Genomic DNA, 555,041 nt, shown 5'->3' with positions numbered 1-555,041 from the left:
ATCACAGGAATAAATTGTTTTTTAAAGTATATTCGAATAGAAAACTATTATTTTAAGTTGTAATAAAATTTGACAATATTACTATTTTTTTTTTTTCTGTATTTTTGATCAAATAAACGCAGCCTTGATAAGCATTCTTTCAAAAATATAAAAAAATCGTAATGTTTCCAAACTTTTGACCTGTACTGTATATTGACAAATTGTTAGGGTTAGGTTTATGGGTAGGGGTTAGGTTAGCTTAAACAAGTCTAAATATTGTAATGAAAATAAAATTATTGTTGCTGTTTAAATTGAAAATTATAACCCCAACATATGTCATTGTAAAAAAAGATACCCATTATACAATTTCATGACAATAAAATTACCAAGCCCTCATTGAAAGCAAAGGAGTTCCTATAGTTCATCAATAGCGACGCTAAAGGTTTTTGATGCCTTGGGAGTGAAAACAGATTGCAGTATTATGGGAAACGTTCATGAGTTTTTGCTTTTCTATGCTATTTATTTTTATGTAAACTTGAATGTAAACTATGAGTGACTTTCTTCCTGCCCTTAAATTACTGTAAGCTGAGGACTAACATGTTTCTATACATCACGTTATGTAACGTGTTTCCAAGCCCCCAGGAAAATAACCTTGACTGATCAGTCAACCTTCTGATAAGTTCCTTCTATTTCTGTTCCGCTACATTCAAATCACTCATCCCATCTGTTCCCTGAACATTTCGCTGTACAGAAGAAAGCAGCTCTCATACACACATTAAAAAATCAACGTTATGCTTTTTTTCTGTCTTTCCTTTCACACTTTCCCATTTACAGTAAACTTTCCGATATCTATTTGGATACTATTCCAGTGTTTATACTTCAGAAGATAATGATTTCTTCTGCCTGGCTATGACCTTAAAATCACCACTTTGCATCAGAGCCTCTCAAAGTGAAAGCAGTTCCTGTGCAGCCTAAGTGAGGTCCATCAGATGGAACCTAATGGAATATCTCATATGAAATGCCGATTCCAGCAGGAGTCCAATTTTTGGACTGTTCACTGGATGAAAGAGCCACTTAGCAGCACTCACTGGTACCTGTACAAGCACAGCACAATCTGATTCCATTTCAACCCATTTAGTCCTCTCTACCCTGCACAGATTTTCTACTGAGCTGTTTAATGTCTCATATTTGATCTGGCTTTGTGAGAGCTTTAGAGTAAATGCCCATAAAGGTTGAGCTGAAGATTATTCCCAAGTCACAGAGGAACATTTACCTCTAGCGGTAATGAGAAAAGGTGACCACAGGGTTATATATGGAGGAAACTTTTTGTTTCCGTTTGAAACCATTTTATACATCCAGCGCCAATAAATCTAATATAATCAGTCTTCCAACTCAGAACTGAAATAATCTCTAAGATTATTACAGCATTTTCTGGTTGTACATTGCCCCAAGGAACACAATCATCTTATGTAATAAAATCTTCCCAATAGTTTGATTAGGCTGTAACTGTTACAGAGACTCAAGACAAAATGATACTGGTAAGAAACAGGTTTTTTGAAACAAGTAGCGGTGAGCACCAGTGGGTGACGATAATGGAGAATGTCTTTGAATAATGATGGTGAGAGATACAGACAGTCTGTGGTTCTTTTGCAGATGATGAAGGAGGTTGTGGATGCTGTGGTGAGAGGTCGCGGTGGCCGGCCTCTTCCTCGGGGTGCTGGACGATCTGGGTGAGTCTCATGGAATGTGGTAAGGATGGTCGGATCTAGGATATCTTCCCTAGGTGTCCATTAGGGGTGTGCAAAGCAGCCGGTATTTGTATTTGTTGAGGGGGGAAAAGTATTTGTATTTGTATTTGTATTCGAGTAAAATTCAAATTAGGTGTAAAAATCAATTTTTTTTGCGTTACACTTCTAATTTACGTTATTGTGTAAGTATTCTTTAATTATATCCATTATAATAATTATGCAATATTGGTTGATGTTTTTCCATAAATCCAGCAATGAACATGTAACAAGGAACGTCACTGAAAAGAAAATAACATAACAGCCATTACCTACATTAACGTTACTCTGTCAACAGCCTATTGTCTAAATTACCGAGCTAACAGAGCTACTAGTGTTGTCACGGTACCAAAATTTTAGTATTCGGTACCAATGCCAGTGAAAATCCACGGTTCTCGGTACCAATTTCGGTACCAAAGCTTAATTTAGATTAAATTTACATATATTAAAGTGTATATCATGGTTACAAAGATGGAAACTGTATTAAAAACACTTTACAATAAGATTCCATTTGTTAGATAACATTAGATAAAATGACCTAACAATAAACAATAGTTATATACTGTCGCAATTATTCTCCTTGGGGTTCATTAAAAAATACATTTTTAAAATCAAAAGTTAACATTATTTATGTTAACACTATTTAATGCACAATGAATGAAGTGAACAAACATGACCAATCAAGTGTTTGTATTAAATAACATTCACAAACATTAATTAATGTTGTAAAAATATATTGTTCACTCAATGTGTTGATGTTAGATAACGCATTAAGTAATGCTAATGAATGGTATCTTATTGTAGTGTTACCAAACTATACAGGAGATAAAACTTGTTTTATTTGACTTGACTGTAGGCTACTTTTATTTAATCCAAAACTGCATTCATATTTAATTTTAAAAGGGCTTTTTAAACCTGTTAAGAGTTATACAGCCAAGAATAAAGCCTAGAACTGCTTTTCTGACGGACTGATATTAAGACATAATGACGGCTTTTTATTTCATTTCTCATCTCCATAAATATATCTAAAGCTAATGCAAGGGCTAGAAATCAATTAATTCTTTGCTGATACTTCCTCGTCATCATGGAGAGCGCAGTTCGCACCGCTTTCTCCTTTCCACAAGCTTGCTCTCTCTGTCGTTGCTATGCAACCATGGACATAGGCGCGCCTGGAAAAATGAGCGCGCCGCTCGCTTCTATTATAAGCGCGCTTGCCGCGTGCAGATTTCAAATGTAGGCGCGCGGCAAGCGTGCTTATAATAGAAGCGAGCGGCGCGCTCGTCAAAAAACGCGCTATGTGAACTACCCCTTATGACAACGTGACATTAGCCTAATCCAAAATATTTCCATATGTGGCTCTTTCTTCCTTTCTTATCAACAAGTGGATTTACAGCCACCACATCAGCAGCACCGCCGGTCGCCATGTCTCATGAGGAAACGCAGCTTTTTGATATAAAGTTTTTCTTGTTCCCGAATACAAATATTTGTAAAGTATTTGTTCGAAATAAGTATTCGTAAAAAACACATTATTTGTGCCGTATTCGGGTTCGGCTCCACCCCTAGTGTCCATGAACGTTCCACTGGTCCGTAGCCCTCCCAGTCCACCAGGTACTCCAGATGGCCACCACAACACTGGGAGTCCAAGATCTCATGGACGGTGTAGACCATTCCATCCTCCAGTATTAACGGAAGGGGGGGTTCCTCTGTTGGGCCAGGCTCTGTGGAGGGAACAGAAACGGGTGAGTGATAGGGCTTGAGGAGTGACACATGAAAGGTAGAGTGAATCCTGTAGTGTGAGGGTAACTGCAGCTGGTAGGTGACTGGGTTGATCTGTCGGGTGATGGTGAAGGGGTCAACGAATCTGGGACTCAGCTTCTTGCAGGGCAGGAGCAGCTTGATGTCCCATGTGGAAAGCCAGACCTTCTGTCCTGGCTGGAAGTGTCTCCCTGGGTCTTTTGTCTGCGCACTGCCCCTTGAAGGTGATGATGTGCGTCATCCCAGACCCTCTCACTCTCTCGGAACCAATAGTCGATGGAGGGGGCGACACAGGGGACGTCGGAGAGTTCCCCTGACCACGGGAACAGTGGAGGCTGGTAGCCGAGCACACACTGGAAGGGAGTGAGTCTAGTGGCAGGCTGACAGAGGGAGTTCTGCACGTACTCGGTCCAGCCTAGGAATTGGAGTTTAGAGTTCTGGTGGCCGTGGCAGAAGGCAGAAGAAAGCGTCCAATCTCCTGGATCTTTCTCTCCATTTGCCCGTTCGTCTGAGGATGGTATCCGAATGAGAGACTGACGGTCACACCTAGGAGTCTGAAGAAAACCCTCCAAACCTGGTAGATGAACTGCGGGCCTCGATCCGGCACAATGTCCTCAGGAATCCCATAGTGTCGGAAAACGTGGTTGAAGAGTAGCTCCGCAGTGCTCATGGCAGTAGGTAGACCTTTCAAAGGAATCATACGGCAGGATTTGGAGAATCAGTCAACAATGACTAGGATACATGTATTACCTTCGAAGGGAGGTAGGTCGGTGGCTAGGTGTGACCAGGGGCATCAGGGAACGGGCAACGAAAAAGGTTAACCGGATGGGAGATGGCGTGGGCTTTTGGAGATGGCGCTGTCTGGGCATCCCTGGACAAACCTTCTTACATCCCTGGCCATGTTGGGCCACCAGAAGCGATCTTGTAGCAGTGAGAGGGTGCAGTTGGCCCCTGGATGGCCAGTGCCAACGGAATGTGCAGAGTGCGTGAGATTATTGCGTTGTGACCGGAGAACGTAGGTACGACCGGCTGGACACCCTGGTGGAGATGGCTCGGAGACACTGGAGGAGGAAAGCTGCTGATGGATGGACCACTGGATGGGGCACAGGATGATCTTTTGAGGCAAGATGGGCTCCGGGTCTTTGGTTATGGAGACGGGATAGAGCATCAGCTTTAAAATTCTTTGGACCGGGAAGATAGGAGAAAAACAAAGCCCATCTTGCCTGTCTGGGGTTGAGGCATTTAGTATCTTGGAGATATTGAATATTTTTGTGATCGGTGAGAACTGTGAATCTCTCCTTAGTACCCTCCAGCCAGTGTCTCCACTCCTCCAAGGCGAGCTTGATGGCCAGTAGTTCTCGGTTACCAATATCGTAATTAATCTCCACCAGGGATTGTTTCTAAGAGAAGGTGCATGGATGGAGACGTGCTGGATTCCCCTGCTGCTGCGATAGCACCACTCCTACCCTTGTAGTGGAGGCGTCGACTTCGACGATGAACGGCTTGTTGGGGTCTGGGTGGATTAGGAGCAGTGCACTTGTGAACAAGTCTTTAAGGCTCTGGAAAGCCTGGTTGGCAGCTGGTGTCCAGGACAGAGACTTGGGCTTTTTCTGAAGGAGGTTGGTCAACGGGGAGGTGATGGAACTGTAGTTATGGATGAACCGGCGATAAAAATGAGAAAATCCAAGGGAAAAAAAGAGGAGCTCTTTGATGGTGGTAGGTGTGGGCCAGTTCCGGACCGCATTCACCTTCCCCTCATCCATCTGGATGCCGTGTTCACTGATGGTATAGCCGAGAAACTGGATGGTTGGTTGATGGAAGGAGCATTTCTCTGCCTTGAGGAAGAGGTGATGTTCTCTGAGGCATTGGAGGACCTCCGCAACGTGATGGCGATGTTCAGCCAGGCTCCGGGAATAGATCAGGATATCATCAATGTAAACGATCACGGTACAATGAAGGAATCATGGAGCATCTCGTGCATAAAGTCCTGGAATACGGAGGGGGCATTTACCAGACCATACAGCATGACCAGATACTCATAGTGTCCAGTGGGGGTCAAAAGGCCGTCTTCCATTCGTCCCCCTCATGTATCCGGAAGAGGTAATAAGCGCTCGCTTTTGCAGATGATGAAAGAGGTCGTGGATGCTGTGGTGAGAGATCGCTGAAGTACACACAATGGAACGGAGAGAGGTAAGTAGCTGAGTGATGACAGGAATCAGGAAGACGATGGAGACTTTGGAGAAACTGGACAGTAGACAATCACACTAAACATCAATCGTATGAAGGTAAGAGTAACAGGGAAGTAAGTCCTTACTCAAACGAGACCAGATGATGTGACTGTGTGAGGTGAGTGCTTTTGTGCTGACTGTGCTGATGATCAGATGACGTGCAGGTGCGGGTGATTAGTACTCAGGTGACAGCAATCTCTGTGATTGTGTGGTGGTGGAGCCTGGCTGATCCCTGACAGTAACAAGCATGTATTGCTTCCAAATCTTCAGACATAAGGTTATTTTTAGGGGCCAAGCACCATATCTGTTGTTTTTCTTTTTATTCTATGTGTTCTGACTGGAGTCTGTGGCAGCTGTGAAAATGCTTAGACAAACCAGTGGATCGCAATATCCCTTGTCACGGTGCCAGTTTCACAAGCCCCTCTAGCGTCACCAACAGTTCAAAAATCTTTAGACAAAATACATTTGATCTAATAGCTTCTGAACAAAAGGCCAATATAAACAAAATGTAATATTTTCTCTCAGATGACATGAGGACACCATACAAGTGCAGCATTTGCTTCACATATTAAGATTAAACTTGCTATGTTATGGTCAATGTGTACACTGTGTCAAACACTTTCATATACTGATGTATACCTGTCAGAAATAGAACAAAAGAACCACTTTATCACACATTAAAGGGATAGTTCACTTTGAAATTAATTTTTGATATGTTTTAGCTTACCTCAAGGGCATCCAAGATGTAGGTGTCTTTGTTTCCGCAGTAGTTTCAATTTTGATATTTTTAGGTCAAACCGTTCTTGTCTGTCAGTCATATAATGCAGGTCGATGGTCACTGGCTCAAAACACAAGCACAGAGTCCAAATTAAAACAATTCCCCATCGTCCAAATGAAACAATTCCCCATCATAAGTACACATTGATGGCCTAAGACACGAAACGAGCGGTTTGTGTGAGAAAACGAACAGTATTTATATCGTTGTTATCTCTTGAAAACAGCACACGTCAAATGATCTGACGGCGCGGGCGGGTATAGATATATACATAGATGTCGCATTGGCTACTGCAGTTCATTGGAACGAAACCGTAGCCAAGCGACTTCTAGTGTATATATCTATACCCGCTCGCGGGCGGGTATAGATATATACATAGATGTCGCCTTCGCTACTGCAGTTCATTGGAATGAAACCGTAGCCAAGGCGACATCTATGTATATATCTATACCCGCCCGCGCCGTCAGATCATTTGGACGTGTGCTGTTTTCAAGAGATAACAACTATATAAATACTGTTCGTTTTCTCACACAAACCGCTCGTTTCGTGTCTTAGGCCATCAATGTGTACTTATGATGGGGAATTGTTTCATTTGGACGATGGGGAATTGTTTTAATTTGGACTCTGTGCTTGTGTTTTGAGCCAGTGACCATCGACCTGCATTAAATGACTGACAGACAAGAACGGTTTGACCTAAAAATATCAAAATTGAAACTACTGCGGAAACAAAGACACCTACATCTTGGATGCCCTTGAGGTAAGCTAAAACATATCAAAAATTAATTTCAAAGTGAACTATCCCTTTAATGTCAACAACATTAATTGTTAATTGTTCAATTAATCAGCCAATTAATTAATGTTGGTTATTTTTATCAATTCAAATATTTTTTTTACCATGCACTCAGTGAAGACTGGATAAACTTATGGTAACAAAATAATTATAATAAAATAATATTTACACATAATATATAATGCATATCATGTAACACCAAAGACTTTATATAATATATAAAGTCTATTCTATTCTAAAAACTGAACATGGTTTCAACAAAAATATGAATAAAAAGAAGAAATTTTTCTTGAGCACCAAATCAGAATGATTTCTGAAGGATCATGTGACAATGAAGACTGGCACTGGCTTTGTAAATAGATAGAATATAGATAGAAATAAATAGCGTTTTAAAATATATTAAATTATATTAAAAATTGTAATAATATTGCACAATACTACTGTTTTTCCTGTAGCCTATTTTTGATCAAATAAATGCAGCCTTGGCGAGCATAAGGATCAGATTTTATGTTGAGCTGTCGAGGGATTCTTTAAAGCAGATGTGTCTGTTAGTTGAGCAGGATAAGCAGGATATAAGAATGAGTGAGTGCATGACCAATTAACCTGTCTCTAATGAGATCGTTAAAGCTGTCTTAAGTAGATTACGGAGCGGTGCCGAAGTATCAGAGATGAGGAGTGCACTCAGACCTGTTGATTAAACCATTATTGGATTGTGTCTGTTTTCCGTCTCAAAGATATGATTGGGAAATAAGCCATTTTAATTTTTGGAAAGCTAAAGACAATTACAATTAATAATTTAATTGTTGCATAAAAGCAAGGTGACAGGAGGTCCATATAGGCTGACATACAGCATTTAGACATTTCTTTAAAAAAAATATGTTTTGAAATAGATAATGTTATGCTGATGTATACTGTTTATATTTTTTCATCTTATTTAAGTTAGTGGTCCCTTGGTCAGAAAAAGTTGCTGCTCTAATGCAGTTATAAAAAGAAGGTTTGTTTTTTTTTTTTTTATTAACGGTGCTTATGGTTCACATACATACATGATACAGTACATACATACACACATACACACACACACACACACACACACACACACACACACACACACACACACACACACACACACACACACGTTTACATAGCTATCTAAATGGGGACATTCCATAGACATAATTGTATAGACAAAATTGTTATATTATATACTATTATATACTATATATACTATATATTTTATTTTTGTGAATTATATATATATATATATATATATATATATATATATATATATATATATATATATATATATATATATATTTACACACACACACACAAACATAGTACATATACTATAATACAGTACAAAAAGGACTGATATGCATGAGTATAATGCGCTGGCAGGTGTATGATGGCAAATAAGAGTGTTACAGTGCCATCTGTTGGCCACCTAGAAGCAGTGAAATTTCCCTCTATTCATAGGAGAACCAACGCAGACAAATCAATATGGATATACCAAGTGCTATGAATCAATATGGATATACCAAGTACGGCTTACAGCTGTGTAGTGTGGTTTTTGTCCTGCCTTTAGTACTCTCTCCACCATGACCACTTGTTCTTTAATTGATTTTAAAAAGAGAATTTTACTTAACTTAGAATAATAATTTTATTCTATTAAATTTTTTATTTATATTTTATTTATTCATTATAATTAAATACACATGGATGACAAAACACTTAAAAATGTTACAACAAACATGTGCATTTACATGTAGAATTCCCTCAAACAATTGTAGCAGTGAACAAATGTAAAAAAAAATAAAAAAATTATATATACATACCGATTCCATATTTCTCTTCTTTTTTTACCCATAATGAATGGGCACGTTTGCTGTCAGAGCTACTCACCCCAGCATATATGACGAAGCGTGCGTAAATTAAAGGTAGGGTAGGCAATTTTGGAGCGGCTAGCGATAGCAAGTGAGCTTTGAAAGCATTAGATCTCACCTTCCCTTCAGACCATCTCCAAAGCCACACCTCCTTCAAAACACATGAACGTGCTGCGCAGCCAGAGCAGATTCAGCAAAGTGTCATAAGAGATGGCGTTAAGTTACCTCACGTCTCAGTAAGCACATATCATTTCACAAGTTCGCCTGCTCACTCAGCCTTAAAGGTTAATAGTAAACTAACTTGGCTTGCTGTCCTTGGAGGAGGCTCGAACCTAAGCTCGAGCTCAGAGTTAAAACCCCCTAAAATTTTGCAAAGACAGCAAGCTGGGCAATAATAATGAATGTAAACAACTTACAGAGCACTTACTTGTACCACCTGACTGCTGCAGATTCATTTCATCTTTGATGGTGTTGACATAGAAACACATGGACAAGTCTGAGGAGGTGAACAGCTACAACTTCGCAAAGCCTTACGGAACGTGCTGATGATGCGCAGTCTGCGCGAGCAGGGTTCACGCCACGGAGGTATAGAAATACATACACTGACAGGCAGGTAGGACATTGTATCATTGCATTCTGACCAAAAAATATGTTGGCCCTGAGACTTCCACATATGATATACATGTAATTTTTTATGAATGAATGAATGAATGAATTAAGTTTTTATAGCGCATTTCCTATATGTACTACTGCACACCCAAAGCTCTTTACAATCATGTCCGGGGTCTCTCCTCAACCACCACCAGTGTGCAGCATCCACTTGGATGATGCGGCGGCAGCAACAGTTCAACAGGCACCGCTCCAGTGCGCTCACCACACACCAGCTGTAAGCGCAGAGAAGAGAGAGTGATCGAGCCAGTTCAAAGGATGGGGGTTATTAGGAGGCCATGATTGGCAAGGGCCATTGAGAGAATGTGGCCAGGACAGAGGGGTTACACCCTACTCTTTTACAAGAAGTGCCATAGGATTTTTAATGACCACAGAGAGTCAGGACCTCGTTTCAATGTTTCATAAGGAGGATGCTTGTTACAGTATAGTGTCCCCGTCACCATACTGGGGCGTAGGACCCACACAGACCAGGCGGTGAGCACCCCCTGCTGGCCTCACTAACACATTTTCCAACAGCAACCTAGCCTATAGTAATCCTCTTTATTTGGATTTTCCAAATGATATTTTATGTCTTGAAATCAATCATCTTATCTAATGGTTTTTCAAGGCAAACGCATTCAATGTTAAAGGCGGCAGGCATAGCTTATGTAAACAGATAGATGGATACAAGCTTTATTTCTTAAAACAATATGTAGAAATGTTGTAACTAATTAAATAGAAGTAAACAAATAACATTTGACCATAACTGCAATAAATAGTTTATTCTGACCAGAAAAATAGATAAGAAATACATGAGTACTGTACACACATTCCTACTGATTGACATATATTTAACCAGTTACATTTAACCCTCATTTCATCAAAAATGACCATACACTGAAAATAGATGACATTTTGTAGACTTAAAATATTTGAGTTTCCAAACACAGACCTCACTGACAAAATATACATTCATATTGAATGAATAAGCCCAATGTAAAGGCAGACATGAGAAGCTATTTCTTCACAAAGCTGATATTCAGATGGACGCATCTTAAAAAGTCTCTTCATTTATAAGCTGGACTTGATGAAGCACAAACAGCCACTAAAGCGTGACTGCGACTGTGACCACCACACTGAGAGAGTAAATAAAGTCCTTCCTGCGATAGCACTTCATTCCAGTTAGTGTGGTCTTTATAAGATCTTACTTCAGCCTTCAAACACTTACGAAATGTCCAATGTGATGAAGGTGGAAAGCAGCGAGTTCCTGCAATGAATGCTGATCATCAACCCATCAGAGACATTCAGAGTTTAAACTGTGCTTGGATGCCCTTATCAGCAGAGCTTGGGTAATCTGGCTGTAAACCTTCAAATGTGTAATGTATTAGAGGTGAGTCAAACCGATCATAAAAGAGTCAACTAAAACACTCAGTTGGTAGGAGGTGAAACGTGACAATGTTTTGATTGTTTTACTCAAGATAGACGAAATTAGGACATGGAATGAATGGTAGATATTGTTGGATACAGGTTGAGGGTAGAAAGTAGGGCTGCAGGATTAATGGAAATAAATCCTTTTAATTCAGAATGAAGCACCACATAGTGTTGTTTTACACACACTCAGCTCATGATCTGATGTTTTCAGTGTCTTTCAGGAAATGCTGCTCCACACAAACTCATCTCTGCATTTGATCTGGTATCTGGTTAACTTATGCGTTGCGTAAAAACTTGCGTAGCTGATGGTTTAATTTTTGAAAATGAAGAAATTGAGACAGCCATTCATATTAGTAATGTAATTTTACTGTTATCCTGTAAAATAATTTTTGGCATAATTATTATATTTTTTTCTTAATGTTTTTATTTTACAGTGAAATATTACAATATTAATATTTTTATTTTGCCAAGTATTTTTCTTTTAGTAATAATAATCTTAATAAAAACTGATAATAAAATATATATAATTTTATAGTAATGCTGTATTTTATAATCACACTGTATAATCACAAAATTTGCAAATCGATTTTTTCCCTCGAATTGTTCAGCCTGGAGCTTTAAAAAAAAAAAACACTTTTTAAACAGAAGTCACAAATTCAATCAGAATTTTTTTTTTTTTTTTAATTAGGTTTCTTTTCCCCAAATCCTGCAGCCCTGTTGGAAAGCCACTGAGGCATTTTATGAACTTCCATCCAGTGAGGAATAAAATTATCCCACATTACCACCAGGTGGTGCTGTTCTCATTATTTCAGGGTGGATTAATGCATTCGGTTCGAAACTGAGGCAGATAAAGTGGAATGCTATGAGATACATTATTGGAATCGACGGCTGTGGAATTTTTGCCTTCCAGAAGAGGCCTGGCGTCCACCCTCATAACTACCTCATTCTTATCCTGTCCATCCTGTGCTTCCTCAATATCCTCTTCTCTTTCCTGCTTCTCCTCCTCATTCATCTCGAGGTAGTAGAGGTCTTTGGCTACACCGGTGCTTTCCGATGCTTCATAATCTTGTTCCGATGTTTCCGAGAACTCTTCCACGGAGTTGTAGGAGCTGGAATGGCGAGGATTGGTGCTGTCCAAGCACACGTCCCAGAGTCCTCCAGGGAAGGAGCCAGAAATGTCTGAGTTGTTGGCAGAGAAGTTGCCTTCGTCGCTGGAGCTGCTCAGACTCTCCTGCTGCTTTTGAAGGAGAGCAGGCTGATCGGAGAGGAGAACGGTCGAGTACGTCACTGAGGACTGGCCTGATGTTTCCGGGGTAGCAGCGGCAGTGGAAGCCTCCAGTGATAAAGGTTCAGAGGAGTCTCCCAGACGGGCAGAGTCTGTGGTTTCCTGTTCTCCAGAGGTATAAATGAGTACTTCATTTTCTTTTTCATGTTCAGGCATGAGAGGAGGACATTTCTCGATTTCCACCTCACATATGCTCTCAGAGACCAGCAGCAGTGGACAGGCAGTGAGACCTTCAGAGTGAGGGAACAGGTTCTCCATGGTGTCAATCTGCAAGGAGCAAGAAACACAAGTGTTGTGGAAATGTGATAACTGATGTATTTTGAATGTGTTAAAACAGTTTCTCCTATCAGCTTTACCTGCAGCATAATGTTTACACAAATACCAGGGATGAGATTTTTCAGAATTTATACGGATCTGTATTTCTATTCAATTCGGTTCCATTCACATTTTTTTATATAGTGCTTTTTTTCATTACATATCATTCAAAACAGCTTTACAGAAAGCTGTAGCTTATTTAATTGAATTGAATGGGGGTGTTATGTTTACATTACATTACATGCCTGAAATATGTATGTAACATTCAAGTGTCAATTTAATTAATTTATTAATTAAACAATGGTCCAATACAAACAATGGTTCTCTATGTGATGAAAAAACAACAACTGTGTACTCTGCTTAATTAAGCCATTCAGATCCATCTCTCATTTGTACATTTAAAATATAATAATATATTTAGCCCTTAATAGAAAGGCAGAAGATTAGACCATTTTAGCTTTAAATTTCTGTCACTGGATGCTAATTTGTTTATGTGACAGTTGGTCACACTGACCTGCCTGAAGTCCATTCCTTTGGCCCAGGAGCAGTTGTTGGGATTTGGAACATCCTTCCACATGAGTTTTCTCATCCTGTAAGATGATGGATTATAGGATTATTATATTACTGAATTTTTGATCAAACAAATGTAGCCTTCTTCCGAAAACATTTCAAAAATGTACAGGCCGAAAATGTTTTTAAACTGTAATGTAAATGTATGTGTGTATATATGCACAAAATATATTTTGTACTCAAACATAAGAAAATAAAAACTTGATAAATAAAAATGAATTTGCACTTCTGCCACTCCTTAAATGGGCTTAATAGGCATGTCCCTTTTTGTGGTACACATACTGTAGTCACGATATTATCCTTTGGGGAACAAGTCTAAACAGATGAGCAGCAATATGATTGTATCAGTTACTTTGGTAATTATCTGTGAAATATTTACCCTCAAGCAAACTACACCATTGCTAAGAAAGAATGATTATGTACATTACATTCCTTATTCACTCTGTAAGCCCAGTTATGTCCTGTACAATACAACCAAACAAAATCCCATTCAAATCAGCTTACAATGCCTCGCTTTAATTCAAACTTGTCTTACAAAATCAATATACACTGAAGCTTCCAACAAACACATTCAATCTTTTTTAAGGTAACCTAGGTATATAAACAGATGGTCTGTGATTTTATAATCTGATTTGACTGATTTTTCTGTCAGGCCAGTTTTTTAGCCTTATTTATCCATTATCCATTGGTGAATAGAGCAGCAGAGCACTAACTGAATGTTGCATTAAAGCTCCCAGGCTATAATAACATGGTATGGATATTCATGCATTTACAGTACCGGTACATACTTTGTCATGATAGTTGCATTGAAAAGCAATTAAATACTTACTATTGAGTCATATATAATTACTGCACATTATAATTTAACCTTAAATTAATTTTTATGTGAACAAAACATTTATCTAACCTTTAAGCTTTTTAACTTAACTTAGATTTGGTATGAAGTTAATATATTTTGATTTAATGATTTTGGCTGTCAAGCAATAACATTTTTTAGATTAATTAATTGGCACATCATGTAATTAATTAGATAAAAAAAGAAATGCTTATAAATGTTGTAATTATGGAAATTAATCGAACAACAAATTTGGATGAGAAATTACCTCCAAAAGGTCATTTAAAATCATTGTTGTGTTAAATGAGAAAATCATCAAATAGACATTACAAAAATTAGTTTTAGAAAGAACATTTTTATTTGATTCAACAGACCAAAACAGTTTGGTTACCAACATTCTTGAAAATATCTTTGTTTATGTTCCGCAAACTAAGGAAAGACATACATGATGGTGAGTAAATAAACAGAATTTTCATTTTTGGGCAAACTATTCCCAAAATATGATTTTTTTTTTTTAATGAATGGATACTCTAAATAAGAAATTGAGAAATTTAAACTGCAAGTAGGTGGCAGTAATTGTCTAAATGAGTCAGTCGTTGAGTTATTCATTCATTCGATTCGTTCAATTGGCTGATTCATTCAGGAATTAAAGGAATAGTTCCCTTACAAATGAAAATTCTGTCATCATTTACTCACCCTCAAGTTGTTTCAAACCTCTATGAATTTCTTAGCCTGGGAAAACCCAGACAACTTCCGGCAAATTTAGATTTGTTCTGCAAGTAGTCTGGCAAAGAGCTCATTCAAGCCCATTTCTAATCCGTCGAAATCGCGGCACCAATCAGAAACGTTGAGGCGGGCTTTACAAGATGACGATCGCTCTGATTGGTTTTAGGTCTATCCAATTGCGCCCAGAGGCATTTGAGCGACGTCCGTTCAACTTTTAAATGCATTATTATATTCAAATTGCAAACACATGAGGACAGTCTCCATGAAAGACCCACTGGCAGATGAACGTGCTACTACATTTCTCTCCGAAACGGTAGGAAATTAAATTAGATTTAATAGATGATTTTAACTGTGACAAGATGATTGACAGGGCAGTTTACATGACAGGATGCACACGACAGATCCGTCCGATAAAGATGACGAAGTAGTATGTCCCAAAGCTTGCCTACTGTTTTGCTACACATTCAAAAGTAAATACCTTTTCTTCACAAAAAGAGTACATACTTTTATGGCGTAGTGTAACTTAGGCGAATTGGGACGCAGCATATGGCTTTACACGATGACAATCACTCTGATTGGTTTTAGGTCTATCCAATTGCGCCCAGAGGCATTTGAGCGACGTCCGTTGGTGACGCCCCTTTGGAAATGAGTTATTAATGAAGCTTTGCCAGACCATAACTCAGTTACTACTGAGAATGGTCTGGTTTTTACCAGGCTATGAATTTCTTTCTTCTGCTGAAGAATGTCGGTAACCAGACAGTTAATATGTACCCCATTGACTTCCATAGTATTTTTTTTCCTACTATGGAAGTCAATGGAGTCCATCAACTGTCTGGTTACCGACATTCTTCAAAATATCTTCTTTTGTGTTCAGCAGAAGAAAGAAATTCATACAGGTTTGAAACAACTGAGGGTGAGTAAATGATGACAGAATTTTCATTTTTAAGTGAACTATTTCTTTAAGTAAATGGCTCTCTTTTCAAATGGGCCATTGAGTCATTGGTTCACCAGATTGATTAGCTCAAAACGCAGATTCATTCAGAAAGGAAACACCGCTGTGTTGCTCGGAGACACACAACAGTTCTGCTCTGGCTTTACAGGTAATATTTTCATTGGCAAAATTGAGCAAAAACAGACAATATTGTGTCTAAAATATAACACAACATTAACTTCTTATTTATTGGACTGTTGTATAAAATCAATATCACATTTGCACTTATTTGGGACAAAAACAGCACTCATAATATTGCGCTTGTTACTCATGTGACATTGGTTAACTATATCATATTATATAAATATAAGACAAAAACTCATATAGGGGTATTTTTGCCGTGATATCTTGAATTTTAGGGGCATTCTAACTGAATTCGATAGGCTCAATCAAGCAGTGAGTTGTTGCCCTGCTTTTTATGTTCATCACCAATCAACTGTATGAAAGATGACCTACGTAGTTCTGGGGTGGGGCGGGTGCGTTAAAAGCGTTAAATAATTTTATTTGCGCTATTTTTCTATAACTAATTAAATTAACGTTAAATCGAAAGCCCTAAATTATTTTAATAGTTTCACAAAATCAGTATATCAGATATTTGGCAGATCCCTGCAGTATCTCACTGGATACTCTAGGGGTCACAGACAAAACCTATGATACTCTAACTATCTTTATCTTGACCATGAGAAGATAGTTGTAGGTCTTACTGGTTTTGTGACATCATGAGTGTGACAAACAGCACCACTGACAGGAACGCAATGATCAATAGCAGTATGTACGCTGCAGGGTCGCCTCTAGTAGCTGGAAGACAAAACAAAAAACAACTTACATTCAAATCAACATGATTTTCCTGTATTTTCTTTAGATGAACATTTTTAATTTTTTCAGACAGCTATTTGTATAATGTGAACACAGTTGTCAGTCAATAAATTCATATTTTATATAATACTACAATGTATTTCAACCAGGGACCACTTGCCAAACACCAAATGTGTGTAAAAAAAATGGCTTCAGTTGGTTAATTGATCAAATGATGACGTCAATGCATTGTTTGTCACTGCTATAAAACCTACCTGTGCATCGAACCGGCTCCCCCTCACCATCCACAAACACTGGATACAATGTGAACTCCTCTGAGCCATAAAAACGACCTGTACAAAAACAAGATATTCTGTTATAGATCATTTCTACTGCTAAGAATAAACTATTTTTTATGTTTCATTTTCTGATATGAAAGCACCTTTTATTTTATATCAAGCACAATAAAGACAATAAAGGTGGATTTGTTACTACCAATCTGGACAGTATCAAAAACCTACTGCACCTGTGTCTATCATTACTGCAGTAATGTTAATGCATATACCGACAACTAAAATCAAATTTAAAGGTTATTTGACCTTTTTAAAAAATCAATGAGGAGAGAGAGCGAGTTTGAAGGAGAGATGCAGTTTGCAGCTTTCTTATTCCTGCTTTTAACTTTTATTTCACACTGGTTTGTTTTCCTTTTTCATGAATCATTATTGAAAACATTTCAGCTTCTTTCTTCTGTTGAACACAAAAGAAGATATTTTAAAGAATGTTGGTAACCAGACAGTTGATGGTAGCCATTCAATTCCATAGTATCTTTTTCCATACTATGGAAGTCAATGGCGACTGTCAACTGTTTGATTACCAACATTCTTCAAAATAGTCAGTAGCGCTGTTTCGTTCTGGCATTGGCAGCGCATAAAGGCCAATTTTTGTAAAAGCAAAATGCTACTCTAAAAATGTTGTTACTGTTTAATACAAGAACTTTCAAGGACCTATGTTTGTTTTCACATACTTTCCAGTACTTGACATTCATGTGTCTAAAACCCTGAAAATATCAACAAAAATAACATACGGCAAAGAGAGAGATCCCTCGATGCGGACTGAACTCTGACCCACTGTAGCCTCTCAGTTAGAGATCCGTCCTGTTTAGGGTCTTTGTTCAGGTCTAACCATTCGATGACAAATGACTGAGGCACCGGCTGATCAGGTAACAGGCTCCAAGAGAGATGCAGACAGCTCGCATTTTCAACTGCGCTGAACGAACGTACACATCGTCCTAAAAAAGGAAAGAAGGACATTATTAATTCAAATAATAGGGGAAACCTTATTATTTCTATGTGCGGGAACAGATAATAACAAGCAGGAACAAAATATCAGAGAATCCTATTATCTTTCATTGTATATATGTAATAACTAATCCAAATCTTCTTCCCCAACAATAATTTCACCAACAAAACAACATTAAGCTTCTATCAAAACAGTTACTTCAAAAATTTAGGGCCGGATGAATTAAAACGCCATCATTAGGCACATACATAGACACATATTTAGTTTGAAGGCAAACAAAACTCCTTGCGCATCAAACATTGAAAATGCATTAGACTGAATATGAAAGAATTTTGTGTGATGTTATAGGAAGGGTGAAGCATGTCAGCTCACGTTTGGGTTGATGTAACAGCGTCATGTTGCTATTCCGTGTAGAGATGCCCAAAGCGTTGCGAGACATTACAGTGACTGTGTGCACTTCCTCCCTCCACTGGAATGAGTGAAACTGAGCCAAGGTTGTTTCTTTTGACCACACGGCTCCACCTGAGGCCTGGTGTTCAATCACGAGACCCTCCACACAACTATATGGATCTCCTGATAGGACAGGCTGCTAAAATTGACAAATAAACAAAACCATTTAATTCAAGCTCAAACACAGAAGACTTTTTTTATATCACAATAATTTGGCTGCTAAAGAAAGTCAATCACGTCAATTATTACCAACCTTAAAGATCAGTGTGACACTTGTCACGTTCCTAGTAACAGGATCCTCTTGTAGAACGCGCCAGAAGTCTGGTCCCATTTCTGGTACTGAAATGACAAGGCTATACAGTCATGATTATTTCCAGGACACTATATCTTATGTTCAAAAAGGTATATTAAAGCTGAAATAGAGTCTGGTCTTTTTAATAGACCATGCCTCATTGTGTCTCAATTTTATATTTGGTCTTTTGAGAAAAGAAAAGAGGGGATGGGGAAACTATGGATGAATTAGAGGGGAATGGTATAGGTTGGGATCAAAAGTTTTTTTTAAAAAGAAGTCTCTTATGCTCACCAAAGATGCATTTACTTGACCAAAAATACAGTAAAATACAGTAAAAAACAGGAATATTGTGATATAAAACAATTTAATATAACAACATTATAACATATTTAATATATATTTAATATATAAAAAAACATAATATATTTAATATATAAAATATGTTACATATTTTTAGGATTCTCTGATGAATAGAAAGTTCAACGAACAGCATTCATTTAAAATAGAAATATGTAACTATAAAAAATGTTTTGGACTGTAGTGTACATAGGCATACCTCAAATGTAATTTCAAATTAATTGTTTAATTATAAACCAGTGGAAAAAAATGGAAATGAGAAATGGTCACAAAAAAACTTATTTAACCACCATCAAAAATCCCAGTCCAAACCTAAATAGAAGTTGTTGATCCCTTCATATAGTTGGATTGTTCTTAAACAAATGTTATACATTATAAAATAAATATTAATATAAGCATAATAAACTTAAATTAACCTTCATAAAAAGGACTAAACAACTTATGGAATTATTTAATGTCATAATTGCACAGTAAGCATTTTTCATTCAGTAATCAAGTTGGACTTTTTGCCTTTATTTGGAAAGGACAAACCCAGAAAGACAGGAAACAATTGGATAAGAGAGAGAAGAATGGGATCGGGAAAGGACAATGAGCCATGAATCGCTCTCACCATACTGTATGTTGGAGCGCTGTCATCAAGGCTATGACCGCCACATTTTTTGTAATTTTACTAGCTTTTCATATGAAATATTTCTCTATTATCTGACACCTAGCATACCTTCTGACTACAAACCTCCAGTTAAGTATTCTTGTAACTAAGAAAGAAGGTATGGCAAATTCCTACAACCCCATACTTAAGGTGATGATACACAAGGCATCTTTTTGAGCAATGTTGCTGGGCAATCTTTCGGATTGTTGCTTGGGCACTTTCCCATTGAAAATGGCCAATAAAATTTCTATCTGGATAATTTAGATTGGTCGTGGGCCCTGTGTCTCATCTGGTTGCTTGTTGATGGCAACATTGCCCAGCAACATTGCTCAAAAAGTTGCCCTGTGTATCATCACCTTTACTGTACCAGACAAGAATGACTGTGATTATACCCTGAAATGCTGACGACACTCTGCTACCAATAGTTTCTTCTGAAAAATGTCTCAGCGTGAGTTCTGGCACTAGGAGACACCTCTGCATCAACGTAAAGATTTTAGAAAGGTTTTGTGAAGAGCTGACAAATGGTGTTGTAAGAACATATTGATCTTCACCTCAGCAGTTGCATTGCACTTTAGGTGGGTAATGTGTGGTACAATTTCCATGAACCCTAATGGATTTTCTATCGTAACTCTGTTCAGTTCAAAACATTTTCAATATGAAGACAAAGCCAATTAATATATGCAAGGTCATTTAAATGATTACAATCACACTAACAAATTAAACCGATGAGTAACTTATATTCAGGGTTTCTGACAACAAAAATAAAGCAATAAAATAAAATTCTAAATTGTCATCAGCCCATCCTTGTAAACATCACTTATACTTCATTCATATGAAGTTCTCACAAATTACAAAAGTACTCATGACTCATGTACATACAAATGGTTATTATAAAGCAGGTGTGTATTCAGAATAAGTGAAGAATCACATGGGCTACCAAGGCCAAAATGAAAGAATGATTTCTTCTGATTTATTTATTTATTTCAGTTCCAGTCTGGTCTTCTTTTATGCTGTTGTCATACATATTGGCAAAGTAATGTGGGTTTCATCACAAACGATTTAAAAAAAAAAAAGATCAAATTTCTATTCCATATATTTTTTGTTATACAATAGTGGCCAAAAGTGATGTCCGAGGGGATATTTGTTTTTAATGACCATACAAGTTCGATTAAACCATCGAAATATAAGGAAGATGTTTCATATTTTTTAATATATTAAATATGAGGGAAGAACAAAACACTAAATTTGGTTATGGTATTTATCTGACAAAATTATTTGTCAAAAAGGCAAACTACAACTAAAGGTATTATTTTACTATGCAAAAAAAAAAAAATCCATAGAAAAACAAAAAGCTCGCAGGAAAAAAGCATACACTGACTACAACAGACAACAAACGTTTTTTCAAGATGTTGACAATTTTCTTGTGATCTCCACATAACAAAAGTTGTTTTCCTTAAATCTTAATTTCCTTGTGATCTCTACATAACAAAACAGTTTTCTTGATTTCAATTTAAAAGTAGTTTTTTCTTGTTTTTCTTGATCTGGAGGTAACAAAAGCTATTTCTTTGACTAGAGACTCAAGCTGAAATAGTTCAGACATTTGAGGAGGAGTATGACACTATCGTCGACACTATAGTCACTTTGAAGAACATATGGTCAATTTCACTGCCAGCCAGCTCGAAGGATGTCTGCATGGTTATAGAATGATGTTTGACAGATAAATGGTTTGCGAATGACGAGAGATGGTGAGCAATTAATAGCTGTTGCTTTGTTGAGATTAGGAGAAAATTAAGGCTTCTGTATAACATAAATAATAGTAGCAGAACTATATTGATAGCTTTACCTTTCCTGTTGTAAACAATCGAAGTGTGACTGCTGCTCCAGTCACTCCAGTATCCAGAGCCATTCAGTCTTTTACAGCGAACTTCTACTTTAAACTGAACACAGGAATCTTCAAGCGGAATCTCTGCCTGTTCTATCGATAGAGAACGGATGACCTGTAAATGCCACAGAAAACTGAAGACATTAGTACAGAATATAACCATCTTCCTTTTGAAATCTAAAAAGGATCAATTGAAAATTAAGTTCTAAGAAGTTTGGTGGGCATAAGAAGAGGAACGTTTAACTTTGATTTATTCATTTAGGATCAGTTTAGCTTATCATTTCAATCCGAAACATCTCAATTACAGATAAACAGATCAGACCACCGTACTTCACTGCCTTCCCCCTGTGATGGCGCACTATGCATGAAGCATTAGCTAAAATATATTTACTTCAGCTGTCTGGTTTCATTGTCCACCTAAGACCCCATCTTCCAAAAACTTCTTCCTACCTCCCATTGCACATTTGCCATCCCACGCAAAGCCACGAAGCGCAGCTCATACTGCATGTCGTATACAGGTGAAATGAGATGTCCCCACTTTACGCTCAAGGTTTTGTTTGGCAAAGTGATCGCTTCAAGGAATGAGGGAGGAGATGGTTTCACTTTGAAAAACACAGAGGGAAATTGTTATTCATCTCAGTTTGCAACGTGAATACAGTGGCAAGAATAGGATGCCTTAAACTAATTAAAAGTGATAGCAGAGACATTAAAAAAATATATATATATATACACATTTTTATATTTGTATATATACAGTATATATATATATAGAGAGAGAGAGAGAGAGAGAGATAGGTAGATAGATATATTTAATTATATTTACATTTCAAAATACACTTATATTTAATTAAAACTAATATATAATATTATATTGATATATTTAATTTTCAGTGAAAGATTCCAGTTTCATTTGTCAGACAGCAATTCAGTCTGTAATTGAAAACCAACAGAATACTTATAACTTAAGATTGGATCAGAATGCTGCTGGAAATCTTTGGAACTCACCATAGTCAAAGGGTAAAACATTGACAGGAAGTGATCTCACTTTGCCACGCCCTCCTTCCACTTCCAACCAGATTTTGTGGCAACGAAACAGGCTAAGGCCGCTTAAATTGCATTTTTTGTGGTCTTCTGCATCAAGTGGGCACTCCTTTACCAAAGACATGTTTTCTTCAGCTTCTTCACTGCCCTGCGTCTTTGCTATGGTTTCACATGTACCGTTTGATAAAACGTTATATTGTCTATAACAAAAATGTAAGATCTTTAGCATCCGTGCAGCAAACAATCTGACAAGAATAGAAAACGGATGAGCAATGATTGTGTTCATACCTGTAAAGGGGTCTGACCTGCGCCCAAACACTATTATTCCACTTACAGGCCATGGTGTCCACCTTTGAAATCTTGCTTTCGCAGGTAATATCTGCATTAAAACTCCCTGAAGAAAAGAGCCCATTTTAAATGATCTAGCTTTTCAAACAAGCAAAATTGGATTAACTGTCTGGATAAAGATGTCCTCCATAATTCATAGCCCACCTTCTGTGTATATTTTGGCATAGGGGATGCTGCAGTTGACCCTCTCTACCAACTGTTGGCAGCACATCAGAGTATCAAACCCGGGTTCATCTACCTTCAGAGTGACTGCGCTGACCTGATAGTTGATCACCCTGTACTGGCTTTCCGGAATCTTCTTTTGCCCATTTAGATACCACACAGCTTTCCTCGCACTCCAGCTGCGGTTGTGAAAGACGGCATAAACCGTTACTTCTGAACCGGGCGTCGTGAAGACTTCAGCAGGGATGTAACTGACTTTGAGGAGCAGAAAAAGATAGTGAGTGTTTTGAGCATTACACATACAAATAAATAAACCAAAAACATGTCTGGTTTCATTTTCACTCTTATGATACATATAAATGTAGGCTTCATCTGGTGTTATAATGCATTGTACTCTATAGGTAAGTATTATAATGTATTGTAACTGTTGTACAACTGTCATATTATAAGGTTGTTTGTATGGCATTATGCATGTATTATAATGCATTAAGAATTCCCTAATAATGCATTATAAATACAGGCTTCATTGAAAGTGTTACCAAATGTTTCTTTTGATTTTAAGATGGAAAAATAACCTGGACATGTTCCTGACAGGTGTTACGAGATTCACCCTTGTATTGATTCTTATTTTCCCCCCTTCCCATCTTGGTCCCTTGCAGAAATGAGAAAGCTGTTTTATTGTAATGCTAGTCAACAACCTGAAGCTTAGTTGCCATGGTGACTTGCACAGCATGGATTCTGAAAATATACAACCCAACTGAGATATCAGAAAAAAAAAATTATCCAAGGAGGAAAACAGAGACAGAATCCAGTCTTTCATGGCTGTATCATGAGGTTAAATCAAGCTGAAATGGTTTAAACATTATCTAATATGCAGACAGCTCTAAGTGCAGCATTAGTTGGCAGCAGTATCTCAAGACTGGATACAGCACTCAATTGTTATAACTAATCTAATATTATTCATTGGCACCAATGTGGTGTGGGTATTTTAATAGCAAGACAAGACAGAAAAAACACCCACCTGATTAGTGTCAGAATTTGGCTACAGATAAATTAAACATTATTCTACCATGGGGGAGGGTTTATATCTTAACAGTTCATCTCAAGTTTCTTCATTCAGGTTACAAAAAAATGCTTATTTCATAATACTGAGTCATTCTAAGGTAAGGTGTGCTTGTGTGTACAGGTGTGTGTGCACACGTTTAAGCCATGTTCTAACCTTTTACAAAAACTCACAGGAGTTGAGATGCATTTTATGCTTCTTAAAACTTGAGTATGAATCAGTATGTATCCTTTTAGCCATTTTACCCCTGTACAGCCTCTAAAGACGCATTCAGTGCTCACATTCAACTTCAATGAATTTAAGGATATTTTTTGGCCTGAGACTTTTAATATGCAACCTGGTGTTCCATTTGAATTATGAAGGCTTTTAGCAACAAACTATTTACAAGGAGGAATTTAAAAATGACTATAACAAACCTAATGATGACATAGTAAAAGCACTCATGGTCAGTACATACTCTGGCCTCATAAACATTTATAATACATGACTTTATTCTTATCTAGAGCTACATGAAGAACTGTTAAAACACCGAAACATTCAGAGCTACGTTGGTGCTGCGGCTGAGCCAGAGAAAGCAGTTGTCATGTAAAAGAGTCTGTCATGTACATGAAACAGCTTCACAAACAGTCTTTTCAACACAGTACCGTTATTTCTGTGTTACAAATATTCATTTTATCACAGAAGAACTGGGATAAAAGTTCATTAAACACTTAGTTCAGATATAAACACTGATGTCTATGGGAGAAGTGAATGAATAAAAGTCTATTGTAACTTATTTTAAACTGGGGACTTTGGACATGCACACATCCAACCTTGTTAACACCATTTTGACATTAAATTTGGTTTATATATCTAGTTCAGTCATGAAACTCAAGAGGCGCAGGCTGATAGATCCTTTACATGCGATCTACAATCACATCATTACTGCATGACACAAGCTGATTGGCCTCTGCTGATCCTGCTGCAGCCAATGACATTGCTTGCTTGCTAGTCCTGTAACAGTTCCACTGAAACCTTCCACCTCCCATAGCTCCACCTGCCTAGATCTGTGGTTTATGTATGTCTATTCATGCAGCAGCAAATCTTCCATAATCACAGCAGTGTGTCTGTGTATCTATTAGCAGTAGCAAGTCCATACATGTAGCACATCTAGTCCACCAAGACCAAATACATTAACATTGCCATGTTCAATAACATGCTAAAACTATTTCGAGAGTTTTCATGATTAAAATATGTACATTTCAATAGTGCACAAACCCTAGTGTACATCTGCTTTAATATTAATAAGTATGCACATACCCTATACCTTGGCAAATGCAATGCCTGGCCTCAGTTTGCTAAGTAAATGGCATATTAATGCTTTTATAAAACATTGAACATTGTTTACCATGGTAATTAATTCTGAAAATGGACAGTGAATTAGATGCATCTTTTAGAGAACAAATCAAGGAGATATTGTGTGTGCATAGCAACAAGCCAAAGTATTATTCAGATTTAAAATAGCAAAGAGTAGATATGAATGTAATTATCAAACATTAAACTCTTAACATGGAGGCTTAGAGAAGACAATGGATCTCTCTGAAAGATACATCTAACTGGAACAGCAAAAGCACTCATTTGCATGAAGTCTGACGTACACTAAAAGCCGCTAATGTAAGGGTAAAAGTCTCAACCTGTGCACTCTGTGGTTGAGAATATCAGGCAGCAACATTTTAAGTACTCTTTCACAAATGTCAGTATTTGCATTAATTTACTCATTGCCTATACCTGATGAGTCATTAAAAGGGAGGGGGTCTTTGATTACAGACCTAAATTAATTTATTACTCAAATGTATAAACATACAGCATGAAGGGAAGTAGTATGTAAAGTTCTTCTGTACTACAGATCCTTACCATCTAGTGCGAAAGAGAAAGGTTGGCTCCATTCACTCCAGTACCTTAAGTAGTTTTGGCAGCGCACGTGGACTATGTATCTGATCCCAGAACTGAGCTCATTCAGAGCCACCCATGAGCGACCTCTGACCTTCACCACCTAAAAGAGCCACAGTTCATACGATCCATTCACACTGTGAAGGTTCAATTGCATTGGCATTTTACATGAAATAATGATTTTAGTTAAAAATAAAAAAAAGAACAAAAACTAACCAAAGATGTGCATAATGTATATTTTTACATAGTTCTCACAAACATTACTTTGTAATGCCATTTCAACATATTCATCAGACCGACAAATGAGTCCAATTACCTCCCACTGCTGAAGCAAGGAATTGGAGTATCGGATCTCATAGTTTATGGCATCACTGTCAGGTTGTGTACCACTCCATCTGAAAATGACTTTGCCTTCTGTTGTCACATTGTAATGCAGATTGACAGGTGGGTCTGGTCTTCCTGTGAAAGGCAGAAATTCACAATATATTAAATTGTTATTATTTGCAAAGAAAATAAATGATTTTATATATAAATATATATATCATTTTATTTGTACAGTTGTTATGGGTGATAGTGATCAACCATCATGTTCATTAAATATAAGTAATACTGATGAATAATTTACTTCATGTACTTCGCAGATCACAGAAAAGTTCTTGAAAAAACAACAACTAGTAAAGCCTGTAAGGCCAACACCCTTTCTATGTCTAGACATCCTAAAGATAGAACACTGTCTCATGATGTATCATAATTTTATTTTTTAATCATCCTTATGAGATATTGTTTTTGAGAGTGTCTTCGAACGTTATCTGAGGGTCGGGAATCCACACATTGCATTATGTGAAAAAGTGGTGGAGGGTGTGAATTAGGCAAAAATCACCAGTTTAACATTGTTACACTCCACAGTTTCGAAGGGGAATCCCCATTTTTCGAAGACTGGCATCATCTTCAGCAAATGGAAACCAATTCCACGTGAAATTAAAATTCATTCATTCAACAAAGGCCTGGCCAATGTGAACCATTCAGAGACATCAAGAGAGTATGTGATCAACATTTAAGGAGTAGGCTAGTTCACCCAAAAATGAAAATTTGCTGTTAATTTACTCAAACCTCAGGCCATCCGGTAGAGCACTAAAGATGATTTTTAGTACCAAATGTTCATTTTTGGGTGAACTTCTGAATTTCTTTAAGATAGTATGAGAGTAAAACTAAGAACAAATCCATGGTTTTCCTTTTGCTAGTATGGTTTAGTTAAAAACATACAGTACATGTATCTGTTGTTCACATTCAAATATTATTTTGTTCTGCAGACAGCATTTAAGTCTGTCTAGAACAAGATGGCCTCAGCAGCCACTGCTTTGTAAAAAAAAAAAAAAAAAAAGGGGTTAAGCAATTTTCTTTATTTCAATAATGGCAATACCATTATTAGCAATCAGTTGAGGCAGTCTTTATTAACAGGCATTATCTTCTAAAAACACCACCTCACTGACACTAACATATTATAAAGTAAATGGCTTCTGCTGTTGCATTTAATACAAATAGGCTTACATTGATTGGACTTTTTATTAATTTAATGATTTTTCTCATGTACTTCTTTCCAGCACACGTTCAATGTACTTCAAAGAAAGAAAGGAAGTGAAAATGTCAGGACAACTTGTTCTCTTGACATTACACCTTAAAGAATCGTTCACCCAAGAAATTAAGCTTTGGATATAATTTATTATTATTGTACAGGTACAACAAGATTGTTTAACAAAGACACATTATATAACATTTCAATTATTTTCATTTTAAAGAGAAATTCAGCAAAATAAAAGACAATTCTGTCATAATTTACGCGCCTTCATGTTGGTACTTTCTTTGCTCCATGGTTATTTTGCAGAATGTCTAATCCATACAATGAAATTAAATGGTGACCATGTCCGTCAAGCAAGACTTTCGGTGAATAACGACTTAAATTTCAGTGAATGTGATGTTTTTGATGTTTTTATAGTTTTGTGTATTTTATTTTCCTTGACAGCTGCTGGTCAAGATTTTTGGCTTAGGGGTATAAGAAAATATTGATAGGCCTACACGAGAATATTGTGATATTATGTTTGCCAATTCCTAAAAATCTGTAATGATATATATATATTTTTGTTTATATTCAAGATTCGTGGCAGTGGAACCTCGACCGCTAGATGCCATTGTTGTTATATCTGAACATAAAATGTAACAGGGAAAAGCGCAAGGATGCACTGCTAACGTTAGCATTAGCAAACCCAGCTCACTAGCTGCCACCAACGGAAGACAAAATAATTATACCAGCTCCCACAGCAGAGTACAGAGCAGAAGTGTGGACTCAGTTTAACTTCCACTATAATGAAGGCACTAAGGAGATTGACAAGAGTCATGTTGTTTGCAAAATAAACCATGCCATAATCCAATAATCAGGAAACACACTGAATAAGAGCTCAAATAACATCCCGACGTCATCCACGCTGCTGATAGTAACGGTTAGATGACTATGTAAATATGTGCTGCACGCTTTCCTCTCAATAACAAAATAAACATGCAACAAAAATAACAGCGGTGAGAAAACAGCAGTTAAGAAAGCATCTGATCATAGCAATATGGAAATGTTTGCACCAGCTCTGCAATTCGATACTCCAGTCAAGTCACATTATGTTTATTTATATTGCACTTTATACAATAGAATTTGCAGTGTTAAATATGAAAAACAGTGTCATGAAGTGGACTGTGCACTTTCTGTTGTTAAATACTTGAGAAAGTATTATACTGTATATAATGTGAACCTTTAAAGCAAGGTCTAAGAATAGGCTACAGTCTATATATAGCTGTTCATATATGTATATATATTTTTTCATATATGTATACACATTTTTTTCTGTAATTAATCGCGATTAAAAACATCAGAGTTTTTAATATTTTTATATTGTAATAATTTCACATTTACTCTCCAAATTAATGTAGAAACAACTTAAGGCAGGATATTTTAAATATCTGTTGCAATGGCATTTTATTTTTTTGATAAATGATGGCCAGTATCACTGATACTAATAATGGTACTGATATCTTTATGAAATTCATTTTTTTTAAATGATAGACACTCAACAATACAGTATAATTGAAAGCTATCAATTTCAACATTTATTATGCTTAAAAAAACTTTTAATTTAAGTGAACTTAAAACAATCTTCACATAAACTCATTATAATAAATGCCATATTTACCTGTGACCTTCCTACCGGTCTAACAGGTAAATATACAGAAATTGAAAAGTTGTCACACACTCCAGTGTTAACTGCATAAATTATAAATTAAAAATTATAATTATTAAAGCTAGAATTTTCTGTTACATTTGTTCTTTGATTAACATTAATGACAGACATCACAGCAAATGGTAAAAGGTTTATTAGGCTGCTGTCACTTTAAGATCTGCCGCTGCTGCACATGACGCGGATCTGACACGCATCTCATTTTCTCACAACTCTTTAAGTTCACTTAGGATGTTACTGCTCTTATGAGAATATTCGACAATTGTTATTGTTTGTTCAAGTGCAAAATCCCTTTTAATACTTTAATTATTTAATTTCTTTAAATAAAAATAAATAAATAAATAAATAAAAGACCAAAAAACAAAACAAAAAAACTTTGGTGTCACCCAAATGTTCAAGACATGGTAATGGCCTTGCTTTAAAATTTAACTAATTTAAATGTTACATTATGTGGCTTTGGTAAACAATCTCATTGTACCAGTACAATGACAATAAAGAGCTTGACTTAAGTTTTGGACCTCTAAGTCAATTAACCATGCCATTGTGAAATTCCATTTCAATCCATTGCCTGGAAAACCACTTGAGAGAGATGTGTATTATTCGGCCCAAAGAACAAACACACCCTAATAAAACACCTGTTGCCCTGGCATCGGTCTCCATGAACTCATGCTTTTAACACGTTTCATAGTAACAATTAGGCTTTAATCACGCATACAGATGACTGTAGAAGATTCATTTTACTTCAGAAAATATTTTCACAACTAAAACAATTATGATTGACTGTATGATCACTTATGTCAGATTACCATAACATTTTACTTTGGTTAGTACATAAATAATAATCACTTACAATAATAATAAACTGTAATTGAATTGTTTGCCCATTTCTACTTGAGTTATTAAATTAAATAAAAGGAATTTAGCAGTTGTCCCCAATAAATGTTTGTGATATGAGACCATATTTAAGACCTACATGTAGAAATATGAAATACCTGAATCTGCAGTGCATTTTGCCAAAAGGAAACTCAGCATTACTAGTAACTTTACAGCTTTCAAAGTAAACATGCATAGGAAAGAAGGAAATGAGATAGCAAGTTTGTGTGTGTGTGTGTGTGGGGGGGGGGGGGGGGTCGGGTGGATGGATGATACTTGGATGAATGGATGGATGAAAATCTTTAAATAACTATAAATCAAAATGAAATTCTTACTTAGATTATATGTGCTGATTTGCATCTTCAGTGACAGTGCAGTAGTCCCATTCACAGATATACTGAGGGTCAACGAGACATTTGCATCATTGCCATGAAGAGAGACGGAGCACGTGGCAGTATCTTCCCCGGCACACTGAGCAGGATGGTTTTTGTCTGGAAGTATATCCATCTGTAGACTAAAATGAAAAACATAAAAGGTAAGCAATCATTAAGGCTTATTTTGTACCCACAAAACTACAATAAGACTCCTAGGCACTCTTAGACAACATAAATTCTTAGAGAACAGTCACTTCATCATAGGTGTCTTACGTTTGGGATCAAAACAGGATAAGATTTTTCACAGGGGAAACAATCTCAAGTCAGATTATCTTTACAGGGGAAAAAATGTATAACGAATTAAATGATAATGAAAATTCAAAAGTTGACCGTTAATAGTATAGTCTAGAGATGTATTATACATCATCTGCATAATCTCCCCACATACACGCTTAATTTGTGGGAGCAGCAATACACCAGCAGCCATTCAGCCAATCAGTATTCAGTGGAGAGCAGAATGAAAACAGAACTCACACTAATTGTTGAGGACTAACAGTGTACAGACTGGCAGCGGCTGCTGCTCTGTGGCTCTTTGCATTACAAATCAGATTTGTCCGTTCACCTTCAAGCCAGCACAGGATGTCCAAACAGTTTCCTGAAAAGAGATTGCATTCCCTTGTTAGCTTCTTTCATCACAGCCTATCGCAATTAGAAGCCTCTAGAAAGAACATCTGCAAATTATTCATGTCCGAACACAGGCTCATTAAATGGTGTGCAAATGACATGAAAGATATAAAGATCAAATGAATAAACATACATTTTTTATAGTCTAGTTAAGATTCTGGCTGGATCATTTTTAAGTTTTATACTTGGACTTTTGCAGAAGTCCCAAAAAAAAGGATGATTTTATGAATGCTTTAAAATGTTATGAAAATATATATATTAAAGAAAAATAAGCATCTACATCTATTTGTATTTGTATTGATTCCTTTATTTTTCCCTCTATTTTTGAAAAGCTACTTCACACTTTAATAGGATTGTAAACTCTAATTTATTTCCTTTTAAATATACATTTATTTGTAGATTTTGTCCTGAGGCCTACTGCAGAGAAGAGATCAAGAGAAAGTAATGAGAATTGATTAGCATGAGTGTTGGCATGTGTATCTACTTGTCTGGAGCTGTAGCTAAGACTTCTTCACTTAATGGACAAGGTCATCTCATGCAAATATAAACTAAACAGCTTTTTGAGAACTTAAAATGGCAAGACTAACTCACAAATCATTTATTTTGAACACTACTGTTCAAAAGTTCGGGGTTGTAAGATTTTATTGTGTTTCTGAAATAAGTCACTTGCTCACTCAGGCTACAATTATTTGATGAAAAATACAGTACAAACAGTAAATCATTCTAACATGCTGATTTGGTGCTCAAAAACATTTCTTATTATTATCTAAGAAAACAGTTGCTGCTTAATATTTTTGTGGAAACCATGATACTTTTTTCAGGATTCTTTAAAGAAATGAAAGTTCAAAAGAACAGCATTTATTAATATAAATTTTTGTAACAATGTACTGTGAAAGTCTTTACTGTCACTTTTGATCAATTTAATGCATCCTAGCTGAACAAAATAATTTATTAAAAAAAAAAACATTAATCACTCCAAACTTTTGAACGTTAGTGTATGAGTAGTGTAGAAAATCAGCTCATTATAAAATGTTTTTATCTTTCCTGACAGAGCAAGAAAACATTTAAAGGCAATTCAATGTATTGAACCTTTCTCTGGTACTGACGTCAAAACGTAAACAACCAAACGCATATTACATATGCTGACAGAACGCTGATAAAGACATTTAATTGTGAAGCAAAAATCAATTATATCTCTTCTCCAATAAAAAGACAATTACATATTATCAGCTTAATCAGATGATCGACAATACTGTGACTATCAACAAATATTGCTACTCCAACATTTTTGCAAACATGGACAAAAAAAAGGTTATTTTATGTAATATTTCTTTATTCCTAAAATGCCAGTGTTAACATTACAGCTATAAATTAATAAAAACAATGACTGTAATATCAGACATGATGAATTTACCAGATTCGGGTTTTGTAGCATTTAGCAGCTGACACGGTTCTGCAGGTTGGTGTTCTGAAAGACCACTGTCAACTGTCTGAGCAAAGGGCAGCTCACAACATAGCAGAGACGTCCACTTCAGGTCTTCATAAACACCACCCCTGCCATCTGAAGGACTCGGAGCAGCAAGACCTGAACCACAAGGATCTCAACGTGAGTGACATTGATTTGCAATACTGTTCAAATTGAAAAATCAAACAGTGGGGAAAAACAATCAAACGGCAGACCAATGCCATAGACAGATTCAATTCTTAGAAGTGCTCAGAACTGAACATTCATCTGAAAGCTGCCCAAGGACGACACAACTTGTGTAGAACTGCAACATAAGCGAGCTATCATATATTTCCAGACAAGATAGTCTTTTTTTTTTTTTATCTTGAGTGTGTGTACTTACACTTATTTTAATAAAATCTTAACATCTTCAAGGTTTTTTTTCTTAATAAAGAGCACGATTAATGTATTAAATGTAGTGTGTTAACTTTCTGCACCACACGGAACTACAACAATAATGACTATTCCCAAACAAGTTTCCCGAATAGTCCCCCATCTGCCATTGGTCGGTAAGACAGATAACCCCGGCCCCAAATAATGCCATCAGTGGAGTTACTGTGTTATTCAGTTTTCAGTCACATGACTAAAAAGAGACCTGGAGGGCAAAACATCCATAGAACTGCAGCACAGGCTTGTCAATTTTCCATCTGTTTTCAGCCACAAATATTTAGATCACCTCTCAAATGAAGAAAAACTCAAATATGTGGACAAAATGCAAGTTTTGGTCTTGAGAATTATATTGAGCACCTGCTGCAGTATTTCCCTAATACAATGGGATGATCTAAAACGGTGTATTACGGTATATTAAAACACTTAAAGCGGCGTTATGCAGTTTTGGCAATTTCTTTGCTGTTTTCTCGCTTTTTGCTCGCAGGTTTCTCTATAGAGATCCCCCTACAGCTTCGGAATAGATATTTGACAACACTGTCGTCAAAACTCGTTGGCGACTCTCCCCCCTCCGATCTTCTCCCTCTGGTCATGTGCATTTGTTTTCAAAGAAGCCGGCGAACGCACGGAGCCATGTCCACTGAGGTATGTACAGTGTGATACACAGAAGGCTAGCATATAAATGTTTAGATAGTGTGTGTGTCAGGGGCGTTTCTAGGTTTTAAAAACATCAGGGGCTCAGCCTGAAACATCAGGGGCTGGGGGAGGGTAATTAGATAACATGATTCGATACAGAGTATAATGTATATTGTAGGCCTATATGCGGGGGGGGGGGGGTGGATGGGGGCAGACTGGTTTAAAAATTCAGCCCTGGCACTGTAGCCACACCAGCCCACATTACCTCACAGACACACACATTCAAATGTGACGTAGTTCGGGGGTCTCGGGGGTATGCTCCCCCGAGAAAATTTGGATTTCTCTGACCTACATATGTGCATTTTAAGGTGTTTGAAGGCCAAAAAAATTGGATAACAATAGCTTTAAAAGCATGTCAGTGGGCAGTAGCATAAATTTGTCAAGCAGTTGACAGGTGAAATATTCAAACACATTCGAGGACCATACAAATATTATAAATTCATCAATTCATCAGCTTATAAATATATATTTATACTTATGAATTTTGCTTATAGTTTCTGTAATTAGCAAAGAACATTTGTGTTAAATAGGAATACATTGTAATAATGTTAATCAAGCTGACTAAATCACACGACTGCGCAGCAGTTCACATGCACTCACAATAAAAATACAATATAATTTAAAACAAAGACAAGCTCATTATACAAAGGAAATAATATTACAGATCTAGACAAATTGAGTTGCTTATAGTTAAAAGAATGTCATGAACGATCATTTAGGTTAGATGTATTGATTGCATTAGTGCGTGATATTGAAGAGTGTGCGCCTCGAGCACACGGCTGACACGACAGGAAAGTTCGTTTTTCTGAGTTTTATATTCTGACATATACCGTGACAACATCTCATCTGACAGAGGACTGTGCGGCGCTGCTGACTGCGTCATTTATAAAAAAATTAATTGCTGTGAGTTCGCTGTTGCGCGCAAATCCTGGAGATATTCTAGGGCCAGTGGGCTCAAACCGGTTCCACGGAGGGCCTAGTGTATGCAGGTTTTCTCTTTTACCTTGAACCAAACTGATTGAGTAGGTCACTAATTGGTTAAGATCTCCCCTCACCTGGTAGTCTAGGTCTTAATTGGGCACTAATTGAAGGGAAAGACCAAAAACCTGCATACACTAGGCCCTCCGTGGAACCGGTTTGAGAACTCTGTAGGCTGAAATCACTCACGTGGTGCGTCTCTGTGTGAGACAGATTTCAACAATCACCAGTGCACAATGAAAATAAGGCAACTTATGATTTACATGGTTTACATAGGCTATTGTCCGGTTTCATATTTGTCAGTCAACTTTTCAAAATACATTCGGGGCTACACTCAAATCATTTGAGGCTGAAGCCCCGGCAAAATCGGCTGGCGCCACCTCTGGTATGTGTGGCGTGCCGTAAAGCAATTCGTTACATCGCGAGACCTAATATCACACGATACTTCCTGACGGCTCGCCGGCCCAAAGTTGCAAGGGTGTTTTTTCCGCTCACAGACGCTAGGGGGGTGCGAGAAGACCACCATTCAACCCGAAAAAAGTCATATAACCATTCCAGTGACTCCGTTAAGGTAAATTAAGCTAAAAAAAACTGCATAGTTCCCCTTTAAAGTGCCTTAATGTACTAAAACAGTTATATAAAAAGATCAAATTCAGTGTACAGCTTATTGATGATACATTCTATATACAAGCAAGCAGATGAGCCCCGAATATGAACGCAACGCTCTAAATGGTTAGACGTTTTCTTTATGAAGATTTCTATGGAAAAATGCTTAACAAGAAACTGTGGGTTGCATTTATATTACGGATTTATTTGCCTGCCTGTACATAGTATGCATCTTTAATAATGATACTGATTTTGGTCTTTTAATATCACTACATTAGCACTTAGTACAAACCTGGTAAAAATGCAGGCAATTGAGGAAAGCCTTGTTTTGCCCTCCAGGTGGCCGTTCCTATAAGGGTCTGACATCACGTGAAAGCTATAAATTGTGACAGGCTGGTCAGGATGATCAAAAAGAGCAATATTGCCGCAGTATTTAATTTTTTTTTTATTTTTTTTATCAACCTACAAATGGCTTACTCAGTTGTCTCTGCATATTAAAATGGGAAAAATATTTTGACATCAGACTTTAGGGATGCACCAATATTAATTTTATGTTATTAACGAATCAATATGGCACTGATATTGTGCATCCCTATCCATTTACATTCATTCATTTAGCAGAAAATGACCAAATTAAATGACAATACACTTCACCTTCAGTTACCAGTTGCACTACTGTTTTTGAAGGCATGTGGCCCTTTCTCATCTGTACATCTGTCTATAGGTGAGGCCCCTGTGTGGCCGTTAAAGGTTTATAGTATGATTCATGATGTGTGTGTAATCACCACCCTCCTCCAGCCTTTACTTTCAATCTATCTCTCTCTCTCACTATCTCTCTGTCTTTTCCCATCTCTCTGTCCATTCATCAGCCTCCTGCACTCTGTGCGCTCAAGCATAACCCACACTAATGCATCTCTGAGGTGGACAGAGGGACTGTTGACAGCTGGTGGGTGTCCAGCATGTTTTGTAGGTCTTTGCCTCGACAGCAAATGGGAAATGGAAAACAATGTGAAGACGCTAGATAGCTGGTCAGGATAACACAGATAATTTGAATGAAAACAGGAAGCATCATTTTAGCAAAGTAGTTACAGTAAATGCATCAACGACTCACCTTGTGAAACGGTAATGAAATTCCCAAGAAGCGTAAGCGTGATAAAAAAAAACCTGTGGGAAAGAGAGGACATCTGTAAAACAGTTCACTATGGATATGACTCACTATCTTCTTCCATGCTGGAATGGTCAAATCTTTAAGCTCAAACAGTGTGAAAGTGTTTAGTTGACTCACTATACACCAAAGTCCCATTCCAATGCTGCCTAATTCAAATGATTTCTGTTGATGTTTTATTACAAAGCTTCCAACAAAATTACATAGATTTGTATATTTTCTAATTAAAACATGAGGAGTACCTATAGAAATGTAAGTATCACAATGTTACAGTAGGTTATTGCTATGCAGTGTTATTTTCGTTTTGTTTATATATAGTTTTTATTCATATTTTTATTAGCTTTTATTTTCATATTTTCTCTTTTCATTTCATTTTAATTTAAGTTTTAGTCATTTTGTTATTTGCATAAGGTCATTTTTCTTAACATTTCTGTTTACTGTAACTTTCATTTATATTTATTTAGGTTTAGTAATTTTAGTACTTCAACTTATTACAATCAGTTGCTAAAGGAACATTTCTAATTTTCATGCACGTTTTTTGAGTTTAAGTTTCTCAAAAGAATATTTATTTTTTATTTCATTCCATATTTATTTCAATTAATGAAAAATATTTTTAATAGTGTTAGTTTTAGTTAACAATAACAACACTGCTGGAGTGTTTTAAATGGTCGCTACTCGCTATTGGCAAATTTGAAAAAATATATGACTTGGGTCCCACCTTCAATGTAAGTCTATTATGGATGCACCTTTATAACAGTTCTTATCTGACACCGATAAGGCAATAATTATTTTAATGTTATGGCCGATATTAAATTTATACTTTTTTGTCTAAAGTAAAACACTAAAAACTAAAATCAATCATTTTAAATGCTTCAAGTAAATTGAGGCATCATAACATTATAATGTACAGTATGAAAAGTTTGCTAAAGATTACATTAAACAGTGTAATTCAATTATTGATTTTTTTTTTTATTTAGCTGTGGTTGAGGACAAAGGTAAATCAAAATGCACAATTATACACCACAATATTAAACATTCACAAATATTGACTGATACCGATAAATGTAAAAATATCAGCCGATAAGCAATTTGGTGCCGATATACAGTACAATGCAACTCTAAAGTCTATTCAGTAGAAAATCGCAAGTCAGATTGCTTAAAACCAATTAGCACGCCTCTCCCCATCAAGCTACATGATTTGGAAAATGTTAAGAAAGACAATTAGAAGAATGTATCATCAAACTCCATCTCATAAAAAAAAACATGCATGAAATGTGTGCAATATCACATGGCTAGTTTTACATACTCCAAAACAAAACAACTTAACCAAATTACAGAAATGTAAATTACCTCTCATTAACAATTCATTAACCATTAGGAAATGAGTAATCAGTATTAGTCATATGCCTCAATGCTATAATCCAAGGCCTTATAAAATCTAATTAGAGATACTTACATCATTTCACTTGATCGTGAGCTTCATTTCTCTTCTTGGTGGAGTGATGGAGCCTGCAATGAGAGAGAATAAGAGAGGAATGGTGACAAGAACCTCTGTGTGGGAAAATTCTTCGACAGACAAATTCAATTATGAAAACACTGAAGAAGAAAAGCGTAGGCATAGTTTGACTCTCTTAAGGGACACAGACTTCATTCCTGAGTCACTTAGTGGAAAGTAGAGCAGGCAACAAGTTTTTGCCACGCATTTCACGTATCAGGCAGTAATATGACACCGGTTTCAGACTGAATTACTCTGCTCTAACCATATTTGCTTTTGATTCACTGGCATACTCTCTCTGACGAGGCAAATCACCTTTCTTGTTCAAATCAATGACGAGCACGACATTCTTCCCTGCATCCCATTTTCTCAGGCAGCGGATGTATTTCAATTCTAAGATAAATTAACAAACATTGTTCTGATTGAATGCCAGTGCAAACATGTTAACGACAGCAACGCCCATGTTTAAGCATTTCCTGCCATTTTATTCTAAGCAATATTGTGAAATCAGAAACCTGTTTTGCCACAATTATGCAATGATGATCCGGCCAGTACACAAGTGACGTAGTGAACAAAGTAAATGAATAAAAAATGTCAATACCAATGTTTCGTTACCTGACTTTCATTCAGCAAATATAACTCTACAGACCCCATAATGCAATGTTTTCCACACCATCTGTTAGAGCCACCTGGAGTTGCTGCTGAACCAAACATGATATAAGATAATCTGACATTAAAACAGATCAGCAATGAATATGGAGGGAGACAAGCCAAGTGGCCATTTACGTAAAGCCTTTTTCCATGAAGGCTCTTGTGATAACATATTATATATTCATATAAAGTTCCCTATCAAATATCAAAACAACTTTGATGATGTTCAATTTTGTGTCAACAAATATTAACTCAGGTCAAATGCTGGAACATCTTAAATAGAGGTCGAGCGATTGATCGGTTTTGCCATTCCAAAAATCCATATCGATAGTTTTTCTGGGTTGCGTCCCTTGCTAGAGCGGCTGAGATGGGGCTGCTGTCATTATACTGTACAAGAGCGGCCTCCATTGGCGAAATAAAAACTATCACTGAAGCCTCATGGAGTTTGTTTTGACACTAGGGCTGGGCAAAAAATATTTTTTGATTCTTCATTTTTTAAAATGTGGTCAACAAGGTGGATGCAAGACCGCCTTTCAGCTTGAAAGACGTTCTGGACAGTTGAAGGACACTGTCAGTGTCCCGACCGGGCCAGTGCTGCATGGACACGAAAGTTTATAATTTGCACAAGTTTTCAAGCTTTGCCAATTTAAGCATTGAAGCGCAAGAGAACTCGGATGGCTGCACGTCTCAGACACCGTGTAAATAATAAAATTAATTCTCTTTGACGTCTCCTTAATAATCTTTGAAATTTATATAAGTAGTTTTAGCTGTGGTATCAAAATTGGAATAGAGGATTGTTAAATTTCACTGGTATCTAAAAATATTGTCATAACCTTATTACAATACAAGGATACATGGCTCAAAAACAATAAAACAATAACAAATCGAATTGAGATCTTGTGAATCGGAATCGAATCGGGACATCTGAATCAATACCCAGCCCTATTTACAAGCATGCTACACTTCATGTGGATTCAAAACAGACAATAAAACGGTATGTTATACAATACATTACCGTACATGTTTTCATATTATTTTAAAGAAATTAATTTGTTGACTTGACTTGATTCTGCATTAGTAGAGAACAGCAGTGTTTTCTGTCGAGGCTGAGAGGACGCTAACATTAGTAGCCTACCACAAACAGTTAAAACAATGTGACAAAAACACGCAATTCCGATCCAAATGTTTAATGTCACAATTGCTACCATCTATTTGAATTAGTTTATATCCAGCTGGTCACTTTTATGCTTTCATTATGCAGCGAAGTTGCATATTTAAAGCTAGAGACGTGAGAAAGAAAACTATCGTCTTGAAGCCGACAGAAACAAACAAATCAGAAATGCTTTGATTATTGCGATGAGGGAAAATGGTGATATAGCGAAGCCACTCAAAACAGAGTCCACATGTTCTGGAATTGTGCCTTCAATTGCACCCACAGGTGATTATCAAATTAAATGCTGCAGAACTGGGCAAAAAGATCAAACCAATAGATGTTTACCCCCAAATGACCAACTTCAAGTGACACAATAGTGATAATTAAAGGGGTTTGAACCTACCTTTCAGTTACTAGCCCAAACAGATCTTTAACCATTTTAATTACAATGCTTTTTAATTAGAGGATCAGAAATTGATCAACCCATCAAAGTTGATAAGCAGTTGGAATCCTACACTCCTTTTCTGATTTTCTGAACTGTCGTGCAACGCAAAGTCCGAAATATACACATTGATTCTTTCAAATAGTTCCTTTCAAAGAACCGGTAAAAAGACCGGTACAAAAGGCTTCTTCTTCTTTAGCGGCCTTGGTTCCAGAAATATTTTGTCAATAGAGATTTTTTTAAAAGTCTTCATGAAAGAGTTATAAAAGCCATGAGCCAAACCAACGAGCTACAAGGTGGTTACAAACTTTGATTTGAAGCAAAAAAGTTTTTGAAAATCAGCAGTATAGGGGAAATTTTACTTTTAAAAGTAATGTTACAATATTGCGTTACTCCCTAAAAAAGTAACTAATTGAGTAAGTTACTTTTTATGGAATGGAATGTGTTAGGTTACTTCTGCATTACTTTTTCTCACCTGGGCTGGAATTGCTTGTTTGTCTGTAATAACAACAAAAAAAAGTTCTATTTTTGGCAAATGTAAAGGCTTTTTCAGTGGTTTGAGTCCCGGTCGAGCCAGGAGGCCTTTCTGTGTGGAGTTTGCATGTTCTTTCTGTGTCTGTGTGGGTTACCCCACAATGCAAAAACATGTAGTATTGGTGAATTGGAGAGTAAATTGTCCGTAGGTGTGAATGCATGTGTGTGTGAGTCTCAAGCCATGTAATGGGAAGGGTTTGGGAAAGACCTGGTGACCTACCCCTGAAGAAAAATCATCGGCAAGAAAATTCATGGATAGTGAATCAACATACAGATACGACTGAAATGGATGAAAGGCTCTTTCACACTAAAACTGAAATGAAATGGAAATTCAAGCCTGTACAGTAGAGGGCGCATCTCAAACAAACCTTTCAGCAGTGCTGCCATTCTGGATTGCAGGAGAAGAAAGTTCAACACTGGGTGCTTCTCAATACTCAAATTGATACTTCCTCGTTTCCTCACTCCTCCGTCCTCCAGCCCGTGACCCGGAAACCCATCAAATTCAGCCATCTTGAAGGACATCTCAATTCTCTAAATGCACCGCGACGAGGCGAGGAACGAGGAGTGAGGAAGCTTCCAGAGGAGCTATGAGCAAGGATGCACAGGTGTATCCTATGCAAAAGTCTTTTTTGTCGAGAAACCTAACGCTCATATAAATTCTCCTCCCCCTTCAAATCTATCACAATAATTTAGAATTTATGCTTTACCTTTGCAGTTTAAATAAATCATACATCACACATATATCAATAGGGAATCTTGCTTTATCTTTATTATTTAATTATTTCTTAAATAACCAAACTTTAACAACATAAGGTCAGATCCTTTGAGTGCAGCTGATGACGCTTTGAAGAGACGCTCAAGTGATCAAGAATATTCCAATATACAAATAGGATTTCCTTCGATTCCTCCGTCCTCATTTTCTTTCCTTGCAGCCTTCCCTCGCATCCTACAGGGGATGGAGCTGAGACCCAAGGAAAGGAAACGAGGATGCACAAATAAGAAATGAGAAGCACTCTCTTACTTCAGCAATAAAAAACAAAAAATGAAATAGTCACTTTTGTTTATTATTATGGCTTGAATTGGATCGTCAAAGGTCAGCAACAAAGACATTGGTTAATAAAGTGAGATTAAATTCATAAAATACATAAATATTGAATCTGTTTTGTGCAGGTGAGATGCCTGCTCATATTTAGTCTAGAGGTAATAACCATCATGTTTACACAGCACACACAACTCCTCTGCACCATACTGTAGACCACGGCTTTATTTTGTCTATAAGGAATTAATTAGGTGGTTGGATCATTGTGGTTTACTAATGCTGTGATCTCAGGTTGTCCCACCTTCACACCGAAAAACACATCATCAGAGAAGAGACTAGAGGTGGCTGCAAGAGGGGAAGTTACAGACCCTTTCCAAAAAATTAGAATATCATGGAAAAGTTTATTTATTTCCATAATTCCATTCAAAACGTTAAACTTCCATAGATTATAGATTCAGGGCCCACAACTTAAACGATTTCAAGTATTTCGTTATTTATTTGTACATAATTTGGGCTTCCAGCTCATAAAACCCACGAAAACAGGATTTTAAAAAATTTGAATATTACATGAAATCACACAGTAATTACACAGTGATACCATGGTCATTGAACCAGTTATTTTGGCAGTGTGGGCAGGTGCAAATCCTGCTGGAAAATGAAGTCAGCATCTCCATAAAGCTTGTCTGCTGAAGGAAGCATGAAGTGCTCTGGAAATGTCCTGGTAGACGGCTGCGTTGAGTGGACAGCACAGTGGACCAACACCAGTTGATGACATGGCTCCCCAAACCAACACAGACTGTGGAAACTTCACACTGGACTTCAAGCATCTTGGATTGTGTGCCTCTCCATTCTTCCTCCAGACTCTGGGACCTTGGTTTCCAAATGAGATGCAAAATTTGCTCTCATCAGAAAAGAGGACTTTGGTCCACTGTGCTTTATTAAATCCAGAGTCAACGCAGCCGTCTACCAGGACATTTCCAGAGCACTTCATGCTTCTTTCATTTTCCAGCAGGATTTGCATCTGCCCACACTGCCAAAATAACCAAAACCTGGTTCAATGACCATGGTATCACTGTGCAATTACTGTGTGATTTCATGTAATATTCAAATTTTTTGAAATCCTGTTTTCGTGGGTTTTATGAGCTGGAAGCCCAAATTATGTACAAATAAACAACTAAATACTTGAAATCGTTTAAGTTGTGGTCCTGAATCTATAATCTATGGAAGTTTAACGTTTTGAATGGAGTTATGGAAATAAATAAACTTTTCCATGATATTCAAATTTTTGGAAAGGATCTGTATTAAGATTAGGAGGGCACATGATTTATGTGAAAAAAACATGAAATGCATGAAAAAATGGGGTGCACATATAAATCATTTATAATAAACACTGTCAATTTCAAGATTCCATGAAAAAAAATAAGAATTCACCAACAACCTTGTAGCTCACAATAGGCCTGTCTCTAAAGGTTTATTGTCGAATGTGTAAAAAAAAAAAAGTTTAGGCTACTGTAATTTCTAGGCTATACCATTTTAATTTGTTGCAGCCATTATATAAAAAACAAAGAATCTAAATATAAGGTGTATAATTCGCTTGTAATAATGAATTTACATTAAAAAAAGTTAGTGATAAAAACTGTCATACAAACATAACTGTTGCACCATCAGTTAAATGCTCAGTTCAGTCCACATGCTCTAACTCAGCTCATTCAGCCTTTCAGCTCATTCTGAATTGGACATTTCTCAAAGAGATGATTCCCAGTTCAATTAATCCGTTAATTGAGTTTGACTCACAAACTGCTCAGACCGATTTTTTTATGCTTCCACTTTCCAAACAAACAATCAAATTAGGCTACATGATTACATATCAACACTTGTTCAGCTTTAGGTTGAGCATAGACAGCATAGCCGATTAGTAATTCGGTTGAATCGATTCACTAAAAGTTCCAACTCAAAGAACTATTTGTCCACGAATTAGACGTCGATTGACATCATGGACGGAAACACCGACATTGCTCCCGGAGGAGGAAACCCCAAGAAAATTGTACTGCCTCTGATATTCAACTGCTAAGCAAAACCACAACATGAATCGTGTCTGTGTAGATAAACAAACATTAGACTGGTCACTGGAGGAACAATATCTAGTGTAGGCTACATAGTGTTTGGATAAGCGCGCGCGCACAAAACAGGTTACTGAATTATAAAAGGTGACTAAACAAACAGGAAATTAATGAAAACGTCATCGTGGTTTATGATTAAACGATGACAGGGGAGATGAAGTGACTTAGAAGTGATCGATCAGTTTTACCGTTATAACTGCTGCCTGAGATCATCCGCTTGAACTCACAGTGTGAAATGTGAAGAATGTCTCACCTGAGGTAATCGCACTTCTGACTGTCCCCAGATTTGCTCCAACTATCTTATCAAAGTCTTACGTGTTCTACTCCACACAAAAATGAGCTTCAGGTCCAGAGGTAAACTCTTCCTCCTGTAATAAAGAATGTCTGTAGTCGGTTATGCAGACTAGGAGAGGCGTGTGACTTTCTGAATGTTTCCAGAGCTCGGCATCCTGAACTCGAGCACTGCCGCTGTGCTGTGAGTTTCCCGGCGGAGGGAGGAGCAAGAGCAACATGCAATTGCGTCACACCATAACCATCTTCATTGTTTCATTTTTGGCAAGGAAAAGAAAGTCTGCAACATTTGTATGTACACACCTTCCTTGAGGAAATATCTGAATACCTCTATTCTATTCTATTCCAGTGAAATTCATATTCGGGTAGGCTTACTGGCTTCCCATGCTTAATGTTAATTTCTTTATTTTCAATCCCAAACGCTTCCGATAAGAACAGAAAATATAGTTTAAGTTAAAGTTGGAATTGATCACACTTCAATCATTAATGTGGTATTTTTTAACAATAATACACTATCGTAACTGTTTCAACAGAGTAATAATTGGTTAAAACGAATAAAACGAACGTCTTACTGTATGACTGTATCACTTGCACTGTTGCAGTTTAGCAACATGACGTCATCCACATGATCTCACCATGCTGTCATCATCTAAAATGAGCGCGAGGAGGCACTCACGTGACGTGCTTCTCTGATTTGCCAAACTGTGGACAAATTAAATTTACTTCACATCTGATTTTCACTGTGGAACACATTTACTTTACACTCACTTTTTAAAATCTATTTATTAATTTTTAGACCAATCACTTATTATAGCCTTTCATAAGAAAATATATTTCATCATTATTTAATATTATAACAACATGAAGGCGTTTATTCATCTCTGCTGTGACATCTATTAGACCTTGGATGATGTTGAACCCACAAGCGATTTTCGGTAAGGCTACACAAAATACTCGCAAACATGAGTCACATAGGCTATGTGAATGCAGATATACCAAATCAGCAAGTTATCAATGATGCTCAGAGGCTCGAATGTTTATCAATTTTTATCAGCTTTTTCCAGGCCCATACACGTAATGCTACTACAGCAAGCCCTGTGCTCACAATAAACATTTAAATGCATGACTTGCACTATGTGGCCCCTCTCATGCTGTGATATGGACCAAGAACACCATCTCCTTAGATGTTCACAGCAGGATGGAGACAGTCAGCAGGAGGAAATCTGGATGGCGACCGTGTTTATCAAAACCTTATAAAAATAAAAACCTTAAAATCCATTACTAGTATATATACAAACATATGGCTGTATGAATTGCTGTGGAAAATAAAGGGGTAGTGTGTACAACTGGCCAACCATATTTAACATATATAGCCTACAGTATATATATATATAATGTATATATCACTGTAAAAAAAAAATGTGCATAAATATGAAGGAATTTTCCTTATTGTTTTTTTACATGTGTTTTGCCTGTATTTTGAAATAAGCATTGTATTCGGTTGTGTTTTAAGGGTTAATGGAAATTTCCATAAAATTACTGGATAATATCCTGGCAGAAAATTACCAGTAAATATTTTTTGTTTTATATGTTGTTGTTTTTTTTTACATATAATGCATTCTGTTACCAAACTGCTCTGAGGCTTGGTGAAAGATCCAAACGCAGCTTTATTTCAAGGTAATCCATAATAGCCAAGAACAGGCAATAGGTCAAAAACACACAGTAAGAATAATCCATATAACATACAAAGTACAAGACACAGGTAATAAGGCAAACAAGGCAATCCAGGTAACAGGCAGAAGATCAAAACCAAAGAACAGGAAACCAAAATACTCAGAAATGGAGTTGCAACATCAACAAGACTTCACAAGGTGTGAGTGGAAGGGTGTTTCTCAAACTGAAGTCTGCATCCTACCGAGATGCCTCCTTCCTAGTTCAGTCCTTTTGAGGCTATAGACTAGACTTCTCCTCAGCAATTAAAACACTATATAGAATGAGACGGTCTAGTAAGAGCGCATGGCTCCGTCAAACATGTTCCCTTCTCCACAGTCACGGCACGAAAATAATAAAACTTAATATAGAAAAAATATGGTATTACAAATCTTTATATTAACTGTTTTTTTATGAATGCACTACAGTGAATTACATTATTGTCAGGTCAGTATTAGTGATTAATTTACAGCTAAACAAAAGATAACATCTATACTTTCATCTCCGAAAACATTATTTTTGTCTTACATTTCATAACAAACTCAGACAAGCTCAGTACCGACTCGTTCTCCGTCAGTTTATTTCCGTAAATTGGAATGTGTGCAAAGGATTGTGGGTAATATAAGGCCACGAAGGATACATCCGATGCATCCTTCAAAACAGGCAGAATGAAGGACGCAAAATGAAGGCTTCAGCAACGTTTCATGACATGGCAGCCGAGATATGTAGCCTTCGTAGGATGTAGCCTTCCGTTTGAGAAACACCCAGAGCTTATAGGCAACATTGCCAAGCAAATGACACACAGGTGGAAGTAATCAAACTGAGTCCAGGCAATGGGTTATGGGAAATGTAGTTCATGGTGAGATTAAGGAGTCGGGGGCAGTGCCCTCTGATGGAGATCATGGGATCATGAGAATCAACACATTCACATTAAACAAGTACTAAAATTAATATGAATTATCTCCCATGTTTCATATTGGTTGATAAAACTGTCGTACAGTGAAGTCGTCAGCTTATTTAATTACATTTATTTGTAACATTTATTGTTCCGCTTATAAATTTTGCCTCATGCATCAGTCAAATCCCCAGTTCACTTCATATGCTCTAACTATAAGCTTCAACACATTCAGCCCTTCAGTTCATTATGAATCGAACATGTCAAAAAGAGTTGGTTCTCAGTTCATTGAGTAAGTTCAGTGATTAGATGCAATAAGAGGATTAATGTTGTTCTCCCCGCAGGCTCTCCAAGTTTACAGGTGTTGCCGCAGTAAACGGTGACAGTGGAACAGATGCGTTTGTGTGGGTAAATGTTTGCATGTGGGCTGCAAATGGTTTGTATGAATCTCAGTGTAGTGTAGGTGTTCTTTGACTGCAGGGGGGCTGACGCTCTCCTTCTGCTTAGGTCTGGCCCAGAAAAATGAGACTAGTCATGCATAGCATGAGCTGTGGTTAAATCACTAGCGCCTGGGAGCATCACCAAGGGAGATAATTCAAATGAGTCACAACATGGCTTCTAATACTGCATTATGGCTGCACAGCAACTGTTGCACTGATTGTTATTATTTAAAGCATAGCATCAAAAACTCAAAACCATAATATCCACAAAATATGCATATATATATATATATATATATATATATATATATATATATATATATATATACTGTATATATACTGTATATATATATATATATATATATATATATATATATATATCATGTCATATCAAAGCATTGAATGTGAGGCAAAAGCAGTCAAACCAAGTGGTAACTGCAAAAAAAATGTTTTATTAAAAACTCCTGCAAAACCTTTTTCAGAAACACTTTTCTAAGCCATCTATTTCTGATCTATTTTTAACCAACTCAAGCCCTGCACCTGAATGTACATACTTCACTTCTGTATTGGTGAAAAGTAGTATATTAAACAAGTAGTATTTAACTAAAAAAGTATGCGAAAAGTATGAATGACCTATACTTCCACATTCTGAAGTGTGCATCCATATGCAAAATGTGCATTTTTCCTAAAAAATTACAAAAAGTCTGAGAGTCTGAGAAAGTATGATGTTATGTCTGTTGTATAGCTCATATATACTGATTCTATCTTATCAAAGGACTAAATGTGTGACTGAAGAAACAATTTAGATAAAAGACTGAGGATGCACTGCTCAGATTCCTTTAGTTAAGATGTGGATGATGTCAAATTCCTTTACTTAGGAATAGGATGTGGATCTCTCACCATCAGGAGGGATAACCTCATGCACTATGTCATGATCTCAAGAGATCATGCACGTCAACCTCATGCACTCTCTATGTCATGATCTCAAGAGAACTTGCATGTGCAGCACTAATTAAATATTCAGATGTTTGCTCACACTCTAGTTTTGGAAATAAAGGAGGTCAAATGCTCCCTTATTCCAAAACAGAGGTGCATGTGTAGCTCGGATATATGGTTGGACGTTAAAGCCAAACCATTTTAAACACAATAAGCTCTGACAGAGATTTGTTCCTTCTAGAGAAGAAATGAAGCAATGGGTAAGGGCGAATTTTACGGCATGCTTAAGACAAAAGGAGATTTACAATTAGACAATCTTTCCTTTGGCACCCAATGTCCAGGCACAATTCACAATCAGGGTTGAGATATTGTCAGGAGGACTGTGAGATGAATGGGGTAACTAATGAGAAGCATATCTACCGTAACGAGGTTGCAAACATCACCGTGGTGAACAAAATGTCAGCAATATCCTTCTCAAATCTAAAATATTGACTCAGTCTTCTGATGGAAACAGTAACAGTAAAATTTGTGGTGTTATTGTAGATCACAATGTCAAGACTGAAGAGCAAGGAAGACAAATTTATGGCAGGAGGATAGTGGAATATAATAATGATAATGAAGCCAATCTGAGAAATTATACATCTTGTTTTTTAATGCTATAAATGTGCTATTTTCAGTGTTGGCTATAGATGTTCTCCAAAACAGGACACATTTTCTGTAAAAACCAATTTAAACCCATTGAACTTCACCTTTCTTTCTTGTCAATGCAGTGCATGATCTACAACCCTTGAAAAGGTCAGTAACAGATTTAGATGTTTAATTCTGAGTACAAAGCTATTGGTCCCAGACAAACTGACACATATTTGAGCCCTAAGTCACCATTTCAATTAACCCCCTCTAATGAGCTGACTCATACAGCAGCATCTGCCTGATCACCACAAATCAACACACACACACACACACACACACACACACACACACACACACACACACACACACACACACACACACACACACACACACACACACACAAAAGCTAGGAAAAAGATTCAGAAGTGTTTTAATCTGTGTAATTGGTCTTAAATTATTTCTGAATTTGGACACTTAAGCCATACTTAAAAATGAAGGAATTTTGTTTTTTGATAACAAAATATCAAGTGATAGCTACAAAAATAAATAAATTATATATTATCTAAAAAACATTTTTTAAAGTTTAATTAAAAGTTGAAAAGTAGCATCTGAAATGATTAGTATTTGATGTCTGAATTTTCAGTATTTATAAAATAACATAGGTGAAAAGTACAGATGACATGCTTCTGCCGAGACTCTGATGCGCATCCACTGGACATCACATCAGTCTATAACTGCACGTGCTTCTTTGAACAAGTGCTATAAATATGATTTTAGGGAGGGTCATAAACATTAACATGAATTTTAAACCATTTAGTAAATAAGGCAGCCACACTAGCATCTGTGTGTACTTTGAATGGCTTGGTAAAGTCAGGTGGAACTAACACCGATGCATTGGTTAGGTCCCGCTTGATGGTATCAAAAGCTTTTTGGCAATCATCCGTCCAGGACCATGTGGCTTTCTTTTGTTTTAGGGCATGTAGCGGAGCAGCCTTCTCTGAAAATTTGGGTATAAATCGATGATACCATCCTGACAATCCTGAAAAAACAAACGTTGCACGTCCTTGAGAGATTGAGGAACAGAGGAAACTCACATACTGCAGACATCTTGGACGGATTAGTCTTGATTCCTTTTCCAGATATGAGATGGCCCAAGAAAGTAAGGGATCTCTAAAAAAAAGAGATGCATTGTAGAGACAGCTAAACACTCGATTGAGATGTTGTAAGTGCTTTTCTTCATTTTCTGAGTACACTATTACATCATCAATGTATACAAGACAACATTTTCCTTTCAGTTCCCAGAAAACATGCTCCATCAGCCTCTGGAAGGAAGCAGCAGCATTTTTGAGGCCGAAGGAAAGACGCATAAAATCAAATAGACCTGCAGATGTAACAAAGGCTGTCTTCTGTCTACTCTCTGATTCCCAATAGCCAGACCTTCTGGTCCTGGACAGTCATAGTAGTTGCAGAAAGAAAGAGAGTGAGGAAAGAATGAGATCCCAAGTTTCTATATGCACTTATAAGACATGACCTGAACGAACCATCAATCATTAAATTAACCCTTGTATTGTTTCTTAGGCGGGTTGTTAAGTTTATTTCAATGCACCAGTTCAGCTAAGAGTCTGGAGGCTACTTGCTTGTCTTTGAGTTCCTTTTGGGGATTCCTTTTGTCGGCTTAAAAGGGGGTTTCCCGGTTTCGTTGATTGGCAGGCGGTCTCCTCGTGCCTGGATAGACTTCTGGGGTGGCCAATCACGTGGTGTGCTGGCGGATGGTTGGAAAGTCTTTGAAGTTGGAAGCGGGCTTTGCAGTCGAATCGTTTAACCGAAACTTTGCAGCAAAACTTAACTTAGAACCGAGACTCTCAACGGAAAAGAAAAGAAAACTAAGTAAGAGAAAGAAAATTGTGACGACAGTAGTTAGATGGCTTGAATGAAGCTGTTTAACCCATGTTCTCCTGATCTTGATTTGGGTTCTTTCGTCTGCTCGTCTACATGGTTACTCGTCTGTCTGGTTACTTCGTCATGGCTTCTCCATGATCTTTTTTTTTTTATCTACTCTAAAGCTTTGTTCGGGTCCTAAGATTTTAAACTCAAATGAGTTCTGACCAATTAGGCACTTTCTTTATTTGAGAAGTGGCCTTTTCGCACTGAACGCACTGACAGGAAACAAGACAGTTTCATTCAAACATCTAATAGTTATCAATTACATGACTTGTGATCTAAGCATAATAGACACATATAGGCCTATAGGTTGTAGACACAATATAAAATTATGTAGGCCTAGTTGAACGATGTTTGATTATAAGTCTGTCAAGAATTGTTTTGGGATGATTTTATGTATTTTTATATGTAAAGTCTCAGTCTCTGTGGTTTTAAGAGATTTCAACCCTGGGGTCATTCAGAGGTCCTAAAGAAGATCTGTTTTGTATATCTGTCGTGGGATCAAACAACCTCTACTGTTATCTTGGTTGGGCCCTGAGCTGTGCCATCTCTGAACCAATCAGTCTTTTCCAAACTTTAACGTTGACTACGTTCTTCCTTTAGTTGGGCTCATCTCTTTGAAGCTTGCATAGCCATAAAGTTCTTAGCTGGGGTTTTTGTTGGTTAGCATAGACTGGCTGGAGCCTGGATTTTATGGTTCTGGATTGGTGATTAAGGGTCTGAGGTGTTGAGTTTTGTGTGAAATTATGCTTGAACGAATCATCTGGAAGATTAATTTGTGTCTGGTTCGCCCGCAAATCCTACACAGTTCAATTTTTACTTACAGATATGATTTGGTTTTAATCCAAACGGCGCATGTGTGCTGAGTGAACGATCAGCAATCAAGAGCATGCCACAGAAGTGTGCTCTCTCTCTTTACCATCAGTTAACGTTAGTAATATGTGCCTCGTTTTACTTTATGTGCTATTGACATATTCGACCGAACTACAACAATTCCAGTGTCTGTGAAAAAGCGATGCGCTCGACAGCTTGCACACCAGCTGTTCGCGCACACCAGCTATATAGGCGTAAATATTTCATTTAATTAATCTTTCATTTGTATAACATTATATTAATTCGATACATTTACTTCATGAACATCCTTCTCTGATATATCCATTCTGCTCTCTGTTTGCTCTGTTGTCGGCGTTTCGTCACAAGCACTGTACTGCACGCTACATTGGTATCAGAAAATTTTAATGAGTATGAGTACACAAGCGTAGTATTGGGCCCGATACGGTATAGGTGAATCTCTTTCTAGAATGCCTAGTAAGACCAGTTTTATCAGGTGTATTTAATTGGTGTTGGAGCTAAACTTTGCAAGACAGTGGTCTTCCAGGAGCAGGACTGGACACCTGGTATGTGGGATCCCATGTTCTTTCACCTGAAATGACAAATGACTGCTGAACTGTATATTTTGGCATGACCTAATAATCCAATACCGAAGGCAAACTCCTAACAGGGAATAAATAGCATAGGCACAAGATAAGTTTTACAGAGAATTACAGAGAAGTGGTGCTGATAGCATAAGTTTTAATGATCCAGGCTGCTAATGCAAAACCTGTTAGTAGCTCTTTTACCATGTTATTATGTCCTCAAGCAAGGCACTTAACTCTGGGTTTCTCTTGGGGGTCTACCATTCCAAATGGTGTACCATAGGCCACATTGGAAAAACAACTTCTGCCAAAAGACAGGTAACTACGTAATAAGCGATAATTTCTTCCCTTAATGTCTGCAAAGGTGGAAATCATGGACAATTATTTATTTTCTCCTGAAATCATAGAGGCCCGAAATGTCTATATTTTCCCACCTTATTGTTGTTGAGCCCATGCCATGTTGCTTGAAGGATTCAGTATGAATGAATATCTGTGTGAGGACTGTGACTAGTCACGTTGAGATGCTAAATTACTGTGGGGAGATTTCATTAAACAGTTGCGCCACTATATTTCTACGGAAAACTCTATGTGTCTACAACAACCACGCAATCCAGTTTAATCATGAGAGAAATATACTGGAATACCACTGTGACGTCACGACTTTCAGTGCAAATACACCTCTTTTCTAAAGATTGCACCTTTTGCCAATAAAAGTTCAGGACAATTTTGGACGCATTTACACCATGTCTGATTTGCATAATCCCTTAAATTGAAAAAATGCCGCTATCTGCTGCCACGATTTTCTTTTGTGAAATCTTCTATGTTGGTTTAAGCCTCCATCATGGCTGTTCTATCAAATTATGCAAACCTGACTTTTTTCTGCCTGCAGAAAAACGAAATGCATGTCAACAGATCAATAACTGGATTTGGTTTAAGCACCACGGGAGACAGAATAAATAATGCTGTCTTCTCAGCGAAAGGATATTACCTGAAGGTTAATCACACGGTTTACGTCATAATAGGTTAAGGGCACTTTGTTAAAAAGTGCAGTTGTCAGTCTAGAGTTCCACTCTGCACATGGGTTTGCACAAGACATTTGAGCTCTGGATTTTTTTCTCTTTAAGTTTGTGTTATGATTTTGTGCTGATCTGCAAGTTCAGTGACTTCATATTAAACTTTCATATGTTTTGCATTTAATATGTGTGGCCAAATAATCAGCACAGTACTACCAGGGTTAGCTGCAGTCTGCAAAAAAATTATAAAGTCTGACTCCTTAAGTCATGTCACATGGTTGACCAGTGTTTACGCCAGCGGGCTAACTTCAGCCAAAGATGTTCATTTCCCAGAAGTGAGCAAATTTAACAGTGTTTTATATGCCAACCGTAAGGAAAAAGAAAACAATTCAGAGAAAGTGAAAGTTAAACCTGAAAACTGCTGAGGAAGTGATTCTGCTACTTGTTTTTATAACAGGGCGACAGCAAATTACATTTACATTCACTTCCTTCCCCTTTCTTACAAAAACAAATGAAACCATCTCACATGGTATGAGCTTATTTGCTAGTTTTTACAGTCCGTTAGCATGTTTTAGTATGTGACACATAACAGGCTCTGTATAAGCCTGGGGCTAGTTGTCACACTTGACTTGTGTAGATTTATATTTTAAATTACATTTCTCTATAGGTACATACCTTAATTTAGCAACAAAAAAAGCTTTTCCACTGCATGGGAAAAAATGATTCCCCTATATGCATGGTTCCCATTATTTTCAGTGAAATGATTATGCAACATTTAATATACAACATATTTTATTAAATAATTTAAATTAATAAATTGTGCATTCAAATATTTAAAACAGAACATTTTGCCCTGTGAGAACTTTATATGTGTGAACTTCAAACATGCTAAATCAGCTGCTTCTCCAGGAAGAGCGATGTCCCCATTTGACCTTAGCACGAACCCACTGGCCTTCCAAATTTCCCTCTCCTCTGTTCCCCCAGCTACCATCTATACTCACAATACCACACATAATGTGTCAGTCCACTTTATTGTGTTGTCTCTGAGACATTCAGATGTACTGAAGTAATAAAGACTGAGGACAAGGACTCAAGAACAAACAGGTTTGATTAACCACAGCTTCTTTCGCCCACAGCCAAAGAACATCAGGACAGGAAAGTAAACAAAAATAGTGACATAAACAAACCTTCATCAGTGAGTAAATGGCAGCAGACAAATAGGTCACTTTAACAAACAGGTACTCTATAGGGTGCAAGTGTTCATTGGCTAGTTGCAATTTTAACATTTCTAGGCTACAAAATTTATTCAGATGACAATAGGCTAAATAGAGATCAAACAAATTTACAAGGTATATAAAACCTGTACATATATATATATATATATATATAGCTTTTGTTTTGTTTTTTTATCAAAATAAAGAGAGCCGCAATAGGAAAGAAAAAAAGTCATTGGAATGTCATAGGAAATTCTGGGTATTTAGAAGTTTAAAAAGTTGAAGTCAAATAATATTAATGTTACAAAAATTCTGTAAATGTAATTGTGAAGCCTATTACCTTTGCTAGAATTTTAAACCGAAATTAAAAAGAGAGTAAATATAAATCACAATGGATATTTTTTATTTCTCAGTTGTTTCTTGACCCCATGTAATCTCACCAGTGTCTCCTCTGTTTCAGAAGAGATCTCAACAGCGTCTCACACAAGCTGCTAATTTTGCCCACATAACAAAGTTCAAAACCTTTTTACTTTTTAATTTTTTTTTTTTTTTTTTTTTTTTTTTTTTGTGGTATGAAAAAAGTTCAGTTTATATTTTAAGAAGCAAAGATAAACGATAAATACAAAGTTCTGTAATAAAACTCTAGATGGCACAGGTTAATAAGTATTTAACTCAAATGCTTACAATAACATCATTCTCTATAGAGCACAACTGATTGGTTCCTGCTCTATCAGTAGCCAATGAGCTTGCATGCTCAGCCTTCAAATACGTGGTCAGTGTTTGCTGTAGCAGTGTAGCGCGCTTTCATAAACCCTCTTCCCCAGCTCCACCTGTAAAGATCTGCAACGGGTAATTCATGTACGCTAAATCGTACAGCAACAGCATGTCTTGCTTTCTCACGGCAGTGTGTTGTGTATGTATTGGCAGTAGCAAGTCCCGTACTTGCTCTGTAGCAGCAATAATCAACAGCAGCAGAGTAGCAAATCTATTCCACCAAGACAGGAATTAACGGGATTTAACACTCAGAGTTATAAATTGGGCATAATTTGTAACGTCAGTTTAACTGTATCCAAACCGGAGATCTGAAAAAATAACTTTCTGCAGTGTTTTAATTCTCTCTTCCCTTTAATTCCATATATGAAAAGTAGGTTTTAAAAGCAGACTTTCCAAGTTATTGGGGTAGGCTGATTTCAAAACAGAGCAAACTTCTTAGTCTAAAAATATAATTTTTTCTTCCAAGCCATTAATCAGAGTTGTGTATATTCAGATGGGACTTCTGCTAGGAAAGCTGTGACAGCTGAGTGCAGGAAGTGTCCAACATTCCATACATTGTTTCTTCAGTTTCCAGGTATTTGAAGTCCACTTTTTCTGTTGGAATTTTTCAGTGTGAACACGCTACTTTTGCAGTGTGAATTACAAGAATTGCAGTGTACACTTAGTTTCTGCTTAGCTTTAACATACATACTCTTCTGAGCTCAGCATTTTGTTTTCGATTTATGCACTGTTGCACCACATAGCGCCGCCCATACTAGCATCTCATTGGTCCTTAGTACCACCCCTCATGTATGTTAAACATCCAAACATGGACAAGAAAAGACTGATTGTGGAAGTGGATGGTGTAAGCTGATATCACTGTATATGACAAATCCCTCAGTTCGCACAATAAAGAAAGATTAATTGTGTCACATCAAATAATGTGTAAATGTCTCAAACTTCTAATGTCTTTACAAAGCACATGAAAAAGAAAACATTGCAAGTTATTTATACATGCATAGGCCATAAAAGCTACATTGCGATGTTAGACTTACCCACATAATCTTACATTATGTGTGATGAGGGAATGCACGAGGGCACTGTACAATGTCATCTACATTCAGAGTCTTATATGAGCACCATTCATCCAGCAGGTTGGGGAATGCGGTACTTACAGTATTAAACTCATTCATGTGCAGCACTGCTCCACTTTTCTGAATGAACCCGCTCAGGTTATAGAGCCAAACTAAATAACTGATGGCGTGTGCGCGATAACTCACAGAATGAGTTTACAGGATCTTCTATAGTATTTTGCAATTGTGCATGCAAGGAGCCTCTGTGGTACACATTTATTTTGACCATATAATGTTATGTAATGTAATATAATATAATATGGCATCTGGCATCACATTAGTGTTTGACACATTGATTAATCCACATTATAAACACACCAGTGCTATAGCATTTATGTCAGTGACAGCAGAACAACAAAATGACTATTTGCAAGTAGTATCAACATTAGAATGATCAGAGTTCCGAAGGGGTCTTGGCACAAGCACCCGCCACCCACCCCTGACCTGATAGCTTGGCCCTAAAGGCACATAAATAGCCCCATACTGGATTAAACTATCACTTGAATGGAACGAGAGCACACTGCACTGATTCACTAATGCTAATTGATCATTAGAATAAGACAGCATGCATATTCCTGGAACTGCTGAACAATCGTTGGATGACCCATCAACAAAACAACCCTGCATCCCGCACTAACGGCCGTTCACTATGTCCGCAACTTTTGTGCTGGTCATTAGTGTTAATGCAGTGAAGATAATCATATGAGCCGTTCTCTTGCAACATACTGAATAAGCTTATCAAAATTTGATTCCCGAAAACTCTGTCGCCTTAAGAATGAACCTTGTGCTGTTCAAGCTTTCACTGGTTCCTATAGCATTAAACCTGATCTCATGCCAAAACGTAATGTTACGACTACGAGGTGGCATTTTCGTATTCATATAAATTTGTACAAAGGGAAACTTTGTAAGTTTGTAAGTAAAAATAAGCATGAATTTTAACCCTAAAACTGTCAGTGGGGAGGAAACAGATCAAATACTTTGAATGAGATCAAACTAATTTCTACAATTTAGCCACCAATTTGCCAAAACGTAAAATAGTTTGTTGGAGATTTCATACACATAGTTTTGATACCTGCACAATATATTTTGGTTACTATTCTGAGATAGCTCTTAGTCATTATGTTAGTTTAAGAAAACCTGGAAGGATAATTCACCATTAAATGGGTTTTTAGAATAGGATTTTTGAACATTAACATTAACAAGGAGCTGATAAGGTGCACTCTTTCTTTCCTTATAGGACAACAAAACAATCCTCAGCTCTCATTGTGCAAGATCTGAGTAAATATATGACATAACCTGAACCTAGGCTTCCGTTAGAATCAATTTGGCTTATTTTTTATTGGCGAACTGAGACTACTAAGGGATCAAGGAATAGATACAGTAGAATAGTCATGTCCACATGTTGCATCTGTAAGCCATAACTAAATCATATGTAATTCTCAAATTAATTTTCCATCTGGTATCACAGCTACCCTATATAATAATAACTCAAAATATAATTCACCAGCTTTGACCATTTACATATGAATACTATAGGCTTCAATGATATACCTTTACCAAATACATCTACTGATATACACTTGCCAACTCAAGAATCAACTCAACAAACAAGAATCAAGAACTATGCTACTGATTTGCCGAAAGTTGAGAAACTCACCTGTTTTGTTTGTATGCGGCCTGTGCTCTTGAAAAGTGAGAAAACATCAGTGAATGTTGGTGAAAAGTAAGAGAGCTAAGTTTTCTTCCAGTGAATTTGTAGACCCCATCTCTACTTTCCCATGGGTCTCCAGGCAAACATAGAGCTATTCTGAGAGGGAGTGCCATAAATACACACCAATCAACTATTAGTGTGTGTGTGTGTGTGTGTGTGTGTGTGTGTGTGTGTGTGTGTGTGTGTGTGTGTGTGTGTGTGTGTGTGTGCTTGTGTGCGATTTGGCAAAAGACTCATTCTGAATTTGCCAGGCAACAAATACTAGGTTTTAAAAAGGAATGGATTGTTCACTAAAAATACATGTGTATGTATTTGCATATTCAGAATGTTTGCCAATTATGTGCCAGCATGTTTCCTTTACCTCAGCAAGACAGTGGATCCAATTTGCAAAGCTCCTGTTGGAAAATGTTTGTTATATTATTTAGAATAAACATCTTATTATTAAACTAAAATGCTATTTGTTTGCATACAGTCAAGAATGATGAGTCCTAATCTCCATGTAATTGTTTTATAGGTGGTAAACATTGCACTGCATTACCTACATAAAAAATCTCAACAATCTCTTTTGCAATATCTCACAGCATTTCAGTTCACAGCTGTTCACAGCTATCTGCTCATCTTAAATTTTTAAAGCTTTCTATTCTTGACAGACGAAATAAATGGCTCCATCAAAGCTACTGTGTGAAATCCCTACACCTGTTATTCTGGCTCAGATGAAACATTTCCCATAAACTTCCTCCAAACTATTTATTATTTTGACTATTATAGCTGTAGTTTCCACAGCAGCAGCTGCAATGTGTATCCTGATTAACAGGAAAAGAGGATGGAGAATTGCCTGTTTTTAGGTTTCCTGGAACACATTCAAAAAAGCATTCAATATCAGTTTCATTCATTTCAACTGTAATAATGTGCAGACTTGGGTAAATGATATGAAATGGCAAGCAGTGACAGCAGTATACTACTGTAAAAAAGATATTGTAATTTTAACAGTAAAAGACTGGGTTATGTATTGTTTTGGCTTAGGGGCTGTTTACACGACACCGTTTCAACTAAAAACATAAAACGTTTTATGCGTTTTGGCCGTTCATTTACACGACAATGGCGTTTTGGGTGCCTGAAAACGTAAACTTTTGAAAACAGGTTCCAAAGTGAACGGTTTTGAAAACGGTCTCCATGTAAACAAAAATGCAAATCTCTGATAATTATGATGTCATGCACATGCGTGTTACGTGTTCAATCTTATTTCATCGCCATCTAATGGCCTGGCAGCAGAATACAGCGTTATTAGTCGTTTTCGCGGATCCGTGTGAATGGGGATCGTTTTGACAATGGTGTCGTTTGTACGCGAAAAAGTCAAAGGAAAGACGTCTCCATTTTAAGCATATTGTTGTCGTTTAAACGTACACTAAGTTTTCAATGTGCTCTGCTATTTTCCTTAGACCAAGTTTTCCCAGTTGTCTCATTGGTTCATCTCATTCACCTGTCCCTCAATAATTAACTATGTTTGCCCTAAGTATTTAAGCCCTCAGTTTCAGTCTGTCCCTTGTCCTGTGTTGTTTATGTTACAAGGTTGTGTTTCTCCACGTTATTCTTCTGTTTCTTGTGTTGCAAGTTATAATTAAAGACTATTTAGTTTATTCCTTCGTTGTGCGCTTCATATCAGTCAAATACCTTGTCACTATTTAACCCTTGTATGGTGTTCGGGTCTGTAGGACCCGTTTTCACTTTTTGTCAAAAGAAAAATGATACGATTAATTATTTTTTCTATCTCAGACTCATTGGCCTTGGCTCATTTTCTGTGAAGAATATATATCAGAACACATTTTCAATGACCACACACTGTACACCCCCCCTACACATTTACATTACACACAGGATGTTCGGGTCCACTGGACCCGGAGCTAATAAAAGTGTGGAAATTTTAGGTCCTGTGTACCTTTACTCTGTCCTCCTCCTGTCAGGGCCTGCTGCTATTGTGTGTGTGTGTGTGTGTTCTTGTATATGGTTTATGAGGACACAAATGTGTGTAATGACATGGGTATTACAACGTAAGCATGGTTTATGAGGACATCTGTGTCCTCATAAACCAAACGGCTAAAAAACATACTAAATGGTGTTTTTTGAAATTCAAAAAAGGCCAAAAGTTTTCTGTGATTGGTAGGTTTAGGGGTAGGGTTAGTGTAGGGGGATATATTATACAGTTTGTACATTAGAAAAACCATTAGCCTACGCCTATGGAGAGTCCCCGCAAACCACACGCGTGTGAGTGTGTGAGTGTGTGTGTGTGTGTGCATTAGTGTGCGTGAGTATGTGCGCGTGTATGTGAGAGAGAGATTGTGTAAGTGTGAGAGAGTGAACTACCCCTGCCGTTCCCGCACAAGGTCGCAATTCTTAAATGTGATCTCTAACAAAGATAAAGGGAAAATATTAACCATATATGCTGTTTATATTGCTTGTACTTGGGATGAAGTAAACATCTGTTGAGTATTTTAACATAAATTGTTTGATTAGGCCTATGTTGAATTAAAAACCCAGAAATGCAGCGGGTCCACCAGACCCACGAACACTGGCTGAGTAACAAAAATATGAACACCACACAAGGGTTAACTGCTTGTGGATAAGCTACATGTGATGAACTCATGTGGCTTCATTACCACCTGTTTTTATTTTATTTTTTTTTTTTTTTTATTGTTAGTGTATTATAAATATACAAAACAGATGTTATACTTCAGTAGGATGGTATATTAACATTATCAGTTAATGTAATTGTGGCGAGGCGGGCAGCGGTGAACAGCGCGTTCACAATACTTAACAATACAATACAAACAAAACAATACTTCAAAGTCTCTTTTGACGATCTCTTCTCAAGACGACAGCAGCACGCGAAGTCCCAGTCCAACTCTCTCTCTCCCTCCCTCTCGTTCGCGCCGGTTTATATCCGGTCTCTCCACGCCAATTACTGCAATCAGACACAGGTGTTCATCATCTGCACTTGACCTACTTACTCACCGCTCGGCCCCCTCCTCTCTCTCCCGCTACAGACTTCGCAAAACCACGCCCCCCTCGCCACAGTAATGTTTTTTTGTTTTTTTACTGTAAAATTAAGTTAAATCTGTAAAACCTAAAATTTTCCTAAAAGTTCCACAGCTACTGTTTTTTATTGTATATTTCAGTTGTGCAATTATTATGCACTTTTTATGATCTATTAAGACTTTTTTTTACATTGTTTTTAATAAACCCTTGTATAGTGCAAAAGAATACAATGTCCCCACACACTTCACTTCCATCAATTGTCTCTTCCATACACATCATCTGTCATGTCATACACGCAGACATAACTAATCATCATTCTATTACAATTTTATACATTAATTTATAAAATAATTAACAAAATAAATCCTAAATATTGACTAAACTAATTATCTGGTGTCTCGACGTGGACAAGTGAAGAAGACATAAACTACTTATATCTTCTGAGTTCTGCTGTGCATTTTTCAGACTGATAGTTCTAGTGCTTGACTTTATTATTTGCCGCATGTACAACAATACTGGGCTGATGTATCCTCAAATGACTGTCCTTGGGTTTCCAGTAGAGAGGTTGAGATCCTGTCCTCTGGTATAAGCTTGGAGGAATTTTCCTCATTCTGAACATTGTGAGATGAATAAAAATGTAAAATGGGTTAGATAAAACACATCTTCAGGAAATGTCACAGTGACAATGCTAACTTCTGAAGGAGGTGCAGAGATCAACAATTGTAATCACACTTCAAGGAACTGATCAGTTACATTTGTGAAGCCTGCCTGACTCAAAAGAGACTGTGTTTGGGTAAATATCGTCATGTAATTTCACATACCCAGATAGCATGAGTTTTGCTGTGTAGCTGTGTTGGATCAGCATTGAAATGTTGATGAAAGCCAACAGCACACATGGGTGGAGACAGTGACATTGAACTAACAGTGATTTGGGGGCTTGGTTTAGGGGTGGGCCTTCATGATTTTAGCAAGCCTGTTGAAAAATGGTTGAAAAACATTTATTGTAGTTTGAAATTGGCCACTGATTGGTAAATGCCCATTTTGGTTTTCCATGTGCACATCTCAGTAGTCTAATGCTTCCTCATTAGAGAGAAAACATTGGTGCATCCTATACGGAAGTCTTGTTTGTTGAAGCACCTGACACTTACATGACTTCTCTAGCACAGTTTCAAACAATGGTGCATCTACCTTATTTCACTGTTGTTATACTCACTGTAATTAGATTAAAAAGTTATTAAAGTGTTTGAATAAAGCATCTATTTTTCTTCAGTCTTAAAAAATGCACTTTGCTTTAGTAAAGTTTATTAGGAATTTCCTGTATAAAGTTCTAACGTCATTTAACAGATTTCTTGAAGTGCAGGAGACATGAACTTGAACAGGAATGTTACACTGCAAACACAGCCCATGTCTTGCATCCATCAGTGCTTGCAGAGCACATTGCTCTTTTAGTAGGAGTGAAGGCAGATGAAGATGGACAATTAAAAAAGAGAGAGAGAGAGAGAAGCACCCTCCTGATAATGCTGAGTTGATTAAACTGAGTTGTTGTCGACAGCACAATCACCTGACCTGGGACTTGATTATATACTGTGCCTTATCACTGATTAATCAGGTAATCATTCATATTCCTGAATCTGTATTAAATTTGAGAAATGTAACTGATTTCCATTCAGTTTAGCTTGTTTCCACTGAAACACACTAACAAAAAACATCTTGTGTTTATTAAGAATGTGACTGAAAGTGGCTATTTTGTGATATTTAAAGAGATTAAGGTCTACATAAGGTGAATCTGCAGCTTCAAAAGGATAGTTCAGCCCGAAATGAAATTCACCCTCAAGTTGTTCCAAACCTGTATGAATTTTTTTTTTCTGCTGCACACAAAACTCACACAAAACAGTGAAAAATGTTGGTTACCAGACAGTTGATGGTAGCCATTGACTTCCATGGTATTTATTTCCTACTATGGAAATCAATGGCCATCGTCAACTTTCTGGTTACCAACATTCTTTCAAATATCTTCTTTTGTGTTCAACAGAAGAAATAAATTCATACATGTTTGGAACAACTTGGGTGAGTAAATGATGACAGCATTTTCATTTCGGGCTGAACTATCCCTTATCTTATTCTACAAGATAACCTTGTTACTTGAATGCTATGTAGTTTCACAGAAAATGAACTGAGATATAGTTAATGGCTATAGCTCAGAGGTGCCTGCCAGTTTTCATTGATCCTAATGACATTGAGCTGCCTCAGGTGTGTTTAATTAGGGCTGGAGATCAAATCGGACACCCCTGTCATAGTGCTTTCTTTTGATATTGAAGCATTAATAGATTTTAGAAAAATAAATTAAATAAACAGAATTTAATGATACTATAATCGTATTTCGAATATTTTGTGTTCAGCAACTTTTTTTAAAAAAGTGAATCATATTGTGTTTTAACATTCTTGAATGTGACTATGTATGACAACTGAATTGATTTGTTCTGTGTGGATGGTAGAGGTTTCAAAACCAAAACTCTGGCTCATAAATAATTCACTCTGATTAATCATGTCTTTTCTCAAGACTTTGAAAATATCGTTTACTGTATGCATTACATGTACTGTACTCTTTAAAGCTCCAGCCTTTATGAGAACCCAGAGTGCATATCTAAGATCTTTCATCTTTTATTCCATTAGCTCTTCTGTTTTGAGCTATTACTTAAATTTAAAGTAAGTCACTCTTCCTGCCATTCATAATACAGATTCCTGAATATCAGATTCAGCCATGATGCAGCACATGGTAATCACAGCTTTGCTGATGTTTGTGAAAACAGCATGATTGTGAATGTGATATTGCTTTTATAAGCAGTTAAACAAGAAGCTAATATTTAGTAACTTGCCTTTAGACCCAATATTCCTAGTTCCTTCACTTTGCCATGAATAGTTCCAAAAATAAGTATAATTATATGAAGTATGAATTATAAAGTATATTTCATTAATTAGACCAAATCATTGATGTGATTTACAGTCAAGTGTAACTGGTGGCTCACGATGCCAATGATGTGCGACCGGCGACACCGGTTATAAAACACTTGATTCTGCGTTGTGTAGCTTTGTGGAATTAGACATGGGACAGTGGTTTCTCTGGATCTTTTATTCCTTCTCTCCCTGAATACAAAACAAAAAAATAAGCAGCCTCTTTAGAGTGAATCACCCTTGTTTTCTCTATTATTCGGTTACGATGCAAAAGGGCAAAAAGGAGCATGAAACAAATTGAGTGAAAAAAATGACTTTAGATAAGGAAATAATGCAACAGAGAAAAACACAAATAAGCAGCCTCTTTCGAATGAATCTATAAAATTAATATGATGTACACTTCACCATGCATGTGCTCTCATTTCCACATATTTAGCAGAAGACATATAACTCAAAAAGGGTAAAATGACGAACAATAATCACACAGGTAGTGAAATAAAATTATACACATGAATTGGAGTGAAAATATAGACATAAAAGCAATAATTACAATAAATATTAAATAAGAGTATCAGAAAGTCAGAAGAAACCTACCTCTCCAATTCAGGTACAATACTAAAGGGAAATATACATCAGCTATGAACAATTTTGTGTGAATTCTACTAAACAATACATTTATTTAACATTTAATTTTTATACTTTGTACACAAGCATGTGGTAATGGACTCTTAGGCCTCCATATCTATAGATTTCCATCAGTCGGCTCTGCTTTAAAGGTGTAGTTCACTTTAAAATGAAAATTAGTCGAAGATTTACTCACCCTCAAGCCATCCTAGGTGTATGACTTTCTTCTTTCAGACGAATCCAATTGGAGTTATATTAATAAACACCCTGACGCTTCCGAGCTTTCTAATGGCAGTGGATTGCAACCATCAGATTGAAGCTCAAAAAATTGCATCCATCCATCATAAAAGTGCTCCACATGAATCCGGGGGGGTTAATAAAGGCCTTCTGAAGCAAAACGATGAGTATGTGTAAGAAAAATATTAATATTTAAAACTTTACAAAGTAAAATAACTAGCTTCCGGCCAAACGAACATATGGATTCGACCTAAGTGTGAAGCGCAACTTATGCGAGTAATGCGACGTAGGCTACTGCTGATATTTATGCTACTTCTGATGTCATAAGTTGCGTAAGTTGTGCGTTATAAGCAAGTAGACTGCGTATGGCCGCTTGGCCGGAAGCTAGAATTTTACTTTGTAGCGTGTTAGATATGAATATTTTTCTTACACAAGTCAAGTCAAGTCAAGTCATCAATATAGCGCTTTTAACAATGTAGACTGTTTCAAAGCAGCTTTACAGAGATAAACGTATAATTTAAGGTAACAGAGATTGTTTTGGCTTTATAGCGGTTCTTTAATAAAGTTATTTTCCAGCTAAAGTTAGTTTTGATTGATTCGCTTCCGTCGCAACAATCATTTGTTATTAAATTAGGGGCCGCTAAGAGGACACCATTCTCTCTACACAGACTTTGAACGCGAACCTGTGAGAAACGCTGATGGCGGTCACATGCGCATTAAGAATTGGTTCTATAGTTATGTGCGTTTGAATATATGTGCGCAGGTTTGGAATTCTCTACAAACCAAGCCTAAACAAAGTACTGGTGTTTCCTTATAATTTTTGATACAGAATTTTATTTTATGATACAGAAAAACGACGCTTTATCTGTAGAGTGGTAAAGGGATCCTCCATAGGGAGAGACTAGTTGGCACTAAAGCACTGTGTTGTCATCGGGTCCAGGCGCAGGTCCTTCATCACATCTGGATACGGCCTGGATCCGGCAGGCTGCGGGAAAACCTCGGGATAAACAAAAGACACTAAAATGAGCGTAGATGCCATTCTTCTTATGATGTAACGAGTAGGCTATATCAGGATTTATGGGAAGTGTTCCCGGTTCCAGCTGACCTAATCTATGCAGCCTAACACTGAATTATAGAAGTCTATAATGTATTATGTGAATGCTAGGTCAAAGAGGTGTGTCTTTAGTCTAGCTTTGAACCGACAGAGTGTGTCTGCTTCCCGGACAATGTTAGGAAGACTGTTCCAAAGTTTTGGTGCTAAATAGGAGAAGGATCTACCGCCAGCGGTCGATTTTGATATTCTAGGTATTATCAACTGGCCTAAATTTTGAGATCGCAATAGACGTGAAGGACTATAATGCGTTAAGAGCTCGCTCAAGTACTGCGGAGCTAAACCATTTAGTGCTTTGTAAGTGATCAGCAATATTTTAAAATTGATGCGATGTTTAATAGGGAGCCAGTGCAGTTTTGACAAACTCATCGTTTTGCTTCAGGCCTTTATTACTGTCAAAACGAAGGTCCCTCTTTGCCATCCTGACAGCTTTTGTGCTGTATTCATGTTTCTCTTGGACCACAAAATAATTTTTCCATTTTGTGTTAAGCACATTTTATTTTATTGTCACTCATAAAGTTTTCTGGCCTGACTCGTCTCTGGCCTTGTTAAAACTTCATCCTTGCAGCCCACTGACGTAAATGGACCTGCAATGCCAACTGAGATGTTTGAACAAAAGGATGTGAAGGAGGATGCAGACAACTAAACATATTCCTGTCTATGCACGTCTCCATATCTTCATATAATTATTCATTTATGTCAAGTACACGTCATTTTGATAGCGCAGGTGAGTTACAGTGCAGGTGCACGGTGATGAAACTGCCATTTTAGTTACTTTAGTAACTGTACAAACACTATTATGTTTTGTTCACATTAACGGCCAATAGGGAATCAAATGCCCTGGTGCACCTCACAACACATAGAGGATTGCTTAGAATTGGAAAAGAAGGCAATAAAAGGTCAGCAAAACATCTCTGCCATTATTTGCACCATTTATTTTAGAAGGATACATAGAATTAGAGTTTTATGACTTCATACTGCTCACAGAATGAATTACTCCGGAGTCTAACAAAGCCGCCTGAAATGTTGTAAGAAAGAAATGCATACAAGTTTGAAACGGAGGGTGAGTACAGGATTTTAAATTTTGGGGTAAATTATAATTTTAAAGGTATGGACATGCAATATGATGCATGCATGTGCAAGCAAAATTTTTGAGACAGTATTTTACCTAGAAAAGTATCAAAACATCTGGCAAAATGTTACAGAAGTCAATAAGGAAACACATTTGCTCTGGGTTATAGGGATAAGGATTGGTAATGTATTATTCCACTGATTCCATCAATGCGCCTCAAGTACTAAGAAGCCATCATTATAACTCATAAACTCATTTTTGGCAAATTGGCTAAAACTTTACATTCAAATGCATTTTCACTGTCTGGAAAGTTGTAAAACAATGTCAGAGTTTAAAATAATATTAAAAGCTTAAAAACTGTTTTTTTTATCTTGCAAGTTCCAAATCACAGGAAATGTGTATCCCAAAGATTCTATTCTAGTCTAGTCTAGTCTAGTCTAAAATAAACTCACCATGGTGCCATGTGACCGAACATGTGCTAATGTTTCCATCACTTCCTTTTTGCCCAAAAATGTGAAGCACATGGAAAATGTAAGTTTTATTAGCTAAAGGGGATGTCATATCACATAACTAAATTATATTTTATTGGCTGAACATTATTATAATTCTTTTAATGCATTTTATTTAGTTGAATTTATAAATGAAGATGTTGCATAGAGAGTTAAAATATTCTTGGAAAGTAGTGTTGTAGCCTATGTAGTGGAAAGAAGATGATAATAGTTTTGCTGCCATCTTGTGGGCACTATAATCTAATCAAAGCTGAGGGGATTCCCAGGGGTCAAAGGTCAGGCCGCCATGGGTTAATAGGGCACAGAGCAATCTGCGTTAAAGAACAAAGTCAATAGTGTCAAGCAAATATTACATCTTGACTCCCTTTCTTTGTAAAAGCCAGTGTTTTTTGCTTTAGAGCAGATCCCTCAGCAATCTTTAGCATCAAACTTCATCCTTTTCCTTTCATCCTGGTTCATCCTTACCTTCATCCCAACAAATCTTGGTAATTAAAAACCCTCACATGCCAAAGATGTGGGCGGGACAACCCGAATGAATCAGCCAAAGAAAGGGGATCTGATGACTCAGGATTAGTCAGTCCTTTCACTTCATTCTTCACTGCTAATGCTTTGCACTATAAACTTTTAGCTGTTTAGTAATACGATTCATTCCTCACTGGCTTTTAAGAGTGATGACATACCACTTTTTATTTGTACATGACTTTTGAAAGTCAGTCATTGTATTTGCATGAAAAGCATAAATTGAAGTTCCAACTAGGATTCCATTACAATAATGATCCTTATGCGATCTTAAAGGTATAGGTCACATAAAAATGAAAATTCTCACTCACATGTTCTTCCAAACCTGTATGCATTTCTTTCTTCACAACACAAAAGAAGATATTTTGAAGAAACTTGGAAGCCAAACAACATTGGAGCATATTGATTTTCATTGTAAAAAACAGTTTTTGAGTCACATGAGGGTGAGTAAATGATGACAGAATTTTCATATTTGGCTGAACTATCACTTTAATTCCCCTGTACTTTCAACAACAAGCTTTTACCTTTCAAATGTCACTTCAAAAAAATCACACTATCCTCATTTTGTTTCCCATTTATTTGTGCAATGCACATTATCATATGTACAGCTCCATATGGAGAAAATAAAAACAGGAAAAAAAGACACAGAAAACAAATTCATGTCACAATAATACTGATACAGCAAACAAACACAGAGCTGTATCCAAACCATACCACTTCCTTACAGAGAAACAGCATTATTGAACACCACACATTCACTACTGTATACAGAGGTTAGCTTCCGAACATTATATCCTAAGATTGAAGATAAACGGCTCAGTCCACAAGAGGGTGGTGGGAAAGTTCCATCTTCATTCAATTCCTGCTAATCTGTTGTCTTTGTCCATTGTGTGCATTCAAGTCTTTAGTGTCAGATTGTGTCAAGAGGAAGGTAACTGATGGCAAAATGTAAGAGAAGACTGCTTCGATAACAGGTAAAGCTTCAGTATATCACTGCATGATAGCGAAAAGAGGAAGGCAAAAGCATGATGAGATGTACAGCAAGTACTGCAAGTTACGTAAGTGTGTTCTGGATTTACCTAATGCCATTCAAGTGCAAATATACTGAGAAGAGAAAGGGCAGATTAGTGGCTGTACACTCTAGAAACTTCTTCTGGACCACGTGCCACTTACAGTCAAACATGCAGTACATTATGAGGATACCGAGATATGCTAAAAGATCTGGATTTTAAAGATGTATCCACTTATGTTGCTTAATGGCATTTATGATTTCATATGTCAAAATATGAATGGTCCACATGATATGTTCAGTTGGTTTAAAAGACACCTATGGTAATAAAACAATGGGATTTGAACACTTTCCATCAATCACGTTTCTCAGTCAAAAGGCTTTGTTTCATTATCAAGCACGAATGCATTAGAAACTTTAAACGGATTTTCGGACTTCGACAAAAAGTACTAAGTATGACTTGTTCATTAGGGCACTATTAACCAGTTAAAGATATCAGGTTAACATAAATCGTGTTAAAGACAACCTTACCGTTCAATGAACAGATATAGCTCGAAACAAGCCATGTACTTGGAGGTACTTGCAAAACGACTAGTTTATTTTTTTCTATGGAATAACTACATGAATAAAGAATTTCCTTGGATTTATGTATGTTGTAAACAGTATGTTATTATAGTGCAACATATACAGACAGATCAATATTCAGTAGAAAACAACATAAGAATAAACTGCTAGTTAAATCTACTGCATTTCACAGATCAAGTTTGAGAAAACCTCCCAATTCCTGTAAAGTCTCTCATATTTATTGTGCTTTTGCCCCCCAGCACAGCATCTCTTAGCTTCTGAAAGAAGTTACATGTTATATCACACATGATTTTTCAATTTTTGCAGGTTTTTGTCTGAGTGTTCTTTCATTTGAGCATATCTTTCTAAACATCTAGCCTCCGACTGTCCGGGAAACCACAGAGTCTTAGCTCACTTTACCGAGACCCACTTTTATTTTCACACATTTCATAGTTGTCTTGCAAAGCCAACAAATAAATAAACACCCCTCGCACATATATGCAGTCGCGAGCAGGTGTGTACAGTAGGACACAGTCAATGCAACGGAAGAAATAGAAAAAGTCCTGCATACTGCTGTAGCATGCAAAACTTTACTTAATAACTCTCTATGAACGATTTGGACCAAATTTTGTGTTGTGTAACAAAGTTTTGCAAGCCGTGACAGTGTCTGGCTTGTCTTGCAGAGTTCTGACATTTTTTTTTTCATTTGATTCCTCAGCACTAAACCTCTTCAATAAATCATAAACTCACCCGAAGACTCCTGAATAAATTTCTATGATGACCTGGTTGACTGATAATGTTCATATTTCACAGCTGTGTAATGACAAAGTCTGAACTTTGTTATGTAGGCAAGTCCAGGGAAAGACACAAATTGTTTTTTTAACAATGCTGAATGCTACTTTTTTCCAACAGCAGTCTTCTCATACAGCAGTTATGTTGGCCTAGTGCATGAACGATAGAGATACACACAACTATACTGTAGATAAGCTCTGACGTCTCTATGAAGCAGGGTCCTGGAGGTGGGAGAGATAACAAAGGGGACTTTCAAGGACTTTTGGGTTGCAGGGCGTCTAATCTGGGCAGGAACTGCTGACTGGTTTTGATCATATACAGTAAGTCTTAGTACAGTGCTTTCTGTCCTTGGCTGTCAAATTCTGACCAGGCATCATTTAGTTCCATAAAGATCATCTTGGCATATTGTTCGTAGGGTTGTCCAGTAGCCTGCAGATGGGAAGAGAGAGGAAACATACACATTTTGTCTTTAAAATGCCGTAACTAGATATTTTAAGGGGGTCATATACTTTTTCCCCCCCTGAGATCCACTTATTAATGTATTTTACCCATCAAAGCAGATTTTTCATGATCACCTTCTCTCTGACCTTGGTAATTGAATAGGCAGGTACACTACCATTTAAAAGTTTGGGGTCAGTAAGATTTGAAAAGAAATAAATACATTTATTAAGTGAAGAAAAGATATGTACAATGTTAAAAAAGATTTCTATTTTAAATAAATGCTGTTCTTTTGTTGTCAAAGATCAAGGTTTTCATAAAAACATTAAGCAGCACAACTGTTTTCAACCTTGATAGCAATAAGAATTATTTATTGAGCAGCAAATCAGCATATTAGAATGATTTCTGAAGGATCATGTGAAGACTGGAGTTATGATGCTGAAAATTCTTTTAAATTGTAATAATACTCAACAAATTGGACTGTTTTACTGCATTTTTGATCAAATAAATGCAGCCTTGATAAGCAAAAAAGACTTTCTAAAACATAAAAAAACAACAACGTAGACCCCAAACTTTTAAATGCTACTGTATTTTGCAGCTGTGCTTTTAAGATTTCATACTTTCTTTTTAAGTTCTTTAACGTAAACTGAATAAATATGTCTCTTACCTTGTCAGGGTGTACTACCAGCACAGCTTTACGGTAGACCTTCTTCACCTGCTCTGGTGTGACAAGGTCAGCCATGCCTACAGGTTTCCAGCGGTTCTCCCCCTCCCAAAGCACCGTATGCATGGTGGACAGTAACGCTCTGATGTTCCTCTCCTTCCCCTCAATCCACTCCAGAATCTGAAACAAATAGTACCATTATATGAAAACATAATAATCTGATTCAGATTTGAACTACAACAAAGTCTTAAAAAATAGGAATATGTAAGGGACAATGTACAGTCAGCTGAACTAAACGGCAAACATATTTGACAATGACTGATGAATCAGAGTAAAGTATCCCAGCCTGTCATGGAAAAATATATTTAAATATCAGCTTGCATTTATTTATGTGTCTATGTGTGTTTTTACCTTGAGTCTCTCTGGGTCCATTTCTTTTGCCATCTCCTCTTTTCTCATTTCTGCTATTGTTTTTGGCCCTTTCTTATCCTTTGAGCCAGCAAAGCCCTGGCCTGAGAGTAGGTCATCAAAGTTAGCAGCAGAAACCTTTGGTCTGGTTCCTGGAAGAAACAGGAAATAATTATTAAGGAAAGACTTCCCATTTATATTATTCTTTGTTGTTGTAGTAAAGTAAATAAATAGAGATGCACAATATCTGTACCATATGGGTCATTCATCGATATTAGAGATTTTTTAATTCATCTGTATCATTAGATATTTATTTGTACAAGCTTATTTCCTCTATTTTTTATATCTAGATTACCTTTGCTACCATCTAAAACTCACATATAGTTTTTAATTTAGCAAAAATAAAATTTCACTGTTAAATTACACATTTAGCCAATCGCAAAAACTACAGATTTTTCATATTGTACATTATGTATGTATGTTGTGATGCCTAAGTTCATTTTTAGTATTTAAAACAACTGGTTGTAGTTTTTAGTGTTTTATTTTACTTTTTTCTAAATAGTACAGAATTTTAATATCAACCATTTATCGGTTATTGGCTATAACATAGATAAAATTATTGGATTATAATTGTCTCTTTGGCTGAGTGTGGTGTATATGAAGGGAAGGCGAAAATAAAAGTGAACAGACTTTATTAACCAAAAGAGAACTACACCAAACTGAACACAAGCATTAACGAGAACCGACAAATGAGAACTAAACCACAGGCATATATATACATATTCTAAGAGAAATCAAAGATGATTGGATTAACACAGGTGATACAAACAAGGGAACTGATGAGCAACCATAGAAACAAACTAGAACACAATGAGTAACCTAGGAGACAAACAAGTGGCAGGAAACAGCACTACTGCAATTCTCTTTTCTATGGCTTATCCAATTCATCTATAAATAAGATCCAATATATTCAGAACTCCGCAGCTGGGGTCCTTATATACACCAAGAAATCTTTACGCAGACTTCATTAGCTACCCGTACGCTTTCGTATTCAATACAAGATACTCCTGATCACATTCAAAGCACTCCATGGTCTTGCCCCCCTCTATATTTCTGATCTGTTTCTGTTTATTTGTACTTTATTGTAAAGCGGCCTTGTGTTTTCTGAAAGGCGCTATATAAAATAAACGTATTATTATTATTATTATGACTGAGAACAAATGAGACATGTGACCGAAGGATACAAACCAAGTCCATGAGGGTGAAACTAAGAATAATCGTGACAATAATAATGATGCATGTTTAAAATATTAGAATTTTACAAGGAACACATCCGCATGAAGCACAACTACTTAAAACTGGAACAGATTCTATGACGAATCACTAGGCAGTTTGTGTCCAGTTACTCACCCATGTTAGGCTGTGCTTTTGGTCCAGTGGCTCCTGGCGATGCTCCACCCATGCTGGAGAAGCTGACGTTGTAGTTGGGTCTGTTCTGTGGTGAAGTGTGGGGCATAGAGGGTCCTGGTGCTTTAGGTGGGGTCTGGTGTTGTGCACCCTGGGCCGGCGGCTGCCATTGAGCTCCACCTCCAGGCTGCCATGAGGGGAAGCCTGTGCTGGGATGCCAGCCTCCAGAGGCAGTGTGCTGAGGAGAGGGAGCAGGACGCTGAGGGGAGCCCATGGGCGGAAATGCTCCTCCAGTACCAGTAGGTGTGGTGGGTTTGCTGGAGAATCCCGAACCACCTTGGAATGAACACACAGATTTTGAAATTAAATCCATGATGAATTTTTTAACATAGGGCTCATTAAAAAGAACTTTATTCCATTTACCTCCTCCCAGACTGGCTCCTAGGTTACCTAGATCTGCAAAAGGGTCCAGAGTGTTGGGTTTGGCCTGGTGGATGGGAGTACCATGAACTGAGCTGGTTGGACTAGTGCTGGCGGACTTACTTCCCATCCCAAAACCTTTACCTGATATGACAAATCAGGATTTATAATTTAGTGTTCATCACTGAATAGGGATTATTTAAATGATTTGGTTTCCTGTAACATTTAGTTGTAAATTTAGCCTCTGTCAACATTTTAAACTAGATAAAGCTAAGTAAACTGGCAAACATAAATTAGGTTGTTTGTCAAACTTGCAAGAATTATCTGTGATGATGTCTTGATAACATCAGAAAAAAAGTCTCCAAACATGAATATACAGTATATATACAAATCTGAACTACTGGCCAGACCGGGCAAGCTGCATCCAGCTCTATTGATTTAATAAAAAATTAAAAAAAGGTCAGTCATATTATGTTTCACAAGAGATTAACATTTATGAGCTATATGAGCTCATCACACCAGTCCAGATGGCAGGTCAGTCAGTAGTGAGTCATTTTGTTTTTTAGGTGTAATTTCAGAGGAGGCCACCAGGTGTCCCAACTGCACATCTTTGTGTTCTTACAAAACTCACCTTCAGGTGCTGGTTTGCTCCATTCCCATGCTCCCGTAGAGTTCGGCTGTTGGATGTTGACAGAGGGAGTAGCGGGTGGCACAGGTGAACTGCGACCTGTGAAGGGATCATATTTAACTTGATGGCTCTCCATGTATCATTTACATATTCATTTACAATATAAAATACTAAAAAGTAATTTGGATAATGCAACTGTGAATTGCAACCTACTATATTTGACTAATTACTGGAAAATTACTACCTAGAGTTAGATTAAAAAGTTACAACAAATCTTAAACAAAAACAAAATTAAGGTAAAATAATACATAATATAAAATAATACCATTCAAATGTTTGAGATTGATAAGATTAATGTTTTTGAAAGATGGCTGACTGTAACATGATGTGAAATGCAGCAAAAACATGTCACTGTTAAATTTAATTTAATACAATAAAAAATACATTTCAATAGCTATCATTTTTATGGGTACTCTATTTGGTTCCTGATTAGAAATGGCAGAAAATCTTTATTTTCTTTATTCTAAATTATGAAAATATGTTAATTAAAGGTATAGCGGAGGATTTTCTTTTTCCGGGTGGATCATCAAAACTATTGGTCCTCGTACGTGCTCGTCCCTAGGTAGTTTTCGCTTTCTGCGCATGCGCACTTTCAGGTGTATATGTGTGGTGAGCTACGGTTTCAGCCATTCCTTTGAAAATGGCTGAGGGTCGCAAGAGAAAAAAAGTCTACGAGGTGTATGAGAAGAAGAGAAAGGCCGCAGAAGATAGAAACAAGACCAGAGTGTTTTTGGGAGAATATTTCACACGATGGCGTGCGCTCAAAACACAGGTTGGGCTTCCCACTGATGCCTCAGTCGCGAAGTTTCTACTCAACAGGTAAAGTTTGGCATGCTATTTGGAGAAATCCATTTAAAATCACTGCTAGTAAAAGTTAATGTAAGCTATGATTAGCTCGTGCATACGTTTAATAGGCGTTCCCTCTCGGGAGCAGGTAGAGTGTTGAGCATGTGCATTTTTTCAAAAAGTGGAGAGGGCGGTTCTTTTCTAAAATTTGGGAAAATCCTCTGCTATACCTTTAATTATGTTACTGTAACTAAGAACAGTCAAATTAAACATTTCCCTTTCTATGTGTTTTCAAGCAAGCTAGCTTAGCCTGCTAGCTTAGCATTAAACTAACTGATTAAGAAAAGCTCTTAGATTAGTTAAAACAAGTGGGATGGGATTCTGGGATATGATCTTCCATGAACGGCTGATTACATAAACATTTTCAACAAATTATAATATACCATATTTCTCTCATTTTCAGTAAATGCAAAGCTCTGAGTAACAGAATGTAGCAATCAACAGTATTTGGCATCATACAGTGCTCCTTTTTCCAGTTCTCTTTCAGTCAGTCACGTCTGACGTAACTTCAGGGAACGGGGGTTACATAAGTAACATACAGACATGTAGACATTCTCCCCCCTATTATTTCAAAATCATACAGCACTGGTTTGAAGTGATTGGAAACAGTGTTAAATGTTGTTGCTGTATTCCGTATTGGTGTTAATCTGCTTTGCATATTCCCAGAAACATAACAGGGTTTCAGTTGTCCTTCATAGAGCACATGCTGCTATCGACCACACACATTGTGCTTGAAACAAATAGTCATGCTCAAGGGCCAATAATAATTCCACTCTCTCCAAAACATCAAACATCAGCACTTTAAATAAGACATTTACTAGCGAGTTGTTTTATAGAGATACATCTGCAAGGCTATTCTGCTGATTGTATTTTGGAGGATATAACACAAAAGAGCTTGGCTGGTTGTTATGGTGACGTTGCCCACACACTGCTGCCAGTGAGACTGAGAGGCAAAGGTGCATGCCTTACCCATGCCCATGTTCTGCATTGTAGGAGACGGAGATCGTGCAGCATGCAGGAAGGGGTCTGGCTGCCCCATATTACCTGGACCCAGGAACGCCCCCATGAAGTCCTGCGGCTTAGAGGCGGGTGCGGGCCCAGATCCGAACGGGTCGAAAGCTGAAGAATTACAGAAAGGATCTTTTACTGAAATGGACATTTATACAGACAGATAGTTCTGACTCTCACATCTGACTGGATAAAACAAGTTCAAAGCTGTTTGAAAACAGGCAAAATATGCACACCACACATTGAAAAAAAATGTCAGGGTGCTTTGTAACCGTAAACAACCTTTAGTTAGGAAATTATTGCACATTTTAATAAATAAATAAAAATAACATATATACACTACCATTCAAAAGTTTGGGGTCAGTAAGATGTTGATTTATTTGATCAAAAAATACAATAAAAACAGTAATATTGTGAAAAATTATTACAATTTAAAATAACTGTTTCTGTTTCAATATATTAATTATAATTAATATATATTAATTACAATTAATATATATTAAATATACATTAATGTAACTTATTCCTGTGAAGGCAAACCTGAATTTTCAGCAGCCATTACTCCAGCTCTCTTTGATGAATAGAAAAGAACAGCATTTATTTGAAATAAAATTCTTTTGAACCATTATAAATGTCTTTACCAACACTTTTAAACAATTTAATGCATCCTTACTTAATAAAAAACATAAATTTATCTTTTTTTTTCTTTAAAAAACAACAACCTTACTGACCCCAAACATTTGAACGGTAGTATAAATATATTCAATGGGAAAACTGCTATTAATTTAATAATTCATTATTATTAGTAGTAGTATTGTGTAATAATATTAATACATAATAATATTAATAAAGTAGCTTTTAATTGAATAAATTTGGGTGTTTTTATTACATTCATTGCTGCCATTTTATAAAAGCAATGTACCATATTACAGCAATTTTGAATAGATGATTGTTCTCTTAGACACAGCGTCTTATTATATATTGTTACTGAATGAATGCCATTCAAATGAATAATTCAGTCGTTCAAATTTCACACTATCAACCAAGATGCTGCGTCACTTCACTAACTCCTGACAAACATCTCAACTAAATCAGTTCAACAGTCTTAAAAAGCCATAAAACATACTTACTGCCTCCAGATCGAGGTGATGGACAGGGTGAGGAGGAGGGTGCGGATCTCTGTGGGGTGGACTGAGCAGAAGTGGGGCCGCTGGCCGGCTGTGGTGTGGGCGGAGCTCCAAACAGGTCCCCCAGCAGGTCTGTGGTGGTGCTGGTGGTTGGAGGTTGTGGGGAGGATGGAGGAAGCTTAGCTGCGTCACCACCCAGCCCCAGCAGATCTACTTCCTCAGCTGCTGAAGAAGGGGCCGCTGCTGGCTGGGGCTCCGGCTTCTTAGGCGCTTTTGATTTCTCATTGCTCGTGTTGCTCTGCTGGCTAGAAAGGGAGAGCATCTCATCATCTGAGGGTTCACTCTCCTCATTCGGACCCACTCTGCCTCCGCAACTCCCATGGCCCTGGGCAGGATCTAAGGGACAGACCGGAGAAATGGTAAGATGCAAAGAACAAAATCAAGTTTGCCCATATGATTTGTGTGTTAAGCCCAGGACACACCAAGCCGACGATCAGCCGTCGGGCCGTTTTTGAGCGTCGGCCGACTTAGTTTTTTTGGTGTGTTCCACACAGTTGGCTTTAGTTGGACGCCGTCAGGTTTTTCGGGGCTGATTCGGCATGTAGAATCAGCGAAGGGCCTTCAGTGAGAGAGAGAACTCTGATTGGCCGTTCAGCTTGGTGAATGAGTCAGTGCACGAGAATAACAGAAAAACAGCGAGCAAAGAAGTCAAAACGGTACAGATAGAAGGCTATTCTAATTTTACATCATCTTACCCGAGTGTTCCTGGGCGAATATTTTAATATTAACATGAGCGGAGTGGAATAAAAAGTGATTAGCAGGATTGATATTCAAAACTGTTTGTTTACAGTTTGTGTATCTGCAGACTGCATCGTCGGTTTCCCTTTCTGAGTGATGAATATAGACGAATATATCTGCAGAAATGGACAGTTGACTCATTTACATGCAGGCACAGAACGTGCATAGCCTACTAGCTGACAGTCGGCTGTAGTTCTCTCGGCCTGTCCAAGTGCAGCTTTTTTGCCCCGGTGCGAGGCGACAACACAGTCGACTTTCATCAGCGCTAGTTCTATGGCGTCGGTTTGGTGTGTCCCTGCCCTTATTTTCTAAGTTTTATGTGAGAAGCATAACATTTCATTGTATCTCTCAAAGCCACTAAAATCACCTAGTTTTCAACTCCCCATCAAATTGTCTAAATTCAATAGTCAACTACAAATCTATCAATTAACTATTTACTGTTGACTCCCACAAGCCTCCTACACTACATCTTACCTTCCAAGTCCAAGCCCTCCATTTCATCTTTTCAGCAGAAAATAAAGTACATTAAACAGATGGTGTTTAGTTTAATGATGCACAGACACTCTACAGAATGCCAGCGAGTGACTGATGAGTTGACTTGTTTAAAAGGCTCACCGAGGGACAAACTAATGAACTCTTAATGGTGATTAAACTCCACAGGGACACCTTGTCTCTCTCTATCACATGAGAAAGTAGCAACTTTACTTCAAGATAAAGAAAATTAGGGCTGTGCGATATAGCTAATAAAATAAAATGCTGTTTTTTAGAACTTTCTACTCATGAAAGAATCCTGAAAAACATGTAGCAGTGTTTCCACAAAAGTATTAAACAGCACAACTGTTTTCAACAGTTAATAATAAGAAATGTTTCTTGAGCACCAAATAAGATTATTAAAATGATCTCTGAAGGATCATGTGACATTGAAGACTGGAGTAATGGCTGCTGAAATTAAACTTTGCCATCACAAGAATAATGTGCATTTTAAGATATATAATAAAACAGAAAACACTTATTTTAAATTGTAACAATTTTTCACATTATTACTATTTTCACTGCTTTTTTGATCAAATAAATGCAGCCTTGGAGAACATAAGAAACTTCAGTCTATATGATTTTCAAAATATACCTACATTTTTATGAACTTTTTATGTATTTTTATGTAAAAGGTGTTTTATTTCAATCATCAGACACTACACTTTTTAACGTCATCATTTTGAGTCACAAGGTACATGGCCAAATAATGGCCAGAGGAATTTCATTAAAACCATTATGATATTCACAATGGTGCTCTAAATTTATATCGTCAGCAAATTCATTATGAATTTATTGTGAATAAAATATCACCCAGACCTACTTTTAATGCGCTCATTAAAAAATCAAGAACCATTTATTTAGCTTTTTTTGTGTTGTGTAGTATTATACATTCTAGTAATATAGGATTTGTGTATGTTACCTGCAACAGCAAGTGCATCCTGGTGTTCCTGATGACAGGAGAAAAGCACGTTGGGGCTCAGGTCTTTGGTGGGGAACTGCTCCCACGGTGGGGTGAGATCTTTCTGTTTCTCTGTGCTTTCAACCTCAATGTCTAACAGTACATGAAACAGCTGTGGGTATTTCTCTGGGGAATCACAGGCATCCAGCTCTGTCCTGGACAAACACACACAGACACTTCACTGCAGAGCTGCAAATAGTTAAACAGAATGTTCTTCTTTTTTTATAAAAGATTTTATGGTTACATTTCTATGAATGTATAACGGAAAGCATATTTGCAGGGGTGCTGTCACTGGTCACCCCATATATTTAAAGTTAGTTTATATTTAAAGAAGTGACAGATCTTTTCTTCCATATTGTGACGTACATCTAGGTGTAACGGATTATTGAAAAATAAAAGAATTGAGGGTGAGGACTTGATTTTATGGATTGCTTGTTGATTGGATTTCATGATTTTAATAATTTTTAATCCCATTTTAGCTTTTTTTTTTTTCAGTGTACTTAAATTGTCCTTCGGTGTGAGAAATCAGTTTTTTAAAGCACAAATATGCCATGTAGTCTATAAATTAATAATGTCCTAGAATTGTATGTATAATACTAAGAAGAATATAAAGAATGCTAAATGAAATACTTTTACACACTAATCAAGTGTCCTTACATGACAAAGCAAAAAGCAATCTCCTCCAGTTTTTGTCTTAACATGCTGTAATCGTGACAGGCAAAGAGTTGCTGGTCATTTTATCAGTCATTATGTGGAGCAGGAATTTGAATAAGTTAAAAATCTAGATTCTGCTTAAATCTAGATTAACTGCTTCAGATTTTCCAGCATTACAGTGTGTTGCTTATGAAAGAAGATTAAAGAAACACTTACTTCATAAACTTTAAGACTGTTGTGCCGGGGGCGATGAAACCAGTATGGAACTGAATCTGGAATATCTGGGTGTTTGTTACCTGCAAACACCCCAAAATTTAAACACTGACAAATGCTTAAGATGTTGCAACCTTTCAGTCAGGGTTCCTACACATTTTCCATTTCAAAATTTCCAGACACAAATTTCCAAACCTCTCTGTAGAATTTTCAGACAATACAGTATTTAACATAAAAGGTTCATACATCAAATATTTTACTTTCTGTTTTGTTTTTGTGATAACGTGCATACTTTATAATCCACACATATTCACCTCTGACAGATCAGTTTGATACTGTAAATGTGATCTGATGTGTGATTAGTCTGATTTTGATTATTGTTTTCATCCTTTATCTGTTGCTGGTTTGAGTGGCACGTGCACATTCATTTATTGAAGTTCAAAAGAGTTTTGCTTAAAAGACAATGAAAATGTGTGCCTTGAATTTGTTTAGTCGTGTTCAACAATCACTAAACATTCACTAAACCTTTACCATGAAGACACTCTGCTCACATAATACATTTGTACAAATTCTTAATTTTATATTTTAGAAAACTGAATAGGGGCAATAGTCTGGAAACACTATTATTTTTCCATACTCTGTTTGCTTTTTTTCCCATATTTATCCAGACTTGGAAATAGTTCAAATCAATTCCATACTTTTTCAAACTGTGTAGGAACCCTGTTACATGTAGGCCTATATATACTATACTCATTCTATAGTTTTTTTTTCTCTGATGCAGCTTTAGATTCAAAAGGGCTAACAGTAAGTTATTGGTCTCATACCTTGGCCTGAAGTGCATGGGAACGCATGTGAAAAACTGAAATCACTACGTCTCCTTGAGCACTCACTCCCACAGGAAAGACCACTTTGCCCTCTTGAATCCTGTGTTCCCTGAGAACAGCATACATGAAGATATACTTCAGCATTACACAAACAATATCATTATTTTTCAAGTGCTACATAAATGATCTTGTACGCAATTCAGCCCTTTAAAATAAAATAAAGAAAATTCCATTTTAGAATTTGAGGTTGCAAACAGGATACAGAAAAAGTAATTCAAAATAGATTTTCAGTAAGTAGAATTAAAATTGGACATACTGTACATTCATCTAACTGTTGTTAGTGTGTTTTTTTAATAATACATTTTATTTTTCATAAACATTGTTCATCATACAAACAACATATGGGGATTTCTTTCAATTTCAATTCAGCAAATTATTTTTCCTGTCATTCTAATTCAATCTCCAATTCAACTTCCTTTGGGGTGTGGCCAATTCAATTTAAATTCACACTCTTGAATTTGTGTTTTTGAATTCTTAAATTGTGGATTTTGATCAACCCTGTTCTCTTGACATTGCATATCATATCTGAAACGATTTTGTAATAAGTGACAATAAGACTCAAATATTTGATAGGACAATATATTACTATTCATTACAAGTAATTTCAGCATGTTAAATGAGCCATTAGCAGGGAATCTGTATGGGCATGCTTACCTCATTCTCTCATACTCCTGAGCTGTAGAAAAGATCTTGGTCTCACCAATAAGTACATCACAAAATGGACGACAGCCACTGCGCTGTTTGTTGAAGCAAGGAACAGGACTCATTGTGACGGCTTTAATGACTAACGGTTTGGAGTGGGGTACGGTGGGCTTCTCTGAGACTAAACTGCATACATAACCTATGTACCTGAATAAATACACACATACACACATATAAGTCTGTCATACCTTGTTTAATCTAGGACATATGTTTTGGTGAAACATTTCATTCTCTCTATATACAACTAACATGCAGAAAAATTGACATTTCAAGACAAAGGTAATGTATGCCAAAAATAGCAATCTTATTAGTTCATCATCTACTATAAAATTATTGTTGAGTATTTATATTATTCAGTAGTTTCTATCAGAGAGCTGCGATCTGATTGGTCGTACCTCCTATGGGAGGGCCACAGGCCTGATCCAGGCCTCTTGGCGCTGAGAAGATGCATGGCTGGCACCGGGTTGGCAAAAAGGTGGCAGAAACAGAACATGGCACAGACCAGCACGCCCGAAGAAGCTCTGCCATCCTAAAAAGAGCAAACATGCATTAGGTCAGCCTTGGATAATATAGATGTTTCTTGTTAAGTTCCTCCTTTTCTATTGTACTTATAGCCCAGTGTTTTAGTCTTCATTGTACGTATGCAAAGTTGTTTTTACACTCATGATGGGGGAGGAAAGAGAGTGAGCAAGAGGGAGATTTGAAGAAAGACTGTAGAAAGAGAGATGGGTGAGAGCCATTTCAAAAGAGAAAAGGTCAGAGGAATATAGCTGGAAAAAGAAGGGTTATGATCAGACAAGAGATTTAGGTCCCACGTTATTATTAGAAAAGCTTTCCAGTGCTGGAGAGACCTAAGTGGGAAGACCTGAAAACTGACACAGTGGTTGCGTTGTTTCTGCTCCATAAGTGAGTAGCATTGGTTTTGAGTGTGTGTGCTGCTGCTTGTATATACCCTTGTGTACTGTATGTTCATTTTTTGTTCTTCCTTGTCGTTTGTTCGTCATCTTCACTTTATTTTTCGCTTCACTTCATTTATTGATTCATCAATCAATCAATCAAACAAACTGTGAAATCTTTCAGGCTTTCTGTTTGTGGTATCATTTTTTATTCAAATCATGCATATTTTGTACCACACAGTTCCATTAAAAAAAGGCTAATTTCACATTCTGTCCTACTTTCCATTAAAGATAGCTAATGATGATGAATGATATGTAACAAAACTGCCGGGAATGTTGTTTTCTTTGCAAGCTCTCAGAAATTCTTCTTTTTGCAAGATTTTGATGTTATAAGTAGCCTTAAGAAACTCTGGGCCTTTTTGGACAATGTGAAATGTTCACGACTCAAATGTAAACAATGAATCTGGTTTAACAGTCATGGGCTGTTAATGTTAACCACAACAGGCAACAGGTATGGACATTAAAAGACCTCCTTACCGAACAGGTAATCACACACACATTCTTGGGGTTTTGCTTGAGCCAGTTGTACATATTCTTACACACGGCAAATAAGTTGTGAAGACTAGGAGCCTGCCTGGAAGACCAATTGCATTCAGAAACCTACAGATAAATGAGAAGGACAGTTATGAGAGAAGAAGTTAGAGAGAAGAAGATGTAAAAGAGAGTATAATATCCAAATGAATAAAGATTTGAATAATCATGGATGAAATAAAAAAACATATTTTAAAAAAGACATACAAGAAAACAATTCTTACAACAACAAGGAATTTGTGTAAGAAGGAAACGTCAGAATCATCATATATCACATATATTATTTATATTTAAGCCAAACCTTCAATATAAATAATACATCAATGTTGCTGCACTTTTGTCATTTAGAGCATTTGTTTTTATCAAAACAATATAACAAGTGATCCCAAAATGATATACAGTATATATATATATATATATATATATATATATATATATATATATAATTATAACTCTAACAGCAAATAAGTCATGAGCTAGAAATAGTTGAGTCATGCAGTTTATCTTAGGAGTTATTAAATTACATAGGAAAAGCACTGTTTAATATTTAATGAAGAAGGTCATAAGAGTCACTACAGCCACTAGTATCATTTCTAGACAGAAATGAGTCTCGTAGAATAAGTAACTCGCACTACACCAGTGTTTCCCAAATATTTTATGTTCCCCAGAGCCCCATCAATAAAGCTCAAGTACCCCTTAATTGACACAAAACCGGAATTGTATTCCTTAACTCGTAGCATTATATTATTAAAGGGGCCATTATGATGATAAATTACTTTTAACAACAATCAGTGCTATGGGTGACAAACAGATTCATCATGTAGCTTCCTCTCTGTTTAATGAGACATCTGGGACTTACTGTATAAACATTTTACATGACTGATTTAATAGGGATGTTCATAAGTCCATTTTTGACATTTCCCAGGACATTTAACAGAGAGCATGCTTTTTAATGACAAAACAAACAAAAAATTTGGTCCACTTCCCACTATTGAATTCTGCTTTAAATCATGTTCTGAGCTTTAATACAAATATTTTCATTCAAATAAAATCAATCTGTGATGGAATGGGATAAAAAAAAAAAAGTTATATTAAAGCTACATTCTCTGAAACGTCTTAATAACAGGGGTTGCATAGACTAGTCAACTAGTCGACTTTAATGCTCTACCATATCGCTTTAAGCTTGAGGTTGACTAGTCGCTGATCATGTGATTTGCAGAAGACAATAGGTGAGGATCCCGGTGGGTCATTGCAGTAAAGCAGCAGTGGTACTTCAAGTGTGTGGAAATGCTTCACTAAAGATGAAGCCTGTAGTACAACTGTCACTTGCAAAATATGCAAGTCTGTCCTGAGGTACAACAAAAGTACAAGTGCAATGCACACATCTGAAAAGGCATCTGCTAACGCTAGGTGAGGAATGATGCAAATCATCTTGACAGCAGTCAATTAGCGGCTTCACCAAATGTCCTGCTGTGACTGAGATAATACGGCAACAAATCACCAATTCATCAATCATCCTTTAGCTGCAGTGCACAGCGAAGGTTTTAGAGAAATACTGCACTTTTTTGAAAAGTGCATATCTGCACACTATGTCAATGGTGGGCGGGAGCAGTCCCAACCGTCAAGCTCCTCAATCAGGGCGAAGCAGTAAGAGCCAAAGCCAAAGCTGCCTAAGCACAAGACAGATCTGAGGACTGTCCTTCTTGCAAAGAAGGTTTCGGTGAAGAGGAAGTCCTGATGCCAGTGTCAGATTAGACTTCTGAGGGCAGCCGGCTCGCATCCTCCGAAGAGGATATTAGAGCAGTCAGGTTGGTCATTCCCTGCTGATTCGCTTCAGAGGAACGATGTGGCTACTCCAATCCCACCAGAGGCCAGTAGTAGTAGTAGACGATCTTGTAGCATGGAAGCTTTGGCCAAACATGTTTCATTGGGTCCTGCAGACTGTAGAAAGAGGCTACAGAATCCAGTTTGGGTCTCGACTGCCTCCATTTAACAGGGTTCTATTCACAGTGGTAGACCCAGAGCAGGCTCTGGTAATGGAACAGGAAGTTAAAACTCTCTTGGGCAAGGAGACCATAGAACAGGTTCCTCCACCCGTAAGAGAATCCGGGTTCTACAGCTTGAACTTCATTGTTCCAAAGAAGGATGGGGGTTGCGTCCGATTTTAGATTTGTGCCATCTTAATCATTCAGTCAAGAAGCTCAAATTCAAAATGTTGACTTTGAGGCAGTCTAAAGGACGTATACTTCTAAAGGAAGATCTAAAGGATGCATACTTCCACACAGGGCTTGACATTAACACCTGCCGACTCGCCAAATGCATGTGGATTTCAGCAGTGGTGTGTAACGCAGTCACTCATACTAGCCACTTTGGCGGGTTGAATTTACATTTTTCAATAGTAGTCTTTTAAAAAGGCATCTGAAATAATAAACTGTGTGCAATGTAGTGTTTTTAATTTTTAGATACATATCGATACTGAAATATCTGAAATGCTTCCAATACTCATTTTCCGCAGAATAGATACAGGATACCAGCTGCGAGTTATCACTCTCTCATCTCTCCGACAGTGAGTTGACACAAACCTGCCTCCCCTCACTTCATTTGCTCTGGATGAATATTGTTGGTGTTACAGGGCTTGAATTTCGGCGTGGGATTGCGCATATTGCGCATAATTTTACTCTTTCCCGCAGATTTTGAGCTCACACCGAAAGTGCGTGCATATAAGCCTCAGCCACATGCTAAGTTGAGTTATTTTTCGCTGCTTATAAAGTATATTGCGCTTAAACAGACATGGCCGATGCTACGTCTGTATGCTTTTCCCCCGATCGCTCTGCTCCCGGGAGTTCTGGAAACAGTCCGCCAGGATAGGATGAGTCTACTACTAGTAGCGCCATTCTGGCCAACCTGAGAATTCCAGTCAGGAGGGACCTTTTGTAACTGGCAGTGGGCACAATCCTTCACCCCCGCCAAGAGTTATGGAAGCTGTGGGTTTGGCCTCTGAGGGGGCCCAACTCCTAGTATCAGGTCTCCTCAGGTCCAGAGCTCCCTCCACGAGGAAACTGTATGCATTGAAGTGGAGGGTTTTCACTACATGGTGTGGAATTCGACAGTGAAACCCAGTTAACTGCCCAGTTGGTACAGTGCAGGAGTTCCTGCAGGATCATCTTTCAGCAGGGTTATCCCCTTCCAAACTAAATGTGTACGTGGCAGCCATTGCTGCCTACCATGTCCCTTTGGTTGGTGTATCCCTGGGGAGAAACCCATTGGTGACACGTTTCCTCCTTGGTGCCTTGAGGCTGAGGCCTGCAAGCCACGCTAGAATACCATCCTGGGACCTGGCCACTGTACTAGAAGGTCTATCAACAGCTCCTTCAAGGCATCATATCTCTTAATCATGTCCCTGAGGTGCCTACTTATGTGCCGTGGCCTATAATCTTATAAGCCCTTTGCTCTCCTCCTTTCAGAGATCAGAACCATGAGAAGCTGAACCTTGTGTGCCCAGTGAGAGCACTGGATGCTTATGTCCACAGAGCTGCCCTATGGAGGAAAACTAATCTGATGTTTGTTTGCTTTAGATCGTCTAAGAAAGGACTTACAGCATTCAATTAGACATTAAGTGGATAGTCCAGGCTATCTCTCTTGCTAATGGGGTCTCTGGTCAGCCTCCACCTTTGGCTATCAGAGCTCATTCAACCAAGAGTATGGCAGCCTCTAAGGCCTTATTGATGGGGGTGTCCCTGTAAGATGTATGCGATATGGCAGGCTGGTCCTCTCTGCTCACATTCGTAAGGTTTTACGATTTGGACTTGGACTATGGTTTGCAGGTGCTCCTGTCTTAGTTGTGGTTGCAGGATTCACACAGACAGGCACTTGTAAGCATGGCGGTTTGGGTAATATTGTTCCCAAAGTATCAATACTATGACGCAGTGCGAGTTCCCTCGAAAGGGAATGTCTCGGGTTACGACCGTAAAGCTTGTTCTTTGAGAGAGGAACTAGACGCTGAGTCGCTCTGCCATACTTCCTGCATCCCTGTGATAGACTTGCTTCAGCTACTTTGAAGCTAACGTTGGTTATTCCGGATGTGCTTTTATGCTTCCTGGTCATGACATCAACCACTCGTGACGTTCCGTTTGGACTGATTTCACACACGTGCTTCAGACGCAATCATGCAGAGACGTTCCCAAAGCGCCAATCCTATGACGCAGCATCTCGTTCCCTTCTCAGGGACCAAGGGTTACAGTCTTAACCCGAGACGTTATGCTGACATATGCATCAATCATTTTTGGGAGTTAGTATTATTGTTGCATTGTTACCTTCAAGTTGCAACATGGTATGAGCTGTCTGTCAGCATTTGTGTATTTTTATTTTACATATAAATTGCAAATTGTGGCATACTGCAAAGCATTCCCATCTCGTGTTTTTATCAATGACAACATCAGTGATTAGTCAACTTCGACTCGATTTTAATCACATAACTATCGACTTCAAAAAATCTCAGGTCGTTCAACAGCTACTAACATCTTATATAATTTTGCTTATGTTTAATATATCTTGTTTATGGATGTTTTACATTTTTTAATGGACATCGACAAAGAGGAAAATAATAAATAGGAAAATATTTTTTTCGGTGTTCTCTTTTATTGGCACAGACAACATTTGCATTTAACATATTTTCCTAGTTTCTTGTACTACTAAATGTGGTGCAGTATCACATATTTTGATGGAAATATGCATATGGAAATTATATGCAGATGAGCCTATGCATGTTAAAAAAGGTATATACTTTTAGGGTGAAAGCCCCAGATGTTGTTTGTGATCACATTTTGACAGTTCAGCGAGCAATGATAGAGAAACTTTCTCTGACAAAGACCTAAAGGCAAACTTATTTCTAAATGAAATCCAGATGGAATGTTTAACAAAGGTAAAGTGATTTTCATTCTTTGTATGTAGCAATTTAATTATGTCTGAAATTTCCCTCATCAGCACATCATTTCGTACAAATTTTAATAAGAAGTTATGACTTCTTCTGTAACAAAGACAACACTGAAATCTTTCCAAGTACTTACTACTTAATACTTAGCCCACAGGCACTTTAATTTGTAAAGTGATCTGGAATGTGAAATGAAAGTATGTAATTCAGGAAATGCAGCTGATTGCACTCACTCTGTTGGAGAACTTGGCCCCTCGGTAGTTCCTCTGTGACAGGTTGAAAACAGTGTAGTGGTCGGCATGCCGTGAGTCCAGAAAGGAACGGATATCCTCTGTGTGGTTCCTGTAGCCCATCTCCACCGTCTCAGCAGGATATGACATCACTGACAGAGTAAAAGGACAATTAGGAAAGGATTATAACTTCTTTCCAGTAAGTTTAGTGTGGCCAAAACAAACATTGCATTTAGTGCATATAGCTGAACCACAAACATGATAATATTAGCATCTGATATACTACACTTTTATATGCTTTTAAACCGGACTAACTCTCTGACAACAGTGGCCAAAAATGATGTCCAGCCTAGGAAATTGACATCTTCACCCGTTATTCAAATAATAATAAACATTTGCTAAAGATTTTTTAATAGCACATTTCATAGTTGAACTTGGAGTCAATTGTTTAATTTGTGATAACGCAATGAAACATGCCAAATTGTGTGGACATAATTTTTGGCCAGGCTATCATGAAAAGAAATTAACACATGCAAAAACAAGAGAGAACCAACGAAATATTAATAACTGATGATTATGTTGTATGATTTACGCTTTTTTTCTGTGTGAGCTATTTGTTTTTCTATGCATTCTTTTGCATAGTAAAATAAAACCTGTAGCTGTATTTTGCATTTTTTCTGCCATTGTATCATTTAAATACCTTAACCTTGTTTAGTGTTTTGTTATTGCTTCATTCTTAAACTATTTAAAAATATAGAAATTAGTTTCCTTATATTTTTATGGTTTAATAATCAAACTTGTAGGGTCAAAAACAAATATCCCCTCCGGACATCACTTCTGTCCATACAGACCAAAGTCATGCGAGTGAGAAATAAGCAAATACATTAAACTGACTGACTGATTATATAATAACAGTTAAAACCAAGACAGACACGTATGTCCACAGTTAAAAAAGGAACAAAAATACCTTGGAGTAAATGCAAATACCATGGTACATGAACATGGTCAACATTCATTAATCACTATCACATAATTGTTCATTACTCACCTATAATACGTGTGGTGATGTAAGCAATGTCCAACTCTCCTTTTGTATATCTAAATTGTACACAAGAGCACATATAAACTCAATATCGACAGCATAACATATATTCATTCCAATTTTGAATTTTTTCTTTTGCTTTTTTTATTTCATTAAATTATTCTAATGTCCTAAAATAAAAATGGTAAAGTTCTTATTTATCAATACAATACGGTAAAGTTATAACCTATTTTATTTAAAACGTTCAATTAAAAAGTAGAATTGTGGTAATGATAAATACATCTAGTACTTACAGTATATATACTAAAAATTCAGCTTTGCATCACAGGAATAAATTAAAATATATATGCAACCCTAGACCACAAAACCAGTCACAAGGGTCAAAATTGAGATTTATACATCATCTGAAAGAAATAACCTTTCCAATGATGTGTGGTTTGTTAGGATTGGACAATATTTGGCCGAGATACAACTATTTGAAAATCTGGAATCTGAGGGTGCAAAAAAATCTAAACATTGAGAAAATCACCTTTAAAGTTGTCCATTTATGTTCGCATTTTGCTGCATCCACTCACAAAAAATTTACGGTAGGAAATTTACAAAGCTTTATTAAGCTTAACTAACCAGAATATTTCCCAATATTATGGTTTCCTTTTGAATGGGTACTCGCACTGTGTCTGGCAAGACGAATGGGGAATACCTAAGCATGACTTGTGTCTGAAGCACGTCTAAACGCGACAATTGTATTGGCTGGCGACAGCCTATGACATCACTACCAGTGCGACTGTTAGTAAGGGATAAAAGGATGCCTGAGGATTCTCTTTTTAATCTTCAGGAGCCATTTGTTTTGAAGCATGTTGGTAGGTGTTTGCATCACTTTGGAAATTGGCAGTTGCAAAGCATTCAGGAAAAATGTTGATCTGAGTCTTTGTTATCTGACACCAGATGATACACAAGACCTTTGTGTTGTTTGTTTTGGATAGAGCATTCACGCTCAGTCCTTAAAGGGATGGTTCGGAGTAAAATCAACCTTGGGTCCTTTGCACCATGACCTCGAGCCAAACACGCCCCCCAGAAGCCTTTTTTCCCTTGGTCGAACATTATTAAAGTTAGAGCTTATTTAGAGATATCAGCCGAATGGCTTAGTGCAGGCACTAATGGAACCTAGGCTGTATCTCATAAATTACCCCACTAATAATGCCCAGAATGGTACCAAACTTCTACAGTAGTACAAATAGGTTCTGTACTCATAAAACGAGGCATTGGAAAGTTTGTAAGTACATCAGGAGTTTCCAGGAGAGTCAGTTTCACTTTTCAGCGCTACAACTAGATGATGTTCCAAGTGGAACGGTTTTCAGTAAGCCCCCTGATTGGACATCTTCCTTACAGCATTGTAGTCAGGCCTCCTCTCATTCAAGAGAATTATCCAGTTGAGACCTCCACTATCTAGAGCTCTTTCTTAAACTAGCATTGGCTGCTTTTAGACAGTGTTGTTAGCCTTTCGTCTCGTCTATTGAGAGTCATTTGGTTGAAGCCTCCTCTCCCTTGAGCTAACCACTGGGATAGTGAATTCAAATGTCCTGGCTCTCTTTGCTAAAGGCCTGTTCTCCTAATATTGGCTATATCGAGTGACATGATGTTAAGCCTTGTTAAGCAGCCTTAGTGTGAGTTAGTATTACCTCCTCTCATTTAGATAGCCTTCCTGCAGAGGTCTGCAATCCCTGAACTCCGCCTGGATAACAATGTCCAGTGGCATGGTTCTCTAGGAGCCCCCTTGGTAGGGCTGTCCCTAGTATAGTATGAAGTTAGGCCTCCTCGATCTAGGGAGTCATCCTGTTGAGGCCTCCGCCCATCAGAGCACCCTTTTTCCAGCTGAGCTCTCTTAGGTTGAGCTTGCTTGTAAGGCAAGCCTCCGTGATAAGTCAAGTCTAATGTTTTAGCTAGTGCTCCTCCCACTTAGAGGGTCATTATGCAGAGTTCTCCGCTCCCTAGGATTCCGTACAATCAGTATCAAGTTGTTAAGCTCTCTGTGAGCCTCCTTGAGATAAATCTGTAGGCTAAGTTTGGTACTCCCCTTGTTTAGAGGGTCAGTATGCAGAGTGTCTTGCTCTCTAGAGCCTGTTGAAGGACTTTCAGAGGGCCTCCTTGATAAGCATACAGTCAGTGAGCCGGTCAGTACTCCTCTCATTCTAGAGGGTCATCATGTAGAGTACTCTGCTCCCCCAAAGCTACTTTAGTGCTCTACAAGTCCTGAAGAACCCCTTTTCGGGCTGAGCAGAGTTACTCGTCTCACTTGGAGGGTCGATATGCTGAGTCTCTGCTTTCTAGGACTTCCATCTCTGGAAACTGGTGTGAAGTGGTTACTGCCTGTTGCAATACCCTCTCATTGAAGGCCTTTGTGAGAGTGCTGAATCAAGAGATTCTTCATAGGCAGACAGGTTGTAGGCTGACTAGGCTAGAATGGCAGGGGTCAGCCTCCCTGGTGATCCTAGGGATTGATGCTTTTAAATCCCCCTGAAGTGACAGGCCAGGGTCTCTTTGCAAGCCTGGCCATATTCCCTTAAAGGAATTTTTCAGTAAGTAAATAATTCCAAGCCTGGGGCCGAGCCCTACCGCTTGGCCCTGCGAGGACTTTCCTCCTACAGGGTATGTAGCTTGGGCAGTGGCCAAAGGGAATAATGTTACTTGCTAGGTCAGGAGAATCAGCTTTTTTAGTGCTTAGTCACCGCCAAAAGGGCATGCATTCCCCTCAGCATGGTGGAGTGGGTATTTGTTCCCCATAGCATCTTGCCAGACACAGTGCGAGTTACATTTGAAAGAAAATGTTTCGGGTTACAAATGTAACCTAAGTTTCCTGAGAAGGGGAACGACACACTGTTTCTCATTGCCATGCTTTTGTGGTCCCTGCTACATCTCCTTCAGACGAAGGATGATGTGTTCCTCAGGCGCCCTTTTATACACACGGTTGCACTGGTAGGCTTTTGTCAGCCAATAAAATTGTCGTGTTTAGACACATGCTTCAGACACCGGTCATGCGGAGGCGTTTCCCATAGCATCTTACCAGATGCAGTGTCTCGTTCCCCTTCTTAGGGAACCTATGTTACATTTTTTAATTATTATCAATATAATTGTGTGTGTAAGAGAAAAGCACACAGAGTTGGAGAGAGACTTAAGGTTATTACGCAGTACATTTTCATGTCCCAATCATGATTTAATATATTAGACAAAATATTAATAGCAATATTACTGGTTACCTACATTTAATTTTCACAGCGTTTAATAATGCTCTCTGACTTATAGCACCCTAATTAACCTGGTGGATCTGATCTGCTCTTGGGTCAGTCAGGGGTAAAATGCTACATTACATAAGAACTTCGTGCTATGTCTACCCATTTGTGTCTCGTTCCCCTTCTTAGGGAACCTAGGTTACATTTGTAACCCGTGCATTTTTTCAGTGTTTTTGATTAAATAAATGCAGCCTTGTTGAGCATAAGCAACTTCTTTCAAAAACATTTTTTTTAAAAACTTACTGACCCCAAACTTTTTCACAGAAGTGTATATTCATGTTTTTGAGTCATCTAACTGTATTCTAGACATAGAGGACCACATTACACAACACCCAAATCACCTGTGTAATCTGCTGAAGCGTGAAATCCTTCTAATGGGATCATATGTAAATAAGCTACTATTCTAAGCCTCTGTGCAAGAGGTGAATGAAATACACTAGTAGTTTACAGTGTGTCTGTGTATGAGTGTTTATGCAGTGGTCTGACTCTGTATGTGTGTGTGTGTGTCATTCACCCTTTGCACAGTGGTGGAAATAGCAGCTTGTTTAATTATTATCAATATAATTGTGTGTGTAAGAGAAAAGCACACAGAGTTGAGGGGAGACTTGTTTTTCTTTTGTTAATTAGCAAGGTTATTACGCAGTACATTTTCATGTCCCAATCATGATGTAATATATAAGACAAAATATTAATAGCAATATTATTGGTTACCCACATTTAATTTTCACTGAGTTTAATAATGCTCTATGACTTAAGAGCACCCTAAGTAACCTGGTGGATCTGATCTGCTTCTGGGTCAGTCAGGGGTAAAATGCTACATTACATAAGAACTTCGTGCTATGTCTACCCATTTGTGTTGAATGCTTTCCTTTCAGCTGAGTGATAAACGCACATGAATAGTTCAGAAGTTCTGGAAGCTCAGCTATCCCATGCATCACCAGAGTATCCTCTGGATAACTGCACACCAGCTGGGTCACAAAACACACAACCATGACAAAGAGTAAACAGGGGTTTCCTGCTGAACAAGCAGCTTTCTGTCTCGGGTCTGTTATGCAGTTGATGATAGTGATTATGGTTATGAAGGTTTATAAGGTAAAACACTTAAATACTTATGTCAATTCTCAGAGAGATCAGATGCCGTGTTGTAAAAAACCAACACCATCACTGTGCGAGTGCCCATTTATTTTCTTATGCCAATACAAACACACACATACCTAAACAGAGTCATTAGATTGAGAAATCTTGATCTATTAATAGTAACATTCGTTACACAAAAGTAGGTCACTCTATTGAAAGACCTTGACTCTGTTTTCTTTGAAATCTTACACATGAACATGAAATACAAACATGCACAAAACTCAAATTTGTTTGGACTTTTATTGTTTTTATACTGAGCAACACTATTTGGTATATTTAACAAACTGTTTTCTGAGGACAATGCCGGTGATTCCTTGTGGATACACAAAACCTAACCAACACACAAATTAACCATGAGGACTTACGTGGCCACCTGGTTCATAACCTTGGTAGAGGTGTCTTTGATGGTGTCTTTGAGGTTGTCCTTGATGTTGCTGAAGAACTTTCCAGCACCTCCTTTCACCATATCCAGAAGTCCCCCTCCATAGTTTCCGTCCATATCTGGAGACGGAGGGCCTTCAAATGAGCAGAATTTCATATCTTACAACATACATGCAGACGGGACACCACAAACACGCATTTTACACGTCATGACTAGTGATAGACTGGTATATTGATAATATATACACTATTCAAAAGTTGAAATTTTTATTATTATCTATGTTGAAAACAGTTGTGCTGCTTAATATATTTTTTTTAATATTATAATACAGTTCAAAAGAACATACTTTATCTGAAATAAAAATATGTTGTAATAACATGAAAGTCTTAATTGTCACTTTTAAATAATTTAATGCATCCCTGCTGAATAAGAATATTATTTTAAGAAAAAATCTTAATGACCTCAAAACTTTTGAATGGTAGTGTATAAACTCGGCTAAACATTAGTCATGAATACACATTATACAGTACATGCTTATACAATGACTAGCATGCAGACTACCATGAAAACACTATTCTCTATCAAACATGCAGCATCAATAAGGCAGATGTCTAATGCTGCAGTGGCACTGATCACCAAGGAAACTCAATATCAAAGCATGTGCTGATCGTGTTTATCTGAAGGTTTAGTTTCCCTTGTAAATATAGTTACTGTACACTCAAAACTAAAGCCAGTCCACCACCTTCTCTTCTAAACTAGGTACTTTCACAAATCCATTATATGAAATACAGGAGTCATCATAAATAGGCTAATCTATAATAAATGCTACTGTACTGTATACTATGTACAGATGCCTTTTGAGCCAAATGTGCTGTAGATGATGATAGTATCATCATGATTGTATTAATAACAGAACTGAATCAACACTGAACTGACTTTAGATGAACAGCAGCAGAAATGCATCATTCTCCTGTTATCACTGTAAAGCTGCTTTGAAACAATCTTTATTGTATAAAGAGCTGTATAAATAAAGGTGACTTAACTTGATGGTATGAAGCTGTGTGAAAGTGAGCTACAGATTTCTACCTCCCACTCAGCTACAGATTTCACATCCTCATGTACACACACACACACACACACACACACACACACACACACACACACACACGTCTGGCAATTCTCATCAGTATGTAGACAGGCTACAATATTGGGTGGTCAAACAATGTCCTGCATCCGCATTCTAATGAATTCTAATACAGTCTCTCAGCTAGTCAGTTTATGTACTATGTACTATGGAAGTTTGTCATACAATTGATGGACAAAAATATGTGGTCCTCCCATCAGACTCAAATTCTGACTAGAATCTGAGTATAACGACGTCAGGCTAGACATGAGCATGACTGAGGTCAAATGTTCACTGGGGTTCAGGTTTTTATGAAACAAACTATGGCCTATGTGTCTATTTTTTAATTTGTCAATGAAAATAGTTCCAAATAATGTACAATAAAACTTTAAATGATTTGTTTGAATTAATTACTCACTTGCTTGTTTTGTTACTGAATTAATTATTGTTTTTGAACTAATTGCTTGAGCGAATGATTCAATGACACACTCATAAAGTTTATTGTCGCTGCCTACTGGCGTAACGATAAAACCTGCGGAAATTGTTCGTACATAGTAGAGCTGCCAAATTTAATTTCTTAAAAGAAAGCAATCTTGATTTCAAATTACCATCTATTAACACTTTAATAATCCCAGCTGTATAGTTGAGTTCTCTATGTATAAGTACTTCCTAATTTGTTCAATCCTCTGTCAGTTCTCGTTGTGATTTAGTGTGGTGAATGTGATTATTCTTTGTGTATTCTCCTGGTTAAACTCTCTGTGTTTATTAAAGTATCTTTGTTAGAAATTCTGCATCATGTATATCGTGTCTACACGTGACAGATACCATCACACTAAAAATTTAAAACTTTCAAAATTAAAATCTTTGCACTGCTGCTGTTTGGATCTAAACACTGATATCTACTGTAGTGATAGATAGGATATAAATAGAAAAATAGAGTCAATGAATCATTAATTCAGCCGATTCGTACAAAAAATTATTTCTTTAAATTGTATTTGTGACAGTCATCACATATTTTTTTGTAAATGTTTAAAGGTACAATATGTACGATTTTTGGATTAAAATATCCCAAAACACTAGAACAATGTTATATATTTTGATTTCAGCTGAACAATTACTACAATTATTAACAATTATTGTTTTCTACAGCCAAAATTTACTCTGTTTGCATAATGCAGCCTGTTACCCTCTATTTCTGGTTTTATTTCTGTAGATGACAAACTAGTGACAGGAAATAATGCAACTGAGTCCAAACGGTTATATTGTGACATTTCGCTCCCTGAAACAGAGGGCAGTCCAGGGAGATGCAGATGGTGGTGTGATCCCGCAGGGGATGGCCTTGGGAACATGGCAGAAACAGCTGGATGGCACTCCAGGTCACAGCCTGTGTTGTTGGAGGGAGGAGCCATGGTGGTGAGGGTCTCCACGCCACCCTAGGGACGAGTGAAGGTAACTGAGCCGATGGAGGTGGAGCCCAAGGCGCAGAGAGCCGAAGGAGCAGAGTGATGCTGATGGTCCCTGAGTCCGCAAAGGAGCTGCAGCGATGACCCCCCGAGGCTGAGGTGGAGCTGGAGCAACTGAGGGCTGAGGTGTAGCTAGCTTGAGCGAAGGAGGAGCCAAATAGAGCAGTGGGGTGGAGGACCGGAGAGCAGCGAACAGCCCACAAGTCTGTAGTGAAATGATGCAGATGTCTGAGCCAGGCGGAGCTGATGGTCCGAATGAGTCCAGAGGAACCAGTGGAACCGAAAGCTCGAAGGTTACTGTTGGATTCAAGGGAGGAAGGTGAAGGAGTCAGGGTGATGGGCCGAAGTGGCATGACAGGATCTGAGGCCGGGATTTCCACGCCCAGGAGAAGCTGGCTCACAGCGAGAGGAGGCTGATGAGGAACTGAGGGGATGATGGGACAGTGATAGCAGCGGTAGCAGGCGTGGATGAGGGCTGGAGAAGGGACTGATGATGAACAGAGGGACTAGCGAAAAACTAAAAATTCAAGGCAGATGTATGGAGAGGAGGTGGGAGAAGGAGGCTGGGTGGGACCATCTCATCCAAAATAGAGTAGACAGGCTCGGAAGGGATTAATGGGAGTAGGGGATCCTCCTCTCCAAAATCAAAATAATAGTTCATGGTGCATGCCTGTCTGCGGTGGGCTCATTCTGCCGTTCCTCGCTGTCTGGAGGTTCCTGGCTCGGCACTGGATTGGGAGTGGGGCCGGTGAAATTCCGGAAATTTCGATTGAAGTGAAAGCTCTCGGCCCCGCCCTGCTTCATACCATAGTAATGTTAATAAAACTTTAATACATTAGCTCATCCATGAACATGATTTTCCATCGGCTGTGGAGGTAAAGACGCCAACTTCCATGATTCCACACTCATTCACATCGTCATCAAGCTACACCTTTGTTATTGTTTTGAATAAGCAACCTCTAGTGGTGAAACTTCCTATGTTTTGTGTATTGCATTTTTTAAGCAAAGCAAAGCAATTTATCAGAACCTCTAATAAATTCCTGATTTTAATACATTACTTTTAATAAATGACTGATTTTTTTTCCTCATCTCTCAAAGAGGATACAATAAGTTGTATGTACAAATCCAAACTTAATTTAACTGTGAGCTCATGGCAAAATCCATAAAAACATACTACAATTTCTGTGCATTTCTATATATACAACAAAATGGGTTACAAACAATTAGAGGAATTTTGGTTTCAGTTTCTGTTCCTTGGACTTTTAATTTGTATGTTCTGGCTTTCCTGTGTTTACTTGCATTCTCCTGCTGCTGTGTTCCGTTTCTAGTTGTATTCTTTATTTTGTTAAATAAAAGTTAAAGCTGCAATCTCCTCTCTCCTTGCCATATCCTGCCGTGACACTAAAACAGTAATTTACAGACATTTCTATGTTCATTTAAGATCACTTCCCTGCATCTGAACACATATGCACTCAGAATAAATGTATTTCACTCTAAAGAGCTGCAGTTGTAAGTGAGTAGTATTCAGTGTGTTCAAATGTGCTGAGATGAAACATTCTGTGGGGGAAATAATTCTCACAAGGATCAGAAATGTGATTAATATATACATGTCTTCTGTATGTGCCTGTGTTTTTTACATTTTGCTTCATGCTTAGATGTGAAATTATAGGTAGCAGACTAGGAAAAAGTCTTGTTCACGCTTGTAAGGGCCTCCAAAAAAAAGCAGGCACAGGTAAAAAACCTACAGAACAAAAATACTATAATATCAAATACACGTCATTTTGAATTGCTGTCAATGGAAAAATTTGCTTTAAGAAATAAAACTCAATACAATGTGAAAATATTTTTTGACGAGTAAACAGCGAAAATTGTCAGCACTTTCCTGCCTCCAACTTGTTGTTGTAGCTAGAAAAGCAGGGTGGCCTGGCACAGTTTTAGTAGTGGGCCCGGCCAGAGAGTGGGCTTCCTGTCAGACTTGCCATTAAGGTACAGAGGAGCTCTATTCTGAGTGAGCAAATACGCAGGAGTGTAGTTGACTTCAAAGTTCAAGGCTGCCCTTCTCACAGAGCACAGAGTCTCTGAACTCCTACTAATGTTCCTTTTAATCGCACAAAGAGCCCAAGAGCGCTTGTATGTATGTGTCATGAGAGAGGGGGCCGTCCTGACCACAAAGATCAGATCAGTGGATTTGTAATATAAAAGAATGGGTTTTCTAACACATTTGCTCTTTTATTCTTTATTCTATCACAATCCTCCTTTCTTTTGCTCCTTTAATTCAGCAGAATTGAGTCACAGAGAGTGGCTCTGTGATGTACAGCCCCCTGTGTGTGTTTGTGTGTATAATTGTGTGCTTGTGTGTCTGGTTACAAGACCCGGCTGGCTTTTCAATTATAGATTACCTACAGGCTCATACAGAAAGCTACTGTCTTTACAAGCAGCAATTTAAAACATTCAAAATTCCCTCATTAAATTCAAAGTGAATAATTATGGAACTAAATGAACAGAGGTTTGATCAAGGTCAGCATTTTCTCTAAAATGAGCTTATATTAGAATCTCACTCTAAATGCACTGTGACTAGGCTTCATGCTGAAAACATTGCCACTGCAATGAAGCAGTCACAGAATCAACAACCCAGCAATGCCTCACAACACAACACTAAAGTAAGTTGGTCCTGCTTTATGATGAAAACTATGCTCTTATAGTTCATTGTAAGTGACCTGCCAGAACTGTTTTTCAATAAAGACACAAGAAACAATTGGTAATTGGCAAATGGTTAGCCATGCCATATAAGAAAAGAAAGCATTGTATTTTAAAAGAGGTTTTACTGTAAAAAAAAAATAAAAAAGCAATGTGCATACTTTTAAGACATGCTGAAATAGCTTTCATATAAAGGAAAACAAATGTTGCCTTATAATCAATGGGGAAAGTTGCTTTCCTTCACAATCCATCACATTTGTTTAGATATTATATACAAAGTATTGTTTCTTCGGTTATGTTATCAGTTATATTGTGAAAGTAGCCTAGATCTTTGATGTAAATTATAATCATTTAATTATTATCTGTTATTATTTTTTTTATATTATTTTTTAAATCATAATGCATTGTGTTGTTATTTTATGTAGTATAGTACTGTAGTATAACAGACTTTAACATTATGTAATTTTATGACATAAAGTTATGTAGGAACTCTAAAATATATAATGACCAAAAAGTGACAACATGTAATGCTTTTAGCATCTTCACTGTGTTTTTATTTATTTTTATTTTTTTTAAGTTCTGGCAAGTACTGCTCTCTCTCTCTCCCTCTCTCTCTCTTTTTTTTTTTTTTTTTTACTGTAAATTTAACAAAAACAATTTGAGCGTAGGCTATATAATTTTGTTTTCTCTCACACACGTGCAAAAACACCAGACCGCAGCAGACACCAGCTGGGACTACAAGAACCTGACACTAGCTCTTCCTCATGTCTCAGTCTTGAAGGCCACCTTTCATCCCAGATCACTGCAGTAAAACAGGAGCAATCCCAGTATTATAATACAGACATCCAAACTCTGTTTTAGATATTACTATCCTAGAATTCATATAAAACTACATGCAATAAGCCCAACTACATGCACGTCCAAAGAAAATTGCATAACTGCATAGCACACCAATATATGAGGCAACAACAAACGTCTATGCACATATATCTAATTCACAAACTCGAATTTCAATAGCTGATCTGTCAACTAACAATCAAAGTAGTTTCAATGTAGCTTCCTATACGCCAGCTCTGTGGCTTTGATCAATTGTCATGACACAGCACACGAACAGACGACACGAAGCACATGCTTCCGGCGGACATGACAACTAATATTTAATCTACCACCGATAATTCTTACAGGAAATCAGCATGACTTAAAAACAAAACACAGAACACAGGTTGTTTGGTGTCTATCAAAAGAAGGAGCGGCAGGCCTGCAAGCGCCATCCGGTAGACGCGGTTTTCTTACCTGAGCTGTCCATGGTGCTGTAGTCGTCCTGCCGCGCGGGGCCTGTCTTAACGCTGCCGAGGGTCACTGCAGTCAAACCGCTGCCGCTGCCACTGCCGCCGCCGCCGCTTCGTCCCCCGGTGCACAAGTCTCCGCCGCTATCGACCAGCTGCAAAGATTCGTAGCCATCATAACTGCTCTTTTTCTTGTAGCCACCTAGCAGGCTCATGAGAACAATTGGGAATCACATAGACGTACGACAACGACGATTTCAAGAGACTAGGGGAATGCACATGTTCTGTATGGGAGCTCGGAGGGAGGGAATAATGTGCTTTCCAGCAGGCTGTCCCGCTACATACGGCCGCTAGCTGCAGGAGAGAAGAGGGCGGTGTGTCATCAAGCGCCGCATTTACTACGCTGCACACACACAGAGCCAGCAGCCAATCAATGCAGCCAGTTAGCAGCCCACTCTGCACCCTCAATCCACATCCAGTGCCTGCTTTATAACTCATTATTTCAATGAGATACATTTATAATAAATCTACCAATAACTTGATTGATAATATTATCAAACCTTACGATGGCCCCTACATGCTCAACATAAGTTCATTGAAATAGTTCAAATGACATGAAAAAAAGAAGAAATGATCTTGTGCATTTCTACATTTTCTTAACAATTAAGCATTTAAATTTATGCTGATTTTAATTTGGAAAAAACATTATTATTACATTATAACATTATTATAAAATTTGTTATATATTACTGTATTGAAATTGAGGACAAAAAAATTCATAATTACATACATCTAAAATGTCCAGAGGGGAAATGTGCTTAATTGTCATAAAAATAATAATACAAAAAAAAGTCATGAAAATTACACAAAATGTTATTTAATACTGTGGTATTTCTTTCCTGCTTTGTTTTGTCGATTTGGTGGTCATATTGAAACGAAATTATACAAGTTTCTTCAGTACGATCAGATCAATACTGAAATAAACAGAGTAGTCAAATAGTCAAGAAAAACATAAAGTGCAGGAAAAAGACACACACACACGTCTACTCCATCTGCCTATCCAAGTGACTCCCCATACTGTAATATTTCTAACCAGGCCCAGGTCACGTGGGAACTGAAAGTTCTGCAGAAATGTCAATAAATCCCACCTAGCTTGTTTGTTTTAACAGAGACTATTGTTAAAGGGACACTATGTAATTTTTTTCCACTAGAGGTCGTTTATTCAAAACAAAGGCATAGCCTTGATTTCGCAGAATCATGGGAGTTGTTGTGTTCGCCTCAGCCTGTGGGGAATACGACGGGACTCAGGCAGAAATCATATTCATGGAGGACCGGTAATGTATTAAAGGGCACCTATTACGCAAAATTCACTTTTACATGGTTTGAACATAAATGTGTGTTGGCAGTGTGTGTACACTACCACCCTATAATGATGAAAATCCACCCAGTGCTTTTTTTTAAATCCCCAAAAATCATAAGCGCTGTCTCAGAACAACCCGTTTTCAGATTCGGGGCAAAGTAAAGTAGATTTGCAGAGGCCCCGCCCACGACTGTTGACGGACACTGCAGTTTTAGCGTAGGCCCGCCCTGAGTGAGCTGTGCACAGTCCGCCATTGTTTCGACACCAGAGCAGCTGTAGACAAGAATGTCTCCTAAGCGATTGAGGTGTTTTTTTGTAAGACGTAAGAATGAGCATAGCAGTCTTCATTTACTCTCGTTGTTACTCGAGGATGGATCTGTACCAACTGTTCGTAATCCAGCTTACAGTCTCCGGAGCGATAGGCCTAACGTTACTGATCACAGCAGTAATGGAAGGGAGAGCGCGCACTTTATCATCTCGTTTTACGGATATAAAGTTTACCAGTTTATTAAGCACCCCCTGAAGGTGTGTATATATTTGTTTACTGTTGTAACGAGTGTTTTGTGTAATTCGCTGTGGATGTTGATGATAATGAAAGGGAGAGAGAGTTTATGGATAAGACTTTAATGTGCACTTCTTATAATGTGTTTATTCAGCTCTTACAGTGATTTTCTGGAGTAAAACTGAGGCATCATCTTTTGTGTGATGTACAATAAACTTCATTAAACTCATCAGTATATGTTTGGCCATCATTCGGACGGGGTCGGCTACAGCAGGCTTGTATTAATAGTGGATAAAAACAAATTTAGTTTTAAAGTTTAGTGGACAAATAAGTTATAACCGTAATTGAACTAAACTATACCTGTTCTATCTCCATACAGCATACTGTGAGCATGTGAAGCTCCGCCCTCTGTGCCGCAGCTCATTTGCATTTAAAGAGATACACACTAAAACGGCGTGTTTTTCTCAGCCCCAAAAAGGGACAATTTAAACATGGTGTAAAAAATTATCTGTTGGGTATTTTGAGCTAAAACTTCACATACAACCTCTGGGGATATCAGAGACTTATTTAACATCTTGTGAAAAGGGGCACAACAGGTGCCCTTTAAAGATTTATTAACGTTACGAAAGCCGTTGGAGTGGAACGAGGCAGCTGGAGCGATTGCTAATGAGAGACAAGTGCGACACACGGCTCGAGAGCAGTGGAGCTTTTATTATGCCGCAGACCACTTCCGCTCCTTCCGGTCATGCGTATATGGGGTAACGCAGCGCTGTCTTATCATATTAGATACATTTGAGTGTGTGGAAAGTTGTTATAATGCTACTCTGTGTATTCGCTCGGCCTTGTCAGGGTTCTGTCACTTCTGTCTAGTTTATTTCTTTGTTTTGTGACAGAGCACTGACACCCCTGTTTAGCCTTGTCTTTGTCTGAGCATGCGGTTTCGAGCCTGCTCGAGCCATGCGCTCTCTTGTCTGTTTCATGTGCAGGGCGTGATGTTTGGATCTTGGCACTTCGATCTAGTTTGGCTTCAGTTCTGTGTCGGAATTCGGACATTTATGCTCCGCGTGTTTTGTCGTGTGAGCATGCGGTTTCGAGTTCGCTCGGGCCATACACTCTTCTGTCCGTTAGTATTGTTGTGTTCTGTGTAGTATGCAGTTCGTGTTTACATCGTTACAGCTTGTGTTTTACACTGGCTGTGTGCTTTCATGTTGTAATGTTCTGTATGAAAACGCGGCTTATGAGTTCTCATTAGCTGCGTGTTCATGTCTCGTTTTTTTGTGAGCACATGACTTGTGATTTGTTTTACTGGCCATGTGTTCTGGCCAATCTTCTTCTCCTCTTTTGGCCAGATTGTTGGCCCTTACCCACAAGCCTGACAGAACGATCTGGCCAAAAGAGGAGAAAAAGAAAAATCTTCCTTTTCCCATCTCCTTGCCCCTCTGCTCAGCAGATGGATCAACACTGCTCACCAGTTCATGTTTGTAACGGTGGGACTCAACATTAGCAGTGCTAAAGGACATTTTCAACAACAGCCTTAATGTGCCTGGGAGATGGGAATGCTGGGGATACTGTCATTCTGGCAGTTTGTGGGGTATGTATACAATTGTTGAGAAGAGGCTTGCCTTCCGCCTCTTGGCCCACCTCCCGTTCCCCTCACAAACTGCCAAGTCCCAAGTTTTCTAATGACCCCTTCGGGGAGAGGGAGGAGGAAGAACAGGTCCGCCTCATCTGCCTCCTATCCAGTGGCGGCCGAAGAGGCTGCAGCTCCCTCAGAGGCGGTAAGCTCCTTTCCACAGCCTCGCCCTCTCAAGCAGAAGAAGAAGGCTTCCTCTGTTTCACCTAGTCCGGTGGTCCCAGAGCCCCCATATCCTGTGGTCCCCGAGGTGACAGAGCCGCACGATCTCCCCGTCACTACTGCCATGGCCAAGAGGGCTGTCTTCACCTTCTCTGCATGCCTGGAGGAATCACATGGGTTTTACTGACCACGGACTAGTCTGTCACCCCAAGCAGCCCGCTGACGTCCCAGACCAGCCCGCTGAGGCTGTCCCGGAGCCACCCAAGTCTCTTGACTTGCTGGCTCCGTCCTTGCTGCTTGCACCGCCCTGTCCCTCAGCCAGGAATCCAGAACTGCCGGAGCTCGCCTGGTCCGTCCCTCTAGCACCGCCCTGGTCCTCCACCTGGTCTGTCCCTCCGGTCCTCAGTCGGGACTCTAGACACGCCGGAGTCTCCCGGGTCTGTCCCTCTGGTTCCGCCCTGGCCTCCTGCCAGGAATCCAGACCCGCCTGAGCCTCCCTGGCTCAACCCTCCCTGGTCACTTCTAAAGACTTCCTGGTCTGTTATGCCGGCACTGACTCCCCTCCCTCCCCTCTTTGTCTCTGTGTTTTGATCTCCCTGTCTTGTTGTCTGTTGTTGTTTCGGTCTTGAATTGACTTGTTTTGGTGTTCCTCATTAGGGACGCCAGGTGGCAGGGTTCTGTCACTTCTGTCTAGTTTATTACTTGGTTGTGACAGCCCTAACACCCCTGTTTTGTCTTGTCTCTCTTGTCTGTTTCATGTGCAGGGCGTGATGTTTGGATCCCGGCACTTCGGTCTAGTTTGGCTTCAGTTCTGTGTTGGGATTCAGACATTCATGCTCCTCGTGTTTTGTCGTGTGAGCGTGCAGTTTCGAATTCGCTCGGGGCGCACACTCTTCTGTCTGTGACTATTGTGTTCTGTGTAGCACGCGGGTCGTGTTTGCATGCTTTCATGTCTTGTGCTGTGTAGCACACAGCTTGTGTTTTACACTGGCTGTGTGCTTTCATGTCATGTTCTGTGTGAACACGTGACTTTTGAGTTCTCATTAGCTGCATGTTCATGTCTCGTTTTTGTGAGCACATGGCTTGTGAACGGTGTTTTTTTATTTTTTTATCATTAAAAAGCCCATCAACTCTGCACCTGAGTCCTCGCTTCATCCCTTACCCACAACCCTGACAGGCGGCTACTATGAGAAACTTGTTGCACACTGCAGTGAGCTAAATCGATATTATTAGGCATGGTAAATATGGTATTCGTAGTAAATCAAGAAAACAAGATTTAAACAAAGACTAACTGTGAGCTGTATAACAATTTCTGTCGATGAATATATCCAAATAGTTGCTCACCAGTCTAATAAAACACAGAGGGCCCTATCTTGCACCCAGCGCAATTGACTTTGTGCACCAACGCATGTATCATTCCTATTTTGCACCCGACGCACCGGACTTTTCCCTCCACAGACGCACGTCGGTTAACTAAGAAATACACTTGCGCTCCCGGGGGCGGTTCAGCGCAAAGAGGAGGCGTGTTCCGGCGCAAACGTTCCCTCATGCTATTTTGCAGGTTTAGAAAACAATTCCGCCACTAACCGAAAAATGATAGTTTAAAGTCAGTGGCGCGTTGCGCATGTTATTCATATGCTATTTTAAGGGCGCATGCTTGGCCATAATCAATGTAGAGTGTGCACAACGCGCATACACTTTGATTCTCTCATCTCCACACAGACGCAGCAGTTTAGATAGATAGATAGATAGATAGATAGACAGATAGACAGTTTATTATAAAAGCATACATCAAGCTTACACATTTACAAATTATCATGCGCCTGTTTAACCGAAGTTAATTTGGGTGTGTTTCTCCATCCACAACGTCCCTGACGAGAACGTCGGTCTCCTCGGCTGTGAACCGCTCCTCGCGTGCGCCTGGCAAATCGGCCGTTATAATAGGAATCCGCTATAGAACAAGCGCGCCTGCTCTTAAAGGGAATGTGAGATGTCGCTCTGATTGGTTTATTTCACGCTATGCCCAAACCACACCTATGAATAATGAAGCTACTTCAGACCAACCCATTTTAGATTTGCGTCGGGCGCAAGAGTCATTTATCCCGCATTTATAATTCATTCATAATTTATCCATTCATTTATAATAGCAACAGCGCCCAAGACCCGCCCACAAAGTTACTTGCGTTTTGCGCTTGATACTTGCGTTTCAGACCGTTAAAATAGGGCCCATAATATATTAAAGCGTCTTTGGTGTTTCCATGGTTTCTACAAAATAAAAATAGAGGGTAACGCGGGAATGATGTCATTGATAGGCGACGTCCGTGTCCTGGTTAAAACTGCTTATTTCTCTGGATTTAAACATTCTTAGAAACATTTGGAATAATGTAAATAATAGCCTATAATTACACAAATCAACAAAATATATAACATTGTTCTAATGGTTTTTGGATATTTTTGTTTAAGAAATCTTACATAGTGTGCCTTTAACTATTGTATAAATTGTTATTAATTTAATCATGCTTTCATACTTCCAATCCACAACAATCTGCTGAATTCCCCTCAAAATCAGCACAGAAAATTCTGGGGAAAAATATTTTCACAATTTAAAAACCTTTAACACACAAGCTTGTTCTTATTCAAATTAGCTTGTTCCTGCTTTGCATGTACAAATAAACATTTCAGAACAATTCATTTCTAAACATGGAAGGCTATGAGATGTTCCACGCATACTTAGTCTGTAAAAGATTAAATCACTCTTTTCCAGTAAAGACCAACTGTACTTGTATGGCTGTTTAGTTCAAACCTAAATTTTTATCAGCTGTATGCAGTGCTAAATGTTGCTGTTTTTGAGTGGACTTCGTGTTTTTTTCTGTGCACAAAAATAAGTTTTTATGGCTCTATAGTCTATGGGTAACCCTGATTTAGCGTTGAGTGCTTTGCCAGTGGAAGTCAGGCAATCCAAGACTTCCTCTCAGGAAGGATGATTTATCTCTAATTGAGCTACTTGATGCTTCCCTTCATGCAGCCCCCTTGCTTGGCAGCCACTGGGGCTACATGCTTTCTCATAAGAGAGCTAGAGCCTGGGCAACCCTTTGAGAAGAGTGAGATTGAGAGCACAGCATGTAGGAAGTGTCACTGAGAGAAAAGCTCTAGTTGCTGTCTGCCATTAATTAACAATTTAACGCCAACTCCAATTCATTTGTTTACGTTTACCATTATAAAAAGTTAAACGATCAATAAAAGCAACCTTGGGTCAGCTGGAGAACATCATTGGACACTTGAAATGCAAACTTTTATAAAGAGAAATATATGATGGTACTGCTCGAATCCCATTGTACCATTTGAAGGTACAATGGGACAAGAGCATGTCAATATCATTATTTCATAAAATGAAAATCAGCAGCTGAAAAAATGGTAAGCAAGCGCATGCACATAAAATTTCCAGGAAGAAAACACCAACAACAACAGCAATCATTGTTGTAACTGGCTTTAAATACACTAGTAAAAAAGTTATTTTGTTCAACTCAAAAGCTATAGGGCTTGTCTAGGAGTTAATGTTACAACCACACAGGTTGTTTTTTAACAAATCTTGTGACCATTTTCAAGACCTGTAACTTGTAAATGTCTGATTATCAGTCATCACCAATGTCACAAGAGTCTTTATCAAAAAATATCACTCTGCTATACTCTATAACCAGATCTAGTTGTTCAAAACTTCTATAAAAAGCAAGACTGGGCTGGAGGCAATAAACAAGAAACACCCTTTTATCCCTTTTTAAGTTCTTGTCTCTTTTTATTTTAATATGTTTTAGAGACAATCTTCATATTCACAAACTGCAACGAATATGATACAACTATTAACAAAGCTAACATGCCTCACATTCGGTAGAATGAAGTGGACTTGGATTCACGGCTGGGACTGGATTAATTTTTAACGTAATAAAAGCCTAAATTGTAGTGGCTTGCTTAAAAGAAGTCACTTAGGTTACTTTAACCCATTTAGACACCTTATAGAGTTAAACTGATAAGTTTTGCAGTTGGTAATATATAATAGGTAATATATAATATAATATCATCAGACACGAGAAGCATTCTAATGTAAAGGTAAGACTGAGAGGTCAACATTGAGGACTGTGTGTGCAACATTGCTTCTATGGCAACAGGGAGCGCACCCTTCAGCCAGCTCCTTGCATGATGATGCAAGGGATTTCCCTTAACCTTTTACAACATCATAAACTGACCTCGTGCTTATCATAGACGACACATGAAAAACAATAAAACTAAAGCACAGAACTTTTTCTTTGCCATTGATCAAATTGAGATTTCTGTGATATTTTTTTGCAATCAAACACATACAGCTCTAGAGAGAAAAATTTATCAGATGAGGACAAATGATTTTGTGCCATTTACTTCCATTTTTGAATGAAGAGGGAATATAATCATTGCTTATCATTGGATCAAACTAACAAAATATTGAAACGAAATATTTTAAAATGAAATATAAAAAGGAAAAAAGGAAACAACAGGTAAATTAACACTTATCTTTTTTCAATTGTCATTAACATGTTTCCTATTATATACCGTACAATATTGTATTATTACATAGTACATACACATCATAACTAGTGATAGACTGGTATTTATATATATATATAAAGATTTATATATATATATATATATATATATATATATATATATATATATATATATATAAGATTCATGCTGAAAAATCCAATCTTAAGATGTTAGCTGGTAGATGGTTTTTAGCTGGTCTAAGATTGGCATTTTAGCAGGTGCTGTCAAGTCAATTAATTGCGATTAAAGGGATGGTTCGGAGTAAAATCAACCTAGGGTCCTTTGCATCATGACCTCAAGCCAAACCCCCCAGAAGCCTTTTTTCCCTTGGTCGAACATTATTAAAGTTAGAGCTTATTTAGAGATATCAGCCGAATATTAGTGCAGGCGCTAATGGATCCTATGATGTATCTCGTAAATTACCCCACTAATAATGCCCAGAATGGTACCAAACTTCTACAGTCGTACAAATAGGTTCTGTACTCATAAAATGAGGCATTGTAAAGTTTGTAAGTACATCAGGAGTTTGTTTAAATCCTTTAATCAGATCTAACATAAAAAATGTTTTTTATATATGTATTGATCTACAGCAGTGGTTCTCAACTCCAGTCCTCGGGACCCGCTGCTCTGCACATTTTGTATGTCTCCTTTATTTAACACACCTGAATCAGATCATCAGCTCGTTAAGAGAGACTCCATGAACTGAACTGTCAGATAAGAGACACATACAAAATGTGCAGAGCAACGGGTCCCGAGGACTGGAGTTGAGAACCACTGATCTACAGCATATATAGGCTATATATAAAAGACATGCACACACACACAAAATAAATAAAATATAACAACTTATAACTTTTATGTTGGATATGATTAATTGGGATTAATCAATTTGACAGCACTAATATAAATAAATAAATGTGTGTATATATATATATATATATTAGCTGGCCTTCTTATAAAAGCACAAAAAAAAAAAAAAAAAATTCATAAACGATCACAACAGCTTAAGATGGTCAAGCTGTGTTTTGGACCATAGCTCTTCAAAAAGCTATTAAATGACTGGCTAGCACCTGCTAATATGACAATCTTAGACCAGCTAAAAACCATCTACCAGCAAACATCTTAGATAGGATTTTTCAGCATGGTCGTCGTGTATCTTTTGTCGAAATCTCGGTTTATCAGAATAAATAATAGTAAAGCAAAAAGGATTACTAAACCATCATCACCTCCTGCATCGGTCTAGAAACGCGTCCGATCAGCTGATCTGCTTTGCTTGTCGTGACTCATGTAGCTTATTCTTTCTTAAAACAGGCCTTTCAGCATACAAATGCCCAAACGCGATATTATGCTGCAGAGATGTTAACATGATGAAGAGCAAACCAAAACAAAACAAATATGGCACTTGATATAACGTAATACTTATTTAGCAATGCAGATAAGGATCAAATCCAACCTCTCGATGCATTATGACATCACGACAGCCACAACGGTTTATATAGGCTATTAATAACATTTCATTCACAACGTAGGTAAGATCGAAGTGTCTTCTTATTCAATGCTGCATGACTACCGCTACTAATAATAATTAGGCTACATTCAGTTATCTAAACAGCATTTCTTCCTACCTTTCGATGCACTGTCTCTCATTCTCCGATGCCCCAGCTGCTGTCAGAAACGCTGACCTTTCATTTGTCATTCGCTAGCTGTCAAAGGTCAGATTGGCGCATGTCCCAGCGAATCGTGCTGCGTTTCGAATAAGCGCACGAACACTTGAAGCGATGACGAGCTACTTCAGCATCATCGAATCACAACAACCCACAAGCCAGGTTCACGAGGACCGTCAATTTGATCGAGATTAGAAAATAGAAACTGATATTGTTTTTATTTTTCAAATGTTCAATAACTGTACAAAATATGGACGGAACCGTTCATATTTTAGGAAATCATGGAACGGATTTTTGAAATGGAGTCAAAATCTAGCACTGATTTGTTGTTGTTGTTGTTATTGTTGTTGTTGTTGTTGTTGTTTTGTGATAAGCCGTCTGACTTATCTATTTTTTATGCGAGGCAAGATGATGATAATTTTAGATATGTATCAAACCGAGACTCCGTTCAGCAATGACATCTTTTTTATACGTTTCGGGACTTCCGTGATGCCGCGTCCAAACTGTAGCCGCAGATGGTGTGTGCTACTATGGCTAAGGCTTAGATCGTGAATATTAATTAGATTATGGTGACGTTGCTCGATAAGCTTCCTCTACGTTTAGACTCTAAACGGCTCTGGGAGAGTCCTGTTAGCTTATCTAATTAATATTCATAAGCTCGCCCTTCGCCGTAGTAGGATTCGTACTGTACATAAATGTCAACGCGCAGCCCCCTGAATGCACTCCACCCCAGAGGACAACCCTGCCCTGACGTCGCTTTTACGTAAGAAGTAGTTGTATGCATAAGCTAATAATAATAATAATAATAATAATAATAATAATAATGTATGTATTACATATATGGGCGATTCTATAATTACAGGTACATTTGGTGTCTAGAGTCATTATTTTATCTGCTTTTTTCAAATGGTTATATTTTTAATTATTTTAAGAATTTGTTACTCATTGTCATGGATCACAAAACGTTACAGGCCATACCAAATATATTATTTTCTGTAAAAACTTGTATTTTATAGCTGAAAATCATGATTTCTTGTTGTCCGAATTCCTTCATGTATCATTGTGTAATCAAAATATTTTATTTTACTTTTGGTAATATTTCATTTATTTTATTTATAAAAATCCAAAATAGTCATTTTCCTAATTCTACAACATTAAATTGTTTAACGTTAACTTTTATCTTATAAACATAATCTTATAAATTTTGTGTCAATTCTGTTACCGTACCGTAGCATACTTTGCTTTTAAATAGGTGGAATTATCTCCCACAACTATGTAAGATACAGGAAATGATATCACTTTCCCTCACTGATAAGATCTGAAGCACTGAAAGGTATGTGTGCTCTCTCTGAGAAAATATTTTTTATTCTTTTGTTCTTACACCAAGAGTTATTTTGTAAAACGTCAAAATTGTTACCACAATAGGAAAGGAAAAGGAAAACAGAATGTATCACTTATCACACAGTGGGTTGTTTAAAAGTCTTTTAATAATTTTTTTCATTAGTGCCATGTGCTCTTAGCATTTATGCTAGCTGGTGGAGTTTTGGGCTAAAAAGTTTAAAATGGTTAATTCTGTTACCATCAAACTCTGTTACCAAGGAAGGGTAACAATGTTGACAGTATGTAACAAAATTGACAGTTGACAAACAATACTATAAAGAAATCTATAAAGAATTTTTTTTCTCGTTAAAAGTTAAGAAAAAAGAAGCACTGAATTATTAATATTTTATGTTTTCAATATGATACTGGAAAGAATTTCTGTTTGCGAACAAGTTTTATGTGTATTGTGGGCAGCCAAAGACAGATTTCAATGAGAAAAATAAATGAATACACTTCAAATTTGTGAGAAAATACATTTATTTTCGTTTGGGAAAAAAAGGAAAGCTCAAACATGTCAATTCTTGTAAATGGTATTGCACATCAAGATGGTGTGGAATTCTTTTGAGTGTTTTCTCCAACCCTTATTAGAGAGAGAGGGAGATAGGTGTCATGTGTGCCTAACACTCTTATCTTTTGTTTTGGGGACTAATTTGAAACTAACTGTAATTGCATATTTGGTATCTGGTAAATCTGCGCTTTAATCACTGTCACTGTTGTAATGGCTGAACACAGTCAGTTATTAATTTACAAATAGTTACAATATATAATCATAAAACATCACTAGGTTATTTCTTATCGAAAGTTCTCTCAGATACAGGTCTTACAAATGCAATACAGAACAGTATTTACCAAAAAGAAGGCAGTGTTTAATGAACATTTGAAATGAAATAGGATTATTTCATTACATGACTTATATACAGCCATTTGCCATAGTGTTACCAATACATTGGTTTGATTTTTAACAGTTAAACATTCTATCACTGTATTTCAAAGAATAAGGCCTGGTGTCCTCAATAGCAATTTCAGCAGATTAAGAAATAGTACTTTACCAAGGTATTTGTGACATTTTTTGGATTATAAAGCTTGTAAAACACAAACATAATTACAGCATTCTTTATGATGTATAGTAGCATGACAACACAACAATGAAATATGTGAGAAAGCTAAACACCACAGACAGAGATGATATAAAGTAAAGCCATCTCAGAAATAATAGAATCTGTCTAGAATCTCACAGGAATGCTTCAGTCTCAAACAGTTCGGTCTCATCCAATCAGACAAAGTCACATGCGTCTATGCTTCACTTATTATTCAAATGTGATTTAATCTCATCTATATGAAATCTGTGCACTCTGAATTGAAATCTAGGAACCAATAACACTGTATAAAAGCAGACAGCAAGTTCTAGAAATGTATGAAATTTTTTCAGCAAGTGAAATAATCAAAGATAGCACTATGAAGAATATTACTATACCACGAACGAACACGCTGCCATCATAAAAATGATTAGCATGGAATCTTTGGAAATCGACGTGGTCAATCAGCAATTCCTCTGAGATGAGGCCACGCTGTTCTCTTGGATAGAAGATTATGAGAGGATTTCCTCAGGGAGTTGAAGCACACCGTGCATCTGATTGGACGGTGGGGATCCTTGTGCTGAGGAGTGTGCAGATATTCGGCCAGATCTGATCAGTCTCTGTGTCTGAATACGTGTACAGGATGCCTTTAGCCCTTCAAAGAATTACAATGCTGTTAGTAAACAAGGTAAAAGGTGCACAAGTCATACATTCATTTGTCTCAGAAGTACAGTCACAAGCACACTGGGTGTGTTTTGGATTGCATTCCAAAATGTGAGGTAATTCCTATGAATGTTTTATGAACGTACTTATAGAAATCGATGACAGGTTTGGCAACATCTTTGTAGTGTCTCAGTCTTGCTACCAGGGCTTCTGGTCTGTCATCTTCCTGTTGAATCAATGGCTCTCCTGTGATGTCATCTATCTCCTGTAAACACAACAAAAATAAGCAAGGCTGTTAGAAAGATCTGGTCCCACTTTATATTAAGTGTTTTTAACTACTATTAACATAATTCATTTCTGTAATTACATCTATAATTACACTGTTGACCCTTCCCCTACCCCTTAACCCACTCTTAAACCTAACCCCCAACTCAATAGCAGCAAAAGTGTTTTGCAATACGACAAGAACACATTATATTATATTGCACCTTACTATTTTTTTATGCAAGTACATTAAAGATACCCAATATAAAGTGTGACCAAAGATTGTGTAACAATAATAAAAAAAATCTCTTTGAACAAAATCTTTATTTTACTTAAAAAGAGTACACAAAAAAGGAAAATAAAGACAACTATTTATTTGTTTGATTTATTTAAACATTTTAGAAACACAATCATTAAAAAAGAAAAAAAGGTTTAAGAAAAGACTCAAAAGAAAAAAAACTAAACTAAATAAAACAAAATAATATAAATAATGACAATAATAACAATAGTGATACATAAAAAAATATATACATGCATACCAATATATATATGCATATTTAGTCTAGGTCAAGCTGGAGAGTTTTAAAAAGTGCAAGACAGGGCTGCCAAATTGTAATAAAATATTGTAGGCCAGAGTTTAGATCCAAACCCGTTCCAAAACACCTGGTTGTAATTCTGTAATTTCAAAGACCTTTTTTAGCTGTCATTTAAAATGGAAAATTTTACTTTCTACTTCACAGAAGCATTTGGTGTTTTCCATTTAAAGAAAATGAGGTTTCAGCCTCAGCGTGAACACACTAATGAAAATCTTGAGAATATTGCGAAATCTTGTCTCAATGCACACCCTAGTTCAGTAGTAAGTACACAGCCACACCTGTAACATCTAAATTAACTGGTTTTATTCAATTCAAACATTTTATTAATATCAGTTAATCAGCCTAAACACATTAAAGGAGAACTCCGGTCAATTTTTTGTAAATTTGGAGTGCTGTCAGTACAGAGAACAATGACAAAAATCAGTGTTGCCTACACCGTGTTATCCTCTTTTTAAAATTTGCACCCTGTTGACTTCAATGGGGCAAAAAAATGGGTTTTAAACCTGCTTTTAGCCTCTTAACATCCTTGATGTGTCATTACAAGTGCACAGGTCATGTGAGTGATTCTTTCAGAATGAACACGGTGAATCTGACTGCAGTAGATGTGAAAGATATGAATAAAAGTGATGTTAATTCAGCCAGCGCACATACCTGTATTTTCTTCCTGTTTTCGGTCGAAGTCCACAGTAGTCGATTGTCGAGTTCACATTGACAGCTGACAGTCTGAGATCACCCGCGTGAATTAACATCACTTTTATTCATATCTTTCACATCTACTGCAGTCAGATTCACCAGTGTTCACTCTGAAGGAATCACTCACATTGGCTGGGCACTTGTAATGACACATCAAGGATGTTAAGAGGCTAAAAGCAGGTTTAAAACTTGCCCCATTGAAGTCAACAGGGTGCAAATTTTAAAAAGAGGATAACACGGTGTAGGCAACACCGATTTTTGTCGTTGATCTCTGTACTGACAGCACTCCAAATTTACAAAAAAATTAGCTCAATGTTAAAATTGACCGGAGTTCTCCTTTAATTCATACCAATAAAACTATTTGTATGGGCCAAATCAGGTAGAAATAGCTCTTTAACATAACTGAAAGTTACTACTTTTTACGGAGCATTTCTGATACTGACAAAATCATCCCAGTACACAGAAACGTTTGCTCCCTAGAAATTCCCAGAATGCACCTGCATCTGTTTTGCTTAAAAATGCAGCACATATTTCATGGCACAATACTAGATTTACTCTATTTAACATTAGGATAACGTGCTATACATTGATGTTGTTGCTTATCCTGCTTTTGGAGCCAAGGAGTCAGACTTACTATGAGTTTAAAGGTTTCAGTGCAGAAACAATGATAAAGGGAAATGGAGATTTGCTTTCATTTTCATTATTCCTTCATAACCTTCTAACTCTTATCTAATTTAATGTGGCTACATGTACTGCACTGTGATATCCTATCTCAATCTGAAATAGAGGAGGACAAAGACTAGTATATTCACCTGGACGCGGGGAGGATTGAAGCACATATTGTACACTCTCCCACTGGCTGGATGTATCCAGCGATGTCGCAGCCTTTCCTTCAGTGTTTCCAGAGGGATGTTGAGGTTGATGGCTATGTCCAGATCACATGCACTGTTTAGGGCTTCAGCCTGAGCTAGTGTTCGAGGGAAACCTGGAAGGTAAGTTCACAAATATTACTTCTAACACTTAATACAGGCCAAAATGTTCATGCACACACCTGATTTATTCACATATGAGTAATATGAAATGTTACACTTATGTTGCAATGTGCAGTTTTGTAACTATGCATAAATACCAAGTGTTGCAATACTACATCCTTATTTGGTCCCCTGCTGGCAATGCTATAATGATAAAAAACACATAATACCCTACTGTGTATTTTTATTCATTATAGCATTGCCAGTGGGGAGACCTGCTTTCATTACTTATGAAAGAGTGTAGATACTTTTTTGTTAGTCGATATTAATTTGAACCTTTAGTTGGGATTAGCCTTTGCAGTTTGCGCTTTAATCTGTACAGTCCTGCAATAAAGGAACACTAGTTTTAATCCATGTAGCAAGAATGTTTGTAGGTCACACTGCACACCGTTTCAGTACATGTCTGATATCCTATCATCCTATATTAGGAGCTAGTGACTTTGACTTTCTAAGCTAGCAGCTGTTACATCATGACTTTTTGATCTCATAAATCAGTAATCAATTCATAAAATGAAAATAGGCAATATAAGGCAACATATTTCCAAGGCTCCTAGCTTACTTCCTAAAATTACTAACACTACAGATTGTTTTGAGTTTCTGTTGAATGAAGAAATGAAAGTTTTGCTTCCTCAAAAAAGATTTAGCTTAGTCATAAATAAATTATAAAAAATATAGCAAAAGGATTAAACATTAAAGTAGCATGAAACGAAAGTGGCAAGTCTTTTCTTCCCTATTGTGAAAAAGTGAAATGGCTTCTCGAACAACAAAAAATGTAGGGTGGGACTTAATTTGGTCCATCAGGAATAGATTGGATGGTTGGATCATTATGGTTTGCGATTGCTGTGATTCTCTTGTGAGTGACAGGTTGTCCTGCCCTTGCGCCAGTAAACGCATCATCAGAGAAGAGATGTCGTTGCAAAAGGGAGGGGAAGTTATTTTGTTATTATTAGTAGTAGTATTACAAGGGCATGCGGATTAAAAAAAAAAAATGATGTGCACGGGTAAATAATTTATAATTAACAGTGCATTGTCCATAATTGTCCTTTAAAATGGGATTCACCACCATACCATCCAACAACCAGCTATATTTGGTCATCTCCACCAATCTAGGCAAAAGAAGACGTGTCATGACATGGTCTGGCACCAGCAATCCTTTTTTTATATATGTCTTAGCTAGAACACCAGCTTCTGCAAAAAAAAAAAAAAGAGAAAAAAAGATAATGAACTGAACACATATCTTTCAAAACAATCATCAAACCTATATGGCTATATTTCTTTAATAAGCTGTTTAAAAAAAAAAAATTATTTCACCAAGAATGGAAGCAACTGAGACATATTTGCAATGAAATTCTGCTTACATTCATACTTAAAATGTACATATAACCTTTAACTGAGATAAATCAATTATTAATCATAGGATTTTAACCAGAAACTAGATTGTTAATCATATAATAGACTGAGCAGTCACATGAGAGTCTTGGGACATTAATGCCCAATGATTTCATATAGAATTTTATCCATGTTGTGGATACAACAAACAAAATATGAAAAATGATAAAAATCGTAATGTCACAGCACAAATGTTAAACTATGCCACAACTAAAAGTTAGTGTATTTTTCTGGCAGCTAAATCAACTCTCAGCCTTCAAAGGTTTCAAAGACTAATGCATAAATATATATTTAGTAGAATTTTTTGGGGGGAAATGCATTAAAGCAAAAAAAGTTACTGCCATTATAATGACCTAAAAAAAGGTTACATTCTTTTTAACCTAAGCTTTATGTTAAAAAATAGATCTTACCAGCCATCACAACTTAACTGAGCATGAGTAAGAAGTCCATTCAAGCTAATTTACAGTGAGGGAACTGAATGTGCTTAATATACAATGTGTTGATTATTATGTCTTTATCTACTTGCATGAATGCCAGCTGAAGTCTTAATAAAGAGGTTTGCATGGCAACAGCAAAATAAAACAAATGTGGAGTGGCATCTTGCCAGCATGGCAACTTCTAGAAGCATTTACCTCACATGAACTCTAAACATCATGACTCCCGATAGTGTACCAACTAACCACATTAATTTTTTTATGTATAAACCGCAAAAGTTGGTTACGCCCCTTCAATATGATCAAGGCATCCCTTGTGTTTCACAGTGCATCTAGCATTTGTTAGCATCGACAATTTTTCAGAGATAAACAGCTTCAGCGAAAACACCCGAAAGTTTGTACATTTTTGCAAAGCACGCACCAGTTTTCGCAGAGATGTTTTCTCGAACAAAGTCTCCACTGGACAAATGTTTAAGGCCGAAATTGTGCGCGATCCTCTCCGAGATGGTCCCTTTCCCCGAGCCTGGGGGACCCATGATAACAGCCCGGAATAACTTGGACATATCCTCACAGAAATGCTCTGTATGCAATAAATAAATAAAAAAAGAGTCCAGCATTACTACTGAAACCATGCAAATCATTATGCACTAATGCCACGTAGTTTGCAATGTAGTGCGCTTTGCATTAACGTTAATTACAATTCAGAGATTACAGTTCTGTTAAAGATATTCAGTGCAGAATGAGGGGTGGGGACCTGTAACATCGAATAAAACCACAAAATCACACAACAAGGAGCGACTTAAAAAGTTATATGTCAAAAACAACAAACAAACTTACCCACCCAACAGAGTACTGTACTATTAAACTGTTATTTGCACGGTGAAAACAGAGCCCGTTGTCACACTGTTCATTAAACTCTGGTAACGTTATCCCTTGCTTCGCTAACGCACCGCCTACTGCTCTTTATGTAGACGCGAGCGTCTCCTCTCTGCAAATGAATGGAGGAGAAACATAAACGCCCTATTTTAAAACGCCTCTGCGTCGCACTGAAAAATAGAACGTTAAGCTGCACCGTCTGCGTTTAAGTATTGTTGCACCGCCATGCGTTACACATCTCTTTAAAACAATGTGCGAATCATACACAGGGAATTATAAGCAAAACGTTTTTGTGACATTTGTAGGATGTGCAAATCTACAAGTGATAATGAACGACAGCTGTACTGTTGCTATGGTTACCTCAGGCAAACGCGAGTTCTGTTTGCGAGCGTTTACTTACCACTAGCAGCTAGTTCGTTGAAAAATAATCCGACTTTTAGCTTCCTAATATGGTTATTTTGAGAGACTGAAGTCCGAGGCGCAAATGATTGTTGTGTTGAAAGAGGATCTTTACAGAAGAAGAAACAATATTAAATTCGCACACCATTCTATGCCATTGTTTTAGTGTGAGAAGTGTGTCCACACAATTCCAGAATGCAAAACTGCATTTCAAATGCCGGGTGATACACTTATTTACTCGGAAAGACGAAGTGTGGAACATTGCATGCACCCACCTGTGTATCAGCTTTCCTTGAAGGGATAGTTTATCCAAAAATGAAAATGTTGTCATCATTTACTCACCCTCATGTTGTTCCAAACCTGTAGGCTGTGAGTTTCTTTCTTCTGTTGAACACAAAAGAGATATTTTAAATACTGTTATTGGTAATCAAACAGTTGTTGGTAGCCATTGACTTTCATAGTATTTTTTTTTTCCTAGTATGGAAGTCAAAAGTCAACTGTTTGGTTACCAACAACATTCTTCTAAATATCTTCTTTTTTGTTCAACAGAAGAAAGAAACTCATACAGGGTTGGAACAACTTGAGGGTGAGCAAATGATGACAGAATTTTCATTCTCCATAACATGGACGCAGTTATTGCATGGGCGAAGCAAAAACAATGTAACGTTAAGTGTCTAAAATACATGCACACAGTTCAATTAAATGGTAAAGCTTACTTAACATATGGGTATAATTGGTGTGATATTACCCCCTGTCTGATTTAGGACAGGACACACTTGTTGAATGCTATGTTGGTGCAAAACATTCCTCAGATGCCACAGCATTGTTTACGTTAAAGTTTTCAATAATGTGCCATTGACAGAGCACACATTGATTTCAAGCCACAGAGCAGTGAGAACCAAGGGGTCAGCTAGGGCCCATGGAACCTCAGCAAATTTCTAAATGGGGCTGCAAGATCATATTAAATAAATTTTATTAAAATAATCTATTTTTCCTTATATATATAGGCCTATATATATATATATATATATATATATATATATATATATATACATAAAAAAACACAAGGCTTTACAAATATGTAAACTGACATATTTCATATTTTAATTTCTTATCTTAGTCAACTTGAAACTATTGTTTATTGAATAACTTAGTTCTAACTCAGTCATATAAAATTAATTCGTTGGCTATACTTGTATCTTGACACAAGTTTCTGTCAAGTTTAAAAACAAGCAGCTTCGTTACATCAAAAATTCCACAGGAAATATCTTACATGGGTGGACTTGGCGTCAAAAATATTGCAAACCACTGAAATAAAATCAGCTAATCACAATGCCAAACATTTTCGAGGTGGCGTAATTTTCTTACGGTGGCGTCAGAACATAAGAGGTATTAAACGCAGTTCACTGCGGGTCTGCAATAGGCTATGTCAAAATCAGTCTACTTTTCAAACCTTCTATATGACAGCCGTCATTCTGCACTAAAGAAAGTGGTGAACTTTGAGCGTCAGCACCCGGAAGCGTGTTATTTTATTGTCACATGGCTTGAAGATTTCAATAACAACAAAAAATGGCGACAATCACGTTGTTCGCTGTAAGGCGCTTGCTGCGTCATTAAAAATATTCACGTAAACACGGGAGTTCAGCGTTGAAAATGCAAGTAAGTACTTTTGCAGTCGGTAGAATAATACATCTGTCTAACTGTGATGGTGATATTACATTAATGTTTTTTACCTTAGAAGTGCGTGGTGTTTGTTTTTGCTATGAGAGGGGTGTGTGCGCGCGCTGTTGGGCGTTAGCGCGCATCAGTAACGTTACTGTACAATAAGACGACTCACAAGATAAAGACTATAAAACGAATCGACATAGCAAGTAGAACAGCTGCTTTACACAAAGAATATTTAAGACACTTGTTGTGATATTATGACACGATGATGTAATACCTTTTCGTGTATAACTTATGTATAATTTATTGCAGACTACTGACTTCATGACGCTCTATCGGGCTTTTTGCTCAAACACATCTTGTAGTCATGTATAGTTTATCAGTTATATTCCTCGGATGTTCCTCGCATAAAATACTTTTATTTAAAACTGTAGTTTCATAAAGCAAACATTTTCCCATGAGAACTCGCAACACACTATAACAGCGAGAATATTCCCGTTTTAACCCTTTGAAATGTTTTTCTTTCCTTTTTCCCCCAAACAGCCGCCATAGGAATGTTAGGCAGATGTTTTGTCATTATTTGGCAGGCGTTTCCACTGTCCTGAGATGGCAAACACGACGCGCTGATGGAGTTGTTTACAAGAAGAGATTCGCACGGAGGGCGGGGATACAGTGGGCGGAGTTTGTGGGAGGAGCCTCTTGCTTGCCAAATATGAGAGCAAAAGCATAGAAGGTGGAGTCAGAGTTACCATAACAAGTCTGGCGTCACAGGGGCGCTGTGTATTAATAATTAAAGCTCAAAACGAAGGTATTGAATCTCTTGCTGTCAGATAGGGAATGACAACTGTAATGCAGTGTATCCAATGAAAATATGGCATGATATTATAATTTCTGCTAGCTACACATTATAAGTTATGTTGAATAATATTGCTTCATCTAGCCTACTCATTTCTATAACATGTACAGTTGGAAATTTCAGGTTTAATTAGCCTATATTATATTTTATTTGTTATATTTTGAATACAGTAAAAATCTAAATATCATAGATGAAGTGTGAATTCCAAAGTCAAAGTTGTTATCCCTGAATGAACGTGGATGAGAAGATGCGTGAAGCACTACCGCCTTGGATCTGCTTGACGTGACAGGCTGCCCTGGTTCAGTTATCACAGTGCTGATGCTGTCCATCTTAAAGGTACAGTACTGTGATAACTGAAGGATGGCTGCCATCTTGACATCTAGCCTCATAAAAAGTTTTTTTTTACAGGTGAGCAAGAGGTAAATGACGAGAATGAACAAAACAATACAATTTAATAAAGAGAAATGCAATCCTGTATTAATTTAAAAAAAAATGTGTCTAACTGGTTGCCTTCTAATTTTATATATGAAATTCTGCACATATTATGGTAGCATATGTGACTCTGGATCACAAAACCAGTCACAAGTTGCAAGGATATATTTGTGGCAATAGCCAACAATACATCGTATGGGTCAAAATTATAGATTTTTCTTTTATGCCAAAAATCATTAGGATATTAATAAAGATCATGTTCCATGAAGATATTTTGTAAATTTCCTATTGTAAATATATAAAAGTTTTATTTTTGTGAGTGAATGCAGCACAATCTTGAACTTTAAAGGCGATTTTCTCAATTTTTCGATTCCAGATATTTTAAATAGTTGTATCTCGGCCAAATATTGTCCTATCCTAACAAACCATACATCATCTGAAAGCTGAATAAATAAACGTTCCATTGGTGTATAAATCTCAATTTAACAAAATTGACCCATGGTTTTGTGGTCCAGGGTCACGTCATCAGTGTATTGTTAAATTATATCCTCCTGAGATCTAGCAAAAAGTTTTGACATTCACTTTAATATTATAGATGCTTTGAGAAATAAGAAAAAAATCTTTAAAATATTTTATTCACATTTCCTTGTATTTCCTGTAGATATCAGTAACTATAAAGTAAATGAAGCTTTTTGCAAAAACACTTTGCTTTTCTATGTTTGCGATTTAAAAGTAAAGTATATACATCCTTATGTCTTATGTAAATTTTGTCAGAAATGGAAATTCCCATCCTTATACATATATTTACACTTGTTTTAGGGCAAACTGTATACTACAAAAAGAGATGTTTACTCACATGGAACAGTTTGAAAATCAATCAAACAGAAGTTTATAATTGTTAGTTTTTGTGTAACCATGTCTTTACTGTCACTTTTGATCAATTTAACGTATTCTTGCTGAAAAAAAGTATTTCTGTCTAATAAAAAAAACTTCATCAAAGAATCCTTAAATTTTTTTACAAAACTGTTTTCAACATTGATAATAATCAGAAATGTTTCTTAAGCAGCAAATCAGCACATTAGAATCATTTCTTAAGGATCATACGACACTGAAGACTGGAATAATGACGCTGAAAATTCAGCTTTTATCATCACATGAATAAAATACATTTTTAAGTATTTAAAAATAGAAAACAGTTATTTTAAATTGTAATAATATGTCACAATATTACAATTTTTACTGTATTTAGTATCAAATAAATGCAGCCTTGTTGAGCATAAGAGACTTATTTTAAAACAAAAAAAATCTTACAGATACCACACTTTTGAGTGGTATAGTGTCTATATATAAACAGTATATATATATTTATATATATATACACATATAGCCTACATTTATTTGCATATAAACATTTCTAAGAAATAGTTACTGAATACTTAGTTCATAGCATTTGGATGCAAACAAAGTTTCAAATGATTACAGTGTATTCTACCCTTTTAATATAATCACAGAAATTTCAACATGCTGTTAGTAATTTAGCCCCAGGCACTATTCTCTGACACTTGCCCCATGTTACACACCCCTCTTAACATTCCTCTAGTCTAAACTGATTCATCTGCAAATTTTGTAATCGGTTACTGTTATAATGTGATACATGAAAATGCAATAATACAACTAAGAAAAAAGAGAAGAATTTCTGGGTCTTTTTCAATTTGATGCTTAAATATTTGATGTTTACATATTGTCTATTATCTGAATATTTGTTTGTTTCTGAAGTTTTTCTTCAGATCTATGAAAAATGCAATGCATAGATTTTAGTTGAGTGCTTATGGCAGTATTGCACGTAGACTCATCTCACCAACCAATTATAGCGTATGACTCATCCAACGATAGGAGTTTCCAAATGGACCTTCACTCCCCCTCAGTGTTTAAGTATCATCAACACACATTATCTGAGATAATTGTCTTATGCTGCAAATAATTCACTATTTTCTGTCAACATATTATATGTAAAAATGTTGATACTGTAGACAATTAAAATATAGGCTATTTAATAGGTATGGTCTATTAAATAGCCATACGGTCACTTTACTTTTAAAACATTTCAAGCTCAAAACATACACAGTCTGATATGGTCTGCCCGAACCTCTGTTGAACTTATTGATCAGCCACATTCTCCCAGTGTGCTCTGCAGCCCTCTTGTGAAACTGCAGCCCACAGTTTCTGGCAACTCATCTGATGTTGAGGACGGGAAGTCCCTCCCTTTCATGGCAGGCATGCTTAAACCTCTAGGTCTTAAAGACCTTCAAAATATCAGTGTAATCAGAGAGGGCTTTGTGTGTTGCTGATCTCTTAAAAACACAGAAACTGTATAATGCGGAAACAGTGGCACATGCTTGATGAAATATTATGAAAAAAAAAAAAAAATTACAATAAGTTGAAGACTGTTGATTACAAATGTAACATTTGATTACCATTAAATGTAATTAATTTAGTACTAATAGCCCATTTGTATTGCTGCAGTCTAAATTATGTATGACAATATTTATTATTTATGAATCTGTGAAACATTTTTCAGTGTTGTGCAGTTATATGTTATATAGGTAAAATATATAACGACAGGAATGTCTAACCATTACTTTTAATTGAGAAGCATAAAAATGGTTAGTTAGCTTTAGCCCATTATGAATCAATTATGGCCTTTTAAATGGTCAAGTAACATCCGGTTCAATGGACATCATTAAATCAAAATATATTTTAATGGTACTGCACTATTAACCTAAAGTTTTAGGAGTTTATTTTTTAACTGTAATAATTTTCAAAATATTTGAATCAGTTGGTTAAAAATTATAGGCTATGCATAGGCTACATTTGATGTTTTGTGTTAAATTATGATGTAAATTAGTTTTACATCACTTCAATACACACAGAATTAACACTAACTGTGAGTTTAATCGCATGTATCATAGTCTTAAATACGGAGGCAGTAGCCATAACAAAAAATCCACTCCGCCCAGGGGTTAATGTCATTGGTCAGGTTTTGATTGACAGCAGTATGAGCCAATAGAAAACGTGTGACAGAGCTCGACGTTACCCTATTTTCGGGAATGTGGTCGACGCTTGACAGGAAAGGTTAGTTGATCATGAAGACATAACCACGGTCTGTTCCGCTGTAAAGTGAAGTTTGTTTTGAAAATTAATCTCGCGGGAGAAAACTTCTATTATCGGAGAACATTTTGGAGTTAAATAACGAGTGCTTTACATCAACAAAATACCAAGAGGAAGTGTTCAAACGTCTGTAATGATCGAAATTAAACGGAAGTAGCTTTGCCTGACGAGGTAAGGACGAGGGCCGTAATTAAACTCTTCACATCCTGACTGATCTCTGGGGGTTGTTTATATGTGTATTTTCTTTTCATGTGCGATGTTAGTAAATATCAAGTTGTGAGACGCTCTTTTATTAGTTTGTGTATGGTTACTGGTAAATATGTCGATCATTGTGTGCAAGGATTAACGTTAGGCATTTGAGTTTATAGAATATAATCTGCAATCATTGGACTTAAATTGTAGATAATAATGCTGTCAACTTCAAACTATGGATTTTAATCTATTTGTGGCCGATAATGAAGGTTTTTAGAGACTGATTGATGGTGAACGGCTGTAAAATAGTTTATTTAATAATAATAATAAAAAAGCCTAGCCAGACCTGCGCGATATTGAAGTTGTAAAAAAAAAAAAAAACACTTAACGTTAGTTTTTTGTTCTATTGTGCCTAACTTGTTAAGCATTGACATTATTGTGGATGGTTTTTTCATGCTCTGACTGTACAGTAGTTAAATGGTTAAACTTGTTGCTCTTGTGACTGCAGTTTTGTCGATATAAATCTGAACACTTGTACACAGTTATCACAAACTGTATGTTTGCTGAACAGAAGTGCGTGGGGTTGAAGTATATTTGATGTGCCTTGTAGAGATCGACCGAGGCTGATTATTTTTATGTATAAATGTTCGAGAGTTGAAATGCAAAAAATTATCTTAAAAACAATAATAAATAAATAATCCATATTGTAGTAGGCTATTATGAACACATAATGCACGTTAATAATATTTCATTTAAAAATATTAGTTGTTTTCATATTTGTTTTGGGTTTTGTCTTGGAAAAACATAATAACATTTAAAAAATTGCTATTTCTTCATGTACTCTATCAAGTCTGATGGGCCCGTCAGCACACCAGTTCAATCAATGTTTAAATCATTTAAACTATCATGGAACTGAGGAATGGCTACTCTTGAAAATCTAATTTTCAGAGGAAATCCGTCAGTTAACGCAAAGCTGTTGAATTGTGGTTGTCTTGACATATTTGATGATTTCAAAGAGAAACTTAAAATTTCCCCATGTCTCTAAAAAATACATCAACTGAATATTTCCAAGTAACAGAGGGACCACAACAATATGTTATTCTGCTACAGTTTGATTATGTCATCCGGACAATTTCATGCTGGGGATCTGATACAGTATGGACAAAAGTGACTTTGTGGAAGATATTCAGTTCATACAGAGGTGTCAGTGGGGAATCCCTTTTAAATAAAAGTACTAACCCTTCTCTCTCACAAAGAAAAACCATTACAGTATGTTTCTTTCTTGTTTTTTTAATTTTGTCAATTTTTATAATTTGCTAAAAAATTTCAAAATTAAGGCCTTTAATTCCCATAGAGCCTATATTGGTGAGGAACCCCATTTAAATTGCAGTAGGCCTACTAGCCACTTAAAAATATGAATTACAGCTAGGACTGTATGATATGGACAGAATACTACCATGATTTTTTTTAATCAATATTTTTCACCGGCTTTGACAATATTTGCGGGGACCATATTTTTGCATAAATGATAGGTGACGGTGTCGTTATTTCTTAATGCCCCTTTGAACCTTTTCGTATGTTTTGCAGTTCACAATTGCCTGTATTATTGATTTTTGTTCACCTGGTTGGGAATGTGCCATTACCTTTCTATGAAAATGCACGCTAGACGGACGTCTTTAAACGTTGCTCTTGCGTCGTTTGCGGCATCTCGTGTGAATGACACGATGCTCAAGGCAAAATAAGTTTCAAAAAACGCATCTCTAGACCTGCGTCTCGTGTTTTTAACCACAAAAACGAGTTTTGTGTGAATGGCCCCCTACTATGTTTTGCCATAAATACCTGGCTCTGTGATGCATCAGCGCTGCGTCCGAAATCGAATACTTCCCTACTATATAGTATGCGAAAAACATTACGCCAAAAGAATAGTATGTCCTAATACATAGTATTCGAAAAACAGTAGGCGAAAACTCCCCAGATGACCTACTACTTCCTCTGAGATTCTGAAGTGCGCATTCGATGGACACTTTACTATCCCATGAGGCCACAGGATTTATGAATGGCAGTGAAGCGACACAACTGACACGGGTAGGTCACGTGACAGTACAAGTATATGGCGATGTATTCCATCTGAATTACATTCACAGTACTAATATTCATATTATATAGAGTGTACGTTTTTAATAGTCGCAAAGTACCTGCTCAGACAGTACGCGATTTCGGACGCAGCGCATCTCTCCTGTGTCCAAAATATTCCCAAACCATGGATGTTGAATTATTATTATTATTATTATTATTATTATAATTATTATTATTATAATTATTATTATTGTTTTTTTTTTTTTTTTGGTCAAGGCCTTATCCTGCCCTGAATTCACCTTGCCTGTTTCCGTGCTTTCTTCCATGTGGTAACGGTAAACCCGCTCTGTTCTGTTCTCATGTTAGATTTAGGCCACTGCGTTCAGATTGCACACTGAGGGGGCTGGCGGAAAAAAAATCGAGCTTTCTGAGGTTTAGAAATCGTGTGCATGCGCACATTTTGATTTTATTCTGATTTATATTAATCACATAGCCCTAATTACAGTTTCATACAAATATATTGATAAAACATTGTCAAAGGTAAGATTCATTTTAAGTGGAGTATTGACCACTCTGGTCTATCTGAAGCTCTCATCCTGATGTTGGTTAAATAGTCTTGAGAAGAGCCTTTTAGGGTACAACTGGCCTCTATACAGAACTGCCAAAAGAAAAGAAAAACAAACAGATAGTGAGGTGGGTTTAGTCATAATCTGAGGCCAATGAGAAATGGCGAATTCTTTGTGTGGCCATCACTGAACATTGTGAGTAGAATTTCCCTTAAGAGTAGAACATGTTGTACTGCATAGTATTCTGCCAGTTCATGTTAATGTGGATTAATGAGGCCGTCATGACAAGAACAACTCCTAACAAATGTTTTAAAATATGTCACATATGTCATAAAGTATTTAGTTTGCCCAGAGGCAGGTTTCGGTAAAGAGTATGACAGTCCAGTCATATGCCTCCATACGTGTCAAAACATAACAAGAAGATATATTGCTGCTTTAGCAAGCACCAGAATAAAATGCTAAATGAGTTTTATTTTGAAAATATAATACTGGAAAATTGAAAAGCGTTGTGTGAAGAGAAATGTATATCAAGAAATATAGGTATTGATGTATTATCATAAGTTAATGATCAAATAATGTTATTTTTGTTAACTGGTAACAATTACTTTGTAAGAATGATATCAGAAATGTAATTGCATACAGTTTGGGAAATTGTAGATGTGTTTCCCTTAATCTTAACAATTCATTGGATGACATATTTTACATACATATTCTAACTCTGTTTCTGCTCAAAAGGTTAATTATAGAGAAAAATAGCCTTAAAACAGTGTACGTTTGGTTTAATAATTGGTAGAATATTACAGATTATTACAGGATCAGGTAGACATAACATAATTAAATGTTCAAATATATTTAATCCATATTATAAGGATACAGTAATCTTTGTACACTGTAAAAAAATTCTAACCCTCCCAAATCAAAAATTTCAAGTGACCGATAACATCTACATTTTTCAATTGGCCCAAGTGAAATTCTGTAAATTCTAAAATTAAATTTACAGAATTTCACTTGGGCCAATTGAAAAATTTAGATGTTATCGGTCACTTGACATTTTTGATTTGGGAGGGTTAGAAATTTTTTACAGTGTATTTACATACTATTGATATAGAAGAATATCCATGACAAAGGAAACTGTCCATGAAAACTAAAACCTCTATTTTAGGTTCATTTGAAAAAGGTTTTCACTGTGGTCTTAAGAGCCTGCAACAGGATAAAACAGTTACAGCAGGTTCCTGCACCTACACGCGTTTGACGTACTCGAGCGGTCTACCAGCTGAACAGTCACAGGGTCTAAAGCGTGGAGGAACAGTGTTAACCATGACTTTATCAGCGAGCAGCACGTAAACACCTCAGGAAGTGAAGCCGTGTCAAGTAAACAAAAGAATGGCATTGTGAATCATACCGAAGTAGATAGAGAATCATTTTAACAGCTTATCAAACTTAAACTTCATCCCTTCTAAAAGTTCCCCAGATGACTTAGGACTGTGTCTTGGATATGAGAAAGTAAAAGGACATGATTCACAGGAATCTGAAAAGGAGAACTTCTAAGGAAAGGAACTAAATGGAAAGCTTGTCACTAAACATTGAATTGCTTGCAATGTTTGGCCATTTTACAGACTGGTTGGGGGGTGTCTGTCAGTAATGGTCTGTTATGCAAGTCGAGATATCAGCAGAAAAACAAGCTTCTGCATAAGGACTTAACTGTAGAGACAAGAGCATCAATCACCGATACTGACTGATGGTTGTTATTGAATTGCAAAACCTTGGGAAACAGCCGTTGGAATATTTCTGACGAGTCGGGTACAAATAAATGCCTGAAGGACATGCTTGACCCTTATAAAAAAAAATCAGGTCAAACTAAATATTAAGCTTTTTTATCTCCTATTCATCTTAAATGTAAGTTTGCGATTTTTACAACCCTATTACCAAAATTTGGGATATATTGAAATAGTTTTAAACTCTGATTTGTAAGTTTTTTTGATTGTCTAATAAACATTAAATAAACAAAATTAAGTACAGACGTTTAACACTCACTCAGTAGGGGCCTCCTGATTTGGGATCAAATTGTTGTTAAATTTATATTTCCCATATATTAAAATTTCCCTTTGTATATGTGCATATATATATATGTTTATATGTATGTATATATATATATATATATATATATATATATATATGTATGTTTGTGTAGCCTATATATATATATATATATATATATATATGTATGTATATCTACCCTGAGAGGCAAGTCCGATCGCTTTCACCTGGTGCTCCTCCTCTACTGCCTCACGGACTCTTTGCACCACAAGGCCTCTTCTGGCTCTGGCATCAGCCTTGCTCCATTTGATGGTCTTGCTTGCGTGTCTTACTTTCCCGTCTTCAGACGAGAGGATTGTACTGACTGCCCTTGCCTTGATGGCTTTAAACTCCTCGACCACCGATGAAACTGGCAAGGGAAGCTTGGAGGTCTTGCTGTACAGGTTGATTGCGCTGAATGATGGGGGACTCCCAGCCATTTCCGCAAGAACTTGCTGCACAGTCTTTCCATTCCTTCCACCTGGGACATGGGAAAGTTGTAAAGTAGGAAGGGCCATTGCAGCCTGGGTATGATGCCATACTGGAAGCACCAGACTTTAAACCTCCCGAGCAGTTGGCTGTGCTCGATTGCCCTGAGCCAGGTGTTCAACTGGGTCTTGGTATTAGTGAGATTACCGCTGTCCTTTAGGGAGCTGTCATACTGCTTTCCAAGGCATTGGATCATTTGATCTTGGATTGTTGGGATCTCAGAGCCTTGGATGTTAAAGATGTTTCCTGTTAGCTTCCCCTTCAAGATAGTGAGGCTCCTTGACTTTTTCGGTGTTATTTGGTGTAAATATGTTATTTATTCTTCTAATGTGTAATATGTAATGGGACACAACAAATCGTACCCTATCATTCAAAAGTACCTTCTGCCCAAGCTGTGAGGTGATGAATGTGGAGTGGATTTGTGATCTCATTATACTAATATTTCATAAAGCCAAACCAGTAGTCTCAGTTTGTTCAGCTTCTTGAATTCGCTAAAGCCACTTTAAAGACAAATGTGGTCATTAACTGGTTGCAATTAGATTTCTTCTTCAGCACAGTTTGCTTTTGCATTCATTCATCTCAGGAAAGTCCTTTCACATGCCTGCAGGGATCTTGACATCTAAACACGTCTTGACCTGCAGGGTCTGAAGGGAGATCCACTGAGTCGAAACCATCTGATTCAGATGCGAGAAACGTTCATCTTACCCTCCCTCATTTTCGTCGTAGGATGACTGGTTGAATTAAATTGCTTCATGTGAGGGCGCCTGTAGTGAGGACATCAAGTATGTTGTACTTCTATATGGTTAAAGTAATAGTCTCCAGCTAGACTCAGGACTTGGCTTTGTCATGGTGGACAGTATATTCAAAGAACATTCAAAATTGTTATAATGGCACATTTTATATTATAATTAGAAAATGCAAATTGCGACATTACCGTATAATAGACTTTATTCATGCTGGGATCAGAAAAAAAAGGCATTAATGGAAAAAAAGTATATCTAATGTGCAATGAAAAGTCATATGTTGTTTTCCCTTTCCCTATTTTTGTGTCCTTTTTGTTATACTTACCTGTTGATATACTGCTGCTGTTACTTACCTGTGTGTCCATCGTCATCCATTGTTGTTTGCTGCCATTGTCTTCATCTGCTGTCAGCTGTTAATCCACTTCACTGCCTTTTCGTAAAGTCCCAGGATTTAGGTTCAACACCCTCCAGTCCAGCTTGTCCATTAAAATATTAACGATGCTGCCTTTCGAAAATATCATGACTGGCTGACTGAGAGGCAGCTGCTTTCAAATATTCACATGCATATTCCTGCTCATACGGGTCAAATGGGCATCTTGGCTAAAATGCTTGTCTTAGTGAGCTGTTAATGTGTAAACAGTCAGTTTAAGTGAAGGTGGACATAACATTGTATTTGTGGCAATTTCAAAACTGTGCATTTGTCCTTGCCGTGCAAATGCAAAATAGACCTTACTCTGTTTATAATGTCATTAATATTAATCAAATTCTCATAATGACAAGAAAAAAAGGAACATTTTCTTTTTTTTTTTGTTTTATGTGCACTTTTATTCAGCAGGGACTCATTAAATAAATGCACTTTGTACCAATTTAAGGCATCCTGATCCTTGTTTCTAAATGTTACAAAAAATCCTGAAAAAATTCATAATTTCCACCAAAATATTAAGCATTTTTAATTGCGCTAAGTGTAATAAATATTTCTTAAGCACAAAATCAGCATATTAGAATAATTTCTGAAGGATCATGTGGCAGTAAACATTGTAATATCTGATGAAAATTTAGTTTTGCCATCAGAAGAATAAATTACATTTTAAAATAAATAGAAATAGAAAATAGTTATTTTAAATATAACTATAGTTTAAAGTAACTATATTTCATAATATACTGTTTTTACTGTATTTTTTATCAAAGCATAAAGCATAAGATGCTTCTTTCAAAATCAGTCAAATCTATTTATTATTGTATTGTTCATTTAGGCATGACTGTGTTAAAATGTAATAATTTTTAAATCGTATTGGCTACTATTTCATAAGAGTTAAAGGGATAGTTCACCCAAAAATGAAAATTCTGTCATTTACTCACCCTCAAGTTGTTCCAAACCTGTATGAGTTTCTTTGTTCTGCTGAACACAAAAGAAGATATTTGGAAGAATGTTTGTAACCAAACAGATCTCGGTCCCCATTGACTTCCATAGTAGGAAAAAATATATAGGCTACTATGGTAGTCAATGGGGACCGAGATCTGTTTGGTTACAAACATTCTTCCAAATATCTTCCTTTGTTCAGCAGAACAAAGAAACTCATACAGGTTTGGAACAACTTGAGGGTGAGTAAACGATGATAGAATTTTCATTTTTGGGTGAACTATCCCTTTAAATGATTTCTCATCATAGCAGGGGCCAACAGTTCATCAATAAATCTTTCTGTTACCTCCGTTTATCCTGCAGTGTCTGGATGCTTAAACCAACAGTCATGGAGCTGGGCAAGCTATGTGGGAAGATGAAAAAACAGAGGAAGGCAGAGATGACCGTTCCGACTGTCAGGAAAGGACTGGAGATCCACTTCTACCTGCCTGAAACACACCAGCTCGAGTACTTCAAAGACTGCCACACTGCGGAGGACCTGTGCGTGGAGGCTGCCAAGAAATGCCGTAAGTGTTTGGATGGCCGCCTATTTAGAGCACCCTCTTATGCATCTCTCAGGACATAGTGTGATCATGATGGTCTGTTTTCTTAGCAGTGATGTATCATTTCATCATAACTTTTCGTACGGCAATAGTTTTCAAAGCAAAGTTACAATTATTAAAACAGAGAGAAATCTGTGATTTCATGTACACTTTTTGTAGTGTACTCTTTTTGTTCCTTTTCTATCAGTATCATGTGTGTTATATAGTGGCTCTCAACTGGTTTGGGCCTGTGACCAAGATTTTCCTATGGTCATTAAGCCGCAACCTAATTTTTTTTTAGGAATTTGAGCTAACTCCTCAAAAAATATTTTATATATGTGTATATAAACAATTAGACAATACAAATTATAATACATTTGCTTTTGAAAAACCAACCAAATTTATTTCACAAAAACAGTAGACACTCACAAGTACCGTCTAACTTTAGTTAACATACAAATAAGTTGACTAATATGACTAATTCTGATGAATAAACAGTCTAAGTAAGGCTATGAGGAAGTAATAGCAGTCACAAACTAGTTTGTATTAAAACAACAAAGTTAATAAGTTGGTACGAGCCACCACAGTCATTTAAAAATATACAAAATCACACTAGTATGTGAAAATAAAGTGGCATTTTGGGATACGGGAAACAACAGACACCATGGTAAATATACAATACTAACATGAATTGTAAATTAAACGAATGGAAACTGCTCCTGATGAATAGAATGAAAATCATGCACAGTACCTGCATGCGAATCCTTCCCGGCTAACACACGAAGTACAAGTTATGTAGTTTATTGGTACTTTTTGGTAATTTCATGACTAATTGACAGCATAACTATGATGTTGCATGCTCGTTGTTTCTTTTGCGCTTTGTTTATAATGAAGTGATACTGTACAGCGCACCCTGCCGCATTTGCGCGTGCAGTTGAAGAGCGTGTGCTACAAGCACAGTATAATGGCTAAAAGGACAGCGAAGTTTGCTTTTTTGTGGTGAGAGACTTTTTATTGTAACGAAAATAACGTTAGAATAATGACACTGACATATAGCCTGACGACATCTCATCTGACTGGAGACACTGAAACAGAAGGACAGAATCAGGACATCGCGTTTTTCTCCGGCGCGGTGTCTGACAATTTCACTCACATCTTTCAAAATAAAAGTCTCGCATCAGAAAAACTCAATTACGCTTGTTGCTGTTTCTTTGAATGCACACTCCGTGACCCACTCAAAACAGTCTTGCGACCCACCAGTTGAGAAACACTGTGCTATAGAAAGGGAAATGGCCTACCGAAAAAAAAGTTTTTACAGATCAAAGTCATTAGGCGTATAAAAAGGGACATTCTTCATGCATTCGGTTTCATATTTTGATTGTGCGATTGAGGAATGGGTTTTTTGTACCATCAGCATTTCACAGAATACAAAAGAGGAACTTAAAGGGTTTTTACTGTTGGTGTCATCATGTGACATGGGTGATGAGACATTGACCTTAGGATGAGAAGCACTGCGACTGACTCTCCCTGTCCATCCCTTTCCATCTCCTAATAGAACAGCATATCTCTCTATTTGGCTCTTGATCAGTATTAAGCCACAAAATGGCTGCTGGGTTTAAATGTCACGTCCAGAATTTCCTCAAAGTTGTGGCCAAAGACAAAAGCTGGCTTGGACAGTGAGATAGGAAAGGGAAGTTTATATTAGACAAGAAGGCAGCTGCTGGAGAGGAACTACGATAGTGTTTGTTTCTGTTTATTTTCACACCCAGTAGCTAGCCACTGGTTTTACTTCAAAGGTTAGGAATTCTGTCCTACCCCTTTTTTTAAATACGGTTTTTACTACCGTAGTTCAGCTGATTGTGGGTTGTGGGTTCGACTCCCAAGGAATAAATGATACGTTGAATTAACTACGTTGCTTTGTATAAAAGTGTCTGCCAAATTAATAAATGTAAAAAAATTAAATAAAAAAAAGAGTTAAGGAACCTATTTCAAAGCAAAATTAGAGTAATCATTTTCTTGTTCTTCTTAAACTGATTTTATTTTAGCCTTGTCAAGGCAACATTTCTCATTTTCATTTAGTTTAACTTGATGTACTAATTAACCAAAACTGAAATAATATTGAAATAAATGAAAAAAATATGAAATATTTTGAAATAAGTGACAAAATATTTAACTTTAATGAGAAGAAAAAAAAAAAAGCTACTATTTCCTTTTATATATTATCTCAGGTGGTTATTCGCTGGTGACATCTAACAAACTGTGTATTTTTTGCATTGTGCTATCTAGTGAGAAAAGAGAACCATTTGAATCAGGCTCTAATTTTGAAAATGTTTTCCTCCAGACATCTCACCTTTGTGCCACAACCTGTTTGCACTGTATGAAGAGAGCCAGGTTCTCTGGTATGCTCCCAATCATGTGTTCAAGATCACAGAGGAGACCAGCATCAAACTTCACTACCGTATGAGGTGAGAGACCACAAATAAATGCTTTACACAAAAATTGATGACTGCTGTTCAAAAACCCCATTAGAAATTCCAGAAAGAACCCATGGCTCAAATTCAAGTTTTAGGACTACAGACTGGACCGCTATTACATTTATACTGTAGGTTCAATAATAAGGTAGAATTTCTGTTTTATTGTGATTTTGAAGAGGGAAAAAATCCTGGACATATCTTGATTGGTTTAGTGAAATGTATCATTTGATGAGTGTTTCTTTTAATATCAGTTGTTTATTTTCATTCAAATGCTAGAAATGCATATGGTCTCTTTACAGAGCCCTGTGGCACACCTGTGTCACATCTGTTACAATCCCTATTTAGGACAAAAGAAAAACTTGGTTTTCCAAGCTTGGGTTTCCACTATAATAAAAAAAAACAAAGTAACAAATCGTCTGACAGTGGAAGACATTTTTTTGTTCAATAAAATGTGAATCTTTGCGAAGCAGAACATAGGATCCCCTGAACTTCCCCCTTTCACCAGTGAAACTAAGATAAGAGCCAATTACTGTATTCAAAGCGAGCAGAATCGCTGTATTGAAAGTACAGAATCGCTGTCTCCCCGCGTGAAGCTTACCTGTTGTGCGCACAAACAGGTTATGGTCAACCTTTGCGCACCCTCTCTTCCTCTGTGGCATAGAGCACTTTTTTCTCACTCATGCTGTTTCCTGTTTACAATGAGCTCTCGCTCGCGTGGCAATGGGGTTGTGTAGTTTTTCTTTTTTCTGTTGATTGTTGACACATGATTTGGTATTGCGTGTAGCATATGTTAGTGTATTTGCATAATGTAAACCTTGTCACAATGTTTGTTTGGCATGTTTTTATATGTTATCAGCTCCTGTCATCATGTTTTTATTGTTGCATTAATAATCACACACACACTTGAACATATTTGTATACTTGTTTTACTTCATTTTTCTTTTGACAAATATACAAGGGTTTTTCTTTAACTACTATATAGCCTACTATATTGCCCAATAATGCAAAACATATTTTAACTTTGTTTTATAAATTTGTCATTTTATTCACGTAACGCATCTCATATTTAATTTTGCAAATTGCATGATCGTCATTACTGCTGTTGCCTCCTTGGTAAACTAGTGCACTAACTTTTGTTAAAACTTTGGTTGTATTTTGGTAAAATGAAAGTATTTTCACACAATATATATTACGATGATTAATATAAAATGTTATCATGAAAGGCATTTTACCAATAGCAATAAGTAAATGAATACATATTGAAAATGTTCCAATGTGACCTTCATATAACAGGAAGAAAAAGTTTAAATGTGTTTGTTAGTTTTTATACAAATCAACCCCTTGGGCATGAAAGAAACACTTCTTAGTTTCTTAGTTCAAGAAACACTTGTCAATTCTATGATAACTCATTTTACTTGTTTACACAGGTTTTATTTCACAAACTGGCATGGCACCAACGAGACGGAGTCTCCTGTTTGGAGACACTCACTCAGTAAACAGAAAGGCGTTTCGAACTCTCAGAAGGGGCCTGAGGGGACACCTCTACTGGATGCTGCATCTCTTGACTACCTATTTGCACAGGTGAGTTCAGGAAACACCTGAGATACCGCTTGCATGGTTGTCTATGTCACAATGTCAACTTTGAGGTAAACATAATTAATATTGCCCGTTTTGTGCTACAGGGGCATTGTGGCTTGATGACTATTTAAATTCTTTTCTCTTTGAATTGATATATATTTAAATGTCTTTTTTTGGATTCAAATATCTCTGGGGCAATGTGAACACTAGTGTCCATTAGCTTGCGTGTGTGATCATATTAATATTTTGTGCTTGGCATACACTGTGCTCTTACTGTTTTGGTGTGTTTTAGGGCCAGTATGACTTCCTGAGGGGACTGGCTCCTGTGCGCTCTCCCCAGACTGAGGCGGAGCTTCATGAGATAGAGAACGAGTGTTTGGGAATGGCAGTTTTGGCTATTACCCATCATGCAAAGGGCAATGATCTGCCCTTATCAGGAGCCGGAGCTGAGACCAGGTGACCCACACAATCTATCTGCTTTATACATCACATCTGCAAAATGATCTACAGCGATAATATAAGAATAGCACTCCCAAATATTAGTCTTTTATTACACAGCTCTCTGGAATACTTGATTCTGATTGGTCTTACTTGATGTGCGGTCACATTAGCGAAATTTTGCAAATAAATTGCATGCAAAAACAGGTCCATTGTCCAAAGCATGTATGAAGCCTATTGGAATGATTGGATCTTGTTTACAAAATTTCATTGAGCAACGATAAATGTGACCACATCTTTAAAGCAGGTGGTTTTATTCAGGTTTTATCTTTCTCTCTATCTGTAGCTACAAGCGCTTCATTCCGGACAGTCTTAACCGCACCATTAAGCAGCGGAACTTTCTCACACGCATACGCATCAACAATGTCTTCAAGAATTTTCTCAATGAGTTCAATAGCAAGACCATCCAGGACAGCAACATAACCCTCTATGACCTGAAGGTCAAGTATCTGTCCACTCTGGAAACGCTGACCCAGGGCTTGGGTCGAGAGACTGTTGAGCCCAAGAGCTTGAAAGTATCAGGCGAGAGTGAGGGTTCTCCGGCCCACACACTTCCCTTAGGTGATGACGGACTGGGCTATGAGGTGCAAGTGTCCGGAACCACTGGGATCTCCTGGAGGAGAAAGTTTGTACCGGTAAGTTTATGGCTTCAGATTATATGAGCTTACAGATTTGTAAAAGCTTACAAGTTAATCAGCAATTCTGGATAAACTTGGTATTGGATTTTATGTCATAAATTGTTTCATGAGTTGTTACCAATGTGGTTTTTTTTTGTGTGTGTCTTTATTCCATTTTAATAGAATCTTCTGATAGTGAAAGACAAACCCAAGTCTAAAAAGAACAAGGCTGACAACAAGCAGAAGACTGAAAAAAAGAAAGAAACCGGATGGACAATTTTCTCAGACTTTTATGAAATCACCCACATTGTCATTAAGGAGTCATGTGTAACCATTTACAGACAAGACAATAAAACCATGGTAATTTTGTCATTTCAATGAGATTTTAATGAGACAAACATCTGCAACGCTATGTCCTAACCAGGTGCAATTCAATTCCAGCACAAACAGTTTATATATTCATGTTGAATATCATACTGTCAAAGCCAATCCGAACATATTTGATATTTAATGTAATTTTATGTGGATTCTGATTTTGGACCAGTTAGATTTAACAATGCGCAGTGCTTCCCAGCATTGCAATGTTTAGTAGAATTTTATCATCAAAATATCTTGTCACTTGTTGTGGTTGTGTTAAGTTAGGACGTGAACTCTGCACCTGGTCAGGAAATGGTAATACTTCCATACATCTCTTGAAAAGCTGATGATTCATACTCGTGTTATTGATAAATCAACAGGACTGACTTCAGAATTCATGTGAAAAAAAGTAACTGATACATTATAGCTCTTATCCAGAAAATGTATTTCTCTTCTCTCCTCTGTAGGAGTTGGATCTGTTTTATCGTGATGCAGCCCTGTCCTTTGCAGCAATGGTGGACGGTTACTTCAGATTGACTGTAGATGCCCATCATTACCTGTGCACTGAAGTCGCACCCTCATCAGTTGTCCAGAATTTAGAAAATGGCTGTCATGGGCCTATCTGGTATGATATCAACATTGTTAATGCCATTGAAATTTCATAATTCTTCTCCCCATTATATCACAAAAAACTAAGTATAAAAAAAAACTCAAGCTTACTTAAGACAAGTAAAAGAGTGCTAAAATAAGATCAAAGAAAAAAACATAGGAAACCCTAACCCTACCCAAACATAGGAAAACAAACTACAATAGAACAAAGACACAAATAAAATAGACCTACCTGAAAAACTTCAAGCATTAGAAATAAGAAATACTACATAACTTGTATAAAGTAATCAAATGTGTTAAACAGTGCATAGTCTTCACTGTGTAAATAAATTTTTTTTATATGTTGAGCATAAAAGACTTCTTTGAAACATTAAAATACCCAAACTTTTGAACTTTATTATAAATGCTACTTTAATTAGTATTAGTTTGTGTTATTACAGCTGTCTTCAAGAGACATTTTAAGACTTAGTTTTGTCTGTTTTCTTTGTACAGCACGGAGTATGCAATTCATAAACTCCGTCAGGAGGGAAATGAAGAAGGAACCTACATCCTGCGCTGGAGCTGCACAGATTATAACTACATCATCATGACTGTTGTCTGCATTGAGGTACAAACACATGCATGCACACACCAAACAGTTTGATTTAGTTTGATTTATACAGCTGAAAACCATTTTTGTAAGCTAGGAACTGAAAACCTTTGTCTTGTCCGTTTAGCCTGTACAGGACAAGTGGTCTGGTTCTTGTTGTACACTTTCCCAGAGCATGACAAATAGTTTGTGTTCATATGATATATTGCATTGATTCTCTTTCAAGTATTGCATAACCCAGTTTTGGCAGAAAGTCAGTGTGAAAATGCTTTTCCAAAGTTTAGGATCTTGCTTTAGTTTTTGTATCTTTGAGAAAAAATTTGGACCAGATTAGACCAGGATAATGCATGCATTTTCAGATCATTTTCTTTGGCAGTTATTTTTCAACGAGAGATCTGCATTACACTATATAAGCAGCTGGATCAGAGACTGATCCACTGTTTCCTTGCATTGCTTTTCTGTGATGACTCCCTTGTTCAGCATGCTATACAAATAGAATTTATTTGAATGTACCTGAATTTATCAACACAAGGTGTGTGAGCTTGCTGAATAAGGCTGAATGTCCTAACAAATAATTGAAGTGCACACATAGTGTCGTGCTTGGTTTCCTGTAAATTTTAAAGTACCCCTGTAGTCAATAATTTTATCCCTTAAATCTCATCTTTAATCACCAAAATCACATATTTAATTACTTCATGCTTTAAAATAGCTTAAATGTATCCACTTAATCACGAGGTCAGAATACCTGATCCACTTGCTCAACTTTTTTGTAGTAAACGCTGCACAATGGCAAGTGGAAATACTGGTTTAATTCAGCCATATATGTTTGAACCAGAAACAAATTCAGAAGAAGTAAAAGAGTGAATTAAACAGGGTCTTCTACAAGTCGACGTATCTGAATAGTAGTGCGATTTATGTATTGCTCTTTACAACGTCGGGCACATAACGGTAATTAATATGATTAGCCTTTTGCTTGACTATGTTATCAAACAGTTAGTAATGTGTTGGTAATGTTACACAAACCATGTTCCCATTCGCCATCTCAGTCTGCCTTCTAAAAATCAATATCCTTAGAAACGGTTGTAACTAACGTCAGTGGAGAAATGCATATAGTTCATCATAACATCGTCATATAAATCATATTCACCCGCTATATTTCCAATATCAACAGAAAAACACACTGGGATAACCTGATTTTTCTTGAGACTCCCCTGCTTTAGAGCATAGTTAATGATATGCTACCGCCCGCCCGCATGTTGATGTGATTGGTTACAAGGCAGTTTGTGATGTCAGAAACAGATAATTTCAAACCGCGTCTTTTTTTCACTGCAGTTTTAAGGAGAAAATTCTCAGCAATGGTGTTGACTTATGAACATGCACATGGTTTGTCTTAAAGCACATTAAAAACACCACATAGACATATAAACAACAATAAAAACTTTAAATGTTATCAGCATTATGTACTATATAACTAGTCACATTTAGAAACCCAACACCTCCCCACCAACCAAGAAAGAATGTATCTTATCTTACATGGGATCAGTTAATGGCCACATAACATTTGTTTAACAAATCCTGTTCCCTTCACCATTCTTCTCATGCACGATTTCTCGTCTTTATTTCCTTTGTGCTTAATCATGTTTCTGTCTGTCATGTATTTCTCCTCTCTCTCTTTTAGATGGACCTGTGTGAGTCCAGGCCGATTCCCCAGTATAAGAACTTCCAAATTGAAACAAGCCCTCAGGGCTACAGACTGTTTGGGACCGAGACGTTCCGGCCCGCTCTAAAGGAGCTTCTAGAGCACTTGCAGGGCCAAAACCTGCGCACAGAGAACCTGCGCTTCCAGCTGCGCCGCTGCTGCCCACCACAACCCAGAGGTACCAACACACGCTCGGCTCAATCAGTCACATGAAAGAAGACCTTCTATGCATTATCATTGAGCGACACAGCTAATCCATCCGTATATTCCTGTATCCCAATCATGCATCCATCCATTCTAATCAAACGTTCAGATCTATCTATCCCAATTAAACACTTTTCAAGCAATGATTTGACTGTCCGTCCATCCATCCATCAATCCAAATTAAAGACTTCGTCCGTCTGTCCATCCATCAGTCTGTCCATTTTATGTTTTTAGTTTTTAGAGGCAAAATTATGTAAAGACTCCTGATTTCATATTTTCTGTAGCCGTATGTTCTGTAGGTGAAACTAAACTGGAAATATGTCCTGTGTTTTACTTTGATTTAATGGAGATTTAATACACTGCCTATTTGGATAGGATGGTATTTCCATTAGAAACCCCTGAAAATCTCTCTGTGAATGGTCCTGTCTTAAACTTAAACTGAAACTGAAATCAGAACTCATTGCTTTGTCCAGTTTACTGAAAGCTGCTAGCTGAATTTTCAGGATTTTCCAGTGTTCAATCTGCACTGCTTCCTGCTGAATGCATCTAAGTGTTTTCTTTCTTGGGGATTTATTGAATCCTAGAGTAGTTATTAGGATGTGAAAATTTGGGTTTGGGGTGTGAAGTACACTATTGAAATCTGCTGTTGAAATGTTTACTAGCCTTTTTTCGTCACCCATAATTGTTACCTGTTGCATCTGTTGAAATACCAGTAAAACCCACCAACCTCAATTTTGTATTAACATGTTAATTTTCAGGATGACAAATCTGACTAGTTTTCAATAAATATACAAGTGAAAATTTAGACAAATAAAATGTAAAGCTTAAAAGAGTATATAAGTGCTAATGATGTAAATGGACTAGAAAGAATGATACAATCAGTTGTATCACAGCTCTGAGTCCGTCAACTAGATGATAATAAGCTTTAATGACTTAGTTTTGGCCTAGAGCGGGAAATTACATGCCACAATGAAGTAATTGATTTGACATTCTTTTGAGTTAACTGGTAATTACAGGTATGAGCTGCACAGTTTCAGTAAATGTAAAGCTAAAACACCCAGGTTTCAAAACTTAATTACTTGAATCTTTAAATTTGTGCAAAAATTATTAAACTTAAAATTGAATCTGTTCTTCATACAAAACACGTGTATGGCTTCAGAAGACTAACTGTAGTGTGTCAGTATGATATACAAATCTTATGGTCTACTTTTATGGTGCTTTTTTTCGAGTTTGATCATTCTTCAGAATATTTCTTTTGGTGTTTCACAGAAGGCAGGATGTTTTGAAACAACATGAGTATGAGTAATGAGAAATGATTATCTCTTTAATTATAGAACCATCTCTTATTGTGTCTGCTTTCATTAGCATATTATATTTTCTGTTTGCTAGAATGTACATTATATAATAGGAAATAAATTAATGGAATTTTTTTAGGTAGCGAGTAATGATGTGCTAACTTAGCATATACGATGTAGGGGAAAACACAAATAAACAAATAAACAAATAAGTTAGGTGTTAATTTCCATAACATGAGTACATGATTACTTATGACTCTTCAGTTTCTATGAATTTAGACCTAAGTGAGAGATTGTGAGAGGATTTGTAAGTCAGTTCACAGATAAAATTAACAGTCCTGTGAGTTGATGTGCAACATTGTATAAACCCCTCTCCGTCACATCTGCTCAAGCGCAATAAAAGTTTCACTATTTGAATGCATTTTCAATTGCATTCCACTGCTGCAAGTTCCATCTGCGACACTTTCCAAACTGCATACTTTATGAAATGACTTTCTCATCTTGTGAGATGTGCTTTTTTTTTCCCCCTTCTTTTTTTTTGGTGCATCTTTTTATTGTCTAAATCTCAGAAGCATGTACATCTGTTCAATAATCTTCAAGTGTTTTTTGACTGGTTTTGGCTGAAAGAGGAATTGTTTTTTTCTAGTGCTTTAAGTGTCACAATACTCTTTAGAGAAGTCAAAAATCAGAATGCGCACACAAGCAGTCATATCCTTGCTTGACCTCTGGCAACTGTGCAACTGGCAGATAATAGTTGTGCAGTCTCGTATATCAAGCAACTCATCCAGGATCAAAGGCTGTGTTCACAAAACATTTTATCTTGCAACTAATAGTTCTCCTAAATAGCAGCTCTTAGATAAGAGTTTCCTCTTAAAACCTATTCACAAAGCTGCTGAGACCAACTTTTACAAAGGAATAGAGAGAAGTCTTAAACTAAGAGTAAGGGTGATGTTGACATCCTTGCTATGGATGATGTCAACACGCTTAATAACTATGCATACAGTGATTGGCTGATGGGGGAGTAGTCTCTGCCAATGATTTTATCATAGAAATATTGCAGAATGAGGTATCATGTTGCCATTTTCAAATAAAGTTTTTTAAAATGTAGGCTAAGTGTCACTTAAGTAATGTTCAGGTAATTGTCAGCCTCTTACATGTCTTCATCTAGAGAGATTGCAGAATTCAAATGACAAATGATGTTGTATAAACAAAGTTCATGAGGAGTACGTTCAAATTATCCATCCAATCAGCTTGAGGCATATATACTATATACACAGACGACTCACTCACTAAGTTACCTCGACAGTTTTCTGTATCCATCCACCACCCAGACTCCTCACTTTGGGCTGGTTCCTATTCTAATACTAATTTTAGTTATTTTTTTATTTTTTTAAAGATTTCTTTTTGCAGTTTTTCCCTTTTTATTATGATAGGACAGTGAGTAGACTAGAAACAAAGTGGGGGACGGGGTCGAGAAAGGTCGACAAGCTGGCCAACAAGGCTATCAACCAGACGATGGGTTTTATCCCATTTATCAACCAATTCAATGCAGATTGCCTGTACACAAATGAACCTTTATGTTATGTCATCGCAGATAAAAATCTCGCATTGCTTCAATGTAGTGTACAGTGACTTTGGGTGGATTGCCAGCAACAGCCATTTTAGGATTGTTTGTGATTTGGTCTAAGTGACTTAGGAGTCCTCTTGACTACCCCTAACTTTTCACAGATTTAGGAGCTGGTTTTAATGCTGAAATGCTTTGTGAAATACTCTTAGAGTAAAAATTGAGGAGTCCTGACACAGCCGTTATTTTTAAGAGTTTCTCCTAAATCAGCAAGTTAGGTGCTTCTTTTAGCCTTAATATGTTTTGTGAATACAGCCCCTGAACCTTTATCCAGCTAACCATCTCTACCTGACCGAGTTAAATGTTCCTGAGAGAGATTTACAGATAACTGCATACCACAGAGAAACCAGGGTCCAAAATGTACTTTTCGCCACAACTGCCAATTGCAGATGAATTCATATATATTAGTGTTTTAATTGATTCAGTGAATCATATCAGTGAATTTTTGTGCATCATTACTCAAAAATGTTCACAGAAAAATGTCATGTATTAATTTTTTTTTTTAAATGCAGTTTATTAGGATTTATTATATTGGTGCATATAAATCCTGATGTACTTAATATCCTTCTTCCTTTAGTGCTCCATCAGTATTAGCAGTAATACAACAGCTCTATACTGATGCAAAACCAAATATTAGGAATGTTTTGGTTGTGAAAAAACGCCTAGTTATCGCACATTAGACTGTGTCAGGGCTTGTTTACATCTGCTCCTCTAAGAGTACATGCTGAGGCATCAGTGACAGGCAGGAAATGTAGTAAATGTGGGTTTCCGTTGTTCACATCTCTTGATGTCTTTACCCAATTTGCACTCATAAAAACAGAGCTTGTAGGTCTGTATCCAGAGATTATGTCAGTGAGTAGACAAAAGACCTGCTGATGCTGCAGAATGAACATCACAGCACACAAACACACACACTTACATAAACGTTATACCTGCACGTGGACCCACTCATGCTCATTGTTTTCGTGTAGCAAGTTTTTTTTTTTTTTTTTTGTTGAACGGTGCACAATGTCACTGCAAAACTTCCTCTTCCCTACTCTGTTTAGGTGATGTCTGCACACCAACGCATGTACTGTATGTTTAGATATTATCTAAATAAACATCCTTGGACAATCAAACCAGATGATATTTAGTGTTTAAAGCTGGGATCTCAACTATTTATATGTTGGTCACCAATCACAAATGATGCTCTTCTGTCCTTCAGAAATTTCCAACCTATTAGTGATGACCACAAACCGAGAGCCCGCCCCGCAGAGACAAAATCAAGTCAGCCAGCTGAGTTTCCATCGCATCCTTAAGGAAGAGATTGTCCAGGTGATTTTTTTTTTTTTCATGGATTTTGAACCAATGTCAACTCTTCTTTAGCATGGCGAGCATTTAAGAAATAAAATGAAATACAGATATTGTCAAAAAAATCTACCATATACATTCATAATTGTGCGCTCCACAGTGAGTGAAAAATTAAAAATCCTCCTGGCCATAAAACTATTTATATTTTATGATACTTTTATTGAAGTACATAGACTTATGAAACATAAATTATTATACAGTATAGTTAAATTGGTGTCAGTAGGAAAGAGTTAATACTTAATTCAGTGAGAATGCATTACATTGATAAAAAATAACAGTACATACATTTATAATGTTTCAAATGATTCTTGAAATTTCTATTCATCAAAGAATCCTCTTTATATCACAGTTTCCGTAAAATATTAAGCAGCACAACAGTGATAATAATAATAATAATAATAATAATAAATGTTTCTTTAGCACCAAATCGGCATATTAGAGTTATAGCTGGAAAATCATCTGACACTGAAGACTGGAGTAATGGATGCTTAAAACTCAGCTTTGCCATTACAGGAATAAATACCATTTTAAAATGTATTAAAATACAAATCAGTTATTTTAAATTGTAATACTATTACTGCAGCCTTGGTGAGCATAACCACTAACAACATTTTAAAAAATCGGACCTACCTCAAACTTTATGACAATAGTGTGTTACAGATATTCTCTTTATAGTAGCCCGTAAACTATAAGCAAGACATTCACTATAGCTTAATATAGTGGGCCTGTCCCTGAAATTGAAAAAAAAAAAAATGGAATGCTTTGAATAAAAGTTTGATAATTGACTACCTACTTACTGATATGTGACATTGTGGTCTCATTCAGGGTGAGCACTTGGGTCGGGGCACAAGGACAAACATTTATGCTGGTGATCTGAAGCTGAAGAGTGAGGATGATGATGACATGGGAGGATACTCACAGGAGGTGAAAGTGGTGTTGAAAGTGCTGGGCTCAGGACACAGAGATATCTCTCTGGTAAGACACACATGGCCTACTCATGTCTAAATGAAGTTTAGCAAACAAGATTATTGGTTTTAGATGGTATAATGTTACAGGCTCCTGACTCTCTTTCTCATTTGTAAGTTGCTTTGGATAAAAACACATGTCTACTGAATAACTGTAAACTAATTGTGGTCATTTTCAACTGTAATGAACCATGAGGGGTTTTGAATAGAATTTTCTCCGTTAGTATTCTGCCATCAGTGTGGTTACTATTTGAATGTTTAAAGTATGTCTTTTTCTTCCTCTTCTCAGGCTTTCTTTGAGACAGCAAGCATGATGCGTCAGATCTCTCATAGACACATCGCACTGCTCTACGGAGTGTGTGTTCGCCACCAGGAGAGTAAGTACCCTACTCTCACTTGTCTCTAATATGTTGCGAACTTGGCATTTATCCTGCCAAATTATTCTGGTTGTATCTGATGATTGCTTTGTCTAGTGATATTGATGACAAATGGATGTTTTTTGATAAGCAATCCATTTCCTTACAGAGGGCGCACATCTATTAAAGACTTAACCAAATGTTCTAGTTCTCTTATTTTGTGGTCTTTTATTCTGTTTTGGTGTAGTTTTACATGGCAAGTATGAGAAATAGGTGGGTTTTTTTTTTTCTTCTTCCGCCTGTTGTAACCAGCGAGTCACCATAGTCACTGGTGCAAAAGTAATTTATTTATTTACAAAGCGAACATAGAGACATTGTCATTCTCCGACTAAGCGTGTAGATCTGACACAGTGGCAGTGTTATATTTCTAAGAAATCATAGAGAAATCAAACAATGAATCATTGCTTGAGTAATAATGTAGTTTTAAATGAGTAAATTTTAAAATAGATAAACTAGTCTAAACTTGCTTTATGATTCCATGGCATGTAAATGTTTCATAAATGCTTTTTGTGAGGAAGCTGATCACATTGCGACATTTGATTGTTCAACAAAGTCTGCTGGTTAGGTATCAGGTTATGTATTTAATTGCAAACTGCACTTCCTGCTCCTCTGAACAATAACCTAAATACTCTGAGGATCACCAGCCATGTGCACGCAATGGGTGTGTCTGTGTGTCTTCTTAGAAGAATTTGCATATTTGAGCTGGAACCGTGTTTGTGTGGCAGAGAGGAAGAGAGTTTGATAACTGCTCTTTTGCATAAAATACTGCATCCATCTCTCCTCTCTCTCTCTCTCTCTCTCTCTCTCTCTCTCTCTCTCTCTCTCTCTCTCTCTCTCTCTCTCTCAATTTTCAATTTCAATTTTTTTTTCAATTTCATGTTGCTTTATTGGCATGACAAAAAAAATGCATCTGTGTTGCCAAAGCATAAGAACAAATATAAACAACAACAAGGAGTTAATACATCTGATATAGTAATACAAGTAAACAGGATAATTATGATGTAGATGCAGATACTAAACACATTCTGTGAATGTACATTCACTCATTATACATTATACATTCATTACATTCATTATACATTCTCTCTCTCTCTCTCTATCTCTATCTCACTCTGTGTAGATATTATGGTGGAGGAGTTTGTTCAGTATGGTCCTCTGGATCTGTTCATGCGCAGACAGACCACGACTCTCAGCACCGCATGGAAGTTCCAGGTTGCCAAACAGTTGGCTAGCTCCCTCAGCTATCTGGTAAAGAAACAAACTCAAAAACAAATGCTCAAAACCTTGACTTTCCGGTCTTGAAATAAAGTATTTAGCCATTCTTTGTATTGAAATCCTGGTATATACCAATATGCTGATAAAATATGTTTTTGTTTTGACTGATAACCAATAATTTTAAATCTGTAGTACTAATTGGTATTGATAATCTACCTAAAAACTAAAATATGTTAAATATTTCGCATAACTCGCATAACAGTATAACATACACTTCTATTAAAAAGTTTGGTGTTGAGCAACATAACATATCAGTGAAAATGTTTATGAAGTGTTATCAGTGAATAATGTTACTGTTTGACTGCTGTGTGTATCCTGTAGGAGGATAAGAAGCTGGTTCATGGATATGTGTGCTGTAAGAACATTCTGGTGGCTCGAGATGGTCTAGATGGAGAGGGAGGACCCTTCATTAAACTGAGTGACCCCGGCATACCCATTACTGTCCTTAGCAGAGAAGGTGAGAGATTCATTATGACCACACACTTTAAACATTCATACAGGCATTATGACCACTTTAACAGCATGTTAAAGTCAGCACTAAACGGAAGTTGCTTTAGTCTTTTCTTTCCTATTGTGACATATATCTGAGTCAAACCGCTTCTCAAACAAAAAAAAAATATATATACTGTACATATACATAGGTAGGGACTTGATTCTGTTCATCGGAAATTGATTGGATGGTTGTGGTTTGCTATTGCTGTGATCTCATGTTAGTGACAGGTTGTCCCGCCCTCACACTGAAAAACACTGCAACACTGCAAGAGCGAGGGGAAGTTATTTCGATTTAGTTTAAAATAATGATGTGTACAGACAAATCATTCATAATAAATACTTCAGTATTCCATAAAAGAATAATAATTGCCAATTTGGATTTCATAGTGACTTTAAGAGGAATACCATACGGAAAGATTTTATATAGTTGTTGTAATGTTTTAAAAAGTTTAATTGTATGTTGTAGTATTTTATATTACAACTACTATAGTATTTGATTAAATAAATAGATAATAATAGATATTGTTATATTATAATTAATTCATTGCTTTTTTTATAGAATTTTATGATGAATAAATATGAATAAATAATGAATACATTTTATCAATCAATATTAATACATATCAATTTAAATTTTTATCACTGCTCACATTAGGGTCAGAGATTTTGAGCTGACATATATGCATTATAATAACCTTGTAAATAGAAAGAGTTAAATGGGTAAAGTGTTATTGAGTGTGCATCCAGGGTAAATGCAATGCTGTCGATCTGAGCTTTATTGCACTGTGAAAATGGACTGCTCGGAAAAGATAACTGACAGGAATTTTGTTGGCCGAGATCCAGCTCTGCTCCCTGAAGCACTTCGGAGACCAGAAAAGCTCTTTGTTTGCTGTGTGCCAGGGACTGTTACAGGAAAGACTGGTTGTGTGTTGTTGTTTTTTTGGGGGTGGTGGTGTGTGCGCACAGGGGAATGAAAGGGGCACAGAGAGGGAGCATACAAGAAAGTGTTGCCAAGGGATCATGTTTTCGATGAAATTAACTTTGATGTTTGAATGAGGAAATGGTGGTGGAAACCCCCTTAAAAAAAGGATTTTTCAACCAGTACAACCCAGCTTGGGTGTTTTTGAGTGTTAATTTGAAGTTACTTGATAATGCCATTGAATGACAACGTGCTTTGTGTTTGTCTACAGAGTGTGTGGACAGGATTCCTTGGATTGCTCCCGAGTGTGTACAGGACACGGCTAATCTGAGCGTAGCAGCGGATAAGTGGGGCTTTGGGACAACTCTGTGGGAGATCTGTTACAATGGAGAGATACCTCTCAAAGACAAGAAGCTCACGGAGGTAACAGCGTACACATACACTGAGGCATGCATATGACTTGGCACTTTCTTTTCTGATAATGTGCTGATGAATGTGTATTTTTTGCTGTCATCTCTCTGAGCAGAAGGAAAGGTTTTACACAGCACAGTGTCAGTTGGCAACCCCTGACTGCGAGGAGCTGGCCAAACTCATGACCCACTGTATGACCTACGACCCTCGCCAGAGACTGTTCTTCAGGGCCATTGTCAGGGACATTGTCATGGTGGAGGAACAGAGTAAGGAGTCAAGATATACAGATGACAAACCATACATTTAGTTATTGAATATATTTCGAAATTTAAGCCTAAATAATTTCTCCTGTAGTGTTCTCAATACTGACCTCTTGTGGCTATTACAAAGATCTACTACATTCATCTTTGCTTAAAGTACTGAGCACATGTGAATGTTTACCAAGGTTTCTTTCACCTACATTATCATTCAAAAGACTGGGGTGAGAAATCTTTTAAGAGATTAATACTTTTATTCAGCAAGGACACATTAAATGAACAGTAAAGGCATTTATATTGTTACTTATATTGTCAAAAATATATCACATTACTAAAGACTTCTATTTTAAATAAATGCGGCACTTTTGAACTTCCTATTCATCAAAGAATCCTCACAAATATATCACGGTTTCCACAAAAATATTAAGCAGAACAACTGTTTTCAACATTGATAATAATTAAAAATGTTTTTCTTCATATTAGAAAGATTTCTGAAGGATTATGTAACTGAAGACTGGAGTAATGATGCTGAAAATTCAGCTTTACCATCATAAGAATAAATTAAATTGAAATATTAACATTTAAAATAACTGTTGTCCATTTTAATATATTTTACAAAGTATTACTGTTTTTTTTTTGTTTGTTGTTAGTTTTTTCTCTTAGCTCAACAATCTTAGACCCCAAACTTTTGAATGGTAGTGTACACCGGTTATATTTTAGTCTTATATGACTATTTCCACTCTCTTAGAATTAAACAGGCTGTTTATTCTACTATGCTTTTAAGATCTCTATATGTTAATGAGCTCTGTTAGGATTGGCTAGTCTCCATAGACTCTAGTAGTCCTCACTGTTTTCATTAGGACAGGATAAGTTGCTGCGCTTAATAACCATTGATATGTAAACATGGTTAGTCATATTTTAATGTGAAGGAAAACTTACCTTTTTGTGGTGGGTTTGAGAGAATACATTGCATTGTAAACGTTTGCGTATGTTTGGAAAAAAAAAGGTTTCCATTTTTCCTCTTTAATGTTTTCTCTCTAGACCCATCCATTCAGCCTGTTCCCATGCTAGAGGTGGACCCTACAGTGTTTGAGAAGAGGTTCCTCAAGAAGATCAGAGACCTTGGAGAGGTATTTACACTGTGTGTGTGTGTGTGTGTGGTCTTTAAACTCATGAACAAACTGCTTATTTAACTGACCATCTTCTGGTTAGACTGAAGTACATCTGTGTGCTTTTAGGGTCACTTTGGAAAGGTGGAGTTGTGCAGATATGACCCGCGGGGAGATCGGACAGGAGAGCTGGTGGCCGTGAAGTCTCTAAAGCCAGAGAACCGAGAAGAGCAGAGCAGTAACCTGTGGTGTGAGATTCACATCCTGAGAGAACTTTACCACGAGAACATTGTCAAATATAAGGGCATTTGCAATGAAGAGGGTAAACCACAATTCTGAACATCATAAATAATATAATGCTGTAATGGCTTTTGGTGCCAAACGCATGAGTTCTTAACCATGAATCATTGAATCTTTCCACATTTTTGTTTCTAGGTGGGAGATCCATTAAGCTCATCATGGAGTTTTTACCGGCAGGCAGTCTGAAGGAATACCTCCCCAGAAACAAAGCTCACATAAACCTTAAAACCCTTCTCAACTATTCTGTACAGATCTGCCAGGTAACACCGAATGTGAATGGATTACAATGTTTACTGGTTGTTCTTGTCTATTTATGGTAACTTTCCAACCTGAAAAAAACACCAGCACAATGAAACAAAAATCACAAGGAATCTAATAAAAATTTAAAAATGAAAATGTATTTGAAGGAATCACAACCAAAGAGTCTATTAAAACGTGTTTTATTCAGTCATGTATTCTAAAATAAGTGCAATTTTTCATTAGTCATTTCTTGTGTTAAAGTAAAACAACCTTGAACTCAGTAGACAGTAAAGCATTCACTTACTTTAATGCAAAATACATGCAATCAGCTAAAATACATTTAATTTGCATTGCAGCGATATAGTGTGATATGGAAATACATTGCAGTATAACAAAAGTTTAGGTTTATTTATTTTATTTTTTTATGCTCACCAGTGTTGCATTATTTAATCAAAAATGAGTAAAAACAAAATATTGCTTATTATTATTATTATTATTATTATTATTATTATTATTATTACAATCATTAGTATTATTTCAGCAGCCATTACTCCAGTCGTCAGTGTCACATGATCCTTCAAAAATCATTCTAATGTGATTTGGTGCTGACCAACAGAAAGTCCAAAAGAACAGCATTTATTTGAAATTGTCTTTACTGTTCTTACTGAATAAAATGTTTAATAAAAAAAAAAAACCTACCCCATATAACATATTTTCTCATAATGCATATGGTGAAACTCAGGCTATATGTAGGTACCAGCAATGTATTTATAAATATGTTATATATCCATTTGCTTTCCACACAACTTATGCTCTGGTTGTCTGTTGTCCTTGAGGCCTTGTACTCGTAGACCAATAATAATAACAACAGCTGTTTACAGTGATCCTTTGTGTTCTCATGCTCTGGGTTTCTGTTAGTAATGCAGACCTGCAGTGTAACATTATGCTTAACCCTGCTGTTTTCTGACCTCTAACTCCAGGGCATGGACTACCTGGGCTCTCGCAACTACATCCACAGAGATCTGGCAGCCCGGAATGTTCTGGTGGAGAATGAAAGCACGGTAAAGATCGGAGACTTCGGCCTGACCAAAAGCATTAAGGATAATGAGGGTTACTACACGGTGAAAGACGATCTGGACAGTCCAGTGTTCTGGTAAGCCTCACTCATAAGGGTGCTGTTATACAGCAATGACCAAGTATATTAAGTCTAAAATGAACCATGTGCATTGGTAATGGTGAAATTATATGCAATTTCATTATGGATTTGTGTATAATTATGAAAAGCCCCTGGAAAATCAACTTTGTAAAGATTTTTTCCCTGCTTTTCCCAGGTATGCTCCAGAGTGCCTGATCCACTGCAAGTTCTACAGGGCGTCTGACGTCTGGTCTTTTGGAGTGACCATGTATGAGCTCCTCACGTACTGTGATCCCTCATGCAGCCCTATGTCGGTGAGTGGCCAGTCGTTTTATTCCCGTCTCAAAAACCCTAAGCCAGTGTTTCTCAACTGCTGAGTCGCAAGAACTTTTTGAGTGGGTCGCCGAGTGTGCAGTCAAAGAAACGACAACAAATGTAATTCTACGTTTTCTCTCTGATGCGAGACTGTGAAAGATGTGCGTGGGAACTGTTGACTCTTCTGTCAGACGCAGTCTAAGTAAAGAGTGCCTGAGAAAAACGTGTTTTGATTCAGTATTTGCAGTCATGAGATGTTGTCAAGATATGTCAGTGTCAATATTCTAACGTTTTTTTCGTAACTTGTTGCGTAATAAAAAGTCCCTCACCTCAGAAAAGCAATCTTTCATGTCCTGTGCTCGTAGCGCACACTCTTTAAATGCACGGGCAAATGCAGCGCGCGCTGTATATTACTTAATTATAAATAAAGAACAAAAGAAATTGAGCATGCAACTTCGTAGTTATGTTGTCAATTAGTAAGTTATGAAATTACCCAAAGGTACTAATAAATTATGTAACATGCACTTCGTGTGTTAGCTGGGAAGGATTTGCACGCAGGTATGATGTTCGTTCTATTCATCAGGAGTCGTTTCCAGATGTTTCATTAACAGTTCATGTTATTATTGTGTATTTACCATGGTAACTTGTTTCCATAATCCCAAAATGCCACTTTATTTTCACTTTGTTATTTTGTATATTTTTCATTGGTGGCTCATACCAAAGAAAAATGGTCAAAGAAATAAAAAATACAATATTTTTTATTGTATAACATAAAAAGGAAAATAAAGATATAGATTAAAAGGAATATGAGAGAGACACAAAAGCACAAGATGATTAAAATAATACGACAAATATCACAGCTGCACTTCCACACATTGGATAGACTTATGCAGTTATATTTATGCAAATGTATTATGTAAATATATCCCTATGTAAGTGTTTTACTTTTGATTGCATTTCTAAATCAGTGTTTGATTATACACAGCAGGAGGGTAATACAGATTTGTTGCGAAGCAGAACCGAGTACTTCTAGCACTCGTAGAAAGCCCATGTTCATTTCTGTAGGCTGAAAGAAGCTCTTGTTTAGGAGGCACTGGTGAGTCTGGACGTTCTCTCTCTGTCTCTGAGAACATGGCAGATGGTGCCAGTCTGTGCCCACAGTGGCAGATGTCTTACCCAAAGGCTGCGGTAGACGTCTGCACACCAATCCTCCCTTTTTTTCCTTTTTTTCTGTGTGCCTCTTTTGGAGGAAATGTCTGTACTGAGGGATTTGTCCGATTTTCACATTGTACACAATGCAGACGCATAATGTATTGCTTCCTCGCACGCTGGACTCATTAAAGGGTTAAAGGTAGTTTGCTAGAGGAGACATGGATGAATGTTTAATACCTCAGAGCTTAATTGTAAATCAGGCCACTGACCCGACTTTGCTCCACCCCCACAGGTGTTCCTAAAGATGATTGGCCCAACACATGGCCAGATGACTGTTACCCGATTGGTCAAAGTCCTGGAGGAGGGGAAGAGACTTCCAAAACCAGACGGCTGCTCAGAGAGGGTAATCTACAGCATTTTGTTTTAGTAAAGCTATTTATTTTCACTACTATTCAAAAGGGGTCAGTAAGATGTATATGTATTTTGTTTAATTGTCACTTTTGAGCAATTTAATGCATCCTTGCTGAATTAAAGGCATTTATATTGTTACTAAAGATTTCTATTTCAAATAAATGCTGCTCTTTTGCACTTTTTATTCATCAAAAAATCCTGAAAGAATGTATCACTGTTTCCACAAAACTATTAAACTATTGATTATAAGAAATGTTTCTTGAGCAGCAAATCATCATATTATAATGATTTCTGAAGGATCATGTAACACTGAAGACTGTAATGATGCTAAAAATTCAGCTTTACCATCACAGGAATAAATTAAAAATTAAAATATTAAAAAAAGAAAACAGTTCATTTAAATTGAAATAATATTTCACAATATTATTGTTTGCCTTGGGGAGCATAAGAGACTTCTCTCAAAAATATGCAATAAATAATATTACCGATCCCAAACCTTTGAACGGTAGTGAATGTTACAGGTCATATTTGTATGACGACTTGAAGTAACCTCTCAGATTTTAAGTAATGATACAGAATTCTAAGGAATTCCATGGAAGTCAGTAACTGACAGTACGCCATAGGTGGGAATAAGCCTTCAGTCTTTGAGCAAATATAATGAACATCACCTTGCAAATTCAGCAAATAATTTAAATAACTGAAATTTTGATTTTTTTTTTACATTTTATAAGTTTAACTTAAGTATGTTGAGGTGTTATTTACAAAAAAAAATATTCTATTTTATTTAAAAATTGTATTTAAATATTTATAATTTTATTTATTTATGTATGTATACATTAAGTATGCTTTTTTTAACTAAATTTGTTGTTTACTTTAAAATGTATTCTTTAAATATTTTATATTACGGGGCTGTTGAAAACGTTCTATGGTGTGTTTCCTGTCCGGTCAGCCGTTGTCCTGTGCTCATATATTACTTAATTATAAAGTATGTTGAGGTGTTATTTACAAAAAATGTATTCTATTGTATTTAAATATTTTGTTCTTGCTTTATGCATTACAGAATCATGTTTTTTTCATGAGGGTGAAGGTTAGATGATTTAACGGCAGGTATGAGCTGCGCTCCAGGCCATGTGTCTCTGATTGTGATCTTTGTGTTTTGACAGTTGTACAATCTGATGAGGAAATGCTGGGAGGCGACACCTGAAAAAAGGATCGACTTCAAAAGCCTGATTGCCAACTTTCAGCAGATGCTTGACAATCAGTAACGGTGGAAGTAAGATGGGATGCAGACTCCACCTCTTTTGCAAGAGACATTCCCATAGAGACAAAATCCCCAGAAAAAAGAAAAAAAAAAAGTATAACTGCAGTGTAGCACTCTTTCAAATATACTCTCCTTCTTACTGTATCCCTCACATTACGATCTCATAGATAAACTGCAAGCCATTCGAAATAGCCACAAAGACACTGCTAGAACCACCGAAGTGGGCAGACGAGCACTGCCCGGCCTCTCTCTGAATATGCAAACGTATAACTGCCAGTTCCAATCGCTCATTTCAAATGCAGACCTGATTCGAGTGTGCCGGACGTGCACAAAAATGAGGCGAATCAGGAATCTGACACTCAGCTCCTCTGCTTCATATTGTGCCTCAGTGTCACATCAGCCATCATGATGCATGTATTTCCCATGGTGCATTACAGCATGTGCTGTATGGAATCTGCCCACTGTGAGACATGCGCATTGACAGAGACTGACCCTTGTTGCGATTAAAAGAGGACTGTTGTTCTTTGGAAGACGAGGAACGTGTCAGAATGTAGATTTACATGTGTGGTCCACGATTTGGAGCTTTGATGAGTGAATGTCGAGTGGATTGTGCCCGTTATCGTGAGACTATTGACGTGCAAAGTATGTCAAGCGCTCAAAGACTGCTGGTTTGTCTGACTTGGAGCAGACAGCTGTCCTCGTTGGAAAATTCCAAACGAACGTGCAGGATTACCGGAGAACTCTGAAACAGCATGCGCCGGTCAGGATGCACACGTTCTAATGACTGTACTTCCTCCCTGAGCTTCACATTTGCCACGGAAAAACTGAAGAGGGTGATTCTGAGAACAGCATGTGGAAGGATATTCGTCACGTTTAACGAAATACCTGAAATGGGCACTAGGGGACAGTAGAGCTTATGAAATATCTCAAGAAAAATTCACATTTTATGTTGTGCAAATTATATTCTGAGCTCAGCTAACTTTCAGAAACTGATTTAAACTGTCAAAAAAAAAAAAAAAAAAAAAAAATACTGCAGTATTTTATCTGTTGTTTTTTATCCAAATGGAATTAAAAAGTGATTAACACAACCACAACATGTTTCTACAGGGGTTATTTTGTTAATGTCTAAAGATGGATGCTGACTTGAATGAGGAGGATCAAGATGTGAAGAGTGAAATTAGTGTTTAAATGCCTTAGCGTGTCTTTGAATATTTAGCCTTGCTTTAGCTATATGAATAACGACTAATTCCCATCTGATTATCAGATTATGGTTAATCCTCACACATGGTTCCTGAAAAAGGAAAATGATTAATCTCCCAGGTGGAAGCGTCACGTGGTTTTGCACTGAAGGAATTGTGAAATGTACGTTGTTGTGTTCATATCTACGCCTCCGCGGCCACAATGGAATTGAGAATGGTCAAAGAAGAAAAATGATGAAACGATAACAGATGATTTTTCTGCCCTTTAATGTGGATTGCAAAACAATTCCATCTGCTCAAAATTAAACCCAAACCTATTTTCCTCAAAAAGAATGACAACAAAATTGTATCGAACGGGGTACATAAATACACATAAATAAATACTTTTTTTGTTGTAGTTAAATACTCAAAAGTATTGAGCTCTGAAACATCTACTGAAAAAAAGAGAAAACAGTTTTTTCTTGTATTGCAGGAGTATACGCATGCTTCAATTCCACGGTTTCTAAAAATAGCTTATTCACAGTAAAGCAATATCAATAGAGTTTGGATTATAAAATATTGCAAAATCTCAATTCAAGGTGAAAAAAAAACAAACAAAAAACCTACAACCTTGTAAACTAAAAAACAGGCTGCTCTACAAAGCACAATAGTGTTGATAACCCTGCATGTTTGAACGGGCGACTGTACCTTCTACATCATTAAGAGACACTTCAGTATTGCAAAGCTTTGAGATACAAGTGCACACATACACGTTCATAACATTCAGAGGGGTAAAAGTGACTTCGCAACCAGTGGACAGATGTGCGGAATCGGAAAAGTACGTTACAGCCTCGACTTGAAATACAAGGGGAACATCAATATGACCATCAGCAAAAATGGTAAGAAATATCAGGTTCGTAAATGCAAATAGGCACAATTTTCCATCCTTCGGCTTTCAGTAGGAACACTTGAGAGATTCTTTAATTTCATTGTGTAGTTTTATATGAAAATAACAGGAATAATCAGTCAAACCTCTCTTTCCTCGATTTAGAGCAGTGGTGCGGCTGAAGAACAGGAGAGAGAAGACGCATGGGAAGGTGACCAGAAACGCATGTGCTTTATAATCCCTGTAGCATTTCACAACAAATCTTATTTCTGATTACTGAGCTTGAGCACAGAACAAGAGACACGTAAACTAAAAAACTTATTCTTAACCATTTCTAGCATTCCCTCGAAAAAACAAAAAGGCCTCTGTGATTATAAATGGTGGGTTTGTGCTGAAAGTGGGACGCAGAGCCTCAGGTACAGATGCAAATTTGGGATTGTCTTTATACTTGTCATAACACAATAAAGCAACATAAATAGGACGCAATAACAGAAGCTCCTCCTCAGATGTATTGTCAGTCTGTTGTGGAGGGGAGAGAATGGCTTTCAGCGAGAGAACAACAATCACTTCAAAAGTGTCGAAAAAAAGAAGGCACGCAGCCTTAATCACGAACGGATGAACACGTCTGTACGACAGCTCCTTTAAGACGATCTGCATCCGACCAGTGATCAACATGATATGCTGCAAAAAATCCAGTTCTTAATGTGTTTCAGTCAAGTTTATAATATCTAAACAAGCTCAGTTCAAAGTAAAAGGGATTGTTCAAAATTCTCACTACTCGCCACCCTCATGTCCTGATTCTGTAATTATGAAGAAAGTTTCAACTGTTTTTGTCTATACAATGAAACTCAATGGGGTCCAAAACAAAATCCGACCTCACTTCCATTGTATGGATCAGTGTTTTTATTGTAAACTAAAACTATTAAAAAAATGTTTTTAATTGAAATGAAGCTTAAAATATTAGATGCAAATCTTAAACTTGTTTAAGTACTAAAATTGCTATAAAAAAAAGAAAAATTAAAAGTCAAACAAAAACATGACAGGCACTGAAATGGAAAATTAAAAATGAAAATATAAAAACGAATTAAAAACTAGGATGGTATATAAAAAATACTAAAAAAAAAAACTAAAAAAAACTTTCCACAGAATAAAGAAAGTCATTGAATAGCAGATTATTATTATTTATTTTTTTTACATTTTTGGTGAACTATTCCTTATAGATTTCATTTGTTCCATTGGGAGACTTGTGGCACTTGTTAGTATCAAAAATTAGACAAAAAAAAATTAAATACACCTCTTCAAGATGCATTATCTTAATGTCTTACTTAATTTGCCTCATCTTTTAAAAAAAAACATTTTTAACTTAAAGACTGATACGGATTAAAAACAGGATTTTCGCAGCATAAAATCACCAGAATAATACTCTCTCCGATAAAGATGTAAAAAGATTAAACCACAGAATAACAGATGACTAATATCCATATAAAGGCATTATGCTAGATTATTACCATGTGGGTGTTTGCATCAGGACGTTTTGCCAGGTGTCTATCCTATACGTAGCATCCTTCCGACAGATTATTACTACTACTGTTGTGATATATTATTACTCTTAATGTTATTGAAAACAAAGCACTGGCAGCATTGTAGCTGAAGGTTGTGGGAAGGTCACCTTAAAGTATATGGTAGTAGTTTGTCCAGAGAAGGTAGAGGTTATTGCCTTAGCCATGTCTTCTCTGAGCGCCGTGTTTTAAGGCTCCTGCAGCGTTCAGTTCATGGCTGATCATTCCTACAGATACAGCAGTATGTACAGAGACACGTTAAAGGTTAACTGTCAAAGATATGAACGTGCGATGTGCAGTTCCTGGACGCTTAGGAAAGCGGATTGATAGTCAAGATAAACAATGACACATTAAGCAAGACGCAATATTAATAATATTTTCAATGTCTGTACACCCTGTAAAAAATACACTAATTTTGCAGAATATACAATGTACATTGGCTAAGCCCTACCCTGTCAGGGAAAAAAAAAAATCTTTGAAAATCGTTATTCTCTGAGTGCAGCTCTATCTTTATCAGCCCTTAACCGGTAGTACAGTAAAACACGGGACACGAAAGCCCCCCTCAGGAGTGGAATGGTACGCCCCACCTGCGAGAGAGGTAAAAAGGCAGAACAGAAAATACCAATTAACTAAACACAATCTTGAGAGGTCCTGCCTAGTGTCGGACAGAAATAAGAACAGTACCCAGATACACAGAAGGTTCAAGAAGGGGAATAAACCTCCTTCTGCACAATAAAATGTACAATCTTTTCATAAATATCAGTTATGGACTAAAAGTTAAGGCCTGGACATGACAGTGACAACATAACAGCTAGGTGTGAGAGCGAGTGCGAGTTAGATCCTCTTCTTCTTGAAGTAGTCTGCGTAATGGCCTCCAAGACCCTGTGAGTGTTGGCCTACATACTCTGATGTCACTTCCTGTGTAGGCAGTGTCGGGTATTCTCGCTTTTGCCCTCTAGCCTGACTCTAGGAGAGTAAGAAAGAGAGGTTCATTATAACAGAAGGAATTATAGTGATTAGGATGATTTCACCTGCTGATGATGATGATGATGATGATGTACGTGACTCACTATTCACTGTATGTTTGAGTTTGAGTGACATACAGTAAATGACTGACGGGTTTTTTGTGTTCCGTACAGTAAATGAGTGACGGCGTCTCCCTCAGCCCACACATGCGTCTGAGGAATTTTCTCTGACTCTCGCACTACGATAAAGCGCCTATTGTTGAATCAGTGAAGTTAGAGGTGTTTATCTCTCAATGTGTCAGTCTTTTACTTCCAACTGAAGAATAACTGAAGTTACTGCCAGACTCCTACTGGTTTTCATCTTCACACACACACACACACACACACACACACACACGTTCAGTTGACTGAGCTATCTATCTATCTATCGTTCTATCTATCTATCTATCTATCTATCTATCTATCTATCTATCTATCTATCGTTCAACTAATTATATTAGTTCTATCTGTCATTTTATTGATCAATTGTTCTATTGTTTAAGTAATTATATTAGTATTATTACCTTAATTTCCTTTAATGGGGTTTATAGTAGAAAACCGTAAAATATCACATTTGGACCAATTATGACTGTTATATTATATATTTTATAATATAATACCAATTATATATATATATATATATATATATATATATATATATATATATATATATATATATATATATATATATATATATATATATATATATATATGTGTGTGTGTGTGTGTGTGTGTGTGTGTGTGTGTATGTATATATATGTGCATATACACTCACCTAAAGGATTATTAGGAACACCTGTTCAATTTCTCATTAATGCAATTATCTAATCAACCAATCACATGGCAGTTGCTTCAATGCATTTAGGGGTGTGGTCCTGGTCAAGACAATCTCCTGAACACCAAACTGAATGTCAGAATGGGAAAGAAAGGTGATTTAAGCAATTTTGAGCGTGGCATGGTTGTTGGTGCCAGACGGGCCGGTCTGAGTATTTCACAATCTGCTCAGTTACTGGGATTTTCACGCACAACCATTTCTAGGGTTTACAAAGAATGGTGTGAAAAGGGAAAAACATCCAGTATGCGGCAGTCCTGTGGGCGAAAATGCCTTGTTGATGCTAGAGGTCAGAGGAGAATGGGCCGACTGATTCAAGCTGATAGAAGAGCAACTTTGACTGAAATAACCACTTGTTACAACCGAGGTATGCAGCAAAGCATTTGTGAAGCCACAACACGCACAACCTTGAGGCGGATGGGCTACAACAGCAGAAGACCCCACCGGGTACCACTCATCTCCACTACAAATAGGAAAAAGAGGCTACAATTTGCACGAGCTCACCAAAATTGGACAGTTGAAGACTGGAAAAATGTTGCCTGGTCTGATGAGTCTCGATTTCTGTTGAGACATTCAGATGGTAGAGTCAGAATTTGGCGTAAACAGAATGAGAACATGGATCCATCATGCCTTTTTAGCACTGTGCAGGCTGGTGGTGGTGGTGTAATGGTGTGGGGGATGTTTTCTTGGCACACTTTAGGCCCCTTAGTGCCAATTGGGCATCGTTTAAATGCCACAGCCTACCTGAGCATTGTTTCTGACCATGTCCATCCCTTTATGACCACCATGTATCCATCCTCTGATGGCTACTTCCAGCAGGATAATGCACCATGTCACAAAGCTCGAATCATTTCAAATTGGTTTCTTGAACATGACAATGAGTTCACTGTACTAAAATGGCCCGCACAGTCACCAGATCTCAACCCAATAGAGCATCTTTGGGATGTGGTGGAACGGGAGCTTCGTGCCCTGGATGTGCATCCCACAAATCTCCATCAACTGCAAGATGCTATCCTATCAATATGGGCCAACATTTCTAAAGAATGCTTTCAGCACCTTGTTGAATCAATGCCACATACAATTAAGGCAGTTCTGAAGGCGAAAGGGGGTCAAACACAGTATTAGTATGGTGTTCCTAATAATCCTTTAGGTGAGTGTATATATATATATATATATATATATATATATATATATATATATATATATGCACATATATATACATACACACACATGTACACACATATGCACACACATGCACACATATACATGCACAGTCATGGTTTTACCTACCTGGACATAATAAAAAATGATCTGGTTGTTAGCAGGTCTTAAAATGTAATGGTCTTAAAACAACCTCAGATGAACAACATCACATGCCATATTATACCTTGTCATTATTTGTTTAACAAAAATAAATCCAAAATGGAAAAGCCATGTGTGACAAACTAAGTACACCCTATGATTCAGTTGCTTGTAGAGCCACTTTTAGCAGCAATAAGTTGAAGAAATAATTTTCTGTATGACTTCATCAGTCTCTCGCATCGTTGTGGACGAATTTTGGCCCGCTCTTCTTTACAACATTGTTCAAAGTTCGCCTAACTTGGCGCTGTGCATTATGGCCAAACATCCGTCCAAAGGACATTTTTCCAGAAGTCTTGAGGTTTGTTCAGATGCAACTTTGCAAATAAGCCGTGCTGCCATGTTCTTTTTAGAGAGAAGGAGCTTACCAAACCAGCAAACTCACAAAACTTCTGCTTTTATAGAGTCGGTCATGTTTGCTGATGATAAACTAATCAAGGGAATCTGGGTAGTAGCACCTGACTGCTATTTCCTGTGGAAGCAGTAAGGGTGTACTTAGTTTGTCACACATGGCTTCTCCATTTTTGCCTAGTTTTGTTAAATAAATAATGACATGGTGTAAAATGTCATGTGTTGTTGTTCATCTGAAGTTGTATTTACTTTAAAAAGGACCAGATTTTTTATTGTCCTGATGCGTAAACCCATAGAATTCAATAGGGTGTCCTTTCTTTTTTCTTTTTCACATGATATATATATATATATATATATATATATATATACACACACACACACACACACACACACACACACACACACATATATGGTTCTTGTGAAAGTAATGAAGTCAAAATAAGCCATAAAGTCACAATTATGAGAAACAATTGCAATGGTGAAATTTAAAGTCTCACTGTGAGATATAAAGTCCTGTTGTGAGATAGAAATCACAATTACAAGAAACAGACACAATTGTGTGATTCAAAGTCAATTGGGAAATTTAAAGTCATAATTAACTTTTTAGTTTTTCTTGCTCTACTATGGAAACTAGTTTGGAAGTGACCTCAGATGAGTAAGTTATGCGTCATGCATCGCTACACTATTGATAATGGACACCAAAATTTCACTAATGTGACAGCTCCTTAACCTTTTCAACTAAAATGATATTGTCCTGGAATCTAAACATGTAATCTTTCAGGTGTCTGTTTTAGTCCTACCATGTATTTCAGAAAGGTCTCATGCTATGTGGTTTGTCTAAGTTCTCTTTATATCCCACGCACTTTATGAAGAAAGACACACACTCACATAATAGTAGTTGTTCCAGTCGTTGGCTGTGGGTACAGCAGGTGTGTGTGTGGCAGGGCTGGCCGTGTGCGTGTGTGTCGGTGTGATGAAGCCTGGCATGATGGGAAGGGCACTGTAGGTGGGCAGCAGGGTCTGAGCACTGCCATTCAGAGAGGTGTGCAGAGGTGCACTCAAGGGGGTCTTCACCACCTCCACCTCCTATTGAGAGACACGGAGACATCATCAAACATTTATACACTTATACTGTATCTATCCAAATGCAACACACACTATTCAAATTACAGGTCTCTCTCTCTCACACACACACATCGGCCCAGCTGCTGTGCTGAGGAGTGATTGAATGGTTTCAGCAGGATCTTATGTCCTAAGAGTGTCATGAGACTAAGTGAGGAATGTGTGTCTGACCTGTAACACCACCTGCCACCACATTTACATAAGCTCATATACCCAACACAAATACCACCAACACACACACACACACACACACACACACACACACACACACACACAAAGATAAACTACTATCACCACACCAAAACCATACAGTATATTGTGAAAAATGATATTTAAGACGGCATTATTTCTAGGCCAATCAAATCAAATAAAGAATTTGTGACTGTAGAACAATAAAATGCAGGCAGCTCAAGTGCTGCTGCCATTAAAGCAAAGGTATTCTAAAATATAATTTGTAGTGAAAAGGGTATTCAATTAGAATTATGACCACAGAATGCAGCGATTGACAAATCATAATAATGTCTATAGACTTAAATATACACATACTACCCCCATTCCAGTAATTAATACTTGTATTACTATATTTATACTTTTGTTCAGCATGTATGCATCACATTTTTCCACAAAAATACTAAGCAGCACAACTGTAATAATAAGAAATGTTTCTCAAGCACCAAATCAGCATATTAGAATGATTTCTGAAGGATCATGTGACACTGAAGACTGAAGTAATGTCTGCTGAAAATGTTGCTTTTCCATCACAGGAATGAATTATACTATTACAATAGTAAAATAGAAAACAGTTATTTTACGCTTAATAATATTATATACATTTTTTTTGTTTGTTTCATATGCATGCTATTATGGAAGAAAAACAATCAGTACAGATTTTTAGTGTTGCTGAATGCTTACAGTTTATATACTGTATATGCCCACAGAGAAGTAAAAATCTAATTTCTGATCTATTTTGGTCTGTGACAGCATGTACGATCTGCAGTAAGTCAAACAGTGATCCGTCATAAAGAGAGGCCGTGTCAGCCACGAAACACTTAGACGCAGTGGAAGTCCAGGAACTACGGCTGTAATTCTTCCTCCAGAGAGTGTGTGATGTTTGGGCAGCATGTTAACTGTTTAGCATTTCTGCTGCAGTGTATATGTGTATGTGTATTTCTTTCAGTCTGTAGGTTTTGAGATGGACAGAGATGAACACTGTAAAGTGAGCATGATTAAGCATGATATGTTTCAGTGTGTCTGTGTAGTGTACAGTACCTTGCTGACATCTCGGTGCTGGTAGACTTGAGCAGCTGACTGGCTCATCTGCGTCTGAGAATAGTACTGACTGACAGCATGCATGTAGGAACTGTAGTCTCCATACGAGGAGGTGACCACCACCTGTGACACAAACGAACACAAATTTATTAGCGTGGTGGGGACTTTCCATTGACTTCTATTTTTGTTGAGTCTATTGAGTTCATGATATTTTCTATCCCCCAACTCAAACTTTTTTTGTTAGTAGAACCCCTTTGACCTAAAAAGTTTTCTTGAAGTACCACATGAGATGTTAATACTTCTATAATATACACCATGGCTTTCTGATGTCGGTTAATGGTCACATGACATGCAGGTAATCAAATAAAATATATTATATTTTTTAAGTAAATGTTTTAATTTTAAAATTATTTATATTTTTATGATTTAATTCATTATTAGTTTCTCATTAACTCACAAACTCCCTGCAGTTCCCTCACGAACCTCCAGGGGGTTTGTGAACCCAAGTTTAGGAAATCCTGCTTTAACCTTTTTTAACATTTTCATAAATACATTATTTAGTACGTTTATTATGCCGTTTTCCTCGAAGAGACAATGTAGATCATTTCAGGGTTGTTGTTTTTTTTTTGTAGAAAAATACAATGTAAATGGGCACTTTACTTTAGTATTGTCCCTTGGTATATGTGTTTACCTGAGGTTGCTCTTTTGCGCATTCAGTAACTGCAGCCGTCTCTTGGCTTGTGTTTCCATAGGTTTGTGCTTGGTAGTGTTGGTACCACTGCTGCATGGCCTCCTGTCACACAGAGACACAGATCAGAACAAACAGAACAAAATAAAATACAGTCAGACACAGCTATAACAGCGATCTATAAAGGAATCAAACACGTCTTGACTGTCTTAACGGCCTGATATACAGCAAGGGAAATGGAAGAACAAACTGGTGTGATGTAATTTCCAACAAAATCAGACCAAAACTAAGTTCATTTCAGGAGTTTGAAACAGCTTGCCAAAGCAAACCTTCCGGAGAAGAGAGTTATTACAACTTATTGCAATTTTTTAGCCAAGACGCAGATGTCGAGAAGCGACACCACAGTCGGCTTTTGTTGCCGCTAGTTCTTTGATGTCGGTTTTGTGTGTCTGGGCCTTTACTGACATTTCTCACTGACTTTAGTCGCAGCCTCAGATGACATACGCAGTCTATTCACTGACTATTCAACAAAATGGCAATAGTTTTCTGACTTTATAGGATTTTTCAGGAGTCCATCAGGCAAAAAAAATGCGTGCTTAAAAGGTACAGGGTGTCCAGCGGAATTGGGCTGCTTTTAAGTTTTTGCCGCGGGTAAAAAAAGATTCCGCAGGTTGATTTCCGCCCTCGTGCTCCAACACCCCCAAAACACCCCCCAGACATACAAATTCAGTTGAGAATTCCGCCGTCCGATGGTGAAAATCAATGGCTGGAAATCTGGAACCATTCTGCACATTTCCACCACTGAAAAGACAGTTCCATTTTTTCCATTCCTAAAACAATGCTGGTCTCAAACCAGGAACCACTAATGTCAGAGTCAAAATGGAGTGTTTCTGGGTAAGAAGATTTTGGGGATTCATGGTTCATGGTAGGGCTGGGCCATTTAAATCGTGATATTGTTATGCGCATCTCGTCAGTAAAGCCGGTTCCTTGATTAGTAGTAAATCGCCATCACCTGCTTTCGGACGTATCGCCTGCGATAATTAATGCGATATGGCTCAGCTTGTCAGTTAACTACGGCTCTTTGTAGCGAATGCCGCTCCATCTGAAAGCAGGTGATGGCGATTTACTACTAATCAAGGAACCAGCTTTACTGACGAGATGCGCATAACAATCTCACGATTTAAATCGCCCAGCCCTAGTTCATGGCATTGCATCTTTCAAAAACATTGAGTTTTGTAGGAGAAACCAGAAACTAAACAAGATATCCTTGAGCACCAATGACAGGGGTAGACAGCCTTGCTCCTGGAGGGTTCCTGGAGCTCCAACTCCAATTTAACACACCTAACAGCTAACAGCTAATCAAGGTGTTCAGGATTAATTGAAAATAACAGGAAGGTGTGTCGGAGCAGGGTTGGAACTGAAGTCTGCAGGGTTGGCTTCCCCAGCTTTCCATGTAGATCAGACAACTTATTCCTCTCTAAGGAAGTGGACCTTGGACAGAATAAGCATCAAAGTGGACTGGATAGTCCATGGCTGATAGTCAAAAGTCTGGCTAAATGAGACTATATGACACTGACAACATTTTATCTCTGCGTTGCATTGTATCTCCTGAGCTGCTTCCTCTTTTCATCTTCATCTCTTCTCTCCATCTGTCTAACCTTGTGGCCTAATCCGTTTCGCTAGCTTTCTCTTCTACCATTCCCTTAATATATCTCTTCCTTCTCATCTCATTCCCATCACTCCTTTCACCATTCCCTGCTCTCTTTCTCTCTGGACACCTACAGCGTGAAGCTCACTGTCTCATTTCACCAAAGCTGGTGGAGTGTGTGGGAGTGTGCGACCAGATGGGACAGACAACTCACAGCCAATCTTCCTCTTCCCTCCTGTCTTCCCCCTCTGCATCTCTCACTCCCCCTTCTCTCACTCCAACTCTCACCCACTCCTTCTCGTATTGTCATAGGAACGCCGGCAGTAATGAGAGGGAGACCCACATTTAAGCCATTTAATCCCACTAAAATTTCTTCCCCTCCAAACTCTCCGCCAGAGAATGAGTAGGGGATCACCCTAAAGACACTGGAATGAATCTGAGAGACTGTGGGAGGAACTGCAACTCTTTCTCCTTCCCTCTCATCCTCTCCTGGAGCACATTTTCCACTCCTCTGCGTCTGCTGAAATCTTTACATTCTGATTTGTAATTCATTTCACAACTTTTTGACAGAATAGTGCAGAGTGGCAGGATATTATTGGGGAGAAAGAAGGGGAATGGGAATCAGAACATGAGACAGGGTGGATTCGAACCTGCATTTATGGGATAGCACTGTGTCCTAACCAGGGGTTTGGGTTTGGCTGGTTAGCTTGGGCCAGTTAGCCTGTAGATGCCGTAACTACACCATAAGTGTTGTTATTGTTAACACAAATTTGAACTATTAACTAAAACTTTCAAAACTTAATTTAAATAAAGCTGACATATAAATATTAGAAAGGTTGCCTTGGCAACTAACTAAAATGACTAAATCTTTTGGAGGGTTTTTCTTTTTTTCAGGCACCTAGGAAATGCAAGGGAAATGGAAGAACAAACGGGTGTGATGTAATTTCCAACAAAATCAGGCCAAAACATATGCCCAGAACTGAGTGCCCATGAGCGAAGATGGCATTTAAATCACATAATTCGGGGGGTTCTTGGCCAGCCGAGCCAGTTGCTGACAGTTAGCTAATAACAGAACTCCTTGATCCAAAGTAGGTATGATCTGACAAGTTTCGAGTAAGTAGCGATTTGTCAGTGCAGTCACAGATATCAGAAGATACTTGAAGTTTAATGTGAAACGGGACTTAGGGCCAATGAGATTTTACTGTGAGGGTTACAGTGCGCAACGAAGCAGAAATAGAAACCAAGCGATAAACAAAAAGCTCAGTTGGGACAAATAAAAAATCAGATTTAAATGGAAGTAACCTAGGACACAGTGGTGCACCACAGCTCCATTCTGATGGAACTCTTTTTGTTCTGATTTGAACATTCATTTTCTTTATTCCATATAGACCCATCTATCTCTATTGTACAGCTGAGCATATGGCAGAATTGTTTCCTTTCTCATTCCTCTCGCTCTCTCTGGCTTTCGCTGTCAAATCTGGGGCTCAGTGGAAACCTGTGTTATAGAGAGGAGTTGTGGGGGATATAATGGGGGAGAAAAGACTTGAGAGAGTGGGCTAAGAGCGAGACAGATTGATGGTTGCAGTGAACACTGGGATTTCTTCGTTTCTCTGACTATCAATGTCTGCATTCCACAACTGTCAAATACTTTGATCTGATACACAAGATCCCAAGATCACAATCCTAACACCATCAGAAAAAAAGAAAAAAGAAACAGACCAGTGACTGCAACTGTGCCAGTGATGTTGCTGTTTGTATGTAACTGTTATCTAGCTAACAAAAGTATATTCTAAGAACGTTTTGCTAAATGGGTCAATGACATGATCAATGCATATTTTTGTCCAATTGCATTATTTCCTTTTAAAATAATTTGATAAATTAATTCTTTATTCCTCACTTTATTCTATAAAAATGTAAAAATTTGAATTAATTTTCAGTACATTCAAATAATAAATATCATTTTATGTTTTGGTATCTTAAACCCCTAAAATGTCAGGTCGAGCAACGGTCCACAGAAATGAACTGAATAAGAAAGCTATTAAAAATGGTGTTTTAGTAATAAGACATTCAAAATAAAATACTATGGCATAATTTTATGCTAAAACACTTTCATATAAACACATTTTATAAATATCAGTAGTTTTAAAAATGTTTTGATCATTGAAAAACATTTGTTCGGCAATCAATGCCAGGTGCAAACATGGCTATTTTATTATGAATTAACAAGGTAATAACAGTAAGAATGATAATGGATCATCCAGAGAACCCCAACTGATCCTTTGCTACTTTCAAATATGGGTAGGTTGGTACACTTTACATGTCAGTGGTACAACCAATGTAAAACTAGGAAAATGCTATTTTATCATAAACTTATTTATTGTATTAAAAAATAAATTATGTATGAACTTAGAATTTAGCTAGCACAGGCAAAAGCTAATACAGGCATCCAAGTAGAAGCTTGTTCAATGTAAAATTATCAACCAGCGCAACCAGGAAGTCAGATGTTTTTAACTACTATGTACTCACATCAAAATAATTGTTAGGTATGATGTACTTGTTCATGTTGTTTAACAAAACACTTGTGCTGCAATTGAGGTGGGATTCCAGTAAGGTTAGTTTATTCTGTTATTGATCAATTTACCACTTTTACTTCAACAGAGACTGTTGACTGAAACACTTGTATTTGTATTTTATTTTTTATATATAATTGAAATTAAAAATCCAGTATTCAGCATATGCCCTGTCATTATTAAAGGGATAGTTCACCCCCAAAAAATTATTCATTCATCATTTACTCACCCTCAAGTTGTTCCAAACATGTATGAATTTCTTTCTTCTGCTGAACACAAAATATATTTGGAAGAATGTTGGTAAGCAAACAGTTGATGTACCCCATTGACTTACATAGTATGGGAAAAAAATTACTATGGAAGTCAATGGCTACCATCAACTGTCTTGGTTACCAACATTCTTCCAAATATCTTCTTTTGTGTTCCATGAACGAATTACAAATAATGTTTTTGTGATAACATTTTGAGAACATTATTAATGACCAGAAAACTTTGAATGAACATTAATGTTACTGGAAGAATGTTTGCTCATAATTTTGAGAGAACCTTGCCAGAAGGTTAGCTAAAGTTCTGAGAATGTTCCCTGTTAGCTGTGTGTGTATTGTATACTACTACATTTTATTACTCCAGTCTACAGTGTCACATTATCCTTCAGAAATCATTCTAATATGCTGATTTCTTGCTCAAGAATTTTTTTTTGTTATTACCAATGTTGAAAATAGTTGTGCTGCTAAAACTATCCAGGGTTCAAAACTATTTATTTGAAATAGAAATCTTCTGTGTAAATGTCTTTGCTGTCACTTTTGATCAATATGTGTGCATTTTCACATGTGCATTGCAGGTGTTGTAGTTACCTGTGTGTATTGCTGAGTGTATTGTTGAGTGTATTCTGCAGGAGTGGTCTCGGCGCTGTATTGACTGGGTGGGTGGGTGTTAGGCGGCAGGACTGTGCTGTATGTCCCAGTGTGCGCCTGCACAGTCTGAGGTTTACTGTTGCAGGGTGCTAAAGGAGACACAAAAATACTGATGTAAATCATGGCCTGCTCAGGGACACCTATTTAGAACATCTCTCATACAGACAGTCTTTATCTTCTCTGCTGGAGTGGGCTGCAGCCCATCTGGCTGTGGCCTTGAGCAGGGAGAGACAAGACAGCCATACACTGTAAATATTATAGTTGAAAATAGAGAGCTGACAGAGAAGAGATACAATCCAAGGTCTGGCAGAAGTGAGTCATCTTCAGTGTGTGCCGTTCTGATCGTGCACGTACCTTGCAGTACCACTCCAGGAAGCACACTAGCCAGGTTTAGATACGGGTTGGATGGCAACTTCACTTCTTTAGGAGGGTCTCCCAATAGAGACGTCTGACAACTGGACTGACTCTACAGAAAGAGATAAAGAAAGCGAGAGAGACACGTTGAGAAGAGCAGCAAAACAATATGCTACAGTTTTTTAGATGCTAATCTGGTACATCACCGAGTTGCTCACATATAGACCACACAGTGAGACTGAAATGTCCGCTACTTCTCCAAACTCAGAGCATACAACTATAAAGATAACATGAAACATCTTTTGCAATATATTCGCCACTAGATGTAAGTGAAACTGACAATTCAGAAAGAAATAATGTAGAGTGGTAAATTGAATGTAAATTGATTTTAATTGAGGTATTTGTGAAAAGTGGGCTATTATTGGTTATCAATTATAATATTATGTAAGCAATAAAGTACAAGAGGCTGTGACTATATTCAAAACAAAACACAGTCTTTCTTGCAGAGAGACTCCGTCCACATACTCTTCTGATTGGCAGTAAATTTTGATTGATTTTGTCACATCTCGTGTGTCGCGTCTGGTGTTTATAATAAATAAACACGGCTAATGACCAATCAGCATCAAGGACCAGAACAATCCGTTTTATAATGTATTATCTATTATTGTACATTGTATTATTATATAATATTATATATGTTATTGGTAAATAAATATATACAATAGGGATGTCACGTGAGGAAAATTTCACACCAGTATTACTGATAACAGCGGGGGTTGTGGGGGGGCTGGGGGATCACTTTTAACTTTCTCGCGATCACGCACCAAATCCTCTGCCATGCTACTTTCGCTTTTAAATTCGCGATCATGAGTACTCTGTGTATATAGGCCAATAATTAGCAGGGTTTTGCTGTATGGGCCAATAATATATATATATTGTTTTCCCCAACTAAATGATTGGTTGGAAATTCCAAGTCTTTAGAATCCATATGGTACCTTTGTCACTACCCACTTTGCTTTTTCTTTCACAGATTTCACAAATAAACAGCAATCCAAGAGAAGGAATGAAATGGAAAAGTACTGGCACAGAGTCTGGTATTCATCTCTAATCCAGTCACATAGAAGACAGAGCTCTCCATTAGCTGTGTAGAGTAATGCACGAGTAATCAGAGCCTACAGCACTAGTGGTCTGTCATTAAGGCTCAGAACTCTGTCAGAGTCTGTACTGAGCTCTACTAGGTGGCTGAGTGCTTGCGTCTGAATAAAGACACCCCCAGACAGAACAATGGAAGTGGAGTTCTAGGAGGTCTACAGAAGCACTTCAGACAGAATCACAAGTACTGTATAAGCGAGTGTGTGCGTGTTTGTATTCAGCGTTCAAAGTGTAAAAGTGCACCCCCTTTGTTGTTTTATATACTGTATACTGTTTATATAAAAAAACTGTAAAAACATTAATACTGTAAAATACAATTTCTTCTAACAAATGTAGAAGTCTTTAGTTTTGATCATTGTCCTTGTTGAATAAAATTATTAATTTCTTTAAAAAAATTATTTTGTATATAATTAACTAAATTAAATCGAAATATTTCGTCGCTAACAGGTGGAAACCTTGTATCTCCATGTCATATTTTTTACTATTGGTCACTCTGTGTTTTGCAAATATTTAACCAATGAAAAGTATTAAAAAGAGCATGTGACTAAACCTTGTATCTCCATTGGATATGGTTTTTGAACAACACAACAAGAGTAAATGATAAAATGTTAAAGTCTGAGTGAATTATTCTCATTAAGTCTCAGAGATTTTGTCATTTTTTGATCTTGAGGTGAGAAATTGGAGAAGCAGAAAGCAACCAGGCTTACCGTGATGGCAGTACTAGTCTGCACACTTGAACTGTGGTGGTTGGCTGGAGCTTTGTGTGTTGTGCTCCCCAGCAAAGGTCCCAGACTTTGTGTGTTAATCCCAGAGAGGAAGTTGTGAAGCTGTGTTTGGGAGCTTATAGATCCCCCTGCGGTTCCTGGTGGTGCAGGCTGTTTCTCCGGAGCCAGGCATGTCGCAGTGACTCCGTTCTGATCAGAGACGGAACTCGCATGTGAACGCCCAGGTATGTGTGACACCATTCCAGCCCCAGAGTTTCCACCCTGGGATGTGACTGGAGAGGAGTCTTGGCCCAACTCTAAAAACCAGAGAACTTTGTTAAACTTTTGTAGTAAAAAAAACAAAACATTTAGCACCCAAAGCATATAGTTCATACTCTGGAAAACCTTCATAGTTTAGCATTTCAATTTCTCCCTCACTGTAACACCTGCATGGCACTGATATTCAAATAGAAATGACCCTGCACAAAGACATACTCTTCAAAGGTGTTTAACGCTTTGATTAATGCCTTTGCACACCAAACAGACACACGTCTATATAAAAGCACAAAGAAAGAACTACTAATTGAAGTGGCTGCCTCACACTGCTTATAATGGGGCTTTCAAACAGTTTGAGGATTTGCAATGCAAATGTATTTCCCTGCAGTAGCGAATGAGACCTTTGGACCAGGCTTGAGGTCTGTAAGGTTGACCAGAAGCTCTCACCTGTGGGAGAATCTCCCAGCAACCCCTTCCCCAGAGGAACCTGTGTTCGAAGACCCAGAACTTTCTGCAGGAGCAGCCGGGATGGGTCACCTAAAAGACCCTGGACCTGGGAGGAAATGAGAGGAGGAGCGATGAAGGAGAAAAAAAAGCAGTCAGGCCATTATATGGTCATGTGACGAACAAGTGAAAGATGAAGTACACACAGATGAGATTATTATGGCTGCAAAAATGCACATTGCGAAACAAAACACACACATGCATTAAAGGAGATTTATGTCAGCGTTATTATTGCATGAATTATTGTTCTTTTTTTTTTTCATGTACATTTTCCAGCACAGATGGCATTATTATTCTTTAACCAGAACCTCAAATTTGCATTAAAAATGCCAGCTGGATGTATGGTTCTAATACTTCCCTATATAAATAAATATAAATAATGCCTTTCTGAACATAAACTGCAGTTTTCTCATTATGTACAAAAGGATTTAATGCAGACCAATTGCAAAAAAAGAAAGAACTGTGAACACAATTTAGACTGTTGTTGTATAACATGCATTATTTTGCTGGTAAGTGTACTGTGGTGATATATTTCTTTTGTTATGGGTATGATGAAACACGTGAACACACACACACAGACACTCACATTAGTGATTTGCTTGTCTTTGATCTGTAAAAGCTGTTGTTGGGCCATCTGCATGTGAAGAAGATTCTGCAGAACAAGACCGTTTCCAAGAATGGCAGACTGCATGAAAGATAGAGAGATAGATAGATTGCTATACATGCTTTTCTATTTATCTGTGAAGAAGTTGCCTATTCATCATAACATATTTCCCTCTAAGGTGTTCTTCTTTGCTGTACTATAACCATTGTATCCATGATCGGCAACTTTATTTCTTTAGGGTGTTTCTTTAACTATGAGCGCCTTTGCTTTGTGGACTTTTTGAAATGAATCTCCCTTAAAATAAACCTTTCAAACTCTCACTAGTTTAGACCGTCTACTTAAAATGTCCAATAGTAGATATGCATGCATCACAGCAGAATTAACTATTCTGCTGTGAATTATTCTGCTGCAGAATTAACTACACATCACTATTCATTTGGTGGTGGAAATAATGGAAATGACATCTGAAATATTTTTGAAATAAAATGGTAAACTCCTTTGTATTGCTAAAGGTAATTTCATTGGTACATTAGCATTAGCATTTTTTGTATTCTATATAAACAAAACTAAATTGAATTTTTTTACATATTCTGTTCACAAGTGACATTTACCTTGCATGCATGCAAGCATGCACTTGAAACCACAATAAACCACAATAACCACAATAAACAAAATTGTTCAGTCTGGTGGAAATGATGCCACAACTCAGGGACAGTCATATTTTAAAATAAATAAATAAATAAATAATAATAATAATACATTTTCAAAAAATAAATACTGAAATTATTTATGTTTGTTACATTCTTTGTTTAGGTTATTACAGACCTAAAAAGGTAATAATTCTTTTTTTTATTTTGGATTTTCACAGTTTAAGATTTCAAGTCTGGGTCATTGGTAAAACAATCAAATCTATATATTAAAGGCATTTGCAAATTAGCACAAGTAAATGATGAATGCATCATAAAAGTTTCCAAAAAAAGGGAAAAAAATGTAATGTGACCATATAAAAAAAAAAAAGAAAGAAGTTAAAATATGTTAGTTTTAATAAAATCCAACCCTTAAATATACAACATAAGAGCAAGTTAAAGAAACACCCATCAGCATTAAGTCAGTCTTGCGGGTGATTTAAAGAGAAAGCATGTACCTGCTGTGCTTTTCCTAACTGTAGCAACGCTGCAGTCAACGGTGGACGCAGGAAGGGGAGATTGTGAGGTCGGCCAAACTTTCCTGGTGGGAAACCATTAGATAAACCAAATGAGTGAGAAAAATAAGAGAGGAAATAATGTGAAAAGAGCTTGTAAGCTCTCAAAATAAGAGAGATGGACAGCAGAAAGTATGTGGCCGATACTGGCGGCCCATGATTTCGTCATTCCAAAATTCCAGCTTCAGTACTAATGGCAAGTTGCTCCGGAATAGGTAGAGAAGTTTAACATTTAATCATGTGCTATATTTAGTGTTGTAATTGTGTGTTCTCTTTAAGCTCTGGCCTCCACTTCTTCCTCAGCTCATTTATTCTCCCACCCAATGAAAAGTTCATTTTAATATATGATTAGGCTTTCATCAAGAGGAAAAATCTGCTCAGAATCTACAGCACTGGTGATCACTGTTACACACACACATATGCAGAGACATGAGAAATATTTCATCTCAAAAACTACAATCCTCAGTGCCAGTACAATGCCTCTGTCTAAAAAAGTACTTAAACGTTTTACTCATGAATATTCAATAAATTATTTGGCTAATAATAAGTAAAGAGACACTTAAGAGAGGCACAGAGAGAGAGAGAGAGAGAGAGAGAGAGAGAGAGAGAGAGAGAGAGAGAGAGAGAGAGATTGAGAGAGCGTTACCTCCTCGTTTGGCGTTGGGGTAGGGTCTCATAAGGACCTGGAGAGCAGCAGGATTGGTCATACTGTTGAGGAACTGGGCCAGATTGGGTTCAGGCAGTAATCCTTTCTTATTGCTCAACATCTACAGGAGCACACACATATGACAAAGATAAAACAACAATTCATTATTTTATTATAAAGAAGAGCCTTATATATATATATATATATATATATATATATATATATATATATATATCAAAGCTTATCCAAGCAATTATTATTGTTAAAACAATTTTTCACATTTTTTTGTCAGTTTAAACATCCTTAAATAAGAATAATTTACTCTGAATCAAAATTGTGTAAAATAATTTTAAGTAAGAAATGTATCTTCAGTTAAAGGGATATATTTTCTTTTGGGGAAACAAAGGTGATTTTTTTTTTTTAAAGAATATGCAGGCCAATTTTTTTTTATATAAAAAAGTGGATGCTCCAAAAACAAAACAAAAACAAACTAAATAAACACTATAAAAAGTTCCATACAATCATACAAAATTATATCTTTAGGATGTTTAGAATAGACAAAACTGAATAACCGTGTAAAGTCTGACATAAACAAATATATATGTTTTTAAATGGAACAGTTTTTTGAACCTTTAGACAAAATATTTCAAATGAAAAAGGAAGAAAGAAATGCATACAGTATGTGTTTTGTTGAGTATCATATTTGCCACATCAGGCTCTTATGACCCAAGTAAGATTAAATTCTGATAGATTGTAATGTAGCTCAGTGAGATCTTCATAGGAGTATAGCAGACTATATGCATAAACTGCATATAAGTATCAGTTGTCACTCTATATCCCCCAAAAATCTTAGCAAGATGATATTTAAATGCTTACTTTATGATCAAAGCTCTCTGGTTTTTATTTTGGGGGGCAAACACACAGTATAATGCAATACAATGATGACTGGGAGATGTGCAATAAACGCTCCTCAGAAGCCTCACATTTTAAAATGATTTTTTAAAAGATGCTTCAGTTGAAATGTGTTCATCTTGAAATATTACTAACAATCTAAGTTATCTTTATGCTTACTTTAGCAAAAAGATACATGTAGCATGACCTGAAGAACATTTTAGAATTATACTAAAAGGCCTTTACTTGGTAAAAAAAAAAGTAAAATTACCAATCAGACGACAACAGGTTTTTCTGATCATGTCTATAATTTAGAGGCTTTAGAAATGTATCAAATAATATGCGTATCAAATATGGTTCAGTAGACTTTATAGGGTTAAGATGTTTTTTTTTCTTTTCATATTTGATGTCTTGTCAAATATTTATCTGGAATGTTTATGTCCCAGCGGTGAGTGAGCATGTGTGACCGTGTGTATTTGTTGGCATGGGGGAGACGCTTGCAGACATGCGGAACCCCTGATTAGATCTCTGATGTCTGCTAGAGGTGTGGATCCATCCCAACACACTCCAACTCCATCTGCTGACTACTACTCCCCCACCCACACAAACTTGTGCACATACACACACACACACTGTGGTGCTTTCATACCGGAATGGGTGAAGCCAAGGATGTAACAACATATTCAAGAATGAGAGGACATACGTAATAATTTAAGAATCAGGGGAATGTGGTGGTGGTGGTGGCCTTGGGTGAAGCAGCAGATGGGTGGAGTATTTGGGAAGAGGGAGTGAAGAGACAGTTGGCCTATCTCTTTATACGGATGAAAAAAGCGTCCCATCATGCCCCCTGTCTAGAGCTTCAGAGATGGATTAGCAGAACGCTCTGTTCCTGATGTGTGCTTCCAAAGAGCCATAAACTACAGCTCAAATGCTCTATTTTCCACACCATTAGAAAATTTATTGAATCCATAAACACTGAAACAAAAACATCAGGTCGTTTATACTAATCTAACGTTTTCTCAAATTTGAGTTCTTAAATAACTGACAGTACAGATATAAAAATAAAGCAAATATTACGAAATAAGAGATCAGATAGTGTATGAAGCACTAATTCTTCACCAATTCAGCACATTTTAGAGGTATAATACAAAGTAATATAAAAGAATTAGGGATGCACGTTTCGATACCAAAACTGGCATCACACATTTGGATTAAAACTAAATCGTGCACGTAAGTAGTTCCCTACATCATTACAGGAAAATGTCAAGTGATAACTGTACCGCTGCACTGGAAAAGCTCTACATGTGCATTCTGCCATCAAATGAAAGATAAAATAGGACAGAATGATAACAACTAATATGGAAAATCATATTTTAACAATACATTTTAACAGACACAATTATGCATGAAAATGACTATAATGCCAAGTAATATACTGTATATACAGTGGGGGAAATAATTATTAGATCCCCTGCTGATTTTGTAAGTTTACATTTACATTTATTCATTTAGCAGATGCTTTTTTCCAAAGCGACTTACAAATGAGAACAATAGAAGCAGTGAAACTAACAATAGGACAACAATATGCAAGTGCTATGACCCTTCCCAGTTTAATCTAACGCAGTACATGTACTCATTTTTTTAAAGATAATAGATATAGAAGATAAATATATGTATGTTAGGGGTGGAACGGTACATAAATTCGTATTGAACCGAAACGGTACGGGCGTCACAGTTCGGTGCATGAATATACACAGAGAATACACGGTATAAAAATAAATAAAACTCGCGTGCAAATGAATGAATGTAATGCGGAACTATTGTTAGATACGGGTACTTTAGGAACACCTAATCTGTAGCTCCGACTTAGCTCTGAAGCTCAGTGGCTATAATGAACAGGCTGCGATGTCAAGTTTGCAATGCTGGAATATGTTTGTGTGTGTGTGTGTGTGTGTGTGTGTGTGTGTGTGTGTGTGTGTGTGTGTGTGTGTGTGTGTGTGTGTGAGTGAGAGAGAGAGAGGGAGGCGCAGGCGCGGGTGCGATCGAACAGTGGAAACATAAAAACATACTCCGTCATTTTGTTCATACAGGACATCATTCAAACTGCAAAGTGTTTACTTATATTTGTGTAGACTCACAATAAAACACAACATTGTGCTTTTGTCAAACTATAAACTCTTGTCAAACTGTAACCAACAACTTTCACCCAACCAAAATCACACACACACAGTTTAAAAGCGAAAAATATTTATCCCAACCCCATTTAAAAACAGTCTGTGGGTGCCATCTTTTGAACATTCATCATATTGCATTGGTTTTCATTTCTTGTCCACGAACAGAGCACTAATCTGTTTATTTTTAAGTTACACATTCTACATTGATTGAAAAAGAAAATCAAATGTGTTTTTAATGGTAGTATTATTTTATACAGAAATAAATTATTTATAATTCAGATGAGAATAAAGTTAGTGTTAATTAAAATTTTAAGGAAAACAAATATATTGATCTGAAATATAGCAAATTAATTTTAAATTTATTCAGGTACAATTACCAAACATATCTCATTAATTTAATTAATACACTAATTATATAAAACTATTGTCAATGCACTACAAATAAACTGGTTCTATGCCTTTACTTTATTAATAAAACTTATTTAAAAAAATACAAGGCTTAAGACATTTATTTTCCTTTGGTGGTACATCCTGAGACATGCACAATAAAAAGAAATTGCCTTCTACATTTTTGTTTTGCTTTTCCCTCCATTGTACCGAACGTCTGAACAGAGGTATGAACCGAACCGTGAATTCTGTGTACAGTTCCACCCCTAGTATATGTGTATACCTGTATGTGTGTATATATATATATATATATATATATATATGTATGTGTGTGTGTGTGTGTGTGTGTATATATATATATATATATATATATATATATATATAAATACAGGTATCAATATCAGCAAGTTCCAAAAAATGGAAGTATCTGTTTCATACTTTTTCTGGAAAAAAGTGGGAGATCCCTAAAATTACATAATATAAAGTAATATAAAAGTATGGAAGCCCTGAACCGTGACAAAAAACAAAAACAAAAAATCTGTAAAAACATTTTTTCTAAAATTACGAGAATAAAGTCTAAATATTTCAAGATTAAAGTCTAAATATTTAGAGAATAAAGTCGAAATTACGAGAATGTCTTCCGTAGAAGTTCTTTTTGTGTGTGTGTTTCCAATTCATATATAACAAAATATATACTGCTAAGTGTTCTTGGCCCAGATGGCGTTGCCTATAGACGAGCACGAAAACACATAGGCTTTGAGTCAACGTGCCACATAAAGTTTGGACCAGGATTGTATATAATTGTATATATATTGTAATATAAAATGTAAAAATTTTACATTTTAATTATATTTTATAAATCAATCATTATAATTTATAATTGTACATAATGATTTGAATTTTAAATTACAATGTAAAAAGCAATGTAAAAATGTTTAAATGCATAAATCTGACTTTGATGCAACTTTGATGCATACGTTAAAAAGCAACAAACAAGATCATAGATTGCATATATTGAAAAAACAACATCTGCTAGATTATCAACACTGTAAAATGTGTTTTCATCATTAGATCACGTATTGTCACGTTTCAGCGTTTATTTGGACTTTCAGTTTGAGTTTTGATTGGTTCCTGTTCTCCTTTGTTCTTTTCCAGCCCTCCATAATTTTACATACAGTTCTGTAACTATGATAAGCACCCTGAACAAACTCTATTTCAATGCTAAAATGACAATAACTGAGGCACAGCAGAGTCATTGAACATGACTGATATCTAACCAGTAGGCACGTATCTTTCGACGGTTTTGCGTATGAGCTCCCGGAGCACTAACCAGTCAGGAAGACAAGTGCAGACACCTGCTAGTCCCCAAGCAAGTGCTAAAATTATATGACTACACTCACACACAAAAGCAATGGCCCGTTAGACTGAAGGGAACGCTTGTGCCCTCACAGTCTGTGTATGAGTGGGTAGGCGCACTAGGCGGGTCTCGGAGACAGACAGCAGAGTACAGAGATGCCTGTGGCACGGATGGGTGGACTTCTCGAGAAATGTCAGCTTGCATTTGCTCTATTTGGCTTGATATTTTTCAGAGGAAAAAGGAGAAGTAAGGGAGAGAGAAAAAGTGGAGGAGAAAGAGAAAGGAGGGAGGAGGGGAGACAAAAAGCATTGTATTAAAGACCCCATGACATCAAAATAGCAGTTTGTGGCTTTCGGTTCATATTTGTTAGCTTTGAAGTCATCTATATGCTTTTATAAGCTTTTAATAAAAGCTTTTTATAAGCTATAAGCTTTCCTGTAGCTCAAACAGTAGAGCGTTGGTGCTTGCAACGCCAAGGTCATGGGTTCCATTCCCAGGGAAAGCAAGAACTGATAAGAATGTAAATGTGCACCTTGAAATGCAATGCAAGTCACTTTGGATAAAAGTGTCTGCCAAATGAATACATGTAAATGTAGATAAAATTGCCAAAAAATATGAATTTGTTTATATTTAAATTCTTCACTGGAAAAATAGACCAAAAATATTGATGACTTGCACACAGGAACGTATACAAAATGTTGTACAATAAAATTATCAAGAATGAAAATGTCCCTCAAGAATGAAAATGTCCCCTGTCATAATACCACCTGCCTCTGACTATTCTCAAAAGGCTATTAGCTATTTTTTAAAAAGGAAGGACAATCTCTTTGATATGTCCTACTTAATTTTCCTGTTTCATTAGGACATGTCCAACATAATAACGTTGATACACAAATTGTTTTCATGAAATAGTTTCATGGGGTCTTTAAACATATTCCATCTTTAAAAAATAACCAAAAATCCTCTTCTTTCTCTTCTCTGCAATTCTCCTCTGCTCTACTAGCTTGTTTCCTAATCTAGCTTTCTAATATATGTGGCATTGTATACGGAGAATCTGTGACAAATCGCTTATGCTCCTCTACTGAAAGTCACTTTGGATAAAAGCTCCTGTATAATGTAAAATGTAAAAAGATAACGGTAGTCAGATATTTTATTGTCCACTAGAAGTGAAAAGCTGAACAATGAAATCAATCAATGTTCGGATGTAGCAAACTGCTCTGCCAACAATATACTGAATTCTGCAGAATTAAGTTCCACATTCAAAATGAAATGTTACATTTGAAATGCCAGACAAAAAAATCTGTGTTCTAACAAAACATCAATGAGAACCACTATCTGAGACATGAAGAAACATGACAGAGTGATTTTGTGTGTGTAGGCTGGGCTGTATTCAGTTGCGCTAAAAGACACTAAAATGTGGTCTGTGAATAAGCTTGTCACATAGACAGCACAAAAAAAGATGCTAAATACAAATAATAAAATGCAACTAACCATAATATATATATATATATATATATATATATATATATATATATATATATATATATATATATATATATATATATATATAGCAATATCTTGTGTTGCATATAAAGTTTGAGTTTTTTTAAAGAAATGAATAGTATTATTCAGCAGACACATTAAAGTGCCAGCAAAGACTTTTACATTATTACAAAAAAAATTGAATAAATGCTGTTGTTTTTATTCATCGAGAATCCTGAAAAAATGTAATCAAACACAAACTTTTGAATGGTAGAGTATATATTAAATATTTTTTATAAAATATTGTATAACACATGATTATATATAAAAAAATTATAATAATCTTTTTAAGACTTTATTAAGAACAAGGGGGGAATTTAGAGCACAAGTTGAATCTCTTCATCATGAACAGAAAGCTAAATACTGTATGCTTACTTTTTTGCTTGCTTTACTTTTATCTTACTCGAGGATTATACGAAAATGTGAACCAGACTGCATTAAATACATATTCACCAGCAGCAAAAAAATAAACATGGTTTGTGTCTACCACAATGTGTATTATGTAGTGAATTATTGGGTGCTGAGAGCAAGAAACCAACAAAATTAAAGAAATGTTTAGAAACCAAACACTCAAACTATAATCCGAGTCCCGAAGCAAAACCATTGTGTTGAAGAACATCATTTAACGCTCAACACCACTGACAGTCTCTTCAGGACAGTGTTGTTTTAGACAGACTGCTGGTTTATGTGGATCTGTCCAGCATGATGAAAATAGCCCCGTGGTTTATTTCAGGCCTCGGAAATGCAGCGGAGGTCTGGAGATGTCTGAAACAGCAGGGTTTGTATGAATACTGTAATTAAACTGTCACCACTGCCGTTTCACACATGCATGTGTGTGCGTTAATGCTTCTGCATGAATGTGTGGGAAACGCTCTCGTTGCTTGCTGTGACGGTAAAGACAATGGCACTTGTCCCCTGTGATTGTGCGCGTCACTCACCACACCCTGAGCAGCGATGAGGGCGGCGAGAGTGCTGCGTCCAGAGGTTCCTGGGGGACAGAGAGACAGGCGGATCTCCTGACCCTGGATCAGCTGTCTGTCCATCTCCAGCAGCATGGCTTCAGCCTGCTCCGCCGTCTCATACTCCACAACAGCGAAACCCCGCACTGGACTTCCCTCATCCTGAGCCAGCTACAACACACAAACACACACACACTGTGTTTAGAGATCAACAAATCTTGCCAAAGGCATGTGATTTCGGTACATCATTACAATCCAATGTTATAATCATATCTCGGTTCTTGCGATGCATGATTATTTTATGAAACCATAAAATTAACAATTTCATTCATTTTCATTAAAATTCTCAACTGGAAGCGAAATGTATTCTGCAGACATTAGATCTCAGCTCTGCTGGGTTGTGCAGAGCCTTAAGGAACCCACTGATTTGTGACTTCTGGTGTTGATTTGTGAGATGCCTGCAGCTAAAAGATGTGGTTAATGATTGTGACAACTGACATGAGATGAATAAAACCCCACAGCATACTAAGCACTACTTTGATATTAGAACGGAAATTGCGTTTTAATTATTGAGTATTTTTCCTTGTGGCAAACATGAACTTGTCTGTTTATTGATACTGCGGGGTCCAAATATCTGGGATCACAAATTATATACATATATATTATTAGCATGTCATTATTATAGTATTATCTGTACAAAGGATTTCAAATTTGCTTATTTGATTAGTGACCTAGAAATGCAGTAGAATATTTCATTCATTTTTTTATTTAACTATAATTTAACTATAATTACTATCCTAAAACCACTGTTTTAGGCAGCGAGCAGCATATCACTGGATGTTGTGACGTCTTTGCTGAGTCAGTGAGAAAAGTTGCATTGCAAGGTTAATCAAAAACAGAGATGACAACATTTCATACTTTCAATAATCCAGCCGTGTCCAGATCTGAAACTAGACTCTGTCTGTGGGAGAATGTGCTGTTTTCAAGCAGGCAAGTCAATGCCTTGTTTATAGTTTTTTTCATGAATCTGGATGGGGTGAAAAGAAGTCTGGCTTTGGTCATATTTTCTGCTACAACATCTCTAACATGCAATGCCTCCAAAAAGTACATGGTCACTTAAGCTATGCTTTAAGATGCATGATTTCCATCGCATTAGGTAACAAAATATTTGGGACCACTGTACCCAGCAAGCAATTTTGCAATTATAACACGTTTAATAGCGGTCCAAACACAGGCCTGATGTCTAGGCTAAAACAAGGCAAAATTTGGGCAGTCAGTGAAAATTGAATAGACGTCTAACTCTAAACCATAGCCCAAGAATAGACTAGTCATCAATTAGAAGACATGTCAAAGAAATGAAACCAAACACCTTGTAATCACTGTTGACTTTGCTTACATGAAGGAATATCATACGTCTCGCAAGTTATTTTGGCAAAAACGACATGTAACCAAATTCAAGGTTATTTTGGCTAGAAGTGGGTTACTCATAGCCGGACTATATGGGGTCTATAGTTAACCTAGACGGTGAAATGAAGACTAGGCTATTGCTTGCTGGGTACCGGAGACGCACATTAAATCAAATTGCAAGCAAGAGTATTTAACGATAAAGTGATTCACCATAAAAACTTAACATAAGCTTACTTGCAAATATGCTAAAGACTCTCTAATTCCCAGCACAATTACCAGGCAGTGTTTTTGAATCTCACAATCCTAATGAGGAACCACACAGGGAATCAAGAACATTCACAAGGTGAGCTTGAGTAAACACACACAAACACACACTCTCCAGATGTGTTGTGAGGTGTTGCCTTTCATCTATGTGCGTCATTTCGTCGAATTGGCCTCAAGGGAGTACAGCGACACCTCATCAAAACATCTCCACCAACTGCCAAGGACTGATCAGTGGAAAGAACAGCCTCCTCTACCTCTCCTTCAACACATTCAGCTTAAAGCTAAGTGGATACCGTAACTTATAAATAATCCGGATCATGATCATATTATATATTTTGTGCCGATCAGTCTCTTTCTCAGTCAATTCGGTTCATTATTCAGAACAATGACTCCTGTGCTTTATACTGATTCACCAACTTTGACTGATTCATTACAAAGAATCTCACTAGTTAAGTGATTTGTTCACGTTTTATGCGGTTCATTTCTTTTATCCGTGCAGTTAGCAACGACAAATCAATAGAACATTGTGTTAACGAGTTTAATGGCAACATATTACATTTTTTGTGCCACCTATTCTCTTTCTCATCACAAGCAATTCACAAGTTCACAACTCCTGAATAGCTGTGCAGTAAACACTGATTTACAGCCTTCCTACAGAAAGAGATGAACACAGATGGAGGGATGAGGAAAAAAAGGATGAAGGTTGAATCGAGGGGGGTGGAAGAAACTGATCAGCTATTGGCAGTTACTGGGATGGAAATGAGACCCCTGAGGGAACATAGATGGAGGAAATAGAGAATGAGAGAGAGAGAGAGAGAGAGAGAGAGAGAGAGAGAGAGAGAGAGAGAGAGAGAAGAAAGGGAGTTCTGGAGGGGGAGTGAATGAATGAACGGATAATGTGAGAGTGACAGAAGAAGAGGGAAAATATAGAGCGCAGTCGAAAAGAGAGGATGTTGAGAGAACGTGAGATGAAGATGGGCTGATTAAAGGACAGACAGAAAAGAGTGGCATAAAGGATGATAGAAGCAAAAAGGAAACACCCAGTCAGATTCAATGTGGGATCTTATACATGTACATGTGCACAGACACACACATACATAGTACATGGTGGTGAGAGGAAACCATGAATCTGTAATGCGTACTACTGTGGCCTGGATATTTCTTTCACACTGTCACACACACGCACACACACACACGGCATACGTCCTTGGCAGTAATAATAAGTGGTGCGGTATGTCTCGGAGGAACCCGGGCTTATCTGTGCCAGTTATAATGCAGTCAGGACAGTGTATGTAAAAGCCTAAATATAGAGAAGGAAAAGCATTCGTCATTTGGAAGAGTGTCAAACATTTGTGTGTGTGTCCGTTTGAACACTTTGGTGAATGCACACCATTCCCAGAATCTCTTCCCAGAGGAACATTTTACAGCTCTTCTATAGTTCAGCAGTTTTATTGGCAGCAGTTACGTTTCATTTGAATATCAATAGATATTTTATCTAAAATTTCTTTAAAATAATATAGCCGAGAGCAGAGAGCATTAAGGTTGAAGCTCATGTGTGAACGTGATCCAAATAGTCAAAAGAATAAATCCTGTGGATGTTTTTGGGAACAGACTTCTAGAGTTTGTGAAAATTTAAATGAATTTACATTAAAGTGGCACCTAGAGTTGAAGGGGTGTGTAATTGCCTGAGTAGTGGGTGGCTCCATCCCACCAAATTCAGTGTCTCTATTATATGGTTTTTAATACCCAAATAAATTTAGAATTATTGACCAATGCGATACATTAAAAAAAAATCCCTTATATCGACCAGTAACTGATAATGACTAATTTTTCTTTTTTTACAGGCCTTCCTCTGTTTCATGTTCCTGCTCTCTCTCTCTCTCTCTCTCTCTCTCACACACACACACACACACACACACACACACACACACACACACACACACACACACACACACACACACAGAAGCTTGTTTATATCTTGTTTCAAAAAACCTAGTGAAAAGAGATATGGAATATGAAAAACATACATTTAGAGGCATAGAATAAATAAAAGTAAACTGTCACCATCCATGGCTCTTATCCCAGCCAAAGACACCACACAGACAGACTAGCAAAATCAAACAGGAAGTAGATGTGTGTCTTTGTATATAATGACAAGCTTCTGTGTGACAAATGAGAGCATAAAATAATTTCAATAAACCTGCTGAGATGCACAAATATTGAACTGCTCTCTCTCTCTCTTGGCCCAAACTGATTCTGTCACAAGTCTGTATTCTTGAGGGCACTTGACACAAATCTAATACAATAATGATCCATGAATGTCCTCTGGTCGGCCTTGTATCTACAAACACATTCCTAGAGAGGAAGGAGAGAGTGGTCAGGCAATCTGGGAGTAGTCACACCCACTGAGACGATCAATACAGCAACCACCATTTAAACACACACAAACAATATACCCTTAAACCATAAAACACTCCATCAAAAGCAAATATTGTGCTTGAACATCTACATGGTGTGTTCCCTCTGGCTCGGACATGGTCTATTTCCTGTTATAAATGGTTGACCTTTGAGAGCGATACAGATACCCCAGTGGGATTCGGGGAAAGAGGGAGCAGTGGGCAGTATGAATGAAAAAATAATGTCAAGGCACCGGCAAAGTACAAAAAATTCAGCCCTATGTAACCTATGTATGGCATAAGATCTTTTTGCAAAATAGATTTTTTTTTTAAGAAGAAAACTGGAATGTCCCTTGCCCATTCAAAACTTGTGGTCTAGATGATGTCTAAATTATCTCTGGCACCCCCAGTGACCTCCTTAAACTACCCAAAGTCACGAGAGTCCACCTCAATAACAATAACAACAGTGATACTAGGCCTGTTCGCACCAAGACGAATGTTGAGCAGTGTTATTTGAGCAGTGTTATTATTTTACTATAGTTATTAATATTTTGAATTAATTTTTATTTGTATATTTTCCGTTTTCATTTGAATTTTAGTTAAAGATTTAGCCTAGTCATTTTGTTGTGTGTACATAAAGTTACACTAAATGAAAATATATGTCTCGTCAACTCACTGAAATAAGTTTTTTTTTATAATGTCACTCCCTTAAATTAATGAACTGTGTGTACAGAACAGGATTAAGCACTAAAAGGTGAATTAACCAAATTTAGCTGCAGTGTGTACGTGACCATAGATAAATAAGTTGAAGTTTAAGTACTAAAATTACTACAACAATAACTGATATAAAAATAAATTAAATATTTAAAATAATAAACAAATAAAACATAAAAACTAGTGCTTTAAAATAGGTTAATCGATTAATTTTTGCTTATATAATATGTGTGTGTATATATATATATATTATTATATTTATATAGGTATATTATATATATATATACTGTGTGTGTGTGCGTGTTGATGCAATTAATCGATTTGACAGATGCAATTAATCGATTTGACAGCACTAATAAAAAAAAACAAATAACAATAATATTATAACAAACTAAATTGAAAATTAAACTGAAAATATAAAAATAAAAGCTAATTCAACATATTACTAAATATAATAATACCATAAATAATACTAAAATAACAGTGGTCGGAATAGACTAATTATATTTAGAAATTGAACCAAATTTTCTGGTGCTGAACTGAACATTCATGCTGAACACTTCACCTTTTAAATACATAACAGGAACACCACCACAACCTGGGAATAAGTACATAAACTTAGAAACCGGCACATACTCTAATACATAGTGATAAAATGGAAAAATAAAAGCAGTACAAAAATTCATGGACAGCAAAACAATAAGCATTTAATTGTTGCATTTAAAAGCATTCAAAAAAACAAATGGATGTATAAATTTTTCAAATGACCTACATGTGGTCATTAATAATGTAGTAGCATTAAAAAACAGATCACTTAATCTGTATGGGATCAAACATAAAACATTAATGGTTACTTATTTTAAAAGCATTTTACTCTATGTCTTCATTTACCATCTTCAAGCAGGAGGTTGTCTTAAAAAGTGACGTGTGTGTGTGTGTGTGTTATGATAGCCTTCAAAATCTACTGAGGTCAGCAGATGAGTTGACCTTTATATCAGTCCAAAGGAAAACACAGAGATAAACAAACAGAGAACATACAAAGAGAGAGCGACGAATGGATGAGGAAAAACAGAAAGAGGCAATAGCAAAATCTTTTCAGAAACCACTGGGCTAATCTCTAATCACGTCCACCTAAATATATCTGGATGCAGTGTGTGTGTGTGTGTGTGTGTGTGTCCAGCTGTCAGTATGTGTCCCTCATATGTGCCAGGGGCAGAATATGTCCGTCATGAACGCGCTGAGTCATCTAATAACATAACTGCTGTCTGTCTCAAAAAGAAAGGCAAAAGGAAAAGAGTTGACAGAAGGGAGGGGGGCTGCGAGATGAATGAGTGACAAAGTGGGAGGTGAGATGCCAGAGAAAAAAAGATGCATTTTCAAACACATAATGGAGCTGACATTTCCTGCCAACTAAACTCAAGAGTTTAGTTGTCATTTCATATCACATGAAATTGGTTTTGAGAAATAAACTTCAGCAGCATCTGTGGAGAGAGTCAAACATTACCTGGTCATCACTTCAAATAAACCAGTAAAAGTCATCCTTTACTCAACCTCATGTCAGTATGACTTTCCTTCAAGAAGCACAAATGTGCACAGTGTACATTAATACAATTTGAGTACTTAAATTAGCCATTAAGTCAATTTGATGATTATTGTTTTTGTTATAGAATATTGCAGTATCTATTATAAATTATTCATCTGTGCACATTATTGTTTTTTAAATCCACATTCCCTCATAATCTTTAATCAAAATAGCATCCCCTCCCTCTTCCATCTCTTCTCGTCTCCGATTACATAATAGTAATACTAAAACAATATCTAATGCATTAGTCATACTTTTATAATACTTGAAGCATACATTTTTGTATTCATAAATATTACCGAGTAATTTGAATAATGACTTATTAATAAACTAACAATTCATTTGTGATAGTTTGCTGTTGTCTCACTTCAGTAAAGTAACTGAAAACTATGCGTTAGTGGATGCAAATTAAATGTTGATTAAACTTCATAAACAGTGGCCAGCTGGCTCATTTAGCTTTATCTGGTTAATAAGCTTACTATTTTATTTCAATGAAACTAGCCAAAAAGCAGTCTAGAAAATTATGGATTTGTAAAAGTAATGATCTTTCAGCATATAAGCTATAAACTAAGGGTAATTATACACTACCGTACATATCTGCATTTTTTGTTTTACTTTTGAAGTGATCCACCACCTGAAAAAGGTTTGATAACCACTGCGCTATTACACCAGAAGGACTGAATAAACCCTGAAATAACTCTATTTTATATTTATATTGAAACAGCTGTGGTGAAGAACCTCAATTAGGAGAACATTACTAGAGTCACTCTTTCCAATCACTGTGCCGTTTTGAAAGAAGCTTTTAGATCATTAAAACCTCCTAAATATTGATGAGACATTTTCTGTTGACATAAGGCACATTTTGCATCTTGTTTTCCGGCATCTCCAGCACACAGATGAGCTGAATCACTTGCGCAGTTCATCGAGTTATCTCATTTATGTACAGTAGTGGGGGGGGGGGGGGCAATATTCAGAGAGCTCCATTATTGATTCTTGAAGCAAAGCTTGAGTATTAAAGAGGCCTGAGAGCACTGTGATGCAATTTAAGGTCAAAGTCCTGAGAGCTTGATGCATCTCCAACGCTCCAGCAGATGGTGTGGGTTTAATGCTGCTGCAAAGCTTTATGGGATTGAGAGGGTGTAGCGTATTGATTTCTGTGTTGGCTGGTGTTCACCCTAACTGTAGATCTAAAGTCAGTGTTGCCCTTTAGCTTTAATGGTTTTGATTAGGATGGAGCTTGAGGAAACCGTATCCTGCATCAGCACTTAAAGGCAGTTTTCCTGGGAGGTATTGATTTCTGGAGAATGTTTGCATGGGGAAAAGCTCTCTCTTATTAACACAGTGGCGAGAGAAAGCTAAGCAGGGTTTCCACATAAGTCCTCGTCACCAAGTCTGGCAACAGAACTCAACCTCTAAAGCCAGATCATTAATACTTCCCTAATGACTAGGTCGAGGAACAGAAAACTGGTTTGTATTCAGAACCTGGTCCATTTAAAAAAAAAAAAAAAAATGGTAACGAAGAATGGTTCTCAAACGTTTATTCTCAACAGAATGAAAATAGTGTTGCCAGTGAAGTCTGATTTATGAACAAATGACTCTTATGAGCTTTTTTTGGTGAATTATAATGAGTTGGTTCTTTTAGTGAATAAAAACAAAGAGCAATCAGTTTAGTCTGATTACCAAGCAAACGACTCTTCTGAGCCATTTCTTTAAGTGAATCAGAAAACACCCAGCACAGTGTAGTTGGATTCCCAAATGAATGACTCTTATCTGCTGGTTCTTTTTAGCAAATCAAAAGCATACAGCACAATCAAGGTGATGTCATAATTCTGAATGAATTACTCTTATGCACCAGTTCTTTTTGTAGCTAATCAAAAACATGCATTGCAAACAGTTCAGTTTAATTACTAAACAAATTACTCTTAGGAGCCAAGTAAATCAGAAAAACCTAGCGCAATCAGTGTAGCTGGATTCCCGAACAAATGACTCTTATGAGCCGGTTTGGTTACACTTTATTTTGATGGTCCCCTTTAAACATTCTGTTGACTACAAGTAACGTTGCACCTACATGTCAACAAACTCTCAGAGTATTAGTACACTGGTAGGGTTAGTAAAATACGTTACTTGCAAAGTTACTTATAGTCATTACAATGTCTAAAGGGGACTATCAAAATAAAGTGTTAATCTCCATAAGTCTCCTATGAGCCGTTTTTTAGTCAATTAAAAACCTACAACACAATCAGTGTTATCCGATTGCCAAACAAATGATTCTTTTTGTGAATCAAAATGTTACAGCGCAATCAGTGTAGTCTCATCCTCAAACAAATTAACATTATGAACCAATTTTTATTAAGAGAATCAAAAAAATGCAGTATGATCAATGTAGTCAGATTCTCTAACTAATAACACGCATGAGCTGGTGCTTTTCAATTAATCAAAATCACTGAAAAGCTGACATTTTAATTATATTCTGACAAACTTTTATGGGTGTTTTTATGTCATTTTCTGGAGACGGACAGTTTGCATCCTCCTCAATTTTGATGGTATTGAAATGAACATTAGAGACAATATACCAAACTTCTCCTTTTGTGTTTAGCAGAAGAAAGAATGTCCTAGATGTAAATGAAATGCTACATTTTTTGGGTGAACTATCCCTTTAAAAGACTGCAAATGGCAACGACATAATTTCTCTGTTTGATAAAAAAGAAAACTATCTCCCTTACTTCTTCAAAAGCAAAATCATTTGTTTTATAAACTAATTATTTTCCAGTCGTGTCGGTGGAAGTGAAATGCCTGAATAAAAAACACCCACTGCTACTTTTCTCCACATCTCACCTGGCAGAAGACGGGTTTGTAGCTCTCTGAAAAAATGTGAGCCAGCTCCTCCGAATCTTCAAAGTCTAGCGGCAGGCGATCCACGCATAGGCACTTGGAGTGGAGGTGTTCAGCAGAGGTCAGCTGGTTGACGTCAGCCCATTGCACCATGAGTGCGCGGTCACCCAGCGGTTTGCCCAAGAGTTCTGACCGTGCCCGGGAGGCCGAGTCCTTCTTCATGTACTCCACAAAGCCGTAGCCTTTGGAGTGACCCGTAAGGTCACTGTACACCAGGAAACAGCGCTCGATGTTGCCATAGGAACGCACCAGCTCCTGAAACTGGCCGGCAGTGACTGTGTAGGGCAGGTTGGTGACGCACAGGAGGGAGTCCGTGGGCTGAAGCTGGACGGTGATGTCACGGCCTCGGATTGATGTCTGGTGCAGAGTTCGGATGGCATCCTGTGCCTGGTCACCATTTAGAAGAGTTACGAAGGCTAGTGAGACACACACACACACATACACACACAGACACAAAAAACATTAATGAAACACTCAAAGGGCAATCAAATGGACATTGAGTGTAAAAAAACAATAAGAGTACAAAAGTATTACGACCTATGTGTGACACTAGAAAAAAATATAAAATTGTGGATCATGCTGAGTCTAACGAACACAAATGGAAAAACTCATCAAACTTAAAAATTAACATACACAGGCCAGAGAAAAACATCATTATATAACATCAAACATAAAATAAAATTGCAGCTTTATGTTAGTAGATGCATTTAATTTTTTTTGTTATATCACTGAAACGAGAGCAGACTGTGAATGAGGGCACACACACAGCAGAACCTAAAAAAAAAGTCCAATTCTAGTGCAGACATCATCACATTTATTATATGTACATGTAATTCACAATGCATGTTTATAGACCATGTTCGTTCTATGCATGACACTTTAAGTCAGCATGAAATGAAAATTCACCCTATGTATTTTCTAAATGCATGTTATTGATTCTGGGATGATTCATTCGTGCATGTTTCATTTATTTCTTCTCGTAATTTGAATGACGTATGCAGGACTTAAACCCCGCTCCTGCAAGCTTGAGTTCATCTGCCTCCATTTTTGAGTGCCACACCCACATCTCAAAATCCAATCAACCACTGACAGATAGATCCAAGTCCCCATCCTACATTTTTTTATTTTTCGATAATCCGTTACACGTGGACTTGTCAAAATCTGGAAAAAAAACCATCTGCTGCTACTTCCGTTTCATCCTGACTTGATATGAATAAAGCCTCTTATTCCCAAAAAAAAAAAAAAAAAAACATTTAAGGGTTAAAACTACAATTTTACAGATTTTCTGTTGGATTGGCTCTTGGCAGATGGCTCTCAGTTTATTAACCTGATTAATTCCTGAAAACGTGACAGTACGGTGAGCCTGTCATTAAATAATTCTTTAATTACCATTAAATTCAATTAAATAATGTAATTAACTTCACAAGAAGTCTGTCCATTTAATTATCAAACATAAAAGGATTTTACATTATTTTTAATAACAGGACACATTGTTAAAAACTGTTTATCAGTTTTGCATTGAAGTTAATCTCATTTATACTTAATTTTTTGTCCTTCTCCACCCCCTTATTCCTCCCTTCCTTTTAACTAGAGTAAATGAAGCATAGATAAGCATTTTCTTATCCGACAAAGACAAAATACAACGTGAACAAAGAACAGCTAACACAATAATCTTAGAAATCACAGCCACTTTACTGGTGACAGCGCTAAGCAACCATTTTTTAAAACACAGGAGGAACCTGATTATAGCCTTCGTCTCAATCTGTGACAGTTATTAGTTTCTTTTTTTCTTGGCTAAGTCGAGTTAGGGGGTTTGTGTGATGGGGGGCTTTATTGTAGCAGCATAAAGCCTATAATTCTTCTGCCATGAGACATCTAAAATTACTCATTAATGTACAGTGCAGTCATTAGTAAGCGCTACATAGGGACTGACATGAAAATGACTAGCATGACGTGTCAATAGAAGATGACATTACTGTCTATTGCAGATCTTTTGTGGCTTCTTTAGGTCCGTTGTGGTCAGTATGAGTCCAGATCGAAGAGTTTATCATTGGCTTCTGCAAACATCATGAGACAAAGGCACAACAATTACAGCAATTATAAAGTTAAAATCACAGCGTTGAGCCTCCTCATCCCATGAGCATTGTCTGTGCTCCGTTTCCCCGTTCTTATTACACTCATTAGGCTTTTCGTTAGCTCTGAGATGATAATATGCTGGGGAGGAGTAACACTCACTCAGTTAGTGTAGTGTATGACATGAGCTCTACTCACACCGTGAGAGCTCATCGAGATTCATTAAGCCAGGGTGTGAAAGATCACAGCATTTAAAACAAGCATGGGCTTGTATCTGTTAGCATACGGGCTTGGATGATTGATGCAGTAGCTTCTGTCCAGGCTGGGTAAATCTCAATTTGCAGATTTTTGCTACATGCACTTATTTGGCGATGCAAAAGTAGACCTACTGTCATAAAATTACATATTCATTTCATACAACAGACTGCTTTACTGCATACATGGTGTAAGTGTAAGCATCTAGCTAACACAAATCAGGCGCCTAAACCTTAGGCACGTGTGCCACTTTTGGCAGGCGGAAGAGTAAACATAAGCACACATGGGAGAGGGTGTGGTATACTACATGATTATTATTTTGCTACAAGGGGACTTTAAAAAATCTTATTTATTTCAAATGTTTGAACACTATTGTGGAATATTTTTCACATTTAATCCACCAAAGTTAAAATATGAGGAACAAATCATGATGTTTAAGACCAAAAACCAGTCTTTAAAAATGTTTAAAGTTTGGTACATTTCTCCTCCAAAAATGCTGTATATTCAAATCTTCAGTCTACAAATCACAAAATAAAGTGCAACCAAATATTGTCCATTGAGCAAGCCGAGCTCCCTATGAGTGAAATCCCAGAAACGCCTTTGACGTGCATCTTCACTAATCTGCCTACTAAACACTGTAGCAACGTGAATGATGATTCAGCCACTGTGACACAGACATACACAATGACTGTGGTTCTCGACAACTAGGTCTGTGGCAAAGAGCAGGCGACGCAGCTCAGTCCTGGAACTGTGCTTGTTATGGCTTGTTAGGCCTTGTTCAGACTGGGTGTCATTACCAGATGGCTGCAATATCTTAACAGACCAAGGCCATCAGCGCCAGGCCAAGTTTGGGTCCTTCAGGCTGTGCATTGACAGAGTGTCCTCCCCCCACTAGCTGCCTTCAGCGGCAGAGTGCAAACAAGCCTTCCCCTGCTGCTTTACAGCATGTCAATTATCAAGCAGTCAGGCAGACGCACATGCACACTATCACAAACACGCAGACACGCTCTGTGATCCAACTACTGATTTATGGCATGACCACTGGCAGGTCAGAGCTACACAAACACGTGCATACCTGTAGTTCCCAAATGCAACTATATCAATTCTAAGGTCACATGAATTTAACGGTACAACACACACACAGATTTTGGCGTCCAACCGCTATATCTCAGCATGTCAATTACCACTGAAAACACCCAACAAAGCTGACAGCTGCCATACTGTAGATCTGAAGTATGTATTCTGATGAACATGCAAAAGAACAAACAGACACACTCATCTTTTATCTATTGTGTAAAAACAGGCTTTGAAAATTTATTTTTAAAATGTAACTATAGAAGGGCCAAATAGTTCACAACATTTGGCTCCCTTGATGGTTCTTAGGCCATTGCAGATGCAAGAGCAAGCCAAAATCAAGTCAATAAGTTCATTTAAAAAGTGCGAGTACTGTGTAGAACCAGTGATGAGATGCTGTCTGATGATGCCAGCATAACGTGATAATGTATGGAATAGACACTAGGGCTGTGCGATTTCGCCGTCCAACGATTATGAAAACAAGATTATCGAGGTAAAGAAATGATTGTGCTGTTGCCGCATTCCTTTCCTTTATAGCGGTGCACATTCTTTCCTCCCTAAAAGCCTAAACTTAACATCCAAATCAGCCAAATAAGGGAGTATTGTAAAATGCAGTCTACTGTTACTAAACTGTGGGACATGTTTGATATTAAACAGTGTTATTAAAAGCTCATTAAGCCGCAAATGAGACACTGTTCCCCAGGCAGCTTTCTATGAGTGCGCTCCAAGTCTGAGTCGAACATGGATAAGCAAATGGGCTTCGGATACACGACTAAATGCGTACACACATAAATGTGAAAATGCCATTTTGGAAAGTATTCACATAAACACAGTGGGTTATGTCTTAAGTAAACGTACACAGTTGAGAAAGAAAGCGCGTGTGTAACAGTATATTGGATCCGTGAATTAGCCTAGCTCTTAAAGTGAGAGCAGCCTAATAAACCTGCTGCAGTCTGTCATTAATGATAATCAAACAACAAATGACAAAGTAAAACCACTCACTTATCCATTCCTGACTGAATAACTTAAGTAGCTTTAATAAGGATTAATCTATATTTAATGTGTACAGTATTTTACATTTGTTTATTCAATTGTTTGTTTAGGCTATTGCTTATCTGAGTAACACTTTTAGTCCATCTTCCTGAAAAATAGTTAAAATAGTTAATTTAATTTGTAATGAAAACAAATCAAATGCTATGATAAAAGAGTTTTGAGGTCAAAACATAGTATTGGGCGAGGAACCACATGAAAATAAGTAAAAAAAAAAATCTAATTAACTAATCTAATCTGCCCCTTAATCATAATTTAGGAATCTAAGGAATAAAAGTTGTTGGTGTTTAACTGCATCTGGTGTTCATTTTAGCTGGAAACTGCAGTGAATTGTATAGGTCTGTTTTTGGAGTTTTGCAAGAATGTAGGTACTAGAGGCACATTCTTTCCAATGAGTCTTCGTTGAAGGATCCGCCATCATTATCATGGAGTGTCCTAAATAAAATCTCCTCATCCAAAACAGATCTGAAAAAACCCTTGCATACAAGTCAAAACACAGAAGCATAAAGTAAATGACAGAGCTATTTTCATTTCCAACCAGGCAAACAAAGATCCCGGATAATGGAGCGGTTAAATGCTAGCATTATCCAGCCTCAATATTCAAATGTGTTCTGCTCTTCAGCAGCCACGACTTTGGCCTTTGTCCTCCTATATGTTCATGTTTTAGTGTGAGAGTGTGTGTGCTCCTTCTCCAAAGCCGCCTACATTTGCCACTGCATCAATTAATGATGATCTCCTTCTGCTTTCCCTGCATCAGTCATCTGGCTGAAGTGGTTATCGGGCTGAGCAGTAACTCCCACACACTCCTGTAAAAAGCCCCTCTAAAGCTTCAAGTGGACAACGAGACCCCCACGCCACTATTGGATCCATTTGCGGCCCCCTCTCTCGATCTTCATCATCTGTGAGATTGAGATGCATGCTGGGTCATTGTTCTGATGGAGTGCTCATGCTGTCTGAATCACTTACATCTGTTACCTAAATACATGCATCATCTAAATAAATGTGTCTAAATCTTATGAAACTTGTGAAGCTCAATTCAATATTTCACCTCAAAAATACCACTAAGGAAAACAGAAATCCTTTTAGCTTAAATATAAAATAAAAAAAATTCCTTCTCAACACTGATGCAAAAAAGTATTTATACGTCACAGTATTATTTGTCATACTGCCTTTATACTGACTTAAAAATAAATAATAATAATACAAATCATGACACAGCAAGTTTTTACTGTAATAAAAGTTAAGAATAATCTTTGAGAATAATGTGCTTTAATTGCCATGAAAATATTGCAAAATAAACCTTAAACATAAATAGTTGTTAAAAGGTTTCGTTTTTTTTAAGCATTCTTTAAAATGTTTTTAACCACGATTATATATTCCAGTTTCAGCAGGACAAAAAACAATGCTCATCTCCCAATTTGTGATTCTCGAAGGACAACCACATGACATGAGCCAAGAGAGTGGGCAGCCGTTTCCGGTGTGTTTCCCTCATAGATCACGCGTGTCAGATAGCAGCAGTTTTTAACGCCTGTGATTTGTCACTGTACATGCTGATGAACTGTCCGTTGGGAGTGAATGCAAACGCTCACACGGCAATTAATTTCAGGGCTGTAAATCAGTCATTTAGAAATTGGGCACAGCAAACAACAGCGAACATAACAAGAATTGAGGTGTGAAATGACAGCATGTGGGCTTCTAATGGTGTACTTTGCCTCCCTTTGGGACTTGAATTCAGCTGTTATCTGTGCTGTCTCTCTTTGTGATAAGCCACTGTTGAGAGAGATCAGTGAAGTGCTGTTACAGGCATGAGAAAAATCCTGAGATGCTGAACTGATGGCTGAGCGGTTTTCTGCTATTGTCTGCATAAACGTCCATATTTTAAGGATCTGTGTATGGTGGGAGACATTGTATTCTAAATATGTTACTACATCCAGGACTGTCAAAATAGAAAAAATATCATCTGAAGTGAAGAACAACTGTTCAAAAGAGTATAAAGTTGTAGTCACCCATTGTGTCTGGTAAGAAGCGTCCAGGGTGAGCATTTGCTTGTTTCAAACTGGCAGAAAGCTTAATGAAGGATCAAGCGGTTGTATAATATAATATAATATAATATAATATAATATAATATAATATAATATAATATAATATAATATAATATAATATAATATAATATAATATAATATAATATTTTGTGCTACACCGCCATTGTCTAAGCAGCTTGCCGTTAAGAAGAACATCTATAAACCATCTCTTTCTATGACCTCATATCAGTCGTGACCAGCTTGTCTTCACATTGTAAACAAACACAAAGGCAATGATAAAACAAAAATCAAAAGGGTCTAATCACTTAATTAGACACCTTCACATATCCATCCCTAATTGCTACTTTTAAAAATGTGCAATGACACACACACAGCTTCACAAAAGGGCCTATATGAGCCCGTCTCGATTGCACCTAGTGAAGTAGGCCATGAAAGGCCAGAACATTGATGGCCTATCAAAAATAATTGGGCAAAATCAGCAGGGCTGTATGTGAGCCCTCATATATTATGAGGCTGAATGAGAGAGAGACTTTTATCAAAGAAGACTCCCGACGTCGTGGTCACTAAGGCAGCTTGAAAGCACTCTACAGACATTTCAACTGCATTAGTCCGAAAGAAAAGTGTCAACTGACAGTTAATAGGTGAGATCTGAGGACCAGATAGGACTGCAACTGAACTATTGATGCTATTAATAAATGATATATATAACAAACACTTTCTTCAGAACACATCAAGCCACCTCTTGTTATGCAAAGTGTTCTGGAAAAAAGCCTGACGGTACACATAAATATCTCTGAAATCTAAAGTAATGATGTATTAGAATAAAATATACAAAAGTAGATTACTGATTTATCCAATTAAATTATGCTGCCCTTTTTAAAAATCAAGATGATTTCTTTAATGAATACATCATATCAAAGGTCCTGAGAGAGAAAAGCCAGTTTTGTGCTTGATTACCAGTATGCATTTTAAATTCTCAGTTCTCCAAAAACATTTAATGCAAATGACTGATGTCAAAGGAAATGTGTGTAATTTTTTAGATGTGTTTCCTATCCAAGCTTAACTCGCAGAGACAACTATAAGTAAGCCTATCTAAGGATAATTCCCTGAAAAATATAAACACCGTGGCTCTTTGGCACTATCAAAACATTGCTGTGTGTTTTATTTTTTGTTTTGTTCAGAGAAGGTCAATGATACCTGGAGAAAGCCAACTATTAACATTGTTTCAAATGATACGTTACATGCAAATTCCAAAATATAGCAATTATTTATGTAGTTTTGCATCAATGCTAACTAGGCCTATTGAGCCGGTGTGGTTCGAGCCGAATCAGCGTAAGCTCTTTTGATCCGTATGTGTCTTCATTATAGGACAGTGCAGTTTAAACAAAAGTCCCATTGTTTAACTTTTTCCCATACCCACCGCATCCATTGTCATTCTGCTGCCTGTCCGGGACACCACACATTCCTTCGGAATTCCATCACGTAATGGATGCCCCTATTGAAACAAGTGAGCTTTTTTAGTTCTACGGTATAACTATAGAGGATGGGAAAATCCAGTGCGGGTGACGGTGGGATCTAAGTGTTAAATTAACAGGCTTTGTTTTGTAATGCGCAGCCATTAACAACTGCTTTCAAACCGTGAAGCAAATTTGTTGAGCTCGGTGATGGGGATCTTGAGTAAACTTTGCATAGGAGATGGAAGATAAATATTCCTCATTACCTAAAGAGATGAAGCAACAGCCCGGAGCAAATCCCTCTACGAGAGTGTGCACCTCCACACACACACTGTCTGTTGTTTTGTAATTACAGGGAAAAACATCTTTACAAGCCACTCTTACTACCTCTATTAGAAGCAAAAATAAGAACACAAAGTAGACTTCACAAGCATTATTTTACTAGAAAAGCTATGCAGTCATTTAAACGGGAGGGAGGGAGAGAGAGACAGAGGAAGGTGTGATCCCTAATGGTCTTCCCAGACACTGACGATTCAATTAAATGCACTAGTGTGTAGGTTTTCTTGTATTACTCTTTTCTCCAACTGCTATAAGTCTATTCTTCCACATCACTCCTGAGTGCAATAAAGACAGCAGCTCTCAGTGCAGAAACACAAAAACTAAAACCATAAACCTAAGCAGGATTATTACTGATAAAAACGTGAATCACGTAAAACGTGAATCTTGAATCATGCATTTCCTTTGAAAACCAGAGCTTGATTAGAACTTTATACTAAATAGCTTTATACTAGAGCTTTGACTAAACATACTAATTTCAGTGGATCCTCAAACTGTTGGCAAAACCTCATACAGAAGCTCCACCCACATCAATCGTGAACTTTTTGGAGACCGTCTCTGCTTGTTTGCAGTGCAAGGATAAAAGAACTGCTTTTGCACAGACGTTGTGTAGTCAGGGAGGATGAAGAACCGGTCCTGTTGGTGTTTTGGCATATCCGGACTTGGTTCTCGGAGCTCATGCTCCTTGCAAAAGCCCCTCCCTGTTGAATCATGGACGGGGTACAATCTGGCACCCGGGCCTAGACCTCTGGAACCTCCACGTCTGGCCCCTGGACGGGACGGGGACGACTTGAGTGGGCTATCACCAGCAGTGATAGACACTATCACTCAGTTTCGAGCCCAATGCTTTCAATTTGAGTCTGTTCGCTAACTGATGCGCTTCCCGAAAAAAAGACGCACAGATATGTGCAGTCGGGTCAGTGCTTTCCTTCCTGCAGGACAGGTTGGAGGGTCGACTGTCCCCTTCCACCCTGAAAATGTATGTGGCCCTCAGAGTGTCACTTCAAAACGCATGGATGATAAATCTTTAGGGAACAACGACCTGATCATCAGGTTCCTCAGAGGCACCATGAGGATGAATCCTCCTATGCCATGCCTTATTCCCTCACAATGTGTGGCCACTACTACATAAGGATGTCGTTATCTCGACAAAATGATCTTGTGGCCACAACATATTGTCACTGTTATTATCACAAGTTAATATGTCGTGGTCACAACAAAACGAAGAGAACAGAACATGTTCCCTCTATACTGTAAGTGAAATTGTGTTTATGAACTTTTTATTGCATTTACTTCTGCAAAACAAAAGGCTGATTTGATAGGAAGATGGAGCTGATGTAGGCAGTAGTTCTAAGTACTGCAAGTAGCCTGTGCAAATAGTTCGGACTATGTGCCAACATGTAGTTCATGTGGTGATATTTATATTCTATATAACAGACCGTAGGTTCGGATGTTTTGTTACTGCCATTTATTCCTGCAAAATAAAAGGCTGATAACTTGCGCTTTCTGATTAAGAAGATTGAGTGAATGTGGGTAATAGTTCTGGTTCATGAAGGGCCCATCAAAAGGGTGGAGCCCAGGGGCCTCTGACAGTCTTAATGCAGCCCTATCTAGTATATACATCCTATAATTTAACCCAAAAACTTGATTCGTATGTTGATTTAACCAAAGAGTGTAAACACGCTGGCTCTGTGGCACTATCAAAACATTGCTCTGTTTGTTTGAGCCGCCCAAAGATGTCTAATATACCCGGAGAGAGCTATCATTTATCATCCATTTTCCTGCATGGCAGTTACTCAGCTGACGTATGCAACTCTTGAACTATGCAACCTGTTGTCATCTTTGCTTCATGCTATTTACAGCCCTTGAAAAAGCCCTTGAACACAACACACCTGCAGATCTTTGCAAGATGTGTATCATCATCTATATCAAGGGGGAAAAAAGTTACTAATTTATATCATCAGCATTCCACTGAAAAATACCACTCTGAAGAAGAGCTGCTTCCCTTTCCAGAGAATCCAAACATTTATAAAGCTGGAGGGCCTGCAGCTGCTAAAGGAGAAAGCTGTACACCAGCCTTGTTTGGCATTTAAAGGCATGAGTGGTTTTTAACCCTAAAGAGGCTTTAGGAATAAAAGTCCAGAGTGTGAAAGTAAATCTGTGCTGATTTTATTAAACTGAGCTTGTCAGAGTGATGTTATATGCCTTTGTGTTTTTTGCTTTTTGAAATAAAATAAACATGAAATAAAATATTCAAACTTTTTTTAACTTTTAAGATCTCTTTACTAACTTTTAGAGGCGACAAAATGGTAGTTGCGTGGACTGTCAATGGAGGGACAGAAAGCTCTTAGATTTCATTCAAATATCTTCAAAGATGAATGAAAGTCTTAAGGGTTTGGATTGGAACGACATGAGGGTAAGTAAATGATAACAATTTTAATTTTTGGGTAAACTAACCCTCTAATGATACTAAAATAACACTGCTCCATATTCTTCCCAAGACACACTTTACAGTTACTTCACTTTATTACTCATTGACAGTAGATTGAAAAGACCTTAACAAAGATTTAGCCATGTCGGACGTGACATCTCTGAGATCAGTAACAATGCAGACTTGTGCTTCTAAGAACGGGCTGTTTGAAATGAGAGCTTCCCACTATTGTCACTATTTTTGTTTTGGAAGGCTGCTCTTCCCTGGCAGGCCTTAAAAGCATATGTTCAGATCATTTAGCCTAGGAACATTCATAATGCAGTACGATGCAACTATAACATGAGTAAGAAGGGGGAGGTGTGTAATTCCCTTACTGTAAGCCTCCAGCATTGGGAATATCAGAGCATATTTCAATTCCGGGCTGTACGCCAGATGAGACAAAAAAAAAAAAAATTCTGTAGGATTTCTTTTTTTCCTTCATCTTCCACATCATAAAAGCTGTCATTCGTTCTCACATCTCTGATTACTTTCGCTCCTTGCAGTCTTTATCAATATTTCCTCGCCTTTCCTCATTTCTTTTTTACTCTCTCCTGCTCTTCAACATAAACTCAACTCAAATCGAAAGAGCAGGTCACATGCTATGTGAAATCACTCATTTTTAAATTGTTCAATTAGTTTCAGGCAAGTATTGAAGAGCAAAAGTAGTGTTCCAGCTCCTGCAGGCACGCTGGACTCTGATCCTTGACATCAGAGCCTCTGCTGGGGTGCTGGCAGGAGGTGACAAGCCCCGAGCGGCTGGAGGATGAGATCATCATGGTGTTTCACCTTTATCCCTAGATACTGCTAATTAGAGCATGTGGGAATGTTTGCCATGCTGCCAGGGGTTTTAGGCACTGACGACATTTAGCAGGCCAGAATCCCGGTATTACATGAAGGTGCAGGTTGATAATCAGCCTTAGGTTTAGCACTGGACTGTGCAAAATACCCATGTGTGAAATATGCAGCTGTAATAACAGTAATCATGCAGCTGCGGTTCATTCCGAAAGTGGGCACACATGGATTGGCTATGATATGTTGATATATATATAGCAGATAATAATTTATATTTATAAATAATATTTGTTTTGGTCCCACTTTATATTAACTGGCTTAAACTACTATGTACTTAAACCGAAAAATAAGTACAATGTACTTATTGTGTTCATGTTGTATTGTAAAAACACTTTTGCTGCTATTGAGGTGGGATACGGATATACTGTAGTTAGTTAGGGACAGGTGTGGTGGTACGGTAGGTTTAAGGGTGGATTAAGGTGTAAGGGAAGGGTCAACAGCTGTAATTATACGCAGGTATTTTTAAAATATAAGTTCAATGTAAAAACATGTATGTACACAAAAAATCCATTGTATCAAATTATTCATTTCAATGTTTTTTTTTTTTATATTGGAAATGGACATATTGATAGTGCTGGGACCAGGGATGCTGCACACTTTTTAAATTCAAATTTAAGGCTTTTTAAGACCTTTTTAAGACCTGAAGAAATCAAAATGAATACCGTACATTAGGGGTGTGCAAAATTGACAAAAATATATCTCGATATTTTCAAAGTTTTGTTGATAATAATTAGATGATATTTTACTGATTGTGTTTTTGTGCTGGTGCCATGGCTGGTTTAGGCCTGTTGTTGACAGCTGACTCATGAAGATATTCATATTTTTCATATTCTATGCAGTGGTCAGTTCACAGCAGTGACAGAAATTAAAATTTTTTATTAAGGGGCAATGCGACAAGTCACGGTCTTAATAAGTGAGTTGAGGGAGTCATTCATTCAACCCATCTGTTAAAACGGCTGATTCATTCGGGAAAGAAGCAAGTGATGGGTCATTAAATCATTAAATTGATTAGTTCAAAATGCGGATTTTAGTCAAAAAATTGTATTCAAATGATTTTATCCATATTGATTCATTAATAACACTTTATAATTAGTTAACTACATTAGTTAACATGAACTAACAATTTAAAATTCTTCTAAATCATTTATTAATCTTAGTTAATGTTAATTTCAACATACTAATACATTATTAAAATCATAAGTTGTATCTGTTAATATTATTTAATGGACCTGAGCTAACAGGTAGGCAACAGTTAAATTTTTATTAACCAACATTAACAAATGATAATAAATACTGTAACAAATGTATTTGTTAATGTTAGCAAATGCATTAAAAATGTTAACTAAGGGGACCTTATTTTAAAGTGTTGTTTACTCTATTTTAGTAAATATTATATGAAATAAAACATTTAATTGCAGCATGTGTTGCTTACTATATTTAAATTGACATATATATTGTTCATTAAAATAAAAAAATTAAAACATTCCTATTGACCAATCAGATTGTAGTGTTAGGGGCTTGAACAATGTTCTTATCAACCAAAAATGTATCTCGAATTTCAAAGGAAGGGATGACCAATCACAGAAATACTTTTCCAGGACCAACAAAGAACGTTGATCCAGCAACACATCTTTCTTGGCTACCTCACTTTGTGCAACTCAGAATAGATTTCACCTCTTATGAACCCCATTACACTGAAGCATTTGAGCTTTGATCATTCATGGTTTTTCATACTGATATGAAGATAAGCCAAATGATGCTAGAAAATGTTAACTCATCCTTCCACATTTAAAAAAAAAAAAAATAATAAAAAAATAAGACATTAAAGCAGATTTTTCAACAACATTTCAAAGCAAGTTGCTTGTAGCACTCTGCAAGATGCTGTTAGCTCTACAGATATCATAGCAGTTCTAAATGTGAGAATGTAGAACATTTGGCCAGGTTTGTGTCTACAATCCTGCACTGAATTTTGATAAAAGGCTTATTGTTCCCATCACAACAACATTCAGAGAAAATTGTTGCATTCAGAGGAGCAATTTCTTTTATAATTGCAGTAACTAAAAGATTTAAAAACGATTTTACATGTGTTATTTGACTTGCTTTTCGATTCAATCTATGCCCAAAGTAAAGGTACTTGTTCGCACCCCATGAACAGGACTAAACATATACTACAACCTTGTTTCCTGAACTGACACGGTAAAGGTTGTGCCAAATTTAGGCAGTCTGTAAAAGGTATGCGCACGTGCCGTTTGCTTACATTTTCAAGGTCTGGAGGAGTGTGAATGTATTCGCATTTTGGTTCAGTCCTGTTTACCAGTGTATCCTGTCAGTTGACCTAGTTTTCCTAGGGTCTTTACCATGATGGTAGTTGAACAAACTCAGGGTTACAGGATTAGTTTCAAGTTAACAAAACCGAACCAATTCAATCAGGATTTGTTTGTACCATTATGCTGTAGATGCTGTACCATGAGTTGAAATAGCAAAAGAAACTGGGCAAGTGACTTTATTGCATCAGACATGTGTCACTTTGCTCACAGCTGATTGGTTCAATTTCGGTTCAGAACATAACCTGCCCCAGAGAAGGTTAGCCGTGGAGTATAAATTACTAAGGCAATGAACACCGCTAAAAGCCGAGCCACTTTCATTGTGCCTGAAGTCCAGGGTTGGCTTAAAAGGGGTCATTTGATGCAATTTGATTCTTTTTTTCCTTTTTCTTTAGTGTGTTATGTTGCTGTTAGTGCATGTATAAGATCTGCAGAGTTACAAAGCTCAAAGTGTCAAACCTAAAGAGATATTCTTTATAAAAGTTAAGGCTCAGCCACGCCTTCCTAAAACGCTTCATTCAAACACGCCCCCACAAATCTACGTCAGTGTGTGGGGGAAGAGTTTCATAACACCGCCCAAATGTATACGCAAAGAAAGAAGGCGTAACTTTTCTTATCGCTGTATTATTGTTGCCGCCGGCGCCACCATGTCGTGGAAATGCTGTGTTTTTCGTTTGCGAAAGCCAAACTACTTTGTTTGGCCTTCCAAAAAAGGACACAATTAGAAAACAGTGCTTAAGCTTTATTTACAACTGTTCCAGAACAGTACAATTAAAAATTTCGAACCTGTGAGAGTACAAGGCCGGTGTTGTGCACAAAGGCTGATTCTAAAAAGTGGGCAATTCCATCTTTGCATGTACATTCTGCCGCTTCTGACTCGAAGACACCAAGTAAGCATGTTTTCATATTTTGAGAATTTGCTACTGACTATTCAAACACGAGTTTTGAGCAGTATAGCGCTTGCTTTTCGTTTCTACGATCACAAATGCAGACATAGTTTTATGTTTACGTAGTGTTCTCACACCCGTAGCGTGACGCGTAAAAAGACAGTAAGTCATTATAATCAGTAATTATGTCCCCAATGAAATAAAACCTTACCAATCTGCTACGTTCTGCTCCAGTTGCGCTGGCAAAGTTGATTGGTCAGCTTGGTCATCTGCATTTTCCGGTTCAGATTCGGGCTCGTATTGGTAAGGTAGCTTCGACATTATCGTTTTGGGAGCTGATGTAAGGGGCGTGAAATTTCCGTCACACGCTTAAGGTTTTTGGGCCAATCACAATGCACTGGATCGCTAGCCAATCAGAGCACACCGCGCTTTTCAGAACGATCTTTAAAAATCAACGCGTTTCAGAAAGGCGGGGCATAGATGAGCAACAATAATGTACAGTATGTGTAAAATAATGACTTTTTTTAACCGAAAACCATGTAAACACATTGCATTAAACCAAATACACAAAATAATGTTCTTTTTAGAACCATCATATGACCCCTTTTAAACTAACCCAGCTTCATGATATAGGCCCCTAGACTGTGTCTGTTTGATTCATTACGCCTGTCGTCCAATTAATTAGCTTATAAGTTCCCTCATTTGTTCTAGTATTTACTCCCTGTGTTCTTGCAGTCCTTGTCCTGTCTCGTCAATGTTGAGGTGTTGTGAATCAGTTTCCCTGAGTTTTCCTGAGTATTTTTGAATTAAAGACTGTTTCCTGGATTATTCCTGTCATGCGCTTTGTTCAGGACAACTACCCGTGACACTTCAAACCTATGAACTATCAGTACCAGTTCCAAGTGAACAAGCCTTTCCTCTTTTTAAGCTGTTTCCTCTAATTACTTAAACTGAAACAAATAAATACACGTTATGCTTGAATTCAAAACATTTTTATCAATCATCCTTTATCTTTTTACCATATGTTAGACTTAAAATGATTTTTCTGCATGGATGAAAATTACAAGCTTGGTTTGTTTTGGAAGTAATCCTGAGCTTTCCAATTGTCTGAAATGCAGTTGAAATAGCAGCTCTTTGTGATGTATTAGATCATCATTGTAAGTGATGGACTGAAGTTAAAATATTACATTTTATTCATTTATAATATTATGAAGTTAAAATTATATGTGAAATCTAAAATGTACCTGCACAGTTGATTCAATATTTAATATGGAACAGAAATAGAAATGGACAAATAAGCACTGTGACAGAATGTACAAACTCAAATAACCTCAAAGCTTCACTTTACTTCAAAGAAACAGGCAACATTTTTGCAGTTAGAGAGCTGAGACTCTCCATCAAGACAATTCTCTGTAAGTGCTCATTCACCACCACAGGAAATTAACATCTCAGGTGCGCTAAGTAGGCAAATGTGTGGTGGGTTTTTTTTTTTTGAGAGAGAGAGAGAGAGGTCTGGATTCTGATGGCTGAGATGGAAAAGAACCATTAGAAACATGAGAGCAGAAGGATGACTGAAGGAGGCCAATTACCTGTTCCTTTGTTCCGGTCCACAAAACAGTATTTGAGTTCGTACTCTCGCAGAATTTCATGGACCTCCTGGGGGGAATGAAAAAGAGACAAAAAGTGAGAAAATTCATTCCACACTGTATGTAAATTATGTATAAATAAAGAGTGAGAGAATAAAACTGTGTTTGTTTTTCATTATATAAAAGAAATTATATTATACAGCAGTTAGATCCTCAAATTTAAATTGGCTGAGCGTTGCTCCTCTTTCATTTACTGGTGAGTAAATGGAAAACCCGGAGTGGAGCAAGAGCTAAAGCTGTGAATAAGCTAATACTAAACTAATAGCGTAAAATAAAATAAATTGTGGCAGGGATAGACCGTTATTACACTCTATATTTATACACTATACAATGCACATTTAAAAAAACACTATTACATCACCAAAATACATTGATCCACTACAATAATCTGTCTGTAGCAAGGAATCATTCTGAAAAGTAAAAAGTTGGAACTCTATTGCAGTCGACATTTAAACAAAATATGCCTAAATATATAGCCTCATATAGGGATTTGAAAAGATCCATAACTGGTTTAACAAGGTGTTAACTTTATAGGGCAATAATTTCTCTTGCATGCATATGCATATCGTATAGGGCTGATGATTTCATTTGTGTGAGGATTCAAGAGGAAAGAATGTTGGCACATTGTGTGAGTAATGTCGCATTTGGCCTCCAGCCATCATTTAAAGAGAATCTGAGACATAAAATATCTCTTTCAGAAGGGTTTCTTCATTTTCTTAAATCAAATAAAGGTCATAAACGTTTTGTTTTTTTTTCCTGGTGAAACAATATCATCAGAGAAATATCATTAAAAACTCAGAGATTCAGTAATAATAAATCCAGTGAGTGATCATCCGGATATATAGGGCACCATTCAAACAAATGTTCTTTTTATCATTATGAAAATCGATACAATTAAGGTGTGGCCATGAAAATAGGGTTCCCAACTGCAGCCACACAAAGAAACAGTGTCCGCTGTTATCCATCAGATAAACACACACAAACGCTGTCTCATAAATCTCTTCCTCTTCCCTTTTATGCACACAGCAGGCCCTGCTGTCACATCTCGAACGTGTAAAGAGAGATAAACCAGAGGTGCCCACCCTGGCTTTGTGTGTTTCTTTAGCAGGTCATAAGGAACATCCAGAAGGACACACTTGAATTATGACAAAGGGACTTCTGGATTCGGCAGGGGACACGGCATACAGAAACAGTGTGGGGCTGTTAATGTGTGCTACGCTGAGTTACTGTTCACTGCGACGTGTAATTTCATGTAAAGCTGCCGGTCTATCGAACTTTCACAATGATTTTACTGAGGAGCTAAAATTGTGAATTTCATGTTGATCTTAAGTTAAGTGATCTTAGCCCTTAAGATTCCTAAAAAGTGTGTCATTAGACCAGTTTCATGATTCTGTCTAGCAACTTGTGAATTAAAGTGTTAGTTCAGCCAAAAATGTAAATTCTGTCATTGATTACACACCCTCATGTCGTTCCAAACCCATAAGACCTTCGTTCATCTTTGGAACACAAATGAATGAAAGATATCTTTACTACCTTTCTGAGCCATAAGAGTGGTAATAACATTGCAGTCTATAGGGGGGTCAGAAAGTCCAAAAATATCTCCATTTGTGTTCCGAAGATGAACGAAGGTCTAACGGGTTTGGAACGACATGAAAGTAAGAAATGAATGACAGAAATTTCATTTTTGGATGAATTATCCCTTTAAGAAAGAACTGTCCATCTCCATGATGGATCAATTCAAAACTCTGATCAGTGATTGATAATCTCCTTTTAAACTATTCCAGAGCAAATACAAAAATATTGCAAATTGTTATAATCCCTATAATCCCTACTTTTTATGATGTTCAAGACTAATGATTTTTAGAAGGCAGCTGTCTGATTCTGAAATGGTGAACGGGAACATGGTTTGTGTAACATATTATTAGCTGTTTGATCATGTAGTTAGACCAAAGGCTTATCATATCAATTACCGTTGAGTGTCCGATGTTGTAAAGAGTGATACATTAAACGCATTACCATTCTGATACATCGCCTTGTAGAGATGGCCCTCATGTATAATTCTCTCTTCCTCTTCTTCTTCCAAATCAGTTTCTGGTTCAGACATATACGGCTGAATTAAACCGATATTCCACTTGCCACTGTGTAGCGTTTACTACAGTTGACTGAGGGGATCAGGTAGTCCGAGCTGGTGTGGGACTAATTTGCATATTCATGGTTCTGCGTATACTAAAGGAAGCAAGGGTGTAGTTACATTCAAGCTGTTTTAAGGCATGAAGAAATTATTTTCACAGAATATTTTTTTAAATATGTCATTCTGATTATCAAAGATGAGTATTTAGACATAAAATTATAGCCAGCAGGCAACTTCAAGCGACAAACACAACTCTAGTTTAAAAAAGTACAAAGACATTTTTATCTGTCATTACTTCTGGAGAGTAACAGCACAGAGTCAGACACTGGACAAGGATGACATTTTTCAGTGTTCTTGTGTCAACCGCATGGTATCAAATGGAGTATGCTTTCAAAAGCTAGGCCTATGCATTTGGATGTCCACATACACTATATTTGTCTCAGAACTGAAGTATACTTTGGATTTAAGAGGTTTTGTGTGAACTATGACTATTTTAAAATGTTTTTTTTTTTTAATAGTAAACGGACACTCAACCACTCAAGCAAGCACTCTGAGCTTCCATTTAACATATTTTATGTGCTCTATGTATATTCGAGTACTCAATTTCAATTTAGCCATGTCGAGTAACCGGCAAAATACCGGAAGTGGTGCATCCCATGGACGAGAATCCATGAACTGCATTATTAGACCGTTTTCTAAGGCTGCATGTTGTATTAAAACCATTTAATAAAACATACACAGCATAGATAATGATATTGAGAATTCACAAAGACTATGATTCAATTAAATGAATGCTGGTTTAATATATATGCACTTTAATTATTTACATGCGCCTCAGAGCAGCTCCATTCACAGTAAATGCTGCTCCACATGAACTGTTATCATTTACATGCGTGGAGCTCGTCTCAAACTTCATCTCTGCATATGCTGTGCGCTTGGGTTGCTTATAACGTTAATCTGGGAACGCAATGTGTGCCATTTCATTAGATTTGTAATGTAAATCATTTATAAACTTAAGCCAACACAAGAGAATACATCAATATGTTACTAAAAATATACAAACAGTTAATCATAATTTCAATTGTGGAATACACCTGTTGGGTGCTTTCATTGATTACCCTTAAAGAGCATCTTGCAGGTAAAAAAAAAATCTAAATGAATATATAACTGTGTATGAAAATACCATATGAAAAGATAATGCAGGATTTAAAATGTTTAAAAACGACATAAGGACACCAATTTAGTAGATAAAGTAAGCATTTCTTTGACTGCTCGTACAAACCGCTTTTTTTCAACATCGCGTCATTTTACGTCACACGAGGGAGATATGCTGTGCTCTGCCAGCTCAGTGCAGAGTAGGTTGGTATTCAGTAAGAGCGGTCGTGAGTCAGTGTGTTTTCAGTAGTTTTTGTATTTCAATTTATCATCGTCATGGTAAATTTATGTGTTTGTGGAGCTTGCAAAAACTCCAGCCTGTCAGGACATCGAGTCCACCGGTTTCCTAACAAGAAAAAGGACGGTGCTATCTTTCGTGTCTGGGTGCGGTTTGTGCAGGTGAAGAGACGGGATTTCTCTTCCGCGTCGGCTTCGGAAAACGCGGTCGTGTGTAGCGTTCACTTCAGATCGGAGGATTATCGTCCCGGCGATATGATGGAGTTCAACATGGGATACCGAAGTAAGAACCGGGTGAGACTCAGAGCTGGTGCGGTTCCTTCAGTGCACGCATCTTCGGGTTCTCCCGCCGGATGTAGGCGCGAGCACAACATCAACTGGCAAACGCGTAAACTGTAAGCGGAACGAAACTGAGCTACTCGTTATTGTGTTTGTGTGGACCGTTTATCAGTTTGGACCAGTGCAGCGCGAGCCTGATCAAGCAACACTGTAACTGCGAGATCCAGTAAATAAAGCATTTGAATTCGCCACTGAATAATAACATCGCTGCAAGATCTAGTGAGAAATATTCACATTTCTCCGTTATTAACGGATCGAACAGCGCTGACGTGGAAACCAGGAATAAACATTGTGCAATGAATGAACGAACTATCCAGTGTCCACAGATCAGCAACATTCACCATGGCTTTACTGTAGTAACACTAACTGCAACCATGGAAGTTTGGCATTTTCCACTAAGGCCCAGTATGCATCCACCTCCCTGCAACACTGACTTTCCTCAGCTGTAAACATTGTCTCGCATTTCCCACGCAAGCACCTATGGAACAAAAAATGTATCAGGAATAAATATCTCTCTGTCTCTCGATGAGAAACCGCTATAAGTTATGTCACGTAACGTTAGTCTGGGCGGATATTAATGAGCATGACAAACGCCTGATCGAAGCTTAGTTTCTGTTATTGTAAGTTCCAATATGTTCTGTCTAACATTAATTCTGGCCTGTCCCTGCTCTCTTGGCAGCCTAGCAGGCTCATAATTGTATGGCTGTGGTCCGTCAACAATTTCTTCAGCGTCCGAAATGTCATTGCGATCCATTTTTCCCTGTTGTTTGAATCGACCGCTCTCCCTCGTGCTACGTCACGCCCATTTTCAGAAGCGGAAGTAAAATTTTCTCACAAAAACGACTCCAGAAGCCACTGTAGTGTATTTATACGTTTTTTTTAAAGAAAATCTAGTTCCTACATTATTTTTCTATACATTGACTTGTTGGGTCTTCTAACCTGCAAGATGCTCTTTAAGGTAGCCGTAGCTTTCAGCCAGAAGCAGATATCATCAGGTGGAACCCAACCTTCCTTGAGTGTTTCGAACCTTAACCACAACACTCTCCAGTTGGTGGGTCGGCAGTGGTGGCCAAATTACTGCCCATCTGCTCCTGGCTTCCAGCTGTCTTCCTCTCTCTTACTCCATATGCATCATGAAGCTCATTCAGCCTCCTCTCCCATCCTACGAGTAGCGTTCTTTTTGCTCTTCTCGTCCATGCCTAAAGCTGACAACCACCGCCATGCTGATTTGGCAGGAAAGCCTCTGCACCCTACTTCCATAGGGAACATCCATGCCTGCCATCCTTTGTCTTTGCACTCCTGGATTAAAGGCTGATATTTCAAGGCCTTCCTCTCATGAGCCTCCCCACAGCCCTCATCCCATGGCATGGTCAGCTCGATTACAATGATGTTACGGTGTTTGGCTGACCACAGGAAGATGTCTAGGCGAAGAGCTGTGTTGACCACTTCCGGAAACTGCAGCCTCCTTCCGACGTCGACTGTCATTTCCGAAGAGCTTGTGGCTTGCAGTAGATTGGATTTTGCTGATGCCCTGGCTGCGAAGGGTCTGGCTCCCTCCTTGATGAAGGTGATACTTTTTCTCTCGTCTGTGCGACCTAGCCTCTTCTTGCACCTCTCTCGCTCAAGTGTCGGCCAGGGACAGGAGCACCTTGTCGTGGCGCCACCTATATCGACCTTGGGTTAAAGATGTTTTGCACCCTGACAATATGTGTGTCAGTGTCCCCTTTTGACCACAGAGCTTGCAGTACAGTTCGTCCCTAAACCCCCATGTGTGCAAATGAGACTGTGAAGGATGGGTGTCGTACCCGGAGCTCAGCAGGAAAGAGATGCGGTAGGGCTCCAGTCTCCACAACTCTGCCCATGTGATCTTACACTTGGGCAGATTCCATTTTGTCCACGCTCCCTGGGATGCTTGTTTCACTGCTCTGGACAAACGCCTCTGTTCCTCTTGAGCTCAGATTTCTGACTGGACCATGCCTCGCTTTATCTTTGTGCTTGCATTCCCGAACTGTTGGAAGTGTGTCGACCCCAGGCCTTGGCGGCCTATGCAGGTATTGCCAATGATGTCATGCCACTTCAGTGAGCTTTCTGCCTGTTAACTGGCTGAGCTAACTGCCCATTTACGGCCTGATCTTGTAATGATGCCTGCTTGCTTTACCCGGACGTCTTTGGAATTTCTCAGACTTAGCGCGACTCTGCATTTTGCCACCTTGAACTCCTCCACGACAGATGACAGAGGGAGCTGCAGCTGTCCTGAACGGATGTAGAGGCCCACCAAAGACCATCTCCGCAGGTGCTTGTTGGTTTTCCTCTTGATGCCTTCTACAACTGTTATGGGGAACTCATAGACTGTGAGGAGCCAAATAAGCCTGGGCAGAAGACCGTGCTGGTACTGCCAGGTTTTAAATTTTCCGGGGAGTCCGGACCTGTCAATCTTCTTCAACTATTCTTCGGTTTGCTTCACAGCATCTGCAACATTGCCACCATCTTTCAGTGATGCACTGAACCACTTTCTCAAGCACTTTATGGGGCTGTTCTCAATGGATGGAATGACCTCGCCTTGAACTTGAAGTCCAAACGTACTCGTGACTCTGCCCTTCCTGATCACCAGCCTTCTGGACTTCCTGGCCTTTAATGACAACCTTGCCCAAGTGGCTACGTTATCCAGGGTTTCCAGTACCCATCTTGCTTGGACATGCGTCACAGTTGTTATTGTTAACGCATCCATGAAACCCTGCAGAACCGGCTGAATGATGCCTGACTCCAGGACGGGGCCACAAGTTATGCCTTCCACTGCTGTTATTAGAAGGTTCATGCCCATGATAAAGAGGATTGGGGGGATGGTGCATCCCGTTGGGATTGCGCCATCAAAATAAGAGTTTAAACCCTCGCTCTAAGTTTGCATGTTTTGATGTCCATGTTCTTGTTCAAGAAATTACAGTGGCTGTAGCATTTCTATCATAAAGAAGTTGCCAAATATTAAAGATTAGAGGGATACTTCAGGATTTAGCATTAAGCTTTGTATTAGTAGAAAACCTGTAGTATTTTCGAATTACCGTGCTTTCCACCCTCATACCCTCCTGAGAGGAGAGATTTATGTATTTTTTGTCTGGAAAAAATCCTCCGATGACGCAAAAATCGTCATTTTGCGTCATCGGAGGATTTTCTGGCCAGAGGCTAAAGACTACAGCCAGTAGTAGGGGCTGTTCCGCATTTGTTCAACCCGCCCATAGAGGGTGGGATCTCACTCACATAATGTACACACAGTCAGCCGTCTTTCTTTGGAAGCTAAGCTAACAGGCTCTTGTTCTGTGGAGAAAGCTGAGTAGTAGGAGAAAACTGAGTAGTAGGGGTTACCATCCTCCTTTTCCCGGACTTGTCCGGCGGGCGAGATCGTTCAAAATGTCCGGAATTCAGCTTTTGCTTTCTGCGGTCGCCATTCATTGTTTACATGCACACCTCTTGTTTCAATCTAACTGAATTCATTCCGATTGGTGAATCTGAATGTAGTGTTTACATGAACGCTAAACAAGACATCGGTTGATGTGCGTTTTAACATTGCTAAGAAAATTCCCGCACCTCCGTGAGAGATGGTGCGTCTCACAGGTGTCTCATCAGTAATCACGCCACCGGCCTTGCGCCGTTCTCTCGCGACCCTCAGCCTCGTCCTGCTCGCCACAGTAAACATGATGAATGGTGACTGTAGAACGCAAAAGCCGAATCCCGGACATTTTGGGCGATCTCGAAATCCCAGGCAGACTCGTCACGGAGACTCACTGGTAGCCTAACCTTGTTGTTTTCAACTGCGCTCTCTAACTGGTAGGCGTGGCCTCCTAGGGCAGCGAAGCAAGTGCATTCTGGGAGTTGTTGTCTTTCATCCACATAAGCCAAAAATACATTTTCTGGCTTTTCTCAGTCTAGAAAGCTCCAAATTAAAAAAATTCTTCACATTTCTTCTACTTAAATGACCAATTTTAAATACACATTCATCTTTCCAGAGGTGAAGTATCCCTTTAAGTAAACATTTGAATTGAAAAAGGATTTGATCTGCAGTAAAGTGTAACAACAACAGGCTGCCCTCTGCAGGCATTTGCTATAATACATAATGTACATAAGATGATTGTTTATATATTGTATTTTAACAGCTTTGTTCTATAAAACCATATGTTTAGGCCTACTTGTTTTTTATACTTTATTTTAACCAAATATTATTGCCTCATTGTTATATATGGTTTTTTTTTTAGTCATTTTAAAGGCTTGGGTCTATTTTTACTACCACAAAAAATATCAGATTACTCGATTAATCGTCAAAATAATCAACCGATTACTCAATTATCTAAATAATCATTAGTGACAGCTCTACAATCGTGTCTCTTCAGAAGACTGGGTTAAACCACTTGATTCCTATATCACATTTACAAAGTTTTGACCTTTTTGAATCCTCAGAGTGTTGTTTACATGACAGAACTCTCAGGTTTCATTAAAAAATATTGTAATTTGAAGATTAATGAATGTTCTAAGGGTTTGGAAAGACATGAGGGTGAGTAAATGATGACAGAATGTTCATTTTGGGGTGAACTAACCCTTTAATTATACTTTTATGGTTTTGTTTATTTTTTTTTATCTTTCATGAGGTTGACAGGCCCAGCCCCAGATCACTACATTTCACTGTAGACAATAACAGCTTGGATATTCTTCAAAACTTCTCTTTTTGTGTTCCACAGAAGAAAGAAAGTAACATGATTGTGAGTAAATGAGAAGAGAACTAGACTAATATATTAGTAGTAATATGAGAATTTGAATTTACTTGAATACTACTCGTGTCTGTTAATACATTCATTGCCTTCGATATGTCTGAAAACCAATTGAAATTGAGTAGACAGCACAGACATACATCTAATCTGCTATATAGTACAAATAAACTACATTTTTTTCAGCTTCAAATTCTGTAAAGTACTACTTTGGTAAATGGAAAAACATTTAGTCTAATTCACTTTCTTTGCCATTTCAAAGAGCAATGCATTCCCTCCCTCTCCCTCTAGACAGAGTCAACAAGACACTTTCCACACAATGAAGTCTGCCTCAGTTATGGCTTTCTCTTAACACATGCATTGTAATGGCCCATAAATGGCCAGAAAGCCTGAGTAAGCATCCGGATACCATTAGAAATGGATCACAATGTCAGGACCAGCATCAGCCTGCTATGATTCAACTAAACATCTGGGACGGTTGAAAGCTAACAGAACGAATGGAGGTTACTGCCCTTGATTAATGTCCCTGCGCATGTTCACCAATGAAGCACAGTTCATGCTGAAAGACGGTCTGCATTAACAAGAGGATTTAAAACTAAAAGAGGGAAGTTAAAACTAAAAGAGAGAGGAATTTATCAGTGAGAGTTTAAATATGCTCACTTCTGTATAATTTTTGTACAGAGCAAGAAGACATGGCCACGATGAGATGTTTTTTTTTTTTTTTATGAATGTGTTGTAGGTCTGTGACATTGATGAAAGCTGCTAACTACTATTTCACAACACACACTTTTAAATATGGTAGTTTTTCATTTTCAATCTGCAATGTGCAGAACAAATTTGTTATTGTCACTCAATGAGATAATCTTTCACTAAACTTCACCCCCTTGGTTACTGTTGCTAGGTAGGACAAGCTTTTATACTAGCCCGGCTCCAGGCAATGTCAAACATGGATGGAAAACTAACAGAATTGTGTGCAATACATAAGGAATTAATTATGAAAAACATCTAGTTTCCATGTACAGTACATTTAGTCTGACCCCTAGTAATTATATTTAGTCATAAATGTCATGCAGCATTTAACATTTCCACAACATACTCATTATGGTACTGTAAATTTCTTAGTTGTTTTATCGAGGTCTATGACCTTAATTAATATGTAAAATAATTTAATTATTAATTTAATGTTTTTCAATAAACTGTTCATAATGGACAGCAGAACAACTGTCAAACTGGATTTAATTGTCTGAGATGTTCATTGTTTCACTTTCATAGCATTTTAGATGAGTTTAACAACTTTCACTGTATTTTAGTCTGAGTTTGGTCAGGCTGCGGTCTCCTACTAAACAGAGTACGTATGATGAAATTTAAAGGTTTTTGCACACAGGAAAGCCAGATAGTGGGGTGAGACATGAAAACTCTTATCAGATGTAGAGCTTGCTTTGTCTTATGGTGACCCGATTCAACAGCCAAGGTGATGAGAGGTCAGGACAGAACAGAGAGAAATTTAAACCAGTCAAAAACTAATCTTCAGAGGGAAGGGGAAAGGAAACAATTTATTCTAGCGAGCAACACTAGGTAAACAGTAGGAATGCTTCGATCAGGATGTTTTGCAGCCGATTCCAAATATCGATTTTTGTCATCACAATCGGCCGATACTGATCCCTATCATTCAAGCTTTAAATAAGTGATATGTAAGCTCTCTGTTGCCTGTCACTGTTAACCGCCTACACACTGAAGGCATTTTTAATGATTTCATGTGATTTCAAGTGGCATACTTGGCTTATAACTCTACAAAAAACAAAGTATCATCAAGTACATGTATTTTCCATGTTTAGAGGTTCTTATGTAACAACACTGCTGAATCTGATCCCTTAGCAATTCTAAACATATAAGACTACATATTTCCTCAATTTTTGGCAGATTTGAAATCTATTTTTATTTAGGGGTGGGTGATAAAGACCTACTGGTTTCAAGGATTACATTCAAACACTGACAGAAGACAGCTTGGGGACAGTAAATTATTATTTAAATTATTATTCAATTGTTTCACATATAACTCAGGGTTAAAGGCAATATGAAAAAGAAATAGAATAAAGAAATACTGAAAAAGGCAATATTTCTCATTTACATTTAGTTTAACTTGATGCACTAAATTAATTAAAACTGAAAAAATGACTACAAATATAGACCTATTTTTTTTAAGTAAAAAAAGACAAAAAAACTAAAAATGACTAAAACTTTTACATTAAAAGTAAAATATAAAAAATAATTCACAATATTAATAAATAGTCTCTTGATATAAAATACCACTGTAATAAATAAATAAATAAATAAAGTAATAGTTTGTCAAAAAACATATTCAAAAGGCGACTCAAAAACTTTTACATATGTATATGCATATATATATATAATTTCATTTTCATTTTATTTGTTTGTTTTTTTGTTAACTGTTGTGTGAACATGCACGTTAATTCTCCAGTGCTGAACATCTGCTACTGACAAACCAACAACAAACCTGTGGAAGAGTGGACAGAGCTCAACCGTGGGGAGGGGGTGAGATCACCCAAAATATGAAGCACATCAGATGTCACCTGACAAAGAGCCAATCAACATGATTTCTGACATTTATACTTCCCCAACCTGTGACCGACCAGCTCTTAAATTATTCAGTATAAGGAGCGGAGTGATTGTGTATGTATGAATGAGGGACACAGACAGAAAGAGAGAGAGAGCTGCTTTGCCTGACATGTGTTCTTAGTGATAAGCCGCTACTCTGTGACCCGATCACAGCGGTGGTGTGCACCTGACACTTTTCTCCAAACTGTTACTCACTGTCGTGCTGTCTAAGGTTATAGGTGCTTGTAATACACAATGCAGTATGTGCTATGTGAAATAATATACAATAGTATATCAAAACAATTAATCATAGGGTGAATTCAGGATGATTGGGACACTTTTTGCCATTGAGATGACTTGGAAAAAGTGTCCCAATCAACCTGAATTCACCTATTTAAAAAAACCCAGCTTTTTGCATGAGATATTCATCATGACAACCTAATATGAAACTGCATGTGTTAAGCACTGTTGAAGAGCAGACGTACAGTGCGGCGGCATCTGTTCAGGAGATACTAACAATTGGATATTAACTGCATTCATCTCCTCCTGAAGCTGGGGAAATATTACACCTCCCTCAAGGAGCCAGGTATCCGACATGTTTACTGACATTAATAATGTGGGGGGAAACTCTGTAGGAAAAAATGCCATCGGCAGCAGCTACCTCAGCTCCTTGAATATGAAAATCTCCCACTCAGAGTTCAGCTCACCGCTGTGCTGTTCTCCCTGCCTGAACGCCCTCAGCCGGATCTCAGTCTGTCTGTCTGTCTGTCTCCATGAGCAAACATGCCTCAAGACAAAGTCTAACCACAACCAGGCAAATTAATAAAGCTGCAGCATGCTTCCTTCATTAAGTAAACAAGTCATATGTAAATATCATAACCGTTTTAAAAGGAACGACATCAGTAGGCTATATCAGCAAATCAATAGGAATAATTTGACAAAACATAAAAGAAAAACCATTATGGCTCATTCAAATTAAATTCGTACTGTATGAGTGAATTTATTTCGAAAGAAGTCCAGTAGGCTATATTAACAGTTACACGGAATTAGTTAAATGTTCATGTTAATGAGTGTTTTAGTCGTATTTGTTATGTTGTAGGGGTAGGCTACATAAGACAAAAAGATTGATTTAAAACTGAACCAGAAAGGACGGTGAGCAGCTCGTTTTCAGCGGAACTCGGCGGCTATACAAACGGAGCGCGCGGCGCGTTCATCAAAAGGTGCCGTCGGGCTGTTATTTTACTGCATATTTTACGCTTTTGTGTTTTCGTTTCACTTCAGTGGTGATTCACAATATAGCCTACATTTTGTTATTTTAAGGCAAATAACGTTTTGGGTTGCGCGCAAACAGTTATACTACAGCTCTTCCGATGATAAACGTAAAAGTTTCAGCACTTTTCTATTCATTCATCTTTCAAGGTCACTTAAACGGAACTCTGCGTTTCCTCAGCCGTTAATTTGATGCCAAATATCCGTATTTCAAACTAACATTTGTTTAATTTAACTTTCTAGGAACTTATTTGTGTTTGCAATTTATTTATTTTGGCTGAAAAATATACATCATACGTGCTGTGCTAAACTGTCTGTTTATATACGTTAGATGTAAGTTAACGTAACACGTGAAATAATAAAAGCTGTTAACGTGTATGTATCTTGACAAACATACTTAATACTAAGAGCCCTTGGAAATGTGTTTCTTTTTCTCATGAACTAGTGAGCAGTGGAACTTTCACTTGTCAGGCTGATGTAGCCAATGTAAATCTCTTTACCTGGTTAGTTGTATCCTGTGGCAGGTTCTTAATAAGGATCTTCCTCCTGTTGCTCAGCTCTCTGCGAGTTTTCTCCAGCCGTTTCTCGATCTCCTCGGGATCAAGTTCCGGTAGATCTCTAAGGATGGTGATCCCCTCGGATGCTGCGTCCTCTTCCTGTCGGCTCGCGGGGCTGTCGGACTCCGGGTGAGGTGAGTTTTCCCGCTGTATCCCGTGCACGCTCGGCGGCTGGATGGATGAAGCTGCCGCCATTTTGAAGCGCTCAGTGGAAAGTGAGTCGGAGAGAGCGGATAGGTGGGCGTCTGTGCTTTGAGTCAAACCACTCTAGATAGAAAGTAAGTGAGGATGAGCCCCGACACAGTACAGCTGGCGACCTCCACCGATGGAAAACTAAACACATTCTGACTGTCAGTTTCTTTTTTCCCGTATAACCAGGACAGTATTTTAAACAAATAAATAAATAAACGATTATTCTGAAAAGAACAATGTCATACGATAGCAATGAAACAGTAACACATAATGATGTAATCAAATAATATAGTTCTAGTGTGCAGATATACCTAGTGTTATTAACAAATATTAAAAACATTATCAATATTTAAATAAACCTAGTATTTATTTATTTATGCGAATCATTTTTAAAGCACATGCAGTTAAAGTCACTATGAAATCAAAATTGACAATTCTTTTTCATGGAATGCAATATTTATTATAAATTATTTATCCGTGTAAATCATTATTTTAAAAGATTATGTGCCCCCTTCCCCTCCTACTTGCAAGGACATCCCTTCTCTTCTCTGATGAGTTCTTTTTCGTCATGAGGGCGGGACAACCTGTCAATCATATGAGATCACATTAGAAAATGACAATGATTTAAGGATCCAATCAGTTCCCCATGGACAAAATCAATTTTTTTTTTCTCGTTAGAGAAGCTGCTTCATTTGGATAGGCTATACATCACAATACGAAAAGCTTTTCGCAACTTCTCTTTCATGCCAACTTTAAAGGTTTTTTTACTGGTTGAAACTCTTTTCACATCCTGATAGCATCAATAGTAGAAGTGGTTTAAATATTTAAAAAATTATATATATTTCTGTGGAAGTCTCAGGAACCAAAAAAGTTCATCCAATCATTGCATTCTGTCCGAACACAATGATACGATGTCCTACCTGCCTTTCAACATAGCCTACAGTAGCCTATGTATTTCCATACCTTGCGCACCCTGCTTGTGCAGACATTACACATCATTAGCGCATTCCGTAAGGCCATGAGGTCGACCGATTGATTGGAACAATTATAGGCAAACATTCTATAGTTTTTCCAGGTTCCGTCAGTTGGTGGGCCGGCTGAGAAGGGTCTACTGTCATTTTACAGTAGGAGAGCAGCATCCAGAGGCGAAATAAAAACTATCACTGATGCCTCGTGGAGTTTGTTTTGACACGCGTTCCTGCGCGAACACTTCAGAAACGGATTTAAAACATAGACAACGAAATGGAATGTAAACAGTACACTACATACATGTTTCATATCATTATAAAGTCATTAATTTGTACCTTTAGTACCATTAGTACCTCAAGCGTTTAAAACAATATGACAAAAATACATGCAAGTCTGGCCCAAATGTTTAATGTCACAATGTTACCATCTATTTACATTAGTTTGTCTATTTGTTCGGTTTTTTTTTTTTTTTTCATATAAAGCTAGTGACATGAGAAACGTTCTTTTTTCATTGTGTAATACATATTTTCATTAGACAGAATTATCAAGTGCTCTAAAATAGAATCAAATAAAGTGAGAGTATACATTACATACAATATGTATCTAAAAACAGTGCTATGGCCTTTGTGTAGATATTTATAAATGGCCATCTTTAAGCATGACTGTTTGAATTTATATGAAATGGTAACACTTTACAATAAGAGCCCATTTGTAGCACTAAGTTTAATAAAAGTATGAGCTTATTCTGCGTTCACGGCACGTCGTAACAGTAATTACGAGATGACAACCCGTAACGTTCTACCCTGAGCTGTGCATGTCTTCAGACTCTGATTTTTTTATTTCTATGTCGAAATATTGCTAGCCTTTCCAAAATTGCCTAGGTCACAGTGAAATTTCAGAAATATTTTACAGGCAAAAAATATGTCCATTGTCTGTAGTCTGTATAAAAGTACAATTACATTTACTGTTGTTCTGTACATTTTTGTAGGGGAAATCGAGTTATTTCAATTGGAATTTATGCGATTGACATTTTTGTGTAAGTGCTAAGGATTTCCCCACACAGATATCACAACGGGTTCAAGTCAACAGCGTTGACCAACAGAAAGCTGTTTGGTTTGACAATTACTTTTGTGTGAGCTGTGCTTCATACATCGATACACAATTGAAAATAGACAATTGACTTGTCTAAAAAAATTTGACTATACCTTCCCAGCAAGCAATTTTGGGATTGCCATCCAAACACAGCCCTGACGTCTACAGTAGGCTAAAACAAGGCAAAATTTGGGCTGTCAGTGAAAATTTTATAGACGTCTAACTATAGCCCAAGAACATTTATACGCATAAACATAAGAAATGGAACCAAACACCTTGTAATCACTGTTGACTTTGCTTATATAATGGAGTATTATACATATCGCAAGTTATTTTGGTAAAAAAAAAAAGTCACCAAATTCAAGGTTATTTTGGCTAGAAGTGGGTTACTCATAGCCGGACTATATCGGGTCTATTGTTAACCTAGTCCTAGGCGGTGAAATGAAGGCTATTGCTTGCTGGGTTAAAGCTAAGCTCACACTAAGTCACTCAAATCAAGAATCTTTCTGTCAGCCAGCGTGGCGAATCCATGTGAAAAACATCTGCATGGGGAACTTTTTTGCCCACACGTGAGACTCCTGATTGTGTGGGTTCATATTGAAACAACTGGATTTCGCTAAACAATGTGTGACCACACTTTTATTGGTATTCAGTATAACAGTAGGCTAGCTTATTTTGGCAGAAAATTTTATTGGCATTTCTAGAGTGCCGTTCAATTTTTCACTTGTGTTTGGATCACTTCACTGTTTTCATGTTTCCAAAACTCTGTCCAATAGTGGCGATTATTGACAAGTGACTATAATTATTGAATCATTCACTCAACCAATTTCGTTCAAAAATACAGAATAACTCAGGAATGAACCACCACTGCTGTGTTGCTCAGAGATGCGTTTTCATTTGGAACTATTTTTCATTGATGGAGCAAACATAACTGCCAATAATATTTCTAAAAATGTAAGTTCTTCAGTATTAACTTATTGGGTTACACTTTATTTTACGGTGTCATTGTTACAGTGTAATTATATATTTAAGTAGGGCCTACTGCGTAATATTAATTAAGTGCATGTACTTACTATAGAGTTAGGGTAGGATTAGGGTTTGTTTGAGGGTTAGTTGCATGCAATTATGCATAATTAACTGTTACTATTGTAAGTACATGTAACATATGTAACAAGGACACTGTAAAATAAAGTGTTACCACTAATTGTTTATTGAACTGTTGGATGAAGGAATAAATAAACTGGACAAGATGACATTTATAGCTCAAAAATCATTTAGTGTGTATGCGTGGAGAGCTTATGTATGGCAAAAACATCTAAAGGCATGCCTGCAGAAAATCATGCATGCCTGACAGATCTTTTGACTCATTATACACTGGGTCTGGTGTGGAATGAATGACTTATGCCATTTCTCGTGGGTGTGCTAAATGCCATCTCCTGGCAGACTCCATCACAGGAGTCCTTATAATGTCCCTGAATGAACGCTTTCAGTTTCAGCAGCTACACATCCCACATCAACAATATTTACAGACCCGTGCGTTTGACTCTTTAAGAATGGCTAGCTAGCACATTGCTCTGATCCTGGATGTTTTTTGTTTGTTTTTTTTCAACACGAGAGCTATTCAAATGACAATTTAAACTGTTTTATTTAGCGTGAAATTACCTGTGCAATTTAGGACGTTGCGGTTTAAAGCACAAGGAAATATATAGCCCATTTCAAAGTAAACCGCCACTGCAATGCTTGATAAATACAATTGTCAGTTCATATTGCAGTGCGCGGATTAATGATTCCATCATTGCACAGTGCACACGGGTGATTTTCCACCATCACTAAGGCTGGGAAGTTTCTGAAAGACCCTAACATATACGAGTTCATCTGAATTACCTGAGCATGAATTGAAGCAGTGATTCAGCTCGTCTCTGAGTGGGAGTGAAAGAGAAGACCAGAATATTTCAATGGCTCGGAAAAGTAGTGCGTGGGCGCTCGAGCGAGTGTTGGAGCGGGCAGATCGCGCATCTGGGACGCGCGTGTGTTTATGAAAAGGGGTGATGGGAACCTTCAACTCCTCACCGCGAGCTGTGTTTAATGCGTGTAGTGTGCGTGGGCGGCGGTATCCGAGTCGTGAGTGTGTTTGTGTCATTGTGTGTGTGTGTGTGTGTGTGTGTGTGTGTGTGTGTGTGTGTGTGTGTGTTTGGTCTCAAGCATCGCGAATCCACGGGCGATTGTTTTATTTATGCGCGACTGTCTGATTTCACAATACATTTTGAGTTTCACTGTAAAGTGAGAGAACAATAAGTAATTAAAGTGAACACTTTGCACATCTCACAGGATATATTACGTTTGCCTCGCGGTAATGACAGAATGAGAGAAGCATTTTGAGAAGATGCTGGAGCAACTTGAGTTACTGGCTTTCTTTAAAGCTTCGACTAACTAACTCGAATCCTTCGAGTCAGATTATTTTCAATGAATCAGTTGAACCGGTTCATTAAAGGTCCCATTGCATGGATTATTTTAGTATTTTACAATGTTTCCTGGGGTGCCCTTATAATGTTAGTATGTTTTTTAGATCAAAAGTTGTAATTTACAAATAAAAGGCATATTTCCTAGCCTGATTTTAGCCTCTGATTTGAACGCTCTGTTTGAAGGGGCGAGTCTGCTGTGAGACTTCAGAGTAAACGCCCACTGCTGTGATTGGCTGACATGCTTGCATATGAAATATCTAGTATTACATGTGGAACTCTCTCGAAAACTTTTAGTATTACAGCTATTATACTATTACAGCTATCGGGATTAACGAATCGTGAGAAGTTTAAGTATTTAGATCTATTCCCATCACATAAAAGGTTGCAGTGATGACTGATGAGCATTGAGCAGATGACAGCCTGATCACGTGAATGAAGATCTTATCATTGCAGTGAAGTTTCTGCACTCTCACTCTGCAATTTCACCAATGCAAACATGAGGTAAGTACAGTAAGAGCTTCGTTGTGCAGTGTAACAGCGTCATTGATTTCATAACGAGTTTTGGCAAGTGTCCAGATAAACTCACGCTGTGTGATTGACAGCTTGGGCGATTGGAAAGGGATTGTTCTTTGATCGCTTTCTGTATATATATTAATCACAGTTTAAGTAAGATTATTTTCATCCTACTTAGAGAAACGACATGAAGTTGATCGTTTAGTCACTGGCTTGATTTACTTATGCATATTGAACGACTTTGAGAGAAAGATTATCTGTCTGAACTTGAACAATTACACATCAGAAATTCACATAACCCACTGGTTCTTCAGAGGCTCGGATGAAGGAACTAAAAAAATACTTTTGTGTTCATTTGTACATCCAAACACTGAGCAACTGCCATGCTTCGCTCGTTTGCAAGCCATGATGTCTCTCGAGGAAAAACCAATATCGCACTCGCGCAGCTCATTTTTCTCATGGGCGGGCCAAATTCTTTTTGCTGGCAAAGAAGAGAAAGGGGAGGTAACCTTTCCCCTTATGACGACATAAGGGGAAGATTTCTAGATTCGCCCGTCTGAGCTTTCATTTTCTCAAAAATACCCAGGGCTTGGTTTACACCCATCAAAACGTCTAGCCACTGGGGGACCATAGGCAGGCTAGGCAAACTCATATTTAGGTTAAAAAAACCTCATAAAGTGAAATGTTCATGCAATGGGACCTTTAAATGGTGTCTAAACTTTTTACAGTCTATGGGTCTAAAACATTTAGTTTCGCTCTGAATCGGTCCGAGTGAACCCGACTGGTAATGAGCCGACAACTAATTAACTGAACGTAAACGCATTGACTGTACTGAGGATTTGACTGATTTGGGGGTTGAGTTGGTTTTAATAGGCTAAATAGCATTATGTATTTAACATGTAAAAACCCTTTCATCCGTAATGTAATTATGTAAATAGTCATGCAAATTACTCTAAATACTTTTTGTTTGTTTTTTGCAGCCCAAATAAATAATCTAAACACATTAAATTACAATAAACACTCTTGTTAATAAAAAGTAATAGGAAAAATGTTTATATGGCATATTGGAACATTTTTAGGGTATGTAAAGGTGCATTCACACATGTCATAATCAGTGTTGGGTAAGTTACTCTAAAAAAGTAATTAATTACTTGCTACTAATTACATTATCAACAGTGTATTTAGATTACTGTACTAAATACGCTCTCTAAAAGGTATTGCATTACTTGTTACTATTTACTTTCTAAATCCCATATCAACCTCGACCAGTTGAACAATACAAGGATAGACCTGAAACTGCTCTTTTAATTCTTTCAAATAAATAATATAAAATTGCATAAATTATTCTTGAACTGACCAAAGTATGGTTACATTAAAAACCTACATTTTATCAGTAGACGTTCAATTTTGATCTTAACTCCACTATTATTTTATACTATGGTTAATACAGTATTTAATGCAATTACATCAGAAGTTACTGTAATTAAATTACAGAAAAATTAAGAGTAATCCCTTACTTATTCAAGGGAAAAGTAATTAAATTACAGGAATTAAATACTTAGTAATGCATAACACCCAACACTAGTCGTAATTTTCATAATTATGAGATTACAGCTTGCAAAAAACGCTCGCATCCTCGTAGAACTCAATTACAACTTGTAAACTTGGAATTCCCTGAGAGCTCCGACTTGTACACATGACCGCTACAGGGTCATTTGCTATAGAAACAAATAATTCCTAGTCTGAGAACGTGAACAGCTCTGAGTAGATCATCACAACATGGCATGAACGCAGCAAAATATACCACGCCGGGAGACACGTTAAAAAAAAAGATGTGAGGATGCAAAGTGTATATGAATGGTTTCTTTAAAAGTGCTTTGAAACACACTGTTCCAAATAACCGATTCACGAAAAAAATGATGCTGTCCCCCTTGGACTCAATTTAACAGAAGTGCTCCACTTTTATTCCAACCTCACTGTGTGCTCGCAACTGACGTTTGGGTTAAAATTATCCACCTAGGATCAACGGTGCTGTAACACGGTGTCTTTTATGACCTTGTATGCAAATCCCAGGCTGCGCGTGAGGAATGCCCTGCACTTCACATGACCTTATTTGCCCGTTATGTGCACCCAAAACTGTAAATGTAGGTCAGAAATGGGCTGATGGAGCAGACTCCTATGTTAATCCTGCCCTGTAAAGCCCACTGTTTTGCATCATTTACACAGACAATTCACTGTATGCAGTCATATCTTTCATATCAAATCTTTTTTTACAGTGTTATAATGTGGGTTATAATGGATATACTGAAAAGAAATACACTATAGAGAAATAGTGGTGCACTTGAATGCAAACGCTTTTCCATTAGAAAGATGTAATGTTGATAACTGTTAATTGAGTAATAATATTTAGAGGACATCGGGGGTAGTTGTCAAACAGGGCAGCTAACACTAAGGATACTTCTCAGTAACTATAAGGTCAAAAGTCCAGTTACACAAATGTATGTTGGTTTGAGACTAGCTCAAAACATTCATTTTAATTTATCAGAAAAGATTTTGCCTTCCCTTATATAATGTGCAAAAATCAATGTGTTTAATCAACTGAATATTTTTTCCTTGGCAATAACATTTAAAAGGTTTTTTTTTTTGTAGCCAAGACTTTAAGACGTGCCTACACAGAAATTGATTTATTCAGTAACCCCACCCTATTCACTGGAGTAAAAAGTGACAACTAGCCCACAATCCTCCTGGGGTGGTTGAATTATGAGCTGACTGAAATCTTCATCCACTAAGTATTGAAGTTACTTGCTCTGTAAAACATTTGAATAAAGCTAATATGGGATCTTTTCATATGACGCTAAATGCAGAACTGCATATAAACACAAATGCCAAATTCTGCGTTATCATCACTTATTTTGGAATCACAGCAGATACCATATAATGACCAGATTGATCGCAGCGACATTCAAAGTAAAACAGTTTATCACTTTAACCCTGCAATATATCTGAATATCATCTTTGAAAGTGTTATATGACCAAATAGAAATGATAGCTGCACACGGACTGAACCTTTAAGCACATAAAATATGATTCATAGATATGATTCAGCAGTCTCTAAGGTATACTTGATTAAAACTGTCACTGTAACAGATTGAGTTTGAAATTTCACAGGGACATGGCTGGACAGAACTAATACCAGACTTCTGTATCATATGAGAAAAGTTGTTTTGATCATTTAAGATCACTTGACTGGTCACAGATACATTAAAATCATAAACTATTCATTAGCTATTTCCCTCACCCAAATCTCAATGCGATTTAAGAGCATATGCAGAAAAACTCTACAGCTCTCATGAACTCAATAAACACTGACAAAATAAAACACTTCCGACGAGGATAAAGGATTTGTAGTGTATGACACATTTATAGCTACTTTGTTAAATTTTAGATGTATATACATGGTATATCATTTCATTCTGAAAACAATAGACACAATCCCTCTAAAACCATAGGAGCACAATGTCTACATATCAGTAGACAGGCAGTTGAGTAAAAGTGCGCATGGGTTTAGAAGGATCTGAAAAATATCATGGCATTCCATCAATACTGACTAATGACTTAAACAATCGACAACATTAATGGAGACGATCCATCTGCGGTATCACACATCCATCGCATTCACACACAATTACGTACACAAGCACCAACACATGCGCACTCGGTTTCTTTCTCTCTCGTACACCAAATGTAAAATAATCAGGCAGACAGAAACACGACAAGAGCTTTCGCACACACAGTAGCAGGACTGAGCATAGTCTCTCTCCCAGTCATCTTTTAAAAAATTTCAAATATCCTGCGCTGGGTTTGTGGCCCAGAACACCTTGGTCACATTGCACAGTGTCTTGAAATTCACCATCATGTCATACCGTCAAAAAACAAACAAACCAGAGAGTGACAGCTCATCAGAATACAACACTTTTTCACGTCTCCTTGATGTGCAGCACAGGCATTCATGTCTATTGTTCCTTGAAATGCTTTGTTTTCTCTCCCCACAAGAAATTCTCATGGCATGTGTGAGACTCAAATGTGCCATGAATCGAATCCTTCAAGGCTGCTACGCAGTCAAAACGAGGACAAGAAAAAACAGAGCCGGGTTCTAAAATGGGCTCCACAGGCCAAGTAGAAAGCTGACAAATTCAGTCAGTCAATTTCTCTTTTCTCCCCATTCATTTATCTCCATCTCCACTCCTGTTAAATAAATAGTAGAAAAATAATCCTTTCATCTTCATTGTTTCTTGGAAAAATAGAAAAAAAACAACAAAAAAAAACAAGGAGCTTTGTATCGTATGCACCTGCCAAATTCACTCCCCTAATGAGGGAGGGTCAAATGTTCACCTCCCATGGTCACTAAGCACAAAACACCTCTGACCACCAGCAGTGGATGCCCAGGGAGAGCTGGGAGTTCAGGTTCTCTCCTGTTTTTGGAGGATGCAGGGCCTGACTTGAGGGCTGGCTGATGTTCGGGGTGGTGGATGAAGATATCAGTGGCATTAAAAGGCAGGGTTGGCGGGTTGTTTGGGGTCAAGGGTGGGCCGGATCAGCACTCGGCGTCCACGCTGTGCACGGTGACGGCCGCCTGGAGATGGTGCGTGTGCAAGTGCAGGGGGTGGTGCGTGTGGGGGTGCCGATAGGGATGAAACTTATGGCTGAGAAGAGCGGCTGTCTGCGGAGGAGTGTCCAGGTCGAGGTCCTCGTCGTGATTGCCCACATCAACGCCCGCCGATAGAGGATCGTTGTTGCCGGGCGGGTTCTCGCTGTCCTCCTGAGGGCTCATGGTGCTATAACCTACATATAAATACATATGGAATCACAATCAATATTTTCCCGAAGCTACAGTATAAATTAACTTTGAAACTAAAATGTTCTACTAGTATAGCTAACAGCTTTTTGTATCTCTAAAGGAGCAGTTAGAAGAGAAATTTCAAACTGAGACTTCTGTAGAAACTGCGGATCGAAATCATGAGCACTTTAGTCCCTCGTTAAACTAATCATCTTAATGAATCATAATCCATTCTAATCTCATAGTCTTCACACGGAAAAACCAACATAATCAACACAATCTCTTTTTCCCCATGAGAATTACACAAAAAACAGTAATTAAAATCTGACAGGAGTAATTTTTTTTAAAACAGCAATATTGTATAATATTATTACAATTTACAATAACTGTTTCTGTTTGAACACATATATTATATTCCTGTGATGGCAAAGCTGAATTTTCAGCATCATTACTCCAGTCTTCAGTGTCACATGATCCTTCAGAAATCATTCTAATCATTCTAATTAGAAATCATTCTAATATATCATTCTGATTTGCTGCTCAAGAAACATTTCTTATTATTATCTTATATAGTTGAAAAGAATTTCAAAAGAACGCCATTTTTTATCAATCAATAATTTTTTTTTTTGTCTTTGGCATATATATATATATATATATATATATATATATATATATATATATATATATATATATATATATATATATATATATATATATATACAGAAGTGGCCAAAAGTGATGAAATGATTATAAATTTGTTAAAGATTCTGTAAGCATATTTCATAGTTGAGCTTGGAGTCAATTGTTTTATTTGTGACAACGCAATGAAACATGTCAAATTGTGCGGACATAATTTTGGCTGTCATACAAAGAAATTATGAACATGCAAAAACAAGGGAGAACCAACAAAATAATAATAACTGATTATGTTCTAGTCAATATATTCTTTTTCCTGTGTGCCTTTTGTTTTTCTATGCATTGTTTTTGGATAGTGAAATAAAACCTGTAGCTGTAGTTTATCATTTTTTTGCCAAATAAATTTGTCAGATAAATAAATGCTCTTCCCTCATATTTAAATTATTTAAAAATATAAAATATTAAAACTTGTAGGTTCATTCAAGAGACAAATCTCCTCTGGACATTAATTTTGGCCACTAATTGTATATGTAAATACACAAACACTATGAACAATACATATATTGGATCAGGGATACAAATAATGTTTTAACTAGTGCAATGCAATATTATAATTATAAAAACAGCTATATGATATAAATGCATTGATACAGTAGCAGAAATGATTATAACATTTATGAAGTTGTGGTGCAGAGTAATGGCAGTAGTCCAAAGAGGCAGTTTTGCATTGAGGAACAATATCCTGATGCCTACTTCCTACTACACCTATTATTATACAGGCAGTTTTGAATATACAGACTTGAGAGACTATATAGAATATTTCTACACAAATAAATAAAATGTGATTAGAAACTTGATGGTGAGAAATTTTAACTTAAAATCTTGATGTTGAAAAAACAAGCTCAATGTCAATGTTATTTGTCAACTACCCAAATCCATTTTTCCTGTGTCAAACTGCTACAGTTCCTGTTTAGACAACAATACAAACGATACAAAGAAGAAAATGACAGATTAGACATTTTCTGGCAACTAAATGTATGGTGGGAAAGAATGCCTACAAAAATTTGTGAAGGAAACTTGTGTAATAATGTCACACCACGTCCTGAATTAAATGACGGTAAAGTACAAAGAGCACAAAAAAAGACTTGTCCTGCTGTCAAGTGGCCAAACGTCCAGCCGCATTTGACATTTGAAACGGGATCGGAGGTGAAAAGAAAGGTCAAAAACCTCTTATGATCCTGACTTTGATCAATGTTTGCATGAGCGGATCTGGAATCAGCTTTGAAAACTCTGCAGAGAGAATGAAACAGCTGGGAGACTGATTCTAGATCAGGATATTTCCCTAAACATATCAAAAAGCCAAGCATTCAAACAAGTACTAAAAAGCATCTTCCTGGCAGTAAACACATCTCTGTTTAGAGAAATTCTTTAAACCCCGTTCTACAGCGAGAACTCGTATATCTACGTTGCTCCTGGCGAAAACTCTGTGTTGGTGGAGCGGTAATGAGTCAGAGCGCAAGGAAAAAGCTTCAGCGCTGTGTTCCCGCATACACACACTCAAAAGCCAAATCGATATTGCTTTAAAACAACCCCTTAAGCTGGATGACTGAGCAGGCGGTGGGAGGCGACCTTTAACCCAGCCAAATAAAAATACAGGGAAGAAACTTCTGTACTTGGTCTTTGCCACCTCTAACTGTTCTCGCATCTCTCAATCTACCTACTTTGCCGTCTTTCTTCCTCTGTTTTTTTTTCATTGCACCTCTCCTTGTGGAATAGGGCTGCCCTTTCTCCTCTTGCTGGTTACACAATGATCTCCAGAAAGCCTCATCCCTGAGGAGCGGCAGATTTAGCATGCACTGTAGACTCTGTGTAACCCAAGCCTGGAGCCGCCAATGAAATGGACGCTGAACACAAGCATACACTGAGCTCCTGGGGTAGGCTTTGCTTTATTTCAATAATAAAACTCACAATATATTTTCAGGTGAGAAATTTGATGGTGATGCTTTTAAATTTTTTCCTATGACCCTTGTTTCAAAAGGATCTTTTCAAACTTACAAATATATTTTTTTCCTTTAGAGTTTAAGAGAAAAGTGCACAGACACACACACACACACACACACACGCATGTATGCTTACCGTGGTCACTTTCTGTCCCTGACCGGCCCCAGTATCTCCGCCGTCGTTCTGGACTGTGTGTGTGCCTCTCAATAACAGCAGCAATAAATCGAGTGTTACTGACTGTAGAGAGAGAGAAAAAGAGCCAAACGGTCATATAAGAATAAAGCACTTGGGTCTGAGGCTGACCAGCAAGAGTACAGGAAATTTAAAAGGCAATAACACACTTGTAGATATTTTTTCTCATATAAAAGGTTATACTGAGGATGAACTCTGTAAACAATGAGGAAAAACTCAAAAAGATGTCTAACTCAGACTCCCAAAGCACCATATCACACCACTGTGTGTATATTATGTGCACTGTATGTTAAATACATTACAAAGACAGTACAGTGTGTTAAAGTACCAGTCAGACTGCCTGGTTTTGGTTCAGGTTCATGCATAATGGATTTTTAATTCAGGTCAGGTTGGTAATTAATACAAAATTGTATCATTATAAATAGTTTGGGTAACACTAACAATGTTTTTTATCATTAATTAAAGCATTACGCAACATGAACTAATGACCAATGATACATTTGTGCATTTATTAATCTGTGTATTGATGTGCATTGAACAACAGTATATTTTAAAAATGACCAGCTCAAGGTTATTAAGTGCCATAAACTGTTAAAATGTCTTTACAACAAATTTAACTGTTTTGTAAAATGTTACCATATTTTCTGTTTTAATGAACTAATTATGCATATGCATAAACATTCTTTGAGTCAGAGTTCAGAAAACTGTTGCCAAACAATTTTAGGTGTTTCCTTCAACTTAAGGGAATCTTTTTTGATTAAATTCCCAAAGTTAAACTCAATCTACACCCTTTTTGGCGTAATGTTGATTACCACAGAAAATAATTTGGTAACACTTTAGTTTAGGGTCCAATTCTCATAATTCACTAGTTGCTTATTAGCATGCATATTACTAGGATATTGGCTGTTTATTAATACTTATAAAGCACATACTGTATTAATGCCTTATTCTGCATGACCATATTCTACATCCCTTAATCCAACCCAATTCCTAAACTTAAAAACTATCTTACTAACAATTAATAAGCAGTAATTAAGAGTTTGAGGCAGAATCCGTAGTTAATAGTTAGTTAATAGTGACAATTGGATCATTAACTAAAGGATGACCAATAATTTTGACCTCAATCTGTTTGTAAAACAAAACTCCAATAAAATAAATGCACTGACAGCTATGCACTTAAAATGGTTGCCCTGTAGACTTCCATTGGAAGTACCCTTTCAGGCGATAGTATGAGCATTAGTACAACTTTTTCCTCATTTCCAATTCTTCCCACTGATAATCAGGATTATATCCATACTAACTGTTACTCATTCATTTAGATTTCTTACAGTTATGCATAATGATTCATAATATACATTTCTTACAGTTATGCATAGCACAACATCGAATTAAAACAACTCTGTGATGTAAATCAGATGGTATTGAAAAAAAGTCTGATTACAGAATGTGCAACAGAACAAGAAAGACGATCAGGAACACATTATCGTATTATCACTAAAGATGAGACCAATTACGACATCAGACTAACCCACATGGCTGTTTGAGGCAATTATCAAACAAGAATGACACAGTACCATTGTGAGCATGAATGCTCGCTTTTTGCTCTAGGAGACTAAAACAGCACACCATACACAAAGAATTCAAGGATTATCATTCATTTGGTGTCTAATGCACTGAATCAGTGAAAAACAGCATTAATGGTAAGTATAATACTGCAGATTTGATGTACATAAAAACCCTCAATGTAATTACTTATGCAAAAATGGGCATGAATGTGTTGTCTGTGCTCATTTGTGTGCATCTGTGCCAGACAGGCAGGCGGGTATCTTACTTATTCCTCTGTCTTCATGACTGTCTTCATCACGGTCGTCTCGCTCGTTGTCCAGGTTGGACATCCGTACAGACATCTCTGATGAAATGGAGAGAGGGAGACAAGACAGGCAGAGAAGAAGATTAGAAAGATGAAGCAACCCTGAACACATTTGATGTAATATACCTTTCTCTTCTCTTTTGGTCCACAGAACCAAAAAAAATAAAAAAATAAAATCAGATATTACAAAACTGAAGGGAGCCAATTCAAGGGAATATAACATTATAGTCTATTCAATTTCAAAAAAGTAGACTCTATCAGACAGTTCACGCAAATAAAAACCCGGTTTAAACTGCATCAGACCAAAAGTTATGAATCCTAGTCGTGCACATATAGAGGCTGAATTGGGAGCATTAGGGAGCAACTGCAAGGGAAGAGGGAATTAAACTCTTTAAATTACTTTTATATCCTTCTAAGGTCCTTCTAGCGGTCAGCTATGCTTTAGTATCTCATTAGCACAGGGAGTAGCACACTTTAAAAGGAAGTGCACTCAATGATTGTCCCTCATTAAAGTGAGGTTTACTTGCTCTGCCTCTAAAACGAATTTTCTTTTCAGGCGGACATCACCAGACTCTTTGTCAAGAGATCACTTGTCACCTTCTAATCAATTCTCGATTTATAAAGTCCCAGCCTACATTTTTAATACCTGAATATCATGTTTCACTCTAAATATGCCACATAATGGAAGTAGCATTGGTTGTAAGGGCTGTGGCATGTTGACTTTGATTCAAAAACCTTTAACATTCTTTTTTATCTAATGCTACTGTATTTACTAAATGAAAAAAGTTCATTTTACATAAATATTACTTAAAGGTCATTGTACTTAATAGAAAAAAATGTGTGTGAATTCAATAAATGATTATATTAAGCAGAACTCAAATAGAATGAGTTACAACAGCATATTTCTAGTTCCTAGCATGCTTTGCTTCTGACTGTTCAAGGAGAGTAAATGTCAAGTCAAGTCACCTTTATTTATATAGCGCTTTATACAATACAGATCGTTTCAAAGTAGCTGTGATAACAGGAAAACTATGCATTTTGGCTGTTGTTCAGCTAAAGTCAATTCAGTGTTGATTCAGTTCTGTTGAAAAAATCATCAATTATTAAATTAGTTCATTTCATCTATAAAGCAGTTCTGCAAAAAAATATGTAATCGTCCAGCTCAGTTCAGTTCTAATTCAACAGCATCAGTACAGTCAGATCGATAATATTGTTGAATTTTCAAATGTTAAAATTAAAAGTCATTTATATGTTTTTACTCAAGACTAATATAGGGGGTGATCTGTTATGTTATGTTGTGATTTAAAAGGTATTCTGTTTGGCCGAGGATTGGCGAGTAGGTACTACATTTGAATTTGAACTTACTTTGCGACCGTTAAAAAAATATGTTCTATATATTAAGAATATGGGTAGTATGAATTCATTTAAATTTTGGATGTACAACATCCGCCATGTTTTTCGCATACTATATAGTAGGGAAGTATTCGATTTCGGACGCAACATATATTAGCAATAGCTGTGCACTCTTCAGCACAGTGATAGTCTCTGTGCTTTTTACTGTACATGCAAGTGTGCATGTGCTGATGCTAGTTAACAGTTAACAGTGAAATATTACAGTTAATTTAAAGATTCTGATTTTAATGGTTTAATGCAATTTAATTAAGTTTCAGCTACACAAAGTATTTAAGTGGAAGTATAGTTTAATTTAACATTATGTAGACTCAAATGTTATAAGTTCACAGTACTCATAAACATTGTTTTTTAAACTTAAATGGTTCCAGGCAATCGTTTGCCAAAATGGTTTGAGTTACCTTAACTCGTTGGATTTTACAATGCAAACTATTAAAGTAAAATAATAATGACAATATAGTCAAACATTATTTCCAAACAGCACCAGCCCCAAAGCCTTAAAGTGTCCAGACTCACCCTGTGCGGCCAGCGGGGACATGTGCTGATGGCTGCGACGGTGGATCTGGTGCCTGTAGGCATACACAGCCAACACCAGCACCATGATGCATCCCATAATCCCTCCGGCTACTGGCCCCACGGGCGCACTCTTGATCATGTTCAGCGAAGCCAACTCCTCGTCTGCACAGAGACAAGAAGTACAAAAATAATTATATAATGAAATGAAATAATCAAATACAGCATACACGCTAGCAAAAATCCTCAAGGTACAATGTGTGACTCATAAAGTCAGTGTAATTCCAAACGTCTGAGCATATAACAGCAAAACAAAACAAAAAAAGAAACAATTAACTAGTTCCCTCTACTATTTACCAACATATGCTATTATAAACAAACTATATATTAATAAACTCCAATAAGTGTGACTTCAGCAGAAGTAGCTCACCTATAATGCCCAGTCCGTCCACATAAGGACTCTTGGCACCCACTATCCCTCCAAAACATTCCTTCTGCAGTGCACAGTAAGGCTTATCCAGGTGGGTCTTTCCATCGCTGTCCACCATACACCACTCACAGTCCAGAACACCAAAACAGTCACTGAAACCCAGAACATACATATATATATATATATATATATTACATATATAAAGTTTATGGTCGTGAGATTTCATTTAGTTTATAAAAAATACAGGAAAAACAGTAATATTGTGAAACATTATTACAATTAAAAAGAACAGTTTTCTATTTGAACATATTAAAAAAAGTTATTTATTCCTGGATTGCAAAGCTGAATTTTCAGCAGCCATTACTCCAGTCTTCAGTGTCACTCGATCCCTCAGAAATCATTCTAATATAAATGCATATAAGCACTTTATAAAGTAGATTATATTTATTTCTTAGTTCCAAAAGTTGTGAATATGCATATTTAACATCTAGTCACACAAAACACAGTTCTGGTTCTGCAAATCATTAAAGCACATAACTCATCATCAATATCTAATATTAGCAGATGTCGCCTGATCTTGAGAAACACACATGCTTTTTGTTCTGGTCAGCAAAGGTTGTGAATAAGTGAATAAGTGAAATGAGAATCAGTATTACTCTCAGAGACTCTGTTAAGGGCAGACTGATCCCAACTGATACCGTATATGGCGTACCTGCTGGTGAAGCGCTGGCTGCATCTGGTGTTGATGCACTGAGGCAGAGTATCCTGTAGACTGGGCTCAATTACAGTCAAAGACAAAGGCTCCTGGTGCACGTCGCAGCTTGGGTTTCTGCACACATACACACACACACAGCAGTAAGGCAAGCTGAGTCAGTTAGGATCTAAATACAACATGGAACTCGTTAAACTCAAAGCTATTTGTAATTACTAACAGTCTGGCAACAATGTTGTTCTGTAGATAGATGACTTGCAACAGACAAAAAATAATGAACAATATTTATTGTTACACAATAATACCTAGCTCTCTGTAGTAAAGTACAGATTTATTAGTATTCAATTGTACATATATTCACTAAATGAACAGATGGCGCAGTGACAGAAAGGTAAATGCCTTGAGATCTCTCAGCTGGAAATAATGCGACAAACCTGAACGTGTCTAAATGTCTATTGAGGAACAATTCTGAGCTGAACGGCTAATTCAGGACACAGGTGGCTGGATATCTATTCATCGTGACAAACAAGAACTTGATGAAATGACAGGCAGAAGTGCGTGTGTGTGTGTGTGTCTAAGTGTGATTCATTCCAGTGCATGCTGATGAGAATCTGGACATGTTGTCCAGTGATTAATTTATGGATCATATATCGTTGCAGTCTACTCTCCAAGCACTTAAGGGGCAACCTTTGCATCCTAACACATTGTGTACAACATGTAACATGGTTTAAAAAGGCTTAATGTCTACTTTTACATGTCTGTCTATAAATAATGCAAGAGTGTCCTGAAGAGCAGCAGTGGTTTACCTGTTCTCAGCGTTGGTGAGATTGCCAGTACATTCGTTCACCTCTAGAGGGCATTCACAGGGGCACTCACATTCATTCTGCTCCATTCTGTGGAAGATAGGAATATACTGAAGGTCTTTTAACCTGGAACTATCAACTTGACTATTATTTATATATAGTGACATAAAGACCCCATAAAAGCAAAATTTGAGTTGTGTGGCTTTTAGTCCAAGTCTATTAAATTTGAAGCAACCTCCTAAAAGTTGATGGAAATATTTTTAGCAGTTAAATGCATTTTAGATTTACAGTTTTTCTGACAACAAATAAGTGCAATCAAATGTTCATGGTTCATGACTGTAACCATAGACTGTAAAAAAAGATGGACCGCACATTTCTGCTTCCTTTCACTGTAGAGAAATGAAGCCAAAATGTCCCAGTAATGGTTGTTGCCGATTGCGTTGTTAGGAGCCCGAGTGTGGTGGTATCAAGGTCCCGTCCAGACTCAATAGCAAGCTGTCAATCATGATGTAACACCCCGTTTTTATAGCATCAAAAAAATGAACTAAAACCAAACTTATTGGAAAAATGAACAATTGAACATACGTCTGCGTGTTAAGAACTACCTTAAATGACAGAAACGATCATTGGAAAAAATTTTTTTTAAGTGTAATTGGATTTTTTTAGTTCGGCTCAGGTCCCATTCGATTACATGGAGAGGGCGGGGTTTTTGACCTATACCACAGCCAGCCATCAGGGGGCGATCAAAATGCTTTGACTTCACTTTTCAGGACTTGTGCTGGACACTAGCTAAAGACTATTGCCAAAAAGTATTAACCCTTCAATGTGTCCAACCTGAACTTCCAGTTTCTAGGAAATACACTAACACAGGATGGAAAACTCAAACAATTTTATTGGGTCCTTAAATATGAGAATGAAGGAATTTTAAGTATAGACAGGTACATTATTAGTATAAAGTGTAATGAAATATTTTTGTATTTAATTTAATTGGCTATAACATTTCTATTGCAAACTTCTTATATTCATGAAACACACACAATAAATAAATAAATACCATTCCAAATTTTTGGGGTCAGTAAGTTGTTTTTTAAAGAAATTAATACTTCTATTTAGCAACGTATTACTTTGATTACATTTTTTTATAATGTTACAAAAGTTTTCTATTTCAAATAAATTGTTCTTTTAAACTTTCTATCCATCAAAAATTCCTAAAAAAAAAAAAAAAGGGATCAAGGTTTCCACAAAAACATTAAGCAGCTTTAAGCTATTTTTTTAACATTGATAATGATAAGGAATGTTTCTTGATCACCAAATCACCATATTAAAATTATTTCTAAAGGATCATGTGACACTGAAGACTGGAGTAATGATGCTGAAAATGCAGCGTTTCCATCAATTAAATAAATTATATTTTAAAATGTATTAAAATAAAGAAAACAGTTATTTTAAATATTTCACAATATTACAGTTCTTACTGCATTTTTTGATCAAATAAATGCAGTTTCACTAAAACTGCATAAGATACTTCTTTCAAAAAACATTTCAAACAAAAACTTTAGTATGACCCCAAACTTTTGAACGGTAGTATAAATAAAGCTTTGCCTTAACATTTACATAAATTAGTAAAAGTTCTGCTGCAGAAGTTAAACATTACCTGTGGCAGTTAAGACAGAGCCGATCCACAGTACTGCAAGCACAGAAGGCCAGTGAATCACAGGTCTCATTCACAATGCCAGCAAACGCATTGGTTCCTGGGATACGGGTGAGCCGGTACTTTGAGCAATGACTGCCATGCACTAGGTTTGTCAGATCACCCTTAAAAATCACAAACAAACAGAAAGGCATCAAATAATTATTTGATTTCATAAGTCTTTCACTCATACAGTTTCTGAATAAAAAGCCACAACTTTGTTCATTAAAAAAAAAAAAAAAATCATGTCTGCTATAGGTGCTATTAAAATAACCTCCACTAGGTGGCGGCCAAACATCATTAATATAAGAAACTGACTAACCTTATTGTAAAAATGACGGGATTGTCCCTTAAAACTGAATTTTCAGTAGCTTTGTATGACATTATTAATGTGACTCCACTCACCACAATGCTGGTGTTGAACTTGTAGAAACGCTGCACGGTACGATCACTGAAACTGTTACACAGGTTCTTCTTCACAAAGTTGGGGTGGTTAAGAATGTCATTGGCCACTAGAGGCTCCTAAAGCCAAACAAAACAGGAGAAAATAAGCTTATGAACTCAAGAAGCTTGTTTTCTTTTTTAGTTTCATTACCAGGCATTGAATATAATATGGCTAAATATGAAAAACAGTCCCATTTTCCTCAGGGCAAAAACATAAACTAAAAAAAAAAGAATTTTTTTCTTGTTTAAGAGTGGTAAAGTTAGGCCTGAGATACACAGTTCCTTACCTTATGAGTAATATGTTGCTGTTCTGCAGGAGCGTGGCCCTTTGGATCGATCAGGGTCGGATGGGCCACCAGATATCCTCTGTCCTCCATGATAAAACACCTACACATATATATATAAAGACCAAGACAAACAGGATCAAGCAAACAGAGCCAATATACACAGATCCAAGATGACATTTAGAGGGGAAAGGTGGAAGGAAACAGTAGATGGCTTCCTGTATGTTCATAGAGTACCATCTGCAGTTCAGAACATTATTGTGTGGCACACTGAGGCATTCCACTTCACTAATCCGGTTTAATGACCATAGCACTGAAAACTCAAAGAACACTGAGGCCTCCACGGCACAGACAGATAAAGAGACAGAGAGAGCGTGAAGAGGGACAAAGAGAGAGACGAACTGGTAGAAATAGAGTTAAGAAAAAAGAAAAAGGGAGGGAAGAGAGGAATGAGAGGGAAGGGTAAAAGAGAGAGAAAAGAAGGGGGCACTGGCACCTAACATAACAGGATGTGTCTGGAATGCAGCCCTAATCAGCTTATCTCCCTTTGTGTCTTTCAGTCAGTCCTGAAAATCTTACTCCGTTTCTTCTTATATATTGCATCAGTAGGGTTTATCTGCCGTGCTTGCAGAGGCAAGCATTACTATTGCTAATTCTTAAGGTTAGAACGTTGTGTCCTGCAGACATGAATGCTAGAGCAAATTGTACAGCTTATGAGGAGCTGTCATTATTTTTATAAGAGATTGGACATGGCAAATTAAAAACGTGCATAGACTTAGACTTGCATTTAAAGGCATATATATGGTCGAACCAGCCACTGGCAACTTGGACATAAAGTGCACACTCGGAGCTTAGTGATTAATAGTGAATAGATGCCTTAGTGACTACATAAATCAGATTTACATTTGAATATGATACATAATCATGAAATCAATTATAGTTATATATAAGCAATAATAGAGATATATTCGAAGCCCCTTCCACCCTGACATAAATAAGGAATCTCTATTTACAGTTAAAGATAATTAAAAAAAATCATAAATTGTAAAATTCCAGAAATTTAGGTGAATTAAATTAAGTATCATCTTGATTTTTAGTTGTTTTAAAACATTTAAGTCATCTTAAACTTTGTTCCCCTGGTTCAGAACCACTAATCTAAATAATATATTTAAATATGCAAATATGAAATATTCAGGAACTGCATCTAAGATTAGACGGGGGCAATAAATAAAAGATACTGGAAATTTTACATTTATTTATTTATTTTATATTTGAATTAACGCACATGAGAAAGTGCTAAAAAGCTGCAAAGACGCCGTCTATTCATGCAACATTCTCTCTCTTAAAATGTAAAGGAGTGTAACCGTTAACATCATAATGTATACAGTATCAGGGTCTGTTGCACAAAACATGAGCCATTTTTCCCCGGCCATTAATCATCAGATGCTTTTATAAATGTATTTGTTTTTTAAAAAAAGTGTAATGGTGCGCAATGCTCAAATATTTAGTAGTGCATCCCTTTTAACTTGGCACTCATTTATTCTGCAACTAGGATATCATAAGCAACCGCCTAGCAATAACGCCACCTTGACTACCACCACAACATCCTAGTATTGTTGCTGCGACTTTTGCATGGGCAAGCACCACTCAATACTATTAGATAAATACAAAATAAGTATCATTATTCCAGTCTTTAAACTTTTCCCTTCTTATCTCTCCCCTCTCTCTATGTTCACCCCTCCCTCACTGTTTCTTGATCCCTACCTCAGATCTTTCCTCATTCCATCCCCTTCTATCATAAAAGAGCGAGCTTAGAATCATGCAGAGAAGACTAAGTGAATGCCTCTTTTCCAACAGAAGCAAATCTGATTAGTTTCATTTGAAAGAGCTTTAAAGAGCCTCCGTGGGGCATCGATAGCTTCAGGCACTACGCTGGACACCACTGCCGGCACACTGGGGTCTTGGCAGGCACTAGAGAGTTTGAGAAGAACCCAACAGAAATGAGATGAGGGGGTGGTTGGGGTCAGTGGGAAAGCCTTACCGGATTTTGTTGCCCTTGTCTTGGTTGCAGATGGGCAGAAGATCAAGCAGAACTTTGTAGAAGTAGCGCAGAGTGAAGTCAATGCCCATAACCGCTACCGTGTAACCAGAGGCCATTTGGGAACTGGGAAAGGAGGCAGATAAGTGTGTTGAACAATATGAATGATGAGGAGATCTACAATATCATGGGTCACCGCAATGGAGCTTTATATCAGATCACACACTCCATAGTCACATTTCCTCCTCTTAAGAGAGAACTGATTGGAAAACATGGAGGGAAAACATACTTTATCTACACCAGACATTCTGGAACACTGCCAGTTTCAAACAGCTTCATCATATCTCTAAACACACACGACTATACACACACACACTGTACCAAGCACAAAGCCGACAGTGATAAGGCAGTTGTTTTTCAATAGCAACAGGTACTATTACGTACTATACTATGCATTCTAGACAGAAAAAAAATGCTATTTAAGAAAAAGTGACAAAATTAGTAGCGCAATTAATTTGCTCAATTTTTACTTTAAAGGGACAGTTCACATTCATGGCATTTTGCATTTCTCATGGCGTGTGAGGTCTGAATGTGTGTAAATGAGATTTGATATGGAACAAAAAAAGTCTTTTCACATAAAGTTATTGTATGACTTCAGAAGACTTGTTACATGGCGCACAAGACATATGGACTACTTTTATGATAGTATGGTGCTTTATTTTAGTCATTTTAAGAGCTTGACAGTGTAAAGCATCATTGCCATTTCATTGTAGGGAAAAGCAAACATCTTGAGAATGATTAAAGGATGTCAATAAATGAATGCTAGTTTAATGTTTAAACCAGTGGCTCTCAAGCTTTTTGATTTGAAGACACTGTCTCTCCAACACATGTTTAACCCTTAAACAACTGACCTTGAGGCATGGATGGTGTGGCTAATGGTGACCACATAGCCCGCCCCACCAACATCCAGGTAGGGTCCAGTAAAAGTGATGAGACCAGGATTGGCTACAGCATGTAGGTACCTAAAAAGATAAAAAGGTCAATGGTTAAACCACATTTTAAACAGAAATTACGAATTTATTAAAGTTTAGGATCATACAATCTTTGTATTAAAAAAATACACCCTCGTTTGAGGTGCGTGTATGGCTGCATATGAACTCAAAATAACTCCTTGGGAATCTGACGGTTTGCTCAACAGACTGTGAGAACTGTTCACCAGTGTCCCACTAGGAGTTTGAAGACCTCCATCCTGAGGCTCAAATCTTACCATCGCCTCCTGGTGGGATCGAAGGCTTTGTCCATGAGCGAACCGGGGTAAATCCGCAGCACCCCATTGGGCGTTGCTATGTAACGCCTCACAATGTAGCAGTTGAGGCTGCTCATCTCCATAAGACTCATCCATTCATCTGTCACGTGACTGGTGGCCATCACCTCATTCCTCACAGAAGACTGGAAGACCAAAGGAGGGGGGTGTTAAAGAATTCTACTTATCAGAGAATCATATTGAGTGGTGCACTGCATTTCCCTAATGAAAAAGCAGAATTAAAGAGGAGAGGAACACTGCCAACTAACAACTGCCAATTAGGACTGAGAAACTAACCATGATTGAGTCATTCCCTGGTTGACTACGAAACATGTATTGCTGAGATGGGCAGTAAGTGTGTGTTTGTGTGTACCTTAAGGCCCGGGTTGGCTATGAGCCGGGTGTTGTCACTCAAGTAAGCAGTGTAGTGCTCCACCATGCGCTTGGTCTCCGGCTGACTCAAGTGCTCATATGGAGAGGAGAAACTACCAGCGGACAACATCACTGTGGGACTCTCTGAGAAAAAAAAAAAAAAAAGAGAGATCAGTTCTGCGGTTTAATTATATTAGCCCCTAACCAAACCATTATTAATCATCTCTTAGTAACAATAGTCACTAAAGTAAAGGAAAAAAGTACACTATGGGTCAAAAGTTTGGGGTCAGTAAGATTTTTTTGGGAAAGAAATTAACACTTTTATTCAGCAAGAGATGTAAGGCTTTTACATTGCAACAGAAAAAAAAAATCAGAGTAAAATTAATTAACTAAATGTACTTGCTAATGGTTAGGAATAGGGTTTGGTTTAAGATTAGTTGTATTAAATTATGCATAACTTATATTTATTACTACAGTAACTACATTTAACGTGTAACAAGGACACAGCAACATAAAGTGTTACCAAATTCATTTGTTGAGCAAGCATGCAAAAGAGTTTTGGTAAATGTCCAATATGGATTTGATTTAGTAATAAATGATCTTTTAATAAGATAAGCTCTGCATGGTACATGTCCAAACAACTATGAGAATACCATGCACTTTTTTTTGGAAATTGAAAAAGTGAAAGTGAAATGTGAAGGCCAAAGATGATAACCCACACTCAGAATTTGTCCTCTGCATTTAAGCCATCCAAGTTAGTGCACAAACATTAGGAGTAGTGAGTAGTGAACGCACATTGCAAACCGTGGACACACACCCGGAGCAGTGGGCAGCCATTTTTTCTGTGGTGCCCGGGGAGCGATTGGGTAGGTGCCTTGCTCGAGCCTGGGTTACCAAGATTTTTTTTTTTTTACACAATATGCAAAGCTTACGTTGATGTTTAGTCTGAGCTTACCAACTGTAGCGAGCTGTTTAAAGTGGAGGCAAGAGCTGGGTTGCCCCAGCAGATCCAGGCGGTGGTACAGGAGTTTGCTGCTGGGTGCCGTGTTCAGATTTTTCAGTTGCTTCACCGGGATCTCCGGCTGAACATAAACTATGCACAAAATAAACGAAGTGTCCTGAACCTGTAAATTAGAGATCAAGATAAGAGAAATGAGAGATGTGTACAAAAAATTTCGGTAACAATTTAGTTTATGGTCCAGTTCTCACTATTCACTAGTTGCTTATTAGCATGCATATCACTAGGATTGGCTGTTTATTAGTACTTATAAAGCACATCTTAATGCCTTATTCTGCATGAGCATATTGTACATCCCTTAATCCAACCCAATTCCTAAACTTACTAACTATTAATAAGAAGTAATTATGAGTTTATTGAGGCAAAATTAGTTAATACTGAAAATTGGACCCTAATCTAAAGTGTGACCTAAGATTCTTCTCTAATCAAAGACTTCTCTAATAAAAAACAAAATGCATATAAGAATAAATAAAATTACAAAATAACACTGACAATTCTACACAGTCTAGTTCTCCCTCAGGCTGCTCTAAGCCAACATTTGTGCCCCTATAAAGGAATAGCGTACCAGTTTCCAGGCGTAGCTGACATTGTAGGCATCTCGACTGGGATCACGTAGGCGGTTCATGTGCCAAGACAGAGAAGAGTTGACAGGCACAGCAATGACCTGGCTCCCCAGGGGAAGACTAATAGGAAGCACACAACATGAGCTTAGCAATCATGTGAGTAACACGGCAAACCGTAGCAACAACTGGAAATCCCATGAACACTCACCTGAGGATATTTTGACGCACAGCAGCAAACCCTGGGATGTTCTCATAGTGGATGATGTCCGTATGGAGAGGAGCTTCAGTCATCAGGTATGGACGGGTGAGTGATGGGTGCATGAGGGTGTAGCCTGGAAGATATTCAAAAGTGAGTAACATACATTTTATTTTATTTAGTTAAAAAAATGTAATATTGGTGTGCACCCAAAAAAAAAAAAGTATGACCCTTAGAATTTATACAATTGAATAATGACATTAAATTAGAAATAAACTAAATAAACCTTTTTTGCTGTTTCATATGTTGCTGTTGCATATGTAATGAATAACTTTTACTTGCAAGCTATGACTATGCTGCCTGTTATGACTATACTATGTTTTTTTAATTGTGGTAGGTGTTAAGAACAATGTGCTAACATTGTGAGGCTTGAATCTGCAACCTTTTTAGATACCAGTCAAGATTTTCAACTACTAGGTTACATAAACCCTTGAAATTGCATGAAGCTTACATTTTAAAAAGCACTGAGAGGCAGTGCTAACCCGTCTCTTTACTGAACAGCTGGAGACAGCAGGTGCCACTTCATTATCCCAGTCATTACGACAGACTGTATACTCTCAGGAACAGATAATAACCCTGGTTTTATTACATATGTAACACAACACACCCTTTTAGCGCAAAGAAGCAATTTCTGGTGGGCTTATCTAATTGTTTTAATATGTATTAAATGGAGGTTAACAGCTTTGTAAATTCAGAAACACTTCACCCTCCTGGGTGAAGTCATGGAAAAACTAAAATATGTTGTTTAGAGCTGGATGAAGAGTAAATGAAAGCCAACAATACTTAATTTCATTTTTGGTAGAAAGGATTGACAGGTAGAAAGAAACATTTTTTTCATCATCATCAAGTCTGTTCTCATTGAAAAGTTAAAATCCACAGAGTTTTGCTGTTCCTACTTCAAAAAACTGGCTCAGAACCGCCCAATATGGGACAGCTGATTCCCCTAATGGACTGTTAAAGGTCAATGGCCTTCAGTCCAGTGCTTTTGAGTCACTGAAGATCAGACCTCCCAATTCAGGATGAAGTGAGAAAGACAAGCTGAAGTGAAGCAAACAGATTATCAGCAATTGGCTCATTTTGGCTCATGGAACCACATGGATCTCCACTTAAAACAATCACCACCACATGTATCTCCCTACCTTTATTGTCTATGAGGAATGTATATGAGGCCAGGGAGTCCTGGTAGTAGGTGACGTCCTCCAGTATGTATGCCAGATTCACGTCCACTCCAACTACACCCAACAACAAGTTTCCAAAGTAGCACGGCCGGCTGACGGTCATTATGAAACCTACAAATGGAAAAAACAGAGGAAGTTCCTTTCAGTCTATCCCCATGCTAAGAAGTCAAACTATGCAAACGTAATTCATGAAGAAATAGTATTAACTCTGGTGTACAAGCCATTGCCAAAAGATCAACGATACTCAAAAGTAACAATTAACAAAGTTTTAAGCAGATATGGGTGTTTATTCTTTAACTTTGGGCACATTGTCACAGGGACTGATTTTTAAAACAAATTTCAGCTTCTTTCTCTTTTTACTTTCTTTTTTATATGAAGGTCATATTAACACTTTCCAAGACATAATTTATTTTACTACTTTTAAAATGTCTTTAAATTAATCCAAACTATTTTTGATAAAAACATTACTTTTTACATGTAAAATCGAATTATGACTGTTCCTTATGTGGTGCATTTCCATTACAGCCAAATAAAGTTTTATCAAAATGTAGAAAATTATATACAAGACCTTTTATAAAATCAAGGCAAATATCACTTGTGAGCAAACCTATATTATGCATCATTTCCAATCAAGCTGTAATTTCATCAGATTGTATTCCTGTTTATCAGTCCCATAAAAGCATATTCTGCATTTGTGATTTTTGGCTTTACTTATAGTTTAAGCTTACAGTATATATTACCATGGAAACTTTCTGTTGCAGAGCCATTTCTGCTGAGGTCTTCTGAGTGCATATGGTCTGTCAGAAGGAATGTTAGTGTGCCAGACATGAGCTTTATGCCAAGTTCAAGATCTTAACTTACCGTCTCCCATCTGGTCCGCATAAGGCAAGCTGAAGGAGGCCACGTCGATCATTCGATTGGGGAGGTTGATGTAGAAGCGGCCCACTGTGGTCTCCAGGTTACTGAGCTGATTCAGAACCATCATACTGCCCTTCACGACGGGCAGGGCGGAACGATCTGGAAAGCCGTACTTCAAGGAGTTCTGTTCGGCCAGGTCTCGTAAGAACGCCAGCTCTTTGAGTCCCGTTACTCCTTCTGAGGACGGTGATACAATAGTTCCAATTAAAATGGACATTTGTACTTAATATGCAAGCGTCTCTTGTGCACTCACTGGGTTTTGGAACAAAGCTAATATCAGCCTCAAATTTGTACATATATCACAGATATTGTACAGGATTTGTTTATCCAGACCATTTAGACTACAGTAATAAAAGGCCATTCATATCCCACATGGATTACTTAACCACAGAGCTAAAAATCACAGAATGGTGGGTTTGGACCTCTAACAGAAGAAATGGAAGTTTTTGCTAGTCAGTCTTTTACTTCTGGAGTAACATTCAATTCTGTTGAACTGTTATTGGACTGGATGTGAATTTCAACACTTCAGTCTATTAATCTGACACTGTGACAGGTTTTAATATGTGAATATAATACAACTTGTCATAAATGAACCAGACTTCAAATAAACAAGGAAATATGAGTAATTTCCAGTGTGTGTGTCCTTAAGAGCCTCCAAATAGCCAGTCAAAGTAGCATAACCCTCTTCTGCACTGCCAAGCTAATCAATCTGAATCATATGTCTGAGTCATCTAATGCATGAAAAAAGCCTTTCTCACTCTTTCATGTCACTGAGTGGCCCTTTGATGTATTGTCACATTTCTCTTTCTTCTTTTCGATGATCTCGATTTTAATTTTCATGATGCCAAAGTAATGTATGCTAATGGAAGGCTAATACATGCGGGGAGAGGAACAGCTGAGGAGAGCAATATAATGGAGAGAGGTTTCTTATGGTAGACACAAATACACACACAAAGAGCAGAAGAAAGATGAAGGGGTAAAAACAGCTGAGCATGTTTTGAAAATGCACAACATGCTCACAGGTGTTCGCTACGAGCCCCACACTGGCTACGAGACAAAGAGCCAATAAAAAAGCCGCGCTCCTTGGCGATATCTCACCGTTCATGAGAGCGTAGGTGAGGATCATGACAGAGTTGTTGAGGTGGCGGTTCTCATCTTTTACCACACTCAAGGTTGCTCTCTTTTCGTGCTCAGATGAGTCTCGGGAAGTGATGCCTGATGACAAGTAGATTATCACCATGTCGGTGTCTGTGAGGGGGAAGATGATCAATAATCAATCATATTGAATATAATAACTTCCATCAAGGGAGAATTTCAGACCACTCACAATTAAATAAAGCAGACCTGGGCAAACATGTTTTAATCCAGTAAATATATTATATATTATAATTCTCAGAATCAATTCTAAGGCACATTATCTTAGTTTAAGTCTACATATTTATAAAAAAAAAAAAAAAAAAAAAGTATATATATATATATATATATATGAACTGAAATAAAATCTTACATATTTCTTTTAGATAAATGTGACTTGGCCAGTAAATATTAAAATATATAAATCAATCCCAAACTGGATACATTTTTATAATTTCTTAATATTTAAAACATGACATTCTGACCCAATAAAATGTTTTATATAAAACTTATGTGTGATAAGTTAATCTTTTTTGTTAAAATGTCCCTTCATTATATAGTATTTATAAATGAAGGTAATACACTCCTGGGAAAAAGCTTTTAATTGTCTTAACCACAAATTTTTGGTCAGGAAATTAGCGCAATTTAAGCAAATGCACTACTTAAAAAGCAATTGCCGTCTCAGAAAAACATCAAAGACAGAATTAAGTTTTTGGCAGAATATTGGAAGTTGTGTGTGGAGTGATGAATCAAAATGAACCACGAGTTGCATGGTAATGCTCCAGAGTGGCGTCTTCGAAAATCTGGTGAGAAATATAATAATAAAATGCATCTCTACCACAGAGAAGAATGGAGGAAGAGCTGTCATTGTGAGGGGAGTGTTTTTCTTTTTAGCTGCTGGAATTAGTGAGCTACTTCACTGTGAAAAATCAGTTTATTCTTTGGAGTACAGGAGAATATTTCAGAATGGCTTGCTTCGCACAAATTAAAAATTGTTGTCTAAAGAGGAATGATGTTATTTTTCAACAAGTCAATGGTCCTGCCAAAAATGCAAAGACATTAAGTTACTTTATCTACAGTATTTGTGCAATCATTGCAAATTTCCTGACCATTGATTTGTGATTAAAATGGTTAAGACCATTAAAAGACTACTAAATATTTTTCCATTTGGCCCCGTTTCCTCCTATTTATTCAATTAATGTGCAAGCAAGGTATTTTTTAAACATAACACTAAAAATGCATAAAAAAGATCCTGTCCAAAAGCTTGGTCTCTTACTAGTCAGCTGTCTGGAGACATTGCTTGTGTTTCTCAACAACTGAAAGGCTTTTTGGAAGCCCAGTGCATGCTGGGTAGGGCTTTCAGAAGCTTTAATGTTGTTGATGAAAGTGCTCATCTTCCTCTTAGTCTCGCTGGTAGCAGGTGAAAGGAAGCTCTTGTAGCACTGATCCAGAGAGCAGGAGCGAACAGTATCTGCTATCGTCAACACTGAGATCTGAGGGAAAAAATAGAGGTTGAGTGCTAAAAGAACAAATGTAATCAGTGGAATGTGATTGATGATGACAATGATGTCACTTCCTTACTTTATCATGTTCATCGATGGAGTTGAGGATGATTAGCGCAGCGTCACGGGCGATCTGGAGCTGGGTCTCAGTGACAGAGGCACCGTGGTCTATGATCACTACAATATGTTTCGACTGTGGCCTTACGGCTGAAACATACACAGGCCTGCCAACACACAGACACAAAGATTTACAGTCACCAAGAACGCTGCAGAACGACTTTTCCTGGACTCTGACGGCAGGAAGCCAAGTGAAGTCCTGGCGTTATTCCCGCTCTCTTCACTACAGTGTTTGTGCAAGAGATCCTGCACTCTATTGTGTTGTTTTTGGAAACCCTTTTCAACTCCAACACTAACTGTCAGAATTCAAGTACAGCATTTACAATGAAAGCTATATTGCCTAAATCTCGTATACATCCTATAAGTGGTTGAAAACCTGTGAGTAGCAGATTTTCTTGTGTATCTCCAGCAGGAGGAGAGAAGCTGTGGGAACGGCAGCAGAAATGAGCCCATCTTTCAGCACAGGCACACAGTGCCCACAATACTGGGTGGCAGATTCCAGTGGGGTTTATTAGGGGCGACCCTGCATTCCAGTCAAGGGCTTGGGAGCTATTGTAACCAAGTTAAACAGATGTAAAAGGCCTCCCTAGAATGTAATTTACCCCCTGCCACACAAGACGGCAAATTCAGAGGTGCCCATGACAGCGTGAGTTGGGGAGAGAAACAAATCCTTTTTTTGAAAATATTTATATAAAAATTGATATAAAGAACAAAAACTTTTGTCTCGATTTCTCAAGGAGAAAATTACTCCTTTTATTTGTTTTGGGTTTTTTTTGCAAATAAGGACTAAAAGGGTTAGTTCAATCAAAAATGAAAATTCTGTCATTAATTACTCCCCCTGGTGTCATTCCAAACCTGTAAGACTTTTAATCATCTTCTGAACACAAATGAAGATCTTTTTGATGAAATCTGAGAGCTTTCTGTCCCTCCATAGACAGCTACACAACTGACACTTTGCCGCTTCAAAAAGTTCATAAAGAGATCTTAAAACGAATCCATATGAAGCTCAACATGTTTGCTTGACGTGCGAGAACCAATGAGGTTCCTTCTTGTGTAACACAGAACGTTAGAGCTTCAGCAAGAACCAATGAGGTTCATTCTCGTGTTACGCAGCACGTTTGAGCTTCTGCAAGAACCGATGAGGTTCATTCTCGTGTTAAGCAGGTTCAGTTGAGCTTCTGTTCATGTGTTCATTATGTGAAGCAATCGAGTCTCAGAAAATTTGGACTAATTTGGACTCAAGTCATATGGATTAGTTTTACGATCTCTTTATGAACTTTTTGAAGTGTCAAAGAGTTAGTTGCATAGCTGTCAATGGAGGGACAGAAAGCTCTCAGATTTCATTTAAAGATCTAAATTTGTGTTCTGAAGATGAACGAAAGACTTACGGGTTTGGAACGACATGAGGGTGAATAAATCAAGACAGAATTATCACTTTTGGGTGAACAATCCCTTTAAGTTCTTGGCTGAAGCTTCTTAAGTGGACTAACATATGACAATAAAAAGTTGTACATATATTAAATGATATCCTATTAACACAAAATGCAGATTTATACCAAAATATTTGATCATTTAATCAGCCTGAATAGCTTTTTTTAAATAGACTGTGCTGACAAATACTTGGATGAAGTATGAATCTGTGTTTGAATTTTATTGAAACAGGAAAGTAAAAAATAATAAAAATAATCTCATAGCCAAGTATGCCCTAAATACATTGATAACCATAGTGCATCAAGGGTTTCAATACATTGCTTTGAGTGTTTGGAGTGGAAAATTCAAGGACTGTGTGTGTGTGTGTGTGTGTGTGTGTGTGTGTGTGTGTGTGTGTGTGTGTGTGTGTGTGTGTGTGTGTGTGTGTGTGTGTGTGTGTGTGTGTGTGTGTGTGTGTGTGTGTGAGAGAGAGAGAGAGAGAGAGAGAGAGAGAGAGAGAGAGAGAGAGAGAGAGAGAGAGAGAGAGATAGAGAGATAGAGAGAGAGAGAGACTTTTGTACCTGCTCCTGTGCTCGTATATGCCCTTGCAGTGGAACTTGTGAGCAGGAAACACAGTGAAAATGCCCTCCTCTGAGCTGAAATACTGCCACTTGATCCCTGGATTGGACTTGAGGTTGTCTGCCAGCACTAAGGTCAATGAGAAAGCAAAAACAGTTTGAAAAGTTTAATATCTGTTTTATCAGTCTGTGGCCCGTTCTAAAATGAAATGAAATGAAATGAAATAAAATAAAATAAAATAAACAAACAAACAAAAAAAAAAAATACTGGGTTTATATTTTGGATAAAAACCTGTTGACTATGTTGTGCATTAAATGTCAATCTCAATAACTACATGTCAAGTCATGTATCATTGTGTAAAGTAGATGTATTTCAAGCATTCTGTCACATAGTAGTAGCTACATATCACAAACTGCTGAAGACAATCATCCATAACTAATTTAATATGCCATGCAACATGGATCTTTATGAATGCTGTGTGCACTTTAAGGAGGCAGCTGTAGAGTTCGTGTCAGTTGAACAGGCCCCAGCTGTGTGACGGCCGGAGCCCAGACAAGCTGATCCTTTCCAAACACTCGAGAAGCAAAGCGATCACCACTCTGCAGCCATCAATTCAAGCGTTTATTTACTTAACAGGAGCCGGGATGTGAAGGAAAGTGGGGGAAAGAACAAGAAAAGACAGGAAAAGAAGGAATACAAGCAGTGGAAGCATTCGAGATATATCTGTTTATATGTATGATCCATTCCAGAATGTACTTAAGCAAGATTACTTGGATCTTTTACACCCAAAGTAAAAAAAAAAAAAAGGATTTTGAGTCGTATAAAGAGGATGAATGTGTGCAAAGAGAGGTTACTCGGGTCAAAAAAATGACCTGTGATTCATCTATTCCACTTAAACATGCAGTAAACATCTGTAAGTGGTTTGAGTGATTCAACATGTCAAAGAATACATGGCACATATATACTATAATATAATATAATATAATATAATATAATATAATATAATATAATATAATATAATATAATATAATATAATATAATATAATATAATATAATATATTTATTAGAGTAAATGCTATAGCATTAGGTCCCACAGAGACACAGAACAGCCATTCCCAATTCAGATCAAAATAAACATAGTTAATCAAATTGCTGTAGAAACCTGCAGAGTAAGAAAAATGGATGCAAAGCACGAACCACAAATTATCCATCAATCTCCACCCAATGTATAAACAGGAACTTTGCAGCATGTTGACAGCTTTAAAAATCATACACATGTGCCGCCCCAGAGTGCTTAATCCCCCATCCAGTGTTTAGAGTAGCAGAGAAGCAGAGTCATGACGTGACACCCTTTCATTTCCTCTATCCCTTCATTCCCCATTAAATCTCTACCGACTGTTATATTTCTTCTCCCTCTACAGTGCTGTCACTTTCCTGGTTTATTTTTAACTCCAAAAATCTTTGCATTTGCATATTTTTACTAAAAGAGCAAAGAAATGGGCATTAGAGCATCTCCTCAGCAACACCGATGAACCTTGTGGTGTCTCTAGCAGTCCGTAAGCATAAATGGTATGCACGATAAGAATTAGTGTCCCAAATCATAGTATGCTGCAAGATCTTATCCCCCATAAAATATTAGCCTCAATGCCTGATCAAAAAAGTAGCATTATCAATAACGATATCTCATTCTAGCAAAGCAAAATTGCTTTTCTTAACCAGTTAGCGCTATGCTAAGCTAGTAGGCTAAGCTGATTAGCTTGGCAAATGAAGGCTAACTGAAAAAAACAAAACTAATGAATTTATATATGATATATATTCATGACCCCAATAGAATGTACTTTTCTAGCACCAGTGCTATAATGACACAGCCTTGTGACATTCAAGATAACTCTTAAAGAACTCTGGAAAATAAAAAGATGGAGATGTGAAGAGGAGTAAAAGGTGAAACAAAGGACATTGCCATGGGGAATGTTGGGAAACAAGAACCAACCCTAAAAACTAAATCAAAGACTTCACATCACACTCTAACACAACACCATATCTTTCTCTCTCTCTCCGTCTATGCTTTATCGCTCTATTCTCCAGGTTTTTCCTCCCTCTTAATTGTTTCTTCACTTCCCCCCCCTCCTCCTCCTCCTCCTCTTTTCATCAATGTTTAGACTAACAGGGATCAGATGTGACTGATGACTGCCTGCATGGTTAGCGGGGTCAGTATTCAATGACAAATGGAGGGAGAGTAGTAACATGAACTCCTGATGACTGCCTTACAAAAACAAGCATCAGTATGAAGATGAATTGAGATAATCTGTTCTGGAGTATAAGAGCGAGTGTATGAGGCCAAAAAGAGGTAGAGTCTGAACCAAGGTGGCTGAAAGAAGAAAAGTGCTAAACCTGAGCATGAGCTGTGCTGTTATTGTACTCTACAATGCCCTTTCTCTCATATTTAACGAATCAGGGTGGTTGAAAAACAATGATTCACTAATTCAGTGGAGTCCATATGTGCCATTTTAGATATTTATATAGCAAAGTTTATAATAGTGGGATCAGTGAAATATCTGATTCACGGTTGGAATTCTTGCTAAATCAATCATAGTGGTTACTGAATTAACTCAGTGACTAATAATATTCATGGCAACAAGTAGTCCAGTGTGTTTGCCCTAAAGGACCCTGTCCTAATTCCCCCTTTTAGATAATTTAGCAAAATATATTATACAGGGACCAATCTAATTCAATTAATAAACAAATGACTCTTATGATCTCGTTCTTTTAAAGAAATGTCAAAAGGAATCAAGTTATTGGTTGGAATCACACTACTTGCTGAATCCATGATAGTGGTTACTCAATCAACTGACTCACTTATTGACTTTCTTCATGACAGTGCAGTGTGTTGTTTTAAACTTTCTGTTGTAATAAATAGCATTTTAATTAGTAAAAATGTAAATGTATTTAAAATCAAATATAGGAGGCTTGGGGGGGCATTCCCATTGCAAAAACACTGATTTATCTGTTATGAAGAGGAAGTGTTGACACTGGCTCAGTGTATAAAGTGATAAAAACATGCACTTCCTGATTGGCGAGAGAGCAGATATAAAGGGGAAAAGAGCACAGAGGTACAAAGCTGTGGTCAGTAAAAAAGTGGGGAGTAAAAACAGAGAGATGAGAGGAGAGAAAATAAAGTATTTCCACACACAAACGAGCAAGGTCACGTATTCGACAGCATTGTTCATTTTCGTCGCACTCAAAAGGCCAAAAAATCTTTGAAGATTTGACGTCAGAAAAGCAATATTGTTCTTTGCAAATGGTTGCCATGGCAGCAGCTGGATAAGTGAAAATTGGCTTTGGGTTTTTGAAGCTTAGACACTGTCTGTGTGTGTGTGTTTGTGTGATACACACCAGAGTTGAGGTCTCGTCCTGGGTTGAAAGCTCGGCTATTGACAGTAGGAGAGAGGCGATCACAGCTGATGGTCTTCGAAACATTGGCATTAAAATTACCGTCAAATCTGAAATTAGAGAGAAGACAAAACATCAATACAGACCATTTTAACCAGTGATAATTAGAAAGTGACACTGAAGGAAACTTCTTGTTTGCTCAACGCATCAGAAAAATGAAGCTGAAGTGCTCCTCATGCTATAATAACAGCTTTCGCACTTTTGTGGTAAAACCCCCTGAGGAAGACTGCATCAATATCTATTTCTACAAGCTGCACAGCTCTTCTGCTGAAGATGAAAGAGAAAAATGGAGTGATGCATTCGGAGGGGAGAGAAGAGTGAGGAAGAGAGCAAATGGGAGAATCCTTAGATTTTATTCACTACATTCAACACTTTAGGACAAGCATGAAGAGATCAATTTATAAATAAAGTATAAATATCACATGAATAGAAATCACAAAAAAAACGACAGCTAACACATTTGGGGTCAGTACGATTTTTTTTTTCAAGATATTAATACTTTTATTCAGCAAGAATGCATTAAAATTGATTAAAATTTACAGTAAAGACATTTATAATGTTATAAAAGATTTCTATTTATAATAAATGCTGTTCTATTCACTGTAACTATCTATTCATCAAAGAATCCTGAAATGTTTTGTTTTTTTATCAAGGTGTTCACGGAAATATTAAGCAGCACAGCTGATTTCAACATTGATAATAATGTTTCTTGAGCACCAAATCAGCATTAGAATTATTTCTGAAAGATCATGTGACACTGAACACTGGATAAATTATGCTGAATTGCAGCTTTGCCATCACAGAAATAAATCACATTTTAAAATATATTAAAATAGAAAACAGTTATTTTAAATTGAATAATATTTCACAGTATTAATGTTTTTACTGTATTTTTGATCATATAAATGCCTTGGTGAGCACAAAGGACTTTCAAAAACATTTTAAAAAAAAACTAAACGACAGTGTACATATAAAAATAAAATATAAAAGTAGAGAAGACATAGATTTAGAAAATATGAATTATTATCTTAATATTCTATTTAAAGATGAAACCTCAAATCTTCAGGGTAAAGGTTAAAGGAAAAATCTGTGTATAGTGTTTTAAGTAGGTAAGACTATATATTTTAGTCAAATTGTTTTCGACAGAAGACTTGACAAACACTGAATTAATATTAATTAGTTCATATATTAAACCATAAATGCAATGCACAAGATACATTGCGGTTGTTTTATCCTCACTGCAAATAAAAAAGTATTTAATTCAGTCTGGCTTCCTTTATCTTGCAAAAATGTGTTCATGGTTTGAGAATAAGGATATGTCAGTCTACCAGTACATTTTGGCATCTGTTTAATTTGGCTGTTTTTACCAAGATACAGAAGAATTTACACTAGAGAAAAAGAAAAGAGTTTAATTGGGCGAATGGCTTGTGACATCAACAACAAAAGATATGGGAAGCATCTCCTTCTGTTTGCCTAGTTGGCTGAGATTTAATGTCCCATCAATGCTAACTATGCACAGTTACATGGTTAGTGGATGTTGACTGCATTGTTCAAGTGCAGTAAGTGTTTAGAAACACAACTAAATTTGTAATCAACAACCACGACTTTCTTATCTACTGCCGCGAAAGAATGACATTTCGTAGCCGTCCCATTATGCTGCCGTTTCAGGTCTCTGCCTGCACTAATCTAAGCAGTGTCTCCAGAGATCTAGCACTGCCACACACTCTTTCATCTCCCTTTTGCCTCTATATACACACTGCCACACACACACACACTAGCCATCATGTTCTCATCATCTCCCAACCGACTGTGTTCTGATGGCAGATACTGCATACATCTTTCTATTCTTCACACAATACCCACAATGCACTGCTCTCATCTACATGCACCCTATTCGTCCTTGCCACATGAACTACATATGTTCTTGTCCATCATCCATTACTAAACTAGTTTCTTTCTCACTGTCAAGTTCATTTCTCTCCCCCTATTATCGTCGTCTCACAGAGCTGGAGCGAAGCTGCTGTTTGATTGACAGCTGCTGTGATGTGCAAAGCGCTTTGAACTTCAGATATTTAATTCCCATCAGGCCTTAGTCATTAGAATTCTCCTTCAACACACTTTACATGTGGTAGCAAAGCAAATGTGCTAGATAAAAAATAAATTTGCAAGCTGCTTTGAATTTTACATCAGAAAAAAGACGGAGGGGGGGGGGGGGATAAAGAGCGCGAGAGCGAGAAAGGAGGAGAGAAAATATATATTGAATAAAAGCTCGAGACTTATTCCTCCTCTATCTTTGATTTCGGTTCAACATGCAAATTAGGGTCCCTGCAAAAACATTCAGAAAGAAAATAGGAATAAATGGGAAAAACAAGCCCTTGGGTAGTGTTCAGTTTTGCATGCTGGGAAAAACAGCATCTGACCCAAAATAACCATGAATTTAAACCACATCTGCTGTTCACTTCTAATTGCATATTTCAATCTCTAAGTATACAACTTCAAATCACATTATAAATTATCCTAAAATTAAAGCCAACTGCCACTGATCTCAACCATTTAAAAATGAATGTTAATTTGATTTTGTTGATAAGTTACATTCAGAATATGCATTTAAATTCTAATTAAAAAAACTTCATGAAGTGTATTACCAGCCAAAATATACAACATAATATACAAAACAATTATTTTACATCATCTAGTTCAAATCAGAATGAAATCACAAAAAAGGAAATGAATAAATTATAAACATATGATGCTGTTTTCAACATGTAGAATTAAAGAAAATGTTTCTTTTTCTTTGAGAAAGCTGTCAGTATGCAGAAAGTATGCAGGTATATTAAATGGGTTATATATTGATCTATTAAATTGAAGAAAGATAAACCCTTTATTCTTAAACACCCAAAATAGTATTTTGTGCTTATAGTAAAATGGGTAATCTATAATGCATACTGTCAGAAAGATAACAATTAAATAGGATCAGGAATTTAAACAGTAATTCTAAGGTTTAATCCATGTCAATACACAGTCATTAATATCTTTATATGAATACAGTTTATGTGCAGTGAATGCTTTTAGCCTCTTAATAGCCGCACTAAGTGAAGAGCCGTCATTATGTACTAAGATGAACTCCTCCTCATTTAGTGGCACTTCATGTTTGAGAGTGACAAGAACAAGTCCCTGTGATTCTATTCCACGGCTAACAGAGTGCTGACTGATAGGTGACGTCTCGCCACGCGGCGGAGATAAGATGCACGTACCACTGCGGTATCAGTTCTGTCTGTCACACACACACACACTCACACTCTCAGTGTCTATCAGAGCAGGGCTTCATTAGCGCAGCAGTCTCCGTGAGTTAAGAGGGAGGCTCAAGGGGGATTATGGGTAAAAAGGTTTCCCTATTTCACCCTGCATGGACTCAGGAAAGCATGCAAGTCCGGCAGAGCAGCGTTTAAGACCCCTTTATGGTGACTTAAGCCCCTCTTCTTGCTCCATTTCTGCATCCCTCCCTCTCTCTCTCTTTCTCTCTCTCACAGTAAAGCTGTCTTTATTAGCTCAGGCTCAGAGCCTGTCCAAACGGTCTGGCTCCAAAAGGATTGGGAGATACAGAACGGATTAACAGTGAACAGGGAATGAGAAAAAGAGTGAAAGAGGGAGGAAAAGGAGATCAAGAGAATGAGAGTTTGTTTCTGGAGGTTGAATCCCCCCCAAAAAAAGAAATGTAAGCATCGGAAAAACAAAGATCCAAGTGAGAAAATTTAAAAACGAATGTGATCCGATTTATGCACTTACACATGTCTGAATTCATTGCCAAAATAAAAAAACTTTTCTGAAATGTTTTTCTCCCACTACATAGAAGACAATGTGAAGGAATTGCCTAATTGTTTGACAAACACCAGGATTTTCACATAATATAAAGCCTGTAAAAATGTAAGAAACATCACAAATGTTTCATGTATTTTATGTGTGTGTATGTGTGTGTATGTATAAAGGTGATGATGATATATGATGACGTTATATATATTAGAAATTAGTAAACATTTATATACTACTGTTCAAAAAGCTACATTTATTTAATCAAAATTACAGTAAAACAGTAATATTGTGAAACATTATTACATATATATATATATATATATATATATATATATATATATATATATATATATATATATATATATATATATACACATGTATGATTTAAAAAAATACTTAATGAAGGATGCATTAAATTGAAAAGTGTCCTATATATACACAGTATATATTAATTGAATTATATGCTCAAAAGGCTGAAAATTATCATAATTGACCTAATGATGCATGATAAAGTGCACCCAGATATTTAGATGGTTCTCCAAAGTACTTCAAAGAATATCATGGTATAACCATGGTACATGTCAGAAAAAAGTATGGAAGTGCCTTTAGTGATAACGACTTAAGCCTTATCAATTCTGCGTGTGGAGACTGCAGACTCCACATGCACACAGGCATTTCAACATCATTCATTTTGAAGTCCATCCTTTGGGCAATGCATAAATGTAGCTTAACACTCCACCGACACTTAAATCCCCCAAAGCAGAGAGAGAGAGAGAGAGAGAGAGAGAGAGAGAAAGAGAGAGAGAGAGAGAGAGAGAGAGAGAGAGAGAGAGAGAGAGAGAGAGAGAGAGAGAGAGAGAGAGAGAGAGAGAGAGAGAGAGAGAGAGAGAGAGATCACATGCATCCCGAGTAAGGAGCTATTTCTAGACGGTTTCATCGCTTGTTAAGTGTAGCAGGAGGCAGTGGGGGTGAGTGTTGATTAAAGCATTCTCCTGTGCCAGAGGTCAGCGCTCGTGGGAGAACAGACACCGCTGGGATATATGATGGGGATGTGACATCGATATGGTGTGAAACATTTGACTGGACTTCATGAGTGCAGCTGAACTGAGGTCTGATAGAGGACACAATGTCAGAGCAGATGTCATATGGAAGCTTTAAATCTCTATGAACCTTGTCTGAACATGAAATCTATTCAATCTATTTTTACATTAATCATAGCACAGGCATTTTGTTTGTGACCCTTTGTGAGGGCAAAAGTGTGACGTCACCTTTAATTTAGAAATTTGTTTTTCTTTCACTGTCCAATACTATAGTGATCTTGGCCTAAAAACACAAATTTGTACTGTGATTTAAGCTAAAGAAGCAACTTTATGAAACCAACGTCCTCAGATTGCTTTAAAAATATATTACTGAAATAAAATCTTAACACACAAAAGATTTTTGGTGATGTCAGTCTTTCCCCAAACAAGTACACAGGAGCTGTGCTAGTATGTCTCCTATCTGCATTGAAATCGCATTACCAAGATGGCGATCGAGTGAACTGAAGTGCCTTAAAGAGACTTGTACACGGCAGGTCACATGATCTCAATGTGGTGGCCACCATGAGGGCAGACCACCCTTATCCAAAATAAAATGACTATTTTTTTTTTTGAGATCACTGATATGACTGGATTCTTATCATGTAAGTGTACACCATTTTAAACATATCTTTAAAAAGTATTTAAAGTTTTTAAAAATGTACATCATATTGTTTACCGAAGGGTTTTCAAGAACCCACAAACAGGAAGCAACATGATAATCTGATCAAGGTGGTGTACAATACGTTCCATTGTTAAGAAAACTTGAAGAGGCGGTTTAGATACAGATTGAAGAGCAGATTGGGCAGGTGTGTGAAGGTGTAAGCCCAATGATGTGTCATTCATAAATACATCCAAGTGTTGTCTTGCAGGATAAAGCAGGTTCTAGCCAGCTCTTTTATGCTTTTTAAATCAAGCCTCAGGTGATATTTACACTGCTTTGACTTTGATACTGGACACTGGATGACATAGTGGAAAACCTGAAGTAAATTTCTATTTGTAGTCTTGAATGAAAAACACATTGCTCATCTAAATGCCTACTATAATTTTTCTTCCCTACAACACATCGTAAAAGATGTTTCTGTGTCTCGGGGGCAGAGACATTTTCCAAAACAGTCTTTTGAGAACTGCACATTTTGACAAAACAAACTTATTTTTGAGGAATAAAGTATTTTTAAAATTTGACAGATAGAGAGCAAATTCTAGCTGATGTATATGTATACACAATATTTTTTTTTTTATGTTTTTGAACGTCTTTATTGCTCAGCAAGGCTGCAACTTATCAAAATACATAAAAAACAGTAATACTGTGAAATATTATTTTAACTTGAATAGCAGTTTTCTAATTTATTACATTTTAAAATACATTTACTTATTATCAATGTTGAAAATCGATAATAAGAAATTTTGCAACACTATAAATGCCTTTACTGTCACCTTCGCTCAATTTAATGCATCCTTGCTCAATAAAATTAAGTAAAAAAAGTAAATCTTACTGGCCTAATTTCTATTTTGTTAGTTTCCACTACTTTACCAGGTCTGAAAATAGCTGTGTTTCCATTACCCTTCAAATTGCGCAAATTGAAATTGCGAATTGAAAATACGCCCAATGGAAACAAGTCAATTATGCAAAAACTCCCATTTATTGCAAAAACGTTTTTACGCTCACATTTGGTTGGACAAACCTGATTGGTTTTCAGGCAATTCGAAAAAGGAATATTTCCCAAAACAACAATGGAAACAGGTTTTTTTCGCATTTACAGGTCACCTGGCGTACGTAAAAGTCACAAAATCATTCTTTAAAGATGGCGCGGTATGTCATGCGCGGACGTACTCAAACCAACTAGCAACCAACCATCCATTGCCATGATTTTTTAAATGACTTGTCGCGAGAGAAAAAAAAATGTTTTGGTCGCATAGCATCGGTTAATGGAAACACTGTCATTTCGCAATAGTTTTTTATAAACATTTAGAAAATATCGCAAAAAGTTTTGCGCAAATCTGTAATGGAAACCCGGCTAATCACAATTTACTTTCTTTCTTTTTTTTACATACCTCCACATTTTTCATGGCTGCCGGAGCTCTTTTCTAATCTAGTCTATTATCTAATTCAATTTCTACCAAAGCATGTGGAAACATGGCCTTTCTCCCTCTCTCTCTCTGACAGAGCTGAGGAATACTGAACACAGAGTGTGAGGGGGGGGAAGAAACAGAGGAAAACAACTTAATTTACTCATAATAACCAGCAGAACCTTTAAAATGTCAGATGATAGTGAGGAAATGCAGACAGGAAAAAAATATTTAACGAGATAAAATGAAAGAGACAGCTGAGAAGGTCACTGGATGACTGAGAAGAATCCTTCAAACAGAGATAAAGGCTTGCAGAGAAGACGAAAATTCAGGAGAGTAGAGCCAAACCTATGAGACTGGATGTGTGAGTGAGACAGAGTCAGTCAGACAGACAGAAGGGAGGGACAATCGAGACACAAAGCATACAAAAGACAGCAACAACCCTGCAAACTGCACTGGGAAAGAGCGATTAGGTTAAAAAGTGCAGTCTGACAACTCGGCTAACTCATCATTGCCTTTCACTGATTTAAACAATATTCGTGGCATTTAAAATGCATTCCTCACCCACACATGAGCTTAGTCACACCCGTTACACATACAGACTACGATGACGCAACATTCACACAGATTCATCATGCTCACTTAAAGGTGTGCAAATTGTTTAAAATGTCCTGTCATTGGAAGTGCTGTGGAGAAAAAAAGTTAGATTAGTGAAATTAAAGGTGTAATTAACAAGTACTCACTCCATCATGGAGGGAGGGATGGTGCAGCAGTCCTGGATGGCTGTGAGAGGGGACGTGAGGTGGGCCGTGTAAGACGCTTCAACCACCTGCTTGTTCCTGTTCACCACATCCAGGTACCGGTTAAACTTCTCACGGATCTTTTTCGCTAGCTGAAAACAATACAAACAGACATATTAACAGGGGTTCACATTACTGGTGCACATGCATGGTAAAACATGTAGGGAAGCGCTTTTAAGTACCAACATTTTTGGTGAGAGGGACACATTTGTTTACTGGAGTGGGATTTTTCTCCATTTCTGGTAAGATAGCAATCATGATGATAAGTGTGTTCATTGATTATTAGGGGTGCAACGGATCACAGTTGATCCGTGATCCGTACGGACCAGGCCCCGCGGTTCGGCAAGCATGTGATTCGCGGATTAACTGCTAAATTTAACCACCATAGAATGAAAGTTTATCATTCGGACGTCTTTTGTCTTTCCAATTTACACATTCAAACAATTATAAATGTGGAAGAAGAGGCGAAAATCGTGAATGATGACAAAATACCTGCAAGTATTCTCTCAGTTATGTCAGTGGAGAAAGAAACAGGATGTGAGTCAGTATATTCGGTCTGTGCATTTGGTCTTAAGTGACAGCAGCACAATATTCCTGCTGTTGTCTGTGCCATTAATGTTAATAAAATAAAATAAAATCATCATCATCATCATCATCTACCATGTTCAAGAGAAAAGAAGATAGTGAGGAGAACAATCAGGAGGAAAGCGATGACGACAGTTTGTAGGATAAGTGTACCGTGTAAAGTGTGAGTATCAAGCAGCATCTCCAGGTGCTCCCTTGATATTTCTATTTAGGGATTCGAATTTTTGCCACCCAAAGATTTTTGTTTCGAAAAATGTCATAATATGCTGTTCTCACTTCTTGGCAGAAAAAGAAAACAGGCATAAAAATGTTATTTACATTATTATACCTTTTTTTAAATAAAATAAAATAAAATAAAATAAAATAAAATAAAATAAAATAAAATAAAATAAAATAAAATAAAATAAAATAAAATAAAATAAAATAAAATAAAATAAAATAAAATAAAATAAAATAAAATAAAATAAACAGAGGTCTAGACTAAAATGTTTGAGAATTTTAATTTAGTTAACTGCTGGATTGTAAAACTGTCATTTTGTATAAATGCAGCATAAATGATCAAATATCACTTTGATACACACACTTCTTGTTCGAGAAGTCTCTTTCCATTAGCCCTGTGAAATAAGCAGAGATTAATTCACTTTCAAAATCTAGGCCTGCACTCTACATCAAAGAGAGCTTGAACTAACCTTGGGACTAGTAATCGATCACCATTAGACATGCATTGTCAGCTGCTGCAGTGCCACAGGCATTGGGGAAATGGTTTGGTGCATTTTGGAAATCTAAGTTCATAAACTAGAAGGGGTTTCAGAAAACTGATGTTGTTTTAGCTTTAAGTCTATGCTTTAAGTTACGGCTGATTAACCATGTTTCTGTGAATTCTGGTTTACCCAATACGTACTGGAGTTCCCTGGAGAAAGTTATTAAGTAGAGCAACAGCTCACCAAAGAGTTTCCCCCACACAGGACATAAATTAGTGACACATAATCTGTTTTCTTCTCACCAGATGTTTTAGTAAACCAAAAAATGCACACACACACACACAATTCTTGCATTAACAACAATTTTCATAAGAGTCTAATTTTAAGGCAAAAAAAGAAAGATAAATTTCCTCCTCCAAGTCCTGGATTGAAGTAATGCACCATGACCCATTGGCCGCGAACATCCAATCAGACGCCTGTTTCAGCCATTACTGCTAAACTTGAGTGTTGTTCTTTCAAGTTCATGATCCAAGGGAAACGTTCCAGTTCTAGACAGGTCAGAAAATAACACCATTATCCAGAACAGCAGTACATCTAATTTCAGAGAATCTAATAAAGCTTTCAAGTGTCGAATGAGCTAGAAGATCATTTAAAGTTATTGCGCTAGAAGATAATTTAAAGTTATTGCGCTCACATTCCTGGAGACACTGAATTTTGGTAAAAGATTGGCTACATTTGTTTTTAAAATAAAAAATGAAACATACAAGCTACAGTTAATATTGAAGAAATGACCAAGGGCTTTGCGTTAATAGTAATTGATTTTCGATTCCAACGATTATGAAAACAAGATAATGGGGGTAAAACGATTATTGTGCAGGTGCGGTGCACTTTCCTTCCTCACTAAGCCATCCAAACATCCAAATCAGCCGAATAAGTGATTGTTGTAAAATGCAGTCAACTGTTTGCTAAACTGCGGGACGTGCTTGATAAAAGAGCATTAAGCTGCAATTGCGAAAGAGACACTGTTCCCCAGGCTGCTTTCTGTTAGCACGCTCCCAGTTGGAGTGGACCGCGCAAAAGCAAAGTATACTGTGGGCTCTCGCAGTATACTTTAATTGTCATTTTGTACAGTATACCTCGCGGATTTGCGGCTAAATGGTCAAATAGCCAACACACAAAAATGTGCCTTTGGGTAAGTATCCTCGTAAACAGACGATTATATCTTAAGTGAATGTAAACAGTTGAAAAAGAAAATGCGTGTAACAGTATATTGGATCCGTGCATTCGGTCTTAAAGTGACAGCAGCCCAATATTACTGCTTCAGCCTGTGTCGTTAATGTTAATCAAACAGCAAAAGCCAAAAGATACAATCACTCACTGCTCTTGAATGAATACATTTTGTAGCTTTAATAATGATTAATCTATATTTAATGTAGCCTATACAGTGAAGACTATGCAGTGTTATTTTACTTTATTCAGTTTCTGTTGTAGGCTATTACTGTATTATCTGAATACCACTGTTAGTACATCTTCCTGAAAAACTTAAAGCACCGTTTATTTAATTTGAATTTTTGTTTTGTTGTATTTATTTGTCCATTTTGTTTGCAAATCGTCTCTTTGTTCTTGTATTTCAGACTGTTTACTTGTCTTCTGTAGCTACATTAGTTTTTGCTGAAGTAGCCTCTCATTAATTGTGAACTTTTACTGATATCTAAAAATACTCGTATATGAAATAAGATTTCGATCATATTGGCCACCAATAAACGTGCTAAATAGTGATTTCAATATTGACCAAAATAATCGTAATTAGGATTTTTGCCATAATCGAGCAAAACTACCAAATTCAAAAAATATCTTTCACAACAAGCTGTGTGAAAATTAGTCTGGGATATTTGACGAGGTCTGTGTGCGATCTCATTAAAATGGTGACGTTAAGAGAAGACAGGCGTGCTTTGTCTTTGTATTTCTACAAGACATGGACATGATCCTAATTGGTGCCGTTTTCCTCTGGGGTTCCTTTTCAACTTGCAAGAACGGCAGTGCCAGGCCTTCATTACTGTGTGTGTGTGTGTGCAAAAGACTGGCAGATGTTGACAGCATTGCCAAACGAGCAACTAATGAAAGTCACATTTTATAGAGGAACCCAGAATAATGAGATTTGTAGTTACAGATCTAAAGGTGTTATTTTATCACCTTTACAATGCATCATAAAACTAGAACTAGAATCTAAAATAAAAAAAATAAACAGAGCAAAACACAATTCAAAGCAGTACAAAAGAAACCATGACTTGATATCAAATCATTTTTTCAAAAACTAATGTCAATCTGAGCTTCTCAAACATGAAACGTCATGGCTAACACGAATGGCTAACTCACTTTGGATTTCCTAAGCAATTTCTAATGGGTTTTAAGACCTTTTTAAAATTTATGGGAAAAATAAGGTCTGTGGTTAAAAATCGCTTGAAGTGGATAACCATTGTAAGCACACAACGGTTGAAAATTTTGAAGTATGACTGTGTTATTTGTGTTCCAGAACAAAATAGAACAATAGACTTCATTTTATTAAAATCAACAACAATTATTCTTCATTATTCACAAGTCCTGAAAATACTCATTCTGAACCGCAAACTGAAGAGCTCTATTAAACAGAAACTGAAACTAGGTCAATTTAACGCAATGCAGCTTTTAGAGCCAAAAATAGACTGCATTTAGGCTGCATCACCATACCACAAAATATTAATATTTAAAAAAACAAACAAAAAACAATCATACTATGAAAATGTTACATTCGAGTGTGGGTTACAATTTATTTCGATGGTCCACTTTAGACATTCTACTAACTATAAGTAACTTTGCAACTACATGTCACCTAACACTCATTAGAGTATTAGTAGAGTAACACTGTACCTCACACAAAACTACAGAACTTTCACATGTTCCTCTTAAATATAACACTTCTGAAACTACTCAGCCTAGTCTTAGTCGGCAACACCTAACAAAGTCTGAAAAGCTGATAAGTGAGTTATCAATATAATTCTTTGTACATCCAGTGCCAATTAATGAGGAACAAGAAAACAGCATTATAGCATGACAAAGCCTGACTCACTTCATAATCAAACACTTTCAGGTCTCGATTGCCTCAGCAGGCAGAACGATTTATCAGCGTCTACCCCCAAAAACCCTGTTTGGCAATTAGCTGTCGAGGTGTCACTAGAAAAACCTGCCAGCGATCGGCTTAATCTCTCACCAGCAGCCGGTAAATAGCTGCAGGTGAGAGAAAGAGAGGCAGCGTACAGGAATAATTCTCACAAAAGGGATTCTCTTGGCACGGAAACCCAAGTGAAGAGTAACAACCTGTCCGTTCTTGCTCAGGGCGTGTGTGTGTCGCTGAGAAACACATTTGGAGGGTATGCGCGCAGTTGCTGCCACTCATGCTGATTTGTTTTGAGGCTGGTCAGAATAGAGTGTATTAACATTGAAAGCTCTCTATGCCTTACAGCAAAAACAGAAGCTGGAGTAGGCATGAGGGAGAAGCCCATGGCAAGAATAAATCACACTAGCGCATGACAGGCCTACTGTCTTAAAACTGACTGAGGAAAGTAATGCATTCCCATAGTTTTAGATTGAAAAGTTATTGTGGCCTAAATTATTCTTACTTTTTTTAAGGTTATTATGATACATGTGCTGCACACACACACATACATTTGAAACATAATTCAATTTAAAAAGAAAGAAAGAAGTAGAAGAGATCATAAAAATAGTGCTTATAGTTTGAAAACCAACATAACATATATAGGTGTATTCCGCAAGATAAATTGACAATTAAGAAGTTATTGACGCTCAAGGAGGCAACATACAAAATCCAAGGATATGAAACCAAGGATATGTACATTTTTGAACAGGATAAATTATGTAAATTATGTTATTTTTTTGTCTTGTTAAAAATGATCATTGCAGGTTCTGCGAGGGGCATGTAAACATAAGCAGCAGGGTTTATGAATGCATAACAAAAATGCCTTCATTTTGAGAAATAAACTATATTGAGCAGATCCAACAGAGTTTTGGGAAATTTTTTAAATTATTTGCGAGGTTTCTAGTTCTTAATTCAAGTGAAGCCCTGGTATTATCTCTGAAGGACATCCAAAGGTCGAAGGTAGCTCGCACAACTATTAGAATTTAAAAATCTTAAAACAAGCCAACTTTTGTTAATAATAAACCAATATCGAACAAATGAAAGTACCATTTTTATACATCCAATTTTGTTCATTATTATACACTGCCCGGTTCAAAAAAAGGCACTCCTTGAATTTACATAAGCAATGCTTAAGAGTCTATGATTGGATCATCATTGCAGTGATTATTATGTTTCTGGGATGTTATATTTTTGGCAATAGTAATACATTACAAATGCATAATTGTCATGTTTTCTTTTCTGTTCCATATTATCCAAATTGACAGAGACATTTTTGAAATTGAAACCGTTTCATTTTGCAGCAGAGTTTAAAAATTGTTTCTAATCGGAGAGTTTTGATCATGGGCCAAATGCATTGATGTTAAGAAGAGCTAAAGGATGAGCAACCATCTCATTTCGCCAAGGGCTTGTTAGGGAGGGACACGGTGCAGTCAATAGAGGTTGGAATTAGTGTTGCAGCAGTCGAAAGCACAAAGATGGCTTCAAAGACAGCCAGACAGCAACAGTAGAATTTTAATGGGTGTCCTTTGCCCCTCTAGACCACACACACACACACACACACACACACAGTATCAAGGGATGTTGTTTAACTCACCTGCTGCACCTCTGTTTCACCATTTGAAGTTTTCTCCGTGTACACAAAGGAGTTGAAGATTCTCTGTGTAGATAAGAAGAGAGAACAGTTGCTGAAAGGTGACAAATAAGTCAGGAGCACACAGACTGAAACACAAGGGAGAAAATGGCAATTTATCAATATTCACCCAAAATTGTACCTAAAGTCTATTTTTATCCTAACTAACTAACTCAAAATAGAGAATCTTTCAGCATTGTGACAGTAGCTCAGCCATTTTCAAAATATTTTACAAAAAGTTTTCAGTACTTTTTTCCCAACACGCATCACAACAAAACACTGTTTTACAGTGTGCAGCAAACACAACTTTACAGCAGAGTGAGCTGAATTTAAACACTCTCTTCAAAGGTCTGTTTCGTTCTAATGAATTAGTTTGGCGGGCAAAAAAAAAAAAAAAAAAAACCTCTGGTCAACTCCCACACATTATGCTCATTTAAATCATTTATGTAAATTATACCAATTATGTCTTTCTTTCGGAACTGAGATTACACACCAGGTCATTCCTTTGGTGGCAGAACTCCTAGAGAATGAGAGAATATTCACAGAACTCGCAAGTTTATGGTGGATTTCTCTAAGCGTTTCAAGTTTAAGTTAGTACCTTTTACCTAAATGTACAGTTGCATTGAATGTTTTGCCAAGATGCTCATCGTGGGCACAAACATTAGATAAATATCTTTAGCCAACAATTACATTACAGCCTGCACAAAAGCCGCAGCATTGCTTAAATAGGACCGCAGATGTTTTGTGTAAGCCTTGTGTAATTCAGCTAAATGAGACATGGAAGATTAAATACCATTGTAAACCATCAAAAATAGCCTACAAGCTCAAAATTTCCTCACAATGACGATGTTTGCTCTTTGCGCGCCTCATTACCATGGCAATCCTGACACGGAATATCGCTGCGGAATGTGTCATAACAACGTGATTGATTCCCACTCGATCCAAAAATCACTTGTCATCTGGAGGACTGATGATCTTTAACACTTAAGAAGAGAAGAAACTCTTTTAGTCACTGTGTGATGTGTCTGAGGAGCAGTCTGAGGTCAGGGTGGTCACCCACATTAAAGATGATGAAACGGCACATGTCCGCACTCACCTAAAGCCTGGAATGTCATCACGAGCGCATGTTTATAAAAAGCAAAACAAACTTTGGGTGATGTATGGATGAGCACCACCTTTGTGAATAAAGCTCCAGACACAGAAGCTGTGGAAAACTAAGTGAAAGAAGAAACTTGTCATTTCAGACCCCTCTTGTAAAATAAACACAGGCACAAACACAAATAGCACACCGGGCACCAGCACAGGTCTTTCCCCAGTGTGGTGGGTTTGTTTTTCAAACCGCCCCGATGGCTTTCACAGCTTTGCCCAGGCCAAAGAGGAATTTCGCAGCTTGTAACTTGAGAACCCTCTCAACAAACGTGAAACTCTTGAGAGGAAGGTCTTTGAGGTAAGAAAACTGATATAAAAAAGAAAACACACAGCTATTATTATGGTTTCAATATTTCACCTAAATCCCTTGCAGTCAATTCAACCAAACCAAACAATGACTATATTTTGTAAATGAGTATATTATAGCTCTGTTTTGAATATGTATCTTAAATTACACAGTCATATGCACATGCAGTCAATAAATAACACTAATAAGTCTCATAAAAGGAAGTATACATCACAGTAACGGCTCCCGGTTAATTTGGAATCTGACATACCTGAATAAATTTAATTTGCGGTTTAATGAAAGAGTCAATATAGACTCAAATCGCTACCTCACAAGCAAATTCAAAACATTCCAAACCTAATTGTGTTCAAGGCCCCTATTGTCCCCAACAACAGTGAAGGCCCAATGACTTGCTGTTTGTGGTTTTCTTGATAAGGATTTTAAAAAATATATAATTTTTACTCTCAAGTAGGGCTGGGAAATGATTAATCGCGATTAATCGCATCCAAAATAAAAGTTTGTGTTCACATAATATTTGTGTGTGTACTGTGCATAATTATTTTGTATATATAAATACACACACATGCAAGTAAATATTTAAGAAAAAATTGTTATTTATATATAAAATATTTATATTTATTTATAATACAAATTATATATAATATATATACAGTATATTTAAGCAAATATTTCTTAAATATATACATGCATGTGTGTGTATTTATATATATACAAAATAATTATGGACAGTACACACACACATATTATGTGAACACAAACTTTTATTTTGGATGCGATTAATCGCGATTAATCATTTCCCAGCCCTACTCTCAAGCTCTACCTAATACAATATTTTAGAGCTTGGCATAATTAGAAAAACATATATTCATAAATAAATTGCCCATAGAGATTTTATTCATTTACAAGACTTTTTCAGGTCCAGCAATCAATTTTAAAATTAGGCTACATCATTTGTCCAGTTTTTTCCAAGACTCTGGGAATCCTGGTTCTTTCTTAATGGGGTGAATTAAATTAAGAAATACTTTTGTTGTTTTGGCTTGAATTGTATTAAAAATCATTTTAAGTCATTTTGAGCCGCCCGCTTTAGAACTACTGATTTAAGTAGATGAATTCTGACAAATTGATGATATGGATGCAAGCAAACTTTTCTGAAATGTCATCAATGATGAGCAGAATATAAATGGTTAACAGTAGTTAATCCCAGATAACAACCGCTGAAAACAGATAACACAGGCTCATCCAGGTTACTGAAGTCGGGGTCCTCATCACCCTGTCGGGGGTTTATTCTGAGATAACAACCGGCTGGATGTACATTATACCTTACATAACATACGGCTGGATGGCGCGATTGACCAATCAGAATCAAGTACTCCACAGAGCCGTTTAATAACAGTAGTTAATGCAAAAGCTAACAATGAGTAATACATTTGTTACGGTATTTATTAATCTTATTAATCTTTGTTAATGCTAGTAAATAAAAAATACAACTGTTCATTGTTTGTCCATTAAATAATATTAACAGATACAACATTACATTTTTAATAATGTAGTACATGTTTCAATTAACATGAACTAAGATTAATAAGTGCTTTAGAAATATTTTGCATTCTTAGTTGATGTTAACTAAGGTAGTTAACTAATGTTAACAAATTAAACCTTATTGTAAAGTGTTGCCACTTAAATTATTGTTGGAATTGTTCATTGTGTCACATCTGCGACCACTTTAGTCTCGGTCTGTAGCCCTGCAACAACAGAAAGAAGCTATGCCATCAGCAATAAACAGTGCTTGAACTTTGCAAATCAACAGGACTCTTCAAGCCCTCTCCAAGTTTGGACTATACACCATCTAATCCTTACAGACAAGTTGACATTAAAATGAATGACAAGCTATAGGATTGTAAGCAATAACATACTGGCGTTCAACTGAGTGGGGACAAAGAGGCCTATGTGCAGCTGCTTTGGCTCAGAATTTGGTGTCCAGGGCGGTTATTAATCTTGTCAACCCCAGGGTTAATCTTGACTGCAGTTGAATAGATGTCTGGAATGACTGAACCTCATGCTGTCTTTGATCCAGGCTTGTCAAGGCTCCGGCACTCCCTTTAACAGAGGCACGGCAAGAGAGATTGACTAAAACCAAGCCCTCCGCAGGGTGGTTTATTATATCAAGATTGCCATCTCTCTCTGCCCTAATAGCAGCCACTTAAGAATTACTGCCTCCACCTAAAGAATGCAAAACCCATAAGTCACTTCCATATTTCAGTATGCAAACAGAAATGTGCTCCATCATTCTCAGCATACCTCGTAGTAGTTGTGCAAAGCTAATGGGCACAGATGAGCTTATTGGATTTTAACTGCACGCGCTCTTCCGTAAAGTTTCCAGACATTGGTTGGGGAAACAGCTGACGCGGCGTGGGAGCGGAATAACACTGGAGCCGCGGACTTGATGCTCGGCAGCATTTCCATTAAAATGGTGCGATGGAGGGGGATAAACCTATTAGCAATTCAGTCATCTTCAAAGGCCAGAGCCCATCCAGCTAATCCTCATTAATTTGGGATTGTACAAGGGAGTGAAAGGGTGTGCTCACACAACGCAATGAGCAGAAAAGGTGCCCTAATCCTCTCTTTAGGTCTACAAGGTCTATATCATTGGACTGACCCTCCCTTAACACTTCCACAACTTCAGTAAAGATGTAGGTTAAAGAGCAGCTATGTGTTTAGCTTCCATGTTTTTGCTCTATTTACCATAAGTCAACGTGAATTGCCATTTGCAGCCCATTTTATTTCCGTAAACGAGATAATGAATGACAAAAATATAGACAAGGATTTCATCTTTAACTCATTGGATGATGAAAAGTGAGTTTTACATAACATAATAGAGTCACAATGAAAGAGTTTGCAAAAATATTTCGGCTATTGGCTAACACTATCCAAGCAATGCCATTTGATAAGAAAAGTTATTTATGGGGAAAAGCAAAATGCCCCTATTATGTTTTTTCGAATATTATCTTTCATGCAGTGTATAATATAGCTGTTTGCAAATGAAAACTGCGAAAGTGCACGATAAATAAACGTATTGTCTCCCAAAAGAAAGAGTCGAATCTGAACCGCCTTAACGAGTCGTTTGTATTCCGAATCCCACTGCGTGACGGTTCTGCGTCACTAGAAAATACATTTGCATAATGCCCACCTTGACCCGCCTTCAAACACGTCATTTTACTGATGACTCCAAACCTGTGGAACACGAAAGATGATATTTTGAAGAATATTTCAACTATATTTGTCTATACAATGAAAGTTAGTTTCAAAATAAAAACAAAACAAATCAACAAAATTCTAAATTGGACCCCATTGACTTTCATTGTATGGACAAAAAATGTACATTTAAAATACTTTTTGTTTTCCACAAAAAAAAAGGAAAGTAGTGGTTTGGAACAACGTGAGGGTGAGAATTTATAAAAATTGTCATTTTTGGGTGAACCATCACTTTTAGATAACTATTGCTGCTTTCAAACACAAATGTCATTCCTGAATGCAAATCCATGCACGCAAGTTTCACAATAAAAAACAGCTAGACACTAAGATTAAATGTCATTGCATGTTTTGCTGTTGGATTGCTAGTTTCACCTCATATGACGAATAAACATAGTAGAGCTCAAGTGCTTTTAACAGGTAAACCAAACCAATTCCAATGTTTTATATTTTTTCTCACGTGTAATTTTATTTTCAATTATTCACCTTGACAGTTTCTATTTATGCTGGATGTACTGAAAACTGCTTTCAAATAAATGTGTTTTTTATAAGTAACTGACAATCTGATTTTAAATCCCATATTTCCTCACTGCAGCTGACAACATCTAGTTGCTGTGGCAGCGACAGGGGAAACTGGGTACAAACAGAGAAGATGAAAGGCCAGACAACAGAAGCCAGTCTGGGATGCTATTGCGATTTCCTGCCCCAGGTACCCCCCTCACCCCGTCTCCCCCCTCCCCCCACTCAAACTCTCAGAAGCAATGTGCTCATTGCACTACAAAGGCTTCTGCTCTAGAATGAGGCATCCATCCCTGCCCTCTGATGTGATTTCTCTCTACCTCTCACTCGCTTCCAGTTTCTAAGGACGAGCCAGAGACAAGGCAGGATTCTCCATCTGCGCCAGAATATGCAGAAATGCTTAGTATACAGGCTGGCACGAATCTGAACATACATTGAAGGGTCATGAATCCCTAAAACACATTGTTAACAGATATACAGGTTGCACATCAATGAAAACGACAACAGCACTCATTATGTTTTTTAGTAAGGGGAACGTTTTTTTTTTTCCTTTTCCCATTTTGTTCTTCCGGTTTAAAAGGCAAAGTTGAACCAACGTCACGAAACGTAAGGTATGCATTAATTCAAGGTAATGATTGGTTGCCGTGGCTGGAGAGAACGTGTCTACGCCATCAGTTTCTGAGCTTTTCTCGCATTATTCATGAGAATATAGTGTTTTTAATCCAATCACTGTGCTGTTTTATGCGTGAGATTGCATTATAGTGGAGAATTCAAATGTCACGTAAAACTGTTTCATCGCTGTTCGTTCACCTCAACCTGTTCAGCTTTGCATTGTTGTCCTTCAGACACGTAAGTGTATGATTCCTCAGTACACAAAAGTGTTTGCATTTTCCACACGATGTGGTCAGAGCTGGAGATTGACTATCAACACATGGAAAATATGACTGTAACAAAATTTGTAGTAACACTCAGCATGGTTTCTGCATGGAACGCAATGAGTTTAACACGGATCACAGTTCATTTGCAGACCGGAGAACATATGTTTCAAGTTATTAAGGACATATTTTATATAGGCCTACTCAACATGAATCAGCACCATTTTTCATCATGTCTTCGTCAAATGAAATATGTATGTTGTGCTAATAAGGACACTGATACAGCGGTACGTCTGATCATGAACGCGATGACACAAGAAATTATTCTGATACACAGAAGACAATGATGTAGACCGAAAATCCCAAGAAGATTGGACAATAAAGTAACTATGCCTTTATTCTTTCTGTGTTAAACTGATGTGTAATTTCTTCAGATTGTAGTGCTTGTAAATGTAATTAAAATATCATCAGACCTTTTAAATGTCCTTCCTCATTTTTTGTATCTAATAGCTCTGAAAAATTATAATACTGATTTGTTTTGTTAAGAATAATTTCTTAAAACCTATTTGATTTGTTCCTGATAGTTGTTAGTAGTCTCGAATTAAAAGATTTTTGCGGATTTGTTGTCATAGGGTCATATTTTTTAAAACACATCAAAGTGCCCCTAACTCTGCTGTTTTTTTTCTTTTTCTCTGCTCTATTTTAATGTTCATTTGTCTGTATAATGAGTGTGTTGTAGGTCTGTGGTTTTTGGTTGTTGTTTGGTAGTTGGTTTGGTTGTTGTTTGGTTGTTTTCCCACCCTCCATACTCCCTTGTTTCCACATGGCCATTTCTTCAGCCTTTTTCAAATCTGAAGTGAACAAACAGTGACGTTGAATGACAAATGAATAAACGAAACCTGTATAGAATTTCAGACGTTACTCATCACTAACGAACAAGTACCATGGTATTATTGTAGTTCGTTGGACATGATACTGTAAATACCATGGTTAAAGTATATCATTCAGTAACATCAAGGTTTGAGCATTCTTAATAAGATTACATCCTTCAAAAGATATTCAATATGTATACTAATATTTATGTAGTTGCTATGTATTTATGTAGTTATGTAGATTTTCAATAAAAGGAACGATATAATTTCAGCCAAACCGGCATTGTTGTCATTGGCATTGACATTTTTTTTTTATTATAGGTTCAGGGCTTAATCAAATAGCAATTTGGAATAGTGTCTGTGACTATTAAACTGCAAGATTTTTGATAACTAAAATTTCATCTAACTTTCAAAATAATTCCATAGAAATGAAAATTGAAAACAGAGGAGAAAAAAAAAGAGGATTTTGAAAAAAAATAAACAGATTTCATAGGGTCATAAATACAATCTCCTAATAAAAAAGAATAAAAAAAAAATACCATAAAAACATATTTTTTGTTTGCTGGAATTTTTGCAAAGCCATATTTGTCACTTTTGCATCAGCTGACCAATCAGCAGGAATAGCACCCAACAGTCCAACATATTGCACAGCAGTCTATCCCTCAGAGCTTCACTTTCATTCACGCAAAATTAAATATGGGGTCTACCCTGATTAAGGTCTATGCCTTCACAGTGTTTTCTGTCACACTATATGCATGTAGGTCAGGTGTATGCATGTAGTAATAGTAAAAGTCTAGCTTAAAGGCACAATATATAATATGCAATAATATAATATTGCAATATATAATATGTCAAAAGTGTAATATCTAGGGTTTTTTTGCATACATTTTTTCAGTCTGTAATCTTGCTTTGAAAAGAGGGTTTTAGCAGATACTGAAGCTGACATGTTTCACATTAGCAGTGAATATACTGAAGTGTGTGTGTTTGTGAGGGGGTTGGGTGGACGAGAAGAAAACGAGTGTAAAATGAGTTCCACATGCGAGCATATAAGGGTGGACTACATTTATAATCTCACATAGTTATCAGGTTAATGGAGCATACGTTGTTTTAATGGTTTTTTAATACTAAAACATCTCAAACTTATCTAACCATCAGAAATGAAGTAATGACACTCTGCAAGGCTGGAGCAAAAATGACTTTGGTTTCCACAGTTACGCATTACTAGGACAGACAAAACATTGCACTGATACAGTTTCAAGGTCTTGGACCATGTGCAGTTCAGCCTGAGTAAGTCTGATGACTGTCTGGGATGATGTCTTGAGGGAAAAAAAAGTGTGGTGTTAATATAACACTTTACTCTTAACACATCCAGCATCAATATACAGTCAAAACGGCGATATACATCGAGCTTCACTCAACTTACAACGTGTAGATAAATCACCTACAGAGATAACACACCCTTACGCCTGTGTGTTCTTGATCTGCTTTGGGTTGAACTTGTGTTCCACAGAGAGAGAGACTGAGTGTCGGTGGAGGGGCCGACAGAGCCTGGGGTCCTACAATAACAAAACCTCTTTGTGCAAACACTGAGGGGGCCCGTTGAGAGACCAGGTCACGGAGCGGATTCTCTCGCAGATCTCCAAATCGCGGCAGCCCTGTTTTTTTATTTTTTAGTCCGGCAGACAGGATATAATGGTTTCCACATGTGAAGGGGGCCCAAATAACAATGACAACAGTTGAGAGGCCGAGTGTTTTATTACCTTGAATTTCTGCGTACAGCCATTGCTGCAATATGCACAGCAAAAAAAGTCATAAATTACTGAAAAGAAATAAAAAAATGCTATGTTGTCACTACGTCTTACATTTGTTGATAACATCACTGACTTTCAAAACCTAAACATTTGCTGTTGTAAAATATGATGAAAAGTAATTCAAGTAATTTAGCTGGCTAACAGATGAGATTTTGTAGAAATTGCAAGTGACATAATGAGTCCAAAAAGCATCAGTAAAAATGGTTTGAAAATGATTAACAAGTAACTGTATAACACAGTTTTCCATCAAATGTGTTTATGAATTTATAGCCATCATAGCTATATAACTTGAAACTATAACTTGCTCTAACTTGAAAAATTGACTAAATAATTTATGAAAAATATAAAACTATGTGGTGGGGTCAGGGGAAATATTGGCAGGGAAAGTATAAATTTAAACTACAGCATAAAAATGCTTATTGTTTAGTATTGTTTTTATGAAAAAGGAGGTTTTAAAAGTGTAGGCCACATCAGACTAACTGAGAACTTAATTGCTTCAAGTCAAAACAACTGAAGTCTTATGTGCTATGCAGAATTCAGTAGTGATTCAAGAAGCGACAAATTTCATCCACTTTGCCACATGTAGAAAAGAAATATGAAAGTCTCTTTATAACTGAGGTTTTAATTGTAGTTAATGATCTTATTAGCACCATGACAACATGCAGAGATAAGATTTTAAGACTCTTCTAACTAAAAATAGGGCAGCAGACACTTTTGCTTTAAAGGCTGTGGAGGTAAACATGAGAGAGACTCAGAGTCTGTAATCTTTTCTCTAGTGGGGTGTTAAATTTTAGGAGATGAGCGATGTCTGTTTGTCAGTGGTGAAGTCTGAGCTTCAAAAGCTGAGCATAATTCACAACTCGCTGAAAAAACATAAAAGGGGGAGGAAGAGGGAGAAAAGATTGGGGGAAAAAAAGAGGTCTTGGAGTCCACATCCCTGACATTCCCGGAGCTCATCCATCTATGAGGGACGATGGAGACACCGCTTCATTTCCTGCTACACTTGCAGGGTCTACCTAGAACCAGATCATCCACATTCCCATCAGATGGAGTTTCCATTCCATTTCCATTAAAGGGTTAGTTCACCCAAAAATGAAAATTCTGTCATTAATTACTCACCCTCATGTCGTTCCAAACCCTTCCGTTCATCTTCAGAACACAAATGAAGATTTTTTTAATGAAATCTGAGAGATGTATGTCCCTTCATTGACAGCCTACTTTATTTGTAACCGTAAATAAAGTGGTAAATTTTTTTTGTGTGTGTGTGTGTGTACAAAAAGTACAAAATTTTATAAAATTGAGGTCAAACCACTGGAGTCACATGGATTACTTTTATAATGTCTTTACCTTTCTGGGGCTTGAAAGTGGTAGTTGCGTAGACTGTCAATGGAAGAAAAAGAAAGCTCTCAGATTTCATCAAAAAGATCTTGTTCCGAAGATGAACGAAAGTCTTACAGGTTTGGAACGACATGAGGGTGAGTAATTAATGACAGAATTTTTATTTTTGGGTGAACTAACCCTTTAAAAAGTATAAATAAATGAATCATAATGTAGCAACATACCTCCCCCCAGGCTGATATATCAGCATCGGCCGATACGTTTTTCTGATTGGCCGATGTGTTAGAAGCGGGACTTTTATTTTGACAGGCGGCGCTGAGAACGCCAGCGCCTGATCACACAGTGCTCACATTCTCCGTCTTCATAAGGTCTCTTTTCAACAGTCATCTCTAATACGTTATTAGACAGCATGTAAACGGTATGCGAAAAAGTTCATTGTTTGCTTTTATATTATAAGTAACAGAAATGCAAACAATTAGCCTAGTCTATAATACTTTCTCATTTATCACACGAAGTAATACCATGATATTGTTTAAAAGCTAAAATTGTTTAAAAGTCTACCAACCAGACATAGTATTTAGGATTATTGAGCATTACAGACTGTTCATCATTCACAAACCATAAATAAAAAAATTATTTAATATATAATAACAGCAATGGTGTCTAAAATCCTTAAATGGTATGCCCAAACTTTTGGCTTGTGCAATGCAACGTTTCCAATCCACTGAAGATGAAAGTCAAACTTCAGGACTTCAAACCTGGGCCTTGTTAAATAGAAATACCATTTGACAACTTATAAAACTGCTTTATTGGTGGATCAAAGTAGTAACACATCAAAGTACTAAACGATTAGTTAAGGGTTTCTTAGTAGCAAACCTGAACCAAAAAACAAAACCTCCCATATGAAATCTTTCAGAAGATTTAATCCATAAATGAATGCAGACCTACTACACAGCCATACACATTCTCCATCTTGGGCTCAAGCGGTTTTCTTTAAAAAAAAAAAAATTCACACACAGGTGTGATCAAATTCCAACTACAAGGAATTTTGTGCTGTGTTTTCAATTATCATGCAACACGCGGCTTATGTTGCAAGTCCTGGACCGTGCGCTGGCTACCCTGGCACTCACGGAGGTGTAACTTTCCAACTTTCCAACCACCTCAACCCACAACGCCCACAGATGGTCTGGGCAACGCCGGGCTTAGCTGCCCTCTGTGCCCAATCTCCTTTAACACTGCCAACACAGACACACACCAACAGATCTGGCACCTGTAGTCATAATTACACCCTTGTAATGTTCTTCATCTGAAGCTTTTGAACTGTGAACGGCTAAATATGAAGCAAGTGAGGTGAGAAAACCTCGAGGACTGGAGAGCAAACACTGACTAGACAAACAGCATGGTAGAAGACAGGATTTCTGCCTGGACTGAAGAACAAATCTATTTTTCCACATAAAATAAGAAATCCAGATCAAACATCCCATAGAGTCAGTTTGAGTTTACGGGAACTAGGCAATCAAATGGTGTCTGCAGGCTTGTGAAAGCCAACATTTCGGCACCGTCAAGCTTAAGCAAACAGACCTCTCCTTATAAACCAGCGATCTGCTTTTTATTCAGAAAACGTAATTCTCATTGCTTTGATTGCATTAATTCAACCACATCACTCGGGAGAGCCAAACTGAACGAGAACATGTACAGCAGATCAAGGGTGGTCCACTCACTCTCTGGTTTTACATTATATTAAAATGTGAGGTCATGTCTACATCTACATACTGCATGCTCTCGAGCTAGATCCACTGGACAAAAATGACTTAGAAGTCTTCAAGTTGGATACATAAAAATATTAGTTTTAGGACATTAGTGTTAGGATACTTGGAAAAGCCTTTTTGATTCACTCTCTGATTCACCTTCTTTAACACCTGAAGCACAGTAGTTTCGATGGAAAGACTATCGACATGCAGGAAGCAAAGCTAGTCATAATTCAAGAAACAGAGAAGTATATTGGTGAACCTATACATAAATTAACTTTGGCTGGGATTTTGTCCTCACTTTTTAACATCAGTAACTATTGATGTTAAAAAGTGAGGACAAAATCCCAGCCAAAGTTAATTTATGTATAGGTTCACCAATATCCAAACCAGTTTACCTTTAAAACACAAATTATTACATTTTTAATGAAACCTGAGAGATTTCTGTCCCTCCACTCCGCTGAAAGTTTATTCCACCAAAACTCTGAAGCTTCAAAATGTTCACAAAGAGAATGTAAAGGAATTTCATATGAATCGAACGATCTTCTGAACAACACAAACACTTATTATGATGAACAGATTTAATAGGCTTTTAACAACATATAAACATTGACCAACGCACATACACATGGTAAAGAAAAATCAAAACAGCTAGTCACAGTCAACATATTCACCAGTCTGTTCAGTGACCAAATTTAAGTTGCACACAAAACTGGAAAGCACTCCTAAAAATCGCATTGGTCAAATTAGATTGTCTACTACTCAACGTCAAAGAGTCAGGGTGCACGGATTTTAATCAGTCTGTTGGGAAACAAAATTATGTTTTTATATTTAATGTCCAATGGATGCTAAGCTTGTCAAAGTTCACCAGGTTTGTGGAACTTATTCTTTCTCAGTTACTTACTCAAATACTTGTTAGCAAGTACAGAAAAGAGCACTTTGATTTTTTCCCCCTGCTATTTCCGTAATGCTATGCTGTGATCTTTTGTCCCTGGCATATACTGTTTGACAATAAACATTTGTCTTTCCTCTATCCTGATGACCCAGAGTCACTAGTCATATGGTGGTGACAGGGCCAGCAGACAGGGCGGCAGTGGCTCAAAGAGGGACTTCTGAGGGGCTGTCACTTAAGAATGCACCTTTCCCAGGAACACTGACCAAAACCTAGAATTGTACACATGTGCTCTGTGTTGTAAATTTCAAGTTCTAAAGAACAGACCAAACCCTGGGGACCTCTTAATGTATATTACATGGATATACAGCTCTGTACTTCATCACTGAGGTGGAAAAAAACAGGAGTGAGTGTTTTGGTCTGTTTTCCTGAAAGAAAACTTAAATGTGTATTTGCTAAACAATAATTGTGACAACTACTACGCAAGCATAGAGATGACCTTAAAGGTAACACACATGGACTAGAACCCTTTAATTCTGAACCCATAAAACTCCTAAATGAAAACTCAACACAAGGCCTACAAGAGGAAGCGCATTCCAATGATCAGGGAGAATCATTCCAGTCTGGGATCACTGCTTATCTCTGGTTATTCTCGGATCAGTAAGACAGAGCAGGATCCTGCTGCTCGTTTCAGTCCAGTGGACAAAGGCTCTGTTGGCTGTCTGCCGGATGTGAACTCATGGTGCGTGGTGAACACGCTCAGATGGACACAGGGGCTTGGTTACAGACAGCATCAGTGAGGGAGAGGGGCCTCGGATACCCAACGGGCCTGCCTGTCTTTACAAAGGCCCCGATATGTTGACTGAATTTCTTTTTTGTTTTTCGGTTAGGGGTAAAAAGAAGTTTGAAATGCTCGATTAGTGGTATACTGTTAGCGAACATCCTGCCACCAACCACACTGCTGAGAGCGGCGTTTAGATGCTTTGCGCTTTCCTCTCAATATCAAAATAATCACAAAACAACATGAGAAAACAGCAAGCATTTTTTTTAACTAAAGCATAAGAATCTGATCATAGCAATGTGGATGTGTTTGCACGAGCTCTGCAATTTGGCACTCTAGTAAAGTCATGTCACGTTTATTTATTTACACTTTACGCGGTACACTTATCCTACAAACTGTCGTCATCACTTTCCTCCTGACTGTTCTCCTCACTATCTTCTTTTCTCTCGAACATGGTAGATGATTTTATTTTATTTTATTAACATTAATGGCAAAGACACCAGCAGGAATATTAGGCTGCTGTCACTTTAAGACCGAATGCAAGGACTAGGGCTGGGAAAAAAATCGATTTGATTTAAAAATCGAGTTGATAGGTCAAATCGATTCATATTTTCAAAAAATCGATTTTTTAGATTTTTTTTTCTCCCCCTCTTCAGTATAGCGTACAATACATACATTTTGCATTCGCAAAATCTTCCTTCAGGGTTTCCGTAGCACGCTCCGTGCGGCGCAGCCCTCGATGCTTCACGACATCACGACAAAAAGACTAGCATGTTTAATTTTTTAACGGTCCTCCACGACGACGGCGCGCGAGTGAGTGAGTGAGTGAGTGAGGGAGGGAGAGTGAGTGAGAGTGTGTGTTCGCGAGTGAGTGAGTGTGTGTGTGTGTGTGACTGTGTGTGTGTGTGTGTGTGTGAGAGAGAGAGAGAGAGAGAGAGAGAGAGAGAGAGAGAGAGAGTGTGTGAGTGTGTGTGCGAGTGAGTGAGTGAGTGAGTGAGTGTGTGTGTGTGTGTGTGTGTGTGTGTGTGTGTGTGTGTGTGTAGGCTATGTGAGTGAGCTTGTGTAGCCTTGTGCGAGTGAATGAGTGTGTGAGACGGCTCGCGATGACTGGTCGTAAAACAACGTGTAGTCTGACATGTTTCTTGTCCACGACATTTTTAGGAGTCAAAATCGTGTAGGCCTAATCTGACAGTGACTATCATAACAGACAAAAAAAAATCGTGTAATCTGAACCAGGCATAAGAGTTACCTCAGGATTTTTTGTTGTTTTATTAGCTCAATCCAAATACAGTATAAATAATTTGGATGTTTAACAATCTTTGTTGCACACTGCACAGTGACTTTTCAGTTAGAGAAAGGGTTTGCCTTTGCAATTTGTTTATGTTGATGCACTTTAATTAAATACAATAAATATATATATATTTAAAATATATTTACAGTTCGCAGTTATTTTGTTTTAAATGAGGGGAAAAAAATCGAATCGAATCGTAAATCGAGTTTTTTATTTAAAAATCGCAGATTTTTTTAGGGGAAAAAAATCGCCCAGCTCTAGCAAGGACCGAATATACTGACACACATCCGGTTTCTTTCTCAACTGTTCACTTATGACATAGCCCAGAGAATACTTGCCGACGGGTATTTTGACAATTTTGTGTGTATGTGTCCGTTCAAGCGAAGTAAACACGAAAGAGGAATCAATTCAGTGTTCGAGCGCTGTCTGAAACGCTCTTTTCTCGCTCTGCATGCGCGTGCTCTGGGTGTGTGAGGCTGTGCACACAGATAAAAACGTGAGAATCCTGATTTCCGCCTCTTCTTCCACATTTAAAATTGTTTGAATGTGTAAATCAGATGATAAACTTTCACTCTATGATGGTTAAACTCAGCAGTTAATCCGCGAATCACATGCGTACCGAACCATGGGGCCTGGTCCGTATGGATCACGGAACAACTGCGATCCGTCGCACCCCTAATAATTAATGAACATACTTATCATCATGATTGCTATCTTACCAGAAATGGAGAAAAATCCCACTCCAGTAAACAAACGTGTCCCTGTCCCCAAAAATGTTGGTACTCCAAAGCGCTTCTATTCATGTTTTCTGCTGCACATCATTTATTTTTTACCACACTTGTGCACCTGCGCACCAGTTATGTGCTTTTCTGTTTATATAGGACGTTATACAAAAGATTGCTTAAAAGCAAGTAGCTTTATTAAAACATTCCAACCTCATTTTCTACTATAAAGAGGCTTTCTAGTGTGTTCATGTTTTCACTCGCAGATGTCTGATCTCGACGGACTTAACAGAAGAAATGAACCAGAGAAGATTTCCATGTCAAACAAGGCAGAACCTCAGAGCACCTCACCCACCCTTGACATAATCGCCAAGGACCAAGGCAGACTCCAATCAAACATAGTTTTGGCCTGATTTTGTTCAAAATGATGCCACATCAGTTGGTTCTTCGATTTCGCTTGAAGTTTATCAGGGTCTATTACACTCTATGCTACAAACCTTGCCTTCAATATATGTCAAAGACACTGTTTATTCTTGATATTAACATTTATTTTTGGGGGATTTGGTCAGAAGTGAACGAAATGTAGGTAGGAATGGGGTATAAAATGTTTGTGATACAATCACTTAAACAACATTCTCAGGTAGTTGAAAATGTGACCACACTGTATTTGCAGTACAAACACTAATCCACCCTGATGTGTCCTAGACAACAGTGAAGGACTATATAAGTATTTAAAATAAATCCGTGTACAACCATCCTATCCAATCCAACAAGTAATCCTTTGTGCAAGCGGAATAAACTAAAAACCATTAAATTATTATAAGATTACATCTTTTTTTACTTCAGAATTAAATTATGTACAATTTAAGTATGATATGTGCAGTTAGGATGCCTGTCTAGGCATGCAATTTCAATAAAACTAAAACTATATGTTTTAAAAAAATCTCTCAAACCTACTTGATAAGCCTGAAACTTTGGATGTGTGTGAATATTCGCACACTGACTATTAGAAAACGCTTTAAGCTGAACGTGGCGCAACATTTGGCTACAAACATAATAACTAGAAAAACAACTTGAGGGAAAAATTGTACCTCATTTGCTGTCAATTATTTGTATAATACCTTAGTTTCAGTCAGGTTTACATGCACATGTTCATGGGAAACGGGTGAGGAAAAATAATGACAAGCGTTAAGAACGAGACAGAAATGCATTTGAATCAGCAGTCTGGAAATGTCATTGATGCGGTTTCTGTCAGATTATACAGTGTGACACCGTTGCAAGGATAAAGTTTGGCTGATCAAAGCTCTGGGTACTCATGGACAAATATTTCCATGTGCAAATATGCATTTGTGCACAAGCTGGTCAACTCGCACTAAACTATAGAAAAACATGATCCACAAAGTATTGCAGTGAAGACAGTAAACACCCTAGGCAACTAAAGATATATTTGCTGTCAAATCATTGCTTACATTCCTTTGCAACTGCTCTCTAAATGATGACATTTCCACCGAGAAAGCTGCCAGGGTTAATTCAAATAGTAAAAAAAAAAATGCCAACCTTGCCTCATTTTCCCAAATCCAGCTAAACACAGGAATACGGCACCATCCATAATGGTTTATGAAGTGAAGACATTGCAAACAAACAAACTCACCTAATCCTCTTTGAGGAACCCAAACAGAGATGAAAATCAGATGAAAGATTTGCCAAATCCTCACTCAAAAACAGCTGAAGGTCTGATTCCGGTTTGCGGTAACTCACTCATTGAAGCAAGTAAATCAAGACATAACACTGACATTAACAGATTTTAACCACAGAGACATTATCAGGTTGAAATCTACAGTCTTGCAGCAAAAGTAAACAATAGGAGATATCATGCTGAATCAAATAATTATGCTGTTTGCAGACGTGTGAAGGCTGGCGATCACGTCAAAAATGCGATTAACACCCAAGTATCAATTTTTTTCATTTTCTTTGGCTCTTTCAGCTATAAAGCAAGTATATCATTCATCTATAACATCACCCAATCAAAAAACAATCATCTATTTTCAATCTGGGTCTAGATGTCAACAGTAGTTACTTAACCAACCAACATCTGCCCCACAAAACACAACACAGCAAAGCAAATGACAAATAAAACCAACAGACCTAACACTCAAGAACCCGCTTGGCTGGTCTTCAAAGTCAGTTATGAATTTAAAAGAACCGTCCACCCAAAAATGAAAATTATGTCATCATTTACCTCACCCTCATGTTGTACCAAGACTTCCATTCATCTTCGAAACACAAAACGAACATGTTTAATGAAACCGAGAGATTTCTGTTCCTCCATTGAAACTCCACCAAAACTATGATTCTTCAAAAAGAAAAATCATAAAGAAAAATTTCTTTAAGATGACTTTATGAACTTTTTGAAGCATCAAAGTTACGGCCTCACAATTCATTTTGCTCAGGCTTAATGTTATTTTATATTCCCAATCCCAGGATGAAAAGTGCATATTACATTTGCTACCATTATCCATTGAGTTAGTGCTAGATGATGAAATAAATATTATAGGCGAAAACAATAAAAAAATCTAATATCAGATGATAGTGATAAATTAAATATTAAATATAAATTGATATATTTTTCTGTTTTAAATACAATTTTATTTATTCCTGTAATGGTACAGCTGAATTTTCAGCAGTCATTACTCCAGTCTTCAATGTCACATGATCCTTCAGAAAAAAATGATAATTTGCTGATTTGGTTTTTAAGTAATGTTTCTTATTACAATTAATGTTATCAAAACAGTTGCTTAAGGGCTGCTTAATATTTTTGTTATAAATGTGATACATTTTTTTAAGAACTCAACAAAGTTTTAAGGAACAGCATTTACTGACCCCATTCCTTTGAATTGTAGTGAGTGTATGTGTATACATATCTGGACAACCGTTTGCACTACTACAGTACCACAGTTTTACAAATAGAAAATAACATAGAAACTCTAAATAACCCCGTGCACATAAAACCTTCCAAGAGTGAACGTGCACACTGCACATTACTATAAGTGCCTCCATCAGACACCTGCATTCCCACCATGCTTTGCTCCGAAGTGTTCATTACACACAGTCTTCCTTTCAGCAGACACCAGAGACCCAAAGAGCTGTCCCCAAGACTCCTGTAAAAGAGACGCTGGCACTGGACCAGTTCACACAAGCACACACACCATCACGAGTGCCAAGCGGACCGCTACCGGGCACGATTTGAGAAGTGCACATGCAAACATCGAGCACAACCATATTCTCTTTCTCTCCCACTATCTTGCTCTCTTCTTTCTCTCAGGCACAGGCACCTAGTAAAACAGGCAGTAAATTGGTCCCCACTGCTAAAGCAATCACAAGACAAGGGCAGTTTATCTGAGACCACACTGCAACATCTCTATGAAGTTTCTAGGGAACATGAATCAATAAACAGAAGAATTACTTTCAAAATGCTCGTAAATAGTCCACGCACACTCTCATAAAGTCCACACACACAAACGTTAAACAGCAACTTGGGTATCGTGGCCAATAAAAATTCTTTTTGATTCCCTTTTTTATGTTTACATATCATTGAGGGGAAATGTACTCTTGTGCCTAACACCCAAGTTCATCTGCTGTGCTAACGCAGGTGTTGCGTTACCAGTCGGTCTGGGGGAGATAAAATAACTGTCCTTGGCAAGCAGCAGCCCAGCTCGAGACAGTCATAGCAAAACACAGCTGCTGCTTGTTGCTCTAGCAGCTTTCCTCCTTTTCCTATCGCACATTCAAAGCAAGAACGCTCCTTTATGTCGGCCAATTAGTGGCCTCAGAGTCAAGGTTCTTTTTATCTTTCAAAGTACACACTGCAAGAGACAGATTCAAAGTTCAGACACTATCTTAGGTCACTTCCTGCTTCCTCTTGGGTGGCAAGAGAGGACGCCAATCTTCAAAATGAAATAAATGAGATAAGAATTACCTGTACACTAACAACAAAAGTACCAAAAAGGACAACCAACTGGTCAACCAGTGACTGGTCAGTAAGGTCAGCCATCAAAACTTTTTTGATGGCTGGATGATGAATACAGAACTTATCAGAGCTTATCACAACTTTGTGCCTTTATTTTAGCAAGGAATGTTCAGATATTAAAAATCTAGTTGATACAAATACACTGATAATTATTTTTGATTTATCGTTATGGCCAAAAAAAAAAGGTAAATACAGAAATTAAAATAATGAAATATTAAAATAAGAAAAATGTAAAAACCATTTTAAATTCTACAAGTGAATTTAGGAATCAAAATATAAATATGAAACATAGATATTCATTCAGTCCAATTTAATAACACTGTTAAAGTATAAAAATTAACTTTAAAAGAGTGCAAGACGACAGTTACAAACGCACAAAAAAACACCAAAAAACAATCATCAAAATTAAATAATAATGAAATAAAATACATGTTTATAAAACAAAACATGTTGTGTCTTAGCGTGCTCTTATTTAAGAATTAGCCTACGTATTAAGCAAAACCACAAGTAAAAAAAAAAAGCGTCCAATACTAATGGAGACACAGGTCTAACTTTCTTATGCCTCTCATGAATAAAAAGGAAATGTGGCCCAAGTGCCACAAAGAGGAATTCCCATCTACCCTCTTATCTCAAAGGTTATCAGATGAAGGGGTCTGGATGGGATGCAAACTACTGGCCTCTGTATTTATGGATCCTCTTTAATCTCTAAATCAGGGAGTAACCCCTGATCAAACACAGCGGGTGCTCTCATCCTCCCTCCCCTAATCTCTAAACGCATCCATCTTCTTTCTGAGCTCCTTCCTCTCTAATGGAGAATACAAGTTTTGCCAAATTTTCTCAATATATAGAACATTTTTATTTATAGTTGCTCCCTAGAACTAATAAAACAGGCTCTGGCATGGGGCCGCTTCACGCAAGCAAAGTAAAAGAATCGATGCCCAGGGTGTTTGTTAGGTGAGCACTTCAATATTGTGAACAGCTTAGAGAAAAAAGATAGAGATGGATGCTAACAGCAGGTGTGAATGGGATCAAAGTGTTCAGGATTACTGAAGTGGAGTTCATTCATTCAGTCAGTCACAGTGAATGGGTTTGTCTGGTTAGTCAGTGTCCTCACCCTGTCATTTCAGGGTTGTTCAGACCTCCGTCTACTCCTCCCACACTGAAACATTCCTGCCTCAGACACTTCAATGTCCTATCAAAATAGCTCCTTATATACATAATAGGCTACATGAGTCTCTGGAAACACTGAAAAAAACATCCATTCAAAATGCACATTACTAAACGATCAATAATGACCAGAGAAAAATGCTCCAAGATTACATCAACAGCTTTTAAAGTGAAGATAAAAGCTGTAGGAAAACTAAACAAACGGAGTTACAACACTGATGGGTTCTCAAAGAAAAAAACTAAACAGTCCCATCACTAAAACAGGCTTTGTTCAGACAGGCAAAGAAAAAAAATGTGTTGTGCCGGACTCAAATTTGTTTCGTTGAAGTTGAAATCTGAACAGCAAGACATCTGTTTTTTTTGTTTTGTTTTTACAAATCCAATCAAAATGTGGTTTGAAGTCTGATTAAAATCTAAAATTTTGCTCAAATCTGAATGGTCAGACAGGACTTAAAGTGATTTTGAATTTTTACTCAAACACACTATGAATTACACAATAAAGGAATATACAATATAAAAAATATTCACCCTCACGTCAATCCAAAACTGGATGCTTTTGAGCTCAAGATATGCAAGAACTGTCATATATGTGAATGATCTTTGCTTGACTGGCCCTGCCACACACACACAAAAACATCTTGTTTCTGTTGTTGACCAATGTAACCTTGTTTTATAATTAGGGTTGCAAAGTTTCCAGAAACATTTTTGGGAACATTCCAGGATTTTTTTCTAGAAATTTACCGGAAATGTTCAGCCCCTTTGCAACCCTAATTCTAATAAATGCACTTATGATGACACCAAATTTCTAAATATCAGTGAAATTTCACAATTCTTTACTCCAATTCTAATACCATAGTAAAAAACTACGAGCCTAATATAAAGTTTGAACATTATTAAAGACAAGAACAGTCAAAAATAAAATAAGAACCAAAGCAAATTACAAGCATAGCACAAACAAATACAAAAGAGCAAAGACATTTTTCATCTAGGTCTATAGTATTCAGATACAGAAATCAAATAATCAAATGTTAGACAACCAACTGTCCAAACCTAAACGTTTCTTTTACTCCGTTTCCTCAAAAGACAAACAACAACAAGAGGGTTATCGGGAACGGTCTGGACCCTGGAGAGAGGGGGCCGTCAGTTTGAAAAAAAAGAAAAAAAAAGAAGCAGAAATGAAAACCAGTCTGGTGTGAATGCAGTGAGGGCCCTTCTCGTCTCTCTGTGAATGTGAGGCCGTATCAGAGGAGAGGGGGAAGGAGATCACAGTCCCAAAAAAACATAAAGGTTGAGAAGAGAACAAGCACCAATCCACCCCGCATAGACATCCAACAAACACCAACACAGACACACTTCTGAGAGCGCAGTGGGGCCCATGGTCTCCCATCCCCATCCCCCTTGGGATAGGGTAGGGTGTGTGAAGACCTCCCTATTGAGAACTCTGTGATAAGGCCCGATGTCCCATCCCAGGTCGACCCTGTAGGAACTTACTGAAAGAACCTTTTGAGCGCTGCACAAAGGCCAGTTCCCATGAAGCTTCTATTCTTCACTACGTGTGTGTGAGAGAAAGAGCCCAAACTGATTAAATAAGGCCGGTTAATTACAGCTCCTGGTAAATAAAGGCACTACAGAAGGCAGGCTCTTCTCCAAGAGAAAGGGTGAGGGGGGGGTTTGCCTCTGGGAGATTGTGAATGAAAGACCTCCTCTCAAAAGCTTCCACACAGCAGACTTTCTAACTAGGTCGTTCAATAACAGGCGCATCCTAGCCGTGCAATGAGAAGCCCTCTCGGTGAAGTTTCGAGTGAATGAAAAATACGCCATTATTACTTTACCATGGTGATACCCGGCGAAAGACTGCCGGGGTGGCCTTCCCCCACCCCCCACCCCACCGAAAGCCCAATTAAAGCATACAATGTTTTGCTGCGATGGACGGCGAGGAATGCTCCCTTTAAATAGTTAACTTGAGTCTCTGGGAGTGGTTTCAACGGGATACTGAAAATCGGTGAGGGGACAAAAGGACAGGGACAATAGAGTGAAACATAAAGCAGAAAAGATATGGGGGGGGGAAAACAGGGCAACGTGTACAGAGAAACCGAGAGAGCGACTTTGCTTCTGCAGTCGGCATTAATTGGAATCAAACAGCTGGAGGAGGAAGGCAGGAATCGCTTTTAACTCAATGACTGCTAGTGCTACAGAAACGCAAAACACTCTAGGACTCTGAAGAACGTGCCATTAGACTTATTCATTTTTGTGAGAGTGAGCAGTGAACTCAAAGACCTAAACACACAAGCAAAACACTATAACTCTACAACTTTCAATTACATTATTTATGACATTTTATGATTAATAATTGATGTGTACATTTGCATCTGTTAAAGCAGTAAGAACATTTTTATTAAACATTAAACATTTCTTTTTACTTTACACCACATTACTTTTTTGGTAAATTTTTGGTTACATTTCTAAGAATATGGTTTAAAACAGATTTTTTTCTGACTGACTTTCTGCCGGACAGTGTCATTTATATACACTACCGTTGAAAAGTTTGGGGTCAGGAATATATTTTTAATCAATACTTTTATTCAGCAAAAATGCATTACATTCAGAAAGTGACAGTAAATATATTAATAATGCTACAAAGACTACCATTTGAAATAAATGCTGTTCTTTTGAACTTTCTATTCATAAAAAAAACATATCACGGTTTCTGAAAAAATATTAAGCTGCACAACCTTTTCAACGTTGATAGTATAAAAATGTTTTTGAGCGCCTTTTCAGCATGAGATAAAAATTTCAGCTTTGTCATCACATCAATAAATTACATTTTAAATTATATTAAAATTCAAATTAAATTGAAAATTTCAAAAAAATATATGTTTTTCTGAAAAAATAAAATAAATAAATGTAGCACTGAAACATGAAAAATACTTACCGACCCCAGACTTTTGAGTTGTAGCGTTCAACTAATTTCACAACAGGTTATTAATTGAGTTGAGTTGAGTTAATGATAAACTTTTAAAAAATATTGTCTAAGACCCCAATTTCCACATAAGGTCAGCAATAAGGAAACATTAAACAACCAAAAGATACCAAAAACAGATGTATAATACAATGCAAAGTACCATGCAAATACCATAGTATGAGTATTAGTTTCATGACATATCAAATTACCTGAGCAATATACCTTCTGATAATCCACTGTACCATATACAGCCACAGTGCTTTTTTGCTAGGGCCAACGTTGAGTCGTCATAATAATCTTCAACCAAATTCAAAGAAAACTAGCTAATTCTACACAATCCTCAGAAGCTAATGGCAGGTCAGGGTTCTTCAGATCAAGACCAGTGGCTGTTCCCCCCAGATGAGTGTGTGCACTTAAGCAGAGAGCAGTTCCACAGTTCCAAAGGTCACAGTCACAGAGTAGTGGACATTCAACACAACAAATACGCCAGAGCTAATTAAGCATGGCCGAAAAGCCTTGGTCTCACGAACAACCTACTGTTACACACTCACCCACTGTAACTGAATTAGCTAAAGAACTTGTAGATGTGTGACCAGTTCGGCAGTGAGGAGGGGGTGGCCCATCAGATTGGACTTCTTTGAAGGGGCCCCAGTGGCCGTGAGCTGATGGATGGTCGTTAACTGGATGGGTCATTTGCAATGGCTCTGTCTCAATGGGCTATTTCATCAGAGATCATCCCACCCAGAGACTATGAAATGTCCTTCAACCCAGGATTAATTTCCAATGATGAATCCAGCATAAAAACTGATTCCTTCCTAGACCAGTCGAGGAAAAAAATCGAGATCTAAACATCACTGTGTGATATGAAGATGCCAGGAATGTATTGTATAAGCCAGTCCTTTAAATTGAAATAAGGGTGAAGAAATGATGGCAATTTTCATGTTGTTCCAAACATATTTGATTGACTTTCTCCTGTGGAACAATGAAAGTCAATGGGGTCCAATATTGTTTTGGATCACACTGACTTTTATTGCATGGATAAAAATGTTCAAATGTTATTTGTGTGTTCCACAGAGGAAAAAAAGTCATACATGTTTGGAATGGGTGAGAAAATGACTAAATGTACATTTTGGGTTGAACTTTGGGTTGCACCAAACAGTTTTTGCACAATTTTCACTATACAATTTCATCACAATGACAATCAAGCTATTAGTTTTTATACTGACGATGTTCATTGATGTAGGAGGACAGGACGGAGAACCCATCTCTATTACTTTTTACACATACCCATTCAGAATTACCATCATTATTCAATTAGGAGGCCTCAGTTCAAATAGCCTCAACTTAAACCACAGCCACCAGTCTGATGGACAAACAGAGAGCTCAGACGAGCCTGACGAGAAATACTGCAAATAAAAAAAGCAAATATACACAAGCTGAAATGTTATTTACAACACTCAGTAGTACACTTAACAGGTGGTATCAAGTTTATGTGAGCAACCCATCTTGCATTAGGAAATGACAGCTTAAATAAGATTGTTTGCTATGAGAAAATTACTACAGAAAACATAAGACATTAAGATAATAATTATTAAACAACATCTACAATATTTTTTTATGAAACAGAGGTCATTAATTGTGACGCGTGTAAGATAAATAGGCCTTCAGGCAAAAATCTTATATATTATCTTAAATAGAGTGACATTTTGATTTGTCATAAACAAAATGAATCTCATACGATACATCATCAAACACTGAGGTGGGTCTTGAATCAAAGCTAGGATGTAGGTGTAACAGAGTTTGTAGATACATGAGGTCAGATATGTTTTTATGGGCACAGGAATATTTAAACTGGAAGCAGATAGTATAGTTTGTGGGAAATGACTAACTAAATTCATGGCTCAATCCAAGATAATAAAAATAGATTTCAACAACAGATAATCAGTGGATGTTGCCAATTTGTAAATGTGACTGCATGAGTAATTCATTCATTTGATTTATAACCAACTATAAGTCCAGAGAGAGAGAGAGAGAGAGAGAGAGAGAGGGGGAGATTATTAACATCTGAGTGTGACAAAGAAAAAAGGAGGAGCTAGGACAGCAGTATAGTATGCCACAGATGAAAGGCCATTTGGGTCTGACCCCCTACTGCCCACCTCTGTGCGCGCTCCCTCTGAAGTGCGCGCGTTTACACCGACACATCACACACAGCGCCACAACATACTTGCCATTTGTTGCGAAAACACACTTTTAATTGTTTTCGTAATTAATTGCTAAAGGAATATGTCTATGCTTTATAATATCCGTATGTAGAGTGTGAAACTTTAGAGGGTTAGACTAGAGCATAAAACATATCATTAGCATTAAATGTGCACGAATTTTGCACACTACGGTGTACACGTAATCTGTCTGTTTTTGGTGGCGCCAAATCATTGTAGTGCATATATTGAGCTGTCTTTACAAAAACCACACGATATTTGGATATTTTCTTATAAAATGACCTAAAACACACACCCTGCATTCATATTTAAAAAAAAAAAATTGTTGTAAAAGAAACTACACTCCAGTTTTTAAACCTAAATATTTTCTAACCTAATAACACGTAAGTGAAATAAATGTACACATTGTTTATTTATAAAATGCAGATAATGGAAGAATGGGCTACTGCAGATGTTTCTGATGAGGACAAATGTAGGCTACTCAAAGAAAGTAAACAATGCATCTATCAAATGGAGTGTTTGCATTCATATCATATAAAGCCTTTACATGAATGAATGCACACAAGCATGACTGAAAAATCAATCAATAACCATGCGACTGTGAGGACTGTGTCAACGTGTTTTAAAATGTCCAAATAACTCTGAAAAGAACCTTCTTTACATTTTATAAACAATTCAAACCATGCAAACAAGCATGAAGGTAGTTATATAGAAATGCACAATAGCAGGCTATGACAGTACAAGATTATATCCTAAATAACGTGCACTTTATCTCACTTTCAAAGTTATTCAAGATAATTAGACCAAGCCATACTCTCAGTCTAAAGATTACATATTATACATGTACAAACGTGCGTTAAAAGACACAAGCTGAAGTTTTAAAAGGTTGTTTTATTACCTGCATGGTGAGAACACCCAGCTCCTGAGTAGACAGCTTCTTCATCTGCACTGCCAAAACTTGAGCCTCTTCCAGGATCGAAAACTCACTATCCGCACCGCAAAATCCACCACAAACAAACACACACAGGGCGACTAGGCTCCACTTTGAAAGCTCCAGGTTATTCCAGTATGATCGCGATTGTGTGCTCCACGCCGCGAGAGAGAATCGAGATCCTGTCCGCGCACGACTCGCCATTATGGTTCGATGCGCTCCTGCACGGGAATAGCGAAAAACTTCACCGATTACTTCCCAACTTTCCCTTTTCACTTCTCCCACTTTCCGAACTCCAGCAGGGTTACTAAGTTGCATCAAGGCATAGTTTTAAAAACTCAAACGCTGGTAACGAGGGCAGCATTAGTTTCTTTGGCTGTTGGTGCTGGGTAAAGTGAGTGTGTGAGCCGAGTGTGTGTGTGTGCGTGAGCCGGAGCATCACAATAGGAGTGAAAAGCAGGAGGCGCGTCATCCAAACACCGTCATGGATTCTGCAGAGCAGCTGGATTTGGATTTAATCCTGTAATGTTGAGACTGGGGTCCCAGGGGCCCCTGTTTTGTTAGATTGAAGTATTTTCAGCATTCAAAACCTCCCATTTAGCCTTCAAACTTGTACAAATCCCGTCCTGCACCACGTTAAAATTAATTGCACAGATCTTATTGAGGTTTTAACCCTGTTTTATCACAAAGTAGACATATGCTTTGAAAGGAGATTTTTATGATACGTCATAAAAGAAGATTGTAGAAAAGTAATTAACATTTGTATTTAGAGTTAAACTGATTTCAAGAACACCTTGAAAAAAATAAAATAAATGACTGACATGCTACACTGTGTGTCAGAGATGAATCATTAAGACGGCCATTAAACTTTTTTTTTTCATGGGCTTTTTTTTTTTTACATTAATAGAAACTTTTTTTTTTTCTGAAAAGCACATAATATATTTATGTAAAAAAATTCGGACTAATTTAGCCTATTTGAAATACATTCTCAATCTAAACTTAGCCTATACCTATAAAATCAAATCAACATTGAACACAAAAGTAGCTGTAAATAATACACAAGATATCCTAATAAACACAATAAACATTCACATTCATTGTAAATAATGTCAACATTTGCCATTGACAAGCCTTGGATAGAATATTATACATCAAAACAAATAAATATTAGTATTGGCATTGAACCCTGTTTAAGATTTGACTCTAAAACTGAGAATAGCATGTTAAAATTCACATTTTTTAAATGTCTTTGAGACCTCAAACTGACATAGCAACTTGAAGTCCTGTTAATAACCAGCTTTCATAAAATGAGTTAAAGAACATTTCAATGTATAAAGTACGCCTGTGAGCTATATCAAAAGGGGATTGAGGTGTTTCAAACGCAAATCCAGCCTGAGAGTTAACCAAGAACACATTCAAGATGCAGCCTAAATCTCTTGAACATAGCTTGCTTCAGAATTTGCATGTTATTGCAAAACTTGCCAAATGGCAGGACAGGAGCATAACAAAAAGTGTGGTTCCTGGGGGCTTTACTAAGATATATGCATATGTCAACCTCAGAAAAGCACTGGCCCCTCCAATAAGTATGGCAAATATGTCATCTGAACAGTGCGGTAAGAGAGAGCCTATACTGAGAATGTGAGGTGAACTCCTAGTGCGAGGGAATGAATGGTTTTGTGCATTCGGTGATTTTCTGTGTGTAAAGGACTTGTGAAACACTATATTTTTATGTAATTTAAAGCTAAGATGCATAATAATGTGGTCCGACCTGTGGTTAAGAGTTGTTTCAGGCAGAACGCATTCATTTTGGGCTGAAGATTCTTTGGTTCTGTTGGGTGAAAGCAAGCCAGCTGGTTCCTTATTATGGTTCTCTCAGAATAACATTTTATGCAGTTATGCCCACAGTCTTCCCTAGAATTAATCTATATTTTCTAATTAATTATAATGAGAGAAAGACAGAATTAATGATAACATGATGTACTGTGTTCAGTATTTTCACAGTTTGCTTTATATAAGCATTACATTAGAAAACCTGAAAACTGAGCTGGAGTTTAAAGATATCATATCAACCTCAGCCAGCTGTAGTGATTCCCAATTCATATATATATGCTTTGCAGATAGTTGAATTTCAGTCTTAAATGCCATGTTTAAAAAGAAAACAAATGTGACCAGCAACTTTTGTCTTATGTGTATTAGAACATATACACATAAGATTTACTTGAGGAGGGTGTTGTCACCACATTGATATTTAAATTTATATTAAATTAAGATTTACACAACAATTTAAGAATAATTCCAAATATAATGTAATTATGTTTCTATTTTAAGAAATCCACCACTGTAAAATAGTTTTCATGTGTTCAATTGTCTCGTTCCATTGATGTCCTTGCATTTACTCATTTATTATACATCCCAGACTAAGATTAATTGCCCTGAATTAAGAACCCCTTAATTGTGAACTAAAAAGGCCTTCAGTTGAGTCAAATTAAAAGCTGTCCTCTTTAATCCTGACAAGTATGTGTCTAAAAATAAGATTTCCCCCAGTTAGAGAGTAACAAGCCTTCATTGAGTTTCGGTAAATTGACTGAAGTGCCTCACAGAGATAATGAATGAGATCAGCTGAGAAGGATCTTGTTCTAATGTGGTTGTGAGAATATTTGCTGCTTGGCCAGATGAGTAGTTTCATATTCATTTGGAATTACATTAGCCAGTTCAATTTCATTAACACAAGTGTCAACTTTTATATTAGTCTTTTCTGGATAACAGTCACCTTTCTGAACAAAGTGGAACAGAACGTTGAAGCTTCTCTATTATTTGTCTATTGAGCCAATGGAACAATTTAAAAATCGAAAACATCATATGTAAATCATAATTAATATAATAATTAATTATATTTACTTTACTGATTTAACATTCGTTTTTATAGTCAGATTTACATAGTCAGTCACCTTTCGGAAAAAGTGCAATTCTTCATCTTAATCAGCACTCTTTTTCTTGAGTCAAAGGAACATGTTTTTAAAATTGATGTATTCTGTGTAAATTCTATCGCACAGTGTTTAAATACTATTTAAATGTATACGATTTCTTTTTAGAATCCTAACAAAACAAAACTAAAGAGGGTTAAAAAGCGGATATGTGCTAATGGTGAATGAAATCCACTGGGATGCTGCATCAGTGCCTTCTCCTGACAGGAGTTGGGTGGAGGATGAAGGGAGGAAGGGGGAAGAGGAGGAGTGAGTGCGGGGAAGGCAGCACACACTGCTTGATCCACAGCCAGAGGAGATGAAAGGAGCATCACCACAGCCCGCAGTTTCTCCTCCTGCTGCTGCCGATGCCTGCAGAGCACACAAACTGGAATAGATGAGCTACACGCTTTGCATTTGAAAATGTAATGCTTCGAAATAATGTGGCAGCGATATGTTGGAAATAAGTGGTATATTTACATGTCTTGCATATGTTGTGCTCTTCTCATTTTGAGCTGGTGAGTTAAATGCCTGTGCTAGTTCATCATCTTGCCAAGTCCATATGTGCGCACCAGCCCAAGCTGTAATTTAGTGTTTGGCCAGGGTTAGGGCTATAAGAGCGTGCACAATACGGTATTTTACTAGCCCCATTAAACAGCGGGAGAGATTCCAGTCTCATTAGCAGTAACAAAAAGCTGCGGCATAGTGGTCAGTATTTTTAAACTGAAAATATAGACTTAGGATGTTGACGCAATAGCAGTGTGTCTATTTTTCCACAATTTTCAATTTTAGGGTGGTTTATCGGCATGACAAATGTTTCACATTCACACTACTAATGCATTTGCACACAAATCAAATATTGAACCGATCTAAAACACATAAAGTACAAATCTGATTGACTTTAATTGGATCGCATCAGGTAGAAACATTAAAATCATTTCATGCAGATCTACATATTCCCATTCTGATACATGTCATTTACCTGTGGGAAAATACATAATTACATAAGAATCATATTAGTGGCTCAGAATTTGACTCAGTGGATTATTTCATTTACATAATTCTAATTAGTCTGCAGTTCCACAAAGCCACCTGGTCTGAAGTGATAAAGAAAGAGCAAGAACATGCATGATTTCAGACTACTGTTGTTCGCTGAATAAAACATGAAAGATTTGATAAAAAACCAACTGCTCTAACTGAGATAGAAATCAGTGGTTTTCTACAGTAAGAAGCCAGATTTTACATTGGGCATCATTGCAGACCCAACAAAGAACCAAAATTGTTTATTTGAGTAATTCTAAACAATATCATAAACAATCCATCAATTAATAAAAAAAAAATATAATACATAACAAATAAATAATATGCTAGTCTATCCTTTTATTTTATAATATTTTTATCTGAATCATTTTATTATTGTGTCCACCTTAAAGGGTTAGTTCACCCAAAATGAAAATTAGCCCATGATTTACTCACCCTGAAGCCATCATGTGTATATGACATTATTCTTTCAGATGAATACAATCGGAGTTATATTTTAAAAATGTCCTGGCTCTTCCAAGCTTTATAGTGGGAGTGAATGGCTAGAAAAAATTTGATTAAAAAAATACTCCACACGGCTCTGGGGGTTTAATAAAGGCCTTCTGAAGCGAAGCCATGGGTTTTTGTAAGAAAAATACCCATATTTATAACTTTATAATATAAAATAACTAGCTTCCCCCATGACAACCGTACGCATACTACGCAAATCTACTTGCACCACAAGAGTAACCCGTGGCGCATGTATGACGTAGGATGTAGGAGTATCATAAGCTCTCTCGGTTTAAACAAATAGGGCTGTGCAACAAACTGAAGCTCCTCTTCTTTTAGAAGTAGAAATCCTCCGACATTTCTCTTCAAATTGGCTAATTCGCGACCAGTGTTTTGTTTTGTTCTTTCCTCTGAGCTTCCGCGTTCATCATTACGCTGTGTGTCTGGTCAGAGGTTATGCCGCGTTCCAGGCAACCTGTAACCCACGTTTTTCCAACTCGTAACTGGGAGTACATCGATCTAGTACGAGTTCACGGGTGGGAAGTCACGGGTTTGACTGCCGTTCCAGTGCACTTTCACGGGTATAAGGTTGGAAAAACACGGGTTACAGGTTGCCTGGAACGCAGCATAAGTCTTCCACCGTAAATTGATGCGTACATCCATCTGTTGGAAGCTAGTGATTATAGTTTATAAACTTTTAAATATGGGTATTTTCCTTACACAAACACATGGCTTCACTTCAGAAGGCCTTTATTAACCCCCTGGAGCCATATGGATTACTTATATAATGGATGGATGCACTTTTTTGGTCTTCAAATGTTCTCCAGCCATTCGCTCTCATTATAAAGCTTGCAAGAGCAAGGACATTTTTTAATACAACTCCGATTGTATTCGTCCGAAAGAAATATGTCATATACACCTATGGGTTCAGGGTGAGAAAATCATTGGCTAATTTAAATTTTTGGGTGAACTATCCCTTTAATTTTAATGTAGCCTAAGAACAGAATGTGAACGTGCGGGAATTCCGGTGTCATCGCTTCCTGTTATTTTAGCTTAACACAAACAGTCCGTTCTGCTGCTTGATATTGCAAACAGCTAATGAAGTATCGCACATTCACTGAAAATATAGGCTACTCCCGCGTTGCAAAATAAGATGGATAAAATAGAGTAGCGCACAGACGCTGTATAATTGTTGTTAAATTGCTGTATTATTTTGCACCGGCAGTTATAGGGTTAATGCGGTGAGTTAAAGGAGAACTCCAGTCAATTTTAACATTGAGCTCATTTTTTTGTACATTTGGAGTGCTGTCAATACAGAGAACAACGACAAAAATCGGTGTTGCCTACACCGAGTTATTCTATTTTTAAAATTTGCACCCTGTTGACTTCAATGGGGCAAGTACTAAACCTGCTTTTAGCCTCTTAACATCCTTGATGTGTCATTACAAGTGCACAGAAAATGTGAGTGATTCCTTCTGAGTGAACACGAGTGAGTCTGACTGCAGTAGATGTGAAAGATATGTATAAAAATGATGTTATTTAAGCCAGCGCAAATACCTTTGTTTTCATCCTGTTTTTCGGTTGAAGTCCAAAGTAGTCGATTGCCGAGTTCATGCGCGTGATCATAGGTATTAAACCTATGCGTGTGAACTCTGCAATCGACTACTTTGGACTTCAACCGAAAAACAGGATGTAAACAAAGGTATTTGCGCTGGCTTAAATAACATCATTTTTATACATATCTTTCACATCTACTGCAGTCAGACTCACTCGTGTTCACTCAGAAGGAATCACTCACATTTTCTGTGCACTTGTAATGACACATCAAGGATGTTAAGAGGCTAAAAGCAGGTTTAGTACTTGCCCCATTGAAGTCAACAGGGTGCAAATTTTAAAAATAGAATAACTCGGTGTAGGCAACACCGATTTTTGTCGTTGTTCTCTGTATTGACAGCACTCCAAATGTACAAAAAAATTAGCTCAATGTTAAAATTGACCGGAGTTCTCCTTTAAGAAAAGCCCGGGTAGAGAGAAACGAGCAAGTGACTGGTGCGTTTGTTACACAGTTGTTCTTGCGTTCCGATTAAAACCGATTAAAAGTTCAGAAACGCCTGTCTGTCGTGCTTCAGACGTTACAATAGTTTTTTTTTCTTTCTGTGGCCCAATCAGAACAGTCTTACTGCGATTTTTAGATCGAGACCCACCAGTATTTTTTACTGTCTATGGTCGAGACCCACCAGCTAGGAATCATTGCTCTAGACTAGAGGAGCTTCAATTTTAACCATCACAGTCTGTAATACATATAAAAATGTACACAAAATAGAATGTAGTCGTTAAGATTTTAATCTGGAACATGTTTATTTTTTATGTTTTTCGGGTCATCTTCTTAAAAAGTGTCCTTACCGCAACGTTACAATAACTTTCATTTTATACATTTTTCTTTAGTAATTTATATAAAAAATTTAATATATTTAAATAGATTTTTCAAATTTGATGTAGTTTTGTAAATACTGATATATAAAAAATAATATACAAAATAGGAAATTTCATGTTTTTTTCAATGCCATGTAAAAAATTTACAGTAACCTTAGATGTCAATTGTTTCCATACGCAAAAAGGATAACATAATTAACTTTTTACGACAGATGTTGCAATTTCAATGTGTTAATCATCTCAACTTATGTGTACAATTATTTTTTTGCAAATGAAAATGTGAAAAAAAATGAAAATAGAGCAATGATGCGGTAATGACATCTTGTGTCGGTAAGGACAAAATTATTATTTTTTATGTAAAAAATGGCATGTTTATATATATATACTAATATATATACTAATATATACTTCAGTACTAATAATATACTGAATATTTGTAGTATTTGTAGAATATTTGTAGTTCAAAAATACACAATTATTAAGCTGAATGGTAAGGACGCACAATAAATACTAGAGTAGAAAAGATGATGTTTACCTTATTTTTTTGGTATCTTGTGAGTGAGGTAGTGTGGTGGCCCAGTTTGTCAGCAATGTGCTCAAGTAATAATTTCTGTTTCCATAGAAACTAGACTTGTTTTTGTTCGATAAAATTTCTAAATAAAAGCTTTTTTTCATTGTTGCGGTAAGGACTCAAAAGTGTGGGACAGGCACATTTAGTTAAAAAAATCATAAAAATCATCAGTAAATAATACAAAGAAAGATGCTGTAAATTAATCTGTATATTAAAAAATTCCAATTGAAACAATGTAATATTGTAAAATAATGAGCTAATTTTAAGTATCTCAACATTGAAACAACGGGTGTGGGACATGAGCAAAAATGGTGTTTGGACCTATAAATCCTTCATAATTTTACATTAAATCATATTATTTATTCATTATTTTTTATGTCAAGGTGTGTATTGACACTACGTTTATATTTATGAAACATCAAATGACAAATTTTAACATAAATCTAAAATTTCACTCCTGGGACTTAAAAGTGCCCGTAGTTGCAGAAACACCTGATAATAAAAGCTTGAGGAACACTGTTTCTTAATTGACACTAGTCTCTTCGTTTGGTTCCCTCTGAGCAACAGAAGACAAAAGAGAAAAAATGTGTTGGGTTGTTTTTAGTTCTGCTCTGAACATAGAACAGTGTAATCTCTGGCTCGTACCAATGGACTGCACCATTAAGAGAACTAAGGCGACCCCTGACTTTTAAACTCTGACCCCACAAGGGGCCACATTCCTTTACATGACCTTTTCTTGAAACAGGTCCTCTTGACATGTGGCTTATTGGCTTCAGCTCTACTCTATGAGAAGATCTGAAGACATGAAGGAAGGAAGCTGCAGGAAACGTGAAGTTTCCATTTACATTGTATTTTAAGAAAATGCAGTTTAGCAGTTTATGATATTACTGTTCTTTCTTTTAATAAATATACACCAATCGTGACGTGACAAGTTTCCAGCAACAAGCAATTTTTTTGTAACGAATACGCATCTTATCAGAGGATATTTAATGATTGAGAAGTAGGACTTGGTTCAAATGAGAATTCACAGTGGGCATGGCTATGTGCAACACAATAAACACAATGCCTGCATCCGAAATCGCATACTTCCCTACTAGCTATATAGTGGGCGAAAACAGTAGGCTATGTGACTAAAGAAGTATGTCATTGCTGGATTGATCTTGATTGTGAGCATGAACTATAAAATTTTTAGCATTTCTGGTTTGCATTGTCCTGAAGCTTTTAAGCTTTTACTTGTCTTGAAAAAGGCGGTAGTTAACATGTGGCTAAGTGGGACTACGAAGGTTTCTTGGGACATTAAACATCACCATGTTCAACATTTTTACTTTATTTTTACTGATTTTGGGGATAAATTAGGCCTACTTGTAAGCTTCAAAATTCAAAGTAGTTTAGATCATTTGTGAAGATCATCACGTTGAGCAAAATGGTTAAGAATCATAAATGTTTGTTGGTCAAAGAGCTTTTTTTTTTTCAAGGGAACCAGGGTGATGATAATTTCTGGGTTGTCCTACAAAAATACTGAAGTGATGCAATTGACAGCTGACATTGTCACATGACAATGGCAACAACAGGACAAATGTAGTTCGTCCACATTTTATTCATACTACATGCATTCACTATACTATAGAACACACTCTTTTATAGTTCTTTCAAATGTATACTCAGACAGTGTGCGATTTTGGATGCAGCATTAGTCTTGAAGGAGCCATGGACCACTATCAGTTTTTAATTTGAGCCAGCCGCAAAACTAGGCCTAAATAATGAGCAGATGGATGTGATTCCAGCAGGCATCATTAAAACACTCTCGTAGTCTGAACTCTCGCTGAGTGGAACAGCCTAGGAAAAAGGACCAAGCCTTTCCAGAGAGTTTTGCACCCAAAAATAAATGGTACCATGGCTCTCAATTGTGTTTTATACTCTTTTTAATGTCGGTTTAAGAGGGATTTTTTTTGAGGGAGTTCAAACCTCGCCGTGTTGCCATGACAACCTTATTCCTGGCTTTTTACAGATGAGTGAAACTGAATCTGGTTCTCCAATTTTCTCCCCCCTCAACCCCCCCATCCCAAACTATTTCAACATCAGAGCAATAGTGAGCTTTGAGGACTAAGCCGATTCCCAGATGAAGCTATTTTCTATTTCTGGCTGTGCTGAGGACTGAAACATTAGCAAGCAAAAGCATTTTCATTAGACATTTGGTTGAAGCAGGACTTTAACAATTCTGCGAAAGATGATAGTAATTCCAAAATGATGAAGATGATGGTCTGGTTTTGAATTTCAACTGGAAATATGATAATGAAATCAAGTTCTACAGAGCACAGAGAGAAATAGAGAAATCCATTTGAGATAATGTATAAACCCGTCAAGACAGATCTACCATGAGCTCTGAGATTAAGCGATGATATAACCTATGCTTCCATAAAAGATACCACAAAGTCATATTTAACAAATTATCCTTCTTACTCATAACACTACTCATAACCCTGAAGCGAGCAGCTCCACCAATCAAAGGAACTAATCCTTAAATGGACGGTTCATCAAAAAATAAATTACTTCCACTCATTCTTGAGACTGATTATGGGCATAATCAAATTTGGCACATCGTGAACCATTACAAGACACATGAGAGTTAATGACCTATGGCATATTTATGACAAACATGGAACATGATGCAGCGTATTTGAATTTATGCAAACCTGAAAGAGATTTCAGAGCTGTGAACATTATCAGTGTCTAAGAGCTTAAATTTGGAATTTTCCTCACATACATCTATCATATGACTAACAATATTTTTCATGAGTCTTATGGAGACGGTTTATGGTGCTCTTAGCTATTTTTTGGAGCTTGACAGCTGCTGGTCACCACTCACCTTCATTATATGTAAAATTGTAGGATGGACATTGTGCTTAGTTATTTATTTATTTATTTTTACAAAAGTCAGTCATACAGTTCAAACAACATGTGGGTGAGCACATTTTTGAAAGATCAGAAGATAATTTGGTGGTTTTACTCTGTAATTATATTTAGTGCTCTCAGCAATGTGTGTTCAAGATGTGAAGATCTCCAATTACCTAGAATTGAACTGGCAACAAATACTATTTATATCTCAAATAATGGAGCACAAAATCTGTCACATCCATAATATTGCAACTGAAAAACACAGAACACACAAATCATATTAATGTATTAGACAACAATCCCTTCTCTGCAGGTGTCCAGTTTTGTGAAATCTTTAAGGTTCTCATGACAGTAATTTAAAGCTATAACGTAAAAACCAGCCCCATATAGGATGCTTTCCTGGAGGCTTTTGCTTTTTTTTTTTTGCACTGGGCAGACTGCCATGAGTAAAACTAGAGTGAGTGAGCCTTCAGGATACAACGTCTTTTGGACATGAAGCCTTTTGTGTCAGAGTATATGATTCCTGAGAGAAGGTGATCGAAAGTTTGGGAGGTTTCCATAGGCGCATGCTATTTGAATTTGAGCATATCTCATAACTGTGTCAGTGTATTATAAATTTAATCTATGGATGACTTGTAGACAAAATCTGAAACAGCAGTCTGATGAAATGAATCAACACAGACCTTTCTAAGAATCCAGTGCTGGACAGGTGGGAACGACATTGCATCAACTTCTGAGTCTGTAACACAAGAGGATTTTGTTATGCAATAGTATATGGATTATTCTGTGAAAGAAAGGAGAGTATGGAAAGAGACGCTGATCCAGGTCATGAAAACTGGCCCCAGATCTGGCCCCTCCTTTTAGCCTGGAGGAAGAGGCCTTAGAATTGGAAAGAATTTTGGGCTGAGTGGAAACATACGTGCAATATAGGAGAAACAGAAAGACAGGGGGGAGATGGGGGGAGAGAAGGAGAGAGAGAGGGAAATTGGCAGTGACAGTAAGAAAGAACACAGAACATAATAGAAAGTTTAAAAAAAAAACAATAAAAACGAAGAGAAAAGCGATTGAGTGAGCGCATTCCAGATTACTCATGAACCCCAAAAAGCACATGGAAGACATTAGAGAGCATTATGTTGTTTTTACCCTCTAGAAGACTGCGAGAATGGATGGACTGATGAAGAATATACGTAGGCTTCATCACAGGTATCACTAGCCAAATAAACTGGTCAGTAATGAGAGGAGAAAAAGCACCCTCATTAGTCTGTTTCTCCCAGATTAAACAGCTCTTCTCATTATGCTTTCTTTCTTCTTTGTGCTGCCAAATTGCAGTAATCCAAGCTGCACTGTGTTCAGTAGAGCTTTGGAAAGCACAAATGTCGTAGGGAAACCTCTCCTGTATTACCTGATTCGGTTGTATGTAATGGAAAACCACATATCCACCTAAACATGTTCCAGTAAAACCTTGACTATATTATCTAAGCTTATTAAAATGCGAATCTGGTCTCTTTAGTTTCCTTGCAGAACTTCCTGCGTAGACTTGAATGATACCTATATGGTTCCATAGTCGGCCATATTGTGTGTACATTTTTTTCTCCATTTTTGTTTTCTATAAAATACCAATGCTTTGGTATGTCAAAAACATGGTAAATGCGACAGTGACCATGTTAGTGGTTGGAAAACCTTAAAACATCTTTTAAACATCTTTGGAAATTCTTGGCAAAAAGCACAAACCTGCTCTTTTTAGATTCCTTGGATCATACAGTGTAAGCCACTTTGTATTTTGTTGAAAACTTTTCCCCCCCAAACATCTCCAATGCTCAGACCGTGCTGATCAATGGTTATTAAAATATTGTTGAGATTCCAAACCTTTTTCCTGTAACATGCCAATGGCATTGGTGAAAATGCTGAACTGTATTTCAACAATGAGTTTAAAAAAACGTAGGCTACTTTTCCGAAAATATAATATAATATAATTATGGCTGTCAAACGATTAATCGCGATTAATCGCATCGCGATTAATCGCATCAAAAGTAAAAGTTTGTTTTTACATAATATATGTGTGTGTACAGTGTATAATTATTTTCTATATATAAATACACACACATGCATGTATATATTTAAGAAATATTTGCATGTATATACTGTGTATATATATTTATATTATATATCATTTATATTATATATAAATATTTTATATATAAATAACACATTTTTCTTAAATATATATGCATGTGTGTGTATTTATATATAGAAAATAATTATACTCCATACACACACATATATTATGTAAACACAAACTTTTATTTTGGATGCGATTAATCGCGATTAATCGTTTGACATCGCTAAATATAATATAATATAATATAATATAATATATTAGGTTGCATTTTTGCACTGGTTCCATTCCCCTGAAGTGAATGGCTTTTTTTTAATAGATTTTTTGGTTAAATGCCTGTGTACACACTAAAAAACATCAGTAACAACCCTGAACCCATTCATGTTTTTTGTGTGTTATTCTTTTTTGGTGGTTGCTAACAAGTGCTAAACAGGACTATTATAATAACATACTATAATATAATATTATATAATTCAATATTTCTGATTAATACTGTATTGTTTTCAAAACAATTGGCAGAACATGTTTGAATAGCTGTCAAAGGAGAAAAATATAGGCATCTACCAGGAGGGTCTAACTTGGCCCTGTAGTCACTGTAAATACTCTCACCTCCATTAATTAATTATTGATTATTAAATCATAATTATTAATTCATACATATTCAAGAGCAATACTATATTTGAGTTGATTAAATTAACATCAATTTGAGTTGATAACTGTTGTTTAGCCAACAGAGCCACAGAAACACTTAGACACATACCCTGAGGTCTTAATAAAGAGGATTGTCCACTTGAGGAAGTCAGAAGACCTTCTGTCTTCTGAAGCATCTGAACAGCGTAAGATCACAGCACTCTGCTCCGGACAGTGCACTCCTTTGTCCAGGGGTCAATCAGCTGTCTCCCGCTCTGAAACAACAGTTCACACGTACCCTGACAATTGAGGATTTGTCTGTATAAAGAGGGAGAGAGAATGTGAGTGAGAAAGAGATGATGGGAGCAGATAAGAGTGAGGGCTCAGGAGAAAAAAGTATTTAATTCTCGTTCTCTCTCTCACATTACTCTGCCGTTTTGTCCTGCTATAAGAGCACATCAGTTCTCAGATGCTCTTTGATTTTGTCCACTTGAATGTACTTTGTTTCCTTTGACTAGACTTCACAACATTGAAGAAATATTGCATTTTTGGACCCACACTGTGTGATTTTGGTCACAGTTTTGCCATCTGAGACAATAGAGTGCTGCAGGGATGATGCATTTTTGTAGGCCAAAACCTGGAAACGAGTTAGCATTTTAGCACTTTCGGTTCCATCGTCCCAAAGTCAATGGGTTTTTGGTTAAATGGCTGAATTAAAGGGATAGTTCACCCAAAAATGAAAATTCTGTCAGTAATTACTCAACCTCATGTTGTTCCAACCCCGTAAGACCTTCGTTCATCTTCGGAACACAAAGTGTTTAAGCGCAGCGCGTCTGTGTTGCACGTCACCACGTAGGCTCACTATTGGCCGACGCTGGTCATGTGTGATACGTGGTGACGTACAACACAGACGCGCTACGCTTAAACACTACGTGAAAAGACTCGAGGCCCAGAGAGAAGGAAATGAAAAGTGGAATAAAGTCGTTATTTTTGTTTGTTTTTTGCGCACAAAAAGTATTCTCGTCGCTTTATAAACTTAAGATCGAGCCACTGGAGTCACTTGGACTATATTAACGATCTCTTTAATACATTTTCTGGGCCAGCAAGTTTCAGTCCCTTAGAAGCCTATGGAGGAGTTAGACAACTCTCAGATTTAATCAAAAATATCTTAATTTGTGTTCCGAAGATGAACGAAAGTCTTACGGGGTTGGAACAACATGAGGGTGAGTAATTACTGACAGAATTTTCATTTTTGGGTGAACTATCCCTTTAAGGTCCGCGGTAAACTCAAGCTCAAGACACTTTCACATTTTATTCTATGACATAAAATACATCAGTATTACCCCACTCGTGTCTTGATAAAGGTGGCTGCTAACAAGTGGCTAAATGGGACTACAGAGGCTGTAGGGGACATCAAATTATCATCAAACCGAACAGGTAAGCTTAGTCCAGTTTTACAGCCTTGTGCTTATAATCGCGCTCTTACAAACTATTTTATAACTCAAACTTTCAGGGAAAATGTTTTTTTAGATAAAAACAGAAAGAGTTGGCAAAATCTTAGTGCTGGTGACGTTGAAGTCGTGGGACCATGGTGTAGTTTCTGGCGAATGTATTTAGGCTTCAAAATTCATAAAAGTTGTATTCACGAAAAATTGTAGGTCACATAAACTTTTGTTGATAACAGCTAGAGCTTTTTTTGTGATAATCCAAAAGTCTATAGAAAAATCCTTTTTTTTTTTTTTTTTGTCGAGGGAACCATTTTGATGCCAATTTTCAGGTTGGCCGAACCACTCTACATTGGCTATTTTATCATAATCCAAAACTGAAACATCTCTGATTGTTTATTGTGACATGCTCATCAACGGCCAATCAATCACCTTTGTGATGAATCTTAGGCTACAACTAAGGTCTGTTAAAGTTGAAAATTTTGAGTCACAGTCTTGAAGTGATTGCTCATACTAATAGGGAATAAATAGGAACACAATCTGAAATGGTACCACACAAACCCAGGAAAGTTGGAAGTGTATTGTCTGAATAATAAATAACACCAGGTAACATTTCAATGTTGCATGTCAGTGAGGATGTCAGAACAGATTTTAAAATACTAGGTATCATACGCTTGCCGACTTTGTAAATGGTTACAGAGAAAAACATCATCAAACACAATCATGATTCATACACTAAAACTACTGAGGATCACACACTGAAGTTCTTGTTTTCATTTCCATATAATTTAATATGTAATATGTCTATCCTGACTAAGATCAGTATGGTGGATGTTACACATAATTTAATTAATTCATTGTTAGGAATGCCTTTGTCCTCCCACTCTTTGGTTTTCTGTTGTTCCTCTTTCATATTTGTGAAGAGATACCTCTGCCAAACTGACAAATAGGAACAAGTTTATATAAAATGCTTTCATTATTATGACTCACTCTTTCATAATAGCCCATATCTCATCTCTCATCTCACACATCCCAACACAAACTCAAAACAACTATACGACGTTCCTCTAAAGTAGGCCCTTGAGGAACAGCACTTATTTGTGGAGAGCAACTGATCGTCTTCAGGTTACCTGTCACATGTTGACTTTCCATGGCTTAATCACAGTGACTTGGAAGGAATAGAGAGCTGATGTAATGATTGATGTAAATTAGGTCAGCTCTTAAGGGAGACCCCGTTGTACCAACCAAAAGACTGGCACTTTACACAGAGAAAGAGGATCTTCATTTACATATTTCAAATCTAGCGCTTCTTCCTATTGGCTACTTTGCTTTACAAAGCAATAACATACCTTTTTTATTTAAATAAAACAAAATTACCACTGTATAGAAACATCATAAGCAAGGACACAATTATTTGCATTTTGTTCTGTGATTTCACTAGAATGCTGAAAAGAAGTATTATCATTAAGTATTTTTGTCTGATTTTCCAGTTCAAATCAGCCTGATCTCACGGCAATTCGTACGAATTCTACGAGGTGGCTAATTCGAATTCATACGACCTCACTCGTATGAATTAGTACGATTTTTGCTAAATCGTACATATTGAACGAATTGCCCAATTCGTATGAATTCATACGAATGACCTACCCCTGACCCCGCCCCTAAACCTACCCATCACGTGGGTTTAGACAAATCGTACAAATTCGTACGAGTGAGGTCGTACGAATTCGTACGAATTACCCACTTTTTATCACTCGTTCGAATTCGTACCAATTGGTCGTGAGATAGCGTTGGTTCAAATATCTAAGAAAAATCACAAAAAGATACAATTTACTTGAGAAGATACACCACATAAGATTTTAAGCTTTGTTGGAGTGTATTTTGTCTTACACTGGCAGTTCTTTAAAACTTGTTTTAAAGGGATAGTCCACCCACAAATCATCATTTACTTATCCATCCTTTACTTGTCATTGTAAATAAAATCTGTAAGACTTTATTTCTTCTGTGGAACACAAAAGAAGAAAATGAGTCAGTGGGGTCCAAACAACATTGTATAATTGTATTGGGGGGAACACATAAGACATAAGCAGGATCAAAGCACATTTCACCTGTAGCATTTGTTAGCGCTATGCTAATGTTTTCACTTAATCTCATAATCATGCTTACTCATAACAGAAGGATTTGCTGTTTCTCACTGTCTCTTGTAAAAACAAGAGAAGCTAATCTGTGGGGAGACTGAAAGGATTATTTTGAATGCACACAGACAGGACTGCCAAGTTATGGTTTGGGGGCTCATCAAAATTTTAGGCCTTCATCTATATTTAATTTGGGTGGGGTTGTGATGTGACAACGTTCTTGAACTTTACCTGGTGTGTGTGTGTGTGTGTGTGTGGGCACTCAGTGAAGCTTGGTATTCCAGCAGTAGGCTATCTTGTGTAGCAAATTGAGGAATAAGATAAATAAATAGCAATTAGCCTAATCTGACCCAATGTTTGACTTTCTGACAAAACATTAATAACTAAGAGTTTTTAGTTTAGAACTTTCAAATTTGAATGCAATATAGACACATCTTTATAGAATTCCAGACATTTTTCAGATTTCAAAAATGTATGTATAGGCTATAAAAAGAGTTAACTCTAATAACATATAGGCCTATTTGGGGTAATAATTGTATCATCTAATGTGCAAAAAAAAAAAAAAAAATTCACATGAAATCATGTTCGAGACACAGACACAAGTTTAGACCGAAGTAGACTCATCTTTTTACCCAGGTTATGTTTCATTATGTCATTTCCATACTGGAAGCAATAACACATTTTTTTTTTTTTTTTTGACAATCCTTTTTCTCCACCCACACCTGGGATAACCATCCTGAGGTTCACTGCTCTCGTCATGCCCAGATCCTCCCCTGGCCCACCGTCAACCGCACACCTGGACCACATCTGCCTGCCATTATGGTGTCTCATGATTCAAATCCAGCCATAACAGTGTCTTTCATACACAGCCCTATTTGCATATCACATGGATCCCTAGTATATTAGAAGTCATTATAATCATATATCTAATATTAATTATGCATATTAACGTATGTTTAAATATGTGCCATCCTAAGAAAGTGTGCTTCCCCAGTCTTGATTCCTCCATGGGGTTCTTCCTTATTAAAGCAAATACATTCTGACCATGAAATAAGCTATTTGTGTCCATAACTGGAAAAATATCTGTTAATAGACCCACAAACTTATATATATAAAAAACATGGACATGTTTGTTTTTTTCTCATAAATTGCACTTTTGACACACATTGCCTTGGTGTTGTGGATTTGCATTCCAGAGCCAGAGACTGGATGGCCATTCCTGGGAATGTTCCAGATAAGAAACCGGAGAGAACTGATCAAAAACATTCCCAACATCAAACCCGTCTCCTCTGAATGCTGAATGCTGTGTGTTCAAGGTCAGGTTTTTTTTCTTTCTCTCTCTCTTTGTTGGGATGGAGTATGGGAGTAATCATAAAGTCATGTGTACGTCATTTCTTTTGGCAAACATGCTGGACTTGTTAGCCTTTTTAAAAGATTTATTTATCCAATGCCAAGGACTTTCTTTTTTGACGTACCTTTGAAATGTGTGCAGTTCTATAATATAAAACATTCACATGAATACACACACAGACACTTTAATAGACAAGTATCCTACAGTCAGTGCGCACTTTCCTAGAACATCCTGATGTTTGAAACCAAACTAACCCTACGCTGCCCTCTACTGGTAGCAAATGTTGAAAGCTCTGCAATAAATCGTATTTAAATGGCACAGTTCACCCCGAAATGAATTTTTTTTCATTTACTCACCCTCATGTTGTTCCAAACCTGTATGAATTTCTTTCTTCTGTTGAACACAAAAGAAGATCTTTTGAAGAATGTTGGTAACCAGACAGTTGATGGCACCCATTGACTTCCATAGTATTTTTTTTCATGCTATGGAAGTCAATGGCTACCATCAACTGTTTGATTACCAACATTCTTCAAAAGATCTTCTTTTGTGTTCAACAGAAGAAAGAAACTTAATGACACCAAGACCAAAATTTAATATATAAATAGATTTTTTAATTATTTGGTAATTAATTACACTGATGAATTTCATAAAATGTTGGATGAAAAACATTAATAGAACTTTTGAAAAATATGTTGACTTACGCTCATTTGTAATCATATCAAAACGCTAGAAAAAAATGACATTGAACCAAGCTGTTTCTTTAAGTGGCTTTTATAATGTCAACACACTGTATGTTCAGACGTACAATAATAAGACTGCAATATTGATGAAAAATAGTGACAAATCATATAAAAATAAACCATTGATCTACAAATACGTTTTTCATGCATAACGTCTGTTCATGAAATGTCATGACGCATCATGAGATTGTCCAAAAGGCATTTTATAGGTCACAAGCAATCATGTCTCCACAAAACACTGTACCCTGCATAAAAGATAAATTCTTGATTGTCTTCAACACAGGAAAAGAGTGTCTTTGAAATAAACAGTTGCATAGCAACAAACCAAAATGAGAATGAAGGTGACATACAGCTGCTTGCTAAAAATGATCAAATCTGTTTAATCCCTGTTTCCGTGAAATGTCAAGAGATTAAACGAGCTACAAACTCAGAGAGAGAAGAAAGTTAACAAACATCAAATGAAAGCTAAAAAATAGCAGGCACATACAGTATTACCGTGAGACGAATACAAAGAACTTCATTCAATCAGAGTCGCAGATTGACACTGACCTCTAGAGGAATTTTTAGGCATTACATTCTATAGGTAGTGAGGAGTTCATGTTAGAAAAAAGTTCTGCATCATTAATAAGACAGATTTCACATATGCTTTGCCAAACAGTGATGTGAAAAGTTTACGACTCATTTAGACGAATGCAATTTCAAATATGCTCTTGAGTAAGGCACATATAGAGTATACAAAAAAACCTTCTGGTTACCTGAATTTCAGCTATATTATGGCCTTACAGGCAACATTTAATGACCAAATAATCTGGGCTGCATCCGAAAGCTGAACAATGCTGCATGCGAAGGTAGGAAGGCAAAAAGGCATGTCTCAATCCAATGTCTTGATACCTTCTTCTGCTTAAGATGTCCCACTATCCTGTGCGTGTGATTTCATGACAGCTGAACTAAAAGGAAAAAAATTACACCAGAAAGTTGCGGTTAGCAGTCAGTTTTGACTGAAATTAGTATTGTGGTATTTAAATATTTTCTTGGTTAACACCTAAGTTCTAAAAAAACTTTGCTGTAAGAGGCACCTTCGAAACACGTTGTCCTAGAAGTCATTGGCTTACAGGGCAACGAGGCAACAAGTCAGCTGCCTAAGCTTTCGGACGTCGCTCTGATGTGAAATCATTTGAATAACACCACAGTAACAGAAGAATCTCACAGAACACATCGTCTCCCACAAGTACACATGCCTGAATTCCTAATAAAATGCAGGCACATATGGTGGCCATAATTAAAGCAACATCTTTTTTTCATATTAAGGCATTGGTGATATATATTTGCAAAATGATTCCCTTAATTCTTCTTTAGGGTTAGATTTCAATGCAATATTAATGCAGTTCAACTCATTCAATATGTCCAAAATGCTATGACGGCACAGAGACCAAGGCATTCAGAAGTTTTCAAGTCGTCGACGAATGAAAAAGGAGTCAAAAGGGATGACAAAGCAACAGCTCTGTCGAAAATAACCTTGAAAGGGCATCATCACTGGTTGGAGAAAAAAAAAAAAAAAGGACATTTTAAGGCTGTTCTGCCACGTTTAGTCATATTGAGCCGAAAAAAGTGGCATGAAGCTTCACAGAGAATATGTGAATATACAAGTTTCCTTTAAGACACATTTATAAAACAACATTAAAATATAAAATTTCGCATTTTGTTCAGGCTATTTTATATTTACAAGGAAGAAGAAAAAAACATTAAAATATCAATAATTATCAATATACAGGACAAAACATCATGTATTCATAAATCGGCAGTAATGATGGATTCACTGTACATCAGTCTGTTAGTGTCAGCCAGCAGCGCTGCCTGACTTTGGTCTATTTGCATGGCCTTCTGTGCAAAATGTCCAAAAACTGGCATTGTGCCGCCCGTCATTGCTGTCATGGGCGTCAGAGTGACACAATGAGAAAGCAAGGGTGTGTTGGCGTCATGATTAGAGCCTGTGGAGGGGACGCTGGTCACGTGACCCGTGCTGGTTGAGCCGCTGGCGCTGCTGGGCGACCGGCTCTTTGGCGGAGGGCAGTGTTGCACCACCTGTGGAGGGCCCTGAGATGTGGCGAAATGGGCTGCTGGGAAGGCAGCATAGCCAGGTGGGATAGGGTATCCGTTCACAGGTATAAAACGCTGGTTCTGTGGCATCGGAGCCATGAAGCCCGCGATTTGTCCCGGCGGGAGGGTCTGCGGAGCTCCGTAGATGTATCCGGCGTAGCGCGGGCTGCTGAGGTTGCTGACGGGGCTGGCGCTCAGAGAGGTAGTCTGGGTGGTGGCATTGCCTCCAGATGGTGTGCTGGAGCTGGCGTGGGAAGACAGCCCCTCCCAAGCACGCAGTCGGCTGTGTATGTCTTTAAATCTGGGCCTGCGAGCGGGACCCTCCTGCCAGCACTCTGTCATCAGAGCATACATGCGAGGAGGGCAATCCTCCGGGCAGGGCAGCAGCTGCTTTTTCCGCACCATCTCTATCACTTCCTGGTTGCTGAAACCGTAATAGGGCTGCAGGCCGAAGCTGAAGATCTCCCACAGAACCACACCGAACGCCCAAATGTCAGAGTCTGTGGTGTACTTCCCGTAAACGATGGCCTCCACTGACATCCAGCGAATAGGAAGGAGCGTTTTGGGCTGGACTCTGAAATAATCAGAGGCGTAGATATCTCTCGACAAGCCTAGATCAGAGATCTTGATGTGGAGCTGCTCACCAACCAGGATGTTTCTCGCCGCAAGGTCTTTGTGGACGAAAAAATGGCTTGCGAGGTACTCCATCCCGGCTGCGACCTGAATGGCCATGTGCAGGAAGTCCGCATGGTCGAGGCTGGACTTGACGGTACCGTCTTCGTCGCTGCTGCAGCCCACATCTGAATGGGGAGAGCGCATGATGAGGAATTCGTGGAGGTCCCCTTGGGCCAGGAACTCGAAGAGCATGCAGACAGGCTGCTCTTGGGTCACGACACCCAGAAGACAAACCACATTGGGATGATGAAGTTCTGCCAGGACAGATGCTTCCTGCTGGAAATCCTCCCAGTGTTGTGCACTTGAGATGTCCTTCAGTGTTTTTATGGCCACTAGCTGAGCGTGTTCCATGCCTGGCAGGTACAGGTGGCCTTTGTAGATCTTACCAAAGGAGCTCTCGCCCAACTCCTCCATGAAGCGCACTGCAGACAGAGGAAGCTCTTTGGCTTTACTCTAGAGAAGAGAAGGAAATAGAAAGGTAAGTATGGGGTGGTAAATTTGCCATCGCATATACATGCCAGATTGATCTTTTTTGTTAGTTTAAATTCATAGTAGCAGTTTTAGCCTTATTCTTTCATCTTTTGCTCTGTTGCTGAAACACAAGACGTTACAACCTCAACCACTGACCACAGACATGCGTAAAATCTGTTTGCTCTTAAAATAATCTGACTGTCATTTATGTGCTTGGCAGACGCGGCCTTACCACTTACACGACAGTCACTATGATTCTATACTCTTTTATCCCCTATATGCGTGATATAGATGTAAGGAACATGCACAATGCTGTGGGATTGGTTTGGACAAGACTCTGGATCATGAAACAGGAAATAATAAAAAAAATGATAAAAGCTACACCGCTACATTTAAAGGAGACATGAATACTGCCAAATAAAAGATAAGAGTCTCTTTTTTGTTGAAAGAAGCAGCTGTTTCGTGTTAGCGTCAACTCTGCCTGAGGCTAAACATGTCTCATCCCTGTTTTGGATATTACTTGAGTGAGTGTATGACCTTTGTATGACCTTAGTTTGAACTTTGGGCTGCAGCTGAGACTGTAGATGAGAGGTCTCAATGTGTTATAGATACAAACATCACTTCATGGTGTCAAAAGGTCTGATTTATACTGGAACTGACTGGGACTAGCATCATCTCTTCAAAATATTTGTTTGTAAAAATGTCCCTTTAATCAGTGACCAAGATGAAAAAAGCAGGGAAAAACTATTTTCAAGCGAAAATCTCATTTGAATCTGCTTTGAATGATCCATGTGGAATGATAACAATATGATTATTTTTAGATTCCTCTACGGGCCTGGAAGAGATTGCCTCCATATGTGCATCCCTCCTGCCATTTTGCCTCCTGTTTGTGCAGCCCCCTTAACCCCACCCCATCACCCAGGAATGCACACTAATTCAAACCTTATGGGAATGCCCCACAATTCCAATGGACAAAAAGTGTAAGAATAAAAATCGAAATCGGTGCGCTGATAGCGTTGTTTATTTATCACGTGTGGTCTGTGTTGTTTTACCACCCGATTCACTAAAGGAATTAGGCCAATCAGTAATGACTTAAACATTTATTACCAAGCATTTAGCGACTGGATTGTGGGTGGCAAGTGAAGTTGCTGAAAAATTTCAAATGATCACTCAGAGTTAGTTCTGATCTGTTAGCAGTAACATCTCACCTTTGGTTTGTAGGCCGTGAGCATGGACATCTCCACGTTCTGGCCACGGACGGGTTTGGGCTGGCGTGGCGCTGGTGGACGCGAGGCTTTCTGGTTGTTTCGGCACACACAAATGAAGAAGAACAGCAGGGCGATGGCCAGCGGTATAGCCACGCTTGGTACCAGGATGTACAGGATCCCCATACTGCTGCCCCCATGCTTTGGCAAATCTGAGGACAAGCAATACATTAAATGTTTTTTTTTTACTAAATATGATAATTCTGTTTTGACAACAATAAAAATGTGTTTTGGAGTAAAATCATCCACAGATTACCCAAGAATGACTATATATCATATCGCTAACTATACCATACTGCATACTAATTTTCAAAATAGTGTGTAAAACACTTTCTGTAATCTTGCTCTTGATCTCATTACATGCATGTTCGATCAGTGGCTGGCACCCAGTTATCATATCAGAGCTATTTTGCGAAAGAATATTTGAACTTTTGTCAGTTTTGAGAGCAAGGGGACCCCCTGGTGGTTCAGGGGCCCTACACATTAAGTTGCGTATTTTGCGTATAGGGAGGCCCGGCACTGAGTGTAGCATGTCAATACAAGCAGGGCGTCTCACCACATGGAGGAATATCGCAGAGCTCCATGCGCACACTCTCATCTAGGGTGAAGCACCAGGGAGCGTCGTGCTTGTTGCCAGGGTTGCGACAATAGGAATGTCCCCCGTTGAGCTCTGGGTAACGCATGGCCAGGAAGGTGTGGCTGTGGGGATACTGCGAGTTCCATGGTTGACACTGTCGACCAGATTTAGTCACGCTGACTGTGCCGCGGTAGTCTGAACCACTGTTGTTGTAACATTTGTGGCCTAAAATAGGAGAAACGAAGAGAATTTATTTCATTTTCTATAAAATGTCAAATCTTTTTTTTAACTACACAAAATACTTACTTTTAATTATGGTCTCAGCTATTGGAATGCCTATTCTCATGCAGTTGGCAGCATCGGGGCTGTCCGAAGCGGCAAGGTCTTCACAGTTGGGCAGTTTGAGACGTTTGAGGATGAGAGGGTTGGAGCGAGCGATGATGTACTCGGTCTTACACAGGTCGTTTTCCAGAATCTCACACTCGTCCTTGCATAAATCCCGTGGTTTATCCATGCCAGAGCTGCGGTCACATGTTGGGAAGGCAAAATGGCACAGGGAGGGAATAGCGAACTGGGAGCAGCGATCTGACAGGTGATTGGAGGTGCCAATCATAGTGAACGCCGCTGGGAATAAAACAGATTTAAGTCTTTTATACAGTGTTTTTTCCAGATTTGAAAACAGGAATGCGCCATTGTGGACTCGTGTATTCGAGGGAAATGATATCTTACACACAAACAACAAAGAGACAAAAGTTCCAGTGAATTGTTGCGGTTTCGCAAGAAGTTGTGCGATTCAAAAACAAATTGCCTGCTCACTCTAACCACAGTGAATGCCTGTGTTCTTAAATGGCTACAATTGAAAACTTTTTCCCCAAAAACAAAAAACTTAGGCCAGTTAACATGTGCATGATACTAAGATTTAGCCATGGAAAAAATAACCTCAAACTCTCTCTTAAAAAACAGTAAGGTGGGCGGTGCTGTAGTGTAGTGATGGTATCTGATGTCATACCATGGCACATATATAAGATGGTACTGAATGATATTGAATGAATGATTACTGAATGATACTATACTCATGTAGCATGGAATTTACAGGGTAATTTAAAGAGCACACAAGCTAGCTGTTTTGATTTAATCAGCTGCGTTTCGGTTGAACTGTACAATATAGCCAGAGCCAGATTTACCTCATATTGTGACACAGGAAAAAAACAAATTTTGAAAGGATTGAATGTTTCTTTGGAGGACTACCTGTGATTTGGGTCTCAATCTCGCCCTGCATCTGCAGTGAGTCTACGAAGATACTCCTGTTTCCTATGAAGCGAGCACACGCAATCCCTCTGTACGGCTGGCAGAAACCTTCCTCGTCAAAATCCTCTCTAAAAATGAAATGTTCATGTTAATTATGGTCAGTAAATTTAGCAGGCTTTAAAACATAATATCCAGTCCAAACTCCCCTACTTTGGCTTTCATCACAGCATTGTAGTTTTATTTATTTATTTTGGCAGAAGGGATTCCTATAAGGATGTAATTCTAACTCCAAACTCTAGAGGGCAATACGCACCACTGGATCACGTGCAATCCCACAGAGCCAACTTTGGCATGTTTTATCAGCCCTATACAATACAAACCCAACATATGAAAAATACATTCAAATGGAATATAATACAGACCTGGATATATCATTTAAACCATTCAACATTTCATAAATAATAAAAAAAGATGTTTTGTTCTGTGTCTGCATATAATACCCTGTAATTTAAACCATATGAACGAGTGGTTCTCTCAAAAACGTATGTCATCCATATATACACTATGAGAAAGAGGCAAAGACTGAGTCACTTCTGGACTCCAGTGATTTGCAGTGCGGTAAACCAAAACAATTTGACTTAATAATGTGTTAGATAAAATGAGAGAAAACAATGATCAGGTTATGAACAGTTCAAATAAACAGACAACATTTGAAAAAAAAAAAAAAAAAAAATCAATTAAAATGGTTGGTGGTGTTAATGAAAAGCAGGCGTGTGAAAGGTCAGAGGTCAAAAGTCAAAGGAGTGTCTGAGGTGCAAACATCAACCCAGACATTAGCACTCAATCTGGCTATGTTTGCGATGGAATACAAGCTTACTATTTATTGAATACTGGACATTTACTGCATACTTCAGGCATACGTTCTTTAAAAATAGTATGTGAAAGAATAGGCATTATCCTATGGTCTTACATATTATAAGAGTTTTAAATAGTAGTTTATTACATTTTTGTCACATGACCATGTTGAAGTAGCGTCCGTTCAATATATACATTATCTTTCAAAAGTTTGTGGTTGGAAGTATATTTTATGTTTTTGACAGACGAAGTTATGTTCACCTTAAAGGGATAGTTCACCCAAAAATGAAAATTCTGTCATCATTTACTCACCCTCAAGTTGTTTCAAACCTGTAAGAATTTCTATTTTCTGCTGAACACAAAAGAAGATATTTTGAAAAATGTCTGTAACCAAACAGTTGATGGATCCCATTGACTTCCATAGTATTTTTTTTTCCTACTATGGAAGTCAATGGGGTCCATCAACTGTTTGGTTACAGACATTTTTCAAAATATCTTCTTTTGTGTTCAGCAGAAAAAAGAAATTCTTACAGGTTTGAAACAACTTGAGGGTGAGTAAATGATGACAAAATTTTCATTTTTGGGTGAACTATCCCTTTAACTTAATATTCAGCAGTCTTCAGTGTCACATGATCCTTCAGAAATCATTCTAATATAGCCTACTGATTTAGAGCTCAAAAAAACTGTTGTGAAAATATTTGTGTTTTTTTGTTGTAACAATATAAAAGTCTTTACTCTCACGTTTGACCAATTTAATGCATCCTTGGATTATAAAAGGATTATTTTCTTAAAAATCACACTGACCCCAAACCTTAGAATGGTAGCGTATAAACACGCTAAAAGTACAGTTCTGTTTTGTAAGAGAGAAAAAGTTGAATTAAAATGTTTTTGTCCTGTCAAGTTTCATGTAAAAACAGTTCAATCTAAAATTCAGAAACAGTGACAGAGAGTGGAAAAGCTTCCCAGCTCTCCAGCATGTGTGTCACAGGAGAATGCATTGGTAACTGTGGCCACCCACAGAAAGCTAAATGACAAGGAGGAACAGTTGTTGTGGAGAATTACAACCTATTTTTGCATAATATTAGTTTTTTTCCCCAACTCTCTCTTCCTGTCTTGCACACGCACACACACACGAACACACTCGAGTCAGTTCATCTGCGTGCATGTGTTTTGTGTGTTCTTTCTTACTAAGCGTGGGGTTTTGTTTGTGTAAACAGAAGGAAGTCCAGGGCATTTCTTTACTTGTCAGTGCCATTTGGAAGTGAGTGATAATTAAAGGAAAAGTGTGAGCTGCAACACAAACAGTTGACTGAGCTGTGACAGTGATGCAACAAGAACAAGAGAAGGTTCTTAGCACACACACACACAAACATGATATGCTTTTCAACATGCTCTTCAGATCCAGCACATCGTGGAATTCCTACAAGATTCTCAAACTCTCCTGCTAAACCTATTGAGTCAAGACAGGAAGGAGTGAGGAGTCTAAAAATGCTCCCCCGTGTGCTGAGTAGCAGAGAAATCAACATGAGAAAGATGCACATTAAACATTACCAAGATGGATGTCTAATCCTTCAGGGTGTCCTATTCTTGAGGGTGTGTAGCCAAAACCATCCGAAAACAATTAAACAAAGGGGCCCAAAACTCTGAAGAACAGAGGAAAAGGTTTTATTTTGTATCTCTCTAATTTAATACTTAATTTTTAATGACAATTTAAACAAGAATTTTAGAGTTTCTTCTTATTTGCAGTCCCCTTTTGTTTTAATGAAAGCAGCAGTCAAACTGACATCTAAGCCAATTTCTACAGCATAAGAACAATTATGGGATATTACGATAATTCATAATTATGAGATGAAAAGTCAAAATTATGAGATGAAGTCAAAATCATGACAAAAACATTGAAATTATAAGATTATGGGAATTATAAGTCATAATTACGAGATGAAAAGTCAAAATGATAACATGAAAAGTCGAAATTATGAGATATTAATTCAATCGTGACAAATTTTTGATGTCATGATTATGACTTTTTGTCAGAATTTCAAATTTTCATCTAATAATGACTTAATATCTCAAATTTCAACTTTTTATCTCATCATTATGATTTACCAAAGCATTATTTTTTATTATGTGGCTGATTTCACCAAGTGCAACATGTTCCTGGATCAACATCTTCTTTTGATCCTGGAATAACATTTAAATCAACCAATCAGGGAAGTTTACAGTTTCTGTCAAGTTTAGGCTTACAATCCGGGTTAGGTGCTTCTACATCAGTGTTATTCACCTATCAATTCCCTCTGATTTTAGGGATAATTTATGGGTAGGTTTAGGTATTGGGGTAGGGGTATGGTTAGTATAAAATTCAGACAGGAATGTTGTTCCAGGATCAATAAAATATGTTGACCCAGGAACATAAATCAGATCAGGACGTCAGGAAATGGAGCTCTATAGACATGAACTCCACAAGTTTGTGTAAAGCCTGATAATGTTATCCAGCACAATTTGAGGATGATAAATGGAGAGAAAAAAAAAAAAAATCAGATTTTAGATCCTACTACATGTGCTTACATGCAGAAGAACATCTGTGGCGACAAACAACAGGAGAAGATCTTTGCCTGTTGTCTTGGTCGAGAAGTCAGCTATTTCAACATCAAACCTCTTTTTGATGCATGTGGAGGGGGGTCAGCTGATCACCAGATGACTTAGAATTAATAACCTGGACCAAACAATGGCGTGATTTAAAACATTGAGCATTGTTAAGATGCTAAGCTCATGAAGATGTCAGTGCCGCATAGTCCTAACACGGTAAGGAGAATGGATTTGTGTCATCAGTGTTACTGTATATGCCCTGGAGTCCAATATATATATCAAGATATTCCCCTCTGGAAAGCATCTCCAATCTGCCTGGCCTGAAGCCTCTTCCATCTTTTTAGGAACTCTCCCTCCTCCATCCATTAAGGAGTCAAAAACACCTCTTTAAGACATTTACTAAACTTTTTTTTTCTCTTGTGCCATATGCCGCTCCACTTAAAAAGGAGCTATAGCAGGGAGGTTGATCAGTTGATCAGTAAGGACAGTGAGATACTCTGTTTGGGATCTGAAAGCCATGCTGTGCAGAAATGTGATTTTGAAGCAGATCTTACTGCTGACGCCTGGTTTTATGAACAGATATTTCCAGTTAGTCCATTTTAAGATCAAGAGGCTCACTGGCCTACATTAAGAAAACTAATTGTAGATAAGCTCACTTACAGGTCTCCCACGATCATGGAAAACATGTGATTTCCAGCTCTGGAAACATCATGGAAATTATTAGGTTTCTTAAATAGTAAAGTAAAACTGGTCCACAAGTCAGCATGATTTCATGCTGATGGACTTTTGTACACTACAAAGAGTGGTTCCTGACATACAAATGGAAATCTGGATTAATCTTTATGAAATTTAAGATCATGGCAAATTCATTCATTCAATCAAGCACTTTTATTAAAACCAGCTTATTTCCAGTCATAATCACTAAGACTGAAAATACACTAAGACTCTTGTATACTGTTGAAAATTCATGTTTAGTTGAATTAGTTGACTTCTCTCTACCTACTTGTATATGTGAAGCACAATATATTTTCCAATAATTTGTCCCATAACATGCTCACAATGTTTTTTCCATGACTAAAGGATCCCTCCTACACTCTAGTGTTAGATCATTTCTCTTTAATATTTTATGGGCTCCACTGTGATGCATGTGCTTAGAGTTTCTGATCTCATCCAAATTCATGTCATACTTTATGTGCATATATAAAGTTATTACATGCACCTCTGAAGTTTCTAATACTCAATATTTTCATCTCAGATGACTATGAAAGCAATGATGGTGCTTGCATTTCACTTCTCAAAGACTGTGTGCTTGCCATTTCATGCAGTATGAATGCTAATGTCCATTATTATGCTATTTTGATGAAACACTTTCCAAAACATCTTAACTTTGTTGTTACAGTTAGTAAGTATGAGGGCATTCCAGAGTAGTGTTTGAGTTTGTAAAATTGAGTGTTTCATTGGCTATGTATCTGCACACACACACACCACTCTTTGAGGTTTTTGGGAAGTGTAGGACACATAAAAGCTTGTATAATGGATTATAAAGGACTAGACTTGAGAAATAATTTTGAAAAGAGAAGATACAATTCACAGTCAGGTATTCTCCTCAGATAAAGTTTGACCTGGGTCAGTGGCAATATATTTAACAATGGGGAGAATATGAGTAACAGTGGACTGGTTTGTCCCTGATAAACGGGGGGCCTGTGGTCCGTGACTGCATCTCGAGAGGAAGGGAAAGACAGCCACCAAGGGACTCTCATTAGGAGCCTCGAAGTAAAAGAGGAAAGAGTCCTCATGTTACACTACCACAATAGCAGCCTCTATTACAGAAGCAAAGGACACAACCCTGCGACCCCTGAGATCGCCCAAAAAGAGAGAATCAGGGCATGCAAACTATAGTCAAAGTCTAGGCACGTGATCTGAGCAGAGAGTAAAAAAATCTAAACGGTCATCATGAAATGTCAGTGGTTTTGACTATTGAAATGGTGGTATCCTGACAGCTCTACATCCAACAACATCTGACAGAAGCCTGATTGACTGTGCAATTAAATCTATGATCTATACAGGAACCCAGAAGATTATCTGCCCCATCTCTTCACTCCGCATTAACCGTGTCACATCCCCTGAGAGTAACGCTGAGGCTCGGGCTCCAGTTTCTCAATTTAAAGGTCCACGTCCACTGGGTGCAACTGCTGTCGTTGAAACAAATAATCTGGATATTGTCTGTACGAGTGTATTATAACCCCCACAGATGATTTGTTTATACAATGTGCAGTTGAGTGATTTTCTAAACAAAAGAGGGCAGAAAGGTCAAGCTGTTAGGAGCCCATTAGGACGGGAGGTGACAACGTACATGGCGCAAAATAGTCTCTGTTTGTTTTTCTAGTCACTGAGCCACAATGTGTACTGATCGTTCAATAACAAACAGAGCTGACTAGACAAGGTGTGACAACAAGTGATTAGGGGAAGTAAGCAAAGAATGAATTGCATCACCTGATAGTGTTGTTTATTTGCACATTTCAGCATCCAATACACTAAAGGAATTATGCCAACTAGGTATCGGCGCAAACACACCCACAAAATTACTGCTTAAGACAATTTGCAACGCGAAATTCCCCATCTTGTAGACCAGTTCTGAGGCTTGTTTGTGGAGGATACAACAGGCAATCACAATATTTATGAAAATGAATGGTGTTATCTGTCATTTAATGAGTTCTGTTATGATTAATACAAATCTCAAACATACATAGCTCTTAACCCTTAAACGCATACCTTGGGTCTTTAGTGACCCGGGATGTCATTCACTACCCTCCTCCTATTTATTTTTTAAAGTTAGACATCAACCTTCTTAGTATTCCTCAATTAATTCATTATAAACAATATAACAATACAATTATAAAAGAATGCCTGTTGTCCTATTCATTTTTGTAGAAATTGTATAGAGTTGCCAACGACCCGAGGTGTGTAACAGTGTAAGTATATTTTTTCTGCACAACAATAATTGAATCTTTGATGACTGAACAAGTGCAATTCACCTTTATTCCACAAGGTGACAAATGTCTGATACAAAATGATGAAGTGACGTTTCACTCATAGTTACCGCAGGCAGAAAACAAAAGAATAGGAAGTATCATCAGCAAAACTTGAAATGGCTCAGCGATTTACTGCAGAGCAAGTACTAAACGCAATCAAATATTAGTGTCAGTCACTGATAGTGGATCTGGTGAAGTAGCTGTCAGCAATCAAAATATTGATTTTGAATATGTAAAAGAATATGTTTGAGATGGCGAAAAAGAGGCAGATGCTGAATGAACTGGGAAATGAGCTATAACAAGGACAGTGATGATGGTATAACACATCTGCTCAAACTGAACACTTCCAATCTCCAAAAGGTAACAGAATATGCTTTATTTTAATTTTCTTTAATTGTTACTACAATGTCAGTAGAGTTTTATATTATTGCGATAGGTAGATATCCATCCTTGTCAGATATTGATCCGGGTCGCTAAATACTCTAATATGTAATAATAATAATAATTGGTGGAACATTCATGCATTTAAGGGTTAAATTACATTCTGTTTACCACCTGATTTACATGGGTGATAATAGCACAATAATAATAAAAAAAATACATAAAAACAAACCCTTTTTAAGTAAATAAAACATTTGAAAAGACTTTATTTAAATAGTTAAGGTACTATTTCTGTGATTAGCGCCTGGTTAAACTTCTGTGCTTAGTGAACAAGAGGTTTTTGTGCTGAATACTAAAGTGGCACTCTGATTTCACACTCAGTGTGGGTGTGTGTTTCAATACATTTGGGTGTGAATGCATCTGCTTGTGTGAAATTTATTAAACTGAATCCTGACACCACTGTTATTTACTTCATATGTTATTGCTCTCCGCGTGAATCTACATTTATCTGCCAAAAAACTGAAGTTCATGCAGTAATCAGTGTTGGCTCAAAGAACTGGCAGAGCACCACTAAACTGACAACATGACTCATATAATCACTAATCAGAGTAAAGAACCACCTTCATCCAAGAAAGCTCTTCCACCATGTTTTGATATGTGCTTGCGATTTGTCACACCTTGTGATTTACAAAGACAAAGCCTATAGATCATAATGAAAACACGGCTGTTTAAATGACAAGAACATGCATGTTTAACACAGCCGGTGTGTTTTTATAGAGAGTGGGGAACCTAGAGTAATTATGCATTACTCACAGCTAACTTCCAGGTGTAGGAAAACACAGGGACTCCATGTAAGCCGGGGAATATCAATAAAAATCTCACTGTACACAACTGTCTCTGTTTTCCTTATGCATGACCTATTTATCTCTGTCCATATCAACAGAACAAATCATTATATGTTATGTATATCATTAAACTATCTTCACTAAGACATTATTTCATAACTTTAGCATATCCAAAGCTGTAAAATGCATTAAAAAAGAAAGGAACTTGCGCTGCAGGTAAGGGGTTATCCATTTGAGAGGGGCCCTGGGAATAAAGTTCATGCTCTCCCAATAAAAGCAAATTTACTGGCCCCATGTCCCTCTAAAAAGTAATGGGAATAAGACATAACTTATTCCCTCAGTGAAAAGAAGAGAGAAAGAAAGCATTTCTGAGCTTTCATTCATATTTACGGTTGTGTATCTAAACGTGCGCCCGCTGTAGCTCAAGTGGGAAAAAAATCAGAAGGCTTTGGCTGCCAGACTTTGTTCATGGAAAATCTTGAAGAGAGGGTGTAGGGCAGAGAGTCGATAGAAAAAGGAAAGGTGACTGTGAGAGGGAGACTGGGGATACTCTGAAAACATAATATAAACTATAGAAAAGTATAAAATAATGTAATATTTTATATACAATAAAGGTGTGAGGGTGTATTACCTATCAGTGATATTTATAGGGTTATGAAATGGCATCAGTAACTTGGGTCACCCACACACGTGTCAAAATACCCACCAGGTCAAGTCTCAAACAAATGTAAAACGTCTTGATAATTTAGAGTGGCCATTCAGTTGCATTAAAGGGATAGTTCACCCAAAAATGAAAATTCTGTCATCATTTATTCACCCTCAAGTTGTTCCAAACCTGTATGAGTTTCCTTCTTCTGCTGAACAAAGAAGATATTTTGAAGAAAATCGGTAACCAAACAGTTGATGGACCCCAGTGACTTCCATAGTCTTTTTTCCATACTATGGGTGGCCCCTCAACTGTTTGGTTAACCGTATTCTTCAAAACATAGTCTTTTGTGTTCAGCAGAAGAAAGAAATTCATACAGGTTTGGAAAAACTTGAGGGTGAGTAAATGATGACAGAATTTTCATTTGGGTGAACTATCCCTTTAAGATTGCATATTTCCAGTATTTCCTATGCACGTACTGTTCCGTCTACATAAAAATAAACGAGGATTGACTTTCTTAATGAGTGAGTAAACAATGCACAGCTTGACATCATAAATAAGCTCAAATTCAAACAATATGGCTACAGTCAGAGACAATATGAATATTAGAAAAAATTCCAGATCATAATAATTTTAACACACAGACACACACAATATACATGTATATTATATGTATATATTATAAATGTATTTCACAGCCCAAAAATTATTACCTTGGTAGCTTTATTCCACATTATTCCATCGACACTTTCATAGTAAAACAAGTTTTATAGTCTATAAAATTGTTTAGAACCAACCCTCACACATCCTTGCTGTGGTTAACTGAAATGCAAATATTTTTGTCTGTGATGACCTAATATCAGCTGGCATATATTAACGGACCATTAAAATAAAGATAAACAGGCTGTCCACTGGCAGGACGGTGTGGTCTGCTGATGTAATTGAGTGGTAGAGGTTAATATGCCGTCATATGGGGTGCTGGGGAGGTATGCTGACCCACACTGCTTGCCCTCAGACTGGGAAAGAAGTTCTGACGAAAGGTCAGGCTCAAGTTTCAGACTGCACCTCCGCCATAGAATATACCAGGTTAAAGGTCATATACCAAGAGACTCATATTAAAGCTCCAATCTTCAGTCAATCAACACTTAGTTAAAAGAGCTCCATAACAAGCAAGAGATTTAGATCTTGACCAAGCCTGTGCTCACATGGTGAGCTAGTTTTCTGAAGTTGTTATAATCAGTTTTCGAGCTACAATAACAAGTGCATATTTGGTAAATTGAATATGTAAAAGTTGAATAAAAATGCTGTGAATAGAAGCATTAACACTAACTAAATTAAAAGTTCTGATAATGTCCTCTAAGTAGGCTAATATTTACCGGATTGTAATTAATATACATGGAAGCCTCAGCATCAGAATACAAAACTAAACAGGTAATTAAAAGTTAGAAGTTAAAATAGGTATAAAATCACATTGTGAGATACATGTCACAATGGAAACCACAATCATATGATATAAAGTTGCTATTACAAGGAATAAAGCTGCAATTATGAAAAATAGTCACAATTTCTTTTTTTAAACTCTGAGGTGGAAAACTGGCTTCCATAGATATTCCAGTTCTAAGGGTAATGTGTCCCATTAGATTAAAAATGTCTGTAAGGAAAAAAAAAAAAAAAAAAAAAAAACACATCAAGAACTATGAACTTGCAGTAAATCTGAGCTGCTTTTACAAGTTCCGTAACTCAATGTGCCAACTCAGAACGCTATACAAATAGCTGCTTGTTACTTTCATAACTTTACAATTAAATTAATGTCCATAACAACACACCACAGTGACATGTTTCTGAAAGACCAAATACATCTTCAAAAGAATCAAATATATCACATCAAAATTGAACAGCAGAACTTTAACATTAATCAAAGACTCTCAAATTTATGAGAGCCCTTTGTTAAATCCTTGCTGAAATGGAGAGCTTTCTAAAACTGAAGCACTTGAATAGCTTTCAGAAGTATTATGGTAGTCGTTACTCAAAAGAAGGATGGGGCCCCCATTAGGATGTGCTCCTTCAGACAATGCTGAGGCTTCTGGGATATCTCCAATAGCTAAGCCTTGAGTGAACAATGGTCTGGACTTTTTTAAGATCAGTTTGATCCACTGTTAAAACAGAAATTGTAAAAAAGCCGAGCATCTCTTGTTTTACATTTCATTTTATTCAAGAAAAACTTTGGACAGCCAGGAGAAAGTTAAACAGACATGACAAGGCATTGATGGTAATATTAATCTTTTCAAACAGGAAAAAAGGGGATGTTATAAACAACCCTGAAGAAACGTATGGTTCAAATGCCTACTATTAAAGAATTCCGTTGACATTTCATGGGAAACCAGCAGCACAACTGCATTGTGTACATTAAGCTGTCTCCTTATGGTAAAAACATAGTACAGAACTCATGTTTACAGTACAGTAATGATATTTTGATAAGGATAACCTTAGCAGCTCTTCCAGCACGATTAATGTGCACTACTTTAACTGAAAGCAGCTCATTCTCAGAGAGGCTAGTGATGGCAGATAGACATATAACTAAAAACAAGAATCAGAAATGGTACAAACTGTAAGGGGGTGGGGTGGGGTTGTCATTTGCATTTCTTAAGAATCGATTATGACCTTTTCATTGCAAGCGCTATGCTATACCAGTTAAAGGTGAAGTATAGTTTCTGTGACACTAGTGGCACCTAGCGGAATTACCAAAAAAAGAGCATATTTTCGAACAACTTTGCAAACGCCTCTTTTGCATATTGTGCTTCCTCAACTCAAACACAACAAACACAGTGCTTGTGAAGGCATGTCTCAACAGGTAAAAGTACTACTTTTAATAAAAGGTCAAACATATTAGGAATATGTTTAGCTGTGTTGCTATGTGTAATGAGTAAACAATTGAGTAGGCAAACACCTTGTCTAGAGTTAATGTTTCTCGCTTATATATACAATATTTTTTTGACATGACTGCTTGATCTACACTGGACATATCACAGTAAACACATAAACTGGAATATTTGTCTTTCTGAATGGGTGGATCATAATTCTGTATGATATTGAAGCGTCCACTGTAGGGCGTAGCATCACAATTCCCCATTCACTTTGACGTGTTCATAACCTACAGTGGGGAGAACAAGTATTTGATACACTGCCAATTTTGCAGGTTTTCCCACTTACAAAGCATGTAGAAGTCTGTAATTTTTATCATAGGTACTCTTCAACTGTGAGTGACGGAATCGAAAACAAAAATCCAGAAAATCACATTGTATGATTTTTAAGTAATTAATTTGCATTTTATTGCATGACATAAGTATTTGATACATCAGAAAAGCAGAACTTAATATTTGGTACAAAAACCTTTGTTTGCAATTACAGAGATCATACGTTTCCTGTAGTTCTTGACCAGGTTTGCACACACTGCAGCAGGGATTTTGGCCCACTCCTCCATACAGACCTTCTCCAGATCCTTCAGGTTTTGGGGCTTTCGCTGGGCAATACGGATTTTCAGCTCCCTCCAAAGATTTTCTATTGGGTTCAGGTCTGGAGACTAGCTAGGCCACTCCAGGACCTTGAGATGCTTCTTACGGAGCTACTCCTTAGTTGCCCTGGCTGTGTGTTTCGGGTTGTTGTCATGCTGGAAAACCCAGCCACGACCCATCTTCAATGCTTTTACTGAGGGAAAGAGGTTGTTGGCCAAGATCTCGCGATACATGGCCCCATTCATCCTCCCCTCAATACGGTGCAGTCGTCCTGTCCCCTTTGCAGAAAAGCATCCCCAAAGAATGTTGTTTCCACCTCCATGCTTCACAGTAGGGATGGTGTTCTTGGGGTTGTACTCATCCTTCTTCTTCCTCCAAACACGGCGAGTGGAGTTTAGACCAAAAAGCTCTATTTTTGTCTCATCAGACCACATGACCTTTCTACCATTCCTCCTGTGGATCATCCAGATGGTCATTGGCAAACTTCAGACGGGCCTGGACATGTGCTGGCTTGAGCAGGGGGACCTTGCGTGCACTGTAGGATTTTAATCCATGACGGCGTAGTGTGTTACTAATGGTTTTCTTTGAGACTGTGGTCCCAGCTCTCTTCAGGTCATTGACCAGGTCCTGCCGTGTAGTTCTGGGCTGATCCCTCACCTTCCTCATGATCATTGATGCCCCATGAGGTGAGATCTTGCATGGTGCCCCAGAACGAGGGAGATTGACCGTCATCTTGAACTTCTTCCATTTTCTAATAATTGCGCCAACAGTTGTTGCCTTCTCACCAAGCTGCTTGCCTATTGTCCTGTAGCCCATCCCAGCCTTGTGCAGGTCAACAATTTTATCCCTGATGTCCTTACACAGCTCTCTGGTCTTGGCCATTATGGAGAGGTTGGAGTCTGTTTGATTGAGTGTGTGGACAGGTGTCTTTTATACAGAAAACGTGAGAGCCGGAATTCTTACTGGTTGGTAGGTGATCAAATACTTATGTAATGCAATAAAATTCAAATTAATTATTTAAAAATCATACAATGTGATTTTCTGGATTTTTGTTTTAGATTCCGTCACTCACAGTTGAAGAGTACCTATGATAAAAATTACAGACCTCTATATGCTTTGTAAGTAGGAAAACCTGCAAAATCGTCAGTGTATCAAATACTTGCTCTCCCCACTGTATATAATCTTTGAAGGTCTAAATTTTGGCTTGAACTATGTAATGCATCAGCCATTGTCACAAACTGGCTAAACACCCTCTGGCTTCACCTGCTATAGTAGCCATGCTCCACCATAGATTGAGCTGAAAATAGTTTGACGGATCAGAGCGGGTCGCTCCCACTGTTTTGATGGTGACTTGGGAGCTCAATGTTTATACATTTGGTGGAGATGAACCCATGAATGGCATGCTAATAGTAGTCAATGAACAGTTAAGAGAAAGTATTTTAACATAAAAATCTTACATAATTCACCTTTAAGCTACAGTGTATGGGAGCCTGTACGATATGAAGTCACAATTGTGAGATAGTAAAAAATAACATATTTAATTGTGAGATAAAGTTAGAATATTTTAAACTTATGTGTGAAAGAGCAAAAGAGCAACCAATGATCGATCAAATTGCTTAAAAATGTTTCAAGGAAGCACAGGAAATGTTGGTTGATGAGTTATTTATCTCCCTTAAAAGTTTGTTCTAGCCTATTAAATTCTTCCTACTGTGTTTCACAACATCACCCCAGCATCAGTGTGATGCTGTGACCTCGCTCCTACAGGATGGCTGACATTTGGGCAAGAACAACAGTGGCCATTGTTTCTCCTTTCAAGGTTCAGGCCCATTCCTCATCCATGGTGTTCGATTACCTCCTTTCCAGGTGGTCCCCATAAAAAAAAGCAACGTTAAAAGTGTGGGGCAGTGAAAAGGGGGAAGAAAACATATTGCATTTATTAAAAAGTCTATGAATAAGGTCTTCAGTGTGAGTAATCACAGCAGCTGTGGTGAGCATCTGAGACGTGCAAGACACAACAGAGGACTGTATGTAGACGCTGCCCCTACCTGCTGTTTCAAGACCAGCTTACCTTATTCAAGCCCTTCCGTTTGCGAAAGATAAAGCTGAGTTAACCTCACATAACTGAATCAAAGCCAAATCCGCCCTCATCAAACAAACAACCACCCAACAACCTCCTCTGCCATAAAGGGCTCATGAGACTCCATTATGGTCAAACTCTTAAAGGGTTAGTTCAGCCAAAGATAAAAATCTATCATCATTTACTCACCCTTATGTGGTTCAAGACCTGTATGACTTTCTTTCCTCTTTGAAACATAAAATATGATATTTTGAAAAAAATATTTTGTAATTTTGTAAAATATTTTCAACTGTTTTTGTCCAAGTCAATGTGGTCCAACAACTAAGGGTAACACTTTATTTTGATGGTCCCTTTTGAACATTCAGTTAACTATAAGTAACTTTGCAACTACATGTCAACTAACTCTCATTAGAGTATTAACAGACTGTCTGCTTAATATCTGCAAACCCTTTATTTTGATGGTCCTCCAACAGACACTCTACTGACTATAAGTAACTTTGCAACTACATGTCAACTTATTCTTACCCTAACCCTACCAGTCTACTAATGCTCTACTAATACTCTAATGAGAGTTAGTAGATATGTAGGTACAATGTTACTTGTAAACCCAAACCCAACTAAGTACCAATTGTAAGATATTATATAGAAGAAATAAAGTCACGTTTCAGAGATATGAAGTCGCAATTTTGAGAAATAAAGTCACAATTGTGAGATATGAAGTTGCATAAATAAAGACACAATTGTAAGGTATAGTCACAATTACGAAAAAGTTGCAATTACAGGAAATAAAGTCAAATTTGTGAGGCAATGAAGCCACAATTATGAGAAATAAAGTCACAACTGTAAGGTATTACACAATTACCAGAAATAAAATTGCATTTCTGAGATATGAAGTCACATTTGTGAGATATTATGTCGCAAATATGAGGAAAAAGTCACAATGTAATTTATGAAGTCACAATTATAAAAAATGAAGTCAAAAATTATTAGATATCAAGCTGCAATTACAATGACAGTCAGTGTGGCCCAAAACAACACAAGACACCTTTGATTTTCATTGGATGGACATTAAAGCACTTTTTTTTAACTTATCATTTTAAATATCATAGAAGTTAAATGTTTCATAGAAGAAAGTGATAGAAGTTTGGAATGACATTAGAATAATTTCACACAATGAAAATGAGACATTTTGAACTGATTTTTCAAAGAAAAAATTACAACTGGTTTTCTCACCACTAAACCACTAGTTTTCAAAATATTAAAATGAATAATTTGCTTGTTTGTAAGAATGGACTAATTGAGCAGAATTTGTCACAATGAGCTTATTGTTTCTGCCTAAATTAATAAATGATTGTTAGCTAATTACATGATTGAATTATCTTAGAACTGTACATTTCTGACATATGGGCATTACTTGAACAGTCACATCTGTTAAATTGTAATGTAGAAAAATGCATTTTCTGTAAAGCTGCTTTGAAACAATATTGTGAAAAGCGCTATACAAATAAATGTGAATTGAATGTGAATCCCTGTCCCCCTGTCTATTCATTGACCTTTTGCCCTTCAGACATCAATACCCCTCCCCACTTTCTCTCATATTTCCTCTCTTCCCCACTACAAGGCCAGCTCAAGACCAGCTGTGGCTAGTTCAGCTTTCAGTCTATGCATTGACACCAGACCTCCAAACGCACCTCTGCTCTGGAGTTCATTAAAGGAAGAGTTTCATTAGAGTCCCAGCCAAAACATGTCACCAGGGACACTTTTACCCCACACCCTCTTTACCAGGTACTCTCACCAAGACAAGGCTGACACTTTGATAATCCTTCGGGAAAAAAAGGAGGCGCATAAAGGAGAAAGAGAGCAAAGAAGACAGACAGCGTACTACTGACCCTTTTGCTCTTGATGGAAACTGACAGGAAGACTTTCTTTGATGATGACACTAATGATTACCAACAGGCCAACATATGGCTCAAAGGGATCTCTGTGCACCTCAATGCAGGCAGCACAATGACGGCAGCAAGCCCAAAACTAGCCGTGCCGCCGCCTGTGCGAGGCTTAGAGGCACACAGGCGGGTTTGTGGACTTTAATCAATATTAATGTGATTTGGAGCGCGGCCAGCCACGTCAAACGGTCAGGGGTTCATACTTTGATTTGGACAGAGACTATCCACAGTGCACCTCAATGCGCAATGACGCACTCTGAGATTCGCATCAGTATTGTAAATAAAAACCACGCGACTGTTTACTTATAACATAAAATGAGAAGATCCTAGAGAGGGCAAAAACAACTCACTAAATTCCCATAGCACTAAATTGAAAGTATTACAGGAAATCTAAAAAAACCCATTTGCTATCATAAATCTATAAAATAAATATCTATGCTCCAATGCTAAATGGCTACAGTAGGTGTTGAAGCCTGCAGCATGGAAAAATGGAATGATTAAAAGAGAAACACAAAGGCAGTGTATTAATGTACTGTCTGAAATCTGAGTGGGCTGAAACAGAAACATGTGGTGAGCCTGGTTGTACATTTTAGCACAAACAGGTGCTGGCTGATTTTAATGAAGTTAGACATACAAACCCTACAGTTCCTACAACCTTAAACAAGACACGTGTAAGCAACATGGACAATATCTTCATTTGTCTTTGCTAACCTACAATTGACCTGCTGAGGTCTCCGGACCTCTCTCTCTCTTACTGTAAAACTATAAATCAGAAATTTACAGAACACTCTTTAATTACCATACCTCAGAGTAGTTCTTGATACACATCTGCAATGAACTATTAGAATGGCAGTATAGCTTTCATTGTACTTTGTCAATCTCAATTCCAATAAAAACACATTTGAGACAACAGTGGCAAAATAAATTGAAATTAAAATATGATGAATTGATTATAGAATTTAATAATAGATATACATCTATAATAATAATATAATATAATAATACATATATATATATATATATATATATATATATATATATATATATATGTTGGAAACGTTAAATCGCAGTATGCAGTATGCACTTCTTTCTGTGCAGGTCTATATCATCCACTCTTAAAATAGAAATGCTTTACCCAGACAGCTCTTGAAGGAGCAATTAAATCATTTGCATATCCAAAGTTTTTTCCCCCCTTTTGTTCTTGTATATTTAATGACTGATAATGGAGGAATTTAGATGGGGTAATGCACAGAGGAAAGGAAAATAGACTTACGGTGAAGGCCTTCCAGGCAGAGGGGTGGGAGCAGGATCTGGAAGAAAGAGAGAGTGGGGATTTTTAACAACATGCTTGGAACAAATCGCCCACAAAGAAGCATAACACATGTGGCCAATATGGCTCGTTGGCATCATGGACTAAAGAATAACTACAGTGATCTCATCAGACCTACAGAGTTTCTCAAGATTTTTACTCTGAATGTCTGAGGACGGTAAATTGCTACACTTATGAAGATGCATTAAAACACATTTATTGCATAGGGCTTCAGGACATTTACAAGGGTCTTCATTCCAAATAAAGGGACCACTACTTTGCAAAAGGTCCAAAATTATATTTGTGGACTACCTGAAGATCTCAATTGTTTCTTCTAGACAGAAATGACATACTCTTTTGCTGAATTATATGGCTTATTCGATTTTTATTTTTAGAAAGACAGTAATATCAACTATTTTTGTTCATACAACGAAAGTTAATGGGGTACAACAACAAAAAACACAAAGTGTGTTTGAAATCATTGTGTCTGAGTAGGTACTACATTCAATGAGGAATAAATTTCGCAACTGTAAAAAAAATTGTTATATATTGTTTGAATGGTCATCCGATTACTTTTCGCATACTGCTTTTCTACTGCCTACTGTTTACTACAGTTTTTCACCTACTAAATAGGCATTCTCAGGTGCAGGGTTGTTCTTTTATGTTTCACAGATGACAGGGTCACACAGGTTTGGAATGACATGAGAGGGAGTAAATGGCAACAATTAGCATGTTATATGAAATGCCAGGAACAGGGTTAACACAAATTGGGTATTTGTGGCATTTGTTTACATTTAAATTGTAAAAGTTGAAACTTTAAAATGGACAAAGATGTCCCTCTGAGATGGGATGCGTTTAAATACACAACTTGAAGTTTTTCTGCAGTACGTCATCAGTCACCCGATTATGAAACCATCACAATATTGTAAAATTCCAAAAATACTCACCAAACTTGACAAACAGGATTCCCGTGGTAGATACTGTGCCATAGGTGTTGGTAGCAACACACTGAAAGTAGCCGGTGTCCGTGGTGTCCAGGTTTCGGATTCTTAAACGCGAGCCGTACTGAGTGGGCCTGTAAGAGACACGCCGTGGTTCCTGGACCACAGGAGCATCGTTTTTGAGCCAGCGGACTGTGGGTGGTGGATTCCCTGAAACGTGGCAATGTAACTCAGCCGTCTGTCCGAGGGAGGTAGTGATGTTATTCATCGGAGCATCCAGCCTTAGGAAGTGATCTAAAAGGAAAAGACAGATAAGATATTGAAAATGTAAAATATAGCTAACTTACTCAAATTACCCAAAGGGAATAATGTTGGAAAAAAGTCATACGGGTGCAAGACTGACAGAACTAATCCTTTAAACATTCATTATTTGATGTGTAGTAAATCAAGTTTTTCCAAGAGGCTTTTCTTAGTGTTTGTGGTCATTTGTAACTATATACGCACATACAATGTGCAACAAACCTCTAAGTTGCCGGTTAGGAATTCTTTATGATATTTAGTGGTTGCCACTAGGTGGTAAATCATTAGTTTGTCTCATTGGGATGGATAGCGCCAGAGGGGACAGAAGAACCTCTTGAAGCTTCTGGAAACTTCTGTCTCCAGAAAATCTGTCTTGCCAGGCCTACAGCTAACTTTGATAAGGGGCCAGCAAAAACATGACAACCCCTAATATTTCACGGGTGGTGGGAGGGAAATAAAAGCACTTGTAGTGAGCTCAGCAAATCTGACCCATTCTGGTCTGAGTAAGGCCATAGAGGGGAACTTCTGTAGTAACACTTCAAATCTATGGGAAAGTTACACAGACGGTGTGTTGAAACACTTTGTGGTAAAGAATCAAACCAGAATTGTGGTTATAGTAGATATACAATAGTATGTGTATGTGTTTGTGAAAACAGTGTGATCTTATTAGTATTAGTAACATGTGGTTTAACGTATTTGGATAGATGCTGAAATGTACAGTATAAACAAATGTTTTTTATGCATGAACAAATTTCAAGAATCTTTTTATTGTATTTGAAATTGATGAGATTTCAATTTCAATCACATTTACTCCATAAACATTTCACATTTCTAATTTAGCATTATAATGTTTAATAATAATTAAGTTTTAGATGCTGATAATACATTGTGTATAATATATTATGCATTTCAGTATCTGTCCAAACATTAAAAAAATGTTAAATGCCAATGAATACTAATGAGATCATATTGGCGTGTTCCATACAAATAATAATTTAACCTCTGTAGCGTTCCCTGGGACTTCCTGTGGAGTCATATGATCGGTTTGGCAGACAAGCTCTGACAGGCTCTTGATGGCATCCTGACAAGCCCTACTCGTGCAGCCAAGAAGCAAAGAGTGAAAGTAAACTTTTCCTCTCACTCAGCGCAGATTTACTGTGAGCATATGATACATACAGTCCAACAATCTGTCAATACTTACTCATGATTAAAAAGAGTCTAATACACTAGGGCATTGTGCAGTGAACCTAATTACTGCTAACTAACTAACTATTGTGATGGAATTTTTAATTAATCAAGTTTAATTAATCAACTAACATTTGTTTTTCTTGCAGGAACGACATTCATATGCTTTTAAATGTTTCCAAACTCTTTGGGGAAAACTTGTGTATGTGTGTGTGTGTGTGTATAAATAACAAATAGGGGAAGTGAAACTAGACAGATTACTAGTTCCCAAACCTTGTGATAAGAAATCACAAAAACAGAGTTTGCTTGTGCCAGTGACAGAGGAAAAAGGTTGGGGCTTTTGAACCAATTGAACCAATCATATTGAAGGTGACATGTTAGTCTTATTTGTTTTCTCGATTCTATAAAAACTGTTGTATCCGTGTTTTCTGTGGGATTCTCAATGGAATTTGTCTGAGATCCTCCGGCCTTGCTTCTTGGGAGAGATTCCCTGAGAACTGCTCGGGAAGATCTCCTGGCCTTGATTAAAGCATTTAAAGGACATTTGCAGGTCTGTTTGTCGATTTATTCCTGCGCAGGAAGCTAGTTTAGGAAGGAAGCTAGTTTAGGGGAACAAGTTAGTTAGGTGCTATTATTGAATGGGGACGTCGATTTGTAGACGAGTCCCAGGGGACGTCGATTTGTAGACGAGACCCAGATAGTTAGGTTTAGGGAAAAATCTACAATCTGCAAAAGAGGGGTTCCAAAAAATGTATAGTTCACCCAAAAATAAAAATTCTGTCATCATTTACTCACCATCAAGTTGTTCTAAACCTTTATGAAATTTTTTCTTCTGCTGGCTGAACACAAAAGAAGATATTTTGAAGAATATGGGTAACCCAAACAGTTGATGGGTTACCGACATTCTTCAAAATATCTTCTTTTGTGTTCAACTTGAAGTAAATTATGACAGAAATTTTCCCTTCAAGTCTGAATTTAAAGCGGTTTGTAACACAAGTTTCCCTTCTCTCTCTTCAAATTCAGAAGCATCTTCTCACAGGAGGCCAGACTATGGTGCAATGCAAGGAATGTGACTTTGACGAGAAAATTAATAAAAGTATATTGAGTAGGAGCCATGAGTGTGGTCCCCCAGGGTTACAGGCAGGGTAAGCAGCCGCAGGGCCCACAGCTGTGCAGGTACATCCACAATATTAGTCCTGCTGAGGTGGGGGTTGAATTCCACTGACTACCATTCACCTTTCAGAAACTCCAGCACTGTTTGAACTATACCAGACAGCAGTCTTCAGCAAACTGCATCTAGGGTTACCAGGAATCTGGTGGCAGATTTGAGCAGGATTTTGTTGACCACAACATTAACAGGAATATGAGGAATGGACCTGGCTTTTTCAGGAACTGGACTGGTGAATGAGATCTAGATATTGTTTGTTGAAATTTTTGACCCTATACTTGACCCAATCTAAAATACAGTATTGACACTGTACTTCATCTAAAATACATACTTGATTCCATATATTTCAGATAAAAAACAGGTTATTATATTGACAACCCTAGTTTTTTTTACAGCAAAAAATCTTTTGGTTTTTATAACAATAATAATATAAGAGTACATGTTTTGCAATTTAATTTAATAATTGTATTTTGCAATAATGTTTACAACACCAGTAATTTAAAAGCCAATTATGTTAATTTTGCAAATAACATTCTATCTTTATAATATTGCACTTATTATTATGATTTTTTTCTACACAGTATAAATGGGATAGAAAATATATAGCTATTTAGTACCACATCATCATATTTGGGGGTTCTTGGGATCAAAAAGCTCGAATGACATTAGACAGTGTTGCAAAGACAAGTTGCTGCAAATTCCCACCACAAAATATATTAATCATGCACCGTTTGAGGCCTTAGTCATTTATCATGGTCACAATCTCAATATATGAACCACAGTGAGATACCTGAGGTCTGGGTGACAAGTGACTAATATACACGACATTCAACCATTACTCCACTCCCTTTTCTCTTCTTTTTTATCCTTCCTCTTGTCCATTCACACCTCCTCCCTTCTCCTTTCCCTACTCTCTTTTTACCGCCCTCTTGCTCTCGTTCCAGGCATGTCTGGTCTGAGTGGCTGAATGGAAAGCTACCTTCCTTCCCCTGGTGGATCTCTTCTTTATCCCTTCATCTTAATTTCCTCCATCCAAACATCAGCTCTCTTATAACAATATACAAATATGGTTATCCAAAAATGGATTCGTATGAAGAATACAACCACAGGGGGATCAGTTCCGACCCATAATGCATCTGACTGACAAGCCTAATCTTTTGGACACTTCCACTTCCTTCTAATGATGTAAGCATGCGGTGACGGGTTATGAACTTCAGCCAGAAGGAACCAACCGCAAACAGACCCACAAGCACATGTAATTCAGTTGTTTATTTATCAAACTTCAGCAGATGATTTGAAGAAGTAATTTGACCATTTAAAGTTAGTGGAATCAAGTTTTCATGCGTTGAAATATTAAATACCAATATAAAAGTTAGGTAACACTTTATTATAATGGTCCCCTTTAGACATTCAGTTGAATTTAAGTAAAGCTGCACCTACATCTCAACTAACTCACATTAGAGTATCAGTAGAGTATTAGTAGGCTGTCTGCTTAAGTAACTTTGCAAGTACATGTCACTTAACTCTACTAACCCAACCCCTAACCCTAATAGTCTACTAACACTCAACTAATACTAAATGAGAGTTAGTTGACGTGCAATGTTACTTAAAGTCAACAGAATGTCTAAAGGGAACCATCAATATAAACTGTAACCAAACGTTCTTCTTACATTTACTTCATAAAAATTGTTAAAGATTTCACAGCAAAAAGACATGCTAAACACTTGCTGAAAAAGTAAAAACTATCAATTATGACAGAAGACAAGTAGAAGATTGTGTATAACAGTTTTGATCACATTGATAATTTAGAAATCCATGTATCAAATATGATATAATAGGCTTTATAGGGCAAAGAAGGAAATAATCAAAAATATTTTAAATACTAATTGCGTGAAAAAGACTGCTCCTTGGACAGTTCCTGTGTCTAAAGAAGGATACAACCAACAGGACAACAGTCATGTCAACAGCATATTTGAGATAAAATATATGACACATATGATTTTTGAAGAAAACTGAGAAAGATCAATATAAAAAATAACTGGAATCAATCAATATTTTAATGTTCACTATTTTCAATTAAGCAGTAATGTGTCAAATTGTGCAAAAAAATTATAAAAATCAAAATACATAAAATAAAGATGCAAAAAGTGTAAATGATGACATGAGATATGGTGACAATGATAATGGCTTATATATATGTATTTACAAATTGCATTTACAGAAAAGTGTGTTTTAGAAGAGTTAGCTTTCTAGAAATACCCATTTACAAAAAAAGATATATCATATGTAGCAGACATGAATTACTGTAAGATCTTTTGTTTCTTAAAACCTTTCTGTTGTCTGACCTAAAGCATAAGTCAGCTGCTGGTCAAAAGAAAAAGCCTCGGAGTCAAAAGAAAGTTCTTGTGTTGACAGCTGATGCCAGGCAACAAATCCGACTGAGATTTAAATATTAATCCCAAAGCAATTAGGACCATTTGGAGAAATCACATAGCGGACATAATGACTCCAATTCTCTTATTAGTTTAATTACTACTGGTTTGGTTCAAGACAGGAAAAACACTTAAACGAAATGACAAATAAAAGAACGTTATAAAAGGGTCTTGAAATGGAAGGAATGGAGAGCTGATATTATGTGTTTGTAGGTATTTGTATTTGATAGAGAGTGAAAAAAGGAGAGAGAGAGTGTTGTATGATGCCACTGAAATATAGTGATCTTATGGAAAATAAGTTCTCCTGACTTTTGTTCCAACTTGCATCAATAACGATAGCACAGACACAACAGATCTAGGTTTACCATGAGCACGGAAACCCCCGAATTAGTGCGCACTGTACCAGACTGAGGAATTAGGATAACTTAAGACATATAACTAGCTTCTTTCAAAATGCTGTCATCCTAGAGCTCACATGTTCCTGCTAGTAATGCTGTCTGCTTTGGCAATCAAAACTAACATTCATCTCTAGACAAAACATCTAGCAATCGCTGCCGATCTGTCACATTACTGTAGACCTAATGGTGTCCCTGAGTGGCCTATGAGAGCTGGGCTAAAACTCACCTCTTTCAGCTCCGCTGGACATGTTCCAACTGGAGGCGGCCACCACGTTTGGGTCTGAGGGAATCTCTGCCCCTGTAGATACAAAGCAAAGAGAGAAAGTCAAGGAGAGGCACATTTCAGACTGTGGTACAGCAAAGGTAAAGGATACATGGTACTTCATACAAGGTACTGTATTCATGTACCATGGAATAGTATTTAAAATAAATACTATTGTAATACCATGGTCAATGGAAAAGGTCCAGTGTCTGGCTCATATACATCTACTATAAAGTACATATGTAATATGCTGATAAAACTAATATCTGGAAACATATACACACTAGGATTAAAAAAATAAATAACCTTCATCTATATAACTCGGTCAGGCTGATTCAGTAATATTAAATTACATTGATTGGATTATAACCAGTTATTGCATGGCTCATGATCAATTGCAGCATTGTGTGGTCAGATATTGAATCATGGCTGTTAAACTATTTGACACTGCCTGCAAATTTTCCTACACAGACAGCTCTTTTTCTTCTCACTTAATTTTTCTTGCCAATTTATTTATTTAGCAAGTATGTAATAAGTGTGATAATGTACAGTGAGCCAGTCATTATTGCAAAACAATCCCTTCAGGATGATACAAGTCAAGACCCCTCTGCGTATAGCCTAGTTTTCCTATTCACTCTGTGGGTTTATTCGGTCAAAATGAACATTACCCATTACCCATTTTAAGACATGAAGTACAGCTTTTAGGTTAACTGACAAAACATTTTAAACAATTCCAGACATTGCTAGCCATTTTTTATAAATCCGGTTCAGTATCAGTTCAGTGTTCACTTTAGTGAGAGCAATGATAAAACATATATACAACAAGAATGTGAAATTAAAGAGACAGCCATGTTGCTATTAGCGCTCTGTGTGTGTTCAGGAGCGTGCAGGTAAACCTGCCTCTAATATATGAAGATTACAGACTTGTTACTGTACAAAGAACATTTTATTATAGTGTAGCAGCACAATATGGGCAAGTGTTGACAGGTTCAGAGTTAGTGATGCTCGTCTTACAATGGCCCCCTTTGAGTCAGACATTTTACAACAGAACACAATAAACAATGGACTGGGGCAGGACAGGAGTCCGAACAGAGGTGCAAGGTGCTCCAGGAATGTACGCCATTAGTTCATTTTTCTCCCTTCTGTGCGTGTGCTTAATCAGAGAGAGTATAAAAAGTAGACAGACTAAATAAATGATTAAAAAATTTATCCCAATGCATGGTGGCTGCAGGAAAATACCTTTCGATTAAAAATGGGAATCAGCTTATTTGTAAAGGCAGCAACTGATCTAGTCCTTACTCTGTTTAGAACGTATTAGTATGACTAGCAGATTGAAATTTTGTCAATTTAGCAAACAGTTCAGCAAACTGTTGTTTTTCAGCTTGTCTCTATTTAAATTGATATGGGTTGTACTTGCATGACTACTTCTATGACAAAGAAGTACTTTAGCATACTTTGCTAAAATCTTTTAGAACTTATTATGGAAATAATATACTTGAAAAGAAATTGGAATCCCTGGAAATTGATGTCAGTTGTTTAACTTTTTTTTTACTGTAAACAGTTGGTAAATACTGCTGTATTGTCTAAAAAAATAAGCTTGACCAACCTGAACATTTTTCTTTAGCCTGATTTGAGCTTAGCTCTATGAAATTATTTTAGTTAGTCATGTTTTTCCTCATTAATTTAGATAAAAGCTGTACTTGCATGACTAGAAAGTAATTTGGCTACTGAGTAAACTGACTGACTTGCTTTAAAAAGCAGTTTGGTCTGACTGACAGACAGCATAAGCTTGAGTAAACTCTAAAACAGTGCACATTCACTCTTACAACCTTGAAGACAAAGACTTCGGTCAGCAATGTCTACCAAAGCAAACACATGCTTACACTGTGTGTGCATTTGCGTCTGTGCATGAGTGCATCCCTATGTCAAGTAGAACTGTGGTAATGGATCACACACACTTCCTGCTGACTAGGCTCACATCGGAGGTTGGCAGTCTCTGCTGGAACTACAGTGTGGGAGAGGGGCCTTTTTTGTGAACATCTCATTCCACCTAGTTCAATTAACGCCATAAACAGAAAGGTGTGATCATTCCAAAATATTACACAATTAAAAATAAATACTATACTGCTCTGTTTTGAGCGACCATCCTATGGAGGCAGCATTTTATGGCATCGTGGGACTATCAATGATGCCTGTTCCAAAAAAGAAGGGAATCATGGAATACATAGTGACAAGCTCAGTAAAAAATTTAATAAATTAAATATTATATGAAATTGAATTAAATTAAATTATAGCAAATAAAAAATTAGTAAATAGTTAATGTTATCAATTTAATTAGTTATTCAATGTAAAGACACCATGCAAAAAACCATGCAGCCACACATGTACTCTAGGCAGCAAGAAAGCTCCCTATTTTTTTTTTTTTTTTTTTTTACCAGACCTCTAGTGGTGGTGTGAAATAAATAGACAAATCTCACAGCTAGAGAGTGAAAGGGTGGAGAAAGAGATAGACAAGCGTCAAAGTGTGAACACAGAGGTGTTATTACGTTAACTGGGTGATAATTTAATGTTAAATATGCCTGGTGTTAGAAAACATGCCACTTTAATGAGCTGCTGATATACACACACACACACACACCTGTTAGTGCCAATGTTGTCTTGTGAGACACAAACACACACACACACACACACACACACACACACACACACACACACACACACACACACACACACACACACACACACACGCTCGTTGCTGGAGTAGAAACCAACAGCTGCAGGGGCAGGTGGTTTAATGCCCCTCCATGATGACATTGACTACAACTGCAAATTACACTCATTAGTGATGTATCTATGACAGGTCACTTCATCTGCTCATTACATTCTGACCATTACTCATTATGGCATGACCTGTCACTTTTATCTATGAGTGATCCAAGTGTGGCCCCAAATTAGGATCATCTAAATATAGTCTACAAGTGTCATATTTCAGTAACATTTGTTATGGTATATTCATCAGTTTTAACATGACAAACACACTACACTACACTACACTACACTACACAAACACACACACACACACACACACACACACACACACACACACACACACACACACACACACACAAAAACTCCTAAAACCACTTGTTATGTCTATTCAATTAATGTGTATCATCTGCCACAATAATGTATTGTAATTATTTTAATCTGGGGGCTAAATCAGTATGTCCATCCATACAATGAATCTGAATCCTTTTACAAATGAAAGCCCCATTTATAACACGTTTCCAACTGGTGCGACACAGGTCAGCTGAATAGAACAAAACAGATGACATGCAGTTATACTGCAGTCCACATCTGCAAGCTACCCATCATTAGCTAATCATGAAATATTAGGCAAATTGCAGTGTAATTTGGAGATTACCTTTCTAATGTTGCCAAACAACAAAGGCAACTTTAATTGGGAACATTTGTTAATTATGACCTTAAAGGAAAGCAGTACACCTAAAAATATCAAGCAAGGGGGAACAGGAAAGCCTGGTACAGTATACAATAAGTACATGTATGTGAAAGCACATAAAAGGTGGCAGGTTCACTCCAGTTTCTGGCTTATTTTCTTTCTCTCCACTTATTGCATATGATTTCAAAGATAAATACAGATGTTGATTCTCACTATTCTTCACTATTTTACAAACAGATAAGACTTTTCTTACAATATGGAAAAAAAAAAAAAAAAGATTTTAAATAAAATATACACAAACAAAAGGCAAAAAATATGAATGTATCTTTCAGCAATCATAGAGAAGATAGATAGATAGATAGATAGATAGATAGATAGATAGATAGATAGATAGATAGATAGATAGATAGATAGATGTTCTTTGCAGATGTTTTCTAACCAAATTGACAGAGAGTTCAGAAATGAACAAAGTCTTCACCTCTAATACATAATGAGATCATAATTACTCTGTCACTATATAATTGTAAGTTTCCCTTTAAGGAATTAAATCAAATGAACAGCTGGCTGTGTCGTTACAGCGTTGCCTGATCTTCCTGGGTTCGAACAGTGCATGTCGAGTCGACCTTAATGAATTATTAGCATAATTATGTCGGCATTTGGATGTGAATGGAAAATGTGAAGCTAGTTGGGTCAGAGACAATAAAGCTTTTTAATGATAGGGAGAATGTGAGGGAAAAGCCCAGGCTGATGATTCCGACCATAAACTTTTGTGTTTGGAGGTGGGCACTGAGCCCAGCCCAAATGCTGAAGTTTTTCTTGGCTAGGTGTTTCCTCTACTGTCACAACCCTGGAGCAAACACCCACCTCAGACACGAAAGTAAATCTGAGTGAGAGAGAGAGATGGAGAAGATCCATGGTAGAGGAACATGGTTGTTTCACCTTCTCAGGTGTCACCTGATCCATATAAAAGGATAAGCAAGACTCCATCTGAATGCACTACAGGGAACAGGAACCAAGCCACCCCCAAATCCTCCACCACCTACCCCACCGTCCTGTCTCAGGAAACCGAGCTGTAATGTGATAACCCTGTTCGGGCTCCAGGGACACAGATGGTCCGGTATAGACCAGGCGTAGACAGGCTGGAGACCAGGCAGTGAACCAGGGTGAGCGCTGGCCATGGACGGCTGTAATACAAGGACCTTTCCCATTAGCACAACAAACACCAGAGCAGAACAAAGCTCTGATGCAGCTGAAAGGTAGTCCTCTCCTCCGGTTAGCCCTCCTTAGCAAGACAACAGCCAGGCCCACCGCTGGGCACCCCTCCTGGGAGCTAAGGGAATGTGCTAGCATTAGCCCCAGGGTGAAAGTACTTAGCTGCAAATAATGGACATCAGCTCTAAACTGCTTTAAGCAGCATTTTTGTGAAAAAGCACTCATAAGAGATTTGTTGTTGTTAAAAAAAAATTGTTACATTTCTGGCAAAGTTAGTACAAAGACAAACCCTGCATCCAAATATGGTGCTGTGAATGTCAGTGAAGCGACGCAACTCACCATTAAAAAAGTAAGTTTCACACCAAGTAGCTATCAGACAGTATGCAATTTCGTATGCAGCAAAAGCAACTAAACATCCTTGATAAATAAATAAATAAATCATTTCATTCAGTCATTATATCTGTGAAAAAATAATGGGAATGGGTCATCTCATGTTCCCCTGTTTTCAAAATAATAAGCTTCCAGTGACTAGCGGTGTAACCATATGCTTTATATATATATTTTTTTTTTATGTGACACTGTATTGCCTACATGGGTTGGTTGCCAAGCTTGAGGGAGTACAAACTCTTGTAAACTGTCCTCTAACTCATATGTAATATGTATCAATACTATTGAATCAGTATTTTTGGGTGGTTGATATAGAAAGAAAAACAAACCAATTTGAGTTCCTAGGCACCATTTTACATAATCTTTTTAGTGGAATATTTAATTATAATAATTTTAGTGGAATAATTTTTTTGTATTTAGAGTAAAACAAAAACAACTGATCATAAAATATGGCTATTAAATTATAAATCATATTTAAATGATATATAATTTTATTAAATCAAACTATATGTATATATAATGTATATACTTATGTAATATAATTATGTATTATGTATAATGTAAAAAATACAATAATACACACAGACACACACACACTTTCCTCTCTTTGTCCTCACTCCAATGGTCTAAAACTCAAACTGGTCCTCACAAAGATAGTTGTACAAGTACACACACACACACACACACACACACACACACACACACACACACACACACACACACACACACACACACACACACACACACTAGAAATGCCTTTACTATCACATTTGAGTAATTTAATGTGTGCTTGCAGAATAAAATAATCAAATATATATATATATATTTTTTTTTATTAGTAGCTTGTATTGTTGCCAACTACTTTTTCAGAGATTACCTTGGCTGTAGCCGAACTACTTTAAATTATGATTAGCTTATAACCTGGCAAGCTACAGTTTCAAAGCAGCTTCCTCAGCGCAGGCTAATGTGTTGCTGAAACAGCAGTGCAGCACACAGGCTGATGGGTATTATATCGGGACATCCCATGCAATCAAGATCAAGAGGGAGATTAGCATATTACTGAAAGCACCCAAACCACTTCAAAGCCGGTGCATCGTTTACATACGGTCTAATTTCAGGGGCCCGGAGTAATGTTTGGTCAGACGTGCAACACGTCACAAACATGATATTGCTTTACCATTTAATGACCCGTGTACTCACACAACGCAATCTCTGGGCATATCGGGTCACCCTGAGATCTCACAGGAGTATTTCGGAATGTGCTCTGCTGGTTACCACCTACTGTAGAAGTCATTTGTTTTCTGCTGACAGGCAGGAGAAAGTGATCTCCCGATGCCAGACCGTCAACATGCTGAAATCCTCCACTGGCGTGGAACAAGCCTTTCGCATTATCCGAATCTGGACACAAGCACGGTCTCAGGTGAAGAGAGAAAGGCATGTACAATGTGATCGGTAACAGCACTGCAACAGCCTGTCAGCATTACAAAAGATCCCATATGCAATGCAACTCACATAAACTCACAACACGGCAACCTCGGTACAAGGAGCATTTGAGACGGATATGAACCGGAGATGCCCTGGTTATTGTGGGACAATTTAAAATGTCATAGCAGTCTAAACCTCACAGGAGGCCCAGGGTTTGATACAATTCCTCATGATCAGAATTTCCAAATGCTTTCTCCAGTCTTTCCCTAACCTTGATAGAAATAATAGGGAGAAATGTAATGAACAAAGCATGCCAGTTGGACGAGTCGTGGAGCATCTTAAAGCGTTTAAAATCAGTGATTGTCTCCTGCCTAAGGGATGATTGCAGAAAATGACACTGACAATAGAAAGTGTTTGAGGACTACCAATGATGCTTTAGAGCTGTTCATCATCCAAGCTCTTCGCATCTAGGACTCAAGCACTGAGGCTGCACCTGGTGCTAATCTATGCTAAACTCCAGACCCTTGATCTGTTTACTGATGAGAATTTCTACTAAAGAATAGGCTTTAGTTCTTATCATAGCCATAGCCAGCTACTTGCTGTTACTATGAAAAATGTTTATAATATCCATATAGCGCTATCTGTTAGCATTCCCATTCAAAATATCTTCTTTCATATGTGGGATATTTGCCATTTATTTGTAGCTTCCAAAAACAATGAATTTAGTCAAATTAAATGGCTACCTTTGAATGGTTACCAATAGACAAAATTTTATCCACCAGGATTTTGCTACACATGTTTTTTTTTTTTCTTCACATTTTTTCTTGTCTTTTCTTAACAGTTAGTGCTATACAAAGCTAGAAGGCTTATAATGTTAGTTTGCTAAATGCAATAAACTCAGGGAAAATATATATTATGAAAAAAGCATGGATTAGCATTTTCATGATTAATTATAAATACACTATAAAACAATTTTCTAACATTTCTAATCAGGCATTCTATCTAAGCTAAAAGAGCAAGACCATACATTTTAAATGTGTATCCGCTTAAAAAAAAAAAAGCACATAGATGGCTTCAAAGCTAATTGATATGGACTAAAATCCACAAAAGTGGTGTAATACCTGAAATATGAGAATTATAGATGAGATAATTCATTAACTTGGCCTAACAAAACCATAATCGAATAAAAATCAATCATTTGGTCCATTTCTTCAACACACAGGTGTTTCCGTGTACTTGTAACTTTTCCAAAGGGTTACTTCCTTGCCTTTATGCAAAAGTTATTTATGGTAAATCTTGCAGCTGGGAAATGGGAGACAAGTACGACAGATAAGTCATGGACGATGTGTTACGCTATCAGCACCAGACACTATTCGTGTGGAAATGGAGGACTGTGTGCGCAGAAGCTGTTAGTTCCCAGAACTGCTGCATTGATACATATCCATAAAAACACAACTGGGAAACTAATCACATAAAACACTCTGACATTGATCAATACAAACTGTTTGTCTTTAAAAGCAATCTATTCATTGACTCACCACACTATTCACAAGTCTACCCAGATGGAATGGAAAACATCTGTGAGATTAAGAGCCTCACTCACATACTATGTCTTTGTCACCTGACCCAATGGTGTGACAGTCACGGCAAAATGAACCAGATTACGAGCCAGAACCATTTATGCTTCCAGTAAAACTTACAGCCATTTATTATTTTCTCTTTTCTTCCAGTCCAGTCTTCCTCTTGTTGCTTAGCCAGCTCTGGAGAAAGTGCCAGAGGGAAGTCTACAACTTTGGCTGTCTCCAGCTTTCTCTTCTGTCAATCATTCTGAAAGGTCTCTTGATACCGCTCCTCTCAAGGGTTAGAGAAATAAGCTGCAGAATTCCTAAGAACCTTTCGCTGACATAATGAGGAAGACAGTATATGCAAAAGACATTGAACGAGAGAGGAAAACCAAGTGAAAGGGATGGAGAGATGGTGACAAAGACAGATAGAGAGAATTGAGGTCAATTGGACAAACATTTGCCAAAAACCGAAGGATATTCCATCTGGCGCAAGCAAAATTAAAAAGAATTAAAAACAAGGGAGTCTTCCGGGGAAGTTTTAAGAAGACTTTGACTGATTCACTATATTAAAGAATAACATTATTTCTGCTGTTATATGCGACGTCCAGCTGAGTATTATTCCTCTGGAAAACCACAAAGACTTTCATAAGAAGACAACACGGGGAGAAGCGTGCATAAACTGTCAAGTAAAGGAATTGAAGAAGTTGATGAAATAAGCTGTACAATTGTAAAACCGTCGGATGAATCTCAAGAGGAAAGTTTATACTTTCAATAAGGGAAGAAAAAAAAAAATGGAGAAATACTATACCGAAAAGGGTGAATTCATTAAACAGTTGGGGTACATTGCGTGCAGTATTTCAATGTCTTTCACACAGAATGCGTATTCATATTTAAAAATGCGAGACGGAGGGCAGAGGTTTGGAAAAAAGGGATGGGTCTTGAGATTGTTATTTAAAAGTTGAACTTTTTAAATTTGAGTCTCACATTTTTAGATTCCTGCATCATACATGATTAATTTGTTCAAAAAAAAGGGTGTGGCCATTCATTTTGAATTGCGTAGCCCCACAATTTGTTAGCATGCACTTAATTCATCTATTTTTAGTGGACCAAATGAAAGCATATTGCTTTCACGATCTTATTTGCATCTATTCTACGGCCGAACACATATTCCATCAGAAATCAGAGTCAGAAAGAGACTATCATTTGAGGAGCAGACTCTTCCTCAGCAATTGCCTCCTAATGCAGAGGATTTGTCAGTAGAATTCCAGTCTTAATGAAAATCACATCTCTGGTTATTTGAAGAAAAGTAGATTGCCAGATGGAGACTCGCTGACAGTCGCATCCAGTCCTCTCTTTGGTGGTTTTCAACAGAGCATAATCATCAGAAAAGTATCATACAGTGCAAATTACTGTAGATGACATCTATAAAAAAAACAAACTCATACACAATTTAAGAAAGTAGGGCTTAAAGTGAGGGCAACGTTAGGGGATGAAATAATGACATATATATCAAAACAGCTTATAATCACATAAGTAAACAAAAATATAATTTAATCAAACTGAAATGTATTGCTAATTTAACACAATATTACATTTAAGAAATAATATTTATAAAATAAAAATACAATTCAAAAACAATCGATTCTACATTAATCAATATTTTTTAAATGATATCAGTGTGAATTAATTACTTGTACTCTAATTTGTCTGCATGTAGCTATTTGTCATTTACAGTGTATACATGGATTTTGAGTGAAACGCTTTACAGCGGTCGGACATAACTTTGTATGCATATGTTTTCATGGGGTGAACATTGAAAGAAGAACAATGAGTGACGATGTGAGTGAAGCCTGGATCTGGTTAGACACTGGGCTGTAAACAACCAGAGTGATGAGCGATGAGTCATGGGTGTGTGTATGAGCTGTAAAAATGTTTTCATCATTTTGTAAATAATCTCTTTTCCCCCCATCCATTTAACTTAACACAATCATTCCTGTCATTTCAACTTTTAAAATGTTTTCAGCAGATTTTCTTCATGCATGCTTTATGTGTTACTATATATATATTTACTGTATTTAAAAAAATCTTTTGACCAGAGAAAAAGACAAAACAAATCAGATAATAATAAATCACACCACAAAACTTCACTAAACAGTAAAAAAAAAAAAAAAAAAGTATAGTAATATGAACTAGCAGTGAAGAGAATAGACTGCATGACTGAACTCTGAGGCCTACCAGCAAGTGAAGAGTAGATGTTAATGAAGCATTAACTAAGCGGATTCTCAAGAGGACTTGACTTCAAGAGAAAATTATATAGCTGCAACACAAGACTGAACAGCAGGAAAGAAATCCAGAGGGACATGAGCCCCGGAAGCATCTTTGCTCAAGGGCACTTGGGTCTGGTCATTGAAGATTTTGAGTGAATCACAAGCCATAAATGTAAATGATGATTGGTTGATGGTATCACAAGAATGCACACAATCCAGACCCTAGTGAATGTGACGTGAAAGTTTCAAAAAGTAGCTTTTTAAGAGCATACGGTCACTGGCAAAACATATGAATTGCAAATATTTCATCACATTTTAGAAATATGTTGCTCACAAACATATTTATTTGATCAAAATACATGTCATGGCTGCTCTATACTCTACACTACTGTTTAAAAGTTTGGGGTCAGGAAGAATTTTTTGGGAACGAAATGTATACTTTTATTCAGCTAGGTTGCATTAAAAAAAATGCTCTTTTGAACTTTCTATTTATCAAAGAACAATAAAAAATAACATCACGGTTTCTACAAAATTATTAGGCAGCACAATGGTTTACAACTCTAATAGTAATAAAAAATGTTGTTTGAGCACCAAATCATCATATTAAAATGATTTCTGAAGGATCATGTGACTGAAAATGTTGCATTGCCATCACAGGAATACAATACATTTTAAAATATATTAAAATAGAAAACAGTTATTTTAAATTGCAGCAATATTTCACAAAATTGCTGTTTTTACTGTATTTTTGATCAATGCTGCCTTGGTGAGCATAAGAGAACTTCTTTTAAAAACATTACTGACCCCACACTTTTGAAAGGTAGTGTAGGTCTGAAATGAATCACACAAGACAATGGGGAATAGATGATGCAGAAGAAAAAGGCACCACAAAGGAAGATCTATTTTGCGTTACCTTAAAAGTATAGCTTGAGATACTTGCTGAGACAAAATCCTAACGCATTCTGCAAAACCCATAACATATTGCTCCTATTACTGCCCCTCCACCAATATAACTTTGTGGCATTGTTTAAAATTGTTAATAATGTGCAGGTAACCAGGGGAAGACTTGGTCCATCGCAGACAGGTCCGGTGAGCGAGGGAGTCTGGGCTTCATTAGAGATTTCATTCCCCCCTCAGCACCTCCACCTCGTTCAAGGTCTGGAACCATCCATTTACATCTGCGTAATTGGGGACACATGCAGGTTCGCATGTACTAAATCTGCCCCCTTTTGACAGCTCTACCCCCTTCAGGGTGTCTTGACAAAGCCCTCGATATGATCAAATGCTACCTCTTCCAGTTCCATTGGGTTTGTCCCTTAATAAAGCAACAATAAGCAGCCTAGGCCGTAGATGAAGCCAGCATCTGATAGCATATGGAAGATGTTTACACTAATATTGCTATTCTGATGTTATCACATGCCTTCGTTTAGTGGATCATATGTTCCCGAGAGAGGGGCTCTAGAAGAAGGGACAGATTTTCATGGAAATAGATTAGATGGGGGTCAACTTATGCATAGACACATATTGTCTACTAGGACGTTCTGTCTTTGAAGCAAAATAAGTCTAGTGGAATGAGCGCAAGCATTTTGGAGATACAACAAAGCATTTTTGGGCTGCTTTTAAAGTATGACTTCAATTACAGTGACATATTTCTAGCGCATCCATGGGGTTTTAAACAAAAGCATATCTACGGGATCTTAACCAGACAGAATAACCCGGCACAGCTAATGAAAGGGCAATGGGCATAATAGTTTAGAGATGTTGCTGCAAACTGCGGTCCCTTTGAAACAGCATTATGACGTTCACTTTAAATTATGGATATTGAAATAATGAATCAGCCACCGCTGTCATTTTATTAGCAAAATATCCAACCACTTACTGGTGTATCCAGGTCGCACTCAATGGTTCTCACAGCCATTTAAATGCCCAAAAGATATCAGAACGATCGCACAAGTACCTTCAAAACGATTACCCATGAGATCAGGATAAGATAACTTAAAAGGCTCATGTGGACGGAACATGTGTTGAGACAATCTTATCGCTCTGTAATAAAGCCAAATACCTCATATTGTAGCGAGGTTGCAGTCTATATGTAAGTTGGCTTGTCTTTAACTAGAGACTGATTCATTTTAGCAGCCTCATGTGGAACATGCACACAGCAGTTAGTATTTTAAGTAAATTGAACCAAAGTGCCCTTTCAGTGATATGATGAGCAATAATTTAACCCGTTCTAGGTCCCTGGCATTACAGTTAGAGTTTCTCTGGCTCTCTGGGGGAGTTTTGGCCCATTGGTCTGTAGACTGATGTGCAGCAATGCCTTTGATTCCGCACATCTGGAAAAGCTGCTCAGCGGTTTAAGGCTGTCCACATACACTCTTTGAAATCAGCAGCCATCGCTGACAGTCTACAGAGGCCACTGCTCCCCTGACTGCAACCCCCTTACCCTTTTCCTTCTGGAAGACTGTTTTATCAAGTCTCATGCAGGCGGTAATAAAAGTTTTCGTTTTTAGTGGGGGGGTTGCGTGTGTATGTGTGGGTGAAAAACAAAGAGAGACTAGATTTTCTTGCCAAGGAAGGACCCACAATATGACCACCTTGCTGGGGAAACTTTATACTGTATATTTTCATTATTTTTATTTATTCATCAATCAAATTGCTTCCAAAATTACATTTTTTGTACATCATCAAATATATCTAATACTAAATATTACTTTTAAGTTGACCGTGAATCTGAGATTAATAATTTCCCCCACAAAACTATTTATATTTTTTCCTTACTTTTACTAATGCTGTATAATAGAATAAAATAATTTGCAATTATCTCAATTTAGCCAAGCAGAATAAAACAATATTTATTTAAATATACTTTCTTATTTATATTTATTATAATTAGAGGTGTAACGGTACTCCGGTCTTTCGGTACAGCACGCATGTGAACCATGTGAACTTTTTGTGTGTTCAGAAAGTAATTCATAAATCTAACTCTACTTTGATGTACACAGAGATACTTTGGGAAAAGTGCACAATCCAAGTTGATTCTAAACATGAGACAAGCTTTTAAAGTGTCAGATGGTATGCTGTTTAATGCATTTGAGACTTGTTTTCCAGAGCGGATAACTTATATATCCCTATATCTAGGATCTATCCTTATCTGTGAATGTAAGAAAGTCACAGAGTATTTCCATTTTGCATAAAGGCTCCGTTAAGCTTCACAGACTTCACTGAAGGAGTGCTGGCACAAACAAACAGATCGATAGTTTGTTCAGTAAGCCACTGTTTAATAAAAAAAAAGCAAATCTTATGTTTGCCTTTCACCCCCTGATACCCTAATACTCGCTGCTCATCATTCCCATGGAAAGAGTACTCTGGTTCACTTTACTAAAAATACTACTTGCTGTGTGTGCAATATTCAATATGAGGCTGATAAAATGAATCAGTTTCCAGTTAAAGACAAGCAAACATGACACAAATAGGTTATCATCATGGTAATTAGTGGTGCTGTGTAGTTACTAGGATGTTCTGGAAGGTTTCTTACTGGCAACAGACACCATCCCCAAGTTGTCTTCATTGGATTTTCAGCTTGTTTTATCATCCACAAGGCAAAGACCCTTATCAGTACATTGCCATGGTGAAGTTCAGCAAGTTTAAAACTCTGAATATGATCAATAGTAACAGTCTTAGCAAGCGCCACTAATTAACTAATTAATTAAATAAATGGACCAACACCAGACGTAGGATTAAGATGAGTGACATAAATAAAGAAATTGAGACGCGAGCACAAAGGCAGCTGAAGTAAATGGTGGAAGGTGGTCTGTTACGCAATCAGTCTGTTCTCGTCCATGATGTATCAGGGTGGATTAGTCAGTTCACAGGAGCTTGTAAACTAGCCTGGTGGAATGTGTATGTCTGCCAACCTTTTGCAAGAAGCCTCAAGAAGTTTGGCCCTGCTGAAGCCATCACTGGCCTGTGGTCTCTCATCTTCTTTGATTCATCCACCACTTTTCCTTTCTCTTTCACGTTTTCGGTCTTTGTCATTCTGAAATAGCCAAATAGTTGCAGGAAGACTAAAGCGGAATGAAATACACTGCGGTTTCGATGGAGGTCTGGTCGGCAGTGCTGCTAAATATTTCAACCTGATGGCATTTATAATGGGTTTTATATCATACGCTCATTGATGCTAACTAATAAGCCACATAAGGAGGATACATTCCGCTGTAATTGTAGCCCCAAAAGTGCACAACAGCTGTCAGCTCAAAGACTAACAATGTGGTGGAGTTGAGTTAATATTTTGGAGCATTTACAAAATATGGGATTACAATTATTTTGCTTAAAACTAATCTAACATAGAACAGCCTCACCTCACAAAAAAGAAACAAAGCCATTGTGAATGAGGTCAATCTAAACACCATTTTATGAAAGAGCAGGAACGCTAGTCATTCATCACTCCTTGAACCCTAAAATGGTTGCCTTGACCTCTCTTCTCCTGAGAGACGGCCAGGTCAAAGCAGGCAAAGGATGTCTGGTGACCCCCCTGATGACTCCTGCTTGGTGGTGAGGGGATCTGAGGAGGAGCAGACACGCTAATGAGTTTTACAGCATGTCTACTCAGCTCTTTACAGCAATTTTGCTCATTTGTGTGAAAGAAGGAACACAACTTTTAAACGGTAGTGCAAGTTTGGGATCATTAATCAACAGAAAAAAACTAGGATATAATGCACATTAGATTATAAAAGAAACATGACTGTCGCACAGGCCGTGTTGTGTCTGAATAACTAAATGAACTAAATTATATTAACACTATGATAAAATTCAGTAAATATTTCACAAAATTTGATATGTGGAAGTACTTACATCATGTTTTAAATGTGTGGTCTAATCCTAACGTACTGAGAGGTTACGGAGAGCTGCCGTGCCAATGAACTGTCAGAGCTCTGTGAATCTCATTGCATTCATTCTGCATGATCTCACCATAAACAAACTGCTGAGCCCAGTCTTTGATATGACGATAAGCCCATTTGAGAGATGAGAATTAACACACACAACTCGTACGCTGACCAATTACGTTATAAACTGCTGAAGTAAGACGCTTTACAGTTATTACAGAAAAATGTGGTATCACATCAAGAGAGTACGTACTTAAGAGATCATGACAATAAAAATGCCCTTGTTTTTATTGTGATTTCATTTAGTCTTCATGAGACAAATGTCAAATACTAAAGGACCTATTCTCTCAGTTTTATGGGTATATTAAAGCTTTGAAGAATAAAGAGTATGTTATTAGAAAACATTTTTAATATTACTTCCACATGTGCTTTGAGAAAAGCCTCAAAGCAACTATTCAAAATCTGAAAATAAGTTTTTCCCAAAACACTGATTTTAGCTGTAATTTGAGAGGACGACATCCTCATTTGAATTATCATTCTATCCAAATTCTATTCATCCGTTTCAATCACGTGACCTTCTCCTCACAACTTTCATATGTATGACCATCAGTGGGTAAAGGAAATGGCATTTTTGGTAACACTTTATAATAAGGTCTCATTTGTTAACATTAGTTAATGCATTATGTGACATTAACAAGGAACAAAATATTGCTTACAGCATTTATTAACCTTTATTATTGTTGGTTAATAAAAATGTTATGTTCATGTTAGTCATAGTGCATTAAGTAATGTTAACATATACAACTTTTGATCTAAAAAATGTATTAGTAAATATGTTTAATACATGCTGCAGAAGTATTCATTGTTAGTTCATGTTAACTAATGTAGTTAACTAATGTTAAAAAAGAAATATTGTAAAGTCTTACAAATTTTTAAGATGTCATAAAGAAATTTTGATTATTTTGATTCATTACCTTAAATACCATTTTCTAAACAAATTAACAAAAACCAAAAGATGTATGTATACATATATGTTCTGACAACTATTGCCTGATCATCACATGAATAAGTTGATCAGGTTACAATCATGGCAGTGAGGTAATACAGTGTGTTACATGAAACAGATGAATACAGGGGTTTGGTGGGCAGTTTCCATAGTGACGGTCCTATCTAAACACCAAAACATCATGAGGTCACATCGTTGGCCAGGGAGATGCATTATTGCTGTGAAATCTGTATCTGCTTTTCCAGCACACAAACACAAGGGCACACATACACACATGCTGTTGAAGAGGACATTCCATTGTGAATCCTATCCCTTTCCCAATCACTTCTAATGGATCAGAGCCACAACAACAAAAAAAAGACCAAGTCACTGCCAAAATCAGCAAATGTCCAGTCACTCCACAGCTGGGGCTCTTGTGTCTTCCCTCCACAGAGAGAAGACACATGTCAGAGAGAGAAAGAGAGACAGGGAGGGAACGAGAGAAAGAGAGAATTGGTGGTGAAAGAGAAGAGTTAAGGAGGGAGAGGAGGGTCTCCATCTGTCCATCTCCAGGGTCTCATTGATCAGTAGGATCAGAGGGGTGAGAGCCCCGAAAATCCGTTGGAATTCCAAGAAGGCCAAGAGAGGGAAAACAAAGCCTATGCTTCTCTCCCGGTCCCATCCTCTAATCAGTCACATATGACGGGTGAAAGAGAGAGGAAGAGGGAACACAATTCACTCGTTTCTCCTTTTTATTTACATTTTTACATAATTCAACCTAACACTCCCCAAATAAACTTATCAGATCAGTAACACTTGCCAATGAGCAATGGTCTACATTGCTACTTAACTACTTTTTTAGTGTTACAACTGGCAAGTTGTCAGTCAAATACTGTACTAATTACAAAAAAAGATAATCTGATAGTACTCTGCCATTCAAAAGTTTGGATTTATTGTGAAATATTATTCTTTGAATTTACTGTGAAATTTTATCATTTTAAAATAACTGTTTTCTATTTTAATAGATTTAAAAATGTAATTTATTCCTGTGATGGCAAAGCTGAATTTTCAGCAGACATAGACTCCAGTCTTCATTGTCACATGATCCTTCAGAAATCATTCTCATATGCTGATATGATGCTCAAGAAACAGAAAGAGTCTTTTTATTATCAATGTTGAATATAGTTGCATCATTTTTTTTGTGGCAACCAAGATAAAAAGAAAATTAAAAAAAATTGTGATTCTTTGATTAATAGAAACATTTTGTAACAATATAAATGTATTTAGTTCAATTCAATTTAATACATCTTTGCTGAAAAAAAGTATTAATTCATCTCTAAAAAATCTTTCTGACCCCACATGGCAGTGTATGTGTGTGTGTGTATATATATATCTGAATTAAAGTTTTAGGAAAAAAACTAATGGTAAATTGGTATTCAGTACCATTTGATACCAACATTGCATATGCCAGTGCTTTTTGAACTGAAACACTTATTAGCTTAAAGATAAAGGTAAAATACCTTGATGTATACCTATACAAAGTTGCTAAAGTCATAAATCCAACTTAATACACACAGCAGTAATTTTCAACATAGTTTTGCGTGAACCCATGCATGGCGCAGGAAGAAGGGCAGAAAAAGAGCTCCATCATACCTAAAACTCATGATTCTTGGCTAGAATGAGCCAGCACTTGGGAACTGAGCAGTAGATTTAACCCAATAAAAATCCCTCATTGTGCTTTCAACCCTGTTGGCCATAAATCCTACTCCGAGACGCATCCTACAGCGGACCTTGCGCTACACATATTTTACCTTTATGTCCTTTATCTTTCCGCCATTCATCAGTCAGCGGATTCATCAGCAGCGGGGGGATTTTGTCTAAATGTGCAGTTGTTATTAAAACTACATGATTGACTTGGTTTTGTAGGACAGTGTTTTCCAACTTTGTACCCCAAGAGCCCCATCAGTAAGACTAAAGTACACCGTCATCAACACTAAACCACAATATGTTTCCCATTTACTAGATATCACGTTGCAATACCATTAATATTAATAACATTAATAAAGTCTGGTTTAAATTAAATCAAAACTTTGAATTACAAAGAAACACACAATATAATTGTGCTATGAGCATCATCCACATAACTGTACAAAACTTGCACACATTATGTACAATAATAGTAGTGATATTTTACAGTATTACTGTTTTTAGTAACACTTTACAATAAGGTTCATTAGTTAGTTAACTATCTTAGTTAAAATGAACTAAGAATGAACAATACTTTTCAGCATTTATTAATCTTAGTTAATATTAATTTCAGCATTTACTAATACGTTAATAAAATCAAAGGTTGTATTTGTTAACATTAGTTAATGCACTGTGAACTAACATGAACAAACAATGAACAACAGGATTTTTATTAATTAACATTAAGAAAGATTAATAAATAATGTAACAAATGTATTGCCGTTTTAACCTGCTCAAATTCCCATACACGTACTTCTGTTTAAGAATAACTGTTGTAAGATGTTCAAAATCTGTTTGTGTCTGGAAAAGACATAATTAATTCGTCTGGCAAAAAATGAAACAAAAGCACATGGCCCTCCTGTTGTACATCTGCATGGCACTATGATGCAGTGCTTAACATGCTATTTCTGGAACTGTATCTAAACACTACGATCGGCCATAGCGAATGACCGTGGCTAGTTAGTTTCCTGTTTTCCACAGCATACGGTCTCATTTTTCATCAAAATATGTCCGTTCTTAGCTGTGTCTGACCTGAAGTTTCCCTTCACAAGTGTAATTAAGTTATTGTTTGTTTATTAGTCAGTACAACAGAGGCCGTTTATGAAATCATGCGGCGCCCCTTGGGCTTGCCCCCATATCCAGACAGACTATATTAAGTTTGAATAGTTGTAGTTTTTACCTAATGGATACCCAATTTTCTACCTACCATTGGTATAAACTGTTTGTGTGTGAACACAAAAAGTGTTTGTTTAGGGAAAGCTTAGTTTTGGCACAAAGAACTCTGTTGGTGGAATCTGGGGTTAAATGTTTCAGGGAAGTACCACCTCTACCCTCTGTGTTGAGTAAATACCCTAGGGAACATAGTCTCTGAGTGTGTGTGTGTGTGTGTGCACTCCGAGAGCTCAAAGTCTTCCTGTAGGACACTGAACAGCACTGCAGAGCAGCACTGGGTCCATTAGAGCTCATCAAGAGATTGCCTTCACAGAGTGCAATTACAAGTCCACAGAGCCATGAACCTTCCTGAAGTCCTGCCAACAACATCTGAGCACCATGTTTCCACAGGACGGTTGACCTGCCTTAGAAATAGATGCCAAATTAATTGCTAAAACCTTAATTCAATTTAGTACGGCTGAGCGAGAAAGTTTATTTTGTCTCCCGGACTATCAGAAGTAAGGCTACGCATTTAGCAAGCGCAGCAATATGACAAAAATAAGTCAAGATGGCTGCCAACATTCCTGCACAACCTATGGTACAATTACACAGAACAGATGGATTAATGAATGGAACATTTACAGTAAATTGGTGGAGAGAACCGGAGCGTAGAAAGCCCGTCCAACTACTAAAGAGACACAAACAAAAGACAAATTCTTGTTTAGTTTAGCATTTCTGTGGAACTATGTTAAGTACACCAGATATTCCCACTTCAGTGCTACTTTTAGTGCCAAACCACTAGAAATGTAGAAAGAGAAGAAGAGACAGAGAGAAAGCAAGGGTGTGTGTGTGTGTGTGTGTGTCAAGAGCAACAGTGTATATAAAATTATATATTGTTTATATGTCTCACAAAAAGTACAATGATATTACCATTGCCATTCCATGGGCAATTATGTTAATACCATGGTAGCCAATATGAATATGGTAATAATTTAGTACCATGGTATATATACAAGTACCATGCTATACTGATCTATCACAGTACTATTGTACAACCACAGCACGTTTTGTAATCAACAGATTCAACTCACAATTGATCAATACAAAGACTCAAAAAGATAGAAGAAATCTGAAAGCCTGTTTCCGCCTCAGAGTAAAATATAACACCAAGTAATTGTAAGAAACTGTTACAAATAATAAATGACATTATGAGATATAAAGTCCAACTGGGAGTCAAAATAACAATAAAAATAGTAAAAAAAAAATAGTAATTGTGCGAAATAAACAAGATACTGTATACATTATATATTAAAAATATTAATATCAATACAAAATTATACAAAATTGTGATATGAAGTCACAATAGCAAGAAATACAGTTGCATTTAGTAGATAATTAGTTGTGATTTTGCGATAAATTCACAAACATGATAAAGAAAAGGTATACTTGTTAGATATCACAATTATAAGAAATTAAGTTGCAACTTGAAATTGTGTGATATGAAGTTACAAATACAAGAAATAAAGTTACAATACATTAAAATATTTATTTGTATCTAAATCAGAAACTTCCATAGAAAAGTGAAATGTTAGAGGCAAGTTATTCAGTGAAAGACTGAAGTTTAAAACAAATGTTATAAAGATGAGAAAGAGGAAAACTCCTTATCAAGTGTGCACCGTGCAATCGTCCAATTCGGCCTCACAAAAAAGTCCCAACACTTCAGTGCGCTCTCCAGGCTTTCCATAATGAAAAAGTACCAGCATCGCAGGAAAGTCCCCACAGTGCAGCTCTGTCCCTGCATATAAAGGCTGGCTGTGGCAGAAAACTCCTAAAGTTTTACAAGCTAACATTATCCCCTGGTGCTCTTAGAGCCCTGATACACCAGAAGAGGACACGGCACCATAAACACATTCTAACTCTCCTGTGGCTCATCCATTCATGCTGGAACTGGGGGCACAAGACCCTTTTTATTATCTTTTTTAGCTTTGTTTTACATAAAGGTAGTGATAAAAAATGAATAAATAATTGCATTAATTATACAAGGAATAGACTTGCCTTTTGATTTAAGACCCGTCCACATCCATTCAACAGATAATTTTGTCACTATTCACTTTAAAAAAAAAATGTAAATGTGAGTTATCTGTCACAATGAATTCAACTTTAACTCATTTCAACCTAAAATACATAATGAGGCACCTGTGTTTTTTCCATTCCACTGTTCTCCGTCTAGTAGTTATTTTAAATGCAAGAACGCTTTGAACATTTGTTTCATTGGCTTATTTCACTCGGTTTAGAACAGAGGTAGTCTGTCTGCTGTGATTTATGTGAAGCTGATGCAACTGAAGTGATGCTTGAGGTGTGTGGAAGAATCACCCGAGCTTCCCTTCAAACTCACTGAAGGTTAAACTCTTTTATTCTAATCCACCAAAACTTTTTTTCCACCATACATCATTTCCTCCCAGTCCCGATGACAGGCATTACATTCGGAATGACATCACAACACTGAGGCCAAATGCTCCAGTGCTTTGAAAACTGTGCACTGCAAATGTAGCAAAACTGATTGAGACTTTTTTTTGGCTTCCAGTAAATGGTGCGAACAGCCAAGTGCCACATGAGCTAACGCTGAGAGAGAGGTGAAGTTCTCCTCTCACACTCTGCCACTGCCATAATACCGGTCCTCATAAAACCCTAAACCACCTCTTTAGTTTCACACTTGCACTGATTTTACAAGCAAAGCCTGTGGTGACACAACGTGTGTGGGTTTGTGTGTTTATGTGCAGACTGGCATAATAAAAATATAAGACAGAAGCTACCTAAACCTTCTCACCTAGCAAAGAACTTTCTCTTAAAGGCGAGGCAGTAATTTCTGATTTCAAACAGATTTTATAGTTGTCTCTGAATATTGAGTTGGAAAACACTAAAAAAGGTTACACACATCTTTAAAAAAAAAAGCAAAAAAGATGTGTGTTGGGACATTTGTTTTGGGGGAGGGGCTATCTCATTCTTTAAAGCCTCCAATTGGACAAAAATATGTGGTGCAGGCTGAGTCCTCATTATTTTTGTTCTGTTTACCAAGAAGAGAAAGACTGTAGATGTGTCCCATTTCACAAACGTTTGCATTTTTCTACACAATTTTTACTGTATGTTGAACACTTTATAAACTCAACACTTGCAGCTTTTCCTAAAACTGAGGAGCTAAACATGCTAAAGCTAACAGCAACACATGCTTCTGTGTAGTAAAAGACTCTTAAATCATGTCCTAACTAGGCACGCTGCAACAAGCAATAAAAAGTTGTTAGAGTTTTTGTCAAAATCAGTCACAACAACAATGATACTCGACAAGCAACAGGGGATTCTATTTTTAGAATGGTTTCTACTCCTGCAATGTCACAGCTGACAGCTCAATGATTATCTCAGGTACTTGCTTAGGTGTTTTGTTTTAAGTTCAAATATTTTTGCTTGACTTTAATAGCCATAATGAAAGCAACAATTTATCATTTCTGGATCTTGAAAGGAAACAAGAACGGCGACTCTATGCGAACAAACATGACAAAGACTGTATCAGCGACTGATGTATTTTGAATAGAGTTAAATTGGTTTATTTTTTTGTTAATTTGATTAGTTACAGTACTTAACCATTTTGTTGCTAAACAGCAGTAAGCTTGCAGATAGGGAGAGAGAGAGAGAGAGAGAGAGAGAGAGAGAGAGAGAGAGAGAGAGAGAGAGAGAGAGAGAGAGAGAGAGAGAGAGAGTCCACATGCCACACGCTCTTCTGGTTGTGATTTAAGGTTGATTTTGTTGCGTTTTTTAGCTTTGTCGCATCTGGTGTGGACAGACAAATTGCTTGTTGCTGGTTAGGACACGGTGTTCAAGGGTTAGATCACCCAAAAATGAAAATTCTGTCATCATTTATTAACCCCCGTGCAGTTCCAAACCCATAAGACGTTGGCTAATTTTCAAAAAGCAAATTGAGATATTTTAATGAAACATGAGAGGTCCCTCCATTGTAAGTCCAAGTAACCAAATCCAAAGGTCATAAAACTAATCCATTTGATGCCTTTATGACCTTTTTGGATCTTATAAGTTTTGGTTAACTTTCAATAGAGGGACAGAAACCCCTCAGGCTTCATTTAAAATATCTAATCTTATATTTCATTAAAATATCTTAATTTGTGTTTTAAATCTAACCAAAGACTTATGGGCTAGGAACAACATGAGGGTGAGTAAATGATGACAGAGTTTCCATATTTGGGTGGACTAGCCTATATCTTTAAGATTTCCACTTGAATATTTCTTTCAGGTGACATTACCTTTCAAAAAATCATAGTACACAGTCAGTGTGAATGTAATGTATAATGCATTTGCGATGTAACAAAATATATCAGTTACAGGTTAGTCAACTTTTAGAAGTATTCTAGAAGCTAAAATATGTGGAATTAAAACTACAATTTAGATTTTATCAACACCCCTCAATATACGAAAGGATGCATGGACCCTGAAATCTTTCAACTGGCCGTGTGTAGACTATGAAATCACAGGTCTAAATAATTATAATTTTCTCAAAACAACAGAAACTTCATGGCTCTGTGTTGCCTCAGGTCCACTGCCTTTACTCACAGACAAACTCAGAGTGTTTGAGTGATGAATGCAGGTGGAGGCTTCATTAATCATGTGGACGCAGAGAAAGGTGTTGGATAAAGAAAAGTGACATAGCCTCGGTGTGTAATGCGAGAGCTTGAGGGCCAGTGAGGAGGCGAGTGTGTGCGCATGTACGTTTTGATTCTAACCAGGCCTGGCTTGTCTCAGCAAACGGCTTGATGAAGCAGGAAGTCATCCAAACACAAGCTATGCGGGCTGAACACTGCAAGGTGGTCTTGAACATGCGACACAAGCCCACACACAAAGATCTGCACCACCTGAAGAAAAAGATGCCTATGAGACATATCTATTATCAACCGATCTAGGTCCAGTTTTGTTCAGTACGACTGAGTTTGGTTGGCTGGTCAAGCATAGCTCTAACTGGATGAGTGTGAATACATACTGTACATCTGAGGATCAGATTATGTAGATGAGAATTTCTTTGTCTTAGTTCGACATCTTCAGCAGAATCAGGCACTTGAGGTGTACAAGGTTGTTTTCTGGGTTTCATTTCTCATGTGTTCTGCCATAAATTATAAGAAAACAAAAAAAATCCAACAACATTATAATATACAGCATAAAAAAAATTCAAATTTGACATTGTAATCTGAAAATCTGAAAGATTAAGGGTCTGGCATTGAGTAATGAAAATCACCCAGCTCGAGGGGCGGCACCAAGCATGCATTTGAAAATCTCACTGCACGCAATTGGATAACACTACGACCACTCACAACAATACACGGAGTGACGTATCCAGAGCCCCATGCGCTTAGCTACCAGCGGAGCTAACTGGTAGATTAGACTCTTGCTGTATCCGGTCGGCAAAACAGCAAAAACGTCCTTCTTGCAAAGGAACGATTCGAGCGATGTCTTCTGTTCTTCTTTTAGATAAAAAGCCAAGTCTAACTCGTTCATTGTAGCGGCCAAAGCCGTTTCAAACAACTGGTTTTCATCCATAACCATCTTGCAATGTTTACTAATGACTTTGACGTCGCAGTGCTGTCGTCATCTGTTTAGCTCGCCTCTGGCCCGCCTATAGCAGATACACTGATGTGATTGGTGCAGCTCGGCTACAAGGGCATAGTTAATGAGCATCATTACTCAATGCCAGAGTGACTCGCTGAGCAAATTCAAATTGTGCTCTCGCAAGAACTCTGGAATTCCAGGGTAGACCGATCTCAATAAATAACAATACAAATCTCAAACATAGGCTAATAACCAATATGGTACAGATATATCATGCATATCTACCATTTACTGAACAGAGAGGTCTAGTTGTCATTACAGAAACTGTTTGGCTGAAGGAAAATAACCATTTAGTGAACAAACAGTCTTGCTTAGGCCAGTGGCAATTCTTAACCCTTCCCTTGCCATTGACAGAATTTTTGCATCTTCTGAAAGAGTACAGAATCTCTGGATCAAAACACAGCTGAAGAAGAAGCAGAAACGGGCAATAAAAGCATTGCTTATGCACATGTAAAATAACGTGATCATCAAAAATTAAGCAGCATAAATCAAAACTGCCTAATGTTATCGAATGAAATGTCAACCCAGGGCAAGGTATAGGACTGTGCAAGCTTTGGGGGTGTTGATGGACTCTGGTGTCCGGATGTAGTCTTTGACAAAAACATGATTTTCTCAGCTTTTTATTCAAAATCTTGCTGAAACTTAACCACATTCAAGTATTGATTAAAAAAATGATATATATATTATAATATTCTTATATATATATGTATATATACATACTGTGTATGTTTAGATATTCATACAACAAAATATTCTGGGGGCTATGCAATTTCTGTAAAATATTATCAAAAATGCTGCCGCTGACTGAAAACTTTTTATGAAAAACCCTGGCTGGGAAAGAGTTAAAAGAGCTATTAAACTAATATACTTTGAATTATGATTTATTTTTCTTACTCCATTGGCAAATATTTTTTTTCTTGTTTTAAACACAAGCTAAACTAAATTCTATTGCAGTAGATGTGTGCTTAAAACAAGCAAAACAATCTCTCAAAAACACTAAAAACAAGCTATTAAAACAGTGTAACCAAATAAAACCATTTGCCAGTGGTGTCAGAATGATAAATCAATAAAGATTCTCTGAAAACAAGTCTTATGCAATTTTGCTTGCAAAAGAAGTAAGCATAATTGCCTAAGTCATTTTTTAATTAATTATTTCTTAGGCAATTATGCTATGAGGCTAATGTAATGCATCTTGTTATGAGCATGTTTACATATTTTTTTACGAAAAAACCCAAGACAAAACCCAAAAAAATTATTTTCGTAGTGAAACCATTGCATTTCTACCTCACACATGCACACTTTCTCCACCTCTAATGCACGCTTTTGTGAATAGCTGGCATCCATGAAAGGAAAGAGTGATCATGCCAACAGCAGACTGTGAGGATATGGGTGTGAGTAATTGTGTATGTGTATGTGTGTGTCTCTAATTCTGAGGAATGAATTATGGGTGTGGGGTTGATACGAGTATGGTCCTCACTGTATGGTTTCACATGTATATGTGGTAACGTAATGGGTGTTTAAAGAGAGGGTTAAGGTCACAGTGACTTTCTTTATCTATGTGCATGTTTGGAAAGATGGCTTTCAGATCAGAGTATGCATCTGCGTATGTATGTACGTTCATGTGGGTTTGCATAGATTCCTAGCGAGATGGCGCTGACTCAGGCCTACCCGTTCCAGCTTGGCCTGTAATCACAACCTCCTGAATGACGAGTGCAGAATCAGAGCTAAACTGCAGTCCATGGGCCTCAAAGCTCCCATAAATCTCAGTCTGCTCATGAGGGTGTGGTGGCTAGGGGCGTGGAGAAGTGGCTGAATGTCAAACATGATATGTTAACAGCTGTAGATAGTGCCGCCCTGTGGGGCAGTTGCACTGATTGGCATCTAACTAATTTGTGTTCGGCACATAATACGTATCAGTACATGTGGAGTCTATTTTGACAGCTCTGCCTAACCAGAGGTTTGCTTGCCACCCGAATTCCAACATCTTGCCAAAGTGCTTCAACCAAGTGCTTTAATTGGAAATCAAGATTTGCATTTCCTGAAGGATATACCACCAGGGCTTGCAAGGCTGCAAAAGAATGGTGTTAAAAGTTTTAAATAAGCTTAGGTTTTGGGCTATGGTAATATAGTAGTATAGCCTGACAACATCTTATCTAACAGCAGAATCCGAATCAGGACAACGAGTTTTTCTCAGACACGCTTACTTCTGACATAAGAGTCAACGGCGTTCACGCAGGTCTTTCAAAATAAAAGTCTAACATCAGAAAAACACTTAGAATTAAGTTTTTTGTTTTTGTTTCTTTAACTACACACTCCGCGACCCACTCAAAACGGTCTTGCGAACCACTTATGAGTCGTGACCCACCAGTTGAAAAACACTAATCTAAAATATAGTACAGTAATTCAATATTATAATTAAAATAACTGTTTTCTATTTTAAACTGGCTAGTAAAATATGTAATTTACTCCTGTGATGGCAAAGCTGAATTTTCATCATCATTACTCCAGTCTTCAGGTGTCACATGATCATTTAGAAATCATTCTAATATACTGATTTGATGCTCAAGGAACATGTCTTATTATCAGAGTTGAAATCAGTTGTTCTGATTAGTATTTAATATAATTTTGAACTGTAGTGTATATTCACAACAGAAATTTACCTGACTTCTAAGATTTTAATAGTATACATAATTTTGTCAGGCCTGGAAAACACTATTTTAAAGTTTTTCCATAACTGTGGGAACTTGGACAACACGCAGCTGAAATGACAAAGTCTGTAGAGTAAGTAAAGAACTTTGTGACACACACACACAAAAAAGAATACATAGAAATCATCATTACATGCTAGAACTCATCATAACTGTTTGCTTTGGCTATAAGCTTCACCTCAGGTGTGGGCTGACCCAAAAAATGAATCCTGATTTCAAAAAAGGACACTCAAAATGTCGCTTTAATTGAGAACACCCAAGACGTTTCCAATCAAAGCCCATTCACTCCAATTATTTCAATCAAACTCCACCGTGATTACTGAAGAGACCCAAGTGAGTGACAACTGACATAGCTTGAGTCCGCAATCAACTGCAATGTCCTGAGAGAGTTGGATGAGGCAAGACAAGATTCCTACAGGCAGCCATGGCAACCTAAGCCTCAAAATCGTGCTCCCAATCAAGGGAGGAATTTATTAGGGCCTCCGCTGAGACATATCATTCCCTGACTCATCACTGGGGATTTGTGGAATTCCTGCATTATCTTCTCTATCTTTCATTTGTTTTTCCTTTCAACTGGAAGGTTATTATCTTTCTTCAGTCCCGAGTGTATGAGTGTTGTACAATAGCATCCAACTTTTTCTTGTGCGCGCACACACACGTACCTTTCCTCGTCCCTGTCTCCCGAGGGCAGCTCTTTTCTCTCTCATTACCCGGATCCCTCACAAGTCGACTTCACAAGACTGAACAAATTTTTACTTGTTTTACAACTGATTCCCCTGATGTGTAATTGCATGGCAGTGCTGCAACAAAAATAAACCTATACCACTTAATCTCAAAATACAATGCAAAACATAATATGTTTTACAGCCCTGTCACATTTTTCACCCAAAAAAAACGTACAAATATTTATTGCTCATAGATGTTGTTTGCAGCTTGCACACATTAAATACGTCAAAGGCATAATAAATGATGGCCCTCGAAATCAACAGGCGACTGCAGTTTTTCAAACTTATGTGGAGGAAAAGACAATTTATTATGGAGGAATACAATAAGTTTGTTCCCCGAAGACAAAACTCTCCAATCATTGTGACTGGATCGTACACTTGATTCCAGCACAATAACAATATTACCCCATGTCCATCTGTACACGACTAATCATTGGGTCTGACAGCACATCCCATAGCGCTATGACCCAATTACACAAGAAAACCACTACAATGCCATGGTGTTCTGGGCGGTTGTGGTTGCTAAGGTATTCTAGGAGGTTACATCCAAGCCTATGATATTGTGACACCTGGATATGACTTGGATCCTTTTAGTTTAAGTCTATGGGAATTTTTCACCTTTGTCGCCATTATCTCTAAAGATTCCAGACAGAAAAATGATAGGTAACACCATAGATTAGGGAACACATATTGACTTTTAACTAGGAGTTTTCCCTCAATAAACTCCTAATTGTGGCTTATTGATAGTAAGGTATTTGGTCCCTAATCTAAAGTGTTACCAGAGTATAGGTAATTATGGTAACACTTTAGTTTAGGGTCCAATGTTCAAAATTAACTAGTATTAGCATGCATATCACTAGGATATTGGCTGTTTATTAGTACTTATAAAACACATATTAATGCCTTATTGTACATGACTTATCTTACATTCCTACTCAATACCTAAACTTAACTATGTAACTAACTATTAACATTACAGTAATATTACAGTAATAAGGAGTTTATTGAGGTTTTTTTTTGTGTGTTGCACAGAACAAAGAAAGTTATAAAGTTTTATGATGATGTTTTAGTAAAGTTTTAGTAAATGATGAATGAAATGAACAATCCCTTTAAGATTTTTTCCAAATCCCAAATGATAAGAAATACTAATAGTGACACTTTCCTTAGCCACATTTTGTTTTACATTTAAACTTTGTTTTTAAGTTTCTTTTTTTTTGATCTCTTGAAATGTTCCAAAATGTTTATGAACATAAAATAGATTTTGAACAAGACCACACTCATGTATTATGTATCATGTATCATGCATTAAGTCGATGGTTTATTCGAAAGTAAATTACCTCACTCTGAGTGTGAGGGGGATTAGAGGGGGAAGTAATAACAATGTCAGCTAAGGTGACGGGATAAGGAGGTCCTGTAACGCAAGTAGCAGCACAATTAGTCAAACATGAGGTGACATGACAGAGGATTGAGCTAAACACACAGCTTCAATGTGTTAGTCATCTGATATACTGAGGTTTTGAAAGGGAGAAAAATGATAGCGTGATACGGTGAAAGAGAGAAATGCTTCCTGTCGGTTCCTCACGTTCCCCATTCATGTACAATCTCATCTTTGAATGGAGAGACGTGTGCTAGCCCCCAAACTGCAACCACAACACTGACAGACCCAAAACATTTACATAATTCAAACCTAAAGGCGTTCACCCAGTAAGAAATATTATCATTTGAGTGCCTTTGCTAAAGAGCACTTTTTCAAGGCTTTAAGAAAAGCTTCCAAGATGCAAAGCAGATGGAAAAACTTTGATTACATCTGAAGAAGAAGTGATTACAAAAGGGGAAGAAGATTCGAACATGAGGGATGAATAACCTTTAGAAAACTATCAGCTCTTAATGTGTAGATTTCAAACACAAAGTGAATTTAGACAGTCGTTTCTCCTCTGCAGTTTCAGAGTTGGCTTTAAATGGGAACAGCAGGGATCTCTAACTAATGGAAGCTTTTGATTTTGCCCTTCGGGGATGTCTCTATGGAAAATGCGACACACTGTATCTCACATCAGAGGTGAAGCGAGTCAGCGGTAGACTCTCAGCAGACGATCTAAAAGAGCAATAAGCCTTGTAAGAATCCACAGTGGGATCTTTATTCTAAAGCTTGGAGTTCATGCAGAACTTTGCTTATACAGTGATATTTAGTGCAATAAGCTGTATTTATGTGATGCATCAGTGCCTTGAGGAAATGCAACAGTAAATCTCCACTCTGAACCTCACCCACTTCTTCGTCAATAGCCATCACAAGATCCTAAGCTTAAAATCAAGAGCTCCATCTAACCACATCCCTTGGAAATCAGCCCAGCTTCCTGAACAATTGACTTAAGAGAGTCAGTGGTTTTCACTGCAAGTTTGAAGCATTATCTGTCGAGTCTCATCTGATAGTTCTGCCTGAGATTAAGCCACCATTAATATTAGAAACTTTTCACAGATAGGGTGCCAAAACAAAACAGAACACAAAGCGAAGCAAAACAAAACAGTACTTATAATGTCTAAAATTTTGGTGGACCTGTGTGCAAAAACGGCAAACCTCAAATAAAATGAATAAAAAACATATAAACATAACATTTAGCGTTTCTGACTTTAGTTTGACAATTAACATTTCCTGATTTGCTAATCATTGACTATTTGTTAACAAATTAATAAAAAAAATGTTATCCTCTCAATGGTCTAAATCTCTCTACCACTATGAACATAGTGTAGCTGCTCACATCTATTGTACAAAATACTACAGTCTGTGAATGATGATCTTATTTAAAAATTGCACATTTGGTACAGATATACCATTATATCTGAAGCATGTGTACCACAGTTCAAAGGTTTAAAGAGGCGGACTGCATCCCAAGTGCTTTTCTTTCTTTTTCTAAGAACATTCGTATTACAAGCTGCACATAATTAAGTGTCTATAAAAGAGGTAAAGACTTCTGCAATGACCAAAAGAAACATCTGCTTTATAATAACTGTGGAGGCAATGCAGATATACACTCACCTACGGGGTTGAAAAGGTGATCATCCATCCAGGAATATGAGGGGGAGAGAGGGGGAACAACGATGGAAAGAGAAAGAAAAAAAGAGAGATATTAAAAACATTTATTAACAGTATATGATGTATTCTCTAAAGAAACATCTCTAGGACAGTTTATGCAAAATATATAGGGGTATTTTTCCAATTAGAATAACTTAACTATCTGTTTTCTATCCAATAAGATGTTTTTTTCTTCCAAAAAAATCATTACAGTTTTAAAGAATAGTATATAATAGCTTTAAACTTTTTAATGTGTGTTTAATTACCTTTTTTCTCCAAGTTTAACATGTGTTAAAATGCTATATCTGCCATCAATAAATTAAATGAATTCTGGTAATTGCATTTTGTGCTTCAAAATACCAAGACTTTAACTCCTCCTTCTAGTAAATCAATAAACGGTTACATTTCAAGCACTTATTATCGTACAAAGTACAATGTACCAGGTACAATGGAATTTTTACTTTGGTACCTCATGGAGACTAATAACATAAATATGCAATTCAATTACAACTTATTTTACAAAATTACAGGACATATAAAAAAAATGTGCGCGCACACACACACTTATTTTCTATTTAATATATAATATTTCTAAAAGTAATATTGTAGATCCATAAGGTGGAAATGTCTCTTTCATTTTACTCATGGTCCACTGCAGTAAAGTGATGGCACAGCACAAAAGGCTCTTTGAGTTTGCTTTGGTCTAATAAAGGCAGAGAGCACGACCCAGCACCACCTGCCTCGTAAAATCAGTCACATGATATCAGTTATATGATCCCACCGTCTGGTCCGTGCAGGTCAATACTTACAACTCAAAGGTGAACTGACAGATTTGGAGAGCATAAGGGTGACATAATTATGACAGTCACGCGAGCAATCATTTACACACACTAACCAAACACATTCAGCCGCACATAGACATGTGTGCACGCTTACAGGCAACTCAAACACTCTTATGAAGTCCCCCCTTTCTTATTTGGTTTTGAAAAAGAAAGACCTTGCCGGAAATGATTACTGTAATATCTAACTCAATCTTTTGTGTGTATTCACTTTTGATTGCCTTTAAGGATTTATTCAACACATTTTCATTTGGAACACACCCATTCAGTACTGACTGCCGCACACTATTACTATTTATAAGAAATCTCCCTCTTTCGCTTGCTGTCTCTCGCAAACTGCTTCCACAGAGCTCCACTAAATTGCTTACAGATTGGCTCCAAGTTTCTATGCCAAGTTTGGATGGCGTAGATCTGGCTCCACGTTCGCTATAGGAAAGCGGAGGCTTTGTTCTGCTGCCTCTGCACACGCCAAGTCTTGACTAAAGAAAAACAACTAAAGCGCTTCATTTAATTTAATAGAAGGGAGACCTATGAGTTCATCAGCCAGGGACAGAGGACAGATATTATGGCGTCACATACAGAGATGAGCTACTGAGAGCAACCAGAGAGTTTCTGTTGGCTCAAAAAGTACCTTTAATAACTCTAAAACAAGCTAATTTTTTATTAAAAATTAAAATTTAAATTGAATTTAAAATCTTTAAATTTTATTCATACAGATACCTTAAATTGAACTAATTGTCACGGGATGGGGAAATACAAAAGGTGCGAGGACTCAAGTGCAGAGAATATGAATTTATTAATAAAAGAAAGGCTAAACACAAAACAAAACCCACGAGGGGGAAAACACAACTAACAAATATGACAACCGAAAACGGAACATGGACTTACTAGGGAATCAAAGGGAACAGGAAACATAAGACAACGAACCAACACAGACTGCAAACAAGAGGGGACTTATAAAGGGAACAAATCAAGAGGGAACAGGTGGAACAAATTAACCAATGATCAGATAACAAGATGGGAGGGGCTAGACAATAGACACGAGCACATGGCCCAAAATAACAAAACACCCATGTGCAGCACAAGACAGGACAGGCATGTGACATTACCCCCTCCCTACGGAGCGGCTACCAGACGCTCCATCAGACCAGGGCGGGACGGGAGGGACAGACCAGGGCGGGAAGGGAGGGACAGACCAGGGCGGGACAGACCAGGGAGGGACGGGAGGGACAGACCAGGGTGGAGACTCTCCTTCGGACGGCCAGGGCGGAGCAGACTGTCCATCGGGCGGCCAGGGCGGAGACTTCCCCTCGGGCGGCCAGGGCGGAGACTTCCCCTCGGGCGGCCAGGGCGGAGCAGACTGTCCCTCGGGCGGCCAGGGCGGAGACTTCCCCCCGGGTGGCCAGGGCGGAGACTTCCCCTCGGGCGGCCAGGGCGGAGACTTCCCCTCGGGCGGCCAGGGCGGAGACTTCCCCTCGGGCGGCCAGGGCGGAGACTTCCCCTCGGGCGGCCAGGGCGGAGACGACCCCTCGGGCGGCCAGGGCGGAGACGACCCCTCGGGCGGCCAGGGCGGAGACGACCCCTCGGGCGGCCAGGGCGGAGACGACCCCTCGGGCGGCCAGGGCGGAGACGACCCCTCGGGCGGCCAGGGCGGAGACGACACCACCGGCTCAGGAACAGGGACAGACACCACCGGCTCAGGAACTGGAACAGACACCACCGGCTCAGGAACTGGAACCACTGGCTCAGGCACTAGAACAGACACCACCGGCTCAGGAACTGGAACAGACACCGGCTCAGGAACTGGAACCACTGGCTCAGGAACTGGAACAGACACCACCGGCTCAGGAACTGGAACAGACACCACCGGCTCAGGAACAGACACCACCGGCTCAGGAACAGACACCACCGGCTCAGGAACTGGAACAGACACCGGCTCAGGAACTGGAACCACTGGCTCAGGAACTGGAACAGACACCACCGGCTCAGGAACTGGAACAGACACCACCGGCTCAGGAACAGACACCACCGGCTCAGGAACTGGAACAGACACCGGCTCAGGAACTGGAACCACTGGCTCAGGAACTGGAACAGACACCACCGGCTCAGGAACTGGAACAGACACCACCGGCTCAGGAACAGACACCACCGGCTCAGGAACAGACACCACCGGCTCAGGAACTGGAACAGACACCGGCTCAGGAACTGGAACCACTGGCTCAGGAACTGGAACAGACACCACCGGCTCAGGAACTGGAACAGACACCACCGGCTCAGGAACTGGAACAGACACCACCGGCTCAGGAACTGACACCACCGGCTCAGGAACTGACACCACCGGCTCAGGAACTGACACCACCGGCTCAGGAACTGACACCACCGGCTCAGGAACTGACACCACCGGCTCAGGAACTGACACCACCGGCTCAGGAACTGACACCACCGGCTCAGGAACTGGAACAGACACCGGCTCAGGAACTGGAACCACTGGCTCAGGAACTGGAACTGACACCACCGGCTCAGGAACTGGAACCACTGGCTCAGGAACTGACACCACCGGCTCAGGAACTGACACCACCGGCTCAGGAACTGGAACAGACACCGGCTCAGGAACTGGAACCACTGGCTCAGGAACTGGAACTGACACCACCGGCTCAGGAACTGGAACAGACACCGGCTCAGGAACTGGAACCACCGGCTCAGGAACTGACACCACCGGCTCAGGAACTGACACCACCGGCTCAGGAACTGACACCACCGGCTCAGGAACTGACACCACCGGCTCAGGAACTGACACCACCGGCTCAGGAACTGACACCACCGGCTCAGGAACTGACACCACCGGCTCAGGAACTGACACCACCGGCTCAGGAACTGGAACAGACACCACCGGCTCAGGAACTGGCACCACCGGCTCAGGCACTGGAACTGGCACCACCGGCTCAGGCACTGGAACTGACACCACCGGCTCAGGCACTGGAACAGACACCACCGGCTCAGGCACTGGAACTGGCACCACCGGCTCAGGCACTGGAACTGGCACCACCGGCTCAGGCACTGGAACTGGCACCACCGGCTCAGGCACTGGAACTGGCACCACCGGCTCAGGCACTGGAACTGGCACCACTGGCTCAGGCACTGGAACTGGCACCACTGGAACTGGCACCACCAGCTCAGGCACTGGAACTGGTACCACCGGAACTGGTACTGGAACTGGCACCACCGGCTCAGGCACTGGAACTAGCACCACTGGAACTGGCACTGGAACTGGCACCACCGGCTCAGGCACTGGAACTGGCACCACCGGCTCAGGTCCTGGAACTGGCACCACCGGCTCAGGCTCAGGAACAGACACCGGCTCGACGGCGGCCATCTTGTCAGGGGACACAGGCTCGGCAGGCGTGATGTGAACAGGCTCGGCGGCGGCCATCTTGTCCAAAGACACAGGCTCGGCAGGCGTGACGTGAACAGGCTCGGCGGCGGCCATCTTGTCCGAAGACACAGGCTCGGCAGGCGTGACGTGAACAGGTTCGGCGGCGGCCATCTTGTCCGAAGACACAGGCTCGGCAGGCGTGACGTGAAAAGGCTCGGCGGCGGCCATCTTGTCCGAAGACACAGGCTCGGCAGGCGTGACGTGAACCGGATTCGGGATCACCGGAACTGGGACCACCGGAACTGGGACCACCGGAACTGGGACCACCGGAACTGGGACCACCGGAACTGGGACCACCGGGACTGGGACCACCGGGACTGGGACGGAGGGAGTCTTCCTTCTCCTTCGTTTCGGGACCACCGGAACTGGGACCACTGGACTCGGGACCATCGGACTCGGGATCACTGGAACTGGGACCACCTTCCTGGCCATTCTCTCCTGATGGCGAATAAGACCCTCCACCATCGCCTCAAAACTGACCCCGTCAAATGCCGATCGGATCAGCCAGTCCATTGGTTCGTCGAGCGCATGATTAAATAAGTCTTTACGAGCCTCCACGTCAAGATTCAGCCCCTCAGCTGCGCTACAAAACACGTGACTGAATTCTCTCACCCCCGTCCCCTGCTGACGAAGGGAGATTAGTTCCTGAAATTGGAGAATCCGCTCCCAGTGCGGACAGGAGACTGGTTGCGCCCCCTTTCTCCGCTGAGTCCTCATCGGTTGGTTCGTTCTGTCACGGGATGGGGAAATACAAAAGGTGCGAGGACTCAAGTGCAGAGAATATGAATTTATTAATAAAAGAAAGGCTAAACACAAAACAAAACCCACGAGGGGGAAAACACAACTAACAAATATGACAACCGAAAACGGAACATGGACTTACTAGGGAATCAAAGGGAACAGGAAACATAAGACAACGAACCAACACAGACTGCAAACAAGAGGGGACTTATAAAGGGAACAAATCAAGAGGGAACAGGTGGAACAAATTAACCAATGATCAGATAACAAGATGGGAGGGGCTAGACAATAGACACGAGCACATGGCCCAAAATAACAAAACACCCATGTGCAGCACAAGACAGGACAGGCATGTGACACTAATAATAGTACTAAATTAATATAGTACTATTATTACTAAATTAATAATAAGTTAAAGATACACATTTACACATTACTGTATAAAGTGAAAAAAAAATGGTAATGTTTTTGTAAAATACAGTAAATATTTGTAAATTAGTTTTTCGTAAGTAAAAAGTATGATACACCTTATAATTTACATTTTAAAAAATCTATCTATCTATCTAATGAACTATAAATATATAAATATAGTCACTAAATGACATCCCATAATTGCTAAAACATTGTTATCATATTGTTTACAGCTGCCAGGTTTTTGCAATAAATGTAGTCAGTACTGTAAATTCAGTATATCAGTGTTTATGTGTCTGTTTGTGTGTTATCCAAACCAAATTTTCTGGAGAGAGACAAGCTCAGACAAAGGACAATTGTCTGCAAGAAGTTTCAGCAGTGCTTTCAGAAACTAGTTGCTTCCCTCCAGTTCTCCTGAAATATATCCCAAACCATACCTTGATTAGTCCTGTTTCCTCCCACAGAGGGCACAAGTTTGACTGCAGCTCCTTTCGATGACTACATGTAGGCCACATAAAACCCACTCTCCACTGAACATTCAAAATAAAAGCAATGGTTTACTCAAACAAACCAAACAGCCACTGCTAAGCCCTCTAATTTCCGTATGAAAGCCCTCCTTCCTCTCAGAATCTGACCAGAAAGCAACAGTAGAGCTCGCAGCATGCTGCAATTACTCCTGTTGTTTTAAGGCAGCCTGCTTTAGGCCATCGGCTTTTATTTACTGACATGCTTTGGTTGTTACTAGGAAGCACTTCATTTACACAAACAGAGTGTTACCACTTACTTCTATTTTCAATGACACTGCCTAAACAGACCAACACTGCAGTGGTCCAAATGATTGTACTCTTAACATCACTGAATAGATGCGATTCATCTTAAAACAGTCTTCACACTGTCATTCATATAAACATGAAAGGAAATCAAAGGAATGGAACATGTACAATGCAATAATGTTTACTTTGTGTAGCTACAATTACTTAAACCAGTTTGATACTTAAAAATAGGGCTGTGTTGAAAAAAACGATTCACCGATTCTGAATCGATTTTCATATTAATTTCTAAAGATCGATCCGTAACTCAGAGGATCGATTTTCCCCGTGAACTTTAACTTTCCGCGTCATTGAATTCACGCATGCGCGCGATGTGGAAGGACATTAAAACAACGTCAGTAACGTTAAGCAAGCGGTTGCTTTGAAAACTCCAGAAACGCTCAAAGCTGCGATCTGGCACCATTTCGGGTTCAGAAGCAATGCAGAGAACGAGCTTGACAAAAGCAAAGGTTTTGTAAGTTCAAATTTTATTTACATTCTGATAGAGATGCGCGGTTGGCGGTTACAGCCGCGGACTCCGCGGATAAACTGTGGATCGGGCGGATGACGTGACGAAAAATTATATTTTCGGATGGGTGGCGGGCGGTTAACCAATCAAATAAAAAATATATGCATACATTAAGCGGATGGCGGGCGGGTGCTGTTTTGAAAATTGGTCAAAAACGTTGGTGCGGACGGATGAGTTTTGTGATGCGGTTGAAATAATAGCCCATCCGCGCATCTCGTTGTCTGTTTACTGTGAAGCCAGTAACCAACAATCTGTTTACATTTGCACTGGCTTAGAACAAATGTGTTCTAAATGTTGATCATTAAAATAAAAAATAAAGGTGCATTTGCATCTGAACTGTAGCAGCTTTTTGGAAAATTCTTAATGTCATTTTTAATAATAGGCCTACATCAGGTTCGCGTCTAAATAATCGGTCTACTGCTGCTGATATACCTCTGCGTCCTCGGTCGTCTACACCAGTGCAAGTTTGTGAAAGCAGTTGTATCAACACTCTGGAAGGGGGATTGTTCTTTACAACCACCAATACTCCATTAATTTGCAGTTGAATGTCTATAATAATAGTATCAATATGTTGCATAACTACAGTCCTGTAATTCAGGTAACAGCTGGAAAAAAATGCTTTTTTCAAAAACCATTATCTAAATCTCGAAGATCGGATCGGATCGAATCGAATAATGATAATCGATTCAAGATCTTGAGAATCGGAATCGAATCGATTCTTGAAATTTGAATCGAAACCCAGCCCTACTTAAAAAGTAAGTGCTATTTTCAATATTACGTCTATGGACATCATTAGGGCATCATTTATTCACTCTCATGCCATGTGCCAATTCATAACTGGCATCTCATGACGGATCAAATATTGGCATTGGTTCTTGCTTGTCACATTTGAATATGTACAAGAATAGGTGAGATTTTTTGGTGGAGGGGAAGAGTTTCAGTAAATAACAACAGACATTTTGGTCTGTTTCTCTAAAAAAAAATATTGAATGGTTTTAGAAGATATTTTGTGCTTGGCACTATACTTTCATTGTATTGAAAAGAGCAGTTTGAACATTCTCCAAAATATGTTCCACAGAAGAAAGAAACTAAAATGGATTTCGAACAGAAAGCTAATTTTGGGTAAACTACTTAAATAAGTGCTACACATACTACCTTATCATACACCACCTAGCAAAGAAAGAAAATAATTATGAAATTAAAGGAAGAGCTAAATTACAATAACAAATATATAAATGTATACGACTGCATCAAAACCCCCCCAAAAAATCTTCTCCAGAAACAAGCGCTATAGGATACATAAAATACATAACCAACACGTTGCCTTCAATGACTTCAGGTTGCTTTGTCGCTGCAAGTCGCTGTACAGTAAGTGTGAACGGCCAGTCAAACTGTGTGAAAACGCTGTGTGAAATCAAAACACAGCTTGAAAACACTGTGTGAAATCATATTTGACACATTTAAAAATACAAGTGTGAGTAAAGATACAAAGCTCTTTTAACGTAAGCCCATGTGGCGAAACCAAATCTAAGAGCAGCATGACTATGCTGAGGGTTGCACATGATGCATCACCGCAGATGGAGGCTCGCAAATCATTCTGTGAGGTTCAGATAAAGGATAGACATACCTTCAGCACACGTCAAGCATTAAAATAAGCAAACAATGACTAGGCCTGTCTATATCGGTAGGGATGTTAATCACAAATTTCACGCTAACTAACTTTAACAGCCCGGGAATGTTCTACAAAGATTGACTTAAAAGAGAAAACAGCAACTGCCGTTATGGTGGTTTGAGGAAGGCTGTTACGAGTCAGATGTAAATCCAATCATAAAACTAAAAACTAAACTTGGTTCCCTCAAAACAAAATTGCATTGAAAACCAGAAAAGCAGGTTTTATCTAATTTACTCAGAACATTCTCTTTGTTTACAGCTGAAGTCCTCTGGGAAGTAAAAAGTAAAATGGAGGGCACATAAAAACAAAACAAAACAACATGTAATTCAGTTTAACTTAATGCAGCAACATCTGCACATTGCATTGCTGCTGATTTGCATAAATTGAAACGCATCGTTAGACACGCCCACATCGCTTTGCTTATGTTGCTGTAAATCCCCAACTCTCATTGAAAACTTCTGTTCAAACAACCTCTGAGAAACAAAAAGGTAAAATGTAGGGCAGATCAGGGATAGTTGAGTTGAGATCATTGCAGGGGAAAAGAAATAAAGGCTTCGGTTGGCTTCCTTGCCACAGATAAAAACCAGAGGTGCTCCTCAGGGGGACTCCGTCAGCTTGGAGGGCTACGGCGAGTCGAACCGCGACCCTTAGAGGAGATTAATTGTGTGAATTACGACTGGCTTTTCAGAGGAAGACACTATTGTCTGACAAGCAGGTCAAAAGGTCTGACAATAAGTACAGAGTGTCAGACTGGAATGCACGTGTGCATCTGTCTACATGTGTGTATAGCCTTGCCCCGGGATAGTTGCCGTCAAGTAAGCTTGTCTAGCTCAACAGAGACCCTCCTCACTCCCTTCTTGTCTGCTCTGACAGAGGTTCATTATATCCCTTCTGGCTCTTATCACCTCATCAGGACAGAGAAGAATGGATCTGAGAGGGGGTTTGGATATAAAAGGATGCCCTTTCTCTCCACAGCACTGAAAACATGCCAGGGATTCCAGCACACTGGCTCCATTATCAGGCCTGAGCAGGATGTCAGTGCGGGTAATGTAAACCTATCCTCTAATCAAGGAGACATCATAAACACCCAGCAACACCTCCTGCCAATGGGGACAGGTGAACGCTGAGTATGTGTCTTTGCAGCAGACATCAGAGAGATGCGCAAAAAAACACACAGACAGACTACAGAAATCATAATTGTGGATTCTTCTTCTTAAAATCACTATTATTAATTTTGATTAACAGAATTTTACAACAGCATGCCATATTCTTTGCAGCATGAAAAACACACTGTTATTCAAATATTTCATTTGATTATAAACCGGATTAGATCATAGAAAGTGAGCAACATAACAATAATAGGATGAAACATGTACAAAAAATACTGTATGGAAAATTGGCACAACAAGAGTATTGAATGTTGTAAAATAATAATAAAGTCACCATCTACTTTTTCTTATGAAAAAGAGCAGCTTGGACATTCTGCCTTACACCACCTGTTGCGTTTCAAGTCTACAAATGTTTCCAAAAGACACATTTTTTTTTTTTGAATTCCTGAGTTTATGAATGTGGGCCATTCACACACTTTTGAATCTAACCGATAAAATATTATAGAGCTGAACACAAACAGTAAAATGTGCAATTGCGATAGAAATGTTCATGGGTTTTCCAAAACGTTTAACATTGCATTAATCTTCTTGACTTTCCCAAGACTTTAAAGATACCATTAAATTCTAAGACTTTTCCAGGCCTGGATATCACAATTTTAACATTCCCTGTTATTTGTAGGTCTTTCAGGACCGTGGGAACCCTGTCATGTGTATGAACAGGCACACTTTGAAGTCTTTACCTCTCATTCTGTGTCACTGTGGGTCCTTCTTTAGATTTTTCATGTGGCTCTAAAAATGTGTGTGTGTGTGTCTGTGTGTACCCATATGCCTGTGTAAGACAATCTCTGAGCATCATAAAGGCCTTTCACAAATCACAAACAAAGGTCAAACAGTGGCAGAAAAGCGAAGGCTCGTGGCCAGTTGCTCTGCCCTCAGCAGGTTACTAAGTTCTGTCCCTATGAAGTCCGACACCGTGGCCATGCAGGTCAAGAGGTCAGAAGAGGTCAAGAGGCGGGCCACTCACTGGCCTCTTCAAACAACGTCCAGTCTCTCTTAGGGTGCTTTCATGTGGAAGACAAACAGCATTTAGTTTACATTATGAATCTTTGCCACAAGCTATGACTCTAGATCTGATATATTTATCCATTACTGATAAGCAGGCGTACACGGAATCTGCTGCAGATTTCCTAATTGGAAACCCCCGTCATATTTGTTTATTAATAATCAGACTTATTTGATCAAGCTTTCAACTATCAAATTTTAATACTATCAGCTCCGTTAAACACACATTACCATGTTTAAATCCAGGGGTTTTTAAGGACCCCCAAATATAATATGAACCCTCCCTCCCCTCTTCCTAAAATATAAAGGCGACAATATATTAATGTATAAAACCCAATTATACGGTGTGATACAATTTTTAAAAATGTGATAAGACAATAACATTTAAAACTGATAAGACTTGTTTCCAAAAGGAAATTGGTTTTATACTAAAGCAAAAATATAAAATATAAACTAGAAAATATTTTTTAGAATGCAGTTTAATATCTGAGATATTAGATCTCAAGTGTTTTCATATACACTTGAATGAAAAAAACATTCTTACTCTTATTAGTGCTATTAATAAAACAAAGTTTCTGCTACTGAAAGAGTTAAATCAAATTTGGTAATGGGAATATCCGGAACCTTTGTGCAGATCCAATCCACAGAATTCTGTGAAATAAACATAATCAAACAAGCATTTAACTGTTAGAACTTTGGCTGAAAAAACCCAAGCAGGGGAAAGCTGATTATCACATGTTTGAGTCTCCATATGTACATCTGTGCATTTAAACTGTTGTAACATTTTATAACAAATGCCATAACAAAATTGCATGATTTATTGCTTCAAAAGAAGAAAAACAAATGCTTGTAACACACTATGAACACTGTTTAGAACAGCGAGACTTACAAAGAAACCCTAACTCAGCAGGATAAACACAGCTACTTGACCTCCATGCTAATTTTCAGAGTAAAACCATTGGTTGACCAGCGCTTTGTCACAGGATTTTCTTTGATTGGAGAAATTCATAGGAAGCTACTGAGGTGAACCACAACTATGATTGGAGCAACCGTCAAGCTCTACTGAACCAAAGACCACATAGTTTGAGAAATGGTTTGAGGACATGCATGGACGAGATGAACTGACCCATCATCATAGTCATGTAATGCCACATCAATATGGCCACCAATGATGGTCTGAGGCCCCACAGAGTGATTAAAAGAAGACATTTCTCCATTGCTCTTTCTTTATTACTTTCTCTCATCATTATAACTCGCGAAAAGTCCCAACATCGTTTGGCTCTCTAACTCACTTGCATGTTTTCTTTCGGAGGGGGATGAAACACTGTGCTGGGGACATTAATCACAAGCACACGGGGGTCAGGAGCAGTTCATGGATCAGTGCAAAAAGCGAGTGAGTGGAAGAACAAGAGACTGCGAGATGCAGTTTCCACAGAGGGAGGCTGTGCTGCTCAAGTGCTCTCAAATGGGGCTTTACCTAAAACCCTGCCCCAGTCCACCCCAAACCATGACCCAGGTGGGACAAATAGTGGGAAAGGTTCCACAGGAAACCAATCCGTCTCTTGGGATAGTCTGCAGGAAGTTAGCCTGGGAAAGTATAAAGGACAGATCTGAAAGTTCTCTTACTTTCAATCTCTCTTGGCACTCTCAGGCTTGACTTTGTTAGTTTTGTCACTACTGATAAGGGATGTGCAAAACTACCCATTTTTATATTCGCCCGAACAACTTGACTAATCAGTCTTAAGAAAGCTCTAACTTATTAGACTGGTTTCAGTTTCACAAACCCTGTATCTTAGAGGATGTTCTTATGTCCAAAAAAAGATAGTAAGGGTTGTATTTTATTTGACACATGTTCATCTTAAAAACCCAATCCAAACTCGTTATTTAGGTAGTTTGTTGTTGGATGACTAATTGTCCGTCATGACCCTTCCCTTCTACAGATCAGCTTGGGCCAAGACACGCTCATGACAACAAGCACTAATTCGTACAAAATGGCGAAATCATACAACACTATACGACTTGAATATTACAAAAACATTCAACTTTTATAGGGTTTTTTTCTATTACAATCATGGTTATGTTTTAAATATTTTCACAGTTTGGGTTTGGGTCGTACCATTTGGGTTTGAGAGTTCTTACGACTTCTTAAAGGACTTGGCTGGCTCGGGCTTTACTCATGTGAGCTGAATATTATTAACCATAACACAAGAATAAAAAACATACTAGAATATGATAAGATTATCCAGTTGTGCCCATTTGGATTAGTCAATCAAGTCAACTTAAACTACTTCTTACTTACAGTCTGCAAAACAGATTCCCCTCATCTCCTATTCAATGCTCACAACCTGGAACACATGATTTTGAAAGCAGAACTCAATTCACCACCATATGACGTTGGAGACAGAGCTGGGATTTCCGGTTAATTTGAACGAACACGTAATTTTTGTACGCAACCTGCACATATATACTGACATTATTGTGCAAGTCCCCTGCCACAAAATCAAGGAAAAGCGTGAGTGAAATCTGGCTAATGTGATGAGCTCTAAAGAGCATGGAGACCTTTCACTCCTGACTACTTTTACACACACACGTACACGTACACAAACACATACTCAAATACGCAGAGCCAAGAGGCTTTAAATTGGGGCCATGGCGTAAAAACGTTCCGAGGGAATTCTGAACAGACTCTGATAAATGGTTGTGATAAATGAGCAGTTCTCTCCATACACACACAGACACAGCCATATGGCCTCGACTCAGTCTGGACTGTATTACCTTAAAATGGACTATTTGTCACAAAAATAATCGACTTTTTCAAAGAGCTGATGACTATCTAAAGGCGCGCACAGCGCACAAGCAATTGCGCTTGTTACAACCTCCTTTATGGTGAAAGTTCTCTATAGAGTTTTTTGTTACGATTTGGCGTAGTTGTCAAGCATTTAGCCATGTCAATTATCCACACAATGACAGAGCCACATGCTTTGCTTTGATTCATGTACAACTTTCCAATGATACTCTGGGCTGACAGACAAACTGTATTAGACAAGGCCAACTCAACCTGGAAAAGGCCAAAGCGCAATATTCTCATAAGCGTGGCCTGATTACTTCACTCCTACATGATTTAGAGTGGATTTCGATTGTTAGTCTTTATCCTTTATTATGTACAACTAGGACAAGAACATACTCAGCAAATAAAGAACATTTTGGCATTGGGAGAACTGTAAAACATCCATTTAAGGAATATTTCACCTACAAATGAAAATTCTGACATTGTTTACTCATCCTCATGTTTCTTCAAACCTGCATGACTTAGTTTCTTCTGAGGGACACAAAAAAGAGGATTTTGAAAAAAAAAAAATCATGCTTTTAAGATTAAGAAAAAAGGTTCAGATGTTGAAATTGTGTGATTTCTTAACCAATCATTCTTTTGAGTTTGATCTCTGAATCAGTTGATCCAATTCACAAAACCAGTCTGAATCTCATCAACTCGAATGATCCGAATGAGTAACAGCTCACTGGAGGGGAAGATTAATATCAATGAATAATAATTTATATTTGGATCTCTTCCTCATACGTAACTTTTGTATGCCTTATGGGTGCTTTTGCATTCTTTTTGAAGCTTAAAAGACTCCCTCATTCATTGCAATTGCAAGGCAAAGAGCAACCAGCGCAATTCTTAAAAATGTTTCCTTTTGTGTTTCAAAGAAGAAACAACATGGATTTGGACGATATGAGTGTAACATTAATAAATCACCAAATCTTGATTCATGTGTGAATTATTGATTTAAATGGACCTGGATTGATTAGAAGACTAAGAAAGACGGAAATAACAGGGGGGAAAAATCAGCATGGGGTGCGACCCAAAAGGCAAATCGGACAGACAGTGGAACGAGGGATTGTGACTGAAATTGGGAGGAACAGTGAAGAGTGACAGACTAGAAAACAATGAAATATGCTGCCATCATCCCACTCTCTTCTATTCCAGTGTATGCACAGTCTTGTCGAACTTTGGCCTTCGCCTTGCTCTGTTTATCCAACCGTCCTGCGGCATACCCTCCCGAACAGGGATTCAGTGACTGATAAATGCTGGATTTCCATTACCGCTACACAACCTCTCACCTTCCCTCACGCCCTCCTTTCTTTCCTCCCTCATATTCTCTTTCAGTGTATCCAAACTACTATGCAGTACATTTTCTTGTTCCTATCATACAGCATGATCAGTATTGTGTTAGCTGGTTTTCCTCACAAACATTCAAAATGAATTAAAACATTTCAAAATATCCACATTTACATCCTGTTAATTTTATTGCCATTGTGTAAATAAAGATACAATTTATAGTTTCAATGTGTGAGCTTCCCCATAGCATATTTCAGGGGATTACACGTTTATGATAATACTTCCTTAAAATACAACACAAGCATATTTTTTTAAAAGGAATGAGCACTTGTCTCTGTCAACCTCAAGATTCTAGTGAAGCAAGGGAGAGCGAGAGTGTGGGAGTTGAAGAGGAGTGTGTTCATAAGTCTGGGGATGGCGAGAAGAGAGAGTGCGCGAAAAAACGATATTTGTTATTCAGAAGTACAAAAACGAAGGATACCTCAGAGATATCTCCGGCTTACCTGAAAGCTTATAAAAATCTCTCAAAGAAATCATCCACAGACCATTAACAGAAGACGAAGGTCTGATCTGTTTGAACAAGACAAGAGAGATCCATCTTCTCCTAATTCAAACAAGACACTTTTATTTGCTCTTTATCTTATATCTTGACTCTAGCTTGGCCGAAGAACTAGTCAGTGATATGTATCCGTAAAGGATGCCTGCAGCAGTATAACATCATATCCGAAGACTAGATACTTGCTGTAAGTGATAGTGATTTAGCATCTGGACTGACAATAAAGTAAAGTCTTGGCTGAGGTGATTAACAGACATGTGCGATCCTGGTATTGACATCAGTCTTTGGCGATCTGATAATAAGTGGTCAGCCAAAAGATGCGTCTCTTGAGACCACTTATGAATATGATCAGATTTCATTGAGAGGAAGGTCTCTGATTTCATAACTATATATTGTAGATCAGTCATGTTCAAAAAGGCACAAAAAAAAAAAAAACGGTTGCCTCCAAAAAGAAAATGTTAATCTTACCACAAACATTTTATTTGGTCATATGCATGTATGAGCAGATTCGGGTGAAGTGCAGATAACCAGTGATGTAATCAAGCAAATGACACTCAACTGGATTCATGAGGGGCAATTTTAGCCCCTGACACTGATGCCAGAGTGACCGCAGCAAAACAAGCAGGGCTCAGAGCATTAGCTTACCATAACATCTGCAGCTCTTAAATAGACCTGCAGTGTAAATGCATTTCTCTCCTCCTAACCAGAGCGAATCATTGTGCTGCCACTGGCAAAATTCAAGAGCAGAGTGATTGACAGATTAACAGTGAAGAACCTTTCACAGTTTATACTGTGTCGCAAGCAAACGATATTTCAACAGACACTTTGAGTGTGTGTTGTGGCCAGGCCAAAGCCTTATTTACACCTTGTTTACATCTGTTTTCGTGATCCAATCATTAAATAAATACTAAGTAAATACTGCTGCAAACAGGGCCCAACATGTTCACATCAGATGCTCTGGTTCATGGCTAAAATAAAAATGTGAATTGTGCTTGAAACATCACGCTTTTGATGAAATTAAAATTCTATTATTTTGTGGAGTAACAGTGTGAAAACATTTATTGTTGTTGTTGTTTAAACTTTTCAGTCTGATGTAGTAAGTGACATACGCTATCATTCAAAAGTTTGGGGTCTGTAATATTTAATGTTTTTTAAAAGAAATAACTTATGCTCACCAAGGCTGCATTTATTTGCTCAAAAATACAGTAAAAACAGCAATATTAAACATGAAACATTATTACAATTTAAAAATAACTGTTTTCTAGTTTAATATATGTTAAAATGTAATTTATTCCTGTGATGGCAAAGCTAAATTTTCAGCTGCCATTACAGTGTTTAGCATCACTTGATCATTCAGAAATCATTCTTATATGCTGATTTAGTGCTCAAACAACATTTCTCATGGTTTTCATTGTTTAAAACGGTTGTGGTGCTTAATATTTTTGTGGAAACTGTGATACTGTGACTGATACTGATACTTTTTTCAAAAAAATTAGCCTATTTGATGAATAGAATGTTCAAGAGAGTTCAAAATTAAAAAATAGATTTTTTTTTCAATGTAAAGGCCTTTACTCTCATTTTGGATCAATTTAATGCATCATTGTTGAATAAAAGTATTAATTAATTAACAAATCCTAATGACCCTAAAGCTAAAAATTTTAACAGTAGTGTACTGTATGTAGACCTGAAATAAGACCATCCACTCATTGAAATTTGATCTCTAGTGGCCAAAGGAGATGCATTTGACATGCATCCTACTACCAGGTGTAAATGGCAATCTATCTTGGCTGACCAACTTTGATCAGATCACCGGAGATGGATGTTAACGTCTCTATCTGAGATTAGATAGGAGCAGTTCACAGAAATGAGAAAGATATATGCTGGTGTCGGACTGTGGGAACTGTGAAGCAACTCATTAACCCACACTTCGAATGGCCTGTGACACAGAGGGGGAGGACAGGTCACCAGCGGGTCACAGAGAACTTCAGATTGACCACAAAAAGGCATTGCCAGCACTCACATGCACACATAATGATTTGGCTTAGACAACTCATTTGGTTTCTCTGCCTTCCTTTCACATTTTCCCCTAATCTCTGCCTTCTCTTCTGCAACTCAGAGATGCTGTTGCAACTGAACATCCTCTTCGTTTCTGAATTACTTTATGGTTGAGAGCCTGACTTAGATAATTAGTGTTTAATTGGGTCTCGGATTCTCACATGAAAGAGCCAAAAAAACCACAAAGAGACTGTTGCTCAACCCTGCCCTGTGTTGGATTAGCTCATCCTTCCATACAGATTTGCATCTTATAAGAAAGACTAAAGCAAACTTTAAACGGGTGAAGTCATTTAACAGTTTGTGTGGTTTATTTTAGCACTTACTCAGAATCCATGTTAAAGGGATGGTTCCGAGTAATTTCAACCTAGGGTCCTTTGCACCATGACCTCGAGCCAAACAATGCATTGTAAAGTTTGTAAGTACATCAAGAGTTTATTTAAATAACACTTGCCTGATGGCTTATGCTACAGATAACCCAGACGTCGAGGTCACTTCCGTGATTTGGGAAAAGGCTGTAAAAGTCCTGGCAGAAAGCGATGCATAAGGATGTAGTGTAACGACGCCCAGTTCCAGGAATGCACTAATAATTTGTTGGTATGCATCGCTTTCTGCCAGGACTTTTACGGGCTTTTCCCAAATCACGGAAGTGGCCTCGTCCGGGTTAGCTGTAGCATAAGCCATCAGGCAAGTGTTATTTAAATAAACTCCTGATGTACTTACAAACTTTCCAATGCCTCGTTTTATGAGTACAGAACCTATTTGTACTACTGTAGAAGTTTGGTACCATTCTGGGCATTATTAGTGGGGTAATTTATGAGATACATCGTAGGATCCATTAGCGCCATTCGGCTGATATCTCTAAATAACTTTAATAGCTCTAAATTTAATAATGTTCGACCAAGGGTGTTTGGCTCGAGGTCATGGTGCAAAAGACCCTATGTTGAAATTACTCCGAACCATCCCTTTAACCACGTCTTGTATAGGTATGAAATTAAATAATGTGCATTTTTAGGAATACTTTTCGTAATTCCTGGCAAAAATGGCATTTTGTAAAAATATATTAAAAAAATCCTAAATTGTCAAACAATTTGCTCCAAAATGGCTGCTTTGTACACTGAAAACAGTAAAAATGTGCAGTTTTTACCATATGAATTATTTTCGAATAGATCAGTTTTACATTATATGGTCAATTTTACACACAATGCTTGCATTGCTGAATATCAGTGTTATTTAAGTATCATTGAAATACTATTATAATTTTTGTTAATATTTAGGCCTATATTTTTTATATTTACAGCTTTCATTCATTTTAGTTAGTTTTAGTAATTGTATTGTGTTTGTGCTATTTTATTAGTTTAGTTTTTTTTTTGTTTTTTTTTACAAAAATTCCATTTAGTTTTTATTTTAAGTTTATGTTCATGTTGTTTATGTAGTATTAGTTATTTATTACTTCAACTTAAACTAAACAAAAACGAAAAATGTAGTCTTGGCAACTAGCTGAAATAAAATATGTTATATATTATTATATACGTTTTAGTTAACGGTTATAACCCTACAATTTATATATATATATATATATATATATATATATATATATATATATATATACACACGCACAGTGTGCGATTATATGCGGTATGCACATAAATAGATGGACACATCACAAATTGGTTTTAAAGTAATGCTGGGACATTATTTTAATGTATAAGAAATAAAATTAGATAGAGTCGGGAGTCGACGACACCTCAAAATAAATAAATAAATAAATAAATTCTCACACTGTTAGTCTTCGCTGTTATCACAATGCTCAAACCTCTGTTCTGCATCCAAAATCATATAAATAGTCTGAGAAGGTACATTTGATGAAGAACTTACATTGCGATCATTAAAAAAGTATGTTCTATATACTATATGTGGGAAGTATGAATGTAATTGTCATGCTAGCGTTGTCATATGACCAACAGTGTAAGTAGTCCCTTTAAGGCAAGTCATTTCACGTGGCGGCCATCTTTGAAATGGGCAGCTATTTCAGTCATGGTCATGGAAGAACAGCTCATATCTCTTTGAATGGGGAAACATCAAATTCTCCAAAGCTGTTCGCCAAGCTTGCAATTAAATTTCATATTTGAAATTAATTACATTTGACAACAACTATCTTATAAATTTTGTTTCTAAATGCTCAAATCATGACAAAACAAATACTGTGTATTCGGACATACTACCTTTTGGCTGTGCTGTTTTTAGCATTATTTAGTAGATAGGTAAACATTGAATGCATCTCAAGTCTTTTTTATTTAGTTTGGTTTATAATTATTTATAAAAAAAAAAAGAAAAAAGGAAAGGAACCAATTCGGGGTCCATATCTGGATCACGGTCTGTTAATCGGTAACATCTGCTTCAGTGAATTAGGTGCTAAGGCGCAGACAGCATGCGCAAATAAACAATGCTATCAGTGAGACGCAGTTCATCATCAGTAGCAATAACTTGTTTAAATCCTCACCCTGACTCCCTCCTCCGTTCTTTCATCATCTACAAGGCTTCCTCTACTCACTCAACACACAAGCACAATACAACATTATACTGTTCCTTCACTCTGCCCAGTCTTGCTTAACTGTTGCAAAACAAAATACCATTTCAGAGCTTTTCAACACTGTCCATTTGATGGATGGACCGATGACACAGTGTGCAGGAGAGGGATTTGTTTTCCACAAGGAATCAACTTGTTGGAAAATCTGCACACCCTGTTTGATGAACGTCTCTTTAGTGGTCATGTAACACATTGACGCTAGCCAATTAGCAATGGGACCATCAATACTTGGCTAAGTGCTGATATTACAACTCAGCAGAGGCAAGTAATTCATAAAACACAAATCTAAAAGTGTTTCTCTACATTAACTTTTCCTCACTGCCACACTGTCAATCCACAAACCTCCCTGAACGCAAACGTCCGTGTGTCAAGAGCAACTTATCAACCGAAACGTCCTTTCAGCACACGGCGACACTTGCTAACAAGAGTACCATCCTGACAACTGTCATTTCCAGAGGTAATTCTAACCACCCCTGGCAGCTGTCTTTCTATTTATGTTGAGACAGATCATGGTGAGTGATTATTTATGCTTTTGAATGTGTGTTTAGGTTCCAATCTACACGCTTAACTTGCACATGTGTTTATGTGCATGTGTGTGTTCTTCAGCCATATGCAATGTAGGAGTGAAAGTATGAATGAACACTTTGTGGGCTGACAGAAGCAGGTAATGGCATGCAAATATAGGGCTAAACCCACAAATGACCACACAAACATTCTGGTTTCTCATTTGTTTGCTCAGGCCGTCAGTCAAAAGCGCGTGGCTCCGCCCCCTCTTATGATGGTCTGTTGAGAGTTGGTTTGGAAAAGAACGCTTTCTTGTAGCCTAATTTTGTTTTTCTTTGGAGTAAAAACGTTGAGTAGAATCTGACAAGAAAATGTCGCCAGCTACTACACGTTTGCAAAGTCTAAGAAGAACTGACATGCCGTATTGAAATGTAGAAATTAATGCCACTGACTGACATGTCATGTCAACAAACAAAATAAACATAATAAAACGTTACTGATTATTAAACAACTGTGCAGGTTAAAAATCAACCACTTTTGCCAATTATGCAAAACCACCAATTATGCAGTTTTAAATGTGACAAGATGTGATCATTGGGTAAAAACATTCAAGTTATGCTCTCTGAAATCTAGTCATTTTACTGCATATTGTGCAGCTTTTCTTCTCAAGTCAGATACAAACTGGTTTAGCACTAATGGGTATAGTATGGTGTTTCTATATGGCTATAGCAGTACACAACCTGCACCCAGTGTATTTGTGTAATATCATTTAGTATGGTATCCTGCAAAAGCTAAATATATTTGGAATTACATCAATGTCAACAGCCAAACTGGAGGATGTTGTGTTCACAAAGACTTCTATAACTGTCTGAATTTATTTGAGTGTTCACATACAATCCAAAATTCTTGCGAACAACTCTGACATACATGAACCAAATGAGCCATGGCTAAAGGCTGACATAAACTATAAGATAGTGGGACATTCTGAACCATTCATGACAACAAAAGCAGAATGTGTCCGGCAATAGAGATTTCCAAGGTCCAAAGTTTTAATATTTCATCTGCATGAGCTGGCTGGAAAAGGTGGTATAACTTGTGACTCCCAGTGGTCAACCCTGACTTACCAACTAGTCAACAATTTTTATGCATGACTAGCTGACTAGTGAAAATTAGTGAAGAGTTGGGCAGCAATGGATAGCTAAATCCATTTGGTAAAATAGTCTTTTGGAGAATTTGAACTTCTATAGGGACTAATTCCCTATAATCAACTGCAAAACTACACACTCGATACACACTTACTCACCCAAGGACTTATTACTGACAATAGCATGCCTTTTCTATTCTGTTTCATGCTGAAGTCAGGCATCTGTTTCCTCTCAACACTTATTTCAAGCTGTTAAGCAGTTTGCTGTGTATCTGGTCCAGACATTAGTTTTTCCTTAAAATAACATGCAGGAAAAGCCTTGAAATTGACAGATAATAGTTATTCTTCATTAAAAGCAGGTTGAATCAACCATTTCTTTCCATGGATAATGCAGCTCAGACCAGACATACTTTCAGACCATATCAACACTAAAATACTTGCACTTTGGTAGCTTTTTCCATATAAATGGATAAATCAGCAACGAGGCTTCTGACATTCAAGAAAAAACATATGAGAAAAGGTATATTTAAAATGACAATGACAAAGGCGGTCTTTCGCTGCCCTGTTCTGTCACAAGTCCCCACTTTTCAGATCCTGTTGATTTCTAGCATTGGTTTCAATAAAAGCTGTTTATGGAATTTATTGGATATACCTCTTAACTGTCATGACCCCTATAAGCATAAACCTCACTGATTTTAATAGATTTAATCATGAACAAAAATGTTCAATGGGTTTAATAATAATAATAATAATAATAATTTATCTTTTAACTTTTTGTCATTATTTATTTATTTTATTTCTTTACTGGAAAACCACACAAATATTTTTTTTTTTTTTTGGAAAAATTATAATAAAAAAATTGCAGTGTTTATTTTTTCTTTTTACAGAGTGACCGTTTTCGTTTCTAAAAACACTTTTAAAACAACTTGTTAAACATGGCAAAACACATGTGTCCTGACATCCAGCAAAGATAAAAAACACATTTGTTCAGTCGGCAAAATAGTTCACCATGATGAGTCCACTGATGAGCTCTGCTTTTAATTGTAATGCTGGTGGGAAATAGTTCATGGTGTCTTAGAATGTTGTGTTTCAGAGTGTTCTGGTTGTGCTTTACTCTTACTGCCGCACACTCACATAGAGTAGAGTAGGTGCACTCCTACAGTTTCAGCCTGTATTCGATTAAGCAGCGATGGCAATTATCCTTGTTTTGAAAAACAATCTCAAGCAGCTTGAACTGTTAATACAGAGCCGTAAAAGTTTCACAGAAGATCGAAGCCGCCCGGTCATTTAATATGAGCTGATTTCACAGAACCATCGCATCATTTCCTCATGTGTTGCCCACATGTATCCTGTGGCTCCTCACATGTCCTGACAATCAGACCATAAGCGCTTTTTGAAACCGTGCCACTCTGACTTTTGCCACAATATTCTAGGAAGACCTGGAGATAACTGGAAGGCATGTGAATGAAAATCACTGCTTACATTACACGCTGTCCTCAATAATCAAAAACATACTTTTTCAAAATATATGCAATTCAAGAGGTCAAAAGAGTTGTTGTCCTTTCTGAGACAATGCCAATGTCATCATCCCCTAGCTGACAAACCATACAATATGCCAGTTGCAGAGCTGAAACATATTGCGTCAAGCCAAGTAAAATGTAAATAATTTGGATACTGAAATCAGATTTTAGAAATTGCACCATGGCGTTTCAGGGAAACTCAGGACGGATCTCAGGAGGGGAGTAGTGAGAATCAATGTTTGCTTTCGGCACTATCTCATCCATCCAAAACAATACAGCTAGAGCTAGAGGTGATCCCCCTCCGTTTCTGAAGGGCTGTTTTGTTTAGTTGTAGATGGTGCATCATGTTACTGAGCCTGAAAGACATTAGAGTGTACATGGTCTTCTGCGGTTGCCTTGGCAGTGTGTCACTAGCTGGAAATTCTGTGGCACCATGGGAGAAAGAAGAAGGGCACTGGATAAGTAGATCCACTTTTGGTATAGCGGAGGATAGATTTGTAAAAAAAAAAGTACATTAAGATGGATACAGTACATAAGTCTGGGGTTAGTGGTTTTAAGGCCACACACTAGAAAAAAGAATGTGTTTAGTTCCTTTGTTTTGTTGGAGAATCTCTCTTGTGTGCACAGCCACGTAGAGCCAGAGAACCACAGTCCTCGAGGAAGAACCTCTGACATGCGTGAATACTCTGTAGGTATAAGAGCTATTATCTTCAATTGATCTGTTTATTGTGGGAGTATACCGCTTAAGATGTGCAGAAGAACAGAGCTTTTTCTTCTCTCTTCCTAACTGAGCATCACCACAGATCCAGATGTGAGCAGCTGGGCCTGTTCACTGCTTACATAAACATCTGAAATGTCTCTCACATGGCACAGAATCGCTCAACAGCTTTGTGTTTGCGAGAGAGTGAAAACAGTGCTGTGCTAGCTGGTCTTGGATTTATTCTAATACTCCTAACACACATGATCTTTTCATCTATTTAGTCACTTAAATAGCATTCCAAATCCATCTGAGGGATTTGGGATTAACACTTCCAAATTGACAGTTTCCAAGTTTAACGACTTCCCAAGATGAAGACATTTAATAGAGATGCACAATATATTGTGATATCAGTCAATACTGGGTATTTAGCAGACGATGTTGAATATTTAACTTTCTGCTCATTCAAGACAAGTTAAAACTTTGCCTTAGGCTTAGTTGAAACACACATACAATATTAAAATAATGTATCAACAAGCTTTATCAATAAATATTTATAGCAGTAGTATGTGGATTATGTATTCCAATAAACTAAAATGTTTATCTAACTCAGTTTGAGACACTAAATCTCCTGTATAATACCAAATTTATTATTAAAATCCACTGGTTATAACTATGATTTAAAAAAATTAAAATAATAATAATATATTTTATTTGAAATGCCTTTCTTATACTCTACACTACAACACATTACAAAAAAACAACAAGCAAAATAGTACATAATACAATATAATATTTATATATATATAAAAAAATTTTTTAGACAAAATAGTATGTACAATATCAGTTTTTATTAGTTATTTATAACAATAAAAACATTAATTAGCTTTTTGGTATTGACCAAATCGCATCCCTACATTTCTGAATGAATTCGGAGTAAGCCTATGATATTAGACTAGCCTATAATAAAAAATAATGAATTTCAAACCTGAACCAAACATATTTTTATTCAAAGATCAACAGTCTGTCATTAGTCTTTAGTCTGCCACAAAAAAACAACATTAAAATCATGAACTCATTGTAAAAAAAAACAATGACTGTTGTAACAGTGCGTAAATCAGACCTTTCAGGCTATAGCCTAACGCTAATAAGCCTTATGCCAAAATTATTATTACAACTAAATTGTCGGTCATTAAATAAGAAAACTACATAACTGTGTAGATGATTTGCTTTGTGTAACCCGACATCAGACATTAGGCCGAAGTATTTTTTTGCACACAGTGCCGCGACCAATCAATCACTCCTTTACGACTGGCTGCACATTCACTGTCCTCACGGCTGCTGCAACTTGCGCTCGCTTATCAATGCATATCTAAATTCGCGCCTACGGTATCTTTGTAGAACTTAAAAAAAAAGAAAAAAAAAGATGCTGCAGCCAATGAGCAGCTGGCGGGGGCTGGCTGCAGGACGACTCAACCTCCACGGACAGTTTTTAATGTTTTATCAGACAATAACAACTCAAGATTTTGCTAGTATAATTTTCGGGACAATTAGGGCCGGATTCGGGCCAACAGCTTAGATTTCGGGACTGTCCCGAATTTTTCGGGACGTCTGGTCACCCTATTTGGAGCTGGCCCCATTACGGTTTAGACTAAACAAACGAATGACAGTCCCGTAAAATGTCTGGGGTTTACTAATGAATAAATAATAATTTTCTAGAAAGCAGATGTTAACCTGGATTCAGTTCTCAATGCTCCACTCTCCAGTAATCCAAATCACCTCTTTCTGCTTCTGAGTCTCTATTAAAAGCCTTAAAACACTATGCATGATGTTATTACCCATGGTGAAGGTTAACATTAGCCACGGTGGCTTGTATAGTAAAAGAAAAGCTTTTGGGTGTTACCCTAAAAGATCCAGGCACATGTCTAGGTCCCAAAGGTGTGTCTCTGAAGTGGGCAAACACATGGACACAAGCAGGGGGTTCCGTCTGCAAGAAAAGCTCCAACGTCACCATCAATAACATACCGCATCCATCTCCTCTCAACAGCTGCCAGCAGGCGCATGCTCTTGTGTATGATTGGAGGTCAGTGATGAATAACACTGGTTGTATCGCTGAACCCAGTGCAAGAAAATGTACCCAACTGCTATTTCAATAGCAGCCTTTTCTGCTAGCCTTCTTTTTGAATGACAAGAAACTTATGAGATTCTGAATAAACACAAATGACCCTGTGGCCTCTATTCATCCGTACACCTGAGTAGAGGAAACGTTCAGGGAACGCTGGGATCTGATGGACTACAGTGAATTCCAGCTCATATTAACAATCCAAACCCGTAGAGCTCACCCACTGAGAAGAACCGTTCACAGCGGTTCTGTTTATCCTGGCCGAGATGGGTCGGGAAATGTCAGAGCTTTTGATATAATACTCCGTTGCAAGTGGATGAGGTAGAGTTTAAAAGGATAGTTCACCCAAAAAACGAATTTTAAATCTGTAATTATGTATTATGTCTTGTTGTTCCAAACCTGTTAGACGTTCTTTCTCCCGTCCCGTGGAACACAAAATATGAAATTCTGACAATTGTGCTTGTCGATCTTTTCCATGCATTTACAATGAATGGGGACTAAAGCTTTGAAATGGATGAAAAGTATCATAAAGGTAGTCCATACCACTTCTTCAGACATCATATGATAGCTTTTAGTGAAAGTCATTGTTCACTGATAATCTTCATTGGAATTAATGAGTAGAAATCGAGAACCAAATCAGTCCAATTTATGAACTAATTATTCAGTCCCATGTTATGAAGAAAGTTATAGAGAGATTTTCAGTAAATAACAACAAGATGCACAAAAGTTTGGACTACTTTTATGATACTTTTACAATGGGTTTGCTTCCCTTTTTCAAGGTTGAAAGCTTCAATCCTCATTCAATGTAATTGCATGGAAAAATGCAACCACAATGTTTCCTTTTGTGTCTCATGGAAGACAAAAAGTTATACGGTTTTGAAAATCATGAGGGTGGGTAAATAATAACTTTTCCTTTAAGGCAGGGTTTCCGAAACTGGGGTTTATGAGTTGATGAAAAGCTAATGAATTACATTATTAAAAAATGTATAATTTAAAAACGAAAACATTCAATATTTTGTTCACCTGCATGTCATGGGACCATTAACCGACATCACCGTGAATCAGCAAACGTGTTAAAATCTCAGGGGATACTTCAAATAAACTATTTAGGTCAAAAAAGTTTGGGAATTCCTGCTTTAAAGGTTCTAGAAGAACAAGGATGGTATCCAATTAAACAGACAAAAGAGAATTGAGAAAGCAAGGAGCAAGATATGGATACTGAGAAAGAACCAGACAAGATGGGTCTTTCCAACATATGTTAAGCTTTGTTCACCCTCTGCCATGGTTCTCAGTAAACATAACCAGCCATGAGAAGATCACACACAAGGTGGAGATGAGGGCCAGCGATAACAATCATTATTCCTGTCCTCCTTCAACCCCCCTCCAACGTCTGATCTATGAATCGGCACCACCTGCATTCATCACGCTGGCTTTTGACAGACAGCTGGCACCACCTCCAGCCTGCCCACCAGTTACCCAACCAAAGACTTCTTTTGTCTCGCTTCAAGCTCCAAGATCGACATCCACAGGAGGGGGGCCACATAACCAGGCAAGCCCAGGTAGGGTGCCGCCGAGCAGGCCAGAGCGAAGACAAAGCAGCCCTGGAGACTGTACAAATGAATTTAGTCTCACAAGATTTTGTTCAATGTAAAAAGAATGCGTCTACACACACATCTATACAGTATAAATAACGTTCTGACACCCACTCAATTTTCTGTCAACTCTCATGTTTTTTCCTCATTACATACTCATACACACAACAAGAACCTCCATTCATGTGCTCCGTTAGTTTCAAATCAGTAGATCCCAAAGGCATCAGTAGACAATGGTGCTTGGGCCGTCCTCAGAGGAATCCGGGAAAGGGGTATGCAGACAATTAGACAGTGCTAACAGAAACTAAATCTGCCTCTTTGCTGACAATGCCGACCACTCCAGCAGGCCCTTTTCTCGGACTCCTTCAAAGTCCATTGTTGACAGGAAAGCTAAATATTTTTCAAAGGGGCTCAAGACTTATGGAAAATAAGAGCTGATACTTTGAAAATCTGTTTAGATGTGCAGTGACGGCTAGAGGTGCAGATGAGGAAAACTGTATAGAGGGAAACGGTAATGCTCTGATGTTGCTGATGATCTCAGGAGTCTTAATGGAGTTAATCAGGTATAACATTTTCCAGATAAAGTTCCTTGGGAGAAGTGCTGTGAATATATACTGAGTGTAACAGAGCTATAAAATTAATATGGATAATTAAGTGCAATAATATTGTATTGTTGAAGAATCTGATAACTGTTTGATTTCATTTTGAAATCTCTTTTTGGATTTTTGATTGCAGATCGAGTTGAAATTTAGTTGAATTATACTTTTAGATACTATAGACTAGACATGATAAATTTCCATTTACTCTCGTTGGTATTTGGGAGAATCTACTGAGAAATGAAACAACTGAGATCTCATTTGATATATTTCTTTCTAAAACAAAAACTGATTAATGATACAATAGCACTCTTCTTTACCCACTGCAACACGGAAACAGTCACACATGCATACACATTAAATAAGGACTTTATATTTACTTCTAAATACTTATTCTACCCTTTTTTGCACTTTCACAGCTTTAAGAAAAACATTTACTCACTTAGCATTTGAGGGCATTCCTAAAATAAGGTTTTGTTAGATTGAGCTAACATCTGAGCATTTTTTTTTGCCATCCCTAGAGTACAGGGATGTTCATAACCTGCATCTGAATTCCTGTATGTACTTAATTCAATGAAGAACCTACTTATTGACCACTGAATACATTCTGTAGGCCCGCAGGTTGCCCACATTGCCCTTTGACCCACATGTTCTTTGACCTACTACATGTATGATGAACGAACAAAAAAAAGGTGTAAAAAAGTTTGTAAAAAAAACTTGAGTAACAATTTTCTTGGTATCTACAACACCTACTTGAAAAGAGCAGCTCAGCTCAGTCATTAGTCATTTTAACTCAAATTTGATTACAATAAACATACACAAACATATAGTAAGTAGTGTTAACATTCTCTTTTCTCAAGCCTACAACAGTAAAATGGTCCGCAGAGTTCAAACTGAGGCACAGATAGTCCAAGCACGAGAGGAACACACTTTGTATGCAAAACCTGATCCAATAAAATCAAATAAAGCCTGGATAAAGTGCACATATGACAGAGATATTTGTATCAAATAAAAACAGTTTTAAAAAAAAAAACTGTATAGATATACTGTATGTTACTCAGTCATGCGTTATGCACTTTTTCTCACCTCTGTCTCAAGTGTCTCGGCTCAACACATGTCTACAGTTACATTTATCCCCTCTGTTTTTAACACAGACTTTCTTCTCCGGTGCTCGGCAAACCGGTATTCATGGCCAAGCTAAATGTCTCCAGGCTTCACAGAGCTTTATTCTTGAAGGAGGCGAGCTGAATTTACAATGTGAGCTGAAGGTTGACCTGCAGGATGTGCGGGTACAGACTTTGCCGGGGTGAACCAGGAGAACCCGAACGCCACAAGTCAGGCGTGATTTACTGAGGCGGGATACAGACTGTGACTGCATGAGAAGCCCATGTTACATGAGACAGAAGATACATTTTAACTCCAATTTACCAAAGAAGGAACAACAATATATCAATATTACTCTGCATGGTGGAGAAAAGTGGCTTTTTGACCACAAAATCACTTAAACCGATTCTGAGAATGAGGGGTTTAGAGAGTCGTTGTATTATAGTGTTTGGCCAAGTTCACTGCTTAATAAATTGAGCACTGTGTGTATGTGGCTTAAACACAAGGCTTTGTTCGGTCTTATGAGTTCATAGTTTACATAAAAAGGTCATTTTCATCAGGAAAATGCCAGCCAACTTCATTTTTAAACCCAGCCTCCCAAGGATCATAAACAGAGGATATTCTTGGCTTAAGAACCTGCAATGGAAAAGTAATTTAAACAGAACAAACCCGATACCAACACAGAGATAGGTTGGTCTAAAAATCCTCCTAATCCAGGTTCACACCTAATATTACTATAAGGCATCCACATGACACAGTAGCACTTTTTCACCATTCAAGCTAAATGCATTCAAGCATGCTGTGTTGATGTCTGCCCAAAATTTAAATGCAGCTATATTTTAAAGTTTGAAAAGGGGTTTTAAAAAGCTTAATAATGATCAAATTGGTAATATTTTACTCAGTCGATAGATGGATGGATGGATATCCATTGACAAGGCTATTGGTAGATTATCAAGGATATTGGTAGAAGTGTGCTAATGTATAAATGCATGTATTAATGCACGCAAACAAGCCCTAACAAAAATACATATGCCATAAAAGTAATTTCAAGGCTTCTGTTTTTCGAGTGAAAACCTGTTGGTGTGGTAATGACAGATGAATGACAACGAACCACTGTTGTCTCTCACTCAAGCACACAAACACACACAGACACACACACATGCATGTGGCCACACACAAAGGCAATTGAATGTGCACACATATATACACATACACACACGGTCAGTGCTGCAGATGTTTGAGTCTGGGTTGTGTTTGCTAGGATCTGGTAAGTCTTTCCATTCTGTTTTCTTAGTCCAATGTTACCTACATTCTGATGACATGGTCAACATGCCAGGACTATGAGTAATGATCATTTCTCTCTCATTCACCTATTCCCTCCAAACCCACCTAGTTCAACCATACTCTTGTCAAGAGATTCACAATATATCATGAAAATATCAGTTATCAGCCAGTATAGTAATTTATTAGCCTATTCATTGCCATGTTTCGATAGTTGATATTTAATCAGGCGATATAGGATATATAATTGCTCAGTAGTATAAAATGTAAAATGTCTAATGTAAAAAACAAAACAAAACAGAGTAACCCAGTACAAAATAATGTGATTTTCTTGTCTTGCTTCCAAATACTAGTCATAATTCCCTCTACACAGTTCATCTATTCTAATCCTATTTATTCTAATTTCTATTTTGGAAGGGTTGTTTCTATCTTCTCTCGTCTGCCAGATGAGCTGAGGGTTGCGTGAGCACTTGTAAGGCATGTTATGGACTACATTTGTCAAGTGTGCTAAGTGCCAGTGCAGTCTCCCCTATCTCTCACACTACTGCAGGGACAAGTTCTTTCCGCTAATCAGGAGACAAGACGAGGACTGGCAAGTGATCCTATCAGTGTGTCCATTCCTCCATGACATATTTCTGGTGGCGTACTGCATTCTAATGGAAACTCAACTATTTGTATAAGGACAAACATACAATACCATTCAAAAGTTTGGGGTCTGTAAGATTTTTCTTTAATGTTTTTGACAAAAAAAGTATCTTATTTTATTGAGTCATTTATTTGATCTAAAATACAGTAAAAACAGCAATATTGTGAAATATTATTCAAATTTAAAATAACTGTTTTGTATATTTTAAAATGCAATTTATTCCTGTGATGGCAATTGAATTTTCAGCATCATTACTCCAGTCTTCAGTGTCACATGATCCTTCAGAAATCATTCATGCTGATAACAAGAAATGTTTCTTGAGTAATAAACCAAAGAAACATTTCTTATTATCATCATCACAGTTGAAAACAGTTGTTGCTAAATATTTTAGTGGAAACTGCGATAATTTTTTTCTCTCACATTTATTTTAAATGGAAATCTTTTGTTACATTATAAATGTCGTTACTGTAACATTTGATCAGTTTAATGCATCCTAGCTGAATAAAAGTATTAACAGTATTACAAAAAACAGTAGTGTCCAATAAACTATCTAGACTAAATGTGACATTGTGTCGGCGCCAATGGCCTCGTGGTCAGTGCGCCGACATGTAGCGCCTTTGCGCTCGGGCGGCCCGACTTTGAGTCCCGGCTCGTGGACCTTTCCCGATCCCATCCCCCCGTCTCTCTCCCACCTTGTTTCCTGTCATCTCTCTACTGTCCTGTCACAATAAAAGGAAAATCACCCAAAAAAAAAAAAAAAAAAAGTGGCATTGCATATGCAAAATACCTTTGAGAACCAGGTTTGGGCAAAATTCAGTAAATTGAAAATCCCTTTCAAATCATAAGTGTGGAATTGAATTGAATCGAATTGGTCACACTCCAATGGAATTTGAATCTGAAATCAAAGTAAGAGACTTTCAAACAAGCTTTTGTGAAGTCGACATTCATATTTTTCTTGACCAACTTTGCTTCATACTCAGCTTACTTTTAGCTTGAGCTTGAAAGCAGACAAATCCATCTCTCGTCTGAAGCTCTGTTTGTGAGTGATTTCTCTTAATTTCACGGATGGGAAAACAAGAAAGCAAAAGTGGGGGAAAAAATCCCTCATCTGCTAAAAAACGACACTTAAGGGTCTACCCGGCTAAAGCGGAAACACAGATGGTGTTTCCACAATGTAGAAAGCTCGAAGCCAACCCGCAGAGAACTTATAAGCCCGAAAAACATGTAAATCAGCCGTTTATGACAGTTAAGGTACGCAAAGAGACAGACAGGTGTCAGAAAAGGCCTATAGTATTTCCCTTTTTTCCCTTGAGGTTTCAGACACCCTGCTGTCTCTGGGGGCCTTTGGCTTCAAGTCCCACCAACATGGGGTGAACGAATCCTTTGAAGAGCACCCCCTCGTAAAAACCCTTCCTTAAACGGTCTACAGATTCACGTCATGCCAATCAAGTAGCAAGGCAAAGTTCAGAGTTATTCTCATGTTAGAGAAAGAAAAAAAACAGGGTGCCTCTTTTCAAAACTTACCACTGGCTGATCAAGGGTGGGCAGGACAGCCTCATCCCTCCTACCTCTTTATTGATTTCTTGCTTTCAACAAAGAATCAGAGTTCATGTCTAGTCTTTTCTCCTTTTTATAACTTCCTGTCTATGCAGGAAACACAAATTTCTAGTTGCGGCTACTTGTCTTGAAGTAGTATACTCTTTCGAGGCAGTGCACCCAGCGGGTTTTGCAATGTACAACCCTGAAGCGGAGGGTTCCATTTCAACGGACTGCTGCAATTTATAATTTCTATTACCTTTCTAAAGTATGACCATTAATAAAACATCTTCACCCCCTCCCCTTCCTCGTCCTCCTGTAGTTTTGTTCCCCATCACCCTGTTTTTTCCCTCCATTTCCTTCAGAAGCACCCCCTCAGGTCTTTTGTGCCCTTTTTCACTGGAGAGCTGCAGCTGCCTTCAATGTTCTGCAGATCTCCCTGTTTGCTTTCCTTGAAAACATGGCAGCGGTAGAATAATTGAATCCCACGGCTGAAGCCAGGGGATTCATAACGCTGCAGTTAGTACAGCGTGCCGTTTAATATGTCAATCTAGTACTAGAAGCATGTGGATTCCTTTTAAATATTTGTACAGTGAGGTGTGAAGCAAATCTCTGACTGAGATGAAACAAGCAGTCAGACCTTTTCTAATGAAGCATGGCCCCGCTGCTTCTGATAGTCTAAAAATAGGCCAATTCGTAGCCTAGTGACTTCTATGTTTTTCAAGTGACTGCATAATCCAAATGTTTTGCATTATATATTAACCAACTTACAGTTGCAACAACCTATTATTATTCACAATTGTTTTAATCCCACAAAAATATATTTTTAATAAAAAAAGCAGATTTTGTCATCACTTCGTTTCAACTTCATATTATCCTTCTCCCATAAAACCTAATGACAATGCAATGAAAAAAAGTAAAATGTAAAAAATAACTTAAATTTCTACTATTTATCATGCAAAACTCTTAGAAAAGAGCAACTCAGTCATTCCGCTAAACTTCTCCTTTTGTGTTTCACAGAAGAAAGAAAATAATACGGGACTGCACAACATGAGAGTGAGAAAGGATATTGTTTCCATTTTATTGTGCTGCTTTTCTATGTAAACATGAGTTAGAGGGATATGTTTGACCATGGCGCTAACTGCTTATGCGTTTAAAAACTCAATGCACAAATTAAAAGCTAACCTTTTAAAAAAAAAAAAAATCTCTAGATCATGAGATTGCCTTGCGACTTGCGTTCTGTGTAAATGGCCTATTATGTGATTGAAAATGTATTTTACAGCAGTAAAAGGTAGGTAGTTCTGAACCTATTGAACTACCTACCAGGAGTCAAACAGAGAGGTACTAACATCTGGCCATTTCATTACTTTCATTACTTACATTAGTAAAATTGGGTCTGCTGGTGTGAAAAAGTAAAACCTTGCCAACCACAGACTGGGGGCAAAACAAAAAGACCGTTCACCCAAAAATGACTCACCCTCATGTCGTTCATCTTCGGAACACAAATTAAGATCTTTTTGATGAAATCTGAGAGCTTTCTGTCCCTCCACACACAGCTAAGCAACTTCCACTTTGACACTTCAAAAAGTGCATACAGAGAACGTTTGAGCTTCAGCAAGAACCAGTAAGGTTCATTCTTGTGTTATGCAGCACATTTGAGGTTAGTTATAGCACGTCAAGCAGGTGCGGTTGAGCTTCTCTTTATGTTCACTGATCAATGTTTATATGTGAATAAAAGCCTAAAGTAGCCTAAATCTGTTCATCATATAAAACAATCGTGTCTCTTCAGAAAAATTGGACTAAACTGCTCAATTCATTTGGATTAGTTTTACAATATATTTATGAACTTTTTGGAGCATCAAAGTGGTAGTTGCTTAGCTGTCAAATGAGGGACAAAAAGCTCTCAGATTTCATAAAAAAATATCTTCATTTGTGTTCTGAAGATGAACAAAAGTCTTATGGGTTTGGAACGACATGAGGGCAATTAATGACAGAATTTTAATTTTTGGGTGAAGCATCCCTTTAAAATATCCTCTGAAATCTCTACTTTGATGGAAGAACAGTCCAAAGCTTCTCAAATGGGTGCATATTTCCTGTCCAGAGGTAGACAAAGAAGGAAAAAGTATATGTGGAAAAGCTGTCTGAGCGCGAGAGAGACATACCAAAAATAAAAAAAGAAACATAGCCAGAAAGAAACAGAAGCACTCTAATCAGCCAATAAGATCACAGCATTTTTTGAGTACCATTTTGTAAAATGTAGTCACTAATGTCCAACCACTTAAGTAACAAACACCGATTAATCAAGATTATTGCTATTAAAGGACCACAGCATTATAACAGTTATTTTGGTTTCCATTCCAAGTTTGCAATTGATGTCTACATCTGTATTTCATCGTATTTCTTACCCTTTAAAAAAATATGCACCAAGATTAAAAGATGGAGATGAAGTTATCAGTATGCTGATAAGAACACATTTGTCATGCTCTATTAGTTATGCTTTGCTTATAACATCAAAGCTTAAAGCTTAACAGATGCTTTAAAAAGACCTTCAGATGATACATTTCCCCCTTCAACTCAATTTTTCTTCTCCAGACATGTGCAGCAAGTTCAGTCAAACTGATAACGGATAGTTTAAAACCAACAAAACTTTTTCTATGCTTTCTCCAAGTTTTCCATGCTTTCTTCAAGGCTCAAAAGAGCTGTGAAATATGCTTCACATAGATTATTTTTGGCCTAGCTTCTTCAAGAAGAGGTGAAAATGGCTTTACCTTCTGAGAAATATCTCATCTCAAGCTGTGCTTGCCAGAAATTTCAGCCTTGTTATCTTAATCTCTGTTTCGGTGTTATCACGTCCTGTTAGTTTTGGAACATGCTTCAATATAGGTGTAAATCTAAACTGAAAAACAACATCACACATGCTGAGAAATGCCAAGCACTGTCGGCATCATGCTTTATGTTCGTATCACTCTGACTGAGGGCTGAGTGATGCGGAAAACAGTATTCAGACCTGTGGACACACATCCAAATGCAGATGTTAAAGCTGAGTGGACAAGCTTTGGCACACAGCCAAATACTTTTACTTGCTTACAGAACCCCTTTGGCCTGGTCTCTGGAAAGGAAAATGGACAATCAATTAGGAGGGACTTGTGGGACAGCAGTGGCCGGTGTAAAGCCCTTATGGCATTATAGCTGGGAATATTTTCCAAATTTTTTTCCAGACTGTGTGAGGTGCTTGAAGACCAGAAGAGAATGTTTTGACTTTTTTTCTTGTAGAAAAGGAAGATACATTTCTAGAATACTTTATGGTAATTGGTCAATCACAGTTGTCTGTTGTCAACTATTTTTGTTTAATGAGCACTCTACTCTATGTTTGTCCTTGGCAATCAGTCAATGCTGGTTTCATGTATTTTTGTAGTTTCTTCTAACATAATAGAGCATTGGCGCTAGCAACGCCAAGGTCATGGGTTCGATTCCCAGGGAAAGCAAGAACTGACAAAAATGTAAAATGTGTACCTTGAATACAATGTAAGTCGCTTTGGATAAAAGCGTCTGCCAAATGCATAAATGTAAATGTAAATGTAAATAATACAATTATTTAAACTTAAAGGGATAGTTCAAGAAAATACTGTCATTAATTACTCACCCTCATGTCGTTCCAAACCCGTAAGACTTCCGTTCATCTTCAGAACACAAATGAAGATCTTTTTGATGCAATCTGAGAGCTTTCTGTCCCTCCGTTGACAGTTATGCAACTGACACTTTGAACGCTTCAAAAAGTTCATAAAGAGATCGTAAAACTAATCCATGAATTGAGCAGTTTAGTGCTGTGTAACACGAGAATGAACCTCATTGGTTCTTGTGGAAGCTCAAACATGCTGCGTAACACATGAGAATGAACTTCATTGGTTCTTGCTGTAGCTCAAACATGCGGCGTAACACGAGAATTAACCTCATTGGTTCTTGCGGAAGCTCAAACGTGCTGCGTAACACGAGAATGAACCTCATTGGTTCTCGCAGAAGCTCAAACGTGCTGCTTAACACACAAGATTGAACCTCATTGGTTCTTGCAGAAGCTCAAATGTCCTGTGTAACATGAGAATGAACCTCATTGGTTCTTGCTGAAGCTCAAACGTGTTGCATAACACAAGAATGATTTAATGCATCCTTGCTGAATAAAAGACCTCAAACATCAAATGCAATCCATCCCAAGTGGTAAATACAGGTGTTTACCTACACCAAGATGGTAAAATTTGACTACAAGCACAAACTTGGACACCAGTGACTCACAGTCACTTTGTTATTGCACGTATCTCAGCACACCATGAAACCACTGCTAATTGCTTTCATATTACTAAGCATCCAGGCGATCTTGGGGTCTGTCCAAGACCACCTTCAAGATGAGAAACACTGCGAGTTGTGCACGCAACTTCCACTTTGAGGAGAGAAAATGGAGAGAAAGAGAAACTACAAGCATATTCGTGGTTGGAGCTTTTTTTAGGGAAATAAAATAATAGACTCAGACACAAAGTGTTGACAGCAGTAAAAATTGAGAGGGTATTTTATTGCCTTCTGAGGATGGATTAATGTCATAATCTTGGTGAAAGATTCAGTGACCTGCTACAAGTGTAATATACACTACTGGAGCATAGTGTTTTCATTTCTCCACAAACCTGAGGGATCTGCTGTCTAGTTATTTTCAGTCAATAGGAGGAAGAGAGAAAAAAATGATAACTTCCTTGCTTCTTATGCTCTTACTCTTATGTATGTTTACCCAAAATATAGTAGCAATCCAAAAGCTTCTAGAGAACACTTGAAGTGCCACGACTCAACAAAGTCTGACACGCTTTGTGTTTCATAGCAAAGTGCTGCACTGTTATCATTTACATGTGTGAATCGCGTCTCATCAGCTTGGTTAACACTGCATTTCTGCATTTGCTGGGAGTTTGGTTGGCTTATAAGATTCATCTGGGAACGCAACATGCACCATTTAATCAGATTTGTAACGTAAATCATTTATAAACCTACGCCAGTAAAGGAGAATTCATATATACGTTTCTAAATATACGAATTGTTGTTTATCGTGATTTCAAAATAGAAGTTTAAACCCTCGCTCTGAGTTTGCATGTTTTGATGTCCACATGTTCTTGTTCAAGAAATTGCAGTGGCTGTGGAATTTCTATTGTAAAGTAGCCAAATATTAAAGATTAAGTAGACATTTGAATTAAATGTTGTTTGGCCAGACTTAAACAAGTATTTGATCATGCTGTAAAGAGTAACAACAACTTTAACAACGCTATTATCTGATAACTCGATTAATAGTCAAAATGATCGCCCGATTACTCGATTACCAGATTAATCGTTAGTGACAGCCCAAGAAAACATTTTAAAATGCACCTGCATTGTTTTGCATGTGTCTTTCAGTCGAAAAAAAATCTATATTTCCAGTCATATATTTCGTCATTGAATATGTCTTGTTCTCGTGAACCCAATATTGTATATCGTCTCGTGAGCTAAGTGTATCGTCATACCCTTACTACACACAAAAAGTGCCATAAATCTGGTCTATATGACTCTTATGCTATATTCAAAAAAAAAGTTAAATTTCACTACTAAATTTCTGGTGGTCAGAATTGATGGCACCCCTGATAAATATGATAAAAAAATGGCTGTAAAAAATAAATCTTCATTGTTTATCCTCTTGATCTTTCATTCAAAAAAATTCACAAAAATCGAACCTTTCATTGAAGTAAAAGAATTGAAAATGGCGGGTAAATCACATTATAAAATAAATGTTTTTCTCCAAAACACGCTGGCCATAATTGTTGGCACCCTGTTATTAAATACTTTTTGCAACCTCCTTTTGCCAAGATAACAGATCTGAGTTTTCTTCTATAATGCCTGATGAGTTTGGAGAACACCTGACAAGAGATCAGAGACCATTCCTCCATACAGAATCTCTCCAGATCCTTCAGATTCACAAGTTCATGTTGGTGCTTCTTCTGTTCAGTTCACTCAACTCATCAGGTCAGGGAACTGGGACGGTCATGGCAGAAGCTTCATTTTGTGCTCAGTTACCCATTTTTGTGTTGATTTTGATGTTTGTTTTGGACCGTTGTCCTGATGGAAGATCCAACCACGGCCCATTATAAGATTTCTAGCAGAGGCCGTCAGGTTTTGATTTTTTATCTGTTGGTATTTGCTAGAATCCATAATACCATGTATCTGAAAAAGATGTCCAGGACCTCCAGCAAATAAATAGGCCCACAACATATAAGATCCAGCAGTATATTTAACCGTAGGCATGGGGTACTCTTCATCCCTGTTTGCACCAAACACATCTGGTGGGTTTGCTGCCAAAAAGCCCTTTTTTTTGTTTCACCTGACCACAGAATCCGGTCCCTCTTGAAGTTCCAGTCATGTCTGACAACTGAATATGCTGGAGTTTATTTTTGGAGGAGCGAGGAGGATTTTTCTTGAAACTCTCCCAAACAACATGTGGGGATGTAGGGGGTTGTTTGATAATTTTTTTTTAGGCTTTCTGACCCCAAGACTCAAGTAATCTCTGCAATTCTCCATCTGTGATTATTGAAGAGTCTTTGGCCACTCAAACTTTCCTCCTCACCGTCCATTAAGACAATATAGACACATGTCCTCTTCCTGGCAGATTCTTAACATCTTTAGTTGATTATAACTTGTTAATTATTGCCCTGATGGTCAAAATGGGGATTTTCAATTCTTTAGCTATTTTCTTACAGCCGCTTTCTATTTTGTGAAGCTCAACAATCTTTTGCTGCACATCAGAACTATATTCTTTGGTTTTACTCATTGTGATGAATGATTAAGGGAATTTGGCCTTTGTGTTTCCTCATATTTAAACTCCTGTGAAACGAGAAGTCATAGCTGGACAATTTCATGTTCCTAGTCACCCTGGTATGCTAAATAAAGGTAAATATTAATGAGAATATACTTCAGAGATATTTTTCTCATAAAAAATTCTAGGGGTGCCAATAATTGTGGCCGACGTGTTTTGGAGAAAAACATTTATTTCATAATGTGATTTACCCCCCAATTTCAATTCTTTTACTTCAATGAAAGGTTAGATTTTTGCCAATTTTTTGAAGGAAAGATCAAAAGGATAAACAATGCAGGTTTATTTTTTTACAACCATTTTTGTTCATATTTACCAGGGGTGCCATCAATTCTGACCACCACTGTACATAATTGCAGTTGAAGAAACTGGAAATCAAAAGATCTATAATTACCAGGCAGAATTATTCTTTTTTATTTCTCTAATTTTTTCCCACTGGCAATTTGAAAGCAAATAATAACAATAGACTTGTCTTACCAGCTTTAGTGTTTGGACATGCTATAAAACAGTAATGAATCAAACTAAATGTGCCACCCATTTGAAATCAGCAGTCCAGTGGTGCATGTCAGAAATAATAACTCAAAATGTCGGTAATAGGCCCGTTCACCCTGTAAAGTGGAGCCAAATTTCATGCCAGGCCACAGATGCTGCTGAAGTTTTATACATTTAATTACACAACAGAGCAGCATGCATGTAAATAGATGTTCGTAGCTATCAGCAATTTCAATAAACGGCTTCAGGTCTATTTAATATGGAATTTTTGTGCAAAATAGGTGAGAATGTTTGCAAAAGTGTAACATAAAAGTGTAACATAAAAAAACATGTTTGATTAAATCGAATAACATGAACTGATTTGTACGGGTGTAAAATGATTGGAATAATGAAAGCCTACTCTTTTACTAGCTTCTGCTTTACTCACCACTGCCCCCTTCACTTGACCTCATTCCTCTGTTTAGTTGAATATCTCATCTGCCAGTTTCCTAGTCAAGTAAATCTCTTTTGTAGTGAAGTGGGCTGTATATCTAAAGCAATGAGTGTATTAAGTCCTCACATTTACTCCTGCTTCCTCTCTCAGCATGTCTTTGACCCTGCCGCTTTGCCTTCTTCACTTGTTGAAGTAAGAGTCTGCAGTAGTTGGAGGCTGATACATCAGTCAGGCCAATTAATCAGACAATATTTGGACCATTTTGAGATAAACAATGAACACTGTGAATTTTTTTTTTTTTTTTTAAGTAGTAATGGATAATGCCATTTTGTTTATAACATTAGTAAGTGAGATTTAATATGTAAATATAATATGTAAAATAAATTTTTATTTTAATTTAGTTTTTGCTAGATTTGTTAGATTGTCAATTTGCTATTAAGTGCACTTATATTTTCTTTGGTCATTATCCACCCTGCACTCTAGATATTGTCATCGTCCATTAAAAATAAAAAAATAAATAAGTAAAAAATATATTTTTTAAAAATCATAAATTCTCTAAACCGCTTGAAGAGTTGTGGGGATGCTGGAGCCTACTAAAATTAATAACTAATAAATCACTACTAATGATATAATATATATTTCCCACAATATGCATATAGTTGCATATAGCCTGAATGATGTCCATGTCACAGAGAAACAAGACATCAGGGCTCTCAATAGCTGAACATTATTTTGGTCAATGCCCCAAAATATAGATAGTGCATCTGTGGTTAAAAAAAAAAACATCCAAAAGGAAATGAAATAACTGTTAACGTGGAAATCTAAAAGAGCAGGTTCAAACAACTATTTCCACTGGGACCGGAGAAGACATTCCTACTGAATAAAATTTCCATCTAAGTGAGCATTGATGAGATTCCTCTCTCCCACAGGCAAACACACAGTGCAGCCACATGAGCGGTGCTGTATTTCATAAACATGAAAAATACATGTAGGCTACAGTAGTTTGTGGGAGACTACGGTCAGTGCTTGTCATTGTTGAGGAAATGACACAAGGCACAATAATAGTCAGAGATGATGGACAACCCCTTCAGCCTTTGTTGCTTAAGATATCAGTAGACTGACTCAGGGTGATTCACAGATCTATGGGATCTGTCTTTGAGAGCAGTTTAGACAGCACAAGCTTCATAGTGTTTCCTCTATGTGCACATAGCTGGGCAGAGGTCTCATAGGCTTCTGTGGCCTGTTTGGCTTCTAATCACAAAGCATTAGGGAAATGGAGCTTTTTATTTCAGATTCCATGGTCGGTGTGGTCGAGTAAGTCATTTCTGCTTTCCCACAGAGTAAGAGAGCTAAATGAATGAGTGAGAAGGAAAGAGACAACAACTAAACCAAAGGAAAAAGAGATGCGGAGGAACAATAGGGCTAACAGTCTCCCTTAAAGAATTTTTTTTTTTTTTTTCTGTTTTCAATTGATTTATAAGCCATTTTATTGAATATTTATGGTGCAACATAATTTGCATTCAAGTAAACATAAAGGCAACTAGAGTGAGGTTTTTGTACAATGTTGGGGTAACGCATTACAAGTAATGCAAGTTCCGTAATCAGATTACTTTTTCAAGTAACTATTACATTAACGCATTATTTTTAAATTTGACTTTTTTCAAATAAGTAATGCAAATTACTTTGTTTTGCCATTCATTGACTGACACCTCTCCTGTCCCCATGTTGAGAGAAATCGGGAGTAACGCAGAAGAGTTGTGCGCGCTGTGTAAACATGATGGACTAAATGTGAGCAGGCATTTACTCATCTCACTGGTACAAAAACAGATTCAGTATTCCTCAAAATGAATAAAAACAGTGATATGCAAACTCAGGATATTACACAAACCTGCAATAATTAAATATGTTAAATAAAACAAATATACTTTATGTATTTAACCTCACTTTATTAACCAATGTCTTTGCTGCTGACCTTTTATGATCCAATTCAACCATACTAATAAACAACAATTACTTTAGGTAAAATCCCATTTGTCTTTCTTTCTTTCTTTATTTACTGCCAAAACCAAAAATAGAACTTTAATGCAAGAGTAACACATTTTCCATAAAAAAGTAACTAATTAACGCAATTAGATACTATTTTTAGGAAGTAACGCACATTTAAGTGCATACTTATTCCAAATAACTTCATCATTCACCAACTGACGATTCAACAGTTATTAATTTAATTTAAAACAATTAAAATGTCATTTAAAACTTCAGGCATTTCATAACCTCTTAAGTAGTTTTTTTGTTTTTAGTGAATGTATATGGTGTACATCATGGAGCTACAATCCTTTATTTCAATACCTTAGATTTTCTCTGCTGGTCTCTAACAAAGCCTACCAACATTTAATGGTCCTTTGGCTTTTGTCCTGAAGCAACAGCGCAAACAGTAACTTGTGTTTAATTGTGACCCACTGGCAGCGACAAGCATACAAAAAACAGCCTAAACAAACAAACAGTAGTTTAAAATCTCTTTGTTTGACTGCAGCATGTTGGTAAAGGTCTGTAAAAAGCGAAAGGCGAAAGGCCTTACGTATCCTCATTCCTAAACAGCATCAAACAAACTACCACACATCTCAAATATCAAATGCTCAATAGTTGCTGACAACAGATAATATTATTTAAACACAATCTTTAATGAATATAGATTTATGTAAAGAGTGGGACTTACAAAACAAGAGGCTTTCCAATTCTTTTTATTTTGCATGTGGAGCATTACTGCAGCTGAAATCAGCTTGTTAAACCTAAATCACTTCAACAGGGCTAATCATCTCAGTCTTGAGCATTTCTTACCTACAGGATCTACGTTTCTAGCAACTTACAATAATTACCAAACAACAAAGAATCAAAAGAAATCAAAACATACTTATTAATCAAGAGCTTATGGGTCTCCTAAAGAGCAAGCCCCCCAAAAATGGTTTAATTAGACGGAAAATGGCAAAAGATTTAGGCATGTTTAAATATTTAAATTAATATTTGGCCTATGAACTGAATGCTGCAATGGAGTAGTTACGTTAACATTGTGCAGTGTCTAAAACCCATAAAATGAAATGTTCCGAGATCTGGATTGCACAGTTTTAACAATCCCAGTGAGCGCATACACACATAAACACACAAATACACATTTGCACATGAACTTAAATAACCTGACACCTCTCCCACTTGAGCCAAAAACAGTGCAAGGAGCATTCAATCATTTCAGCAAAGTCAGAAAACCACAGTCTGTGCAGGTCAGACAAAACACTTGTGTAAAATAATTTCTGCATATACAAACAAACGCCTAATGGCGACATTTCCAGGTTCTACAGATCATCATGAAGGCCTCTGCTCTAAGAAGACCCGATTTCCATGCAGCTGGTGTCAATATCTTTGCATTTCTCTCTGAAGACATAAATGGATGATTTTAAGATCAACTGCAACAACACATATAAAAAATACAAGACCATTGATTTAAAGGAACCCAGTCGGATTTAAATTAAGACGTTTAATCAAAAAATTAAATGTAAAAAAAACTGCAATTTTAAGAAATGTTCTATATTGTGATGTGAGGGTGAGGCAAGAGAAGGCCCAAAGTGTCAATTTAATTCCTTTAGGGCTTTTTTTTGTTGCACTAAAAACAGCATGGGTGAACATCAGATCTCTTGCCAGGGCTGAGCTGTCCATCACGTTATGTGAAAACTTCCATTAGGATCTCAGCGACCATTTCAGATCTCTAGGAACAGAGCAGCTAAAAAACATGCATAAATCCAATAAAAGCGCGATTAGACTGAAACCCCATAAGCCAATGCCAAAAAAAAAAATCCATTACAAATGGCTTAATCATCTACGAGTATGTGGGTGCATGAGTATAAGCAGCAACACCTAAAATATGTTTTTCAAAATAAGCTAACCTTAGTAACATCCACTTCCATCACTCAAGTGACTAATGCAATTTCAGAGCCAGATTTTGACTACTAGGCCACATTATTTAGGCGGAAAAAAAAATGTTCCAAGACTGACAGCGAGACCGAATTATGAATGTACAAAGCTCTCCTCAGAGATAGAAACCTGACGCTGTCAAGACCAGCACTGTGCGAAGGAAAAGAGAGAAATCTCCCAGATGACCGATACTTTGCACATATATTTTCATTTTTAAAGCAAATATCAATCTCCGACTGAACAGGCAGTAAAGGTTAGGTATTTATGAGCTCACTGGGAGTGTGGCAGGTATAAAGGCCCAACTGTGGGCGGCAAGAAATTTGCCAGTCTTTATGCATTGAGGGTTAGTTGAGTCCTTAATACAACGTAAACAGGCTTTAGAGCTTTACTTTCCGACACATTTACAGCTAAAATTAAAAAGCCATGTTTCATCATGCCCTCTAAAATGTGAAATGTAGCATATCCTGGCACATTACATTGGCCAGGCAAGGGAAAGTAATTATTTGATAAGTGTTGGCAGACGTCTGATCTCTTAGATAATCGTGGCAGCTCATTTCCTATTATATTCATTGCAGACCTTTTGGCCTGTGATTTATATTACCATTAGCATTTTTCAGGCCATTGACCAAAAAGACGAAGAGAAAGGTGGGTAAGACTAATCTTAATGTATCCATAATGCAATATGCTGCCACAAGCTATATAAAGATCAAGATAACCTACTGACAAAAATAAATATGCTATTTTTGCCAGATGTGGGCATCCATTTTAGCTGATGAAAAATAGAACAACAAATTTTTTGAAGTTTAGAGCATGCCATGTAAACACCATGAAAATGATAAATAAATGAACGAGACATATTTTTTCCAATGTTATATGGATAAATATAATTGAAAATGTTTGATTTTAAAAAAAGAAATAGGTTGAAAATGTTTCCATTGCCATACAGTAAAGTATAGTGACCTTCCACCTAGCCTATAACGGTATTCTATATTACTCTGATGCCACTTCATATTTTTATCAAGATATGATTTTTTTTTTTAACATATAAATGAATAAAATATTTTTTAGAAGTTAAAAGGGTGGTTGATTATGATTTCATTTTTTTTTTTACTTTAGTTAGTGTGTAATGTTGCTGTTTGAGTATAAACAACATCTGCCCAGTTACGACGTTCAAAGCAAAGGGAGATATTTTCTTATAAAGAAATCGCTTATTCTGTCATGATAATCTATAAATGAGTTCCCGGGGGTGGGGTTTATGTAAATATTGGGGTTAGTGACATCACTAACCCCAATATTTACATAAACCTCACCCCCGGGAACTCATTTATAGATTATCATGACAGAATATGCTAATCAATGACTAGAAGATAACTACACATAAGCTATAAATTCATCAACTAACCATTCAGAAATGTTGTCTACTTCTTCTTGAGTCTCTCCATATTTGTCTGAATCTGGTTTGAACATAAAAGGCTAAACGTTTTTTAAATTTTCAGTGCATGTCTGCAAGCTCTTGAAGCTCCGCCCTCTTTGCAGGGAGCAGCAGCTCATTTGCATTTAAAGGGACAGACACAAAACGAGGCATTTATGCTCACCCTCAAAAAGTGACAACTTTAACATGCTATATAAAAATATCTGTGGGGTATTTTGAGCTAAAACTTCACATACACACTCTGGGGACATCAGAGATTTATTTTACATCTTGTGAAAAGGGTATTATACCACCCCTTTAAAATCATGGCATGTATCATGAAGGATATTTTTTACAACATCATAGATTTAAAAAAAAAAAAAAACATTCCAGCAATGTCTCACAATACAGGTTACAAAAACACTTCTATTGCCAGTTTATAATGATGCCAGTTTATCTCTGATGTCACTGAAGCTGGATAATGCAATTGAACAGCTATAAACTCTGCCAGCTGCTCTACCGCAAACCCAAACAGAGCGACACGGACTTAGAGCTTGTATCACACCATCACTAAAGACAAGTGAAAATACACAGATCATTGTCAGAGCTTATATCCAAGACCTAAACATCCAGCTCTGACAGAAGACTTACACAAAGGATCGGGTAATAGAGAGCAATTAATCAAAGTGTTAAAACTGCTGGTAGGCCATATATTTCTCCTCACATTCTGTTTATTAAACAAGAAGCCAAGTTTTTTAATCCAGCCGACATTCAGCATTTACTAATAAAAGATGAAATGCACAGTAACTTCTTGTGTTTGACACCTCAGATGTAAAGATTTATAACTCTGCAGAAAGAGCAGAGAGAAGTTTACAACCTGTGATATAATATACACAAGCAACACAGAGATTTATAAAGTCCTTCCAACAAAAAAAATGGACGGTTCACGAGAGCTACGTCAGTTTTACAAAGTTAGAACATGTGGTTGAATGGGCATTCCTTCAACATCTATGAAGGGTTTTTTAAAGACGGGAGTCTTGATGCTTGAGTAACTGTACTGTACACTTGAAGACCAGATTAAACCAATGGGTTTCACTACGACAAGTCAAATCCTCCCTCATAGGCTTTTCTTGAAGGTAAAGTAGCTTTTGTGTCAACATTCAGTCTGGCAGTATAATGCACTGAGTTCCACCACAGTGATTTATAATCTACCAACTATTATTAAAACCAAAGACTGGATCACGGAAGCCGTCTGTTTCCATTTTGCCCACCGCTCTAAAAAATATGACATAGCTGGATATATGTAGCATAGTGTCTATAAAACTCCATCTGAAAAGGTTTAAATTTTGTGACAAAATATCCATGGATACTATCTAGAACAGATGGGAAAACACTATTGCATTTATATAGATAAGGTGAAGGAAGCCACATATTGACAAAAAAAAAAAAAAAACACTAAAAGGTCAAACTAAATCATAAAATGGAGCCTATAATTAAAGTACAGACATGGCACACAACGAACAAACCAGGAATCTGGAAAAGAAAAATATGTCCAAGCCACAACACTCACTGCTTTAAGTTATAAATGAGGAGCAACTGTTAAGATTCCCCACAGACAACTCAATGCAGAAAGCTTTGCATGTCATGGACAAAAGACACTCTATAGCATTAAAGTCAGAGTAACCAAGATGCATTACTTGATTAGCTAGCAGGTTGATGTTTGGTCAGTAAAATTTGTCATACATGCTGATATATTATAGTACTTACTGTCGAAAACTTAACTTAACCTAACAATTTAATTGAAATTACTTTAGTAGAACAGAACAGTAATTTATGCTTAGGTTGAAAGCATCATCATCTGATTAGTGCTTTATATAATCTGTTTTAAAGTAAATGTTCCTGTCCACTATTTAGAGGACACATTGTAATTGATATTTTATATATATATATATATATATATATATATATATATAAAATATGAATATAAGGAAAAAATGAAAGAATTTTTATATATATATATATATATATATAAAATATGAATATAAGGACAAAATGAAAGAAAAAAAAATTATGTATATATATATATATATTCCTTTGACTAATCCTGGGCAGTACATCTATAAGATATGATCTCTGTATTATCTATGTAAAAACAGAAAATAAAATAGCGGTGATAAATGATGCATATCACTGAGTCTCAAAATACTATTTAAAACACTGCTTTCACACATCTATCTGTACACTCATTAACAATAAAAACAATGTATTTATTACTATAATATGACCTTAAACTAAATCAGGTCATACTTTATTTTACAGTAACCTATCCAAGTTGCCGTATTTATGGGTACGCTGACATTTCTGAACTACATACAGACTAGTATACCTTGTAATTATTTTGTGTAGCTGCTACTGTTATTGTTTTGACTATTGTAGTAATCAATAATAGTAACATCCAATGTATGTAGACACTCTAAAATAAGGAGTTACGCAAAAGTGCACGACTACATCCAAGTTGGTTTTTGGTATTTTTTAGACTAGATAATACTGAAAACTAAATAAAGATCATAGAAGTGTACCTTTTTAAGTCCTTTGCTCAGTATAATTGGATGCTATCTAATGTCTAAGTGCTATTCTAAGGCAAATGAAGCAGCTCAGGCCGTACAAAGAGACTCCAGCTGAGAGCTTAAGACTGTCACTCTCTCAATCAGTGCACTTGAAGAGCTCTTTTGTCATTCCAATGGCACAAAAACTGTTTAGATAGCCCTTTGGCAACATAAGTCAATAGGTAAACAAAAACACCCTGAAAACTACTGAATGAAATGACAACCCTAACTAGTTGGCATACATGAAGTTTGACTTATGACATGAATAACATTTAAATATCATCAAAAATGTACTTTTACATAACAGTGCACATGTAATCTATGCAAGAACAAATAACCATTTCCTTGTAAGCAAAATTACTTAGCAAAATCACTTTTGCAATATAGTATCTTAACATGGGCATCGTACTGTAATTTGAGACACTGTTTCCTGAAATGATTTCTAATAATAACAGAAATATTTTAGACTGCTCAGTATTATTTCCTGTGAATGTGTTGTACTTAACCAAAATAATGTTAAAGTCGATTATGAACACAGTAGTGTAAATGCATGAGTTTGATCGCCTACCGCAGATGACTACGAGCAACACGATGATCAGTGAGAAGTTGCGCTGGCATCCGTGCGGCTCTTTCGCTGTTCCTCTGCTCATTTCTTCTGCCTCTGAGCGCTCTTACATCCACCGCAAGTTCTTCTCACAGGTCAGTGTTATAGCTGGACAATGCAGAGCTCTTCAGGTCTTTACTGAGCCTCAGATGTCCGCAGAGGTGTAATGTTGTAGGCGGATGGTCCTCTGCTCTGCTCTCTCCTTCTCTCGCTCCTGTTTGGAGTTTGAAATTTCTTCAGTCTCTTCAAGAAGTTTCCACTTTCCAGTCAGTCTGAGGACATGTGCTGCTCAATAGTGTGTTTGGCGCCACCTGCTGTTTAAGTACAGGGCTGTTAGAAAAAAATAGGTTTAAATTGTGGACACTCACTGTTTGAAATGGGGTTTCATAACATTGAATTAAACAAGTTAACTATATCGTGCAGTGGGAAGCTAACAAAATTGACTAACCAAATAAAACAAAATTTGGCGTGACTAATAAACTCAAGTCTCATTCAGTTAACTGCTAAGCTAGCAACAGCACGTTAGCATGGTAAGTAACTTATTCATTTGTGAAGAACTGCGTCAACAAAAAAAATATTTTAAGAAAACTTTTGCTGGTTGAAATAACATCATTTTTTATCCATATCTTTCACATCTACTGCAGTCAGATTCACCCGCGTTCACTCTGAAGGAATCACTCACATGGCTGTGCACTTGTAATGACACATCAAGGATGTTAAGAGGCTAAAAGCAGGTTTAAAACTTGCCCCATTGAAGTCAACAGGGTGCAGATTTTAAAAAGAGGATAACATGGTGTAGGCATTAGGCAACACCGATTTTTGTCGTTGTTCTCTGTATTGACAGCACTCCAAATTTACAAAAAAATGAGCTCAATGTTAAAATTGACCGGAGTTCTCCTTTAACAAAGATATATCATATCTGTTTTGCAATGGGTTTATGTAAGTGTATGTATAAAGTTGTCAAATATGTTGTATGTATTTTTATGGCAGTGTCAAAGATGACTTTCCGTTTGGTGAAAATCTGAATGGATTTTCAAATTTCATATTAACAAAGGTCATTTTAATGGTCAGATCAGCAGGTACACTGTTAAAAATAAAGGTTCCAAAAAGAGGGTTTTAACAGCAGTGCCATAATAGAACCATTTTTGGTTCTCCAAAGAACCTTTCTGTTAACAATTCTTTTAAAACAACCATTTTTTCTTAATATGAAGAACATTTTTCCACTATATTCACCTTTTGTGAAAAGTGTACATAATGCCATGGTTATTAAAGGTTCTTCATGGAATGATCAATGCCAGTAAATAACCTTTATTTGTGTAGTTTGCTCATGTAAGTTTACAGTAGGCCTATCCTTTTACTTTTTAAGGTGGACCGTAACAGTTGATCACCTTTGATTAAAAGTCCTGTCTCTCTAATATTCAGACTCAACGTGCTGCTGTTTGAGGTCTGTGGAGACTAGACAGAGAATGGTAGCAATTTTAAAAGCCAAGGGTCTTGCATCCTGAGCTGTTTCTGTTCATTTATGTTGTATCAGTGGATGACAAGAAGAGAAAGACCTTCCCCTTTTGAAGTGATGGGCTAGGTTGACTCTCCAGACCCAGAGTTCATCCCTCATTTCCTCCGGTGACGTCAGCTCTCTGACACACACACAAGCGGCAGGCTGCGATCAAAGACACACTCCTGCAGACTCTAATATGAGCTCGCATGCTGGGAGGAGATGCTGATTGTTGGGGGTGGAGGAGGGAGGGGAGTCACGCTGCTTTCAGGAGAGGTTTTTGTTGGAATGAATTATGAAGGAATGGACACAAATGTTAAGAATCGAACACATTGCTACGAGACTGCATGTGACTGCAGAAAAGTTGTGAAGATTCATAAAGCAACATGACAATTTCAAGTGCCTGAGCTCTGAGCTCAGTTTTCAAAGAAAAGAAAAGCCGTACCTTTTTCTTCAGTGTGATTGCATCTAATATTAAACATTTGGAAACCATTATCTGCCGAGCAGCAAAGCAGCTGAAATATTTTTGACATGGGGCTGTTTTTCTTTCCGATGTCTATCTGTTTTATTTTCCCAAAGTAAAATAAGATTATTAAAATTGCAACCATGCACAGCGAAACTCATCTAATTGTAATGAGCAGGGGGATTGAGGGTTACTTTGAAGGTCCATCTCCTTTGGCCGTTCTCCACACACACAGCGGATCTCTTCAGAATGGACCTTCTGTTCTGAAACTTAAATGGAGTAATCTCTGGAGTTATTAGGGTTTGTAGCTAATAGGAATAAAACCACTTGAATTACAAATGAGAAGCTACTGAGCTTCCTACTGAACTACCCCCAAAAAACTGAATTAAAGTTGCTTGTGTTCTTCCCTTTTATGTAATATTCTTTTCCCCCTGAGATATTCACCTGGTTCAAATGATACTCATATTTTTGTCCTATCCATTCGGTCATACACATCAAAGAACACAGCTCTTCTATGATGAGCATGTTTTTCATTTCTGAATTAAAATTCATTTTGATATTATCTGAGGGGATAAAGCCAAACAAATCAGGGTGATCCTGATAACATAATGTGGAAAAATCATCATAAAAAGAAAGGAATTCTTGAAAATAATCAGTACACTCTTAAAAATAAACTGCCATCAATGGTTCCATGAAGAATCTTTAACATCCATGGAACCTTTCCATTGCACTTTTTCTGGAAAAACATTCTTTATTAAATTTCCTACACAAAAAAAATATGGTTCTTTGGGTTCTTTTTTTCTTTTTCTTTTTTTGCATAGCTGTGAAAGCCCCCTTTGGAACCTTTATTTATATAATCTTTTATTATACATTTTTTTTAGAAAAATACAAAACTGCTTTCACAAAGCAAGTTGTCATGCATTGAGACTCACCAAAACTTCATGATATTTATGAATTAATATAGTTTTTCCCTTTTAATAAGGTGGCCAAGGAAGCTCAACTGAAGAAGACACTTGTAAATAGAGAAAAAAAACCCTTTCTTTTAAAATAATGACCAAGTACACATGATTTCAAGGAAAATATGTTGTAAGGCTTTTAACTAGATGGTTATACCACATGACAAAGTCATCAAATTTTGAAAAATGACATTAATCCACCAAAAAAAAAAAAAAAAAAAAATGTCTTTAGACTTAAAAAAAAAACAGACTTTCAAAGAGATAATGCATTTGTTCCACCCAAATAAGGACATTGCTGGTGACTTCATTTCTGGTGCTGATGAGTGTCTGGTGAGAGTGTCTGAATGTCTGGTGAGACATTTTTCAAGATGTGCTGCGATGGTGACCTCATTCTCATGTAGGTCTGCAAATGACGTCTATTAGATCATTTACATTTAGATCAAAATAAACCCTTTGAAACAGGTCCTGGGTCAGAGTCCAAGAATGACACAGAATCAATGTGCATACCAGCCGCATCCAGTGACATCAACCAGATTTGTGCTTCTAGCAAAAAAAAAAGCAAGTCAATGTGATAGTCACAAAACTTGTTTAGCATGACATCAATAGGGCACATAGAGGATTATTTAAAGTCTTTTGGGTGAGTGGTCTCTCATTAATGTTTTCCCAGTCTTTCAGATTCTGATAGCAATTGTATTTTGTGCAAGGGGTCATGTTTGATCATATGGAAGTAGGGTCAGCGAGAATTAGACAGCAAGTGACATATATGTTATTCAAACATATGCGTGTGTAGGTGTTTCGGGAAGGGGTGGGGTGTGAGGGTTCAAAAAGGTAAATGAACGACGCGAAGAGAGTGCCAGCATGACCCTGTTGCTGTATTTATTTTGCCTGGCTTTCGGAATGATTACTTAGACTCGATCATGCTGATATTTGCCCACATGACCTGCTGACAATGATTGCATCTCAGCACATTCCATAAGGCTTTATCCAGAGCCCAATATAATAAACAATATGGAGCAACACACTGTTGTTGTTAGGTCAAGAGGTCATCTCTCGCTCTGTCTTCTGTGTTATTAGATTTACATGGTAATTGATATCATACCATAGAAGCACCCACTGGATAAAAGAGAGAGAGAAAAGAATGCAGAAAAGACCGACATGCCACTGAGATGATATGTATGAACTAATATTTTGGAATAATTCAGTTTCCTTGGGTTAATCTGGCATGCATCGTCCAGTAAATAACTGGAATCAAAACTTGATGTAGGTTTATTTTCATTGAGTAAACTGTGCATGGGGAACTGTGTTAACTTTGGAAAACAAACTTTCTCTGCAGTTTGCCTGTTGCTGTTTCGCTTTTTCTGACCCTGGTGTTGAAAACAAAAAAAGCAACAGAAATATGCAAGCAAAAGGTTATATGCTACAAATAAATAAATAAATGGTTTCAAGAAACCTACACAGAAAAAAAAAAAAAAAAAAAAAATGCTGCTTCTGGACATATTCACTGATGTTCAAAAAAAGATGTCACAGAATTATTATTATTATTTTAGAAAATGCCTGTATTCAGCAAAGATGCATTAAATTGATCAAAAGTGCAGTAAAGGCATTTAGGATGTAACTGATGCTTTTTATTTAAAATAAATGCTCTTTTTAATGTTCTATTTATCAAAGAATCCTAAAAAGAATCACATTTTCCACAAAAATATTAAGCAGCACAACTGTTTTCAACATTGATAATAACAAGAAATGTTTCTCGAGCAGCAAATCAGCATATTAGAATGATTTCTGAAGGATCATGTGACTGAAGACTGGAGTAATGATCTTTGCCATCACAGGAATAAATTACATTTTAAAATACATTAAAATAGAAATTGTAGTAATATTTCAGCATATTGCTGCTTTACTCTATTTTTGATCAACTAAATTCAGCCTTGCTGAGCCTATAATAGACTTTGTATATATATATATATATATATATATATATATATATATATATATATATATATATAAAACATAAAAATCTTACCAACGCCAAACCTTTTAACACTACTTTATTTGTTCCATATCTCTAAAAATGTGAAGTCCAATTACTTAAGTAAGCTTTAAAGTATTAAATATTATATAAGTAACCATAGAAAAGATAAAAGCAAAACAGATGTTAATGGGGTAAAATAATTTAAGATTTCCAGAACACTAGAGTTTAAAAGGTAAGCACTGGTTGCAATTTGTATTTGACAGGATCTCTTCAGTAATCTTTTTAAAATGTATGAGTGATCTTCTCTAAGGGCTTTAGATCTTTTTAAACCTCTAGATTAAATAAAGATGCTGTGGTAGAAATAAAGACATTAAAAGAGAACTTCAAAATATAATAACCTGACAGCTAAATACACACTGTTATAGCCATTACCTCATGTAATGACATCCAATGAAAATAAAACCTGCAAACCATTACTTTCCGGGCAGGACGTTCTTTGTATCTTGCTATGTCAACATAGGGGGGCTTCTACAATGTGGAAACCTGTTCTGGAAAAAAACAACAAAAAAAAAAAAAAAAATGTCCCACCCATTTATTCATCCAGAGCACAAGTGGGAAACTATTTGAGAGCAGGTGTTTGATGGGCTTCCTGACATCTACTAATAAATGGGTTGTAATAAAGTTAAGGTCATTTCTGACAAAGACTGAAGGAATGTTTTGATCATGTGCATGTGTGTGTATGCAGGTTTGAGGTTTCAAATAGGCTGCATTTTTTTTTCAATATATTTTTCAAAATAAAGAGGTTTCTGTTCTCAGGTATGTGCACCTGATTTTCCATGTCCCATATTACCTAAATTAAAGGAAATTTCAGCAAATAGACTGACCGGGAGTTTATGATAACAACATATCAGTTCATGAAGGCTCTACATATACAGTGGGTCCATACATTTAAGACCACTAATGAAATACATACAGACACACAGACATACATACATACATACATATATATACACATACATACATATATATATATATATATATAAAAATAAAATAAATATTCTTTTTTTCTTTTACTTTTTTCAACAAAACACATTTCAATTACAGTTTTTCTCGATTGCTTAAACACTATAACCAGGCTTTTGAACTAAAATTTCAAAACCATAACGCCATTTATCAAAAAGCACACCCATTTCACTAAACTATAAACACTATTCCCTGTTTTGACACATGAGTCAGATTTGTTGAACTGTCACTGCAAAACTCTACACACAAATCCCTTCATTTCTCATTGCTTAGACCATGTTATCATTTAGAAAGCACTAGCATTCAAAATTGTTCACTCAAGTCAGCACAGCTTCAGCTCCGTTAGCACACAATTACCCACGTGGAAACACTAAGAGTCAAAATTTAACACACATCAATCAGAACCTTCAATAGATATATAAAAGGGCCCAAATCAGTTTATTGCATTTTGGAACAATGGATCCAGAAAGACATGAAGGAAGAGGGATAAGAATGAGGAGGAGGAAGGGCAAGGACAAGAAGACAAGCAGTCTCAGATGAAATTCAAGCCACTCTAGTTGCCCATGTCTTAGTCAATGGTATGACTATGAGGGAGGCTGGGTTACGAGTAAGGCCAAATTTGAGTCGCTTTACCGTCGCCTCGAGAACCTTCAGGGAGGAGTGGTGACAAACAAAATGCTATCACTGAATAAGAGACAAACATTTCCAATAGTCTTTGATGAGGTTTATTTTCTTGCAAGAAAAGGCCAGCAGTCGTACAGTCAGACAGTGTGGCTGCAGAGTGTGACAGTGAAGGCATCCTTTCTCCTTTATAGTCCTGACTCCCAGAATGTTATCTTTCTAGGCAAATGATGGTATTTCAACCATATGTGGAACATTCTTAGACGTGTCCATCATATTGTATCCTTGAGTGGAGGCCCTCCTGTTACGTCCCAACACTCTTTGCCATTCCAATACAATTCAAATTCCATATTAGAATATGGTTTGTGTGTGCTCTTTTACTGTTGGTCACACACATCTTACTGTAAGTAAATATAAAAAAAAAAATTAGAGAAGAGAGTAAAAAAAAGAGAGTAAAACAGAATTTTTTTTTTTTTTTTTGTGTGTGTGTGTGTGTTTTCTGTGTATGAATAAAAATGTGACAATGTATCCACTGGTTGTGTCTTTTGTGTTCATCATGTGAAAAGGTTTGTGATGGGGGAACCACAAGCAACATAACTTACCAGTTTTGGAAATGTTGTTTTGAATTTATTGCACCAGTGTGTTAGACTATGTTGTAGTGTGTGTGATTTTGAGGGCTTGTGTGTCCTGTCTGAGGGCAAAGTTTGGTTTTTCAGCAAGAGTGAATGGTTTTGAGTGTAGAGCTTCATTTTGACCTGAAAATAGGATGTTGGAATTGGGTGAGACGTTATGGATTTGTGTTTATAGTTTTGAGAATACGAGGCATAGTTTCAAGAAATGTGTTTAAGCAATCGAGAAAAACTGTAATAAATTATATAGGCCTACTATGGAGCCCCTAAAGGGACATGGTGGTGGAACAACTAAGGGATGGGTTAAACTTCCCGTGCATTCCCCCGAGAAACGTTGCGTTCGCTCGCAAGGAGCTAACCGAAACGAAAACCACGATTCTCGGGTGAAACATTTTCGAGAGAACCCAAAAGCATATGTAGTTTTTTTTATCCCATCTCATTTTTTTTTTTTATCAGCAAGTCCCTTTAGAGGCTCCGTAATATTCAGATATAATGCATATGATTTCCATGTTCTAAAGAAACTCGTGTGCTTCAGTGGAAGCAAGAAAATGTAACCTTTAATTATTCTGACCTCTTTAATTGATTTTACAAGTCACAAATTGGATTATTTTATTACTGAGCAGAATCTTAAAGACTTCTGAGTCTTTCTGTCTTAATCCTTGGAATTTGTCATAATTTTAAGTTTAAATGAATGAAAGTCCCATATTTATTCATGACATTTTAGTAGGCATATATTGTGTGTTGGTAGACCATTGTGAACAAATTCTTAACAGTGTCATATTTTAGCTTATATGCAACTGATACTCAAATGAACACAAAAAGTTTATAAAATCAGTGTAATTGTGTACAAATCTTATAAAACAAATTCCATGAGCCAACACATTAAGTCTACTATAAGTTTCTGAGTAGGTAGTGCCATCTGTCCAAAAATATTATGAATAAATTTAGCTTTTCAATCTGAGAGGTGAATTCTTGCAGCAGCCAAACTATGGTAATAATTCCCTATTAAAGCCTAGTTCGGAAAGATCCCATTAACCCAAAAGATTACAGAGGACTCTTCAAACATTGTTTTACAAAGATAATTATGGTACTAATCTGAGATATTAATTGTCAAACCCTTGTGAAAGATACTTGTGTTATTTCTGGTGCTAACTTAAAGGGAGATGGAATATATTTGATGCAGTCAGGTTTCCTGCCTTCCTGTCTTTATCCACTAATAACACACTGGGGTGTAACAGTTTCTACTTTCAGCCTCAAATGAAAGACAAACTGTGTATATGAATAAAATGTAGCTGATGTTTTTAGAATTTAAATATGATTGACCTAGCAGACACAGAACCAAGTTAAGCGCTTTCCTCCCTAAGACAAATCAAAGTGTATAAAGAAGCATGACTTCCTTCAGAACAAAATCACAACAAGCCATTCATTTCATAGACTGTATTTTATACTTTCTCTATTTATAGTGGATATAGATCTTCGATTGTACATGTGGAACAGCAAAAACGGGACACTTTCTAGAGGACACACCGAGCACATAGTGACTGTGGTATGAAACTGATGGCAATAATTATAAAGTAAGGCATTGCTGAGTACAGTGAGGGCTAGTTTGGGCTGGATTAGGTGAATATGGGCTTTAGAGTAATTATGTGATCACAGTGGGAGCACTGCGGCCCGTCTTTTCCTGAAGCTGAGAGATCCTCAAGGCAATGTCCACCAGAGGAGCCAGCATGACCTGTTCACAACAGTCGAGAGGGATGGAAATGTTACAAGTGCACTATTAGGAACCCACAAAATGAGAGATACAATAGGGACTTGGATTCACCATAAATGAAAACGGATGGTGCGAATGTAGAGTTTCCTTGTTTGAATTAAAATGTAACGTCCTTTTCTTCTACAGTAACTCAAACCTCAAAAACTCAAGATGAAAAGGACTGCCGGAGCTAAAACGTCATCACATCTCAGAATCGAGCATGTCTGAGGTTGATACCTTAAGACAGACTGATACTCCTGTGATCAAGTTTGATCAGAGTGAATCGGATCTTCAAACATATGTGCCGGGATAAGCATGTCAAACTTGGTTACCGCTAAAGCTACAATGGATTTAAGTCTTAAAAATAAAATAAAAAATACATAATCTGAAAATAAATTATATTATAAATTATATATAAATAAAACAAAAGTTTTAAATATATTATAAATAATATGTGGTGGGAGAGCAAATATTTTGTGGGGGGGAAAACAAGAGACAATTTTTTTTTTTTTGACCAATTTTGACCAATCAGTTTACCTGTGGGTCTGCATAGATTTTCTGGGAGTCATTCTCATAGCTGTCAATGTAAAGCCTGATGGTTGCCCCGGCACTGCCTGTCCCGCTGAGACGGAAGATGATACGCGAACCATCAGTGAAGATGATCCTCAAACCCTAAAAAGCATGTAGACAGAAAAACAGGGATGATGGCCAACATACAATACGGTGTTTTGGAAAGCAGGCAAAAATTCCATGAAATCAAGAAAGGTGTTTAGACGAAAACGGTGTTCTTTTGAACGGTATTTTTATGAGATATTTCAAACACAATGAAGGTCATGATGAGGCTAATATGTCGACATCAGTCGTCAGAGAAATCAATGAGTTTCAATATGCCATTTGACATTTATAATGTACAATAAGGCAGTCATAACTGCAAAAAAATGAGTAAATAAACTTTCATTATATAAATATGATATTAAATATTTTAATATGCAAGTAGAAATGCAGCTGTTTTACAAATAGGGGTAGTGAAATGAATGACTTGGCTATTCAAAAACCTTGCAGATTTTTCTGTTTTCATCAAAGAATCCTTAAAAAAAAAAAAAATAAAAATCACTTTCCACAAAGTATTAAGCAGCAAAACTTTGATTATAATAAGAAATGTTGGTAGGTTCTGATCATATCTGGGAGAAAGATAATCTGTGAGCAGTCCTCGCATGCATCTCTAATAATAAATGTTGATCTAGAATTGCATACTAGAATGATTTCTGAAGGATCACTGAAGACTGGAGTAATGGCTGTGGTAAATTCAGCTTTGCCATGAAAGGAATAAACTACATTGTAAAATATTTTAATATAGTAAATAGTTCTTTAAATTGTAATAATATTTCACAATATTACTGTTTATTATTTATAATAAACAAATATTTTATTACAAACCCAAGTGATTTCTAAATAATGACACACTGATCTTAATGGCTGACTGTTGAAAAACATAATTCTAGTACTATTTATAAATATGGACCAAATGGAAATCAGAACATCAAGCCACCCTGAAGCTAATTAGAAAATGAATTGTGTAATGGACTGACCATGTGATCACTTAATCATTTATGTCTTCAGTAGCAGTAGTCACATCCCAGAAGATGTCTTATTATTATTTTCAGAGTCTCGTGTTTCGGACTCACCTGTCCTTTTGAAACACTGCCATCAACAGGGTCTGTGTACTCAAAGTTATCAGCCTTCTCCACTTGATAAGTTTTATCCCCCGAGGAGAAATTCTGCCCTACAAAGGCTTTATCGAACATTGTTGTCTGCAAGTGATCAATCATCTTATTCGCAGCATCAGAGTCCACCTCTTCATAGTCATACCTGAAACAGAGATTTGGGACAAACAAATCAAACAACAAATCTACCAGCAGAGGGCAGTCAAGCTACAGAGATCAATATTTCAACTATTGGCCATACCAAAAAAGGTCATTTTTGCAGTTACCTTGTGAAGAAGTTCCGCCCAAACCTCTGCCAGTGGTCTTTCATGATATCCTCTACACTCTGTTTGCGAGTGGCCAGGATTGAGAGCCATGCGAGCACTGCCCACAGACCATCTTTCTCCCGGATGTGATCAGAACCTACCACAAAAACAAGACTTTAAAAGGGTCAAATTAGAAATAAAGCTTTCTTTCATATTTTGATCTCAATTTACTATGAAAACATACTGTAAGTGGTCATATTCTGACTTAACCTTATTTTACGACACGGCAGTAAGTTATTTTTGGTGAATGTGCAAAACATCTGATTCATTATGTTAAAAACTAGAAGAATAAAAAGTGCAGTAAATGGTAAAACTATTTGCGCTACAAACCAGTGTGTTTATGATTACGACCAATTAAAACAATATGATATAAATACATTATAAGTGGACCTAAGTGGGCATTTTTAAATAAAATTCATTTTAAAAAATTATAGTTTTTAACAATTTAAAAATAATTATAACACTAGCGAACACACTTTTTATATAAAAAAATAAAAATAAATGATTGCTACGTTTATATACACATGAATTTTTAACAGAAATACACATTTATTCACTTATTTAACCACTATTTTAAATAATTTTTAAAAACTTGTCAGCCTAAAACCTTTTAAGCAGCTTAGCTAGTTAAAATCTTCTATTATACTGGAAAACAGCATGGTTTCATTGCTACTCACCAGTACCAAAGCTTTCTTCACCACAGAGGGATAACTTGCCAGCATCCATCAAGTTTCCAAAGAATTTCCAGCCTGTGGGTGCCTCATAAAGTGGCATCTTCAAAACTTTGGCCACACTGTATGATAAAGTTTATGAAATGCTATAAATTGTGTTGTGCAGGATTAAAGGGTCAAAAGCTTTACACCAACTGAGACGGTGAAATATAGGGCTAGATCCCAAAATATAAATGTGTTTAGATGATTATACTTGTCCAAAGCCCCACTGGTGGGCATACTGCGAGCCAGACCCTTCACGCCCGTCTTGCGGAAATAAGGGATGTATGTAATGTTGGCGCCAATGACTGCCACGGAGTCTGAGGGGTTTACAAAGAATCCATGCTTACCCAGAACCATGTTACGATCCTGCAAACAGAACAGCAAGAGGGCAAATATGACGAGGTTTTACCTGAGAATAGTTACTAGCTGATTTCAATTGTGTAACTAAATGTACAACACTGTTCAAATGTTTTTTAAATAAGCAAGGATGCATTTAATTGATCAAAATTGACAGACATTTCGAATGTTACATTTAAAACATATATATTTTTAATTATTCCAAAAATCCTGAAAAAAGTATCCCTGTTTGCAAAAAAATATTAAGCAGCACAACCATTTTCAACAATGATACTAATAATAAGAAATGTTTCTTGAGCACCAAATCAACTTTTTGAAGGATTTTTTCTGATTTCTGAAGGATCATGTGACACTTAAGACTGAAGTAATGATGCTGAAAACTCAGCTTTGCCATCACAATATTAATAATATCACAATATTACTGTTTTCATGTATTTTGATCAATAAATGCAGCCTTGGTGAGCATAAGATACTTCTTTTAAAAACATTTTTAAAATCTTACCGACCCCAAACTTTTGAACAGTAGTGTACAGTATATGGTATGTCATTTATAAACTTACACCATCACCATCAAACGCTGCTCCGAAGTCATATTCACCTCCCTTCATAGTGTTGACCAGTTCAGCAGCATAAGTTAAATTAGGGTCAGGATGGTGTCCCCCAAAGTCCTCAGAGGGGACACAGTTAACAGCAGAGTTTGCTGGGGAACCAAGCTCTTCACACACTATCTTCTTTACATAAGGACCCAACACTAGTGTAAAAAATACATGAGGCAGTCTTCAGTTATCAATTAGGCATTATAGGTCATAAATGGTAATTTTGATTTGTTAAAATCAATTTCTCCTCAGCCATATGCATGGTATTGCTTATAGCAGTTTGGAATTATACCTTAAAAATATTGTTGCAGGGTTTTGCTAGTATGTAATAGTAAAACTTAAGTATTAATGGAGCTATAATTAATTATAAGCATGGTCTTCATAGAAAGTGTTACAGAATAACTACGTGCATAAGTGTGTACACCCCCAAACTAAAACTTAATTGAAGCAACCAAACAATCGTTTTGGCAATGACGAACTCTACAGTAATATTATCGTAGGCCTACTATTAATACTAAAGTCCTCTGATTTCATTGTAGATACAGTCAATAAGTGAGGTGCAAGATGGCACCAGCTGCGTTTAAATGAAATGAGAGAGCGCATCAACGCCGTGATACGCGAGATACGAAAGAAGCATCGTCTCAGATACTCGATGAAAACTAGTTTACCACTAATGCTAATATATTATATACTTTTTGTAGTTTCAGAGGACTTATGGCTCACTACAACACCAAAATGACCTTATTTTTGTTTGGGAAATATAATTCTTACCTCCGTGCATTGCATCGAGCCGTACGTTGATGTGGTTGGGTCCTGAGAGTAATTCCTTCAGAGCAGCAAAATCAAAGATATCTCTCAGCATCTCTGCATAGGATTCCACTGAATCCACAATTTCCACTGCAAACGATACACAATTATTAATTATAACATGAACTGAAAAATTATTTGACATAACTAACAAATGGTTAGACTCCAAAATGGTACCAGTAAAGGGCTTGAACGTGTCAACCTCGAAGGTTTGCTTCCCAATTGTGGAGAGGTCCACCTTGAGTTCGGGGCAGATGTGGTACTCCTGGAGGGTCTTGCTGATCTGAAAGATTTTGTCTGTGACGCCCTCTGGCGCAGGACCTGGGAAAGAAAAACAAGACCAACTGAATGCAAGTTTAAGTGATTTAATGCAGTCTTTAATTGTGGTTGACTGATGTGTCACCAAGCCTGATATATATTTGTATATAATCTGCCATTTTTTAAAGTGCCTCTATTATGCGATTTTAACCCTTAAACGCATACCTCAGGTCTTTAGTGATGCATGATGTCATTCACTACTCTCCTCCTCATTCATTTCTAAAGTATTCCTCAATCAATTCATTATAAACAATATAACAACTTTTTTTTTTTTTTTATAAAGGAAGAGCTGTTTTCCAATTCATAATTGTGTAGGGTCGCTAACGACCCGAGGTGTATAGTGTAAGTGTATTTTTTTTCTGCACAACAATAATTGAATCTTTGATGACTGAACAGGTGCAATTAAACTTTATTCCACAAGGTGGCAATGTCTGATACACAATGATGAAGTGACGTTTCACTCATAGTTACCGAAAGCAGAAAACAAAAGAATAGGAACTATCATCAGCAAAACTTGAAATGGCTCAGCGATTTACTGCAGAGCAAGTACTAAACGCAATCAAATATTAGTGTCAGTCACTGATAGTGGATCTGGTGAAGAAGCTCTAAACGATCAAAATATTGATTTTGAAGAAGTTGAAAATGATAGTTTTGAGAATATGTTTGAGATCGCGAATATGAGGCAGATGCTGAATGTACTGGGAAATGAGCACTGACGAGGACAGTGATGATTGTATAACACATCTGCTCAAACTGAACACTTCTAAGCTCAACAAAAGTAACAAAATATGTTTTATTTTATACTTCTTTAATTGTTACTCTAATATAAAGAGAGTTTTATATTATTGCGACAGGTAAAGATCGTCTGCGTAAGTTATAGATTCGGGTCGCTAAAGAGCCGAATATGAAATAATGATTGGCAAAACATTCATGCATTTAAGGGTTAACGTTTCTAAAATTGTTTTGGAGGTCAAGATAGAAGGAAGTTGCTATCTTAAGTATAAATCTGTTCATTTTACAGATACATTTTTTTTTAATCAAGTTATTTTTATTATGATTTATAATTTATTAAATATTATGTAAAATGAATATGAATTTAATTTCAGCAATTGTTATGGATGTTTTAATATCTTTAAATTAAATAGTGTGATATCATATTGTGATACGCCTTTACTGTATATAGGCCATCGGTCACCCTGTTCTCTAAGCTATCGGAAATGGCCATAAAAATATGTTTAACCTCCGCTAGATATGTTGAACTTGATGCCGAAGTCTCCATTGGGGCCGCCGGGGTTGTGACTGGCTGTCAGGATGATCCCACCAATGGCTTTGATTTTACGAATCACACAGGAAACAGCAGGTGTTGACATAATCCCATCCTGACCAATGACCAGTTTGCCAATCTGTGGGATCATGGACGAGAGAAGTGACCAATCAACTCCTGTTCAAGATTATGCTTAGAAATGCACTTCATGAACCCTGAACCATAAGAGAGGACCACTTTGACTTTGCCATCCAGTACAATGTTTACATCACATCAATCCTATTAATGTGTCCTTGTGACTTATAGAATGGACGTTACTAGCAATTAACAGAATGTGGCTAGTGCTACTACTACTTAAAAAATTACAGCACATATTACAGCACATATTTTACTCAATTCAGCACTACTGCTCAGGACGTGACTGCAGGCACGCCTCCTCCACATCATGGTTATTGCTGCAAGACTCCTGATGTTAAAGAAATCCTCACACCCTTACAAAACACTTCTGCACGTTTTATACTTTCTAAATTAAATGCGCTCTGCAACATGATGAGAGGGGATATGTTGAAGTCACCACGCAGCGGCTCCTGCTTTTGGCAGAGCGTAAAATGTCAAAGGTGTCCCAAAACAGCCTCAGCTTGAGAGAGCATCGAGTTCGTTTGTATTAGTTCCGAATCGGTTCTTTTGAACAGCTCGATTCAAAGAAACGGAAAAAAGATTCAGCGCATACTTTACGTCAGACGCAGTTACGTATTCCAGAAGTCCTCCTGGACAACTGAGGTCACTTTATTACTGATTATTGAGTTTTTGTCGATTATGTTTCATTGACACGGGTGTTAATCGGTCAAAGACACTTGTAATCTGATAAACAAGCTCGACGGTTCGTTACGAATGACAAGGTTCAATGGGTTGCTTTCTTGAGAAACACTCCTGAGATTCAGTTCGATTCGTGTACGAATTTCTCAAAAGCTCAAGATCATTGGTGCCAATGGTTTTACGATCTACGATGCTTTAGAAATGCAGTCCAGTTCGATTTGTCAATGAATGGTTCAGAAAGGCTTTGTGAACCGGTTCTACCAATACATTGAAAAGATCCGAGTCATATGAACGAGTCGTTGAATGAATTTAACGTCGCAGGGTGGATAATTAAGATTATTTCCCTCAAATAATATGCATGCAATGTTACTTGAAAACACTATGATGAAGTATGAATAAAAAAAATGCCAGAATTTTGACCTTACCGTTTATTCCATGCAGTAAACTAGTTTTCAAGGCATGCGTAGCAGAGCACAATTGCAACTGAACTAAGTTTCCTCTTTTGCAGTGTACTTGTGTCATGCATAGACAAAGTCATTTTGTCTTCCTATGTAAGGAAATGGCTTTTGTTACACGTTTCTTTTGCATTAAAATTGCAAATCAAATTCGGCCAATACTAACCCCATTAGCTGCAGCAATCTGGACGATCAGCTGAATAGCTTCTTTCATGAAGAATCGTCCATCTCCTCCCACTACCAGGGTGCCCTCCTGCCTCTGAGAAGGGTCAACGGTGGAAATGATACTCTGGATAAAATTCTCCGCATAATGCTGATTCTGCTGGAATACAGTCACCCTCTTTCTTAAACCGCTGGTTCCGGGTTTTTGATCGGGGTATGGTTTGGTCTTAATAACCGTAATTTTCACCATGTTGCAGCAGCAGTCACAGTCTGTCACTCACTCACTATCCGGGTGCCCAGCGGGATGCGCGTTCACCACGTAGCCTCTCTCACACACATTGGCCTTTCACCGATTAGAAGGACACGCCCACATTTAAAGTGACAGTTCAGCCTCTAAATTTCTCTCAATATTTAGACCTAAGAGACCATTAGGTGTTCAATTGTACAATTGCTTTCAATTTCAATACAGTTGAGCACCTACTGGTCTATTAGATCTAAATATTGAGAGAAAATGTAGGGGCCCTATGAAGAGCACGTTGGGAAAGCTGGAGCTCTAGGTCAGAGTTTTGTTTGTCTATTGCATCAAGTTTCACCCAGAATTCATTCAAAGCAGAACAAAGTTTACAATTATGCAAGGTTTGCAAATTATCATGATATTGCAGGTTTCTTAAAAAAGAAAAGAAAAACGGTTAAAAGCCAAAATGGAAAAGTGTCTTGAACGCACAGAAACAGATGTAGCTGTCACTTTCTGAATAAAATATTTTTAAACAAAAATCTATGAGCTCTGACAATACTAATAAATAACATATACACCCTGAATACAAAGTTAGAAGAGAAGTGTACTTAATTGGTGATAGAGATGGAGAGAAAAGGAATGCATTTTAAATACTCCTCACATGCCATGTGACCTTTAGTGTCTTGTTCTACAGTTACAGTAGTGAAAGTCAAAGGCCAAAATAATTGCCTGAAAGTTATAAATAGAAGCTTAAATCTACATGTGGTGCTAAAGCTCAAGGGCGAATAAAATTTAGGTCTGTGTGTGTAACAGTCTGGAATTTGGATTGTATGTTTGACTGCTAAAACTGGACTATGCTCATTGGCTCAAAGCCAGGATAATGCTTAAAAACTGAATTAGTGTATTTTATATTGCTTACTTAATGTTAAACTGCCACATTTTCTTTAAGAAACACAAACTGATATAACATGTAATGTGATTGGTGAGGTATGTTACATTATATTATGAGGCCTGGTAAATGTGCAACAACACAAAAGAAAAATAAATGAATAATAATAAATAAAATAATAAAATAATATAATTAAATACATTCATAAACCAATCCATCTGAACAAACTACCCCCCCCCCCACACACACACACAAAAAAATATATATATATATGCACTTGATTATTATTTATGATTTCAATAAATAAATGATAAATACATAAACAAACAAACAAACAAATAAAAAAGATTTACTGAAAATAAATTAGCTTTATTTACAAAAAAACGTGAACATCCTGAATGTAACTCACTGACTACATAATTAATGCTTAATAATAATAATAATAACTTTTGAAACTATGGTAAAACTTGCATGTAATGATCATTGTAACAAGCAAACAAAATTATGTTATTTATTTTACAAGCACTACATGATTTGTTATATCATAATAAATATTCCTAACGTTACTGCAGCATTCACAAACTTGGTATGATGCTCTCAACGCAGTTATAAGTCCACTCATGTTGATCATTTGAAGCTATGATGTGCTGACACACCTGAACAGAGACCAAAACAGACCAAAACAAAGTGTTAAAAATATTCAGCAAAATTGTCCATCTGAGTGTCTGTCAAATGTAACTATCCTCAATCAAGTTGGGGTAATTTTATTAGTTCTATGGGAAATGGAGCATAAAATGCACCCCATCCTGAACCAAAAAAAAAAAAAAAACTGGCCAATGTTTGTGAGTGAAAATGGTGTATCTCACCATTTTAGTCCTAGCAGGAACCTCCACAGCAAACATACTCATGCCTCTGCTGCTCACACAGTTCTTGCTTTGTTCATTGTTGATGTGCACCGTCACCTTCTGATTGGACTATAGCAGCGAGAGTGATGGAAACCAAGAACACAACAGGGAAAATCAGTGAAAAGAAATTACAGCAGTAATCATTTTATAATCATTAATTAACAACAGTGAATTATATAGACTAGCGTTAAAAAAATTGGGGACAGTTAATATTTAGTGTTTGAAAGAAATTAGTATTAGTATTTAGCAAGGTTGCATTAAATTGATCATGTGACACTAAAGACTGTAGTAATGGCTGCTGAAAATTCAGCTTTGCATCACAGGAATAAATTACATTTTAAATACATTAAAACATAAAATAGTTCATTTCAATTGTAATATTATTTTACAATATTACTGCTTTTACATGTATTTTTTAATTAAATAAATGCAGTCTTGGTGAGCATTAGAGACTTCTTCCAAAAACATAACTAAATCTTACAGCCACATAAACTTCTTAATAATGATAGTGTATATTTCAGATAAATAGTTCCACTAACTACGTATGGCAAAATGTCAAGTTTTCTTGGCAGATCTAATTCCCTTCTCTCTGTTAAAAGTGTCTTTCAGTTGACTTTGTCTATAAAATGGCAGATCAGGACATTGAAATTCTACTCATGGCCAGTGTTCCTTTCTATAAAGCATTCCAAACAATTGGAGGTTTAGTTACTTTGTGCTGTTCTCAGTGAATGTTAAGCACAGGACATACAAATGTACAAATGTGAGGCCTACACTGACATTTTTAAAGGGCTTTTTTAAATGATGGATGCCTTAATTGGGTAAAAAAAAAAAATAGAAAAAAAAAATAAAACAATAACCAACCAACCTTATTGGCAATGACTGATGAAATTCTGCTCTCTCCTTTGTATGTATAAAGTAAGACATTCTCTTGACCCTTCAGAGATCTAGCCTCTGCTTTTGATGTGATAGACTTCTGTACAGAAGAATTCAACATCTTGATCCCAGAATCCAAATGAACTGCCTGAAGAGTAGCCTTGACATCCTCACAGTAGACTTCAATGACAAATGGACAGGCCTGATGGGATAAAGAAAAACTTAAAAATGTAAGGTGGCTATGAGTAAATTACACAAAAAAAGTGTTTAATTTTTAGAAATAAAGGACATGTTCTCTAAACCCTTGCAGTTTTTACTATTTGAAATTACAAGACTCTCTCATGGGCAATGTTGGGGTAACGCATTACAAGTTAGGTAATCAGATTACTTTTTTTCAAGTAACTGGTAAAGTAATGCATTACTTTTAAATTTACAACAAAATATCAGACTTTTTTTTAAATAAAAAAAACAAACAAGCAAGCCCAGCCCAGGTGACAAAAAGTAACGCAAAAGATTAAACTTACTACACATTATTTTCCATTAAAAGTAACCAAGTAACATAATTAGTTACTTTTTTAGGGAGTAATGCAATATTGTAACACATTACTTTTAAAAGTAACTTTCCTCAACACTGCTCATGTGTAAAGCTCATAGACCTTTGTACCTCCACCATTTCCAAGCTTTGGTTGTAGCCCATGGCCTCCAAGGTGAGCCACAAATCCCTGGGGTCACCCTCCCGATCATTCGCTTCCATCAGGTTGAGCTCTAGGAAGCCTTGTCTAGTTAACTCATTTTTCCTTGTGTCAAAGTTCTCTATAGGAGAGCACATACTGTTATAGAAATAATGCATATTATTGGCTTGGATTGCACAGTACTTGTTCAAGATCTGGAAGCATCATTTTACAATAAATTACATTTCTGAAGACTCAATCAATAATTTATCAGAGGAGCCAAGAAAATGTACTTGGCAATAATGATTCAATTGGATCATCAGATTTCGAGAGCATTACAATCAGCATGAAACGGAAGTTAGTCAGTCTTTTCTTCTCTATTGTGACATATATTCGAGTGAAACAGCTTCTCAAACAAGAAAAAATGTAGGGCGGGACTTGATTTTGTCCATCGGGAATTGATTGGATCGTTGTGGATTGCTATTGCTGTGATGTCATGTGATTGACAGGTTGTCCCAGGGAAGAGATGTTGTTGCAAGAGGAAGGGGGATGTTCTTTGATTAAAGATTGCACAGGCACATGATTTAAAAAAATGATGATGTGCATGGATAAATAATGTATAATAAATACTGTATGAATGGTCAATTTTGATTTCATGGTGACTTTAAAAGCTCTGATCGATTATGTGTCCGCTTTATATACAGTGTTTGTATAAGAACCTTTGCAGATGGCCCAGGCATCCTCATCACATTTCTCTCCACTGGTTCTCTGTTCAAAGAAGTTGTACTCCTCTAGGCTCAGCAGACCGCTGCCGTCCAAATCGATCACTTCAAAGATGTCAGACAATGCCGCCCTGTGGAACAAAACAGTACAGCATCTTTGGACATGCTGTATATTATTCTAATAGATACATACAATAACCTAAATTCAGTAATCAAACATTTAGCAGTAAACAAACTTAATAGACTTTTATTGGGTCCCCCTATATTAGAATTGACTAACTTGAACTCTTTGGTGAGCTCCAGCTCTCCTGACTGGGTGCGGTTGACTAGCTGAGCAGGTTTAGTGGTGGTCTTCCTCGTACTTTTCATCAATCTGCAGCCAGTGGTGAAGGGCATGAGCAGATATGAGCCGGCATTGAGCTCTCCTCTCCACACAAACTTCTGTTCATCAATCACACACAACATACATCTTACTTACTGTTGTACAATGTAATAATTACAATTCCAATGAGGCAGGATTTCATGTTAACCTTTATATTGATGCAGTTTTCCATTTAGTATTTTGATACAATTAATTTAATATATGCACTGTATATAAAGAATATACTATTTTATATATTTCTTTGTAAATGAGATAAAAATGGTCCTATATAAATAACTTGAGTTATTCTATGAAATGACATTTGTGTCCTTCATATATATATAATATGGATAATTTATAGAATTTTTGTAACACATCAACAAAAAGCTAGTAACAATCCTTTTTCTTTTTCTTTCTTCATAAAGTGGTATTAACAATATTTAAATATAAATGTATTAATAAATATTCACATAATATGAAAGTAAAATCTAGCCTTTTGTGTTTATTCACGTTGCATTTCTTTTCCAATGTCAGCTGACATAATGTATTATTAAAAAGTTATAGTTATAATTTGTGTACCCAAGTAATGCATCAACCCTAATAATGTAATATTTGTAAATATAACTCATAATGCCATCACCATGCATTTAGGAATTTATTTTCTGTTTTGTTATGTTTGTCAGAGGAACAATATCAAAATATCAATATTGTTACCATGATTTTAAATGACTGATCATTGAAAAATGTGTATATTTGCCAAAAATATATCAGCATTAAAATCAACCCTTACTTTTCTGAAGACATAATTATATATGAACATCCATTAATATTAATTAGTTTAGCTTGAGAAGGGACAATGTATTAACACTTACTGTACACACATTATCTGTCTAATAGAATGTTTCATAATATAGAATGTTTAAAATATTAAATAATTAAAAGTCACAATATCAAACTTGAAAAGGCACTCATGTCATAGAATTACATTCTTATATTACAGCTGATAAGAAAATATGTCAAAATATTTTTACTGACCTCTTTATCCCTTAACTCAGTAAAGCAAACCAAAGTTGAATCTTCTTTGGTCTTGTTCCCCGTCACCACATAGAGAGCTGTGTCCACACACATCCATGAGGAAGGCTTCTCTGTGGCAGACACACACACACATTGCTCATCTGCTTATTTACTCTAGGCTGAATAACTCAAAATCTGTAACGTCATTAACTTTGGTCTTTAACACTGTGTATAATATATTTACCAGGAATCGGGCTGAGATTGAGGGGCCGTATTGTCAGGTAGACACCGGTAGTCTCTGGGATATGCAGGCGATACTGGAGAGAAACAATCGTTCCATCTTCCTCCAGATAAAAACAGCCTCTCATAAGAGTATGATTCCAATCCTGGTGGAATAAGTGTTAACACAGTTTAAAAAAATAAAAAATAAAATAAAATTCATTAGAAAAACAGCAAACATTAACTGTAGTATGATAATTCCAGAAGAAATGTTCTGGTATGAAGTTGAAGGTACAACCACAGGGTGACACTATTGTAACATCTTTGCTAAAACAAAGGCATTCAAAGACCTGAGTGGAACAAAACAAAGTCCACGATTTTTTACTATAATGCAGAAAGATACATTACAATGCAGACCATCAAAATTCATACTATACGCACTAAAAATGTAATTAAAAGAAAAAGGGCCTGAGGAAACCCATAAATCCTTGTCTAAAGCAAGTCTTTTTGCTCTTTTAACTGCTGTTGTTTAGGTCCAGCTAAAATGTTACAGCAAATATACTCTAAATCATCAAGTAATCAAAAAATCGGAGTCAAACAGCCTCCTTTCTGACCCATCAGAGAGTAGTTTTGGGAAATAAACCTTGTCCTCAGGTGCCACAGAGGCCTTTTAATGTTTAGAATTGGTTTATGCTTCTTTTCCGAGTGCTAAAAACATGGTTCTGAAATGACACTTCTTCAACAAAAGCAATTTCCTCCCAGAATTTATGCTGGGTTGTGAAACGTGTTAAGGATCAAATCATAACACTTGGGTGGTTTGTCCACCCCGAATCAAAATGAAGAAAAGCGCCCGAGGCATGTGTCTACTTTAAAAGGCCCTGATGTAGTGTCCCAAGGAGATGGGTCACTCGGCTGGACTAATACACTGCCATGTCACCTCCCAGAAACCTCCGTAATTTAAAGTCTCGCGCACAGACCGCGAGCCACCATAAAAACACACAACCTGACCCTTTCCAATCCCTACACCCAATTATCAAGCTCCTGGCTCAGGTAATACAACAGGCTGGAACTGAGGCGATAGAACTTTCTTCACCCAAGAGCATCTGTTTTTTTCCAATCTCTTTGCTTTGACGAGCTTGGTCATTATTTTTCCGTGGTAAAGCAAACCAGCTGAGGTTAAAGTCAAAAAGAGTGCAAACAAAGGGAAGGAGATCAATAGCAGAGCTGCACTCATATCGACCAGGTGAAAATTTGCAACCAAAAAGCTTCGATACAACAAAAACACAGCAAATGTATGGCTGCCCGTAAGGCGCTTGAGTTTACACAAAGTTTAGATTGTACTGTAGGCAAAATTGAAGCTTATGATAGAGTAAAACAGATCACGTGTATGTAACAATTTATTCCTAAAATGCTCATTCCATTATTACTCAGCTTTTATTTTTAGATTTTATTGTAAAATGTTTATTTTACTTTTTTTTTTAAATAATATACTTGTTTTATTAAAATTTTAGGTTGTATGTTTAAGAACTATTTACAAGTTTTTCATTAATTTTTATTAATAAAAAGGTTATTTATATTTGAACATGTTTCATTCAGCAGTTCAATACACTGTAAAAAAAAATATTTTAAAAATTTGTACATAAAAAAGACTTAATTAAATACTATTTCAGTCTTTCTACTTCAAAATTTCACTTTAATTTCAATGTGTTATTTTTTCTGGTTTCTTTATAATTATTTATGAAATTCACTAAAACTGTGTTGTGATCTTTATAGCAGTTGTTTAATAATTAAAGATTTTTTAATGATATTTAATGTTATTTTGATTGTGTAATCTTATCCCAATTTTTACATCTCTTCTTCAGAGTTCTGTGACATTCCTACAACGCAGTTGGTACCTGTAGAGATTTGGGCTCTGCCAGTCTGCCACTCTTAGTGCTGCCCGTGCCCATGGTGATGGCCGTGGATAAAGATGACCGACGACTGCGAGCTGATGATGGTCTGGATGAGGAGCGACTGTCTGTCATATGCAAACATAGAAACTATAAGCTGAATCCATTATAATGAGGATCTTTATTACAACAGCTGCATCACGAAGCAGTCCAAAAAAAGAAACGCAAAATGCAGATAATAAAGAAAAAATTGTGCATTTTAAAACAATGATTTGAATCACATTAGACATGAAACGGAAGTTGCGATAGTCTTTTCATCCTTATTTTGATGTATATCCAATTGAAACGGCTCCTCAAATAAGAAGAAAATGTGGGGCGGGACTTGATTTTATCCATCAGGAATTGATTGGATGATTGAGGTTTTCTATTGTTGTGATGTCATGTGATTGACAGGTTGTCCCGCCCTCGCGCCGAAAAACACATCATCGGAGAAGAGAAGAGATGTCACTGAGAGAGGGAGGGGAAGTTATTTTGATTAAACACTATACATGAATTATATAATAATAAGGGCCCAGATAAATAATTTATAATAAACACTGCTATATTCTATCATAAAAACAAGAATTGTCCATTTAGATTTCATGGTGACTTTAAAGTTGAAAACCACAAAGCAAAAGCAAATCCTCTGCTAAATCTTCACTAGCCCTGCACTTACTCATAATAATGACAAATGATTGCCTTAATCAAAAGGCTTTAAAAGTTCCTCCCCCACACAAACCCTCTATTGAGTTCACATTATGATGTATGGCACAAATCCAAATGAGTCCATTTCTCATCACACATGAGGGGAAATCAATAGCTAGACCATTAGTTACTATACAATAGACTGCACTAAGAAGAATGAAAACAGAATTGCTGTTTGCTTTTGTGTGCATGCACATGTGCAATCTGGCCAGTAAATAAGAGCTGAACAAACCTAACCTGAACACGCTCATTCTCAAAATAAAAACGCCTGATTTCACAGACAAGGCTTAAGATAGTCCCAGACTAAAATGTATGTTTGAGCTGTTTTAACTGAAAGCCACTTGCACTGACATAACTATATCAGTGCCATTGTTTTGTCTAAAGACGAACACCAGTCATGTTTATAAAAGCTACTAAAATGTCCTTATTGAGCTAAGGCCTAATCCTGGCTTAATCTAAACCCTGTCTGTGAAACCAGGGGTTAGTGTGTTTTTAGATTTTGTGCAGACCCTGTATCATACCTTTCCTCTGTGTTGTTTCCAGCTCTGTTCTGGACTGTGTCGGTGCAGCTGAAAGCTCAGGTTGGGACTCTGAGCTCTGTGGAGGGTTTTCCAACTGGTTGCCAAAGTTCTGCCTCTTCAGTTTGGCATCAGCCTCAAGCTTCTCCAGTGCCGCGGTCTGACACTGTTCTGCTGTAGACCCGAGAAGCCTGCAAAACTAAACAGCAGCCTGACAGTCGCACTTTACAGTCTTCAACTACTATGTACTTACATTAGAAATCACTGTTAGGTACATTGAGCTTATTGGGTAAACTTAGGAGACAGGTTTGGTGGTTTGGGTAGGTTTAACGGTGGGTAGGAGTAGGGGGTTACACTTTATATTAAGGTGTTAGTTTTACAGTGTAATTATACATTTAAGTACAGAGTAATAATAATTAACTACATGTACTTATTATAGGGTACGGGTTAGGATGAGGGTTTGGTTTAGGGATAATTGCATATGTATGCATCATTTTTAGTTATTACTAGCCTACATGTAACAGTAACAATAACTCTAAAATAAAGTGTTACCGAATAGGGTTACAGATATGAATTACATGCAGATATATATTCTTTAAATAGTTTATATATATAAATATTGTATCAAATGATTAATTCAAATGTTACACATACATAGTAGTGTTAGTAGTTAACATAGTAGTTAACATAGTAGTTAAAGATATTTAATATACAGTGGGACCAGCCTGGCTAATTCAACTCAACTATATTATAATTTGTCTATTTACAAAAAGTGTTCTGCTGTGCAATGCTTGGAGATCGTACCTCTGCGTAGTCTAACTTTCCATCTTTGTTGACATCTGCTAAGGAAAAGATTTCATCCACTTCCTCAGGTGACATTGTTTCACCAGACTAAACCAAACAAATCAAAATACAAACCTGAAATGATTACAACAGACACACAATAAAGCTGCGTCCCAATTCATCCTTCGAAGGATGCAGCCGCCTCTGAATTGGGACACAGCTTATGTTTGTGAAGAGAGAACTGATTTAACACTTACCGCAGTAAGGATTCTGCTGAGCTCATCATGTGAGATATAGCCATCACAATTCACATCAAATTTCTTGAAGATTCTCATAAGCTCGTCTGGTTCTGCTGGTTTTTCCTTCTTAAGGATCTCAACAAAGTCATCAAAATTCAGCTTCTTGGTTCCTGGGGGCCAATATTTGTCTAAAGCTTTCTGTGATGGATTTCTGCCTGCTTGCTGAAGAACTGAGACAAAACAGCAGAGATGGATCATATACACTGACTTTTAACCTAACCTAGTGATAATATTTTGTACTGACATTAGATATCACTAGAAAGTCATTATAAAATATTTAGATTTTCAAAAATGTTGACTAGTGTATTGGTGTTTGCATTGCAAATTACATTATATTATATATTGTTTGACTTTACATTATCTACAACATTATATAATGTTTGTTCTTGAATTATAATGAATTATAATGTTTGACCAATTTATTGGTTTTATCAATAATATTTAGCCTTTGTATTAAAGATCAACGTGCAGATATAAAGGTGTTGAGATGCATTATGCTCACCGGTGCACAGCTGATCTTTTGAAGTCATATTAACCAGGCTGGACCTGAACACAGAGAGATAAGCAGCCCTGCACGCCATATAAAACCTCTCTTCCTCTGAGCGCTGCATTATGAAAATATTGCCAACATGCAACCGAAATATCAAAGCATATTGTAATAATAGCTGTGAGCTAGAGAGGTGAGTCTGTAGGCTATTTTATGGTTGGTGCTGTTGTTCACTATCGAGTCTGATTGCCATGGCTGGCATGTGTAAACAAAACCCTCCTCAACGGTGCGCAGTTTAAAAGAGATAAAGGAAACACATGCTTTCAATGCTTCTCATAAAATATTTATTAATTAGATATGCTGTGCAGTATTTGTGATTAAAACTTAGCAGATAAACCCATCGTTACTCTAACAATATTATAACTCATTCTGTGTGAATTTTCCGGCAAAATAGAGTTAGACACTATAAAATACTTAAACAAGTATGTAGAAGCACAGATGAGTGTTTCCGGGGAACTAAATTGCTGCCGCACCGCGCCAAACTACAAACAGAAGCGCCAGCCTGTCTTATAACTTCAAGAAAGAGAAATCGACTTCAAGAAGTAAATATTTAAAATGCCGTAAGTGTATATATTCATTTGGCTCACATATAACAACTGAAATGGCATATAATTGAGATCATGCTAGTACCGTGATAACATGCTGGTAACGTTACTTTGCTATCATGGATGCTTGCCAGAATAATAACGATTAACGTTACCATATCCATGAACTGTGGTAATACTTTTAAGACCACTATATAGCTAACATTTTACCAGTTCAAGAAACAATGGTAGTACCATGGTACTTTTTGGAACCTCTGTGGTCCCCTCCACGCGAGATAAATAAGTTAACGTTACTGAGAAATATTTTAAATGTCTCAGACTTAATTAAATTTTTAATAGATATGATTTTTTTTTTTTTGTACAGTACTAGGAGAAATCATGATTCATTCAAAATACTTAGTTCAGTAAAGAGCAATGTGCAGGAAAAACTGGTGTCTTCCTATACTGAATGCACATGATATATTGTTGTATATGGATCATCCACATTTAATGACCAAACCTTAAATTGTTAAGGCATTACGTAGAAAATGCAAGAACAAAAAAAATCAAGACTAAAGTTCTGCTGTCTAATTTCCCATACAGTGCTAAGAGAGCCCTTCATTTACAAGACAAAGAAAACGTGAGTTTGCATACTTCTCTATATATTTCAGCTCAAAAATAGCCTTTTTAACCCATGTTCTGACTTAATCATTTGTTATGAAAGTAAAGTAATACGATTTTGCTTCTTAAAACTACAACAAAAAATCTTTACCCAGAAGTTTGAAGAATGTAAATGCTTAATTTTCATCTATTTTAGAGCCCTGCTAAGAGGCATGCACCAAACAGGAACTATTCGCCTATGACTGGAACTCGATTAACAAAACCTGCAGGTACTAAACCACAGTCCAGCTACTGTGTCCTCTTAGTCCTACAAAAATCACATTTTGCCCCCTAGGTGTTTTCATTTTTATTTTTTATTGTGAAGAGAGTAAGACGTATGTGTGTTCTTTTCGCTTTTGATAATCCTCACCATACACGATTCCCTTGCTCATGTCATGTTGTTTCCAAAATCCTGTACAGTAAGGGTCTCTTGTAATCCAAGGAGTATTGCATTTAGATTAGCTGTCTGTGTAGCCATTAATAATATCTTTGCTCATGCCGATTTGATAAATTGGCTGACATTTAGTGCTTCATCGGCAGGTAATTCCAGAGCAGGTGGGAAGAAAATGAATCCCTCTCAAACAAAAGAGCCCATGACAGATGCTGAGAGGTAAGGATAAAGAAATGTTGATGATTTCTGTCGTTTTAGTGATAATGTTTAAGATTTAAATAAAATAAAGGAAATGTAAAAATAAAAACACACTTTATAATGTTTAATTAATGGCCCATGCTTTCATTTTTGAAAGTTAGAATGGTGTTGTTGAGTTACTTTATTCAACTTTTTACTTTGTTATATTTTACAAAAACCAAAGTGCCATCAAAGTCTATTTTTATGAAGCTACTAACATTGGTATAACTGAAGCAGTGGAAATTTCTCCTCATTACTGGATATTTCCTTTGTCCCAGTTGGCTGATAGCCATTATGACTGATCAGAATTTAATGACAGGACATGGAGGGAGTTTCATCACCAGCCAAAAGCCTCGTTGATTTACATAGCACTAAAAATAGTTGGATAAGGAGAGTTTAAGAAAAGACCTATTTCCTCTCCAACGCATACTAACACAGAGCTCCGTGTGATCCATCAAGACAAGCATTAGTTTTGAATTTTATAGTGCAGTCATTTAAGAGGAAGCTAGTTAAATATATATAAAAACATCAATAAAGAGAGCGGGCTTATGATTCATTTAAGAATGTATTCATTTGGCTAGTCAAAGCTAAGAGAACTTCTTGTGCAAAATGTAGAAGAGATCTCGAGCGTGATTGGACGAAGGGCCTTGTAAAAGATTTTGCAGACTCTTTAATATGTCCCCCAATATGTTTAAATGTGTATTAAAAATAAATGAATATCTTATTCTTAGTCAGCTTGTCCTCCCCTCAAAGATTTAGTAAGGAATATGAATATGATCCTATGTCCTTATCGAGCAAATATTCTGCAAGAATCTAATAATGTAATGTAATATATATAATATTACATTTTGACATGCAGCACATGCCTAGCAATTCAAGAACAATAATAAAAAAAATCTGATTAATAAATATCGTATTAAATATTAATGGTAACGCTTTACAATAAGGTCTCATTAGTTAATGTTAGTTAATACATTAACTGACGTTAACTAACAATGAGCAATACATTTGTTACAGTATTCATTAATCTATGTTAACATTAGTTAGCTCAGGTCCATTAAATAATACACAACTTTTGATTTTAATAATGTATTAGTAAATGTTGAAATTAGCATTAACTAAGATATAATAGATTCTTTTTTTTTATTGTTAGGATCAACTATTGTAACTATTAACTAATGTTAACACATGGAACCTTATTGTAAAATGTTACTAAATTGTTGTCGAATACCTTTCCCCCCTCAGACTTCTGTTCCTCAGGTCTAAGGTGAAAAAGTCTCTCAAGGATCTCATGAAATACAGGCAACAGCTGGAAACATTATTGGTACGTGGATCGACTATAGTAGAATACCACAGTGTATTAGTGTATTTACTGAAGGATTGTTTATAGACTGGCCAGTTAGACTGCTAAACTAAGACTAAATCAGGGTCTGAACCACCAAAGACATTGAGGAGCTTCATACCAGCCAATATTTAAATTAGTGGTCAACTGATGTGCATTTTTATGGTTTTTATCTAAATTATTAGGTACTAGAGTTACTTAACTGTGGTACTAGATTAAGCTTATTTTGATATGTGTAGCTAGCTACATTTAATGCATCTTATTGAGGTTTGTTTGTCTGTAGCCAGTAGAGGGCAGTAGTGAGCTGAGGAGTCTCTTTCTGATGAGTCCTGCTGATCTACAAACTGAACTCAAGAGACATGAGAATCTGTGTGAGTCCTTTCTTTGACTTTTCTGCTGTATATGCATAAACCGCATAATGCAAACGCCTCGCATCTCAAGGTCACTTTATAGACATTGTTTAAACACTTTATATGCTTTTTAAGAGTTCACATGACAAATTCTTGCTACGTGTGAAACATAAAACCGATTTTATTGCTTTCCAGCTGCTAAAGTTGCATCTTGCGCACGTAGAGCAGACACAAACAAGGGTCATTTCCAAGGTGAGTGAATTTGGGAATCGACTGAATGTTTAGAATTGAATTCAAAAGTTTGTTTATCATTTAAAAGCATGAACGGTAACACTTATCTTAAGTGGATATCCAAACTTAGTAATTCTGTCAGATCAGATAGCAGCCAGCACACAGTTAGTTATGTTTCAAATCTTGAATGTTTCCCCATCACAACACACTCTTTGTAAGATTCTGACACAAGGATAAATTACGTCCCGTATTGAATTGATTCATATTACTGTATGGTGATTGTGACTTTTGTCTAAAAGAGCAAGAGAAAGAAAACATTTTGTGTTCCACTTATATGTGAGTCATGATTGATTTCAAGCACTGAAGTTCTGGATCTCTGTCACATGGGACCTTTGAATAGCCGAGATTTGGTTTGTCAATGCGTCGTGCTCATAGACATTTGCCCGATCTCTGCACAAATAAAAGGTTCTCTTTTTCTAAGAAAAATATTTCATTTTCCTAACACAAACAAGCCAGAACTCCTCTTCATGGGACAGAATTAATTAGATTATTTCAAGCACACATTCAGCCCCCAGCAAAGCTGCACTTGTGATTCAATCGCACAATAGTGATTTGATGCAACACAATGGCTGGATTGTGATGAAGTTCGCCATGTTTTTAAGATAAGGTCGGCTGAAATTGTTTTAATTAGTCACACTCCAGGACCTTTGCGTAGAAGTTGCTTGTAGCTCGACACCAAAGGAATGTCACAATCTTGATCACATGGTGGAGCATGAAATTTATCAATGTGGAGAACAACAACAACAGTACAAGAGTGTTTTTACATTTACGTCCCTAGACATACACTGACGATAAACAAATGATTTAAGGCCGCTTAGGAGTGTAATGTTTGATTGTGTGTCATAATGTGAAATTAGGACACATTGAACCAATTATTATATTATATTATATTATATTATATTATATTATATTATATTATATTATATTATATTATATTATATTATTTACCAAAAGTTTGGGGTCAGTGAATTCTTTTTAAATTAGTACTTTTATTACAAAATCAGCATATTAGAATGATTTCTGAAGGATCATGTGACACTGAAGACTGGAGTAATGGCTGTTGAAAATTCAACATTGCATCACAGGAATACAATACATTTTTAAATCTATTCAAATAGATGTATTATTTTAAACATTTTAATATGGCAATGATTTTTACTGTCATTTGTGTTATGAAGGGCCTTTTTCTGTGTTGGAATTGTAAACTTGTGAATTAGATTGGTGTTACAAAATCGAATTACTTGACAATCACAAAAGATTGCGATTGTCCATGAAAACAAATATTTTCACTGAAAGGATGCAGTTTCAGTTATCAAACTGAACATCCGAGTACGTCTACATTGTCCTGTACAAATAATGCGTTTAGTAGGATTTGTATAAGTTTGAAATTACCTCATTGAAGTTCCCTAAATAGAGTTTGAATATTTTTCTACGTTCATATCTCGCCAGAAGAAGAACTATTTTTTGCAGCAACATTATTAAGCTTTAAATAAATCAAGACAAATGATAATCACAGTAAATAAATGCATTGTGCTGCATGTAATTAGTTGAAGATGTTGAAACTCTCTTGGGACACCATTAGATCCTGGCCCTGGATTTCATAGAGACACATCATTGCTATTAGAGTTCTCAAACACTCTGTGTCACTTGAGCCACACAGGAGCTGGTGCGGATGACATATGAGGGCGAGGATGTGACACCACTCGTGTAAAACCAAGCTGAGCACCAGGCAGCGTGATACCGCCAAGACAGCTGAGAAAATCCACAAGGATATTTTAACTTTGACAGGCAAACCGCTGAATCCATGTCCCTAACGGAAGCCCCTTCCAACCCCCGGCAATCATCTAATGGCTTCCCAAAATATAACATTGGGCGAAAGGGCAACTCAACGAGCAAGATGTTTATGGCAAACCTGACAAAAGTTTTTCCCAAGCATTCTAGAGAGGCCACCCCTCCTAAACAATCAGACCGACTATAAATTTTCTGGCTTATTCAGGCATTACCAAGTCCCGAGCTTCACGTTACATGTTGCTGATGAGCGCAAAATGGAAAAAGAGAGAGCGCAATAATTCTGAGGCAAGTTTGTCGCCTGGACCGAGGGTATTGATTATTTCTGTGTGGCGAGAGATTTGGAAAATTCAATTAAAGGAGCTGAGCAAAGGATTCATAAATCGGCCCCTGCCTCCACCTCTTCTACGCCTATACGGAGACATTGTTATGTTCTAAATCAATGTTGCACTTCACAATATATTTTCTTTGGAGCATGAAAATAAATAACATTTAAACAGTTCTGCTTACCGCTGAAACAAATTTTATCTTCACCAAAGCCCTCTCCGTCTTCACGCGGCGGCCTCCCGTGCACATCAGCAGATGTAGTAACGGATTTTTATGGCGAGTTTTCCATAAGAAAATCCTATATAATATGAATTTTGCGATGACAAAATGAGAAGGAAGGGGACGGATCAGCAGTATAAAAATTGATCAGGCCGCAGATGGGGTCGAGCTGTGGGAGATTTGTAAGACAGCCTTAATAGACTGTATTAAAAATTCCTTAAAATGTAATAAAACAAATAGGTTTTTGGTTCTTGGCTGGGACGGGGTCACAGACCCTGCTAACACCACATCAATCCTGGGTTGCTGAAGGATAAATGGCGTCTGTTTGGGGAACATTTTAGCCCTTTTTGATGGAAAACTCCATCACAATTAAAGGACTGCTGTATATTAGAGGACTTTGGGTGGGGAGGGTGAAGTTAAGCAACTCTCAGCATGTGTTTTGGTCTCTAATATAAACGCTGGTTATGTCCACACGCGTCCTGCAGCAGTATGAAATGCATTCAGAGGCATTTCAGATCATTTGCATTTAGATCATCTAGCAGTGACAGCGGCAGCAGTCTACAAAACCTATGACTGATGGTATGATATACCTGATACGTTACACGAGCACATGTCTCATTTATGAATTCACTCTCACGCTCTTAAACTAGATAAAGTGTGTGTTAATCTGTCCATGTGTCTTTTACAGGGTTGAAACAGACTGGCAGCTCTTTTGAATTTCTTAAGGCGATCTTAAGGTATGTTTTGTTTTTTTCTTCCAACCGTACCTGGGTTATCATTGTACTCACTGAAACTTTAAAAGCTTGTCTCATTACACAGATTCCAAGCAATCCTATAATTTTACAGTAATTAGTGGTGTTTTTATAGAGTAGGGTAGACTGTTTTGACTTGGCCTAACCTAGCAACCACCCAGAGCCCCCTAGCAACACACTGGGAACGGGCTGAGATTTTTGTGTGATGTCTCTTGAATCTTCTTCATGTTATAAGATGGGACAAGAGAGTTATTTCTACTTGAATTATGCTTAATCTTAAACAAATTTGATCATTTTAGAGTAATTTGACAAAACTACTGAATAGGATAATTTCATGCATTTAAATGTCGTATGTTTCTTTATTGACACAAAAATGAGTGCTGTCAGATACACATGTGACCCTGGACCACAAAACCAGTCACATGGGTAAATTTATTTAACGTGAGATCATATGAAAGCTGAATAAATATTCTTTCCATTAATGTATGGTTTGTTAGGATATGACAATATTTGGTCGAGATAAAACTATTTGAATATCTGGAATCTGAGGGTCAAAAAAATCGAAACATTGAGAAAATCGTTTTTAAAGTTGTCCATTTATGTTCGCGATTCTGCTGCATTCACTCACAAAGATAAATGTTTTATATATTTACAGTAGGAAATTTACTAAATATCTTCATGGAACATGATCTTTACTTAATATCCTAATGATTTTTGGCATAAAAGAAAAATAAATCGATAATTTTGATAATTTATCGTCACAAATATACCCGTGCGACTTGTGACTGGTTTTGTGATCCAGAGACGGTACACACAAGAAGGATCTTGTGACGCTAGTAAAGGCTACTGAAATATGTCAAATATATTAAAATAGAAAACAGTTATTTCAAATTGTAATGATATTTCTTATTATTACTGTTTTTACAGTATTTCTGATCAAATAAATGCACCCTCAGTGAGCATAAGAGACTTCTTTCAAAAACATAAAAAGAATCTATCATAAAACATTTGAACGGTAGTGTAATTCTATCAATCCATTTAATCTCAGGCTTAAATATTAATGTAATATGCCAGAGATTTACAAAGACTTTTCCACGCAATATGCTTTTGTTTCATGTAATTCTGTGAGCAGTTGCAAATGGAACGGTTCTTATTTTGGCAGAGCTGCAACTTTCTGTCAGCGTGTTTGATGTACACTGAACGTCCTGTCAGTCTGAAAGCGTCGAGATGTCTGAGGAGGCTGTCAGTCTTTCCGGCGTAGTCAAAATGAGACAGCGCCGCCGACACCTTGCCATCCCATCTCAGACACATTTACATTCAATTCATTCTCTGAAAGGTTTCTCCCTCCATTTCACCAGGAATCTGACAAAATGTTGATTCTAAAATACACGGTGTGCTGCGTCTCTGCGAAAATAGTGTTCTTACCGCTGGCATACAGTCCCATTAGGGCTGATGCGGAGAGAAATGTATGCATACACACACATATATATTTGAGAAATCAACAAATGTGTTGAAAAACTACACACGCACAGATATACAGGAGGTAAGAGTATTCATTGTTGATCTGTCTCTTTATTTTGGCAGCCGCTGAGGGATCATTTCTCGATGTAGGACATGGGCGGCAGCTGGTGCCCCGCTCAAGGTGGATCACGTAACTCTCTCTTTATCACTTCTAGAGGCTGTCTGAAGGACAAAAGCTTAGGTTGACCTAACAAAACACACACTTGTCACACACTTTGCATTGCTACAGTCTGTTGAGATGAACAAGAAAAGCATCTCAGAATTCAGCAGTTTGGTCTGTTTGCCGTGGGCTGTTAAACTTACTGAGTTCAATGTATTTAACCAAGCACGGCATGCAAGATATGGTTATTTAATATTAGCACCATCCATTAAAATTGTATCACGCATTCTGCTTATTGTGGCTTGCTGTTTGTTTTACAGGATGTTGTGCAAGACAGTCAAACCAAAACCGGTTCATTCTTTCCTGATCATATGTGGCGGCTCCAGACCTCGCTCAGGCTGTAACACACTAGCCCCTTTGTGACCTGATAACATTTATAGTTGTAATGGATTTTTTTAATGGCCGTCATTAACTCGAACAAAGAGGGGTGAGAAAGATTGCTTGTACTTTTTTCCCCTTGGTATTTCAGCTTTACAGCATTATGTTCTGATATGTCTGCTTCCATCATTTTTGTTTTACAGCTCATGAAGTTGAAGCATTTTAATGCATAGCTTTAGTACTAGCCTCACGTCTTTAGTCTCGGCCAAGATGATTCCACTGTGTTAATTAATATTTCTCTTCATTTACTACTTGAAAAGTAAATTAAATTCATACTTTTTTTTCTTAAGTTTGTTTATTTGATGAGAACTATTGTTTAGGGCTGCATGATTAATCCGAATAAATGATTTTTTTATATGATATGGCTTAGTGTGATTATCTAATCAGAATCTGTGATTTAATTAAATAAATATATGGGGGTTGTTTCTTAAATATTTGTATTGTACTTTTAAAATGGTTCTGTAAAATAAAATTACTATATTTAAAATACTTTATTTTACAGTGATGTATAGTATTTCTTATTTTAATTTATTTATTTATTAACAATTATTATAATAATCATTATTATTTTATTTGTCATCACATTACTCATTGAAAGGTACATATATATTTTTTTTCCATCATGTTGTTAAAATAAATCCAAAATCGCAATATGACTTAGTGTGATTATCAAATCGGAAAAGCTGGGATTTAATTAAATATATGCGCTAATTCATAAATATTGTAAATTTAAATTAGTACTGTATAACAATAATAAATTATCATTTTTCTTAAATACTCTTATTTTAGTGAAAGTTATATTTTTATTTATTATTTTTAATAATTATTAAAATAATTTAATTAATAAAATTAATACAATTATTCATATTTTTGTTAAATTGCTATATAAATCACAAATGTGACCCTGGACCACAAAACCCTGGTCAAATTTTTGAAATTGAGATATATATATATATATTAGGTGATATTTATTATATGTCATCTGAAAGCTGAATAAATATGTTTTCCATTGATGTATGGTTTGTTAGGATATGACAATATTTGGCTTTGGATTTGGAAAATCGCCTTTAAAGTTGTCCATTTATGTTCACGATTGTGCTGTATTCACTCACAAAAATAAAGGTTTTATATATTTACGGTAGGAAATTTACAAAATATCTTCATGGAACATGATCTTTACTTAATATCCTAATGATTTTTTGGCATAAAAGAGAAATCGATAATTTTGACCCATACAATGTATTGTTGACTATTGCCACAAATATACCCGTGTGACTTCTGATCCAGGGTCACAAATATGTTGGACAAATTGTGTAGCCCAACAAACAAGGACAACAAACCTGCAACTTTAAAAAAAAAATAAAAAAAATTGTTAGGTCATTTAAAAATCCTGGAGACAATTTCATTTGGTACAAAAACATTTAATGATGTATCAAAAATGTTAAAAAAAATAATGTCAGCACAAGCGATCCCTTATGGCCTGGTCATTTACACAATACCAATATCCCACTAACCGAATTTGTCTCTAAATTATACAAGTGAGAGAAAGTCTGGCAGAACTGTATCTCCTTTCATTTGATTCACTCTTCCCAAGCAATACCCCCAAACTTCATTAGGAGGAAATTGAATTTTTCCAAACTATTCCCATCCTGTTCTATTCTAACCGCAGGGATTGTCCACTCTTTTCACCAACATCCTGACTGTAGTTCTTCTTTTGGCAACTAATGTCTTTGAAGACATGTTTCAGTTTGTTTTCTTCTGGCTCTTTTTCCTCGGTGACTCCATCAACTGGACTAGGTTGAAATATATGACGAAGCCCAGAAAGTGCAGAAAGGAGAGGACGGAGACCAGAACCGGAAACAGATCGGGCAACTTGGCCGGAGGCTCCAACCACACGCTCGTAAAGCTCAACGCAGCCATGGCCACCAGTGAAAACCAGAACTGTAAAAGACAAAGAGAACAACACTTACACATTATTTCCTTTCCTATGAGAGGAAATATGACAAACATTAAAGGGGGGGTGAAATGCTATTTCATGCATACTGAGTTTTTTACACTGTTAAAGAGTTGGATTCCCATGCTAAACATGGACAAAGTTTCAAAAATTAAATTGTACGTTTGAAGGAGTATTTCTGTGCCAAAAATTGTCCTTCCGGTTTGTCACAAGTTTCGGAAAGTTTTTTTCGAGTATGGGCATGTGTGACGTCCGATGTAACGGAATTTCCTTATACGGGTCCTAAGGGCACTTCTCCGGTAAGATCGCGGGCGCGCGCACTCGTAGACCAGAGCAAGAGAGCGAAAGCAGTACCTCATCTAAGCGCTCTGCTCGGCTTTAGGGAAGTCAGTGTCACCAAAGAAGTGGGTTTTTGGTTGCCAGGGCAAGACAAACCTGCACAGATTCCCAAAGAACCCAGCGTTAAGGGAATAGTGGATGCAGTTTGTTTTTCCGGGGCAAAAACGAGTTGAGCAAGACTGTTTCCCTGCATTTCGACGATGATTGTTTTATAAACAAAGCCCAGATCACGGATTTGCAGATCGTCTAATGCTTAAGGATCGAGCAGTCACAATGATAAAGGTCCGCAGTCGTGCGTTGGAACCGGGCGGTGAGTAAAACTGTTGAACAAATGTCTCTGTGTGTTGTTAACGTTACTAGCTCGGCGCGTTAGCACAGCTTTAACACATCGCCCACACGGCCCGCCCCCAGCCGCTCGGTTTTTTCCGGAAAGACTCGGTACAGTCTATCTTTCACTTATAAATATAATAAAACTAAAGACTTTTTGGAGATATGAACGATGCAATACTACTCTATAGGTACTCAAGATTAACAGGAGATTGAGTGAAAATGAGCATTTCACCCCCCCTTTAATTAGTCCTAGTCAAGTTCTACAACAACGGCAGTACACAGATCCTTGTAACTTGATGTTTATTTTCCACCCTGTTTTGGGATGACGAGGTATAAACATTAACGTGTCTATTTACGACAGATGGAGTGAAGGATCAGTGGAAGTGCTGGTGTGAGCAACACGACCCCCCAATGAAACTCTACCTCCATCATAGGGCCCCCTTATTTATGTCTCTTGTGTAAATAAATATATCTAGGCAAACCTGTGTTAATGACTCACGCTACACAAATAGCACACCTTCTGATCTTGAACATTCACGCAAGGAGCTGTTGAAACGTTCAGTCTTCAAAAGCACTAAGAGGAGCATGGGGTCAAGCTAATGTGAAAGTTATGGCCCGTTCAAGTGGCCTAGTGCGCTTTACTGACTTCTTCATAAGCGTCGAATTCATTAACGTCAGTGGGGTAACGGGCCGTGACGTCAGCGTTAACTTACTTTCCATTTAATGATGAGGCTGAGTTTAGGCAGACAGTGCTGAGTGAGTTTGTGAGGGAGGCTCAGCCTGAGTTCTTCATCTGTAGTTTTCTCTAAAGCAGAGAGCAGATACAAACTCAGAAAGAGGAACGCCGATGAGGTCACCGCATAAGGCAACAGCAAACCGTCCTTCAACAGCAGGGGGAGCATGCTAGAGAGAAAACGGCAATGTTAAAAACATACAGAATTCTGAATGTGCACAATAACTGATTATTTATCCCTGTTTTTTTGATACAGCTGGTGTTAATTTTCATTTTGATCAAGATAAGTGTGCAGTATTCGGCTGGTCCTATCATTTCAAAATGGCAGCCCCCATGATGAGACCCGCTCTGTGTAAAAACTTTAAATTTGGTCAATGTTTTGACATGTTATATTCATTCATTTTAGTCAATTTTACTCCGACTAAAATGGCATTTTACAGTTTTTTGAGGTGAACTCTGTGCTGACCGATGTAGCAATCGTCTTGTACATATGTATACTGACACCTAGTTGTGTGGATGTAGAATCATGCAAATGTTTGCAGGGGTGTCCAATCCTGCTCCTGGAGGGCCAATGTCCTGCAGATTTTAGCTCCAACACACTTGCTTAGAAGTTTCTAGTGAGTCTGAAGACCTTACTTAGCTGGTTCAGGTGTGTTTAATTAGGTTTAGAGCTAAACTCTACAGCAGTGTTTCCAACCCTGCTCCTGGAGGCGCCCTTATCTGACCCATATATTTCTGGTCTTGGAGTCTCTACTAACAAGCTGATTGAAGTGTGATTGATTAGGAAGAGTTGGAAAAAAGTGTAGTGTTTCGGCAAATTCCAAACCGAAGTGAGCATCCCTATGCCCTCCTCCCTTTGAAGGGCAGAACCCTTGAAGTGGGGACTTTGGAGTGAGCAGGGCACTTGTGTGCCATTATGCAACTGTTTGGAACGCACCTGACGATGGGAGCAACTAAAGACAATGTAATTTCCTCATTATTTTCATCTGGGATGTTCCCATGACAACGCAGCAAGGTTTCTATCAGCTGAATAGCTGTTCTTATGACAGAAATTTCTTATTATTGCTGTTGACAACTGTTGGATATAAATGTACATTTTATACAAAAAATGTTTTAAAATATGCACTATATATCTGTGTGTGAGTGTATTTTGCTGCTCTCAACTTTAAAACTTGTCTTCTCATCTTTGGACCCAACATTACCTAACACATTTCTTACCTATGAAACTTATTTAAACATAACATGACAAAAATGTATCACAAACAAAACAACTTGAATTGCTCTGTATGTAAGTAAACTCAAACTCTCCCGCCATCTAGCTTTAAAATGAATCACGAGTATTTACTGGGTCACATGACCATAAATGATAACATTACATCCTTGAAGTGACCATTGCATGTTCCCTTCGCTAACAGCCTTGTGGAAGGGCCCTTCGTGAAGGAACCCAGTTGTTCACTTTCGTTTGGAACACCCCTACAAATGGCGCCCCCTTCCCGAAGGGCCCTTCAAGGGCACAAAAATGCGGTTTGGAATTTGCTCTTGGTGTGCCTCCAGGAACAGGGTTGGGAAACACTGCTCTACAGGACAGTAGCCCTCCAGGAACAGGTTTGTGACACCCCTGGTAGAAATGCATTATTCGCAGTCAGCCAAGATTAATTTATTCCACAAAAGTGTCCAATAATAGCGGGGGTAACCAAGAGAAGTGCCCACTCCATGTAAAAAAAGAAAAGAAAAATCCTTTAAATTGAGTCAATATTTAGTTATTTCATATTCATTCATTCATTTTAGTAAATTTTACCCTAACTAAAATTACTTGCATACTTTTAGAAGAAAATAATTTTTAAGTTAATGAAAATGTGCAAAATCGAACCATATATATAAAAATATAAACGTGAAAACTTATGAAAACCTGATTTTCTTAACATTTTCAAGAACAGTATGTTTTAATAAAAATGGTTTAATTATCGAATCATGCACATTTTCCAGTAGGTCTTCCTTACACACACACACACACACACACACACACACAGTATCTTAGCTGTTTCCATAGGCATTTGGCTGAAAAACAATAACTTGTGCACCATGAATAATACTACCATTGTGAGAGTGTTGACAAAATAAAACAATCTTTGTGTTAGCAGAACAGGTCATGACGCAGAAAAAACAATACGAGCTGTGAATTTTGATGCCTCAACATTTCGCCATAATGAGTAGAAAGTGTGCAAATTAATGGTGTGTGTTTGCAGTATTGAAAACTATGGCAATGTGTTGTCTCTGTATGCTCTTGTGGATATTTCCCTTAATGCAACAATTACTCTATCATAGAATATAATCTAATTATCTTCCATAACAAAGAGCATCATGTCTTCAGCTAAAAAAACTGAAATATGCAGCATTAAAACAGTTTTGTGGAAGCAGGCAGTGTGATTCCAGAGAATGGTGGGTTGTGTTTACACAAAGGGGTCTTAGTTTAATGGTATGTGGGCTATGTCATGTAATCCAGTGATATCCTTACACTAAACCATGCACACAACAATAAGTGTGGACAGCTGGGACTCCCCATCAGCTACTCTTCCTCTCACTATACAGTCATTTGCGGATTTTGTTATCTTAACCGTGAGGATTTGAATTTAGTAACACATATTGCTTGGTACCTTACCTGAAAGTTGACGTTAGCAGAAACCAAATGGCAATCAGAGGCATTTCGTTGATGACAAGGCAAACTGGCCTGTAAAAAACATATTTGACTATATTTACTACATTACAGATATGTTTATATGATACCGATGCTATAATTATGTAGTTGAGAGGGCAAGGACCAGGTATCAGTATCATCTCTCCCCACTGATCCAGCCACTACACTTCCTGTGTCAGCAAACTTCTAATACTCCCAATGGAGACCCTTAATCCAGAAACATGCCTTACTGATTGACTAACACATGCAAGATATAACACAATACGTTGCTTGCAGCTGGCTCTTTCTGTGTATGTATATATGTTATATATCATAATATTTCTGCAGAATATTAAGGGGAACTACTGCACTATACTAAACAATCACTAATTTCACTGAAGGCGAAGTTTATCATTTCTAGAAATTGGCCGATATAGCCTTTTACTGATATTGCCTTCTTATATTTATGATTAGTTGTCCGATAACCAATATGCATTATTTAACCATTGTTCTATTTCTGCATTTTGGCTACATCATTGGACAGCAATGAATTGCTGTATGAATTATTATGATGTCATTAATGCAGTTGTTTTCTTTTTTTGGGCTATGCCTATTACAAAGTTTTTTTCTAAATGATTGCAAATGTATTTTTATTTTGGGATGTTAATTTTTTTAATCTACACATTTCTTTATGTACCTAATTCTTTTTTTAAATACTTATTTTACCTGTGAAAACTATTGTTGGCTGCCAACCAAATGGAGGCATTTATCAGGTAGGCTCAACATTAAAGTGTAAAAGTGTGTAATAATTGCAATAGTCATTGTTTTTAAACGTTTCCGTATCCCTTGTATAACCCCTTCTTCTGCTGTTCTGACAAAAACAGTAGTCCGGCCCCTACAGTATCTTACGCTACTAGTTGAGCCCAAAAACACACACAAAAATTTGTTATGAAATGGCAAACTTTACCTTTAAACACGATACTGTTAGTTTTAGATACTGTGTTGTGTTCGCTTTGTGTCATAACATTGTCTATTAATGACAGTGGGTTGAGCAAAAGTACTGTTCACAGCAATTGGATCAAGTAGTATGAATTATATTACGCTGCTTACAAGGCTGCTAGAAGGATGGACTTCTCATGGACTTGGAAGGAGAAGAGGAAAAAAGCCAGGGAGGAGTTCACCTATAATATAAGTAGACCGGGAGAGTCAGTGGTCAAAAATACAAGTTGTTGAACTGTCAAAGTCAAACACATAATGATGACACCACTTACCAAGGCAAGCTTGAAGTGCCATAGAGTGGGTTTGGACAACACTTTTAATGATGAAGGCAGGATGAACAACAGAGTAAGAGCGAAACTGTAAGAAAAAAAATTAAAACATTTTTTTCATTGAATACATCCATGCATTAATGACAGATTTACTATACACACACAGTGTGGAGAAATACGATCAAGAGCTCCTGTTGCCAAAGCCCGTAATCTATCCCATGGAACTAGAGAACGCGGCTGCCTGATCTTTTTATACATCCTCACAGTCAACAAGAAAGATCCCAGCATGCAGGAAATGCATGAGATTCAGAGATGGCCTGCCGAGCACTCACAGAATTACTTTAACCCCTCAATCATCACTCTCTTGGAGGAAAATGACCCTATTAGAGGTGAATGACCCATGTGGGACAAGAATCTGGTCCATCACACTGATGCAAATGTAACAGGTGAGATACACTTTACAGGGAATGCATGTGTATCTGATGCAACCGTTATTTTCTAGGGATGCACGAAATATCGGCCACCATATCGGTATTGGCCAATTTATAAATTTTTTATGTTATCGTTATCGGCCCGGTAAGAAAATTTGGCCGATATATTAAAGCCGATAAATAATGGATTATTTCCTTCAGCTGAGACATACAAGTAGTTTATGAGACAATATGATTGGAATTTGGAATCACTTGAAAAAGGAAACATGCGCAGCGCAAGTCCGTCATATAGGCTACATAAAATTATAATGAGAACGTAATTATAATGGTGTGCTTGGGACATGGCTTTTAATGGACTTTAATGGAGACTTTTGTTTTTGTAATTAGGCTCTCAAAAATTATATACAAATTTGGATTTAGATTTTTCGGCCAATATATCGGTTATCGGCTTTCAAATATAAAGAATTATCGGTTATCGGTATCTTACAAAATGTTCATATCCGTGCATGCCTATTTTTTATGTAAAAATTAACATTTTCACACTGAACCTAAGCAATTTTTTTCCTTATGACACGTTTTTAAAAGTAACATAAAATTGCTTATAAAACTATATGAATGTCACAGCCCTGTAAAATGTGAACTTGGAGCTGACCGAAGAAGCAATCGTCTTAGACATTTACTGACACCTAGTAGCTAGTGTGGATGTAGCATCTTGCAAACATTTACACCAGCTAGAAAAGCATTAAACACAGTCAGTAATGATTCATTTATTTTCCCAATGAAAGTGTACAATAATAAGCGTGCAGTATTTGGCTGGTCCTGTCATTTCAAAATGGCTGTCCCCATGAGGGGACTAGCTCAGTGTAAAATAAAACAGGATGACAGAATTTTTTTGGGTGAACTATCCCTTTAAAACAGACCTATGAGAAAATTAATTACCGGCCCTGCAAATATAGACTGAACAAAGAGACAAACAAATCATTAAAGATTCTAAAGCAAATAGTCAAAGAAATAATCTTAACCAAGGCCTTGCACCTGCGGATTAGTGTCCACATATCAATGTCACAAAATCTCTCCGATATCATTAACTACCCATAATCCTTCTGTGCCCTCCATTATAATGAGTGTTTCACAAACTTGGTAAGAGGGAATATCCTGTGAGAGATTTTTAGGAGGATACATAAAGAGACAAATGAAAAGGAGAAAGGGTTGTGGGTAAATAGATGGTGAAGGATTACCTGAGGAACAGCTGAGTCTCTCTGGACAGCAGGGTCTTGATCTTTATCAGCACATTCAAGCTGCACCATGTGTTAGCCACTTTATCCTGTCAACAAACACATGCTGTCAAAGTCACTAAACTAATGCGCTCCGGATAGAATGACACAATGAGAACGAATGATACACTGACTGCTAGGTCCGTTTTCAAGTTCTTTATGAACAGTTGTTTAAACTGGTGTAAATTCAGGGGTGCCAGCTCAATTTAAGTTAAAGGCCAGACTAAACAAAACTTCACATTTAACTTTATGCTTTAATTACTAATATTGGGATAAACTATTGGGTTAAAATTAAGGGAATATTAATCACACAACAATACTGACAATGTAAAGAAACAGAATGCACTTCTTTTGAAATGTAAAAATGCCACCTAAAATCTAAAAAAAATAAAATAATAATAAATAAATATATATATATATATATATGTGTGTGTGTGTGTGTGTGTGTGTGTATATATATATATATATATATATGTGTGTGTGTGTGTGTGTGTATATATATATATATATGTGTGTGTGTGTGTGTGTGTGTGTGTGTGTGTGTGTATAAGTGAGTGAGTAAAGCTCAAAATCCTAATAATAACTTTTATTTCAATACACAAAAATGCATTGGGAACACTGCACATTCTATTCAAGATCAAAACATGAAGAAAAATTTATCAAATTTGTTATTACTTTATAGAAAGTGAAGAAAATTGAATATTAGGCTGTTCAAAAAAATAGCAGTGTCTGCATTTTTCTTTACAAAGTCAAACATTTACTGTATAAACTGGAAAATGCTTGAAGATTTAGCTTTCTTGTGAATCACTGAACTAATATTTAGTTGTATAACCACGGTTTCTGAGAACTGCTTCACATCTGTGTTGCATGGAGTCGACCAACTTCTGGCACCTGTGAACAGGTATTCCAGCCCAGGACGATCGCACTACAGACCACAGCTCCTCTGCATTTCTTGGTTTTGCCTCAAAAACAGCATTTTTGATGTCACCCCACAGGTTTTCTATTGGATTAAGGTCCGGGGATTGGGCTGGCCACTCCATAACGTTAATCTTGTTGGTCTGGAACCAAGATGCTGCTCGCTTACTGGTGTGTTTCGGGTCGTTGTCTTGTTGAAACACCCATTTCAAGGGAATTTCCTCTTCGGCATAAGGCAACATGACCTCTTTAAGTATTTTGATGTAACGTTACTCAAACTGATCCATGATCCGTGGTATACGATAAATAGCCCCAACACCATGGTATGAGAAACATCCCCATATCATGATGCTTGTGCCACCATGCTTCACAGTCTTCACAGTGTACTGTGGCTTGAATTCAGTGTTTGGGGGTCGTCTGACAAACTGTCTGCGGCCCCTAGACCCAAAAAGAACAATCTTACTTTCATCAGTCCACAAAATATTGCGTAATTTCTCTTTAGGCCAGTCAATGTGTTCTTTGGCAAATTGTATCCTCTTTAGCACGTCTTTTTTTCAACAATGGGACTTTGCGGGGGCTTTTTGCCGATAGCTTGGCTTCACATAGGCATCTTCTAATTGTTGCAGTACTCACGGGTAACTTTAGATCTTCTTTGATCACCCTGGAACTGATCATTGGCTGAGTCTTTGCCATTTTGGCTATTCTTCGATCCATTCGAATGGTAGTTTTCCGTTTTCTTCCACGTCTTTCTGGTTTTGGTTGCCATTTTAAAGAATTTGATATCATTTTAGCTGAGCAGCCTATCATTTTCTGCACTTCTTTATAAGTTTCCCCCTCTCCAATCAACTTTTTAATCAAAGTACGCTGTTCTTCTGAACAATGTTTGGAACGGCCCATTTTATTCAGATCTTCAGAGAGAAATGCTCTATAATCACCATGTACAGTCCAGTACTGCCTTCGTCCTTAAATAAGGGCCACTTATTGACACTAGTTTTTTCACAGAATGATTAACCTCACTAATTGAACTCCACGCTGCTATTATTTTGAACACACCCCTTTCAATTAATGATTCAATTATACAGAATTAGCAGCATACATGTCATGACTGTTGGTCTGTTGTTTTTCTATTACTCTACTACACCTACTAGTAAATTATTTGCCATGTAGAAATATAATTTCTACCAAAAACAGTGATTGATCTGGTTAGTGATGTTGGACTGCTATTATTTTGAACAACTGTATATATATATTTTTTTTTTTTATTAACACTGTAAACAACTTGCTGTTAATGCTGTAAAATATTATGAATACATTGCAGCAATAAGATAAATGGGCATGATCCCAAACTATATTAGGCCTCAGTGTTTAGTATCATTCATATACTTTGTATTATTTAGTTGAATTAGCTTTTAAATACATAAAAAAATAGTTTAAGTTTTAGTAATGTTTTTATAAGATTTTTTTTAAGAAGTTGCAATGACAACATTTCTAATTTTCATTTTTAAGTTTTTAATCTAATATTTAATTACAGAAAATAATTTGTAATGGTTTTTAATTTTAGTTATATTAAACAAGAACAATACTATTAAGCCTACAAGCCGTTTCTTTGACAGTCCTGAGATTTCATAAAGACAGCGTATCAGTGGTACATTTGAAATCAGTGGTTCAAGGGTAGAATTTTGTTCTTGGTCATTTTCTATATTGTTGCAGCTCAATAGACTTTTCTTAAATAACTACAAATTTATGAGCATGCTTACAAAATTAGCACTGACATATAAGGTAAGTGTCTTTAAACGGTATGTGGCTTTTGAAAAGAAAGCACATAAGTGGCATTACTCAGCGTAATCATTTCCCAACTGAAAGCGCAATAAAAATTCCTGTGGGCATTCTTGGGGAGCATTGGTACAAAGGGCAAGGGTGAAGTATTACACTCCCATCAATTTTCCCGTCAAGTAATCGTGAAGTCAAAAAAAGCTAAGCACTTATTTGTAAACTTATGGACACAGGGTTGATGTATACCAATGACATTAATAACATCCCCCAGGCTGCAAAGACTGCGGTTTTGCCACATACAGAAGACCAAATTGTACCCTTTAGGAAACAGATACGTTACGAGTGCCCATTGACCTTTCTGCTGGGGTACCGATATGTGATTCCTCAAAGACTGGTGGCCTTTAGCAGTTGTGCAAAAACAGAATTAGTAAATGTTATGAAAGTTGCAGCCCTGCCTCTGAGAAACTCTCCATACTGCTCAGTCCTCAAAAACACAGCTGCTGTCTTTCACAGCTGTGTGGAGACGAGTGGACACTACAGCAGAAGATGAGACCCGCCAATGAGACACACTTTGAAAAGGACACACTTTTTTTTTTTTTCCATACAATGAAAGTCAATTGGGTTTTGGACCCCATTGACTTTCATTGTATAGGCAAAATCCTTTACCAAGTGAAAGGGTTGGGATATTATTCTGTCACGGTGTTTTTATTTTTTTATTTTTTTATTTTTTAATCACATTGGCTTTCATTTTATGGACATTTTTTTAAATATCTTCTTTTGTGTTTCACAGAAGAAAGAAAGTGATGCAGGTTTGGAACAACATAAGGTTAGGTAAATGACGGAATTTAATTGTATTTCTTACAGACAAACAGCACGGATTTAGCTATTGACTAAACATCACCTAGCTTTACCATCCTCTGATGTATACAGTACATGATAGCAGCAGCCAAGACTCGCTTAGCGCTTCCTCCGTCACAGACGCTCAAGGCTCTAGGTTAGAATTACTCACACCTTGTGTATTATGTTAGCCTCATGTCAGGCAAATGCATGATATATTCTGGGCCCTGAGCCCTGTAGAATTTTCAATTACTTCTCACAACACAGCTACTTTGACAACAGGGTTTTTGGGTACGTTTCAAAAGCAAGCCGCCAGTACGTGTACATCGTGTATTTCATTATTGACTTACAAAAAGGAATCAGACCTGGCTTTAAGACAACGAACAGGAGACAGCTCTGGTTTTCCAATAAACTCAATGCGAGACCCTTGTTTACTAATCAGATCTAAAAGATAAATCCTGCTCTAGACACAAAGGGTCTTATTGGGGTAATCTATGAATATAGAAAGATCTGACTGGCAAGATGTGCATTAAGTCAGTCTTCTATTTGCATTAGTATCACAGAACCAGAATTGAACACTGTTTACAGTTTACTCTATGTATCTACATAGGATTCTGGCAACAGTGTATTTATGCATTCATGCATGCATACAGAGAAAAGTGAATGCATGTGGATAAGGATTTCAAGGGCATTTCCAAGCCGACCCTGCATTGGAAATTTTATATCAGGCTAGCACACAACAGAATAAGCATCATACTGTAATGATGTATTGAAAACTCATTCCTTAAGCAGTAAATATGACTGATTTACATGCATTTTACCACAGTGTTTTACAAAAGTAAAGTGCAAAGCCTGATACCAAGTTGTGTAAATACTGCTGTGACTGTAAGCAAATAGTAAACATTTCTCAATGTATGTCACAATTAGCAAGGTAATTTCAGTTATGCAAGCATGAGTTCAATAAAATCAATGAAAGGAACCTATTTAGGTGAACTTGACAGAGTTTGCCCATTGATGCTTTGTGATGATTCATACACATTAGGGGAATTACCTCAAACAGACCCCGGTCAACGGGAAAAAGGCGATGAAGAACTTGTAGAGATTGGTTGGGGTCGGACAAAAAAGGCATCCAGCAGAGGGCAAAGGTCACCAATACAGTCAATGCGATCTTGGCCAACAGGAAAAATCTGGGTACACACAGAAAAGCAAAATGCTTTTTGAAACATTTGAAACAAAATGGCTTAATATGTTTTTATTTCTTTATATATATATGTGTATATATATATATATATATATATATATTTTTTTTTTTTATATATACACACACATATATACGGTATATATATAAAGAAATAAAAACATTAAGCCATTTTGTTTCATCCAGGGATGACAATGTCTGTTTCAATGGCTTTTTATAGGCCACTGATAAAATTGGAGTGTGAATGATTTTATACATATTTGTCAGAATACTATTAATTTAATATTTGTAAGTGAAAATAAAATAGTTGAGCTTAATTAGATAAAAACGTTTCCATGATTCACATGTTATTAATCAGGTTTCTCAACTACTTGAGCAGAGACAACATACCATCACAGTTTTTCAGTTTGCTGTATACTGTAACCGCTAACACCTCTCAGCTGTAGATATACAGTTGCAAGCACAGACATAGCAGGGATGGTCAGGCATGGCTAGAGAGTCATCTGGACATGTCTCTTCCCAGGCAAACTAATCCACCAATGCATTTGCCTCCAAATGCCCTTGGTACATTGTTACTAAATCAACAAATGCAAGACAGCAAAGAGCAGGGCACTTGCACTGAGACTGGCTGCAGGACTAATGTAAAACTGCATGTAACCTGCATACTTAAAAATGTAATAAAAAAAGACAATTTTAAAATTACACCTGTAGCGGTGAAGTGCCAGATGACAAACATTAAGCATTTGTTAAAAGCTAGCATAAATCAGTGACTTTGGCACTTCGGCTGGATTGTACAGCTAAACTTGTAATTATAGGAATGTCAACAGATTCATTAATTAATGGTGAGCAATTTTCCATTAACGGAACTTTTCACTTGTAAGTAATAAATCATACTTGCTGAGATTTAGATTCAGCAATTAAAAAAAAAAAACTACCAATGACTTCACTTTTAATTTAGGTGCTATTTTTGATTTAATTAATTATATACACACTCACACATACATGCATATACATCTTTTTTTGTTGGGTGTGTCTATTGAACATAGGCATAGATACATGCATTGACTGTAATAAATACATTTAACAGTCCTACTTTTACTACACCAAGGCTTTTTGTATCTTCTGAAATCTTTTGAGGTCTGCTTAAAAAACAAATAGCCTACACAATTTTAACATTCCATAAGTGGGATCAACATTTAACCACCAAACCGCAGTATTTATGCAACCCAAGAGACTCACCCTCGCCCAGTCAAGCCCTGTTTGATGCACTTCCCCATGAGGTAACAGAAGAAAGGCAGTGAGTGGTACAATTCCATTTGCTTGTAATTGAGAGCCAAGGTGAAGGCCAAGGAACCAAACAGGTCCCAGCCCAAACCAAGTCCCAGAATCGCCCACAGAGCCAGACCCAGGCTCACACTGTTATATCTGAATATGCAGTTAAAGATAATGCACATGCTGTTTTTGCTGGATCTTAAGTTCTTAACATATTTGTGAATAGATTAAATTAAATTAGATAAATATTAAATATCATAGCAGAATTAGGGTAAATGGTAAAGGATATTGAAAATGGCCATAGTCAATCAGTACAAGTCCTGGATACAGAAGGATGCAGAGAGCTGTGGCAACCTATGAGAACAAAAAGATACAGTTTGACCAAATCAAAGCAATAATGTAATCTCAATTATTATTATTTTTTTAACAATATACAAATTCAAGGGAATTTGTTTAGCTACCTTTTGTTTAGAGGAACCATCACAAAAGTAGAAGCAATAAACCAAAACTGCTGGAATGTAGATCAAAATATCTGCAAAAAGAACTAATGGAGATGAAGAAGATTAATATACAACGTATAAATATTTCTCCTGTGTCAAGAGGAATTACTTAATCAATCCTACACAATTTACTGACTTTGAAGACTGCAAAGAGTCATATGGTTACACTGCAGTCATATAAGCAATGATCAAACCCTGTAAACATTAACATGCTTTATAACATCCAAGAGTATTCAAAGCAATGCAGGTTACAGGTGACAATAACCCCACCTTCTTAAAATAATTACATGGACAAAAGTATTGGGACACCTGACAATTACACCAACATGGACTGTAATAACATTGCATTTTAAATACATAGACATTAATGGGTTGTTTCCACCGAGCGGTACGGTACAGTACAGTATGGTACACAATTATTTCCATTTCGATTGTCAGAAGAATGGTGAATGGTACCAAAATACCGAACCGTACTGTACCCTTTTTTGTGACCCTTCCATTGGGGTATCACAGTAGTCCGGGACCTAAAGGGTGGAGCTAGACTCACTGCTGAACGTTGATTGGTTGACAGAGAATTGTCACTTTCACACGCTACAAGGGGAATGACAGCACAAGATGCGTACTGTACTGTACTGTACCGCTCGGTGGAAACGAGCCATAATATGGAATTGCAGCTATAACAGCTTCAACTTTTCTGGAAAGGCTGTCCACAAGGAGTGTTTTCAGGGCTCTGTGTGGGCCAGTCAAGTTTTTACACACCAAACTCAGCCAACCACGTCTTTATGGACCTTGCTTTGTGCACTGGGGCAGTCATGCTGCAATAGAAAAGGGCCTTCCCCAAACTTTTCCAACAAAATTGGAAGCCTAGCATCATCAAAAATGTCTTAGTATGCTGAAGCATTAAAATTTCCCATGACTGTAAGGGGCCTAGCCCAACCCCTGAAAAATAGCCCCATACCAATATTCCTTCTCCAACGTTCTCCTGGCATCCGCCAAACTCAAGCTGCTGGTTCTCATTGCTTTTAGAGGGAAAAGCAGCCCATAACTGCTGATCTAGGATCATTTTATTCCATAATAGTGTATCGATAAAACATATTTGTCAAATGATCCAGTGCGCAACTGTGTTTGCGTTCTGGAGAACACCATCGGGTTTCTATTTACAATGTTTTTGCAGCGTTTAGCAATTTGGCCAATCACAACAATATCTGTTGATTTCTTGAATGCAATGGCCGATCAAAGGTGTTTAAGTTAGCACTGAACAAGAACTTCTGCGTTTTGAGCGGTGAGTGGATTCTGAGATCTGCACGCTCACAAATCCTCTCTTTATAACAATTATGTAAATAAAAGATTCATTGTGCAGTCAGCTTCATTGATTCTAACGGAACTTTGTGAGATTGTAATAAACTAAGATGAGTGACAGCATTTTGTGATTATAAAGGGAGCGCTCTTTGCAGATTTTCAACCATGCCAAATCCTGCATACAGTTTTTTTTGCTTTTCTGTTAAAATAAACAGTGGTTGTGAACAGTGGTTGGTTTACCCTCCGCCTATGATCAGAAAACTCCTATTAACGCATTATTACACAAAACAGAACTTGAAACATAATTATATTTATAAATGACTATCACTTGGAGACTTGCTGACTTCAACTATTTTAATGGTGACACTACACTCAAAGTCTTTGGTACACTTCAATATGCTACAGACAAAAATATTTGTATTGCTATTTGGTCTGCATCTGGAATCGAAGAGCTTTTGTGACTCAGGTTTACAAAGTGTACAGACATATTGAAAATGGGTTTTGGTGTTGTTGCAGGAGGGACTATCTTTTGGGGGGTGAAAACTTTTGAACAGGCTAAAGATGTCAAAAAATTTTTTATTTTGTTTAAAGATAAAAAAAAGTTAAATTGGTACTGACCTTCGGAAACAACAGAAGATACTTACATGTTTCCCGGAAGACAAATTAATTTCAATTTACCTTGATCGTCAAATTCAAAAAGTTTTCACCCCCCGGGTCTTAATGCAATGCATCGTGTTTCCTTCTGGAGCATCAGTGAATGTTTGAAAAAAATGTAATAGTTGTGTTTAAGTCACTCAATTGTCCTCAGTGTGAAAAGATTGATCTCAAAATTATACAGTCACTGCTGGAAAGGATTTAAATATGTAAAAGATGCTGGAAAACTGAAGAATTTTTGGGACATGGAGGATTTTTCTGAAGAAGATTGGGCAGTTTAACTGCTCAGGACAAACAAGGGACTCAAGAACAACATCACAAAACAAAAAAACAGAAATTGATCATCCAGATAATGACACACAGTATTAAGAATCAAGGGTACATAAACTTTTGAACAGGGTCATTTTTATAAATTCAGCTTTTTTGTCGTCTTGTAGATTATATGTAAACATATTTATGTAAAATATCTTATTCAGGACAGTACCAAATAAAATAAAAACATGCATTTTGTATGATCCCTCTTATTTTGTTAAAATTATTCACATTTTCATGGATTCTGCAAGGGGTGTGTAAACTTTTGAGCAGCACTGTATCTATCTATCTATAAATTACAGGAACGTCTTTCTGTCTGTCTGTGTGTGTTTGTGTCTGTTATTCGCATATCTCTCGAACCGTTAGTCCGATGGATTTCAAACTTGACAGGTGTCTTGCTACGGGCACGAGTAAGTGCAGTGCCAAGTTTGGCGTTTGGATTAGAAATGCAAAAGATATCGGTAAATATATATCGGTAAAAGAAGCACACATTGGCTTTTGCCGCTCTAGCCGCTGGCCACTTCCCCTCTCACACTGACACTGAGTGAGCACAACCCAGGACCAGAGACAGAGAGGGTCGAAGAAAGCAGCGGAGCTTAAGTAGCGTTTTCTCAGAGTTCACTATGTAGCCTGCTCCGTGAATCGTCGCACTTATTCATTTGTGGATGTTAACTGAATCTGTAAGTCAGCTACACTGTTTATTTCTGAATATAATATTTTATTCTGGTGCGCTTAACGTTATCGCTTCTGTGTAATAGTAACCTATGCTATTCACCAACTAAACATATCCTATTCAATGCGTTCACAGTCTCTTTCACGGCCATCATTTGTAGTAGCCTATTCACAAACTGTTTGCTCAAGCGTAGTGTTTTCTCGGAATTCACTGTGTAGCCTGCTCCCTGAATCGTGTAGTTCAATTTTCCATATTTATTTTATGTCATTATGTCAGTATCAGTATTTGCTTTGCAGAAATTATACTGCCATTTAACATATTTGAAATAAATGTCTGATGTCATGAATACCTACCTGTGGCTCTCATGAACAACTTATGAGTGTGGCTTTCATAGCCTCTAGATGCATGCAACTCCACCCATTCAGGATTGAGCAGCTTTGCTCTATCAAAAATACACACACCAAAATCAAAATCACCATTTTCAAGCCATGTTCAACTTAACTGGTAAGTTAAAAAAATATGGATGATTTACCATGTAAAACAACACTTACACATATCCACACACCAGACTGTGATAGGCTGTCAAAGGAGGGTAATCAAGTCCCCAGTAGTTCAAATCATTATTTGTAGTATTGAAGTACCTAGTTTGGAAAAAAAATAAAAACTATTAGGTCACATTTATGTAAGGCACTGGCCTTATAAATTAAATAATGTAACATTCAACCTTTAAAAAAAATAAACAAAGAGAGAGGCCTTCACATTAATGTTGGTGTACTTGGCCATGGAGGAGGAATGAAAGACTAACCATTCATGAACAGGCAGATTGTAAGTCACTTCTTGCCAGTGTCTCTGTGCTTCATAGTCCCCGAACATTGGCGGTTTCCCTGCACCTATTTCATTCATTTAAATGCAGAATAGTATGGTTTATTAATTAAAACGTCGATGCGGTATAATAAGCATCATATATAACATTTATTTCACGAATAAAGTTTATCCCACTAGATTTTTATTTTAGATGAGCTGATTGTCTTGCTCATTTTCAGATGAATGAGCTGTTCCGAACACCTGCCACTGACTTTGACGTGTCAGTTCTAAAAATAAAAAAACGGCGGTTCATTGAAAACCAACCTGAGTATGAGTGAAAAGACACCGCCCATCTTGTCGTTAAACCGAGCAACACGCACAGTGAAATAAGGCTCCAGTTCTCCATGTCTGGTAGCCTTTGGGACGGTTGATTTAAAAATCATAAATCATAACATCGCTCATGCTTTCCTGCAGAGCCGAATCGGCTAAGATTCACTTCCTGAAACATTACGTCAGCGGAGTGGCGCCTAGTGATGACATCACAATATATTAGCCAGTGGGTTGAATTGATTAAACAGGTCTACATCCTATTGTCTGGTTTACAAATATGAACCATGGACTGATCAAAACCTGAAAATGTTGGTAGTAATACCCCATTCTGTCTCAAATACAGTAGGCTGTAAGTAGCCTAAAGATGTTGCCTAGATGTCCTGAGTAAATAGCTGCTAGACGGTTATCAAATGGACGTATGGAACATCATCAGGTAAAGACGCTAAATGAACGGCCTTTTACCTAATTATGAACACTATGAATCAGATTATGAAGATATTGAAAAAATAAATAAATAACTGTTGTGTTTATGTTAAACTATCCAAAAAATGCCTATATCAATACTGTGCGAGGCTAAAAGGGCATTATGTGTGTGATTCTATAGGCTAATTGCAGGTAGGCTAAGTTACATCTGGTGTCCAAAGTCATTATTTTTTTCTGCTTTTTTCAAATGATTATATATATTTTTTTATCATTTTAATAATTTGTTACGCATTGTCATGTATCACAAGATGTTACAGGCCATAAAAATATAACATTTTCTGTAAAAAGTTATATAGCTGAAAATCATGATTTCTTGTTGTCCGAAATAGGCTAGTCAGTATTTCCCCTAATTCTACAACATTACATTTACTTTGCCTTTGAATTTAATGTTGTAGAATTAGCAAACTACTAATACAGGATACAGGAATGTAAGATACAGGAAATGTCACTTTCCCTAACTGATAAGATCTGAAGCACTGAACAGTATGTGCTCTCTCTGAAAAAATATTTTAATCTAAAAAGTTCTTACAACAAAAGTTAGTTTGTAAAACGTCAAAATTGTTACCACAATATCAAAATGAAAACAGAATTTATCACTGATCACACAGTGGGTTGTTTAAAAGTGTTTTAATCACGATGTCATTAGTGCCATATGCTATTAGCATGTATGCTAGCAAGTGGAGTTTTTGGCTAAAAAAAGTTTAAAAGGGTCAATTCTGTTACCAGAGTAACTGACAGTATGTAACAGAATTGACAGTAACAGAGTTGACAAACAATATAAGAAATACTTTTTACTTGTTAAAAGTAAAAAAAGGATGTAACTTGTGTTTCGCAAGCACTGAATTATTAAAATTGAATATGTTGTCAATAAGATACTGGGAAGAATTTCTGTAAGTCTTACGTTTTTTTTCCATAACTTTTTGAAATGCGAAATGTATCTCCAATTAGCCTATAGAATCACTCATGTGATAAATATAGCTATCCCATAACAAGCTATTTTCATTTACAAATGACAAATTTAAACAATTCAAAATTTAATTGTCACATTTCGTTTATGTGTTAAAGAAGCAAACAATTGTTTGAATTGTTTTTTTTTTAAATATGCTCACCATATTGTAGCATTGCTTATGTTTGTTTCCTTGGTAACCGAACAATTTTATATCATTACATAAAATAAAGTTAGTTTAGACAATATAACTTTATAAAAATGGAAAGCAATTTGCTTGTTAGTTTATTATTTCTTGGACCCATCAAACATTGCCTGTTCATCTAAGATCTAACAGACAGCATCGGTAAACCTACCTGCATGGTCCTATAGATTTGAATTTAGGTTAGAGAGCATTTGCAAGGTTGTCAATAAGTCAATTCTGAATTGTGGTTGTTGCTCTCTTTACAATCACTAGCCCTACTTGAGTTCCTCAACTCTTATCTGGTGTAATCATTAGCATTTCTTTCACTTTAAGAGCTGCTGGATATGACAGCTTCTTATAGCAGGGACATCAAATATTTATAAATGATAACCATGGACAAGTTCTGATTTGCAATGACACTTTCATTACAGTAAGGAGCCTATTAGTCACATTGCACTCAATGACATGTTAATGTCGCTGTTTGCCATCTTTGTCATTTACTGCTTCGTCTCTGCACCCTTTAAATATTTAGTAACCACTGTATCCACATTTACTGTTGGTGATGTGCTTTAGGAGATACCTGGGCTTGTCAGTGGTCCTGCATGCTTATATGGCTTCTGTATTGTGATTTTGAAATCAGGGCTGTTCTTTTTCAAGCATTTTGAAATAGTCCCCCATATGAGACTGTAATCATCCCTTTTCTAAGCTTAAAATGTTTAAAACATCTATTTATGTGTATTGTCAAAGGTTTGAAAGAATAGAGAATTAGGCCTATGTCTAAATGGAAAAAGAATCCTTAGTGTAACATCTAAAAGCATGAGTGTAAGGCATGGGACGGGGAACACAGGGACTCTACACCTGTGTATTGCGGAGAGCAGGTGGATCCACAAAGGTCAAAGCGTTGTTTACCCAGAAATGCGTCCGACCACTTGTCACTTTCAAAATGCTCAGCAAGGGCTTTTCCTTTGTGTTTCACACGCCAAGAAAAATAGAAAGTTTCAAAACAGTTGCTCTTAAACGTCTTAAGTCTGTTAACTGTTACGCGACAGAACGTAAAAGGATAGTTTACCAAGCAAAATTCTGATTAGCTTGTTGCTAAAAACCTAATTGCTTGATCACTGGCATAACCTTGCATGCATAATTTATAAATATGTATAGCGTAACGTCTCCTTTATTTATTCAGGCTATTTTTATTTATTTTTGTTTGGCCTGATAGAAAATATAGGCCTATATGCACAATGTGTGTTTGCATGATGTGTTAACCTTGCACTCGTTAAAGAGTCAACTCTTTCCCACCAGCCGTCCTTGAAATAGATCCCCTATTAAAACCCGTTGAATCTGAACAATTTCACAGTATCTCTAGTCCAAAACAAATAACATCTGATCCACGTGCGCGATCATTATCCCCGCAACAAATGCAAATAAACTGTATTTTGAGATATGACCACGGTTACTGTAGATGCATCGAGATTAGTGCTCCCATTAGCAAACCAGTCGTTTATTTGATGTTGGCTAAATTATTCCTGTAGACTCTGTCTAGTGATAGGCTGAAGACATCACCCATATCATCATCATCTGATGTGCTGGATCATTTTATCACGGTTTTATTTTTTTATTATTTTTTTATTATTTTTATAAACGTGGTTTTAAAATAGCCTACTATAATTTGCCTGCGTAATTTCATATTTTTTAAAGTCCAATTTTCGTTTATGTTATGAACTTTGATCAACTATTTAATAAAGTTTAGCTGAATGTTACTTTTGACTATGAGCTGTGCTAAATATCTTAAAAATAATAACCATTCCTGATAAAAGAGAACGAAAACAAATAGCGGCGTCGACCTATTTTTTTTTTTTAGGAAATCCAGCTATATATTACTGTAGGAATGTGCTGTCAAAGTCCATTGTGACAGGAAGGCATCAGAACAATGTGCTTACAAATATTTATCCCATTTTAAGGAATAAGGAGACAGTTGTGGAATAGGCCCCCTGTTAGTGCCTCTCAGAGTTTCTGTGTCAGCAGCGTCTTTGGTCTGAAAGTGAATTCAAGAAGAGGACTATTTTTCTTTTCCCATGGGTATCACTTAAATATAGCACTAACTCTTGTGCGCCACACACCATCTACCATTTGCTGTTTGAGTAGAACTGATTAGCTAGACACAACTGTGAAAGAGTGTTGCTTTAATAGGAACAACTTCCCAAACATTTTTAGGTCGCCTTCATTTTCACTTCATTTTCACGGCAGTTTCTCGACGGCTATTGACCTTTTTTATTAGGAAAGAATGTTGCTATTTTTGTAACCTCAGTCTCGAAATTGTAAAATTAAGTAAGATTAGTTTAATTTGTAATTATTATTCTATTTTTTTCACTGTTAGTATATTATTTCTGTAGAAGAGTATCTTCAATGCAAGTTTATAGACGGCTAACTGTGTTGTTTTGCAACCAGAAATTGAGAAGCTGTTTTTTTAAAAACGATTGGTTTGTTGTATTCACAATATCACAGTAAGATAAAATGTTAGTAGATATCCTGTTATTCCTGATATATATTTAATATATTTAATATTTAATAACAGATATCCTGTTATTAAATAAAAAAAAATAACGGCTTATATGACTATTTCAAAAAGCGTTATTTGCTAATTTACTGTCTCAAAATAAGCTCCTTTATCTTTAAATTTTTTCAAACACTCATAACTAAAATCATTTATTGTTTTAACATTTATTCTATTTTGAGATGAAACTGCTATTTTTTAAACCACATAGCCTATGTGAATTAAAACCATAATTTATACGTTTGGATTTGTTTCAAATTTGATGCTTGTTTGCAGGTGTCATCGTTGCATTCCTGTAATTTTAGAAAGAATGTGTTTGATTTAATAAAATCGATTGTGTCTGAGATGCATTGGATTTTTTTTTCATATTTATTAACAAATGAAGTTGATTTACAACACAATATTGCTACATAGATTACATATATTTAAATTTGATAAACATACTTTTTCAGTCTTTCAATAAGAACAGTTTAATATTTCATGTTGGAAAACAAAGGGGAAAAACATTATTCTTGAAATCACTTCTTTCAGGATGAAAACAAAATATGGAGAAAAAAAATAATAAGGCTCACTCAATTATAACGAAATGAAATAAGAGAGAAAAACATGTAAATTAATTTCTTTGTACAAATATTTACAAACATTACCTGTACTGAAAGCATTCCTTTTTGATTATGAATTTTCTTTTTTCTCAAAAGTCTTTACATGGCTACATTGGGGCGGACGAATTGTCTCAGTGCTGCCTATAGTTCGTGCTTTAAAATATGTCTAAAAAAAAAGTCTGATTATCATTGAGAAGGCCATTTAGATATCGCTGCTGTGGACGCTGTCGGTAAAAACTGTCCAGAGATGATATTTGACGGGACGCTGAGAATAGGCGCGATGGCAGCTGATGTCCGGGATAAGGACAGGGACTGTGCGCTCAGTAAGGCGGACTGCACCGTCACAGGCGGCCGTAGGAAAGTCTGTGCGCTTGTAGAGCTGCTGGAAACCCCGATAATGTTTTCTATGCTGAACGATGGCCGACTGGACGGCTCGGATTTGATAATCGACGCGGTGCTCAGGCTGTTCAGTTGTAACTGGAGACTCGGACTTAGTTGAGAGTTAAATGCTTTTCTGTTCAGTTCTGCGGAGGACAAGAGAGGCACCGCCGGAGGGAGCATCGGACCCACCGGGGGAATGTACGGGTACTGCAGGGCATGGTGCGAATAGGCGGCCGGGTGAATTCCATAGTGGCGTCCGTAAGGATTCCCAATACTATATGCCCCAAAACTCTGCATCATGAGGGCGGTCTGTTCCCTGAGAATGTCCGGCTGGTGTCTCTTGAAGCGTTTCCTCCTCCTCAGAAAGCTGCCGTTGTCGAACATATCTTCCGACTGGGGGTCGAGGGTCCAGTAGTTGCCTTTGCCCGGGTTGCCCGGTTCCCGTGGGATCTTGACGAAGCAGTCGTTGAGGGATAAGTTATGGCGAATGGAGTTTTGCCAGGCCGGAAACTTCTCCCGGTAGTAAGGGAAGCGGTTGCTGATGAACTCGCAGATCCCACTGAGCGTCAGCTTCTTCTGCGGGCTCTGGAGGATGGACATGGTGATGAGGGCGATGTACGAATAGGGCGGCTTCACCAGACTGTTCTTAGGCTTGCTGGTCATGGAACCGGAGGAGCTCTCCTGAGCTTCCCCCTTGGACTCCCCTTCGCCGGCGCTCTCGCATGGACTGTCGCCGCGCTCTTTCACCTCGATTTCCTCCACCTCATCTCCCCGGTCCTGCATGCATTGGCTCTCGCAGTCACTGTCCCGCTCCATCCCCTCGTCGCCCTCCCCGACCACGTCGATATCCACATCGTCAGCTGTGAGTACGGTCTGACCGGACATGTTGCTGGCACTGGTGCCTCCAGACAGGGTCATCACCGCTCACTTTACTGCTGGAGCAACCCAAGATCAGATGACGACCAGTGGCTATAAATGCAGGTCAGTCCCGGCCCTCCTGCCAGGAAAACTTCAACTTTAGAAAATATTTCTCCAGTCTAAAGGCTTCTTTCTGTAGGCAGGCTACACCTCGTCTCCTTCCCAGTGTATTTCCTCGAAACTTAAGCGTGGTTTCGGACCGAGGAGTCAAGATGACACATGCGTTGAAAAGCAGGCTTTAAGGACTGTCTGATAGATTACTTTTCACTTAAAGATATACTATCAGCCGCGTCACGTGACCCGCCGACGTCAGAGGTCGCGCTGTTATACCGCTGAGCCGAAGTTGTTTCATGGATTTGTCAACAAAGGGAACAACAGTAACATCGCCTCTGTTCGTCCGTCATAGACCATTTAGCGGTGGCGGAGGGGAGAAAATCGGCCTGCGTGATTGAAATCATCTCCAGCGCTGACGCGCATTCACTCGCCCGCGCTAAACGCAAACTTAACTTTTCTCAGGCCAATTAGCCTATATTGAAAGCTGCTGAACGAAAACGTCTACAGCTAAGTTAATCGAATCTCTTGTCATTTATTTATATATTGTGTGCTCGAATACTGCATGATTAAGCAAACGGTTTATAATTCAATTCTTTATGGAGAATTAAACTTAGCTTTCGCGTGAGTGTTTCTGTAGACGTTAGCACTGATTTTGTTACGTGTGAAATAAGTACAAAAACAAAGGAAATCTCTAAGTAAAGATCTTTGTAGAGGTGCTAACGACCCTCATCATCGCACGTGTTAACATATGAATTAAGTAGGAAATGAGCGCGCGGGTAAATGCATAGGAGCCATTCACACGCGCACAGGTGAGCGACGCATGTGGGATATTCCCAAGAAAAAGAAAGCGGAGAGGGAGTATGTAAACTCCTTTAACATTTCCTGGATGTGAGAAACTGTTTCTCGGTCTCGTTGTGCTTCACGGGAGCTGCGAGGTTTAATTATCTGTGGTTTGTTGAATGCTCTTTTTCTCCGAATATTTGAGAGATTAAACATTGACGCGATTGTACCTTTTTGTCGATGCAAAGAAAAAAATGTTCTGTGGTTATATTCATCACTTATTTAACCACATGTAATACAACGTCGTATCGATCCTACAGCTTGGAATAAACCCCTGCTGTAATGAAAATAAAGCCTTATGTAATCGACGCTCGAAGCAATTATTCTCACTACCATTCAATTAGAGCTTACAAAAGGGCTGTATCATTTTCTTAACGGTCAGAATTACGAAACTGTTAGAAAACAAATAGTAAAGCTCGATATTTCTTCAGTGAATCGCTTATCTCTGTTTTTGGTGCAGGTTTTGCAGCGCTGCTCTCAAAATAGCCAACCGTATACGTAGGCTACTGCCATAGCCTTAAACTAATTATTATTGTTAAACACGACTTTATGAATATTCATATTATCATTAATTAATAAATGTTATTATTAATATTATTATTAACCTTTTATTAATATGATTTTATCGTATAACCTTTTATTTGTAATATATATTTAGTGAACTCAATAAATAGTGGCTATTAGCCTATATATTTTTCAGTATAGGCCTATACTTGTTTTTGTTGGATGACATTTAATCTGCAAATAGGCCACAACCTTTCACCTCGACCTTTACCTTTACCATCCTTTTTAATTCTCCAAGGAACGCGTGCTTGTGCAACATCTTTGAAGCTGTTTTTGCATGGTGAATAAAGGAGATTAATTGAATCGTGTTGTTATTAATGGTATTGAAGGGCTCAGGCAAACAGACAGTGGCCCGTGTGATGTCCCGTTTATCAATACGGGCTACTTAGAGGATGAAGAAGGCACCATCTCACGCTGCCTAAAGCCAATATTTGCTTTGGAAAATTGTTCTTCTGCTCATTACGCAATTGATTAATAGTTTTTACATATTCTATATGTTACTTTAGTAGATAAATATTTTACATGACAAAATTTGTCAACAATAATTCAACAAACTCCAAATATTTGCTGATTTATTACTGCTATAGCCTAGATCATAGGCCTATAGGCTAATTGTGATTAGGCTATTGTTTAATATAAATGCATGTTTAGACCGGTTGTTTCATTGCGGTTTTTTTTAGCGCTTTGCAGAATGATGAAGTGTTTTGTCAGCGGCTTAAAATGTAAAAGACCATATATCTCGAGTCAGTGCGCACTGAAAGACATCGTGGATGATATCGCCCAAAAGGAGATCAAATTCGTCCTCTCTGTGATCTTTTGAAGCTCCATAAATCCGGCTTTATACCTTCGCAGTTTGTTAATGAAATGTACATTTAAGCACACATGCACGGCTTAACCCGACAAAACCTTTTAGAATAATAAGCCAACTCTTTCCAGCATGAACCTATTATGAGACGCAGGCATAGTCGGTGACGGTGCGGATACAGCGGCTGAATGAATTACCCAGCAAGGTCAGAAACAAATAGCTCACAAATAGCAAAGCAGGATCGAATTTATGCCTAATTAAATCGCTGAAATAAAAGAGATAGAAGGGAAAATTGAAGGGCGTAATGGGAAATGTGTCCATTCAGGGGATGTGCAGAGGAAAGGATGTAACCCAGATGAAAACTGAACTTGAACTATAAGGATGCCTCGCATTAGTGCAGATATATTTTGAAGGGTATAGGACTATTAATTATGCACTTATCTGAATACATTAATAAATAAGCAGCTTGCAAGATCCTATTAAATGAAATACAATAATCATTTCTATTGTTTCTAACAAATTTTTTTTTTAACTGTCTGCTCTGTGTTTTATCATGACTCGTATATCTAAATTGACAAACTGCGTGATGATTTGACATGCTGCATGTATATACACTGTTTGGTCATATTTTTAATGTATATTTTAATAATGATGAAAAATAAACCAAATCAAACAAAGACTTTGTACTTCGTTGTAATCGAATGTATTTTTGCAAGTGGCTGATCTTTTACTGGTAGTAATTTTATTATGTAAGCACAGTTGGGGGTAAGCTTGTACAACTGTAATAAATTAATGGCTTTGTTAGCGCGCTTTTAATTACGGTTATTGTGCCAATTATTTTACATCAACTCCGCATTATCAGCATGTCAGATTTAATAAAAAGGAGCCATTTGCAGGAAAACTGCTCCTCTCATCTAAAAGGGAAATGTCCACGTCATACTCTGGTTAAAAAATGACTTTTCATTTAAATGCAATCCTTAATTGGATTTTCTACGGTCGACACCGTGATTCCCTAAGGCTATACCCACCAGAAGGCAGGATCTCCGTTTTTCTCTCTGAATTCACCATTTTCACCCCCTTGAAGAATCCACTCTATCAACCTGCAACTTTCTGTCAAACAATATGATCCAGCTCATTTTTAACAGTCCCCTTCGTAGTATCATCCTGCAGGCTCCCACCATTAGGCTATACAGCCAAACCAGAAAATCAGTGTTTCTCTCTCTCTCTCTCTCTCTCTCTCTCTCTCTCTCTCTCTCTCTCTCTCTCTCTCTCTCTCTCTCTCTCTCTCTCTCTCTCTCTCTCTCTCTCTCTCTCTCTCTCTCTCGCAAATTCGGTTGAACATAACATAATTCTGTAGGTAGCCTATACAATACAGTAAGCTATGACAACGGCATGTCAAAACACTACTTTAAAAAACAATGAACAGTTTGGTGAAAATGAATGGACGAATAATTAGCGATCATTCCTGAATGAATTAATCAGAAAAACTGATTAATACGGCTATGCATTTGAAAATTTGTATATATAATATTTCTGTGTAACATAAAAAAATTCTTTACTTTTATGTAAAATATTTTTACTTTTTTTAAGTAGGCTACATTTTTCTGAACAAATTGTTTTCCATTCTAGGCCATCTTGATGAATTTCAAATATTTTTTTGCGTGTAATAAATGATTATGTAGGCTATGTTTATGTCTTTAAGATATTATTTTAGTTTTCTATTATTTTTATGCATTGTGTTATTTTTCTCTTTCTGTAGCTGGAAGTAGAATGAAACTGCCTGCACGTAAGTAACCGTGACACCATTTTCTAACTGATTTCCTCAAACCTAAATAATGAATTCTGGAATCAATTGTTGTTTTGAAAAACACAATGCAGCCTGTTGTCTATCAGTACTGTAAATCACTGGAATAAAACTGCATCCTACCTACCTGCATGATTTTAGATTAGTATAAAGCTTATAATAATATTATGCATTATCATGTTTTGCTAAACGTTTACGTTCTTAAGTTTATTTCTGTTTTTGGTCCATGATGTCGAGGTGCAAAAATGACGCCTTCAGCCAGATTAACATGCCAATGCGCATAGTTAAGCATGTGTGATGTTACTCGGTTTGTACGTTTTATTGTTATTTAGATGAAGACTGAAGTAGCACATTAGCACGACCAGAGGGTGTTATTTGGGTTTTGTCTTAAAACTTCCTGCGTAACGTAAGTTCGACCAACATCCCTCTTTTTCACGTCTCGCTGTATCCCTTCTTTCTGAAAACTACCCGATAGCCTTAATCTTAAATATTTCCGACTCAGTAGGCTACTTGTATCTTTTCATATTGAAAACCAATTTTGAAGATAAAGGGCATAGACTACCAATATAGGTATTTTTTAGGGGGTTAAGATCAGATGCCTCAAATATTACTATTATTTGTTAATCAACAATATTTCAAAAGCAGCTGAAAATAATCTTGCCATAGCCTACTAGGGGGACCTTAAATACGATTATTTTACCTTTATAGGCAAACAACTGTGAACTTGTACGCGTAAAATCTATTTGTCACCTCAATCAGTCAGTAGTGATGCTTCATTCACTTTACCCATCGCAGCTTTAGAGCTAATGACATGAATGCTTGTTATTCAGTCAGAATCTCAGGTTGAGAAAATAACCTCCACCACGTGAAAGGACTGAGTTATTGAGTGTGGTTTCACTTGGGACCCTTCCAAGACACACTGATATCTTGGGGGCTCCGTATTGCGTGAGTATCGCTAATTGGCTATTTATTGAAGTTGCACGTTATCACTGTAATCATTTCCCATTCCCATTTATAGTTTTAATCAATTTAATCAGATACTTACGTCATAGTTTAGGTACACTGTTTAGCCTAGTGTCGGATCTGTTTTCTTTGGCTGTAATTAAATTCACGTATAAGTGCCATCAATTTTATTTTACTTCATTTATTGTAGCAATCAAACTCAAGATTTCCATTTTAGTGGATTTTTTTATTTTATTTTTATAGTGCAGCTATTGAAAATTAGATAAAATGTCCCTAAATAAAAAATACTTAATATAGACACATCCATATATGGAGATATTATTGAAAAACTACGCCAAATGTTTCTGTACGCCTGATGTCCCTAAATAAAAAGTAATGCCATGACATCGTGAATTGTAGGCTACTATCCTGATATATTAAAATAAACAGCTGCAAACCACTGCGTTGTTGTGTATTATGATGTTCACTGAACTCATTTCCAACACGAATAAACGTCCATAGTCGATGCAATCAATGGCTTCAATTCATTAAGTCTACTCAAGTGTATGTCTTAGGTGGGCTATGACCCTTGTCATTAGCTAATAATTCTTCCATGTGAGTCTCACAACTTCTCTCTTCAACAAATGCCTCCGGCTTTAAATACTAATGAAATATCTTTGGCTAATTTGATTTTGCTGGTACACTTGCAGTTATGGCTGAACTTTCCCACGAGATGAGCTGATTGAAGGGTCTCAGATCCTATAACGGAAGGGGGGAAACATTCAGAGCATTTCCATAATTACCCAATTGGCAGCCTAATGACCTTCCAGAACAATAAAAAGATCTCTTGTTAATTCCATCTTTCATGCTGACATTCACTAGATTCCTATCTTATATGTTGAGAGTTCACAAGATAACAAGTGTACTTTCTTTTTTCTCGCCAGAGAACGGTCCATTCAATTATCCCCTGCACATTTCTTGCCAGCATATGAAAGAGATCTGCTTGTCGTCCTCATCTCAAAGTTGGATAATTTATAGTCTTCTGGGGTTATAAAGATGGGATTTCGAGCATTTTGAATGGTGAGACAAAAATGAAGAGCAGAATAATTAAAAAGATCACAAGTCCCCCGCGAATAATTATGACTGCTTTGCAAAGGGTCTGCGTTCAAAAGAAGACGTATGGCCTGCTGTTATTTAAGTTTGTCATATATGCATACTGTTCATTTATTTATTAGGCCTATCCCTGAAAGTAATGCTGTATATTTGAGCATTTTTAGACATTTGTATTTAAATATTGAACGTAATGTCTGAAGACGTGACGACGTTTGTTCAACGGCACGTGCTATGTAATTCATTCACGTAATTCTCATAACTAACATTAGTATTTGTTTGCTAATAAAACATGCCAGAATGTTTAGAATATTATATTGGTGTGATAGAAATTTGGTTCAACTACATAAAGGTAGGCTATTATATTTTGCTCTCCAGTCAATCACGTTATGATGTTCACATGAGGGCGATTTACAAGAGCTGTCGAAGGACTATGCCTTTACAGAGAAAGTGTCATCCACAAAACAGTGTACCTGCTCTTGTGGATATATTAATTTTTTATACTTTGTACCATTCAGCCAATTAGAAGTGTATATTATAAATATACACAAATTATATAGAGCCAATGTAAGATACAAAATAACTAATGTTTGTTATTGAAGCTATTTGTTGAACGATGTTGTGTAAAGCATTGGATTTAGACAATTATTGATAAGGTATGTATGATCCCTAAAAAATGTCAAAATAGATAATATTTCAGTGAAAACATGTATTTTAAACTTTACATATAAATATTGTAAGCTAATTGCATTGTTTGGAGTTTTAATTGCATGTCACACCCGATTAACAACAAGTCTAAAACCATAAGATGGATTTTCATCCAACAGATGATATCATCCCAGAGGATCTTTCTCAGCCCTGTCAATGTGGGTGTATTGGATTGGACTCCATTGCTGAGTCCAAGGGAGAACTCACTGTATTGCTATCCTGAGGAAAACTGCACCTTTTGTTCTTTCTAGATCTGCATCCCTAAAAATAAAATAAAAAAACTTTAAAGCAACTGTTTTTTTTTTTTGTTTTTTTTTTTTTATATTAGGTGGATGAAAACAGCTCACCAATGTTGTATTCAATACCTCACTGACAGTTCATGACTGATTCACTATTATGTGCCATCTGTTGGTCAAAATGGGAAATAAAATGTAAAATGGAGAAGCCTTAGAATGAAGTTTAAATGTATAGTTCTTTTGTCAGAAGTCTTTCTAGTTTGACAAAAAACACAAAAATAATACACAATTTTTAAATGTCCACTATAACATTTGGGGTGCATGATTCTTGTATTATCCTGCATTCCTGTGTATATTGTCTAAACATGCATTTCTCAAAGCTAACTTTGTTCAACTGTCAAGCCTCAGTATGAAAAAACTTTGTGGTGTAACTTTGTGAATGGCTGCTAATGGCCATGTGCTGGGTGTTTTTCGTGTTGTTCCCAGTTGAGTGGTCTTCTATTAAGTGCAGGAACTTGTAGGGAATCAGGCTATTTGTATTATTTAAACACATAATAAAATCATCAAAGCGCAGCGGCAAATTGTCATTTGGCAGTCAGGAACCTTGTCCTGGAATCCAGCGGCTCTCAATAGTCCAGCAAAGGACTTGCTAAATGACTAATGGGACCGTGTGACTTGACTGAGAAGGGGCTCAGAACAGCAGATTTAATTATCATGTTAGAATTCTGCATGAAAACAATCTATACTAGAAATTAGAACTATTCCTGTCAGATGACTTGCATCTGCGAGTAATTCTATTTGGGACAACCGATCCCCTTCTTTGAATGTTATCAAATGTTTACAAAGTGCGTAATCTGGTAAATGTAATCAGTGAGGCCTGCAGTAATTGTGTGCCGGCGTCAGCACCCAGGATTCACCGCCCGGATGCCTTGATCTTTATGAAAGGCCTAAAAAGACAAATCAATACAAGCATGGATGAATAAATCTAAAACTGTCATATTTATTTGCAAAGAATAGCTTCTTGTTATGTGCTTATTCGTGCTTGTTTTTTTGTAGCATCACTTTTCTATGTCACCCATAGGTAAGTGGTATTCTCTACTTGCTTGAGCATAAGGGCTACAGAGTGCACCATTCAACCAAATCACAGTTTGTGTCCCATAATGGAGTTTCGTCACTAAAATCTTTAAGGTGTCCTATTGGGCTTCTCCATCTCTCCCATATATCATGATGCTGTTGCTGTATATCAGGTGTTTAATGAACATGTATGTGCCAGCTCAGTTAAAAGATCTTTAGCAATTTTCTGTGATAAGTCTATACCATTCAGTCTTTTTAATTGTTGCTATATACAAAGCTTTCATTCTTTCCCCAGTGTTGCTCTTCTTTATCACCCTGCCTTAGGGCAACAATGTTGCACCCCCCTTCTATCGCCACTTTAGTCTGTGAAAACCACATATTAAATTTGCCTGGTCACTTCATTTAGCGCTCAGCTAAATTCTTCACTGGGCCATTCATCCATGCACATAGTATGGACATACATCTCACACAAAGAAAGCTAGTGAAGCATAATATTGAGGAAGTTACATACATTTCGAGCTTTGTTGGCTATGTCATGCTGTTTTGTTCCACTTAATTTAGTGACTTATAGAAAATGGGCTGGTATAGTTGTGCTATGTTGTCATACTTAGAACGGAAGCAGGATTATCGTCTGAATTGCCTTCTCTTGATATATGTGCCAGATAAGCACTTTTTTTTTGCCACTTAATGCCTCATGTATATCTAGTGACCTCATAAAGTCCGTATGCTATTAGCTTTAGATCTGTTCGACGTCTTGTAAATAATTTCCATTTATTAAAATAATAATTTGAGATTAACACAACACGGTGACTTTACATGCCATCGCATAATTTACAAAAAATTTGTTAGAAGAACATTTAACACTGTGAATAAGGGAAGACAATATTGCACACTTGTTTACTGTATCACAGAGTCACAAGGTCATTAGAAGAGTGTGAACAGAGTGAAAAATAACAACAGAGGTGTTGTGTCATTGTCTCTCTTTGAATCCTATAACCAGTTGAATTTTACACAGATGTTTCGCAGTTTACATGTACATGTAGCTTTATTCATTCAGAATAAGTTAAGCAATTTTTGTACATTTTTTTTTAAAGTCAGTTTAATGTAATTTAAGTTGAATTGACTTAACCAAGTTTATTGCATTTTAAGCCCCCCTGTGGTCAATCATTTTATCCCTTTAAACTTATCTTTGATCACCAAAATTACATAGCCTATTTAACGTTTTTTCCTTGAAAAAAAATCGTTATGCCTTGAAATAGCTTGAATGTAATTCTACACCCTTGTCTCATTCAGTATACGCAGTTCTATGAATATGCAAATTAGCCCCGCCTCCACCCAATCACACCAGCTCAGATCCGCTTGTTGAAGATCACACCTTGATGTGATTGGTTACAAAGTAGTTTGTGACTTCAGAAACACCAGCGGTTTCAAACCGCGTTTTTGAGACTGTCTTTGGTTCACTGGACCTTTAAGGAGAAAATGCTCAGGCAATGGTGTTGACTTATGAATTTGCACATGGTTTGTCTTAAAGCATATTAAAACACCACATAGACATATAAACAACATTAAAAGCTTGATTTTCACCACAGTAACTTTTTAGAAGCTTCTGTTTTGAAGTTCTGTTCATGTTCATAGAAGAAGAAAAAAATAAGTTGTACACGTGAGGCTGAAGACTAAAAACTAAACTGGTGATTCTAATCTGATATTATGAACTCTTTAAATGATAAAACAATCTTTTTTATATATTTTCTTGGAAAATCTTTCATGAGATGTAATGACTTTTGATTGGCACGGTCCTTTTCATACCGGAGACTGCAGTTGAATACTCAGTTGAAATAGTATGAATATATTCATTACAGAACCATCAGGTCTGTCAGCGATGTTTGTGTTCTGCTATGGAAGGCGACCGCACCCCTTTGCTTGATATTTCCAGGCCCCTTACTCACCCTCACATGGGGCTGACATAGAGCTCTAGTTTCACATTAAATTTAGGATGAGATCAGGGGAACAAGTTACAGAGGTCACTACCACAAATGACAAGCCAAGCTTCTGGGAAGCAAATATCCAAAACACAGCATCTCAGACAACTGTAGGCATTACATTGGTGAATATTTGAGTAGTCTGCGTAATTTTAAGTGTGCTGAATTTTTACTGTAAACATGCTAAATGAAAAGCATGTATAAAAGCATGATCAGATAAGTATGCATGGGTTGATATAGACAAGACGTCTTGAATTCAGTTGATTCTCATATTTGTTGTATAATATGGAAGTGATAGACAGGATTTAGTCATTGAGGCCTTGTATGCAGTGCATTTACTTGCAGGTGAATGGATGTGCTAATTACTTTGCTCTGATACATGGAAAAAGATCAATGCATTTGTTCACTCGAAAAAGTGGGGGGTTGTTTCAAACCATGTTTGGGTCAAATATGGACAGACCCAACCTTTGGTTTAAATTTTTTAATACAATTTTTTAATGGGTTGAATGGGTTCTATGTTTAACCCAAACATAGGTTGAAACAACACAGCAGTTATAACACAGCACACACACACACACACACACACACACGCACACACCTAAAGAAATTAATAGCACTTTGAGTCTGTAATCACTCAATCTTAGCTTAAAGGTGACGTGTTATGCCCCTTTTCACAAGATGTAATATAAATCTACAGTGTCCCCCGAATGTGTCTGTGACATTTCAGCTCAAAATACCCCCGGATCATTTATTATAGCTTGTCAAATTTGCTCCTTTTTGGGTGTGAGCAAAAACGCGCCGTTTTGTGTGTGGCCCTTTAAATGCAAATGAGCCGCTGCTCTTTTCAGAAGACAGCGATCTTTTACAGGAGCTTCTGATACTCCGCACTTAGCCTGGCAAGACAGACCTACATCAAGATGTTAAAGGAGAACTCCGGTCAATTTTAACATTGAGCTCATTTTTTTGTAAATTTGGAGTGCTGTCAGTACAGAGAACAACGACAAAAATCGGTGTTGCCTACATCGTGTTATCCTCTTTTTAAAATTTGCACCCTGTTGACTTCAATGGGGCAAGTTTTAAACCTGCTTTTAGCCTCTTAACATCCTTGATGTGTCATTACAAGTATTCATATCTTGCACATCTACTGCAGTCAGATTCACCGCGTGTTCACTCTGAAGGAATCACTCACATGGCTGTGCACTTGTAATGACACATCAAGGATGTTAAGACTAAGAGGCTAAAAGCAGGTTAAATTAAAATTGACCGGAGTTCTCCTTTAAATAAATTTTGCTGCCGCTAGGGTGCGTCTAGATTTCTAGGCTACTCCGCACTAACAAAACACGCGAATTTCACTCATCCTAAATCTCGGAAATAACCAGTAGCAGAATGCAGCCTTATGGAGGGACTCAGGAAGAGGTTGCAACTGGACGTTTCTGAATGGTTAGTGGATACATTTATGTAGTTGTTATGAGTTACATTGATTCATCTCATCGACTTGCATACCCTCATGTTGAACTTTTACACAAGTTGACACAGTTCCCTGAGTTCTTTATAAGACATTTTTGGTTAAATAGTGTTCTGTGCTCATCTGTGCAGCTAAGACAGTACAGTTTGCATGCTGTGCTCGAACTTTTTCCATTACCTTAGAACCAAATGGCGGCGCCGTGGGTGGAAATGTGCAGATTAAGGGGCGGGAATATTATAATAAGATCCCCTTCCTAGGTCAGAAAAGGAGCGAAATCTGATCGGCTTATTTTTTGACATGCTTGCAGAGAAAGGCTTACCAAAACAAAGTTACTGGGTTAGTAGATGCACAGGGGGACCCAATTATAGCACTTAAACACGAAAAAAGTAAAATTTTCATGATATGTCCCCTTTGATGTATTTATTTATTTATATATTTTTTTTATCATGCTGAGCACAAAATAAAAAACAGGTCAGTTACATGAAGAACCAAATATACGAACTTTGAGTCTGCAACACTCCTATTATCAATCACTTTTACTCTTGGGGATATATTACTCATTACTAACAACTAAGTGTTTCTACTGTGTTTTTTTTACACAGTAGAATTGGTATCTAAAATTTTGCTATTGCAAGATGTTGCAAGTACACCTCTACGTGTCACTGTTGAAGACTATTTCCATATCACAGTGTACCAAACAACATCTTGACAATCATTGTATTTATACATTGCTAAAATTGCATTATAGTATAATCTCTGTTTTATTAGTGCCTACGTTTTCCTTTGGTGCCATCAGTCTTTCAGACAAAATTTCCTGCGACTCCAGAGTAGTTTGTGACATGGCATTTAAAACTCTTCTGCGGTCTGTGCTTCTGTTGGTCTTCATTGTTGCCTGTGAGCAAAGGTGCCAGATTTCAAATTGCGTATTTAGGGTGCTGCAAAAATCAGAACTATTTATTTCTAAATCAAAGCTATTATCCCCAGCTCGGTTTATCTCTGTTTTGTGGTGCAATGTGTGAATTTCTGTTTTTTTTGTTTTTGTTGTATGGACACACATGGCTCAATCACCCACAGATGGTAAAGCACTGACTTGTTTTGAGAGTGGAACTGTTGACTGTGAGTTGTTTCCCATTCCTAGTGGGCTCATTTGTTTTATCTGGTGAAGGTCTTTGTTTCCCTAGTGCTAGTAGGACCAGATTAAGAGGTGCACACTGGATGGATGACTGCCGGCTGAATGAAAGATTGGCGTAGATGTCTGCTTATTTACTCTTTCAGACCTTTTCCTGTCAGAGCAATAAACCCAGCAGAGGTTTTACGTGTTTTTCGTTATGGTTTGTTTTTGTATCTCAGCATGTCTCACTAGTAAATTTATTTGCTGAAATTGCAATGATATTATTTGCTGAAAAGTTTAGTTAAACCATGGTATGGATGTAAAAATGGAATTGTGTCTATGAACAAAGAACAAGTCTGGCATGATGGCATCTGCTTATTTTACTGCGGCAGACCATTTCTATAGTTTTTTTTATCTTATTATTGATTAAGGTAGACCTGAATATTCTTAATATTGTCACCATTGAGGTGTGAATCTGGCATGCAACATGTTTTGATTCCATTCCCACTTCTTCTATTTCCTTCTCTCAAGTCTAAATATCCAAGAAAATGTCCCAAAAAGAAGGAAAATGTTCTTATTATTAAATTATCTTCTGTCCACTCTCCACTCCCTTTTCTGTTTTTTTTTGTTTGTTTTTTAAGAAAAGAAGAATATAATGTAGGCATATGGCAAAATTATTTGAAATTGGATACATAGTTTTAAATCCTATTTTCTATAATAATAATAATACTTTATTATGTTTATGTTTTTACTTAATGTGGGGCAAGTTGGGCCAATGGACCTATTTTCTTTGTATTTATTGCCCTGTGCTGTTGCTTTCTGAAAAGCAGAGATGGAGAGAGAGCGAGAGAGAGAGAGCGAAGGCCTGGTAGAAAAGGAGGCCGACAATTCAGAGGTGGTCAGTTGCCACCAACATTGTGACAAGTGTGCAACAACTTCCCAGCCTTGTTTATTGCTGGAGAGCAGCATGCCTTTAGGACGGAGAGATCCGTGTTTTGGACAGGTCAGGGGGCAGGACTGTGCCAGATGAAATACTTCAAACAGCTTTAGATTGCCTGCTTTGACATACACATACACAAGGGTTAGGTCACTAAATAGATATTGATCCATGTAGCTACTTCTCGAGGTGCTGTTGTGTGTGACATCTGCGAAAGATAAAAATAAATGATGGGTAGGGTGATCTTTTCTCTCACCCTGTCTTGACTTGACCCTTGTAGCCAGCCTAAGGCCTAAAGAGAAGGAGGGAACGGTAAATTAAAAGAGTCGGAAACAAAGTGTGTAATCAAAGAAACAGTGTTGGGCCCGGTTTCACAGACAGGGCTTAGATTAAGCCAGGATTAGTTCAATTGGATTCAAATAGCTTTTATAAACTTGCTTTAGAACGTGCCTTAGTTTTCTGAAGGATCATGTGACACTGAAGACTGGAGTAATGCTGAAATGGAGCTTTATCATCACAGGAAAAAAAATGTGTGTAACATTTTTTTTTCATAATATTTCTGTGTTTGACTGTATCTTTGAGCATATATATGCAGCCTTTTTACTGACTTGAGATTTATTTCCCAGAAGATGAATCAGTACATGTTCAGTCAGTGCTTGTGGTCATTAGCCATCCACCACACAACAGTCATCACTTTATTCACATAAACAGGCAATTCTTGTGACTGTGAGCTGGCGTTTATCAAGTCTAAATGAAAAGAAGCCTGTTATATCATCCATACCATGCCAATGACAACCGCTTGCCATGATGTAGAGTTAAACGTTGGGGTCGTTTATACTACAATGTTTTAAACTAAAAACTTAAAACATTTTATGCGTTTTGGCCATTCATTTACAGCGTTTTGGGGGTCTGAAAATGCAAACTTTTAAATTTAAAAGTGCAAGACTTCGAAAACTATACAGTTATCATCATCTCTGTATAAACTACAAAAATGAGAATTGTGAAAACGGTGACATCATGCGCATACGTATTAAGTGTTCAGTCTATTGGCACGCAGTTTCTTTATTAAGTGACATCGCCAACTACTGGCTAGGCAGCATAATACAGAGTTTTTAGTTGTTTTCGCGGATCCGTGTGAACGGGTATCGTTTTGACAATGTTGTCGCCTGTACGCGATAAACGCAAAGGAAAAACTTTTCTGCTTTTAGTACATCGTTGACATGTTAACATAGCCTTTGACTCCTAATGTGACTATAGGGTAATTTTGACCCAGTAATGGCTATGTGAGATCTTCAGAAGTAACAGTAGAAAGGTTATATTGTTTACTCCTTGTACTGTGTGTTGGGAAATCCATATCTTACTGGTTCAAAACACTTGGCCAGGTGTGAATAAGCTGCTGTTTCCTTATTATTAATAGCATGTTATTTAAAATGCAACCTTTAATTAGCTATAGGTCTATTTTACGTTTAAGTTCTAAATAAGTTTAAATACGTTTTCAAGTTTCATTACTTTTTCATATATACTTTTTGGACTTTTAACTTACTATATGGGACACGACAGTGCTAATGGGTTGTATTTAATGGGAAGATCTTACAGCCCTGCCCAACCCTCTTAAGAAGATGTGTTGCATGATGAGAAATTAAATTCTGGACATTTCAACCAAGGCGGCGGTGCAGGAAGGAAATTACAGACAGCATGTTATAGGTCCCCATTAAGGTTATTTATTCTTTAGTTGGTAGTTCTTTCACATTTGATGGCATTTGGAATCTTAATCACGTGTTAAGTTGAGGCCATTTGTATGTTAATGGTTCAGTGGCATGCAGTTCATGGATGTGTGGATGAGCAACTTGGTTCGAACCGTCACACTGGGTCATTGACCGCAGGAGAGTGAGTGAGTGCAGCGTGGGTGTGTGATCTCACAAAGACCTTTAGAGCTATCTGTCACCTCTACAGAGCTGCTGTTAACTCTCGTAAATTATAGTTATCAGGAAATACTTAGTAGAATATTGTGATTCTAATGACTTCCGTTGCGTTCTTCATTGAAGAAAATAGTTGCCATAAAAGAGTAAAAAGACAATTGCCTGCTAGTAAACAGCTGCAAATTTCCTAATTATGTTTGACTGACATACTGTATTTATATATATATATATATATGAGTCAATATAGAGTCAATGGGTTGATGATAATTATAATAATTATAACAATTTGTAGTAATAGTAATAACATTTATAAAATAATAATAATAATAATAAAATGTTCCAATGTTATTATTTTTCAGTATTGTGACGTTTAACCTCTGAAACCAAATCATGCAAACAGGAGTGAAACATTATTGCACACAGCACCTTGAAAAGAAAAGGTGGATGCTGGGCATGTTTTGTACAAATGTTTAGCGTATTAGCATACACAACTGTAATTAAACCATAATTAGGGAGAAAAATTAGAGTCTGACGCAATGAGCCTTAGTATGCTTGCCTGTTTTTCGGCATTTTCTTGTTTATCTGGGGAATAGAGCATATGAAATAAACATTACTGTGTGGTGAATTGTTATCATTACCTTGGAAAGCAAATAGGTGCTGTGTGATTAGGGGGGGTGATGGTGGTATGGGGGGGGAGGGGGGGGTACAGAGATGAAGAGGGAGCTGGAATAAATGAGTGTGAGAAATGAGAGTGGAAATTAGAGGGGGATTATAGTGTTGATGCTAATGAAGCAATTAAAGAGTAAAGCGCTTCACTCAGGAGCCTGGTCTCTCTGTCTTCTCACCACCTGATATCAGATCCTGCTTCACAGATATGGTTTAATGGAGAAATTAGGGGAAACAAATGTGTTTGCGTGTGTCTATTAGGGAGCCACTTTTCACCTTCCTGCTCCACAGTGCATTAGAAGAAGTGAAAAGAGATTAACAGACTCCTCCTCAGATAGTTTTTCTTGAAAAAGCTTGCAGTGATAGGGCAAAAGAAGGATAGAAGAACGAGAAAAAAGGAGAACGAGACCGGGTCTTTGGTGCTGACCCGTCGGCTGTGGGGTAATGAAGACTCTCTCAAAGTCAACAGTTCAGAAACTCCTTTGTCCTCCTAAAAGAGTCTTTAATTTTTAACACAAACTTGCACTTAGGTATGCATGAACTTTGCTAAAATCCAAAGACATGTGTATAATAGGGGTGTAATGGATGGCGGCCACGCGCTCTGTCTAATGATGTCAGGTTTTTCCGCCGGGCCTCTGATTGAGGAGGGCCTAATGTAAATTTAATTTGGAGTGATGTATGGGGGGGAGGGGGGCACGAGATGGCCTTGTCGCGGCAGTATGGATGGGCGTGCGTGTGTATGTGTGAAGTAAAGGTTCAGTGAGGCCCAATGGACTCTTTTAAGAGCAGCTGGATCCTTGTTTCCCTGCCCTGTCAACAGAACCTCCTTAACCAGGATTGATAATGTTGGTCAGCTTGCTAATCCGCACAAACCCTCTCTACGCAACGTTTACCCCGCACAATGTGGAGGGGAGGGACTGTTGCATTTGGTTACCAATGGGAGGGCAACGTTTTACTGCTATGACTCAAATCGCACCCTTTTATTCTGTTCCCAGGTTCCTCGCTCTCCCCTGTCACGTTACCTCCTCCTTTTCTTCACAAATGAACTGAGTGAATGCTAAGTCAATGTTTCAGTAATGCTTATTACCATCATTATTATTCCTTTTACAGGCCTCTGATAATCAGTGAACTCTGATTATCTGGATTGTTTGTATTTATTTATTCAGATAAGATGATTCTACGTTCTCATTAATGTAGACTCATTTGTAACACTGACTGATATGAATGAAATCTGTTCAACTAATGTTTTAATGCCATATACACCAATGCACTATAAAATCTTTTTAAACTAGTATTTATGAAAAGAAAAGTATTTAAATAATTTTGTAGAAGTAAAATATCTTCATAAAGGTTATCTTTTAACTTTTAATATATATATACAAAAGACAAGAAAAAGTTTTTTTTATTTTTATTTTTTTTTACATTTGTGTTCCTCAGCAAACAAAAAATGCAAAAGCATAAAAAAAAACAAAAAAAAAGAGAAATTTTATGCTTCAGCCCCGTGCCTAAAACCATATATGCTGCGTCCTTTCATTTTCAATTTCTAATGACATCACTGTCACACCATTTCAGTGAACCTGTGAGATGGCAGTGAGCCCGGAGCTTTCACCCTCAGATTCCATTTTTATTATCCTTTGTGTTTAACTAAGCATTGAATGAACACTGAAGCTAATTCCAAATTCCCTTTGTCATCATCATTTTTAGCGAGACGCCGAGTAATAGATGCTCAGAGGAGGCTCATAGCAGGCCAAAATGAATCGTGAACATTATTCATCAGTTGGAAAGGCAAGCGTCCCTAGATCCAATTATATATATTCATTAAGTGATAATGATATCATGGTCTTTTAACTGGGAAGAAAAGAGTGTAATTGAATAATAACAGTTGTATAGTCCCAAGGGAGAGGCCTTTGCGGTGCTCGAGGGACTGACCCCCGCGGGGCGGAGGAGTGGAAGGGGGGATTGATGGAATTCTATTACCCTGCTGATAGATTTATTATGAAGAGCTGAGTGGACTTGCTGCTCCACTTTGTCACTCACGCTAATCAGCCGCTGAGGGTCTGGAGTGAGGGATGAGAGCATGTGCGCACGTGTTCTGATTCTCCCGCTTCTGAAAAAGACAAGGTTAGGAGAGGATGACAGACACGCTGTCGTCCCCCATCTCCCCTCCCCAGATTCGTCCTCTTGTCCCCTGTCCTGTCACAAATGGGCCAGCTGAGCTTCTCGACCTCCTGGGCGAGCCCTCATTTGTTTATTAATGGTCGACATGTGAACCAGCATAAGGACATGTGTCACGTATAGAGCAACAGTCAGCCGGCGAGACACCGTGTCGGGGAAGGACAATTTTCAAATGCTGTGGAAAAAGAGGAGACATGCTCATTTAAGCATTGGGACAACAGAGCCATGGGGTGGTCCCACACTCACACACATACTGACTTACACAGATGTACTGGGATACATCCATGAACTTCCTCCCACAATCGAATTTTAGATTGCTTAGATCAATTTTTCATTGCTTTTGTAAGATGATGCATTTGTTTTAATCAGTTTTGTTTCCCTAACGTTTTTGAATGGCGTTGCACAATTCAAATGAATGATCTGTATGCTGCATTTGGATAGTAAAAACCATTACATTTGTATTTATCTTTTAATATTTACTAATAAATTCTGTACTTTGCACTTTTTCACTTTTTTTTTTTTTTTGGTCTGTAAAAATAAAATCATAATGTGTATAGTTTTTTTTTGTAGTATTTTTCTTTTCATTTGACATTTTGCCATTTTTTTTTCTCTTGGTGTTAATATGCTGTGTGTGATCCCTGGTGCTGGACTTCGATTGATGGTAAAATCTCAAACACTTCATTATCATGACAACTGCTTTTGAGAGGCCTTCCGAGTCTAATTTCTTTTTCCCCAACTTGCACTCTTGAACAGATGAGGACAACACAGCACCCCTTGAGGATTTAATGCTCAAGGCTCGGCATATAATGATAATGATCAGTAGTGCTTATGTGCTTTACTTCAAGAGAGGTCCATATTGACACATCCTTGACAGTGGAATGAATGCCTACAAGCTGCTGAGGACATCCCATTTATGTCAATTGTTCAACTGTAACCTAAACAGAAAACCTTTAACCATTGACAGTTTTTGATATATTTGTATATATTCTTTTTCTCACAAGCAGGTTCCGGGTTTTTTTTTTTTTTTTTTTTTTTGCCATAAGGTTAGAAGAAAATTACAAACAAACATTTATGGCATTTCTTCCAGTCTGAAAATGTATGTTTCCTTTAGTTGACCTTACTCAAAGGTGGTTTGTGCAAACTTTGCTTTCCTTTTAGCTGTATCTGTAAGACATTAGTGTGTGACTGTCTGTGTTTGATGTTTCATACAGTAATCAGTGACTGGCCAACCAACACCTCACAGGAAAGTGGAGGCCATCTTTCAAAACCTCAGTTTAAACATTTGTTGCCTTTTGATAAAAACATCATTTATTTTCCACTAGGTTTCTACAACACAAAGATAAATATTTTGAAGCTCTATGGGCATAAATAATTGATTTATGGTAAACAGTTAAGGCTGTTCAGTCGGTTCACATGGACAGTCAATTTTTTGTTATGAGACATGGTACAATTCAACAGTGTATAATAATGTTTATGCTGGCGGGATTGCAATTAACAGGGGAAACATGCAGTATATTTGCGTTGGCTCTTCGCAAAGGCTGGTTCTGGTTAAAACACTATCGGTTTACTTACAACGAGGAAGAACTTTAAATGCGCTAAATCTCTGGTACTCAGACAGTATGAATCAATCCGATCGTTTCTCGTATTGACTTGATGCCGCACAGTTGCTCTTTATTAATATTGGTGAATGGGATCTCGCTGCTAAAGAAATAATTTACAAATGTCCAGATCTGTTTAAGACCTCATACTTTATTGTAATAATGCTGATGTTAAATAAATGTTTCCTTGCCAGTTTAATCCTGATTACTATGGGGGTATTTAAACTTGTACTTTTACTGATTGTATAGTTGATATGATAAAAAGGCTAAGTGTTAATGAACTCCAAGATGAATTTGCTTTGTAATTTGATCACTGTTTTACTGTATTCATATATCCTCTTTAATATAAAAAAAATAATTGACTTCTTCATCTTTGAATTATCTGAAAGACATTTTTTGTTTCAACTCTGAGGCCAGAGTTGAGTTTCATACCCAATATGCATTGGAGCATATAGAAATTAACACATATGGGGTCTTTTCCACACTGGCTCTAGCTTGCACCTGGGCTCAATTTTTACATCCTCTGTCTTCCCAGCTGAAGTGGATCGATACTAAAGAATGGCTGTGCCTCGATGGCATGTAATCATCTTGTTGGCTGCTTTGACACTGATCTTCCATTATAAGCCAATGAAGCATGCTGGACAGACATTTCATGGCGATCGTTCTCACTGCTGTCTGAGGTAAACATGATGTTTTTAAGTTAAAGAAAAAATAATAACGAGAACATTTAACTATTTAAATTTGATGTTAAACTATGACTTTTTGTCTATGTGTTGGTAGTGAGCACATACACCTTAAATGTCTCTCTTTTGCTAACTGCGGGTGATGCTTTAAGTATCATCAGATCTGACAAGATTAGAGAACTGCTATCCCCATGGGTGCCTATCACTCTTCTGAACTCTCCAGGTTCATTCCTTCAGTCATTTTCCACGGAGCCTTAGTCCAGTGCTGCTCCAGCAAAATACAGAGCCCCTAACCTTACCTGAGGGAACAAGACTAAAGGCACAGTAGTCTCAGTGTTTGGACCTCTGAGATTATCACCTACTCTGACCCTTCTCACACCATGTCTCCCTGACCCCAGGAGTGCCCCCAACTTCTTCCAAACCTTTTAACTATACATAACCACCCATGTCCCTTCCATTCAGTCTGGCTCTCCTCCTACAGGGCTCCATGCTAAAAATGCCACAGGACCAAGGATAGAGCCTTGTGGGACACCGTCTGGACCTGTCTGAGCACTGTCACGGCTGTTTGCTAGCTCCCTGCAGGCATGTTGGTGCTTGGATGAATGAGGTAATGAGATTTAAGCTCTCTAATGGGAGATCATTGGCGTGGGAGGGCTTGGAGAGCAATGTCTGGCTTACACTAAGCAGAAGTTAATGATGACAGTAACTAACCAATTGTAATTTAGTAATCAATCTCATTCCATCAGTGTTTTTGGACATGCATTAAAAAAATACATCTTGTGCAAGGGCTAAGAGCCTTTAGTCAAAATCATTTTTTTGAAAAAAGTTAATTCAGGCCTTCTAATTTTATTGGACAAGCGGTTCAGTGATGGTTGATATTTATTACAACACAATTGGAACATTTTACTGTTTGTTTTATTTCATTTGTATACATGTGTGTGGCATTCCAGGCAGGTTGCTAGTCTATGTGTTGCTTGGCAGCATGCAGTAGTGGCTTTGTTTTGATTGAACAACAATGAATAAAATAGCTGGTTATATTGTGTAACTCAAAATGTAAAATAAAATAATAATGTTAAAGTTACTCTTTTAATTTCTTGTTTGTACTTTTGTATAAAAGTCAGGTACTGCAGGTATTACTTAATTGTTTCGTCCGTTTCAATGGCATCTCTCAGGTGCACAAGAGCAAATGGCAAACATTGGCATACATGCCTATCAGTAAATCCTTTTATTCAGACGCCATTTGTCTTCAGCAGCAGCTCAACCTCCTTTTGACTCCTGCAAAGACATGAGCTACATTTCAATTGCAAGATGAGTGACACAGAAATATCTGGCTATCAGGATAAAGTAATGTATTCTCCAGATAAGTACCAGCCCTGAGGTGGGACTCCACTCTCGCCTCCTGAGACTGGTGGCATTGCTCCCTTCAGGTATAAGCAGTAACAGGCTTTAATGTCATTTAGCTGCAGGGTGGCCATCTCCTTATTGCCTCATGAATCCTTTTCCAAATGCCATAACATTTCCTGAAAAGCCCCCACTTTTTAAATCCAATAATTAGAAATGTCTATTTAAAGTTCACTGGTTCCGCACCGATATCAATTAAAAGCCATTTGAAGGTGATCAGTATCAATTGTCAACAAATTAAATCCATGCAGTTAAGGTGGGCAAATGTAAGGAAACACATTCATCTTTTGAGGAAGGGCCCATGAATCATTAGGACAGTTCCTTTTTATCTGCTACTACGCAATATAAATTTCATTAGTGCTTTCCAATGCTGGTGTTCCACACCAACAACAATCATGTGAATTGAGTAATTTAATTTTCTCTTCATTATAGTATCGGACACTGTAGTTGTAACAAATTTGGTTTTGTTGGACAGAAAATACGGTAATAATCGTAATGAAAAAAAGGGGGGGGGGGGATAATATTATTATATGGGATTATATGGGATGTCCATATTACTGTAGAGGATAAACAATAAATTCTCCATGTGTGTTTTATATTTAAATGTTGTTTAAAAGGAGGGAAATGTCTTGTTATACTTTAATACATTACTATGTCAATAGTTATTTCATTAGAGAGAATTATTTCATTAAGGTTTGATAATGATCTGTCAGTGTTGCACAGGAAGTTGATCATTTTCAAAAGGAAGCAAAAACCTTATTGTTAGGGATCCACCATCTGTTTTTCAAAAGCTTCTTTTAACATCCGTCTTCTTGGGGCAACACAGTGGTCTCATTGAAGGCTGATTAGAGAATGATTGGCATTCAATTATGTAGGCTATCCCTATTGTAAATCATTATATTTTTCACTGCTGACGGTGTGCTTGAATATTACATACCACATGAATCAAGTTATAGTTTGGCAAAAGATGAAATCCCAAAGTTTGGGATGACATTTAGAGCGGATATTCGGATAAAAATTTTGTCGTTGCTGCGGAGCCATGTTGATGCGAGGTCTGATTTAATTAGGCATCCAGATGCTCTTGCCTTACATATTTGTTGTTCATTCAAGGAGCGACACATTCACAGTGTGTCAATGAATGGTTTGGTGTTTTTCTAATTGATGTTTTTTGCATGACTGTTCTCCCTTCAGTCCTGTCACATCTCCGGCTGAGGGTTCGCACAGAAGCACGGAAAGAGCAGCCCGAGGTGTCACCTCTAATAAAACATTTATATCCACGGGGAAAAGCATGTCCAGTGTTGGCAACCAGAGCAAACTCAGGATTGGCAGAGGGAGGTCCTTTTGAAGTAAGTGTTTTGAAGGCGGGAAGCAATGGTGTTCATTGTCTGGGAATATCACCCCCCACCTCCCACCTCCCATCCCACCGCATGGGGGTAAGCGTTAAAGTCTCACAGTGGTAGCAGTAACTTCAAAAGCCGTCCCATGAATGGGGCTATGTGACCCCTGCCCACTACCAGCAGCTAAATTGGTAGATAAAGAATCAGGGTAATTTGTATCGACTCAATAAGTTACTATGTGGCCAAACAGGAAGGTCATGACTTCATGCCGCAACCGTGGCCCCATGGCAACCGGACATCAATGTAACATCAGTTCTCAAAACACTCCCGTTTCAGTCTCGATACACTGTCAACAAGGAGCGATTGTGCAAATAATATCAGGCCTGATAGCGGTATAGCAAGAGGGCAATGGGCAAAAGGAGGAAGTGGCGCTATTTTCTGGGCATCTGCATTTGTTTGTTTGAGAGAACAGCTTTCAGCATGAGATCATAGCCGGATGGACAGAGAAGGGGTGGGTGGGTGCGACGGGGACAGAAATGACCCTATTCGCCCCTCATGGAAACGACAGGGAGCGGTATTCCCCCTTGGTCCCGCTCAGTTTGCTCAGCTCAACCTAAATTCTCTGAGCATTAAAATCAATGTTGCCATTGTTAGGCCAAACAGTGCATTCTGACCATGGCCAATGCAAAGAATTCCCAATGGTCCACTGGGACTTACAGATTCGATTATGAGAATGGCCAAGGTTGTCTTTTACCCCCTCTGAAGAATGGGCTTCCTTGTTCCTGACTGGGACAATGGTGTTTCTAAGTGTCATGTGAAACTTGCTGAACTTTGTACAATAATTCAAGCCTTTGATTCGACAAATGTTTTTGCGCCGGCCTCCACATCTGCAAATACCTCCACATTTTGTGTCTGAGAATAATGTGGCTCTGAAATGCTCTCACCCTGAAGAAAAAATGCATTCAAGAAATAGGTCTGGGGGAAGATAAGAAAAGGTGCGGAAGAAAAAGTTAGGCACGTACATAAGTTTTGCTATTTGGCTTTTGTTGTTTGAATTAAAATAAAGGTTTCCTTCTTGGCTGTCACAATCTATTAGAGACGGCGGAGAGCTGCTATCACTGTGCAGGCTGGCTCGTTCAGAACTGGGAGTGAAGCTGACGGTGTGTGGAAACTAACACGGGCACTGCGCTGTGACCGTGTCACCTGCAATCAGCGCCAGCACCCGGCCAGATTAATCATGACAGTAGGCAATATTTCTAACATTATTAGAAGAGAAACCTAATATTTTGGGACATCAGGGATCTGGGTTCTGGTGTCCATCAAAGTGAGAGCCTTCATTTTATGCTCCGTGGATGGGTAACCTCGGCACTTAACCCCTTTTAGATATTCCATCTCTCTCCTCTCCTGTCTTTCAAAGCCGAGCTCAGCCCACCTTGGAGAATAAGAGGTGTCTGGCTACAGCTATGCATTCAACCAATCCGTAGTATCCACACCTATTATGCCACGTTTTCCGACAGCAAAATAAGTGATAGTAAAGTGATCTGAAAATAATGTCCCTGCATGGGGCTGCAAGAAGTGAAAACAAAAATGGCATCCGAGTGTATTGTATTGTATCTGAATGAATTGAAGGAGGAAGCTGTCTATGTACAAACACCTTAAACGGTAAATGCATTCATTTGTGTCTTTGCATTTGCAACTTGTTACCATTATTTAACGCATTAGGTATCATAAACTACCAATTAACTATACTTTTTTATTAATCTAGGTTATTGTTACTTTCTTTATTTACCAATACATTTTATTAATCTTAATGTGTCATATGAGCAAACATTTATTATTAAAACATATATAAAAATATATTATTCTTTTAACCCACCGAATGTTATTGTGAAGCAAAACTTGGCATGCATTTAATGTAATGTTATAAAATGTAACTTTATATTAAAATAATTGAATATTTTTATTAATATAATCCAGTGTAGAAACTTTTATTTAAAAAATGTTTTTATCTAGCTTGTTCATGAGATTTGGCATTTATTTAAGTGTCATTTTTTCAGTTTGTGCTTAATCTATAAGAGGTAATTTATTCATTGATCTGACTCTCACCGCTCTCTCTCACACAGCTCCGTGGCTGTTTTCTAGCCAGCACATGTTTGATTTGTCTGGCACAGGACGCTTTGTGCACCAACGTGTGACTGTTCATTAAGGAGACTTAGTGTGTGTAATACACCATAGCGTTTCCCCATTTATTTAATTTGTAAGGCTCTGACATCAATTGTTGAGCTTCGTTTGCCCAGTCGTGGCATCAGATGTCAGTGTTAATAAGGTAGTGGAGGTGTGTGTGTGTGTGTAAAGATGCAACCGCATGTGTGCTGGGTTTTGCCGTGCAAAGTAAAGCTATGAAAATGCTTCGTTTCGACTCCAGTGTCTGAAAAGATCAGCAAGATTAAAGAACAGAGAGATAATGCATAAAGACATTCATTGCAGGCTATTTTGCCTTTAGAAAAATGTGTTGAATGTAATATAATCTCCATTTCCTCAGACATTTGAACTGTATCTATATATCTGGCAGACTTTTGCCTCTTGGGCCATTTCCCACATTCTTGCTTGGGTTTTAGGACAAGACATTTATTGACCAGCCTTTCTGGTCACATATTCTGTCCTTTTAGATTTCTATCGGTCTTTTATGCAGAATGGGCTCGCGTTTTAAAACTAAACCCCATTTGAATATGGGTGGACAAAAGGATGGTTTAAATCAGACAGCTGCCTTCTATGTGCTGGAAAACATGACTTCACGACACATCCTCATCTCAGGCCTGGACTCTTTTATCATTCACATTGGCTCTAACCATAAGCGCGCCTAGAATTTGATTAAAATGGACAAACACAATGGCCAAAGGTCTGTGGTGCACAATGCAGACAAAATGGCATGACTCAGTTCTCAAACGTACTCGGTCACAATTAAGAAGCTCTTTGTCACAGACAGAAAAACACCATGATGGTGTTGTCCTCTGAGTTCAACCCACCCACTCACAGGTCCAAGCATAATTCATATGACAATGATACCCATTATGCTCTTGTTATGGCAACTCAGGAAAGGATGTTCTAACAAATAAGATGGCAAGATTATACCTTAAAAAAGGAGGGAAAAGCGGGATAATTCTGTCGTTGAGGACCAATATATTTGTACCCACGCACTTTGAGTCACCTCACAAAAGATCCAGTGTTTTCTATTCTCAGCAGCAGGCCTTGAACGGAGAAGCTTGGAATGCTTTGTAGGCTACGGAGGAGAATTTATTCTTTGTGGAGTTTCATGAAGTATGTTTTACCATACGCCTTTGCACTGGCTGTCAGACATTTGGAGTTGCAACAGGCTAAAGAAAGTTTGAATAGATTAGCAGAGTTATTGCAAATCTGCAGCCCACTAATGGATTAATCAGTGGGATGCAAATAGAGACTTTGTTCTGACTGACCAAAAAGGTGAATGCTGGTTTAATGACAAGCTCTGTATGCACAGTGTTAACGTCTACAGGGATAATTGATGCGCTCTTGGCCTTGATTTTATTTCGTTGAAGCAGTATTTTTGGTTGGACTCTAATGCAATTGCACATTTAATTGGGGATATTGAGCTTAAATGCATTAGTTTGTTGCATATTAAGCCAAGATTGTTTTATTTGGTTAACATAATTTTCAATGACTACTACTTTGTGAGCCAAAGCATTGTAAAAAAAAACAAAAAAAAACACCTTATTTACACACTTGTGCCTTCATTCTGTTGTATAAATGCAATATCACACTCGTAGTCATGAAATATGGCTCTATAAGCACGGCTGTGATTACCTATGGCCGAATTCGTATGACCCACATCACGCGACTGCAAATGTGATAGGCCTATTGCATTTATACAACAGTTCGACGGCGCAAGTGTGTAAATAAGAAAAACCTTAAAAACCCTCTTGTTTGTGGAATTATTTCCTTCCACCACTGATTCAGATCTCAAGTTGACAGTTTAACTGATGAGCCCAAGCCTCTATACTATTTTGAAAACATCACTTTAGAACCAGTAACGAAGGAACACTGAGATGCTTAATTGAAGTTGAAAGCCATATGTAAAAATATGTAAAATACTTTAAAGCTATATGCTATAAGCTATATGCTAAAATTATTATGTAGAGTATTATGAGAGAGAGAGATCAAATGGGCGAGTGTGATAACCTGCATCTGATACAGCATTTTAAGTCGATCTCTCTCTCTCTCTCTCTCTCTCTCTCTCTCTCTCTCTCTCTCTCTCTCTCTCTCTCTCTCTCTCTCTCTCTCTCTCTCTCTCTCTCTCTCTCTCTACTCAACTCTACTCAATCAAGCTTCAATGAAGCGACTCAACGTTCCTTCGATACTAGTTCTAAAGTGGCGTTTTAGAATTAGTAACAGAGGCTTGGGCTCAACTGTTAAACTGTCAACTTGAGAATTGAATCCATGGCGGAAGGAAGTAGTTCTGCACAAAACAGGGTTTTTATAGACACTCCGTTGTTGTTTCTTATTTATTAACGTGTGCCGTCGAACTGTTGTATAAACGCAATATCACACCCTGTAGCCGTGGGAGTTTTAGGTGCCTTGTTCAAGGGGACCTCACCTCAGTCATTTCCTGCCTGTATTGAGAATCGAACCTGCAACCTTCAGGTTACCAGTCTGACTCTCTAACATAGCCCACAACTGCACTCATTTAGTCATATTAATCCCCCTCTCTTCATCTTTATTTGTTCGTCACTCTCTCAAATCTATGGGGGGACTTTATTCAACCACCGAAGAAATTAAGCGGGCCTCTGCTTTCTTGGCAAAAACAGCTGCCCTGCTTTTCTTGCAGTTTATTAGTTAAAATGCAGTGTAATGAGAGAGAGAGCAAGAGCAACAACCCTCTGATTCAATAAAGAAACTACTTGTCTTGAACACAAAAGTGCGACGCCTCAGTCACTCTCTATTAAGATGTGAATTTTTTTTTTATCACTTATACTGTCTGCCATTCACACAGGTGTGTCGTCTTGATAGAGCCAAAGGTTGTGGTCATATTTAAAATAATTACTGGTACATTCCAGTGGAAAAAAACATACAGTGTCACATGCACTATACATCTGTGAATAATATTTCTGCTGAATTAGTATTGAATATTGGTCATATGAGGATTCACATAAATGCTTGTTTGGGGTTGATTATGAAAATAGGCAAGCGATTTGATTAACTGCTCATATGACTACAGTTCATACATGCAACTGGTCTTTTAGTCCAAAAGTATCACCTCCTGTCACCGTTTGACTGAAAAATGGTTAAATCTTTATTCCAAGACAAATTCCTTGTGTGTCTAAACATACTTGGCAATACAGCTCATTCTTATTCTGATTAAAGGAAGATTTTCATCCTCTTGGAAAAATAACCCCCCCAAAAAACAACATTTTGAACATGAGCAGTACTTTTAATACGAAGCTACAAACCTCTCCAAAAAGTAAAACAGGCTATTTTATTCTTTGCTGTAAGGTAGTATAAGTGTGATGTAATTTTAGAAGTTTTGAGAAGTAAACTTTTGTTTAGAAGTTTCAAATTTTTTCATACACCACTGTACTGTTACTGTAACCATCTCCGTAATGAAATAAATATAATCAATTACCAGAACCTCCTAAGCAAAAATGTTTGCCTTCCCCTACCTTAATTGTATTGTTTCTTGAACAATATATTATGTTTTAACTGTCTTATTATATTCCCTTTAAGTCAACATAATAATAACAAAAAGACACAATGATGTATTCACTCCTTGGAAATAAACTTGGGCAACAAACAACGATAATTGTTTGTCACAAGTATGAATTCCTGACTCCTGAAATGTAGTGCTCTCCACTGGTAAAAATGATCTTTTTTTAGCATGGTATGCAGTATAAATTGTCTCGCCAATTATCTCGCCAAGCAGCTGCTTGAAATATGAAACAAACAAGCCTGTTTTAAAGTTAAATTTGAAACTCGATTTAACAGTGCTCAGGTCTCTTCTACTACAAGACTGTGAGGTCGTGTGGCCTATACTTTTAATGGTAAAAACTGAAATAAAGTTGTTAACATCAGGTAATGTGTTATTTTAACTTTCATGTTCTATTTAGTTCATGTCTCTATGAAGCCCCTCCTTTCAAAAAGTGCAATGTGCTCTGATTGGTCAGCTGGACCAGTGTGTTGTGATTGGTCAACCACTTTGAGTGCGTTTCGAAAATGATCATGCCCCACACCATAACTCTGAATTTCCACATATTTTACATAATTGCAGCACCTCTCTTTCCAGTCTGTCGGTAACGTGGCATTTTGTTTGTCTACATGATGCCCCTCCTTTCAAAAAGTGCATTGTGCTCTGATTGGTCAGCTGGACCAGTGTGTCGTTTTGAAAATTCTAAACCATGCCATAACCGTGAATTTCGTCACACTACTAATTCAACCGTACCAGGCCTCTCCCTTTTTTATTTTGCGGGAATTATTTAAATGAGGAATATTGTGACGTATACATTCCTGGAAGAAAACTCAAGACTACAAGCGAGGCGTTTCAGGGAGTTCAGAAGCTGTGCTTTCTGAAATAGAGAATAACTCCCTTTGTGACTTTGTGCTTTGTAACTTTGCAGACCTTTTTCATGTGGGTTCTCATCGTTCTGAACACCGCTTTTAACCCCGAGTAAAGGAACGTTTCACACTTGTAATTTAGATACAGGCTTAGCACCGCTTTTTACCCGGAGTTATGAAACCCTGCTCTGGAATGATATGATAGGAAAAATATCAAACGGCGATGGAAAACGCAACAATTGGAGTAAAGAAGAGATCGTCATTCTTACCTTTATAGTTCGAAAAGTTCACTCAGAAAAAAACTTGATATTACAGTCAGCAATGTGTAGTGACGACGCGCAATGCTAGAGCCTTTAGGCTTGTTCGACTGACTTGAAGCGGCCCTGCACAGACCAATCGGTTAATGACATCAAAGTACCGCGAGAGCGATTCAAAAGCATTCGGAGCCGTCTGCTCTCTAATCGCTCTCGCTGTACTTTGTTGTCATTAACCGATCAGTCTGTGCAGCGCCGCTTCCAGTCGAACAAGCCTTTTATGTACACGGGTCACGTGCTGCGTTTGTCCTTTCAGTAACACTGACACTGCAAATATGCAAATAAGTCTTTAACCTGGAGATTAGGAATGTGCAGTGTGATTTCCCGATCAGACAGGACGCGTTTTTTGCAGTAAGAGGCACCATTTTTAATAGATTTCTATGGGCAGTGAGCGTTTTAGCTGCATTGCGCCACAAAAATTTGAGGCTGTCTACACTTGACTCGACAAAACACAATTGCAAACCCATTTGTCCTTCGTATCAGAAGAAGCAATATCGCTTGGAAGTATGTCAAAATGGGGCAACAGTTTACTGTTGGGGATTTGTCATGTCGTGTCTTGCCATGCCACATCCAGTGTAGACAGCATCATTGATTATAATGGGTTTAGATATTTGTAAGTGTTGTGTGGGTGCTGTGTGTGATCACATCATTTTAATGACTTTAGGTCAGTCCTATAAAAAATTAGTTGTCCATGCTAATGAGTATTTGTGAATACGGTCTGTGCAAATATTTACTGGATGCAAAACATGGATTATAAATTAAATCTATTGAAAGTAACATATTACTCATTGTTTTTATTACTGGTCACACTGAAAGTGTGATTTCAATTTATAAATGCTCAAATCCAATTATTTCAGCCTGTGGATCAAAAAAGCACTTAGAGAAACAACGTTCTTTTGAAAGCGAAATTAAACAGGTCACTACATGTGTCATAGGGATGCAGCTGTGGTGGTACACAAAGTAGTCTTTACAGAAGGACTTTTGTTAAAACATTACTGTGTTATGCTAACGTGATCAGAGAGCGCACAGATCTAATGTAAAGTTGTTTCAAAACAGGTGGGCGTCATACCTAAACTAATTATCATGTTTGGGGAAACAAGTCTGTTGACGTGATTGCAAAAATGCGTTGGATTGCTAACAAGACTTACTTTTTTAATGTTTAATATGAACAAGAAACAGTTTGAATCTCTATCCCAACACTAAGAAGGCCAAAGTTGCAATGAAAGCCTGTACAAAAAAACATTTCCTCTTCATCTCAGTGACATTCTCAATTAAATGGTTTTTAACTCTTTGAAGCATGTGTCTTGTTCAATTGAAGCCAGTTGAATAGTCCTGTCTTTTTTTCTCTTAAGGACATAATAAGGCATCTTTTATCTCTCATTGGGAGTGACATGTGGCCTCTGGACAAACTGCTAATTCACAAAAAAAAAAAAAAAAAAAAAAAAAAAATTGGACATCTGAAGAATTTTGGCAGTAGATTCACAGATTTACCTAACACCAGCCAAAGTCTGAATAAAGGTCTTTTGGACTCAACTGGAGGCAATAATCTCCTCTTTAATTTTATTTCCCAAACTCATCATCATGTACTTGAATAACAAGGTTAATATGATAAGTTATGTATTGTGACATGCTTTTATGGCCTTAAATAGGTGGGGATCAGTCTCTGGAAAAGTCACCCTAGTGACTTTTATCCTTCACCACCAATACGTCATTCAAAACATTTGTAATCTTCTGCGAAACACAAAAATATATTTTTTTCCCATCCGAAATGTCTAAGCTGCTTTGTTTCACAGTAAAACGGATTTTTAATGTCAGTATAAACATAACTATAAAAGTGTTGTAAATTTTACTTGTGCACCATATTCCTCAAGTTTTCTAAGTTTTGTTCCTCAATAAATGAATGAATGAATGAATGGCGCTTTTTATAAAATTATTTTAATTTGTACATGTTCTTTCTGTTACCTTTTTGTTTTGTTGTGGAATGTTAGGGAGTTAATATATATTACATATTCTGTTGAGTTCATGGACATTTCCTTAAATCCTAAAACACAGCATAATGCAATTAAGATAAAAAATTAAATCGGGTAAAACATCCATGCGGATTTTCCTACAAATACAGCACATTGGGCCCTATTTTTACAGACTTTTTCTTAGAGTGTATATATAAACATTTAGTAAAACATTGTAGTTTTGAGTTTTTTCCCCAATTCAAACTGGTTATATTTTAAGTTTGCCAAACGTATAATGGATTCCTCCAAAACTGAGGAAAGAATGTCACAAGATTGACATTTCGGTGGTGCAGGATAAAAGAACCATGCAAAATATACTTTAGTCTTTGCTTCACTATACTGCGGTCTTCTCTAAACCTGAAGGGAGCCGTTAAGGGTCTAATTTTCTAGTTAAAAATTCACCAAACAATGGCAGCTGTGCAGTCTTGATTTACCGTTTCTACCTTCATCCTGTCTCAATCAGAGAGCAGGAAAATAGTTTGAGATCCCTCTCTATCTACCCCCCTTTTCCCACAAACAGTTGATACAACATGATGAGAGATTTTTTAAAAAGCATCCTTTGTTTGTGTCCTGGTGTGCTTTAGAATCCTTTAATTAGGGAAAGTCGTAGTGCCATCAGAGGATAGCAGCCCTGTAGGCTCATCGTGTATATTTGTTTTCACAGTGCTAGAGAGAAGTGATTGGGTTTTAATGGCCGGGGCCTGTGCTGTGCTTACCAATGCTCTAGCGCAAACTTCATTTTTATTACCTTGCGGAAAATATTTGCTCATTGCTTTCCTGTTTTGTTCTTTCTCAGCTTTGATCTCTCAGGGTAAACCAAAAGCCTTTGAATATAACAGTGCTATGATTATAGAATACGTAGAATATATTACATTGTGCTTATACATCTCTTTGAGTCTGTTTAAAATGTAACCATGAGCAGTACTTTTAATCATTCCTGAAAGGGTAAAGCTGAGGGAAAGGAATGAGCTGACCAGCACAACCACAATTTAGTCAGTTGAATTAACGCTAGATTGACACTCTTAGATGTAGGGTTAAAGTTGATGCCACCTCAGGGTAAAAAAAGAGAGTTATTGATGCCAGTTCTCCTCTGATGCCTCAGGGTTCAGTCTCCTGGTCCCACACTATAGCACACAAAAGCATCTCTGTGCGAAACAGTATCAACTGCACATCTGGGGGGTGAAGGGGCAGGGTGGGCTGCATTTAATTGCTTTGTGAATCACTTGTCTGGATGCATGAAAACATGCAATGTTCATAGATGGTGCATTCTGAACACAATTAGTTATGAGTACAATCAAAACTGTACACTGATTTGAATAAGTGTCTAAATCAGGTCTTAATGTCCAGCAGACCTCTGTGAAGCCAGTGCAGTTTTAATACCAGCCTCAGTCATCTCACTGCAGCCACTATTTTGGCCACTTCTGCTGTATAAAGTCATCCAGTCCAGTCGTTAGAGAAAGCGAAATTACATTACTGCTTTACTAATGTTTAATTACATTAATGTGCAATATCAGTCGTTAACGGCCATTAATTATAAATGAAGATGTAATGATGGCCATTAATATTTAATTAAAGAGCAATCAAGTGTTATTTGGCAGTGTTACAAAACTAGACACTAATAAAAGAAAGAATGTTCTCAGCCTGACAAGACAATGGCCAGTGTGCCATCATATATTGCAGGAACTGAATGAGAAGGGCATGGATACATTTTCACAACCTTTCAGAGGTGAAGTTACTTGCTGATGATCTTGGCTAATGTTTATGCCTAATGTTTGTGATGAAACGATCACATCTTATTAATTGCTTTGCTTATGCTCACTGAAAAATCATCAATTACTCACCTGTATGCATTTTGAAAAATGTTGTGTGTGTGTGTGTGTGTGCATGTATGTGTGTGTGTGTGTGTGTGAGTGTTTGTGTATGTGTGTCAAAATACCCAACAGGGACAAAATATGTCCTTATGGGGACATTTTTTTTGTTCCCCATGAGAAAAACATCTTATAAATTGTGACGTTTTTGTGATGGGTAGGTTTAGGGTTAGGGGATAGAATATAGAATATACAGTTTGTATAGTATGAACATCATTATTCCTATGGAAAGTCCCCATAAAACATGAAAATCTACACAAACAAAACAATGAAAAAGTGTGTGTGTGTGTTTGTTTTATTTTTGTACAATTAATGCCACATGGTTCAATTATTTTATATTTTTTATTCCAGTGAAAATTATACTTTTTCTCTTTTTTTGTGAAAATACTGTGTGGGGCCACTATATTTGACAATAATTCACATAATAACATAGCAAAGCTTCGAAAACTGCTAAATATTGCAACAAAAACCTCAAGCAGTGGCTGTAGATGGATTCAAATTCTCAAATACAATTCCTTTTTATTTCTGTGCATAAACAAAGAGCAGAAATCAAAATGCAGTGGGCTGTTTTAGGGACACAATTGAAGCCTGTTTGCTGTTGAGTTCAGGCCATGCTATTCTCATAGTTTGCCTTGTGGCCCAGACTGTTGTGATGAAGAACACCCATGCAGCTCTATTGAGATGGTAAGCACTGCTTGTTTACTCAAGTTTTCCTTTTTTCCACATCCACAGTTACCAGTTAGCAAAACAAAAGGGCCTATGAGGCAGTCATTTGTCGAGTGGGCTCGCAAGCACACTGTTCGAGTGGAGGAGGCCGGTTTGTGGTACGGCACATGTTTGTTAAGGTGGGTGTCACCATTGTTTTAACCCAGGACACCCTCCCTCTGTTCCTTGTGATGTCTTTGTGTCTGTCCTCATTGCTTCCAGAGTTTCCCTCTCTATGCTGGAAGAAAGTTTGAGGAGAGACATTGAGTAAATGTTTATTGGAGTTTATTGTTGCCATTTAATTCAGGATTGCACTTTACAGTAGAATTATCTGTACATTTAGGTTGACATTGTTGCCTTGGTAGCCAACTTATTCTAAGTACATTAATCAATCCAAACCTGAATTTGTCCTCAAACAAAGAATGCTTATCCATAGTCAAATTTAGTTAACTTGGCTAATCTAGATAATGCTTAGTAAGAAAAAAAAAAAAAAAAAAAAAACGAAAGGTTTTCTTAACCGAAAGGCAGGACTTTATAATGCCTTCCAGCCGCCATATCAAATGTGACGTTTTCTTCCATAAAGTTCCATCAATAAACCAGTAAAACAATTCTCGACACAATGAATACATTTTTAATATACCCGAAAACTCAAAATAATGATGACCTTGACTCTTTAAAATAGTCATCACATTTCTGTCTTTTGGCTTTGCAGTGAAGTCCAAGAACAGTTCCAAATGTCTGATCTTAAGGTCTATGAATAGATTGCAGATTAAAACAACTCAACAGAAAGCTTGAATCAGATATATTAGCATAAGATTATTACTTAACGGCTGAGATGAGATTCATTACTAATCGGCTTCTTTAATGCTAATAGTGTGTATATATATATATATATGCATTAAAGAAGCCTTTTTTATATTATATGTATGTCTCATATGTATCTCCTCTGAAAGTAATGACTTAATGTTACTTTTCATCCATGCCATTATTCTGATCAAAATGACTTCTCGAGGACTTTTCCTCTTTTTAAAAATAATTTCTGTCTTCTTTCCAGCAACAAATATTGTGGTTAAAGACAGTTGAAAGTCTGTTTGAAAAGACTGAAAAAAGAAAAACTGTTTCACTGTTCATTTGCAGTTCAACACACTGAACTTTGTGACAGTTGTTGGAGTAATGTAAAAATATGAAAACTTTCCATTGCTTCATTAATGAAATATGTACATTTCCCCCTCTTCTAACAATTATGTGGCTGTGAAAGCACATATTTTAGATTAATAATCATATTCACATCTATAATGAGTGTAGCACAGTATTAGTGCAGACTAGTGTGTGAAAACCGCTCAGGCCATTCCTCAGGTCATCAGTATGCAGATAACACTACACTGTAATTAAACACAATCCCCCATGCTATATTCACCCTGCAATAGTTCATCCAATTTTGTCCATCTGATGGGTTCACCCCTCATGGAGTCATTTTAAGACAGTTGTGTTGGTAGATATACAGCATATTAAATAGGCTTTTTACGATAAATATATTCAGATTTTACATGTATTTTTTTTTTTTTTTTTTGCGAAAAGATAGTAAGATAAACCGAGACATAGCACAACTCTTGAAGCTGAAGCTATCCGTATCATAGCACTGCCAATGGGTTTGAGAGTGTAAAGACGGTCACAAGGCGCTGATGCAACAATTTTACAGTGACTTAACAGGCTGGCAACTTCAGCGGCTACCCCATCATTCTTACTCCCAGATGAGTCCTAATAGATCAGTGGAGACTACGGAGTCATTACTGAGAGCAGATATACATTTTCAATCCATTTTACTTACTGGTACCTAAATCCATTATCTCATAGCTGTAGAAGTAGCAATGAGGGGTGTCTTGGCATTACTTTTCTGTATTTGAGAGAAAATCCAAACTTCACTGGAATAAATAGTTGACCTGATAAGTTGTAAATTGTGTTTAAGTACACTCTTTGTGTTTAAATAATACATCGGACTACTTATGTACTGCATCAGTTAATTTAGTTATGAGAAACAGCTGCTAGGTCTATCTTTGTATTCAGGGACTTTGCTTTTCTTTGTTTCCTGAGTTTTTGTTTCTGTTTCCTTTGTTCTCTATGTTTCCCACCACTCATTTGTTTCCAATTATGTTCACCTGCCCTTCCTCGTTATTTCCTGTGTATTTGAGCCTTCAGTTTATGCTGCGTGCACGTCATGTCGTAATTACTGTAAATAAAGCTCTGAATGCTGTAGAATCGCTCTCGCTGTACTTTGATGTCATACACCGATCGGTTTGCACAGCGCCACTTCAAGCCGAACATGCCTTAAAGGTGATCTAAGTAACTTTTTTTACCTTAACTGAACAGCTTCGGAGTCAGTGGAATGGTTATATTACTTATTTCGGGTTGAATGGTGGTGGTTTCGCACCCCCCTGGTGCCCGAGAGCGGAAAAAACTCACTTGCAACTTTGGGCCGGCGGGCCACCGGCCTCGCCGTCAGGAAGTATCGCGTGATATCAGGTCTCGCGATGTAACGAATTGCTTGATTGCACTGCACACATACACGCCCCCATTCAAGCACCGGCTAGCTATAAGCAAAGGGCAACGATAGATTGAGTTCTTCCAACGCTATCTCACGACCAATTTGTACGAATTCGTACGAGTGATCAAAAAGTGGCTAATTCGTACGAATTCGTACGACCTCACTCGTACGAATTTGTACGATTTGTCTAAACCCACGTGATGGGTAGGTTTAGGGGCGGGGTCAGGGGTAGGTCATTCGTATGAATTCATACGAATTGGGCAATTCGTAAAATATGTACGATTTAGCAAAAATCGTATGAATTCGTACGAATGAGGTCGTATGAATTCGTACGAATTAGCCACCTCGTAGAATTCGTACGAATTGCCGTGAGATCAGGCTGGTTCTTCACACTTTCGTCATGGCTGAGCCTGTAAAAAAGAAGCAGAAAGCTAGGAAATCTTTGTCGGAGGACCAAAGAAAGAGGAAACGGGAGACTGACCGAGCAAGAAGTCAGACTTGAGTAAATATCGGACTGGCTTTTTCAGAATGGCGAGAACTGAGAGAAACAAAAGCCTGCAAAATGGATGCAGACCTTTACAAGCAAAGGTAAACCGTCATTCTACCAGATGAACTTATAGACCTTGCTAATATAACTTTAGACAAATATTAGCCTCCGATATATATTTTTTTATGCTCATGCTCACTCTCCAAAAAAAACCCAACAACACGAAAGCAGTAGTTCGCCTCGTTCATATCGTTCGTTCCCGGTAAAAATACTAGTATGCATAATAACACAATAAAAAAAAATAAAAAAAACTCGCCATCAGTTGGAAAGAAAATATTGCTTTACTTACCTCGGTAGACATAACTGGTTTTGAAATAGCCGGTTCCTCTGCTCAGCTGGGTTGACAGCTGATCAGCTGGGTTGCTCGTGGCGAGGGGGGAGGAACAACAGTTTGTTTTTGAAAGCATTTACTACCAGACACTAGGGGGAGCTTCGTAGAGAAAAAACACTCAGGCTTGCCTGGTGTCCCTTTAAAGGCACACTATGCAGTTTCCGTTTTTCTCAAACAGCGACCCCTTGAGTCGCTGTGGAGTACTTGTATTTAACGTCACTGTCGTAAATACCACTCATGCAGAGCCGTCTCTGCACTCTTCCGACCACATTGCTGGTCCCCCCCCCCCCCCCCCCCCCCGCTTTGCTATCGGGATGATTCGCCCTACTACGAGTTCGTTTACCATCGAAATGATTTCGAAGTTGTTATGTTAAGGTACAAATCTTGCATAGTGTGCCTTTAAATCTGCAGTGGTCAGGTGGTACAAGTCGCAGCTCTCAGAAAATTATGAGTTTACTCATTGTAATTACAAGTTCTACAAGCACATTAAGGCTTTTTAGAGTTCAGAATCATTACGGTAATAACAACATTGCGTTCTTGGTCCAATATTTTCTTTGTTTTAGTGTGAAGCTGTTGCGTTGTTTTTCTCATGTGGACTGGTTTCTTGTTGGATTACCTTCTTTTTTAAAAAATAAATAAAGTTACTATGACTGGTATTATATCTACATGACCTCTTCCTTGCCTTCGCCTCACTTGCACCGTAACAACACCTACATTTGATATATTTAAAGGGGATTTGTCATTTTGATTTCCTTGAATAGTGTAATACTGAGGCTCAGTGGTGTAATATTACAGTGTTTTTTGAGGGTCCCTACATTGGTTTAACCAATGGTGTGAGTTTAGGGCAGGACTACTATTTTTTGATCACTTTATATGATGAATAGATGGAATTTAGGCTTTTATTCACATATAAACTTTGTTCAGCGAATATAAATAGAAGCTCAACTGAACCTGCTTGACATGCTATAACAAGCCTCTTGCGGAAGATCAAACCAAGAGCAGGCATTCTTTTATAATTTTATTTTATAAAAAAAATTTCTTGTTGTATCGTTTATAATTAATTACTTGAGGAATACTAAGAAGGTTGATGTCTAACTTTAAAACTAAACTAAAGACTCTAAAGGCTCACTAAAGACCCAAGGTATGCGTTTAAGGGTTAAATAACTAAAATCTTTTACTGTTGTTAGTTAGAACAAGAGCACAAGCACACCTGCATGAACTAATGTGATTAGCAAAGAGATCACTTTGCTCAAGTGTGCACAGCCATTGCTTTTTAAATAAAGCAGCATTGCTCTGCTTTGTCCAGCTTGTTTGCAACTTAATCGGACCACATTTGGCATCGCCATTGTGCACATGCTCTGAAAGACAAAGGAGGTGCTCGTTTCTTTTAATTAATCATTTAAATATTAGATTATGCTTTGTGTCATGTAAACTTGGTCTGAACGGTAGAGACTTCAGCTCAACTACACAGAAACCTGCTGTAGCTCGATTATAACTGTGCATGTATATGTATGTGATGATAGTCATTTGTCCTCTTGAGGATCTTTGGTGTCTCTGGACTCACAGATCGAGGAGCCTGCTATATGCAAGAAGTGCAAATGCTTCGGGGACACATTTCCAAGAGCTGGTACAAGCTCCCAGGAAAAACACTTGCATGTTTTTCCCTCCATTCTTGACTTCAGTGGAACATGGATAGATTCACAGGAGGAGGCATGAGCTGCTAGTGTTTGACGTTTCTTTCGGAATGTTAACAGTGTGTAACCTGACTCTGTCTATCACCCATGTTACCCAAACAGCACAGGCATACCCTATACCTCATCCCGTCCAACTCCTCACCCCACCTGAAACCGCATCCATTAGGTGTCAATGTCTTCTCAGTCATATTAAGATAGTGCCGTTATTGTTAGAAATGCTGCATGTTTTTCTCCGCCTTGTCTCCCAACAGCTGTGCCTATAACTCAGTGTCCATGTCTAGTTATGTTTTATTTTAATGCGAGGTGTGATGAGTTCTTGGGTTTGAGAACTGCATGTTCTTTGGCCAGAGGTCATCTGACATTCTAAACTGACTAAATCTGACTTTGAGATGTGCTGGGCTTATATATCGCCTGGTTAAACCAGGTATTAACAGGCACCCAACACGTCCAACATGTTTGTGATCCGGTCTCTCAAACCACAAGAAGTTGAAAGACTGCTGTGCATAGTATAATCGCTAATGCGACCTAATGCTTTCTTGTGCATTGAAGGACCACCTGTCAATCAACCATTGAACTAAATATACAGACTTCACAGAATATTCTCAGTATAGTGACACAGAATATTAATACCAGAAATGTGTCTTGGCTTACAACGTGTGATCAAATCGCAAAAGGCAGATTAATATAAACGGGATCTATGACATGCATCCAAAAATAATCCGGAGATCCCTTATGAAGCCACCTTAGACAATGCTGTTACAAGAACATGGACATAAATTGGACTTTCTGAATATATTTTTGGTCTAAAACGTTTTGAGCTTGCCCACTTTTGACCACTTCCAGAGTTAGTCGAAAACTGTATTCGACCGGATTGCTTTCGTGGTGTAGACGCTCTTGTGGTCAAATGTGTTTTGAACAGCCGCAAAAGACCACCTACTCTCTACCTACTGACCTAATGCGAAATATTATGGGAAGCGCGCTAGTCAGATGGGATTTAAACTTTGTCGGCTGAAGACCAAAGTTTGATTTGAAGATGAAAAACATACACCGCATAATGTTCTATCCCCATTCCTGATTTGTAACACACACTCAGAGTGTTCGGTGTGGTCTTGCGGCTGCCGGAGCAGAAACAAAAGCTGCTGCTGTTGTGTCCGGGCACGTTAAAATAGCCTGGTAATACCAAACTCTGCTACTTTGCTTTGCTTCGTAGACAGAGTCTGGCATGGCATAATTGAAAAGCGTTTTCTTTCTCGCGGGGGGGCGCTTGTCTGAAGTTTAAAATCATTGGTTACCCGTAAGCCAATCACATAACGTTTGGTTATGGCGTGTGTTATGCGCATGCTCAGCCGCATCTAACTTCCACTGTAAACACATGTATGATGCGAAAACAAAACCATCGAGCGAAATACCGGAGTGAACATGGCTGTGAACGACTTTTGCAGATTATGTGAAGTAAATCTACGCATCCACGGTACAATCAGTGTCTACGTCACGGCTCTCAGCCCGCCCTCTGTTCGTTGATTGGCCGGCTGTTTTCAGGCCGGAGGAAAACGGAAAGCTTTTACGCTGTCTCAGACTGAGTACAGAAGCGAAATGAAATTGAGCGGAAGTAAGAAGTCCGACGTAGTCAGGCTAACGTTAAAATGTAAATTGCAGGAGCTTATTTCATCCATTACATTGAAAAATCTGAAAAAGCCCTTATATTTACCCACCCATAGACCCTCCGCTCAAAGAAATCAGGACATAAGTGGTTGAAAGTGGACAAAAGAGACCATTTGTAAACGGAAATGTTTCTCCCTCATCTACTTGTGATCTTACGGATGAAACGGATCTTAATACCAGGTGTAAACAGGGCCTCATTCATTTAGCAGAGGATTTTATCCAAAGCCATGTAAAAAAAAGAAGCAAAAATGTCTTTCCAGAACTTTCACTTTCATGGCTCCGCAGTGGTGGAACAATACTATATTGAGTTGTATGCATGTTATGGCTAATAATTGTTAAATACATTCCCAATATTATTATATACTATTTTGATTAAACAGTAAATTAAAAATAAAATACTTAAAATAAAATGATTTGTGTGTTTAGGAATCACAAGATTATGTATAATATGAAAAATTGATGTCTCTTTTGATATTTGCTAAACATTACATGTCGTGTTTTTTAAAATGTTTAGCATTTTTAAAGATTTACTTTTCCTGTCACCTCACAATCACGTAAAATGTATGTAAACTAAGGAGCTGAGTATGCACAAAAAATACCATATGCTACCGTTTATATGTTTTTGAAAGAAGTCTCTGATGCTCACCACCGATGCATAAAAAATACAGTGAAAACAGTAATATTTTGCAATATTATTGCAATTTAAAATGACTCTTTTAATATATTTTAAAATGTAATATATTCCTGTATTTTACACAGCTCACCCATGCCAACTTCAGCAAGACAGATTGTGCATCAGGGCAAGCACTCAGGGAGGAGAACCGTAAGACTGGCTGCTCATAGGCATAACAAGAGCAGAGGTGATGCCTCCAAAGGTGAGAACTGCCCTTCCACTGTCATCCCTGATGTTCTGGGGGCATCATCACCTTATTAGCCCGGTGAGACCTGGAAAAGGGGGTTGCTGCCCCAGATTGAAGAGGATTAGGGGAGCTGGTGAAAATCACAGCTCCATGCGGAGAGACCTTCTCTAAGGAACAGACGAGGGCAGATGGGAGGTGATCACAGGAAATCACAGGACCTCTGACACTGTTTGTGGTCCTGGAGTGTTAGTTCTCACCCATCATTGCCTTTGGTGCCATGGCCCACACTGGGGGAAGTTATTTTAGCACATTCATAAAAAGCGCCATTTAGCATTGTCACAACAACATTTAAAGCAGTGCTACTGAAAAGGAACACACGCACTACAAAGCCAGATGAGGGTCTTTGCACAAGTGTACGTATTACTCTCAAGTAACTGTGAATGATCTCTCTGGGTACAAGTTATGGTGTTGATTACTTACATGACAGGAACAATGATTAAAACTTGGAGATGATAATGGTGTGGCATTCATGCATTGACAACTTTGACTCTATGTTCCTTTCCAAAGGTTGATGTATGGCATCATTAGGATAACCTCAGGCCCTTAAAGACACTAATCTTCTTCATCTTGTCCTTCACACTTTCTTGTTTTGACATTTAGAAATATGTGTGTGTGCACAGTACCTGTGGTGTGTGTATTGGCCATAGCAGTACTCATAGCAGCGTGCAGTGTTTTAGCTGTTTATTTGCTCACATATTATGCATTTTAAGAGATATTTCAATAGGATTTTAATGTAAAATTAGCAAAATTAAGATACAATTATATAATCACATGGTGCTTGATCATGCAAAATTTGACGCAATGATGCAAGGGTTTTGTGGCTGGTTACCAGGGTGTTGCTATGCAGTGGCTGGTGTGTTCAGAATGGTTGCTAAGTGGCTGCTAGGTTGTTGCTGGGTGATCAGGCCTAATTCAAAAGAGATCCTAACTCTGCTGAAAAAAAAAAAAAAAAAAAAAAAAAATAGGGCCTATATACCATGAAGCCGGTTTAGGACAGCTAAGTATGTTTTGGTTTAGTTTGTGCCAAACCTAGGTTTTAGGCATCATGAAAGTGGCTTGGCTTTTAGTGGTGATCATCGCCATAGTAAATTACGCTCCATGGCTAACCTGCTTCAGGACAGGTAATTTTCTGGGTAAGAGATCTCAAACCAAAATTGGACCAATCAGCTGTAAGCAAAGTGACACATCTCTGATGCAACAAAAGTCACTCCCCCAGTTTATATATATATATATATATATATATATATATATATATATATAGATAGATAGATAGATAGATAGATAGATAGATGGATACTATGTAATATAAATACACTTTGGAATCAATAGATAAAGCTTTAAAACTGAATACCTAGATATATCATCAACTATAAACTAACTTCATAAGTCTCACTTGCTCTGATATAGCAAGATAGATTCTTTTTGCTGTGTGAATTTATATACTTCATAATCTCTTAACCTTCAGCAGAAGAGGGAATTGAATCACGCTGATTATCTCGTGAGAAGTGAATAAAAATTATTTTATTTTATTTTATTTTATTTTATTTTATTTTATTTTATTTTATTTTATTTTATTTTATTTTATTTTATTTTATTTTATTTTATTTTATTTTATTTTTTGTTTTCATTTTTAATTTGGTCAACAATAATAACAATGGGTGGCTGGTCTGTCTTCCAGCTCTCTTCAGCTAGTCTTCCAGCTAAAATGTGCCCCAAAAAAGAAAAATAATCACAGATTATCAGATTACAATCGCGTTGGATTTCATGTGTTTCTTCAAATAACTACTGCTAAGTATGCAATAGTTATTATGCTTAGCTTAGCAAGAACAACAAACTATATTCACTATATTTGTAAACACAGACATGTAATATAAGCATGTAGCTAATTTCAGTTTCCCTTTTCAGACCTGTCTGTATCCATCTAATAGCTCCCTTGAATTTAAAATTTGGTTTGTCAGGGCATCGGTATGGTGGTGGCTGTAAACACACTGCACTACCATCCGCCCAGTCGGGTTGCACTGGGCAAATGTTTGTCAGATCATCTCTGTAAACACGCACACCCCGACAGGGTCATTCAGAGGGTGTCCAACACTTAAGCCAGTGCGCTGATACCGCAGTCATGTCAACGGAAGTGTAAGCATATACCCAGTTTTCCTAACAAGTCAAGCTGACTGTAAAGTCCTCAGGCATCTGCCGACTCCAAACACATGCCCACCCCTCCCACGCCCCGAAATACACACTTTATTTTCAGCATATGTCTTCTTGATTATTCTAGCCACTGCATTTTAGAAGATTAGATTCCCCTTGCTTAGGTGCAAAGAGACGGCGGGGAAAATGAGTGGCAGCGACGTGAAATGCGAAAGGATATAGTTTATGGGTAACGGGCCGACGAAGCAGAAGAAGCCGAGGGCTCTGGTTTCAGCGCCGCTTTGGTTCGAGACAGGAGCTCACGTCTGTTGCCTCCATCTGTCTGTCTGACTGTCAGTCAGTCTGTTTTGCCCCTGTTGAAGTGCAGTGTAAATGAGAATAGCAGACATGGTCTATAAAGTGTTAAGTCTAGGCTACTTTGTGACGAATAACATTTATGTTTCAGTTGCCTACTTAAAGGTTCCCAGGAAGTAAACACTGCTAGCATGTTAGCTAAATACCCTATACAGATGGTTTTGATATATTGTTGACTATATTTAACACTAACTATTCATTTATACCCTAAGTTTGTGATGCTATTTAGAAGGCCATCACATTTTTTTTTCTACATTTTAGGTCAATGTAATAAGTATACACACAACTAAGAAGCGTCTGCGCACTTAGCCTGCTAGCCAAGCACACTGCAGGTTTTGAGGCTAAATTTAACACTATTAATTTATACCCTAAGTTTGTGAGGTTATTTTGAAGTCTATAACATTTTTTTTTTACACTTTTAGGTCAGTGTCATAAGTAAACACAGCTTAGTGGCTCAACACTTAAGCACCCTACAGGTGGGTTTGGGTACTGTTTGCTAAATGTAACTATTCTTTTAGGTTTTTGAAGTTTTTTTTTTATTGTTTTAACAATTTTTAGGTGAATGTCATAAGTAAACATAGAGAAGAAGTGACTAAACACCTGTAACCTATTATCTAAGCACCCTACAGGTGGTTTTGAGGTTTTATACCCTTAATTTGTGAATTTACTTTATAAGGCCATAGCATTTTTATGAAGCCATTTTTAATGAATGAAGTCAAACAAGAGAATATAATTTACATATTCTTTTTTCCATTCAGTGTGAGAGCCACTGCCGTATCTCTGTTACTCTCCACAGGACTTAAAAGAACCCTGAATATTTAAACCTAAAAAAAAAACCTAACAGCAAATTACTCCAAGTTCAGTCGAGTGATAGATGTTTGACATTTTCTCGGCAACTGGTGGGTGTGTTGGCAGTTAAATATAAACAGCACAACAGAGTTTGTGGCATTGATTATTTGAGACAATCTTTGGAAAGGAGAAATAAGAGCCCTCCGAAAAAGATAAATGATCTCTGTGTTGGTTTCATCTCGACAAAGACCAAATCTCCTTTCTCCCTCTATTTGTGCTTCTAGTAGTATTAAAGTTTAAAAGTAAGTTGTACAAATGACCCGTTGGAGTTCCTAAATGGCAATTCCGAAATGAATAACTCCGATATATCACAGCTCGAGTTTCTGGGGCTGTTATGCTAGATTTATTAGTTGCTGTATTTTTCTAGCATCAACTGATGTTCTCAGTCTCCGGGGTTTAGAATGACCACCCGAGCGATGGTTGGCTATTCTTGTTGTAGTGTTAAACACAACAGATTAAGACACTTTGCAAAGCTCCCAAGGTAGTATTAGACCACTTATCCTATTAGAACAGCCGCACTGGCTCATCTGACACTCCCCCACATTCAGCTGCCCTGTAACCCCAGTGCTTGAACATGGGAGATTGCTGTGTCCTGGATTCCTGTACTAAACCTGTTTTTGGCCTACACCTTTAGCCTGGGCAGAAGAGATGTAAATCTACTCAACAGCGACCCGATGCACACACTAGTTTAGCGTATGAGAGGGCGACCAATAAAGGGACGATGACATCATCCCATCAAATCATCAAATATATAAAATGACTACCTCTTGGTGTATATTATATATTTATATATTGAGCTCAGTCTTGACATGGCATCAATGGGACCGTACAGAAATGAAACATGACTGGGGTCAGCTTAATGATTGGTTAAGTGTTATGTGAGTACGCTCTGGGACGTTACTAAAGATACCAAAGTATCGATATCCACACATGTTTAGTCAGATATTCCATATCCGCATAGTGCTCATAGCTGCAGTATGACACGGCTCCCCTGAGCTTCACACACCGGGGCATATTGCCAAAATATATTGTCACGTTGAACATTTATTGATTTCTCTTCTCGTTTATTCATCTGCAGTATTTTCTTTCACACAATTATCTTCGTCATGTTAGTTGTGACTTTATAGGGTTATGAATCATCCACTATGATTGGCAACAGAAAAATTTTCTATAGAGTTATTCTTCTGTACGGCATTTTTTTTTTAACACTTTCATTTTTATTGGAGTTTTATGACGACAACAAAAAAGATAACATACATTGAACAAAATCAAAGGAGGGTAAGGAGGAGGCATCTAATACAATTGATACAAAAAACAACAAAAAAAATATATATTTGTGATCATCGGAATCTGTACGGCATTTTTACTGTTAGGTTTACATCATTCGTTTTTATTTGTATTTTGGGAACATTTATAAGAGATCAGTGAACACAATAAGATAACGGTAACACTTTACAATAAAGTTTTATTTGTTCACATTAGTTAATGTATTAACTAATATATGAACTAACAATGAACAACTAACATTTGTTGCAGCATTTATTAATTATTGTTAATGTTAGTTTAATAAAAATCCAGCTGTTAATTGTTTGTTCATGTTAGTTCACAGTGCATAAACTAATGTAAAACATTTTTTCACATTAACTAAGATTAATAAATGCTGTTGAAGTATTTTTAATTCTTAGTTCATGTTAAGTAGTCAACTAATGTTACAACCTTATTGTAAAGTTTTACCAAGATAACAGTGAACAACAATATTTTTTACAGCATTTACAAAAGTTTAGGCATGCTTTACCGCTTTTTTATGCTCAAGGCTGCTCTTGTTTCATCTAAAAAATACAGTAAAAACAGTTATATTGTGAAATATGACTACAATTTAAAATTGCTTTTTCTACTTTAAAATATTTTAAAATGTAATTTATTCATGTGATGACAAAGCTGCATTTTTGGCATCTTTACTTCAGTGTCACATGATCATAATGTTCAAAACAGCATTTATTTAGAAATCTTTTGTAACATTATAAAAGTATGATTTTTTTTTAGCTTAGCTTAGTTAATAGTAGATGTAGAAATTACATTAACATTTAATATTAACATTAAAGGTATAGCGGAGGATTTTCTTTTTCCGGGTGGATCATCAAGACTATTGGTCCTCCTAAGTGTCAATCATTCTGGTGATATGTTACGTAAGGCCGTCGTACGTGCTCGTGCACACGATTCACACGATGGCGTGCGCTCAAAACACAGGTTGGGCTTCCCACTGATGCCTCAGTCGCGAAGTTTCTACTTGACAGGTAAAGTTTGGCATGCTATTTGGAGAAATCCATTTAAAATCACTGCTAGTAAAAGTTAATGTAAGCTATGATTAGCTCGTGCACACGTTTAATAGGCGTTCCCTCTCTGGAGCAGGTAGAGTGTTGCGCATGTGCATTTTTTCAAAAAGTGGAGAGGGCGGTTCTTTTCTAAAATTCGGGAAAATCCTCCGCTATACCTTTAACAATTAAGACTAACTTAGTATTACAAATGCTGTAAAGTATTATTATTGTTATTGTTGTAAATGAAAAGTCAACTAATGGTGTCACACATGATTTTGTGTCTATGTAAGTGCATATCCAGCTCTCTCTATATGTGTACAGAGAAGGGTAAAACTTGTGTCCGTTTAAGCTTCTCAGTGTGAGCTGTTTGCATAGTGAAGGCTTAAAAGCTAGTGAACATGGCATGCCAGGACTAATGTGTGTTTTTGCAAGCGCTGGTGTAGGGTATTCCACACCTCACACCTCAGCTCATCTGCCCCTGACCACAACTAAAGACTCAGGGAAGCAGGTGAGCCAGATTAGAGCCTTTCCTGTTGTGCTGAAACCAGGGTCAGGGTTGCAGTGACCTCTCTTCTCTTGTCCCTCTCAATCGCTCTCTCTCATGCCCACACACACATACACAAGCACAGCTGAAGATTTGACCTGTCAGCTACTTTCTCCCTTTCTCTAGCACGCATACTCGTACTCGGCGGTGGTCGTAAAAGAGGCCGCGCTGGCAGATGCCTGTCTCCCTCGGCCATATATGAGCTGAGAGGAGCTTCCTCAGCTGTTCCCTTCACATCAGCTGTAATTAAACCATCTCTATTCTGCTTCTGCTGCCCTTTCTCTAGCACTGCTGCATGGCAACCTAATCTGTGTGTGGTTTCGGCTTATGTGTGCATACTGGTTATTTTAAATCACTAAAACACAAACTTCCAACGAAGTCACATGAAAGTTGTGGCTTTTTATCACATTATTCTCAGAGGTTAATTCAGGACATCTTCAGTCATCTCGGCAAAAAGTGTCCTAGTTTACCTGAATTATCACATTATTATGTATTATGAGTAGAAAAAGAGATTATATCATGTACATACATGGATATATGTGTATCTAATCTATGTATGTGATATTTATAATGTTACAAAAGATTATATTAAAAATAAATTAAACAGAAATTTCTATTCTTCAAAGAATCCTGAAATTGTTTTTCAGAACTGTTTTCAACATTGATAATAATAATGAATGTTTTTTTTAGCATCAAATTAGCATTTTAGAATGATTTCTGAAGGATCATGTGACACTGAAGACTGGAGTAATGATTCTGAAAAATCAGCTTTGCATCACAGGAATAAATTATATTTAAAAATGTATTCAAATAGAAAAATTGAAAAAGAAATATTACTGTTTTTTTTTTTTTTTTTTTTTTTTTTTTAATCAAATAAATGCAGCCTTTGTGAGCATAGAGACTTCTTTTAAAAACATTACCAGTCCCAAACTTTTGAAAGGCTATCTATCTATTTGTTTGTCTGCACGCACGCACACACACACACACACACACACACACACACACACACACACACACACACACACACACACACACACACACACACACACACACACACACACAGAAAAACATGTCCACACATACACACACACACACACACACACACACACACACACACACACACACACACACACACACACACACACACACACACACACACACACACACATAGTCTAAATAAATGTTAATATATCAATATAAATCTTATTTATTAATAAATATATAGTTTTAATGAATTTATAAATGTATGTCTGAATTTGTAAATGCGCAATCTGAATAGATGTAAATCTGAAAATATATTCAGTTTAAATTATATAAATTTGTACAGGATTACATGTGTGTATACGTGTGTAAAATTACACATTGTGTGATTAGATTACACGTTTATATCACTGGAATTATACATCTCGCATTAGTACATGTCAACTCTAATCTCTTTCACTATTAAAAAACATTCACATATAGTGATAAGAAAAGAGTGTGATGGGAATTTCAAAGAAAGAAAAAAAAGGTGAAAATTGAACTCTGAGACAAGATGTACTATCAGATCAATAAGCAGCATTCTTGCCTGACATTAAAAAAGCTTTGGTCTTCATGTATTGCTTACTCCCTCCCTCCATGGAGTGTATACCTGTGCTATACACCGTTCTCTGCTCCCCTGAGTTAATTTAGTGCCACCACCCCCCCCCCCCCCCCCCCAGATTGAATGTTACAGTGTACCACTGCTTATAAAACATTAACAGCTAAAAACCTGCTAAGCAACTGTGGTTTGTACTTAATGTAACCAATTGTCAACCAGAAGCAGCCAAGTTACCAGATAGAATACAGACTTATTTAAAGAATGGAAGTAAACATAAGAGAAAGAAAATGTTAAAAATCATCTGTCACTGTCACTGGTGTGTAATGATCTCAGTAATTAGCGCAGCATCAAGCCTAAACATTTGTAAATCCCACACATCTGCCATTCTTGCTGTGAAACTTACAGAGAGGTTTCTTTTTTAGTTTAACAAAAAATAATAAAATATATAATTGGAAACACAGCTTGGGAGTATTTGTTATTTTCTAATTTCTCCGATTTTGACACCAATAGCTTTTGAATATTTGCATAATCACAGTTTCTACTGATTGCGTACTTGAACCAGAATTGTTAAAGGAGCGCCAAACACACTTTATCACTCTTTCCAAAGCACTCAAATAGAAACATTACCTAAATGGCTGGCAAGCTGTGGCTGTTAGCCGAATGCTAATACATGTCAGAAAACGGGGTGAAAATTTATGACACGCCATCTGTTCTCCAGCATGCAGCTCAATGTGTACTTCCACTGTTAGCTCTAGTAAAGACCTCCCCATTCAAACTCACTAATCACTTTTCCTAACAAGAATTAGCTCTTGGTTCAGTCCGCCCAATAGTGTTTTCAACTTCTTTCCTCAATGGGATTAAAGTATCATTAATTCTCTCTTAGATGTCTATGAATAATCCCCTCCTGGATACAACATTATTTTGTAATTAAAAAAAACAACCTGCATTATCATATTTTGGTCATTATAGAAGTAGTTATTATTTCGGGTTTTCTCAAAGCTATGCATCATTGTCATAGAAGATGAAGCCATTTTTCAAAGACAAAGTTGTTTATAATTTGGGCTAATATTTGTAGCAGAGGGTGGAACTGAATAATTTCATAAATATTGATGCTTCTGGAAAATAGTTTTTTGTCATTTAACCAATTTTGTATTTCAAAATTGTATTTCACCAAATGTAATGTATTAAAATATGATAAAACTGGGTAACACTTTACAATAAGGTTTCATAAGTTAACATGAACTAACAATGTACAATACTTGTACAGTATTTATTAGTCTTAGTGTTAATTTTAACAGTTAATAATAACATTTTTTAAATCAAAAGTTATATATTTTGATATTAGTTAATACACTGTGAATAAACATGAACAAATATTAATAAATTCTGTAAAAAATATATTGCTCATTGTTAGTTTGTGTTAGCTAATGCATTAAATGTTAACAAATGAAACCTTATTGTAAAGTGACATCTGTATTTTTATATTTTTAACATTAATATTTTATATTTGTGTATGACATATATATTTTATATATATTTCTAAATAATTTATTATTATTTTAAAATATTTACAAGAAATTATTTAGAATATATATATATATATATTATTATTATTATTATTATTATTATTATTATTATTATTATTATTGTTATTATTGTTATTATTATTTGAAGGAACAGAAGCTAAATATTTCTACCTCTGACTTCTCTATATTTTCAGGGTGGCATTTAATATAGCTTGGCGTTTGCTTTTGCAGAGAGGTAAAAAAAATGGTAAAGGTTATTGAGGATTCCATCCAATCCATCTGTCCAAACAAGTTTATTTTTGCATTCGTCTTTTTCAGATCCCCCTAGGTCTAATGATGTCTAATCCTGTCTGATGAAGCACTAAAGATTTCCCATATCCTAAAACAGTAAAAACCTAATTGTCGAGCCATGGTCTAATTTACTGTTCAGTGTTTTATATGGCCGGCATCTCTAGCCCTTTGCCATGGTCTCTAAAGAGACGTACGTTATGATCCCACTGTCAGTAAAATCAATCCTTATCAATTTTAAAGTTCAAATTTTGATTTCATGACTTTCTGGGGACCAGCCTAGGCTGAAAATGGCTGTTTCAGCCTCCTTTTTTCTGCACTCCATCTGCCTATGTATTGATTGTCTCTTTTTCTTTCTGTGCTGTGAAGAGATAAAGAGACACTAGTTGAAGATTCAGGGCCCTTTCACACCTACCTTGTTTGGTCCGGATTTTCTTACTTTTCAGTTTGATCCGAATCAAAATTACAGGTGTGAAACCTCCCCCGGACCACAGTTCCAGACCAAACAGATGAAATTTGGTCAGACGAAAAGAGGTAGTCTCGGTCCGGATCAAACTGAACAAAGGTTTGGTTTGTTTCTAGTATGAAAGCGTATTTGGACATTTAAAGGAATAGTTCACTTAAAAATGAAAAGTCTGTCATCATTTACTCTCAAGTTGTTTCAAACCTGTATGAATTTCTTTCTGTTGGTAACCAAACAGTTGATGTACCCCATTGACTTCCATAGAAGAAAAAAAATACTATGGAAGTCATTGCATCATCGTCCACCTTAAGTAAGGCAGATCAATAATATTGTTGAATATTAAATGTCCCCAACTAAGCAAGCCAAAAGCCAAGGCAACAGTGGCAAGGAACCAAAACGAACAGCGAACAGTGATTATGATTCAGGCTGCATTACAGGTCAGAAGTCAGACTGGATCAAAACATTCAGAATATTTATCCAGTTCCATTGAGTTGGAAGTGGGAGTCATCATGCCGGTATGGAGACGAGTTTGTTGAGGATCAGTGCTGATGGCTGTCGTGTCGATGAGGCCTTCACAGGGCTGATGAGGCTGGCACCTCAGGGATGCGTCATGGATGGGTCCAGACGCAGGTCCACCATCTGATCTGGATACAGCCCGGATCCGGCTGACTTCAGTAAACCTCGGATTCAACAGAAAGAACATTAGCGTAGATGCCATACTTCTTATGATGTAACGAGTACATCAGGTGTTATAGGAAGTGTCCACGGTTCTGGCTGACCTAATTTATGCAGCCTAATAATCATTTAACTGATTAAAATAATAGAAATGTATAATGTTCTATATGAATGCCAGGTAAAAGAGATGTGTTTTTAGTCTAAATTTAACCTGACAGAGTGTGTCTGCTTCTCGGACAATGTTAGGAAGACTGTTCCAAAGTTTAGGTGCTAAATAGGAGAATGATCTACTGCCTGCAGTTGATTTTGATATTCTAGGTATTATCAACTGGCCAGAATTTTGAGATCGCAATAGACATGAAGGACTGTAATGCGTTAGGAGCTCGCTCAAGTACTGGGGAGCTAAACCATTTAGTGCTTTATAAGTAGTCAGCAATATTTTAAAATTTATACGATGTTTAATAGGGAGCCAATGCAGTGTTGACAGAACGGGACTAATATGGTCATACTTTCTGGTTCTAGTAAGAACTCGAGCTGCTGCGTTTTGGACCAACTGGACTTTGTTTATTAAGCGTGCAGGGCAACCACCCAGAGCATTACAATAATCTAGCCTTGAGGTCATGAACGCATGAACTAACTGTTCTGCATTTTTCATTGAAATCATATGTCGTAATTTAGATATATTTTTAAGATGGAAGAATGCGGTTTTACAGATGCTAGAAACGTGGCTTTCAAATGAAAGATTAGTATCAAAGAGCACACCCAGGTTCCTAACCGACGACGAAGACTTGACAGAGCAGCCATGTATTCTGGATTAATACGTGCAGAGGTTTTTTGCCCAATAATTAGAAATTAAAGCTGCTGTCGGCAACATTTTTTTTATCATATTCAGTGAAATCGACACTATAATCCGACAGAACAACATAAATAAAGTGGTTTTAGAAAAAACCCGAGCTTCTAACTCCACCTGGAGCGTGTTATTTGTTTTGCAAAAATCCACCGCTCCCGGATCATCGAGTCCAATCAGCGCAGGGGGGTGTGAGATCTGACTGTCAATCACAGGTCGTGCACACGCCACAGATCCCACTCCCCCCTCGCGCACGTTACAATCACATGCACACGCCTGAAGTTTGCAGGTGTGTAGTGTGTTGGGTTGTACGAAGCGTGATGGCGGAGAGAAAATCTACTAACAAGCTTCCAATTCCTCAGTTATTGCTATATATGGGTAGATTAACCAGGGCAGCCTACCTCCGAGTCCATGGTGTTGATCGATGCTGAGATGGATGGCGCGGATGCGTTCACATAAAATCTGGTGCACACGCACTTACGAGCACGACCTCGATGGGAGGGTGTTCGCTGGTAGTGGGGGAGGGGCATGAGAGTTGTAAACATTCAAAATTTTGGCTAAGTCGACCCAATCTTGCCAGACTTGCCGACTGTAGCTTTAAGTTGTAAGAAATGACCTGTCATCCAAATTTTTATATCAGCTATGCATTCCGTTAATTTTGTGAATTGGTGCATTTCGTCAGGGCATTTCGTTAAGTGAACTATTCCTTTAAGATACATTTAAAAATGTATGAATAAAAAAATATCAAGTGGCATATTTTATGTGTGAACAGGTGAAAATACGTGAACATTTAGCAGATCTCAATCAATCTCTAATAAGGACCATTTCTTTTTATTTCCGTTTTTATGCCTCTGCTAGCAAGTGTACAAGCAAAGTTATTGCATTTTTCTTGGCAAGCTAGAGTGGTACAAACATTGCAGTGCTGGATATAGAGCCTGAGGATATATGGGTCCAACGGTAAACTAATGCTTCTGTGATAACTGCCCACTAAGTGGGTGGGACAAGGATGCCATGACCCTGCTGGCCTTACTACCAGTCCCTGCTAACAGCTTTGGCCCAGAGGTCAGCCCAATTTCCCCACTGCTGAGTACTCATTACACACACGGCCTGTGATAAATGCCCATAGCTGCACGTGGCTGCGTTGTCACGGCGCTGGTCGCTAGGGAGGATGCTGGAGACTGATAGTCTGAGAGTCTCAGAAGGAGCGGTTACTAAGCAACCCTAACCTGAGCCTCCCTCTCACAGTATCCTCTTTCCTCCAACTCTTTACTTTTTTCTGTTTGAACTTTTTCTCGTTCATTTTTCCCCTCTCGCGCTTTCAGCTGTCTCTTAGCTGTTATTGCAGATCTTTTTCTCTCACACACCCACTTTTAAGCACTTTCTTGCTCTGTTTCAAAACCTAGTGAGCTGCCTACAGAGGGAGCACTGATTTGTAAGGCATCATATGTGCACTATATAGTATTGACCCGAAGGCTTCAAAAAGTAGGCATGTTAATTACTCTTATGAAAAGAAGTGAGCTTCATTTTGTTGAATGTGCTCTTGTACTTCAAATCTTAAAAGTACATTTAAAAAAAAAACTAAACTTGCTGACAATATAATATTAATAAAGTTAAGTCCACTTAAGAGCACTTTCATGAGTGTTTCTTTACACACTTAGTACAAATTGCACTTTTGTAATAATGTCAAATGAAAAGTTTTACTTTATAGTACATTTTTAATCTTTGTTTTATTTATCTTTTGTCGTGCTTTAAATAAGTATACTCTTATTTTGATGTGGTGTTGACTAACAATTGATATTAGAGTTAACATATTTTAAATGTGCTAAATTCCAACTTCATTACAAATGTCTAATGACAAATATATTGAAATTAATGGCATACAAGTTTCAGTAGAAATTACATTACATTATATTTTAGTTTAGTTTACCTTAAATGCTTGTCAATACATTCAGCACTACTTTAGCCATATTTCAGGGACAATAGAAGTTATTAAGAAATAACATTTAAATATTTACTTAAGTCCTACTTAAGTAGATCAAAAAGCTACTCTAAAGTAAAGCTAATTTCATGTAATGTAAATGCCAGTTTTAATACATTTTAATTAAAATTCACATGCAATTAAGTGGCCTCAGACATTACATTCTATTTAGAAGCATGCTAAATATACCTTTTTTTCACAAGATGCTGCTAAGGTACATAGATTTGGCTAAATCTATTTGGCTAAACTCTATAAAGGTTTGTTGTTGTAGTGGTTCGAAGTTACTGCAGGATTAAGGGATGTAGAATATGGTCATGCAGAATAAGGCATTAATATGTGCTTTATAATTAGTAATAAACAGTCAATATGGTAATAATATGCAAGCTAATAAGTAAATAGTTAATAGTGAGAATTGGTCCCCAAACTAAAGTGTTATCCTATTTCATTTAGTACTAAGAAGTTTTCATACAAACATTCTGTGTAATTAAAAATGTTGTTTCGCATTATTTGTTGCTGATATGTATTTACTAGCTTAGTAACATGCTAATGCCATACTCTAGTAAAATCCATTGCAAAACGAGTCTCCAAAATGATTTGTGCAGCACTTGAGTTTTGGCATTTATGGACTGTTTCAAATCAGTAACAGGCAGCGAGGCAACTCACTAGGTTTTGAAACCGATATCTTTCTCTCTTTTGTGCCTTACCCCACATATTTACTGAGGTTATAGTAATGAAAATAGTTGTACCACAAAAGTGCAGTAACAGCGATTTTCTTTAAAGGGACACTACAGGGGCGGTGCAGCTTATTAAAAGACCTTCACATCAGATCAAAGACCTTTGAAAGTCTTTGTTTGACATAAAGGGTGATTATTGTACCAGAAACTTCCAATGATGGACACAAGAAAGCGGATTACTGTTGTTTACCACTACTTAAACAAGACCTATTGTTTTTCCAACATTCTGTGTTTATAAGGATGCACAAACGCACACATACACGCCACCCTGATCTGTGCATGAATGTATTTTTCTTTGTTTTGTTTATATAATTATCCCAGGGCCTCAAATCCATTTGCAGTCATGGGATTCAGAAACCAGAGGCAGACAAACTAAAGAGTGCCCGGGGCTGTGTGTGGGGACAAACTGACAGCAGTTCACTGAGTGGCAGCAGGGGGCGTTCTTCTGTGCCCTGTTCCACTGCCACCTGTGCCATGCACACATCTACCTTTCTACATATTACACATGGGGGAGACCAGGCCGTATACTGACACACTCTTTTCTTCAATGAATATTTCTTAGGGTAAGTTTATTTTTGAAACTCAATTTCAGGTTAGACATATAAAGCAGTGGTTCTCAACTGTTCTGACTCAAATGCCCTCATTTCACCTCTTAAAATGTGCTTTTTTAACAGTTTAATTTAGAAATAGATTATTTTAATATACTATTAATCATTTATTACATTTGAATACTTAGTTATCCTGAGTCCCCCTAGTGGGCCCCGTCCCCTGGTTAAGAAACACTGTCTTAAAGTCTTGGCTATGAAAAAAGCTGTTTTACATTTCCACTATTCAAGCTAGGAAAATATTACATAGTTAATTAAAAAATAAATCTTTATTTATTTTTAATAAGAACAATTTGACACTTTTAAATGTTACATTTTCCATTATTTCTTATATCTGTATATCTGTATTTAATATACTTTAATATACTTTTTGTCTTTAAAAAGCTGCTATTGAGGCATGTTGTCATTTATGGGGTAAGTTGTCTAGCCTATAATATGCTTTTCAAGGAAATTTAAGCAGTAAATATGGCAGAATTCATGGAAAAAGTAACATTCAAAAGTATCAAATCATTGCTTTCATGAATTTTAATGACTACGAAATTAAAACATTTAAAACACAATGTGACAGTTCACTTGACCTAATGGTAAGCCCTAGCTTAACATAGCTTCATAATAGTAGATCATTGCCTGAATATATGCTAGAGTTTTACTTATTTATACAACAGATGTATATTGGGATCTCAGTGTGGAGTACAAAACATGTAAATGGTCCTGATTAAAGAACGTTTTCAACTGGGTGTTTGAAACCAACATACCAGGAAACCACTGTTAGAGAGAACACATTTGGCCAATTGGACGTTTGATTTGAAACCTCATTAAGACATTGCCCTGCATGACAACCTGTCCTGTTATCTCCTACATATTGCATTTTTCGTTCCAAATGTTCCAAAGAAAAACCCATCATGGCCGCTGTACTGCAGTGGGTTCAATGACTAACCAGCCAATCACTTCCCTGTATTTAGCTATTGCCAATGCATTGCTCAGTAGGGCATAATGCCAGGCTTTACTCTCCACTGCAGCAGACACAGCCCTAAACAGCTGGCATACAGCACCTCAGTGGGCCATTACTGCCACGAACATGATGATAATGTAGGTGTAGTGCATTTTAATGTGCAAAAGTACAGCGTGTAAGAACAGAATATAATCACTGACATTGTTTACCGCTGTGCCAGACGCTTTGTGCTCATGAACAACATCGAGTGTGTGTGTGTTATGTGTATGACAGCGGTATCCTCTGAAGGGAGATCACAGGCAGTTCGGAGAGAGGAGAGAATAGGTGCTAAAACACCGTCTAACAGACCTCCCTTTCATTCCTGAAGAAACAAACACATCTTGCATGTGTACTGAAGATGCCACAGTGTGCACTCAAAGCCTTTGAACGTGTCCATCTGGGTGTTTAAACGAGTCTCTGAGCCTGAATGTCATTATTTGTTGCTGTAAGAGCCTTAATGTTTGGATACATGCGCGTTACAGTTGACTTTAGCGGGAGAGGAAAAATCAGAAGAGCTGTTGGTTAAAAACGTTTCCGTATCATCTGGGAAACGTTTTCTTAATGCTGCATACTACAGCTGTTTACAAAACAGAGCAAAATGACTATAAAATTGAACGCAGCTCTGCCAATGCCATCCTGAGACTGAGGGAAGGCGTAGAACTTCTTAAAACACAGAGCACGGCAACATACATGTGACCCGACGTAAAGAGAAACAGATTGCCGATGAGGTATCATGGAGTCTGCCAACCCGTTCATGATGTATTGAGATTCACTCTGACACTAATTACCTTAAATTAACAGTAGAGTTTGGTGTGACAGTTCAGGTAACTATTTTTCTATCAGTTTCAGATGAATGGGTTGGGGGAGTTGCTTGAAGGATGCTGTTGACAATTGGATTCTCAACGAATCTGCTGCAATCAATTTTTCCCCCCTCCTCCTCTCTTTCCCTTCTCCCTCCCCTGTTTCTCTCCTCTCCCCCTCTCTCCATCTGTGATGTGAGGGGGGCATCGACACAACCACGGCAATTAAGATGTTATGAATGTGTGTGCGTGACACCTCGGATATTGTCTTAAAATATTATTTTGGTGTCAGATGAACAAGCAACATGGCTTCACTTACTCTTATACAGAGATTGTTTATGTTTCGTCAATGCACTGCATAAGATATTGGCTAATGGCTACATAAGGCAATAAAGATTTGCTACCAAGGGCAGTACAGGAACAATTTCAAATGTTTAGTGTGGCAGACACATTAAGGACCTATTGAAATCACTTAACAAACTTTTTTCCTTATGTTTACATATTAAAACAGGATGTCAGGGGAGACATTTTGAAGGGCCCATCCCCTTTTTAAAATGGCCAAAAGGCTTAATTTTTGTCATAACCATAAATAGATTTGCTACTTTATGGTCAGTTGCATGTGATATCAGTGGGAGGAGCATTTTACTTCTAGAAAGCATCTGATTGGGCCAAAATCTGTGTAGTGCGGGATGAGTCATCAATACGGACTGTTTTCTCAAAAGAGAAAGACTAGATTTAAAATCTGTAAATCTGCTTAAAATGGAATACTTTTTCTATTAGGAGTACACTATCATATATTTATATAGGCTATAAATATATATATATAAAGTTTAAAAAGTTTCTATTTACGCTGCTGTTCAAAAGTTTGGGGTCAGAAGGAAAAAAAAAATTTTATTCAGCACTTTTAATGATCAAAAGTGACAGTAAAGTCACTTTAAAATGTAAACTTTAAACACAAAATTTCACTTGTTCACATTTTCACAATGATTTTAAAATATACATTGTTGTACATTTTAAAATCTTGTACATTGCTGTTTATTTGAACTTTTTATTGATTAAAGAATCATAAAAAAAAAAAAAAATCATCATGTTTTCCACAAAAATATTAAGCAGCACAACTGTTTTTTGATAATTAGAAATGATTCTGAATCATCATGTGACACTGAAGACTAGAGTAATGCTGCTGATAATTTAGTTTTGCCATCACAGGAATACATATTTCAAAATATTTTAAAATAGAAGTTATTTTAAATTGTATTAATATTAAAAATATTACACAATCTTACATTATTTTTTATCAAATAAATGCAGCCTTGGTGAGCATAAGAAACTTCTTTCAATTATATTATATTATATTATATTATATTATATTATATTATATTATATTATATTATATTATATTATATTATATTATATTATATTATATTATATTATATTATATTATATTATATTATGGTGTGTCTCTCTTACTTTCTAGTCCTACCCAATACCATCCTATATCAGTTCCTCTCAGTCTGTTTAGTGGGTGTACTACAGTAGATTATGTGCTCCAGCCTCTCTAAAGAGAGCTTAGGGAGGATTTGTGGCTTGGTGGAAAGGACCAAGAAAAATGTTTTCTGATCAATTATTCACCATCTCACAATACCTTTCAGGCAGAGCGTTGCATCTGTAGCAGCACGGCACATTACACCTTCATCTCTCTCTCTCTCAACTACCCCAGGCCTCCCTCTCCCACCCCTAGAGAGCAGCCCAGCTAACAGCCAAGATGCTGTGGATAATGGTGGCAATTAATAACATGTCATAATCCAGCACTGGACTAGCAGGGGGTGGAGTGACTGAATGTGCATGTGTTTTCGTGTGCGGCCGTGTGTGTGAAATCCAAGGGATGCAGGTGTTGTGTGCTTTTAGAGTTGTGCATTGCATTTCAGGCTTCTGCGTTTTGTGCCAAGCCGCAGTTCAGCTCGCACCACACTGGCACATAGCTGAGTGCCGGCGGAGGATTGCTTCCCGCTGCACAAGTTCACCGACACAGCTAGTCTATTGTGCCTGGCTGAGTGTAGAGTGTAAACTGCGTCACACAGGTGTGAGGCCATGCTAACCGTGAGCGCAGGAACTACAGACGGGACGGTGTTAACGTTTTCTGGATGACATCTTGAAAAGGAGGGTGCCGTAAGACACATGTAACTTGTTTGTGTCCTTTAGCGAACTCGTGCCACCAAAGAACATATTAACAGTTATTTCACAAACTGAGGTGCTGTTTCAAAGC

At 37.3% G+C, this 555,041-nt stretch overlaps 12 protein-coding genes and 3 long non-coding RNA genes across 38 annotated transcripts; 4 read left to right on the top strand and 11 right to left on the bottom strand.

The window, feature by feature from the left end:
• Positions 1–11,957: 11,957 nt before the first annotated feature.
• lepr (leptin receptor) lies at positions 11,958–58,382 on the bottom strand. 3 transcript variants are annotated; one of them, XM_079884726.1, is made up of 20 exons: positions 58,270–58,382; positions 38,264–38,316; positions 36,754–36,806; positions 32,886–33,056; positions 31,322–31,442; positions 30,749–30,927; positions 26,579–26,721; positions 26,227–26,365; positions 23,253–23,525; positions 23,049–23,154; positions 22,725–22,960; positions 22,170–22,321; positions 21,681–21,834; positions 18,793–18,878; positions 18,462–18,678; positions 17,875–18,078; positions 17,066–17,143; positions 16,700–16,793; positions 13,388–13,463; positions 11,958–12,825 (listed from the first exon to the last, which is right to left on the bottom strand). In XM_079884726.1, the coding sequence occupies exons 2-20, from the start codon at positions 38,266–38,268 to the stop codon at positions 12,082–12,084; spliced, it is 3,231 nt and encodes a 1,076-aa protein (XP_079740852.1). In that variant the 5' UTR covers positions 38,269–38,316; positions 58,270–58,382; the 3' UTR covers positions 11,958–12,081. The 3 variants fall into 3 exon arrangements, with proteins under 3 accessions (XP_079740852.1, XP_079740851.1, XP_079740850.1); XM_079884725.1 differs by lacking the exon at positions 58,270–58,382 and adding an exon at positions 44,495–44,718; XM_079884724.1 differs by lacking the exons at positions 38,264–38,316; positions 58,270–58,382 and having other exon boundaries at positions 36,754–36,882.
• A 12,442-nt stretch (positions 58,383–70,824) lies between these two features.
• Positions 70,825–111,614, bottom strand: dnajc6 (DnaJ (Hsp40) homolog, subfamily C, member 6). Of its 8 annotated transcripts, none has more exons than XM_079884844.1 (19): positions 111,416–111,614; positions 101,566–101,713; positions 94,973–95,108; positions 90,190–90,239; positions 89,145–89,293; positions 83,928–84,050; positions 82,890–83,023; positions 82,447–82,641; positions 81,733–81,841; positions 80,912–80,991; positions 80,003–80,196; positions 77,755–78,147; positions 76,661–76,735; positions 74,714–74,809; positions 74,086–74,226; positions 73,666–73,998; positions 72,259–72,407; positions 71,851–72,027; positions 70,825–71,174 (listed from the first exon to the last, which is right to left on the bottom strand). In XM_079884844.1, the coding sequence occupies exons 2-19, from the start codon at positions 101,576–101,578 to the stop codon at positions 71,073–71,075; spliced, it is 2,649 nt and encodes an 882-aa protein (XP_079740970.1). In that variant the 5' UTR covers positions 101,579–101,713; positions 111,416–111,614; the 3' UTR covers positions 70,825–71,072. The 8 variants fall into 8 exon arrangements, with proteins under 8 accessions (XP_079740970.1, XP_079740967.1, XP_079740969.1 ...); XM_079884841.1 differs by having other exon boundaries at positions 76,586–76,735; positions 94,973–95,123; positions 111,416–111,583; XM_079884843.1 differs by having other exon boundaries at positions 94,973–95,123; positions 111,416–111,583.
• Positions 111,615–112,767: 1,153 nt separating this feature from the next.
• ak4 (adenylate kinase 4) lies at positions 112,768–120,116 on the bottom strand. 9 transcript variants are annotated; one of them, XM_079883668.1, is made up of 7 exons: positions 119,818–119,986; positions 119,679–119,734; positions 119,402–119,560; positions 118,226–118,345; positions 116,939–117,111; positions 114,720–114,838; positions 112,768–114,565 (listed from the first exon to the last, which is right to left on the bottom strand). In XM_079883668.1, exons 3-7 carry the CDS (start codon positions 119,541–119,543, stop codon positions 114,439–114,441), a joined length of 681 nt encoding a protein of 226 aa, XP_079739794.1. In that variant the 5' UTR covers positions 119,544–119,560; positions 119,679–119,734; positions 119,818–119,986; the 3' UTR covers positions 112,768–114,438. The 9 variants fall into 9 exon arrangements, with proteins under 9 accessions (XP_079739794.1, XP_079739797.1, XP_079739793.1 ...); XM_079883671.1 differs by having other exon boundaries at positions 119,693–119,734; XM_079883667.1 differs by having other exon boundaries at positions 119,822–119,986.
• A 6,195-nt stretch (positions 120,117–126,311) lies between these two features.
• Positions 126,312–158,662, top strand: jak1 (Janus kinase 1). 2 transcript variants are annotated; one of them, XM_079883654.1, is made up of 24 exons: positions 126,312–126,547; positions 134,242–134,444; positions 136,801–136,924; positions 138,361–138,514; positions 138,804–138,967; positions 139,296–139,644; positions 139,810–139,986; positions 140,451–140,608; positions 141,085–141,199; positions 142,860–143,058; positions 147,208–147,317; positions 148,179–148,328; positions 148,608–148,695; positions 149,855–149,982; positions 150,331–150,466; positions 151,692–151,843; positions 151,947–152,097; positions 153,130–153,218; positions 153,327–153,519; positions 153,633–153,757; positions 154,718–154,890; positions 155,069–155,186; positions 156,632–156,742; positions 157,914–158,662. In XM_079883654.1, exons 2-24 carry the CDS (start codon positions 134,249–134,251, stop codon positions 158,013–158,015), a joined length of 3,462 nt encoding a protein of 1,153 aa, XP_079739780.1. In that variant the 5' UTR covers positions 126,312–126,547; positions 134,242–134,248; the 3' UTR covers positions 158,016–158,662. The 2 variants fall into 2 exon arrangements, with proteins under 2 accessions (XP_079739780.1, XP_079739781.1); XM_079883655.1 differs by having other exon boundaries at positions 126,318–126,340.
• A 353-nt stretch (positions 158,663–159,015) lies between these two features.
• On the bottom strand, positions 159,016–225,658 carry raver2 (ribonucleoprotein, PTB-binding 2). Its single transcript, XM_079883658.1, has 16 exons — positions 225,632–225,658; positions 224,859–225,182; positions 211,804–211,870; positions 195,341–195,813; positions 186,122–186,313; positions 178,833–178,953; positions 178,130–178,212; positions 176,968–177,066; positions 176,325–176,430; positions 175,605–175,918; positions 173,746–173,857; positions 173,332–173,480; positions 168,263–168,364; positions 167,572–167,694; positions 166,069–166,266; positions 159,016–162,600 (listed from the first exon to the last, which is right to left on the bottom strand). Exons 1-16 carry the CDS (start codon positions 225,641–225,643, stop codon positions 162,469–162,471), a joined length of 2,607 nt encoding a protein of 868 aa, XP_079739784.1. The 5' UTR covers positions 225,644–225,658; the 3' UTR covers positions 159,016–162,468.
• Positions 225,659–233,539: 7,881 nt separating this feature from the next.
• Positions 233,540–302,955, bottom strand: cachd1 (cache domain containing 1). The gene is made up of 27 exons (XM_079883653.1): positions 302,496–302,955; positions 275,633–275,695; positions 269,503–269,651; positions 261,747–261,853; positions 258,356–258,482; positions 256,327–256,471; positions 256,022–256,238; positions 254,710–254,859; positions 253,555–253,788; positions 252,655–252,804; positions 251,468–251,591; positions 251,262–251,379; positions 250,634–250,802; positions 249,680–249,822; positions 249,271–249,452; positions 248,915–249,025; positions 248,007–248,129; positions 245,969–246,068; positions 245,643–245,759; positions 245,202–245,362; positions 243,551–243,637; positions 242,745–242,861; positions 242,033–242,184; positions 241,606–241,767; positions 239,641–239,718; positions 237,753–237,854; positions 233,540–234,985 (listed from the first exon to the last, which is right to left on the bottom strand). Exons 1-27 carry the CDS (start codon positions 302,844–302,846, stop codon positions 234,738–234,740), a joined length of 3,987 nt encoding a protein of 1,328 aa, XP_079739779.1. The 5' UTR covers positions 302,847–302,955; the 3' UTR covers positions 233,540–234,737.
• A 2,705-nt stretch (positions 302,956–305,660) lies between these two features.
• Positions 305,661–314,711, bottom strand: LOC307165454. Its single transcript, XR_013822486.1, has 3 exons — positions 314,652–314,711; positions 313,604–313,659; positions 305,661–305,863 (listed from the first exon to the last, which is right to left on the bottom strand). It is a non-coding gene; the product is annotated as an uncharacterized lncRNA (long non-coding RNA).
• A 6,654-nt stretch (positions 314,712–321,365) lies between these two features.
• On the bottom strand, positions 321,366–432,100 carry ror1 (receptor tyrosine kinase-like orphan receptor 1). 2 transcript variants are annotated; one of them, XR_013822521.1, is made up of 10 exons: positions 431,792–432,100; positions 351,507–351,578; positions 345,804–346,091; positions 344,821–344,857; positions 327,671–327,798; positions 326,729–327,046; positions 326,402–326,647; positions 325,789–325,997; positions 322,414–324,562; positions 321,366–322,284 (listed from the first exon to the last, which is right to left on the bottom strand). XR_013822521.1 is itself a non-coding variant. In XM_079883567.1 (9 exons), the coding sequence occupies exons 1-9, from the start codon at positions 431,871–431,873 to the stop codon at positions 323,126–323,128; spliced, it is 2,817 nt and encodes a 938-aa protein (XP_079739693.1). In that variant the 5' UTR covers positions 431,874–432,100; the 3' UTR covers positions 322,381–323,125. The 2 variants fall into 2 exon arrangements, 1 of the variants encoding a protein (XP_079739693.1); XM_079883567.1 differs by lacking the exon at positions 321,366–322,284 and having other exon boundaries at positions 322,381–324,562.
• An 8,308-nt stretch (positions 432,101–440,408) lies between these two features.
• pgm1 (phosphoglucomutase 1) lies at positions 440,409–448,748 on the bottom strand. Its single transcript, XM_079883911.1, has 11 exons — positions 448,258–448,748; positions 446,797–446,959; positions 445,416–445,559; positions 445,203–445,328; positions 444,396–444,586; positions 443,690–443,844; positions 443,443–443,558; positions 442,727–442,862; positions 442,422–442,605; positions 441,274–441,408; positions 440,409–440,718 (listed from the first exon to the last, which is right to left on the bottom strand). Exons 1-11 carry the CDS (start codon positions 448,501–448,503, stop codon positions 440,629–440,631), a joined length of 1,686 nt encoding a protein of 561 aa, XP_079740037.1. The 5' UTR covers positions 448,504–448,748; the 3' UTR covers positions 440,409–440,628.
• Positions 448,749–449,642: 894 nt separating this feature from the next.
• On the bottom strand, positions 449,643–458,989 carry efcab7 (EF-hand calcium binding domain 7). The gene is made up of 13 exons (XM_079883797.1): positions 458,878–458,989; positions 458,334–458,545; positions 458,098–458,184; positions 457,297–457,492; positions 456,038–456,159; positions 454,168–454,309; positions 453,945–454,054; positions 452,829–452,989; positions 452,546–452,679; positions 451,820–451,968; positions 451,148–451,357; positions 450,244–450,351; positions 449,643–450,033 (listed from the first exon to the last, which is right to left on the bottom strand). The coding sequence occupies exons 1-13, from the start codon at positions 458,984–458,986 to the stop codon at positions 449,953–449,955; spliced, it is 1,821 nt and encodes a 606-aa protein (XP_079739923.1). The 5' UTR covers positions 458,987–458,989; the 3' UTR covers positions 449,643–449,952.
• itgb3bp (integrin subunit beta 3 binding protein) lies at positions 458,988–469,706 on the top strand (the record flags this gene model as incomplete). 3 transcript variants are annotated; one of them, XM_079883800.1, is made up of 10 exons in its annotated part: positions 458,988–459,055; positions 460,050–460,086; positions 460,264–460,336; positions 460,647–460,716; positions 461,980–462,058; positions 462,360–462,447; positions 462,622–462,678; positions 465,740–465,788; positions 467,388–467,445; positions 467,745–468,222. In XM_079883800.1, 9 exons carry the CDS (start codon positions 458,988–458,990, stop codon positions 467,392–467,394), a joined length of 528 nt encoding a protein of 175 aa, XP_079739926.1. In that variant the 3' UTR covers positions 467,395–467,445; positions 467,745–468,222. The 3 variants fall into 3 exon arrangements, with proteins under 3 accessions (XP_079739926.1, XP_079739927.1, XP_079739928.1); XM_079883802.1 differs by lacking the exon at positions 458,988–459,055 and adding an exon at positions 459,374–459,482; XM_079883801.1 differs by lacking the exons at positions 465,740–465,788; positions 467,388–467,445; positions 467,745–468,222 and adding an exon at positions 469,660–469,706.
• On the bottom strand, positions 469,266–487,608 carry alg6 (ALG6 alpha-1,3-glucosyltransferase). 2 transcript variants are annotated; one of them, XM_079883798.1, is made up of 14 exons: positions 487,427–487,608; positions 487,104–487,188; positions 486,850–486,939; positions 486,652–486,740; positions 483,322–483,404; positions 483,150–483,214; positions 482,828–483,013; positions 481,442–481,577; positions 476,830–476,915; positions 475,164–475,248; positions 475,003–475,073; positions 473,878–473,946; positions 471,199–471,388; positions 469,266–469,803 (listed from the first exon to the last, which is right to left on the bottom strand). In XM_079883798.1, the coding sequence occupies exons 1-14, from the start codon at positions 487,506–487,508 to the stop codon at positions 469,606–469,608; spliced, it is 1,515 nt and encodes a 504-aa protein (XP_079739924.1). In that variant the 5' UTR covers positions 487,509–487,608; the 3' UTR covers positions 469,266–469,605. The 2 variants fall into 2 exon arrangements, with proteins under 2 accessions (XP_079739924.1, XP_079739925.1); XM_079883799.1 differs by having other exon boundaries at positions 483,189–483,214.
• Positions 487,609–487,673: 65 nt separating this feature from the next.
• On the top strand, positions 487,674–500,606 carry LOC307165718. Of its 2 annotated transcripts, none has more exons than XR_013822524.1 (3): positions 487,674–487,865; positions 497,520–497,546; positions 500,444–500,606. It is a non-coding gene; the product is annotated as an uncharacterized lncRNA (long non-coding RNA). The 2 variants fall into 2 exon arrangements; XR_013822525.1 differs by lacking the exon at positions 500,444–500,606 and adding an exon at positions 499,451–500,433.
• On the bottom strand, positions 491,947–494,347 carry foxd3 (forkhead box D3). Its single transcript, XM_079883608.1, has one exon. It carries the CDS (start codon positions 493,495–493,497, stop codon positions 492,385–492,387), a length of 1,113 nt encoding a protein of 370 aa, XP_079739734.1. The 5' UTR covers positions 493,498–494,347; the 3' UTR covers positions 491,947–492,384.
• A 4,390-nt stretch (positions 500,607–504,996) lies between the features above and the next one.
• LOC307165719 lies at positions 504,997–537,008 on the top strand. The gene is made up of 4 exons (XR_013822526.1): positions 504,997–505,053; positions 514,020–514,164; positions 514,649–514,774; positions 535,919–537,008. It is a non-coding gene; the product is annotated as an uncharacterized lncRNA (long non-coding RNA).
• The last annotated feature ends 18,033 nt before the right edge of the window (positions 537,009–555,041 follow it).

The sequence above is a fragment of the Squalius cephalus genome (assembly GCF_949319135.1).
Source record: "Squalius cephalus genome assembly, chromosome: 10".
Classification (NCBI taxonomy): domain Eukaryota; kingdom Metazoa; phylum Chordata; class Actinopteri; order Cypriniformes; family Leuciscidae; genus Squalius; species Squalius cephalus.
Note: the sequence above shows the minus strand (reverse complement) of the source record. Positions and strands in the feature narration are given on the sequence as shown.

Bases quoted from the DNA above. Each gene is read 5' to 3' on its own strand.
- foxd3 (XM_079883608.1), bottom strand. From the start codon at position 493,497: ATGACCCTGTCTGGAGGCACCAGTGCCAGCAACATGTCCGGTCAGACC.
- jak1 (XM_079883654.1), top strand. From the start codon at position 134,249: ATGCTTAAACCAACAGTCATGGAGCTGGGCAAGCTATGTGGGAAGATG. The intron at 138,515-138,803 runs GTGAGTTCAGGA...GGTGTGTTTTAG, and splicing joins TTGACTACCTATTTGCACAG to GGCCAGTATGACTTCCTGAG. The intron at 150,467-151,691 runs GTGAGAGATTCA...GTTTGTCTACAG, and splicing joins TACTGTCCTTAGCAGAGAAG to AGTGTGTGGACAGGATTCCT.
- alg6 (XM_079883798.1), bottom strand. From the start codon at position 487,508: ATGGAGAACTGGAGCCTTATTTCACTGTGCGTGTTGCTCGGTTTAACG. The intron at 483,014-483,149 runs ATATCCTTTACC...CTGCATATTCAG, and splicing joins ATTGACTATGGCCATTTTCA to ATATAACAGTGTGAGCCTGG. The intron at 481,578-482,827 runs GTGAGTCTCTTG...GTGTGTACCCAG, and splicing joins CAGGGCTTGACTGGGCGAGG to ATTTTTCCTGTTGGCCAAGA.
- efcab7 (XM_079883797.1), bottom strand. From the start codon at position 458,986: ATGCAGCGCTCAGAGGAAGAGAGGTTTTATATGGCGTGCAGGGCTGCT. The intron at 456,160-457,296 runs GTATGATACAGG...TGCATATGACAG, and splicing joins GGAAACAACACAGAGGAAAG to ACAGTCGCTCCTCATCCAGA. The intron at 452,990-453,944 runs GTCAGTAAAAAT...ATTGATGAACAG, and splicing joins CTGAGTTAAGGGATAAAGAG to AAGTTTGTGTGGAGAGGAGA.
- lepr (XM_079884724.1), bottom strand. From the start codon at position 36,826: ATGTCCTCTCTTTCCCACAGGTTTTTTTTTATCACGCTTACGCTTCTT. The intron at 22,961-23,048 runs GTATGAACACAA...TTTTTGTTATAG, and splicing joins CAGGTCAGACCCCTTTACAG to ACAATATAACGTTTTATCAA. The intron at 18,079-18,461 runs GTGAGCTGACAT...TTCCTTTTTTAG, and splicing joins GCTGTTACATCAACCCAAAC to GACGATGTGTACGTTCGTTC.
- dnajc6 (XM_079884837.1), bottom strand. From the start codon at position 101,773: ATGAGCCTGCTAGGTGGCTACAAGAAAAAGAGCAGTTATGATGGCTAC. The intron at 89,294-90,189 runs GTGAGTAATGAA...TTACTCTGTCAG, and splicing joins CATCACCACACGTATTATAG to TGATGTCATATCCTGCTGAG. The intron at 74,227-74,713 runs GTGAGTTTTGTA...TTGTCATATCAG, and splicing joins GAGCAAACCAGCACCTGAAG to GTAAAGGTTTTGGGATGGGA.
- cachd1 (XM_079883653.1), bottom strand. From the start codon at position 302,846: ATGCAACTTAGTAACCCTGCTGGAGTTCGGAAAGTGGGAGAAGTGAAA. The intron at 256,239-256,326 runs GTAAGGAAGTGA...TTTTTCCCTCAG, and splicing joins CCATCGATGAACATGATAAA to ATCTCAGTGTTGACGATAGC. The intron at 252,805-253,554 runs GTAAGTTAAGAT...TTCCATTTGTAG, and splicing joins TGCGGACCAGATGGGAGACG to GTTTCATAATGACCGTCAGC.
- ak4 (XM_079883672.1), bottom strand. From the start codon at position 119,543: ATGTCCAAGTTATTCCGGGCTGTTATCATGGGTCCCCCAGGCTCGGGG. The intron at 117,112-118,225 runs GTATGGTGGTGA...CTTACCTTCCAG, and splicing joins ATATAGCTGGTTGTTGGATG to GTTTCCCTCGAACACTAGCT. The intron at 114,839-116,938 runs GTGAATATACTA...TTGTGTTTACAG, and splicing joins TCAATCCTCCCCGCGTCCAG to GAGATAGATGACATCACAGG.
- pgm1 (XM_079883911.1), bottom strand. From the start codon at position 448,503: ATGGTGAAAATTACGGTTATTAAGACCAAACCATACCCCGATCAAAAA. The intron at 443,845-444,395 runs GTAAGTTTATAA...TTCTGTTTGCAG, and splicing joins CAGCGTTTGATGGTGATGGT to GATCGTAACATGGTTCTGGG. The intron at 442,863-443,442 runs GTGAGTAGCAAT...TTTTTGTGGTAG, and splicing joins TGAAGAAAGCTTTGGTACTG to GTTCTGATCACATCCGGGAG.
- raver2 (XM_079883658.1), bottom strand. The intron at 177,067-178,129 runs GTACATGCTTTC...TCTTTCATGCAG, and splicing joins AGTTAGGAAAAGCACAGCAG to TCTGCCATTCTTGGAAACGG. The intron at 173,481-173,745 runs GTACGTGCACGA...TGTCTCCTTTAG, and splicing joins TCCTGGAGTGGTACTGCAAG to CACCCTGCAACAGTAAACCT.
- ror1 (XM_079883567.1), bottom strand. From the start codon at position 431,873: ATGAGCAGAGGAACAGCGAAAGAGCCGCACGGATGCCAGCGCAACTTC. The intron at 327,047-327,670 runs GTAGTCCTCCAA...TTTTATTCCCAG, and splicing joins GATTGAGACCCAAATCACAG to CGGCGTTCACTATGATTGGC. The intron at 325,998-326,401 runs GTGAGACGCCCT...GCTTGTCCTCAG, and splicing joins CTGCGATATTCCTCCATGTG to ATTTGCCAAAGCATGGGGGC.